Source organism: Phasianus colchicus, chromosome Z (assembly GCF_987193195.1).
Source record: "Phasianus colchicus chromosome Z, bPhaCol1.hap1.1, whole genome shotgun sequence".
Taxonomy (NCBI): domain Eukaryota; kingdom Metazoa; phylum Chordata; class Aves; order Galliformes; family Phasianidae; genus Phasianus; species Phasianus colchicus.
In genome coordinates, this window is record NC_143476.1 from 32,328,420 (window position 1) to 32,802,844 (window position 474,425).

General features: G+C 38.8%; 2 protein-coding genes and 3 long non-coding RNA genes across 7 annotated transcripts; 2 read left to right on the forward strand and 3 right to left on the reverse strand.

The window, feature by feature from the left end:
• Positions 1 to 9,897: 9,897 nt before the first annotated feature.
• EDIL3 (EGF like and discoidin domains 3) lies at positions 9,898 to 280,595 on the forward strand. Its single transcript, XM_090131571.1, has 11 exons — positions 9,898 to 10,256; positions 89,412 to 89,540; positions 122,347 to 122,376; positions 148,211 to 148,339; positions 175,026 to 175,139; positions 201,227 to 201,408; positions 218,320 to 218,475; positions 219,567 to 219,711; positions 224,883 to 225,067; positions 261,817 to 261,972; positions 276,716 to 280,595. Exons 1-11 carry the CDS (start codon positions 10,190 to 10,192, stop codon positions 276,863 to 276,865), a joined length of 1,443 nt encoding a protein of 480 aa, XP_089987697.1. The 5' UTR covers positions 9,898 to 10,189; the 3' UTR covers positions 276,866 to 280,595.
• Positions 280,596 to 361,466: 80,871 nt separating this feature from the next.
• HAPLN1 (hyaluronan and proteoglycan link protein 1) lies at positions 361,467 to 449,238 on the forward strand. Of its 2 annotated transcripts, XM_090131452.1 has the most exons (6): positions 361,467 to 361,739; positions 363,990 to 364,151; positions 394,528 to 394,653; positions 429,322 to 429,696; positions 438,314 to 438,616; positions 445,098 to 449,238. In XM_090131452.1, exons 3-6 carry the CDS (start codon positions 394,548 to 394,550, stop codon positions 445,385 to 445,387), a joined length of 1,074 nt encoding a protein of 357 aa, XP_089987578.1. In that variant the 5' UTR covers positions 361,467 to 361,739; positions 363,990 to 364,151; positions 394,528 to 394,547; the 3' UTR covers positions 445,388 to 449,238. The 2 variants fall into 2 exon arrangements, with proteins under 2 accessions (XP_089987578.1, XP_089987577.1); XM_090131451.1 differs by lacking the exon at positions 361,467 to 361,739 and having other exon boundaries at positions 363,702 to 364,151.
• On the reverse strand, positions 367,555 to 395,930 carry LOC116234807 (uncharacterized). 2 transcript variants are annotated; one of them, XR_016461667.1, is made up of 7 exons: positions 395,299 to 395,930; positions 391,072 to 391,125; positions 378,997 to 379,085; positions 373,033 to 373,088; positions 371,434 to 371,493; positions 370,583 to 370,763; positions 367,555 to 368,054 (listed from the first exon to the last, which is right to left on the reverse strand). It is a non-coding gene; the product is annotated as an uncharacterized LOC116234807 (long non-coding RNA). The 2 variants fall into 2 exon arrangements; XR_004168207.2 differs by lacking the exon at positions 370,583 to 370,763.
• Positions 399,518 to 414,467, reverse strand: LOC149912812 (uncharacterized). Its single transcript, XR_016461542.1, has 7 exons — positions 413,105 to 414,467; positions 410,569 to 412,974; positions 408,033 to 410,438; positions 405,497 to 407,902; positions 402,961 to 405,366; positions 400,425 to 402,830; positions 399,518 to 400,294 (listed from the first exon to the last, which is right to left on the reverse strand). It is a non-coding gene; the product is annotated as an uncharacterized LOC149912812 (long non-coding RNA).
• LOC149912813 (uncharacterized) lies at positions 414,717 to 424,579 on the reverse strand. Its single transcript, XR_016461543.1, has 4 exons — positions 420,713 to 424,579; positions 418,177 to 420,582; positions 415,641 to 418,046; positions 414,717 to 415,510 (listed from the first exon to the last, which is right to left on the reverse strand). It is a non-coding gene; the product is annotated as an uncharacterized LOC149912813 (long non-coding RNA).
• Positions 449,239 to 474,425: the final 25,187 nt, after the last annotated feature.

Below are 474,425 nucleotides of genomic sequence, written 5' to 3' on the forward strand. Positions count from 1 at the left end.
AACAGCTAGACTCTAGAAATTATTAAAAAAAGATATATATATATATATATATTTTAATGGACTTTAAGAAATACTGTGTTTACTTTGAGAGCTTGGTCTTTATTTTTTCCAATAAGGGACCCAGATAATATGAACTGGGCAGATGCAAGAAATTTCATTTGTGCAGTTCACAGTATGGAAGCACAGGTTTGGAAGTTTGTACTGGGTAAACTAAGGCAGCAATTTCTGTTATCTCTGATGACTGTTTCACTGCATCTCAGATTAAATCATTATTTTTCAAATTTGTGACCCCAACAAACTGTAAGTTAGCAATACTGGGAACTGAAGTACAATTCTTTTCTGTTCATCTGTTCTTTTCTTTTTCTTTTTTTTTTTTTTTTTTTTTGGTTGGTTGTTGTTTGGTTTTTTTTTTTTTGTTTTTTTTTCGCTTTTTTTTTTTTTTTTAAATTTCAGCTATTCATATTACAAATATTCTTGTATTAATTACTGACTTTATTTAAAACTGTTTAGGCAGAAGAAATTGTTTTTCCAGGTGTGAATGAGACTTTCTTGCCTGAATGTACAAATAATTTAAAAGATTTTATTTCATCAGTTTGCAAAGATAAATGATCAAAATAATGTATGTTTGTGTAGCATTACCATCTTTCACTTTTTTTCTCTTTTTCTTAGAGAGAAAAGAGGGACTTTGAGATTTGAGAATAGCACAAGAAGGACATGGAGCTCTTGGAACAATTCCAGAGGAGGGCCACAAAGATGATCAGAGCACTGGAGCACCTCTCCTGTGAAGAAAAGTTGAGGGAACTGGGTTTATTTAGCTTGGAAAAGAGAAGGTTCCAGGGAGACCTCATTATGGCCTTCCAGTACTTGACGGAGATGTATAAACAGGAGGGGCAACAACTGTTTATCAGGGTGGATAGTGATAGGACAAGGGGGAATGGTTTTAAGCTGAGACAGGGGAGGTTTAGGTTAGATATTAGGAGGAAGTGTTTCACTCAGAGGGTGGTGATGCAGTGGAACAGGTTGTGGATGCCCCATCCCTGGAGGCATTCAAGGCCAGGCTGGATGTGGCTCTGGGCAGCCTGGTCTGGTGGTTGGCGACTCTGCACATAGCAGGGGGTTGAAACTAGATGATCATTGTGGTCCTTTTCAACCCAGGCCATTCTGTGATAAAGCAAGCTGAAAGTACTATGATATTCTTTGTGGCTACTGTGTTCCAAATATTGGCTATTTGATTACCAAAACTACAAGTCCTTATAGTTCAACGAAAATTGGATAGCATTATATCTTTGATGAAAAAGCATACAAGATTTTCAAGAGCTAACCCTACTTGCAAGGTACTAAAATATTTGTTGCTTATATTAAAAAATAATTTGACAAAGAATATGTTTCCACATCATAACAGTCCATATTTTACAACTGAATTTTATATATTCAATCTTATTCAATAGGCTAGAACCAGAAAACAGGAAAGAAAACTAACTTTCTGAAAAATTTTAAATCTTTAGTACCACATTTACAAATAAATAAATATAGAAATATCCTTTATGTGGAATAAAACCTTTCCAGATTGAGAAAAATGGAGGATAGAAATCACCCTTTAAATAATTCTAAATTGAAAGACAAAATGTCCAATTACAAATATTAAGCAAAGTTTTCAATGTGACAAACACCATTTGGAAAGTACTTCTGAACATTTAAAAGAAGTGAATGTAGGAATATATATATAAACCTTGGAAGAAATAAAATATTTTATATGAACATCTATCTATTTTAATATTTTGGGGTTTTTTTTGTGTGTGTGGTTACTTTTAGGCCTTACTTGTAGTACTAGAGGCATTTAGTTAAAATGCCTTATGGCTTTTGTTAAATGAAATGGTCAATTCCCACCCACCCAGTGATGCTGAAAACTTTTGCACTGTTTGGCCATAGTTAAATACATTTTTACTGTCTGAGTTTATTTTCACAAGTTGATTTTTTTTTTTTTTTTTTTTTAAATTAAGTAAATTGAATGCTAATGGGGTAAAACTGTAGTTCAGCAACTCCTTCTCCAGGGAGAGATGTCCTGCTTTTTAACTCAGAAGAGATAATATTGCTGGTGCTCTGGGACCTGCTTCAACGTCTCTTACTGAGACCCATATCTGTCAGCAATTAATACTACAAAAAGGAAAAAATAATTGCATGGCAAGATCTTATTTTGCAATAGAACATTTCATTGTTTACCTATTCTTTACCCAATCCACTTTGTTTCTTGCCTTGTGTTTTCTGCTGCAGTCTCTAGGTGGAAATCCTCCAGAGATCTGCTGTTGTTGCAGTACTTTGATACAGCCTCTAACATGGTGTAGCTTCAACCAGCCTCTTTGACTGGAAAACATATTTTGACTGTCAATAAAGACAAGATCAGATGAGACAAAATGAAGCCTTCTCAAAATCATCATGAGGATCAGAGTATACACTGAAAAAGAAGAGTACCCTGAGGAGCAGTAAAGAGTCAAGATATTTAATTGATGTACTGAAAACCTGGATGAAGCAGCTGTATTCGCTGAATCGAAGCATAAGTACAAATCTCAGCATCTTGAATCAAGCAAGAGTATTTGTGTCTTCTTTAGATCAGCATGCCCTTTTCTAACTTGCATAAAGATGTTTTGCCACTGATAAAAAAAATAAAAAAGTAAATAAAATCTTTCAAATATTTAACAGAAACTATCATATTTCCTTCCCTCATCATTTTGTTGTAGTGGTGGTTTTTAACAGCTTCCAACACACACCTCCCATCTCTAGATTTACTTCAAAATAAGAATTAAAAATTTATTTTATGTGATAAAGAAAAGACGTTTTATTTTGAGAGAAGATGACTTTGTTGGTTCACTGCAGTGGTATAAAAGTATTTCCCAAATTTCTCACACTGCCAAATTCCAACCTAACCTGTTTACAGAACGTCATGTTAGGCTGCTATCATACCAAAAAGAACAAAACAAAAAGAAATGCAGTTTTGTCTAGTTGTCTTCTTGTTTCACACAAAATCTGTAATTGAAATCTGTGTAGACCGTGTTGATTTGAAATGCTCTCCACTGTGATAGATCAGGTGTCAAAAGCCTCCTGGCTCTAATAGTATTCTCTTATTTTGAAATCGCTAGATCTTTGGCTCAGTTTGCAGCACAGTCTCTGAAATGCAGATGGCACAACTCTATTAAGTACTTCATTGTGATGTAATGGTTCCTCTCCTGGGTTCTGAAATACAGTGTGAACGAGCTACTAAAATTAACTTGCAATGTAAGTGCTGAAAGTAAGACAAAAGAATTTTTGAAATGATGTCCCAAATCCCTCTCTCTGAATATACATCTGTTTTTAAATACTCATTTATTAGAATGAGCTGGTACAGAACATTTAGGAAAAAAACAGCTGCACACACCCACAGAGCTGTTTAAAGTCTAAATAGTTAAAGCATGTTCTATCTAAGATGAAAATATCTTTTGGAGGTATCTGACAAAAAGATTTTAACCAAATCCATTGGCTGCGTTGTCCTTGGAATTCTAATGTAAATAAGATGCAGATCTCAATACAACAAATTAGCTTTGCAAAATTGCAACTTCGGTATTTATGTAGCACTGAAGTGAGAAAAAGCTTGATTGTTATGTTCTTTAAGATACAAACTTCAGACTTGCCCTTAAAAAGCTGTATTTGGGCACTGTCAACTTCCTTCTCCCACTGCCCTTGGATACTTAGGTACAGAATAATCTAATCCAGCTGTCTCCTTTTCTTTTAAACAGCTGTTCCAAAAGGTCTACATGTTGGACACCAACTTAAAGTTATCATTAAATGTTATGACTTAGCATTGCCATAGGAGGTAGGACAGACAAACAGGGCACCACTATCTTCACAATCTTTTACAGTCTTTACAACAGGAGCTAAAACAACTGTGTAGTCAGTGTGCAAGTGGACAAACAGGAATCACACACCAGCGAAGGGAGGGAGACAAGTACCGAAAGGAGGGAGATGTGTGCTCATGGTTTTGTGAGACCTATTCAATTGGATAGCCTTTATTCTGCTGACTAATTTCCTCTCAGTTCAGAAGTCTGCAGCTGGAAGCAGAATGCATGCTATCAAGACCACAGAAATGTTGTCTAAGATGCCAGTCCAGCTCCTCATTACCATCAAAGAATCACAGAATGTCAGGGATTGGAACAGACCTCGAAAAATCATCTAGGCCAGTCCCCCTGCAAGAGAAGGAACACCAAGATTGGATCACACAGGAATGTGTCCAGATGGGTTTTGATTGTATCCAAAGAAGGAGACCCCACAACCTCTCTGGGCAGCCTGTTCCAGTGTTCTGTCACCCTCACCATGAAGAACTTTTTTCTCATACTTACGTGGAACCTCCTGTGTTCCAGCTTGCATCCATTGCCCCTTGTCCTATCACTGGATGTCACTGAGAAGAGCCTGACTCCATCCTCATGACACTCACCCTTTACATATGTATGTATGTATGTACATATGTATGTATGAGAGTTGTCCCCTCAATCTCCTCCAAACTAAAGAAATCCAGCTCCCTCAGCCTTTTCTCGTAAGAAAGATGCTCCATTACCTTGAACATCTTTGTGGCACTACGCTGGACGGTGTCAAGCAGTTCCCTGTCCTTATTGATCTGAGGGTCCCAAAACTGGACACACTTCTCCAGATGCAGTCTCGCCACGGCAGAGAAGAGGGGAAGGAGAAGTTCTCAAAACCTGCTAACCACACCCCTTCTAACCACACCTATTCTCCAGGATGCCATTGGCTTTTTTGGCCACAAGGGCACAGTGCTAGCTCATGGCCATCCTGCTGTCCACCACGACCCCTAGATCCCTTTCCCCTACGCTGCTCTCCAACAGGTTAGTCCCCATCCTATTCTGGTAGCTGGGGTTGGTCTCGCCTAGATGCAACACTTGCTGTTGTTTTATTTCATTAAATTTTTCCCTACCCAACTTTCCACCCTGTCTAGGTCTCTCTGGATGGCAGCACAGCCTTCTGGTGCGTCAGCCACTCCTCCCAAGTGCAATATTTTATACAATATATGGTGTGAGCAACAGAGCATCATGGACACCGTGAGTATTCTATGTCCCTTTAGGAGCAGTGGTTTCCCCCAGTGCTTTAGCACTCACTCAGCATTGCTGGCTGCTGGCACCGGTCCCATCATCCCACCATTTGCTCCCACATTCAAACACCTATCCTATGCCACTTGCTGCCAGTAACACCTTTCCGGGTGTATCTTTGTCTTATTATCCCTCCATACTGCTGATGTTAAGTGACATTAGCATTAAATTCACACCTTCGTATGCAGAAAGCAGATGAACCAGGTGGTGTTGGTGATGATGTGTCTGCTGAAGCAGTGAACAGACACATGTGCATTAGTGCTGTGCCTCTACACTTGTCTCACTGCATCTAACATAACCGCTGTTCTCCATTCCCATAAATCTGAATTGCTGTCTGTCTTCCCTTCACAAGCGGGTAGGGAATAATTTCAGCTGAAATTAATTAGCACCAAGTTCCAGAACTCTAGTGGTGTGCAGAAGGATAATAGACAAAATGTAGGAATGCCTCATTTCAGGGGTTAGTCTTGCACCTTAGCCTGTGCACCCATTTCCTCTTTTATGTTCTCATACACATTACATGTTCATGTTATGGGTGGCAAAGGATTCATTTAAAAACATACTCAGACATCTAGCCATTGCACAGGATTCTTAAATATGTTGTCTGCATTCAGAGAAAGCTTATTTATAAGATAAAAGAGATCTAATCAAACCCAATTATGGCTCTGGTTTTGCTGTATATTTTCTAGAATAAGAGAAAAAAAAGGGAAAAAAAAAGGAAAATCAATGGTACAGAAGAGAGAGAGAGAAAAAAAAATATATATATATATATATATATATATTTTACATTACGTTTGAGAGGTTCTTTGTGTTGCACAGCCCCTTTTCTCCATTTCCTGTGATGCAGCAGTACATGACACTTCTTTTGAACCAGAAAGGTTTGAGAGAAGGATCCTCCATGCTTCACACACAAAAATATCACACTGACTTAACTGGAAACCTTGCATGTTTGAGAAATAGGGGTTCAATCTCTATTTCAGAAGAGATGAAAGGATGAACTATTTCTTATTTAGAGACAGGATAATTCCAGCAGTGTTGCAGGGGTGGTGATAGACGTATATATTTGTTCTTCCTTTCTCTGAGGCAAATATATGCCAATGACTTGCAAAATCAGAGTAGCCATTTGCCATGCTTGGTGCATGGAAAATCTCTGATGAACACAGTACACATTGCTAGAAAATGTTATGGAAAGATCTACTGCTCTACAGCAGTGGCTTTTTATAGCCTTAATTATAATCGAGGTGGCAATATAATCTGTACACCCTGGGCTCTGAGCTTGTCTGATCTCTCACTTTAAGAAGGCTCAAATCTGGCCACTGCTTTGATGGGAGTCAGTGATAAAGCTAATCTCCTAAACAAAGCTGGAACCTAAGATGCTCTAAAGGCATCGCAGGGGAATTCAAAGGTTATATTCATGTTTACTTGGTGACTTCTAAAATTGACAAAAGGTTAGCAAATGATAAACTCTTAGTCTCTTACCTCTTTACAATTGCAGCACATACAGAAGTGACTTGGTTTACCTTCCGTGTAACACGTATTAGACTTTACATCACTGTTACTAAACCTTCAGTACCATTACATTTCTTATACTAAAAATAGGCTCCTTTTGTGCATTGAACTTTGTTGTTGCTTTATTGGAGGCTTTTTATCCAAGGTGAGCATAGCAAATAATAGAGCTGCCTACATTTGTAATGGCTATCATTTTTTTGTTTGTTTGATGTGCTGCATGACTCCAAAGGTGAATAAATGAGGAGGGATGAGAAATACTGTAGGGGAAAAAAAAAAAAAATGATGAAAAATAAGGTGGAAGAAAGAAAGAATGAAAGAAAGATGAGAGAGCCAATAGAAAGGTTACTGGCTATGTGTTAGCTCTGGCCCAGGGTCAAGGAAGCCAACAAAGTTGTGTTTTCCATTTGTAAAGCCATAGTTCAACATTATCTCTACTAACCACCTCACGCTTAGCCCAAGCGTGGGGTGTCACACATTCAGACAACTTCTACAGTTCCTATCTGCTAATCCTGTTGGCGACAAACTCCTGGTAAACAGCGATGATCGTTTAGATGGGAAAAGTTAAACAAACTGGATGCAGGAGAGTTCTTGACTCTGAGTGATTAGTAAATGAATAATCCTGAAGTGTGAAAATTTGGAAAATGAGAAGACGATTTTGAGTCCTACATTTATACAAAGGATGGAAGAAAAAGGAAGCTAACATCTGTCATCCCTGGTTTCATTCAAGTCTAGTTTGGATGTGGTTCTGGGTAGTCTGGTCTGGTGACTGGCAACCCTGCCCGTAGCATGGGGGTTGAAACTAGATAATCATTGTGGTCCTTTTCAACCCAGGCCATTCTATGATTCTATGAGCTCATTTTGGTAGTAATTTCCAGAAAGTGAATGGCACCCATAACAGAAGGAGGAATCTGAACAACAGTAAAAGAAGAGCATCGCACCAACCTGTCTTCCAATCAGGTCATGTCAAGGGATGGTCACTTAAGGCAGAGATACTGGAGTTTCAGCGATCTCAAGCACAATGCTGGTGATAGAGCACACAAGTGTGGTGCACTGCTTAATTACAGCACAGCATGATGGGGTAAAACTCTCATTACCACAGTAAATAAGTTTGGCTTGTATGTGTCAGAAAATCTGAATTAAGAAGACCTAGTGCAAATAATCACTGTATTTGAGTCAGGATCAGCCTGTACCTCTCACTGCACTGAGCTGAGCCTTGCATTACCCTGTGCTCAGAAATACAATTGGACTGGAGTGGAGGTGCTGCATGCAGGGGAGCTCCTGCAGCATCCCCGAGTTGGAATCCCTCCTGAAAACAGGAACACAGTGCAGCAGCCAGCAGAGAGCAACCTTTGGAGGGAGCCAGGCTGCAAAGGGCAGCGAGAAGGATATGAGAGTGGTCTGGTAGTCTGAAGAGAGGGGATAGAGAGATGCTGCTGAATGAAACTTATTCAAAATCTGAAAACAAAAAGGCATTGCACTTTAGGTAAGAACCAAACATAAAAGCCTTTTGTTGTTTCGTTGCTTTTGGCTGAATAAACAACGCCTTGCTTTGAAGAAGCTGTTTCTGTGTCATTTTAGTCAGCTGGTAGTCACAGGCTCTCAGTGGAAGAAGGCCTCCCAGTACCAAATGTAGTTAGGCCCTTTAGATTTATCCTAATTGAGGAAGCAAAGGGGCTGCATCATGGGATTACTCCCACAAGAAAAATAATAAATAATAAAAAAGGCAAGCCAGCCACTTGGGGGTGCAGGCATGCTGGGCTGCCACAGAAGCTAAAGTGCAGCTTGGCTTGTAATTATGACAGCTGGGTTCTTGGTTGTAAAACAGAGATAAGCCGTAAAATTAGCACCGTTGTGGAGAAATGATGCATTAATATCAGAAGCTTTGTAAAGGCTTCCTAAACACCCCCTATCTCTGCACTGATAGAAGAGCAGCTCTCCACGAGAAAAATAAGCATTTTTTTTTCCCAGACAGGAGTTCTTTGGGGAGATCTCTGGCATGGACACTGACTAACATCGCAGTCGCTTAAGTAGATGCAACCTTGGTGTGTGCAGCACATGCACACAAGACACGGGAAAAGTTTTGGTGAATGCTACCAGCTATTGTTTGTTCAGAGATATGCTGGAAGAAAGTCTGTGCTAGTATCTCTGCTACTGTGGGCTTCATTAGTGGAGGGAGGAATTTTTTCCTCTTTAGCTGCCCTAACCTGCTGGGTAATTTTGCAGTGCACCACGGAGCCTCACACCGCTGTACTGGGTGAAGTGGGTGTCTGCGTGCACCTGTGCCCTGCAAGCAAGCAGAAAATGCTGTGGAATCCTGGGTGAGAAGTGCCCTTTATCGAAGTGTGTTATTTCTAGTAATTTCATCGCTTAACCAACACAAAAAACCTGATCCTTGTAATTCTGTCCTGACACTGCGGTGTGTAGGAACTGAAATACCTCCAGTGTCAAAGGAAAATGCATTTAATTGCAGGCTCAGAAGTAAAAGCAGAGCTTTAGGGAAGAGCTGTCACCCTGCCACTTACAGGCACTTAGACGCAGACAAAGGGCTTGTAAGGAGAAGTTGGAAGCTGTGGTGAGATGGTAGCCACCAGGAGGGATGACTTAGCAGGTCATTCCACGGTATCGCCCTGTCATATGCATCAGGTTGATACTGTCAAGTGCATTCTTCTCACTCCGCAACTACATTAACATTTAATTCAGTACTAACATAGGCTCTTTCAGTAGAGGTGATGCGAAATACAAATATGAAATATATGAAGAGTCTATTGTCTCCCACTGGACTATAAATGCTTCTAGCCCTATCATCAACCTGTACAGGTCAGGCAGGAAAAGCAGCACCCATGATGCTGGCAGTGGTCCCACGCAGCACCTTTGGAGCCTTCATCCTCTACATGTTGGTGAATTCACCACCTTCTGCTTTCTTGTGGGGGATTGCTGTACGGGGCAGGCTGACACCCGGCCTGCGGCAGGGGGAGAAAGGAAGGACACTGATTTAGGATGAAACTACCATTCACTACTGAAAGGGATGGAAGGCAGGACCTTCACCTTTCCCTCTGTACCTCCGGCAGCGGGACTTCCGCGAGAAGAGGGCCATCAACACAATACCAACCAGCGCAGCAGCAGAGCACAGATCCCCGACCCCAATCACACCAAACTTTGCACGTTCCCAGATGGGGTCCCGGGGCACCTCGCTCCCCGCCGCGGTGGGGGCGGAGCAGGTGTCGGGGCGCGGCCGGGCAGCACCGCCTGCCGCCGGCACCGCCCCTCGGGAGCCGCTCGGAGAGGGTTTAGCGGCGGGACGGAGGCGGGTGTGCCGGCCAGGCTGGAGGCGCGGCGGCGGCACCTGGCGGGCGCGGCGGGGCAGCCTGCTCGTTGTTGGTAGGGCGGCGGCAGCGGGAGCAGCGCTCTGCCCGGGGCCGCGCCGGGAGGGACCAGCCTCGCCTCTTGCATCTCGAGGAGGAGGAGGCGGAGGAGGAGAAGAAGGAGGAGGAGGAGGAGGCTCTGCTGCTGCTTTTCCGTCGGTAGTAGCGGTGCGGCCGCGGGAGAAGAGGACGATGAGCCGTGCGGTGCTGGCCTGGCTGGTGCTCTGCGGGAGCCTGACGGCGCCGCGCCTCGCCCGAGGTGAGCTGCGGGGACGGGGACAGGTCGGGTCGCGGCTCTCTCGAAGTCGGAGCCCAAGTGCGCGGGGTCCGGGGGCGGGTCGCAGGGTGCCTCCGCCGCTGCTTCCCTCTTACTACCCTTTACAGATAAAATACTTCCCCGCGTTCCAAATAGTCGACAAGCGAGCCCTCCTCCGGCACGTTCTGTTTAGAAACTATGCTTAATTATTGCGTGGGGAAAGAGCTACCGTGAGAGATTAATCCAGATGAGCTGCTGAGGAGATTTGACCGCAGAGCTGTTCACATTTCTTTTTCTTGCTTCTGCGCCCCCAGCCATCAGGCTGGGAGCCGTGTACCCAGCGCAGCGCGGAGCAGTTCGCGGGCACGTCCGGGGGTACAGCATCGCGGCAGCGCTGAGCAGCGCTCGGTAGGCGACCCGCCTCTCCTTAACTAGGGCATCTCCAGACGGAGCATCAGCGGCGCCTTCTCCGTCTCCTGTGCCTCCCCCGCTGGAAAGGAAAAAAAAAAAAAAAAAAAAAGTCCCAAAAGCCAACTTTAGAGGTTTCTTGGTTTTCTTTATTATTATTGGAAATAACCACTGGTGGTTACTTGGGTTTTCCGTTTTCATATTAAAAAAAAAAAAAAAAAAAAGTTGCCGGAGCTCAGCTAGCAGCGGCGTGGGGCAGGGTGGGAGGAGGACGGGAGCCGCTGCCTCCACGGGCCCCCATTTTCCCACCGCAAGAAGCTCTCCGTGCCCGCCCTCCCCCCCCACCTGCCCCAGCAGCGATGAGGGAACCCCCCGGGAGGCAGGGACTCATCCTCTTTGTGGGGCTGTTTGTGTCCCTCCTAGCGCTGAGCACTGGGCAAACAGACCTCGGGGGGCTGAAGAACCTTTGTCTCATCCCAGCTGTGCCTTCCCTGAGCTTAATAGAACAAGTGTTATCCTAATGAGTAGTATAATGTTTTCATTGACTTGGACCTGTTCTCCCCACTATTCGCTTTTTTTTTTTTAATTTTAAAATGAAGCCAATGTATCAGTAAAATTGAATATTTTATTAGATCCTAAATTATTCAGCATTGTAGCTTCTCAAAATCCAATAACATTCACGCAGTTGCAGTGAGCATGCGATGGCTTATGCAATATGTCCTTGTACCTGCAGTTTATGCCTAAAGTCTTTTAAGCACTAGATGTGCCATAATTACTTTGCATTGGACTTCTGTAGGACTGAGGTGTCTTCTTATTTAAGTCTATCATCTAGCAGTGTTTTTAGGTAACTTCAGAAAGAGAGAACTTGATAGATTTTCTAGAGACGAGAAATAGAAGGTAAGAATCCATTTGTTCTGCAATTGCTTAAGCTGTAATTGTTCAGCTAAAGCGTTGTCCATGGCTTTCAAAATGGAAAAGAAGAAAATTAGTCTTTTTTTTTTTTTTTTTAAGCTGCAGCAGAATAAAATACTGATTGACAAGTCTGACATAGTGGGTTAATTTTGCTCACTATTAAAGCTTTTAATAAGTCTTCTCAAGTTACGTTAACTAAAGTAACAAACTCTTTGGAGCAGTTTTTGAACAGCATAAAACTTCTTGTTCATCCTTTGAATATGAGTTTATTTAGATAGTGAAGTATAGTGCGTATATCATGAACACCTATGGTAAAGTCATATGTATTTTGGCCAGTTATTCCTTGCTTTCTTTGAGGGATAAATTCTAGCTGCAGATCAAAGTTTGGTTGCATAGATCATTCCTGACTAGTCTTTCAAGTCTACTGTCGGATGAAAAATACAAACTGTCTGTTTAGTAGAGCACTGAAAAGCAGTGATGATATATATCAACAGGAAGTTGATCATCATCTGAAATACGTTCTTACTTTTGGTGTTTAGAACATATACACAGTGTTTCAGCAAATTGTTTTGATAAAGGGGGGAGGCAGAACTGGGAGAGGGGCAGGTGATGAGTCTTTCAGTGAAAATGGGAATGTTCTTCTTTGTGACTGGTCTGATAAATTAGGAATCTCATGCACTGTAACAGGAATCTGTTCTTCAGAGATGTGTTTATATGCATGTGTACAATGAAACAAGATTTCAAGGGTGCTGTGACTTCTACTCCGCAGCATTCAAGGAAGATGTCTGTGCATTTTTAACAAGTGGTGTCCTCTTATATTCATTTCCAAGCAGCTGTGAAGGTTTACATTTGCTTTGGTTGCTGTTCCTTAGTCAAATCGCAGCAAGAGCAAATCTAGTGTTTCACTGTGCAGTGGAGAGACAGTCACTACAAGAGTGACTGCAGAGTCTACAAGAGATGATTTCAGATGGAGGAGATTCAGTACATCTCATCTACAAAAGTTCCTTAGTCCCAGCATGTATATTCTTGTAACAAATAAACACAAGGCTACTTATAGGTTTCAGAAGAGCAAGTGAGGATTGGGATCAAATGAAAGGAAAACATAATTTAGAACTGATGGCTATCTTAGTTCCCAGATTTACCTCATGGAATGGGGTAAGCCGATCAGCTCCGTGATGGTGCTGTGAGCAAATCAGTGTTTTCCAAGCCTGTACATAAATGCTTTTGCAAAAGGATCTTCTGAAGGTTTGTCATTTGAGTTGTCTTTATCGCAGAGCTAGTCCTTAAATTGTGTTGTGTGTTTTGATTTTGCTTGACACGGAATTTTTATGTATGGTCTGCCTAGAAATGATGCTGGTGTTGCCAAAACCAAGAAGATCCCATGTAAGCCTGAGATAAAATATTTCTGAACTTTAAAGGAACTGTTTCAGAGACACTGCTTTTTCTCTGTTACAGTGGAAACCTTCACTCCCTCTGAGGCTTAAAAGTGTATGTATAGCCTCTTTCTGTGTCTGGAATGAGCTGCAGTGAGAAAAGCTGCAGAGAAACACGAGAGGTAAACTGTAGGGTTGTTCCTATGTAGCTATACCAAAGGACTGGAAAGATCACAAACGCTATTAAAGGCCAGCATTCCTCTGTTTCACTGAACACCTTTGCCTCTTTGGACAGTGTCTGCTTCTGTATTAACTGCTGACAGTGTGACCCTGCATAATGATTTCCACTGTTCTTTTAACAAATTACATTTGTATTCAAATTGATTTTCCATGACTGCTCATATAGCCTCCAGAAAGCATATATAGCAGATATGCGTTTGCATCCAGTGTGTCTGGTCAGCCCAGGACAGAATTTGATATTGAGCCATTCTATCTTATAACTAGAATTAATCATCCTGCTGGTATTATTGTTTGTGTGTGTGTGTGTGTGTGTGTGTGTGTGTGTGTGTGTGTGTGTTTTGTTGTGTTTTTAAGTATCCAACTTTGCCTTTCTCTGCCCTACTTATATCGTTTATGTTGTTTTTCAGAGGATGTATTTAATACAGAGCTGTGTTTCAATGGTAGCATAGTGAAAAGGATCACTGTATTATCTTCCCTCCCTCCCCCATTTTTCCAATTACCATCCAGTTGAAAATCAAGGCGATGATCCACTTCGGAAGTTATTTCAGAAGACAAAAGCTTTGCATTAGAATGCTGTTCTTTATGCCTTGAGCTCGCTATTTTTACAGCACTTATCCATACAGCAGGGCTGGCATACTTGCAGCCAGATATCCCATCAGTGCAAGTAAAGGCAATGGAACCTGACCCTGGAAAAGTGATGTTTAGGGGACTGCAAGAGTCAGAGTAAGTCTGTATCAATCGAAAATGTTGTGAATCTCATTGCAGTCACTGTGTTACTGCTTTCTCTGTTTTTTAAAATGTGTGTATTTACTTCAAACTTACATGAGCTCCAGAGCCAGGAGTATATCTGAAATCTTAGAGGATGTTCCGCATCACATTACAAATGATGCTTGGGCACCTTGAGGCCGTGCTGCCTCAAGTTAAAAAGAGTATGGGCTGAGCATCAGAACAACATTAATTTCTCTCTACTTCTTAAGAAATGTTTTCACACTGAGAACGTATGTTTAATTTCTGTTAGTCAGATGACACATTAGCAAATGAAGGATGTGATAAGGAGATGCAAACCTAAATAAGGATTCTAAGTACCATAAGATTTACAAAATTAAAAACCCTGGAAATTGCTGTGATATAATGGACGACCTGCACACATTTTTCATATAAAGGGTGTGAAGTGAGGATGTAAAAAGAAAGCCAATGAGAATGTAAGTTCAATGCACTGTGTCAGTGATAATGGCTTTATGTTTCCTTTTTGTTTTATTAATCAGCAAGCTGTGTTACTTTCCATCACAGTGGGAGTGTTCTATTTTAAGTTTAAAAAAACTGGAAAGTAAAATAGACCATGAGTTTCTGGTCTGAGCAGCAGGCACAGGGAGATTGCTCTCCTTGCTTATAGCCAGGGCAGGAGCATTGCAGTCCAGGTGGAAAGGCAAAGGTGTGAGCAAAAGGTGTGGTCAGCACGGGTCTGCGTCAGCTGTGGAGTTCTTCAGACTGCAGATTTGAATCTGAGTCCCAGTTTTGTTTTTGCACAGCCAGACTTTCTCAGCTTGCTTTCTTCTTCCTTTCCTGCTCCCATTGTATCTCCTTCTTTTTTCGTAATTGTTTTCAGTTTTAAACAACACGAGGTTTGCGTAGCCAGACCATGGCCCTGCTGTAAGGAAAAGACTATACAATTTAGGCCTATGCGACTTCTTTGTCTTTGGGTATCTTTGATTATCCTCTGAGCAGTAACTTTGACAGCTGAAAAAAGTAGAAGACAATTGCTTTGCCAATTTTTAGCTGCAGTAATTTTATTTGCCATGCTTCTGTGTAGGGAGGCTGACAGAATTTTTATAAAAACTACTTTTTTCCTATCATTGTCAAGATGCTGTGTCAACCTGTATAATTATGGAGAACTGTGACAGCAGTGCGTAAATAACAGTAATTTCTGCCCTGTGATTACTCATGTCTGTAGATTTCTACAATAGTGAAGCTACAACAGACGATTTAGGAAATACTTTTGGATAAGTCTTATATATGTGGTGTGTGTGAAAAACAGAAAACAAAGGAGGATTGATTTATTTTATTTTTAATATTTACATCTTCATGTCCACATTCTATGCATGCATTGCATCCTCTATCCCTGCTGGATATCATTGCACGCAAGCATTCCCTTTAATCCAGGCTTGCTCTCTGATTATTCTCTATTACAGTCCCATAGGCTGTACCACTTTAATCTGTTTGCCAGTTTTCATTTTTCTAGCTAAGTATTATGTTTTCAGACAGTGGCATGGGCTTTGAGACTGTTTTTTTCTTATCCGTACCCTTACCGGCTTTGCAACAAACAGAGATGGAGAAAATATCATTTGCTGTGTAACTTGTCAGGTTTCTTACTTCTGTGAGGAATTGGGCAGAATTGCCTTACAAGGGCTTTTGTAGGTTAAAAAAAGATCTAGTAGCTGATTGCTCTCAGATGCTGTTCCATAACTATTTAAAAACCTCTGAATGTCCATTTATTTGAACAGTTTTAAGGAAAAATTAGATTGATACAGTGAATGGGGAAATTTTGTCCTATTCTTATGGAAAGTAGCTAAAATGATGTGTTAGTTCTCTGCTATTGATGCTATTGTCTAATTTCTTAGATGTTTCTTTTATGTTTTACCTCATCTAAAATGATGCATTGGTTGTAAGTACTCCTTCAGGATAGAGATCAACCTCTTTAATAATAACTTTAATTTCCCTAGGTGTGACCAAGCCCATCCTGTTCTAACCTCTTGATTTCCTTCACCAGGCCTCTCTTTAATCTGGAGTACTTGCACAGCTGCATGTTTTCTTTCAGAAATGCAGTGTCTTCATTCCCTGAAATTTAAGCATATGCTTGTGCTTTATGGTTCTTGTAAATGACAGTTCTTGTTTTTCCTTTTACTTAACTCTTCCTGGAAGGTGGATATTGTTCATGAATTCAGCCTGCTACTGAAGACACAGTGAACAGCCAGAGATCAGCCAATAAAAAAAAAGGTAATTGCAGTAACGTCAGGCACAGTCAGGAATGCAGTAATCTCAGAGGTGTTGCATCGCTGGTGAAATCTGCTTGTTGAAGAAATCAAAGCAATGTTCTGAGCAAGAACTCTGAAATCTTCTGAGTACAAATCTGCTAGTTGCTGTTTACCACTGACATTTCCCTAACTTCAGCACTGTTGATGGTGTTACACAGAGCAACAGTGCAGCTTCTTGGGTGACTTATGCCAGGGTCAGCCAAAAGTGCAAGAGCTGCAGGTGCAAGGAGAGCGATGGGAGGAGGGAGGGATGAGCAAGTGGTATGGTGCTGTTGGAAACTGGATGTGCCCTCACAAGGTTTTTGCAAGGAAAAAGTACACATGCTTTTCTCAGTGGCAGCTTTGATATTTTTTCACAAAAAAACGCATTTCTGAACTTACCCTCCAAGTCTGTTTTTCACTTCCAAGCAGGTGAATTTAGACCATTCTGAGAACTTACACAAGATCATATGTTCCTCCACCCTAGGCATAAAATGCCACAGTCCTTCCTGCCCTTGTGTATAGGGAAAGCTCTGAAAGTAATGCATCCTATTTTATGATGATGTCCCATGATGTCAGAGGTGGAGATTGGTGGTATGGCAGTAGAGGTTGAACCTTCCTACCAGTATTCTGTTACATGTTGTTGCCATGTGACAGATGGCAGCAGAGGTACAATCTGGCAGAATGACTTCTGACATGTATGTGAAACAAAGATGTGCCATTGAATTCCTCCATGTGGAAAAAACTGTGCTCATTGACATTTATCTACACTTGCTGAACTTTTATGGAGACAAACCAGTGGATGTGAGCACTGTGAGGCAATGGGTGGTGCATTTCCCACTGCTGTCATCACTGCAGAAAGACAAGCCACGTTCCAGGTGTCCATGCATGGCTGTCACACCATAAAATGAAGAACATCTTGATCAGCTCTTCCATGCAGATTGGTGAATTATGACCTGGGAACTGTGTATGGAGATGAATATTGACTTCATTGTGTTGGCAATGTTGGAACGTTGTGAAGTTTGTACCAGGTGGGTCCTGTGAGTGGTCACACAGGAACAGAAAGAACACTGCATGCAAGTTTGGCAGGATCTACTGAACCAATATGAGGCTGAAAGTGACAGTTTCCTGGATCACATCATTACTGGTGATGAGACATGGAGTCATCACCATGAGCTGGAGCCAAAACGACAGTCTGTGGAGTGGTGATGTGTGAATTCCCCATTGAAGTCTAATTCAAAGATGCAGCCCTGAGTGAGTAAAGTGATGTGAAGTGTGCTGAGATAGAGATGGGGTGGTCCTTCTGGATTTCCTGGAACCTAGACAGCCATCAACTGTGGCCACTACACTGTGATGCTGATTAAACTGAAGGCTCAAAATTCCAGTCAGGTTAGAGAAGACGACAGACTTTCTCTGGCAGCATGATAACACCAGGCCCTATACCAGCTTGAAGATTGTGGAGCACATTGCCTGTATTGGCTGACCATCCTACCCATCCACTATACAGCCCAGATTTGGCACCTTCTTCCATCTGTTTAGGCTAACAAAAGATGAACTGTATGGGCAACATTTTTTCTATTGAAGACACCATTGCAGGTCACCTCCGCTGATGCAGATTTTAACAGGGATGGCATGCAGACTGTTATTCATCGTGGTGAAAATGGTGGTGACTATGCTGAAAAATAATGTTTTGTAGCTGAGAATTAAGTGGTGCTGTTCTTCTCTTTGTATCTGTTGTAGTTTGCATTTGGAGTAGCTGATACATCCTCTACTGTTGAGACCAGGTATAAACATCAGAACTATGAGTACTCTTTGTGAGTAGTCATTGTGTTTCTGTCTGCGTACTTGTTAAATTCTTGTAGCTGTAGGCAAAGGAGCAAATTCTGTGTTTCTCCTGCACCTCCTGGTCCAAAGCATCTGCCTGCTACCTCACTGTCCTGGGGCCAATTATGTGCCAATTAACAAAAATGTCCCTGATAGGTTATTTGATGAGGACAGATTACAGTGTTTTTCTTCCCTAATTATTTTACACCAAATATTTAGTTTATGGATAAAGATCGCTCCCTGGCCACAGGCAGCAGGCAGGACGAGATGCCTTTCTGACAAATTCTCCCCTTGTTCCTAAGCAAGTAAATTGATTTAAAGCTGCTGGTGAACAGATGTGGCTCTGGCTCCTCGTCTCGGCTAAAGGCTGAGCAGGGAGAGAGAAGCAGCCAAAAAGTGTAAAACCACAACGTGCTTCAGTTACTCTAAGAAACTCTTCAAAATGTTGACCTAAAGTATTTTGGTTGATTGTTCTGCTAGCAGTTCATACACGTGTGTGCGTGCTGAGTCTGGAGCACGTTGCCCTGAGAGCTGTGGGTTCCCCATCCCAGGAGGCACTCAGGGCCAAGTTGGGTAAGGCTCTGGGCAGCTTCATCTGGTGGGAGGCAGCCCTGCCCATGGCAGGGGGTTGGGGCTTGATGGTCTTTGAGATCTCTTCCAACCCATAGCACTCTATGATTCTGTGGTGAGTATTCACTGAATGTGTGACTTGATGAGGTGCCCTGACTTCATGAGGCAGTGTCCCCTATGTCAGCCTCACGCCAGCTGTGGAGGAGCTGTGTCTCTTCCTGGGGTTCTAGTAGACAAGTTTTGATTAATTTTTAATATGTTTCCACTGCAAAGCAATCTGCAACTAAAAATAGATCCATTGCTTTCTTTTCAAGTAGTGAATTGTGCTTATGATGTTACCCTTGAAGAAAAAAATCTGGATAAAATTTTAAATACCCACTAAACGTTTACTTCCAAGGCAAGGAAGGGGAGGGGTAACGTGTCAAATCTGTGCCCCAAGATAACCAGAATAAAGATCACTCAGATTTAATGTCGGTCATTCTTCTGAACTGGGTTTTTCTTCTAAAGCAGCACCATTTTCTGATCTGAAGAATTGTAACAAGAAACATTGGAACAAGGAAATTTCCTTCTTTCATGCTTCTTTCATTTTTCAAGACTCAAGAAGGTATGTTTTCACCCTGTAAGCCCTGGGAAAATTCTAGTCTGGTAGATACTGCTTCTTATGATAGCACCTTCCATAGCAATCTTTTGTCTCATGTTACACCATGCTTTCATTTTTTTCACCTGTGTATTGAAGTGTTCACCTTCCAAATGACACAAAGAGAGTCCCTGAAGTCTGAAAACAAAGGTCAAGGATTCACGTGGGTAGATGTCTATCACAAAGAAAAATAATGAGATTTGATAATATAAATCTGCAAAAAGACAGGATGTTAGGTTTTCTATAAACTCTTGCACTACAAGCGCTGCAGCTGCTTGCACATGGATTTTAGTGCGTGTGTATGTGAGGTGTTTGCATGCTGGTGATATTTACACAAAGTCTTGCAGGGATTTCACAAACAGGTAATCTTCTCAAATTGCTGTTTCAGGAGAACTCTCAGCTGGTGTTATTCCATGTTTTTGCTTTATTACTGCATATGCAGAAGATTCTCATTTCTTTTTCATTTTCAAAATGAGGTGTTAGAAGCTTTTAAAATTCAAATTGCAAATGCGTATTCTGTTTACAGCGTGGTACATGTATTTTGTAACAGTTGGAATAATTTTTAAAAGCCTTTAATATAGGATCTCGGAACACATTTTCTGTAGAAAAAGCAGCTTCAGAGCGAGTGTAGTTCTGTTCTGCCCATTTTCCTGTTAAGATATGGCAGTAAAATTACTGAAGATTTTAGACATATTACATCTGTTCTTTGAAAGAGAACAGCATAAAAGACATAAAATTACTGTTCTAGTAGATTACAAGCTATAGTGTATATCTGCTGAAATTGACTTTATAGTAGATGCTTCCTCTAAATCGATGCAGTTTAAAAATAAAATACTTACTTCTTTTGGATCATACCTTCCCTGAACGATGCAATAACGCTGCATTGACCTGTTCTTCAGCCTCATAGGCAGTGCCTCGGTGCTGGGCTCTGAGGAGCAGCTTCAAGGCCACAAGGGGATATAGCACTGATACTTGACCAGTGGATGGGTTAAAATGCTTGTATGTAAGGCCCTTCCTGTTGCAGACTTGGAGGAAAGGAAAAGTATTTACTCTTGACCCTCTTTAAGGCATAGTACAGCCTTTATTTTCCTGGTGAACATGAGTATTTGGAAGAAATCGTCCATATGGAGTTTGTGGTGGTGTTCTTGGGGCTGTGTAGGTGTGCTGACGTGATTCTGACAGAGCTCGTAGGTGATCAATGTGTCTTAAGTGGTGTGAATTGTAAAGAAATATCTTGTAGGAGAGGTTGGAGCATTACTGCATGACCATGCTGTTCTTGTGGCAGCTTTTGGCTTATTCTAAAATTATCTATACGCACCAACACATGACAGATCTTTATACAGTATTTATGTTCTGAGATCTTTATACAGTATTTATGTTCTGAGATGTTTACCGAATTGTCGATAATGGCGGTGACAGTTATAAAGAAAAAAACATATTCTGCATTCAATGCAGCCAGCTCAGGCTTCCAAACATTTTCTGGGAGCATTTTCCTGCATTAGAAATGACTATATTTATCCTTGGTATCTGTATAGTGACCTAGTTTATTTATTGCTAACTACTCCGAATTTTTAGACTGCCTGTGCTGTTGTCTGGAAGAGCAAAGAGATGTTTGTTTGTTTGTTTATTTTTGTGAGAAGAGGTGCAGTTCTCTTTTGTTTGCTTGGATTTTTTACTTCTTCAAGCCTCTGGCTTTTATGAGATCCTACTTTCTTCCTTTGAAAAGGGGCTTTCTGTGCAGTTTTTCCATTCTCCTGGAACTCTCCTGATACATTGAAAGCTTTCTACTAGATCTAAAAATTACCACTGTTACCAGCTGGAATGGCCAACGACTAGAATCAGATGATACTGCAGAACAGTTAAGGCAGAAAGTTCAGGCAAAGGCTTCACTTTGTCAAACACAGTATTATTTGAAAATGTTTTTCATATTAATCTTTTTTATTGTACATTAATCTGCTGCTTCTTTTCTCTGGATTGGAATTTTCTTTTATTTATCATTTCTTTTATTTCCTTTTCTTTTTTCTTTTTCCTAATGTTGAACTAACTTGAGCTTCTGGATTTCTGATTTTTCAATCAGTTCTTCAAAGACCAAGAGGTCTGATAGATATTAATCTAAATTTGATGTTGGAAGTAGGTCACTATTCATATATAACTCTTTCAGGAATCTGGATTTTTGTGGCTGATGTTGGTTTTGACAACCTTGGGATATCTCTTTTGAATACAATGAAATAACTTTACACCAAAGCTTCCTCTAGATTAATGCCTGCAGCTTTGCCAGAACCATTATCTGTATTGCAAGCTGTCTCTCCATGTCCAAATCCAGTAATTAAGTCTTCAAATCATGTATGCCTGCTTTTTTATTATAATAAGTAAATTCTCGGGTTTTATGTTTTCCCTTCGGGAAAGAGCTGCAGTAGAACTCACTAGAGGACTAAAACCTCTGAAATTTTCATTTGTTGCTTTATGTTTTCTGGTTTGGACTCATCTCTTAGACAAAAACAGGAAGGAAAAACTGACAGCGCTGCATTAGATGCTTTTGTTCCCTAATTAGTGCAAGTTTCTTTATGGTCTGATATGGAGTTCTTAATCTGGGTTGCTTGCTTGCCATTAATATAAAATATCTCGGCATTCTTCTCCACCTCTGATTTTGCAATTATAGGTACCAGGAAAAAGAAGAAGGTTATTGGAGATTTGCTGACAAGGGATGGATGCAACCAGCTTTGAACCTGTTATCTTATCATGGTTGTTTGGGGTGGTACACAGAGATTAGGGCCAGTGATAGAAGGCCTGGCAAAGAAAATATGGAGTCATGGCTGTGTGGGACAAGTGATTTAGTGTGATACTGGGCACAGAAAGCAGAGATACTAAATGCTGCCTTGGTCCTTCGCAGCCAGGTCTATTGCTATTCCCACATCCAATATGGGCTATAAATTGGATGAAAAAGTTGGTTGGATGATGGGACTTGGAGGGCAATTATTGATATTGGCCTACAGCAACTGGGGAACTGATGGGTTCTGTCTTGTAACTCATTTAACATCTTTATCCATTACCTGAAGGAAGTCATGGGGGGCTTTTTGACTGAGTATGTGAGTGACACAATCTGCATAACCACAGAATGCCCCTCAAGGTGGGGCTGCCACCCAGAGAGGCCAGACTGGGTGAAAGGAATAGTAGGAACCATAAAAAGGGACAAATGCAAAGTGCTGCCTTAAGAAAGGAGAGCTGCTATAAGGTGGTCTGTTTGGGATACCCAGCTCAGGAAAAACCTGGATAAACTAAGATAAAAGGTCAGGAGAGACCACAGCAGTGGTCAGGACTGAAGACCGTGCCCTGCAAGGGAAGGCTGCAGGACTGTGGCTGTTTCAGTCCTGGGAGATTTTGGGATTCTAGTGGCAGCCCCAGTGCATGTGGGAAGGAAATCGAGGAGATTGAAGATGGACTTATGCATAGTAGCACATGGTAGGAGAGTAGAAATTTGTTCTTTAAATTTGATCCTTGCTGTAGGGCAAGCGTGAAGAGTTATGCCCCTTCCAAGACCCCTTTTGACCAGTTGTGTGACATTCAGATGGTTTTGTACAACTACTCTTCTGCAGAATACTGATTTTTTTTTTTTTTTTTATTTTTCCTTTCTATGTAGAGATTGATTTTATGTGTATACTACTAAAAACAAAATCTTAAGATCTGCTGCAGGGTACATCTGATATTTTTTCTTTCTGTTTTTGATTGCTGACTTGTTTTATAATTGTTGTGTATCATTAATACAGTAGTCTAAGCAATGTAAAGCAAGCTTTGATTTTCAGTGTGTGTGTTTTTTTTTTTTTTTTGGTGTTGCAGTTTTCCTTCTGTAGTTTTGTGTCTAGGTAGGCTGGCAGTAAGAACTCCAAACCATTATTAACTTCCTTTTATGCTTGTTTATGAAATACAAATGAAATAAAATGGTTGACGATACATACAAATTCTCCTTGAAAGTTTTACTCCTTGAGATGTTAATAATGGAAACATCCAGTTTCCAGATTGTGACAGAAAAACATCTTTTTCAAGGATATTGGAATGAAGTTATAAGTCTGCGTTTTAAAATGCAGTCTTGATTTGGTACAGAAGATCTTAGACAGAAACCTCCTGCTAAGGTGATGAGATTTACGAATTTAAGATTCAGTGATCATGCAAAGAGTTCAATAATTCTGCTGATATGAGTGTTAAGGGAAGAAATTAAAAATGAACTGAATTGGTGATTCATTTTGGTTACGCTCTGGGGAAAGACCAGACATTTCCTAATAATTAATTATCTAATTTAAAACCTCCTTGTTTCTTGGCTGAAGTAAGAAGCTAGATATTTTGTATAATAAAGCAGCTGATCTTTAAAACTAATGGGAAGTGCAGTTATATTTTTTAGAAAAGCTATATGCTCTTCAGTTCATGAGGCTCTGCTTCAAGGAATTAGTTTTGAGCAAATTAGCCAGTAAAAGAAGGTACCTTGAGCTGATTTATTAATAAATGCTATGTATAAACAGCAATCATCAGTATGGCAGTCTGGCAGTCTGCATAAGAGGAAAAAAATGTGCATGAATTGCACAGTATTGGTTACTACCCATTAATCATGTGCTGTGTTTCTCTTAGTTACATATGAAATGCTTCTTTTATTTGAAAAATGAATAAATGTAGCTTGAATAAGCTGAGCAGTTCTAGAAAGTTTTCATTGCCTTTGATTGCCTTATTGCAAGTAGAGAGTGCTTAGTATTATTTACAGTAAAAAAAAGACACAATCTTGCAATGCTGTGGATTCTGAAAATGTATTCTTGAACGTAAACATTTTGCTGTTTATCATGAAAGTCATCACGTAGAATTATATTCAGTGTCAATATTCAAATTCCTGTAGTTTCCTCTAGAACTACAGCAAATATCTCTCAGCCAAATGTACCACTGTGAGAACCCTGATTTATGGGTATCCTTTCCATTGTTAATTTTTCATTACAATTCTGAAATGGTGCCAGCAGTGCTGATATGACACTGGTGGCATAATGCGTGGAGGATGCTTAATATCTTTGACAAAAAAGTTGCTGATATCTGTTACTCCTATTTAGTGCATTTGGCTGCAGTAATTGACTGTGGTTTATTTTCAAGCCATTGGCTTGATTTCCAGTTGTGCTACTGCCATACTACTGTTACTGTAATTTCAAGTCTAGTGCATGAAATTGCTATGCAAACATTATGGTTGATAGTAGGGCTGGGCACTACTTTTTTGTTTTTGCAAGAAACTGTTTTGAGTTGCAGTAGAGCCAATGACATGGTGCAAGCTTTCATGGCTAATTTTTGAAAATCATTATTAAGTAAATATGTATTGCTGGCTTTAAATATCTCTAATCTCACAGTCTCTAGGGATGCATCAGCTGGCACCACTGCATTGTATATAGCTGACTGTATGAGGAAATGAATGCCAAAACACTGCAGCTTAAAAATACTGTTAGAACATAGGTGATGGCTTAATGAAGTATGAGACAGCAGTGGTCAAAATGGCTGTGGTGGTGATTTGCTGTGACTAATGATGAGTGTATAGTATGACAAGGAGAGTTTTAAGGATGGGTTCAGAGAAAATGAAAGGCAGCTTTGTTGAACTTCTGGGGAAAAAAAAAAAATCTTTCCAAGGCTAAATGGCAGTATGGAGGAGAATGAAACAAGTTGATTTGGAGATGACTTCTTGAATACATGGAAGGTTCAGCTAGACTTCTCGTTACTGAGTAAGAGATGATATGTTGGAAAGATCCTTTCAAAGAGCTTTGAAAATACTGAGTAGTGACATATGCTAGATGTGATAGGAAAAGGTGAGAAAACGGAGTAATGATCTAGTTAAAGCAAAATGCTTGTATAATACTCCACAGTAGTATTCAGAAAGTCATCATCTATTCTATTCCTGAAAGCACAAGTGAAAGATGACAAATCAATACAAATTCAAGCAAATGAGAACTTGTGATAATTAGCTGTGCCAGTGGATTGGAAAGGCTGTGTCTTACGGATGCAATTAAAGAAAAAATTCAGCAGAATGTCAGCCAGCAGTAGTCCCAAATTTCTCCATTTTTAGAACCAAGTGGTGAGCAAAGAAGGTGAGCAGTATTGCAGTGTTCTTACTTGTACAGTATAAGCTTTTGTAATTGAAGATTATTCACATAAAGTGAAGCAGTGGAGATATCTGAAGACTTAAAGGAAGTAGTTTAATTATTAGTTAAGGTAACAGAATGAAATAGAAATTTAAACAAGGGGTGATGAACCTGTAGTAGAGATTTTGATGGGGAAAAAAAATGAATTCATTTCAGTCTTAATCCCTAGTCACTTTTTTTAAAAGGAAAAGAGTACTGGAAAGTCACTTATTCAGAAGGATTCCACTATTTACGGAATGTGGGAAATAGTGAGCTCCCAGACCAATGTGCATATACAGGAATTGCACTATACTGGGTTGAAGATGTGAGATTCTTATACTCTCCATCCAAGGAAATGAGATCCAGGTGCCTTGGTCAGGTGTGCTCTGAATTTATCCTAACTAATCTGAATAATTATGGGACTACAGCCTTGGAAAAGTCATGCAGTCAATGGAGACCATTTCAGATTTAGGTCATGAAGATCAAGGTGTTAGATATTTGTGGCCAAAAAACACATTGTCAGTACAAATGATATTATATTAAACAAAACTGAAAAGTTGGATAACTTTTGCAGGCAGATCATGCCAGTATCATCAGCCCCTTTTTTTTTTTTTAAAGTGACCTGATTGATGATTTAATTGCATTGACTTTCAGAAACTTATTTATCTTAGGCAGTATCTGAAATTTTTAGAAGGCCATGTGTAATGATTCAATCAACTATTTAGGTACTAGAACATCTTTCAAGAGAAAAAGAAATAAATGTGATATTGTGTTATGTAGCATTATTCAGATCTGACTTATCAGTTCTGTTTAATATCTTTATTGATTGTGTGAATGAGGGAACTGAGTGCAACCTGAGTAAGTTTGCAGATAACAAGCTGGGAGGAAGTGTTAGACTGAGAGTACAAAATCTCCATGGGATCTGGATTGGCTGAATAGAATCATTAAGGTTGGAAAAGACCTCTAAGATCACCTGGTCCAACTGTCCACCTACCACCAATATTGCTCACTAAACCATCTTTCTAAGTACTACATCTATGCTTTCCTTAAACACCTCCTGGGATGGTGACACCATCACCTCCCTGAGCAACCTGTTCCAATACCTCACCATTCTTTCTGCGGAGTTCTTCCCAGCATCTGATCTGAACCTCCCCTGGCACAACTTGAGGCTGTTACCTGGGAGAAGAGGCTGAACCCCACCTCATTGCAGCCTCCTTTCAGGTAGTTGCAGAGAGTAATAAGGTCTTCTCTGAGCCTCTTCCAGACCAAAGACTGCCAGCTCTTCGTAAGAGTTGTGTTCCAGACCCCTCACCACTGTGCTGTGCTTCTCTGGGCACACTTCAGGGGATCAGTATCTTTCTTGTAGTGAGTGAACACAATACTCGAGTTGTGACCTCACCAGAGCTGAGTACCGGAGGACGATCATTTCCCTGCTCCTTCTGGCTATACTATTTCTGATACAAACCAGGATGTTCTTGGCCTTCTTGACCACCTGGACACACTGCTGGCTCATGTTCAGCTAAGCACCAAGCAGCATATCTGGATCCTTTTCTTCCATGAAGCTTTCCAGTCACTGTACCTCAGTGCTGTGGTGTTGCATGGGGTTGTATTCTTCTCTAACCTCCACTTTCAGAATATTTTAGATATCTTGTGCTTAAATTGTATTAAAAAAGCTATGTAAATTAATGCTTAAAAATAATGGAACACTGAGGAAGAGAGAAACTTCTTACACTATGTCTCCAGTCTGCACAAACTAAAAAGGAGATTGCATGTTCAAATAATTCTACATTAACTTAGTCATGAAACGGTTGAAATCAAGCTTTCTTTTATTTTAAAGATGAAAAAAACTGGCAGTAAGCAGTAGCTAGAAATGAACAAGGTGAAAGATTTATACTTTTGTTACCTGGCTTTTTAGGGAAAGAGTGTGAAGTAGACCTGATTGAAAATCATCAGTCTTTTCATACTATGAAGCTTTTAAAATTGTAGATTGTTAGAAGATTTTCAGTGGACATTATTTACTGCGAAAATAAAACGAGTGGAAGACAGATTTTGCATAGTTTAATGTTTTTATTCAGACGTACTGGAAAAAAAAATAAATGGCAGAAACCTTTGCAGAAGTAGTTGATTATAGATGATAAGAGAAGATTAACCACAGAAATACAAGTAACGAATGTTATTTATGCTTTTGTCTCGATTGCCTTCTGTCAGCAGTTGCTGTTTTCAGGAGCCCTGTTCGCATCTGTTTGAAAGCATGCAAGCGGTTTTTAGGCATCTTTGAACTACCCCTATTTCTAATAGCTGAAATGCTGGCCTTAGGTTTTTCACAACAAACAGAGCATTGAAGGCTGCTCCATCCCTGTGTACGAATTGTGCAAAGCTGTGGTTATTACATGAATTATGACTAGTTCACATAAGAAAGTAATGTTTTCCTAGCACTTTCTGTGGCCATTTAAACTCAAGCATCCATCTAGCTCATAGTTAATTAAAAAAAAAAAAACAAAAAAATACACGTGTTAAAATGTGTTCTGAAGAAACTGGAATAGGTTGAATAGGTAGAACAGGAAGCTGTAAAGGAGTAAAGGTATGATTGAGTATGATAATATTATGAACCTGTACTGTATCAGTAGTATTTCAAATACCTAGGCATGGTATTTAGCAGTATCAGTTTGCCTGGGAAATTTCCTGCTTGAGCTGTCTTCCCCAGAGGTATGTTTTTTTTTTTTCTTTAATTGCTTTTCTCTCTTCTAATAAAAGGAGGTAACAGATGTATTTTGTTTGTGTTGGATGCGAGCAGTGCTGTGACATGTCATAAACTTTCTGGATTTTAATTTTTGCATGATAAAAGTTTATTTTAATAGTGAAAACAAATGCTAAAAAATATTTATTTCTAAATCAATTCAAGTGAATTCTGCGGCTGCTTTTTGTGGTGATTGAGCAAGATGGAACAAACTCTGTTAGAGATCTTGTGTAGTTTGAAGTTCATTGATGTTACAAGGATACTGCCGATGCCTATGTGTGTTGGTCACACCCATTTTTGGTGGAGCTTTTCTCTGTCTCTAGAATGATGATGAAGTACATCAGATTACATTAGGTGAAGTACACTTAAAAGGAGGATGCCAAGAAGAAGGCATCTGTGCAGGTTATGAGAGCATATGTAGATGCAACATCCTTCTCACGGTAATATGAAAACTGTCTTCTCTATTGAACTGTCATGCTGTTTTGGTTTTGTTTGCAATGGTATTCCCATGGTGTTCCCATGGCTTGGTTGGAGAAGAATCAGGGAAGTGTTCATAAGAATTTCAGTAAAATTAGTGAAACGATGTACTTGAATGAAGAGGAGAGGAATGTAACCTCTGCCAAATCCAAACAAATGATTTCTCCGCTTTCTTTTGAATTTCTGCTGTTTGCTTGTGCATTAGTTTGTTTGTTTTCCCCAGTAACCAAAGTTATTAAATCCAGTTTTTAGAAAGGATGGTTTTGAGATCAGTGCATGAAGGGATTGTTTCCTGGTTATCTAGACCAAAAGGTTTCAAATGCAAATGCTTTAAAATCAGAGGTTTTAAATATAGCCCATTGTTGACAGCTATGCTTGAGTTATATTTAAGCTATTTCCCATTTCTCTCATTAGCTTCTTAAGTACTGAAGTTTTCAAGAGTAAGGAAGTAAATCATACTGATTACAGGCTTTCTGGTTAAACAGAAATAGTAATTTTCTGCACTAGAATTGCATGCATTTTTCATTTAAAAATAATTAGATGTATATAGTGAATTAGCTTAAAATTTCCAATTAAAACCACTGAGTAATATAATAGAAGAACTTCCTGAAGCAAATGAAATTCCAGACTTCTGTAACTATCTTTAGAAGAAAATGAATTTGTATAATGCATATTTTTTTGCAACAGATGAAGTCGCGGCTCTTCATAAAAGGCAGAGAACAAAGAAAAGATGAGTGCTTATGTTAGATGAGCCGTAAGAATTGGATATTTCCTGGACATTGTGGGTAGTTATCAGAAATGTGGTTGCTCAGTTGTGTGTTCTTGATTATCAAGGTATTTCACATACTGTGGTAAGTAAGAGAAGCCTAACAAAATAGCAAAAACTGCAGTTTACTTAATTCCGTAAGGAAATGCATCCTAAGGTTTGTATAAGAGCACCCAGTCATGTTCCCCTTCTGTTTCCCTGGATGGAAACTGGATTTTTGGCTGTTGTTCAGCAGGGACTTATGAAGTCAACAGTATGCTGTATTTACAGTTCTGTGGCTATCTGAAGTGGGAGTTATGTGTTTCCTTTCACCAGTAATGCCACAAGAGGATTTAAATTATCTGGCACAATTTTAGTCAGCTACTATTCCCACAGAAAAGCCTGAGAACAGCAGAATCATCAAAAAGATAGACTAGGGTAGGTAGGTCAAAGGGAAAAGACAACCATGTAGATAATAGTAACACCTTCTTCAACATTTAAACATCAAGTTGAATGCTTCATGAAAGATTCAGTCATGGGATTATTATTATTATTTTTTTTTACCTCAGTTGTGGGTTACAAATGTATATGATTGAAAGTCAAGCTAAATTCTTGAGGAAAAGAAAGGAAACCACCTCCAAATGAGTCTTAAGTAAATCTGGTATGTTTGTAATACCAGAAACAAAGCATGTCTTCTCTGTATCTCTTAATAGATTAGATATCTCTTAATAGATTAGGAACGAGCTAGTGGGTCTGAAGTTTGTGCAGTTTTTATAGATTTTATGAAGATGAAAAACATTTTTCTTGTTCATTTGGTTTGCAGACTCATTGAAAACTGACTCTTACCTGAATCAAAATCAACTCTAATGAAGAGCTAGTTAAAGTTTTGGAACATCTTGCATTTGATTTGAAGTATTCAGACCATGATAATTGATATAAATGCCATTTCCCTAGATGAAAATCATATCCCAGGATTGGAACACTTTGTATCCGGGTATACATCTTGTTCTGCATTCCTAATGTATGTATCCTGGTGAAGACCATGTTTGTTACCAGGAAGAGGATTTAGACCATTACCCAGAATGGTAGAAACAGAATTCAGAAACCATCAAGTGGCACTCAGTGGCCTATTTAGGTTGTGTAAGTGCACATACTTCGCAGGTCTTTGTTTCATATGTAAAACTAAGAGATTAACTTTCAAAAAGTATTTTCTTGAATCTGCTTACACAAGTTGCACCTATTGCCACTACTAAGGCTGCTGCCTTTTGCAGTTCACACCTTCTTGTTCAGGCAGTGGATGACAAAACAGTAGGTTTGAATCAGACTGATATGAGCCATGTAGGTATGAAAAAGTGCTAGGGAAATAAGCAGAATCTTGAAAGAGTTTCTTGAAGGTCTTCATGGTTGAGACTTATACCATGGTACAAATTTTCAGGCAAAGCTGATACTGCTGGCTGCTTCAGTGAAGTGCATGCAGTGTAGAATGATGTTGCATAGTGATACATCTGCTGCAGTCAAAGAATAGCACTGTCCCAACACTGTGCACACCTGTGTCCATGCAGCTCTGGGTGCTGTGTGGGTTCTGTTGCCTTCAGGGAAATTTGAGCTCCTCTGTATAGCATAGACCTGCTCAAGATAGTGTGCTTAAAATTTTTTTGCCTGATGGAAACAGGAAAATGAAGTGGGAAGTATAAATAGCATTTCCCATCTCTTAACTTTGTTAAATCAACTAAATCAACTCCTGGCTTGATTTAACAGCCATTGGGCAAATATTTAACTGTATTTATTGTGTTTTTTGACTTATGTTCAGCTTGCCTGTTAATTAGCCAGCCATATGGAAGATGGCAGTACTGCTGTAGGATCAATCACATCTGCAGACATCTGTGTCAAACAGGTAATTCCTTCAAAGTGGAGAGAGCTGAACTGTCATAGCCCACACAGGGAAGTTTAGAGGCAATCAGTTTTCTTTAGGTTGCTGTATTATATTATTTTTTTGTACACACTGTACGTAACCACAGCCCAGTATATGCTGCAAGCACTTTGCCCGTCTGTTGCATTGGTTCAGCACTGGTGGAGCAGTGACTGAGGGTGCTCAGCACTGGTTGTGCCAAAGGCAAATTGCACATCCCTGGTGTAAAGAAGCAATGCAGAGGAAACAGGGTTCTGTCATCTGCAAAAAGCATCCCTGTGTTATTCCCTGCTCGGGGCTTTGCCTCAAGGCACAGACCAGCACCGGGACTGTATTTTCTGCTTTCATCTGTCTTGTCCCTTTCCTTTCTTTTTCCTTAGTTTGTTTTCCTTTTTTTTTTTTTTTTTTTTTTTACCACAAACACAAACATCCATAGTTTAGTAATTAAATGTGAAGGATGTTTTCTGGGACAGAAGGAGGTGGAGTAGCGTCCTGGGAGGAAATTTGAAAGCTGCCCTTTGCCAAGTGCTTAGAAACTGTGAATCAGCAGGAGGGAGGGACTATCATAAAAAAGATCACCAGGATGTTTCATCTGTGTAAAATCAGAGAAGCTCGTCATGTTATCGAGCAGCCAAGTGTCTTTTGTTAATTCTTACCCTTCTTTGCTGTGCATTCTGTACTTAGAAATCCTACCAGAACAACAAAAAAAATCTAAATGTCACCATCCGTTTCTGTGCGGAAAAGTTACAGTTTTTATGTTCTTTTGAATTGTTCAATTAATAATGTCTTCTCCTTTTTACAGCCATTTTTATAATTATGATAAATTTCATCTTTTACTCTGTATTAGCTTCTTTATTTAAGAAAAAAAAAATACTATGATAGCTGCATTTAAAATTATTTGGTTCTTCATAGTGAAGTAATGGTTTTTGTGAATATCTAAGACTCAGCAGTTGCTGCCCTTCCACTAAACTGATAGTCACTCGAAGGTTAAGATGTCAAAAAATGAGAACAGTTTAGTACTTGGAGTGCTTCTTACACATTTCTTTACTCACGTGGGAATACACAGATTAATGTAAACATTCGCAGAGTGTTCCACTCTTAAACCTTTGTGACTTCTGTTTTATGTGATAGACATCTGGGACCAAATTTTAGTTATTCCAGTTAATCATGTCTGACACAGTAGTAGTATTTGAAAAATACTAGTTGAACACTGTGGAAGCTAGTGCTCATATTTTGAAATGTAAGCTCTCTAAACATTACTATACTGGTAATGTATAATAGTTCGGGTAGTAATGACTGATTCAACAAGGCAGATTTAATTATTTTAGGGGTTTTGATATGTGTGTAAAGGGATGTTATGGAAATGACAGTCTAGACCACTGCATTCAACAGCAGCCTTCATGTCAAACTTCGTTTAAAAGTCTTTAAAAGCCATTTCTGTGCTGAGAGTTTTCTGCTGTTATGTTTGAGAAGCATTAAGTTACTCCGAGAACTAGAATTTTAGGAAGAATGCAAAATGCTTCGATTTCAGTTACTTTGTCATCAGTCCTTAAACTGAAGTGTTTGTGTGAGTCTTGTGTGACATTTAAGTAGCAGCACACATGCCAGTACTTCTGTTCCTCAGTAACGGGTATGTTATTGGCTAGCTATGCTCTCCATATTGAGATTAGGCATGTGTCAGCAAATGTAAATGGATGCTGCTGGTCAGAAGGAACTTTTGAAGATAAGGAAGGAGAAAAAAACAAAAACAAAAACACCTGTAAATGTATTTAATTATGCTGTTTAGAGATCCAGAATGAATAAACCATAGTACTATGAGTAATTTTAGAACAGTAACTCTATGAGGAGTGTAGCACTTGCATTGGATATTTTAAATTGTTATATTGGCTGCCTGTTACTGAAGTTATTGTTTTGTATCATCAGTATCAATAACACTGCCTGAGAATAAGAGGTTTGAAGGTGTTTTTGTCACATAGAATTATAGAATGGTTTGTGCTGGAATGGACCTTTAAGATCACCTAGTTCCAACCTTTCTACAGGGACACCTCTCTCTGATCACATTGCTCAAATGAAACATGTAAGACAGTATCCTGTTCTCCAAAATGCTGAAACATGTTGGTTGGACTTCATGATTCTAAGGGTTGTTTGCAACCCAAATGATTCTGGTTTTGAACACAGAATAAAGAGGCAATATAGAAAATGCATGTTTAAGGCTTCTGGTTCCAGATCAGAGTTTCTCAAATCTGAAGCAAAATGACGAGCTAGTACGTATAGACTTGGTATTTTTCTCAATATATGTTTGACACACATTGTATATCATATGCTCTGTCTGATATAAGAGAAACAGAGTCCTGTCTTTTACTTAATTTTGTTCAAGTATGTATGAACTGGTATTCCAACTGTTTCTAAGTTTGATATTAGTAATCATTCAAGCCATTTGCTAACACCTCTTCCAGTTTTCAGATTTTTATGTCGTGATACTTCAAACATAGGGAAAACATCAGGAATAGACACTGGTTGAAATCAACAGTAATGGGATTTGCTTTCAGTGTTAGTTGAGCTAATTTTCACATACGTGGTAAGCTCTCATCTCCTCTGTGCCTGTTTTAAATCACTACTTTAGTGAGTGTGACTGTATATAATGATCCAGATGAGAGCTCACCAAGATCTTACAGAACAATATTTTGTTCTGCATATCTACTAGGTTTCTGCATGTCTACTAGAAATACATCATCTAATGCATCCTTAATATACTGCTTGCCTTTTTCAGGGAGTGAGGACAGTCTGGATCATACGATTGATGAGATATTGAGCTCACAGCTCAGGAGGTCCTGTTAATCTCTAGGCACTGAGAACTGTCATGTTGTTCCTGTGAAGCCCATTCTGTCTATTATTTCATTTCTTGGGTTCATCCAGTTATTCCTTTGCCACTCCAGTCTGCCTCAGTATAGATAACATTGTCCAGCTTCATATCACCAGCGTGATTGCTAGTGGAAGTACTAAAAGACCTATTCTGAGACGTGTTTTGGAAGCAGTGCCTCTCTTTGCTGGAGTTGCTTTTTGCAGCATGCTCATCATCCACATGAAGTCCATACTCACATTTCCTGTGCTAACGATGCTGACAGGAGGCCCTGCTAACATCGAGGTGGTGAATACAACTCCTCCAGCATGTTGCATAAAGAGTAGCAATTACAATTAAATTATATGGAGAACAAGGATATAGATAGCCTGTTATGATAATGATGTATTTCCCAGTCTGTTGTGAAGGTGATGCTTTCAGATGTGCATTAGACTCATTACAGTTTCATTGCATACAGCCTTGAGTCCAAAAAATGTCATTTCTAATTAATCTAGAAAACATAGGCAGGATGTGTGTTATTATGTTGGCATACCTCTGGTGGAGGAAGTTAATGCAAGGAGAAACTGAGGGTTGCTGATTGCTTTGGAAGAACCAGTAGTCACAACATATAGCTGCAACAATTTTCTAAGCTAGAGAATCAATAGGAAAAAAAAAAAAAAGAAGAGTAGTTCAAACATGCCCATAAGTGCTATTTCCTTCTACATTTTATCAGGGAATGTTATCAATACAAACGACATTAGCATAATAAAAGAGTGGTTTTGCAGGGAAGTTCAAGGCAGTGACACAGCAGAGTATCTTTTCAATCTTCAGTTCACTTTATTTTTAGCGTTATCTATCAGTTTGTTTTTTAGAGAAGAAAAAGTTGTGGTTGGGAATAAGGAAAGAACAATAGCTTTTCTTTACCAAATGGAAGAGTAAAGAAATTCATGTAGAAGCTGGCAGCAAGCACTGTAAAAGACATCAGCTGTTTGAAAAAGAACTTCCTGAGATCATTTTGAGCCTCCTTTTTGGGCAGAAATAGAACAGTAAGTCTCAACTGTATTTCACTAACTGCTCTGTCTTTTAAAGAAACTTATTTAGCACAGGTGTTATCTAAGCAACCTTGTTTGCAGAATTTTCCATCACTCATTAGCATCGTGTATCTCATTCAGTCAATTCTTTCTTATTTCCTTGCCTGCTCCTTATGTCTTCAGCAGATATACTTAAAAAATGTAGTTGAACTTGAGGTTATGCTTTTTTGCGCTTTTTACTAATATTTCTTCTTTTATTCCTGGTGTTAATTCTTTTGTTGATTGTCAGCGAGCAAGCTAAACAGTGCAGGTGCCTACAAAATGTATGTAGTCTAAACAGGTATTTTTTGAAATTTATAGATTGATGTCAAGCGTTATGCTGAATATAATTCATATACTATAAACAGTTTGGTGATCTCAGGGACCTGCTAGCAAGATTTTCAAATGTCAGGAAACTACTTTCAAGTTCTTAACATAATGTATTATAAGAAATAGTCCCTTACACTTTTTATTTCTTCATGCACTGTACAAGTTCAGAATAAATCACAGTTAAGAATGTAGCATCTAAATACTCATTTTTGTACTTCAGGCAAATTGTAGTTTTTAATATCCTACTTAGATCTTAGAGCTTTAGAAGAAAAACAGAAAACAGCAAAATGCCCACAACATGTTGGATATCCCACATTCTCTTTTAAAATCACAAATTTGTGTTAGCATTTGTGTGATGTTCTTCCATTTTACCAAGTGTTCTCACTCATGTTGTTGGAAAGAGAAGTTGTCCTGTCACATCCTCTGTCAGAACATGTTATTAAAAAAACAACAAAAACAAAAAAAGCCGTGCATAGCTGTTTTCTTTGTTCATGGAGGAGTCCATTGCTAAAGAATGAATGGCAAGCTGAAAATGAAGAATGAACACCTACGAATGCATCTAAATAGAAAATATTCTACAAGAAAAGAATAGCAATTTGTACAACAAAGCAATGCATCACACCTAACAGCTCTCTCTGTGAAATAATTAAATGAGAATAAAAGGTATTTTGATTTACATATGTTCACTTGCCTGTTGTAAGAGAAGCCCATGCCATTTACCAAAAAAAAAAAAAAAAAGGGGGGGGGGAAAACTTGGGAAGATGTCTGTGAGCATGAGAGCAGTGGCACAGGGATGCACTTGCATAGTTTTTGAATTGATAAGAACTGGCATTTGGCAGTTCAGAGTGTGGAATTTATAAATGTGTAAGCAAGAAATATTGTGCTATGTGGCTAAATATGCTTAAACTCTCTACAGACTACAAGAGAGTGTACTGATCAGAAATTTATTAAGGAACAGAGATGGCATTATTCTTTATTAGTGTGGTAATTGTAACATTAGAAAAACAGACATGCAAAAAAATAAAAAGCCAACAAGTTCATAGTCTGACAATGCCTATAAATCTTTGGAATACAGCTCTGTATTTCATTTACATGTATTTTGATTGAGCATGAGTTTTGCAACTTCTGTGGTCACAGCTTTCAAAATGCTGTTGAAAGGTATGTGTACCAGACCTCTGCTGTAGGAGTATGGTCTTGGCTCCCTACAGCCTCCTTACGAACTGCAGAAGGAAATCTCTTAGCCTTATAAAGGGTGCAGCAGGAGTTAATCAGTGTCTACATCATTTGCTTTTGTTGTTATTTGTCAGTATGTTTTTATTTTCCTGTAGCCATTATTGTAGATCATACTTCAGCATGAAGCTGAAGTGTGACAGAGGATTCAGAAAAGACATGAACTCAATAAATACCCTGAGTTAGAAGGGACCAATAAGGACCATCAAGTCCCACCCCTGGCTCCACACAGGACCACTCCAAATCCAGACCTGTGCCTGAGAGCAGTGTCCAAATGCTCCTTATGGGCCTTGCCCGCTACCCTGTACATCCCGTTCCATGCTCATAACCATCTGGTGCAGACCCTTTCACGGAATCACAGAATGGCCAGGGTTGGAAGGGACCTCAAGGATCATGAATCTCCAATCTCCCTGCCACAGGCAGGGCCACCAATCTCCTCATTTAATGCTAGACCAGGCTGCCTAGGGCCCATCCAGTCTGGCCTTTAACACCTCCAGGGATGGGGCATCCACAACCTCTCTGGGCAGCCTGTTCCAGTACCTCACCACTCTCTCTGTAAAGAACTTCCCCCTGACATCCAACCTAAATCTTCCCTCCCTCAACTTAAAACCATTTCCCCCTGTCCTGCAGTTATCTACCCTTTCAAAGAGTTGATTCCCCTCCTGTTTGTAGGCTCTCTTTAGGTACTGAAAGGCTGCAGTGAGTTCACCCTGAAGCCTTCTTTTCTCCAGACTGAACAAGCCCAGCTCCCTCAGCCTGTCTTTGTAGTGGAGCTGCTCCAGTCCCCTGATTGTCTGTGTGGCCCTTCTCTGGACCCTCTCCAACAGCCCTCTGTCCTTCTTGTACTGGGGGCTCCAGACCTGGACACAGTACTGCAGATGGGGCCTCACAAGAGCAGAGTAAAGGGGGACAATCACGTCCCTGTCCCTGCTGGCCACCCCTCTTCTGATGGAGCCCAGGATATAATTTCCTTTCTGAGCTGCAAGAGCACACTGCTGGTTTATGTTAAGCTTTCCATTCATTAGGACCCCCAGGTCCTTCTCTGCAGGGCTGCTCTCAAGGACCGCTCCTTCCAGTCTGTATGGATGCCTGGAATTCCTCTGGTCCAAGTGCAAAACCTTGTACTTTGCTGTGTTGAGCCTCATTAGGTTCACCAGGCACACCTTTCTAGCCTGTTGAGGTCCCTCTGAATGGCATCCCTTCCTTCCGTGTCAACTGCACCACTCAGCTTGGTGTCATCAGCAAACTTGCTGAGGGTGCACTCAATTCCGTCATCGATGTCATTGATAAAGATGTTAAAGAGCACCAGTCCCAAGACAGACCCTTGGGGGACACCGCTTGTTACTGGCCTCCACCTGGACATAGAGCCATTGATGACCACCTTCTGTCTGTGGCCTTTCAACCAATTTCTTATCCATTCTTTCCCTGACCCCAGCTTCCCCTCCTCTGACACAGCTCCATGCCGTTCTCTCGGGCCTTGCCCTGCAGTTGCTGTATGTCTGGTTATTGGGTAAGCTTACATTAGGAGTCCACTCATGTCAGGTAGCTACCAAGAATATAGTGTAAAGTATTTTTCCTTTACTTCCACCTCCAAGGTTCACTCTTTCTTTCTGTATCCCTATATATTTGGGTCCTTTGGAAAGGGTGACACTGTTTAATTATCTTATTTATTCACGGCAGTTTTTACTATCTTTACCTGGCCTGTTAAATAGTAATTCCTCTGTGGACACAGGTTAAAAAGCAAAGCAACAATTATCTTGGAAACCTCAGCTCTGGAATTTTACCTGATGAACCTGAACACATTTGTTCTGCTAGCTGTCCAGCTTAATCATCTAGCCCATATTGCTCTTCCTGAGTAGGACTGTCTTCCAGCTGATTATGCACTAGTACTTAATGAGGTAACTAATTTTTAAAATTTAAATCATGTGGCTGCCACTGTTCTCTTTCAGACATAGTTGCAAGGCTTGCTGTCAGAAGTTTTTTGAAGTCAGTCTGAAAAGACTGGTAGGTTGAGAAAATCAGCTTCTGGTCACTAATAAAGAGTGGGTATTAAGGTACCATGAGCACCACTTGAGTGGTGCTTCACAGACCATTCCTAGAGATCTGGTAACTAACCACAGATGTTGCTTTGAGTTAGCATGGGATTCAGATGCATAGTATAGACAGCATATTCCCTCCCATATAAATACCTACATCATTTCAAATACTTTTTTTTTAATCCTGCGTGTGAACAAATTATCTAGCTTTTTAAATTTATTTTTGATTGAGCACTCAAAATATACAAGTTCTGTGTCCCTACTGTTAAGTCACTCTTCTCTTGACAGAAAGTGCTCTTAAAATTTTGTGCAAACCATTTTATAATGATTTCCGGTGAAGGGTTTCTGATATGATAATAATAAAGTAGACTGTTGCCTTATGAAGGACAAGTTAGTTGCAGGTTGGTTTCCTAGGGTAGGAGTGTGGATGTGGGGGGAGAATGCAAGTGTGTGAAAAATGATATATAACCAGTTATTTTCACAAAACTGCTGAGAAGAAAATTATCTACTCAATGAGTTGGTGCACATTTAAAAATAATTTAGTTAAATTGCATAGATCTTTTCGTTCGTGAAAGCAGACAAAAACAGTCCCTGTAAAGTTAGAGGAGTGTGACAAGGGAAGTAGGGATATCTGGACATCCATACCAAAGAGTAGGCCTTATTTATTTTTTGATATGAAAACTCAAAAGGGAGGTTTGGGTTAAGAGGTTTAGGTGTTTGTGTATACCCATACACAAGGGAAACTGTGCAAAGCGTGGAATAAGTTGGGTTTACGTTCTTTCCTTATCACCTCTACAGGAGAGGTAACTCAAGTCTGCACAGTGATTAAAATGTGTCCCTTTTGTCCCTGCCCCCTCAATCCCTCAGGAAAAGGGGCTGCACTGGAAGTACAAAGGGTATGGACTGATTAGCCCTGGGTGGGGAGAGGAACTGAGCTGTGTACAGAAAGTAAGGGCACATCTTTCTGTGGTCTACTCTGAAAAAAAGATGAAATCACAGAATCATAGGAAGACTTAGATTGGAAAGCCCATCTGGTTTCAACCCCCTGACATGGCAGGGTTGGCCACCCACTAGGTCAGTCTGCCCAGAGCCCCACTCAATCTCCAGTGACAGGGCTCCTTTTAAGTACAGTAGTGGTACAGTAAGGTCTCAAGGAGTCTGCACACATATCTGCACTGATACTGCACTTGGCCTCATTGTACCTCATTTTGTTCATGCAGGCCCACTTCTCAAGGTTGTCCATGTCAACTGGATGGCATTGCTTCTTTCTATTTTATCGACTGTACCGCTCAGCTTAATGGCAATGACAAACTTTATGAGAGTGCACTTATTCCAGTATTAATTAATAAAGATTTTGGAGAGTACAATTCCCAAGATGCATCCCTGGGGGACACTACTCATGACATGCCTTCACCTGGACACAGAGCTGCTGACCACAGCCCCCTGGCTGCGACTAACCAAGCAATTCCTTGTCCGTCTTCACCCACTATGTAGTTCACTGTTCCAATTTGGATTTTTCCAATTTAGAGATAAGAATATGATGTGGGGCCGCATCAAAGTCCTTGCAGAAGTCCAGGTAAAAAACACTAGTCTCTCTTACTTTTTCTACTGATGTGGTCACTCCATCATAGAAGGCCACCAGATCAGTCAGGTACAATCTGCCCTTGATGAAGCCACGCTACCTGTCTCAGATTACCAGCCTCTAGTTCCTCAGGTCTTCCTTTCTCCCTTTCTTGAAAATGGAGTGATGTTTCCTTGTTTTCAGTCACCAGAAACTTCTCTTGAGAGCCATGTCTTTACAAATATAATGAGTAGTGACTTGGAAACCACATCAATTCCTTCAAGACCCTGGGATGTATGTCATCCAGCCTTTTAAGCACTCATTGTCATCACGTGGTCTTGAACTTGTGTTTTTCTTACTGTGAGGGGATTTTGCTCTCTCAGCCCCCTAGAAGTTCAGGTGCACAAGATATGTTATTGAAGCCTGATTGAGAAACTCCTCGTGGTCTGGGAAACTGATGTGATGTCCCAGATTTTCCTGCATTGAAGTCTGAAATTTGATTTCATACTTTTGACATTTACAGATTAGCCTCAAAGTATAAGAATTAAGAGACCTCAGTTCAAGGTTCTACTCCATTTCAGACTCCTTGGTGCTTTTCTTATTCCTTCTGTTCTCTTTTCTTGTGCTCATATTATTCAGATAATAGGGCTTGTTCTGTAATAATAGTGCTCCCTTAGTTATGGATGTAAAAACTGTAAAAGTGTTAAATGTTTTCTCTTCTGCAGTAGAGAGGAGCATGAGTATACTTGTTATAGGTTCCTTCCAACATGTATCTTGTATGAATAGTATTTCCCACTGGAATAGGAACTATAAAAAGCTAATATTTGGAAGTCTGAGAATAGTTATAACTATTCTGTTAACTTTAAATTTGCCTTCTGATGCAGAATGCAATTACTTTCAGTAGCTGCAGTGGGAATCAGAGTTGAGGAATTCACTTTATTATTTAAAACAGCTTTGAGAGATAGTGAAGGGTTGTTTTCTCTTTCTGAACCACTGAAGTTAATAGTAAATGCCTTCACAGAGTTAGCAGATTAATAATCAGTGATTTTAAGACTACTAAAGATTAGGAATTTATCTCTAGGCCTTTTGAGTTCTCAAATGTAATCAGTTTAATTAGTTAGATGATGCCACCTTGAAGAATGTTAAAATTCATCAAGCACTGAGCTGTTCCTTCTATCCAGTTTGCTTTCCTTCCGAAATGTGTTCTCCACTGAGTGCTTCCTTCTTAGTGAGCTACATAATAATCCTAAATTTTTGAGATTGTTGTAATGGCTTTAAAATACTGTTTAAAGTTATGGCTTACAGAAGTAACTGAGTTTTGAAACAGGAAACTTTTCTTCTGTCCCTGACCGAAGACATGGTTTCTGTTACTCAGTTTCCAAACCAACTTACTTCATTTTTTTAAGCATTTTTAATGACTAACTTAGGTGCCTAGAAAAAAGGAGTATGGGCACAAAAATTGTAAAGGAATATACAGTTTGCAAATAAAAGCAAGCACTACAGAGGAAGAAAGTTTCTGTTGTCTGAATGATCTTTTTGTAATCTTTCTTTGGCTGATGCTTCAATACATGGTTAAATATTTCTTCTACAAAGGTAAGTCCATTCATTATGGCACAAAGCAGTGATGAGCATGCTCACTTAATAATGTATCACCTCATTCAGTAACAGGCAGTTTCAGCAGCTGTTATGCAGTGATCTCAATGGTTATGCAGGGCCTCTTTAGAAAATGGTGGTCACTTTCTAGTGAGTTGTTGTATGTTAGTTTGTTGGAATTTATTTCAATGATGGTATTTATCTTGCTTGAATAGATGCAGTAAGAGCATCAGCTGAGAGAAGTAACACAATGTCTGCAGGCATAATAGAATATACATGTTACATGTTGAGCTTACAGACTGAAGCTGCTATTTTTCCCTCTTTTTTTTTAATTGTGTAAGTATATGAACAAGTTGTTCAAGTAAAGGGAAACTTTTCTGGTCAAAACAGGGACTACAAAATCAATGTTACTAAAAATTCTTCCTGAATGGAAGCCCACAGGAGGCCATGAAGCTCAGAGAGCTGAAGCACCTCTCCTGCAAAGACAGACTGAGAGAGATGAGCGTGGATTATCTTGGATAAGAGAAAACTTTGGGGAGACCTCAGAGCAGCCTTTCAGTGTTTAAAGAGAGATTATAAACAGGAGAGAGACAGACTTTTTACATTGTTTGGTGGTGACTGGGGGGTATGTTTTTAAAGTAAAAGAAGGGAGATTTAGGAGGAAAAATTTTGTTCAGAGGGCGGTGAGGCCCTGGCATACGTGTCCAGAGAACTGTGGGTGCCCCATCCCTGCAAGTGCTCAGGGCTGGGCTGGGGGGGGGCCTGGGCAGCTTATGTTTAAGTTCCCTTCCAACACAGATCAGAGTGAAATAAGCTGTCTGTATTTTGGATGCCTGTTCCTCTTCCCCACACTGATGGCTGCAATACCAAAAGCATTAGGGAATCACATGATGGTCAGAAATACATTAATGGTGAGTGGAGAAAGAGATATGTGAAGAACTGAATGTGGACTGCAATTAATCCCAACTCTTTATTTTTTTCTTTTGCTGCTCTCTTTCAAAGCATTTTCTGCTTCTGAAAGCAAGAAGAGTAAAGAGTAGAGAAGGCATAGGAGCAATGAGACGAGATTGGAAGGCAGCAGACTTTGAGATGAATGAAAGATGGGTGTGAATGATAATGGGCTGCAAAATAAACATAGGATTTAAATGATGGTTCATTCTGCAAAAATGAGTTGACATCAAATGGAAGAGTTTTGTTTAAAGCAAAGTGATGGACCTAGTACTTAATCTAGTGTTTAGTGCAGTGGTACTTTCTGGCAAGTTTTATTGCCATAGCTTCTCTTAGGTTAAAATATTCACAGAAGAAAAAAAGTCGCAGGATTTCTCCTGGTATAATGTTATCTACACTTACTTGAGAAGTCTCTCATTATAAATTGCTGTAAACTCTAAATGCACCACCATAAAATATTGTTATTCACTTGTTTCGTAAAAATCTGTTGTAAATTGTTTTTTTTTTTCTCTCTGCTAAGCTCTTTGGCACGAGGCAGGGTAACTGTTCTTATATTTCGTTCCTTGATATCTGATGAGTCATTTTTCAGCTCTACGAAGAAGCATTTCTCAGCTTGCCCTTTGGGCCACACTGTCTGTGTAGCCCTGGTTGGCAAGCTGGGAAGATGGAATTCCAGAGCCCAAACCTTTTTGATTATTATTTTTTTTACCAGTTATTTATCCCAGAGAAGAATTATGGTTCAAAGCCTGTATGCCTCCTAATCTCAATCGAGTGGGTCATTATTGCATTATCATTCAAAATTTGCTCCTGAAATACAATGATTCAATTTGTTGCAGGCTAATATTTGTAATATTTTTGCATGCTTCCTGAATGTCTCTGAAAATATTTATATAACAATTGTCTGTAATGACCTAATGTTGTTGTCTTTTCCTAAAAGGAAATCAAAGCAGGACACATTGGATAGCTGGTACTGTCATGGTATTATTTCTTCTTAGATAATTTTTAAAGTTCAGCTTGCAGAACATATATTTGTTGTTGATCTAAGTTCTCATTAGTTTTGCTTATGACATCTGCTTATGACACAAAATGAGCAGCAGGGGTAGCAAACAGTTATGAACTGTCTGGGTAACATACCATCTTATTCCACTGTTGTAACTACCAGGTTGTTTCTCCTTTTCCTGTGATTACCTGTGTCAACCATCGTTTACACTTTCAGTAAATGAAAAAGAATAGTATCTCTGATATTTTTCTCTGTGCATTCCTGATGTGGATAATTCTGATTTGCTGATCAAAATACAAAAAGCAGCTGATCAAAATACAAAAAGCAGACATTCCTCCAAAACAAAAATGTCGTGGTTTATTATTTTTTTTTAATAATGTATTTTGTGGTTTGGGATTGTTTTTCACTTTACTAAGGAAACCACAGCAATTACATTCCAAAATGAAATTTTGTCTCAGGATACAAACTGAAAAATACTTCTGCTGTCTTGAAAGCTTTCCTTTTTTTTTTTTTTTGTTTTGTTTTTGTTTTTGTTTTTTGGCAGTCCAAACTATTCATAAAATTCAACTCTAATTCACAAAGTTAACCACAAAGCATTATTTCATGAGTAAATTATGTCGTAATCCTGCATAGCTCAGCAATGTTCAGCTATGATTCCCACCAGTTCCAGCATGTATGCCTTCCATGTGGCTAAAGCAACATTTTCTTCACTCACCTCACTATTTTCTTTTATTAAAGATCATCTGAAATATAAAAAGTGAAGAATTTCAATCCAACAGAAAGGTTTTAACATTCATGGATGAATGATGAAACTAGTCATTGACAGCAGGATTGCCTGCTTGAAGTATATGAACTTCTGTCTAAAACTTTTTGATGCTTTATTGCAGACTCTGGAGGCTGCTTACTCTATCTATTCTGTCTTATGAATAATTTTAGCATGAAGAACACCTTTAATAACAAATGTTTCTACATTTTGGAGTTTGCAAACAGTAACTTAATAGGATGTAAGCAAAACTTTAAAGCCATGTTGTCTTACTGCTTCATTTGAATGTGTCTTCCATTCATATATTTGTTATTTATTCTATTTTAACTCTGGACTTAATTCTTCTGAATATTAAATATTAAGTGAGAGTGCATGCAGAACACTTACAGGCACAGGGAGGCTCTCCAGAAGGTAAAGAACGCTGTGTGCTATAAGTATGTTGGCGAGAGGAGTGACTCTGTTCACATAAGTACACCAAAATAATGAAATGGATTATATTTTAAATGTCAAGAACCAAACACTCAGTTTTTCAAGGACGGGAGGGAAAGATTCTGGAATGTGCTGGATATGGATATGAGTGAAGCTTTCTTGATGGCATTTGCTGCAAAGTAGATGCTGAATGAGATTTTTCTTTATGGGTCCTTCATCAGGATGCTTCATTTTTCACAAATGGAGTTGGAAATCAGTTTTGGCCGAGTCTTCTCAGACTGTTTTGGCAGTTTTTTCTGTCTTGGCAGGGTTTTTTTCCATCTCATGACAATGCATCTATCCCACAAATCTAAACAACTCCAGAAAGTGAGTATATGCAAATTCCTTACCTCTCCAGTCAATGAAAAAAGTCAGACAACTGCAAAAACAAAACCGTACTGCAAATGGCAGAGCTCCATCCGTATCTTCTGCATGGAAGATGGCTTGTGTTGCTTTCTCTGTCTGAGTATATAAAGATTTTTAGTTTATATTCCCACTTAACAGAGTTGCCAAACATTTTGACTTTGTATAAGCTGAATAATTATGAGCCCATAATTATTTAACTAGTGCCAGAGCAAGGATAGAAAACATGTAATATGTATTTTGATTATTTGATGGTGAATTAGCAGCATGCATGAAAAATTATTACATTTTTCTCCTTTTTTCTTATGCACATTTGACTGTAATGAGCCTTTAGAGGCAGATTCTGAAAATCCATGTAGAAAAGATGAGAGTCAAGCTAGTATGAATGTGAGATCTGAATCTATAACTTCAGATAATTTACAAAAGAGGAGTTCTTACTTTTTTTGTGGGTACCAACAAGGAGGCTTCTAGAAGCAACAACAAGTAAAACAAATTATAAAAATACTTAAGACCTCTGTTTTGAACTTTTTCCTCATTTTTAATGCATAGTTTAAATCTATTTTATCAAATCCCATGTAGCAGTTTAATCAATTAAGCCAAGAACTTAGCAAAACTCTTTTTCTGTACTTGCATAATAGTCTACTTCTTTTTCATTCATTTCAAAATGTGCTCTGTGAGACTCAAAATGGGTGAATGTTATCATCAAGGGATGTGGGTAACTTCCCTCATTCAAGATGTTTGAATGTAAGGAAGGATATTGCCACTAGGGAAGGGATGCTGTGTTCCCTGTCTTGCTGGGGAGTTTGTAGATTCATATATAATCATTTAGATTGGAAAAGGCCTTCAAGATCACTGAGTTCAACTGTCAACCTAAAAAGTGCAATAGTATTTTTTATCTGATGCTAGCACATATCCTCCCAGGAGAAGATGTGTTTATATCTTCACCTATATGTCTCTTACTTAGAATATTATTATTAAATCATGAAGAAGTTAGTAAACGCTTGGAGCAGGTTTTTTAGATGAGAACATCTTGAATTATAGAAGGGACAAGTATCATTTCTGTGTGTGAACTTCTACATCAATAACTTTTAAGGATTAACCTGAAATGGGTGAAAATGCCCCTGTGTGGAGTTATCTGGGTATACTTATTAAAATCCTGTACTATTTAATGATGTCAGTCTTGCAACTGTGGACAAACAGAGCAATAACAGAAGCAAGGTATGTGATAAAGTCTTAGAATGTCAGTGTAGTGAAAATTTCAGGAGGGTGATGCACTGTGAAAAAAGTGATAGATAAGATAATCATCAGGCAATCTGGCTTCTGTATGAGAAAATGGCAATCAAAAACCCATTTTATTCTGAGGTGGCAACTTACAGTGCAGCCATAGCTGTTAACCATTCAGATACAGGATGGATCCCTTTATCTTACTGATTTCCAGGGACCCAAGGAGTTTCACACAATTAAAAAAAAAACCCTAAGATATGTGTCACTTTCAGAATGAAATAAGTAGAGTGGATGAATTTAGACCGTTTGACTGGTCCAAAACTCATACCTGAATGAATTTTGTGTATAGGAAGGCACAACTACCACCACTAAAAAAAAAAAAAAATCAATTTTAGTGGAAGGAAGGACTTGAGTATAGATTTTCTTTGCAAAGAAAGATGCAAAATATAGTGAAAAATGTCATTTGCGTAGAGAAAATAGGAAAAATGGTAAATATCTAGACACTTGAGCTGAGGTTTCCAATATAGATTTTGTGATAACCTCTAAGGCAAAGGACAAGCGTTCCTTTACAAATGTACTTCTTTTTGAAAACCCAGCAGGCAAGGGCAGAGAGAGTAATCTGAGGAAAAAGCTGTGAAAGCACTTTCTTTTCCTCCAAGGATTTTACCAATGTCTGTTTCTCTCAAATTAGATACGTAAGGATTCAGTCAGGAGTATGGAGAGATCTTACTCTGCACTCAATACTGTTTTTTTCCCTGCACTGTTGAGATCTTGTTTTTTTCCTCATCATTTTGTCTCTGGTGGCAGGAGGTTCCCACACAGGATCCTAATGAATGAGATTTAAACACTCTCTCTGTTGTCTGGCTTTGCCTTTTGTTTGTGTAAGCAGCCATTCTGTCTATCCCAGCTGGTATTCCAGGAGGAGAAGTAGCAAGAAAGGTTGAAGCAGTCTTCACAGATACAGCAGCCGAAATTGTTTGAATGCTCATTGTCTTATACTTGCTTCCCAGAATGGGAGATTTCAGTAGCTTAGTGAGATCTACTATGTAGATAACAGCATTGAAGTTTCAGAATTCACTAGGGTAAAGACATTTAGCATGTGTGTGGGGAATGGGGGACAGAACAGATAGCATAGTAAGGGATTACAGACTAACAGGTGAAATCTGTTTCTCATTTGCTGAGGCTAACAGCTGCAGAGCCATTGATTTGACAAGCTTTCAGGTAAATCCTATGTTAAGATTTTTTTCACTTACCATTCATGAATTTCTAATTGCACAGAACTGAGAATATTATTTCATTCTGAGAAAATTTCTAACAGTGCAGTTATTCAGATAATACATTTAAAAAGTGTAAGTTTCAGTATAAGTTTGTATTCTTGAAGAGTGAGTGGTCATTGAGCTGTCGCAGTAACATGGGCATGGCAAGTAGGGTGTTCTCTAGGGATGAATACAGTTCTATGCATGCATTTTGGATCATCATGAGACTGAGAGCGTGGTTGTAGAAATGGTTCTTAACATTAAGGCTCAGATGTTTTTGAAGACCTACTTTGGAGGACAAAGTCAAGTTACTGTGTATGGTGAAAAACGGTCTGATGGAAATGTGTGTTCAGCATTGAAGTTATTTCAAGAAGACTGTGACAAACAGTAAGAGCCTTTCTGTGATGAGAAACTTTTTACAGTGTTGTCTTCAACACTGTCTTGCTTTAATTTACTAACACAGGAAATCTTAAAGAATGGTTATATTAAATGATGGCTACCAGTAATTAAAATTCAGATAGATCAACTTCTGAGCCTTGACTAGATGTCTCTGTCTTTCTAATTTATATCCCAAAGATAAAGGGTTTTAGTAGCATTCAGCACTGTTCATTTCCATCTTTCCTCCATCTGGTGGAAAGCTCTGGTTGGCTTAATGTGAATGGCTGTTGGGGATTGGTGATACTTTAAAAATTTTGTATTGATAGCTATTAAAATGGAAAGTAGACCTGCCAGAAGGTGTCAGAGACAGGATTAATATGGACAGCAGAACAAAATCTAGGGAAGCATGTAATTATATTTGTAGCCCAAAATAGATCACAGTTAAAAACAAACAAACAAAAAAACCCAACTCTCTGTAAACATTGATATTGTTTTTTCCATGCCTCATAATGATAGAAATTAATTTTCAGAGGTAGTATTTGTAGAAATTTATTTGTAGAAATTTATTCTTTGAAAACTTGACCTCTGTCATCCGTCCATGTATTATTTTCAATCTTGATGCTATGGTTGTTGGCACGAGATTTGAAATATGCAAGGAAAAGCAAGTAACAGACTTGTTTTGTGCGGGGCTTTTAAAACTACTTGATATGCATACTGGTTTACCAACTGAAGACAATTTTTAAAATGAAGATAAAGGAAACCTACAGTGTGAAATCATCTGACTATGTTCTGCAAGATGGTTCTCTTTTGTGGATCTGAACATAGATGCCCATCACAGTAGCTATGTTTAAAAGACTGAAATTTCTCAACAGATCACCAGTTTTCAGCTCTTATATTGTGGACTGTCCTTCTGCTGCCTCATTATGCCCATTTCTTACTACAGTCTTTTAAATGATCACCCATTCTCCCTGCTCTTCATCTTGCTGTTTTTTTTTTTCTTTTTCCACGTGTTGGTATTGCTGATTTAAGTGACAGGCCATAGACAGTAAGACCAAAGAGAAGTGAATGATTTCACCATCAACTATTGCTCTCCTGCTCTTTATTCAGTGAGTGTGATGTGGACTAACCCTTTTTCTTCCCCCAGAGGGAATGTAGAGTGCTTCCTGGATGGCTACCTTTTCTCCTGAAGACAGAAATACTATAACATTGACTTGTTGGCTTGCTTTTATTTATGGAGAGGTACTCTTTGAAAGATGTCCTAAACTGTACTGGAATTAGATTATTGGGAAAAAAAATCAGTGAGGGGGAGGTGGTGATTCTAATATTAATGGAATTCTAATAAAACAGCAGTGGCAGAGTAACTGTGTTTAGAGCACTGCTTGTAAAAATGAGTCATTCATGCAAATATGATGATGTTCACAATGTAATACATCCCTTTTTTTCCTTCTACTGGATGTTTTCTCTGCTATGTATGATGTTTGATTGCCTTTGAATGTTGCATATCTTTGGAATTGAAAGCACATTTATACCAGTGCTTTAATAATTGTAGCTACATGCAGTTGTGGATTATTGTGGATTTACATCTTCATGTTTGTGTGTTTTCTTGCAAAAGGCATATTGAAAGAGTGAAGCTAAACATCAAGCATTTCATCAAGCTTCTTCTGGTGATTTTAACTTAGCTATACTTTGGCTAATGGTCTTACGAATGCTATTATGAAGAGAGTAGAAACATTTAAAAATATTGCAGTAACATCACTGATAAAAATAGTAATTCAGAGAAGTATAGTTGATTAACTTTGAAAGAGAAAGTTCCTCTATCAAATAGTGAGATCTTAGTGCTCTTCTTGAATGCATGGTTTGGATTTCTTATGCATCTAGTCATCAACTTGCATCCAGCAGTTATTACTAAGAAAACAGAAGAAGTTCCATCTGTAGTTTAGTTTTCAATATTATCTGGGTTTCAGTGGGTGAGATGGGTGGAAAGGCTTTTTAGATAGCACCACCTGAAGACATATTTTCACAAAATAGGCAAAAATATCCCTGAAAAGTCAAAGAAAAGCAGCACATTTGGAGTGATACAGCTCTGAATGGAAAGTCGGACATGCCAGAATTTCATTAAATTGAATCTGGGGACGGAGGTGCATTTCCAAGCATCTGTTTTGAATCTAAGGTTTTTGTTCATATTACAGTAACTTTTAAGTGTATGTTTATGACTTGCTGTTAGTAACAGAAGACTGGATTTGCTTGTGCACACTCCTCAGTGAATTATTTAAAAAACATGTCATTCTGGGGCCTAGACAAATTCATGTGGAACTCACAAAGTTCTTGCTCATGTTAGAAGCATTTCTAGAGGACAGTGCTAACAATGTATAAAAACCTATACATCAGCTAGACTATTTTTTATGAAGCTGGGGGAATTGGTAGCTACCGTAGACATTCTGTAAGGAGTTAGAAGTCTCTTTCACTCCTGTCCCACATCTTCTGTAGTCACACTTGCTCTTGCAAATGGCAGATAGTGATTGGTGCTGTGGAGCTTCACCTGCTTTTCTATATGCAAGTATAGTTTTCAGCCAAGAAGGGGGATGGACAGCAACTTATTTCCCTAGTGTAACTGAAGAGAAGCATTTCCAAGTCTGTCCTAGCCCCAAAAAAGAGCTGTTGCCAGCATTTTAAAGTACAGTGCCAAAAATAGCCAACCATATTTGCTTGTTAGGAATTACATTTACATATATGTTTGAAAGCATTTGAAGTTATATCAACCTAGGTGACATGGTTGTGTATATATTTAAGAAAAAAATTACCTGCTTTAAGGCTGAAAAATCAAGTTGACACAGAGTATGATTCAGCTGAGTATCTGCTAATTTAACTAATCTATGTAAGTGTGGAAAGCTCCTAGGGATTAGCAGCTTAGAAATTGTTGTAAAATCTAAAATAGAGAAGCGAATCGTATTTTATATGCCTAATGTATGCAGCTATGGGCGGCCATTGGTTCTTGTGAATCAGATACCTTGTGAATTTTAATTAAGGTACATAATTAGTATGTCTTTATTTAAAATGTTTAAGGTGTTTTAAAACTAACTGAACTCATATTTCAAAATGTGTAACAAAGTTACATTTTATATACTAATATTTGTATGTAATTTAGGAATTACTGGCAGATTTAAAAACTAATTTGCATGCAGACATTTATTATGATGCATGCCAGAACTTTTTAAAAAATACTTTTTCACATCAAAAATAATAAGTTCGTATCTAGTTAAGATTAAATGTTTTCTCTGTCTGCAGTCATCTTGTGGAACTCTTACAAAGTTGTCACCCAAAATTTAGTGATATATTGAGTTGTAATTTTGTCTGTGTACTCTTTACTTCTTTCTTGCTGTTCCTCCCCATTGCTCTCAGTGGAATCTAGTCAAAAGTGACTTCCAAAACAAGAGAAGTTGTCAAATTTGGTTTACTCACCAGATAACACATTTTGTTCCTTCTAAAGACCAAAAAAATAGTATGAAATGCTTCATTTGCCATTATAGAAGGTGGTTAACGTTCGGTAGTTCAATTTATTTCTCTAAAAACAGCATTTCACTTTTTCTGTTTCAGTTGCATTACAGATTTCACATTTCAAATGGTAAGGTAGCTAATACTTCTCGGTAAGTTATCCCAGAATCATAGGATTTGGAATGTGCTACTGGAGGTTGCTACAGTAGGTTGCACAGGGTGGGTTTTGAATATCTCCAAAGGAGACACTGCAGCTTCTCTGGGCAGCCTGTTCCCCCTGTGTCACCCTCACTGTAAAGAAGTTCTTCCTTGTGTTTATATGAAATTTCTCATGTTCCAGTTTTTGTTCTTTGTCCCTCGTCCTTTTTCTGGACGCTACTGAAATGAGCCTGACCTCACGCCCCTGAATCTTGCCTTTTTGATACTTGTGTGTTGATAAGATCCCCTCTCAGTTTTCTCTTCTCCAGGCCGAACAGTCCTAGGTCTCTTAGCCTTTCCTCATTAAGGAGGTGCTTCAGGCCCGTCATCATTTTTGTAACCCCCAACCCCAAGAGACCCTTTCTAGAACTTCTTCGTCTTTCTTGAACTGAGGAACCCAGAACTGGACATAGTACTCCAAATTTTGTCTCACCAGGGCATAGTAGATGGGGACTGTAGTGTCCATTGATCTGTTCTTTTTAATGCACCCCTGGATACCATTGGCCTTCTTGGCCCCAAGGGCACACTGATAGCTCATGGTCAGTATAGATTTTCAGATTTACTGTTGAGATCTTCAGTTACTTAACCTTTTGCTTCATCATTTTTTAGAAACAAGAAAGCATATTAAGCTCTAAAAAGTGGCAATGTAGCAATTAATCTCTTGTACAGAAAAGAATGTACCGATTACGTGTTCAGTATTTTCTGATGCTGTGATTGAACTCATCTGGCATACTAGCATTACATGGCTGTTTTCTCACTCCTCCATCCCAAGTGGGATGGGGAAGAGAATAGGAAACAGGGAGAAAACAAAGCAGAAAACTCACAGATTGATGTAAAAACTATTTACTAGGACAGAAGTGGAGAAGTAATGGTAAGAATATATGTAACTGTAAACAAATAAATGAGGGCTGCGTTGAAAGTAATGCCTCTTACTTTATCATTTGGCCCATGATGACAGGGGCAGATGTTGATGATATGGCAGTAGAGGTTGAACGTTCCCACCAATATTCCATTACATTGTGTTGCCATATGGCAGATGGCAGCAAGGGGCTGTCTGACAAATTGGCATCTGCAGATGAGGCGAAGGGTGTCACTAAAATCCTCCATGAGGAAAAAATGATACCCGTTGTCATTTCTTGACACTTGCTAAATGTTGATGGAGACCAAACTGGGTGTGAGCACAGTGAGATGGTGGATGGTGCATTTCAGCAGTTACAGCAGTAACAATGGGGCACCTCCACTATTTCAGATTTTCACTGGTATAGCCTGCAGGCTTTTGTTCATTGCTGGTAAAAATGCATTTGTTTTGGGAGTGACAATTTTGAGAAATACTGTTTTGTAGCTGAGAATCTGTTCTGTCAAAAAGATTATTGTGCTCTTTGCAGCTGCTATAATTTTCATGGAAATACATAGGAGGCATTACTTTTCAAGCAGCCAACATACATATGTATACAGGTGATGCACAGTGCAGTTGCTCACCACTCACCAGCTGATGAGCAGTGGTTGCACTTCCCCACGATATTAAGTTTTTCTTCTCATATAGTATAGTTATCTATCCTAGTTCTGTACCCTCCCAGAACCTTGTGCCATCCAGCCTCATCACTAGAAGACGATACAAGAAGCTGCAAAACTGAAATGTCCTTGGCTCTGTGCAGCACTACTCAGCAACGATTAAAACATCCACAGTGTGTTATCAGCACTGTTTTTCTCTGAAGACCAAAGCATAACATCATACCAGACATCGTGAAGAAAGTCAGCTCTATCCCAGCTGAAACCTGGACAGCTGAGCACCCGAGACTGAATTTCACATCTGTGCAGTATTTTTGTATATATATGCATTTCTCTGAAGAGAATTACAGAAACAAATTTGGAACAGCTATTTCAATAAATATTAGTTTTCTAACTGCAGAAAAAAACCCACAAAATTGAACTCAAGGGATATTCAATATAATCTTTCATGGTGTATATGACAGGATAGCAATATCATGATTTGATGCTATTCATTATTGCATCTTCTAACAAAATAATACTCATATGCTCAGGAAATGTTGCAGCCCATGTGTGTGCTTAGAGTAAATTATGGTTTTTGACAATGTCAGATGTTTCTAAGAGACCAGTGGTCGCCTCTAATGGCTGGATGCACAGGATCTGTCCCCTCTGGAAAAAAATGCAGGAATTCCATTCTACCTACAGTTTTTGTACAAATTGTCAGACTTGTGAGGTCTGGACACGCCAGACACACATCTCATATAGGATTTGGTAGACTACTGTATTCCTCTTTATTATCTCAACTGGCTCCTTCTTTATTGGAAAGAGCAACAAGATATCAAGGACGAGAATTTCAAAATTGTAATATCTGATTAGTTGTTTATTACAGTAATTTTACTCTGAAACTGCTTTGATGGTGATGGCCTGAACTGAGTATGCACACAGAATCTGAGTCTAAGGGGGAACTTGAGACCACTGACTTGTTTGGCATAGATTCAACTTCTAGATTTAAGGTTTTTTTCATTTTCCTTAATCTTATTTCAGTGCAGTACTAAATAGTTCTAAGCAAAGCTGCTGAAATATTAAAAAAATAATAATAATTTAAAGTAAAAAATAATGCAAATTTTGCAAGTGTTTTCTTATAATACTTAATTGGTGATAGAAAGTAACCTGGTGATTAGCTCAGCTGTAAACATTGTGGAGTAAACTCCTAAGGTTAGGTGAGATGAGTCACATCTTATTATCATGTGAGGGCTGTCTAAACACTACACTGCTTTACTGGAAAATCACATAGCTTACTGCATCTTTATTGAAGTGAGACTCTTAATACCTGGCACTGATTTTTACTGGCTCTGCTCTTTGATAATGGTTCTTAGCTCCTCTAGAAAGCAGCTGTATAATGGATTAATATTTCAGAGCTTGTGTTGAGTTGAGAGGATTCAAAACAGGGATACATTCTAGAACTTGAGGGGCTCTTTTTCATATATTAAAAGATGGGTAAAATTGCTTACAAATGACATTACTCATTTTTAATATTTGCTGGGATCATAATCACTTTAAATACTAATTTAGAATAACTACTAAAACTAACGCACACACCATTTGAGGAGATGAGTGAGATCTGAAACTCAGTCATGATCCTGAGTGTACAAATATATATTTATCTGCCTTTATTAATGGCTTTTGAACTGACTTGGCCTTCTTTGAACTGTTTAAATCCCTGCTTTAGTGACAGCTTGAAAGCCATGCTGAGATACTTGTGATTAGAAACTCTCCTTAGATCTCCCATTTATTTTATAATGAGTAATTGTACCTAAATTAAAAAAAAAAAAATCAATGACATCCATGACTTCTCCTACATTATAGCCTATAAAGATCTACTGATGTTCTGGATTGAGAAAATTTCTTCATTCTCTTAAAAGAGTAACACTGTCACATATATGTGATTCTGCTGTGTTTCTGTAGTCAAAGTGCTTTCCTTCTATGGAAAGCTTTTTCATAGGAAACCTCAGTGTTGTAGTATGCTGATATAACCTAGCCTGTCAGAGTACAGAAACTGTTTGGACAGTGTTCTCAAGATCAGGGTTCTTTGTGGAACCAGGGTTACTTACAGTTTGTTCTTTGCTGTGGTTTGATTCAGTGATAATACCACATTGATAGGTTGATGTGTATCCTTTCTGGTTGTTTTGCCTTGTTGTAAAAGAAGAAGTGTTAGTAGTGATTTAAGTTCAATGGCAGATTAGTATGGTAAGTTTCTGAAATTTCTCCAGCATGCGTGTACTCTGTGTGCATTCCAGACAGTGGTTATCTTCAGTTTGCAAAAATAATCCTAGACATAGTATTTACAGCAAATAGTTCAAAATAAATGCTATATCATAGCACGAAATGTCTGTATTTATACTGGTGATTTAACTTCATAATTAAGGTCACCAGTCCTTGAAACTTGCTATACAGTAACAACTTTGTGAAAGGGGAAAATTCTACTTGCAAAAATTATTTCAGATAAAAACAGGCAACTAACATATATGATGCTGAGTCCTAAAAAATCCAGCCTGTAAATTAGAAGCCTTTCAAAATCTCATTAACTTTAATGAGTCTTATAATACACGTTCAAGGATTAACTGTAGAGTTTGGCTCAAATTAGTACTAAGTTGTTCTATGACAATCTATTAATAGTATTAATCATTCTCTGACCTGTTGTGGCTAGTTGTGTGAAGACAGGACTTCCCTTTTTCAAGTGAGAGTTTTTGTTTTGCACCTGGAGACATAGAGACAGCATGTCAAAGTAACACACTGGGCCCTGTGCAGTTGTTGGTTTTATCTGAGTTTGTATGCATCTGTTTGCTGGGTCAGGAAGGTTTTCTTTCCTGGAATACACAAAAGTGTCTTCTGCTGCCTTTACTGTACTGATATCCTACTGACTGTTTGCATAAATAACGTGCAAGTTGGGACCTTGTTTTGTTTTTCTCCTTTGGAAAGGAGTATTTTCTGCCACAGAAAATGCGGGTCTTGCAAGCTGATTTCCTCCTGCTTCTTGGCTGGCTGCTAATGTTCAGTCAGTTGGCTGGACCACTCTGCACTGTGCCTGTATTTTTGTTATAGCTGGATGTATTTTTTCAAATAATAAACAATACTTATAACTGGGTAAAAGCCTGTGCGCTAATTGTGTAATGTAATGTGAAAGTGGTAAGTGAAGAATAGAGAGTCAAATCTACATTTTACAGGAAGCAGTGTTCTTTTTTTTATAGAAGGTCAGTCCAGTTCTGTGTTTTAACACAATACGGCCTTGAGAGCCATTTCATCAACCGTATTTTTACAAGAAAAATAGAAAGAAGTGCAGATGAAGAAACAGGAAGCAGGAAGTCTAAACATTTCCAAATGAAATTCTGGGTATTCATGGATATACATAGAAACAAACAAACAAAGTAAATTGAAATTATTTCATCTGATGCACTGGGCAGAATTTTGCTTGACAATTAATGCTATATTATCAACATTCAGGAGCAACTTGTAGCTTTAGAGTGAAAGCAAATATGGGGCTGCTATGGACCTTCAGGTTGTTAAATCAAGGATCTGGATAAATAATTTTCCCAGGCTCTCATCAAGTTACTGTTTGTCCACTTTTAAAATCCCTGGTTCAAAATGAGAAATGCTTACCTACCTGACCAGGATGGCTACACAGCTGCAAACTGTAGCTTGAGGATTAGAAAGAGCATCCAGTTGGGCAGGCATTACAGGATTCCTATCAATTATTTCTTTTGAGTTCAATCACTCTTAATGTATTTTTTTCTATCAACCCTGATTTTCCTGGTCATTGACTGCAGTGTTGATTATTTAGATTTTTTGCTCCGAGAAAACTATAGTTCTGTGGATACATTGCTTTCTTCTTTTCTCCTTATGGCAGTTTCAGTAATGCATTTGCACTGCATGTTTCATATGACCTAGAAATTTTAAGAATCATTATTGTAAAAAAAAATAATTGCAGGCTTGTTGCAAAGTAATTACTAAGAAGCAGGCACTCCCTGTTGTGAGTGTTTACAACTTGCTTGTTACTATGACTTATTCTGTATACTATTCCCTGAAGCTATTACTTAATGGGGATAGAAGAGTTGGGCCCTGTTTGATAAATTGCATTGTTTGGAAAGTTTATTGTTGTTTTATTTTTTCTGACTACTTGGTTCCCAGCAAATATGACAAGTGAATTTTAGAAGGTTTTTTGTCTCTGTGAAAACATGAAGTTTAATCGTTAAGAGTTTGTTTTGTGTTTTTATTTTTGTGTCACTTTTGTGCATGAATACTGTGATACTGATACTTCTTTGGAAGTTTAATTGACATGTAAGTCTATTCCATATACAATTCTTTATATGTCACTTTTTTTTTTTTTTTTTTTTTTTCCTGCTGGAAAAAACCTGAAGCTGTAATAGAATAATACTTTGTATTCAGAGCTTTTGAAAAATGCATTCACATCATGGCACAAGCTCTTTTCATTTTTGAAAAGCAGAGTTTGGCCTCACAAGGGCAGAGTAGAGGGGGAGGATCACCTCCCTCAACCTTCTGGCCATGCTCCTTTTGATGCATCCCGGGATATCACTGTCCTTCTTGGCCACCAGGGTAACAGTGCTGGCTCATGGCCAACCATGCAGGTTTTTCTCTGCAACACTCCTCTCAAGCAGGTCATCTCCTAAGCTGTACTGGTGCATGCAGTTGTTCCTTCCTAGGTGCAAGACTCTTGCACTTGTTAAATTTCATCAAGTTTTCTCTGTCCAACTTTCCAGCATGTCCAGGTCTCGTTTGAATGGTAGCACAGCCTTCCAGTGCACAGCTCTTCCTCCCAGCTTTGTGTCATCAGCAAACATGCTGAGGGGTGGATTCTATCCCGTAATCCAGATCGTTGATGAAATGTTGAACAAGGCTTCCCGTATCTTTCGTGTCCCTGAACCTCTTGGTGGTCTTTGGAGAAGCAAAATTCCTCCCAATTAAGCAAAGAGCAAGTTAAAGACCACCTGATGAGACTGAGTGTGTACTAGTCTACAGGTCCTGAAGTAGCTGACCAATGTGGTTGCCAAGCTATTCTCCATCATACTTGATAAGTCATGGCTGTCAGTTGAAGTCCCCAGGGACTGGAAAATGGAAAACATGACTGCTATTTTCAGGAAAGAGAGAAGGGAACTGGCAAACTATAGGCTGGTGAACTGCATGTCTGTGCCTGCAGAGACTGTGAAAATGATTTTCCTGGAAACTGTGTGAAGGCACAAGTGTGATGAGAAGGTGATCTGAGACAGCCAGCATGGCTTCACCAAGGGCAGACTGTGCCTGACCAATCTGGTGGCCGTCTGCAAAGTAGATAAAGTGGTCAAAGAAAGGTAACTAATGTCATCCACCTGGACTTGTGCACGGCCTTTGATATGGTACATCTCTGATCTGGTGCTCTTCAACTTCTTTATCAAAGGCATATGCTCTTTTAATATCTTCATCAGTGAAATACAGCGTATCTTCAGCAAGTTTGCAAATCAATTTGTGTGGTGTGATCAACACACATGAAGGATAGGATGTGAACCAGAGAGACCAAGAAAGGCTTGAGCTGTGGACCCAGGAGAACCTCATGAAATACAACAAAGCCAGGCATGCAAGGGTTTGCACCAGGGTTGTAGCAACCCTCACTGTCAGTACAAGCTAGGGGACAAAGAATTGAGCACAGCCTTGACAAAAAGAGTCAAGGGAGGTGATCCTGCCCTGCTACTCTGTGTTGTTGAGAGTTCATTTGAAGTTGTGCATCCAGATGTGGAGTCCTTTGTATTGGGGAGACACGGTGCTGTTGAAGAGCATGCAGAAGAAGGCCACAAAAATGACCCAAGCGATGGAGCACCTCCTCTGTGAGAACAGGCTGAGAAAATTGAGGCAACTAGAAAGACGTTAAAAACTGAAATAGGGAACATTCAAACTGGATATAGGAAAAGTAAGGGCAGTGAAATACTTTCACAGGTTGCCCAGAGATGTGGTGGTAACTGTCTCCCTGAAGACAGATGATTATTGCAGTGATTTGCCTGTACACTTAGCAGATATGAAATATGGAGAAAGCTATGAATTGGGATGTTCCTATACCCTAACTAAAAGCCAAACGTATGCATCCTGTTGAACTCTGTTTGAATGGCTTAGACATAAAGTCAACATTTCTACATTTATGAAAGCCATATAAATATTTAGATAATACTAAAATATTTATTTGTGTCTTACAGTGATGTTGTTTCTGCTAAAATTCAAAGGTCTTACTAATGGTAAGTGTGCTAAATTGCTTCAAAATAAGGCAAGCAATTTATTTCTATTATGTAATTCTGTTAAAAAGAAAAACAAACAACTTTTGACTGCTCTGATAATATGTATTCTCTACACACCAGTTGTGGTTTTTATTTAATGAATTAATTAGCAAAGTGATTGTCTTTAGTATAATCCACTGTTAAAATTTTATCCGTTTTTCTGTTACAGTAGTTCCAAATGAATAACAACATAAACACTAGACATTTTTTTCAAAACCAAAAGATTCATGCATGCAAGGAAGGAGTGAGTACAGAAGGAGGAAAAGAGGGAGAAAGCAGCAGGTGAGGGAACAGCAAGGACAAATTCAGTTAGTGTGGCTCCTTTAAATGGAATAGAATTGGAATACTGTAAGGCCTCTGGTGCCCTTGGGACCAGAGTATGACCCAGCTGCTGACCTGGCCCTGGTTTTGCCAGCAGTTAGGGCTCTGTCCTAGTTATGCTGGTGCCCTGTGAGCTGCCATCAGCAGCTCCTACATCCCAACTCCAGCACCAAAGCTGTCTGGACCTCACTTATGTAAAAAGCTGGAGTGTGGGCATGAGCCAGCGGACTGAACCTGTGCACCTGTATGTATGCGACAGGAGCTGTGTGGCCAGAATCCAGTGCTTGGAGGTGTCACTTCCCTCTCCAGGGGACATCACCATGGGTCTTCCTTGCCAGCAGCATTTTTGTCCTGGTTTTGTCCTGGTATTCTGATGAGAATAACACTGGTAATGCACCAACATTTTACTTACCGCTGGGCAGTGTTTACATTAAGTTAAGGACTTCCCAGCATCTCATGCTGCCCTGCTAGCAAAGAGATGGCATGCACAAGGTGATGGTGGGGAGCAGAATCAGGACTTGAATGAGTCTGACTGAATCCAACCACATGACATATGAAATCCATACTGTATGACACACAATTTTATCCCCCATTGCTCATGGCAAGGAGGTAAGTGAATGACTGAACGGTCCTTAGCTTTCCAGGCCAAAACTATTTGACACCCATAGGGAGGCATGAGATAATGATAAATCGGACCAGAGCATGTTAGAACAAGTTATATTTGTTCTAAGTATTTTATTCACTTAGTAGTTGCTTGTCACAATGTGAATTTATTTGATCTTAAAGTTTATTTATCTACTTGCAGTTAGTTCTAAGTAACGCCCCTCTTGCTGTTTATTATCTCTGACTGTTGGCTTGATGTTGGTATTGGTTTTCTCAGTTTGCATGTGATGTACATGACATCTGTTTATATTACACTGGCTGTGAGCCTAATCTGACATTTGTACTCAGTGCTGTTGTTGCCCTTGTTCTTCAGGGACTGTTTTGTGTAAACTTTTATCGAGTATAATTTTCACCTTTTCTCTATGGGGATCTGACTGCGCAGTACACTTTTCCCTTCTTCTTTCCATTCCCTTCCCCATTCTCCCTCTTCTACCACTTCAGGCTAGTTACAATAACTCTTAAGAATTTTGAGTATCTATGGGATGTTGAAACTAGCATTCTCCTATTGCACTCCTTCCTTAAAGTGTTTCAGGTTTTGGCTAGGATTAAACAACCTTTTGAGAATATCACCCAAAGATCTGCCTTGAGGCAAGGATTGTGAGTGGCAGCATGTATAGAAGGGTACGGGCAGGACATCCAAGACAGTGGCCACCTAAAACAGTACCTTGGAATTTAACTCCTCGACAAGTGCAGAAAAACTGGTTGAATGTTTGAAAAAGCTATGCCATCACCCTTGCAATTCCAAAGAGACCCAAATTACTGCAGCGTACTCGGGCATGGCCTATGCCTACCAAGTTGCACCCAAGAATAATTCATGCCCTACAGTAGACGCTGCAATTAATCCAACTCCTACACCTTGCACAGTGGCTGAACAAGAGAGCAAATCCTCAGTGATGTCTGTCACTCCTATAGCCAACAGAAAACAACAGAAATGGGCATCATCTCTTCTAGTAAGGGAAGAAGAAGGTTCTTCTAGGAGGGAGCAGGAGAAAGAATTGGTAGCTGTGTGCTCCAGTGTTGGGATAGTGGAGCCAATAGTCAGGAACTGGAGGGTAAGGATGCCAAGCAGATGAGATCTCTCTCTGGAGAAAGGAACAGAAAATTGGAGAAGGAACAGAATTCCACAGCTTCTGGAGGTGATTTTTATCAGGCTTGAAGGAGAGGTTAAGGAAGATGTTAAATGTCACCCAGGCATGTGTACTGCTACAGAGAGAGGTATCCAGTTCCTGATGGAATTAGCCATGCTGGAGATGATCTACAGAGACAGGGATAACAAGCAGATATCTAAAGATCCAGATGAAGTCCAGTACAGGCAGTTTATGTGGTGGAATTTTATAGAAGTGTGCTATTATCTTATACTGGCATGCCAGTAGTAATGAACTAAACAGACAGAGAACCACCAACAGTGAATGAACTGTGCAGCACTGTTAAGGAAATATCTCTTCCACATAACAGGCCTTCATCTCAGCAACAGAGAAATTTTCTTTACATATTCAGTGGCTCTGAAAGAAAACGGCTTCCTCCTTATCTGTAAGGACCTGTATCTCAGCAATTAGAAGAAAGTATTTCACTGGTCAAGAAGGGGGAATAAACATGGTACACACCATCTTCCACCTGTGTAACTTTCCTTCTGAAAGATGGTTTTGCCCTAAAAAGAAAGTAAGGTCAAAGGACCTGCACAGAAGCCATCATTTAGGAGTACAATGGCAAGATGCACATTGCCAGATCCAAATGAATGTTATCAACAGGGTAATTGTTGATCTATTAGTCATGTTGGCAACTATGCCTCTGTGTACTAGCAAAAAGTAAACACAAGTTTCTTAGACACTGTGGGTTTCTGGAGAACACATATTCTGAGTTACAGTCTGATTGTAAGCTGAGTGACCTGGAGGGAGAACAATTTCACACTGGGTCCTGAGCAATAAGAAGCATTTGGACAAATTAAACTATTTTTATTCTATTGTACAGAATAATATAATTGCCTAGGTTGAAAAAGACCTCTAAGATCATCTGGTCCAAATGTCCATTTATCCAATATCCAATTACCAGTATTGCCCTACTAAACCAAATGCCTTACTACCACATCTACAGTGTTCTTGAGCACCTCCAGGGATGGTAACTCCATCACTTCTCTGGACAGCCCGTTTCAGGACCTAACCAGTTTTTCTCAGAAGAAATTCTTCATAATATCCAATCTGATATTTATATTTATATTTATACAAGATATTTATATTTATACAAGATCTGTATAAAGTCCAACGTGGTACAGCTTGAGGCCATCACTTCTCATTCAATTACTAGTTATGAGGGAGAGGAGGACAACTCCCGTGTAACTACAATCTCCTTTCAGGCAGATGGGGAGAACAGTAACATCTCTTCTGATCCTTCTCTTCAGACCAAACAGTCCCAGTTCCCTCAGCTGTTCTCCATAAGATATGTGCTCCAGACCCTTTGTAGCTTCGTTGATGTCTGTTTTATAGTGAGGGCCCCAAAGCTGAACGCCATAGGTGACCTCACCAGAGGAGTACAGAGGGACAGTCACCTTCCTTCTTCTGCTGGCTGTGCTATTTCTGACACAAGGCAGGATGCCGTTGGCATTCTCGGCCACCTGTGCACACAGCTAACTCATGTTCAGCTGAGCAGCGGCCGGCATCCCCAGATCTATTTCCTCCATGCAGCCTTCCAGCCGTTCTGCCCCAAGCTTGTAGTGTTGTCTGAAGTTGATGTGTCTAAGGTGCAGGACCTGGTGCTTGGTCTTATTGAACTTCATTCCACTGATCTCAGCCCTGCCCATATCCCCCTTTTAGGGCCTTCCTACACCTAGACAGATCGATGTTTCCAGCTTGATGTCATTTGCAAACTCACTGAGGGTGCACTCTGTTTCCTTGTCCAGGTCAGTAAAAATACTGAACAGGACAGGCCTGAATACTAATCCCTGAGGAGCACTGCTGGTGACTAGTCACCAGCTAGATTTAACTCCATTTAACACCAGTCTCTGGACCCAGTCCTTCAGCCAGTTCGTTACCCAGCAAAGAGTGTACCTGTCCAAGCCATGGGCTGCCAGCTTCTCCAGGATAATACTGTGGGAGACAGCATCAAAGGCTTTACCGAAGTCTAGGCAGATAACATCAACAGCCTTTCCCTCATTCACCACAAGAGTTATTTGGTCATAGAAGGAGGTCAGGTTGGTCAAGCAGGACCTACTTTTTGTGAACTCATGCTGGCTGGCTCTGATCCACTGATTATCCCACACACGTTGTGTGATCGCAGTCAAGATGATCTGTTCCATAACCTTCCCTGGTACTGAGGTCAGGCTGACAGGACTGTAGTTTCTCGGACCCTCCTTATGCCCTTTCTTTTGTATGGGAGTCATGCTGGCAAACCTCCAATCCTCCGGGACTTCTCTGGTTGACCAGGAATGCTGATAGATGGTGGAAAGCAGCTTGGCAATCACCTCCACTAGCTTCTTCATCCCTTTCAGGTAGATCCCTTCAAGCCCCATGGACTTGTGACAGACCAGGAGGAGTTGCAGGTCTCTAAATGTTTCCACTAAATTCGGGTGCATTTATTCTGCTCCCCATTCCTAACTTTCAGGCCAGAGAGTAGAGTAGCCCAAGGATAACTGGTCTAAATTCTAAAGACAGATGTAAAGAAGGCACTGAGAACCTCAGCATTTTGCTCAAATATAATACAGTAGCCCTTTGGCCAGTTTGATCAGGGCAAGATAGAAAAAGCGGGTTCTACACTGCAGCTAGAGAGAATGGTCCCACCTGGAGACTCTGGCTGAAAACTCCAGGGGAGACTCAAGGTTAACCCCTAGAATACTGGAGTTGGGGGTACAAACGATCCAAGGCCCATGTACTCTCCAACTCATAAAGAGATATTGGAGGCATATGAAGTGATCTGAGTTTCTTCAGAATTAGTTTGTACTGAGCTACAGCTCCTTTTGGCACCTTGACAGCCTGTTTTGGGCTGGTTATTCAAAAGGAGGGTCCCCTCCACATGTAATGCAACTAATGGTTTGTGGAATGAGTCATACTGATGACTCAGTGAGATCAAATACGGAACCGAGAGAAAGCAACGTAACCAATTTCATAACAAACAAAAACCAAAAAACACAACTTTGGAGTCTTTCTGTAGTTCTGGCTCTGATAACATGTTTTTATTTTTTTCTGTGGAGAGGGTGATAAATAAAATTCCTGTCTTAATACAATTTCAGTAGATGATAATGTGCAGTACGGATGCCAGAGGGAGTGAGTCTGTCACAGTAGAGGTCTCATAACCTGGTCTTTGCAGGTTTATTCATTTGTATTTAATTACACTAAATACCTGCTTACTTACACTAGTGTGAATCTTTTGTTTGTTTCCTGTAAAGATTGAGAGAATGAGCTTAATAATTTTCCTTACTCCCCTGTATTAACCCAGCAACTTTCCTGAAATCTTTCCCACTTTATTCTGAAAAGGAGATAGGGAAATCAAGTGTAAATATAAAAATGTATAAAAATGTACATGCATGTATAGAATATGAAAGTAAATAAGTAAGGATTCATGGTGTGCATTGAAAATGAGACCTCATTTTTTCACACATAGTAAGTTAGCTAATTCATTAGGCACTTACAGCTGTCCATCTAGGAATCACTAAGATATCACTGATGTACCCCAAAGGCCTTTTCTTAATTTCTGCTTTGAATGCCTTTGGTTATGAGAAAGAAATAACTGGCTTCTAAGTACCAGCAGCAGCTGCTGTGTGCTGTGGTAGTGCCAATACTTTTTTTGTCATTTAACATAAAAATATTACTCTTTATACTTACAATTATTAAAAAAAAAAGTCTCCAAAGACTACTGCAAACTCCATAGTCGGAGTTTTCATCTCACACAGTTCTGTCCTTAAGATGTCTATAGCTGTGATACAAGATTAAAGTTAGCCATTCCAACTATTGTAAAACTGGCAAATTCAATTAATAGTGTGATTAGGTATTGTGCTGTGCCTCGTTTGAAAATAGTACATTATTTATGCAAAGTGGCTTAATTTCTTGCATTAGTGTTAACACAAAGTGGCTTAATTTCTTGTATGAATGTTAACGCTTTGGAGCTAACACTCCAGTCAGTGATCCAGTGTGTCCACAGGGAAGGTCCTTATCATTTAGACAGAAATCATTTTACACTAAATAATTTGCAGAAACATTGCCGGTGAATTTTCTTGACAGTCATAGTGACCAGGTATAATCTGTCAGAATCCTAGGTTAAAAATCTCATTAAAGAATTTGTTGAGCTTCAAAAACTGTAGAAAACATTTCATGTTTAGGAACTCAAATTACTATGACTTCTCCAAGCTCTTTAACATGCTAATCTCAAAAAATTCAGGAATGCCCTGGAGGAGAAGAATGTTATTTCACACTTACTACCTTGTGCCCTGACAATGAGACATGACAGCATCTCTTCCCCTTAACATGTCCTTCTCATTGCTGGTGGCTTGGCAGTATGCTGTGCCCTGTGCATGTTCTGGACCCCATTTTTTTCCATGGTTCAAACCAAGCGGCAGCAGACACAGAAATGCTCACTGCATACAGCATGCTTTGATGTCACTTTTCACAGTGACCTTTTTGTATATTGCTTATTACATAGCTATGTGGGATATTTGCTCTCATCAGTCTGTATTTGCTGTATGATGGGGAGAGTTCACTGCAAGTTATAGCTGGTCTGGGAAAATGACAGAAATTCAAAAACATAATTTCTGTAGGAATACCAATATTGCCAAAACATTGACCAGACAGAGTGTGAAGTCTGAGCTGCAAGTTTTAATCTTTCATCAGGTTAAGCATGAAATAATGCATGTTCTTGTATGTGTGCGTGCACGTTGGTTTTGTCTATTTTTTTAAACAGTCACAGGCTGTTCAGCTCATTGTGGAGTTCAAAAATAAACACAGTAGAAAATAATCTTGTAAATTCTTCACTGCACATATGAATTCTTATATTAGATTACAGCCACCCAGCCTTACTATTGTTGAAATACAAATCTGTAGTTACTACTACTTGATATTCAGGGGGAGTCTGACTGTAAAGTACTTTACCACTCAGCAAATGGCATGGGCTTTGAAATGCATAGAATAAATAGATCTTCCTGACTGGGGAAGATACACAGATGTCTGGTGGGATGTCATATGAGGCCAAACATCACAGTGTTTTTCACATTGTTTATGCGTGCACTGGAGTCAAGGGGAATCTCTTCTTACTGCATACGTAAAATCCAGTTCTGCTGGAGTATGGTATTCTGATTGTTTTGTGTTGTGTCCCAACACAAGGCATCAGGCTGTTGGAGTCAGTCCAGAGCTGTGAAAGTGTTCAGAGGGCTGGAGCACTTCCCCTGTGGGTCAGGCTCAGAGAGTTTGAGTTCTTCAGCCTGGAAAAGAGAGGGCTCCAAGGGAACCTTATAGCGGCCTTCCAGTACTTGAAGGTGGCCTACAGGAAATCTGGGGAGGGGCTTTTTATAAGGGCATGTTGCAACAGGACGAGAGAAAATGGCTGTAAACTGGAAAAGGGTAGATTTAGACCAGATATTAGAGAGAAGTTACTTACAGTGAGGATGATGAGACACTGAGACAGATTGCCCAGAGAGGTTGTGGATGCCTCTCCATGAAAGCATTCAAGGCCAGGCTGAATGGGGCTTTGAGCAACCTGGTCTAGAGGGAGGTGTCATGCCTACAGCAGGGGGTTGGAAATACATGAACTTAAAAATCCCTTGCAATCCAGACCATTCTATGATGCCACTGTTTTTGGTACCAAAACCAGTAAGAGATGTAATCATTTTTGTGGATAAAATGGTAGGTATTCCATCATATTACAGGAAGTGTATAAGATATGTTGATTTTAAGGGAGTGAGCTATTGACACAACACCTTGCTGTGATGTGTGCTTTCCATTCAGACAGGAGAAAAGAACAGGAGAAGAGCAAGACACAGAAGGATAAGGAAACAGACACATTGTCTGTGAGCAGCTTCAGACAGGAGTAGAGAGACATTTCTAAATGTAGAGATGCTTTTAATAATTAATGTATGTATCTGTGTATTTATCTTGTATAATGCTGTTTTCCAGTAGGTTATTCTAGTGCTACTTTTATTCTGTACTTCAGAATGCAGTCCAGCTTAAAAGGAGCAAAATACACTAGACTCATGGGTGAATCGTTACAGACCCTGACAGTTTGGTTCATTTAAAGCTAGCAGTGGGGAGATGCAGGAATGTAGCACTCTTTTATGCCCAAACAATTGGGGAAGACATTTAATGGCTTACATACCAAATTCTAGTAAATACTAAATTTCTGAAGAGTTAGGAATTTCAAAAATATAAGTACTCATCTGTCTTGAACAGCAGTTTAGTTTAGGAGTACCTATAATTATGGTTTTAGTTCAGTACTCAGGCCCTGAAGCATGAATCGTGCGAGCCTCTGTACATGGAGGCTGTTGGGTCTTTGAAGAGCGGCTTTGATGTCTGTGGAACTGATTACATTTGAAGTCAGGTAAGTCTTTCAAATGTTAGGATTATCGTAATGCTTTCCATTCAGAAGACCTAGAAATGGAAGCTAACATTTAAGAATGTTTTATGAAGGTGCTGTACAGTCTTAGGATGATTTATAGTCTGTGTAGAACCGTTACTCTCTATGGTTAGTGAGCTTTCAATACATCAGGGAATGTGTTGGCTGCTTGGCCTGGTTTGGAGGTTAGCCTTCAGGTGGTCCAAATGTTTGTGCCTTTTAGGGGTCAAAACCAATGGGCTGCTGCTAAGGCACCTAAACCTGTTGCGGAGGCTGAGCTTGGTCAGAGGTCTTCCTAGAGCAGGCACTACTCAGCTGTAGCCTGTCATTGAAAAGATGACTGACTGGTACTTAGAGAATTCATTTGTTTGAAACCCAGATATGCAGGATAACAGCATAGACCAGGCAAAAAAACAAAACAAAACAAAAAAACCAAAAAACAGAAAAAATCAAAGAACAACAGAAACAATGGAAAAGAAACAGTGAAAGAAGGCTAACTGAATACATACAGGAACTTTCCAGATTTATTTTAAAAGAATCACAATTTAATCTTATGAAAATCTATAGCTTTAATTACATATATCCTGGATAGCATAGCAAAACAGGTTAATTTACCATAGAAGACGGATGTAGGAAGTTAGTTGTTGCTTCCTTCACCACAGTGGATGCAGTAAGAATTGGAAATAGGGATGGAATCTGCTCCCTTGTAACTGTTTCCCTTATCACTTTCTGATTATTTGTTTTGTGTGTATCTGGAGCAGTGGAGCAAAGAAAACTCTCAATTTTCCATGTTTGTTTGGTTACATATTTCTCATTGCTCAGATGATGACATCAGAGGAAGGGGGATTTTTAACATCTACAAATTCTGTGTTGTTTGTAGCACAATTCTGCTGCACAGAGCCATGCACAATCATACAAAAGTCTGTATTGATAATTCTTGACCCTGTCCTGGGCATTTCTTTCAGTTATGTCAGCTGGATTTAAAGGTTTGGTAGCAGTCAAGTTGGATGAGTTACCTGTAGGGTAAAGAGATTTATAGACCTCATACATTGTAGGAGTTACTTTTGTTCACTTGTGTTTCTTAAGCTGACCATAGACAAAGATGTGTGTCAGTTCCACGCTTGTGTTTTGTTTTTTGAAACTTTTATTTAGTGTGGTGAAAATTTCTTACAGAAATCTTATCAATAATCTTTGAATATGATCTAGCAGGTGGTATCTTTCATACTTTGTACCCAACGGGTTTACAAGGATGTAGATGATTATGGTGGTACTGATGGTGGCCTTACTTAAATGTGAAGAACAAAATATCCCAGGAAGCATAAATTCATAAAACTTAATTTTAAATCATGCAGTGCAGTAGTAGATCTGTCTTTGATCTATAGATGTTTGAGATGGATTCTATTGTAATGCTTTGTAAATTGCTTTTAATAGATAAGGTTTTCAGACAGTGTTGTTGGACAATCTCTACAAAAGTTAATAGCTTGGCTGTTGCAAGGACACTCATCTTGTTTTCTCTTCCTATCACTCTCCTACCAAGGTAAATGTGTAGAGAAAAAGCAAGTTGCAAAATGCTGAAATCATGCAGGAGCTTAGTTTGAAGTGATTTGTCTTGAACTACATGCAATATTCTGATACGTTGGATGCAGCTGTCATAATCTAAATCACTTCCAAATAACATAGCAGGGAACATAAGGAAATACCTTTGTGCAGTGTAGTGTCTGAGCCTTTTCAGGCCTTTTTTTTAGGGGATTAGTATACTTAACTGATTTCTCAAATTGTCTCACATGCAATCTTACATGTATTTTGCATGTTTGATTTAAGCAGGCCTAGCAGAAGGCATTTTCAGCAATTTCTGTCTGAATAACCCAGCAGTCACTACTAATATTGAGACAATACTGATACGTGACTAGAACATGCTAAAGGGCTTAGAAGTTTGAAAATAACAGTTTCAAGCTACTTAGCAAGAAAATTGTTGCAGATAAGTAACAAGTGGAAAAATCATAAAAGGTTGTACACAAATTAAAAAGCAAACACTAACTGCCAAATGAATGAATTTCAAATAAAAATAAACTGGGCTAAAAAAGAAAGAACTAATTAGAAACTTACCAGAAATTGAAAACATAGTTAAAACATTGCTGGATTAAAAAATAAATGAAATGGGAAATTGGAGGAAAGGATAGAAATCATATGATGAGGAAATAAAAACAAATAAATTGTTTTTAAAATAATTTTGGTGATACAATATAATTAAGCAGTTGGGAAAGAGACTCAAGGACTGCTTATATTGACAACATGAATCAGAAATAACAGTGTTATGTTAGTGGAAATGTGATACTTTGGACTCACACAAGATTAATGCAAGTTGCATTTGGATTTAAAATGATTCTGCTGATCTTGTTAGAAGATGTTGTGTAACTGCTCCTGACGTAAGGATCCAGTGTCCTGATCCGGCTTTGTGGAAGTGGGTATGAGTTCTGCTTTTAACTTCTCCAGAAGATTTATTAGGCCTTAAACCCGCAGGAACACCAAGTGTTATGCAAATAATGCTTTTATTCTTCCAGATGTTCCCCAAGGCTGTAAGTTACGTACTGCTGCTTTTGCTGGCAGTGAGGCAGTGTAATGGTGCTGCCTGCCTCCCAGCTGTGGGCCCTGCCCAAAGCAACTCTGTTTAGAGCTCAGATGGGGGAGAAATGTGATGTAGGGGTTATCATGTCCTTGCCATGTAGTGGTAGCTGACTGCAGATGTGAGCACCTCATGGTAGGTGGTGGTCTGTGCCTGCTTTGTAGGAAACATTTTGAGGACATTAATTTGAGATCGAGATCAAAGAAAAGCAGTGGCAGTAGTTAGCCCATGGTGATGCTGATCTGTGAAGTGCCTCCCTGGGTAATATGGAAATGGGCAAAGCAATACAGTTTTAAACTAATTATGCTTTTAAACTAAAACAGGGAAGAGCTAGGTTAGATGTTAGGAAGAAATTTTTCACTCAGAGGGCACTGAGAACCTTGCACGGGCTGCCCAGGGAAGCTGTGGGTGCCCCAGCCCTGGAAGCACTCAAGACCAGGATGGATGGGGCCCCAGGCATCCTGAGCTGGTGGGGGGCAACCTGCCCATAACGGTGGGTTAGGACTGAATCTTTCAGGTACCTTCCAATCTAAGCCGTCCTACGGTGCTATGATTCTACAGTAATGAAAATAAACTCTATGATTCTATTAACAGTAACTTGTGTTTGAGAAGAGGACACATCAAAAGCAGATTTTTTTGTTTGTTTGTTTTTGTTTGACAAAATCTAAGCTTGTACTCAGAGGGGACAAAAAGACATTAAAAATTCCATCGGTAAACACAACTATCATACATACATACACAAAAAAATGGATGACTCCTTTAATGACAACCACAAATACAAGAAGAAATAAATGAATTCCCTAATGAGCCTCCAAGTTACTGTTAATGCTTCTTTTGAGAAGAAATACATTGAATCTCAGACTTCACTCGTGTATTGCATTATCTGTCTTTTTTATGCAAGTCCATTTGTTTGTCAGGATCAGGCAGTAGCAATCTATTTATGTACCTGCAATAACTCTTTTATATTTCCTGTCAGTGAATAATGAGGCTTCTCTAATCACCTGTTTGTGCCATAAGTACTGTGTTCTCTTTTTGTGTGAATGAATTACTGGATGATAACAGCAAATGATAAAAAATAACATTTGTAAGCCAGGGCATGTGACTCCAGGAGGAAGTGATCTGAATTTTATTTTTGAGGAAAGAAAGGAGGAAAAAACCCAACTGAAGTTAGCTGCATGAAAATGTTTGAAGTTTGGAAGTTGGTCGTTGTACCTGGGCAGAAGGAAATAGGAGAACAGTGGTGATCATTCCCCACTGAACAGTCAGTGCACATCAGCAACAGTGGCCTGAAGTATCATCACTGTTATCTGCTCAGTTTCTGGGTGGCCTGGCAGAAGAAATTATGATAAGTTGAAAAAAAGTGTTATGAGATAGAGCAGTGATGACATGTGAGAGAGGGCAGCTGTTCTTGTTAAAAAGTAGGTATTCCACAAAACGTTTCTGTGTCAGCAACTGTGGATTGGTTGAAAATGAAAGGCTTTGTCGATGTGCCAATGTGCCATACTTCAAACCAGGAAATCTTGTTATCAGTATTGGAAGCATTATCTTATGTCCCAACAAAATACTAGGAAGTATTGTATTTTCATTCAAAATCATTTTCCATTTTCAGATATATATATATTTTTTTTAAGAAACAAATTCAATAAAATTCCCCATACAAATTCAGCAGCAATAATTGCCATAAATACTGAGAGCTGAACAGTTATTATATACAGGTGTAAATTACATATTTGTGGCTGTTCATGACCACATCCCTCAGAGCTCTCTTCAGATATTGCTATTCAGAAATAACAGTATTCTTAGAATTTGTATTACTTCTCCTAGTCTGATTTTTTTTTTTTTTTTTTTTTTTTTTACCTATATTCCCTGTACCACAACAGTTCAATTGCTTGAGCAAATTTCCACACTATGGCAGTGCTTCATTTTAAAAAAGTAGTAAATTTAAACTGTTCTAATTTCAGACTTAATTGTCAAGTAAACTGTTCATGCTCTTGTCGTTTGGGGATTGGAGATTATAGAAAGAAAAATGAATATTTTAAGAAATTCCACTTTTCCACTTAGAAACGTGAGAAACTGTACTTGCACGAAATCTTCTTTTGGAAAAAAGTATTTGTGTTCATTATAGTTTTCAGTTCTGGAATCCTTTTTTTTAAATTATTTAATGAGGTGATGAACTTGAATTATATTGTTTAAAATTTACATACTCCATACATTTATGTACTTTATATGTGGATGTGGATATGAGTATTATATTATATTGGAGCTAGCATCTTACAAATCCATGTAGAGACACTGTTCTTACTCAAAAAAACTCTGCAGTCATCTTTTCTGGCTTTCTGTGTACAGAACTGTTGGGATTCAGGAAAGTGGAAAACTGTCAGGAGGCACTGATGTACAGTTACAAAGGCTTATTTATTACTCTGAATTCATCTAAAAACTGTAATAACCTTTCCTCCCTTTTCTCCTCTACATACAAATTAAGAGGCATTAATTTCTTTATTACGGACTACAATTATTCAGTGTTTACATATTCATAATATTCAATACTATGGTATTTGTCATATATTTCCTTTCCCTTTTTGTTTATGTTGTCTACCTTGTCCTGCATTTTTAAAAAATGCATGCTGTGCATGCATACTCAGGCATTAAATGCTGAAGAACGATTGCAACTCAAGCAATACATAGGGGACATCCAGTATCAATTAGCCATGCTAATATTACCTGGATGCAGTTTGTAGAGCAAAGCTGTGGATAAATCAAAATATCAGGCCAGTTACACGACACATTCCTTTTATGTTTGCTACTAGTTGAAACCAGAATAAGAGACCAGCTTTATTTTCAGCATCACTTAAGACATGCTTTTGAGTCTGATTTATCAGAGATGTTGAGGGGTGGGTCAGTGACTTGGTCTTGAGTGTACAAGTAATTGTAGTGCGCTTCACTTCCCTAGATGAGAAATGTTGGTTGTCCTGGGGTGACAAACCAGAAACAAATTGTTACAGAAACATCTGTCTGTATTTAGAATCCTGTTAAAACAGCATAGTTATTTAGCTTAATAGTTAAGGTTCCTCTTAGAACTTACTGTACTAGAAGTATCATATTCTCAGCCACTACATTTGTGAATGTCTTTCATTTATGCTGTTCTCAGCTATACTTATAGTTTTTTCTTTTCCTTTTTCAATACTTTGCCCAGTTCTGTATATTCATATCTTACTTAAGTATTCTCAAGCTGCAACCCCCACTTCATTTAGGTTTTGTTTACCAATCAATGCTTGAGTGGTCATCTATGCTGTGTAATCAGGGAAAACTGTGGAGCAGAGAGGCCAAGTGGCTGCTTAACATTTAGTATGAACAGCACAAGTGAAGGCAAAACACATGTGTGTGCTACCAAATAATTTTATGTAATCTGGTGTATACATTTGGCCAAATACAGCTCTGGCCATCTTTGCATCACATTACTCTGCATGGAATAAGTTGAAAACTCAGTTCTTACTTGGGCATTTAATTAAAATGTATCAAATAGATATGTATTGGAATCTGATTTGCATCAAAAGAGGGTGGACAGCAGGGAGAGAGAGGTGATTGTCCCCCTTTACTCTGCGAGGCTTCATCTGCAGTACTGCATCCAGGCCTGGGAACCTAGCTCAAGAAGGGTGTGGAGCTCTTGGAGCATGTCCAGAGGAGGACCTGAAGATGCTCAGAGGGCTTGAGCACCTCTGCTGTGAAGCCATGCTGAGTGAACTGGGCTTGTTAGTCTGAAGAAGGAAATGCTTCAGGGAGATTTCATTGCAGCATTCCAATGCTTGAAGGTAACTTATAAACAGGAGGGAGACCAAATTTTTACATCATTTAGTTGTTTTGGGACAAAGCGGAATTGTATTAAACTGAAAAAGTGGAGATTTAAGTTAGATGTTAGGAATGAATGATTTCCTCAGAGGGTGGTGAGGTGGTGGCAGACTTCCTAGAGCAGTTGTGGGTGTCCCGTCCCTGGTAGCACTTAAGGCCAGGCTGGATGGGACTGTGGGCAGCCTGTAGGGCAACTTGAGACAGCTGCGTGAGCTTAAAGGTCTCTTCTGTCCCAAGCCATTTTGTAATTCTATGATATATTGGTTACTGGAATTTTATATAGTATTTAGGGACATTTAGTGCGAGAATATTTACAGTAATAGTATGCAGTACAATCTATACCTGAGTCTTTACATGTGCAGAATTTCAAATTTTATTTTTAGGCAGTCTACCCAATATTTTAAACAATATATATGCACATCTTTCCAGAGATTCTTTGCAAAAATTACCAAAGGAATGTGCATCATTCATCCATGGAGCTGCAATGTTACTGCTAGCTACATCATCTGAAATAAACAAAATTGCTTCTTTATTGTAGCTGACAGTTCTAATGTCATTATTATTTCATATTTTTCACAGGAGGGGCACATATCTTCATTGCCTAATTATTATTCTGAATGTGTTCAGTAGCATCACTGTCTTACAGAGACTGAAAGAAAATGATGAAAACCAGCAGTACTGTTGTATCTCTGCTGGTGACATTTCTATTTTTGTGTGACAGAACTGATATGAGGATAGATTTAAACATCTCTGTAGCCAATAAAAATGCATGAAGTGAATGAAGTAAGATCAGGCAGTTATAACAATGGAAACTTGCAAATATTTGGTTTCATCTCTTTAGTAATGTACAAGAGACGAGCTTACTGGAGAAGAACTTCAGTGGGGAAGTGTGTTCAGTGCCTGCATTTCTTTTAAAGTAGTTTTCAAGCATGCCAGAGAGCATTGGAAGTGAGTCACACAATTGCCTCCAAATCCAGTACTTGCTTTGCAGGTACTCTGCAACTCACTCTGCAAAGTGGTTCTGGTATGTGTGAGCTACATTAATTTCTGAGGACTTCAGACCACAAGCTCTGCTCTCATGGATACCAAATACCCCTTAAGACCTCTACATGCTTAAGGATCTGATCCAATGACTTGGTTTTGGGGCACTAAACCTGTAACAAAATCCATAGGCTTCATATAATTTAGATACAGAAGCCTGAGCACAGAAAACTTTGAAATATTGATCCACTTACGCTTTGCCCAGTGGTTTTATAATTCATACATAGCCAAAGCCAGCTGCTTCAGGTGGCCTGTTTTTAAATGTTTTCCAGTTTGGAATAATAATTGAAAACAGAATATTCCTGCATTTTTCTTACATGTCTTCAAACTTCTGATGGAGATGAAAGTGTATGTTTTAACATAAATGAATATATTTCGTGTATATGAGACATATATTTAAGGGCTTTCATGTATGCAGCTGATACTTAGAGGATTTTTTCAAAATTTTGAAAGGTGTGTAATGCCTCTGCATGTTCTGTGTTTTAGCTAGCTACCTAACTTGGGATATTAAGTGGCACCCATTTCTCAAATACTGTTGGCACTTTAAAATGTGACCAAGTAAACTATTTAAGAGTGTGTATAAAAAAATAGAAGTAAATAGAGATAGATGGTGAATTCTTTCCAAACAGTAATAAGAATATGTTTAGAATTCATATTGTATTATGTTATACCATTCTAGTGAAGATAGAAGGATATAATGAATGTAATGAGTTTTAAAAACAGTTAATGATGACTTTTTAATTGCTCAGCTTTCAAAATTGGATTTATGTTGGATAAGAAAAGATAAATTTGCCAGCACTGAGGAAACTACTAATTGCCTAGCAACCAGTACCTTAATTTTTTTCAAATATAGAGCAAAGGGAAAAGAAAACATTCTTATTTCCATAAATATAGTGCACGTGGAAGGATGCAGCTAAGTGTATGTGTGTGTATATATACATTCGCACATACTCTGGTGGTTTTAAATAATGAACCAAGGAGATGGTGGGGCACAAAAAGGATAAATGAAAAATAAAAAAATGAGATGTAAAAAGTGAAAGAAAATCAGAAAGATTTTAACAATTATTTGGCAAGTAAAGCATGTTTTAGTTTGGTGTGGTTTGTTCTTTTGCAGAAAGTCCTTTTTCTGGGAAATACCTAAAGCTGTACCAGGAAATCTGCAAAAAAAGCATGAAATAGTAGTAGTATACTGAGAAATGCCACTCATAATACCTGATCAAGTTTGAAAGCAAAGAACAAGTAACTGGAAATGATAATATTCACATCGTGATTTGCTGTGTTTCTGAAAGTTTTGACTGAGCAAAACACAACGGAGAGATAAAACACTTTGATCTAAGTGCTTTGTATAGAATCTCTCTGCTTAAGCTCTTATTCTCTCCCTTTTCATAACCATTGATCACTCTGTAATTCTGAACAGGTGCACATCTACTGGTTGGTTGGTTAACATGCTGATGACTGGTAGGTAAGTCTGTCAACATGGCAGATATGACTGACAGCTGCAATCAGATCAGTGCTGTGGTGGTTTCACACTGATAGTCAGCTAAACTCCACCATGGTACTTTCTCACTCCCCCTCCTCAAAGGAGTAAGGGGAGAAAGTGTCATAAAAAAGGGCTCAAGGAGTTGAGGTAAGGACAGGGAGGTTGCTCACAAAATACTGTCTCAAGCAAACCAGACTCGACATAGGTAGATTAATGTAATTTATTGTCAACAGATAATAATAAATAAACAGGAGCAGTAAGAACTAAAAATAAACTAAAAACACCTTCCCCATGTACACCCTCTTCTACGTATTCACCCTCAGTAGTTCAGGGAAATGGGGTCAGTTCACCATGTTTTGGTTCTGCTGCCTCTTCATGGAAACTGTGCCCCTGCCACTTCAGGTCACTTCATGATCCCCACAGGCAGCAGCTCCCCCAGCCTTCCTGCTGCACCACGGGTTGCTCTCCTCAGGCTGCAGCTCCGGCCCGAGATGCTTTTGTGGGGATATGGGCTGTGCCTCCTCCAGGCCTCACCCACTGCTGCACCGGGGCTCCTCCGTGGCTGCAGGGCGAGATCTGGAGGTACAGCCTGCTCCTCCACGAGCCTCTCCTGGGCTGCAGGGAGCTGCTGCTCGGCGCCTGCAGCACCTCCTGCCCTCCCCCTGCACTGCCCTCGGTGCCTGCAGGGCCGCTTCTCTCCCATTGCTCACCCCTCTCTCCCAGCTGCTGTCACACAGCGGTGTTTCCTCCCTTAACGCTGCTCTCCCAGAGCACACCCAGCATCGCTCACGGCTCAGCTCTGGCAGTGGCAGGTCCCTGCTGGAGCAGCTGGAGCTGCTGTGCTATCTTGGAGCACTGCTGGGCTCTGCTCACACAGAACATCCCTGCAGCACCCCCACTACAGAATCCTTGCTGCATAAGGCCAGTAAATGTATATGAGGTGTACCTGGGTATTGTTTTTTTTGCCAGCTTTTTGCCAACTATGTTATGAGAGGTTGTATTGGTAGGGGTCTGGGTGTATGCACTAAAGGCATTCATCTACTTTCCTGCTTGCATAGGGAAGTCATTCCTGTCAGCAGAGGCTGGGTGTGATCTGAAACTGATAGTGTTGGTCAGCCAGCATAGGGGAACATATCTCTTTTCCTCCAGTGAAACAGTCTCAGTGTGTGGTGGCATTCCCCAGATCCTCATCACAGTGGATGCACAAAATCTCTTCCACAAGTTGCAGAAATATTCAGAAGTACATTATATAACCACGCTCCTCTTTTAATCACTTTTGATCCATTTCTTACTAATAATGATTTGAATTGACAGGAAAAGTTCATTTTTTTTCCCCAAAGAGACACTTGACATAGAAATGAACTCTCTGTAACCTAAAAAAGGGAGAAGAGTTTACTTTTTAAGCTGTTTTCTATTTCTGCTTGTATTTCATATTGTCAGCTTTCAGATGCTTGAAAAGCCTGTAGCACTGGAGGCTGAAGTACAGTGACCTACTGCTCTTTCACATTCAAATGAAGAAAGTAGCTCATGCTGTAGACCTTTAGAAAGGGGAGAGATTATACTTTTTAAGGCAGGAGGGGATTTATTATGATAGAAATTAATCCCTGCAGGCATTACTTGAGGACTGTATTCTAACCCTGAAAGTAGGGACACACTTTTACAGTATTGTACTACTAGACTAAATCCAAAGCTTAAGACAGCTCTTTATCTTCACCCTGGATTAATGCTTCAGCAAAATCCTATAGTGTTATTCTAATGAAAATTCTCTGATTATAAAAATCTGGTTATGTTTTCATAATGCCATCCCAGATTTTAGAAAATCAGCTGGTGCATCTCCCCAGATGGCTAAGCAAGAAAAACTAAAATTTAAAGAAATATTTAGGACTATTTCACAGAAGTATTTTGCAGTCCCAATTCACAGATACAAGCTGCAGGTACTGTTTCTTTATAGTGTGTAAGTACAATCTCTTGATCCCTGAGGCTTTCAGAAAAAGAAACAACCACCTCAACTTCCATAAGACCTGTGATAAAATCATGATTTTTCATTTTTTTATTTTTTTTAATTCTGAGATTGCATCTAATTCAGATCTGGATATTTGGAGTTAGCGATACTGCTATTTTCCTTGATATGCTTTTTAGGAAGGATAGACCAGAACAATGAAGTGATGGATTTGCTCTTTATGTGGGAGAGCAACATGAATATATCGAACTCTGCCTAGGGATGAATGATGAGCAAGTGAAAGCTTAAGGGTGAGAATTAAGGGGCAAACTAATATGTATGACACCATTATGTGTGTGTACTACAGGCCACCTGATTAGGAGGATGAAGTTCATGAGGCTTTCTACAAACAGCTGGAAGTAGCCACATGACCACAGGCACTGGTTCTCATGGGGGGGACTTCAGTCCATTGATAACTGTTGGAAAAGCAACATTAGGAAGCATTCACAGTCAAGATAGTGGAAGATAATTCTGACACAGATAGTAGAGGAGCCAAAGAGGAGAGGTGTGTTGCTGGGTCTTGTTTGTAAGAACAGGGAAGGACTGGTTGGGAATGTGAATTTTGAAGGTAGCCTTGCATGCAGTGGCTATGAAATAGTGGAATTTGAGATCTTACATGGAAGAAATTAGATAATAAGTAGGATTCCACACTCTCTTCAGGAGAGTCAGCTTTGACCTCTTCAAGGCCCTTCTTTGAGGTATCCCATAGGTAATAATATTGAAAGGTAAGAGGGCATAAGGGATCTGGGTGACATTCAAGTACCGCTTTCTCTAAGCTTAACATTGATGCATCCATAAGAGTTTGAAATCAGGCAAAGATAACAGAAGACCCACAGTTGAACTTTAACACGGATGAGCAAAGAGATAATGGAAAAACTCAAATGGAAAAAGTTTATGGCATGTGGAAAAGGGGTCTGACCACTTGGAGAAATATGGGAATATTGTCAGGAAATGCAAGGATGTAATGACAAAGGCTTGGAATTAAATCTGGCAGAGGAGGTCAAAGACAGCAAGAAGAGTTTCTTTTAACTGTAGCAGTAGCAATAGAAAAGGTAGGGAAAATATGGGCCCACTTCTGGCAACTGTGGCCACTTTGATCCTGGTAACTCAGGATCCTGAGAAGGAATACTTATGGAATGCTTTCTTTGCTTCAGACTTTTCTGCTAAGATTGACCTTCAGGCATCCCATGATCTCCAGAGTGCCTAGAGAAGGGAAGTCATCTGGTTGAGAAGAATTTGGTCAGAAATTGTCTAGGCAAACTTGACGCAAACAAATCCATGAGCTCCAAGAAGAGCTGAGGGAGTTGGCAGAAGTGTTTAGCAAACCACTCTGTACCATCTTTGAAAAGTCATGGAGAATGGGAATGGTGCTTGAAGACTGGAGGAAAACTAGTGTCACTCTAGTCTTCAAAAAGAGCAGGAAGGAGGACTTGGGAAATTACAGGCCTGTCAGCCTGACTTCTGTCCATGGAAAGGTTATGGGACTACCTATTCTGGATTTAATTTCCAAGTAAATGAAAGAGAAGTGGCCAAAATGGGTTCACCAACGGAAAAATAATGTTTGACCAACCTGTTAGTCTTCCACAATATCATAATGGGCTCAGTAGATGAAGGGAGAGCGGTGAATCTTGTGTACCTTGACTTCAGGAATGCTTTTTACACTGTTTCCCGTAATGTCCCTGTAGATAGGCTTAAGAAGTCTAGGATAGATGAGCGGGGTGGACTGAGAGCTGGATGACTGTCAAGAGTCACAGAATGTTATGATCCAGCAGCACAGAGTCTAGTTAGAGACCTGTACAAGCTGTGTACCCCAGGATATGTGCTGGGTCCAGTCTTGTTTACCATCTTCATTGATAGAAAGGGATAGAAGGTAGCCTCAGCAGATTTGCAGATCATGCAAAGCTGGGAGGAATGGCTGACACACTGGAAGGTTGTGCTGCCATTCAGCACGAGTGGACAGGCTGGAGGGTTGGGATGGAAAGCTGAACTTTAATGGGGTTCAGCAAGGGTAAGTGTAGAGTCCTACATTTGGGGAATAATAACTTCATGCATCAGTACAAGTTAGGGACTGGCCTGCTGGAAAGGAGCTCTGTGGAGAAGAATTTGGATCTCCTGGTAGACTTCTGATTGACCGTGTGCCAGCAGTGTGCTTTTGTGGCCAGGAAAGCATGCGGTAGCCTGAAATGCATTAAAAAAGGCTGTGGCCAATAGGTTGAGGGAGGTGATTCCTCCTTCACTCTGCCCCAGTGAGGCCACATCTAACGAACTTAGTCCAGTTCTGGGCGCCTCAGTTCAAGAAAGACAGTGAACTACTGGATAGAGACCAGCAGAGGACCTAAAAAATGATGAGAAGCCTGGTGCATTTCCATTACGATAAATGACTGTGAGACCTCGAACTATTCAGCCTAGAGAAGACTGACAGGGGATCTTATCAATGTTTGTAAGTATCAATGGTGGGAGTCAAGTGAATAGGGCCAGACTCTTTTCAGTGGTGCCCAGTGACAGGACAAGGGGCAGTGGGCACAGAATGGAACGCAGGAGGTTACATACACACATGAGGAAAAATTTCTTTACTGTGAGGGTGACAGAGCACTGAAACAAGCTATTGGAGTCTCCTCTGAAAATATTCAAGAGCCACTTAAATACTTTCCTGCATAACCTACTGCAGGGAGCCTGCCTTAGCAGGAAGTTGGGCTAGATGTTCTCCAGAGGACCCTTCCAACCTCTGTGATTCTGTCATTCTCTGATTGTGCGATACCCAATTATATATTTTCTGAAACTATGCCAACAATCTGACATGAATATTGAAGTTAGGAAGTTAGCTGGACCTTCTACCTGCATAATAACCAAATCAGCAGGCACACAGGCAGAATAGAAGCACCTGAGCTACAGATCTAGAAAATGGTAACTTCTCTTTCAAATAATAAGAGATACAAGTTCTCTTTTTAACTTAGGAAAAGCAAATTAGCTGCCTCACCATTGAATCTGAGTAGCAGTTTACAAGTTCCTTAAAAGAACTGCAGAGCTCATCTGTTCTCATGTTCACATTTTGCATCTATACACAGGTGTGTCTTTAATATGATTTATTGTTCTGCTTCTCAACAGTGGTTCAGCTGTGGGGAAATGGATTTGAACTTGAACACTGTACAGATGATTCTGTAAATCAGAAAGCTATTAAAGCTTTTTTTCTGAAAATTGATTTTAACATGAATCTGCTAGTGTTAGCAAGTAATTTCTCAATCTTCTTCTGAAGTTTAGGTGCTCTGTTGGGGTTCAAGACTGGGGCTCATTTGTACTACCCTGAGACAAAATTTCTATTGACTGGTTATTTTCTGGGCTGTTTATTGTTTGGTGCCAACTGGAGATTTCTTCCTAGTAACAAGTTCGGTTCTCATGAAAGAGAGTAGCTATTCATTTTATTTCTTTAGAGTGGACTTTTAAAATAAGCTATATTTCATGTAGCAGTATAGAGAACTGAATAAAAATATAGTTCTTGTTTTAGGTAAGAACAAGGGTCCAGTTCTCCCTATCAGTGGCGTCAGCTCTGTAGCACCCATTATGTAACGTACTAGTAAAGGCTGGTATACCTATCCAAATACATCTGTGAGTAGCACCCTGAGTTCCTAACGTTCATTACATTTGCAACCGTTTACCTCCCAGTTTTGTCATGCCTTTTGTTTTGATGGGCGTCTGCATCTCCATGGACTCCTACAGTATTGTTGTGTTTACTTCAGTATAAGTTTTTGTAAATCTCACTACTTCAATATATAATGTATACTAAATGCATTAATGGGTATATTTAATGTATGGATGTCAAATAATAAATAAGGGTGCTTTTTCATACCTATTATTTCACAGGATGTGCTGTGATCTTAAATTACAGAAGAAAATGTTCCCAAAAACACACTGCCTTTTTTCTTTCACGATTTTTTTTTCCCGTTTTATAATCTGTGATCTGAGTCCATGTGATTTTTTTTTTTTTTTAGGACTTTTTTTTTCATTTTTTCAAGCAGATGTTTCTTACAGTATCACTTCTGCCAGAAACGATAACAGTTATCATTTTATGTATTAAAAGGTAGTTGAAGAAAATTATAATCATTTCAGGCTAATGAGTTTGTGAGTAGTGCTTCAGATGCTTCTCCTGTCCCTGATTCAAGACACTGTACCCGAGCTTTTGCCACTTAGATGTGTCCCAGGAACAGACAAAGTGATTCTTTTTTCTTTTATTCCTTTGCAGTCGTTAGTGATCTGTGATAGCAAATTGATTATCAAGTACTAATGGTAACTGACTGATCTATGTAATTATACAGCAAAACAACTGAGAGTGCTTTACAAAGTAATGCATGCCTGTGGTTGTGGATGGTACTTCTTGGTTTGCACAGTGCATCTTCTTTAGTCTTCGTATCAGAAAAATTGTATCCATAAACTCTGAATTTCTGTTCTTGTCAAGGATTGATGGGCTAACTGCTACCATCATGGTGTGCTGCATTATTTATATACAGCAGCTGAATTCCTTCTTTCAAGTTGTCCTTTGCTGTCAAGCAAAGTACTGCGCTATTCAGTAGAGCTTCATATAGCAGTTTATGGGGCCTTACAGGATCAAAAATACTCTATATGGAAACGTGAAGTTTCAAATCCTTTGCAATTGTTATTCCACCAGTGGATATCTGCTTGTGGAAAGGAGTGTGTCATATATTCAGCATCTTGTTTAAAGAGTGTGGCTTAAGAATGGTTATGTGAAAATGTGTCAGAGAGTGGAGTGGATTTACAGTGTCTCAGTGATGGCATTTAATACAAGTTAAATCATGTCACTAATTGAGTTATTCTTCATGGACAGAAGCAGGCAGTCAAGCCTAATTGCTACTAGAGAATTACAGTTTAACCTCTTTATTTCAGCTTTGTTGTATGTTTTTAACTGAGTTTTGAGAAGGAGTGAGAGTTCTTCAGTAAAATACCAATTTCGAGTATGTACTCGAAATTTTAATCTTCATTTTATTCTTTCTGTCTTGCTTTTTTATTCTTAACCACTAGTGATTTCCAAAGACAGCATGGACAAATGATTCTGAGATTTTTTCCTTAAGAAAGTTTTTTAAAAGCTGAAGATGTGAGGAAAAAAGAACAAATCCTGAAAATGCATAATCTGATCACTTAGATATATGTTTGCTCCTCAGTCCAGTGTACTCTGACATCATTTGAATTTTAACTCATCCATGCAGGATATCGTGCAAAAAGGAGGAACTATACATATACACCCGTATGTTTTATATACCTACTCCTTTATATACCTACACATAAAACATGAAACTTCAAGGAAAGGTACCCTAAAAGAGGTAAATTCAAAGTGGTTGTGAGTTTGGGCAGTTTTGTGGAGAAGCAAGCAAACTTATTTTCCTTAGTTCTTTTCTATCTTGCACCAAATCTGAAAAGTTTGACCTTGTAAGATTTTACAGTCTGAGAGATTCCCTAGGATGAAATAATGGCAGCAATACTTGTAGAAAAAAAATTTATGCACAAACTGGGACATTACCTTAATGCTTGAATTGCTGCATAATAGAAGGTGCATGTTTAGCCAGACACAGAAAAAAATATGAATTATTTTTACTTCACACCTGTATTCTTTATTGGACCCTTTTTGTAATGTTTTTTTTTTTTTTTTTAATGCGTGCTATGATTTGCTTTTCATATTGTTTTTGACTTTTTGTTTTTAAATAGCAGTGTTCTGCATATTGTGTCTGTTTAATTTATAGAATTGCATGCAAACAGCGTATTATCTTTCACTATATCAAGTTACTAGCTCAAAGTACAGTAATGTAAGAATTGCTCTAAGGATATAATTTTTCCCTTTATTTTGTTCCCATTTACAGTGACTCTGTGGTTAAATTCTGAAACTACTGTTGTGTTAAAGGTTGTGTCATGTGCAACACAGTACTTGAATGGTAACAAATCCTTTAATCAGTTTCTTAAAACAAAGTGCAGACATATAAGCTTTTTTTCGTAAGTGCAGAGCCTTTAAAATCAAATCCTGTACATCAAAGTGAGTAGAATAACAAATTAGTGTTCAATATTTCAGCATAAATGGCCTCTCAAGAGGCGTAAAATGTAAATTGAGGGGAATATTGTTGATTCAAAGGTGACATTTATTTTGTTCTGCACAATTTCACAGGCACTAAGTCATAAATAAGAGTGCTAACATTTTAAGTGAGTTTTACTAATTTGAGCATGCAGGTTTGCAGAGACTTTAGTTTTACACAGAACTACTGCTTGCTTGTGTCTGTGCACTTGCTCAGACATATGATGCTCTGAAAGCATCATATTTGATGTCATACTGGTTTTATTTCAACCATTGCTGTCCAGAGTACGTGTTTTCCCTCTTTAGTGTTATATGAATGATATAGGCGTGCAAAAATTATTATTGTGTTTTTTTTTTTTTGTCTGATTTGACAGTTAGTCTTTGCAGATGTTCTGACATTCCCGTGATTTTTTCCAAAAGCTGTGGAGGAGTTGCATGCTCATTACTTGTTAACTCAACTACAAAATAGCAAAAGTGTTATAAACTAAGCTTGCCACACTCTAGACAAATGGTCATTTAAAACAGTAACATGAAACAAAGGCATATGCCATTTGTAATCCTACTGTAAAACTGACTAGAAACAGTTAAGGTTTTTTCTTGTATAGATCCATTGATAGCTGATGTCATTGGTAACTGGACCAAAAAGTTGAATGCTGCATTTCCCTGTGAGCATGGATATTAGATATTTTAGTGTCTTTGGGAGAGTTTTTAGACATCTGGGTGACCATAAGTTCTGAGTACAGATAGGATGTTAGTCCTGAGCTGACCATGGTGGTTATGCACCCAATGATACCAGATCCTACCATTGGAGAAAAAAAACAATGTAGGAGACATAAGCAGCAAATACAAACACTCGTAATAATACTTCTTATGTGTAACATTTATTAAAACATAACAGAATTTTGCTGTAAATTATTCAATATGTATAGAGAGTTCAGAGTTCTTAGTTTAGTGATTACCTCTGAATAAAAATGGAAATTATTTTCACAGAAGTCAGGATTTTTTCCAAAAATATTTTCTGTATTCACTGCTTATGTTATTGTTTATGTTCACTCTTTTTGATAGACCAATTTTCTTCAGAGGTGTGCTGCATGCTGCACTCTTTTCATTTCTGTGGTATAATTTAATGACAACAACAAATTCATACCAGTAACTGACAACAGAATTTGGGTCAAGATGGCTGGGTGAAAAGAGCGCTTAATGCATTTACTTCCTGAACATGGAAATAAATGACTGTTAGAGGATAACATCAGCTTTATTACCTCTAAACTGTGGGTCAGATTAGTTCACTTCAGATTTAAAAAGCCCACACAAATTTTCAGAGAAATAGAAACAACACAGCTAAGCATAAATGCTGTGGTTGTAGTGGGAGATTGCAAATTCTGGAACTACAATGGAAAATTAGCAACTTGTTTGGTTTGTCAATCAATATGAAACATACAGATGAATACAGTGGTTTATCTTTTTATCTTTCATATTCTTTTTCATGTTGCATAAATAAGATCGGAGGAACAAGAAGTCAGGATAAAATTAATAAACATGTTCCCTCTCATTTTAATGAGAATATCCATATGGATTAACATAACAAGTGTTTCCCTTCTAGGTTTTATTTAATTTATTTATTTAATTAAAGCCAAGGGAATACAGTTTTCAGAGCAGTCAGTTCATAGTGATTATTCTTTCATGACCAAAATGCCTAAGTCATATGAATTCTAAAACAAACATCCATGGCAAATAATGAAATGAGCATTGAGCTGAGAAGTCTCAACTTGTTTAGATTCAGAGAGGGAGGAAAATAATGTCTACTTATATGTAGTCATATGATGTAGAAAGATGCTGTTGACTCTTTTTAAATAGCTGTATGTCAACTTTAGCTGGACAACATTCAGGATATATGTGTTAATACCAAGAAGATGGATGCATGACAAATCACTGTAATGAAGGTAATTTAAAGTTGACAGATTGAAATTTAAAAAACTAACAATCAGTAAAAAAAGTAATATTTTTTTTTTCCACGGATGTTCAGAATTTATAAAGTTTCATACATCAGTTAAATTACTTAAGTGATTCTTAGACAATGCTTGAAACACTGATCTGCTGTCTCTAAGCCAGTGAGGTGTAGGAAATGTTCTGGGCCTCCTCACTATTGCTGTAGTTCAAAATATATTAAAATGTTACTACTACTGACATAAAAATGGATTTTGCATATTTCTTTCTACAACTGCATGGCAAAAGGCAAGTTTTCGATTTCAAGAAGTATACAAAGTAAGATACTCCTTAGATTTTAATAATTGCCCATCTGTAGATGTTGCTTAAAGTTGCATCTGCAAAACTGTTACAGAACAAAACAAGTATACAAATTGCTGGTATTTCTAAAAATGATACTGAGTATATTGTAGAATAGCAATAGCTACTTTCTGGAATATAATATGTTACCTGTAAAATGGTGCAGCTTTGTAATAAATAAAATTATATGGAGAAAAAAAAAACATGTATTTGCATTTGTGAGCAGCAATGACTTCGACTTACTTGCAGGATTATACATCATATAATTATACTTAGAAGATTTGAGGTACCAGGTACCTCAACATTTTGGCATAATATATTTAAATGTTAGGAAATTCGCTTTTGGAGATCTGCTATTAAGCTATGTGGTCTGTATTCCCATAGTTTATGTCATGCTGTGTCGCATTATATTGTGAAATTAAAATATGAAAATCGATAGATCTCACAAATATGTCTTACAAGATGAAGTGTGAGATAGTTTTTTAAAAAAAGTCATCTAAATGTGTATTTAAACTTCTGAGAAAAAGTACAAAGTTAAGTCTGCACGAAGGGCATTCTTTGGGATTGCTTCCAATTATCTGACAGGGGAATGGACACAAAATTACCTCGTATTGTTCTTCCTGAATGGAAAGGTAAAATGCATCATGTTTAGGTACCTGTTTTGCTGGAAAATAGAAGCTATCCACAAGGCTGTTCACTCATGAACATTAAATCAGATCTCAAAGTGAAAAAAACAAGTATTTCAAATGTTTTCAGATGATGCAGTCCTGTGTTTGAGCATATTTCTGGAATTGCAAGAAGCTATGATTCTCTCAGGGTATTGGAGGAGTTGCACGAGTTGCACAGGCACTTTTTTTTATATTTCCTCAGGAAGGCAGCTTCAAATACTATTTGATAATGTATTGCACATACCAGTAGTATTGAAAACACATTCAAGTGCTGAGCATATGAAGCTGCCTTATGGTACATCTTTCAAAGCTTACATCTTTCTGGTGTTGATCACCTTGATGCTAACTGACTTAGGAAGCTGTCTTCATAAAAAAAAAAACAAAAAAAAACACACAATTAAATGATTAGCAAAACCTGCTCATTTGGTCCTATTTAGGAAGACTGAAACTACCTGCAGTGCCTGTGCTGGTCATGTCGAAAGAAATCTGGAAGCATAGCTAGTTCATAGCATGGCATGGTTTTGAAGCAGAGCAGTTTTGTTTGTGACTGGCTGATTCACTCTGCAGTCAGAAGAAATGCATTGTGGAAGAACTTCGTAAACTTGCTTGGGATGTGGAGTGGACTGTGGAGGAACACTGGACATCTGTGAATGCCCAAATCTTTGTCGTGGTGTTGATAGGTCTCTGTGTGGAGTGAAAGCCTCTATGGAAGCATGGTTTCAACTGTAGAGCTCCAGATTAAACATCATCAGTCGAGTGCAACCTTATCATTAGAATTATGTTGCTCAAAATACTTCAGTGGCTTTACTTTCTACTGGTGAACTTTATCCTGAAGTTATGTACAGATGATCTTCCAGTGACTGATACAAAATCAACATAAAAGCACACTGCTGGCCTAACTGCTATGGCCCATGCACAGCAGTACTGTACTGGCAGTACTGGCATGCCTGAGCCTGATGTACTGATATAAGAGTCCATATATCTGGAACAGAAGATGATATATCCAAAGCCATTCCTCTACATTCTGAATCACAGTCTACTATACTTACAACTTGTGCATAACTTCTGCAGAGTTTTTTATGAGAATCTTTTCTTCTTTTAACCCACAGGGGACTTGTGTGACTCCAACCCTTGCAAAAATGGTGGCATCTGTCTGTCAGGGCTGAATGATGACTTTTACTCATGCGAGTGTCCTGAAGGCTTCACAGATCCCAACTGTTCTAGTGTTGTGGAGGTTGGTAAGTGCAAACTTTAACTGATGGAATGGTGTGAATACCTTGTTAGTCTCTGGTTAACCGACCAGTGATTTTGTCCACCCCTTGTGTAGTGTTGTGGTTGTTGCACTGTTACTGTTGTTCTGTGTCACAGATAATTATATTGTAACTAGTAGATTGTTAACATGCATCTTACAGGTCTATCTGCAAAACATATTCATCCAGAAAAGTTCAGTTCTTTACTTCAAAAAGAGAAAAGATCCTAATGGTAATTTAAAGGGGCCGACATTTCTCAAAGAAATTTCTAATTAGAGATTTTAGTACACACTCTCGCTGATGTCAGTGATCATTGAAAGTTTGTTTTCTAATAGTTTAATGGCTAGGTCCAGTCAGGGAAGAGCAATTAGTAAAAGAAGTAAAGTTACAGGAACCATGTAGGAAAGACTAAGATAACATGTAGTAGCCGCTTATCTGAATTTCAAAACAATTATCTAGGTGGAAGTTGCAATTAATGATGATGAGCACATAGAGTGCAAGTTAAATGTATTATGGTGGTGTGCTTATGACTAAAAGTGAATGTAAATATGAGTAGTAGCTCTAAAATGTCCCACAGTTCAGGGGTCTGTTTTAAGAAAACTTAAAGGAAAAAAAAATGAAAGTGCAAGGGAAAAGAGCATAGACAGTTCTTTATGCCATTCAATCATTCTCAGAAGAGTTAAGAGCTGCAAGCTGGTCAGGCTCCTAATGTTTTCCTGAAGTAGCTGTAAACGTTCACAAAGCAGAACAAAATATTAGATAAGGCAGTTCATATAGGTATATTTTCTACATACATTTTTGGTGTAGTTGTGGGAGTTAGGATAGAAGGGTAAAATTCAGTGAAGAGATGGCATTGTCTATCATATTTGTTCTTATTAGGAAAATAACTCTGCAGCTAAAGTGGAGGCTCTGTGGCATTACTTCTTGTCTGAAGGCTTTGCATGCCCTCTGTACATTTCTTTTGCTGACAGCCAAAGCATTTGAAAGCAGTACAACTCTTCAGGTATTTCACAACTTATGTCAATGTTTGTAATTTATCAGCCTAGGTTACACTAACATGCTTTGGCTGGTGACAGCTGAGTAGAGCTCACACATTTTGTTTCTGCCAGCTGTCCTGTAGGACACCAACCTTGAGCAAAAAGGCAACACCAACAATTGAGAGCATTTAGTCCTACAAATATTCTTGAAACTCTCAGAGCTAGACTCAGCACCTACCTAACACTGTGGCATTCCTAAATCTATGCAGTTTTTATTTCTTAATAAACAAGTCTATCCAGGTATATCTGAAGACACTCTTCTAAAGGCTGAGTATGTCCTTCTCTGTCATGAGATGTGGCTTGTGGGACTTGATTCAGGATCCCACAGTTTTTTATCTTTTCTAAAAGTGACACTTCAGTTGATCTAGAAGTGACTCCTAGGTCTTCACAATGCAATTTTAATTGTGGAGGATTGGGTGGAATATGGTTCCTCTGGACATAAGTTTCCCGGAAGCAAGTGTAATAGTTCCTCAAGGAGAATGACCAACCTACTGGAGTAGTTAGACACCTATTGAACTTGCTCTGAAAAACATCAACATAGTAGCTGGTTATTACCTAACATTTGATTTGCTCAAAAATATCTTTTTTTTTCCCTTGATACAGCCACCAAGAAACAGCCCTTGAGTCCTGTTTCCCATCCTTTTGCTGGCCATGTTTATGAATGTTTGAAAAGTTTAAGTTTGTCCTACAAATACATACCATACTGTCCATAAAATGGCAGTGAAATGGGTTTACTGCAGGAAAATTTTGGATTTGTCATGCACTTTGTTGGCAGAAAGTTGCATTGTACATAATGGGTAGGATGCCAGTAGTGGAAGAATTTGAGGTTTATGTGTATTTTGATAATTGCTACTGTAATTTACTTCCACAGATTACAAGGGCTTTAAAAAAAGCACATATTCATAACTTAGTTCTGCAAACACTTCAGACAAAATCTGAATTAGGTAAACAGAGTAAAACATAAGTAAGTGGAGAACTGTAGAGTATGTGTTAATAACAGTGCTTATGCAGGCAGAATATGATGTAAATTACTCCAAAAGCAGTGCCTCCTGTTTGTAATAAAGAGTACAATAGCACTATTTGATAGATCAAATTCTCAGATGCAAAGCATTATTTTTCAACATAGTCTCTACCATTAGCTATGCATTAGCATCAACACACGCAGTGGCCAGCAGCGAGGGAGGTGACTGTCCTCTGCTCTGCCTTCGTGAGGCTACATCTGGAGTACTACATCTACTGCATACTAATGGGGTGCCCAGCATGAGAAATGTATGGAAGTGTTGGAGTGGGATGAGAAGATGTCACAAAGATGATCAGAGGGTTGGAACACCTCTCGTATGCAGACAGGTTGAGGGAGCTGATCTTGTTCAGTCTGGAGGAGAGGCCTCATTACAATCTTCTAGTACTTATAAATAAGTAGGAAATAATTTTTGTATATCTCTAGGTAATGATAGGAAAACATAGAAGAAGGATCAATTTTAAGCTAAAAGAGGGAACATTTAGCTTAGATGTCACTGGGAAATTTTTCATTGATATGACAGTGAGTCCCTGGCACAGGTTATCCAGAGAAGCTATGGATGCTCCATCCCTAGAGGCATTTAAAGTCAGGCTGCATGGGATCTTGAGAAACCTGATTTAGTGTCTGATTTAGTGATTTTGAACCACACCCATGGCAAAGGGGTGGGAACTAGATGATATCGGAGATCCCTTCTATGATTTTTACCAGCAGTGAACAAGAGGCTGTATGCTGTAGTTATAAGAATATGCACCAGTGGACGTGATGTACAGTTGCACAGCTGCTACGATGGCATCGCTGCTATCCATCCTTCAGTGTCCTGAACAGGGGAAAGTGAGAAGGTCCCAGATGCAGCCTATGTGATAGATGTAGTAGGAAAGTCCAGCCAAGACTGGCAGTGCAATCCACAGTCTTCACATTTGGTATAGGGCCAGTCATTATTTTGTTGAGTGAACTGTCTTTTTCCCTAGCCTGACTCTGGTTGATGGTTCACTCAGGTTCCAGGAAATTTCTGTATTAGTTAAAATATAGTGTTTAATTTATGTTTGACCTTTGTAATTATGCTAAATGTATCAGTTCAGAGATACCTGTTATTATTTTTTATTATTATTTTTTTTTTTTAAGGGAGAAACAGGAGAAGTAATTTTTTACTTCTACTAGAAGCTAGCCTAGGCTGATCCAGCATTATCTTCCTCCACATGATGTAAACAACTGAAAAACTAATACTTCCAATTAGTATTCAGTTTTTTTCCTATGAAGATAAATTGTCTGTTAGACTCCACGAATTCAAACACTGAAGCATTCTAAATAAAGAAATCAACTGCACGATGAGCTTGAGAGCAGCCAGGTGTTCAGGACCCAGAATGATCACTTTTGCCTAATGTTTAGTAGTGGATGTAAGAGTGGAGAACATACGCTAATAAAGGCTACTTCTGTTTGGCTTTTTAATGAGTTAATTATTTTAGTCCTTATGATCTCAGAAAGGTTTCTTGATATTTTCCAAATTGGTTGAAGATATTTAGGATGTTCAGAAGTACTGAGTAAGAACAGAGGAGGTTGGGCAGAAGAAATAAGGGGAGAGAAATCGATGTCCATCCTGCTCCCTTTGGAAGGGCTGAACAGCAACAATGAGATGCAGTCGGGTATTCTATGCAGCCTGTCATTAGATTCTCCAATTTTAGACATTATTGTCTCGTAGTGATAAGATATTGTTGAATTCTGAGTGCTTACTGGAAAGTCACAAACTTTCAAGGAACCAATCTCAGACAGGAGGATTTCACAGGAAGAGGCAATAGGAGTTTTACTTAATCATAGAATCATAGATTATCCTGAGTTGGATGGGACCCATAAGGATCATTGAGTCTAAATCATGCATTAAATGCATTAATGCATTAAAATGGGTAAATAAGAAGATGCAATACAGATTGATGTAATAAAAAAATAAATAAATAATTCAAGGTAGGTAGATTAAATGCTTACATAGGCATCTTTACTGCGAACTACCAAGTTTCAAGACCTCTGCTTGAGTGTTTTAAGAATGTAACTCCTGTTATGTTTTTTTCATTATCACATTAAGTTAAAATGTAAAAGAAGCCAATATAAATGTAGCACCTTATTTCAATATTGGTGGTTTCTTTCTTAAACTTTACCTATGGAAAGTTATCCTTACTCTTCTGCCATAGCACTCCAGTATTTTCTGATCCGATAAATTTGCCTCAGTCTACATAAAACAGAATTGCAATCCTGCCTTATTTTCTGCTTCCTTATACTGAATACTATGTATACACACTCATGTTAAAAGAATTGAGATTGAAGGATAGATCTATACTATTACCCTGTTTGTACAGCCAGATGATTCCAGTGCTCAGTGTACCCTAACAGACTGTAAATATTTGATAAACTGGCAGAAAATAAGATAGAGGCAAGCAGGAGAAATTACCCTGTGGTTCTTCTTTTCAATACATCCTCCAGTGAGGCAGAAAAGATAAGAGTAGAAGGTAATTATATTGTGCTTCCCAAATAGTAGGATCTTTTGCAAAGCTAATAAGGACACTGTGGCCTCAGTTACACTCCTGTATGTTTAGCAACATGAATTTTAGCTTAGATTGAAAAGATTGACATATGACATTTGTGTGATTTGCCTTAGAGACAATGAGTTGACAGACTTTACATAATTTAAATAGCTTGCGAGTGATTCTCAGAAACCATGTAAATTACAGAAGTACCATAACCTGCAGGTGTTGCATACAATTAATAAACTCTTTCATACGCGTTGTTAAGGAAAACTGTTAATGTGAATCCTAATCAATATGAATAGTCATTGAGTGAAAAAAAGCTTAGTCATGGAGATTACACTCGGAGAACAGAGTCAGTGTGGCTGTATGCATTGAAATAAGACTGGGAAAAATGTTCTTTAAGATTAAAATTGCATCTAGTCTTATTTTATTTTGTGTGTGCATAGAGGCAAACAAATCTAGAGGTAAAAGTTAAAGAAGAGGACATCTAAGTCTAGTATGCCATAGGGCTATTAGTACGTTTCATGAATGAACATGTTCTTTTTGTTTGGAAATTGAGCAACTTAAAATTACTCCATTTTGGTCTTTCAGATCTGAAATTCAACAGTCATTCACAAGAATAGACTGGTGAACATGTTTAGTTTATGTAACAGAGACAGGAGGACATTAGAAGAGAGCCTGCAACAGTTCCAGCCTTGCATTCAAATAGGCCATCCGGATACTCTTAGGAAGTGCACCTTTGGTATCAGATCTGATTGAGTATCGTTGAGGAAGAAGACTTCACACATTGGCAACCAGTGCAAGTGCTTGGCTAACCACACAGTGAAAATATCAACCTACAAACCCACCTCTCTTCCTCAGTATGCTTAAGTGGAATTCCCTGGAAATTTGTTTCTTCCCATTCTCTCTCATTTTTGGTCCATTGAGGAAAACTATATTTTCTTTCCCTGACCCTTTGCTACTCCAGCCTTAACAGTCCCAGCTTTCCTAAGTGCTCCTCATATGTGAGATGCTCTAATCTGTTAGTATTTCTAGGCAAGTGAACATCTCCCTTGACCTATTGTCAGCGCTCTCATCTCAGTTTGCCCAGAATACTGGTAGTTATTTAGACTGTGGGCCCAGATTTCAGAATGTTCTCTCTGGTGTATATGTGTAGTGTCACCCAAACTGACTCTAACTGTCGCTATCGTGGTAGTGTGTCATCTAAATGACTTATCCACTGTCAGTCTCATTGTAAGAAGACTTTATGTATGGTGGTGAATTCTTCTTCAGTAAGAAGTCATCAGGCCTTGCTTTTAAAAATGAGTAATTTAACATTTGGAAAAGTTATAAAGTACCCACTTATGATATGTCTTTTTCTTGCAAATTGTTACAGCAGTCCTGTTGACATAAAAGTGAAACTGTGGAGTAGTGAGTGGAGCTGTATTTATTTCTGTATAGGAAGATTTATCAGCTTTCCTGACGAGTCTCTTCTTGGAGATGAGTGAGATGGAGTGGGAGGGGTAGAAAACAAATTATTCCTTGCTAGGCTTTAGTTGTGATACCTGTTTGTAGTCTGCTGATTTCTTTCCTTATGGGGAAAGAGGGAAAGCGCTAGTTTTCTTTGACAGTTGCTTACTTGCTGCTGAGTTCTTAGTAACAGATGGATTTCCTCTTCTGAGCAATGGAAAAGGTTGTTAAGTGGAGCTCCATCAATGTAGCACCTGAATAAAAGAATCTGTTTTTTTATTTGGGTTTAGAGGAAGATATGCCCAAGGTAATTGCTGAAGTTTGAAGTGCACTCTTATATTACTTTTCTTATAATAAGAATTGACAACATGACTAAGGACTACCAAGCTTCCTCTTAGTAAAGCTGTAGCAGTTGTCATACATTCAGTATGTTAGTGACATTTCTCACAGTGTTCTGTCCCAAAGTCTAGTGACTGTAGATCCACATCTCTGTTGCAGCAATTTTATGTAGAATTGATTATAAGACAGAATTTTAACAGTGAACGTGTTAGGGCACTCAACACTTGAAGAAATGTTTTCATAACATATGGAATTCTACTGAAAGTTAATCAATAGATATTAATAAAAATAATTTGATTAAGTCTTAATTTTTAGCTTCTAAGTAGCCTGAAGAGTGCATGCTATGCAGAAATCTAAACTGAATAAATTAGTGCAAGAAGAAAGACTTCATTTATTAAATGCAGATCAGAAAAGATTTTATACTATAGGTAATTATAATACTGCAAAAACTGTTGGCTTTGCTGTAGATTGCTTGTAAGCCTGTTTGAAAATATAATCTCAGGTCAAAATTGGTGAGAATACTAATGCAGTGGATATTAGATCAGCATCAGTAAGTTGTCTGAGTGATCTGTGAAACATTTTATCTGTGAGTTATGTACGATCATGTTCATATAGACTGAAACTAATCCCTTATGAAGAGAACCTCTGTTCTTGGATACTGAGGCTGAAGTTCACTGGGATAGTGTCTCGGAATTACAGAATGGCTGAGGTTGGCAGACACCTCTGAAAATCACCTAATATGAATTCCTCTTTTCAAAAACAGCCAACCTGCGCAGGTTGCCCAGGACTGTTATCCAGTCAGGGTTTTAATACCTCCACAGGAACTATTGTGATGAATACTCCACAACATCTCTGGGCTACTTGTTCCAGTGTTTGACCATGTTAAAAATTAAAAGGTTTTTGTGTGTGTGTTAAGGTAGAATTTCCTGTTTTCTAACTTACACTCATTGCCTCTTGTCCTGGCACTGGACGCCACTGAGATTGGCCAGGTTCCATCTTCTTTGCACTCTCCCTTCCGGTATTGATGTATGTGAACATAATCTCCACTGAGCGTTCTCTTCTTCAGTCCCAGACCCTTCACCCTTTCCTCATATAAAAGTTGCTTCACTCTCTCTGTGGTGCTTTATTGAATTTGTTCCGATAGGTCCATCTCTTCCTTCTTGTGGAGAGACCATGCTGAATTCACTGCTCTTAGTATGTCTCACTAGTGCTGAGCAGAAAGAAAAGATCACCTTTCTCAGCTTCTTGGCCATGCTCTGCCTAATACAGAAGAGGATTCTGCTACCAATTTAAAAAGAAGATGATTACTGTACTCCTGGGTTTAATCAGGACATACTCTTTATAAAGCATTCTGAAGCACGTGGCTAATCTTAACAGTCTATGTAGTAGCTTAATCTCAAGATGACCATCTATGATATGTGTAAAGTTTAGCTCCCTTGTGAAAAGTATCCTGTCAAATAAACTGTATCCTGAAAACCTTATCATCCTTTTTTTTTTTTTTTTTTTTTTTTTTTTTTTTTTTTTTTTTTTTTCCCTAGCTTTATTATTTGAAAAGATAGACTGGCAAGGAATGAGTAGTCATACACTTCAGAGCATTTGACAAAAGAGCAGTGCAATATACTGAGGGAGATTTTGTGCATTCTTGTGGAATTCAAAAGACAAAGCAGAAACACCCAGACTTGTTACCAGAGCTACTGCTCAGAATGAGAACCTGCAAAGATAAATAACGTTTATGAGACCAAGGTGACCTGCTAAATTTTCTCAGACTCTGTTTTCAATGGGAGCAGTGGAAGCTCTTGATAGTAAATTGAGTTTTGATTAAAAGCTGATGCCAAGTGTTGCATAGAAAAATTTTCAGAAAACCATGCATGTAGGTCATGGAGAACTGTCACAAAACAATGAGGTGTGGACTCTCTACCCAGGTGCCATTAAGTTGGAAATTATGTGTATATAGGATCTGCTCCAGAAACAAGACTTAACAAACTGCAGATGTGATCTACCCCAGCTGTGTTTATCTGAAAGGAGGTCTCACCAAGCACTTGTTCATTCCCATGAGCCAAATCCATTTCCACTGGGTTCCAGTATGCATCTGACAAAGATATTGCCCTGGTTTTAAAGGTTGAAGTAATAGAGAAAAATCAGAGTGGTTTCCTGAGCAATGTGATGTATCTGGATTCTGAAATGTTTAGAACTGGCTTCAAACAAGTAAGTACAATAAACAATTATATTTTGCCAGATGTGCCAGTGAAACAGCACATAAAAATCTGTGAAGAGCTTATTTTAGCAGCCAGGGAAAATTGCTTTTTGGTGCATGCTCTAACATTGTCAGGAGAAAGAAACGTGCAAATAATTCAGTGGCTTTTATAGAAAGCAGTCTTTTTGGGCAACAGCTGTAGCAGATAAAAACAGCTGAATTGAGGACACATTGAGACCTCATGGAACAAATATGCTGGTACACAACTGTATGAATGTTTCACATACACCAGGATCTCCGAAGTAGACCAGCTGCCTGCGAGACCTGCTGATTTTGCTTCTAGGTTGTTTAAACTGAACGTCCATATTATCTTGATTTTGTTGTTCATATTTTTATTTTTCCCCAGTGAAAAGAATAGCTGTAGATCTGTAGTTTCTAAAAGTCATGCAAGCTCTGTTTAGAAGATTTTGATGTTTTCTGTAGAAGATCATGTAGTGCATATCATGTGCTCATTAGCTGCAGCACAGAGTCATAGTTTTTCTAGACTCTTCGGTTCTACAGAATTCTTGTGAAAAGTCAAATGTTGATCCCATCTGTTTTTCGTACATATGTGCATGTTTTTAAAATACTATTTTATTTTTTTTAATTGCTAGTAGAATTGGCTTTTTGGTAGATGAAATCTGTGACACAGCATGCCCTCGCAGCCCAGAAGGCCAACAGTATCCTGGGCTGCATCAACAGAGGGGTGGCAGCGGGTACAGGGAGGTGATTGTCCCCTTCTACTCAGCACTTCTCAGGACCCATCTGGACAACCCCAGGCCTGGGGTCCCCATTACAAGAAGCATGTAGAGCTGCTGGAATGAGTCCAGAGGGATGAAGCACATTTAGTGGTTGAAGGAGCTGAGTTGTTCAGCTTGGAGAAGAGAAGGTTTTGAGGAGAGCTCATTGCGGCTTTCCATTTCTAAAAGCAAGCTTATAAACAGGAGAGAGACCAACTTTTTTATGGGGTCTGACAGTGATTGTACAAGGAGGAATGGTTTTAAACTAAAAGAAGGGAGATTTAGGCTAGATGTTGGGAAGAAATTCTTTACTCAGAGAGTGATGAGACCCTAGCACAGCTGCCCGGAGAGGCTGTGGATGTCCTATCCCTGGAGGTCTTGAAGGCCAGGCTGGATGAGGCCCTGGGCAGCCTAGTAGGTGGCAACCTTATCCAACGCAAGTAAGTAGATATGATCCTTAAGGTCCCTTCCAACCCATGTCATTCTATGATTCTATTACTGTTAATATATACTATAATCTGCCCTTATGCATGATTTTTTTTGTGTGTGCCTTTATCTTCACCAACATTAAATCCAGGCTGTATGATTTCTTGTCTGACTCCTAGGAGAATGAAGAGTTGCAGAAACTTTGATATTTTTAAAATACATTAAGAGTTATCAAGGGGGATCACTTACTACACTTACTTATTTTACTGGAAATTAAGTGGTAGCTTAATCGATTTATTTTCCTGTTCCTTTGCTTTTTTGGCTAATGTATATAGTTTTGATGCTTTTGAAGAGCTTCAATGACATAATTTATCATAAAATGTAGACTTCAGAAATAGATGATCTTAAAGTCCTGTTCCAGTTTGTATTCTTATTTTATATGATCTAGCGTTCTTCTGGATTTTTATTTAGAAGGTTATGACTCAACAGCTTGGAAACAACTTGCTAAAATAAAAATGCCAGAAGGAAGCTGATTCTTTAGCTGAAAAGGCAAATTAGTCTTTAATTAGATGATAATTCTGGCATCCTTTGAGATTCAGATTAGAAAATTTTAGACTTCCTAGGCAAAAACGATCAGATGCAAAAAACCTGATGATGCTCAGGTTAATGCAGTTTCTAAATGCACTGCACACTGCAGTTCCAGAATAAGAGATATAAAAATCAGAAGCTGAATATTGAGACCTGGAGACAGGTGGATTTTACTATATTTTCTTTCTCTTTTTTTTTCCCTCCAAGTTATTTTCCAGATGTTTTTCTGCAAAACTATTTATATAAAAGGCTCATTAAGCAGAGTAAAATTCATCATCATTTGAAATCACATTTGCTTACCTTTTTCTCCACAAGTATTTTTAGTTATATTAAAGTAATGAAATAAGGAAATATTCTTTTAGATTGCTGATTCTATAAAAAGATGCTGTGGTTCTTACCTCCTTTTCTTTTATCCATTATTAAACATTATTGTGTTTGGAAGCAGAATAACAAGGGTGCCTAAGTGTTATTCAGAATAAATTTAATATTTCTAACTCTTCCCTCTTTATTTCAAATATCTGTTGAGGCACTTGCAAGATCTGATCTTTTCACTAATCTGTTCTAGATACACACTTAGATGTCTAAAACTATGATGTATCTGCTCTATTTTCTTGACATCTGTTCTGTGAATATTTGGAATAGTGCATGAACTTATTAAGGTTTTAAAGTGGAATATATATAACCGATACTGTCTTGAACAGATGTACCTTGTTCTTACTTATGTTAAAGACTGAGAACTTTTGGTAGAAGTGGACACAACTCTTAATGTAGAAAAATAATGCTACTGTATCCCACATGACGTTTTTATCTTACTTTTCTCAGCAAAGGAGTCCTCACAGATTCCCATTTTACCTGGATAAGGAGAGTAGCTAAAATATTCTAGTTCTCTCTGTTTCTAGTATAGGCGTAGTTACAGGAGCTTCCTCATAAGTTTATAGTTGAAAGTTCAGACTACTGAATAAAACTAGGATTTGTTAAAAGGAATAAAACAAGCAGAACAATTAGGCTCCCACTGGCTTCTCTTCCTAGTAAATGCTCGAGGATGGTGGTTTGGGGGAGTGAGATGACACCATGCACTCCCTTAATTGCTGGATCTTGGTGCACTGGAAAGGTACAACCATTCCCGTGTGGCATGGGTTCTTAGTTTTTTCTCTCTCCAGCTCTTTTGTGCTGTGACAAGTCAGGCATCTTTTTTTCTTTTTGTTTTAATCCCAGATTGGATAATGAATGCTTAAATAAAATGTTAACTGTATTAAGCACATTAATAATTTCATTTAGAGATAGTGGGTTGTTTTCATGTTATGTCACAGGTAAACAACTTTGTTAACTTGCTGATGTCCAAAATAATGATTAATAATAATTCAGTCAAGTTTATGTTATAAAATTAATGGCCAAAATTATAGGGCAAGAGATTCTGTCCTAAATTATTTCATCAGTATAGCATTCTAATTGTATTACTTCAGCACAGCACCTGGATGAGAATTGCCATTGCAGTGTAAGTCAAAGGAGACAACATAATCCTTCTGTGTTTTATAAAAGAGTAAAAAATCAACAGGAATAAAATTTTCATTTTCAGCTTGTGATTTTCTGATTACATATATATTAGCCTACTAGACTAAATTGAGGTACAAGCACTTCAGTCATCCACACTATCTCCATTTTAAATCACACACTGGACTGAGTCAGCCCATTCTGAAGTCTGGAAAGGTATTTGCAAGGGATTGATTTGAACATGTGTTTGATTTTTTGTTTATTAGTTTTGAAAAGGTGGCTGTGTGATTTTGTAAAGCCATACTTCATTTGTATTTATAACGCTGTTCAACTTCTTTGTCTCTTTGTGCATAATTGGTACAAATATGCATAGTTCCACACTTCTGATCTATGCTTTTGACAAACATCTAATTCAAATATGCATGTATGCATGCAAGTTTTTCAATGATTTTTTTTTCCAAATGGATGTATACAAGACATGCATAGATAATCTCCTTTATCTGTCCATGTGCACAAAATTGTAATGTCCTAAACTTACTCTGTCCTCTTCTCCTCACAGACTAATAGGAGAGGTCATAGAATCATACACTTAGAATTGCTTGAGTTAGAAGGAAACTTTAAAGGTTCCTACAGTGAACATCTAGGATCCACATCTGGACATTGGATATAGTACTCCAGTCTGCTGGTCATGCTTCTTTTGATGCAGCCCAAGATATGGTTGGGTTTCTGGGCTGAGAGGGCACAATGCTGGCTCATGTCCTCACCAGCACCCCTAAGACCTTTTTGGCAGGGCTGTGCTGCATTCTTACATAGAATGATAGAATCACAAGGTTGAAAAGGATCTAAAAGATCATCTAGTCCAACCGTTCTTCCATTGCCATTGCTACCACAAGCTACTAAACCATTTCTCGAAGCTCCTCATCCAGATGCCTCTTGAACACTGCCAGGGACAGCAACTCCACCACCTCCCCGGGCAGGCCATTCCAGTGCCTGACCACTCTCTGAGAGAAAAAGCTTTTCCTTATGTCTAATCTAAGTCTCCTATGGTGCAATTTGTGGCCATTTCCTTGGGTCCTGTTTGTTGCATGGGAAAAGAGGCCAAACTCCTCCTCATCACAGCCTCCCTTCAGGAGCTTGTCCCCCAGCTTGTCCTGATAGTGGGGGTTGCCATGACACAGGTGCAAGACCTCGCTCTTGACTTTGTTGAACCTCATGAGGTTCTCATGGGCCCGCTGCTAGAGCTTGTCTAGGTCTCTTTGGATGTCATCTCATCCCTCAGGCATGTCAGCCACACCACAGAGCTTGGTGTTGTCCACAAACTTGCTGAGAGTGCATTTGATTCCACTGTTGATATAATTGATGAAGATTGCTGATCTCCAGATATTGACCTGCTCTTGGTGAAGCCATGCTAATTGTCTTTTGTCACCTCCCTGTCTTGCATGTGCCTTAGCATAGCTTCTGGGACAATCTGCTCCATGATCTTTCCCAGCGCAAAGGTGAGACTGATAGGTCGGTAGTTCCCGGGGTTATCCTATTTACCCTTTTTAAAAATGAGTGTGATGTTGCCTTTTTTCCTGTCACCAAGGACTTCATCTGACCACTGTGACTTTTCAAATATTTTTGAGAGTGGCTTGGTTTTTGTATTAGCCTCCTTCAAGACTTTGGGGTACATCTCTTGATCTTCGCTTACAGTGGGAGAGATCAACCTGCCTGTATTGTTCACTAAGTGGGATACACTTTTTTGGAAATTGCTTTTCTGATTGATGTACCTGTAGAAGCTTTTCTTATCCTTCTTTACGCCCCTTTCCAAGTCCAGTTCTAATTGGGCCTTAGCCTTCCTGACTCCATCCCTACACAGCCTAGCAGCATCCCTATACTCCTTCCAGGTTACCTGTCCCAGGCTTTCACTGCCTGTGCATTTCCTTTTTGCTCTCCAGACTGACCTGCAGATCCTGGTCAGCCATGTCTGTCTCTTGCATTCCTTTCCTGACTTCCTACACCTAGACATGGAGAGCTCTTGTGCCCTGAGGAAAGCTTCCTTAAACAGCTGCTGGCTCTGCTCTGCTTCCTTGTCCTTAAGGACAGTTTCCCAGGGGGATTTTGTTGACTAACTCCGTGAAGAGCTGCAAATTGGCTGTTCTAAAATTTAGCATCCTGAATTTACTCTTTGTCCCATACCCCTCAGAAGTGTGAACTACACCATTGCATGATTTCTGCAGCCCAGGCAGCTTCCTCATGTCAGTTTACTTGCATCAATGAGCAACGTGTTCAGTATGGGCTGGGCTGTATATTGCCTGGCTTTATTCCAGGAGCCTCCTGTATTGCCTACAATGTCAAAAAAGACTGGGTTATTTTAGGTCTGTCATAAAATAATTCAGTTGATACATCTGATCACTTTCAATAGAGAGAAAGCAATACAAATATTTACACTTCAAATCCTTACAGAGATGTTCTAAATATTCAGTTTCAGTTCCTGCATACCTCTTTTTTGCCATCCCTCATTATACATCAATGCATACATGCAAACATGTAGTGTTACAGCTTGATCTCTATTGCATCCATTATGCTTTTATGGAAAAGAACACAAAAAGCTGTGTTTCTAGCTATTTATGTGCTATACCTTGTAGCATCCTTCTGTGGTGTCAGGAAGAGAGCACACATGTCTGGGTTCAGATCTTCAATTTTAGAGGTAAGATCGAAGATAACCTTTAATTTCCAGAATTCCAGCCAGTATGTTATATATTTCCTCATGGCTTTAAACAGCAGTGTCTGTTTAACTTGTGTTGACTGTGTTCGCTATACTGGTCCTTTTAGCTGTAAGCATAGGAAAGCTTAAGGAGGAAGGAGAAAGTGCTACAGTAGCAGCTATCGTAATGTTCATTTTTATTCTAAATATACTTAACAGTTTACATGGAATCTGTTGTCTTTCATGATATAAACAAAAATGGGATAAAAGTAGTGTTTCTCTTGTCCTTGCAAGTAACTGTGTATATAAATAATGTGATGCTCGTGTTGTGCTAAGTGCTTCACTCGTTACATTTAAATCCAGAAGGCAGTGACTTGGCAGCACAAGGCAAGCAAAAACTATCCGGATTGAACTAATTCTGCTTGATAAGGAGGATCAATGACAAATTAGTAAGTCATGTACTGCTGTGGTGTCTTACAGATCTGCTGTTTTTTTCACTCTGTCAGAGGAGGCCCAGACCTTAACATAGGTTGCAACGCTGCCAATTCAGTTAGCTGTTAGAGGTCTGCTAAAGTGTTTGTGTCTAGTTAGAAGCTAGTTCATGCATAATACATTTCTTCAGGAACAAAGCAAAATATTTTTCTTTTCAAATGCAGTATGAGTCACTTCTAGTATGTATTTAACAAGCCTTTCTCAGTACAAACACTGAAAAACGTGGAGGTTTGTTAGATTATTAAAACAAGAAGAGGTATGAATGTTTTCTTCTGAAAGAATAGTACAAACATTATAATGAGATACATGTAAAAGTTAAAAAAAAAAAAAAAAAAAAAAAAAGGAATAGAATGCATAGCTTTTCAGATTCTACCTGTATTAAAATTGTGATTTATTTATTTATTTAAAGGGAGCCTACTACAGGGGAATCAACTCTGAAAGAGTTGACAACTGCAGGACAAGGGGAGATGGTTTTAAGTTGAGTGAGGGAGGGATTAGGTTGGGTGTCAGGGGGAAGTTCTTTACAGAGAGAGTGGTGAGGTGCTGGAACAGGCTGCCCAGAGAGGTTGTGGATGCCCCATCCCTGGAGGTATTCAAGGCCAGACTGGATGAGGACCTGGGCAGCCTGGACTAGTATTAAATGTGGAGGTTGGTGGTCCTGCATGAGGCAGGGGAGTTGGAGATTCATGATCCTTGAGGTCCCTTCCAACCCTGTCCATTCTGTGATTCTGTGATTCTGTGTGTTTGTAAAACTAGCATGTAGAAACATTTACTGACAGTGATTTGGTCTCTCATTTGAAATGCAGTCTGTAAGCAAGTATGGCTTCAGTATTTAAGGCTTAATTGCTTTATTATTAACAACAATTAATATGTTTTACTAAAAACATAAGGCATTGCAAAACAATGACGATAATCCCTAAAGTGAGATATAGTGTAGCAAAAACTATGAATGGCAAGAAAACTGTGACCAAGGTATTATCTCTTTCTCCTTTATTTGTGCTGGAGACTTGTAGGAGAGGTTCCACCCAGTCGTGCAAAGAGGGTGTTGATAAACGAAGCAGGCAAAGGGAAAGCTCCACAGTGGAAGGCGTGGAGAATGGGACTGACAAAACAGACAATTCTCAGGCATTAGGATACTTAAAAGAATCCTTCATGACAGTGTCTCTTAACTGTGTTTTGTCTGGGTTCACCAGGAAGAAGGGATTTGCACATGCTAAGCTGTGTTATTTCAAAAGTTTACTCTGCAGAAGTGTGCCTGCTCCTTGCTGTTACTCATAAAGGATTAAAGCTGGGAGGAAAACAGAGTGTGCTAGCTACTGATCTCATCTTGTGACAGCGTGGCACATTGTCCTGGTGCCTGAGAAATGACAAGAGGGGGACACAGCCTGTAAGGTTACAGTGGGTAAGATGAAGATGGTATCTGCAAAATTGTTCTGTTGCAATATCCAAATGAAGCTTTCTGCTTAGTATTTTTCTGTGTGGGTTTTCCCAACTCAGACTGTTCTTTGATTCTGAGGCTCTAAAATGTCATGTGGAATCACATGCTTTGGCAGAATGTCAGATGAACAAAAAGATGTAGGGATTCCAGAAACTGGAACATGCAGTAAATGGCAGGTAGCAAGTAAGATCATAAAAATCTGCAAAAAATGTAATATGTGATTAGAATTGTACCTGAACAGGAGAACATTGTTATGTTCAGTTCTTCTCCACATTATAATAATTTATATGCATTTATTAAAATGTATATATTTCTTAGATTATTCAAAAACTACAGTGACTCATGGTTGAGCAGAAGTGAAAAGCTTAGTTCAAAGATGTTTGCTTAGTTTCCAAGAAGTTGCATTTAATTATGAAGAAAATGTGATACTCATAACAACTTATACTTGGTTTACCAATTTGTACACCTAATATATTGGTATTTTGGAGGTCCTCAGTAGAAGATAATTGTTTAAGCATTAAGAATGTTTGAAAAATTTTCTTGCTGATCAATAACAGAATCACAAAATCCAGAACACCCCATTTTCTGATATATATAAAAACACTCTTTAGTTCTGTGAATATTCTCATGGTATCAGTCCTTCCAGTACATTAACCAGATTTCTGCTGTTTGACAATATAAACATCTATACTAACATCTAAGAATAACACAAATTCTGAATATGTCACACTAGATTTCAATATGTCATTAAGCAGAAGGAATTCCTGATGGTGCCTTGTTGGCTTTCTCCATGTCAAATGGGGAGAAGCAATGCTGTGAAATAAGAAGACGTCCTGACATGTACAAATGTACTCTTTTTGAAAGAGAGTGAGGGATTATGTCTTGATTCAAAATTCTTTGAATCAGTATTCAAAGATGGAAAGTGAAAATTCTTTCCATTTTTTAATTGAGTTATATTCTTCATGTTGAACAGTCTAATGAGGCCAGAATTTGGTCTTTTAAGATTAATTTTTGCAGATAGGAAAACTGCATTCTCAGTGTCATTTGATATGCTCAAAAATATGACTGGCCTTTATTTTATAAGAAAAACTATAATGGCCATAAAAAGAAAATATTTAACTTCAACTTCTGCTTTTTCTGGCATGAAATAAGAAACATCTGCAGGACTCATTAGCTCATAGCTGAACAATACATTAGCCTAAGTCAGCAACAAACATAAGCAGTAGATTAACTTTGTCCTCACTGACAGTGTCATTGAGATCAGTCTTAGTTATATTGAAACAACAGACCCTGACTAATGTAGCATAAACAAAGTAACTAAACATGTCAACTAGAATCCAAATTATGGGTATTTCCAAAACATCAGTATGTTCCATCACTTACCCTCTCAGGGTAGAAGAAGGGGCTTGAGTATTTTAAAATAATCAGTAATCCAGCATTAAATAATATTGTTTCAAGCACTGCAACTGAATATATGAAACATATAACACCATGAAATAAAAAGTTCCCTAAAATAAGGAATGTGAACAATAAATTGGCAGGTTGTGAGTCTTCATACAGTTTGGGATCGGAATGTGTTAGGCTTCATTCAACTTTCATTTCAGTGCAGAAAGAAGTAAAGTATACTTCCTCTGGCCCTGCTGAAGTCAAAGCAGTAGCAATAATTATGGAAACAGATCCAAACATTTTTGGGGAAAATAAATCCTAAAATTACAGTAAAATGGTCAGTCAGGATTGTGTTATATGGCATATTTTGTATATAGTTTTGTTTGCCACTACATTTAATTTCATACTCTGTAACAAACAGTATTGTATCCATTTGTTTCGTGAACACTGTTCAAAAATGATCTACAGTAGCTTCACTGTTCTTCTTGACTTGGCAGCCCTAAATGACAGCGCTGTTTGCTGCCGACCGTTTGCCTTTGTTTGCAAATGATTGCATCAGTTCTGTGGAGCTGACTGTCCCATGAGGCATGTGAATTTACTTCACGGCTTTGCCCTGCGTAAGAAGAAAGCCACGTTTTCTGTGATGAATTCACTTATCTTGGTGGAGCAGTTCTCCTTGGAACCTAAGAAGCGTACTCATTGCATACCTGAAGAGCAGGGATCTGGAGGGTGACTTATCCAGTGTAATGCATCTGTACCTTTATACACTGTTGACTGCTGAATCTGGATAAGAAAGGGCCAATTTAGCTTTATAAACACAGATTTGTTTTTATGTCATTACCCAGCATGTGGTACGTGAAACACAGTGGCAGCAATCTGTCTAGTGAGAATAGGAGCAGAAATGAGAATGTGATTAATAGAAAACCAGAGTGCAGTGCAGTGAAACATAATGGCAATGGCCTACCTGGTGAGAAAAAAGTGATGAAAAGAGCGTGATTAAAAACAGCCTGGCAAAACAGCACAAGAGAAGGGGAGGGAACTGATTCCAGTAGTTCAAGTGAAACCAGGAAACATTATTAAGTCTTGCTGATTAGTAAGTGGCACATGTAATTTGTAGAAGTATGTAATTTGTAGGACTATATAATTACAATCTTTTCATACCAGATTTGTTTTCTGTATCTAAATGCTTATACACAGTGATCAGGTTCTTCCATATTTTAAGTCTATCACCTGAGTAATAGACATCCCTAACCCTGATTTCTGATTAATTCTAGTGCTTCTAGTTCTGGTAGCACTTCTCAGGTGTTCATTTACTCTTTCTTTGGTATTTTCATAACTTTGCTGAAATTTAGGTATAAAAACTGGTAACTTAATCCAGATAAGTTTTAACAGTGTTACAAGAAGAAGCAAATTAACGTTCGGTATTCCTCTACATCCAGGAACCTCATTTAGTGTAATACTTACTCCTAATATTAAAAATAAATGGGTAAGATGACAGAGAAGGAACTGTCTGACAAGCAGCAAAAATCATTTTCAGAATTTTGGGTAAATACAGATTGCTGATCAGAAAGCCCTGGAGCAAGTATGGACATTGATTTTGAATTCAGTCACACAACATAATCTTTGACATGAAGGCCACTGGATGTTGCAAACTGCACATAGGATTGTGCAGGGTGAAAGATGAACAGAGATCTCTGTGAAAGGAGGAGAGTGTATGTGATTTTGTGCATTTGAACAAAGTGCACGGCTGTGTGATTCAGTGTGATGAACACTCACAGAAAACCTGAACATAGAAATAGAGCTTCCTATTAATTTTTCAGTACTAATACCGGAAGGATGAGTAATATGAAATCTTATAATATTTTGAAATTGTAGATTCATTAGGTTGTAAAAGATCCTTGAGGTCAAGTCCAGCCATCAGCTTGACACTACCACTAAGCCATGTCCCTTATCGTGCCATATCCACACATCTCTTAAATAGCTCCAGGGAGGGCTGCTCCACCATCTCCCTGGGCAGCCCGTTCCAATGTCTAATGATCCTTTCTGTGAGGAAATTCATCCTGATGCCCAATCTGTACCTTTCTGACTGCAAGTTAGGGGCATTTCCTTGTGTTCTGTCTCACCCGACACCTGAGAAATGAAGCCAACACTTTTATTGCTGCTTTCAGATAGTTGTAGGGATGGATGAGGCATTCCTCAGATTCTTCCAAATTAAACGGTCCCAATTCCATTTGCTGCTCATCGTATGTCTTGTTTCCTAATGCTATCAACAGCTTTGTTGCTCTTCTTTGGACAAACAACTCAAAATTCTTGTAGTGAGTGACTGGATTTCACTGGATTAAATTCCATTCACAAGCAATCCTTTGAGCCCTGCCAACCAACCAGATTTTTCCCATTGAACAGCACATCTGTCCAAGCCATAAGCTTCTCCAGGAGAATGCAGGGAGAAATAGAGTCAGATACTATATATAACAACACAGCCCTTCCCTTATCCACTACGCAGGCCATCTTATTGTAGAATGAGACCAAGTTACAACAGAAATACTTGAGAATTGCCCAGTGGCTTAGTGTCAGGGATAAAACAAGGGATATGATTTTACTCCAAACTGTAATAATTAAAAAATAATAAAGTATTGACAATTTCTAAATCTTATAGCATGCCTCAAAAACAGTGGATGAACAATGATAAGTTCTAGTTTGTTAAAGACCATCTTTAACACATTTTTGAAAGGTAGGTACTTAGTTAACATATTGACAGGCACACCTGACATTATGACAGCAGTATTCTTACTGAAAAAATAAAGGAAAAGTAGCCTCTGATAATGCTACAAGGTGCTGAAACCTGTATATTTAAATTTACTGCAAAGCAGCAGCAGACAGCAAGCTCATTCTTGCAGTGGCCAAGGCAGACCATGGGGAATGTGTGACCTGAGAGACTTCCAAGCACCTCATTCAATCTCCTGCTTGTTGTAGGAGAGCTGGAAGAACTTTGGTACTTGCACACCCTAGAGATTTAGTGTCACTTGCATCAGAGGGAGAAAACAAATCCCCACACTACAGTAATGATGCAAACAATTTGTGAAAATGATTCATGGATAATAATAATTAAAGATATACACAGCATACAGAAAAAAAGAAACATAGAAGTTTATATTAGGTTAAAAAAAAGACCCTAACAGTTCAGAAAACAGACAAGTAACCCTGTAAAATCTTAAAGGTGACTAAGAAAGAAAGATAAAAAGGCTTGTAGAAGATGTAGGAGAGAAGGCATGGACAGAAATCTTCTTGTTGCGCTTGATTTCAGTTTACTGGTTTCGTTTTTATTAATAATAACAATTCACTGTTAAGTTCATTCCTCCTTAATGTTATTAGGAAACAACAGCTGCCATTCATTAGTTTGTACGATGGTTCTAAGTCTAGAAATTGAATGATGTCAACTGGTCACTTTTAAACAAGATATAAGAAAAAAAAGGGGGAAAAAAAGAAGCTAATTAAATTGGGTTATTCTCTCCCCTGAGGATCACAGAAGATTCTGTCAGTATTAAAAAAAACCTTCAACTACTGACATTCCCCAAACTTCAGAGGTTGTGCATGTCATGAAGGCTCAAGGTTTTTGCAGTATAGCATGTTTTGGAAAACAGCTTGAGTTTCATTACATTCTCATTCACTGAGGTATGCTTTTGTCATGGGAAAATTGGAAGCAGAATTTATGAGATTGCTTTCTGCTGGGAAACCTTGACTTAATTAGGGAGAAATTATCCTTCTGCCATAAGATTGGATTTTGCGTTGCATAGTCTAAACTCCAGCATTTTGGTGGGGTTTGTATCTGTGTTACATAGGTCCGAATTGGCCCTTGGTGAGTCAGAGGCTATTTAAAAATTTCTCAAGCTGGAAGGCAGTGCAGTAAAAGAAGCAGAGGCAGTGGAAGGTAATATAAATGTGTATTTGATTGATTTATTTCAGGTCACCAGGAGACAATAAATTCAGTCACTCACTTTTACATTTATAAAGTGGATCTCACGTAAAGACCTTTGTGTGGTACAAAGAATCAATAGGATGATATGTAAGTGAAGGAAATTCAGTCAAATATTGGCTGGTTTGCTTTAAGCATTGAATACAGATAGCAATCAGACATTTTGCTTTGTCAGCTTACAGTAGGAGGGCATGTATGTATACATATGCATGTGCGTCTCTGTCTATCATTTTAAAAACATACATATATTTAAAACTATATATATATATCTATATGAATCTATCTATCTATCTCTCTCTATATATAGTGCATGCTATTTTGTCCTTTTCATGCAGAGTCATGGCTAAAACTTGCTAGTTTAAAGCATTAAATATTTATGAAGTGGAAGAATTTGCTCACCTGATGAATATTTCATCACTACATTTTTTACTTCTATTTTTTGAATTTATCTTATATTTAGTCATAATAATCTTTGATGCAGAAAGTCCTTACAGAGTACTGTAGATAATAACTAACACAGACTTTAAAATACATGATTTAATTTAAAATCTAATATTCTAATGAATTCTCTTAAGGGAATTATTTTCTGTTCAGTTAAGTCATCAAAAGATTCCCAGTGAGAAGAATATATTGGAGTATAAAAAAACAACACAGTTTGACAAAATATTTTGAGATTACTTTTTGTCTGCTACTTAAATCAGTGGAGTTCTTTAAAATTACTTTGTTATTAGATACTGGTATTATATAATCTTTTGTATTTATGTTAATAATGTTATAATAATGTTAAGCAATTGAACATGCAGTAAAACTATATCTGCACTGGATGCATTTTGCTTGTCCATCTTTAAATCTGAACTTTCTTACATGCATATAAACTGGAATATGCCATGGGGTCTGTGCAAATTATTCATGAATGTGAGTTAACTTCAGAAGGAATTTCTGTCTTTAAAAACCAACAAGTATATCTTTGACCTAAAAACTAATAGAAACAAAGTTGAACCTAAAAACTTGAGAAAATATTCATGAAAAGATATTAATGAAGTTCATTTTCATTTTTGTGAGTCAGTGAGTACTGGTGTCTAACTTTGAAGTTAAAAAAAAACAACAACATTCAAAGTCTTTTAAATTAAAATACATTTTTTCTTTTGCCTCTAAAAAGGGCTGAAAATAAAATGAGGTATTTTGCTAAAAGCTTGAGATTTTAAACTGACCAGCACAAAACATAAACAGTTTTTCACATGAACTATTTATTTTCCTATAATGTGAGTGGAAAACATACAACAGAAGATTGTTCTTTAGTTTCTGTCCTGAAGAAAGCAATACATGTTAGGGAAGACAGAGTAATTTCTTTCTCAGGTATGCACTTCTACATGTAATAAAAATGAACTACATTCCAGCCAAGGCTATCTCAGTAGTTCTTCAAAGTTAAGAATGTAAATATCACCGGAAACATATAATTAAGTCATTTAAATGAACAATTAAAACATTTAAAGGAACATTAGATATGAAGGCTATGGAAGAATATGGAAGCAGTAGGGATTTTTCCATCACTGCTTTTGTAATTGGTCTTTTTAATGCAATGTAATTTAAATTCTAATAATGATAAAATGGTGTTCTACATGTCATAAAATATATGTTCGATAGCAGTGTAAAACAATGTGAGGAGATTGAAAGGTAGCAAATACAGGGAAAAAAAGTTGAGCTACGGAATATATAGTTTCTTCTCTCATTGCACAGCCCTTCTGCTAACCGTACTTCAAATACATTGTGATATATAGAATCACAGAATTAGGAGGTTTAAAGGAAATTCTGAGTCAATGTGGCCCAACCTCTACTCCATAAGGGCCACCTAGAGCAGGGTACGTAGGCCCACTTCCAGGAGGTTTTTGAAGATCTCGAGAAAGACGACTCAACAGCCTCTCCCATCCCTTAAGAAGAATGCAAAAGTTTTCTTAAATGTCCCATGTCTGGAACCCAGAATATGAGCATGTTAAGAGCCCAAGTAAGAGATAATAGAGGATCAGAGACAAGATTATTGGTCACAGTCAGAGGCTGAGAGCACCATATGGCTTCATCTGTACACTTTGCTTTTCCATGTGCTCAGAAGCAAAGATCGAAATATCAATTTGCATTATTCTGTCCTAAACGGATCAAGTAAAACACATTTTGCAGTATCTCAAGTGCTGAAGGGAACATGCTATCTGAGTAATAATCTTGCTTTTGTGATGGGCTGCAATGGCAGTCATTCTCATTGCCAGGGATACATTGATGTGCAGTGAAGTAAGTATGGTGTTTGGTAAGCGGTGGTGTTTGGCTCCACCAAACATCATTTCAAACTTGGTAGAGCAGTGAGAGGTTTTGCTATTTGTTTAAAATATGGAAGAAGGGAAAACCAAAAGGGATAAAGGACAGATTTTTAACATAATTTACTAGAGCACAGCCACTCTTATTTCTTACAGAGGAAGATGTTGGTTGGGATTGTTTTTGAGTTGCAGCCATTGGAGAGGTGCTATGTCCTCTGAAAACCCTGCTTCTGATAGAAAGTGCATGGAAAAATAATAAATCCACTCTGAGAAACGTAAGCAAAAATAGGGGAGAGATGGCTTCAGAAAGTCTACATACTCAGAATTTAAAAAAAAGTCTTGAAAAAACACTGTTCAAAATCAATAGGCTTGACTCCTACGCTAATGAAAATTGAAAGGCGTGGAGAAGAGCTGGGGTGCTGACTGACAGCTGCTGTGAAAATGCTTCCTACTGGGGTGAAGTCAGAGAAACTGATAAACATTTCACTTCTAGTTTATTCATTTAAGATAAAAGAAAAATCAATGTAATTGTCTTCATTTATTCACATGAAAAAGAAGTCTGGAGATGTCTTTTTCTTTTCTTTTCCTGAAATATTAAGACTAGTAATTATGTAGTTTAAATATATAGATACAAATTAAGAGAAATACAAAATTTCTTAGAAGAGTAACGAAACATTATCCCAAAGTATTTTTATACTTCATATCACCATGTTCTCTCTTGATCTGTCTTACATTGTGCAGCCACTTTAGTGCCTGCAACAGAGGAAAAAGCAGTAAATTTTACATTTAAACATGTTTCTCCTCTGCCATTTCTGCACGTTGATATGCAGTTGTCAGCAAAGAGTTTCTTGTGCTTAGTAAAGCCAGTCTAGAAAAGAATAATTTGTTAAAAGTGCTCCCAGCTTACCTGTATTTTAATGCAGAACAACTGTTCAGGTTTAGTATGGTATGAGATGACAACTTCAGATATACTGCTACTTTGGTGAGTCAGTAACCATTTTTAGCATAAGATGACAACTTCTTTGAAATCTAGAGGAGAACGATGTTTTATTAAAGCCAGACATTATTAACATTCCACATCTTAGTGTGCACCCTCATCGAGTTTGAAGATGACACAAAAGCTGAGTGGTTCAGTTTACATACTGGAGGGAAGAGATGTCATCCAGAGAGAACTTGACTGGCTGGAGATGAACTTCTGAATTTCAGAAGGGCCAAGGGCAGGGGTCAGGGCAAACAGCACAAACACACTGGCAGTGAGTGGACTGTGTGCAGTCCTGAGGGGAAGAACTTAAGGGTTCTGGTGAACAGAAAGTTTGACATGACCCAGAAGTATGCACTTGCATGCACCATTTGTGAGAAAACCTTGCTGTTCTTCCTCGCACAGAGAGTGCCAATAATTTTTCAGCTCTAAGTATTCTCAAAAGCAGACCAAACTGCCCTTTTAAATCAATGCCTGTTGTTCACTCAACACAACAGATTTTGCAACCCATAATGCAAAGGAATGGTAAATCTGGTGTATTACTCTGGCACCTTTGCTTTTGAGCTTTTAATACGATGGTTGTTAGGGTTTTTTTTCTTTCTTTTTTCTTTTTTTTCTTTTTCATAGCAGGAGAATACCTATAAAATAAGAACCAATGTCATCACTCTTACTACATTTAATAATTATACAGTATTACAATTATAATTTTCAAAAATTCTCCAATCACATAAAAATTATTCATCAAACTTCCTTCAGAACACACAAAACAGCCAAGTAAGAAGCTTAAATTGAGTGCCTGAAAAGTTAAAAAATGAAATTGTTTGGTTTGGAAAGTGAAGATTTCCATGTGTAATTATGAGGTCATCATCTATAAGTCTCTGCTTTCAAAAGTGTAGCATATACCAAGAGGTAGATACTTTACCACAACTATATTTTATATCCTTTTTAAAAATCAATAAATATCATTAAAATCAGAAGCTTAATTTATGGCCTTAGTGAGCTATTTGAGTACACTTGATTTTGTACATAGAAGCACTAGAATATTTTCTAGTTACTTTCTTTGCTCCTTTGAAACATGCACATCTTCTTGAAATAGTGCATATGGCAATGTGTGTTTGTGTGTGTATGTAAAATTGTGTGTGATATTTCAAGCCATGACAGACTACTACTGGTTTCAGAATTACAGCTTTAAGTACCGTTGTGCCTTTGGCAGTATTTGAAACCTTGGCAGGAGCTGCAACTAATTAAGAACTGACTAACTGTTTTAAAAACAAATCTTTTTACTCTGCTTTCCTTCAGCAGAGCATCCTGCCAGATACTTGGCTCTGCATTCATCAGTGGGCACTGAATTGACTTTCTTGATCTACTATGTTGAAAATGCAAGGACAGGAAACCAAAAAAACCAAAATCATTGTCTAATACTGTCTTATGAAAAAAATGCATAATTCATTTTGCCAAAAATACATTCTGAAATATGTATTTTGGCTTTAAATAAAAGCATTTCTCTTGGTATTTTCAGCACTGTTCTTTTGAAGACGTTAATATTCCACGTTTTGATAATACCTTAAATTTTGTTAAGATACCCATTTTTTTGTTAGACATTTATTTCTTGAAACAAAATAATGAAAGAATAGGGATTTTTTTTAGACTTTAAGTTCTTAGTAGATGTAAAACTATGAAGAGTGAAGATTTACTTTATTAAATACCACAGGCATTTAATAGGAACAGGGGTTCCTAATGAATTGGTTTTGATTAACATCCATTTTCCAGTCACAGTTTAGACAGTTTGTAGTGGATGATCACTTACATGCACTAGTGAGTCTCCTGGTATCTTCCTTCTTGATGTTATTTTTTTTAGACCAGCTGCAAACACACCTTAGCCAACTGAATGCAGAAGGAGGCACTGCCATTCCCGAGGGCCCGTGATTGCCAAAGGATGTACAGTCATTCCAGTACTACATTTACTAGACAGAAAAAGAACATACCCAAAAAGAACAAACCCAACCTTGCTGTAAAACTGTGACATGAAACCTCTTACTCACACTAACAGATGTATCTTTGACTGTTATAAATGGTGTGTTTTCCAGATTTACTGCCAACCATATTTTAAACTAGAATATATAACTGCAGTCTCATATTTAGCAGAGAAGAAGAAAGGTGTCCTACTTTTAAACTAAAAGAGGATGCAAAACAGTCTGATATTGGTATGATAATGAATGCTGCACATTTCATTGATAATGCTCAGTACTGCTGAGTGTAAGATAGCAATGACAGCCCCAACTATCACATCATTAGTTTGCATTTGTGAATGATATGTGAAAGAAAGAGGAGCAAGAAAGATCAGGTAAGGAATTATGGAATCATAGAATGGTTTGGGTTGGAAGGGGCCTTTGAGATAATCTATTTCCAACCCCCCTGCTAGAGGCAGGGAAACCTCGCTCTAGACCAGGTTACTCATGCATCCTGGCCTTGAACACCTCCAGGGACATGGCATCCACAGCTTTGCTGGGTAACCTGTTCCAGTGTCTCACCACCCTCACAGTGAAGAATTTTGTCTTAATATCTAGTCTAAATCCAACCTCTTCCAGTTTAAAGCCATCTTCCCTTGTCCTGTTGCTACATGCCCTTATAAAAAGTCCCTCCCTAGCTTTTTTATAAGCCCCTCTTCAGGTAGAACCAGCAAAACTTGAAAATTGGTCTTACCAATTACCTGATTCAGCTTCAGTAGAGCATCATCACAAGGTTTATGTGCTTGTTGTCACTGCTATAAACATTGCTCTCAGTTGTAGGAGGCTCACTAATTTATGTTTCAAGCAGTGCCTTGAATGGATGTAAATGTAGACAGACAAATACATCTTGGAAAAATTCTGTTTTCCTTAGGGTTTTCTCCTCCACTTTAATAACTTGGAATGACAGTTATCTTGTAGATATTATATGGAGTTGTATATCTTCTGGATAGTTGTATAGTGGCAGCATCACTGATCTTTGTAGCTCCCTGTGGAGGGGAAGCAGAGGGAGGTGCTGGGCTTTGCTCCAGGGAACTGATGACAGGCTGGAAATAAGACAGAGTTGCCAGGGAACAGTCAAACTGGGAACTGGAAAACATTTCTTTTCCATGAAAGTGGATGGACCAGGGAACAGACATAGAGAGGTTGTGGATGCCCCATGCCTGTCAGCATTCAAGAGACATGCCCTCAACAACATACTTCAACTTTTTTCTATTTCTACACCTTCTATTTTTTAATCCTAGCCAATCCCATCCCATCTTCTATCTCTTGTTGCAGTCGCTCCCAGCTGAGCTGGTTTAGTTGCTTGGGCATGCCATTTGCAGATTAAACCTGACTGGATGGTACAGAGTGACACTGTGGTTGGGTGCAGTGGGGAATTTGATGCAAATACAGCACGTTCCAGTTCTCCACTTAAAGATGGGTTGCCACATCTGTTGTGGCAGTACTGCCTGCAGTACTGATGAAATTGAGCCAGTTTATGGAAAAATGACCTGGAGTTTGAGAATATATGAAGAGTCAGAGTGCATATGTGTATACTTTTAATGAAATATCTGTATCACTAAAATTACAGTCTTAATGTCTGATGCTGAGTTTATGAGAAGTCAGTCAGACACATTAGATTGCAATGCCTTGAATACCAGACATTTAATGCTGAGTGGAATATTGTTGAAGTTTCATTCAGGAAATGTTGTTTACTCATGGATTCTGAAATTCATAGGTGGTTTATTTGTACCATTTCACAGAGCTGTTGCATAGCTTTTTCTATAGAGATACTATCATATATCTAAATACTGCTTTATATATGATTCATACATTTTACACATTAAGGGTGGACATACTTTACATTGGACAACCTTTAATGTAAACACAAAACTAATTTATAATGTAATACAGTACATTGTTATACTGATTCTGCTTCCTTCAGCTTTCCTGTGCTTAAAGTAAAGACTTTTTCCAAACTTGTCAACTTTCTACCATTGTATCAGAAATAATCAGAAATCTGACATAGTTGCTCAGGAACTATCTAAACAGTCTCTTCAGTCAACTGTATGTTGGAGTGAATATATCCTTACATGTGCTTTCCAAATCTCCCAGTGTCTTGTTTTCTTCCTCCACTAATACCATGCAGTAAAATATTTACCTCTGAGGAAAACAGAACTGAGGTTTCCCAAATGTGCATGGGATTTTCTCCAAGTTAAAAGCTAATGTTAGTGCTGCTTTATGTTAATTTTATCTTCAATGCATTAAAAGGAGAAGAAGAACGTTCTTAAAAACACTTTAAAGCTGCAAGGTGCTTTATCATAGGATCATGTACTACTGTTGCCGTCACTATGGCAGCTGTTTGGGAAAGTCTTTATCAAATACTCAGCTTCTCTGTGCTAAAGAGGACTAAACTTTTCTGACTGTGATTCTGTGCCCAGCACAGTGAGTCACCAGGTGGCTAGCAAAGTGATTCCAGCTGACTTTATAAGCCACACCTCTGAAATAAGAAATAAATTATGAATAATTATTGTGGAGGTGACTCACTGCATAAACAATGAGTTCAAAATAACTTCAAGTTTTAAATCACTAATGATGGAAGAAAAAAAAGGCATTGTGTAGGAAATGTTTGGCTTGGTAATTTAGTGCATTTACTTAACTATCAGAAAGTAGCGTGCTGACATTGCATCTGACATGGTATGGTAATGCAAAAATAGTTTATTATTTGCGTATTCTGTAGATTATTGAAAGTTTGTTGGGTTTTTTGTTGTTGTTGTTTTGTCTTTTTGCTTTTTAATGTAGTTTATCAGCTGTGTGGCATGAAAGAAGTCCTGCCACATACTGAACTTGTGACCTGTTTAAAAAGGAAGTGTGCCTGAAGTACAAACAAATTCATAACTGTATTTTAACATCTGTTTCTTTACTATGTATTTTTATTTCCTGCCCAGGGTCAAAAAATACATTACTATCAATTAGAACTAGGTCTTTTGACTTTAACAAGAGCAATTCTGAACTCCTGCTGTCATGTAACTTAGCATGCCATTAGGCTATATTTATTAATTTTCATTGCTGACACCTATTTATTCAGACAGGAATGGTCTTGGGTTTAAATATATTAGTCAGTGACAATATATATTGAATAGTTCTAGTCTGACTGAAGGTTACAGCATTCTTTCTTAAATAGGTGAAATACATAAAATGCATGCGATCTTCATTTAGGCTTAAGATTTTAAAGACTTTCATTGTCCTGCACTTTTTTTTCTAGGAAAAAAAAAAAAAAATTGAAACTGCCATGTTATGGTTATTTGTAAGAGAATTCAGATCCTGGGGAAAATAAATGAACATAGTCTACTCCTGAAAGACTCTAAACCAGCAGTAAGATAGTAAAAAATAATTCAACAAGCAAAGACGTAACACTGTCTAACTCTCTTGGCTGAATAATTTATTTCAGCTGAGGTTCTGCTATTCTGGTTTATTTAGATGTGTGCCTAAGTGCAGAGTGATCCCATCAAAACAACCATCAGGGTCATAGCAGAATCTAGTTTTGAATTGCTAATATTAGTGCTCATCCCAGTAATGAATTCTACAAATAATGCTCAAATAGCATTCTGAAAAACAGTTGTTACTGGACTAAATATTCTCTGTATAATTGAATGCTTTTGTTTAACCGGTTTTAATGGAGCATCACTAAGTTTTTTTTACTATTTTTTACTCAAGCATTAATTCCACTTGCAGATCACGTAGATTTTTGTCATTTGCAGAATTTAATATTTGGGCTTTTACCATGCCTACTCTTCTTCTCTGCCATTGATAGCCTAAGAAGTATTAGCATACTTTATTTAGATTGTAATTCATTCATTTACTTCTGATTTTTCTCTCAAGATTTAAAAACTCTGTTTTTTTAATGCAGTTAGCTGTCATGTTATTTAACTAATTATGTATCTTACTAGTTTAAAAACAATAGGCTGGTATTTTTCCTCCTTTCATTGTTGTGAAATCTTCTGCTCTTATAAACACGTTTTACTTAAGTAAGTGTATAATAAAAATAATGTCATTGTAAAATTTAAAAGCTTAGTGTGAGTTTTTGTCTATACACACCTGATAGTTGATAAGTCTAGCTTCAAAGTAGACATCTAAACATCAAATTAGGAGTTACAAAAGAGAAAAGTTAACCAGTTAAGCACCATGTTTAGGCCTCTTCAAGTTACATGCTTTGCAAAGCACTGAGTTGTAGCCTACTTAGGTATTTGAACACTGACTTGTAGAAATAAAAAACATCTATTTACCTCAGGAAACTTCAGTCTGAGGCAGCGTAGCTGGCTGGTGCAACAGACTGTAATTCATTATTTTCTATCAATTGGATTTGACAGCCCCTAGGACACCATGCTATTTTGCAATTAGCAATAACTGTTGTATCCAGTGTCAGTGCAACATACAATTGCTTACAGAACATTTTACTAAATTAGCCAAGATTGGTTGGTGTCAAACGCAGTTGGTGTCTGGTGATGAGCTACTCACTGTCACAGGGTTTCTTATGTTTGATGAAATTTCACTGCAGATATTTTCTCCTAACATGACACACGGAGTAATATTGAAGGCAAAGAAGCCTATGTAAAAAGAATGGTACTGATCTTTGAGAAAATGTTTGAAATCTTCATTTGTGCCATATGCAAGCTCGTAGGCCATCCATCAGTGTGCCAGGGTGCTTTTACAGTTGTAGGAACATTGTCCTCACAGTCTGCTAGGAAATGAGTAAGCTGGCAGAAAAGAGGGCTTTTTTGGAATGTTTGTGTGGAGCTGATTCTACAACAAATCAAACAGAAGCAGCTTACATTTAAACTGATGATAGAAGAGAGTGTTTAAAAGAGACAAAATATGATAGGGTAGATTTGTTTAGTATCTTAAGAGGGTCTCTATATCACATTTATAGAGAGTCCTCTCAGGCCTCATGGTGCTTTTAGAGGTGAGAAATGTTTGACTGTTGCTTTCTCTGTCATTGAAAACTTCTCAAGACTGTGAGAAGACTGTTTTTATGATGCATGTGTATATAAAACATACTGACTGCAAGAAGAGAAGGAACTAAGTCACTGGTGTACTTTTAAAATACAGTTTTACTGTGAATATGTCTTTTACTTGAATATGTGTAGTAGATAGTCAATAATCACAGGTTCTTTGTGGTGGTAGCTTAAGGCAATTTGATGGTTACCTGTCACAAAAAGGGAAAGGTTCAGCAAGATACAAGATGCATGTTATTGCTTGTCTCAGACAACAAACAGCTGGACTGGAGAATCAAATGGGCACTTCATCATTCTGTAAGGAAAAACAAACAAGCAAAATTCAAAAATTTCTCAGCTGTAATTTCAGGGTCACTGGACCATTACTGGATACATAAGCATTAGATGATGGAGAGATGCAAAAAAGATGTTTCTGTGTCATCCTATAGCAGTCTTTGTTAGCTAACCAAAACACTGGTCCCACAGCCGTGTTTTAGAAGTCTTCACCTTTAGAACTACACCATTTTTAACATCAACCACACTCAAGGTTATAAACTACATCAACAGTTTTTCATAGTTCTATTGTTGATATACTAAGGAAAGGTAAATAATATAACAATTAGCACAATTTGGATTTCTTCATCTCTTTTTTTTTTCTCTCTCCCTCCCTTCCCTTCCTCCCACCAACCCTTCCCCATCCCCACTTTCCCCATTTGCACAGCCTCCATTGAAGAGGAACCAACTCCGGCAGGTATGCATATTTTATCATTACACCTACGTCAAGGTGACCATTACTTAAGAGCTGCCTTTTAAAATATACATATATATATTAACCAGCCTTATGTTATACGTTACATGTGCTTAATATCCTTGTTAGTGTCATTTATTTTCCTTTGTTTCTCTTTCCTCTTGGCCATGTTTTCCTCAATTCAGAGTCACTAGAAGATAAAATTTGGTGAACATTTTTTCCAGTAATAGTTCAAAATCTTCCCTGTCACTTGTTCCTACCTTTGTAATTCTGAGCTGGTGCATGAACCTTAAGACAGCAGACAAGGCCAGAAGTGATCAGAAGTTCAAAAATATCAATACTTTTGTTAGTTTTTAATTTGGCTTTATACTGTTAAAGTTCAGTCAGCTTCATGACTGACAGCACTGCTTGGGAGCAAGGAGTGAAAGCAGGGAAGGGCAGAGGTGCAGAAGCATACTGCTCAAAATAAACATTCAGCAAACTGTGGCCTGGATATGTAGCTCAGTGAACTTTTATTTCCATTGACAGACTGCCAAGTAGTGAGAACAGATAACAACACAGTCATAAAAATTAGTTTAGAAGCACCCCAAGAGATGCAAACACATAGTGCTTATGCTATTCCAAAGATTAACTATTTCTAATTAAATGGCAATCCATTAGCTTGGGAGTATTTAAAGAAAAGAAGACATACCAAAGAAGAATGCTGCTAAACAGATTAACATATTTGAAATGGCATTGGGTTGTATAAACTCAGTGAGCTAAAACATCAAATGAATAGGGAGTCACTTTATAGTGGCTTGTTAAAAGAAGTCAAGGTCTCCAGAGTGCCAAAGGCGAAAAGGTAAGAAAAGTGAACAAAGAAAGGAAGATAGCAGTGAAGGATCGAATGCTGTTTACAACACTAACCTACAACTTGGGAGTAATATAAGTAATTAGGATATGGTGAAGAATAATAAATGAAAGGACTCAGAACAAAGACAAAAGTAAAATGTGAGATGAGTAGACTAGTTAAGAGTAGCACTGAACAGAGGAAAATCAAAAGGGAACTCTCAACATGAAGATAATAGCAGAATAGAAAAAAGCATGACTGAGATGAGGAAGGCCATGTTGAAACAGAAAGGAAGAGCTTTGGGCTGCATAAGACTTAATTAAACGCATTTGAGAAACTTGTCTTCAAATTTGCATGAAAAATATGGAAGAGTCAGTTGCAAGAGGAAAAAATACATGGGTGCTCACCTGTCCCTTTTTATTTTAAGTAGGGATGAAAGAAGAGCACCTTGTATTCCCCTAATGGAATGGAATTAAGCGTGTGTGTTTTGTAGGAAGACATTTGAAGTATATGTGAATGCATTGTAGTAATGTCCATGGACTTGTTGTGGCTGTATATTAATAATCACTCCTATTGCAACCAGTGGAGTACCTTATAAAGGCCGACCTTCCTTCATTTTTAACCTACTGTAGATTTTGGTGATAGCCCATATCCATGAATTGGCCAAACTAATCAAACGCATTAGCTGAAAATGAGTTTCAGTAGTTGGACAGAATACTACAAGTGATGTATTCATGTCCTCTGGAATCCTTGCAACTTCAGGTGACACAGCAGAGTTTGTTTGCATAAAAGCTTATTTGCTTTTTTATTCATTTAAGTTAGACACAAACTACTTCTGTTTTGTTTTACTGTACCCTGTATCAGTGCTTTGGTTATTTCTCCACCTAATTCTCTGTTCAGCAGAGCTCAGACAAAAATTTACAGAGAATGAGTTAATATTCCTAAACATTCTTAATCTTCTTGAATGCACCCATTCTCCGTAAAATTTTTACACAATTGTTTTTAAAAATACTTTCCTCCAAGGCTTTGTAATACATGTCTAAAACTTAAATAATTTACTTAATTGTGGCAGGTTGAATGAGCTGCACCTAGTATTCAGTGATTATTTGTATTACTATTGTTTTCACTGTTTCAAGGTTTTTTACATCCAAAAATGTATCGCAATTAGTTGTGCAGTAATAGCTATACTAGTGTAACTTTCTGTATGAAAATTCTTAATAGGAACACTGGTGATCTTTTCGTGTTACTTATGCCATGAGAGACTGCTCTTAGCAGTAAGGGTGCATGTGTGGGAGCTGCACTGTTACAGCAGCACAGATTGTTATTCCCACACAGACAAATCAAAAGCTAGAAATATACAAATAAACAGTACCAGAATGTTTTTGTTCTCTGAATTGGACAGATGAGCAAATGCCTCTGGCATATATTCTACATGGTAGATTTACAGTGTGAGGCAAAACACATATTTATAAACATTTGTGCAAACAAATTTCAGCTTCTTAGAAATTATGTTACAATGGAGCATGACTAAATACCTGCAAAAATACACTGGCTTAATGTAATAGAAACACTTCTTGTTATTTAATCTGGTTGTTGGATGCAGATACTTCACATCATTAGATTGTTCATGAATTATTTTTGAAATAATTACTTTCTTTAGAAAAACTGTGATGAATTTGAAGGTTTTTGTGAGATTTCTTTTGGCTGGAATTTTCCATATGCAGAATCATATTTTTTCCTATTCAGATGAGAATTTCCACTTCAAAAAATCTGACCTTGTGAAAACAATTCTGATCTTTTCTTTGAGAAACAAGCTTTAGGTTTTAAGCTTTTTTTCTAGATACTACCAGGGTATAATCCAACTCTCTTACATACATGAAATGTGACTAAATAAAATAGAATGTATACAAGTATGTTAATTCTTAGAAGAATTTATTAATAAATATTGTTAAATAACAAGAAGTTAATTCTTAGAAATTCTGTTTGATAGTAAAAATCGTTATCTGCAAAGTTGTACATACCTTATTTTGAATCAACCTTAGCAAAGCATTTCAGTACATAGTATCTGAGTAGTCCTTTTAACTCTCAGTGCATAGTAAACCTATTGTCTTTGCAAGATTCATTTAGGTTCACAAGTTTGCCAAATTGGAGCTTAAAGCAGCTGTAGCAGAAGTACAGCCCAGAGCGCAATGTATATTTTGTCAGTGAAATGCACTATCTCATTCCTGAGGAAAACAAAATCAAAAGCAGTGAGCTGCATTAAGAGTAGGCATATAGTTTTATATGTAGTGATATGCTTGGGAAAATGAAGTTAAACTCATGTTATAAAAATATTACTCGTGCAGTTTTTCCTAAGAAAAATTTTATGAGTAAAGTGTAATTGTTCTTTAACTGAATAGTATTTATATCTTCAAATTTAATAAGCAATACTTGCTCATCAGATGCTTTTAATTTATAGCTTCCATTGATTTTGTTTTAATATATGACTGGATGACATTGTTTTGAATATAAAAGACTAATGAATTCTTACATGGTTGTTCCAATACAACTTAGTTCTCAGATTGTATTGATTTTTACAAAGCCTCATGCTCTGCTTAAAACAGATATTCCTTTCTTCTAGTAGGAAGGCAGTTATTGTTTGAAAGATGCAGTGGTGGTACAGTAGTGAAAAATAAGTAGAAACTGTAACCAAAGCCCCATCTATCACCTGGAGTCTTCCACTTAGGTTTCTGGGGGATGTGTTCATCTTGAAAAAAAAAACCATGTGCTTTGTATGGGCAGGAAGCAGAGTTTTTGCAGCTACCAGATTTTGTTCTTTTCCCAAAAAAGCAGTACACGTCATCCAGTTCATAATATGTATCTGAGCACCATTTAATAAATCTTTGAATTACAGTACTGATCTGGTATTGTCACAGGGAGGTTAGCAGGCACTTCCATTTGCAAGCCACAGAAGTTTCTCAGCATTCAGAATCATTGGAAGTACCTTAGACTGTGCCTAAACACTCTGTGATAAGAGTCTATATTAAACTATAACAATTGCAGGAGAGGAAAGATTAAAAGATTAGTTAGAGGGTAGCACATAATGTAGTACTAGTTTTCCAAAACATGCCTTTATTGGCAACTCTGCCCACAGCAGAGGGTTGGAACTAGATGGTCTTTATGGCCCCTTTCAATCCAAGCCATTCTATAATTCTGTAATTCTGTGATTCATAAAAAAACTAGCTGTAGGATAAATTGCAACTCATAAACTGCTTTTATGAAAATTATAAACTTTGTGGGAACATTTTATGATCACTATAAGCTTTTAATGGAACAGTGATTGGGATCAGGGCTGGATTTTTTTTTTTTTTCTGTTTAATCAACGGGAAAAATACTATTTCCCATACTCTGCTCTTGGGGTAGTGTTTCACTTCTCTGAGAGTGCATCCCTTGTCTTCCCAAATAATCTCAAAGAAGTTAAGTTTCTAAAATTGTATTTTGACTGTTGCAGCCCCTAACGTGAGTTTGAGTAATGCTATGGATGAATACATGCCCCATGAGTATGTCTCTAGAAACGATATTTCTCAGAGTTTCAATTCAGTGTCAGAATGTTTCAGTCCAAGCGATGAACTGCAATTACAAATCATCGAACACACACCTTGTAAGATGACCCATGCTTACATTTTGCGTGGTGTTTAAGAAAAGTAGGAACAAGGAGTTTTTAAAACAATCCTGATTGTTTTTCTTAAGGTGATTATGCTTTAGCATTGATCCAGATCTTTTTATTCCATTCTACCTAAATATCTTTGATTTCTTAATTATCATAGACATTTGTACACTGTCTTTTGAGCTAGTTCTACAGATCCGTTTAAGCCATTTTGCATTTTTGATCAGTTGAACAATTTTACTGTCACAGAAGCTCATGCATCCTGTGAAAGCAAACTAGGAAAACCTTGTCTCTTGCAGATATTTTTTTCCATTTTTGCATCTGAGAAATGTTTCCCATGATTTAACATATTCCTTCCTTTCATAAAGGAGTCTGGAATTGCTTCTACAGACATTAAAGAGTAATTTTTCCAAGACAAGATGAAAGGTGGTGCAGCTCAACATGCCTCGCATTGTTCATTTCTATTGACACTGCCTTTGAATGAAATAATAAATATGTATCCTTTTGACATAATAAGTGAATACATTCCTTGATTTTGTTGTCATTCGTTTAAGTCTGCTGTTGTAAGTAACTGTCATCTGAGTGTTCATATTCTATTTATATAAAATATGCAAATGGTTTTGGTGCTTTACGACAATATAAATGATTTTACAATATAAATTTATTACTGTTTTAATGAAATTTTGGTGTTGAAGAGATAGCAGACTCAGTACATGACAGTAATTTCTTCTTCAAACAGTAGTAAAAAGCAATCCATACAACAGTTCTGTGGCACAGTATACACATGCAGACACTTTCATTGTATATCTGTGTGCAATTAATATATGCAGTCTTATTTTTTTTCCCAATGGAAAGTAGCATTGTTATTTAACAATTATCTGATATTTAATCTGTTAAATTCAATAGAATTTCAACTTACACAAAACTTATTTTAACATTTTAGAAAGATAAAAGCATTTTTGAGAAACAAAGTTTGAAAATACAGTGGAAAATGGAGAAAGAGATGTGTTGGGAAAAAGCTACAACAAAAACTACAACACGAAGCATTCCAGGAAAGAAAAAAAAAAAGTTATCTAGAGATAGCACTTCTGAGGAAGTAATAAAAAACAGTAATAGAAAGCATCTAACAAATTAATTTCTTTTTTGTGGTTATGATCCAAAAAGCAGGTAACTGCTTGACCCAGTAGTGTATAGAGAATGCAGCAGTCACTAGCAAGACTACTATGATCAATCAGGTACATCTACATAAACAGATAGATAGACAGATAAAAGACTATTACAGATATTATCAGGAAACAAGTGTACATATATTTTTTTATGTAAAAAAATCACTCTTCAGTGATTCTATGGCATTGAAAATACTTAGACATTACAAATTTACTGATACTGTAACAGCAAATAGATTTATCACAGAGTCATAGAATAGCTTAGATTGGAAGAGACCTTGAAGATCATCTAGTTTCAACCCTGCTGCTGCGGGTAGGATTGTCTCCCAGTAGATCAGGGCCTCATCCAACCCAGCCTTGATTGCCTCCAGGGCCAAGGCATCCACAGTATCTCTGGACAGCCTATGCCTGTATCTCACCACCCTCTAAGAAAAAAAATTCTACCTAACACCTAATCTGAATCTCCCCTCTTTTAATTTAAAGCCATTCTTCCTTGTCCTATCGCTACCAGACCATGTAAAATGTCAGTCTCTCTTCTGCTTATATGCTCCCTTCAAATCTGCCTGGAGCCTTCTCCAAGGTAAATAAGCACAATTCCATAACCTCTGATCATCTTTGCAGCTCTACTCTGGAGCCCTTTCTAACAGATGCACACCTTTCTCATGTTGAAGGCCCCAGGCCTAGAAGCAGTACTGTATGTGGAGCTTCAGAGAGGCTGAGGAGAGGGAAAAAATTATTTCCTTTACCCCTCGTTTGATTCAGCCCAGGATACTTGTTCTGGGCTACAAGTCTACATTGATGTTCAATTCTAGCATTTTGTCCTCCAAAGTCTTCCACTGCAGGACTGCACGCAGTGAGTTCTTCTCCCACTCTGTATGCAAACACCCTCACCCAAGCATAACACCCTGCATTTGGCCTTGTTGAACCTCATTAAGTTCACATGGGCTTACATCTCAAGCCTTGTTCAAATCCATCTGAATGGCATGTCTTCGTTCTATTGTATTAAGTGCACCACTCAGCTTAATGTCATCAGCAAAATTACTGAAGGTGCTCTCTATCCTAATGTCTGTGTCATTGATAAAGATGCTGAAGAGCACCAGTTCCAAGATGGACCTCTTGGGAACACCACTCATAGCAGTCCTCTGCCTGGACATAGAAGTATTGACCACAACACTCTGACTGTGACCATCCAACCAATTCTCTATCTACTGAATAGTCCACCCTTCAAATCCATATTTGTCCAATTTAGAGATGAGATGTGGAATAGAACCATGTCAAAAGCCTTGCACAAGTCCAAATAGATGATATCAGTTGCCTCTTCTTTGTCCACTGATGCTGTCAGTCTGTCACAAAGTGCCACCAGATCTGCCCTTGGTGAAAACATACTGGCTCTCTCAGATCACCTCTTTATCTCATATATGCCTTAACACATCTTTCAGGAGGATCTGCTCCATGATCTTCCCAGGCACAGAGGTGAGGTTCACCAGCCCATAGTTCCCTCATCATCCTTTCTCCCTTTCTTAAAATTGGGAGTGATGTTTCCCCTTTTCCCAATCACTTCACTGGAGGACTGGGACTTCACGTGACAGCCATGACTTTTTGAAGTATGACAGAGAGCAGCTTCACTGCCACATTAACATTAGGATTCCTTTAGGACCCTGGGATATGTCATCTGGCTCCATAGACTTGTACACATTCAAGTCTAATGAATCAGTCTCTGACTTGCTTTGCTCTGACAGAGGGAAGGATATTGCTTCCACATAGACGTTCATGAGAGAATGCCTGACTGCCAGGGAAAGCTGAAGCAAAGAACTCTTTGAGTACCTCAACATTGTCCATTGTCTGTTGCAGACAGTTCTCCCTTCTCATTTATCAGCAGATGTAAACTCTCCTTTGCTGTTGTCTTCTGACCAGTATACTTGTAAACCTTATGATAGATTATTCTTATCAATACTACACTTACAACAGATTATATGCATACATATATATCCATAGAACTATCAGTACCAAATCAAAGAGATTTCAGAAAGGAACAGTGGCAGTTAAGGAAAGCAATATCCAAAGAGACCAAATGTCAGAACTTTTCTCACTGTAGTCAGATTACCTTTGTAACTACTCCTGTCATTTTGTTCAGTGTAGCATCTTACTCTATAAGCATAGTGTTAAACAATTAGTCTGAAATCTATATTGCTTCAAAACAGTGTACTTTTTTTTTTTTTTTTTTTCCTTTATTGCATTGATGTTTCTCTGGCAGTTAAAACAGATGCTTTGTCTCTTCTCTGAATGGCTTCTGTATAAGAAGCCTTTACAAGGCTACAAGATTGTAGCACCATGGCATGTTGACCTAAGGTATGCCTTGGAGCCTGTATGCAGGATAAGAAATTATAGATCTGTCAGTGGTTTTGAAAAAGTAAAAGAATGATGGAAATTAAAAATCAAAAGTCTTTATACATTTTTTTTTAAATGGTAGTTATTTCAATACTTATTAGACATCTCATAACAGAACCTGAGTTGGGTTCTTTTGGACTTGTGGAAATAGAATAGGGAAAATAAAGCAGGCATGTGCAACTCACAGCCCACAGGCTGTGTGCAGCCCGGCACCATTCACTCTGTAACCCTCTCTGCCCTGCGCCATCATGGCAGCAGCTCTGCCCCCCAGAGGGTCCCAGCCCGGCCCCAGGCACACACCATCACCACCCTCACTTTTTTCCTTACATATAACCTAATTCTACCCTCTAAGCTTATATCTATTAATTATGTTATATATATTTTATGTGCAGTCCAGAACAATTCTTCATCACTCAGTTTGGGCCAGGCAAGCCAAAAGGCCAAACACCCAGGGAATAAAACAAAATATTTAATGCATGTTTGCCAGGCATAATTGCTAGGCATTTCTAATCTGTACATTTGAAACAAATACAGAATTCTTTATCAGATTTCCAGTGAATTTACTGGATCCCCAGAACTAATATGTCATGGTGACTTGTAACAAACACACAAACAAAGAAAAAAAACCAACCCCCCACATGCACACAAATAAAGAGGAATTTATACTGAAAAAGAGTTTCAAAAGCAATTACCATTTTCTGGTAACTTAAAGCCATACCCGTAAAGTTATCAAAATTTTCCTATGTTTCTCTAGTCCCTAGTCCTAATCTACTTTTATTGGAGGGTAAATTCATATTTTCATACTAAATCTATTTTTATTTCTTTTAGCTAATTGTAGTGGATGGTGGAAAATTTCTACTGAGCAACATCTTATATGGATAGCTTTATGGTAGATAGTTCGGCGTGTTAACTGTGTCTTTTGCTTGATCACAGAAATAATGTAGTCATTTTTTCAGTGGCTTTCCTTCCTCCATACCAGTGAATGCTTTTACTTTTTAATGCTGTAAAGCATTAAAGCATCAAAGAATAGAAGGAAGGTCAAGTGGGTTAAAATACTGGCAAAATGTCTTTAATTTTTAGACAACTGTGTTGAGATTACAAGTGAAAAAGATTTGAGATCTCTCTTAGAATGATATTCCCATACGAATTATAATTATGCTCATGTCTCTGTAGGCTAACTGTGCATTTGTTTGCCTTACAAATATTTGACTGACTGTGGCTGTGAAATTGGATTTCACAAGGGGCATCTCTTCTTGAAAATAACGTTCTATTGATTGCAGAAATTTGAAACTGTAACTCCTTTGATGATTATCAGAAAAGGAAAAAAAAAAAACAAAAAAACACTCATGTCCGTAATTTACTGAAACTTCCCAGGCAGTTGGTGATAGATTTAATGTGCTTGTTCTCTCATGATCAAATGCACCATCAGATGCATCTAGCTTATTTGCGAGGACTTCAATTTACACACACTCTACAGCAGAGTCCAGAGCACTGTACTGTTGTGACAGCTTGCTCTCAGGCTGTATTCTGGGGCACAGTAATTCTGCTGCGATATGCAGAGCAATTCTGTTTTGAACATTTTGAAGAGGAAAACTATATTTCTGTATTATTCTACAGGAAGGGATTTGCCAGTCCCCCAGGGTCTTTAAGGGAGCTTTACTCTCTTGCTTGACACATTTGTAAAAATTCCTTTTCTTTCTCTTCTTGAACTATATACTTTCTTTTTCAATGCCTGAAGCTAACTGGTTAATTATTTTTCCATATATCCCAATCAAAACATAGAGGAATTCAGAACATTGTAAAGGTCATTTTGAACCCTATTCTGATGGAAATTGGGCTTCTGCATTAAAAATAGACCTGAATGCCTGGTGGAACTTAGGACTATTACAGTAAGTAGGCTGGGACATTTAAAATGTGGAAATCTTGCTCAAGTCAAGAACAGAAATTAAGTAATATTTTCACTCTATCCCTTAGTGAATGTTTGCCCATACCTTTTAAAAACAACTCTTTTTGGCAAAATAGCTCATATCTTTTCAAGAGTAGACAAAAACAAGCAAAAAAAAACAAAACAAAACAAAACAAAAAAAACCCACCACAACAACAAAACAAAACAAAACAAACAACCCAGAGCTTGGATATTGGGGTCTGCCTGCAGCACTGTCACATGGGAAACTCATCAATGCATGTTTTTCTGTAATCTGCATAGTTGTAGAGAGTGGCATTATGTCCAGATACAAGTGGAAGATTGTATACTATCCCCTAAGCTTACTACTGCTTTTTGCCATAACAAATTGATCTGCGTTGCTTACCACTTTCTTGAATTTTGAGACGGAATTTCTCCATCTGCCTAAGTCTGAACTCACCTCAGGTTCTTTCCCTATTTCATGCACTGAAATTAAGGAAGGACAGCATGTTCTGCTGCACATGTTGATTCTTACAGTTTTTCTACTCCAAAATACATCTTCTCTGATGTCCTGGAGAATTTCAGTGTGGTGTCAGATAGTGCTTTTTTACTGTGGTGGAAAAGTCCACAGGGTCATTCAGGATGTTCACACGCCATCAGCAGAGAAAACTCCTAACCTCTAGAAGACAGTGGAGACATCCAGCTCAAGGAAACCATCACTGCATATGCTCACTGTGGGTGGGTGTGATCAAGTCTGTCATACTAACACCCAGTGTGACTGTGGAGCAATGAGAGCAAAATGAGAACAGATGGAGATGACACCCTTGGAGGGAGGTGTAGAACCTTAGTAAGGCTCCAGGGCTGTCAGCATGCTGCATTCTACCAAGATTGTTCTTACAGGGCATCTTAGAAGTGGAGGTGAGGCATAGGAGAAAACATGGCAAAAGGCTGACCATAATAGGGAACAGATTGTAAGTACACGGAGAAAAAATCATCCCCTATTAACGGACAGATTTTCATTTAAAAAGTAGATGGAAACTGAGACAATAAATTGCTGTCGGAGAAGGAGACTGGCAGGCTACAATGAGATTAATGAGTTGTGCAGTAGCACAGAGTGAACGAGTCTGAACAGGGGAATTTGATGGGTTGAATGCAGGCAGACAATGTGCGTTGGTCTGGCTGCTGTTGAAAGGGATACAGCTGAAAGTAGGCTATTCCCTAATGCCACTTTTCTCACACAGCTACAGTTCTTTCAATTAGTTCCTTGATCTGCCATGTAGCATCAGGCCTACTTTGGTTGGGAAGAGGAACTTTGTGGAAACAAACCTCTTGTAGCCAAAGCTAGATGAAAGAAAGAGGGGGAAAAACAAAACAAAACAAAACAAACAAACAAAAAAACCCTTAAAATCACCAGTCCTCTTTAGTGAGAGTATGTAATTAAATTGGATTAAAGCAATCAGGAAATCACAGCCAGGAATCAGGCATGTACGAAGGGAAAAACAGTAAATGCAACTGAAAGCAAAATAAACATTAGTACTGGTTGACTGAGGGTTTGGAAGCAGATTAACAAGACTGATGCAAGGGACCCTACCAAAAATAGGATTGAAAGAGGGTTATTTTCTGCATATTTTGGTTTTAAATTGTGTCTTATGTCCATCTTTAGAGCACTGAATTGACTGTGGAAACATAAAGAGTATTGGAGAAGAAATTTTACTCATTTTCTGTTCAGTGCAGATTTAAGTGCTTTACAGTTACTAAGGCTTTGTATTACACAGTCAGCCTGGAGGATAAAAGAAGTATTGGATAATGACCCATTTCCAATGACTGGCCCTGTAGAAAGACAGTACATGATAACAGTGTGAAGAACTGTGGAGTTAGTGAGCTCTTAAAGAATCTAAATAAATTTTGCACAGACCCTTTCTGATCGATACTGTAACCCAACTAACATTCATAAGTGTAAGGTCTTAGTGGTGTCATGTACATTAAGAGTGCCAGTTCTTGCATGCATATGAATTCCTTGCTGTTGGCAGGTATGCATTTAACAAGAAATTATACCACGACTCTTCAGTCAAAAGTCTTCTTTTGGAAACACTGTAGGCAGACGTCATCACATCCTAATTTTCTTACGATAAGAGTGAGGAGTCCAACACTGGCCAGTTTTGCAGTCAAAGAAGATAAGTATGATCTTTCAGAGCACAAGTTATCCCTGTAGGAAAAACAGAGACAGCAGTTATCCCATTTTTCTATTGAGCATGTGAGAAAAAAAGTTCTGGAATTAAATAGTCTCCTTTACAGTTTCTACAGGAAAGACCCACATATGTATGTTGAACTTGCACAGCCCAATATGATGGTGTCTGGTGCACCACTGGTGCACATTGAAGTATTCACATGCTTCCTAATTTTCTGCTGAGTTTTTAGACGTGGCATATGTTAGAGTTGTTGATGTGTTATGTTCTTTTGTTTTCTTTCATACTTACTATACCTCCTCCTGGCATGTTTATTTAATACCTTGATCATTCTGTGCTTCAGAGATACTGAGCCTACAAAAAGCTACTTCCATGTAGCAATCTGTAACGTTGATACAGCTGCAGTACACCAGCATCATGTTAGAAAGAAGAGCATAACTAAGAAAAAGTAGTGATAAAGTGTTTATTTGACAATATCTTAAGAACAAAAGCTACAGAAACTATAAACATACCCCTTTGTGTTGTTGCTATTCCTCTGTATGTTATATTTACAACCAAGGAAAACTCTTCGTGATATGAATAAGTTCAATCATGTATTGTTGTATGTTTGTTTATGGTATCTAATTTCACCTATCATTTCATTTCTCTCTTAAATATATTTCTTATCTGTCAAGTATAGTTTAGTCTTGCACTACTGAAAAGTTTTAATTCAGAATCACTTCTCTACCATTTTGGTAACTCATATCCTCTTATGTAGGGCTTAACTTATAGATCTGCCAGGGCTTAGGCAGGTTGGGTAGCAACTTTAGTGGGATGAAGTACTAAAGAAAGCTCTGTGGCACATGACAAAATAGTGGAGAGCATGTGAGAACTGAGTAGATGCAGTACTTCTGTTAATTTCAGCCTCCTTTGCAACCAATTTTATAATCAGATAAGTATGTTATATTTTGTGTCGAAGATGTATAGGTTGCATTATGAGAAGTAGGAGTTCATGTAATGATGGGAAGGATAGAATGAGGAAAGGCTTGTAGGTACATGTAGCATATCTTATTGAATGAGCTGGGGTGGTCAGGTTAGATAGATGTTTATTCAGACATGAGCTTCAAGTCTGAAGCAGCATTACTGTATTGATCATGGTCGTGGATATGCGTAATGCCATTATAACACTGTGGTTTGTCATGCAGCAAAGCCCAGGAAGTATTTAAATTGCTAAACAATGTAATTGCAAATGGAATTAAGTGTCCTGGAGGACCAAGAGCTGTGTTAAAAACAGAGTTTAATTTTGAATTTTGCTTTTTTTCCATCTGATCTGTCTTACTATGAATTTTTGTCTCACCAATTACTCAACTGCATCCTAGTTTCCATCTAGATTAATGTCTTCCTGCATTGCATTGTATTTGCTGTTATTCTGCCTACTACAAATGCCACCAATACCAGTATCAAGATAAAAATACAAGCTATCCCAAAACATTTCAACACTGGTGTCACTCCTATTATGTGGATGAAATAATTTGACTGTTAGCTGTTTCACTGTGGTTTTGAGAAGATTCTCAAGTTTATCCTGACTTGAATAGTAACAAAAAGTTGACATCTGTATTTTAAAAAACACTCAGATATTGTTTGCTGTTAATGTTGACCAAGAATAAACAACACTCTGTGAAATGTGTCATGAAAGCAAGATCGAGATGTAGTTCCTAACATAAAGAGATGAAAAATGTTTTTAGGGACATAGAAATAATCAGGTTTACTCAGTCAGGGATGTGTGGATTTCTGCACGTACAAAGCAACTTGTTATACCTTCTTTTGCAATAACAAGTATCTGCCCCTTCATTTACATTTATTAATTCTGATGATTGTTCTAAGTGATTGCTTTTTCATATGCTAATGACCATTTGCCAGAGCCAAGACCTTCCTTTATACTTCTATTTTACCGAGTGAATAGGTTCTTTTTTGTGGTATGTTCTTTTGAAGCCTTTACTACTGTAATTAAAATGTATTTAATTTTTTCTAACTGGAAGCCTTTTAGATAAACAGGATATAGCCTCAGCACATAAATGTCCATTATTGGGTTTAAATTAAAAACAACATAGTAGTATTAAGCTATATTCTGCTGTGCAATGCAGTTTTATCTAAATGTTTGTAGTGTTCAACTTATTTTGTAAATTTCCTGGTACTTATGTAAAACTGTTCATTTCATAGCGTTCCTTATGACTAAATACTATGTGACTTCATAAATATGGTAAAAACATTTACACAAGTTTCCCTGTTCTGTAAAGTAAACTGCCAAATGAGAATTATTAGTAAGCCTGATAAGAAAAACAACTGAAGCATTCACAGTTCACTCCGGAAGCGTATATTCATCACTTATTCAAGATTCAGCTTCTATTGACTGCTATGGGAATTGAGCTTGTATGACAACTGTTGTGATAAAAATAACAATTACAAAAATGTAACATGCTCCCATAAGTGTCTAGTTGTCTATAACTAAAAATGTTAAAATGAATTGCGCCCTTATAAACTTTTGAGGTTAGTTAAGTTGTCATTGATAGGAAAAGAAAATATGTAGAATTCATGAAGTTTTATTGAAATGACTAAGCAACAAGGAAGAAGCTATAGCTTAAAAGCAAAAAGATCTGAGTATAAACTTATATATTTACTTTGTGTGGAATACCATATTTTTACGTTTAGTTGCAGAGCATGAGTTAGTCCTAGACATCAATATTACAAGTCTTTGTTACAATTATTCATGAAGTTCATTATTCATATTTCATCCACTTAAAATAATCCCTTCAATCTTTTTTGAATCACAGAAGAGTGTTTATCTATTAATATACAAGGCAATCAGTAACAATTGTTCGATATCAAAATCTTCATCTATATCAATCTGGAATTTCTCCATTTTCTATTTCTTCTTCTTTTTTTCTTTTTTTTCTTTTTTTTTAATTTTAATCCAGCCTTCTGGAAGAGAAGTGGTAATTTTATCTTCAAGACAGTAGAACTGGGTATTTTTGAAACAAAATACAAATCAGTGATTCTATCAAGTCAGCATTCTTCTTTAGCCGCCCTTGAATAGGGGCAAAAGGTATAATGTAACTTATTTGTCATCTGGTCTTGTTTCTGTCTGCACTGTCAGTAGCAGAATAAAGATCTGTAACTTCTTAAGTACTTCTAAATGAAGAATTTATTTTAGGCTGTGAAGGTTATGTAGCCAGGGATATCCTCCCTGAAAGTACGCAGTAAATTAAGGTGGTAGTGGTTTTATTTTCATGGCATAGAGTACTGGTGTTTAACCATGTCATTCTGAACCTAATTGCAGTATCTGTTTTTCAAAGGTGGGTGACCATGCTTGATTCTACCAACATGTAAAAAACATTTTGGCTTCCATTTTGGGAAGTGGGAATGAGGTATGAGCAAAAAAAGACAGCTCAGAAGGAAGAGAGATATGACAAATAGTGACAGAGTGCAGGATTTGGAATTCATGAGAATTTAGGGTAGGATACATGAAACTGGGAAATTTTGATGACAGCTAAAAAAATGCAAGGTGGTAAGGATAAATATATTACCGCCATCCTACAACCTCAGGGAAGTAAATGGCTGCAATCTAAGATTCATCAATTTCATTGGTTTCTCCTGTGATCAACTTTATGTCTTTTTGGTCTCTATGTATTTCAAATTTAGCAATTCTCTTTCATCATTTTGTAATAGTATTTTGTATCCTAAGGATAACCACCCTCCGAGATTCTCTTCTGCTCTTTCCATGTCATTAATGCAACATTAGTAATTAGAACCTGACTCATAGAAATGTGAGTAGGATAAGTTTAGATTGTTGCCTTATTTAGCTCCCAGTGGAATTCTAAGCACGTGGACTAACTGGATTTTGATCTATTTGCTGTAATAATTAAGGCTCACATTATCTTTTTAGTTCTTTCTTCCGTTTTCCAGTTATTAGTGTAACACAGCACTTAAGAAAAGGATAAGAGATCCTGATTGCATTTGAAGTGAAGTAAAACAATGAAAACTGTCATACTCATACACGAGGACAAGAAAAGTGATGCTAAAAATGACCCTGTTAAACAGAAATCCCAAATGGCATTGGAGTTTGCACAAAACTGTATATAGTTTATATAGTTTCCTTAGTGCTAGCTGTCTTTTACTTAGGCAGCAGGAAAATGTAACAAGTACACAGATGGATTTGTTTTAATTAAATAGAGAGCAGATTTGAGGAATTTGTTTTAATGGAAACTCTATAGATGTAAACATTAGTGTTATCGGGAGTGCACTTTTGAACTGGCCCTTTAATCACCCCTGCTCACTGTAAAGGCTGTGGTGGTGTACTCATCCCTCAGGATGACATAGTTTGGATATAAGGACACATTTGTGGAGAGGCTATATTGCTTGAGTGAAACTCACCATTCTGTATTCATTGTACAGCTGCTGGTTAGCTGATTATGCTCAAACTCAAGTCCAGAGATCTCTCTTGAGATTTAGCGGCCAGCAGGTGATCTTAGCAATTCACATTTCTCCAAAGCACTCAACATGTAACTGACAAACAGAAAAAGAGGACTGAAACAACAAAATATTTTTAAGTACAGGATTTTTTTAAGATCAGATAGTTTTCGGAATTTTTTGGTGCCTGGTTATAAAAAAAAAAATGCATTTACACATCTTTCAGGCTCTCCTTTCCACTCCCTACTGCCCACTATTGTAAGCGGTGATTGTTAGTGTGTATTGGTTTGAATATAAATTCAAGCAGCTCATGCAGGTAGGCCTTTTCAAAATAACTGTCAAGCAGTTTAAGTACTCTGTACTCTTTTTGTGAAGACAGTGCTGCTATTTATTTTACTTTTTTTTTCATGTTTCTTCATCTAAATAACTTTCTTATATTTAACTCTACAGGTAGCATCCCAGCATTACATTAGTGAACTGAACTGTGATGGTATATAAATATATCCTTCACAATCTAAAATATTCCTCTGTTTTGTTTTGTGGGTTGCTTTTTTTTTTTTTTTTTTTTTTTTTTAAGACAAACTCCTGTAAAAGTGCATGTAGAGACCCAGAACAAAATAAGGTAGGTTTATGAGATAACAGGGCAGGATAGAAATCTGTGGGATCTATTCAGAAACGTGTATTTAGGTGGTAGAAGGTATAAACTGAAGGAGGAAAAAAAGCATTGAAAATGGGAGAAAGTTCTGAACTTGGAAGCTGAGGAGTACGTAAATAAATAATGAAGCAGAATTTGTGGAAAATGTCTTGTAAGGCACTAAACATTTTGAGGGCATTTTCAAGTCTCACCATGTGCAATATCACTGCCTAGCCTACTGCACTGAGCATACCTCAGATGTGATTTTAATCTGTCCCCAGTGGATGGAAGGGTTACATAAGAAGCTTAGACTATTTTTTTAAGACAAGACACTGTATAGCGTCTTGTCAGAAAAATACTCTAGTTATTTGGATAAAATATACTGGGAGGTGGCTGGACAATTGATTTTAAATTCCCTGTCATCCACAAAACAGATTCAGAGGGAAATGTACAGAAATGACCGAAACATTTCATACTCAGAGGGTGAACCTTAGCTTTTGCTGCATCCAGATGGAGACACCTTGATCATTATAATCAGCACACTCCATTTGCTGCATTTAAAAACTAGATAAATATTTAATCACAGTGCAATTAAGTCTAGATCATTGCCATTCATTTATAATGAATTGTTTGATAGGATCTAATACAGTACTATTATGTTCATGAGCCAGGCTAAACAGTTTTTTTTGTTGTTGTTAAAGCTGATATTTTAAGAATGTTAATGAAATACAAGATGTAGGCGGCATTTTTTTTACTAGTTTCATAAGCCGAACTATTCTATAACAGTCAGCTAATATTATCCATATCCATATCATCCTCATAGACTGCAAAGGATGTTCTACCATGCCTATTCTTTTCAGTTTAAAGTAGGCAAATAAGTGCCTATTACAGCAAGCTGTGAATATAATAAATATTTTTGTTATAAAATTAATTTGCCTTCTAACAGCAAAAACAGTGGCAAATTCCAGAAGAAATCGGGCTGAAATTTATTGATCTGTAGTAGATGTTTATTCTTTGTTTTATAAATATTTAAGTATGCTGAGGTAGCCGGGATTTCTCATTACAACTTGAAAGAATTGAAGGATGAGGTACTTCAAACTACATCAAAGTTGACTTCTTTGAGTTTTAGTTAAAATGTGACGTCTTTATTGGAGCCATGCCACAGTGCTCCAGTAAAATACAAGATGAGCCACACAGTGCTTAGGTGTTTATTTAAATATTGAACCCAGACTGGCTATTAAGGGCAAAAATGAACAAGTAAATAAAGAAAATGTGTGAGTAAGAGAGCAACTACAGGACTGCAACATATTCATATGTTACTGAAGATGCACCCTGCTGCAGAATGAGGTTTTGACTAGAAGAAGCCATTTCTGTGATTATAGGCTATTTCTGACAGAAGGTCAGTAGCACATCTGCTGGGAGCTCTCTCCTCGAATGTGCTTGGAACGGCATACTGCAAAACAAGCATCTGAGTTACGGTTGCAGTTTCAGGTAGTTAGCAAATGCGTCGTTCTTTGCATCCAGCTATGTCAAGAATGTTCGTTCGAAATGGTAGTTTCTTCTAAATGTAGACATCATCTGCAGAATACATGAGCAGCAGATAAGTCTTAGCCACAAAGTGGCTCAATCTGTATTAGTGAGACCTAACTCTCTGTATTGCAGTTGCTGGAGTGGGTATGCCATACTTCTGTTTCTGAGACTGTAGGCTGAGTAGTGTGTGCATTCTGGTGTGATCTATCTATTCCCAGAACTCAAGAGATGCTGGATCATTTTTGTCAAGTGGTTGAAATGGTCTCAATCTACAGTAAAATATCTCCCATGCAGACGTGCAGTTGTGGTCATTCAAAAACCAGCCTCTGTGTCAGGCAAACCCTTCATAATCATGTTAATAAATTTATAGGCAAAGTTATAAATGTGGGTACGATCACAGACCCTGAAGAGCTTTTGTTATATTCCCACTCATTTTATACAGTGCTCTCCTGTTATTAGCAGGGACATTCCTGCAGGTTTAAGAGCTCATTTATGTGTTTCTGTGGGAGGCAGACTCTTTCAAACAGGGTTGTTTTATATTTTGGATTTGTATCTGACAAAGTTTAAAGTCTAGAAGCTCACATTAGAAGGGCATATTTTTCAAAAATCCTTTTGGATTGAGTTTTGTAAAGGATGAAGAGGAATTAAAAAGGTTTATACACTTTGGAAGGTAGTCCCTCATTTGTGCATGTATGCATGGTACTTTTATAACTGTTTGGAGAAAGTATATAATAGAATAGAATATTTTAAATGTAGATATCCAAAGATTAAGCTCATCTCAAATATTTATAAAATATGTCGTGCATATTTTTAGTTGTTCCTATTTCAGGATTCTTCAGTATTCTTATGAAGTTGCAGAAACTGATGGACTGCAGGGATGCAGTACAGGATTACCTGGGCAATACATCAGATTCAGTATTATAGTCCTAAACTTCATCATGGGAAGATTCTTCCCTTCTTGATCACCAGCAGCAAGGACATTAATCCTTCCCACAAAGTCATATGTGCCACTCACTTTTTTACATGTTTGTTTCAAAATATAAGAAATCTTTGGAAGTAAACTCTGTCACAGTAGAGGAAGCACTTAAATATTGAAGAGAAAAATAAATACTTAAAACAACTGATGTTCAAGCTTAAAGAGGGTAAATTTAGGTGGAGTCTAAGGAGAAAATCTTTTACAGTGAAGGTGATGAGGCACTGGAATAGGCTGCCCAGAGATGTGGTGGATGTCCTGTCGCAGGAGACTTTCAGGGCAAAGCTGGACCAGTCCCTGGGCAACCTGTTCTAGCTGTGCATGTCCCTGTTCATTGCAGGGGAGTGGGACTTGATGGTCTTCAGAGGTCTCTTCCAACTCTAAAAATTCCATGATTCTGTGATTCTATGTTTTTTGTGAGACTGCTGATAAACATACAAGATGGAAAGATAAAGGTGAGATTGACATTCCTATGGGTGGATCCAAGAGGGACGTAAGAAACATAAGTTGTATGAAGGCAAGCAGATTGAGAGCATTTTTCTTTTACAATGAAATGTAAAAATGTCCTTTGATAGTGGCTCCAGTATCTGTTTTGATTTTCTTTGGACCTTATTGTATTATCAGAGCAGCGTTATCTGTTAGTAATATTCCACAAAATAAATGAAGCAATTAGCTTTGTAGCTAACAGTATCTTCATCTTGATGTATATCAGTGTCAGTATCTAATTTAGTGTTTTTCATTGAAATTGCATTATTGCTATATGAAGAGAAAATGGATAGATAGGTGTCATCAGAACTGTTAACAATTGCAAATGTGATCATTTGGTGTGTGTCATTCCACTGGAGAACATTTTTCTTCTCTTTTTTTTTTTTTCTTTCTTTTCCTTGGTTTTCATATTCTTCATCTGATCTTGTCTTTGTAAGAAATAATGTTTGTTTGGTTTTTTGATCTTCCTGTTTTAGCACAGCAGCAAGCACACTTTGGAGGGAATCAGACTTTAAGGAAGACCTGTAGCTGGTATTTCTGAATATCTCTCCCACCAAAGCAGCATCAGATTTTATGCTTGTAAAAAAATTCTTATCGTGTTTGGTGGAAGTTTGAGAAATGGCTTATTTTACCGATAATTGTCTCTAAAACGGGGAGTAAAAAGGGAAAGACTCATTTGAGTGTGGGTTTTTTTTGGTTGTTGTAATTTGTTTCTTCCTTTAACTATTACTACTTCAACTACTTTCTGGATTGTCATATTTCGCTAAACTAATGTCACCATGCTTTGAAGTTTAGTCACATTTTTGAATCCTTGAGTGGAGATTTATCGGAAAAAGCACTTGTAGCCTTTTTTTAGTGCATGTCAATGCATTTCACAAGATCTCAGGTTTGTGTGTTGTAACCCTGAATATCAGTATACCTTGCCCTTTCAGACAAGCTTTGTGCTTTTTACTGATCAAGGTAGCACTGGGGATGCAGTTGTGCATAGCTGTTGCTGTCTTTAGGTGGTTGAGCAGTGCAATGGTTGCACTTTTCCATCATGAGTGCACAGGAATTATAAGCTTTTTTCTTTAAACTCCAGTGCATCCTGGGCACTTAAAAGGGACAACTAGTGTCGTATCTCATGTCTACAAATGTAAGCAGATAAAAAGCCTTTACAGAGTCTAGGGTTAACCCAAAGTAAATTAATCTTTCATTTACCTCTCATTTTGCAGGGGAGACACTGTGTGCTTGTTAGATCCTGAGCGTTAGCTCCCTTGTTCTTCAAATCTGTTTCCATTGCACTGTGTAGCTTACTTCTGTAGATGCAGCTACTCCATAGTAAAATTAGTTCATTTACCAAGTAATTGAACTGAGAACAATCAAAATTTTATGTAATTATGTTCACTTAACACATATTAAAGTGTGGTTTACAAATGTGCAGGGTCTCCAGGGTTTTGTTTGTTTTTGTTTTTGTTTCCCTCAAAACTGGTAGACAGGGCAGGAAAAAAAAAAAAAGTCTGAAAAAAAGATGTTTCCTTGAATTTGTCAGGAGAAACTTTGAAAGATATTTGAACAGATATTTGTATTACTTCAGAAGAATCTAGAATCTGAGTTTGCTAGAAGACAGAAACAGGCAACCATTTTCCTATACTGGCTTGTTCACTCTGTATGTTCTCACTGTCAAAAACTACTTCCTTTTTAATGAAATGAAAATTCCCTTGCTTTCCTGCCTCTTCTTGCTATAGGTAAACTAATGGTCTCTTTCAAATATGTAATTATTTCTTCAGTATTGCATTATACAAGACTGTATTTATGAAGTTTTAATTGGCTGTACTAGTCAAAGAAGAAAACAGATGACAGATCTGCCTTGAGCAACTCAGAAGTGAGGATGCATTTGCTTGATTTCTCCATCTATAAAATATCAGAGATTTAGTCAGAGCATCTAAAATATTTAAAACCTGTTAAGCTGTAAGTTAACTTTCAATACTTTTCTCAAAAACAGGGTGGGATTTCAACTGGAAAACAGAATGATACTTTGGAATATACTTGTACTTATTATTTTGGCTAATACCCCTGTAAATGCACAAAAGGCCTCAACGAGAGCAGCAAAGTGAATAGATCTATTGCTTTTAGTGCGCAATTAATCTTGTTGACATTACTTTATATGAGCAAGGATAAAAATGCCTGGAAAGCATACCATTGAATTCCAGTGCTCATTAATATTGGTCAAATGTTGTTCTCTTTGTGTTTGAAGCTACTTAAAGATTACCTGCAGAAGTATTACAGTGCTATTGATTTAGAAAGACAAATCCCTGAAGCCCACTGTTCTTTAAAAAAATCAGTTGACAAGGGTTTTATTTGTTTGTTTTTCAGTAAAGAAGGATGCTTTCAAACTTGCTGCTATAGATTTGAGTAACGGAGAATATTAATCAGATTGTCAGGGAATTAATTATCCAACATTCAATATGTTGTTACTTAAAAGCTCAAGGAAGTTAGATGGGAGCTCTTATTATGGGGCAACAGTGCTCAGACTCTCCGTACCATTTTTAGTGTTTAAAATGAAATGATTTCTGGGTGAGAACCCAAGTTCTTCAAGACATTCAAACCTTTGTAACTGTACATGTTACACAGGGTATGCAATTGACTGAGGTTAAAAAAATAAATAAGTGATATGCTTAATGAGTCATACAATTTAGAAGTCCTGGTTTCCTTGGACGTTGATACTGCTGAGAACTAGGAGAAATCAGGTACAATGTTGCAGACTTTGAGTTTCAATCATTCATTCTTTTAAAATGCAGATGAGTGTAACCCGTGTCATTTTGATGAAATGAATGTTAACTAGTGAAAATTAGATCATTTTTGTTAACTGCTTTCAGTGCATTTAATTAGTATGTTTCATTGCTCACAGAACCATTTCTGAACCACCAGTTTCTGTCAACAACAAAAAACCACTCTGCATTTATATTAAAAACACTGTTATTATATGTTTATGACCAGATGACAACTGCAGACAATCAAAAACAGATTCATGCCAGTGTTTTCTTCGCAGTTGGAAAGTACTGTAGAAGACTAAGATCGGATAGAAGTACTGGCATACCCCAGTGTATTTATTACTGTGCTGCTCAACTGACCTCTTTGTACTTTAAAGTGATCTGAGAAAATGCAAAACCTAAGGAAAATCAATGGAAATATGCTGAACATGTGCTTAACAAACCATATGGAGAAAGCAGTGAGCAAAATGAGAAAATAATTGTTAAAAGACTTACTGTTCTTGAAGATTAGAGTTCCACATGGATAGAAATAATTAACATATGGGGCTACCTCCAGTTACTCCCAAACTTCAGTACTGTGACAGAGACTTGAAAAAGTAGATAGTCCGTATTCATTGGGAGACAGAAGATAAAACTGACCAAGTTCCCAGAGTATTACAGAAGATAAAAAACATGAACAGAAGTTGTGAAAGTTGCAAGCAAGCAAGTTGAATCTTATTTCACCTTCCAGTAGACTAATATATACTCTCTGTAATTAAACATGTAATATATCACTATATTTAAAGTATAATGGAGAATGTGAGTGGAAGAAGCAAACATGGCAACAGCCAATCTGATCTGCCTTCCTTTTGGTTTTCATGATTTTTCCTTTTTTTTTTTTTTTTTGCTATTAAGTACACTTCAAATAGACTGATAAATATTCAAGTGTTTTATGTATTGGATTCAGTCGGACACAGTCCATGTTTAATGAAGTGCATAAGCACAATTTCTGCAGGATTGTGTCCTGGGTTACACTAAATATAAAGCTGTAATAGAAGCGTGTACATGGTTAGTTTCTCAAACTGCTCTAACTACACAAGCAATTATAACTGTGGAATGTGTTCTGACAAAATTGTCATTCTGATAATTTTTGTCCTCTGCAAATTAATGTTTTCTCAGAGAATATAGTTTCCATGAAGTGATATTCTGAATATATGCTATGACTCTGAACATCTGTTGAACTTTGGGTTTGTAATTGAAAACATAAATAGCCAGACTCTGAGAAACATTAAACATAGAGCCTTTTTAAATTTAAATCATTCAATTCCCAGTGCTGATTGTCAGTAAATTATGCTGTGGAAAGAACTTCATGTCTTTTTTTTTTTGTCTTTTTTTTTTTTCATGTGATTTTAAGTGGATGAATTATTATTACATTGCAATTCAGCAAATGAAGATTATCACCTTTTAGGGCACATAGCGAAGGTTGCAAATAATATACTTTGTACTACAAATCTTTCCACACAGTAACTTGCATATGAAGCTTTTCAGTCAGTGATTATAGACATTTTAAAATGAGATTGGAAAATTAATTTATCAAAATTCTAAAGTGTTTTCTTCTGCTAAGAGAAATGCTACAGGTATGGGGGCTGCTCCATAAATACTGCCTCCTATTTCATGATGTTGGCTCACAGAGGTAGATGTTGGTGGTATGGCAGTAGAGATTGAACCTTCTCACTAATATTCCATTACATTTTGTTGCTATGCAACAGATGGCAGTGGAGAGCAGTCTGAAAAAATAAAGTCTGACATGGAAGTGCAAATTAAGCAAAAGTGTGTAATTGAATTCCTCCATGTGGAAGAAATGGCACCCACTGACATTCACTGACCCTTGCTGAACATTTATGGAGACCAACCAGTGGATGTGAGCACAGTGAGGTGGCAGAAGATGCATTTCTGTGGTGACGACTGTGACAGCGGGTTACCTTCACTAGTGCAGACTGTTACAGTGCAGTATGCAGACTATTGTTAATTGCTGGAGAAACTGCATAGTTAAGTGATGGTGGCTGTGTTGAAAAGGACTATATTGTAGCCGAGAATTTGCTCTATTGAATAATATTATTGTGCCTTTTGTGTCTGTTTTTGTTTTCACGGAAGTCAGTAGGAGGCATTACTTCCAGAGTAGCCTGTGTAACATTAAGATAATGCAATGGGTCAGGTTTTTACACACATCATGGACGTAAGAATATGTTCATAATGTCATAGTCTGTGGACTGAAAGATGTATGTAGTTACTGCAAACTTAGTAAATTAGACGTTACAGCTGAAACTTAATGTATCCCAGCATATGGCTAGTTGGGGAATAAAAAACAAAATTCACTTAGAAGGATTTTTTGAAAACAGTTTGAAATGGATTTGCTGAAAAGGTACTCCATGGAAAATAATAGTTGGTTTAGCAGCTTGACTTCTGGGCCAGATAGTTACATATTCAAATAGACACACAAAGCCACAGAAAAGGTCTCACAGTTGACACGTAGTGATTACTCAGGGATAATGTACATGTCACTCCATACATGATAGGCACATTTGATTAATACATATTGGCACAGTGGTATAAAAGTTAGAATGCCTGTTATCTTTAATAGGAGAGCAAGATTTAGCTTCTCTGTCTCCTGTCTTCTCTTACATTAAAAAATAATGTTATGATTAATGAGTAGTGACATGCTTCATATTTTTCCTTGTTCGTAAAAATCTGTGCTGGCAAGCTATCTGAACTAAATGAAGGATATATTTTAGTGGAATATGAGGTCTACATGAGAGATTTTATTTCCTTAATGAGTGTAAAATTGTGATGTTTTTTAATTATATGTTTTTATATATTTATCTTCTCTTTTTTTTTTTTTTTTAAATTCCATCTCTTAGGACCCTGCCTTCCTAATCCGTGTCATAATGGTGGGATGTGTGAAATCAGTGAAGCATACCGAGGAGACACATTCATAGGATATGTTTGTAAATGTCCGGAAGGTTTTAATGGGATTCACTGCCAGCACAGTAAGTTCCACATGGTAACTTTTAAGTATTTATGGACAGAAGCATTGTTATTAGCTTGCAGTCTTGAGGATCAACGTTCGATCTCGCTTTCTTAAATCCTTATCCTTTATTTTGTGATCAAGCTAATACCATTGAATACTGTTACCAGCTTCAGAAAATGGTGTTATTATTTCCAACTTACTCAACACAAGAGTGAACGCTTTACGTACATAATAAAACATTGTATGGAAATGCAGCTGCATTTATCATGGATTTAATAGAAGGCAGAATTTGAAATAGTAGAGATCTTTTTTTCTGTTGGAAGTGTCTGTGCTTCTGTTTTTATTTATGGTATGCAAATGTGGAAAGGATTACTGAAAAAAAATTGTGTATAAAAACACCTTCTCCATCTTTCTTTACCTATGTATTTATAAATTAAGAATAAATGCCTTGAATCATGATATCTAAATTTAAGAGTAGAAGTTTCAAACTTAAGGGTAGAAGTTTCAAACTTAAATAGGGTTTATATTTAATTATGTTTTAAACGCAATATCTTTTTTCTCTTTATAATTTATGTGAAGAGTTCCTCCTACTTTCAGATTAGATTGTTAACCATAAGATTCTGCAGTTACAGAACTGAAAAGTAGCAATATAAAAAAGAAAAAAAAAAACACTGTCAGATCTTGATATTCACTCACAAGAGGAATGAGTTCACAGTGTAATCATGAAGGCAAACGATTGCCTGCCTTTAAAGGTGTAGACAGGAGTTCATGAGTCTTCAGGACAGGAAAGGAAGAACAATTATGTCTGACTGTAACTCAAGGTTGTACCAGCTTGCAAGTTTCACCTGGGTTAAACTGTGAGTGCAGTACTTTGTTGCTCCTGACCTTTGGCATCTGCATGTATTTTACAAGAGTCTGCAGGCTGATAACTGAAGAAAAAGCCATTAGAACGTGGCAAGCTGGGAAGTTCTATATCATATCAGCCCTTGTGACTACACTTGGTAAGAGTAGAGCAAACAGTTTCTGTTTGCCGTTGGTGTCCAAGTCATATGAAAGAATAGCATCCTGTTCTCAGGCACACTCCACCATAAGACTAGACTCATAGTCAATTCATGGTACAGTGTGTAGTGTTCTACTACCTTTAAATGTCAAAGAGGTGACCTTTATTAAGGATACCATGAAGTGAATAACACTACAAATTTTTACCAAGCAAAATGAATGCTTTAGCCTGTACTGTCTGAAAAATTTCATATATTACCTGCTTGATGGAAAAAAAAAACAAAAACATGCAGTAGTGAATTATGGTATTAATCATAGCTGTTTACTGAGTCCCTATATCCTTTTAAAAATATTCAAATGGAACAATTAGCTACTGTTATCCTCCTGATAATCAGCAAAGTACACTTACACTAATTTCAGAATAAAGCAGAGTTCTCACATGGGTGATTCAAATTCACCACAGGGAAAAGACAGCAGCTAATGGGATTTCCAATGAGATAAATTTGTGTGAAAAGTTAGTCTTTGGGGGAGAATGAAGTTCAGTTTTTTTCAGGGAGTCTGATTTAAGATGTGGTAATAAACCATATGCAATATATAGATATTCAGGCTGTCTCTAAGGATGTCAGCTATGAGAAGCAGAGGAGAACATGACTTTAATAAGGAAGAATCTGACTTCCAGTGGTGCATTTAATGTAACTCTTTAATATGATATCTCTTTAGCTTAATTCATGAAGTTCCTTTTATATGAGTTCTTCTACTTCATAAAGTTCAGCAGTTCAGTTCTGAATTCATTCTAAATCAAATAAGAAGTCTGTCAAACTAGATCCATCCTTAAAATGACCTCACTGAAAGACACATGTCTTCATCTAAATTGTTAAGATATCCAGAAATCATCTTATACTTTCTCGTGCAAGGTTTCTTATCTCAGACTTCTTTCATGTCTAAGATTCTGTTGCTAAATCAATGAAGTTAAGTGACTTATTTTTCAATCAGGATATATTTCCAAAGCTGGTTTTCTGACATTCATAACAACAAACATCTTGTCAATATTTTTGAAATTTCTTGACCTTTTACCCATATAAATAATTAATATATAAATTATGAAATAGATCATTAGCAAGATCACTGCAAAAACAGTATTAATTGTCAGTGGTTATTTATTCCTCAGTGGTGAGAGGATTCATAAAGATGGGATAGTAAAGACTACCTTCGTTTTAACCTGGGGAAATTTTTATGGAGACACATAAGAAGCTGCTTCTACATGACAGTGTGGCTTTCAAACATGCTGTTGACAGTATCTAGTGACGAGGAGAGAGGAATTTGCAAAAACTTGCTTGAGGCAAGAAGGCAAGTCTCCCTACGGTCTTTCTACACTGAGAAAGCAGCTCTTCCAGAGCGTAGCTCAGAGCACTTAAATTCCTGAAAATAGCATAAAACTCATACCCAGCAGGACTAGGGTATATTCCTTGAGTGTGATGCTCATTTTTAAGAACAGCAGGTAATGTTTTCTTCAGGATCATGCTGACTGAAAGATAAGTGACAAGCTTACGTGGTAATGTTTTGGTAGCAGGGGGCAGCAGAAGTGGTCTGTGTGAGCAGAGCCCATCAGTGCCCCATGTCAGAGCAAAGCTGCTCCAGCTCCTCCAACAGGGACCCGCCACTGCCAGAGTTGAGCTGTGAGTGGCGCTGAGCGTGCTCTGGGAGAGCAGAATTAAGGGAAGAAACACCACTGTGTGACAGCAGCTGGGAGAGAGGGGTGAGCAATGGGGTGAGAGAAGCGGCCCTGCAGGCAGGAGGAGGGCAGGAGGTGTTCCAAGCATCAGCTTCGTGCATCCCAAGAGAGGTGCATGGAGGAGGAGGCTGTCTGGGAGAGTCAGGGGAGCTGCCATCTGTGAGGACGGCGCTGGAGTGGTACCTGAAAGGTGGACCCTGCGTTACAGAGCTGTGCTGGGGGGAGCTTGGAAAGCTGCAACATGTGGGAGTCCCATGTGGGATCAGTTTAGGAAAGACAGCATCCTGTGAGAGGCACCATGTTTAGCAGTGTCAGAGACTGACCATGAAGGACTTGCAGACATGAAGTGTGAAATAAGTGGATTATTCACATACTTAAAAAAAAAATAACCCACACAAAAAAACATAGAGTAACATAGGAGGGCTTCCCAAAAATACTGCTTCTTGTTTTATTAAATTGACCCATGACAGCAGATGCAGATGTTGGTGGTATGACCACCAGTAGTCCATTATGTTTTGTAGCTGTCTGACAGATGGCAGCAGAGGGATAATGAATCATAGAATCATAGAATTTATTTGGGTAGGAAGGGATACTTGAAGGTCATCTAGTCCAACACTCTTGCAGTGAACATAGACATCTATAGATTGAAGTGTGTATGAAGCAAAGACGTGTCATTGAATTCCCCCATGTGGAAAAAAAAAATGCATCTATTGACATTCATCTTCACTTGCTGAACACTTATGGAGACCAAAGAGGGCATGTAGCACAGTGAGGTGTTCTGACAGCAGTGACAGAGGCAGTGGTTCACCTTTGCTGGTACAAGTTGTTATAAGTGCAGCATGCAGGCTCATGTTCATTGCTGGCAAAAATGCACGGCTAATGGTGGTGACTACACTGAAAAATAGTGTTCTGTAGCTGAGAATTTGCTCTATCAAATAATGTTATTTGCTCTTTGTTGTAGATTCTGTGAAAAGAAATAGAATGCATTTCTCTCAAAGAAAACCTATGTAGATAACATGTATTATTGTGATTATCAACAAAATATGTCAAAGTGTGTCTGTCATTCAACCAACTGAAATAACAGAGAGATCCAACCTCAAAAAAAAAAAAACAACAAAGTTTGAAACAACAAAGAGTTCAGATTTAAGTATTTGGTTTTTTACTTTATATTCTGTTATGATTAATGCTGCTGGCCATTACTAAATGCCTTGCACTCTAAGAGGATTAAAGCTTATTAAACAAACATACTTGATAATGTAAGAAAGCTCTTACATTGCATAAGCAATGGGTGTAAGAGCAGCATTGTTGGAGATGTCTATTGCATTCATAGTAGTCCAGTAAGACTTGTGTGTGAAACTGCCTGGAAGAAAAAATGCTGTTAGTTGAGATGCATATTGATACAGTTGTCAGCTGAAAACAGAGGAAGATTTGATGATGAATATCCTTACAACAAATATGTAGTGAGAATGAATAAGAGTGATGACAGTTTTGGAGCTGTTGAACTTGGATTTTTGTTTTGCCTGAAATCCCACTAAGTATCTTGGTTTAAAGTAGTACGTGAATTGAGAACACTAACCGAAGCCTGGAAAAAACAAACAACCAAACATTAAATCTCAGGAAACAGGCCAACAATAGGTACTTTGTAGGAACAATCAGGACGCACTGTCATGAAGACAGAGCATAGCTTATCCTCTACTTACAGATTTTAGTTTATTCTCTAATAGCCAGAGATTGGCTTAAAGACTCAGGTGGGAATTACAATACTCCTTCCAATTTTCTTTAATTCATGTTGACTTCCATTGTGTAGTATTACTTATTCTTCTTATTCATACAAACTTGCAATATCTTTTTTTTTTTATTCCTGTTGAATATCTGACCTCAACGATTGCCTGATACACTGAGTAACTCTATGTCTTTTAGGCTCTTAATTATCTCTTTATGTATTATTCAAGTAGTAGAAAAGAAGATTCTTAGTGCCTTTTGTACACCACTTATTATTTTGCATATATTAGTCATGTTACCATCTGACTGTTTTCTATGCAAACAGTTTGAATTGTTTCTCTTTCTGTTTCAAAAGAGTTTTTGCAAGAGTTTTAAATGGTTTCTTTGTGACCTTCTTAAAGCCGTCTTTGTTATGTGATGGATTTTACTGACACAGCAACCCCTACCGAACAAAAAGTGTACCATTTATTGGGTAGAAGATCCTTACAGTGCTTCCTATGTTCTTTATCTTTCATTTTGTTGGATGTTTCGTTTTTTTCATTTTAACCTGAGCTCGATGTTGAGCTTGACTTTTATTAAGCCTCCTAATTTGATGCCTAAGTTTCTTTTATAAAATATGATAGTGGGAGAAAAAGAGATATTCCCAATAGCTTTTGGATTTTATGGGGATATTGGTCAGAACAGTGGGATTCTTATAACCTGTAGACTGGCTGCACTATGCAATAACTGGTACTTTCAAAGAGATGGGCACTTCTGTGTTTTAAAAGTCACTTCAACTGCCAGTAGCCATTATAAGCATCTTTCACAGGAGGGTATATGTCTCTTCTCCTAATTACTGTCTTTCTTAGGATTGCTATTAGTTCACATGGGAAGAAAACAGCGTTCCAAAAATACATGCATTGCTGCTTGATTATTAAAGGAATTAAGTTCATTCATGTTTTGCATTAAAAAGATAGCACGTGGAACATATTTTGCTCATACAGGTTCTGCTTTATATTTGAATTAATAATAAATTCTGGATACTGAATACTGAACTCTTTAAATTCAGTAATAGTTGTCTCATTGTAATGTCGATTTTACACATTTCCTCTTTTATAGCATAAATATAATATCCTCTTTCAGCATGAGAATAACTGTTTATATTCCCTAATACACTACAGCAAATACTAGCAATGAGTCTTGCTAAAATTGCATTCAAACACATCTGCAAAAAAGCCCACAAAGATTCTCTTTTACATATTCAATAACCAGATTGCTTTTTTTAAAATGGTCTTACATGGCTTCATGAAATGGGAATGTGAAGGAGTGTGTTATGTTTATATATTCTGTTAGAGTCATTATGCACCAAAGAAATATTACAACAAAATGATGAGTAGTTTGAAGAATTAAAGAGGCAGCTCTGTAATAGCAGAAATGGAGCTGGACATTGTGATTCATCTGGTCCCTTCCACTCCTTTTCATGTGGTTTTCCTGCAACTATTTGTGTTTGGAGCGTATATTTCTGAAATATCTTATGCTTAAACAGATTTTCTATAATGACGATGCATTCATCATTCAAATTTCAATTTACATCAGTTGAAATTTTTATTCACTGAAAAGAGCAATGAGTATAATATCTCTAGATATGTAATAACAAATCTTTCTAATTTACTACTGCATTATTCCATACTGCAGTATGTACTGTATAAATATTTTCAGTTTTCTTCAAGATTATACATCCAAACAAACAAAAGCTATTATACAGGACCTGAATGACATTTTATTATTTGGTGTTCTTTTTTTCTTGTGTTCCAATTCTCACTTACAAAAATAGCATGCACATTTCAGTTGTTATGCAGGTGATACAGCATTGTTGTCATCACTGAATAGTACCATGTTGAAGCAGATATTCTTTCCGTTTCAGATAATTTCCTTTTCCTTTGGGTAAGGAAAATGCGCATTTCTTTCTACTACTTCACTCTTTATTTCCAAAATCGAATGGTTTTGTTTAGGCAGATTTCTGGAAGTGTGGCCATTGCTGACTTGCATTTTCATCATTCCTAGCCACGGGAATAATCACGACACTATCCTAGCAAGTATTTGGTATCGGAAGACTCTTCTAAGGAAAACATAATTTAAATGGAAAAATACTGATTAGAAAAGCTAGTCATTGCATTCGTTAATGTAGTCCTATAAATAATCTCACCAATATTAATTTCAGTGATTGCAGATTCTTACCTTCAAGTTTGTCAGCTTGTCATGTAGTATACTTTTTGAGTAAGCCTGCTTACCAACTGTTTGTATGACCCCATATTTCTAATAGTGAAAGAATGATTACTATTGAGAGCAATGTCCTTGGATTTCTGCATGGTTGGAAGCCCTTTTCTGAAAGCTTTGAACATGTGTACTTTGATACAGCCTTGAAATGCTAAGCGGCATATAGTACTGTGACTGTTGCAAATTGTCAATTTCACAACATTTCTTTAAGAAATTGCAAAAATAAGCTCTTAAGACTGTGTTAACTATGTTATTACACCTATAGAAAATTATTTTTGCAATTTGTTAACATTTGTAACTCTGTACTTATAGATGATGCAGATGAGTGACAACAGAATTATGGAAAGTTAGAGAAAAAGCACAAGAAACTTGGAGATAAGCTTATCATCAGTCCTCTCTTCTTGCTCCCTACTTTTCATGCCCATTATAAGACAATTTTGTAATTGTAATGGTTTAGGATCAGAGGCAGCTTTGAAAGGAGGTTTGCTTTCAGTCTCCATTGCAGTCGCAGATTCTTTACATAGATACCAGCACATTTGTGTGAGAAAGATAATGAAGATAAATGAAATCTTGAAATGAAATCTTATTTCTCTAAAAAGGCAAAACTTATGACTTACAGTTTTGTCACAAAGTGGTATAGTCTGATCCATCTTTGTAGAAAGCAGCTGTTAGAAAACAAAGATGAGTTTTGTCATTTAAGTATTTTTTTTCATTTTTCTTTTTTTGTTCTGCTGCAAGAACTACTGTGCTGAGCCATCTGTGTGCACAGGTTTGTCAGAGATGAAGAATGAAAATATTGTAAATGTGTTATGAACATAGGATTGTGCAGTTCTCTGTATAGAATATTTGTATTTCCATTGTTCATTGAACTAGTTGAAAATTATATGACACACTTTAATGTTTGTCATTTGAATAATTCACTTGGCACTCCAAATGACTGTGTTAGAGATTAAAAATAGGAGAAAAAAGAAGAAAAAAAAAGAAGTGATCTAGTGGTCTTTTTATACTACAGACTCAGTGAAGAGTTTGAAGAAGGCAAAGAGTACTTTAGAAGCTCTTTTGAAATTTTAAGTAGTCATTATTCATGTGAATCACTTTTGAGATCAATGAGTTTATTTGTGAATAAATAACATACAGATGGAAAGGAGAATATTTTTAGATCTATTACCTCTGAGCTTGAAACATGGAAAAAACAATGCTTAGACTTGAAATGAAATATATCAAGATAATATTCTAATAGTATATGCCAATTTGCATTACAAACGTGTTCCTTTGTATTTATAAGCTATCTCGAGGAAAACTCATGGTGCTATCACATTTAAATATGAATACCCAGGATATTCTTCTACCTTGCATTTATTCTGATGCATTAAGTATTGCAGTTATTTCTGTAGGATATCCGATGAGTGTTTTAGTTTAGGAGTGTACTTCAAAAAAAATCTCTTTCTCATCTCCACTCAGTATGCTTTGTTTCATGAGGCAGAGTGGTCTCAGAGCACAAGAATTGGATCCCTTTGAGATGAAGATAATCTCAAATAAAATAATCAGATAGTATAAAATTCCTCATGTTGCACACCATGAATCGACATAAAATATTTCAGCAAGAAGAGTCCACGCAATTCAGTCTGCCCAGTCAGCCTGGAAATTCTGTAAAGACAATGTCCCTGCGTTACAGTTAATGCAGGCATTGTATCCTCCACTCTATTCATCATAGCCTACAAATACAATTCTGTAAGGCGATACTGCTTTCAAATGCAGACATAACGTGCATCTGCTTGATTTTTCTCCAGGTGCACTGCAAAAAAAGGAAAAGATCATTTCTCTTCCTTTTTTTTTTTTGTTTCTTAATGTGTGATGTCATGGGAGACACTTGAGTTTCTGTATTCTCATGATCTGTATTCTGACCTGATTTTTGTTTAATCCTCTTGTGTGGCAGCCTGACACTTCCCTGAGATTATATCCCAATCAGACTTAACAACCTGACTTCAGTATAAATCACTAGCCTTCTGTGGAAGAGTACAAGTAAGCCATGAGGAAGGATTTTTGGTTATTATTCTATTCTAAAATGCATAATTTGGATTATTTAATTGACTCTCCACAGTAGTAACACTGCTGTCAGGTCCTAGGGGAGGAATGGAACATGTAGAGGGGCATAAAAGTTGGAATTGGCAGCTCTCCATTTCCAACAGATTAGATGTTGTAGCTGTTGCACATCATTTTGGTGATTGCTATTAATAAAAGCATGGGTGCTCTTCAGACTTTCTGGAGATGTTAGTTCTTGCTGTGATACTTTCTGAACAAGTGCTCGGATCTTTTGTGATTACAAGTTTCAGTTGTTGCTTATGATCTCAGAAGAACTTATAATACCTGTTCTTTGGGATGAATGAACAAAAATAATAGCATTTAAAAATTGCTCTCTTATTAGTAAGAATTGAAAGTGAATTGACATTGCATGGTCCAGATGTGTTTGTGTTTCAGCATTAAAGAGAATTTAGATTGTAGCTTGCCTGCAAATAATAGATAAGTTTTGTAATCTCATCAGATATCATTTTAACCACAATACAAGTTGGTAAGGCATCTTGTTCTGAAAATGTGTTTTATTTGATTCTTTCTTGTATTTAATAGATTTATATATGCATGCAGTTACTGTGCTCAGACAGTTTATAAAGCTTTTATTAAAAGCAATATTCTCTTCCAGTATAAGTAGTTTTCATTGTTAAAAAGCAATTAGATTTTACTTTTTTTTTTTTTTTTTAATCCATTCTACTTCCTTTGACATTCATACTCAATATCAAAGAGAGTTTTGAAATCACACTACAGGAGAAGACATACAACAAAATGACGGGGGGAAGCTATAGATGAAGATAGCTTACTCAAATGTAAAATTTAGAATTCACAGTCTTTGTTTCTGCCATCATTTCAATCCTCTAACAGAGAAAGAGGCTCCTCAAAAAATATTAAGATGTTTTGCAGGGATTACACCACATGTAGCCCTAAGCCCTATGGAGATGGTATCTGTAAAGGCAATTCCTTAGCTGCTGAAGAAAGTCTTGGAAAGTGCTATAACCTATTTAGATAGGTCTTATTTGATGTGAGCATCAAACAAAGGTGACATTGCCTAGCTTGCTTCCATAAATACAAGTTCCAGTCCTGAGAACTCTTTTTAGTTGCAGGACATATAACTCTCTAAGAGTCATGAAGAACAAGGAGAACGTATGTGCTCTGAGATAATAGAGCTGTCAGTCAGATGAAGGCAGAAGTCATTACAATAAATAACTTCCTTCCTGTACTAGATAGTCATTGGTGATGTGAGGAAACTGCTTCATGTACATTTTGCATTTTCTATGGGAAGTGAAATCTGGAATTCTTTCTCACCTTTGCAGAGGAAGTAAGAAAATTACTCTAGTCCAAAAAATAAAATGATCGGTAAGTGGTTAATAAATTTATGAATTTGATAAATACCGTAAATACCATATACATGGCATGTATACTTAATGCATATATCATAGAATCATCATAGAATCATGGAATAGCCTGGGTTGAAAAGGACCACAGTGATCATCTAGTTTCAACCCCCTTGCCACAGACAAGGTCTCCAACCATGCTGCCCAGAGTCACATCCAGCCTGGCCTTAAATGCCTTGAGGAGTGGGGTATTCAGAACCTCCTTGGGCAAAGGAATCATGCATTGGAAGGGACCTCTGGGGTTCACCTGCCCAAAACCTCTATTCAAAGCAGGGTTACTTCTTCCCATGATGTATCACCTGCCAACTTGCAACAAAGATGCTGAGTGGTACTGTACCCAGAAGGGAGTCTCGGGTACACCATCAGCGACTTGCCTCCAACTGGACTTATTGCCAGGGTCTGGCCATTCAACTGGTTTTCAGTTCATCTCGCTGTCCACTTACTTAGTCTTCACAGTGTCATTCCCAACACAAGAATGCTGAGACACAGTGTTAATAGCCTAACTAGATTTGAAGTATATAACATCCCCTGCTCACTTGTGTCTAGGAAGCCAGTGACATAACCGTAGAAGGCTATGTGGTTGATCAGGGATGATTTCCTTCTCATAAATCTATGTTGACTATTTTGCATCACTATCATGTGCTTGGAAATGCTTTTCAGGATGTTTTTTTCCTCTACCTTTCTAGGGTCTGAAATGAGGTTGAATGGCTCTTAGTCCCCCAGACCTCCTTTCCTCTTGCTTTTATGTTTATATATATATATATATATATATATATATATATATACATATATATGTATAATGTAAGAAAATGTACAATCATTGTAAGTTAAAGATATACGTATTGCTATAATAAATGGATAAAGGTGTTTGTATCTAAGACAAGTGGTTAATCATGCAGTAATTAATTCTTTCATTTAGTAACTCTCCATGAAGATGATTTATAAATGTGTTCTTGATCTACTAGGTGTCCATGTATGTTAAATGTAATGAAAGGTAGTACTGTTTAGTCAGTAGAGGGGAGAAGAGATTAAAGAACTGTACCAAAAGGTCTAACCTTTTCTCCTGTTGACACTGTTGGATTTTTTCTGTTACTAAATCTAACAATGAGATTTATAAGAAGTGAAAAACTCACATTTATGAGTAACTAGTACTATAGATTTTTAAGGTATTAGCAGAGCATAAAAATGATCTTTGAACAGCACCTTTGTGTGCACTTCTGTAACGTAAGTGTGCTGAAGTCCCACAGACAACTTTTAAGAGTAAAGAAATTAGATGTATATATATTGGCCATAAAGGAATACTCTTCATTCGATGTGTATCAAATGCAGATATGTGAACAAATTACAACCATCTGTTTTAGTCACTTCAGAATGTCCATCATTGTATCCTTCAGGACTTATTATCTAATAACATTTTTAAAAACACATGGCATAACTGTACTTGTATTAAAAAGAAGACATTTATTCTATTCTGAAATGCATAAACAACTGCATTTCAAAAGAAAACAAATATCTGGGGATATGTGAAGGAAAATATGTTCATTTACTGATCTGGATTCATACTTTCTCTAAAAATAATTGGACTTTCTGCCTTGAGCCCATTTACACCTTGTGTACTAATAGCCCAGCTAGTGGCCATAGTCTTGTGCAGGATAATTTAAGTTTACCTATGAGATTGAGAATTTTGGAATATAGATGTAATAAAGACTGATTCAAAAGTGAATTTAAAAATTTAATTTTTTTTTTTTTTACTCAACTGCAACTAAAATGATTTGTCAAATGCTTGTTATATAAATATCCAATTATTTTAATAAAGTTCATTGGAAGCTAAAGGAATTGTTGCCCTAAAGACTTGCGGCTTCATTGCAAAATTACATGGTAAATTATTTAATGAGATGAAGGTTTCCATGACAGTACACATTAAAATAAAAATAAAAAAAAGAAAAATCTGTTTCAATTTATATAAAAACTTTTAAAGTATCAACTCTTTAAAAACAAATATGAAAAAGAATGTTATTCCAAAATTCTATTAAATTTAAATTGCCTCTTCTGAAAAGCCATTCAATATGTACTTAAACAAGTAAATACAAAGGTTACTCTGAAAGTAAAACCTCCTATTTATTTCCATGGAAACTACAACAGATACAAAAAGCACAGTAACAATATTTTATAGAGAAAATTCTCAGCTGCAATACACCAGTGCATCTTCACCAGCAATGAACAAGAGCCTGTATGCTATTTATAGCATATCTGTCTTAAAGAGTGATTTTTCAGATAGATGCTATCGCTTTCACTGATACTGTAACAGTTACTGTGAACATAGGTGGAAATTATAGGTAGAACAGATGTTATATGAGCTGATGCAGAAATGAATTAGTTATGTCAAAAAATATCCTGTTGTTACAAATAAATTCCTTACTTGCCACATCGTATTTATTAAAACAACATAAAAAAAATCAAACTCAAAAATATCCTTCCATTTTCACTCTCAGAAGTGTGCTTTCCTCCAAATCAAGAATAAACCAGAATCATAACTGTATATTCCAATTTTCTTGAAATAAGCTGACCTAAGATGGGAAGGAACAGTCAATTTTTTCCCAAGTGAGGAAAAAAGTCATTGTTTACAGATTTTGCTTTTGTTTTTGTTTTTGTTTTTTTTTTTTAAATAGCATGTTACGGAGATATCTTGAAAAAATCTGAAATTCTGCTAAAGCCTAACAAAATATGAATGTGCTTTGAAAGGAGAGCTTGAAAGGCAAGGCTATAATACTGGAAAAATGCATCAAAGGAAGTTTCTGACAGAACTCCAGATATTAGCAGTTGAACTCTTCTCAAAATTGTTTGTTGAACACTTGGATGATAATTTCTATTGCTGGTTACAAGAATGTCTCAAAGATCCATACATAATCAACCCAAAAGTAATGACATGTCTACACCTTGCTTTTATTCACTTGGCCTCCTTCGTTGGATGAGGAATCACAAAATTATAAAATCACAGGATTGCTCTAGTTGGAAGGGACCACAAGAGATCATTGAGTCCAGTCCCTGCTAAAGCAGGTTCCCTATAGTAGACATCCGGGTAGGTCCTGAATATTTCCATGGAAATAAATAGGAGGTTTTACTTTCAGAAGTAGACTCCACAACCTCTAAGTGCAACTTGATCCAATGCGCCATCATCCTTACTGTAAAGAAGTTCTTTTGCATGTTAGTATGGAAGTTCCTATGTGCAAATTTTAGATCATAACTCTTTCTTATCGCTACACATCTCCACGAAGAGCCCAGCGTCATCCATTTGTCTCCCTCCTCCCTTAAGATACTTACGAACATTTATCAGAGGCCCTCTCAGTCTTTTTCCCAGGCTGAACAGACCCAGGTTGCTCAGCCTTTCTTCATACAGAAGATGTTTCATGCCCTTTATCATCATTATGGCCCTCCTTTGGATTCCTTCCAGGAGGTTGTCTCGCTCCAGTTTATAGAAGGGAGAAAGGTTTATGTATGCCCAACAGCAAGATTAAGATACAACTGGTCAAATGTTAGCCCGGCCAGTTTATTACAAATCCTAGTTGTTTAGGGAGATGGGGGAGGGAAGATGGGTGACAGAAAAGATGGGAAATAAAAGCAAGGAGTCTTTGTAGGAAGCAAGAGGGAGATAGTCACCACCATGTGTCCAGTGTGGTTCATAGTTCATCATTAATCTTCAGTAGAGGTGGGTAATTGGGCATTGTTGTTTGGTTGATGATGATGACAGTGACTTTTCAAAGACAGTGCAAACTTATTTATAAATAAGTCCAAAGTGGTTGAGTCAGCTCCTTCTGCAGTGACAGCTTCTGGCTTTTGGATCTCAGCAGGAACTCCTTTTGTTCCCATCTTCCGTGCCTTGCCAGCAGATAAGAGGGAGCAGGGAGGCACCAACTTGTAACTTGCTTTCACAGGATACAGTGGTATCATCCCCCAGTCTCCCATAGCAAGCTGGAGTTATTTGGTCACAGCCCAGATCTTCCACCAGTAAGCAGTCCTGAGCTCTCTCTTCCAAAGGCAAACAATTCCAAAGAAATGCCTTCAAATGTAAAATTGTTCACACCGTGATGCTAACTGCCACACAGCAACACCCAGCTCTCATCTCCTAGAAAAGTCAGTCTTATCACAAGAAGTACCTCAGAAAGCAAGCTTTGAGCCAAAAACAAAGAAGGGTTCAGACAGAGATCCTTGTCTGCATTGATCTTGGTAGCCCAGAACTGGACACAGTATTCTAAATGTGGCCTTGCCAGGGCAGAGTAAAGAGGAAGGATCATCTCTCGATCTGCTGGCCACACTCTTTTTAATTGCATCCCAGGATACCGTTGGCCTTCTTGGCCACAAGGGCACACTGCTGGCTCATGTCCAATCTGTTTTCCACCAGGACCCCTAGGCCCTTCTCCGTAGAGCTTCTCTCCAACAGGTCATCCTTTAACCTGTACTGATGCAACAGAAAATTGACTGTATAGTCACTGCCTGAGTGTTGTGGTCAATGGCTCTGTGTCCAGGTGGAGATAGGTGATGAGTGGTGTCTCCTGGAGTCCATCTTAGGACTGGTGATCTTCATCACCTTTGTCAATTACCTGAATAGTAGGATTGAGTGCACCCTCAGCAAGTTTGCTGAAGATACCAAGCAGAGTTGTGTAATTGATACAAAAGAAGGAAGGGATGCCATCTAAAGAGACCTGCACAGGTTTGAGAAGTAGGCCTATGTGAATCTAATGAGATTTGTCAAGAGCAGGTGCAAGGTATTGCGATCCCAGAAAGGTACATGTACAAACTAGGAGAAGAACTCATTGAAAGTAGACCTGAAAAGAGAAACTTGGGGGTCCTGATAGACAAAAAGCTGGATGTGAGCAAGCAGAGTGCGCTTGCAGCCCAGTAAGCCAACAGTGTCATGCATCAGAAGGGAACTGCATCAGAAGATAGGTGGCTTGCAGGGTGAGAGATGTGATTGTACCCCCTACACAAGGAAGACATGGAGCTGTTGGAGCAGATCCAGAGGAGGCAACTAAGGTGATCAGAGGACTGGAGCACCTCTCTGAGGAGGAAAGGTTGAGGGAACTGGGATAGTTCAGCCTGGAGAAGAGGAGGCTGCAGGGAGATCTCATTGTGGCCTTCCAGTGTTTAAAGAGAGGTCAGAAGCAGGAAACAGACTGACTTTCTGAATGTGCTGATAGTGACAGGAGAAGGAGGAACAGTTTAAAACTGAAAGAAGAGAGATTTTAGATATTATGAGGAAGTTTCATTAGGTGGTGAGACAGTGGCATGGGCTGCCCAGAAAAGCTGGGCATCCCTGGAGATGTTCAAGGCCAGCTTGGATGGGGCCCTGGACTATGTGATCTGTTGGGTGGCAGCCCTACATGTGGTATTGGGGTTGGAACTGGATGGGCTTTAAAGCGTCTTCCAGTCCAAGCCATTCTATGATTCTATGACAATATCATGATCCCTATTATTATGGGTATCATTTTACTTCTACTCTGTTCAAAACATCCCTCCCTGAAAAGCTCGACCATGTCTGACTTTATTTTTACCTCTAATTCTCACAGATTCCTTGTAAAATTAATAAAACTTGGTACAGATTTGCATATATGTAATTATATTGGTGACATTTCCTTTCCACTTTTATATTTAGTTTCAGAAATGCATAAAACTAGGAGTACTTTTACCAGGTGAAAAAAACTGAGGTGGAGAAACAGGCTTGGGGAGGTTGAGTCACATCCAGATTTTTACACTGAAATCTGCAGCAGAATCAAAATAAAATACTTGTTTTGATTCTTAATCATACCCATAGTATTTCTCATCCTTACTTCCATTCTACCCAATTAAAAACAGAAAAATCCACTGAAAGTCTTCTGTAACTTTTTTTAATCTCTTAAGGCATTTAAGGGTTTTACAGTGCAGTAGTTTTCCTTACCTTGCAACCATTTATATGACAGGAATTGGAAATCACTGAAAGTCTAGCAAAAACAGTCAAGTCCATAACTCATTTCTGACTTGTGAAAATAATCTAACAAACATCACCTTAGCTCACATCATCCAAGTCTTTAAAATAGCAAATAAAATTTGTTTCACAGGACTTTGAAAATACAGCATTGCATTTCAATCATATGATAACTGCCAACATGACAAAGTAGCCCAAAATACATCTCAGTATCCTGCAGCCAGTAGGACTAAATCTAGACTACAATAAAACTATAGTCTATTCTATACCCAGTGCATCTTTCAGGATCTGTCTTTTTTATCAGCTGTTGCTGGCACTGCAGGAGGCAGTGTCACTGTAGGTCCACTGTAGAGCTGTGGATCATTCTGCCCAGAGAGGTTGTGGACATAGTCAAAACCTGCCTGGACACCTGTATGACTTGCTGTAGGGAGCCTGCTTTAGCAGGAGGTTGGATTCAGTGATCTCCAGAGGTCCCTTCCAACCCATACAATTCTGTGATTGTGTAATCTGTGAAATGTATTCTACACATTTCTGAGTGGTTCAGAAAAGAATTCTAATAGAAAGGATTGGTCTGGAGGACATTTACCGTAATGTGTCATATCAAATACTTACAAGAGAAAGAAGACTTTATATGGAATAGGGATAGCATAATGTTTTCCCTTTAAGGATGGGAAGCGAGAGGCTTGTATTTTTTTTTGCTCTTGAGCATAAAGCTGTTTTCTTCTCTTTTGGAAAATCAGATAATAACAACATCTGAACAATGAATCACTTCAGTATGACATTAGAGTTGAAGTATCCTACAGGTTCTTTGGCACAGATTTTTTTAAAGCCTTCTGTGGTCACGAAGCTAGCTTTCAAAAAGCAATCAAACCACTAGATTTTAACAGATGTCTGTTCTGTTTTGAGTACGTATTGAATACATTTAGTTCAGATTTAATCGTGTGTTAAGTTCACAGATTTCATGGGAATGAACTCTAATTCTAATTTTGAACATTTAACTCAGCTGTCACTAATTTACTAATACTTGTTTTTGTATTATTCTCATTAAATCAAGGGATGGTTATAGCTAACATTATAACTTATTTTTTTTTTTTACAGTATAGCCAAGCAGTTCCTAAGAAACAAATTAGAAATCTTAGAGTTATAGTTGTCAGTAGAACTGTTTACTCTATACTAACTTATCTCTTCTGTATCTTCCAACAAAAAGATAAGGGTGATCAACCTGTGCCTGCAGACTTTTTGATGATGCTTACTGGCTCTGTGTAACTAGTGTTTTGTTTTTTTTTTAACTTTCTGCCTCTTTTAGAAAAAGTAAGGTACCTCTTCAATTTAGGATTCATTTAGTAAAATACAGGATCATGACAAAGAACATTTAAGTGACAATTTCTGATGGTAAATATAAACTAGATGTTTATACTTTTAGAAGGACTGGATGTGTCCTTTTATATGTGAATCACTGTAATCTTTTAAACTGTATACTTTAACTGAGTAGATCTCTGTTTAGATGGTCTTAATAAATCATCTTTTAAATCAGATTATTTGCCTAATAAAACTGGTAGAATTGTATGCATCATCATTATGTAATAGCTCAAAAAAAGTTGGTACATGTACAAATTGTTACAAATTGGTAATAACAACAACAACAAAAAAAAGGTACATAGTACTGCTTTCATTTTAATTGTTAGGGAAGTAGTAATTATAAATCTGAGTAAGTTCATGTTTAAACCACAGGCTACTAAAAAGTTCTGCAACCAAGGTCAAATGCTTTGTGTGGTCTTACAGCACTTATGCATCTTAGTCTTCCAGAACCAGCATGGCATAAATAAACATGAAGAGTGTTTTAAAAAAGTCTATTAAGAGCCATCAAATAACTACAAGAAAAGACCAGACTAAGGTCCAGCTAGAAGATAACTGTTCCATATTGTATTTCTCTACGAGTTTCCAGTCAAAGTCCCAGTGACTGGGAAAAGGGAAGCATCACTTCCATTTACAAGAAGGGGAGGAAGGAGGACCCAGAGAACTACAAGCTGGTGAGCCTCACCTCTGTGCCTGGGAGACCATGGAACAGATCCTCCTGGGAGGCATATTAAGGCACATGAAGAATGAGTGAGTGACCCAAGACAGCCAGCATGACTTCAGAAAGGGAAAGTCATGCCTGACCAATCTGATGGCCTTCTGTATGAAGTGACGATGCCAGTGAACAAAGGGAAAGCAACTGATGTCATTTTCCTGGATTTTTGCAAGGCTTTTTTTATTACATCCTTATCTCTAAATTGGAGAGGATGGACTATTGAGTGGAAAAGGAATTGGTTGCAAGGTCACAGCAAGAGGTTGTGATCAGTGGCTCTGTAACCAACTGGAGGCTGATAACAATTGGTGTCCCCCAGAGGTCAGTATTAGGTCTGATACTCTTTAACATCTTTATCATAGTGACATAGACGATGGGATTGCATGCGCTCTCAGCAAGTTTACTGATGACACCAATCTGAGCCGAGCAGTTGATACAACTGAAGGGATGCCATCTAGAGGGACCATGATAAAAGGTGCACCCTTGTTGTTCAACAAGGCAAATGCAAGTTTTTGCCCTTGGATCAAAGTAATCCCTGATAGATACATGAAATGGGAGAAGAACACTTTGAGAGTAATCATGCAGAGAAGTACTTAGGGGTTCTGGTTGATGAAATATGAACCAGCAGTGTGCACTTGCAAGCCACAAAGCCAATGATATCCTGGGTTCTATCAGAAGGATGGCAAGCAGGGCGAAGGAGGTGATTATCCCCCTCTATTCTGCCCTTGTGAATCCCCAATTGGACAGTACTGTGTCCAATTCTGGATTCCCCAGTACAGTAAAGTTGTGGAGTTTTTGGAGAAGGTTCAGAGGAAGGCCATGAAGAAGATCCAAAGGTTAAAGTACATCTCTATGAAGGTAGGCTGAAGGAACTGGGATTGTTCAGACTGGAAAAGAGAAGGCTTTGGGGACACCTCATTGCAACCTTGCAATATTCAAAGGGAATTTATAAAAATGAGGAAATTAATTTTTTATATGGGTAGATAGTGATAGGACAAGGGGAATGGTTTTAAACTAAAGGAAGGGAGATTTTGATTAGATATCAAGCAGACCTTTTTTTATGGACAGATGGAGAGGTGCTGGAATGGGTTACTCAGAGAGGTTGTGGATGCCCCATCCCTGGTGGTGTTGAAGGCCAAGTTGGATGGAACCCTGGATAGTCCTTTATCCAGCAGCTGACAACCCTGTCTGTGGCAGGGGGGTTGGAAATGATGATCCTTGAGGTCCCTTCCAACCCAAGCCATTCTGTGATTCTATGATTAAGCACAGTATTAATTAGCATAAATTTTTATTTTGAAGTAGAACTCAGACAGGGAAGTTCCTACAATTTCTTTTTTTTTTAAACAAAACTTTACTTTTTTTCTCATTTTCATTCTTGTCTGGCTTTCTCTTTTTCCATTTTATAGTTGTGATTCTGCATAAAAGCCAATTAAAATATAGAGATGATATCCTGTTGAAGTTCTGTTTTCTGTATATTAAACTGACTGTTCTTGGAAAAATCTTTGCAGTATTACTGCGGTACAACTGGAGTATGTCTAATGAATGTCTCCTGTCAAGGGCCAAGTTGGCTTCCAGTATGGATGCTTGAATCATGACTCGGTGGCTGAGATGGGCCAACCATTTTATCAGACTAGAAGACAGATGACATGAGTTAGAGCCAAGTTGAATTGACAACATATGATGGGGAAGCAAGTATAAAATAAGAGAATAAAGAAAGGGTGTGTGTTTTTGCAGAAGGGAAATTCAGGAAGTCTGCATTGGAAGATGCAGTCTTGGATCACAAATAAAGGTTCAGGTGCCAGGAGCTTGGAATTTGGGCTCAGTGAAGAAGTAGGCAGGAGACAGGAACAAGGTGTACTGGTGTTTTTATAGCCAAGAAACAAGCTGTGTTGGCAAAAAACAACTATTCAGGCTTATTTGTCCCTTTATCATAAAAAGTCAGCTTAATTCCAAATAGCACACTAAAGAACTCAGATTGCTAGAAGTAACAGTTAAACACTTGATTATGGCAGTTGCATGATTTAAATACACATTTTATTCAGGAAATTTTTCTGCAATGCACACATGGCTGTAGTTAGCAAATGAAATGTAAAATAAGGGATGTATATTTGTAGTTAAATTATCTTTTGTGATGCAGTATCTGATTTTGTTCATGTTTTATTAAATAATTAGAGACTTAAAAAATGTTATTCAGCAAAGACGGATGAAAACTCAGAACTCTGCCCCATAGTGATTCTCCAAATCAGTATGCAACACAGTCAGACTGTCTCTTACTTGTCTCTTACTTGTTCATTTCAAACAGCAGTTCTATTCCAGGATGCATGATGACTGCTTCAAACAGAAGCATGCTTAATAGCTTTGTAGTTGTGGTTTGATCACAGGAAGTGTAAGGTAGGAAATGTAAATTTAATCATCTTCAGGATACAGAGGAACCTGAATGCAGCCTTTGCTTCCTAATCAGCTGTCTTCAAGCAATTATTCAAGCAACAATCTATTTTCAGAAAAAGGTCAGTGCTTCCTTGTTCCTGTATCACAGTCAATTTCAGAATCTATCCTCAGAAAAGAAATCTCTGGACAGAGTTTTTTTGTTTGTTTGTTTTGGTTTGTTTTCTATTTGTTTTGGTTTTTAAACTAGCCTTGATTTAGGAGTGCTGGTGCTTAAGCCTCTATGGGAGCTCATTTTTCTCAGTACTTAGCAGACTTACAAAGTCCCTCCGCAAGAAACTGAATTCTTTGGTAGCAGCCAGATATCTCTGTGTAAGTTGCTACAATGCATGAGATTATGTGAACTGAATGTCAAAGTCTGGTCTAGCATAACACCTAAACTTACCCGAAAAGGTAAATAACAGTGATTTTTTTTAAAATTTCATTTTTATTTTTTAATGTACATGGCTTACACTAAAAGCAGACCCCTTCTGCAGAACGTAAATCAATTTCATTGTCAGAGAAGAACTTTTATCTGACAACATACTGTCGTTTTGTAAAAATCCTTAGGAGCAACTACTTCAGAAACTCTGGCATTTTAACATTTCTGTTCTGCACAGATCTGCACACATGACAGTATGACAAGAAGAAATGCATGTATTTCAGGAGGGGCGGGAAAAAAAAGCGCTTCAGCCAATATAAAGTTTAGTACCGTAATTGTCACATCTAACACTTTGAACAAAACCTGGCTGCAATTTGCAGAAACCACTTTTAATCAAATACGCTACACATATGCATTCAGTCAAAATAAATAAATAATTGCAAATCAAATAATTCTGTAGAATTTCTGCTTCTTTAATACTAGTATTCTTTAATACTGTTCAGTTCATTATCTTTCCCACTAAGGGTTTGTTCTTGTATCAAACGTGGTGGTAGAGTGAACTTGTCTTTCCACATTTCTCAGTTATGACAAATTTGTTTGAGCTTTTGGGATTACAGGTGCTCAAATTACTGGGGGGGGAGGGGGCGGAAGTCACAGTGGGATCAAAGTAACAAATATAATAATGAAAGAATTCATCTTTCCTCACTGATCATAGCTAATTGAGCAGTAGGGATAGAATATGAAAATTACTTTAAAAATATCTGGTATTTAATGTTCAGCCTGTTTTCTGGCAGACAATATGAAATATGATAAAAAGTTATGTATTTTTCTCAATATATTTCAATAGAAATGACAAACCATGAAAAGATTAAGTATTTTGAGAGGACAGTCTTTACATACAAAAGCTTTTAAGAGTACAGATTACTATGTTTATTTTACCAAGTAAAAGATTGTTCATAGTTCACTTAACATTTTTCCGTTCATAGTGAACTTGTTGGTTTTTTTTTTTCCCACAAATATGTTAGCCTGTATTAAATTGATGAATAACCTGCTAAAAACTTAAGGTTAATGGGCTTTGCTTAAGAAGGCAAATAGGGAGCTGGAGCATCTTGTTAAATTGTGTAATGAATATAAAGAATTTAATATAGAAATGAGCAGGTCTGTTCTCTGGTCATTTCCCCTGGCACGTTTTATTTCTAGCACACTGTACTGTTCCTTCTCTTCCACCTTTTTAATAGACAGAAATTGAGCTGAGAAGCCCATGAATTTTTATTAGCCCAGGATGTGATATTTTTATAGGCAACAACTAGTAAGACATGCATGATTAAAAAGAAACTCAGAGATCAGTAACCATCATGAATTTTAGTATACTCATCTGACATTTTGCTAGTTGAAAGAAATGAAACTAGCCTCCACATTTAGCTGAAGGTTTGTCCCTGCATTCCCTTTCACTACAGAAGGAAGATTATCACAGAATCATGAGATAATTGGCATTGCCAGGACCTCTGGGTCCATCTGTCCCATCCCCTCTTCCAGCAGGGACATGCAGAGCAGGGTGACGGGACGACATCCAGGCAGCTTTTGGAGATCTCCAAGGAGGAGACCCCAACCCACAGCCTCTGGGTCCCAGCTCTCCATCACCTGCACAGCACAGAATTGCTGCCAGATGGTCAGAGGAAACCTCTTGTGCTCCAGTTGTGCCTGTTGCCTCTGGTCCTGGCATTGGGCAGCAGTGACAAAAGCCCAGCTCTGTCCTCTGTGCACCCTCCTTTCAGCTCCAGTCCAGAGTAAGTGGGAAAGATCACTTCCCATCAACAGGCAGGTATTCAGCCACTTCCAGGAAAGCAGGGCTCATCACATGTAACGGTTTCTTGGGAAGACAAACACTGTCAGTCCAAACATCTCCCACTTATCCTCTTCTCCCAGTTTAATTGCTGAGCACAATGCCGTATGTTTTGGTACACCCCTTTGACTAGTCTGTTTCAGCTGTTTTGTCCTCTCCCAGCTTCTTGAACATACCCAGCCCCATGGCTCAGTGTAAGCCCTGCTCAGCAACAACTAAGACATTGTTCTGTAATCATCATTTTCATCAAAACTTCAGAAGATAACTTGAGCCTCTAAAAAGAAAATTAACGCTACTGCAGCTAAAACCATGACATCTATTTAACGCAATATAGAAGGAGCAAGGGCAGAAGAGGCAATAGCATCAGCACATGAGCTTGATGAGTTTCTGTGATCTTTCCTCCTCACATATGCTCTGCGTTCATAGGCCATTTGATCAGATGAGTTGAAAGATACATTCTTGCTTTTTTGATCTGCTTTGTATGGCTGCGAAAATGAGTGAGCTGTTTTGGCTTGTCTGACCAATAAGTGGTATTTGGTGGTTATCATGTGCCTTAGATGATTCAAGGGGAGAGAAAAATTCTTATAGATGAGAAGCTGGTAAGGAATATCCATTGGCATCAGTAAATACTCTGGATTTGTCTCTAATTTTTTTCGCATCCTTAACCCACACTTCCTCATTAGAAGCAAGGAGAAGATTTGTCTGGGCAATATGAACTTATGTATAGACAAGCATACATACATATATGTATAAATTTGTCTTGATCTTGCAAAGATTCTCAGCAGAATCTAAAGAGACTGTCTCTTCATGAAAAAAACCAACCTGCATTATATGTTTTAAATATATTTCTGCAATCACGAATTGGTGTATTCTCAACATAATTTGAGCAGAACCACAATCACCTAATGTGTCTTTGTACGAATATGGGTTTTATAAGTAAAATAAGCAAGTGATTGTAAAGCAACGCTATCAATTGTTTGTTTAATCTACATTGGGGCTGTGTCACACTTTCTGAAATGAACACTGCATATACGCTTTTAGTTACCTGTACTGTTCTTGAGCTTTCAGTTGTATCTAATCCAGTTTTTTCATGATAGAGTAATATACTTCAAACAAAACACTGCCATCAGTGCAATTTGACGTATGCACAGAATATCAATTAGTTATACTGCTATACACAAAAGTATCTTAAAGTCTTTAAAAATGTTGCAGTATTTCTTTATCCATTGCAAATCTACTTGCAGTAGCTTTTCTTCCCGTAGCCACAAAGGCAGCAAGTTTAATTTTGGAATAAAAATTGCCCTTAAAAAATGTTATCTCTTTGGAGTGTTTTACTGAAAACTGATTTGATTTTGCCAACTTGCATCTCACTAAAATAGCCCACTTGTCACTCTGGGTTTGTGAAACAAATATTCCAAAAGCAGTAAGAGAAGTAAAAAGAGTAACTGAGGAAGCTAGAAGGCATTGCAGCTATGTGCATTGTGCGCTAAAAAATTAATATTGGTTCATACGCTACCCCAGCTTAATTCATTCTACACGAAAAGGTGCAGGAATCACTTGTTTAATTTACAGCAAATTTTCCAGTTTGAAAGGTACACAGCTTTTAAATTTGCAGAAAAGACTTGAGGAAATTTCCCTGTAGACATGGCAGAATCCAGGGGAAACTTGCGTATTAAAAAATTGGATTTTTTGTACATAGATTTCGAGTACATGTGAGAAATCAAATTGAAAGCTCAAAAGCTACATACTGAACTGCAAGAAGACAAGCAACTTTGCTGACAGAACTGAATTCTTCCTCTCCTACATTACACTGGATTTAGCCTTATTACACTGGATTTAGTACATGGAGCATACTTACTTGGACCATACACAGTACTTGGATCTAAGAGAAAGAGTTCTGTTATGTGCTTCTGATAGAAACTTGCTCAGAGTTTGTGGAGTCACATATTAAAAACTGTGCTCCCAAGGACTGCATTGCAGCTTGGTGCTGTTCCTGAACATGTACCGTGACAAAGATGTGGCTTCAGGATCAGGCAAAACCCAAGCAAAGCTGACTTGGAAACCATTTCTGTACTTGTAGAAGGACCTGTCAGGTAAATGCTAATCTCAGTACCAGTACACTGCAACACTGGCATGGTAAATCTGATCTGTCTCTTTCCATACAAGTTATCAGAGAGGTCATTGAGCTTTCCCTCACCTACCCATACTTCCTCCCTGTCCTTTTAGTTGGCCTAGAAGCTTCTTGTTGTAGTGCTGAGTGCTCTAGGGGTCCTTTGAGGCCAGATAAAGGAAAAGCCTTGCTGCTGCAACTGCAGATGAGGGACACAGAAGGTTCTGGGTCTAAGATGCCCACTTCCCCCCGTATTTACACACTTACCTGGCAGTGGTACCAGTGAAGCTCTCCTGTCCTCTCTGTGTCTTCAGTTGCCCATCCTGCTCCCTGCCCTGTCCCAGCAAAAGCATTAGTGCAGCTGTGAGATGAATCAGAAGGGGAGGCTCTGCCCTGGTGCTGGCTGGGTGTCCCCAGTGGGGCTCACTGCTCACACAGTGCTGGTGCAGGGACAGACAGGTGGGTGGGCTGAGTGCTGCCCTGCATGCCAGTCAGTCAGCTTAAAATACATGGGAAGCTATGGACCTTCTTTAGTTTGTACATACCAACTCAAACCAGTCTCACATTTTGGAGACAGAAGCAGGTTCAAGAGGATCGTAAGGAATATTTGTTCATTTCATAGGGCATTGGACTCACCAGAGAGTGGAACTGATTTCTCTCATTTGAATGTGTTTATTTTATCATATTTCTGTGCTATATGACTGTGTGCTTTATCTCAACAGCATCTGAAATGACTGTGCATACTTAGTGAAGTAGAATTATAGCACAAGCTGAAGGTTGCTTTCATGCTTGCTGTTTATGTTCTCTTCAACAGTTAATGAAGCTAGTGTGAGCGATCATATTTTCAATATTTAATTATATACATTGGTATGGTTATCTGAGACAGTAATGCATAAAATCCATACTCCTTTCTAAGTCTTAGAATTCTCTATGTATTTATTTTTATTCTGTAAGAATGTAACTGAGAAATACCATCATCTTTTATGTCTATTTATAATGGCTGAAAAATACTATATTGCATTTTAGAAAAATAATCTGATATTATATGTATGGTTATCATGTTGAGAAACACAGGGAGGTATTCTGCAGCATTAGACACACAGTACTGAAAAAAGGAAATTCAAGTAAAATTAATCACTTTTGTGATTAATCTTTTAATCTTCTGATTAATCACAAAAGTGATTATCTTTTGAATTTAATAAAATTTGCAAGTTTTTAGATCAGGCTGTTATTTTCAGTTTGCTCACCAACTCATGCACAGGAAGAAAATTTTTTAGACAGTTAAAAAAAACAAGTCAATTAGATATTTAATGAATTAAAATGAACTTAGAGACATTCTTAAACGGCATCTGTTAGTAAAATAGTAGAGCAGCTGTATTTCTAGAAGCTGAAAGTAAGTGTTGCTAATGATGCTCTGTTAGGACTAACTGAATTTGTACATTTAAGGTCAAGCTGTGATGTTCTCTGGAAGTTGTAATGCAAATCCCCGAGCAAAACTCCTAATTCTGCTGTGTGATGGGACATAGTAAATCTTTTGTAGGTATAGGAAGCTAGCAAACTTAATGTGAAATTGTTTTCACTTTTTTCCTAGAATCAGCCCTGTTTAATCACACATACTGACTATGTTAACTGGGAAAAAGAATGAATGTCTTCTAACTTTAGTGTATAAAGACTGTTTCTGAACTTTAAAATATGTGTTTATTGCTTTTTTTGCTAATCTGACATTATTTTGGTGACTTCCCACAGATATAAATGAATGTGAGGCTGAACCCTGCAAGAATGGTGGAATCTGTACAGATCTTGTTGCCAACTATTCATGTGAATGTCCCGGTGAATTTATGGGGAGAAACTGCCAACAGAGTAAGTATTGCCATGAGTTTACGTCTCTTTTAAAATGTTAGGATTTTCCTTCACAGGAACAACTAGAGAATGCTATAGAAATGTTTAACTAATCTACATATGCATAATTGTTAAAATAGTAATGTTATTCTCCTATAAATGAAAGAAATTTAAGAGATCTAATCTGTCAGGCATTGAAGTAAAGCATCAGATATGATGGAAATATTAGCAAAACATAAAATTATTCTATGAGTCAAATGGAAAAGAGTCTGTAGTATAAAGAAGAAAAATGTAAACACTGACTCATACTGAGGGTTAATCTATGCAAGTATCACATCTTCAATAGTTCTTGTTAGGAAATACCAAATACTGTAGAGCAGGGCATAGGATATTTTCTCTGATTTGTCTCCATCATTGTCAGCTCAGGGGAGATCCTGAGCCTGATTGATTGATTCAGTATCTGAGAGAATGACCCCTGAAGGCTTTTCCTCCAAGTGCTTGTTTGATCTCTATTGAATTCATTTACAATGCACTCTGGCAAGGAATACCACCCATTCCACAGAAGTTAAGCAACTTATTTTGTTTGTTTTGACTTTGGCTCTTACTTGTTTTAAGTAATAAAAAAGGTATCAAGCAAGTAAGGGGCTGACCTGAAGGAAGGACATGTGGAAGATGGATCACTGCTTTACAGAGAATTTACTAGTGGATCTACTCCAGGATCTGTGTTGGGAACACTTGCACGTGGTTTTGTGAATAATATTAAAAGTTCATTATAAAGATCCAGTTCCTAAAGCTGAAGGAGGAATCATTTACATATGAAGGACAAGGTAATCTTAGAAACCAAAGTAACAAAGGTAGAATAAACTGTCATGTTGCTAAGTTCTTTTCTGTGCTTGCTCTGGGAAGGGGTCTACATATGAAGCTACCACCAATCTGGTCATCGACGGCATCATGGAAGGAATGTAAGAGATGTGCTTTGAGAGTTAAGACAAAAGTAACGTGTTAAGTTTGTAATCATAAAATAATGTGAAATACATATATTCAAATATTTAACAATGGAAATAATGTTTTTACTGGCTGTTGACATCTGAACTACCACAGTTGAGGGAACTGCCCACATTTTTCTACTACTATGGCACTATTCACAAACTTTTAGCATTCATCTGCTTATAAACTAGCTTTACCACCGGTAGCATTAAAAAACAGTAATTTTTCTTTTCAGAACACCAGTATTATTGTGCAGTATAACAATTCCTATTGGTATCATTGTAAATATCCATTTTTTTCATGAGAAACTTAGTTATGCCATTATACTAATTATGTAATTACAGGTAGTAATTACACATTCAAATTACACCATTAGAAAATTACGCATATTTACAGTAATCATATAATTAAATACTGTTACACTAATTATGTAAATGACTGATTGCTGTCTCAGAATTACCTCACAGAGCTCAAGGATTGCTTATCCACATCATAGAACGTGTGAAGTAACCTGGATAGAGTAGAAAAAAGACAAAAGTATACTCTGCACTCAGTTTTCCTGTCATTGCAAGCCTGTGCTACAGGATGTTGTTTCAATGGTACATTAAGATTTCCATATTCCAGATACTGGTGCTTGGTTGTGTTACTCATCAACTTGAAGTAGTTAGATATTTTTCGTCCATGTAAAATTTCATTCTCATTTTATCTTTTTTAAATGCACCACATTTCTCTTAGCTATTTCGCTGCTAGCCGTTCAGGCATATGTGATGCTAAAACTAGCTACTTCTTACTGCTGGAAATCACAGCAGGAGGCACAGTCAAAGTAATGTGAAATACAAAAGCAGTGATGGCTTCCAAAAATATTTAGTTGTTCTGAAATAAGCTTATCATCCTGTTAGAGAACCTTCACTGAGCATCCGGTATTCACAAAATTTGCCCACAGATGTTCTATGACAACAGAATAGGAAGATAGCACCTTTCCCCGTGCTGTGAAGGAAAACACTAAACAGTATTAATTGCACTTTACCTTCTACATTTCTTAAGGCCTCAGCACTCTCATTTTTACAACTGCATCTTCTGTTCTTATGCTCTGTAAACCCATTTCTTTTTTTTGTGCTGAGTTCAGGCTCTCACTGGTGATTACCCCCATTAAAGCTTTTCTTTGTCTTCAGTCACTAAAATAAGTACTGGTTCCAAGACTGGGCCTGAAGATTTTACTTTCAGGATCACAGAATTCTCTTGCAGGCAACAGGAAGCCATTTGACATTTGTTGATGTCAGATTGTTAACATTACTCAGTATAACTCTATGCTGTTAAAATAGCCCATGTGCAACAAATAATTTTGTGTTCAGTTGTTTAGAAAGCAGAGGGCATCAATGGTGGACACATTGCAACTCTACCACTGTGCTTGTGGAGATGTATTTTGTTGATTGCCAAGCATTTTTGCGATTAAAACACATGGCAAATTTTCTCGTGCTAGTACTTCAAATTTATGGGTTAAATTTGTTACTGTAAGTACTTTTTACGAATGCTATATTTGTATAATGTGCCACAAAGCTTGTTGTGCAGTGTATCTTCATGGCGTTTTACTAGTTTTTTATGTCTTAGTACATTGACATATTTATGCCACACTTGGTAGTCTTCTGCATTCCTCTCCATGGAAATCAGAGCAACATTTTTTTTTTCATTTGAAAATCTATCTTCTTTCTGTGTTTTCCATATTGAAAAATTACCTGAAGATTTGGCAGATTTAGACACAAAAAATCTTTCAAGGCTTCTGTTTACATGCATCATTATACTCCTGGACTAGATGACCTGTGATGACTTCTCAGTGTCATACAGATTATGACCTTAAAGTGAATCAAAGTTTCCTGTTGCTCTCTTATTATATTCACTAGATAGAGAAGTTCTTGTAATTACTAAATAATTCCAGACATTTCTAAACAGATATTCAACACTTTGAAGGAAGAAGTACAAACATACCATACCCTGTCTTTAATTGCATCATACTGTAAAGTAGCAATTCCAGGAGAACTTAAACAAAGCAGCCCAACTGCTTCACCTCTCTGCCTGTCTTGGTGTTTCTGTGGCTGCTTTTTCTGGGCTGCCTGTTTGTATTGTTTCCCTAGCAAAACTTGACACAGGAAATTAAAAAATAACGAATGAGCCACGTCAGTTTCTTGATCAGTGAACTGCTTCACTATATAGGTACTGAGCTGGTACAAAGGAGTGGCAGGGAATGGAGCCTGGGCATAAAATCAAGACTTAACACAAGCTGAAAATGTTAATCAGACTAATGAAGGGAGAAAAAACTATTCTTTAGTTCAAGACAAAGGCAAGAATTTACCACAATTTTTTATCTCTCTTGTTTTATTTCAAAGTTCTTAATATTTGAAAGCTAGAATTTTCAATTTGTTTGCTCAGCATACAACAGGCAAAATTTCAGCAAATAACATACCTTCCTGTTTGCCATTATGTGGAAAAGTTCAGTCTTGCTGCATGGAAAAATACAGAGACTGTATCTCTGTATGTGTAAGGGTATGTGTACATACCTTATGCCTTTAGAGAAATTCATACACTTCTTAAAATGTGCAGGGTATATAACTTATCATTCGTATTCTGTCCTTGCTGGTTTGGGGAACAGTGTATCACTAATCTTAGAAAAACATAAGAATGGAAGAATTTTTGTGTCTAAAAGAACTGCGTTAATTTAATACAAAATTAATGCTAATGCTGTGTTTCTGGCCTCTTAGGATAGTACAAGGAACTACTGGCAGAAATATATTCATAGCCACAAGAGGAAAAACTTTTACATGTTCAATATGATTTTAGCCCATGTAATTCTGCACAATCTCTTATCTTTCATGTCCTTTTCTTTCTTTTAAACTCACGGTAAGAATAGAAATTATTTAAGAAGTTAAATATGTACTGAAAGACAGATTTCAGTAGTAACGATGATGCTTTTTATATATTCTTAACTATTTCCTCATATCATGGACAGACTCCCAATTTCTGTATTTCCATTGGACAAAAACCCTCTTAAATCTCTTGCTGAAACTAGTGAGATTTGCTGAGGCTGGAAACAAGGTCTGGCTGGCATTTCTGTGCAGCACATTGGTATGAAAGTGCAGAGAAGCAGAAAAGTTACAGAAATAACAGAAAGCATTGTTAAAAGTGGAATGTTCTCCCAGGCATTTCAGTGACCTAGTGAGAAATAATAATCAAACTCTAACACATTTAATATTGAGTCTTCAAACAACAAAGCGGGCTCTGGCCCTTCTGCTGCTAATGTTCTTTGTCCAGCCATCCTGTTAAGATGCAAAGGTGTGCAAAATCCAGCTCAGTGGATCAGAATGGTAGCTCTTCCTTTCAGCACAATGGCAAAATGAGACTGAACTCTCAGTGTTTGATACTTAAACAAAATCCTCAGTCCTATGCCTTCGGGTACATTTTCATCTTGCTGCTGTTGTACTGTACAGCAATGTCTCGCTTTGAAAGTTCATTTCTCAAAATCTAACTTTGATTAGGCAACAAAGGACCCAATCTTTACTCAGACACCTGTCAAAAACTCATTGTAGAATATTCAGACAAGCCCTTAGGAGCCAACATTTTACCCATTTAATCATATCCTTGCTCCATGACTCACACAGTGCAGAACTAGCTTTTAGGTTGTGTCAATAACTCCAATATTGAAGTCAAAACCATTTTCAAGAAGCTACAGCTTGACTTTCTGACATCCCATGTGAGCCTGAACCAACTTGTGGTGAATTTCTTGCCACATTTCCTTGCTTAAACATACTGATGTGCTTTGCTGAGGCACTGTGTCATTCTTTACTTCTGATGACTCCCAATTACTTTCTGTAAAGAGGTGAGAGGCTGCACTGGGGCCAGTGGTTCCCTCTCCTAGTTGACTTCTGCCTTCTGCTTCTTCAGCCTGAGGGAGAAATACAAATCCCCCCCCCCCCCCTTTTCTTTAATGTTTTGCATTACTAATGTTCACAGAAAGTAAAGAAGGAAAAATAAATGCACCGTTTGTTCTTTTATAGAAGGAATTCTATATGCATTTTTATGTGAGGCAAAGAGTATGACTGCGTATTTTAGCATTTCTAAGCTTTACAAGAAAAATTACAGAATAATGTTGTTTTCAGAGTAGCCTCTATAGCTCTTAAGTTTCTGGTCTGGTCAATATTGCACATTATTCAAGTCCTCATAGAAGTAATATGATTTGCAAGTAAAAAGTTGGTACACTAAAAATAAATAAAAGCTAGGCTGCAGCAGAAGAAGTCAGCTGAAAATAAATCATCAGTTATTTTGACCAAAAAAACCCTTTAAATCTATGTAAAAACACATTCAGTAACACTACTAATGATTATAAATATCGGGAAAGAACAATCCACAGCAGCCGTAGGTTCAACAAAGTTGCCAACAGCCACATTACTATTTTTTTCTGTTTCAGGCACAAGTTCAATTGCAAAAGTACTTTATTTCAAGGCTGAGTATTTATCACAAATAGGTAATTTATTCCAAACTATATTCACCATCAAGGTTGGCTTGACATATGAGTCAGCCTGGTCTCCTCTGTTGCTACCCTTGGTGGAACAGAAATGAGCAGTGAGAGTAAAATCATTTTTAGGGCTAGCCTCATAATGAGACTGCCTTGAAGACTGCAGTGGCTAACTAATGGGGTTCAGGGTACATTTTACATAAACTTCTCAAAAGCTGGAGACTTTAAAGTTGCTTCATGTTCATGAGATTCATTTGGTCTTGAAATTTAAACCAAACTGTGAGAGATGAAAACCCACATTAACTAAAGAGAAAACAGAACAAAACATTGTCACAAGAGCCCTAAATGAAATAAAATCTCCAGGCTCAGCATAGATCCCTCCTGCAGTTTTCAGAAGAAGAAGGAAATGTAGTATGCTCAATGATCAACTTCCTGCTGAGGCAAGATTCACGGCTCATGCTGCTTTAGACAGATGGAGAGTCCAGCAAAGTTCCTGTTCCAGGCACTGGTGCAGTGATGTGTGAGATATCAAGGGGGAGAATGAGTGATGTTAGTAGGTTACATCTATTTTAGGCCCTGACCACCACCATGTTACCTTTAGATGCTCTGAGGACTTACAAGGAAAGAAATGTAGAATGTCGCCAGTGTCTTATCGTTAGTTGAAAGAAAATCAGCATGTGGTCATCACAACTTGGTGTGGGTCTGGCAGGATCAGCAGCTGCATTGCTTCTTAGTGCCAGCCCTAGCAAGAGAAGTTTTGGAGAAACGCATTGTTGAGAGAAAGGCTTAGTATCCTCCTATCCTGCTGCATGCTGGCTGAGACCTAGAAGAGTGCATGTGAGTTTCTGAATCACAGTGGAATTACAGATTTGAAACTCACAAGTATCATACAGGATTGTTACTTCAGTAAGAAATGTTGATGGAATTACTTTTACAAAATAAAAAGCACAAAGCCTTGTGCTTTAACCAGAAGCTGTTTTCTGCTATTAATGCTAGATGTCATTTAGCTAGCTTTTGTTTTGGTGTGGTTACAGACAAGAACGGCGTGCAACTTAAACCCTTTAAAGCAGGTGTACAAACTATTTTTCATTAGGGATTCTGCAAAATCTGTTTGATAAAGCTCACCCACAAGTTTGACTTTCCCTTGTTGGCAAATCTGTAGATGATGGCAATATTACATGCCTTCACTAAAGATTAGCTTCAGAGTGTACTCTGAAATATTTACATTGTAATAACTGTAATATATTGTTATTCTATAATATCTATTCCAGTTTATGTGCTTTCTACCGAAAGCTAATTTTCAAACTCTTCTGTTCCTATTTTATTCAATGCATTTTATTCATCCTTTTATTGCGATTTCAGTTCAGGCATAGCATGAAAATTATCCACGTTGTAATTCATTACATCTGAGTTAGAGGAAAACAAATATTTCTGGGAAAAATCTTCCCCAGTATTCTTTTAATGCTAAAAGCAAAATTGAATCCTCTCATCCATTGTGTGCAACTGTAACTCTTTCTTTTACTTCTGTATAGCAGAAAATTCCATAAATAACGTTACTTGTGAATTTTTCTGTGATTGCTGAAACCTCTTTCTTTTTTACTTTCATTTGACCTCCTGGTCCTTCCAGTCTATGAAAATAAAGCCACTAAATTGTATCCTTGGATTCCATCACCATCTACATCACCACATGGAAAAGCCTTTAAACTCCTTTCTGTCTTTCACAAGATCTTTAAATTTTCCCTTGGGAATTTCAGAGAAATGTCCTTTAAGAATGGCAAAACCTCCATAAAAGGTACCAGCAGGAAAATCCTCCTCTCCCAAAGCACATGATGGAATCCCTTCAGCTTATTCTCATCTGTGCTGATGTTGGTGCTGGCTGTTTGACTCAGTTCTCTATAAGCAGGATGGGGAACAAGTTATATTATGCCTTTTAGAATCTATGCTTTAGTGTTAGACATACAAATATAAATGCTGGAAGTACAGAATGATGGAAGTAAAGAATGAAATGTAGCATATGTATGCTACATATGTACCCCTTCACAAATGAAGTTAAATTTCTCCAGCTTTAATTGCATGTTGCCTTAAAGATGGAATCATTAATTTTTTATCATGTTTATTAGCATTTAAAGGCAATCTTGTTTTCAGACACCATTATAAAGTGTAACAGTGGGATGTTTGTTGTTCTATACGGAAAGCCGATTTGATAGTGACATCTGTATCAGCTTGTTCCATCTGCAACAGAGAATCAGACCTCAGCGAATTCACCAAGAGAGCTGCCTAAGTTAGCCAATATGAAATGTTGAGGAAAAATGTGATTTTTTTTGAAGAGTGAGAACTGCACCTCTCAACAGTGTTTCTCCACATGAGAAGTAATGCAGAAGAGCTTTTGCTCTTGGGATATCACTACACTGGTCTTTGGCCCAGAAAGGAGCCTGGGAAAAGCAGATTCTGGTCTATGATATAACTGGAATCTTTTATGTATGGTGGAGCACCTTCAGAAGAAAATATCCACTTAGGCTTCCTGCAAGAGCCTCAACTCAAGCTGCTTTGCTTTCCAGGCTGCAGTTCGTTCTTCTTCATGTAGTCAGATACAAAAGCAAGTCTGCTGAAGAGATAGTGCAGCTAAGTGTGTACATTCCTCCTTCTTCTGTTATACGGTTTGTTTGCTTTTGTTCATTTGTTTCTTTGGTTTTGGTGAGGGGTTTTTTTGTGCTGAAATTAGGTTCTCTTCTGTCAGACAGGAAGCTGAGAAACAGAGTTCCTCCTTCTCTGTCAACCCTGCTAAGTTAGCTGATCAGAAGCCATCATTGCAATGCTGTAGTGCACATTTATCCAAAATAATTTCAAGTCACAAGAAATTTTACACAGAGTAAATGGAGTAACTTATGCAAGACATGCATTATGATGTTTCCAAGGTCATGTGAGCACTTTGGGCTGGCGCTGAGGAAACAGAATGAAGAAGTTACTGTGATTTTGAATTGGGTAACTTTGGGAAGTCATAAAGAATAGATAATAGCAATGTGATGCAACACTGAAGTTGTCAAACAATTTGTCTATATTGCAATGTCTCTTGCAATTTCATTGTTTAATTTTGTAGTTTGATTGGGATTTCTTAGTGCTATTATTGTTAGCACAGTAGGGTCTCCTAGCTCTTTCTTGGCCATCAAGAATCTAATGTATCAAAATGAAATTGTAAATAGAACTGTGCTGGATTTTACTGGCTTTGCCTTTTGTTATAGGATTTTGTGATTTTTTTCTCTTTAGTCATTAGTGAAAATACTTTATTAATCTATATCTTTCAAAAATCAAGGCATTTTGTGAGAAATTTTACTCAAAAGTCAAATCTTTTTTTATGCTTTACTTACGGAACAGGAAAACCTAAGAAATACATATTCTGATGTCTGGGTGGTGTTTTCTAATACCTTCCATCTCTTCTCTGAGCAGATGGAATAAAGAAGTCGTCCTATCTTGTGGCTTCACTGACCATGTTTCTTCTGAGGGATATCATGAAAGAGGATGTTTTTCCATAGTTTGTCAGCTTAGAAATACAATCCTCTTCTCAGCAGTTCCCTGAGAAACATTTTTATTTCTCTGTTATATTAAATTATTGGATAATTAGGTTTTCTACAGAATGCTGAGTAAACAGCTTATAAACCATATTAAAAGGAGATGCTTTCTGAAATAGTAGCTTTTTAGCATCTAATTTCTATTCTTAATTGAACTGCTATACTTATCCATTATGTATGCAGTGTGTTTTCTTGGGGAGTAATTTTTATATAGACTATTTACATGAATAACATAATGGATTCTTAGCTAAACTTCACTACCATTTTATTGTTAATTTCTTATGAACCTGTGGGGCATAATATTTAGTCAGAAAGTTCAACATTCTGGCTTACCATCTTGCCTCTGAAGGTAGCAATGACATACATTATTTAAGGAGAGACTGCAGGTTTGTGCACTTGCAGTCATCTGTGGCTTCATATCTCCTCAAGGTCAACATTCCTGCAGTAGGAACATCAGAGGGTGTGTTCCTGGCAACTCTCTTTAGTGTCATCTATAGACCTATAGTGCCTGAATATCCCTAAATCCTCTTTGAACCTGCTGATCCTGTGTGTGCCTCTAGAAGGCTTCAGAAGATTTCTACCCCAGGTAGAGAAGTAATCTCTTTTATACGTGTTGAAGTGATTTCCAGTGAACTTCAGTGAGTGCTTCCTATTTCCAGTATTGTGGATGTGGTGGAATAGTGGAATAGTACTGCATTCATCTTGTCCATGCTTCTGCAAAGTTCAGTCAGTTTCCTCCTAAGCCTTTTTCTCTTCAATTTGTGAAGTTCTGGGTTTTTATTTCCTTTTACTAAGACAGCTGCTGTCTCCCTCTAATCACTTGAATTGCTGTTCTCTATACTTCTAGCTCTTCATCTTCTTGAAATGTAGAAACTAGAACTGCACATGCTATGTGGTCATACCAGAGTTTCATTCACCAGTAAAATAATACTCTATGCCTTGTTCTCCACGACGAACATTTTCATCAGCTTCTTTTTGGCAGTAGCTGTAGCTGCTGTTCGAGCCAATAACTTCAGATGACTCTGAGATATCTATTTTGAGTTGTGATGGCAGTTTCCAAGTCCAGTATTGAGTAGGCAGAGTTTAGGCTTTTTTTTTTTAAATGCAGTATCTTCTGTTTGTGTACACTGAGGTTCATTTGACACCTTTTTCGCCACTCATTAAATTTTTTATGTCATTCTTGAGCTGCTCGCCATCAGACTAATATTTGAACAAGAGAGCTTAGTAGCTCAAACTTGATAATTTCCCTATTCACACCTTTCTGTGGGTCACTGATGAGTAAAAGTGCTGATCTCTGGGGGATTCATCTTGAAAGACTGCTTCCTGTTCTTTAATTAGATTTCAGTCTATGGAAAGACCATATCTCCAGGCAAAAGCCTTTGATCTGGAACTTTTTCAGATACTTTTGGAAAATCCAAGTATGTTATTTACACAGTATCCCCTTTATCCGTATGCAAAATGCCACAATTAAAAAACTCCAATCAGGTGAGGCAGCATTGTCATTTATAGAAATCATGCTGGCTCTTTTCCAGCTGACTGTCTTTAATATTTTCCTTAGTGATCTTATTCTCAACTATAGACTCAGCAGATTACGAGATGTAGAAGTAGACTCATCTGTCTGTAGTTCCCACAGTGCACCCCAGGGATATTATCTGCAAATCGGAATGGAACATTGATTTATTGGTGTAGCTCTGTAGAGTGAGGTCCCTAAATCTAGTTTCTTCACCTAAGCACAGTTCCTAAAAATACTATGTCATGAAATCACATTACCACTGGAAAAAGCAAGTGAGTGTTAGTAGATGAAAAAGCTCCAAAAATCCTTTTGCTTCTGCTTTCAAAATCCTCAGGTCACCTAAGAATTTCCTAACTTTATTTTCACACTGCTCCCTCAACAGAGAAGACTAAATATTACAACCTTATTATAAAACTATGAACAGAGTATTTGGTAATGAAAGCACATGATTGTCACTCAGCAATAATGACACTGTTGAGAAGCAGAATATAACATCTAATTTCTTCATATTTGATTAGTTCTGATAGACATTGCTTATATAATGCTTATAAACTGTGTTGACCACTATGATAAGAGTAATGTACTGTGGTTGGCTGCGGTGCTACATCAGCATAAAAAGCATTTAATCTCTTCGGACATATCAGCAAATAGGTAGCAGTTCTTCCCATTACTGTCTGAAAAGCTTTCTTCTGTTGCATGCAATATAACTAATCATTTCATTTTCATGTCAGCTCCTAGAGATTTAAAGCTTAACACAACATCATTTGGAAAGTTTGCTTGTCTGGAAGTGTCTGTACATTCATTAGTTGATACTGATGCAAAGTGGTAAAGATGTTGCCTGTGACATACAGTATTTTATGTGAAGATATGAAACAACATTAATCATATTCTTCACTTCAGTGCCTAGTACAAGACTAGCTAATAAGAATTAGAATCACACTTAATAATAATATAAATGATCATAGGCCAAGAAAACCCATTTGGTTTAGTTTTAAATCTGAGAAGTAAACATAGGAAGGTAAATGTTTTCTGTTAATTGTATTTCAGAACTGAATAAACTTATCAGACTCAGGCAAAAACTTGCTATTCTACTGGGTAGTTCCTAATCACCCATTTTATATTTATGTCTGATAATTGTTAAAAGCTGTCTGATATAACTGTCATTCCAGTCTACTGAAGTGCAAAATAAAATGGCTTTTTGTATATTCTGTTTTATAGTATAATCTTGCATTGTGATGCCCTAAAAGGAGAGGCTTATGGTCTGGTACCGTGTCTCATTGAAAGTGCTGATTAAATTCCTTCAGTGGGAATGAAAACATTGATTCGGTCTTGCCCATAGGATTTGTTGACAGAGAAACAATTAACATGAGTTGCTACAACCAGGTTACTCAGTTCCACACAGATCAGAACATTGGATTGTGGAAAAAATTCTTGCTGCATAGAGTAAGCAGACTGATTAGCTGAAGATTGATTGAAATGGCCAATAGGCAAAAAGTGTGTGACATTGAGCTTGTGATATGTAACCGTATCGCCTCTATGTTGTACCCATCAGAAACCTTCATACTCCAGACCAGACTAAATACCTCAAATTTAAAGCACTGCTTCACTTAACCTATAGATTCTTAGCAAGAATAGATTTATAGCTAATATGGATGCAGTACTACACCATCCCTTTTGGGTGATTTTTATATTCATATTAGAGTTCTGCAAAGCTTTAATATTTAAAAAGTTAGTGTTCCATACACAAGCCTTACAGAATTTAGTATTCATTCCAAGTGAAAAATCTGCTTCTGTAAGGGAGGAACTGCAGAGGGCTTAGGCTTTGCTAATGTTTAAAAGTGGTGTTTTAAGAGATGGGATAAGAAGCTAGAGCTGTTAATGGGGGCAAAAAAAAAAAAAAAAAACAAAACTGTCATAACCTTGAGAACAAATGAGATGTTAGTAAGAATATGCTAGCCATAAGAAAGCAAGCCAGTACATTTTAAAAATACATATGTAGGAATATGCCTTCTGTGCCTGTTAGCTGCAGCTGCACTAGTGCACACTGTAACAAGTGCTCCTGTGTACTGAAACCAAGCCGTAAGTTGTTTAATCAGATAATAACCTGGGGTAAGTGACTATCCTTCACATTACCTTCATACAGTAAGTTTTCCTCATGCAGATACGATGGAAATAAATTTAGTTTAAAAAGCCAGAGTGTTTCCTGTAACTTAAACTCTTCTTTAGTCCATCAAATATACATGTACCCACGTGGTCTGCCTACATATGTAAAAAGCCAGGTCTTCTGGAAAATGGGGAGTATCTCTGACTAATTCTAGCTTATGAAAAATGAAGGTGTAAGCTCAACGATTTGAAATTCTGCTGTCTTAAATGTACTGATTATCCATGCAGCTCACTAAAGAAACGTAATTTGGTATAGGAAAACAGGTTTTCCTACAGATTTTTTTGTATGCCAGATAGTATTTTATCAGACTGTGATTAACTGACACTGAAATGTATAGATATTTTATTTCACCGAGAAAAATATGGATAGCAGACGCATTTGTATAAATAGTGTTCTGCTTACGAATGGCTTCCAAGAAGAACAATGCTAAATCAGTGAACAATTTATTTATTATGATTTCACATAGCATTGCACATTACTGGATAAAGTGGAGTACTCAGAAGCAAATCCCCACCTGCTGTGTGTTACTAAGTCTCCAAAGCCAGCAATACTGCTTCATATTATTCCTTCTGAGGAAGGGATCCTCTCTGATGGTCTGACTTTTCAGGACAAGAATAATGATCTGAAAAGAACCTGAAGTACAGCTGTTCAGAATCACAGAATCACAAAAAGGTTGAGCTTATTAATGTCCTCTGAAGATTATCTGTTCCACCCCTTGCTTAAACAGGGACACCTAGAGCAGGATGCCCAGAACCATATCCTATTGGTTTTGAGTATCTCTGTAGTTGAGGCTCCACAACCAGTGTAAGCAACTTTTTCTAGTGTTTTCCTGCCACTGGGCACCACTGAGGAGAGTTTGTAACCCCGTTCCCTTCTCTTTGTTCCCTCTCATCAAATATTTATACATGTAGATACGGATTCCTGAGTGTCTTTACTGAAGGTTGAACAGTCCCACATCTCTCAGCTTCTCATATGAAAGATACCTTGGTTTTCACAGTCCTGCACTGGACTCTCTTCAGTAAGTCCATGTCTCTTTTGTATTGGAGAGCCCAGAGCTGGACACAGAACTGCAGATATATCTCACCAATGTTTAGCAGGGGGGAGGGATCACCCCCCTTGACTTGGTGGCATTTCTCCTCAGCTAGCCTGGGCTAGATGAGGACTCCACTGCTGTGTGGGCATGCTCCTGGCTCAGGATTTACTTGATATCCACCAGGATCCCAAAATCCTTCTTTGCACAGCTTCATTCTGGCTGGTCAGCCCTGGTTCCCAGGGTGAGGACCAGGTAAAGATGTTTCCTTTATTGAACTTCACCAGATCCCTGGTAGCCCAGTTCTCTAGCATGTCCAGATTCTTCTGAAGTCCAGCACACCCATCCAGTGTATCAGTCACTCCTCCCCATATCCTGTCATCTGTCAGCTTGCTGATATTGCACTGGGACACAGTGCTTGGATCATTAACAGAGATTTTGAACAGCACTGGACCCAGCTAGGAACCCTGGAGTACATCACCAGTGACTTCAGTTATAATAAATGCATAAGAGTGACTTGACATAAGATTACTTACTTCACTGAATAACAGAAATCATTATTAGAGTAGCTCATTTGTTTCCACAGGTGGCATAAAGAGCTTAACAAGCTAGTTCAGGGCAGATCTCTAACTTTCAGATGGCTGAAAGTTATCACAATGGTCATGTGAATTGTGACCCTCTACTTGGCTTTAGTTGGTTATCTTCTTTATAAATACTTTGTTTCCTGTCTGTGTTGAAAAGAAATGTGAATAAGAAAAAAATAATGGGAAGGACCCATGGAAGAATCATAGAATCATGGAATAATAGAAAGGTTTAAGTTGGAAGAGATGTTTAAGATTCCAGCCTCCCTGCTATAGAAGGGCACACCTCCCTCTAGACCAGGTTGGTCAAAGCCCCATCCAGCCTGGCCTTGAATGCTTCCAGGGAGGGGGCATGTATCCACAGCCTCTCTGGGCAAACAGTTCCAGTATCTCACAACCCTCACAGCAAAGAATTTATTCCTAATATCTAGTCCAAATCTACCCTCTTCCAGTTTAAAGCCATTTTCCCTTGTCCTGTTGCTACATGCCGTTATAAGAAAACACTCCCCAGCTTTTGTGTAGGCCATTCTCTGCCCAATCTGTATTTGTGCTTGGGATTGCCCCAACCCACATGCAGGACATTACATTTGGTCCTGTTGAATTTCATGAGGCTGGCATGGGCGCACCTCTCAAGCCTGTCCAGGCCCCTCTGAGTGTCATCGCTTCCCTCTGGTGTGTCAACTGCACCACTCAGCTTGGTGTTGTCTGCAAACTTGCTGAGGGTGTGCTCAATCCCACTGTCTGTGTCGCCTACAAAGATGTTAAAGGGCACCAGTCCCAGCACCGATCCCTGAGGAACATCACTCGTCACCACTGGGTGGTGAGCCATTGACCACAACTCTCTGAGTGTGACCATCCAACCAGTTCCTTATCCAGCAACTGGTCCATCCATCAAATCCAATCTGGTGACCAGGATGTTGTGTGGGACAGCGTCAAATGCTTTGAACAAGTTCAGATGGATGACATCAGTTGTTCTTCCTTTATTCACTGGCACTGTAACTCCCATAATAAAAGGCCACCAAGGATGTCAGGCAGAGTTTGACGTTGGTGAAGCCATGTTGGTTACCTCAAGTCACCTCATCTTTATTTTCTGTGGGCTTTAGTAGGGTCTTGAGGATCTGCTCCATGATCTTGCCAGGCAGAGGTGAGACTGACTGACTTGTAGTTCCCTGGATCTTCTTTTACTTCCTTCCTGAAAATGGGGGCTATGTTTCCCATTTTCCAGCCATGACATTTCAGATATGATGGATAGTGGCTTGGCAGCTTCATTCACCAGTTCCCTCAGAACCTATGCATGGATCTCATCGGGTCTCATGGACTTGTGCAGCTTCAGGTTCTTTAGGTGATCTCAAGTCTGATCTTCACTTACAGTGGGCAGATCTTCCTTCTCCTAGTTCTTAACTTTGGTTATGCATGTATATATAATATTATTACTGTTATGCTATATAATGTAAGTGTATATTTTAATGTTTTTCTTATGTTTAAAATACTTGATGGAATAACAAATATCAATTTCACTGTACTACATTGAAGTATTGAAAGACTTCTTTTACTGTGTATACAAAGATTGCTCTAAATCTTCATTCTGAAGTTGTTCCACCCTAATAAAAGACCATGACCTTTAAATTAATTCTGTATTTTTAACATGGCTTTAAGCCCTGATTCTAAAAGCTGTTTTACATGAATATAAGGTTATACCTACATGAAATGGCTTCCAGAAACAAGATCTAAGTACTGTTATCTGAATTTCCAGTTATTAAAAAGTCAGATGTTTTATAGGAGAATATAGAAACAGCTTAGAGGCCATGAGAATTGCCATTTCTGGATAGACAGATTTAAATAACAGCTGTTTTCATGCAGTTCACATACTTTACTGTAGTTATTGCTCATATTTAGCCTATCATTTCAGCAGTGTATTGCAGGATAATCCCACATTTTTACTTCTTTCTGAAGAACGTGTATTCCATCATAATGTCGAATTCTCATTAGTGCCACTGGTAGTTTTTAAATGCTTTCCATGAATACATCTTGCAACTAGTAATATTGTCACTTCTAGGAGCAGTTGCTGTTCTTATGAAGGGAAAAGAAAATGCACAAAGACAGGAAGAATGTCTCTAGGCAGCCAAATGAGATTTGCCACTTGAAAAGCACATACACTTCTCCTCTGTTGAGGCAAGGGAACATTCTCATTGTCAAGATGGATTTCAGGAATGCTAATTATGTTGAAGTTCTAATCCCATTGATTTTCATTGTAGACCTGCTAGAAAAAAAATGCAAATTGAGTTTCAGTGTAACTATATGTTGTCTTCCCAGTCTTAATTCCAAGAGAATGTATTTTTTCAAATTTGTTCTTTTGGAATTGGCAGATTTTTAGTAAGGAATCATTAAATGCCTATATGTATATATATATATATATATGAGTCAGGCACTTCACTTAAATTAGTAGCAGTTGGTTAACCATTAAAAGAATAAATAGGATCAGCATCTGGTTCCTTTAACTATTTAAGAGAACTAGATCAGAACTTCAAAACAGTCATCTGGTCCGAATCCAGATATTTCACTGCTACCAACAGAATTTAAAAAAGCTATAAAGGAAATCAGTGAGATTTTCTGTTCAATTAACACCTGTGAAATTACCGTTCCTACCAGTCAGCGTGACTGCGAGAGTGTGCCTCTGTGTCAGCAGGTTATTTCAATAGAGAGAATATGAGCTTTCCAACTGGTGAACTTCATTTTACAGCGCTGGTGTGGATATTCTTTAGCTTTCACATATTTTTCCCAAGAGTGCTGACAGATCCTGAAAATGTAGATTTTAAGATATATTCATGTACCTCATTTAAAGAAATTACTAGTTTTCCTAGTGCAAGTATGACAGAGAAAAAAAACATCCTTTAGAATGAATCTAGGAAGAAAAGGAGAAAACAATACAGTATAATGTGTGTGTCACATATCTGAGTTTTTACATATTTGGTTCCTACTCCACAGACAAACAAAGACAGAAACAAATATAGGAACAAACAAACAAATTAAGGGGAAAAAAAAAGAATTTCATTCAAGACAGATAAATGTAAATATAAAGCTAGAAAAGTGTTAAAACAGTTTTCTGTTTCCTTAAAGCAAGCTGAAATTCTGCAGAACTCAGTGGCTAATTGGAAAATTTTATGCCAAACCTGAGGAAGGGAGAAGTGCATGGATTCAATGGATTGCACAGGGTTCAATAACAAGTTAAAATAAGTATTTTGAAACACAATTAGGTTGCTAATTTCATTTTTATATACTTAAATTATGCTTAAATTAGTGATTCACTGTGTTCTCTGCCACAGCCATTTTCTGTGACTAGAAGCAGAGGAGATTCCACCATTGCACAAGTCTCCTCCACATGCAACTGCCCAAATCCATACCCAGAAAAACCTTGAGATTGGTAAATAGAACTTGGAATCACAATTTCTCAACCTAGGATTATAAAAAATAAATTACTGTTATATGAACCCTAGGGGCTATGATTTCTCGGTCTGCCATTCCTTAAGAGAAAGCATGACCACATATCAATTACTTTGTAGAGCAACTTGAAAGTTTCTATGAATTTAACTTTCATAATAAATATGAAGTTTAATTTTTGTGATTTTTTTTAGCGTTTCTGAATAATTTCTGGTTTATTTAGATTAATCTTAGTAGTGTTTAATTGGCTATGTTACTTAAAAACTGGTAGTGCCATTGCTCAAATATAGCAGAAATGTCATTTTTCAACATGTCAACTAGAAATACAAAAACCATTTTTCACATAAAGATTAATACATAAACAAGAGCCCTGCAGAGGGGTTTGACAAACTTAATGTTCCTTTCTACAGTACAAGTTTGGTTTTTTGCCTTCTCTTTTATGAAAAGTCATGTTCCTGTTTGAAAACAAATTAAATGTAATACCTATTACTGCATGGTTGAGTAATTAATAGTACAAACTCAGAGGAAGCATTTTGTATTTGATAGTGAGATACTATGTGTGTCCTGAAAGAAATCACCAAGGAATGATGGTGGATTTCTGCTGTGGCTGTAAATGGGTTCTACGCTGCAATGTTATCAAAGTTCAGCTAATCACTCTACTGGTTTATCTACTCTCCCTGGATTTTGGGTTGTGCCTCCAGTATTGCAATAACGAAGAGTTGAGGAAAGCCATGCTCCCTCAATCCTTGTGTTTGACTATGTGTTTAACATGCACTGTGGCTGCTTGGCGTCCTGAGGTACAAGAGAGAACAATGAAAAGAGATTGGAAGTGCTTTCAGGTAGACTAAAGGTTATTGCCAGAAGCATATCGTGTTGTCCATGTCTGTGGAATTAGGACAAGAAATAATAGGACAGCATAGGGAAGATTTACTTTGGCCTGCAGTCCAATGGCAAATGGGATTGTGAAATATATGTTCCTGGAGCTTTTGAAAAAGTCATTCAGCAAATATTTGTCAGGAATGGTATGGATTAAGTTTATGTGACTTGAGATAGAAATTCTCATCTGAAGCCTTATTTTTCAGTAACAGCCTATCCACAAACAATGTATCTTCATTGTAGAAGTCTGCTTTCTAAGCCAGTTCCATTAAAAGTATCTTGAATATGTCTAGGAATGCTATTAGTAAAATTAATGTTATGAAAATCAGAACAAAACAGCCAAAACTATCTCTTCTCTATACATTTTTTTCTGAGTACTACTTTGCAGATAGGAGATTCTGATATGTACTTACGTGCGTCGGTATCAACTGGGAGGGAATTGTTTTCTTCAGTGTCTGGTACGATGCTGTTTTAGTTCTAGAAGAAAAATGGTGCTGATAGCACACCGATGTTTATTGTTGCTGCTAAGCAGTACTGTACAGAACCAAGCCATCTTCAGCAAAGGGCCCAAGGAGCTGGGAGGGAACAGAATTAGGGCAGCTGAGGGCCAAAAGGATATTTCATACTATATGATATCATGCAGAAGGAGATTTAAAGGGAGTGGGCGTTCATTTCTCTGTTCTGCTGCTCTGGGGGCCTAGCTCAGCATCAGTTAGGGTGGTGGGTGGTGGGCTATTGCCTGTGTATCATGTGTGCATTCATATATATGTATGTATTTGTCATAATTATCCTTCTCCTTTTCTCTATCTTAGTAAATAGTTTTATCTCAACCCATGAGTTTTGCTTTTTTTTTTTCTTGTCTTTTTAATTCTCACTCCCATCCAGCTGGGAGATGACTGTGTGGTGCTGAGACATCTGCCAGATTAAACCACAGCAGTCATTCTGGCATCTAACATGAATGAAGGGTTGAGGTAACAGCAGATCTGAGCATGTTAACACGAAGTGTTGTGGTAGTTTGATGATTGCTGGTCACAATGTTGATTTTTTCCCTATTTGTGAAGCTCTTTAAGAGTCTTCTCATGGAACGATATTGTGTAGCTCCTTGCTTGCTGTTTATTTTTCCTGCTGCATTGTTTGTCATCCCTCGCGCTTGAATTAAGGTTTTTATTTTGCTATGGTATAAGCATTGGCTTATATCATGGCAAAATTGGCAGCTGAGAAACAAATGTTCCGTGTGTATTCAGCACTGAAGTCATCTTTGGGCTATGGAAGGCATATTGTTGATACTACTAGTTATTACACTCTTTGCTTTGTCTCTTCGATCCCACTGGGAAGGAGAACTGAGCAATTGACTGTGGTTCTTAGCCACCTTCTGGGTTAAACTACTACGTGTTTGGTCAGAATAAAGTCTGAAATCTGAGAGGTGCTGCCTTTGGTGGTGAGTTGAAGTAAATGTTTAGTAAAAAAAGGAACAAGCACAGAGTAGTGGTTCTCTCATCCATCTTATTTTCCCAGCTTCTAGCTGTTTAGGAACTTCTATTTCAGGGATTTCCTAAATTTGAATGCATTTTCCTTCAATTTTACACCTGTTGGATAGGTTTGCTTTTTAGACAGTTCACAGATGGCAGTTCCCCAGATATTAATCTCTGGGCCTTCTATGGAGAATCCACATACCATTCTATGCAAGCAACAGAATAAAAAAATCACCCAACTAGAACTAAACAGATCAGTCCCTGAATACAAAGCCTCTGTTTCATACACAGAACTATAGAAAAAAATCCCTAATACTCTTTCATTGTCTTGGCCACCTATTTCAAAGACTCCTCCACTAAGATGAAAGATTTTTCAGAGTGAGTTTCGTGTAGGAGATCATCTGGTGGTTCATCATGACAATGTGAATCTCAGCTTGGGGGCTATCAACCAGCATAGGAAAAAGTATATTTTCAGAGAGCCAAAGCTTCTGTGTGGAACCATGCAACAGAGTGCATCAGTGTGAAGCTAGCTGTTGGAGACCATCATATTCCTCAGGCCATAAGAGTGTCCACTGACACATCTCATAGGAAGGGAACTTGTGTGTCACAGCAACCTTTATTCCAAAACATTTTATGTAGTACTTGAAGAAAGAATTTTTATGGTTAACATGTCATGTTGTGAAAAAACAAGCCATTCATAACATATGAATGGACAGACTGCTGAATGGTTGTCTGTATTCATCTAGCTAGCTCCTATAAAAACGTACATAATAATCCAAAGAGAGCTATCCTTGACAGAACAAACTGTGCAAGGCTGTGTGGATGGCATGGGGAACAAGAAGAAGAAGCTGAAGGCTGAAACCTGGATTTCATGGTGAGGAACTTATGCATGTATCAGGTTTATTTACTGCACTATCAGAGGTCATCTGTAATCCCATTGTCAGGATTTATGTTTAGCACAATTACTGTGCTATGCTAAGCACAGCCAGAGTAATCTCATTCCAGAAAATGAGGAGCTTGGAGAAAGACAGGCTTGCAGATGTCAAAAGCAGATTTGTTTTCTGCATGCCTTCAATTTTGCATCTGTTTGTTTTGATGACGCTAGGTAAAGACAAACCAACAGAGGAAATGAAAGCTATATATTCAGGCTGCAGAACCAGACATGCTTCATTGTCAATAACAGAAAATCTTTTTCTTCCATTTGCAGAGGCAAATTCTCAGTTTTTCAAGTAATTTTTAAATCCTTTGGAGGTTTTTTTTAATTTGTGGACTGACATAAATGTAGTTGTCCCAATTAAATATACTCAAGCAACATGTTTACCCAGTGCTTTCTGCTCATTATGTCCTAGAGTAGTAATTTTTTATCTTGAAATGATTTCTCCTTCTCCTCTTAAGAGTGGGAATAAGTGACATATCTCCTTATTATGTCTTTAGAGATACCAGTGATATCAGGTCATATTTTCTTTTTTCTTCTTCTTCTTCTTTTTTTAATGTGCTATTCCTCTAAGAGATTAGTATATAAACACAATACTCATCTTTAATCTGAGGATCAGTTTGAGCCTGATACCCGATGTTTATTCATCTCATCTAATAATTAATTGCTTTGTGGTGCAAACTGGTGTATTTCAGATCTCTTTGAGATCATAAAAGAAATCCTCAGGGGACTTCTATAGCCCCCTAATGGTTTGTGGGGATTTCTCAGAAGAACGAAAAGATATAAAAGAATCCTTAATTTCTCCTGTAATGCTGTCTTTTCTGTCTTTCACTAGATCTATGTAGTTTATTATACAGCTTTGCACTGTGTCATCTTTATGGACAGTGGTTTGTTATGGAATAGGTCTGTGTTAAATGAGATTAAGAGAATTATCAGTCAGCCTTTATTTACTGAATTGCAATTGCTACTGTAGGATTAAAAGCAATATAGTGCAAGTTAGCATTTTGTTAATAACATTAAAAGTAGATAGTATTTTGCTATTTAATGACATTGAGAGTTCCAGATGACAAAATATTCCTTGAGAATCTGTATCATGAACCTGTCACACAGCTTTTTTAATTGCTACTATTTGATTATTTTTTTTAACTTTCTCACATCAAGTTGATTGTCATACCCTAGTGTACCAGAATTAACAGAAATGGTTTTCTATTTAATGACTGACATTGACCAGACTGAATTGTACAGTCACTGCAGTGATATTATTACTCCCTTGGAGACTGCAGTTTGCCAAGCTGTCATGATTTTTGTTAAATGAACTGTGGATATAATAGTAGCAGAGATAAAACAACAAAATATAATACAGCTTGTACCTGTCTGCAGAAAGATATATCTTAGTTTGAAATAAAAGACAAACAATCTCCAAAGGCTGCATTTGCTTTTGTCCTTCATTGTTAGTAGTCAGTGGTGTATCGCAGCCGTGAAGCGCTAAAAGGAATAATTGCTATCTTAACTTGAAGAAAAATACTCTTTCTGCTCCAAATATCTTCACGCAGCAGCTAGTCTGTAGGCAGTTAGTCACCGATGAAGCATATTCTGATGGCATCAGAAGCAGGTTATACAGTTCAGACTTTTCAGGCAAAGTAAATTTCTTGGGAATTTAGAATGTAATAGCCTCATTACAGCTTTTGGAAAGAGACAGCATGACTCGTAAAGTTATTGGAGTATTTGGTAAAAGTTAATGAGCATATGCATAAGGAAAGTCCAATTGTTCCGTAGTATTTGAAGTATAAAAATGTTTTCAGATGTTCCCTTGTAACTGATAACAGGGGGTAAGTTGACTGGTTTTCTTGTAGAATAATGTCTGATTAATAATAAAGAGGAAAGGACTGGCAAAATGGGCAATGTTAACAATGCAAGTAGCTTACTTGTTGAGTTATAGCAAAACCACTGCAGAAGTTCCAGATGTTCAGTATCCTTCTAGATGAGCTAGCTAGCTAAATGTTGATTTAAGAAATACATGTAGCATTAATAAAATGTACTGAAGAGTTTTTAGAAGATCTTGAAATATCAGTTGCTGTGGCTATGAAACAGAAGATTAAAGTCAGTGTTGTCAAGTCCAGGTAAGACATCTCAAGAAGGCAGTCCATTACTATGTATGTGGAAGTATCTGATGTCTCAGAAAGTAGCTACAGGTGAACTTCCTCAAGGCCCATCTGTAAGACATGTACCTAGGAATGTTTGTAATTTGTCAGCACTGCTTTGATCATAAGAGTAGGGTTGCATTGCAAATCTTACAGTTTGGACTTTAATCAAACTTAATCACAAGTGCTCACCTAATGAGTATGATCTAATGTCATTCAGAGTGGGGGAAAAAAAAAAGATTTAAAACCAGATCTTACTAGTATAAACTTATATATTACATTGTCAGAAATTATTTAGAAAATATTATCAACTCAAATTATTATCTATCTCAGATTTCTTACTCATTTTCACAGAATCACAGAATCACAGAATTGCCAGGGTTGGAAGGGACCTCAAGGATCATGAATCTCCAACCCCCCTGCCACATGCAGGGCCACCACCATTCCACCTAATGCTAGACCAGACTGCCCAGGGCCCCATCCAATCTGGCTTTGAACACCTCCAGGGACGGGGCATCCACAACCTCCCTGGGCAGCCTGTTCCAGTACCTCACCACTCTCTCCGTAAAGAATTTCCCCCTGACATCCAACCTAAATCTCCCTTCCCTCAGCTTAAAACCATTTCCCCTTGTCCTGCTGTCACTCACCCTTTCAAAGAGTTGATTCCCCTCCATTTTGTTAGGATTGAGCTGAACAAAACTGAACAACAAACTGAAGTATCTCTAAAATGTTAGTTTACACTTTAAATACTCTTTAAAAGTAGTACAGCTGGGGTTAACTCACACTGTAAATTAATAAATATGGCAAACCAGGATTGGAACTGCAATTAAAATAAGTAGCTTGTGCAGTGTGGTACCTATTCCCTGATGTAACAAATTTGCTTTGGATTTCAGAAGCAATACTCCTGAAGCTAGGTGAAGGTAAACACTTTTGACCATATATGATCATAGCTGACAAAATACAGTAAGTGCCCTTGATAATTTGACTGCCTTCAATTTAGAAAATTCAAGTCTCTTGAAAGAAAATCACACATATTTGAAGTACTGTTTATCGCATCTGAAACATGAGAACAAACATTCATTCGGATCAGGACTTAACACAGTTTTGCATCTTAAACAGAGGCTGTTGAGAAAAAAGAAAAAAATACTAGGTATATATCTTGTTTGCCAAATCTGGGACATCTATGGGAGACTTGAGGGTCTTAAAACCAAAATAAGTGTTCTGCTCTTGAAAATTATCTTCCAACCTGTTCAGAACTGTCTCTGATATGTGCTGAGATGCTTTCCTCATGCATGCCATTTTCCTATTAGATCACTGAATAATGTTAGCAGAGCAAGTATGTACCCTCATCCCTCAGCACCTTATCAGAAAGAAGCAAAACAGAGCTCTATGTCCCACATCCATATTAGAATACCTGCCATGCCTCTATGCTGTCTTTTTAAGCTCGTTTCACAGATCTCCCTAATGTTTTCTTAGATGTATAGTTTAAAATATTTATCAGTCTGTTAGAAGGGTTGGATTCAGGATGGTCCTGTGTACACCTGCATGTGTTTCAGATATGTATGAGTATGCTTTCTTTTCCATTGTGAAGTGGAAAAAATATTTTAATAAGTAAATATCAGAAACTTCTGAAAATAAGCCATTTACATTTGAAAGTACAGAGATCTCCTGGCTTGAAAACAGGAATGGCAGTTTATAAGCCAAAGGAATTTTATGAGTTGATGAAAAGATTTCAAAAACAGCTACCATTTAAATAGGTCTTTCAATTTTTAAGTAACAGCTGATAACAGTGAAAAATGACAGCTTCACAACAGACGTTGTTTTGTTTTAATGTGTTCTGTAGTGTGCTTGCCTGTGCTGGTGACAAGGAATTTGTTTTCTTCTGGCACTGCTGTGCATCTGGCACAGCAGCAGGAGAGGGAGCTGCATTTTGTTGTATTATGTGTGACATTAACAGAGCCATTAGTCAAGTGCTGATTGCACCACCTTTGTTGTTGGGTGACACATGATGCAAAGAGGTAGAACTGGAGCTTTAGACTAGACAAGCTTAGTGGACTGGAATCATAGCACAGTATGGTGCAAGTCAGTCATTAATTTCAGTGGGGCAAAGAAAACAAAACAAGTTTCTCATTTAAAAACTAATGCATTTGGAACTCACCTGTGGAGATTTTACTTTCTTCCTTCAGAGAACCAAAAAAACACAAAGCTTCCTGTAAACAAAGCAGCAATTTACTTTGCATTTGGCTTCAGAAAACAATATATGCAAAAGAAAATCCTGATTGTAAGCAATTATATATACGAGTGTTTGAATAGTGGTGTTATGTATGAATACTACTCATAAAATTGGAGCATTTGAACATTACAGTTAATTACATACTTTGTAGTTTGCTTATTAGATGTATAAAACCTTTAACTATTTTCATTGTAGCTGAACAATACCATATTTCTAGATTCATATTTCTAAAGATGGCTGCAGTGACACAATGGAGTGCATTAGCTAAATGCTGACTTCCACTGCACAAAGAATATGAACTTTACTATAATAACAGAATTTTGAGTTTGCTTTTGTCAACTGTTTCAGTACTTGAATCTAAGAATAATTTTCTTAATGTTGGTATCTGTAGGACTGAAACTCACAACTCTTCAGAGACAACAAACTTTAAAAAAATTGAAATCTTTACCTGCTTCATTAAGTTTGTAATAAGAATGTTATGTACAAAATATTTGTGCACTTTTTTAGCCTTGACAAAAAGAAAATGCTGTTGAAGTACTCTAAGTCTCTTCTCATACAGTATTTGACTTGTTATTCAGAATCTATTTGTATGCTATTTGTAATTGCAGCCATTTGGGACTCAGAAGAGTAAATAATAATTTCGGTTGCATACATTTCTTATTTCCACAGGATGCTCTGGCCCACTAGGGATAGAAGGAGGAATTGTGTCAAACCAACAAATTACTGCATCATCCACTCATCGAGCTCTCTTTGGACTCCAGAAATGGTATCCGTACTATGCACGACTTAATAAGAAGGGTCTTGTGAATGCTTGGACTGCTGCAGAAAATGACAGATGGCCATGGATTCAGGTAACAGATGGAGCTGAGGAGAAAAAAATCTCCTTGATTCAGTTGCCAGAGTCACTTAAGGAACTGATGAAGACAAGTGGTAATCTAACAGCTAGATTCTTTTTCACTGTCAGAAATGTAGCCTAGACTAAAAGGGACTATTTAGTTGCAAAAGAGGAGTAATCTGAACTTTACAAATGTACAAATCTTTTTAATTTAAAAAGTGTGTGCATATGTTCCAGTGTGACTCTAAGGCACAGAAGCAAATTTATAAAGACTCTTTTCAAGGGAGCAGCTTTCCACATATGCTACATTTGCTCTTTAGGTCATCAGTAGCATTTAGCAGCAATCTCTCTTGGTGGAGGTACTTTGACACACTCCTTGGGCATAGTTCTAGACTGCTTTAATGCAATCTTGGCTGTACCAGAGCCTTTGGGAATTGTTTGTGCTCTCTGCTAAGCTGTTCCACACGCATAGGTTAAGCATTATGTGCATCTTGCTGAAAGTAGCAGGAACTGTTGTAATTAAGGTTGAAATAGCTGTTTGAACATGTCCACGAGACTGAAAGTACATATATTTTTTCACTCCTGCTTAAGGATATTATGGCTAGAATGATTTAAATGGTGGTGCTCCACTTTATAGACTGGATTTCTTTGCTCACAGCAGTTGACTTTGGGAAAAGTCATGAAGCAGTGCAATACAAAGTCCTATAGTTGTATTTTAATGAAGATAATTGTAGTAGATAATGTAGAAGATAATGAAGATTATGTAGTGATGGTTGTTGATCTTTACTTTTATGGTGTTTTTATTACATGAGAACTGGACTGAGGTTTACTATGTTCAGCTAGATCCTAACAAAAAAAAAGTCACTATAGTAAATATGTGAAGAGGGTGCTTTGTTCCCTGCCTCACAGTGTGGGAACAGCAGAGGATGGTACTGAGCATCTTGTGCACTAGCACTGAGTTGAGCTGTCTGTTAGTCCCTTAGCTATGCCAGACACCCTGCTGTTGAACCTACCCTTGTGTGCACTGCAGAGCAGTTCCCAGATGTTTTGTAAAAAAGCCTACAGGATTGCCTGTTCATTTTTCTTGTTTGGAAAACAGGCGCAAAGCACTGCTTGATGAAGTCCTCTGGAGCTACTGTGAGAATGCTGGGTTCTGTCAGTTCAGAAAAATGAAGCTTGTGTTGCTGTTTGTTATTCACTGCAGAGTGAAAACACAAAGGTCCTTCAGTGTATCTTAAGTCAGTTTTCTTCTGACCAGAGAGGTTAGGAAGTTTGTGAAATTTATACATTAAAAAAGATCTGGAAAGAATAACACAAAGACTTGAGAATTATGTGGAGTGGAAAGCTATTGTAATTTGAATGGATAATGAAAAACATCCATTTTACAGTAGTTTTGGAGCTGCTTTAGAGCATGTGCTTTATTAAATATTCTGGAGAGAGAAGTCAGAGCCAGTTAGCGTTGGCCCCCTGAAAATGCCTTTAATAGAAGATGAACTGGATGCAGGCTGTCAGTGGTCAGTTACTTCCATGTTTGTACTCAACAAAGCCACAGCCCTTCACTGAGGAAGCCCTCAGACAGATGTGAAAATTTCTATCCAGACTGTGGAATCATAGAATGGTTTGGATTGGAAGGGACATTTAAGATCATGTAGTTCCAATCCCCCTGCTATAAGCAGGGACACTGCCCACTAGGCCACACTGTTCAAAGCCCCAGCTAGCCTGGGTATGTCTTCTCTTCAATCCTACCTAAAAGGAAAGTTGGACCAGTTGAGGAAATATACAAATCTCAGCCCAAGGCATTACATTTAAAAACTGCAGATTTTTTGAGTTACCTTTCAGTCTAAGTAGCGCCAATCATCTTTGGGTTATTCTCTAATTTTGACAATCATAGCATGTAAAATCTACTTACTAAAATCTAATTAACTGTTATAATTGATGTGTAGTAAGCAGTATCATTCCTTTTTTTCTCATATTTCCTTAAAAGTAAACTTTTGAATGACTTGCCAATATTTCTACCAGAGTTCAGAACAAAAAGAAAAATACTCTTTGCAAAGAAAAATAAGTTTATATCTTGATAGAATTGTTCTTTTCTTTTCAGATGACTTTGCTTCTTGAAGCACATGGGGTCAGCAAATTTTACTTTGGTGCAGAGATACTTGTAGAGGAAAAGTAGTTCTGGAGAAAACTGATTTTGATTTGAGAAGGATAGAGTACCTCAGAAACTCACACTTAGGCACTGTGAAGTAGTTCTTTACACTAGAACCCTGTCTTAATCTTCAAGAATGCAATGCACACTAAGAGACAGTTACTGTCTGTCACCTGTAAAAGTGAACAGTTTCTGTTGAGAGAAGAAAAACCCAGAAATCGTATATCTAATATGTGGTCAGCATCTGTAACAGCCAGAGAGATGCTTCTTCAGTCAGAATACTCACATTTGTACCACACTTGTGGATATTTCCCCTCTGGTCTTGTGGAATAACTGCTCCTATCAACCAGCTTCCTCCTGGGTCCTATTATGTAAGGTCTGCATTTGGGACTTTCTCCACATTGATCTTAGAGATGGAGCATCAGGTTCTGAATATGGCTCTCGAAAAACAGCATGAATGTATGACAGAGAGTGAGTGGAAACTTGTGAAACCAGAAATGCAATTTTAGGAAATGCAAATTAACATTTAGTGCAGTGAACCTGACACAGTAGCCTGTTACTCTACTACAATTTCTAATGCTAAATAAATTCTAAAGGAAGCAGTTGTATCCCACAGAGTATCATTAGATATGTGCCTGTGCCTATTTTTACCTTGTTCCATCATTACCATTTTTCTATCATTTAATTTCTTTATTTATATGTAGCTTGACAAATGAAAGGCTTGAGTGCTTTACTTAAAACTTGTGAAGAGTGCAGATTATTTTTCTCTAATCCTTCAGGTGTCAGACACTCATGAACTAATTAGTATGCAGTTTTGTTTTCTGCATTCTCTAAATGAACTGAAAATTGAAATTGCCATTTTAAATTTACACACTCTACATGTAATTAATAATGGCACTACAATGCTTATAATTGGCTTGTGATTTAAAGGTTCAGTGACCGTGCTTTTCAAAGAAAATTAAAGTCAGAGTAACTTGTATGTCCCTTTTAAAGTTCTGCTGATCTCTGTTTCCCTGCATAGGTTGACACCGATGAAATAACACTCGTGTATACAGTTCACTGCTTTATGAGTGGCATTAACATCTAATATTTTAGAATACAATGAGAAAAAAATCTCATTGTCTTCTTGCATTTCCACAGTTTTATGTTTCCAGAATTGTTCAGTCTCTCAAAATGGTCACTTTGCCTGTTCTGGTTAAACTGTTTTCATCAGAACTCTTTTCTTAAGAGAGTACTGATTTTTCTTTACCCTTTTGTCCTTTTGCATTCATGACTTTAAAATATGCTATTTCTTTTCATTCTGGCTCTATCTCTATTCCTTCCTTCAACATAGTTCATATCTTTGTTTTTCCTTCCACACTGTTCACATATGAATTTTCCTAAGGCAGTACAGATCAGAATACAGATGGCCATGGGTGGGACTGTTGATCAGTTCTCTCTGTACCACATGCAAAGTAATTTTAGATTTAGGGGAATGGACCAAATCCTAAATTTTCACTCTGACTCTCACATACTTATCTTCAGTCATCCTTCTTTCCCCTTCTTCTCTCATTTTCTCTGTTTTCATCATTCTTCTTCCCACTCATGTCTATACTGTTCTCTGCTGTCCTGAAATAAAATTGTAATATTTTAGTAAGAACAGCTAATCTCTGAAACAAGGCTGGAAACATGATGATGTTCTAAATTTAGCTCCTCTCTAGCGATTTCTAACCTAACATCCATATCTATGCCTTACATTGATTCTTCTGTTCCATTTTCACTAACCAAAACTTGCATTTCTTAACTCATCTTTCCCCTGTTCATGGCCAATTTCCATTTTCCTTCCATATAATAGTATTCTTTTTTTGTGTCACTGAAGTTATTATTCATGTAATACTCAAAGACTTAAGCCATAATGGACATGCAGAAAATATATAAAATGGAGTGTCATAAAGAACACTGTAAAAGAGGTAGAAAAATTTGGTATAACTAGCAATATAAGGAACAGTGTACAGTAGCAAAATTATTAACTTGTGCTGTTAAGATGTATGAGTAACTCTGGAGAAAGAGTGCATCTGAAGAACCGTGCTCACAGATGAGAAAGGGAAGTGGGTGGATACTATCCCATAATATAAGAACATTGTTTCTTCAGACATCTGCAGTAGTTATGATCTTTCTGTCCTATTAAATATATATATATAATATATATATGAGTGCAATAGATCATATATCAATCTATTTAAAGCTTAATTGGCCCAAGAATAGTAGGCCCTACACCACCTGTATCTGGAACCTGGAGTGGGGAAGGAGCTCACAGCAGAACTCCAGTGGTTTCTACCACTGCATTGCAGATCGTGCTGAGATTTGTTGGATGCTAAGTCATAGGGAACATTAAGAACATCCTCAAAAGTGTGTGCCAGAATTAGAACAAAGTAAGATGGTGCATGAAGGCATGCAAGAGATGGGTGAAAAGAGTAGGGTGAAAGGTACCAGATTTCAGATCAGACAGTAAAAATCTGAGTGTGGAGTGAAGTTTTATCTAAGGGAAGGATGGGGTGAATTTAATTTCCTGGTGCTAGCTGAGGCTGCTCAATTAGGCAAGGAGTGGAAAACATCAGTACCTGCTGGTGACTGTGTAATTGCTGCTGTTCTGTGGTGACTGAGCTGTCATATCTGAGAACAAGAGATTCTGAAATTGTCTTTCTCTCCGGAATGTGATTGAGAAGATATCAGTGAGGAGCAAACCTGATAACAGCAGCAATTGTGGCATATATGAGAGGCTATCACCATTTTTTTCTTTAAAGTGTTCTGGGGTTTTGGACATGGAAATTGTTTTTCTATAGTCAGTATTAATCCACAGGTGCAGAGAGCAGATTTGAGCATATGCTATAGACAGAGAATAGTAAGAAAATGAACTAAGTACTATAGTTAAGGGCCTGAACTGGAGATTGTTGTATATAAGATGTTAAATTGAAGAATAAAAAAGTATTTAGTTATCAATCACTAAAATAGCTGGAATCGTTTCTCCCAATTCATTTATGTTGGTCAAGTTGCCTTTCAAATAAAAAGATCAAAATATTTTGCTTTATTACTATGAAAAGGAAGAGGATTTAGTTTAGACTTGGAATTAAATGCATTTTCATCTTGGAATTAACTTCTTTCTATGTCTATTTTGTACTGTTTTTCTTTCTTAGATCAATTTTTAAATATCAAATATATTTTGAAAATCAAAAGCCTGGAAGTCTTATTTAGAATATATGGAATCAAAGTGCTATAGCATTCTTTAATTTGTTCTCTAAATAGCTTTTCTGAAACTACATCCTGAAACTTAGATACAACTCCATGTTTTGAGATATTACAGATTAATTGAAAAGCTGTTCAACTTCTCATTGGCAATTTGCATATATTAGTATTCTGATCTAAAACAAATATGTTGTTTTATTTAGTTTTAAGTATTACTTTTTTAATATTGTGGGTTTTTTAAGTACCACTTTTAATATTTTTTTTCTTTTTACTAACTTTTGCAGTTGAAAAAGAATCTTTTGTTGTTACACTTCTTGGAACTGTAAGTGGATAGTCTTCCCACTGAGATTCTCAATTAGAAAGCGATATCTGTGCCAGCAGGTTCTCTCTAAAGCTTTCTCAGGTTCCTGTAATAATTTAGAATTTTAAGATCAGATAAGTCTAGTTAGAGTCAAAAAAAATGTAGTTCTTGTATAGTACGTTTCCACAGCAGAAATCAGAAGGATTAATTAAGTAGCAGTCTAGTAAGCATCTATGAAATGCATGTAAATGTTCAGTTCCCTGGAGGGTGCACATGGAGCCTGCACGCTGTATGGGAGATGGCATTGTTCATCCGGAGAACAAAACACCACAGTGTTGCCTATACAGAGCATTCACCACATTGCCTCTGTGGGTTAATTATACTATTGATATGTTTGAAGACTTTCTATTCAAAATTCGCAAGGTAAGACACAAATTGCACTGCGTTCATTAGGATAGTTGTTTCGTAGGATTTAAATTCCTGTTTCTGTACCAGAAGCACTTTATTTAGTCGTTACTGATACTTTTATAGTGATTTACTTCTTTTTTTATTATTTATTCTGAATATATTAAAATATTGTTTCTTTTTGGTAGAATGCATTTTTTTTTTTTTTTAATTTGTAGCTTAATTTCTTTTTTTTTTTTCCACATAGGTACCTAACACAACTTCTATGGCCTCAGTCTGAACTCTGGTTCTCAGCCTCCCTTTTTGAGTGCTTACAGTCTGTAACACTGGCATAATTAATTGTGTTTACTCATAACTGCTCTAACACACAAACAGTATAATACAAGCTGTTTTCCATCCTTCTCATGGCCAGCCAGGAAAGAGTAAAACATAAACTTTTTTTTCTTTCCCCCCCCTAAAAAAAGCGGGGAAAAAAATAGCAGCTTCCACATGAAGAACTTCCAAAGAGCAAGTATATACCAGATGATAACTATTTGCTAATAAAATGATAAAACCTAAAATACACAGAGGTCTTTCAGAACATTCATTCAAACATCTGTTAGTAAGAGCTCTAAGCAAACGACCATCTGTCAAACCATTCATTTTGTCAAAGTTCATTTCCTCATTCATGAGTACTGTTGTATCAGCTTCCAAAAATACCTATCATCGTAGATTAAATATTTAATATTACTTAATATAGCTCTCAGCTTAGTATAATGTGGCCAAGTGAACCTTATGAAATATGATCTGAGAGCCATCATGTAAGGTGATTTGAACCATACAGGAAGACTTAATCTGATAAGTTAAATGCTCAAAAATGTATTAAAGGTTTTCATTTTTTGTCAACAATCCAAAATTTTACTTAGTTTCAAATGAAGATTTCTTTGGGGAGTATTAAAAAGTGACAATAAGTACCTGAAAGCCCTTGGCAGAAGAGAACAGAAACTAATAAAAAACGGTACTTCTGAATTCTCTCAGAACAGCCCTATAAGGACTTTGGAACTACAGAAATTGGAAAAGTTCTTCAGATGTTCAAAGTTCGCCAGAAGTTAATTGACTTCAGTGAACTTAATACCAATGTCTGCAAACTGTAGATCTTCATCAGTGTCTAAATCTTTAGCTTACAGACAAAAAAATATATTGTTTATCTACTCAGACAAGAAAACAAAAGGACTAGATGCCTGTTTCCTAATGTAATCATCCAGATACTCCCTTGTGTCCCGTATCTCGTTATCTATTTGATATTATCTTAAATCTCTTAGTTTCATTCTTCATGCACACAAACACCCACACACACATACGTATTCAAACAACTTTTGATTGAGGTTTCAAATACACAAAAACAGTTAGTTCAGTGTTAGCATTCCCATGGCAACAAAAACTTGATGCTGTTATAAACACTATCCATAGCATGCTCTGTCAGCTTGTGCATCGGCTTTCCTTAATAATTCTTTGTAATGGAGCTGAATGGCTGAAGTAACAGTACTCTTAAACACATTGTTTCATGTACCTTTAACAACATATATTTTGAACTAATGATTTGTCACAGTCATCATGGTAATCAAACAGCAAAAGGTGATAGGCTTAAATGAGCAAATGTGTGTCTGTCTGGTTTCTTGCTCCAACAGCAAGTGGCATGCAGAGATACCTTCACACCTATATGGAAGCCAACAAACTGTAATGAAGTGATGTGTGGGCATCACAGTTCCTCAGTGGGAACAGCACCATATAAACTAGTTAGATGACACTATGCTGGTATGAGATAGTCAAACAGGTCATATTTTGGGTCGTAAATGTTCACTTTCAAGATGACAAACTAAATAATTGTTGCTTACAGGTGGTCTTCTGCTAGGTCTTACTTTTAGAAAGACTGTTCTAAATTACTTCACTACAGCTAATGATTGGGATACATAGATATTACTGCATGGCACAGAGACGTGCATTGAAACTTTCCTGTGTGCTGAGTTCATATGATAAGTGACAGAACAGCACAGTGTAAATGGAGGCTCTGACACATCCTCAGTTTTCAGGTACCTGCAGACCCTGGCTGTACCTCAGAGCTTCTCTGTGATTTTAGAGATATTGGAGAAAACTGACAGTCTTATGTGGTGAGTGTAGGAGTTGCCAGCACCACAGTATTAAAGCAGGAATCAGGGTATAAAGTAAACTCATAGTCCTTGACCTCTGCTGGAAATGATGATGTGTGCTTGTCAGCTGACTTCACTGAAACTCTGGATTGAAAAGTAAGAATGAGTTTTACTCTCACATTTTGTAACCTTATTCCATGAGTGGTTAAGATAAAGAGACATTGTTCAAGTCCAAAGTTCTCAATGATATTTTTTTCAATTTTGAGAAGGGTTTCTGTTGGTCTATTGCAAAGCCAAGCAGTGTTTTCCATTTTAATTAAATCTACTGCCTATCAGCTTCTATAGAAAGAAAATTTGTTTTAAGGAAAAATGCAGAGCTAATTAAAATGATAAGAAAATCTTTTTTTTTTTCCTGAACATCAGGACACTCAAGGGTAACTATACTTAAATGTTAACTTTTTTATCTATTGGTTGTTAATTTGAAGGGATAATGGAAAGTAAGGGTTTATTTATTGTTGTGATTCAACCAATATTCAGCCAAATTCACAGGACTCAGGAGGGATTAATCATTCAAGCCTATTTTTCATTTTCTGTAATAGCATCTGTGGGTGGCAAAATCAGACGGCTGACATAGTCTTTTCAGCAGACACAAAGCCATCTGCCACCTGTGTGCTTATTAGTCTACCTCTTCATTCCACTTGCGCCCATCTAGAGCCTTGGCCTCTCTCCCTACTCAACCAGTCTCATAGCAACCAACAGATTATTTTCAAAGTTGATAATACGTAGGAAGTATTGCTTTTATGTACTCCTATTTTCCTATTTGTATTTCTCCTACAAATTATGTCATGAAGTGAGCACATTCTAACAGTTGTTCTAATTATTATCAGTCAGAAAGTCCTAATTACAACTGGAATTTCACCGTTCCTTCGGTCTTCTACAAGCTGGCAGTGAAAAAGACTTTAGACTAACGAGACAAGCAATTAGCAGATACATGGGAAGAACGTAAAGATGTTATGGTCAGCATAATAGGCAGCATAAAACCATCTGTGGCTGCCAGGCCCATTGAAAAATGGGGATTCAGGAAGGTTTTTGATGATTAGAATTATTTGAACCAAGAAGGAAAAGATGTGCAAAGACGTATTTTATGATGTATGTTTAATGTATTTTGTGTTACAAAAACTGAAATATTGCATCATGAGTCATTAGGAATTAAAAACACTGTTGGATTACAGACTGAGGTAGTATAGCATAGGACTCATTAAAAAAATCCAGACTAAATTTAGATCCTTAGCATCTCCCAAAACTGACATAGCCAAAATTATGTAGCAGAGGTTGTTTTTCCTTTGCATAGTCCATGACAACTGTGGCCTATGAAATCAATCTTCAGTGAATCTCTTCACCTTCCTCTACAGTTGTAATAATTTCTATAAATTCACTGCATTAAAAAAAAAAAAAAGGCAGGTTAGTGAACTATGGTTAAGAAGTACTCTCTACAAAGATTGTTATTCATTTGTTATCAATGCTGTCTTTTACTGGCTGTATTCTGGTAAAGGAACTAAGTAGCTTCAGTTTTCTTGTGTGTTAAAATTAGGGAATGTGTAAAACCCCTTGTAGTAATCCCACAGTGCCAGGGAAGTCTGATCTCCTACATGTTCTCAGTTATTTCAGTTTTTGCTTCAGCTTCCATCCCTCAATCGATGAGTTTAACTTCGGGCTTAGCTTTAACATTCAAAACTAATGAAGAGATTTTCGTCATCTGATTTGTCATTTTGTAGCACATTTCCTTTTGAGTCACAGTATCCTTGGCTGAGAAGATACATAGGACCTAGGCAAAGCATGCCAAAGTCTGAATAAGAATTCTTTGCAGTTGTCCTTATTGGGATGAGAGTAGGTCACATCTATTACCGAAGTTTTTACCAGAGTTTTCATGTAGGATTAAAAGTGTTTCTGCAGTCAACGTACATCCCAACATCTATGAGCTATTGATCAGAACTATTTTACATGCAGAAATTCATCGAGATGTTGGGGTTTTTTTGTTCGTTTGTTTGTTTGTTTGGCAACTGTTGTTATTTGAGCATTCTTTGACTGATAATTTAAGATCTATTCTAGACATCTGGGGGAAGTTCTTTTCTGTTGCCCAAGGAGGTTGTGGATGCCCCATCCCTGGAGGCATTCAAGGCCAGGCTGGATGTGGCTGTGGGCAGCCTGGTCTGGTGGTTGGTGACCCTGCACATAGCAGGGGGGTTGAAACCAGATGATCATTGTGGTCCATTTCAACCCAGATCATTCTATGTAAAGATGATTCAGAGTTAACAATAGCAATAAATGACTCCAATGTCTCTTAGCTAATATTAAATAGCAGGTATATGTATATATATATAATGTCAAGTTAATCAGGAATTTGTAAATGAGAAGAAATTTTCAAGGCTGCGGGCCTCTAAACAATGTGAGATTGATTATGGACCTCTATTTCAGATGGCAGCCTAAATATACCAGTATTTGAATAATTCATATCATGCAGTTAATGTCATTCATAACAACTACCTTTGGGACGAAAATAATGGCTTAATAATAGGAAACAGACCAAGTAAGTTTTTAGTCTCTCTAATTACGTAAACACTTGGAGGCACAAAGTGAATATTTTCAAAAAAATGTCAAAGTGAGAATTTTTTTTTTATATTCATAACATACACTCCTCCATGTTAACATTACAGTGTGGCCCAAATAGTCCTTGTAGTTGGTTTTACTTATGTATACTTTTTTTTTTTTTCCATATAACTGGGTTTTGAACTGCGTTCTGATCTTTTCACAGACTTGAAAATTAAATTAACAGGCCAGCTTACACCTCTGTTTCAACTTGCCTAGCTGGAAACATACACAGTTTTACTTAATTTATTTAATTGAGGAACACAAAGATGTTGGGTTGCTTTTAGGTGGTTGGCTGGGACTAAGCCGAAAGTACAAGGAAGACCTGAGAGCTCTGTTTTTACTGTATGAGATGAGAAATGTGCAAGGCACCTTGAAATGACAATATGAGGAGGATGTGTTTGCAGAGGATTTAGTAGGAAAGCTGTGGAGAGTCTTTGCTGAATCTGCATCGAAGTCAGTGAAATGAAAAGGGTTTGTGCTCAGAAATAACTGGGTATCTCATCAATTTGCCTGCAGGGCACAATCCCACAGTCACAGTAGGAACTACCATTTCCAAAGTGGCTTATAGCAAATGACTGTGTTTGTTCTCCCAGACTGTCACGAATTTGAGATAAAACATGTTGACTTTTCTCTGCGTAACAAACTTTTATCCGGAACAGCAACAGCTGCAGTGCCGCCATGGATAAATAACTGCATTACCTAGTCTGGTTGCTGGTTAGGACATGTATAGCTGCTGCTGTCCTGACCACATCGTTGCCCTCAGCTACACCTGGAGAAGCTCTGCTGACAGGCCTGGTTAGGAGAGCAACAGACAGCTACAGACGAGCAAGACAGAAAAACACCTGAGATCGAGATGCGTGGATACTCTGAAGCAGGGAAAATAATAGGAACTGACCTGCGCTGGCCTTCCTGGACCTCATCACATTCCAAGTCCTGCTCTGCAGCCCCCTGCTCCTGACAGACTGTCCAAATGAAACAGCAGCATTCAGTGTATTCAGCGTGCACTGGTGCTTAAAGATGGAAGGGGAATCATGGGAGGGAGCTTTCATGCTCATTATATTTCTCAGTCTTGCAGGAATCATGACAGGTTACTCCTTCCCTGAGTTTATTACAAGCATTTTCATTGGCAAATTTCCCTATTTCTCATCAGAAAATGTTTCTGTGGGAGCTTTCTATCTGGCTTTAACAGAATTATGACTTAAAAAAAAATTAAATTTCAATCCTTCAAAAGCTGATGAAATTATCAGGGAGGGTTGCTATAATAAATCTTTGCATATAACCTTGATCAGTCCTATTTTTGCAGTATAACCTTGATCGGTCTTATTTTTATATGAGTAATAGTGAAGTTTAGTGAAAAAATATATACTTTATGCCAGAGAATGAGAATATGGAGAATTATTTATAGCAATGCTATTGTATCTCATAACTGAACTAGGTAAACATCATAGTTCTCCGTAAACTGCATTTCTGTTTTGAACAAAGCCTCATGAAAAGCCACACTTTAGGTTTCAAAGAGCTAGCACTTTCTAAAGGCTTTAAACAGCATTTCTTGGAAGCTTGCTGTTAAGGTGTACTTCTTGCCAACCTGTTCTGTTATTGTTAATAGTGCAGCAGTAAATGAGAAGATTATGGCTATGTTTGTGGCCAAGAGCATTGCATATGGTATCCGCCTAAAGTCACCCCATCTTTTTATCCTTCTCCTCTCTCTATAAAATAATGAATATTAGATAGATGCAACTGTTTTTTATTCTTGTTTTTTAATCAAGTTCATAGCTTCTGCATACTAATTATTATTTATTCAGAAATTGCAGGATTATATGAATTTCCATTGATGGAATACCTAATTTCTCCTGTTTTCTTACATTGGCATACTGTGACAATGACTTTTTGCCTCTTCTTCTGTAGTTTTATGGTTTTTTAAGCATGCTGGGAAGTTCTTTTTGGACTTTTGGGCAGTTGGTTGAATAGCTCCCTCATAAATACGATGTGTTTTCCTCCAGATTTACGATCTTCCATTTGCTCACACCTAGAAGTGAAGCTGCAGAAGTGCATTACAGATTTGCAGGGTTGGTTCTGAAATGTCTTTGAAAATAATGCTCTGTCTTTATTCTATGCAATCTGTAGGAACTGTAAACTTGCCTTGTTCATATTGACACTTTCTCCTGAGAAAAATAGTCTTTTTTGTTTATTCTTCGTTTCTGACAAGGATTTATTTTCAGTTAAATTTCATATCAATTTTGATTGCCTACATCTTCAACTGTTTAGACATCTGAATGATATAGCATCCCAAAACTGATTTCTGTGAATCATTGCCATCAAAGACATTAGTACACCAGTGAAAATTACTGCTACAGAATCAGTGCCAAGAGCAAAAGACATGACAAGATGCTTCTTCCTCTCCTGTTGAAAAAGGCAGTGGCTCTGTAAACTGCTGCGATGAGAAAAGTAGTCTAATCATGGTTCTGGGAAGGTTATGGTGATTGAAAAGAACAAAATTAAATGAAATTTAAGGGTTGGTGAGAATATTTTAAACTGATAGAGTGTAATTACTCCCCAGAGCTTAAGCACGTGCCACACTTGAAAGCACTGCCTGAGCAATTATTTTTTTATTTTTTTATTTTTTGCTTGGTTTTGGCTATATCATAGAATCATAGAACAGCCGGTGTTGAAAAGGACCTCAGTGATCATCTAGTTTCAACCCCCTGCTATGTGCAGGGTCACCAACCACCAGACCAGGCTGCCAAGAGCCACATCCAGCCTGGCCTTGAATGCCTTCAGGGATGGGGCATCCACAACCTCTTGGGCAAGCTGTTCCAGTGTGTCACCACTCTGCATGTGAAAAACTTCATGCTAAAATCTAACCTAAACCTCCCCTGTCTGAATTTAAAACTATTCCCTCTTGTCCTATTACTGTAGCAGTACATGCCAACTGTCTTTCCGTATCAGCATAGTGAATTTGTGCCACCTGGAAGAGGTTTCCCAAACAGTGGTGGAAGCCCCACCCCTGCAGACATGGAAGGCCAGGCTAGTCCCTGCTCTGAGCAACCTGATGTAGCTGTAGAGGTCCCTGCTTATTGTGGGGCAGTTGGACTAGATGGACTTTTAGGATCCCTTCCAACACATGATTCTGTCTTACTGTGATTCTGTGACTATGCAGATATCACCCCTTTCATTTAGAATTAGATTTGAATGGACTTAAATGAGATTATGGCCTTTCCTTTACATGCAGCTTTACCTGCTTGATTTAGTGTTCATCATTTACTCTAGCCAAAGGACAGTTTTGCACTGAAATACAAAGGCAGTTTCAGGGAGATTAATTGTGGGTATCAAGTGGCACCTTACTCAAGTTCTGTCAGATGGTGTGGAAGGAAGTGCAGCAGTGGGCACTCCTTACTGGGATTCCTGTGGAAACATCACAACCAAAATCTTTACAGTGAGTGATGTGTAAGTTGCTGTACCTTGGAGCTGACTGCAGCACCATGAATGGGGCTGCTCTCTTCACAGTGTAACGTTAGAAGGAAGCCAGGTTGGAAGAATGCATCAGGATTCTTAAGCAACGCTTTCCTCAGATTTTTATGCAAGCATCTTCTACTTTCAAAGCCTTTGCAATCCATTAATTCTTAAATTACTGGGGCAAACCCCGCGAAGTATTAGGGATCTTCTATCATCCTTGATTTGCCTGGTAGATTTACGCCCAAATAAGTTACTGCCTTTTCATAAAATGATGTGTTGTACTCTTGTTCTAGTCTTGTTGATTTTCACTCCTTTGTTTGAAAACAAAGTTGCCATATAATTAGAATATATTACTTCCAAACCTTAATCTGTATTTCTTTTATGTACACAAAGTAGAGCATCCTGAGTTGTTTTTCTTCACAATAGCCATAGAAAAAAAATGCATTGAAAATGCTTTTAATGCCGGTTCACATTGCACATTGGGAACTGTGCTTCCTGCTGAAGTACATTAAGTAAGAAAGATTTTCAGCACCAGCTTCATTATAGCCATTGAACAGTTATAATAGTTTGTGTTTTACTAAGCTCTGACTTGAGAAGTTTAAAACCCATAAAGGAACTCAGACACAAAAGGCCAATTAGATCCTGCTATATCCGTGTACACTGAAAGGAGCTACTGCCGTCACGAGGTTAGCCTCATGAGGGTTTTGCATGTAAGAAAGCTGCAAGGATTTGAAGGCATTTTTCCTCCCCCTTCACCAGGATTTTTCTGCAAACACTGACAAAACCTGCAGACCTGATTGCAAACCATCATGTCTTGTTTTCATTTCCTAAGTTATTTCAAGCTCAGTGCTGTTTAAATCCAGATCTCCATTTATGATTCAGAACTTGATTGAGAAAGCCTCTAGAAGGAAAGATTCTGACTGTTAAAATAGAGAAGTAAGATTGTGTAACTTACATGTTCAGATGCCATGTATGGGTATAGAAGGACCTGCTGTACAGCAGAACAAAGGCAGGGTTTTTCCTTCCTTAAAGAACTGAGGTGAAATATTATGTATATTAAGGGAGTATCAAAAAATTATTTTCATTTAATTTTGATTATTATTTCATCAAACCTTCATTCAGTAGTGCTCTTTTTTCTCCAAGTTTCAATTCTTGCCGTAACATTTAGCTCTTCAACAAATCATTTTTGGTTTTCACTGGTGGAGGATTTTTCATTATTTTGCTTCTTGAGATGCAGTGTTTGATTTGTTGTACATTAAAGATGGAGGCTGAGGCATGAAAAGGAGACAGTGTAGCAATAATCCTAATCTGGTGTGTAAAGCCATGGTTTCCTTACAAACAAATCATAAGAAATATTTTCTATGTGAATCCTCATCCAAAAACATTTCCTTATTCTAACATTTGGGGGAAAAAAAGAAAAAAAAAAAAAAAGAGTGAATCTGAAACATTAGGTATATGCATAAGATCAAAGAAAACTAACAAAACTTATTTGGTATTGTGTTATCTTCCTTGAGATTTTCCTTTTCCTGAAGATATCACTGGACAGCACATATAGAAGGCAAATAATCAATGATTGTTTTATGTTTGACTGTACTTTTTAATTTGTTTTTGGAGATGATTTTCTTTTTATTATAAATTTTGTAAATATATTTCATATTTTTCTATCTTGTCTATTTATGAATAATCTTAAATTCTATACAGAGAGTTAAATCTTTTTAACAGAATTCCAGAAATCTTTGTGTCTGACTGCTGCTCTGTGCTAACTAAATTTTGAAATGACAGTAATCTCAGGAACTGTCCTCTTACAAACGTATGTTGGTGGGTTTTTTTTCATCTGAGAAACAAGTAACATAGAAGATTTTCCAAGACAGACAGACACGAATCTCTTCTGATTAATACCTGTCTAAATTCTTTCATTCTCTCCATTATAGCTGCAAATGTTCCTGACTTTTCGTGGTATCTATGAGAAAGATCCTGTGAAAAAAATCTAATTTTTATAGGCACCTTCTCCTCTCTCTTACAGATGTATGAGTGGTTATTCACAACTTATTGTGAGAAATGTGATAAAGCAACACTGACATTTATTTTTGCTTTAAAAAAAAAAAAATATTAGAAGCCTAACTATTTCAGTCACATAGCAGAGAAACAGCTAGAGCCTCACAAAACCACAGCAGTAAAATACTGCCTTTCCTCACTTTCCCATATAATATGTAATAAGATATTCTAACACTGATGTTTAATAATCCTTAATAGCTGCTAGATTACATTTCCAAGTGAGAGAAAATCTTGAGATCACACTGTAAAGTATTTAAATGTCTGGCTGGCAGACACTTGATCCCTCTCTTGACTCTGCATACCCCTGCCCTGGGGCTGCCATCCCAAGTGGTAAGAAATGCACTGAGTCAGCTTTTTGTTCCTTTGTTTTGTTTTGTTTTATTTTCTGTGTATGTATATGAAATGGATGAAAGATGTAATTAGTACAGATGTAAAGATAGCATTTTGGATGTTACAGGTATGTTTTTTTCTTTCTGATATAAAAAAAAAAGAAGAAATCAAAGCAATCTAGGATCAGAATTGTGTCCCTCCGTAGGCTAGCAGTGAAGTTGTACCATTTTACTGTTTCAGATAAACCTACAGAAGAAGATGCGAGTCACTGGAGTTATAACCCAAGGTGCCAAGAGGATTGGAAGTCCAGAGTATGTGAAATCTTACAAAATTGCTTATAGCAATGATGGGAAGTCATGGACAATGTACAAAGTAAAAGGCACAAATGAGGATATGGTAAGATTAAGTCATCTCTGTATGAATATGCCTTGTGGTCCAGCCACCTTCTGTAATTTGAGCTATCTCTGGTAGATGAGCCTAATTACTTGACAGCTTGATATAGCTTGCCATGTTCTTATTTTATTCCAGAAAAAAAATCAATAAATTCATACTTTCTGTCTGCTAAGAATTTCTTATACCTTAATTGATGGTCGTATAAATGCTCTGTCCCAAGGATAGAAAAATCCTGTTTATTACACTTATCTGATTTTCATTTTAATTAGTTTACCAGTAATTACTCATTACTTTGTTTTCAATTTAGTCTTATTACATTGGCAGATTAGTGTTAACCCTTTAAAGCATTGAACTCATTCATCAGTGCTAATCTCCTTGCTACACAAACAGTGTCATCCAGTGAGAAGTGTGCATCTACAGTTTTTAAAGAGAGCTGTACGTACAAAACAGTAAAATTCCCTTTGCTGTATAGGTTAAAATCGAGTGAAAGCACTTAGCAGAATTGGACATGTGTTTTTTTATGCATGAAGGGAATTAAACTGCTGTGTAAAAAAGTGTGCAATGAGGGAAGAAAACAAAACACAAACAAAGCATGTCTACACTGTTAGAATGAGATCTAAATAGAGGAATGCGTATAGGTTTAATTCAGTGCCCACTGAGATCAGTGGGAGGGTTACAGTACACTTCAGTGGAAACTAGACCAGGCTCTTGGGGTAGAGGTGAATAATAAATGTCAATCAGTGCAGATAATTAAAGGTTAAATTGAATAAGGTCTATTTAATGCACTAATTAGACAAGAAGATGTAATTTATTGCATTAGTAGATCAGTAGATTAGTAGATTCCCAGGAGTGACAAGATAGAGGCCCTGATTCAGTGCAGATAGCAAACACTCACTGGTGCAAGCCAATGGAAATGTGTTTTGCTTAAAGATTTCCTCATCGAACAGTGGAGGAAATGGGGCATTCTCTTTGAAAAACTCTGCGTGAAATGTGGAAAGGAGGTCAGAAGAGTGGATATTTCTGAAGCATGGAAATGGACTACACCTTTAGTATCAATTTTGGCATGTTTTTAAAACAATTTCATTTTTTTATAGGTGTTCCGTGGAAATGTGGACAACAATACCCCATATGCTAACTCCTTCACGCCTCCAATAAAATCACAGTACATACGCCTGTATCCTCAGGTTTGCCGACGACACTGCACATTGAGAATGGAACTTCTGGGCTGTGAGTTATCAGGTGGGTTTCCTGAAGGGAACAAGAATCATATAATCACAGAATGGCTTCAGCTGGAAGGGATTTTAAAGCCCCCTCTGTTCCAATTGTTTGCAGCGGGCAGGTTGCGCACCCCAGCTTGGGCAGCCCATCCAATCTGACCTCGAGTGCCTCCAGGGATGGGGCACCCACAGCTCTCTGGGCAGCTGTGCCAGGACCTCACTGCATCTGAACAAAAAATTTCTTCCTTATTTTCAATCTAAGACTATGATCTTTCAGTTTAGAACCATTTTTCCTTGCCTTATCACTACACTGATAAAGAGTCCCTTCCTGTCTTTCCTATAGGCCTCTTTAGGTACTGGTACGGCTCAGTGAGGTCTCACTGGACTTTAAGCAAGCATTCTACGAAAATCATGTCACAACGATACTGATTTAAATAATATAAGTGACAATATTCTGTTGCCGTAGGACAGTAATAGTAGTAGGGCAGCTACTTTGTAAATCTTTCTGGCACCAAAGCTGACTTGAGTCATTTCTCATGAGGGTCAGGTACATGCCAGCCTCAGAGGTATCAGTGTGATTCAGCTGCAGCCAAACACCACTCAGACTGGAGACAGGCTTATTTTGCTGGGCTGCTTTGGACAAGATTTCAGTTTAAATTTATTTTGTGGGTTTCCAGCAGAAGCAGGGATTGTTTCTTATAGCAGAAAGTAAAAGAGTAAGTGGAGCCAATATAAACCTTCTTAAGGTTTGTAGTAGCAGAAGTTATAACTCAAAAATATAAAGCCTGACCTCCAGCTACTCTCTTCAAGAACCGTATTCCCTTACAAATTCAGTAAAGCATGTAAATTTTTTATCTTTTTCAAGAGATCAACCTTTTACCAGTGGGAGCGCTCCACTGAATTCATTTTAGAATGATTTTTATATGGCTGCCTGCTTACTGTACAAACAATAGTCATCCAATTCACGAATGATATATCAAAACAGCTGGAGTTAAATAATTCTCAGTCCTCTAGTGGCATCAAAACCAGATTCAGAAATGAAAAGTTAATGCATTAATCTCAGTGTAGCCCTTTTCCAATATAGATAGGTTTGAGAGTAAATAGAAAATTCTGTCTAGCTGCTTTAGTCTATTAGATTTTTATTTTTATTTTTTTTTATGTCTTCCATTTCTGGAATCGCAATTTAGAGCAAGTCCTTGCCAGAGTGACCAGGAATTGTTTTGCTCAAAGAACTGTGAAAGCTACTGAAGTGCTTTCATTTCAGTGGTCTCCTAACACTTTCAAGGTCATCATTTCTTAGAACCAGGGGCAGCCAAGGCTCAGCTGAACAGTTTCAATCTTAATGAAAGAAGAGTGTACATAAAGGGAGACTAATTCACTCTAATTACAAGTGGTCTATCTTAAGCAGAAGAACATGCTTCCCTGAAAAGTGCTGCTGCGAGGAAAAGAATCACTGACAAAGTGACTGAGACTATGTTGCAACACCAGATCATCCTAAAAACTAATCTTTTTTCAGCCAAACTTTATTACAATCATTAGAGTCATCGAGGTTGGGAAAGACCTCTAAGATCATCAAGTCCAACCACAAAGTTCTATAGATAGTATATAGATCTGCTATAGATCTATATACTCAGAAGGACCCAAGGTCACAGCTTGTTGAAAACTGTGATCAGTGGTTATGTAGTGGATTATCAATAAATGAGACATCAATTTTCATAGCCTTGTGTTCCTGCTTTCCCCATGCCTTGCACATTTCTGTATTGTAAATTCCCTTTCCACCATAGGATATTAATTTCTGAGGAGACACAGATTACAACTACTGCTTATTGTAATGCCTTAATTAATTAATTACTAGCAGTAGGAACAAAGTGTAGTTATTCAGCAAAGGATGACTTCACAAAACAAAGTCACTCTCTCATGCAATTTACTCTTATGTTCACACATCTGCATTTGGCAGACAGTTGCCTTCTTGCACCTGGTTTATGTCATATGTGGTTAATGCTAGTGTGTTTTGGTAGCCATGGACAAATTTGACAAATCCTTGGTTTTCTGAGCTATCAGTATTTGCAGAGGAATGTTGATCCCCAGAATTTAACAGTCCTTGGGAAACTTGCACATGTAAGTGTGCATTTATTTTTCCTTTTTGGCTGGTTGTTTTCTGGCAACTATTTTTCCATGTTAACAGTATCTATATGTACCATACACACAAACTCTCATATAAAAGCTCTTTATAACATCCTTGTTTAATACTAGATGTCACTCCCCTTGTTCATCTTCAGTAGTGTATAATCTAGAGAGGAATCCTATGTTTATTAATAGGAAGAATATTTTCTAAATTCTCTAATTTCTAAATTCAGTGACCATTTTTCACAGGTGGTGATATCCAAAGCATCTGAAATGTCTCACTCTAAGATGCTCCTCTGAGCTTTGCCACAAGTGTGTCTACATGAGCTCTCATTAACAGGTTGTAAAAATGGAGGAGAGTTTAATCCTTTCTCAAGGACAATATGAAGTAAATTTAAAGAACATGCAGCATAGTGAAGGTGTCCCAAGGAGTTATGAGCATTATTACAGATAAACTCCTATGAAGGAGTGTAATCTATGGACATAAAAGTTTTATATCAGTTCAATGTTTCTGTTGTTTGTGCTCTGAGAGAAAGAGCACATCAACTATCAAAAAACTCAGTCACTACCTTTCATGCAGGGTGCCACAGGAACTGCAAGGTGACTGTGGTCTCTCTGGCACAAGGCTATCACATCGTTCTGCCACCTATGTGCAACATGCTTACATCTTTTGCTTCACTTTGCTCTTCCTCTGACTCATAACAGCTGTTTTCCTTCTCCCCCTTTGTTATCCTTTTGGGGCAGTAGAGAAAGAAGGCAAGTGTGAAATGCCATTAAGGCATGCGTGCGTGCACAGACATAAGCAGAGACATCTGTTGTTTCATAAATCAATAATAACACTTAAAAGTATTTTTGATTGATTGGACCAACACTGAAAAACAGTTTTGACAACCCTTGTTTTTGTGCCTGGAGCTCCCTTCATATTTCTCAGATGAAACATTCCTGCTGAAAGTCCTTGTGATCTTGTAGTGAGACTTCAGAGCTGAATAATAAGCCAAATCCTTTTCTAGAGCAACAGATGAGTCTCCATTATTTGCACTATCATTTCCTCCCTTCTACTCCCAGGAAAATTATTTTGTTGTTTTTAACTTGGCAGTTCTCCCAACAGGCAAGGCTACACATTTTCTGTTTTTGCACTGTGAATCAATTCTAAAAAGTTTATTCAAAAATGAACTCTGGTTTCTGGGATTTTTTTGTTTTTTTTTTTGTTTTTTTTTATTCAATATGAAACATGCCCGTAGTTCAAAGTTAAAATACACTTATTGTTAAAGAACATGGTATCATTACTTGTCTCTGATAATTTGCTCCTGCTGTTTGACCCCATTGGAGGGCTTGGACTTAGCTACTCTGATTTGAATCCTTGATGAATCCATCCAATTCTGTGGTTAAACCAATTGGAGAAACTGAAAGTAGAATCTGACCAAAAGGTCTTTGCTAGGAGTATCGAAGAAACCAAAGAGTCACATCTTTCAAATGAAGGTGAACACATTGTGGAGGAAATGAACTTTTAAGAAAGAGAAAGCCAGCATTTATATCTAGCTCAAATAAAGTGAAAAACAAAATGACAATTTTGAGGGTGTTGTAAGTGGTCATACCACTCTGGTTCTGTCAGAAGACACCAGCTGAGCTGGGTCATGTCACAGCAAGGGGGCCTTCACAGCTTGCCAGTGTGCTGTAAGCAGCACAGGTGGTGGTAACTCAGGAAATGATTACCTGTAAGGAATCAGCTCAGGGTCCAAGCACCAGGTGATAAACCTCTGTCTTCACAGTGATACATAAATTCAAGATCCTGTCCTTCACAATCATCACAGGGAGATGCACTTCTCGCATCAGCTCCACTGAGGCTTGCTAGGTATGGGACACATTCTGACCCATCAGGTTAGAGGACATTAAAATGTTATTTAAAATGTAACTGAGGTAAGTAGCTACTGAACTGAGGAGAATCACTGAAATTGTGGAATTAAAACTTCTGCAGATTTTTGATAGCTGGAGCAGGAAATAAATGAGAAAACTGCCTCTTTTTATGTTCCCAGCTCCACCCAGCCATACATCCACCTTTCTGAAGCTTTATGGAGACCTTTCTTGTTCTTGGCCACCTGACTTTCCTTTCTTTTCCTTTTATGTCTTAAACCAGGCATCTCACCTACTTATCTGACTTTCAGTACTGCTGTTACAGTGGTGCCATTTTGGATTGTCTTACCTGTTCTCAGTTTCCCTCTTCCTTCTTATGGATCTAAATGCACTTTGTATATTCTCAGCCTAGCAGTACAGAAGAATATAGAGTCATTTGTTAAATTTTTATTGTTTTTATTGTTGTTGTTGTCTTGGGTTGTTTTTCTTCTGTTGGTTTGGGTTGAGTTCTATTTTATTTCCATGAACACCCAGCAAGGAGAAAGAGAAACTCAAGATCTATCTTTAGCAACAGTCAAAATAACTCAGCAAAGTGGGACAACCACCTGGTTTAAGCAAAATGAGCCTGTAACTCTATTTCTCCTACATAATTCTCTACTAATATTCACTCTCCTTCACAGTCATTATTCTGTAGTCTTCTACTCTGCCAGTATGTGTGGGGGATTTTTTATTTTTGGCTGAGTATCAAGTAATTTGAAAGTGCAGAACTCTGTGCTTGTTAACATTTAAACTTCAGTAATGTTATTAAAAAAAAAAACACATAATGTTTCCTCAGTACACAACCACGTGCTTGATGTCACAAGGAATAAAAACGTGGTAAGAATGAAGTGAATAGAGGAAATTATAGCAAATTCCTGGACAGAAAAAGAAAACCAAGATAAGAGACAAGAGTCATCTTTTCTGTGGGTTTCTGTTCATGCATTTGTGTGGGACTAAAATACTTTGAATTCTGTATCTTGTTTTCAATTCTTCTGAGTATTGAAACAAAGTGCCTTGAATTGGCTATTTTTCATTTGTTTGTTTGTAGTTTCTCCCCAACAATACTCTTGATTAAAGTCCTTTCTTTGAGAATTGCTAGTTTTCTTTTCCATAAGGGAAAACCAAAACCACTTACAGAGATAAGTAGCCTGTGTCACAAATCTTATTTTGTTCTTCCAGGTTGCTCTGAACCCCTGGGGATGAAATCAGGGCATATACAGGACTATCAAATTACTGCCTCCAGTGTTTTCCGAACGCTCAACATGGATATGTTCGCTTGGGAGCCCAGAAAAGCCCGACTGGACAAGCAAGGCAAAGTTAATGCCTGGACCTCTGGCCACAATGACCAGTCCCAGTGGCTGCAGGTAAACTTCCACATAAAATTTCACAGGCATTTGTCTTCTTTGTCATTTCAGCATGCACTGGAAGAAACCTGGTGCACTGAAATTATCTTTGTCTAATTGAGACTGCTCAAAGATGCGTCAAGATCAGTCTGACAGTAGCAAGATTGATTCAGCACATAAATTCATTATAAAGCTGCGCACAAGGGATGTTTTCAGCCTGAGAGTGATTTATACAAGTCAGTAGTAGGCTAATGTGAAAGATTGCAATAAATCACAATATGAAGGCTATTTGACCAGTTGCTGACACATTTACATTTTTTGAACTGTTGAAAATAGCAGAGCTTTGAGCCAGCTGCCAGTTTGTGGTGGAGTTCTCAGTAGGAAGCCTCAATATTGCTAGACATGTGGTGCTATCCCCCTGCAATCTTTCCACATATAAATTATGACATATTAGCTTTTTTACCTACAGTTGCTAAGCAATTTAGCAATATGATTACTGTCTTTTCTCCAAGTTTACACATACACAGCAAGGAAGAAGCAGTTGCCTCGTGTATTTAACATCTGAATAACTGTAGATCTTGGGATTTACAGAAAGTTTTTTAGAGAAGCTTCTGGAGTGGAGGAAGATTTTGTTTTACAGGGAGGAAGCAGATGAAAATGTTTTCAACAAGTAAGAGAGAGGCAGTTTTATCACAGCCAGTTTTAGCCCTGTCAGTGATACCAAGAAACCAAGATTGTGTAGAGGCACTGCAGAAATATCCTGTGGTGCATTATTTCTCCTGTGGGCAACGATGGATTTTTAATTAAATACAGATGGAAAGGAGTTGCAGACTTAATTCTTAAATTCTGTTCTGTTCTAAGTCTTGCTAAGTTTGAACCTACCTGAACCTGCAAATTGAACTTGGACTCCTGTGACCACTTGTCAGTTCTCTGCAAATCCTTTAGCAGGCATACTTTCTTATCTGCTTAATAAGAACGTTGTTAAGAAATATTTATATATTTTTTTTTTCCAAAAGAATTCTTGTTTTGAAAAGGAAAAACAAATAAACAGACAAACAAAAGAAACAGTAGGCATTAAAATCAGTTGTTTTCTCACCATTTAAACTGGTCATTAACTTACTTACACTGCGAGGTGATTTTTCTGAATTTAGTCCGTGAGTACAGACGACTCAGATACTTCAAGACGAGGTAAAGAATTCTGTAAGAAAGACATGCCTGTCATTTAAATTTGTCTGCTCATTGTTGTTCTGTTAGCTCTGTTTTTTTCTTTAAACTCCAGAGCATTGTATTATAACCTTTAGCACACTGACTACAATTTTATTGTCATGCTGCTTTCACAGAATTTAGTCAGAAAACATTTGTTAGAAAAAACATGTGGAAGCAAACTTATCTCTACACCCTTTTCCCTCAGCCATTAAATATTACAAGAGTTGATCCCAATAGCAATTCCACAGTATCCTAAAACAAGCTTAATGTAAGACATAGGTTTCTGGATTTCACTAAAGTGGCTGTCATACCAATGTGCTATTTCACAGTGTTAGCTTTATATCCCTTTTGAATTTTCTCTGCATGCCTTATTTGGTTTATCTTCTAAAATTTTCTCTAGAAAGCCAATAAAATTGAGTATAAGCTACTGAATTCTTTTAAAAATGATTGTTGAAATATGTAGTATTTGAATAACTTGAACATCTCTGTTCCATCTTGTAGTAATTTTGGGAGAATCTTACCTAAATGCCATTGTTGTCAACCATTCTTCTTCTTAAATGCTTGTGTGCTGATAGACACATCAGAGAACCTGCTGTGATAATGGTTGCGGAGAGGCGATTACATTATATGCATAAATGCTGCTTGCTGCTTATGGGCACTTTTTTTTTTACAGCACTTTTGAATGAACCCCAGATATTGTATGATCATAGAATGGTTTGGGTTGGAAGAGGCCTTAAGGATCACTTACTTCCTGCCCTCTTGTGGGCAAGGCTGCCACCTATCAGATCATACTATCCCAGACCCAATTCAACCAAACTTTGAATGCCTATGGGGCATCCACAGCTTAGTTGGGCAGCCTGTGCTAGTGCCTCACCACTCTCATTGTGAAGAACTTCTTCCTTATATCTAATCTGAATCTATTCTCCTTCAGTTTAAAGCTATTACCTCTTGTGACCATGTGCTCTTACATAAAGTCCCTTTTTTGTAGGCCGCAATGCTGGAAGATCACAATGACATCTGCTTAGAGCCATCTCAACTCTCTCATCCTTTCCTCATAGGAGAAGTGCTCCAGCCCCCTGATTATCTCTGTGGCCCTCCTCAGGACCCTCTCCAACTGCTCAACATCTTGTACTGAGGACTATAGAGCAGGAGACTCGCCACCTCCCTTACCTGCTTATTTTGCTGTAGACCAGGATATGGTGGACTTTCTGGGCTGCAAGTTTACTCTGCTGGTTCATGTTGAGTTTCTAGTCCACTAATACCCCCAAGACTTTGTCAGGTCTGCTCTTAACCCATCCATTGCCCAAACTGCATTTGTGCTTGGGATTTCCCTGAACCAGCTGCAGGATCTTGCACTTCACCTTGATGAATTTCCTGAGGATCACATAGGCCCACTTATGAAGTCTATCTATCCAGGTCCCTCTCAATGTCACCCCTTCCCTCCGGTGTGTTGGCTGTACCACGTAGTTTTGTGTAGTTCACAGACTTCCTCAGAGCACACTTAATCCCCTGTCCACATCACCAACAAAGATGCTAAACAGTGCCTGTCCTAATAACAACCCCTGAGAGACACCTTACTCATCTTCACCTGGACTTTAAGCCATTGACCACAACTCTTTGAATGCAGCCATCCAGCCAATTCCACCACGTGTTCCATACATCAAATCAGCATCTCCTCTATTTAGAGACAAGGATGTCTTGTGGAACAGAGTCAAATGCTATGCACAAGTCCAGATTGATGATGTTAATTGCTGTTCCCTTATTACCAGTGCTGTAAACCCATGTCTTGCTCCAATTTATAGGAGGGAGAGGAGGTTCTTTTTAATATATGTATAGCTGGCATGAGATTAAGAAACAACGGTTCAAATGTTGGTCCGACCAGTGTATTACAAATCTTAATCAGGGAGAAGGGGAAAAGGAGGATGGACTCTATTATGAATTAGGGCAACGGGGAAGGGAAGGAAAGCGATAGAAAAGATAGGAAAGAAGAAGTGAAGAGTCTTTATAAGAAGCAAGAAGTAGATAGTCACCACTATGGATCCAGCGTGGTTTGTAGTTCAGTCTTCATTCATCGGGCATTGTTCTGTTGAGGACGATGGTGACCATGGCGATGATGGCACCTTTTCAATGGTAGTACTAACTTATTTATAAGTCCAAAGTGGTCAAGTCAGCTCTCCTTGGAATGGCAGCTTCTGACTCTGGGATCTCAGCAGAAACTCTTGTGCCTATCTTCTGGCCATGCCAGAAGATAAGAGGGAGCAGGGAAGTGCCAACTTGTATCTTGCTTTCACAAGATACAATGGTATCATCCCCTAGTCTCCCATAGCAAACAGGGGTTATTTGGTCACAGGCTAGGTCTTCCGCCAGTAAACAGTCCTAAGCACTCTTCTGCAAAGGCAAACAGCTCCAAAGAAATGCTTTCAAATGTAAAATTGTCCACACAGTGATGCTGATTGCCACATGGCAACACCCATCTCTCATCTCCTAGAGTCTTATCACAAGAAATACCTCAGAAAGCAATCTTTGAGCCAAAAAAAAAAAAAAAAAAAAACAAAGAAGGATTCATACAACCCACTATAGAAGGCCACCAAATTTGTCACAAACGATTTGCCCTTAGTGAAACAACAGTGACTGTCACCAATCACATTTCTTTTTTCTGAGGATAACTAACTTTTTATCATGGTCTGGAGTTGTTTTAGTCTGTCTCCCATTCAAATGGGAAATTTCTGAATCTTCTATTCATGTTAAAATGCAGGCAATAATAAGTAAGTTCTTTGCTTTGAAATGTTCAGGATTACTACATCCATAACTTAGCTCAAAAGACAGGAATATGAAGAGACAGTTCTAGTTTAAGAATTATAACAGTGCTGCAGTTGTTGGAAACCTGTTGTGATCGAATTTCTACTTGGTGAATTTCAGGTTCCCCTCATAAAGCTCGTTTATACCAAATATCATCATTAGATAGGGAAGGAAGTATTTTGTGAGAGACAAGTTAATGAGTTAAGATGATCAAAACTGTCATTTTCCAGCTCAGCCATAATCAGGGCATTAAGAGATGTGATTTAGTGGGAACTTGATGAGTCAGGTTGATGGTTGGACTTGATGATCTTGAAGGTCTTTTCCAGCCCAGATGTTTCCATGATTCTATGGATGTGAATAACCCAGTGTGCTTGCTTCAAGGGCAGCCTTGCCATTCCTGTAGAAGTGATGCTGCAAAAGCCATATGTCTGTTACCTAATTCACAGCACAGGACCCTCCATTAACTTAGGTAATCCACCTCTTTATTGTCTCTGTACTCACTGTAGTCGAAATACATGCAGTTTGGTGTAACTGAACAATACAGCTGTTCATAATACCAAATCTAATAGGAATAATAAGCAACTCTTACTGCTCCTAAATGCTCTTCCTTAGGGATGTTCTTTATTTTGGAAACACCTTTGTGAAATTATCTGAATAATATTAAAACCAAATCAGAAGATTGGGGTAAGAGGCCTGAAATTTAGAAGTAATGGTTTACTTCCTGTAATTATGTATAACCTTAACATAAACAAATTTTACATTAATTACTGAAAAAAAAGGAAGAAAAGCACAGACTTAAGTTTCTTTAAAGGCAGCTTCATTTCTCTCATCACTCTAATTTGCTTGTTAGCATGGTTTACTACTTCGACCCAGATCACAGTCTTTTGCAAGAGTTCCTTGCTGATATTCTGTACCAAGGCTGTTTTTCAGGTTTGAGGGTGCTTGCACTTCTCCTGGACAGAACCCATGTCTGTCAGTCCAGTTGGTCACCCATTCTCATATTTTCAGCTCTTGGTCTGAAATAAATGTTGAAGTCCTTCCTCCTTTATGCCCAGAATGAAACACTGAGGCTATAAAGTTTATGGAAAAGATTCTTATCTTTCAGATGTTTGATGGCTGCTCTTGTCAATATAATTTCAACCTTTGTGTTTCCTATTTTTCTAGCCAAGACTAGCATTCATTAGAATTAAGATTTTCTTTAAAATCCATTTCCATTCTACTGTTAGTTTTCCACAGCTATAAATTTTGAAGTCAGGAAAGAAGCTTAAGCTCACTTTTATCTGCTTACTGTTAGTTAAAGTTCTGTGTTATTAAATATTTCCATACCATATTTGTCATTATATTGATTTTCCACTCTGTATCTCTGCCTGGTCCGTTAATGCCTTTGCCCGTTTGTCCTTTGCACAGTGTTTCAGCAAGTAATTTCTTTGATGCTGTCTCTCTGAACTGCTGTCCTCTGCAATATTCTTCGCAGCTGAGGCTTCTCGTTTCATTTGTTTTCTCCAAATAGCTGGAGCTTTCTTTTTCCCACCTCAACCATTTCCTTCACTTGTTTTGCATGTTACCTTAGTTCATTCTAACACATAGGTATTGGTATTTTAATTTGAAACCAGAGGTATGCTGGGTTTTTTTGTTTTTTTTTTTTAAGGGCTGTATCTCTACAGAGCACAGCTGGATGAAAAGGATGCCCATCCGGGAATCCTGCTGAGGTTCATTTGCCTGACAGTATTATCTTCAGCTCACCAGCAGCACGGCAGTAGCTTTGTGTTTCTATTTGTACTTGAAACTTCAAAACAATTTACTCAGTGCAAGTTTGACTTTCACCTATCTTCTTAGGTTGTATTTTGCTGCTAACTTAGCAGAAGGTTCTGCAGCTTGATGTGCATAGGCACTAAACTCCGTAATACTAATTCACAGTTGTTTTATATTGCTACCACTGAGCTGCAATGATTTAAGGAAATCATCCTTTCCTTAAACAGTAGAGTGGAGCAATAAACAATGTCTGCTAATGTTTCTTTTACTGATTGCATGTGATGGAAACAGCTAACCTCTGTTAGAAAAGAAACATTCTGATAAGGATCGGAGATTGTTTTGAAGATTGGCAAACATATACCTAAATATTTTTCAAATGTGATAATTGTCAGTAGTATAGCAACACATTTGGCATGACTGTTTCTCATGCCAGCTTAACATCTAGTATTAGATAATATTCTTGAGTCATTTTCATCAACACTGTTCAAAAACAGTTGTCTCAGTGATACAATCTGACTTACTTTTTGCTTCCATTTTTCTACATCACAAAGTCTCTTGTTTGAAAATGAAGTATTCCAAGTATTTCTTTAGTTTTTATTGTAGTATATGCGAAAACATCATAATGTACGAACTGTCATGTGATTTTAGTGCTTACTTCATTGCTTAGCATTGTTTTACAATGCTTTGAGTTTCTAAATCATCAGATGAAAGAGCTGTAGTTATTTAAAGGCTAAAATGGACTAGTCTTCTATTTGTTCTTCTTGTGGAGTACTCTTGTAGAAATCAGACTTCTGTGCTATGTTTCTTCAGTATTTCCAGAAATGGACAGCTGTATATAACGTGCTATTCATCACTAACACTAATTGACTACATAACTGAAAAAAATTGAGATTAAGAGGAGACAGACGGTAATCATGCCTAATGCCATGTCAGTTCTAGTATCCTTGTGCAAAGCATGCTAATGTGAGCCTAGAGAGACATCTCAGCCCCTTTGTAACGTTTCACTAAGCTACTGACTATATGACAAAGAGACTTTTAGATTTTTAGATTTACAAGTTTATATATGAAATGTACATATTCAATGTACGTATATCTTAAAATGGCTACTTCTTACTATTTTCTTAGATTCTTTCTGTACTCAATGGAATAATAGTCAGGGAATAACTCATCATAGCCTAACTACTTGTCTGAATTTCCTATTGTGAAACATTGAGATGTGACCTTACTTTATTATTGAGAGAAACAATCAGCTTAAACTACAAGATGCATTTTTATATGCTAAGAGTTCTGAAAGGTAAATCCTTCCTTTTAAATATGGCAAAGAAAATAATGTTTTTCATCTCATGTTGATTAGCTTGGTTTTAATGTTGTTTTCTGCTTTTCATCTGGTATTTGCTACTCCTCTATTGTTTCACCTGCCTCCTTCTGCTCTGTTTTGCCATATATGCCAGTTTATTCTTAATGAGTTCCGCAGATTGCTGCAACATAGGAAACTATTATACTGTGGAGTTTCATAAATGCTGAAAACAATGCAGAAGAAGAAAGTTATGAGGATGGTTTTATTATCTTTTGAATTGTGTCATAAGCAAAAAAAGCATTTCTACCAATGAAGTAGACAGGAAAGTGATTTCTGTCTGGCCACCAGCTTATATATTTTCCTACCCACGCATTGAAAAGAAAAAGGAAATGCTTAACAGCGTCTTAATTAAGTAAGGACTTGAAGTACTCAAAATCGGAATAGAATAGTAATTAATTTATTGAGAAAATTACATGGCTTTTAGAAGGCCTGGAGTGCTGAGATGCATATTGTGACTGTTCTTTGAAAGATACAGAAGTTTTCTATTGGTATTGTAAGTTTCAATACAATGCATTATAAATGAAGGGGGTGAATCTTTTTTACAGCACTAATAAAACATAGCCATTACCAGCAGATCAATCAGGAAAGCAACCGATGTCCTTACATTTATAGCAACAAAAGGTCTTTTTCATTTTTCAGAAGCAAGGCTGTCGTTCATTTTTAATTATAATTTCTAACTAGCAGAAAAGTAAGCTTGCAGATTACAAATAGAAAAGTTGTACAGAGATAAACCTTGCTTTTTACCGTGTTTGTTTCTTGCTTATTAAAAGCTATTCATGGTCAATAATGGTTATTTTATTTTTTTCAATTCAAAATTATGTTTTTATTTTCTTTTTTTTTTTTTTTGAAAGGTAGCTTTCATTTTCTGCTTGAAGTCATTAACTCAGTTTTGGCATCTCCTTGATCTTAAGTTGGCATTCAGGAGTTTCACTGACTAATATTCTGATCAGTTGTTTGTCCACAGCATACAGCTACATAACAAGGCAGGCTGTGATTAAACTATTAATACAGGTCTTTTCCTTCCCAGACTTTCCCAGAAAATCACTACAAATTTTTCCATAAAAAGTAGCCAGTGATGGAATAAATAGTTCCTGGTGATGTAGTCAAAGACAAAACCAGGTAAAAAGAGGCACCCACTAATAAATTGCACACTGTTAATTATTAGTTTGCACTGCCTTGGCTGGAATTGTAAGCAGGTCACCTTTTGCGCATAAGCCTCATAGTTAGTTTTGCAACAAGCTGATCACTTGCTGGTTCTAGGACAGTGTAGTTAGAGGTGAACAGCAAGCAATTTATTTTTTTTAAACTCTGAACAATTCCTTTTGGTGCCATTGCTTTTTTAATGCTACTAACATGCACACAAATCTTGAAAAAATGGTACTAGGAGATATGCCTCAATTTCTTAGTCACAGTTACCTGTCAGCAGATATTTGATGGCCACTCCAGAGGTCACTCTCTAACCCAGTTTTTCTCCCAAATCAAGTTAAATTTCAAGTTAAATGCATTATTCACATTAATAATGTTACTAGATTGTGCATTTCAGCATTGCCCTTCCTAAATTGCTTTTGACTTTGCAGAGCTTTCTTCTGCAATTCATTTTATGGAAATGCTTATAGTGGTAATTGAATTTAAGCCTCAAAATTAAATAAGGTGGCAAAAAATTTTGGTTTGTTTTGGCTTTTCAATGCTATGTTTGGGCTGTATTTTGCCTGTTAGGTAGGAAAGTCTAAAACCTTGGTAAAATCATAGATTTTACTTTCCTTGGCTAAATGCAAGGAAGATTATTAGAAGGACAGGAGGATGCAGATCTTTTTGCAAGGTATCAGGGAAATGAGAAACAAACAGATTTAGCATATTTCTTATTTCCTGGACTAAGAATTCATAGCATGACAACTTCACGAGCAAGTGCAAGCAGTAAAGAGTCCATGTGGACTGTAAAGTAGCTATGGTTAGGATTTTAGGAGAAAAAAGTTTCATTGCAAAAATATCCTATTGTGTTCAATAAAGTTGTTTCCCACTTCTTTTGTTAAGTCTTCTGTAAAAAGAATAAAAGGTTAACTCTGTGTTCCAGAGCCTGTCCTTGAAACATAACAGATTCATCATCACCACAGAAATTACTTGAGAAGTTTCCATAAACAGTTGAATCATATCTAACTCTAAAGCGCTGCAAGAGAGCACTGTCGGTTCTCTTACTGACTTCTTGTTTTTCTCTCTATCACCCTTCTGCAGATGAAAGTTAAATTGAATAATGACCCATTTTCTGTTACAGTAACGACTTTATTTCTCGCTTTAAAAAAAAATAAAAAATGGGAGTCTAAGCAAAAACTCCCTGGTTGTTCTGAGTTTTGATGTACATAGCATATTAGTCTGAAGTATATTTTGTTATTGTGTATTGACAGTGGGAATTTTGCTTTTACTTGACACTGACAGCAGCAGCATCTATAAGAAGGCACGCATTAAATTTGAATGAAAGATGTTAGTTTTTTTCACTGTTTTAATTTCCTTTGAAATAGTATTTCTCCCTGTCTCTGAACCGAAACTACTAGTTCTGTATAAAACAACAAAATGGCTGCACAGTTTGCTTGGTAGGAATACAGAAAGAAAAGCTGCAAAGCTGTTTTTCACACCTTCCTCCATGGCAGTGTTTCAAAACAGCACCTACTTCTTCCAGATAAAACTGTTAACTGTTTTCGTAGCTTCATCTGAATTAGTTTTAGGCTCATGCAGAACTGGACGCAGTTGTCTGCCCACAGTACTTTTCAGTCCAGATAAGACAAAAGAATGACCAAGAAAATACAGATGAAGGAGAGAAACTAAGTGACATTGGCAAGGTCAAGTATCTTGAAACAGCAAAAAATGTCAAATGTAAAAACACAAAATACAAAACCTGATGCAAAATCAAAGCAATAGAACGTTGTGGAACAAGGTCTGGTTCTGCTTTCTGATAGCTAAATGCTTTATTAACTGTGCTCTGCTGTTTTTATTAGCCCTTTGCATTTGTATAATATTTTCTAAATGTTATTTCTTGACTAAGCAGGGCACTTTTATACTTCCTTATATATCTGTCAAGGCACTGTAAGTGAAATACACAAAGGTTTTGGAAAGCTACTGCTCATTGGGTTGGCCTCTCAGTTTTGCATTCTTACCATTTTAGTCTTGTTACCAGTTTAGCAACTCTGTAGCTGTATTATGATATTCCAGTTCACTTCAGAACATTTTTGTCCAACATCTGCTATTCATTTTCCTATTCTGCTCCCCATAAACTAGATAAAAACAGATCGGTTCCTAGCTTGAACAGAAATCTTGTATATATTTTTGTTTAGTAAATAATCAAATTGATGCAGAAACACAGAGAAGTTTTGATGGCAAATAAGCCTGACATAAATATGAATTCAGAGACAGCTGACTACCCTGCAGCCTTCTTCAGAGGTGGGGTGCTTTCCTAGACTGACATTCACCTAGCAGTGAGCAGAAGAATGAATCAGCCATTTTTGGCTTGTTACAGCATCACGTAAGAGTAGATATGAACATTTATCTTGCTTCTTCTGAATCTTGACTAGATCACTGTTTTCATCATGTACTTTTCCCAAATAGCATCCCAGTCATAGTTTAGTGTTGGTCTCAGCACAATACTAAATAGCTTGGATTTTTTGTTTTTATTTTCCATGTTAACTCAGGTGTGCCTATACTGTAATGTATTGTGCAAGACCCTCTTTCCACCCTTCTTACTAACATTCATCCTACTTAATCCTGGAGTAACGCAAGAGCAGTTTCCCTGTCAGAAAACATGACAAGAAGAGAAAAACCTTAGCAGAAAACATGAGAAGAAGAGGAAGAGAATTTAAAAGGGAAATGATAGTAGACACAAAAATACTGCAGCTAAACATTCCTTCAGTTATCTTAGTCTTGTTCAAGAGCACCTTGAATCTTCTAATGTAAAGTGTCAGAATAAGCTCTCAAAGGAATTCCTCACCTATTTCGAGCCTATGTCTGGGTGTACAACTACTTACCAAAGTTGAGAACTATGCAGCATTTCTAAAGATAGAAACTAAGACAGATTTTCTTGGAATTGGGCCATGGTTTCTAATCTATAATTTATCTTTGATATTTGGACAGAGCACTACCTGATTTGGTAGTGCCTGTGACCTTATTTGACAGTTTTCCCTAAAATAAGTGAGCTAATGGGAACGCATGCTTTAAAAGTTAGTCCTGCGGATTACAAGAACTGCCTGCCTAATTACATCCTATACATAACCAAGTGTTAATTGCTTTTGTTGTTAGAGTGATCTTCTTAAAAGCTTCATGTTTAATTAACCACAAGATATATTAATCCTATTTCAAACCAGCCTTTCTTTGTTGTATAATTAAGCAGAAAAATATTTTCACAAGTAGAAGTTAATTCTATATATAGCTCACCAAAGGAAAATACCTTTGTAAAAAGCATGGATTTGTTTTTTCCAATGACAAAAGTAAAAATATTTAGACCCATCTTAGTAGGTCTTCTTCTTTATGAGGTAATGAGAATTAGAACTCACAAATACTATTTTCAGCTACGAACTATTAAGAAAACTCAGAATGTTTTTTAAAGGTCTTAACCACAGATGGTTAATGATCCCCTTTGGCAACAGAAATGTTACAAAGGCTTTATAGGGTATTTATAAATAGAGAAACAGGCCCTCACTGCATATTCCTGTTTCTGAATTTATTTTTATTGACTTTAATTTGTGATATTTGTCTTATTTGTTATTTGGCAGGTATATTGAATTTGAACACTGTGTTGTTTACCACACATAAAATACCATTTGTACATAACGTGGAGCATCCTGACCTTTTAAAAACCTCAATAGCGTGTAGCAGAAATAGCTAAGACTCGCTTTTTTCCAGAGATGCCAAACAGGTTCAGGTGGTGTCATGGCATGGAACCAAAGAGTGAAAGTAGGAGGTTTTTAGAAGTTGTTTTTTGAGTCACTGGCTAATCAACATCACAGTGTTGAGATTATGAAACTCACTGACACAATGAATTGGCAAAGCATGGATGTCTTCACTTTTCTGCAGTCAAAATGGGCTTCAGAACATAGTGGCTTTATAGATGAGGTATGCATGCAAGTCCACTGCAGAAGGAAGCCTAGTTGTTTTCAGTGTCTCTCACACAGCATAGACCTCTGGAAGTAGCATGATTATTTTTCTGTATATAAATATGTGTTAAATGTTCACACGTGTATCCTGAGTGTGGTGAGCTACAATGACAGAACATGAACACTGCAGTAACATGGCCCTGATGGATGGCACATCAGGAGAATGTGTGCCAAATCCAAACGAGCTAATAGGAGTGTTAGCTTCAGCAGTAGCAGAGAGGTGTCTGGTGACAAGTGAACGAACGATACATTCATTTTGCTCGTTGAACAAACTTGCCTATTTCCTGCCCGCAGATCTAACTCCGCAGGCAGAACTGTTTCATTCCAAATAAACCTCAGCGCAGCCTTAAAGCAGCTGCCAGTTAGTTATTACTGGTTGACCATTTTTCACATCAGCTGCCACCAAATTGTTTATTCTTTTCACTTCCTCCAAATGCACACTGATATAAACTGCCAGACCAGAATTAGATTTTCTTTGTGTTCTGAAATACATCAGAAGAATTGTTTTTATTTGAGAGGATCTTAGAAGGCTTGTTTTCTGAGGCTTACAGCAATAATTCATAGTCCTAGAAAGTAATTTTATATTAAAAATTAAATTTTTGTTTTATGAGAATTTAAGAGTTCTTTAGGGATTATTGGAGAATTTTAATGTGGTTCCATTTATTTCCTTTATTCCTCTTCATAGTGTGCATAATTTTGTGACACTAGAGCAATCTGACTCTATAGCAGGATACAAGTTAATATTTTTTTTATGCTCTAAATTAGTTCTGTATTTAAAATATATATCATGGAACACGAGAGAATGAAGACAGGGTCTTTTGAGTATTTTGCATGTCAGAATTACTATATATCCAACTATATGCACAGGGGGAGGGCACAATCTTCTTTCTTTTTCCACTATATCTTTTTAATATTTAGGTTAAAATCCACTCTTCTGCAAAACTGTCATAAAATAATACTTGTTTTGGTGTTGTTTTTTTTTTTCCTTTAGTGAAACAATAATGACACTTACTATTAAGGCAAGTAAGGGTAGGTAGTGAAGGAAGCAAACTGTCGTATTTTTAACTCTCTGAAAAGTCAAACTTCAAGTGGAGTAACAACCTTCCAGGAAAAAAAATGAGCAAATGGAAATAAATGTTGTCATGTTGTATAAAATGTAACACAGTGTCTAACTGTGATTTAAAAAGGTCTGTCATCCATTATGGTAGCTCACAAGGAAGGTGAAAATCGGGGCTAATCAATTTACATTGCAGTCCTCTCCATTTTATTTTGACTGAAATGAGAACTGAATTCTGGGAATTAGATGTTACTTCTTGCTTTAAAAGATATAAGCAAGTTGAATTTCAATGCACAAAAAAATAGAAAAAAAGAAAACATTAAAATTAATTATTCAAATTTAATTTCTTCCTCAGTTTTATGGAGATCTGTAAATCTCATTTGAGCCCAGCACCTCAGTCATTTAGGCAGTGGTCTTAAAAACTGGAGTAGAGAATATATTTAAGGAGCTTTCTAGACAATTTGGTCATCTGTCCCTTTATATTATATCACCCCATTATTTCTCAGATTAAATAGAAATGTGTGAAAAGACAAATCAGTGCCATGATTCTCACAAAGGCAATTCTTATAAAACATAGATCTTTTCACTGAACCCCATTTGATTTTAGCCATCCCATAGCAGGGATAGAAGTAGAAACAGACAGTTCTATTATCATGTTATATTTATTTGTTTATTACATCAACTTTAGGAGAATACTGCCCACAGAAGACTGTAGGATTGGTAAGATTTTTACAGCTGAGGAACAATAACATACAGTGTTTTTTTTACAGAGCAGCTTGTATCCAGGATAAACAATGTCTACCGGAGGCAGACGAAGCAGACTAGTATATATGCATGTGTGGGTGGCAGGATAAGAATCAGTGTTGTGATGTTTCAAAATGAAATATCAGAATCTTGATCCAAAATGTAGCAAAGTCTGAATGAATGCTGGTATTTATTTTTATGTGGTTTTCCGCAACACCCATAGAAACAACCCATGGAATAACCCTGGAAATAACCCATGCTATGTGTTGCGGTCACTAGTCATACGCCTCTATCTTACCAAACAGTTGCTCTTGTTAAGTGGAGGATTTGTATCCATACCATCTTGAAAATAATTTGAACTTTAATTGTTTAAAATATTTAAGAGACTTTTATCAGTTTGTTTTGGGGTTATGCTGTTGTTCTTTCGTTGTTGTTTTGTTTTGCATTGTTTTTGACTTTTAGTTAAATCTCAGGACATAACTAAAACAGGTCAGAAATGACAACATTTGAGAATAGCAGTCGGTACATTTATAGAAATGAAGAAAACATCCCATTTACTATGTGATTTTGTGAAGATCAATACATAAGTAAGCCTACTACCAATTCAATGAATTCATAGAGAAGTGTCTGTTTATATGATTGTCCAGATGTGATCAGAAAGTAAGGTTATTCTACCATGTAACATTTTTTCCTGTGTTTTTTTCAAGTCTTAGTGCTACCACAGACATGATGTTTAGATCAGCTTTGATCTAACTTAGTAATTCTCACCTCTTGTGATAGCACATGATCTTTGCTTAATGGCAGAATAAAACTGCGAATATTTATCTCAGAATTTTAGGCAGTAATGGTTAGTAGCAGTTCTTCTGGAAAACATTATCATTGTATTCTCTTAAAAGAAAACAAACAAAAAAAAAAAGTATATACTATGAAGGAGTTTAGTGTCTAAATCATAACTGTCCAAGAAGGGGGAAGATGTAAGTAGCTAAAAGTACTAGCATTCAAAATTGCAATAGATATAAAATCTTACCATTTACAATGACTAGCAAGTACCACTGTTTTTGCCATAGTACAAAAGCTTTCCAGCACCTCCTCTATTAATCCGTCCTTTACTGAAGTAATGTAAGGTAAAGACTGGAGAAAGGAACCACGTTTGTGTGATAGGAAATATATCTGCATTATAAGTGAGCACTGATCTTACTTGAGTCTATGCCACTTGCCACACAGAGTCTGTATGAACTGAGCATGTAGGAATTTTATGCATTCTGCACTTTTATTCCTTGTACTGTCCATTAATAGATAATGAAATACTGCCTGCTGTGTATGAATTAGAGAACTGTGTGGGTCTGAACTTCACAACTGAGTCTAAGTTCAGTGTAAGACTGAATGAAAGGTTAAATGGTTAAGATGACTGTAAGAAAAGATAAATTTTGTCCCACCTTGCGTTTAACTGCACTGTCTGTCTTAATTACTTGGTTATACATTTGTTTAGCCCCTTTTCTGAGGTAAATTTGAAACAGGAGAAAAAAAAAGAAATATTCTGAAAAAAAAATAAAAATAAGAGTTCCTATTATGAGAAGTAGAGTACAGCAACAGTAGGAGTCAGGTTAACGAAAAAAAATGTATTCACTGTTTGGTTTACACAGTGCAAAACAGTCCTGAGAAACTCTAACTAATGTTTTCGTAACTGTGAGGGGTTGATTTGAATTCACTGGGGAACCAGACAAAACCTCTTCTTGTTCTTAGAGGAAGAAATGGTACATGGTAGAATAGACAAATAGACAAAACACATCAGACTCAAGAAATTCCCTTAAATGTAGATTAATGGAGAATGTTGGTGTGTGAGGTTGAATCATATTTACTTTCCCTTTTCTCTCTGATTTTTGACCACTTTTGGAGGCAGAATATAGGGCCCTTGATTTGTACTGTGCTTTTATGTTGATCTTCTGCAGAGACATCTGCTACGGGCATGAAGGTGCCATAGCTGTAAGAGGGCACAAGCCAACAAAAAAGAAAAATAAACTGAACAAAAAGGTTGGGACAGGATAGTGATACTTCATTGAGATTTCTGATCATTGAGATTAATTGCTTGCTTAGAGAACTGCTTTCAAAAACTCCTTTTCCACATAGCTGGAAGTAAATCTTCAGTTCTTCATAACAAATGTGGGGCATGTGCATCTGTGTTCTGTCAGCCAGACTAGTTTTCTCCACTGAGCTTGCATGACCCAACTGACTCAGAAGTAGTGACAAAAGACTAGTTTATCAGCCACATGGATGTTGCTCTGATGTTATATAACTATCAGCTTTATTTCTGCAGAATCATATCCTGCAATTGTCTTTACAGTAGGAAAGTTAAAAATATTACCAAGTCACGTTATCAGCTCAGGAAACTGAGAAATCTTGGGCACTGGCAATCAGGGTCAGTGTAGACAGATAATGCAGAGCATTCAGAGATGGCTTAGCATATCTGCTGGTTCCATCTTTGATGCTATCCTATAAAGAAGTCCTCACATGGACGAGGACTGTGGTAGAAAAGGGCAATAAGTACCCAAGGTCCGCATATGTTTTCCTGTTTAAGTTTTTACTTATTCCATGTCAAGCACTGTACTGTGTATTTCATTATACAGCTGAAGGAACTTCACCAAAGAATGGATTACCTATGTAAACAATTGAGTAGCCAGGCAAACAGCATATTTTATGTTATTTTCCTATCAACATCTCTGAACTCTTAAAGTTATGTGTGAGAGTGTTATCTTCACAACATTGTTTCTGTTATTAGGTAAAATTTCACAATGAAGTTTACACCTTATAAAGGAATAAAAGAACTATTGTGTAAACAAAAGGCTGTTTTCCATGGACGAATTCTGAAGTGTTACCAGTGGTCAATGAAATTTTAAAGAAATTCATAGTAGCTTTAATTTGTGTGAATGACAATATTTTTCAGCCTGGTTAAATACAGAGCTGAAGAATAATAGACAAGCTTGGTGATTGAAGCTGTGTACAAAAAGTTTAATTTACTGCAACATCCAAACATGTTTCAGCTACACTGAGGAGTGAGTTATAAAGGCATAGAACACAATTAGCTACGTACACTATAAATGCTGGGCAAGAAGGAAGGGTGGAAATAGAGATTTAAAATCTGATTAATCAAGACTGAATGGCTTTTTTAGTTCCAGAAATACTGTTATTAAATGTGCTTGATTTAATAGCACTTGTAAAATATCACTGTCAGAACACTTTATACAAATAGCAATGGCTCACATAGAATTTGGTGTTGATTTACAAATGTCGTAGGGAAAGCTACTGAATGAATTTGTATTAAAATGTACTGATAAGTAACTTCCTGAAATGAGCTTCAGTCTTTTGTGAGAACTCATAGGAATCCCTTGCTCATACAAGAAGCTGAGATGTGCTTCACTCTGCTTTGTTTGACTCTGATCAAGGTGAAAGTGCTTTGTATTAGCTGGAGCTCAGAGCAACACAAATGGGTGATTTAGGCTAAGATATTACCAGGGAACACTGAATGCCTAACACTCTACTGTAACAAAATGAGCTGCTGAACCAGATACAGGGGTATCTGATAGAGAGAAGAGGCAGCAGGTAATTGCTGTGCAAATAAAGAGCTTGTCCATCCAGCAAACAAGCAGGTGCCTATATACTGTCCATTCCTGTCATCCCTTGAAGTGGTGGAGCATGATGAGATGGAAGAGAGTATGTGTCATGATCAAGGAAGGACAAGGAAAGTGCTGCATACAGGGCATGGTTTTTTTCACTTTGTTTTGTGAATTTTTCTTTTGATGGAGTGGTTAATTTGTACAATGGATCAATGAATCTTGCATGGATGCTGCAAATTCATGTTTGATCCCTCTTTTTAGGGCTTAGTATTTTCATTCTATTGTTTTTGTGTAAGTTTTTGTACAGCTGCATAGATTAATACATGTTTATGCAAATGTGCTTCTTTGCAAACTTCACCAAATACAGCTTTTTATTATTATTATTTATTTAACAGTAGATTATGGTATTATCAATGCATTTTATTTTTTTTACACATTTGATAGTTAGTACGTTGGCATTGTCTGTCCCACATCCTGAGCACTGTCTAGCAGTGGCTCAGCTTTATTTTTTGTTTGCGTGTATCTGCTCAGAGTTCTCACCATGTCCTAAGAAGTATCAATAAATGGTCCCTAACGGTTCTAAAGGATATTTTATCTGGCTATGTCTATCTGAGAGCACCTGAATCTGAAGAAGCTGCTCAAAAGAAATTCAGATTCCAGCAGAATGATCTGTTGATTACTTCAGAGCTCTCAGTGAAGCCTCAAATTACCCACTTTTCACCAGCTTTGCAGGCTGACATCTTTCTCCATTCAGCCCACAACTGCAGGAGAATTGCTGAATTTGATGAGCAGGGTCTGAAGCTCCAAGGCTGCTGCTGGCTGCCTCTAGGAACATGTTGCAGGACCTGACCTGCCCTTCTCAACCATGTGCATCTCAGGGGATGAAGTGGTGACTCTGTGATTTTGAAGAAAATGTAAGCCTGATGTGATGTTTGGATTCATTGATCTATGCTTTGCATTATGTTGAATGATGCACTGGCCAAGCTTCCAGAGTAGCAATTAAATCAGAATTATCCATCTGAAGGAGAAAAAAATGTTGTTAATCGAAGGTGTACTTCTTTTTAAATTCATGAAGAGATTTTGCTTAATAGCTGTAATCCACACCCTTTCACTTCTACCTACTACAACAAAACTGCCTGATAAAGAAGGGAATAAGGCATGCTGAGGTGCATATTGATTTTATAATCAAGTACATCACTTCCAAGACAAATTAAGGTAGAATCCCACATGGGTATTGTAGCCCTTCCCATAGGCCACCACCTTGCTGCTGGTTGTCTCTTTTCCAGAAATGGATCTGCTTTTTCTCTGGCACTGGTGCTCCTCTTCCTTAGCGCTTTCCAATTCCATCCATGATGATTCATGAAGATCATGGATACCCACCTAATGAAAGAAGAGGGCAGACATTTCTTCTTTATAATGAGAGGTGCTGTCTTACGGCAGCAGGTGCAAGTGCAGGACACACTGATTTGGAAGCAGTGCTGAAAACATCCATGGTAGTGGAGCAGTTTATCACTTAACAGTTTGTTGCTAATTTATCACTGTGGCTAGCCAAACAATCTGCAAGGTTTCAGCACTTTTGCATTTATACAATCACAAAGCAGCCAGATGTCAGGTTTGTAAATCAGCTGTGCTGCATAAGCTGTAAATATTCCACACTGATATGAATTTAAAGCTTATACATCAAAAGAGAAGCACAATTATAAAGCCAGGAGTCTGAACATTTGCTAGTTCAACATCAGTAACTCAGGGAAGAAGTTTCATAGACAACTGGATTAATATCAGGGAAACCAATTACAGCACGTTACATGGTAACAGGTTTATCTTTTACAGTGCCTCAGTTTGTTACTTTAACCATCAAATGCAGTTATAGGCATTTAATCTTTTTGGTTATGTTTTCACTAGTGCTTCAGTGAAAGTGGATGTTATAAAATCCAGATCTCTGCTGGAAGGTTTACAGCAGTGATCTTGGTATGAGTAACACATTTTAAGAAGAAATAACAGATTTTAAATACTTCCTTTATAGAATTAAACTGCTGCTGATTTTATTCTTCCATGGGGAAAAAAAAAAAAAAACCACGACAGTTTAATTTTTAATGTAATTAAGTAGATTGCAGTGTGCACAAGGAGGACTAGATTTTTTCATTGCTACCTTTCATTGTTCTGGAGACAAATTATAAAACAAAGAGACAGTTGGAAAAGAATGTTTCTAATTGAGCAGCTGTGGGAGCCGAAGCTTTGTTTTGTGCCTGTCACTGGTGTTTTAGCTGCTACAACAGCTCCTGGCTTTGTGTCAGGTGGTAGCAGTGAACAAGAGACATGCAAGGCTAATACGTGTGCTTTTGGGAACTGAGAGTAAAATGAAACTTATTTCCCTTTGGAGTGCAGGAAAACTGTTCTCATTTAAGATCGCACCTGCGAAAGGCAGAAGAAGGTTCATGTCTCCCTACTCCCCGTGTTAGCTTGCATATAGGAGACAATCCTAAGTGTAGTTGATAGAGGCAAGCAGTTTTCAAATACGGCTATTCTTTAATATGCTATGGAGAAAATAATATTTTCTTTTAAAATCAACTCAGCTTATCATAAATATAATTCAACACATTGCTTGTTTTTTACAGGGATTTAACTCAGAATATTTCATGGCAGTGAGAGAGAATGGTATAGCATGTTAGCAGTAGAAAATATTCCATCATTATGCAGAGTACCACAGTGATGAAACCACCACTCCTGTTTCCATCATGCATGATGATCGTATCTATTGTTTGATCTACAGCAGGGTATGGAGATAAGGGGAAGATTTGTCTGATTTTTCTCTAGTACCTTAGCATATAAGAGTACAGAACAGAAATCTGCATACATTAGTTTGTCCACCCCACCTTAGCTATGCAGGTCTTCATGAAGCAGCAGGATACCCACTCTGTAACAATCGTGACTCTTGTCAAACTCCTCATCTAGAGTAATCCAGTTAAATATCTTCTCTTCTGCCATCCCTGAGATATCCATCAGCTCATGGGCCTCAGGTTTCTCTATAAGTGGTCTCTTTGCCCATTTCTGAGGTTTCAGTCAATGTATTTTGCCTAGTAAAATGTTTCTCAATGGAGGCAGGAGACAAAGACATTATCTTGAAATGGTGCTGAGACCAGCTGTGTTTTAGAGAACAGATTGGACCAAGCCTGGTCTCAATTTGCTGCTGTGAGTTGAATGAGATTCTTCCTCAGTGTTAGCAAATGGCATATGAGAGTATGATAAAACCTAATGTACAGTAGGCAGGAGCCTTGCACAGTGCTCTTCACCCCCATGGCTTCATGTCACTCCAGAAGGATCACATTGTGTGTCCCATCTCTGTTGTCTCAAGAGGCTTCCACGGGGAACACAACAAATGAAGAGGAGAAGAAAAGATCCACTGTCTTTCCTGCTACTGTTTATGGGCAACCATTAGCACGCCAGCTGCAAAACATCTCTAGGCTCAATCTGGTGGAGGCAGGGGCTTTCTGTGGCTCTTAGTGTTCATAAGAATGATGAGGCCTTACGTTACCTCTATCTACAATAAGCTGCATAGAAGGAAAACCTTCCTGGATACAGTTTCAGGATTATCTGAGTATAGCTGCCAGCTAAGATTGGACTGGATATAAAACTATGAACCTTGAAGGTACACTTATAACAACTGGAATGGCAATAAAATTATCAATATTTAAGAAGAAACAACTGTATGTTGTATCCTTTCTTACTGTTTTTATGTTGTTTAGAAAATTTAGTTTATTCCAGGAGTTTGTGTAGATAAAAATTATACTGCAGAGCTCTGTACTAAATAACACATAAAAATAGTAGAAAGCCCTATCTCATTTCTTTTAGTTCAGCACTTTCTTTTCAAAGAGGCTAGTTCCATATTTCTCTGCCTTTCATCTGCTGTATAGAAATAAACCTAACTTCTCTCATACACAGCCTGAGAAACTATGGGCACCATGAGCAAATGAGAAACAATCCATGTCACATGCAGTGCATTTTTTGTTGTCATCGTGGTAAATTCTAAGGTGCACCTGGTGTAAGTTAGTTAGCTGTAAATGCACTGCTGGTGAACTGCATTTTCAGTGCCTACAAAATCTTGGCTTTTTGACTTTCTTTGGACTAAATTGATTTCATTCATTTTTGGAGTAGTCAGAGTAGGTGGGGTAATACCTACATGTCTCTCAGTAATACCAGTAAATGTAAACTGGTGTATTGATATACACAATATTCCAAAAATCTGTGAGGAAACACAGAAAGGAATTAATGACTGGGGAAAATAGGGTTTCCCTGATGGATGATCGTTCATTTCTAATAAAATTAAACCATAAACTCATAGGATAGTTTGAACTTGTCAGGTAAGGTGTCAACCATCTGCTCACTGCATGTGCTGTCACTGTGGGTGTTCAGGAGCAGGAGCTGTCATCACAAATGTTCCTCAGAAAGTGCTTTCCCCAGTGAGACTCTGAGGCTGAGTTATTTATCCCAGTGCTGGTAAATACTGCAAGATGAAAAGGGCCTGTGCCTGTGCAAAGTATTTATTCCTGTGTAATTTTTCAGAACCAAGTACAGGCAGCTATTTCAAACCTTTTGAGTGTGACTGCATTGTTTTAGGATATTGTATGGCTATGGTATCTGGAGCTTGCAGGAGGAAATACGAAATGTAGACTAAATAAAATAATGCTAATATGTGGTTTGAATATTTCATATTACTTTGGTTAAGAACATGAGGAATTTATTATCATCCAGAGTCACTAGCACTGTAATATAAATGAAACCTCCTCAGGTTAAGGGTGTGAGTGCCCTGATATAAGTGCCCAGCTATACTAGCCACACAGTCTTAGATAAATGTATAGCCATTTTATCACTACATCATTGTCATGTCTCTCAGTCTGGTTTTCTGTACTTCAGGAAAGTTACTTTCTTACTTGCTATTGGCAGTGTTTTTCTTTCTAAAATTTATTCTTTCTTCAAGTTGAGTATATCAGTAGTAAGTATTTATATCACTGATGCAGAGACAAACAAAGCTCTAGAAAGAGTGATGAAATACTTCACAACTCAGATTTTTGTTAGAGATTTGAAAAAAAGGACTGTGTTTTTGAATGTGTTCATATTACCTAAATAGCATCTTCTCAATTAAGGAAATTTGAAAACCCCTAAAAAATAGAATTGCACATATATTTGTATGTAAGTATACATATAAATGTGCATATTTATATAATAGAAGAACCATTTCACTTTAAGTGTGTGAAAGAGAATTGTATGCAAATGAATTAAAAGATCTGCCTTATTAGAATTTGAGGTTGTCTTTTAGAACTCTGTCGGAATTACTTCTGCAGTTTCCAGTAAGCCCTGCATGAGTCGCCTGTGTAGCATCAGCAATCAATTGAATTCCTTGTTACCACACCTGTTTGTGATGTTTTGCCATACTCTGCTGTGCTGCAGCCAGCAATAGTCTCCATAGGCTACTCCTCCCACCTGCTGTCAAGAGCTAATGCTATCTCACAGCACCTAAAAGAAAAGCTCTTTCAAAACTGTGCCAGTGTCATGGCTCTGGCTAGCTTCTGAGCAATCAGAATGGAGACAGACTTCTGTGCACAGATAATTTCATTACCATCACAGTCAGTAGGGCTTTCATGAGTTACACAAAGTCCAGAGGGAATGGAAGGGATTGTGTGGTTTTTAGTTTTTGTATTGTTAGTTTAATTGTTTTCTAAATGGCAGTTGCCCATTTCAAATCTGCATTGTTTGGACAAGCTTAAGACTACTTTTCTTTAAGTATCTCACTTGCAGTTGAACGTGCAATCAAACACAGAAGCAATGAAATACAGAAGAGGTAACTTCAACAGCCTGTGTGCTCAGCCCTGTATTAACATTTGATCTTTGTGGTCTTATGTGCCACCACAATTGTTATGGAATTACAAAATGACTTGTGTTCGAAGGGACCTCAGAGGCCATTCATTTCCAACCCCTGCCACCCAGCAGATGAGACCTCTCAGCCTGGCCTTCAGTGCCTCCAAGGATGGGGCACCCACAGCTTCTCTGGGCAGCTGTGCCAGGGCCTCACCGCCCTCTCTGTGATTAAATTCCCTCTGAACTCTAACCTAAACCTCTCCTCTTTCAGTTTAAAGCCATTCCCCCTTGTTCTATCACTATCAAGCTGTGTAAAACTTAGGTCTCTTTGCTATTGAGAAGCTCCCCTCGAGTACTGGAAGGCTGCAGTGTCTTCTCCCCGGAGCCTTCTTTTTCCAGGCTGAACAATCTGACTCCCTCAACATTTCTTCCTAGGAGAGGTGCTCCAGTGCTCTGATAACCTTTGTGGCCCTCCTCTGGACCCTCTCCACCAGCTCCTCATCTTTTCTGTGCTGGGGGCCCCAGACCTGGATACATTACTCCAGATCAAGCCTGTCAAAGGCAGAGTAGAAGAATCAGTCCTCTCCCCCTCCCTGCTGCCACTCCTCTTCCAATGCAGCCCAGGATACTGTTGGCCTTCCAGTCTGCAAAATATATGCACTACGTATTTCTTTCAAATTAAAGCTGATGTGCTGTCATTATAAGACCATCATCTCATCCTTAGCAATAAAATACTGAATATAGCAGATGATATCAGGGTTCATGCAAATTGGCTGCAGTGGTAATTCTGGAAATAATCAAAATTAATATATTTTTGTTATTCATAACTTAGGAATTCTTTCTTTTATCCAAACTGGCACCAACAAAAACACTGCTGTGCACAAAATACCACAATTTGTATTAAGAAAATTAACTTTCTGCAGTAGGCACTTTTTTTCTTTTTTTCAATCTTACCTGTTGCTGTTGCTCAAGACAGCACAGACTACAGGAAATCACAGAGTACTTTTAAATCAGGGTAACCTTTAAGAGCTTACTTCAATTCCTATTTTGGTATAGTACTTCTAAAGTTAAAATAAGCTTCATCTGCCACATAGCTTTGCAGTTCAAAAATATTGAAATATCTAACTTATAACTAAAGTTTTGGAGAATGATCTGTATGTTTGGGTGGGATTTCTGGCCTGTGATACAAGTAGTTCAGATTCACTGAGCTGGTAATTGCCTATGAATTCAGGATTTCTAGTGCCAATAGCCTCATGCGATGTCCAGAGTTAGGGTTTTCACTGGATGAAGGGAATGATCACATTTGTACACATCCAGTCATGTGTAGTTTGGGACTAACGTTAGGATGGTGCTTAATCCAAACTGAAATGCAGCTCAGGGCAGGCAGAACTTGCTACTCAGTTCCACAAGCACATTAACTCTAGTCAGTGTAACAGGTGGCATTTGTGAAAAAATGGGATAGTTACATCAATAGTGGGTATAATCTTAGGAGTCTCTTTTTATCCTCACCTTTTCAAGAGCCTTTTGAGGAGGCTTGTTGGGAATCTTTTAGTATAGGAAAATATCTAAGACTCCTGTAAAACAAACAAACAAACCACCACCACTAACAACAACAAAGATTAATATACATGTTTCTTTAAAATACAGTTTTTGAAAGGAGAAGAGAAAGAGTATTTCCATTTTCAGATGCCATAGCAGATTTGAAAATGTTCTTTCACTGAGTGAAACGTTTAAGTTCTTTCACTGAGTCATCTAATTTAAGCATGATAATGTGTTGCAAGTCAGTACACAAATTACTGCTGATTTGTTCTACAGTAATTGAGGTATATTTTCTGCTCCCTACAGAGCAAATAGTTAGGAGGCAGTCCACTCCATGGAACTAGAATGAATGAGTGAGAAACATCTACTTTCATTCAGTGGAGAAAGTCTGTAAACTGAATAAGGGTAAATTTTTTGAATTCTTGTTTGAAAACAGTGCTCAGCAGAGAATGTGCTGCAGTGGTAATTTTTATTTTTGCCTGCTAGCCACTATAATGCCTTGCTTTCTAGAAGTTAATTTGTATTAAGACATCCTTTTATCTAGACATTTTATTGGTAGATACAATTGGTATATACACAGCTTTTTTTCTCTAATTTACACTGCTAAAATTATTTTTTAAGGGTCTAAGTATGAAAATGTATGTGTCAGAACATCCTCCGCTTGCCTGAAGTTGATTGAAGAATTGTCTTCCTGTGTGGATTCTTTGACAGTAAATAGTGGGCTCTAATAAATTAGACTTGTGCCCACCTGTCAGACCAGGGGCTGCAGAAGTCATCTAAAAGAGTAATCTTTGAGAAGAGAACACTGGGAGCAAAAGGAAAAACAAAAACAAAACCTGATGAAACTGCAAGGAAAACGCATTGCTCAGAGCTGAAAATGTTCTCTTCTTATATTTCTTGGTGATTTCACAAACTTCTGTGTGTGTTTGTTTCCTAAGATAAGATCTCAGCTTCATTAATAATTGATCATCTGCCATCTTTCTGCTGTTTTTTGGTAGACCAGACCTTACTCTCTGTGGTACGTGTTAGCAGTAACAGATGTCGGTAGGGGTTGCCTGGCTGCATGTACAAATGCAAAATATTGCAAATACTTTGACTTGGAAATTGCCAGGATCCTAAAGATATTCTGTGAGATCAAACTTTTTTTTATTATATAAAACAGTTATGTCTTCAAGAATACGTTTGCTTTTCTAGCCACAGTTACGCATTTCTATTTTACTATCTTTGATTTAGAAAAAGACAGTACTTCTATTTCTAAAAAATGTTAGTTTTGATTAGCTAAAATTGTGCTAGGGGATTTGGCACTTCTCTTTATATGCTGAAAAACGTTTTTACTAACTTGATCAGTGTGAACAAGACATAGCATCTTGCCATCAAAATCTTCTGTGTGTAAAGCACAGAAAGCAGTGACAGTTGGAACGTATGTGTAGTTATCTATAGGGGAAATAGTGGCAGTGTAATTAAATTTACAAAGTGACTTTCCAGAGGCATCAACTAAGATATTAAAACTAACAGCCATTAACAATTACTGAGTTCATTCTATTTATTTCTGAGCGGTTTAGAGAGATGTAGGAACCTACTGTAGAGTTAGGTTATAAAATACGTACATGTGGTTTGCTTGTTTTCTTCAGTGGAAGTGCTGCAGAGCACACTGAAAAATCATTTGGAGGTGAGTGAAAGAGAAAAGTATAAAAGACAAATCAGGCTTAGAGAATTTGCATGACCTGTCAGAAGGTCCACTGCAGGCTGGTTGACCTCCAAATGGCATAGGTTCTAGATGCCTGACATACGTGGCCATTTGAGGAGTGACAACAGAGGGCTGAACATGTAGAAATCTTTTTGTTCTCTGGAGTTGTATAATCCAGCACTGTGTGTGAGTAGTCCTCAGTTCTGAAATTGTTCCATACCTCAGACAGGTAGATTTCAGGTTTCTTACCCTTGTAAAAAAAAATTAAAAGTTTTTGCAATGTTAGATGGAAAATGAGATAGATAAATTTTTGAGAAAGCCTTCTGCATTGTGTTGTCTTACATTCTCACATAAGCCAGGATATAAAAATCTGGATCTGAGCTGTTGAAGTTCATTTAACACAAACTCCTTATTGAAAATTTGTATGATTTCACCCAGTGAATCAGTTTTTTTGTGCATCTTCCACCAGAAAAGGTTTCTCAGTTCTAGAATGGCAAAATGTAAGCTATTTGATTGTAACTGCTGCTTGGAATGTAAAATTCCATTCTTATTAAGCCTACTTTTCCTTACTTAGATGAGAAACTGAAACCTTGATACATGGGCCTAGTAGCCAAGATACTGGTCACCTACATCTAAAGGACACCTTCTCATCTTGCATCTCTCAGCTTATGTTGTTCTGGTTTTTCTGTATGTTTTCACTTTTTTCCTCTCCCATTTCCCTCAGTAAAAAATGATTTGCTTACTTTTTAAACTTTGGGGGCACAGAGAAATATTTCTCCATATAACCCTAGGCTTGGTCAACAGTTTTAGCAAAGTGTTAATCCCTTGAATCAGTCATTCCTTCTGCTTTCCACATGCTCCGCAATAGGTGCAGAGAGCTGATAAGCATTACAGGGTGTTTTGAAAGCCAAGAATATATGTCTGTGTCAGATCAAAGACAGGGCTGAGTCCCAGGGTTGAATACATCCTGCCAGTAGCTTAGTCTTATTTTGACCAGAGGCCTGTATGTGAAGCTGTAATACTGACTCCAGGATGTCCTTTTGACTTATAACAGATAATCTTTCTTATGTCCTGGAGAATGAAGATTAATATACCTTTTTAATTGTATTCAAACCAGTGCATCACGAGCTTATTGCCTTAGAAGTGCTGAGGCATTTAGTGTACAAGGAAGAAAAATCTTGATTTATTCCATAAACCTGAAAAAATACTTTTCTAACTGAAATAAAATATTAGCTAAGAATATACCTAAATTTCATTGCATCAATTTCATTTATTTCTCCAGGTTATTAACAATGTGTCACTGGAAACAAAAGTCTGTCCTATCACTTTGGGGCGTGAAGGAGGAAAGAAAGGAAAAGGAACCTCACTGTTGTTTTTGAAGCCTGGTAGCACAGTTTTGACATTTTTAGTTTATAGTTACAGCAGCATAGCTTTATGAAACAGGTTATGCATAACAATTCTGGCTGACAGATGGGCAAAGTCATTCTTAGAACAAATGGTTGAATGATGCTGTCTTGGCTGCATTTTCTCTGAAAGTAACACAGATATTTTAAATACAAGGAGTTACTTCAACCTGAAATCTGCTTATCTTCTAGGCAGATTCAACTTTGCTTACAGGCAGATTTTTGTAAGTACTTCCACAGTTCAGTAGTTATATTAATTATTTGTCACTTTGCAGTATCTTCTGTGGTAGCTTATCTTTCATTTACTTGTTGATCTATAGTCTGGATATCTGTAGATTACTGGGACGTTGTTATGTAGAAAATATTTGCAATGTTATCAATCAATGAGAAAAAAAATGACCAAGTGAATAATGAACTTCCATTTTAGCAGGAAATTTAGCAATTTTTCATTTTAAAAATAAAATGGTCTGCTCATGCATAGGTGAGCCCATTTATGACCTCAGGTTTTTTTTTGAAGGTATTTATCAGTACTGCAATAAAAGATACTGCATCATCACCTGTACAGAAAACTGAGCAAAAGTCACAGTAGTTCATTTCCAGGGAAGGATTTCGTTATCTCAGCCATTGCATCACCAGCTTTTGATTTCAGTTTAAAAACTGTAATGCTCCAAAATCCCTAAGACAAATGAAATCTGAAATAACTAGATTTCTACTGATTGCAGCTGAAAAGCTTATGCTGTTTCAGAGCGCTGCTATAAAGTGTTAGCTTCCTCATCCTTTAGATTTCAGGTTATCAAGAGTGATTTTGAGGCTTTTAGTTAAACAGACCACATTTCCTCAAGTTTCCTCCTGCCTGTATTTGCCAGTGCTTTACTGCAGTGGTCTTTAGAAGAAAACAAGGGAACACACAAAGGGAACAGAACCCAGGATAGGCATGCAGGAAATCTTACAGATGAATTTTCTTGTAAATTTTAGATATCTTTCAGTAAAATAAAGAAGGATAGTAGATCTTCCTTGCGCTTCTGACTATGCAGAAAGTGTAGAGCATGTCTGTGGCATCTCCTCAGGATGATCATCCTTGTTCAAAGATAGGAGGAAAGAGGAGCAGAATCAGCAATGGTTGACATTTTTCTTATTTTGTTTTTACTTCGTTGTTTCTGTTTTGTTTTTTTTTCACCTTCAGTTATAGTCAAAAGTTATTAGCATCTTTATCATTAACATAATGAAGTTACTGCTCTATACATCTTGCAAAATGTTCTCCTGAAAGACAGTCCTTATTATTAACCAGTTTTATGTGCTCTTTTGCTTTTAAAGGCATGTACTATTATGTGAAAAACTGAACGCAAATGAAAATTTCTACCTATTTCCATGTCTATTTCTAGCCATATCTAAGTGTTGGGATCAGTCCACAGTCAAAGCTTGCATTAGTGTTCAGTAGTTCATCATGAATTGCTGATGATCATGTTCATCCTCTTTTTTTTCTCTTTTTTTTCTTTTGAATGTCTGAAGTACTGTTTTGTCCTTGTCTTTCCCACAGGAGCTCCAATTGATAGATCTTACACAGAATGGTATTACAGGTTCTTTTAATCAACTCTTCAAGTGTCCTGCAATGCACCTCAAAAGCTTCTTCTAGCTCTGCCAGATGTCTGTGCCTGCCTAATCACCATTAATTTAAATCTCTTAGCATTATCACAAGGACTGCTAAGCTTTGAATATTCCACAGGAGATAGAAAGGCCACTCTTGTTTTATGAATGGTGACCATTGGTGACCAATGCAATAATCCATGTAATCTCTGTTACAAACTCTATTCACATTTTGAGTAAAAATCACCATTGTACAGTATTGCTGCATTAAAATACTACTGTATTCCACAGATGGGAAGTACTGAATGTTAGGAAAAGAGGTTACAGATTTAATTATCATTAATGGTATAATTTTGAAATGTGAAATTCTCTTCAGAATATGTTCAGATCTGGCTAGACTGGGCATCACCATTTCCCATTAGGATGGGAATACTCTCTGATAAATTGTGAGAATTACTGACACCCACAGAAATCATTCCAGTTTGTGGGATCTGTATGAAAACAGCATTATCTTGTGTGTACTGCAGGCAGGATTTACCGCTGTGCCTATATGACCTCAGAACCTCAACTGCATTAAGTTTCCAAAGGTGCCTTTGAAAATCCAGATCCTAAGGCTAAAATTTTATTTTGTATTTTTACATTTCAGGTTTGTGATATCAATAAAATGAGATTAGTCATAGTTTTGTAAAGTCTGGTTCTTGTAGGTTTCTCTGTAAGAAATAGATGGTGCTCTTCAATGAGCTATGTGATAGATCATATAAAGATTATCTATCTGAAAGTTTTCTTTAAATGCTGAAAAATTGTATAGTAATTCAGATGTTGTTTTCTTTTCCCCTCTCCCCATAATACTTACATTATAATGATTACTAAGTAAGTATATTAATGAAGGATTCACACAATCTGTACTCTTTAAGTAGTAACTGCTACTTAAGGAGCTGTTGATAAAAAATGAAGTTACCTGTGAGCTTGTGTGTGTTTCATACAAGCAAATTTCAGAATGGCCTGAAACATGTTTCTGACAGTCCTTGAAGATTTCAAGCAACAGACCTCGTTCTGCAGTTGCTGGCTTTTAAATTGTACTGAGGAGAGCTGAAGATACATAGTGTTCTCTCTTATGCTGTTTCTTACATGTACTTGCTGCAGTCATAAAACAATTCAGAGAAAATGCACTCTTTAAGAAGACACAAATAAGAGTAAATAAGAAATTAATAGTTGCATTTATTATCTTAGCCTACAGGTCTACAGTTGTTAAAAATATAGCAACATCAGTTTAAAAAAGTGTAAGCTTAAATTGAGAAAATAAACAAGCAAAATAAACTGCTTTTTTAGGAAGAAAAAGAATAGCATTCTTTAATCTTAATTCATCTGAAAACAACTTATCTCCGCATACATAAATAAGTTTAATTTTATATATATCCCCAGTAATATGAGCTTAGTTAAATGTGAATGAGTTTTATTTTATTTTGAAAGTATAAAAGTCTTTTTTAGATATCTGTTGAACAAAATGCTCTGAAATCCTTCTTCCTATAAAATTATTATGGCTGAGAATCATAGAATAGCTCAGTTTGGAAAAGACCTTAAAGATCATCAAATCTAACCACAACCAAACTCTATTACCCTAGCTCTAACAACCCTCCACTAAATCATGTCCCTGAGCACCATCCAAATGGATTTTAAACACATTCAGGGATGGTGACTCAACCATCTCCTTGGGGAGTCTATCCAGATCCTCCTGTAGTGCCTTTCTCCCCTCTGGCAGATCTGCACTTCCTCCTAGGCTTGATAGTTTACAATCAAGAAATGTTGTTAATAGCATGTAGATGTTGCATATTTGCAGCAGGTTCTGTACCATCATCAGTTTTCCTTTTATCTCCAGAGATTGGGCATGGAAGAGAATACTGAGTGCCCAATTCCAATGCTGTATGATAAGGAGAGTGGCAATGCTGACTTTGTACTGTAGTCACTGTAAGCCTTTCATTCCTTTTCACGGGCTTAGGTGCACATAGCAACTATACATGTGCCAGTTTCCCCTGTAAAAGAATATGAAAATAGAGGTCTTGATCAGAGAGTGAGAAATTTGCACAGAACAACCTGAGGGCACTAAACTATCTTGGTTATATTCAGGAACTAATCATGAATGCCTAATATTACCTTGAGCAGTCCAGAGTATCTGAGACCTTGACACAAGGGCAAGTATATGTGATAGATCTCCACTTTAATGAAGTAGATGCCATACAGAAGTCTTTTAAAAGTAGGTGCTACGACCACCTTGCCAGTGTTTCTCCTACATTTCTCACTTCTGTTGGAGTCAGATTTCTTTTTTTTTTTCAATCCCTGATACTTCTACTCCAAGAGACTCTTTTGTTTGATGACTAGGCATACTCAGAATTTCATCTGTGTTATCAGGCGTCAACTGATATGAAAACAGCCCCCAGGGGTAAATTAAAGAAAACCTAGAGGAAAACTGACACTACTAAAAATTGCCAAATAAGTAGGCACAGGGCTAGCTAAACTGGGAACAGGATCTTAAATAGTAGCAGACTAAAATTAACTTTTAAAACATACGCATCTTTAACTAACCAGTACCTTAACTCTCAACACTCCATTAATTTTAAGTTCCATCTTTCTATTCTGAATCTCCAAATTGAAGCTGAGGTTGTGTGTACTGAAATGATAACATACACATTTGAAGGTCAGCTGAGCCACCTTTCCATTATCTTCATTGCTAACTAGGATGTGCTCCCTAGATTCTGTTCCCCCTGCATTGTTTCTTCTCCTCTAGTATTGTAGAATAGATAAGGAATGTATTGGGCTTTTTTAAGACTGTCTACACTTCTCATGCTTTATTTCATAGGATGGAGGATCTTCACAGAGCATGAAATGGATTCTTTTCAAATGAAATTAAGCCAAAAGACATGTTTCAGAATTTGGTCCAGGCTAATTGGAAGTAAAATCCCTGTAGCACAAACTGTGATGGCATCTTGGTCTCTGTATCAGCTGCTTTTCTTTGCCAGTCTTCACCCATTGCACTCTGCTGCTTGGGTATAAACATACCCTACCTGTGCCTATTGATTTCCCAGTCTCTAATGCTTCAATCCATCTGGATGGATTTATTAGGTCACTGCATCACAGGACAGCTGATGTTAGAGGTCATCTTGTCCAAACCTGCTCAGGTAGGGCCACTTTGAGCAGGTTGCTATGTACTGCTACATAGATCCATTTCTCCCATTCATGTCTGAAATGCTGGATGCTTCTGCAGTTTGTGTCTTCTTGAGGCTTGTCTTCTTGTAAGCCAGAGTTGTAGTCTGTGTTTCTGTTCTGGAGAGGTTTCTTGATCATCTTCCTTGATCATATTTCATGAGAGCTGTCTACTTCCTTCCCTGAGTTCTGTCCTCAGTTTCCATCGTTTATCGTGGATATGCTCTTCCAGCAAATACTCTGATATTGATGTGTTTCTGCCAAGTGTATAGAAGAAAAGGGGATGTTCAGAAGAGAAGAGAGAGGAAGGGGTGTTCAGAAAACTGCAGTACTTGAAGGTTTCTGAAGATTGAAGGTATCTGCATCTGTAGTTGCAGTTCTCAAGGAGTTCAGCTGAAAAGTGAGTTGTATGAAAATTGCACACATCTGCACAGATAGGTGAGAAAAATCTAGGGTTTTTTTAGCTCACAGCAGGGACAGAGCAGTGATGTGACTGTTTTCTCCCTACTCTGTGTTGAATTGTACAGTGCCTTGCAGCTTATGCTACATATCCATGCAGTGGTTCACTATAATCTTTCATATTCAGGTGGATTTATCTTTACACTTTTCTTTGAATCACATTCAGTCATCGTCAGTGTCTGAAGCAAGGTGGGAAAACATATTTACAAAGGGGACTGCTACAGCCCAAGAGAGTTCTCCCAAACACAAGGTGTTAAACTGCTTTTTGATCAGCTGCTTGTAGAAATGTACATTAAACTGTAAACCATGGTTCTTCGTGTAACAAGCTAATGAGCCTATCAGTTGCAGTCTAATTGCCTCTACCTCACTCTAAATTCTGCTGCACTAAAAAAGTCAAAGTCACATTCTAATCTGGTTAATCACATTCAGCTTTGAAGAGCACATAGTGGCTGTGTGTTAATTCAGCTTCTCTCCCTGGCAATTTGTTTGATTGCCTGTTACTTGCAATCTGCACTAACTGAATAAATGTATTCTGCATCCTGATGGGAAGTTATGACTTTCTGTTAAGGTATTTTAATGTGGATGTTTTGCTTAGAAATTGGAGTAAGTTCTTCTCACCTTTTCGTTCCTAATTACTAATTAGTAGGAAGGATGAAAAGCAAGACTGTTTTAACTCTTTGCAAAAGGTAATAAAGCAACAGAAAAAAGTTAAAACTACCCCTTACTTCATGAAGGTTTCTTACCAGCTTATGAAGAAATAATTAAATGTGATACTAAAGTAAGAAAAAAGAGAATAGTACATCCTTTTCTTTCTCTCCACCCCCAGCAATTTATATTATTTGTATTGTCAAAACCTACACTTAGAACAGATCCTGTCTATTAAACCTTACTTTTTTCTCTTTTTTTTTCATAAAATTAACATGCACAAGCACGCACACACAGAAACATGTCTATGTATGCTGTGTAAGTCTTTCATAAGAAGACTGAACATGTACCAAATTACCTTCCAGATTCCCACATCATTTTTCTGAACAAGACTGCAAGGCCACTGGATATGTCCCATAAGCGCAAAACAATTGTTGCCAGCACATTTTTATTAACCCTGGATCTGGGTAATAATAAAGATATATTGTGATTTCACCTTTGAAATTCCCTGAATCTTAATAGGACGTTTTCTTGCTGCTGTGAATTTCAATGAAAAATACTCTGAACATCATGGCCATGTTAAATATTTGTGAAATCCTTTTAGATTACTTTTGACATTTTAAAAATAGCCAAGTGTTTTTATGGAAATATCTTTTCAAGTTAGCAGGAGAAAGATTAACTTTTAGTGTAAGAAACATTCACCACATAGAAGAGGTTATGCTTGGAAAATGTTAATGTAAAAATTATTTATAAACAGAATTTAAAGTTGATTCAGAAATGTTTAGTTCAAACACTGCCCAGAAGTGTGGCTCAGTTAATGATTCTTTACCAGATCACCCTTTCTGAAATGCAGATCCAATCATCTGGGCTCCGAAAAAATATTTGGAATTTAGGTCTGGAGACTCAGAGTTTATTAATTCATTAAAAAAATCTAACTAGCAATGCCTGATTCCTAGCAGTCCACTCAGGTTGTGGAAGCCAGTCTCCTGCACTTTCTACGGAAGAAATAAGTTGTTTCAAGCAGTCTATGAGAGCTGCTCTTGGTTCAGTCCTTCCTCTTTCCACTGAACAAACAGAAAATGAAAAGAGTTTCTCCCTGCAGGGGTACTTCCCTCAGGTTCCAGGGTGCTCCTCTGAGCAATATTGCTTCTGTTGGATGAGAATAAATCCTTTTCTTCTGATAGAACCAAAATTCTAAGATCATCTGTGGACAATGCCATTTTCCATTTGCTGTAATGGTATCTCAGTACTAAAACTTCTATTTTTTTCCTCTTCTGGAAAGGATTCATTATTTGCTACTTGTCATCAGATATTGGGGCAGATGTATGCAGTCTTCCTTGTTTGGTTGCTCCTAACCAAATTTTTTCTCTTCATTTCTTAAAAACATGTCCTTACACATTTCTGTATTTTCATCTTTATGGGATCCAAACTGTAGTGCCCAGCCTGTAAAAGCACTCACCTGGGTTTGATGACTTCTGATGCTCATTTATTTTTTCTCCTTTTCTCATTATTAATTTCTTATGCTTTCACAGATGTTCTTCTCCCTTGACCTACATTTCCATTCAAAATCTGGCCTCTTCAGATGACCTCAGCTTCAAAAAATTGCAATCCTGGGTTTTCAGCATTTTATCAGTCAGAGATTCTTTATTCCATCACCTTCTTCTTCAGTTCTATTTTTTTGTTATTGCAAAAACATATTCCTCATCTTCTTATAGAGTTGAGCACTTCTCTCATTTTTACCAGGATACTTTTACTATTACTCTTACTTGATTTAGCAAACAATATCAAAAATGCCAGCTGTTTCACAGCTATTTATTGTCTGAAATAAATCTACTTTTGTTGTGGTGTTGTTCTTGGTTTTGGTTTTGTTTTGTTTCTTTTTTTTTTCCAGTTTAATGCTTACTGGAGGACACAGAATCAAATGCTTTCACATTTCCAGAAAATGTCAGTTCAAATAGAGACTGCAGTTGCTCCATTCTTCCTCTAAAAATGTGTTATTAGGTCAATTTACTTCTGTTATTGTATTCTGTTCTTTGATTACTTTAAGCCAAGCCTTTTGGCCCAGATCTGTTATATTCAGTGTTGAATTCTGGTTCCACAAAGCTGATCACAAATGTGCTGACCATGTGAAAGCCACTTGAAAGATTTTATTAGGCATTAAGAGTACTGCCTTGCATTTTTTAAATCTTTAGCTAAGATTATAAAATGAATAGCTCCAAAAGGTTAGTGAATGAAAAAGCTAGAGTTTTAGAGGTAGAAAAAAGACATAAAGGTCTTAAAGTGAGTGAAAGAGTTCAATAGGAAAAGTGTGATAGAAAATGTTCTAAAAGACTCAATAAAGCACAGTCTCTCTCACTGCAGAGGAGATGGAATGGAGATGGAGAATCAACATGTGACATACTCTATTCAGATTATTAGGAGCACATGGGAGTGCTTTTTGGGCTGCAGATGGTTTGCAAGGAGGACTGCTGTTTTGCTGGGAAGGTGGGCAGCACAATAAAAAATGGTGTGAGATCAGTCCTGGTATACCATAAGGGGGTAAAAGTGATGATTAATGTACAAGAAAAAGGTGAATTAACCAATTATCCAATGGTAATTGACCACTACATGGAACTGGAACATGCGGAAGTTGCAAACTGTGGCAGTGTATCAGCTCCTTTTGATTTTGTGTGGTGTGAAGTCAGACTGCATGCAGAAACTGTTCTAATTACATTTGTTCTCCTGTGTTGTGTTTTGTTTAGGTTGACCTACTTGTTCCTACAAAAGTCACTGGCATAATTACTCAAGGAGCTAAGGATTTTGGACACGTTCAGTTTGTGGGATCCTACAAGCTTGCCTACAGTAACGATGGGGAACACTGGGTCATATACCAGGATGAAAAACAAAAGAAGGATAAGGTAAAACAAAGAGAAAACTGAAATTTCAGTTGCACATAGAGAAGACTATAACTGTGGTAATTCCAGTGCAAGGAGCTGGTAGCCTATTGTATGCTGCTTGTTTTATAGGGTTCCTATGCATAGGGTCCCACAGATAAAAGTGAAGGGGAATAGAAAAGAGCAATATAAAACAATGACATTCACAGGGCAGTGATATCATACCTATCCGTGCAGTGCACCTAATTTAATGTTGTTAAATATGGGACATAAAACTTTACAGTTCTTTCTTTATTGGTATTATTTCTTCCTTTAACTCAAGAGAAGAAAGTATATAAATAGTAGTTTATTTGTATATTTCAAATCATGTCTCTACATATTTTGTAAGTATTCACTGTTTTCTGTAATTTTCTGTAAAGCACATCTTTAATTTACCTCATTACCTAGCCATTTTTAATTCTTCTTTTTTTTTTTTTTAATGGAGATTATTCACTCCAGGGTTTTGAATACCCAATGGAAAGATTATTTTTATTACACTATTATGAGAACACAAAACATAAAAAGTTTCAGAACTTCCCTAGGAAATGTTTAATGGAGGGTGTAAAGAAAGTGTAGATTTAATGATTGATTTACCTAGAAGCAGTTAACTTGTTATTTAGGGTATTATTCATTGTATATTTCCTTTATACTGCATAACATTTTTATACCACAAAGACCTGAGTGCATATGCATTGCTTAAGAGAAACATGAAGAATGCTGGCAAAATGTGAATTATTTATTAAATATCTTAGTGGAATTATGTCTGATGGGATTGAAAGTTATAATACTAAAAATATCAGATGGGGCTGATACGCCTGACGTGTATGTCCCACATCTGGTGGTTTTAGCATCTGTATTCAGGGTAGTAAATGTTCCCACTTTCACAGTAAGGCCCCCTTATGGTGTCCAAGCCTGGGGCCTCAGCACAGGGATGATACAGAGCTGTTGGAGCAGATCCAGAGAAGAGCCACACAGATGATGACAGTGTTGGAGAGCTTGTTCTGTGAAGAAAGGTTGAGGAAGCTGGGATTGTTCATCCAGGAGAAGGCTCCAAAGGGACTTCCAGCACTTGAAGAGAGCTTATAAGCAGGAGGAGCCTGATGGGTTTTTTTTTACACAGTTTGATCATGATAAAACAAGGGGAATGGCTTAAAACTAAACCAGGAAAGGTTAGGTTTGATGTTAAGAAGAAATTTTTTATTCAGAGGGTGGCAAGGCCATGGCTCAGCTGCCCAGAAAAGCTGTGGATGCCCCATCCCTGGAGGCACCCAGGGCCAGGTTGGATGGGGCTCTGTTGTAACTTGATCTAGTGGGTGGCAACCCCTGTCCACAGCAGGCAGTTAGAACTAGATTATCTTTAATGTCCAGTGCAAGCTAAACCATTCTGTGATCTGATTCTGTGAAATGAATGCTCATTTAATAGTGGAAGATATGCTACATCATTGGATTAAATATGTGCATAACTGCATATCTATGCATAGAAATGTTATACTTGTAAGAAGATTGTTACCAAAAGATGACACTGTCAACTCAAAGAGCCAAGTCACATTTCACTGTTGTTCAGTCCTGCAAACGGATTTTTCCCTGTCAAATTCTAAATGTTTTTAAAGAGGTAAAACTGTTATTTTAGCCATCCACCTGAGAGGGTCCTGACACCCATGATTATGGAAGTGTCTAGTATAATTGGTTGTCATATAAAGATTGGAAAGAAACAACTCACCTTTTGAAGACATACTGTACATACATTCAACATAAATGACAGCTCGGCACTTCAGCACTTCCTACACATTCCATTTTAAATCCCTGGCATTTAAAAGTGGAAGAATCTACTGTGAAAGAAATACCTTCTCCAAGCCAAACTTCAGATAGCAAGCCATTGCATTCATTTTGTTGAAAAAGAAAACACACGTTCCAGTCTCCAGAGAGAAACACAGTAACAGTCACAAGGAAATCTAGAAGAAAATGAATTCTCACTTAACAGCGCTGTTCCAGACTAGACTTGTTTATAACATTTGCCAAGGCAATTAAATTCTTTTCACTTTCATCATCAGGTGGATTGCTAATTGCTATATGTACAGTCCTCTAGGAACAATGGAAAACTCTTAATCATTGTCTTATTAAAACATTTCCCACCCCGTATTAGTTTACATCCCAGAAAATAAAATAGATGCATCTTACTCTTTAAGAAATGAAGAGCAAATAAAGGCAGAATATGATCAAATACACTTAGCTCAAAATTAGAAATTATATCTTCTGAATTTATACAAAATAAACAAGATCAGTAGGCAAGACTGTAGACTTCAGTCTTAAGATCCAGAAACATTAAACAAAAGCATTCTCACTATTTTAAATTTCTTCTAGATAGAAAAAGTTACCCAGAGTCTGACATTTGAAAAATGCTAGCTGTCGCTCAATGAGCTTGGCATAACCTCATGGGAGGTAGGACTGGAAAAGATCTCAACTGATCAGGCAGTACCTCTTGACCTATGAAGGGACTACTCTCCTACCCATCACTTTGAGGTCTTCTGCATAGAAAATGGGATTCAGCAAACCCAGAGGCCCTGATTGCCGTCTTAGGAGTAGGTGCAAATAGTTCTTCATTATTTGAATGAAGGTTAAAAACAGCTAGTTTAAAAAGTGAAAGTAGTAATTAAATTCCTTCACGTTATCAAAGATACAATGCTTATACTGTAAACCATTCTTCTAATAAGTTCATAGAAGTAGTTGGTGATGAAAATTGTGCAATATAAGCAGTCTACCCCAAGGCTTAAATATCCATAGAGGTAGAAAGGTGTTTTTTTTTCTCTTACTGCAATAATACTGTGTTGTCCTCAGTTTGTTTTTGTTGATGCATGCTAACAATTCCTCTCAGCTTATTGTGGGGAAAAATAATCTTCATTCCTTTAGTCTTTCAGCCTTTCCTAATACAGTCTGTTTTTTGAGCATCAGATCATTCTTTTGAATCCTGCTTGGACCACCTCTTCCAGAAGCTGATTTCCCAAACTTGTAATATTTCAGCTGATATTCACTAATATTGAGCAGAAATATTATGTGATACATTTTACAGGAGATAGTCTTGTTATAATCCCCATACTTTTTTTTTTTTCCTTTTCTTGGAACAGTGCATTGTTATTCCCTCAGATATATTTACAATCCACGTTAATTTGTGTAATCTTTAGCACAGAATTACTGCAAGCTCCAATATTCTCCACATTCTGACACTGGTCATGAATTTCTAAGGTTTGGCTTTGTACATACCATTATTAAATTGCAGCATGCAATTCTCCAATTTGCATTTCTCCAATTTGTCAAAACCATTCTAAATTTTGATTCCACTTTCCAAGATGGGAAAATGTTCTGCATTTTTAACAAGCTAATAAATTTCCATCATCTATTTCATTACTGAGAACATATAAATTATCTTCATCTCAAGGCATACAACATCACTCAGTAAAAACTTCTAGTTTTACATACAGCCCTTTGTTGTCACTCCAGCCCAGAATGCCTTAGTGCAGTGTGCTATCATGGGGTTTGCCCACAGTCTGTGTAAAACAGTAGTACTGGGTATTCTCTGATCCACTCCTTTGTCCATAATTTGCAGCGGAGTGGCACAAAAATGCAAATGAAAAATGAAAACGACCAAATAAAAAGCAATTCCACAGAAAGCATAAGAGAAACAGCATCATTTGTCCTACCTAGTAGTTGTATCCTTGCGCAAAAGCCACAACAATTTCCTTTGCTCTTGTAAAGATTTGAGGTTTGGCTCAAAAGGGAAGAACATTTTAGAAGATATTATGTTTACACAGCAAAGAGAAACTCTCTTTGAAAGATTTCTTCTGTCCCCTGAAGATACAGAAAGGAGATAGAAAATAAATACTAGCAACTATCAACAGCAACAAGCATAAATTATTCATAATTTACCCTAATTCATTCTTTTTATTGTGTGAAATGTTTTTTTAAGAGAAAAAAAGAACAAATAGATTTCTGATTACCTCCACAGGTGGATTACTCATCCTGGTAATCTTTGTCCAATAATTTAAGGGAAAGACAGTTCCAAAATCTCTAAGGGAAAGGAAGAGAGTATGAAAGAAAAATAACTTGTTTTAAAGTCCTAAGAAGTGTGTCATTTTATGATGCCAAGTGCAGAAATTACAGACTTGTTTCTGACTGTAGTAAGGATTTATGGATGAATGTTGTGACTTTCGAACACATAGAAATAGGAACTGAGAGGTTAATCCTAAACTATCCACTGTTGGGCAGTTTACAGGATGAATCCTAACATATCAGTCAGTCTTAATGAATTCCTAAAGCTATTCCCTTCTCCTCTTTTTCCACATAATGTGTGAAATTAGCTTACAGAGAGGGGAAAAAAAAATACTATTATCTTGTATTCAAAATGCACTATCTGCACCCTGCATCTTTGATAAATCTGCAACACATAAATTAGTTGTTTCAAACAGAAGAAAATGTGGTATTCAGGTTTTTTTTGCACAGTTCCTACTGGAAATAATGTTCCAAGAACAGGCGCCTGCAGCTCCTGATTGGCTTCTGCTTTTTCAGCTGCTTTCATCTGAGTTCACAGCTGTGCTAAGCTTCTATGAAGGCAGAGTAAAAGGTACTGGGAAAAAAAGCTAACGGGAAAAAAAAATGTTTCTTCAAGTAATGATGCTTTTCTCATTCATTTTAAATAGATTGAATCAGATCCATGAAAAAATAAGAATACTTTTCCTGTTCTCTTCAAGATACAAAGAAAAATTTACATTGCTGGTTGGCAAGTAGGAAGAAACTACATTTTAGAAAAAGGACCATATCCAATAGCTATCTTGTTTTTCTCAACTAGAGGTCAGTAGCTCACTGTGCCTCCAACGCTAAGGAGATCTAAACCAAATTTGACCTTTTTTTAATAACATTCCAAATGTGATTTATAAATTACATGGCATGCTGTAGGTAGCTCAAGGCCAACTGTGATGTCAAATGGTATTTTACAGGCTGATTTCTGAAATGAAAGAACATAAGAAAGTAACCTAAGGGACAATATGCAAGCTGCATATTGTCAACTATTATTAGCTAAGAGACATGCAATTAACTGCAGGTAGACAGTATCTCCTGTGCAAATGGTCACTGGATTTCTGGACAAATTGAAGAACTAGTTATAAGCTTTGTGCTTTGTATATCTAGTTAATTGCCATAGCAACAGAAAGCAGAAACATACGTTTAAATGAAAAGTTAGATGGAAAATCTTTCTGCTAGATATTGCTAATGTTTTATCTTTCTGGTGTTTAATTATAATAATACCCGATTTACACTGATAGATCCAGTTCATACATATAATTCACATCACTGTCATATTTAAACATCATTTTTTCTATTATTGTTTAAACGATTGCTGCAATAGGGAAATCAGGAAATACTAATAGAGCCTTTATGTCCCCTTGAAGGACGCTGAAGGAACTGGGAGTAATAGTAGGACACAGTGCTTTTCTTGATTCCAGTTGGTGACTGGACATGGGAAGAAGGAGGGGAATGTATCAGTTAAATGAATGGCTGCATGAATGATGTCACACACAAGTTTTGGAGTTCTGTGATCTTGGATGCATCTTCAAGGTCAGTAGCCTTGATGAAGTGCCTCTACACCAGAGCATGGAGTCTGGGAAATAAACAGAAAATGGAAGCCATGGTGCAATTAGAAAACTATGACTTAATTCCTATCACAGAAACATCGTGGGATGAATCGTACAACTGGAATTCTACAGTCAAATGCTAAAAGATTTTTAGAAGGGATAGGCGGTGCAGGAGGGACATGGCCCTCTAAGTTAAGAAGTAGATAGACTGTGAAGAATTGCCTCTGAGAAAAGTCCATGGTCATATGGATTAAAATTAGGAACCATATCACTGAAGGTCATCCAGTGGTTGGAGTCTATGACAGTCTGTCTGATCAAGAGTAGCCTATTGATGAAGCCTTCTTGCTTCAGTTCCAAGAATTATCATGTTCACAGGCACTCATTCTGGTGGGGGATTTCTAACACTTGGATATCTGCTTGGAAAGCAACATGGCAGGCTGGAAACAATCCAGGAGACTCCTGGAGTCTGCTGAAGATGACTTACTAGTCCAGGTATTGGATGAAACAAGCAAAAGTGAAGCTTTATTGGACCTGGTGCTCTTCTGGGTTGTAACAACAATGCTCTGGTTGTGTTTGTGATCTCAAGTAATATGGACCTGGCAAAAAGCAAAGTCAGGACACTGAACTTCAGGCTGTGTAAGGAGTTATTGGATGAGATCTCCTGGGAGACTGTCCTTAGGAACAAAGACCACAACAGAGCTGGCAGCTCTTCAGGGACACTTTTCTGAGAGCACAAGAACTCTCCATCCCCAGCATAAGAAATCAAGCAGAAGAGGTAGGAAACTAACATGGCTGAGCAAGGACTTTCTAGTCAGATCGAGGGATAAGACAGAAATGCACAGGCAGCAGAAGCAGAGAACTGTAGCCTGGGAAGAATAGAGGAATGCCATCTGGACTCACAAGGATGGGATCAGAAATGGCAAGGCACAAATGGAATTAAACTCTGAGAGATGTGAAAAATAATAAAAAGGACTTCTACTAATACAAAAAGGAAAGGTGAAGAAGACTGTACCTCCATAATAAATATGAAGGGCGAAATGGCAACAGTGGACTTGGAGAAGGTTCAAGTACTCAGCAAGTTCTTTGCCTGAGTCTTCCCTGGCAGTCAGGCTTCTCGTGTCTCTCAGTTCTCAAAACCTCCAGGTGGGCTCTGGGGGAGCAAAGTCCCTCCAACTGTAAGTAAACATCAAGTTCAAGAGCGTCTGATAAGACTGATTATACACAATTCTGTGGGGCCAGATGTCATGCATCCCAGTGTCTTGAAGGAACTGGCTGATGTAGGTGTTGAGCCACTCTCCAAAAAGATGTGGCTGTTAATTGAAGTCTTAAATATCACTCCCGTTTTTAAGAAAGAGTGAAAGGAAGACCTGGGGAACTGTAGGCCAGTAAGTCTCACCTCTGTGCCTGGGAAGATAATGGAATGGATCCTCTGGCAGTTCCATTAAGGCATATGCAAGACAAGGACTGACAACCAGTATGGCTTCTCCAAGGGAGAATTGTGTCTGACAATCTAGTGGCCTTCTATGATGGAGTGATGGCATCAGTACAAAAAGGAAGGGCAACTGATGTCATCTACCAGAATTTCTTCAGGATCTTTGATATGCTTTCATATCATATTCTTGGATCTAAATTGGAAAGATATGAACTTGAAGAATGGATAAGGAATTGGTTGGATAGCTGCAGCTAGAGGATTGTGGTCAGTGATGCCCAGCTGGAGGCCGCTGACAAGGGGTATCCGTCAGAGGTTCGTCTTCGGACCGGTGTTCTTTAGAATCTTTATCAGTGACCTAGATAGTGGGGTTGAGCGTACCCTGAGCAAGCTTGCTGATGGCATTGAGCTGAATGGTGGATATAATGGAAGAAATGCAATTCAAAAAGAGATCAGGACAAGCTTGAAAAGTGGGCCATCGATAACTTAATGACATCAGCAAGGCCAAGTGCAAGGCACAAGGCTTAGGGCAATCCCTGTGTACTAACTGGGAGAAGCACTCCTTGAGAGCAAACCTGTGGAGAAGGATTTGGTGGATAAAAGTTAGATGTGATCCAGCAGTGTGCACCTGCAGCCAAGGAGGCCAACAGTATCCTGGGCAACATCAGAAGAGTGGTGGCAGCAGGATGAGGGAGGAGATTGTTCCCCCTCTGCCCTCATGAGGTCCCACCTGGAGTACAGTATCCAGGCCTGGGGCCACCAGTACAAAAACATTGTGGAGCTGTTGGAGTGAATTCCAGAGGAGGCTACAGAGAGGATCAGATAGCTGGAATGCCTCACCTAGGAAGAAAGATTGAGGGAGCTGTCTGGAGAAGAGAAGGTTCCAGGGAAAACTGACAGCCTCACAGTGTTTAAAGGGAGCTTATAAACAGGAGAGAGACTGACTTTTTACATGGGCTGATAGTGATAAGACCCGAGGAAATGGTTTTAGACTAAAGGAGGAGATGTAGAATTAGGTGTTCAGAGTAAATTCCTTCCTCACAGGGTGGTGAGGCACTGGCATAGGCTGTCCAGAGTTATGAATGCCCCATCCCTGGAGATGTTTAAGGCCAGGCTGGGTGGGGCCCTGGCAGCCTCATCTAGTGAGTGGTGTCCCTTCCCATGGCAGCAGGATTGCAACTAGATGATCCTTAAGGTCCCCTCCAATACAACCTTTCTGTTATTCTAAGATAATATGATGATTATTATTTAGCATTCCTTCTTAAAACAATATTTTAACCTTATGCTAACTTTTTAAAATTTCACTGTAAAAAGTCTGTATTTTACTTGAAATTTTTTCATCAGGCAGTTAGATTTCATTGGTCTTTGTCTGATCTGTAAAAGGAGAGCAGAAATTTTATTTACAACATAGGATCTGCACTTCATTTTTTTCTGTGTGGTGTGGGTAGTGTGTTGTGCTTTCCTGCTATTTTGCCTGAAGGAACTTGACTGATGATAAGGCTTGCACAAACCAAAACAGCCCTGTTGAGTATAAACAACATACATCAATATATTGACCCTGTGTAACATCAGGGCAAAGTTGCAACACTGTATCTTGCCTCCCAGGGTCCCACTGCTTGTTTGTTTAAGTTTTTCAAGCCCTCAACCTAGATTCTCCACTGATTTAAATTACAGGTGGTTCCTATTGCCCTCAGCTGAGCTAAAGTGAATTTCTGTAAACATTTCTGAAGGGCAGTTGTTCTTCAGAATATTTCTTTTCTTGCTTTGCTTTGAACTTTCTGTCATAAACCACTTACAAACTATGTGCAGTGGAGTAAATTCCCATTTCAGGGACATGAGGAGATATCTCAAGTAGAAAAATAGCGAGAATGTGTTAATGCACTTTACAAATTTAGAAGCTTTACATGCTTGGTATCTATTCAGAATTTGAGGAAATAATAAATATCACACTATACATCATTTTATTCATAGAAACATAGAGTCATGGAATTATTTGAGTTGTAAGAGGCCCTTAAAGGCCATCTTGTTGAACTCCCCTGCAGTGAACAGGGATACCACTCACTAGATCATGCTGCTCAGGGCCCTGTCCAGCCTGACCTTGAATGTCTCTAGGGACAGTACATACACCATCTTTCTGGGCTGCCTGTGCCACTGTCTCACCATCCTTACTTATCTTTATATCCACTCTAAAGATTCCCTCTTTTAGTTTGAAACCACTTCCCCTTGTCCTGTCATAATTCTTGATAAAGAAGGATGTCCCCTTCTTTCTTAAAACCCAAGGTCTCTATAAGGTATTCTCAGAGCATTCCCAACTCTCTCAGCCTGTCCTCTCAGGGGAGATGTTCCATCCCTTGGATTATTTTGGAGGCACATATCTGGACATACTTCAGCAGGTCAGTGTCTCTTCTGTACTGAGGACTTCACATCTGAATGCAGTACTCCAAGTGAGATCTAAGAAATGCTGAGTAGGAGGACAGGATCACCTCCTTCATTCTGCTGATCATGCTTCTTTCGTTACAGCCCAGGCACAGTTGGCTTGCTGGGTTTTGAGGGCACACTGCTGGCTCATGACCAGCTTGCAATCCACCAGTTACCCCCACATCCTTTTCAGCAGCACTATGCTCTATCTGTACATTGCCATGCTTGTACTGATAGTGGGGGTTGCCACAACCCAGGTAAAAGACCTCACACTTGTCTTTGTTGAACCTCATGAGGTTCATGTGGGCCCGCTTCTCAGCCTGTCTAGGTTTCTCTGGATGGCATCCTGTCCTCTTGGTGTGTTGACCATACTACACAGCATGGTGTCATGACAAATTTGCTGACAGTGTCAGTATCATTGATGAAGATATTAAAATGTGTTAGTCCCAGCACTGACCCCTGAGGCACACCATTTGTCACTGATCTCCACCTGGACATTGAGACATTGACTGCCATTATAAAAAAGCCACTAGGTTGGTCAGGTAGAAGTTGCCCCTTGTGAAGCTATGATGTTGGTTGTCTGGGATCACCTCCTTGTCTTCCATGGGCTTTAGCATAGCTTCCAGCAGGATCTGGCCTATCATCTTCCCCAGCACAAAGGTGAGACTGGCAAAGAGACTTTCTGAATATCAACTGAAAAGGAAGAATGTCTTTTTTTTTTCTCCTACATCACTACATGAGCACAGGTGCATGAACATGTCTGTTTGAACACATATTCATTTATATTTAAAAAGCCTGCACAGTCTTTTATAGTGAAAAGCATCTTCCAGTTGTGAATTGTTCTAAAGTAAAACAATGCCTCTGAACAGCAGCTCTCTTTCTGCTAAGAAATCAGAACATCTTTCACCATCTTTGACCTAATGCCATTCACTTGTAACTTTGTAGCTCTTCATTGTGAAAAGAAATACTCCACCAAACTAGAACAAAAATTTTTAACACAAATTAAATGGATTGTTCAGATCTGCAAATTTCACTCTTGCTTGAAGAAGTATTTTTCAATGAATGACAATAAAGAAATAATATGTTTCTGAAAGAAGGGAATATGACTATCAAAAATATTTTTCATTCAGCTTTCTTTTATACTTGAAATGAATAGTTCCCCTTTATTTGTCATACTTATGAGATGTAATGCACTGAAGCAAAATCCAAATGGAAGCTAGATCTAATTACTCTTTTTAAATAGTCCGCCTTTAATATGATATTCAGGTTTGACGCTAGGAAATACTGCTTCTCCAAAAGAGTGGTCAGGCACTGGAATGGCTGCCCAGAGAGTTGGTGGAGTCACTAATCCTGAAGGTGTCCAAGGAACGTTTGGATGTTGTGTTGAGGGCCATGGTTAGTGAGAACTATTGGTGACAGGCTGATGATTGAACTGGATGATCTCATAGGTCTTTTCCAACTTCGGTGATTCGGTGATTCTGTGATTGTATGAGCAGGATTAACTTCTCCAAGATCCTGTTTGAAATACTCTGGACAAAAAATATGGTTAACGTTCAACAGACAGTATACAGACTTCATCATCTGAGACTTGGATGTTAAAGTCTCAGCTCTTTGCTATTATCCAAATAGCAGGAACCACTAATGCTAAGGCCAATGCAGACTTTCCATGTAATTTCAGTTTCTGTAAGAAATGAGATTCAGAAATATTCTCTGCAGAGAATCAGGCTCCCTGAATTTTCGTATATCTGAGGTATACATTGACACAATGCAACAAACAATTCTACTGCCCCCACCTGTTAAGTAGTCCTGTAGATGTGCCCTGAAACCTGCTTTTAATCTCCACATTTACAGCAAGCACTGGATATAATAAATTCAATTTTCCCAAGCTATTCTTCCTTAGATAGTTATTCTAAATTATCTTGCCATAAAACATACTACAGTTCTCTTTTTAAAATATGAATCAATTTACATTGGCATAATTTGGATATGTTGCTTAGGGCATAAAACGCTTAGTTCTAATGAAAAATCTCAGTGAGTATTTAAAGGCAAGACTACCAAATAGCTCGTTTGACACAGCTATAAGCAAGACTTGTTTATATTTCAGAAATCTTTTTTGGCAGAGAATAGCATTATGTATGTATTTTCTACAGTTGTGTTCTTTTTTTGCAAACTGGTCATAAATTATCATATATAAAAGCACACTATCATACATTTTCTACTTTTTTATTTTAAAAGCAGCTGTAAAATACTGAGATACAGAGGAGCTACATATGTATGTAGGGAATATGTACGTGTAAACTTGCTGAAGCTTCTGAGTGAAAGTTTTAGTAACTTACACCTTTTAAGTATGCAGCCCGACATAAAGAGATATTTCCAGTATAAAAATAAAAATAAACTAGAAGATCCATTTTTACATACACAGGTATACCTGGTAATTTAGGAGCTGCCCTGTTGTGTGACCTGCCTGTACCAGGGAGCAAGCATCCTCCAGCAGATGTCTTCCCAGTTTCCTGCACTCTTCTACCTGCTGTTCTATAGTCCTTGGCTATAGATCCTACCCCTAGCAGTTTATCTCACTTTACTAATATCTAAATATTGTGAGAAAGAGTACCACAGTTTAATTACACGGTGTGTGAAGCAGCATGACCATTAGGTGGCTCATTCATCTCATTCTATGGGGACAATGCAGTGTTGTCTGTGATTGATCTCCATGCCATTTATGATTTTATAGACATCTATCATACCTCCTCCTTTCTTCCAAGTTTCTTGACTTCATTAGTGAGCTTAAGCTGAGGTAAAATGAAGAATGAAAAATTCAGTAGTAAATTTTCTATCCCTGGCGTTTTTCAAGAAAAGAGTAGATGTGGCACTGTGGGACACGGTTTAATGGGCATGGTGGTGATGGGTTGATGGTTGAACTTGATGAGCTGTGTGGTCTTTTCCAACCTTAATGATTCTATGATTCTAAATTTGCCACTGGTCTACAGCAACACATCCAGTATAATTTGCTCATGAAATGTTATATTTCATGCCAGTCACATTTGGGGTAGTTTGCAAAGCTTCTCTTGTTATTTGATAAATCTGTTTTCCTAAAATCCTTGCTCTGATCTAGCAATTTTAATTTCCTGAGACTGTATCTTGAATTTTGAAGGATAGTAAATTTTTGCATAAAATTAGTATCTGAAACAGGTGAGTTTAATTTCAGGTAATAATGACTTTGTGTGTGAGTTTACATACACTTTTGTGGCTCTAGGAAAAATAGTATAATCCAACTCTTTCATCTGTATTTGTTCCTTAGTTTGATTCAGATATTTTCACTTTGCACAGATGCTTGTGGGTATGGATAGCGAGTAGATGGATTCTTCTGGTAAACAAAGACTTTTTTTGTTCTAAGTCTTAGTCAAAATGCTACTTCTGAGATGTCTTCCACAGGAAAAATGAAATAGAGAATAAAAGAATTTTCCTGTTGCTCTGCAGCAAGAATTGTTTGTGGCTCTGCATTGCTTATCGTCTGAATTGGTAAAAACAAACAAACAAAAAAAAATAACAACAACAAAAAAAAAAAAAAACAGATAAATTGCATGTGTGTGCAAGAAATCAAAGGGAAGAATCTTTTACTTTTAAGCTTTCCTTGCTGTGGATTGCACCTTGCTAATTTTAATGAGTTTGCTTTCTTTTATTGTATGCTGTATTGATACAAATGATACTCAAATTCAGATGAAATCTTAGCCAAGCTCTAGCTAATTTATGTAATCAAGACTAGACTATACTTGGACAACAAACAACTTTTCCTGACCAAAAAGCTTCTTTTTTTTTTTCCTAGAGTCACAGCACTGTGTTTCTGTGGCCAGTCTTTTTGAAATTTTATCTGTTTATCTTAACTGCTGGGAGCTTGAATGCTGAGATTCCAGGCAAGGAGGGAAATGTATCACCTATGAAAGTGCATCACTTGTGGAGCGTACATGTTTTCCTGAAAATGCCAAACTGATAGCACTTGAGAGAAGCTTAAAGACTAAAATAGTAGTCTAAATTCTCTTCTGAAAATTTAGTAGACTAAAATTCTCTTCTGAATTCAACCTCTGACATTTTTCCTAAGAACTTCAAAGAAGTTTTTCATTCTGTACTAATTCAGTCACATAAGCACTTGTTCTAGAGGATCATACTCCTTTTGTGCCTTATGCAAATGAAAATCAATCATTTGAAGTCAAAAAGACATCAAATAATGTTTTTGTAAATGAAAAGACATTTGAAGACATTGAAGATTACCCGTATAAACCGAAAATATCTCAGGAGGGTGATCTGACCATTTTGCTGAAAAAGAAATGCTGTGTCCTTTGAATTTGAATCACAGCTCTTAGGAGAAACAATTGGCATTGTTCTAACACGGATCAGAGTTTTGGAACTCACTGATATATTGACTAACACATGCCATTGGAAATAATGTATTTACATACCTTAGACTGTGTTAAGATATTTTTAATTGAATCACGAACTGCTTACCAATGCTATTAATGCTTATGGTAACATTTTTCAACAGAATATGATAGTGTCCCTTTTAGTCACTAACTTTATCACAACTTATGCAATGGCATCCAAGCAGCATTGGTGAGTAAGTATCCTTCTAATGCTACTTCATCCAAAACAGTAACAGAATCTCCTAGGATTAACTTGACATGATACAGATGCCAAGTAAAAAGGTAGTTAATTTTTAAAATGGTAATGGTGATTTGAACTGTGGGCTGAATCTGCACCTCACATCTTAGCCAGGTGTGCAGGTCCAGCACCCATACAGACCCTGAGTCACATGTGTAGGGTCCTTTCTCTGGCCCCAGGGTTTTTCTGGTTTTTCTGTCTCCTTTGGCTCTGCTTTGTGAAGTTTCAGGCTCTTCACTCACTTTGTCACTTCCTTTTGGATCCCATTAATGTCAGTTCTAGACGTTACTTTTCAATTTCAGGTATCTGATGTTTTAATAAGACATTACTCCCTTCTATCTGAGAAATAACACTGTGTAGACCTTCATTAAGGAGGAATGTCGTTTTGCTCTATGATTGGGCCAGTATTTGTCAGACGTCTCATAAAACACTAGTCCAAGAAGTACCAAGGTATGTAAAATAGCGTGTGTAAAAGAATAGTCCTCCTTGAACCCAGCAAGTGTCAGCCGTGAAGGAATATCTCTCTTGGAGCTTTCCTAACCCAGTCATTTCTCAGTGCTCATGCTTGGCTATCCAGGCACCAACCTTCTTGCTGCTTGCCTTCTAGGTTTTCCAGGGAAATTTTGACAATGACACTCACCGGAAGAACGTCATTGACCCTCCAATCTATGCCCGGCACATCCGCATTATCCCGTGGTCATGGTACGGCCGGATCACCCTGCGGTCAGAGCTGCTGGGCTGCACGGAGGAGGACTGAGGTGGGGTACTGCTGGGCATCGCAGCTCTCAGTACCCCTACCAGTCCCTTCGTAGAAGAAACTGTGCAAAGCCTGTAGGAAGCTGAGTGGGTTTTTCATGATCAAGTGCTCATTTTGTGGTAGGCCGCTAAATGTCTTTCGCAAGGAGGTCTAAGCCTGCCCTTTAAATGATCCAATCCGATTTTGTCCTTGAAATATGTTAGTGTTGTCCCTTTTGCTGTGGCATTATCTTTCTAGCTCTCCTTTAATTTGTTCACACTAGTTGAAATGTGTTAGGGAAAAACAGCAGCATCCTTTTTACAAGGGAAGAGAAAGAGCATGACAAAGCTCATTTGCAGCTTCAGTAACATTGGGCTGACAAGTTCTCCATAAATCATACTGTCATCTTACTTGCAAAAAGTGATACTGCAGCTTTTAGCAATAAGTTTACTTGGGGATGACTGCATTATAGTAATTGTGCCTATCAAACACTGTCAGTATTTATGACATATATTTTGGAAAATACTTTGTGGTACCGTAAAATACAGTACCTGTGATATTACTAGCTACCTTTCATTATTCTTATCTAATCAGCAGAGTCCATTCACCTAAAGGGTTTTCCTAGCTAGCCCCATGTTCCTTCTCAATTTTGCATGTTAGAGACATAACCTTCATCCTTTCTGTTCAGTATCACTGTTATTTTCTTTGAAACACCTGTTTGTATATGGAACAAAATTTGCTGTCAGTACATTATGAAGTTAATGACTTTGCCAAAGTATATTAATTCTGCTTGAATGGTGTTCTTGCAAGGAGGCTGAGGTGAGACAGGGGGGTACTTGTAGTTCCATGTTCTCAGTAAATGCAAAGGTAAAGGCACAGTGCAGTGCATAAACCCTGAACCCATTTCATGACTTACCCAGGAGTAAACTGCCCTAGATGGAGCTGTCCATCTTCTTCCTTCAGAAACCTCCTTCCTGCAAGGAGGCATGTGGTATGAAGGAATGAGGTGCCATGAAGCAAGTGGAAGGAATTACCTCCTTGCTGCTGGGCCTCTTGCTGGGCCTTTCTAATGGCACCAGTCATGTTCTTTCTCCCAAGCATGGAGGCAAGAGGTGTTGTAGGAGTTCACCAGATTTGGGCACTTGGTTCCCTCTTCTCCCAGCTGTGTCTTTGCTGAGTATGCCACTGAGTCACAAGGAGGCTGATCTTTGTCATGCTTCATCTACAGAAATGCTTCATAATATGCTATTTTAAGAAAGTATGGCCAGCTAGGGCCCTAGGACCCAGAAAAAAATTGAACAGTGATGGAATTTGAAAGATGCTAGAAGTACAGTTAGGCATTGGATGGTAGTGCAGATCCAATTAGGTGGAGGGGGAGGGTGCTGCTATGCCTTATAGGATCTAGAAACCAGACAGGCCGATGGACTTGGTGCATGAGGTAGCTGAGCAGCAAGAGTGAGATAAGGGGATGGGGAAGGACATTGCAGTCATGGCTCTGGTGTTTGTTTGCTGGGCAGTAACCTCAGCCCAGTGATGGAGATAATTATACCAACCTTGTGAAGCACTCTGAGCTTCCTAAGCACAAGGTGCTCCATGACAATGTAGCATCAGAATCTTTAAGACCTTGGGACAAGGAGTTAGGAGGTGTTATATTTGCTACCTGAAATAATGGCACATGGGATCACACTGTTAACTTCATAACATGCTGATGGCAAGATATAAATTAATTATACATATATATATACAGCTGCATGTTTTAGCAAATATCACTGAACTTACTTTCTGTCACCGTTGCTGAAGTATGAGCCTGAGTCCTGCTTCCCAGACAAATGCCCCATTGGCCCACAGTCTGCAAAGGGAAAAGTTTGCTTTGGAAACAAAACGGTTTGGATTTCAAAACCTGCATTTAATCACACATTCTCCACCACAGAGAAAATATATAATCCATTTAACTGTGAAAGACCCTAGATTAGCAGCCAGGAATTTTACTTGCAAGAATTGGGGATATATAGGTGGCGGTTTTCGGATAGCGTCACTTAAACTGTCACATTTTAACAAACAGAACACCCTGCCTCTATAAAATGACTTAATCCTTAAACTGTATTTATACAAGTATTTATTTTATAAGGCTTAGACATATAAAGACTTCTACAGGAAAGTCTTATAAAGGTGAAAGTATGTGTAAGAAATGTTGAAGTCCTGTGCAACACTGCTAAGTTCGTTCTTTATTTTTTACTTTGTGCTGCATAACAAAAGCCACTAGACTGTTAATGTCTTGTCTGTAACTGTGTTAACAGCATTCCTTAATGATGTATATATAAGGTGGTCTTCAAGCATAGTGAGTGATTTTAAAGAGAAAGTCAATCATGGGGATACGTAAAATTCTGGAGAAAAACTGTATTCTTAAGTTAACCACTGTCAATGTTTTGCACCTCAAGCTCTTCATTAAAAAACAAACACAAAAAAAATGTTTTTAAGGACACACAGTATTTAAAGAAGTCTGAAACCATTTTTCAGTTGTAAGATAGCAACTGAGTATTTACTTATAGATTGTAAGAATAGCCATCTATCTAATGGACTGTGTAACCTAAAAGTGGGAGGCATTTCTGCAAATTGGAGTCTCTAGTTCATCAAATATTTTTAGTTTTGTTTTGGAATATTCATTTTCAAGTGATTATTTTTGTCATGCTTTGCAACTTTTGGTATTGTATTCCATTGATAATTTGATTGTTAACCATTTATCTGCACATAAAAGTAATGTTGTTAGAATACCTAAAATAGTCACTTCATTTTGCATTAACTTGGAGTTTAGTAATTTCATTCTTTTCCTCTGTGTTAGCTTCCATGTGCCAGTAGCTTTCACAACCTGAAAACAAAGCTTTGTACTTTATAATAACATGCTCCAATAATTTATAAATAAATCATATAGGTGATGCCCCGACACTTTCAGCCAGCGTGCTGTGGCTTTATTACTGAAATTATTCCTTAGCTGCCAAAAACTTTCCTTAAATGATATTAAGCAGCCATAAAACCAAACTGTATTCCTACTGTTATTTCATACTGAAATAATTCTTGATACCAGATGTGGTCCGGTATTATGGTTTTTCCCTTTATTTTACTCTCCTCTCTTTGTGCATGAAAACCACTGACAGAAGGGACAAGTAATAAACAACTAACACAGCCATACTTTCCCAGTGAAAAAAGCAATTGGCATACCAAAAAGAGAAGCACATAAAGGATAAGTGGAAAAACACTTCGAAAGGATCCTTCGGTATTGTGACGGTGGCATTGAACAGGAGTGAAAGTACACTTTTAATTAAATTTCATTCTGAACCAGCTAAGTAGGCACTATTCTGCGGCTCCTCAGCATGCTATGTTTTTAGCCTGGGAAAACAAGCACTGGCACCAGGCTCAGTTTTATCTGCGTGAAGGGCTTATCATGCTACCTGGCTGTGGTCACCAGGTTGACTTTCTCTTTGGGAATGGCTGCATACAAATACATGTGTGTTTTGAAGACTAAGGATACTAAATTGGTGTATCTTTGCTATACAACAAATATGATCTATAATATTCAGTGCTGGCTTCTGATGTGTCAGTAAGTACAGAAGTGTCTTGGACACAAAGACCTTTGCAACCTTTCAAGCTGTGTGATATTCAAATGGTTTTGTATATACTTAAATCATGTAGGATGATGTAAAACCAGTATGACCTTGTCTAGTCTTCAAACTTAACAATAAAACTTTTGAAAAATGAGGCCATTTCTGAAGCGCTTTTATTGCAGTACCTTGAATGGATACAACTTATCTCAGCCAGACCTGCAGCAAATGCAGAGCAGAGATATGAGGTGGCATTTTCCTGGATTCCTTCGTGGGGTCTTTGTGGTAGGTAAGTTTGTTTCTGGCAAAATCAGCCCTGGTTCTACGCTCCCTTCAATGTGTTCCCTTTGTTCTTCCAGATAAAAAAAGCAAAGGTTTCAGTGAGGCTAAAAACATTTTTTATCTTAGTGCTGTCTGAATAAGCACCAGAAATATAAACAGACAATTTCATTTCCTTCAAGTCAGATTCTTTAGGATATGTATCAGTCCTTATCCTCTCTTCTCCACTCCTGCATAGGCAAATTAATTTCTGCAAAGATAAACAAGCTGCTATGAGACTTTCAACCAAGATTGCCTTGCAGGGCTGGTACTTGCTCACAATCACGCTTCTCCTTCACATCCTTGCTTTGCTGCCAGCCTGCCAGGGCAGAACTGCCCCTATTACAGATGTCCAACAGCAGCTCTGCTGCAGTGCCCAGGAAAGGCCCAAAACAGTCACGCCTGACAGACAAAGCAATGTTTGAATGGAAATGTTTTCAAAACTCAGGAAATTTAGTCTTTTTACTTTCTATGATGGGAGGTGGAAGTAGTGCACAGAAAAGCTATTCACTCCCAGTTTCAAACACTAAGACTTTTAGAATATTTTAAAAATAGGTAGAATGGTATATTTTAAAGATAGTGAGAGGTAGAGTGTCAGTGGTTTACTCCTTACTCTGCTAGCTTAAGTTCACAGATGTACATGCTTTTGTTGCAGTCCCATCTCATCTTCCATCCTTCAACCAAAAGTAGTCTCCATCTGTGAGTATGCACTGACAGTAGTTACTCTGTCTGCCAAATGTGCAATCTGAACACTTAACAGTGTAATATATTTCAACAATAAACTCCCAGAAATGATGTTCTGAATTTCTTCTGATTGCATATCTCTACCAGTCTTAAAAAGGAGAAGAATATAATGTTGCACATAAAGAGAGAGTATCTTCTAGTGAATGGTGGCTGAATATTAGTAGTACAGTTACAAATGTCTGACAATGTACATCTTGAGTCTTCCTGACTTTTAATTATAAATTGCAATTTTTTCATGAAACATGGGGCCTGCACTAGATGAAATGAAAAGTGATTTTTCCTCTCATTCTTCATAATGCAGTTCCTCAAGAACTTTAATGAAGACAGTGAGGGAAAATAATTAATAATTCTCTTCATAATGGCAACTATTTATCAGTGTCCATCCTACCATACCTGTTGCTAATAAGCTCAAGGGGTTAGCATGCATATCAACACATATCATTATGAAAGTCCCTGGTACTTTTATGATAAATACAATGACACTTTGTATTTTTAATTCAAACAGCAGGTTAATTTGTTCACTTAGTGATCACTAAACAATCTGTGAACACTTGGCCTTATAAAGTAAGTTAGGACAAAGCAAAAGATAATTGTACTGATGAAAACCGCCTATTTTCTTTCAAAAGATCTGCATAATTTTCTTTATTAGAAATTTAAGGTGCAGAAGACTGGGTTAGGTTAATATACAAAAGAGGGCAGGCAAATTTAATCCTAGTATGAACATTTGTTGCCAGCTTTATAACTGCATAGATCACAAATTATCTTTTGATAATTTTTATCACTATCAGTAGTTGAGGAACTGTTAATATATGCTTAAATGTATCTGAACATAAGAACAGGGAAACACATGGTCTCAAAGCTTATGTTTCTGAGAGCATAGTAAAAGGCATTTGAGCAGTATATATTTTAGCAATACCAATTCTGTTTAGATATAGATACAGTATATATCAACTTAAAAATATTCTCCACACACACATGAATATATGAGAAGCATGAAAAACTGAGTGAAATACAGGTAGGAATGGCAAGAATTGTCAAAGAGCACAGCCTGTTTGTCATGATAATGTTTCAGATGCTGCCTCTTTCTCACTGATTTACAAGCTAATGCATCATGGTTATCTGAGGTTGCACATCAGATGATAGGTCAGTAGACACATTTCTGGTGGCCATGACTAGATGAAGGAAATCAGTCCTCAAAATATTGTAGGAAAGGTCACTAAACTTTTGCATCAGACTGGAAAATAAGAAGCAGACTGAAATGAACATCCTGAAATATATTGTTTTTCTAGGGCACTGCAAGATGTCAGTAGAGAAATGTATTATATTGCCATGACCACAATAAATACAATTAAGTACACAGATTGTTGGGCATAAAAAATATAGGCAATTCATTGAAGCTGAGTCAAAGGCTTCTTAAAAAAGTTATACAACATATACTTATGAAAGCATAAAATGATATGATGTGTGCTCTTTGGGCTGATATATATACAGTGGGTTTCTTTACCGATTCCGGTTGGGATGGAATAACCTTTCATTGCAACAGCCCATATGGTGCCATATTCTGGATTGGTGGCTACTGTAGCATTAACAACACTGCAGTGCCTACAGAGTATGGCTGGGACAGTTGACCCAAACCAGCCATGGCCCCTGCCATATTACGTCCTGCTCAGCAACAGCAATGGAGGGGAGGAGGTTTGGGGTGGAGGTTGCCAGCAGTCTACTTGGTGAGGTGATGAAGGATTGCCTCAATTGAGTGGGTCTAATATTTGTTTCCCCTCTTTCCTTCAGTCATTAAACTGTTTATATTTCAACCAGCAAGCTTTCTTTCTTTTGTTTTTAGCTTGTCCTGTGAGTGCAAGGGCATGAGCAAGAAACACAGCTGATGACTGCAGTCAAGCAATCCCAGGTTTACACACATAAATCATATCTACAGTCTAGAGTGATGAATTTTACAGAAAATATTTTCTCTGAATGTTCTTTGCTCACTTTTTATGTACATCTTAATTTTCCCTTGAATGGTGATGCTTTTATGAGTCATGGAGTTAACTAGATTGATCTATGCCCATGACAGGGGGGCAGTAGGCCTGTACCCCCCCACACTCCTCCCCCCGCCCCCCAAAATGGGAAGGAAAAGGGAAAAGAGGTAGGAAGATGGGAGCTGGGCTCAAGGCGGGGGGGTGAAAAAAAGGGAACAGCAGCAATGATCTAAGGAAGAAAACTTATTTTACTAACTATGTTATCAGAATGCAAGATAACACAGTCTAATACAATCTAATTGAAAATGAGACCAGGAAATCAAATAGGAGAAAGAGAGTTTTCCGAAACTGAAAAAGCCTACTTTGAACTGAAGGCGCATGGCTTGGAAGCTCACCCACACCCTCTGCCAAGCAGCAGTGAGAGAGAGCAAGATCCTGTGACTTCCTTCCTCCCATGACTTATCATGTTCACCTCACATGCGAAAGGTCCCCTGGGATATGTAGTTCTCTTCTGAGAGCCAGGTATCCAAAAAGTTGTCAGTCCATGGAACTGGAGTATTAACTCTTTAATTACCCATGCAATACATGATGTTATGATGTGAAATACTGAAAACCAAAAATCACAAAACTATGACATTATGATTTCTGAGTTGCAGAAATTCCTCTACTACTTATGACTTAATGTTTGATATTTCAGCTTCATAGCTTCATGGGAGAAGCACGGATATAGAATTTTTGAATAAGCTATTAAAGCTTGGTTTCCTTATGTTGAATATGCTTTATATATAAATTCTCATATAGAGAGAAAGAGAGACATAAAAATAACAGAAACGTGGACATACACACTGGTTGCTCCTAAAGTAATGCCTCCCATTTGTTTCCCTGGAAACTACAAGAACTAGAAAGAGCACTATAACTCTTAGGATTTGATGGAGTATATTCTCATCTACAAAACACTATTACTCAACATAGTTATCACCATTAGCTATGCATTTTCACCATAATGCTACTCTCAAATCAGTCTACGTCAGCGAAGGTGACTCAGAGTCACTGTCACCACTACTGAAATGCACCACCCACCACCTCAGTGTGCTCACATCCACTGTTTGCTCTCTGCAAACATAAAGCAAGAATATACAAATGTTAGTGAAACTTATTCTGCATGCAGGAATTACATCACACACCTTTGCTTCATACACACTTCCACGTCAGATGCCATCCTGTCAGATTGCTCCTTTTCTGCCATCTGTTGCATGACAGCAAAATGTAATGGGATGTTGGTGAGAAGGTTCAACCTTCACTGCCATAACACCATCATCAGCTTCTGACATCGTGGGCCAGATAAAATAGGAGGCATTATTTTCAAAGCAGCTCTCATAGATGCATTTTGTGTAGGCCATTATCATTCATTCTGGCTTAAATAGCTATGAGACTTGAAATAGGAAAGAGGAAACAGAAGGATAATTATACTTCTCATGTAGAGTCACTACCTATAACTTTATTCAGTACTTATAGAGCGGGACAAATAAATCCAGTGTGCATCAGGAGACTCACTAATGAACATAAGAGTTGATTTTGTTTCTATTCCAACTTTTGCTTTAGGTTAGAATCATAATCATAGAATAACATAATCATAGGATTGTTTGAGTTGGACACTTAAAAGCCTTCTAGTCCAACTCTCCTGCCATGAGCAGAAACATACACAGCTTAATCAGAGTCCTGTCCAGTCTGATCCATCCAAGGATAGAGCTTCCACCACATTTCTGGGAAAATCATTCTAGTGCTTCATTACAGTTACCATAAAAAACTCTTTCCTTATTTCCAGGCAAAATCTTTCCTCTTTTAGTTTAAAATAGTTTCCCCTTGTCCTTTCACAAAAGACCCTGCTAAAGAGTTTGTCCCCACCTTTCTTACAGCACCCCTTTAGATACCTGAAATCAGGTATCCCCAGAGATTTCTCCAGATCGAACAGCCCCAACTCTCTTAGCCTGTCCTCACAAGCTTCTGGACACCTCTGGACGCACTCCAACAGGTCAGTGTCTCAACTGTCCTGAGGACTTCACACACAGTGGAGTACTCTATGATGCAGTACTCCAGGTGAAGTCTTATGAGTGCAGAGGAGATGAGAAGGGTCACATACCTCACCCTACTGACTACATTTCTTTTATGCTTCTGAGCTGCAAGGGCACACTGCTGGCTCATGTCCAGCTTGCCATCTACCAGTAACCCAAGCCCCTTTTGGTAGCAGTGCTCCATGCTTGCATCCCCAGCTTGTACTGATAGCAAGTATTGCCATGGCCAGTTGCAAGACCTTGCATTTGGCTTTGTTGAAACTTGTAAGGTTCACCTGGGCCCACTACTCAGCCTGTCTAGTTACCTCTGTATAGCATCTCATCCCTCGTGTGTCAACTGCACCACACAACTTGGTGTTATCAACAAACTTCCTGAAAGCACACTCAATCCCACCATTGATGTAATTGATAAAGATATTAAAGAACACCAGTCCTAGCAGTGACCCCTGAAGGTCACCGCTTGTCACTGATTTCCATTCGGTGATGACATTCAACACCACTCTCTGAGTACAATCTTGCAACCACTGTCCTGCACTGGACAGTCCACCCACCAAATCCATACCTTTCTAATTTGGAGATAAGAATGTTAAGGGGGTACATGTCAAAGTCCAGATAGATGATAACAGTGGCTTTTTCTGTGTCCACTGTCATAGTTACACCATCATAAAAAGCCACACCAAGTTGGTCAGGTAGGAGTTGCCCTTTCTAAAGCTATGCTCATTGGCCCATATCATCTACTTGTCTTCCATGAGCCTCAGCATAGCTTCCAGTAAGATCTACTCCATGATCTGCCTTGGCCCAAAGGTGAGGCTGACAGATCAGTAGGTACCTGGATCATTCTTTTTACCCTTCTTAAAAATGGGTGCAATATGGCCCTTTTTCCAGTCACCAGGGACTTCATCTGATTGACATAATTTTTAAAATATCATTGGGAGTGATATGGCAACTCCATCAGCTGGTTCCCTCAAGATTCTGGGATGCACCTGTTTGGGACCCATAGACTAATAGATGTCCTGATTCCTCAGGAGGTCTCAAACTTGATCTTTGCTTACAGTAGGAAGGGCATTACTGCTCCAGTTCTCAACTTCCAAATAATCCACTCTTGGGCTGTGTGTAGAACAGTTGCTAGTGAAGACTGAGGCAAAAAAAAATTGTGGAATACCTCAGCCTTCTCCTTGTATATTTAGGCTAGCCTGCCTGTATTGTTCACTAGAAGAGGAGTGCCCTCTTGGACTTTCTTTTTGCAGTTGATGTACCTATAGAAGAATTTCTTCTCTTTCTTTGTGCCCCTTTCCAAGTCCAGTTCTGGTTGGGCCTTGGCCTTCCTGACCCTTCCTACACAGCCTAGCAGTGATCCCTCTACTCCTCCCAGAATATCTGTCCCTGCTTCCATTGCTTGTGCATTCTCTTTTTGGTCTTCAGTTTGACCAGCAGGTTGTGGGTCAGCCATGCCAGTCTCTTGCCTTCCTTTCCAGGCTGCCTGCAGCTGGAGATGGAGAGCTCTCGTGCCCTGAGGAACATGTCCTTAAAGATCTGCTGGCTCTGCTCTGTTCCCTTGTCCTTGAAAACAGTTTCCCAGGGGATTTTGTTGACTAACTCCCTGAAGGGCTGCAAGTTGGCTTTCCTAAAATTAAGCTTCCTGATTTTATTCTTTATATGCCTCAGGAGTGTGAAATATACCACTGCATGATAGTTCCTGTCCAGGCAGCCTTCATCACTGATCAGTTTGCTTGCATTGGTGAGCAACAGGTCCAGTGCTGCCTTCCCCCTGATGAGACTGGCTCAGGCTATTGGTATTACCTGGCTCAGGAAGTTGTCCTCTAGGAACCTCCTGAATTGCCTTCAAGTTGCTGTGCTATCTTTCCAGCAGGTGCCTCGGTGGTTTATGACCCCCAGCAGGATGAGAGCATGTGATCCCAAATGCCTCCTAGATCTGGGAGCAGAAGGCAGTGACTCCTCCCCTCCTTCCTTGCCTTTCCCTCTGGACAGTTTGTACACATCAATAGCCACATTCCAGTTAAGGGAATCATCCCACAAGGTTTTGGTAGTGGCAGCTACATCATGGTTTTCCAGCAGCCCAGTGATTCCAATCCCTATGTTTGATCAGTGATGTTCCAGTTTATTGTCCTTTCATTCACTATTTTTTTCAATTTCTTACAGTACACATTGGAGGAATTAAGATTTATTTTATGGATACCATACCTCTTCCCATGAGGTCCTGTTCATGTTTTTCCAAGGTTTGTGGGAATTATGAGAACAAATTACTGTTCCATACACATCCAGTAAAACTCTTTCTGTTTTTTTTTTCTTTCTCTTTTATTTTTGTTGTCTGAATGGAATCGAGAAGCAGGACTATTAGCATTTTTATAGTAAGATGTTGCATCCTCGTCTATATAATTTTTCCTGAACCTCACACATCTTAAATCTTAAACATGATGTGCTGGTTTCTATTTTAGTCTTAATTTATCATAGAGAAACCTTTGTCACAGGAATGTCTCCCATGAAAATCTAACTCTTATGAGCTTATACATAGATAAGATACGCCTTTCTCTCTTATAGTACTTTGAAATGCCTATTCCTGCATTGCTGATATGAGAAATGGATGAGCAGCACCAGGTCTATATTCCTAGGGTTGAAAAACTGATCTATGAACTGAAAATTAGAGCCATGTTTCACAAATACTGCCATTTGTGTGGAGGACAAGGTCCTCTGCTACGGGCTCAGGGAGAAGAAAAGCCACAAGGGAAATGGAGAACTGCAGACTGATTAAATCAGACCAGAATGTGGAAATAATTTGAGAAAAGATAAAGATAAGGACTGGGACCTTGGGTAAGGAGGGCACTGAGTCCAGATGGACAAGGTTATATACAAGTTAATATATATGAACCACATTGAACTTGCAGGGCACTGTTATTGGCACTTGCCCAAAATTCATCCAATTTTTTCAGGCTGACCCCTCAGACAGACACCTGCAAACCAAATACTTTACTGATTTGTAGCTGTCAACTTGCACCAGCTGCAGCTCCAGACCTGTGTGCTCAGCCATGTGATCAGCCTTTTTTTCTAATTTTCTCACTCTAAATGTTTTAGAACCAGCATTTCAACGATGCATGGTGCTTCGTGTTGCACCCACCTAAATGACAGGCATGTCAAAGAACATTTAAGCGGTACAAATTTTTGACTAAAAACTTGTTAGCTTTAAATATATTAGCAAATATAATGGGCTAAATCTGATGTGAAAGCATGCTGATAAATCAGTTTCTCCTATAGACATTCCAAGAACCTTATTTACTGCAACTGGCAGAAAGCTTGTGTACCACAGTGAGAATTTAAATTTATCAACCTAATCTTGCTGTCCATCTTTTGGATGCCAATATAATTTTCTTCCTTGTAAGAGAAATAAGTGAAATTGTTTGTGGGCTTTTATCTATATTCCTGTTTTTTGTTGTTGTTGTTTTTTAACTATCTTGGCTTAGGATCTCACAAAGAAATTGAGTTCTTTTCACGTGGGAACAGACTCAAAAGTCAAAGCCTTTCTTTGTTTTAAAAATATTTTTTTTCCCATTACTAAATGATTTGCAAATATTTTAGCATAAGTACCACCACTATCCATTGACAGGAGAAGTATGAATGTTTTTTTTCTTCTCAAAGATACTCCATTTCAGATGGGACTCAAAGGGGCATCCAGAAGAATCTGACCTGATATTTATATAATGTGCATATACAGCAAATGTCACTCACCACTCACATTGGCTGCTCCACCTTTCCACTTCTTTCCAGTTTCTGCGCTGTAATAGAAAGCGTTGTTTAGCTGTGGGAATGAGACCACCTATTCACAAATGGCTTTTCACATTTAAATGAATGGCCACATTCCCCAGATATTTCTTGGAGTCTAAAACCAGACTTCCAAACCGGAGCAGCCCAGGACCTGGGTGTGATGTGGTGAAGGAACGTCTGTCCAGTCCTGCTGCAGCTGCCGAGCTAGCTGAATGGCACACAGGCTTTACACCTGTAAACACAGAGTGGGTAGCAGGAATGGCTCAGTAAACACATCCCAACATGGTTTAAAACAGTTTAGGTATTTTTAAACATTTAGCGATCTTTTCCCAGCCTCTACCACAAGCATTCCTCTGGCCTGCAAAAAAAATGCATTTGTGGTTAGTTTTTTTCACCACTGGGTTACATTCTGTTCAGACTAATGTCTGCAATACATTTAGACAACTCAAATGAACTAAGACATTTCCAAAGTCAGATAGTGGACTGTTGGAAGTCTTGTCTACTCTCCTCTATACTGTACCTCTATACTTCCACTATACCAAGTGGAAGGGCTGCTTGAGATACCTTGGATGCTGGCTTCTATAAAAGCAGTCCTATCCACCAAGAATTCAAGCAACCTCTTCATAGAAGTCAGAATTTAATTTGGGGCTGAAAGAGAGAACTGTGCCAATCATATTCCAGGATGATTGGTTATGTACTTCCCAATGTGCTGCACGGTCCTTTCAGGCTCCCAAGATACAGTTCAGTGTTTCTAGGGCTTGAATGAGCCTTATTGTTAGCTCCCATGAGCCACTGTGAAATCCTCTTATATTGCTTCTTGTGAGAAATCTCCATTGATACACAATTTGCTAGTAAATTACTGAGAACTCTGTCATACATGCCTTTTTTCATCATTTTGAGCCACCTGTTTATATTGGTTGCAGTGAATCAACTAAGCATACAGACACTTTTCCAGCCCAGATTATCTCTTGAAATGTAGAAAAGCAGTTTTTCACTAGGATGCAATGACGGTGAAGCCACGCTGAAAGCTGACCAGAATCTTTGACCCTTGTCATTTTCCTGGTCCGGAGTCTGCAGAACTGAGCTACAGTAGCAGAGAGAGAACGGGAAGAACTGGATCTGTCACCTGCATGCCACTGCTCACACCACAAGGCTCTTCAAACTCAGAGCATGAGCATGAGCAACTCTGCCACAAATGATGGAGACACTGCGAGTATTTTCCATTCAAAATGGTGCTCCAGGTTTCTACAGCATGGAATCTGTTTTTATAACTTTTTATTCATTTCATTGGGACTGAATACTCAGCATTGAGGGGTGTGAAGGAAAAAGGGAAGTTTTTAATCTGAACTTACCTATCTTTTGAGACATGTTCTGGTCATTGTCTGGTTCTGAATAGCTATGTTACCTTTCATTAAACTGAAAGACTAATTCACATAGCACAGTCTGACTATGATGATTTCAAATGCCAGTGTTGTATTAATGCACATCTTAACTATATCACAAGGGTTTCTCCTTCATCTGTTTTCATCTTGAGACAATCTGATTGCGTGCAGTGGAATTATTTACTTCAAGAATAAGAAAGATCATATCTGTGAATATTAATCCTCAGTCTCTGCCTCAGCAACCAACAATTTGAGAAATGAAGGAGGAACATAGCTGTGAGATGAACCGTTTCTCCACAGTCATTCCTGTACAAAAGTGCAGTGTGGCATTGCACACACATGTGCACACAGCCACAGGTAAGGGCACAGACTGGGACAGGGCTGCCATGCAGAACATGGAGTATGCAGGAGTATCTACATGACTGACATTTTTGCCTATGTCTTCACCATCACCTTTTTCTGTTCCTACATTAAATTCTTTTTAAATGATTATGTGGGATTTCCACCTGCCCACATGATCCTGTTACCTCCAAGTATAATTGCAGATGAGACAAGAAATCTCAGCTGTGCTGTTCCTTATAATGACATTCATACTTTGTCCGATGTTAATTATTACTTGCAACTGACAAGAAATACAAAGTCCAAAGAGTTAGATTTTCAGCGTAATGAAAAATCACTGCATGATAACATGTTCCTTGCTCGTTCCTTTACTTACCTAGGAGAGCACTGTTGTTTTGCCCTATGAATACTTGAAAGCCAGGCACTAAATAAAAGGTGAGAACAAAAGAAACAAAGAGCCAACCCAAGACCACCACAAGCTGGTCACAGAGAAAGCAGTCTCTGAACAGAAGCCCTGTAATTTTCCCTCCCATATTCTGACAGCTCTGCTGGTGCCCTCCTCACACCCACATCATGCAGTGAGGCACCTGACGGTGTACCACTGAGCTGACAGACCCTATGGCAGCAGAGATCTGCCCTGCAGGCAGCCCCTTCTCACTGGATGGTGGGAGAGAGGCACTGCAGCAGCACAGGGTAGCTCCAGAGTAGGCATGTCAGAACAACTGAACATAAGGTAGTGCTCTGAGCAGGATCTGTCAGAGGAGAAGTAAAGACCAATAGGCTCTTCTCCTTCTCATGGACTGTGGTAACAGCACTGAATCTGGGTGAAGAGTACAATCCATAACAAAAACTCATCTGATTCTGAAGTATAACCAAAACTTGTATTTTGAACATCTACTGGTGTCTCTTAGGCCTGGACCTCTGCCTGAACTTTTAATGGCAACAATATCCAGCCATTCTCCGCTTGTGCATCATTTAACTCAGGATTTCTGCCATTCCTTGAAGTCGCTCAGGCACACTCTGTTTTTTCCACCAATCTCTGCAGTGATCTCAGCTCTGTGTTCATCTGCTGATGTAAGGGTTTGCTTTTTCTTTCTTTGTTTTCCACAAAAGGAAAAGCATATTACCAGGATAATTCAGTTCTGTTCAGTACAAGTATTTCAGGGCAAATTCAGGGAAGCCTTGCAACTTTACGCCTGTTCAAATTCCATTAACTTTTACATGACTGTGCTGTCTTACATTCAGTATATACTGAAGTGCTCTTGGCATATTGTGGTCACTAAAAAGTGTTTGTTGATTTTAAACCAAGTAGGTAGAAAGTGAAGTAGTGGAATGACTAAGTATCATAATACTTTCCACATATTCTATTCTATTCTATTCTATTCTATTCTATTCTATTCTATTCTATTCTATTCTATTCTATTCTATTCTATTCTATTCTATTCTATTCTATTCTATCCTATCCTGTTCCGTTCCGTTCCGTTCTGTTCCAGTTTGGTCTAATTCTATCATGACTATGTATTTTTTTTTCCTTAGAACAGAATTGCCTGGAACAGATTCATCATCAAACCATACTAATAAAAATTGGAAGTAGATCTAACTCAGATCTTCCACATCCTCTCAATGATGCAGTTTTAAATTCATTAATTTTAATTTGCTGTTCAAATATTATGCAGACAGCTGACATTATTAATTCAGAGGATCAGTACAAGTTTTGCGGAATGCCATAAGACATCTGAGGATAAGGCTTTGTCATTACCTCATGGTGAAGTTGAAGCCCATTCCTTCTGTCCTCCTGCAACCATATTTTCAGATGGATAGAAAGTGAATGTGATCTATGCAGCAAGTGCTTTCCATCAGGGGAGAGGTAATGCCTCATCCTTATAGCCAGAAGTCCATGAATGCTGAACACCTTAGCCTTTTTGTAACTCAATGTGCCAGCTATTGTTTATAAGACTCTACTCATTATTTAAAAAAAAAAAAAGAAAGAAAAATGGGGGGGAGGAGGAAAGGCTATCATGATAAAATGCGCCCAAATACTAAGGTCATTCTTGATTTCTGTCAGAATAAATCCTGCATCATTAATAGTATGAAACTCAAGGGAAAAATTCAGAATCCAGATTATTATTTCCCTCTTTTAGTTGTAAGCCTTAATTACATACAGTTTCAAATGTGTATGAGGGATGTTTCGCTTTAAAATACCAGATATTCCTTTAGAGAAATTATTAGAAATCATGGAGTGGTGTCAGGAATCTGAAGAATTTTTTTCTGCAAGATGCCTACAAGGATTCTTTATTCTGCAGTAAGATGCTACTGCCCTCTAAAATGAGCAACGTTGGCTAAACAGATTTCAGCTTCCTACCAAGGAAGGAAGGTGACAGTCCCATCTGACTGGAAAGATCATGACTAGGTTGTCATTCATCAACTCAGATCCATATTCTTGTCTGTTTGGTGATGTGGTTCAGACTGACATTTTCGCCTGAGTTTGGAATAACAGTAGTGGTTTAAAACAATGCGAAGCAGTCTTTCATGAAGTTACCATAGAGACCACCTATCTTGCTTTTGCTGAAAGTTCACCATCTGAAGCCATGTGAGCCATTCTCCTAAAGTTCTCTGAGAAAACAAAAATGGAAGTAAGCAGAGTTTAAAGAGTAAGGACACACTATTCCCTTATAAGAATGAACATGACATTTAAAAAATGTGTTGTTGAAATGCACATTGTCAAAAAGGTATATATTTAATGTACCTTCACTGATTTCATATGACTTTGGCTCCTTAGAATTGACACGTAGTAAGTCTCATATGATTCAGACATCTGAGCCAGGTTTCAGCGTGCAACTTTTCCCACTTCTTTCAAGTATGTTTCATTATAACTAAGTGGTATGCTGATTCACTTAACTGAAACTCTGCCTAAATAACAGTGCAGTGTCTATTTTACAGGTCTACTTTTGAACATTTGCCATCTTTTCACTTTTTTTTTTTTTTTTCCTGGACTCACAAGGAACAAAGCCTGCTACAATCTCCACAGAAGAGAGGTTTAACTCAGAAACAGTCAGCATGCATTAATCTTCATTATTTGAAATCTTTTGCATTTTTTTAAAATGAAATATTGAAGCATTCCCACATGGCCAGATGGAAATATTTCCCTTCAAAGCTTAGAAAAAAATCTAGCACCATTTGCTTAACACCTTCCTGCACGATCACAATTTCACAAGCACATGCACAAACTAACTCAGGGGAGACAAGGTCAGAACCTGTAAAATGAAGAATTGGAAGAGGCTGTGGGACTGCAAAGCAAATAGGGACTTATTGAGCACACAAACCCATAGGCTGGTCATTAGGAAAATTTTCTCAGTGCTGAGACTGATTATATAGTGTGCTTGTGACAAGACCCAGGTCTGGTGATGGGTGTTTAAAACCTGACATGAAGGTTCTCCTGCTGGTATGTTTTCTGGGGAGAACACAAATGCCACTTCTCAAGGAGAACCAAAGCCTAGCTCTCTTGCTAAGAAAAATCCCACATGATCCACTATGCACTATCAGACCTGTTTAGTGAATTTACTTTTCGGGTGTCATTTTTGATAAATAGATTGTTTTTGATAAATAGATTTTACCTGTATAAAATGCAGGTAAGGTCCTTTACCTCAGAGGATTTTATTCAAAGATAAATCCAGCCAAATCCCTGATGCACTCAGCCTTCCTAGTGTACAAAATGGAGAGCGTGCTTCATTTTTCCAAGTTACATTGCACTGTCATGTTGTCCTAGGCACAAGGCAGGCTGCCGTTATGTTTAGCTTCAAGTGGTAGTAATTAGAGTGACCCAGAATTTTTCAGAACTGCTACACTTAAGAAACACAGCTTTACCTCTGTTGACCTTCTCTGCAGCTGCCAAACTGAACAAGCACTGTGGGACTAAAAGCATAAATTAACTTAGTGACTCCTTCAAAACAGTATTGATTTAGGAAGTGTAATAATGGGCAACTGCTTCCTCAAAACCTGCACTTAGTTCAAGTCATTGAACAAATGTATACGATGACATTAATTCTATAGAGTTTATAATGTGATTCAACTAATATAAAAGAGACTTATGCCAAACCATTTCAAGCACAGGAGATCTGCTATAAAAGGAAAGTTTTCAAAAAGGATGAAGAGTTGTATTTCAAGTTACTGATAATTTTTCTTTTTTTTTCTCTCTCTTCTAAGAAGGCTGATGTATAGTCCTTTATTCCAAAAAAAAAAAAAAAAAAACCAAAAAAACCACTGAATACCAAAATAAAATTTATTGAAGAAAGGGGATGAATAGGCTGCAAATTCAGAATGTCTAGCCAATAGTATTTATTGAATACATCTGCCCCAAAAAATTGAGGATCCTAAATTCAAGAAGAGTTTGTGCTGATAGAGGTACATATCACATTCAGCGTGCAACCTACAAACTGTTGTTTTGTGTGTGTGTGAGTGTTTTAATGCTATTAATCAGGCAAATGATTAATTACTCTGAGTGATTTTCCTTCTTCAGACAGTGTGCTCCCATTTCCATGCTCTTCCTAACCCTCAGAAGTTTTGATTCTGAAAAATATAGTTTCAGTGCACTTAATTTTTATAGGCATAATGTTGTCCAAATATAGTTATCTCTGAGTCCTGAAAACATAAATCATGTTTTAAACTGTCATATAAAGACAACAACTCAAGGTTAGACCTTGCAAAACAAGCATGTTTGTTCTTTACAAGACTTTCTCTTCAAAATGCCTGTATTAACGCTGAGATTCGGTGCCTCAGCCTTTTCACACTCCTCACGTTAGCACAAGGTCCTCAAAACAGCAGGCTCCAGGAGCAAATTGTCGGGATGCTGACAGCACTGTCATGCTGAACTGAGAGACAAACCAGGTCCGATGGGCTTCTCCTGCACAGACAAGGAGAAGCAACCCTCATGCATAATGCAGAGTGCTGACACACATCTGCCTCCTGCGTGGCATCAGTTCCCAGCTACGTGTGCAATCCTGAGAATGCTGGCTGTAGAATCTTCTGTCAGCTCAGGAGAAATATGAATCTGTAATTGAGTTACTGTGTGGGAAACAGGGACTGGTGTGGAATTGCTAACATCCCACAGTGGCCCTGCAGAACCGCCTGCATTGGGCTACTGAAAATGGCATCTTTTCTGTGTTTTTAAAAGCATCGATCTTGATGGCCCCTTAACTCAGATCAGTTTGACTGGTGTAATTTGAAGAGGCTTCAATTCTGCTACTCTGATGCTATGCTGATACAAATCAGAAAGACTTTTGATAACTTTACTTTTGCTGAGAGGTACATCTGGACGGAAAACGTCTGTGTAGAGGTAGAGGGAAGAATACAGACAAGGCTTTGCTTGTTTACTTTTGTTTTCATGAGATCACTTTTGTGATTTGGAAAATTAATTAGTTCTACTTCGACTTTCCCGAGTCATTCTAAGAAGAATTGCTAAATATGTTTTCCTTGAAATCTTTGCAGCATTAGAGCTCATTCCTCTTTATACTTCACCAGCCTCTAAAGACAATGAGCTCAAAGGACATACTATGCATGATTTGCTGTTTGACAAAGAACTTATGTAGCACAATTTCAAAGAGACTATTAGAAGAGATGCAATTCAAGCAATCCTTTCAATTGTCAGTGTGATCTCTTTTATATGAATACATTATGCCTTCAAAATCTATTCCAGAGGTAAGATTTACACATTTACATAGAGGCAGAGAAAAATAAAAAGCATTAAAGGAGAACATTAGTATTCCAGTACAGTGGAATAGTAATATGTTTTCAGTCAGATCGATGAATCCCAGTAAAGTCTAGCTTTACTGGGACTGCGAATTGTTGAAATGCCACTGGACATTGCCGTGGAGTGTATGACATGAAGGCAACAGATCTGGGTCCTCATTTCACTCATTTTCTTAGTCTGAAAGTAATTGACATATATACCTTTTATCCTACTCCTTTTATTTCAACCGATCAAAAGCAGAATCTTTTGATTATTTTTTTTTTTTAATGCATGCTGGACAAGATACAAAAATTGTCAGTGTGTATTTAACCTAGGCATATAAAGTAAAAAGGCCAAAAGAGCATAAATCTGTTGCAACCGCAGGTCATACTTAAATTGATTTAATACAAGCCTTTTCAGAATCTAATTCTTTGGAGAATCCACTTTATTTACACACATCTAATACATAAATATGAAGACCTCCTCCCTCTGGAGACACAGTTCCTAATTGCACAGAGAGCACAACTCTATTGTAGCACAGCTTTCATGCACCTGCATTTAAAGGCATTTAAAATGGTTACCCTTTATATCTCAGCTACTGGTTGCTGTTATTCCCAGCTGAACATGGAATTTCATGGACAGGTCAGCATTTTCATTTATAAAAATGTCAGCACTAACTATCAATGCTGAGTTTCCTGTCCACTAGGGATGAGTGACAGTAGAATATTAAGTGACAAATGGTTAGAGGCTGCTGGGAAAGATTAGCAGGATGGCTTTTATTTTCTGCTGGAGTTCGGTGTAACAGACAGCATCAGTTTTTTCCCAGTTAGTTGTGAGGACTGGGAGAGATGACAGGCTTTGTGGCTATTTGCTTACATGCATACTGCCTTGGTGACACCTTGTGACATGCCTGGCTATTGAATTTCCATTAAGCTGTTGCACTGCTGGAGTGTATCAATGACAGTGTTGTAGCACTTCTGTATTTTTTCTTAACTCTGTTTTCAACGTGGTTCATCTTGTAAGGATGATCCAAAAATCTAGGAGCTGGAACAGCTACATGCAGGCATTACAAGAACAGCAGAGGGAACCAGGAGATGCCCTTATCAGTGCAGGCTTAGGACTGCTCTGGAGCTTAGACAGCTTCCCAGTGTGCGCTCATAAGATGGATGGCCAGAGAGGAGGCAAAGGAGGAATTGTGCAGTCCTGTGAGCAGCACCAGCCCCCGCTGCTGCCGACACAGAACCATCTGCCTTGCCGTTTGCCTGGCTGCCTAAAACTATTTTCCACTCCACACTTTATTACTCGTTCTTATAGCAGGTCAGCACAGAATCTGGCGCAGAGCTCCTGCCTTATCATTTTGCAGCATGAAAATGAAAAGGCTGCTGGCCATGATTATTTTGTACAACTTGAATATGTGGGTGAAAGAAATTTAAGAAACAGTGCTGACAGCTCCTCAGATGATGAGAAATAACTGTAATTCAGTAATGCTATTTTGAGTTCGCAGATTCCCTGCTAATTACTGGTAATAAAGACAAAAGAAAAACTGAGAACAAAAATGGTTACATAAGGTGAAAAGAGAAGTGAACATTGAATCAAAAGGGTAATGATCCCACAAGCAGCACACTATCTCCTTCTCTACAATTCTTGTAAGAATACAAGGTTTTGGTGTCAATCATGCAACACTATAGATGACTCAGGTTTTTTTGGGGGGGGGAGGAGAGTGGGAATATCTTTTTTAATTAGTGGGATTTAACCTATACATCACACATATATTTAAATCACCTGCCTATCCATCTGTCTGAATATTCATCTAGTTCTAACTTCTCCTTCCTTTGTTGTTATTCACAGCTGTCCCTAAGGATACCATTGAAGCAGAACATTGCTGAGTAAATCGATACATTTTAAGGATGATCTTTCATGCAAGTGACATTAATTATCACAAAATAACGAAACTGTATCTTCAAACCACCTGACCATATATACAGCATGGTTTTGTTCAATCATCTTTTGAGTGCCTCTGATGGTTCCAGTAGGTGGTTTGTACTCTCTCCTTTCGTGAAGCATTGCTGTTCCCACCAGCTAAAATTAAACTGTCTCAGACTGAGTAGAATTAGAAAACCCGCAGTAATGGATAGTCAGTTCTTTCAGACACAAGCAGTCATAGGACATTTTAAAACTTTCAAAAACTGTCACTTTCTAACTGTGGGGAATTCTTTTCGCTCTACTCAGTACTCCTCTTTCATATGAGATCCCAGGAGATTAAAATTTTATTAGAAGCAGATGCTTATTTTTAGATATAGTTTTATTGTTGGAGACAAAGACAAGACTTCAATATTATCATAAAGAGGGCAATCGTCACTGATGGCACCATGCTAATTACTGTCAAAATCAAATTCTTGACAGCAAGTAGCCAGCTTCAGAAGGAAAATAAATGTGAGATGAGTCTACCGACTGCTAAACCTAATTCTTTGCTTTCTTTGGACAGTAGTCTCCAACCTCTCTGCTGTGCTCCTTACCCCAGCAACATTTACTATGAAGACAGAAAAAAAAAAAAAAAAGCATGTACAAACCTGTAAGGGAACACTGCACAGAGATTTTTGAAGTTTGGAGTATCTTTAGAGGCATTTAACAACAGATGCATATCTAGAAGCAAGAGAAGTTAAAGAGCAGAGATGACTCAGCAACCATTAGCTTTGCAAACCTCACCCCATTTCCTACCCAAAATTATTACAGAATTTTGAGGCAGGCAGAGTCCCTTGGATCCATCTGTCCCAGAATCTGCTCCAACAGGGACAGCCAGAGCAAGGTGCCTAGGCTTATGTCCAGGCAGTTTCTGGGGATCATAGAATCATGAAATATTATAAGTTGGAAGGGACCCATATGGATCACTGAGTCCACCTCCAGGCTCCAAACAGGACCACCCAAAAATCAGGCCGTACAAAGGAGAGTACTGTTCAGATACTTGTCAACTCTGGCAAGCTCAGTGCCATGACCACTGCCCTGGGGAGCCATCAAGTGCAGGATCTGGCACTTGCTCTTGTTAAACATTCAGATAATTGGAGATTTCCCAGCTCTCTGATTAGTTTAGATCTCTCTGAAAGGCCTATCTAACCTCAGTAGAGTCAGCAGCTCTTTCCAGTTTAGTATTGTCAGCCTCTGAGTTTAGTATTATCTCTAAGGAGAAGACCCCATAGCCTCTGGATCCCTGTGCATGTGGTCTGTCACAGGGGGGGGCTGTCTGATGGTCTGATGGTCAGAGAGAACATCTTGTAGTGGAATTTGTGCCCATTACCTCTTGTGCTGGAATTGGACACCACTGAGAAGACTCTGGCTCATCTTCTTTTCATTCTCCATTTAGGTATTTATGGCCCTTGTTAAGGTGAGCGAGAAGATTATATGCCCTTCTTTTTATAAAGACACAGGTCAACGAAGGCACAGAGGGTGTTACTGCCTCATTTTACAGACCACCAACATGATTTAATAATGTGATAGAAGCTCGTGAGTCCAAACCATCTTAGCAAGTCACCTAGCCACTCACTGATGTTAAGAGCAAAATGCCACACTAGAAATTCTGCTCCTGGTGTAAGTAGAGATGTACAAATACTACTGAACCAAAAGAAACACTGATCAGCATCAGTAGGAGCCACTGAGATGCCTAGTAGTGAGTGTACTCCCCATGCATGGATTGAGACAAAAACTGAAGTATGTCATCTGTAGTAGCCCAAACACAGTGATTGTGTGCATACAGTGAAGTTTAGGATTTCACCTGGCCTCTTTATTTGGTTTCTTGGGGGTGTGAGCCAGTGCACACCAACTGTTGCATCCTTCCCTGTGGCCGCCTTGCCTGCCTGCAAGAGAAATATATCCCCTATATGACAGATAATTTCTGATGTGCCTGTTACCTACTCACCCCCCTCAGCTATAGCTGATACAGATTAGTCTTCCATAATGATATTCATCTACAGGATAGTAAAGACAATGAAATGAGCTTTACTTTTCCTTAGGAAAGCTGATATCCCTAGTGTATTAGTATGTAAAATACATCCCTGGTTTTAAATTTACACTCCTTGGACTCACAGATCCAAATATAAGTGGTTATTTTATGCTTTCCATGCCAAAGAGACTGACCTCAAGCATTAATTCTGGATTTTGTATATGTTCAATTTATGTGTTTTCAATTTTTTTTATTTCAGGTAATTAATTCAGTTATTATATGTATCTGAAACTATTGTTAAACTTTTCGATATCCCAGCAGGGATCCTTCAACTTCTTAGCAGATTACTGTTTATCATGGCTCTTTAATGATCTTTTGGTAATTTTCTGTCCATGTTCCTCCCAGTTAACCTGAATTAATTTTTTCAGGTCAAATTTTATGAGCCATTTTATGAAATGCTTCACTGAAATTCTTACTTACAGTGATATTATACACTTCTTTGTAATACTGTATTCTACAGTTACTAACACATAGACTTCCTTGCACTTGCTCTCCCATTGTCCACCTGTGACTAATCTTTCTTTTCCAACTAGAAATCAAAAAAATAATGTTTCTATAAATTTCAAAAATAGCAACAGAAAACAACATAATTAAGGAGTAAGTCATTTCCCTTTCTTTAGCAGCAAATGCATAAAAGAATTTGTTTTTAATATCACACAGCTGTCTCACAGAGAGAGGACCTACATGTCCATACTACCTCATTTCAAACTGAAGTCCATTTTGCTATGATGTGCTCATCATGACTATTTCCAGTGTTCGCCCCAACACACTTAAGCAATGCAAGCCACTTAGAGATGCTGGCTTTCAGAAGAGTGTGTTATTTTTCACATATCTTCAATACTACAGTCTGCTAAAGTTAGTTACAATCCCCCGAAGTAGAATAAGGTACAAATAATTGCTGTTAGATGTTATGATCAAGGTAACCAGAGTGACCATAAAACTGTTAATGAATTCTTAAACACTAAGTTGAGTAAGGGGATACATAATGATTCAAAGGAAATAGTGACTGGCATTTTCATGGCTTCATGTTTTACACTTAGACTGGCCAGCCAGCGCTCAGGGCACTGTTCAATGGGGAACAAATCTGCCATGAAAGAACTGAAGAAAAGGTCAGACAGATATGCCTTACATTTTATGTCTTGTATTTTATACTTAGAAATTTTTTTTTATTCATGTTTTCTAAGTGATTTTTTTTTATCTGCATCTCTGTAGAAACAAAGGAGAAATTTTTATTGTTATCTTATTGGCATGTTTCTCTAAGCATTTCTAAACAGTGTTTTACTGAAGGTACAGAAGGCACATGAATAACACAAACACAACACTAAGTTGCCAATGTCTTCCATACTGTCATATACAATTTGGAGTTCCTCAGCTCTCTAGAGGTAATTCATCACTAACAGTATTCTTCTGAGATGTGACTGAAATTTGTGTGAACATATCACCAAGGTGATACTGCTACAAAGAAAATGTCCTGAAAGATAGCGCATAAATAAATTTTTAAAATTCCAAAGGGAATAAATGTATGTGACATGCACCTCAGGTGGCTAGAAGTTTAAAAGCTATTACTTTCCATCATTAGTAGTCCCCGGGGCTAGAGCATTCAGCTGTGAAGACTGCTTTGTGCTTGCAGTGACACAAGGTCATCATAAAGAAATTAGTTCCTGTGGTGCTTAGCTGGAGTATCACTCCTGAAATGACTTCCATGGCTACAGGTAACTGTGTCCTTACCAGAAAACAAATATAAAACAAACAGCGCATTTCAGACCAAAACTCCTGTGTCTCTGCAGAGAACTGAAAGTCAAGATTTTAAATTCCTCAAAAAATACAGGTTTCCAAATGTGCATCCTTCATAAGCCACTTAAAATATTCAGTATAACTTATTTATTGGCGCATGTGAAATACTTCATCAGATATAAAGAAATTGCCTATTATGTACCAATTTACTAGTTCATTTCACATCCATCCATGATTTATACCACATAGCTTCCATGGGAGGATAGGGGAGAAGGAATACAATGATGAGATTTCAGCATTAAAATGCATTATGGAGTGAATTAAATAAATGATTTTTAAAAGATGACTTTAAAAAAATCTTTCCATTCTTACGCAAAGAAAATTGAAAGAAAAAAAGAAAGTATAATTGTAATCTTTCATTTTTAACTTGATTTTCCTTATTTGCATTCTCTTCCAATACTACTGTGTACTTGTTCTCACAACAAGTGAGAGTAAAAGGGCTGAAAAGTTGATATTATTGTTGGCCAATTCTCAGGTAATTTAATGTGCTGGTAATTTAAAGTACCATGGAATTTCAGCTTTTGTTTTCTTTTAAACTGCATAAGTTGTGAGAGGCAAAGTTTTGTTATCCTGGTGACGTCTGAAAATGCACAGCTGTAAATCATAATACTGTTCATAATACTGGCCTGGAGTCTCCCAGGTGCAGAGATCATTATTGTGTTCAGTCAGCATGCGAGGCTCTAGCAAAAATAATAAATGCTAATGAAGTACAATTTTACACAATTTCTTGGAATGCTGGTAGGGGAAGGAGCACCTGTAAAGACCACAACCAGGATTGAAATCTTGAAAAATCAGAAATTATTTGGTGGTAATTCCAAATGCTATGCTGATGAGGAGCCTCTGTTTCTTTGAGAGCAATTAGTAAGCTAGCAGCATGCTTGTGGGCAGAACAGGGACAGGCACTGAGCACGAGTGGAGCGATGCCTGCCGGCACTGGTGCACAGCACTTGCATACAAGGAAAGAACAGGACGACTACAAAGGGACTGCCACATGCACAAAGTGGGAAGATATGGGGTCATGAATCCTTGTTTCCTGTGGCTTTCTTTGAGATTCTCCCTGGTCTTCAGCAGCCCTGTGACACTTTCTAATTGTGTCATGCCAGAGCTGTGTGATGAGCTAAAACGTAACACAGCCATGGCCTCGTAGATGCAGTGAGGAAGTGCTGTTCTCTTAAGCATTTCTCCTAAGCATTTTTTTCATGTCCAAAATTGCAAAATTCTTTACTTCAGGAGATTTCCTGGCACTTAGTTCCTCACACCACGCTTTGTCATTTTCTTACAAGGCATTTTTACCACCTACACAATCAGAAATTAAGCTACATCATTTTAAATCCTGCTAAACTCCTAACATCAACTGGGGGGGATGAAAAAAAACAAACAAACAAAAAAAAAACTTTTGAAGAGGCCAGTAGTAAAATCTTAGAGACTTTAAAATAAATGTGTGTGTACACATGTATGAAAAAAATGTATTGAGGAGTATTTTCTAGTGGAATATTTTGCTAAGGAATAACCATTTGTCTGACTGTATTTAGATTCTGATAAAATGCTAGGAGAAAAAAAAAAGTGTACCTATGCTAAAAAGGAATTTTAAGTATTAACAGATCTTTTTCACTTCTACCTTCCTCCTGCCCCAAGGCTCCTAAGTTATCAGCTTCTCCTTGGAGTATAATACATAATTTTAAATGCCTAGACTGAAACTAGTAGATACAGACTTCAGCCTGCTTTCCACACTTCTTGTTGAATAAGCAGCACAACATGTAGTTACTGATGAGCAGCTAAAAGATTAAGCTGCATTCACTGTATATATCCACTGAAAAGCAATGTGAAGATGGACAAATGCCTGTGTCTTTTGGTGTTCAGCTGCATGGGGATGAATTCTAGCCAGTTCATGAGCACATGAGAAGAATATGCTCCATTTTTTCTGATGCTCAACAGAGCACGCAAAATTCTTTGGAAGAAAAGATATGCGTAACTTATTTTCCTCAAAGAATACAGAAGAAAAGATTCCTTTTTCTTTGCTGGGTACATTCACTGCAAATATGCATACAGTGTCCTATGTAAATGATGACAGATAAAATAGCACTTTAAAGTTAATACAAAAAATGGTCATTATGAATGGATTAAAATGTTGCTGGATAGCATAAGTGCTCTCCTTTTTGGAACCTATGATAACAAAAATTAATTTTAACTGTTTATTAAATGTTTTAATAAAGGAAAACCATAAATATGCAAAGTTGCTACTTTGCAACAGTCTCCTTCCATTCTTCCATAGACACATAAAAGAGATAATTTATAATAATAATAATACTGCATATTCCTTCCAATTTTATGAAAACCCATAGTAGTGCTGATTGGAGAATAATGTGGTTTCCAATTACCCTCATAGATGTGGGCGCTGAGAATCTTTACTGGATGTGCATCTTTGACAGGGTTGTATCTTAGAGGAGTTGTGCAGAAAACTTCCTAGGACAAAGTCCAGTTCTAGGGTAAAGCTTGAATTAAATATAATTATGCCCCTCTAGGCATAGAAATAGAAGTTACTGCTTCCTTAGGCAATAATTAATATTAAATTAATGCATAATGAAAATTCATTTGTATTAATGAATGGTACATTAAGCAGGCATTAATATTACATTAATTTTAGATTTTTAAAATTAGATAATATGAAAATTAAGGATATGACCTGTCTTCTATTTCTTTATAAAGGTCTGTGGGATTCTAGAAGAAAGATATGCAAACTATTCTGATTTGCAGAAGAGATATAATTGTATCTCCAAAGGGCTCCAAAGGGATCATAGAAGACTGTTACAAGACAAAAATAATGGGAAGACAGACACAAGGAACATTTACTAAAAAATTGAAAGAATAGTGGCATAGTTAATGTTAATCAACATTTTTTCACTAAGAAATAGGTTTTTTTAAACTTGGGTGTCTGGTGTGGAAAATTAAGCAGATAATATGACAGGGTGGACACAACATCCTTCAGTACCCCTAAGGAATTTTGTGTGTGTGTCAGTTTGCAACAATGAGATATATATCCAGTCACATATCAAGTTTGCTTAATGGAGTAATGATAGAGCTCAGAAAACACTTTTAAAACACTGTTAGGGAACTCTCAGAGGAAAATTTGTCTCAGTGGGAGATGCACGTTGGCTCATCAATAACAGTGCAGTTACCTCAGCAGGCAATAAGTCCTAGTCCCCAGATTAAGCCATGCGGATGGATGTGCTCACCATGCTTCTCGTTGGCCAAGAACCCTGTCTCACACTCTTTTGCTCACTGCTCAGGGTTCCCCAGTCAGAGAATTAATTTCCTCACATAGGATCTGTTCATAGATGGGGTGATGGATGAGGGCTATGACAAGAAATGTAGAGAAAGATAAATCCAAAAATGTTTTCTGCATGCTTACCAGAACTATTGGCAGGGAGAGAAAACATCAAATATCAAAAGAAGCGATAGCAATTGTGTAGTGGCAAATAATTTGTTTGGACCACCTAGTAGTTTTGCACAAGGCACTTATGGCTTATTTAAAAGCAGGAAGACATCTCCTAAAAGAAAGAGGTTCTGCAGTGCAGAGGAATACAGTGCCAGCAGAGCACCGCTACTGCCATTATACTTAGAGCCCAGAGTGGCAAACAATATTCAGTCTGACAAATAAGCAGAGAACACTTGTACAAAAAGAAAAGAGTTTCCTGTCTCACATGACATTATGTTGAGAAAAGGGGAAAAAAAAAAAATGACTGGAAGAAGATGGTTGAAAAACTTGGAAAAGATTAAGATAAGTAAGATAATTAAAACATGTAGTACAAAATCTATTAAGCATAAGAGTATGCTACTCAAGGAGGTTTAAGTGAAGATTGAAAAGAGACTTGACTGAGGCTTATATAACAACATAAAAGTCATGTTTTTTAAAGTGTTGGATCCATAATTCCACTGTAGAACAGTATTCAGTTCTTGAATGTAGAAAGTAGATAAACATAAATGGGAAAAATACTAAGGAATTTATAGTGTTTAACTGCTAGAAAATACTGAAATACTACCACACTCTTATGAAGACACATATTTAGAATATACAACTATATATATATTACATGTATATATATACCTGTATATATAAAGAAAAATTATGTGTTCTTCTGAGAAGTTAATGGAGGCATAGTTAAATAATGTCTATAATTGGGTCTGAACTGAGGCTAATGTGCCCTTAGCACTGAAAAGAAATATTTGAGTCATGAAGGCAGGCCATTCTGCAAAGGAATAGCATAATATGAACAGGAGTAATGCTTTGAAATGAGGGTTTATTACACAGTTTGTAGAAGACAAACTTCGATGGGAAGTCCTTGGAAAGCTGCAGTTGGAAGATAAAGTTTCTTCACAGCTACAAATATTGTAGAAGTTCCTTTGGCCTTCACAAGGTTTGACCTTTGAAATGTGTCATATCATTTTAAAACTGGGAGTTTGTTTCCTACTCACTTCTTAATTATTTTCAAGCATTACACTTAAGCAGATCCTAAATTCTAAGTCTCCATTTACAGTTACTGAGCTTAGCTCAGAAAAAATTTGCTCCGAGAGTTCTTTATTGAAGCTGCAACAAAAGAGATTTTATTACAGCCAATCTAAAGAAACATACCTGGATTGTAAATAAGTACTAGTAAGGAAATACTGTATTACAAGACCAGGTTTTCTCCTTATCACATATAGCAGTACTTGACACGTAGAGAGTGCACAGCCTGTTTCTAGATGTGCTCTCTACCGCTCCAAGAAAAAGAAAGCATGACAGTACTAAGATGATAGTATCTATATTACAGTATTTTCCAAAAATAATTCATTATTGCATAGCTATTTTATTTTATTTATTTATTTATTTTGCTTTTAGTAAAGCATTATTACCAAACAAGTATCAAGTAGAACTATTAAAAATAAAAATCGCAAAATTGAAATCAAATACTCACTGAGCTGTGTATCAGCTGATATTACTGTGATCGGACTGAACGACTAAATCTTCACATGCAGAGCTTCACAGTCAAAAGACAAACACTTGGAAAGGAATATGTGTAATGTCTAGCAGTAAAAGACAGGAAGCCTCATTTGCTTGATTTTCAAATGCCATGATATGTTCCTTTATTACAGGTGACTATATCTATTACAAATTTATACATAAATACAAAGAAGCTAACAGTTTCACATTATGTTTAGAAACCCTAACTCTCCAACTCCCTCCCACCCTTCCTTGGGAGTTGGGGCAGAGCACTAGATGTAGGCCCCATGTATGGTGCCTGCAAAACGACAGCTCTGACCAAATACATTTTCTGAGACACTCAGTGTGGGGCTTGCTCTTCTTCTACTGAAGTCAGTAATAAAACTGCCACAGATTTCAATGGGAACAAACTGAGGTCAGGACTTAGTGCTTTCAAAGGCTTTCTTCATGACTACATTTCTTCTCAGTTTGTTGGTTTATTTTTAAATTATTACCCAGATACCTAACTGTGGCCTTTACAGTTTTTTGGTGGGTTTGTTTTGGTGTTTTTTTTTTTTTTTTTTCATGAAAGTCAATATAGAAAATTTACATTTGACAAAGTCAATATAGAAAAGGTAAATTTGCACTATGTTCTGCTAAAAAATAATTTGTAATTTTATCTCAGCATGCCAACTGTTTTTTGAGACTCGGTCAAAAAAAGAAAAGGCATGAAAATAAGAGTATTTTCCCTTACAACTATCAATTGTATGGGATAAATAAACACTATAAATATACCTTCTAAGCTACCTGAAAACAACCTTAAAAAATAGCTTCATCCACAAGAGACCATTCATTAAACTGAGATGTTTTGCTATATTTTGTACAAATAAAATAAGATAGTATATTTTGCTGTATTTGTAATTAAACCTCATGCCCACAATGCTATATAAGTAATCAGAAAAAAAATTCAAGTAATTCTTGGAAAGGCAGAAATAAGAAATTACAAGTTACGTGTATAGCACAGGGTGCTACATATTGGAAAATATTACAAGTGATCCTACTACTTACCCAACCACCAAAGAAAGAAAGAAAATAATAACATTAATAAACAAACAAAACAGACAGAAAAAGAAAACTCCTAACACAAAAATCTGTCAAAACAATGATTGAATGACCAGTTGCAGGTATGTTTCCACATTACTGGAGGACAGACATTGTGTGCATACCACTCCCTGCCACTGTATGGTAAGCTAAGTGCCATGATGTATTAATTTACACCTCCAGGAAAACCTTACCAGATATGCTGAGGCATCTACACAGTCTGCTTAAAAGAAGTTTGAATTCATATGGGTATTAAAGTTAACAAATAGAGCAAATAAATCAACACTTCTGTTTAGCTTCCATTTCCAAAGTAGATAAGAAGCAAGTTCCACTACTGGCATAGTTCCCTAAAAAATTTCAAGGAATTCTGAATCTTCCTTGACATATGTTAAAGTTGAACCACAAAACATAAAAACAATGAAAAATGGTTACATACAAGACTCATACTGAATTCACTGACTAACTAAAAGCTTCACTGCATTACTCTGGGGACCTCCACTATGACCAGGTGAACTTCAATGTTTCTATCATATTAGCAGTCTTTAGTTACAGGAAAAGATAATGACATAGTGCACCTGATGTTGGCCTCAATCTAATTTGGCTGATTGGAAAAAGCTGAAAGTTCTTCAGTAAAACTGCTGCATCAGGGAAAGTTATTTTAGATCTTGGTTCTAATTATCAGTGGGGCAACTTGTGACTGAGACGCAATTAACAGAAATATTTTCAGAAGTTACTCACTTAAGAAATTAGTTTTCTATTTGCTGTTTTAATTATAGCCTTTCAATTGTGTTTTTTTTGTTTTTTTTTTTTTTAAAGCCATTTGACATTGCTGTTTAAATGCTGCCAGTATTTAGATACTCTTCTACCTCTTCCTAAGTACCAAACAACAATAGAATATAAATTTCTTTTATCTCTTTTTTAACTTTAAGTGTCTGAAATATGCTGAACTTAGAAGAAAAAGAAATTTCCTGTATTTTTTGTAGACTGTATTTTAGAAAAGCTGCACTTTGATTTGTATTTAATTTGTGAGAATGTTTTCTATTAAACATTTTGAGTATTTCTCCCATTGTCTCTGGTAAGATGGCTGATCACTCTAGGGGAATTCAAAGATGCTCAGATCTCCCTTTTTCACTCCTTTGCTCTCCCGGATTACATTCTTGCTTTGAACAAGTAGGTGTCAAACCATTTTGTTCATACGAGTATACACATCTCTGTTGCTATGCCCTCTCTACTGGGATGTTTGTGCTAGCTGTCTAGCAGCAGTATCCCAAGTATTCACTCAGTCTTTTTCTATCAAGTAAATACATCTTTACAGTTCTGTCCTTCATAATTAAAAGAAGTTTTTGGTTAAGGAAAATTGTGCCTTGGCAAATGTGGACTTGCTGAACTGAAAAATCTCCCTCTAAGATATGTGTGCAGCCCCATTCACTCAGAGGACTCCAGAAGCCAAAGATGTTGAGCTGACATTTTAGGAGGATATTGTTCTTTCACTGTGTCATCATAGAGAAACATCAGCATGTACTTTGCCCAAATCTTTCTTATTCTATTTAACTCTCAAAATCTCCAGCTTCCCATCTGAAACCTGCTTAGTCATTTGCTACTGTTACAAACTTCTACAACACTTAAACCTCATACATGAAAGCACTACATAAAATGAATGGAATTCAGACTAAAAATAAATGTATAAAATGAGTTCATAGTAAAATACACACAAAACATAAAATCACATAGTGACAAAGTAATTGTGTAGTTGTGAAAATAAGCAGTCCGTTTTCCTACTGAAATTTTTAGCATCTCAAGCTTTGAGTTCACTTGAGAGCATAGCATTTTGGGGTATGTTGAGGTTCCACCTATGGAATCCAGATATCTTCTGGATTCTTCTAAGACTCATATTTTCTGTGATCTTAAGCTCTGCAGCATTTTTAAGGTCAGGGATCTTTGGTTCAACTTCAGATTCAATCACATAATATTGGCATGTAGTAATGTCCATTGACACCACCTTCAATTTTGTTGCACTGAAGTTAACAAGTATTTTCTAGCTCTGTTTCACATCTTCCTGTTCTCTTTCTGGACTTTTTTTGTACCTCTTGTTTTCTTTTTGCCCCCCAAAATGGAAAGAGGAGGTAGGAGGTAAAAATATTCAATTCAGCCATTACCATGTCAAGGGAGAAGAAGCATTGTACACTTGCTGCAAAAAAATATAGCATTATTCTTTGATTACTGACCGAAATATTATAACTTTTGTGCCGTGAGGCATGAAACTCATCCTGTCAAAAGAATAGCACCTTCAGAGTAGAGTCACTAAATATTTATTTCAGTGGCAATGTTCTGTAAAGCTTCGACTGCTCAGATTGAGTGCTACTCCCAGACCTTTTCCTTTTTATTGATTATGTTACCACTTTTAACACTCCGGCTTCATAAATAGTCACCAGAGAGCATTCATTCAACACCCAGTGAAACTTTTGCATTGAGTAGCATTATATTTGTACATGCATAAATCAGATGAACTGTCCTTATCCAGTTGGGGTCACAGAGCGTTCAACCCATGTTTGATACCACTCAATCCCTTGAATGAACTCTCAAGGCAATACATGTTTTTCTGTCTTCTGGAGAGCTTTTTTAAAAGCTTTCCAAGACCTGCTGAATTTCTTGTTCCAGACCTATCACGGAAATAGAAGTAAGGATGTAGAACAAACCACTCGGGGAAAAGAATGCGCTCAACTTATCTGCTGGACAGGAAATATGTCTGCTTTAAAAGACAAGATGATTTTGTTAGAGATGGGTGAAATAATTTTAACATGGTGACATTGTCAGAAGCCAAACAATTTCACATCATGTGAAAAAGGATTAGAAAGTTTAAGTAAGTTGGGAAATACAATCTTATGGAATTTGCCTTAGGACGTGAATTTCTACTGGTCAGACTTCGAATGAGTTGTGAGCGAAAACTCTCCCTGAGTTACAGCAAGGCCTTGCACCTCTCCTATGTCTGTGACCAGTGTTCTGACCACTAACATGTAAGCATTCTAAGTAATTTTGATCAAATGCCACCAGAAATGTATTTGTCCGTCAAAACTGGACTTTTAACACATATTCAACTTGGTTTGCTTTTTAAACATAAATATTTGCAAGAGGCTGTTTTCTTAAAGTGTGGAAGTAAAATAAATTCTGAGACTTACTGAAAGCGAATGTGAAGAGAGATTATTGCCCTCTGGGCAGCTCTAGAATTTAATGCTGATAGTGCTAGTAGTAAAGAAGTAAGGACATATGTCAACCAAAGATTTGTATTTAACTCATCTGTCATCAATTTATTAGGTGAGATCTGGTATAATGTCCCACATGAAGAATTGCTTAACTTTGCCTATCACGATAAATTGCCTGCTTACCTCAGATAACCTTGGGGTCCACAGGATGGCACTGTGCCACAGAAGATGCAATCATCCACAAGATGTTGAAATGAATACTTGATATTCTGATATGATTTCACTATGGTATTACATCAACTTGTAAGAATAATTCCCAATTGTAGATTGGGAAGAGAACTACTTTTTGGTGATAGTGCTTTCTCCTCCTTTTAAAATTAATACATATGGTTGGATGTAATGCCCTTTTGGCACCTAGTGTGAAGTGTCACTGAGTGTAATAGACCACTTCTATCCGTTGTTGTTGGCTACTATTGTTTAAAGTGAGAACAACATGAATGTAAGGTTCTTAAAGTGCAAAATAAGTGCCTCAAGAATGTACAGTGAATTTCTGGTGAACTGTACTTCCAGCAATATGTAGGATAGGTAATCAAGGTCAAAAGGCTTAGGACTAGGCAAATCCTGACCAACAAAGTACACAGAAAGAAGCATTTTAGAAAACTTCTCACTTGTACAGTGGCCAGCACAATCCATTTGTTTATTTGTTTATAAAGACAATATCCAAAATCTGTTTGTTTTCTCCAAATTGGAGCAAATTAAAACTTTATGGAGTGCAATGTGCTAAATCACATCTAACTATAAGAATGAATTCTGAACAGTCCTTGATAAAGTCTTCATAAATTAAACAAGCTTGCAGGAAGATTTAATACTTTGGGAAATATCTAGGATGTTGCTGTTCAGTATGTTTTTTCATACTGCCCCATATCGTGAGTGCTGACCTAGAAAACTATCACTTCTCAGCTAAGACAGGCCATTCAGAAGGGCTCATTTTCAATATTAATTTTAATTCTAGTCACTTATAGTGAAAAATAAGGTTAACCTGAGTTGCGCCAGGACAGAGAAGGACTACCAGAATGACAGCAGCAATACATAATTTTTCTTATGTGAATAACAGAAGTGCGTCCAAAACCCAGAAAATAAAAGTGAGAGGAAATAGGTTGATATGATTAATCACTAAGTGCTGGTAGAAGGTCAATATAAACTGACCATGAATAAATCTAGACTGCAAATCACGATATGATTTCTAAACACCAGAGGAATATTGTTTGGATACAAATTTTTGAGGACATTTGAGAAAAGGCAAATACACCATACCAAAATGGAGCTTGACGAATTAATGTGTGGAAGTGACAGAATAAAAGCCACTCTGTATTTTTCAGTATGAACACATTATTCCTTGATCAGTATCTGATATTAAATGTTTGTGTTTTTAAGTTTCTGTTTAGTACCTGTGACTTATGAATAATTCTCTTTTTTTGACTCACAAATCCTAGGCATTTTTCATTATATCTGACCATATCTAGACTAAGAGTCTTTTGGGGCTGCTGCACTTCCTCAGTTTGGGCAACTTTTCTCATATTTGATCCTTATGCTGTAGTTTGCACTTGGAATTACACTGTTCAAGAACTTCTGGGATCAGGAAGAAAGTTTCAGTATCAGAATAAAGGTTATTGATATTTCTATCTTGTCTAGCAACTTACCTCCACTGATGAACCAGGACTTTCCCACAAAAAATCTTCCTGATATAACACTGATCTCTCATTTTGCCTACTAGTGTTACTTAGAAAATTTTGATGTCTTTATTCTTTTCTTGCTAGTTTTATTTATTTTGCTGTTTCCAGCATATTTATAGGTTGTGAAGAACAATGTTCTTCATGAACTTTGCAATTTTTTTTTACTTTATTACCAATGAATTATTGCCTATGGTTATGGAGAATAAGGACTTAATGCCCTACAAAGCCTTGTTCTTTAAATAACGCTGTATCTTACTGTAGCATTTCTATAATACCAAAATGCAGTTAGCTTTGTGAATGACATCACCTCCCACTGGACAGAACTTGTCTGGTGCCTGTGTCCACTGGATGCCTCTCTGTGTAGGTCTATTGCCATAGATTAAGATTTCCTAAATGATTTTGTTTATAAGTAGAGAGTAATTCACAAGTCTTCTGTTTCTCATTAGGTGCAATCTGTGTAGCAAAACAGACTAATTTACTCACACCAATGCTTTTCATTGCTGCCTCAAAATCTAGTCAGGTATTTCCCCAGCCCAGTGTTAGGCTGTTTCTGTTCCCAGAAGTCCACTCTTATTTCCTAATGGCAAGGAGGAGTCTTAGCCTCAAACCAGAAACACTGAAGTGATCAGATCTTATCCAAACATAAAGGCAATCTGAAAAAAAGGAATTGCCTTAACTTCCTAATACGTGTTTTTTTCCACTAACTTCTGTTCATGTGTGAATATCAGCTTAAATCTGAGAAGAAAGCTGGCAATCATTTGTTACCATTCAGTCACTAATCCTGACCGCCCTTAGGGGAGCATTCCTCTCAAGTCCTGAGGCTCATCAAATTCACCTTCAAAAACCATCTTTGGATTCCACTTTGCCATTTAGTGTTTTCCAAAAATCCCAAAGAAAGAAACTTTCAGACACAAAAATGTGGTATGGGAGTTGTTTGGGCAGTGAGCTCTAAGGTCTTTCTTAGGCATCTCACAGTTTTGATAAAGAGCTGTTTTGTACAGAGAATAAAAAGTGATCTCTCCCACTATCCCATCTTTCGCTCTTAAGACATGCTGAGTTCCTAAGAACTGCATTCAGCTCTTCAGTTTTTAGTTGATAACTTTTCTGTGCTTAGCTTTCTCTTCTATTGAGCTTGTTGTTCCAAATGTTAATATTATTAATATCTGATTATCTTTTAATGCCCTTGTCATGATGAAATCCAAGAAAGAAAAAAAAGAAAAAAGGTGGGGAGTGGGGGTTGTGTTTACTCTTTAGCTCTTTCCTGAAAACAATTTGCATCTACAATGCCTTGTGCCTTTTGTTACAGAATGATTCATGTCTTTGTTTTATAGGATTCCCTGCATCCCATCCACAGCAATCAGGGCTGAATTGAATCTGTCTTTCTTTGTGTTGCTGATTAACTGGGAGGGGTAAGCAAAAAAAGAGAAAAAATGCAGTACATGATCTTTTCATTTGAGTAAAATGGAGGCAACCTACACAAAATGACTCTATTTAGGCAATTCCCAGAAATGGCTGTTTGCTTAAAGCACACGTTTCTGTCAAAGGATAAATGTATCCAAAGGAAAAAAATGCACTTCCTGAGCTCCAGCCAGGAAGTACAGCTGAAATGGGAGGTAGGCTGGGCTATGAGCAGGTTACAACCTTGTGTGCAAACCCTAAAGACCCTGCTGTAGAAGCAGAACATCACATCAGGGATGGCTGTGCAGTCACAGAAAATGCATTTTCACCAGGAGGCCTGCAGTGCTCTTTCAGATGGTCACAATTTTTCCACTGAAGCCAATTTTCATTTGAAAGAACTGTGTTCTTTCACAACAACTTGTTTATTCATGGCTCAAGTTCCCCAGTTTTCTGCTTTTTCACAGAGCACAGAAGACAAGGCTGAGTGCTCCTACTGCCCTCCACACTGGTGCTCTCAGGCATAACAGCCTCGGCTGTTACAATGCTCTGAGACTAGAAATATGTAACTAAGAGAAATGGAGTCTATGTGACAAGTAAATTGATTGTTTTCATTCTATTTCCATTCAACCTACCCTTAAAATTAGTGGTGACTATAAATCACAGAAATCTGAAGTCTGTCACAGATGTGGGGTATGATCCACTTACCTTTCTGTGAAAACAGACCACTTAGTGGGCACAAAATCTAGTTAAATTTATGTAACTGCTCATAAATACAGCTCAGACATGTTACACTCAAATCTTGTAATGCTGTACAAAAAAAAAAAAAAAAAAAAAAAAGGAATGCAATGGTATATAAAATCAATAATTATTTTCAATCTAAGTAAAATCTTAATCAACTTATGAATTAACTGTTATTGTTCTGGTACTGAAAGCTACTGTCAAGATCAGACTATTACAGAAAGAGAAAAGGAAAAAAAAAAGAGAGAGAGAGAAAATATGACATTAGCAAAAAATATATCAACAATATTATTTCCTCACTGATACTAGGATAGTTAAAAATACATACACATTCCCGCAGCCTTTCCTAGGTGTTTTGATCATGCTTCCACTGCTGCATGGGGTCTTGACGGTGACGACTTCAGTCCAGTGAAGGTTACAGCAAATTGTCATCATCCCAGGTCCTTCCTTAGTACTGGGATCTACTTTGGGGGTTGTTTCCTAAACATTTTCTAACAATGCATTACACCCTGTTTCTCATTGGTCTTCAAGACCACTTCCAGATTTCCAGGGGCATTTTTTCTGTGTTAGATATTTGCTATTTGTTCCCCTTACTTTTCCTAAAATTGACTTTTATATAGCTCCAGGTCCTCATTTGTTCAACTGACCATTGTCAAGCTGTTTATAGCTATGGGGGTTCCTGTGCTGGCCTACGCCTTGACTCTGATCCCATGACTGTTTCTTTACTTCACATCCTGAATATCCCAATTGCTCAAGGGCTCTGATAGCATACCAGGCCTGTATTCCTTTACACTATACTAAATGTAAGTTATAAATATTTTATTCTTTTCTGAAGAATGGCTTTCTATAGCTACCTACATTAAAAATGTGGTTGTATTACACCAAGATAAGCAAAAGCAAAAAAAAAATTAATTACAGTCATCTGGTCTTCAGAAAAATAATTGCTGTGGCTAAACCAGGAAAATACCAAGCTCCAGGCAAGCCAAGAAAAGCTCAGAAAAAAAATTAGCATGAAAAGCCTCAGTAGTGAGGTCTCACATACCTGCTGAAAGCCTGTGGCATATTTCAAACAATGACAATTACAGGGCTACCTGTAAGTGGTAAATGCCCTCAATACTCTAATGCATTAGGAAATGTTAATGGGTCCTCAATTAGCATTACATCACAGGTGTCTAAAATTATTGGTTCAAATAATGTTAGTGTTACCAAAGGCTGTACAGAACACCACATTTATCCCACAACAAAGAACTGAGTCTCCAAAACAATGTTATCCTTCCTGACAGCAGCTGACAGTCTAAATAATATCATGGCCAAAGCAGGCAGTCTGTGCATACACAGCTCCAGTTTTCAAGGTGGACAGTCTTGCATTGCATCTAAGAACTATTAGTTCACTTATAAAACACATAAATAATTCAGGAGTTGGTGAGTGTGTAGATAATGTAGATAATATCAGCTATTTCTGTGCATTTTAGTATTTGAGGGAAAAATATAAAATATTTGTTTATTTCTTTTGGAAAAATGGGTTATTTATTGCTCTGCTGACATCCAGCACTACATTTTGAAGGCAAGTATCAAACAAGTGGTAACACACATTTATCACCAGAACTTACTGAATGAGACACAAACATGCTGGAAATGGGAGGCCTTGGGGATTTAAGGTTCCCTAGGAAAACAAGATGCTTTCATTTAAGCTCTTACTAGCTCTTACTTTTGTATCAAAATCTCAGATAGTACCGGACATATCTGTAGTAAAGACAAAAGAAAACTTCCTCTTATTCCAAGTAGGAAAGATTAAACCCAGAGTTTATCTTGCCTTGGCAAGATTAAACAAATGACCCAAAATGAAAATAGCACAGAATTTAAGCTTTAAAGCTGAAATACTGAAAACCCAACTCGTCTTTAATTATCCTGAAGAAACTTAATGTTGGTTGTGTTGGACACTCTTAACGTGCAACAAACAATTAACCTCACTTAGAATACAGATGCTGAGCATCTTGTCCAGTCCCATCTGTCACTTAGGGCAATGAGTGTTTCCAGGCCATGAGACAGGACAGAATCTGCCCAATGAACAGGAGATTCCCAGCACAACTACAATGAATTCTGCTATCAGATATATCTGAAACTGGTCAACATACTGATGAAATAAAATACTGATTTTTGAAATTTCCAAAATTTAACGGTCAACATTTTTTTTTTAATCATCATTTTTGACTTTCCATTTTGAAACCATATTTTTAATTGAAAGGTGAGCAAAAGTCAAGGTGAATAATAGTTTTACATGCCACAAAAATAGAAAAACATTATTTTTCTTTCAAACACAGTATTTGATGCTGAGTTACCTTTAGATTCACTAAAAGCACTGAAAAAGCCTGTTCTCATTTGCTTCTATGAAAGTTTCTTAAGATTTTCATCCATCTAAAAAACATTTGCTTTTTATATTTTTCTCAATTAAAAACTAAAATGTGTTATACTCCTCTACGTTGTTCCCCAGTGTTTCACCCTGAAGTATTTTTACTACAAATAGTTCTGATGTGAAAGCAAAGCTACTAATATAAACTGTTACGGGTTCAATATTTCAATTCTTACTCATCAGTGTATGTATTAAGAAAAGCACTATTTATATTCTATTAATGTATCATCTTTTGATGCAAAAAGTGATAACACTAACTGGGCAACCCAGTATGAATTAATATTTCAAAATCATGTCTGTGTATCAACAGCAAATATTAGATCAAGAAGATTCACATTAGCAGAAGGCTAATTGAACAATAATCAAATTAACCATCAAGACTGTGGGTTATACGCAATCCCCCTGAGGTATATTCATACTTAGTGAGCAGCCTTGGTGAATTAAGTAGTTCATTAAAGACAGACTCCATCCTAAGTTGTGGACTCCAATTCAGGAGAGGTGATACTGGATGCATGTGGCTACTAACCCATTCTGCTATCTCTCAGGAAAACATGCAGAGTTGAGGCTGAAAACCAGGCCAAGTACAGCTGATTAATAAGGTATATAGTTGCTTTGTATCTTTGCATTTGCTCATGAAAACTATCAACTACGCTATTGACTTTGTCTTCTAGTAGTTTAAAATGCATTTTGTTTTTCACCAAAATCTTTTTATGTGTTCATACTGACTTTAGCTATAGGGAAAAAATAGACCTATGGCAGAGTGCCTCACTCCCACTCTGGTTCTCAGTCAGGAATTTTTGTTAAACTGCAAGGACCTGGGATGCTGATTGTGTAGTAGAAATTCCCTTTATTAAATGTTGAAGTGTATGTAGACTTGTTCACTTATCAGTTTATGTCATTCTCCTGGTCCTACTTCTCACCAATGTGCAGAGGCACTATTTTTTTTCTAAAACATGTCTGGTTATATACATGGTGCCATCCATCTACGCTGTTGGAAGGATGGGATGAGTAGAAGGAAAATGAGCTGTGCTGAACCCTGCCTGAGGGTCTTTCTTTGAGCATTGCCTACATTTGAGGAACCATCAGGTTTCAGCCCAGATGTGATCATATACTCTTGGGTGGTACCAAGTGGGCTCCCTGTCTAGCAGTCTGTCTTGTTTGTATTCAATCCGGACATCTCCTCATGAAGTGCTCTGGGAACCCAAGGGTTCACCTCCTGGCATATGCCACCTAAAAACTACACACAGCAACATTCACCAATTCAGTACCTGAGTCTCATTTAGGAATTATATATTTTTTTAATTTAACTTTGAATATCTACCCTCCCTAGGAAGAGAGAAAAAGAAGGTGATTGGTCCTAGAAACCAGAGTTTTCACTGAGATTTTTAGGAAGAAAAATGACATGCTGGAAGGGCAGAAGAACATGCATTCACAGCATCTTCAAACTACTTCAAACTTTTTCTCAATTAACAATACAAATTTGTAGTTTCAGTTATGTATCAAGCCACAAAATTGCAAGGAAAAACTAAGAGAAAACATTTTATGCTTCCCTTTTTAAGCTTTCCTATGAATCTATGGTAGCTGTTATTGTTCTTTATATTTTTGACTGTATCAGCTAGAATTAACTGAACTAACTGAAATAAAAGCTTTCCTTCAGTCTGCAGTCAACGCCACTAAAATGGGAACTTGCTGTTGAAATGGTTAACAATGACAAGACAATGCAAACTGTATCTAAAAAATCTGATTTGACTGACAACCACAGAATACAGCAAGTAGCTGTATTGCCATTTAAATTTTATATCCCATTGGACCTCCTTTTTAGAGCAGAAGATGCTTCAGACAGAAGGATTATCATTTAGTTAAAAATAATTATGACAAGAACTGAGAGCAAAATCAGTTCCTGGAGAAACAGTGTATATTACTGTAGCTTTTGCATGAACAAACATCACTCTTAACACCAAAATCTGCTCATGCAGATTCTGGCAAAATTAAAGAAAATGTAGATGTAAAAAATTTATATATTTCTTTTCACAGACAAGTGCCCACCAGAAAAAATGAATCTATCAGCACTGGGAGCTCACATGAACTCACATGGCAGCTACGTCCTGATTTATTCAAGTGCTGTGATTCTCTGTATTTTTTCTTTCTTTCTTTCTTTTTTTTTTTTTTTTTTTTTCCTGAAAGGAGAAAGAGAAACTCATACCCAACTTCATCTAAGCTATGTCAGAGTAACATTAAGGCTCTGACTCAGGCTGACAAACGACCGCCCTGTAGGGATCTCTTTCTCTGCACAAGACTGGCCATTGAAAAATATTGTAATCAGACATGGTGGTGATTTTATTGGAATAAGCTTATTCATTCCTGTTCGTTGTCAAGCAAGTTTCTGCATGAGCCATTTATCAAAAAATCAATTGGAGGCTTTTGAATATCTTTTTTTTTTTTTTTTTGAGAATGCATAGAAATATCAAAGTTTCATAATGTATTGATGTGCAACCCTGTGTGTGGGATGATTGAAATGAAACTGTCTGTAGGACGAAAAATCATTAGGAGCTCTGAAGTTGTCTGAGATGGGGTCCCAGTATGGCTAAGAAACCCCCCAAGAAACTTCTCATCAAGTGGGGATACTCTGTTGAAATTTTCCAAAGCAGTCGAACAGGTAAATGAGTAAAATGACTTCTAGAAATATTAAATAAAAGATAACTGTGATTTTAAAAATGAACAGTACTTCCAGAGAGCTCCTACAACTCAGACAGAATTCTGGTGAGAGAGCCATTCTCATCATGTCCTTTTCTTGTTGGGTTCTCTGACTGAGCTTATGTGGTTCTTGACGGACCACAGTCAAGAAATAAGATCTGGACAGGCACATCTTCACCCTAATATATTGCAATTGTTCGTGTTTCTTGTATAAAACAGTAGGAAGAATTTAGATAAATTTAAACACACAAAAATTTAACTCACAAAAACTCTTCAGACAGAAAGAATAAAACAAACCTCAGTTAAGATACCTAGCACACATATGTAGATAAAATTGCTCTATGACATTTTCAGTCTCTTGAAAAGGCACATTAAATTGGAAATGCCTGTTATTTTCTTGAAACTAATATTACTTCTTTTTAGCACAGAACTGTCATTCCAAAGCTTGTGGATAGCTGTGTTGATTCTTATAGCTTGGTTCTGTGACAGTGAGGACAAAAAATTTGTATGTCTGACCCCAGCCCACTGAAGGACTTCAGCGACTGGATCATTTTAACAATACTTACTGTTAAACACCTTCATCTTGATCAGAATTCCACAGCATGGGAAAATATGGAAGATCTGGAGGAGTGTGATGACCTTGAGATCAGAAAAAGAAATAAATAAGAGGTCTGGTTGAAGCACCTAGAAATGCATCCAGGTGTTCCACCGGTGCATATACAAAGGCACATCTGAGTTCCAAGTTCATTAACTTTCTGTTCAGCCTCACCAGAAAATTTATTTTATACTCAAATTTGGTAAAAATATTTGGCAAGATGCAGGCGGTGTAAACAGAATAACCACACTGTGGCAGTGGTAGACAGTGCTACCATGTTTGTAATATGCATAAAAGAGGAAGAAAATGTTATGCAAATGTGCATGGTAAATTAGATGTGCAGAGAAAAAAGGAGATCTTGTGACATTCTCTCCTAGGGATAAGTGATGCAGAGGTATGTAGTGAAAGACTATCTCATTTCCATGCACCTGGCAGTGTGTGCAGCTCATGGGACACAGCTTCACAGGAGACCTCACCTTAGGCAACATGCATTTTAACTCAATATGAGGCTTCTGTTAATGTTTCAAAGAGAGCACTGGAGAGCTCTGTATCCCAGTATTCTCACCTTGCATACTGAATTCTTTCCCATCTGTGGATGATAAATGATCACAGACATTTCATTTGGTGTGCCAACTGAGAGTTGTGAAGCGTGGTGTATCAATAAGAGAGAGAGAACATTTCTGAAATTAAATAGATTTAGATCTGCTTGAAACACTGAAGAACTGAAAAAGTACTCTGATGTCAGTAGCACTTTTTTAAAGTTCTGGCTATGATGTATGAAAGTGGATGGATAGAAGGATGGAGATAAAGGCAATTGGACCTGTAATTAAAATTATGAGGGAAGAAGGAAGGTTAAAATAGCCTAAAGTAGTATTTTTTTGGAAGTAGAGGTTCCGAAACCAAACAGGATTAATATGTTGTAATTGTAATACTGAACGTCAGAGAAAAAACATTTGTTTCAGTGTGACACTGATAAAAAGATGAAGAAACAGATGAGGAAACACACATGATAATTAAAAGGAAAAGAAAGTTAATGAGGGCTTCAGGAAGCATATTTCATGCAGAGAATCTTAATATTCCAGTCTGCATTAAGAAGCAAATTGTAAGACAAAAGCTGTGTGATAATTCAAGGAAGAAATATGTAAAATGTCATGCTGTTATGCTGATTACTGGATAGATTTATGATATAGACTTCACAAATTACAGTATACAGAGTGGAGAGGCGGAATAAATATACTTTCTAAAATTTAATCACTTTCTAACCTGAAAAAGCTAGAAGGTGATTCTTTGGAGAGCAAAAACATAACCTGCAAGAGCATCATTTTTGTCTTCTTTTTTTCTTTTGTGGAAGCTTAAGCTAAATAAGAGGAAATTAGAGTATTCAAATCCATCTGAGGCCACAAAAATACAGTATTAGCAGAGCAAATTACTCTTACGTAATTTGCTGCCAAAAGCTGCCAAAAGCAATTTAGTCTGTGTGCATAGAAATAAAAGCACAAGATTAAATCAATATGTTTTTCTCATGTTTGTGGAGAATAAGATAATTGATTAGAATAGCAGGTTGCATCTGCACTAATGTGCCATTCAGTAGCTGTCTTCACCTCTCTCTCTTTGGCATGAACACCAGCTCATAATACTCACTTGCATACCTTTTAATTACTTTGCTTTGTAGACAGAAAATGGAAGGCTATCTCATTAACCTTCCTTGTCTTTACAGAAAGTTTTGGGTTTTTTTTCTTTATGTTTACTCCTGTTTGGATCTGCAGTTATTTCCATAGACTGCAGAGGTATCTGCTAGCAAAGCTGGCCAGCTGCAAGTTTTCTTTCATTGCTTAATGTATTCAGCAATCTGTTCTTCATGATTCAAACCCATACTCCAGTCTTATCAGTAAATGGAAATTTCATAGATTATTTTTCCTATTTCTAGGAGTGCAGCAGTATTTGCAAATGCTGAAACTATTCTATAGATTGTTTTGTTAGTGGCAGGCGATTAAGAAAGGATCTTTTAAACAGTGATATAAAACACCAATTTAAAACCAAGCCATTCCACTTGTTTGAAGCATTTCTCTTACATGTGAGTAATGACTCCTATTTAATGCATTGTTAATGCCTTCCTAAAGCAGAAGCATCAATGTTCCGGGAAGAAAAGAGAAATACATTTCCTGAATCATTGTGGAATTTTTCAAAGTCAAAACTGTGGAAATGGATGAAGATAAAGAAATAGAAATTATAGAGGAATTATCAGAAAGCAATAATTCTGATGTCACTAGAGTATTTTGCTTGTTTTTCTATAAGGAGAGAAAGATACAAATTCCTCCAGGTAATTAACACTCCTTTGTACCTTTCTGCAGGTTGGAGATGCAATAAGGTTATACCTTGACTGTGAAAAAAAAGCTGAGACTTGGAATTTGTTTCAGCCATCACCACCCCCCCAAAAGAAAAGCACTAGTCATTTAAACTGGATAAGAGAGGGATGTGACTGCATCTAAATTTGGTAAGCCATGATAAGCACAAGACAACAATTCTGCACTTCAAACAAAGATTTAAGTGATAATAGGTTAAACCCCTCTTTGTCTAATCTGCCATTTAAATGCTACTAATTATGTTGGCTACGACCAAACTGAATGTCTGTAACGGGAGGGTCTGAAATCTTACAAAGTGCTCAAGTTCGCCTCATGCTCAGACCACTAATTCTTATGTGTTTGCAGGTTGTGTGAATGGATTCCAGGGAAAAATCATGGGTTTACACCTTCCACACCCTAATAACAAGCTATCCAGTCAGTATGTAAATTACTTGTTTATAAAATTGTACTATCTTACTTTAAGGTAGCTGCAGGGGAAAACAACCTGAAGCCAGGAATGCAGCAATTAAGGTATATAGTAGAAAAGTTAATTGGAAGACAACATGCAGGAGGGCAGGAGGAAATGACCTATTTCAACTGTCGTGGGACTGTGGCCAAAATTCTGCATTAGCCTTTCCTCCTGCACCCACCCACACCTATTGTGCTGTCCTCTCTGTTTTACCCACACATCTGTTTGTACAACTGAACAAGTCTGGGAACTGACTGATCAGAGAAATAACCCTTTTCATTGTTTATCCCGAAGTAAATTTTGCAGACTGGTCAGCTCCCTGGTCTAGTTCACCACATGACCATGTGAGTTGTTGGAAAGGAACAGAAATTAAAGATCAGGAATAAGGAAGAAATTGTTTATGTTGTTCCAAGTATTACTGCTGCATACCAAAGCCTAAGAAGTGAGGAAGATTAACTTTTAGGAGAAAATAAAAACCTTTGTCATCTTATTCTGGAGCTGTGAAACAGATGCAGACCAAGTGTACTGACTCCGGTAACCACTTCCATAGAAGCAGCAGAGAGAGCTGGGCTGGGAATGGAGAGCAGTACAGCAGTTTGTGGGAGCTCATCACCAGCTCCAGGAGGTTGGTGAGGTGGTGGGGTCTGTAAGACAGAAAGGTAAGCAGAATAATGCTTTCCCTTATTGTACTGTTTTCCTGCTTTTCTCACAATTTTAGGAAAATATGGAGGCAAAGAGTGGCATTTCCTCCAGCGGAGCCTTCTATGAAAGCAATAGTTTGAAGGGAAATCCACCAGTGACCACAGGCACCTGAGCATGAAGGAACAGCAAAACTAAGTATGGAGAGTAACAAAAGCTACTAGGATAAGGTTCAAAGGCACATTTCTGCACACCTCTAGACCCTCCAGACCAGCCCTGGTACCTGTTATCATCGCATACATTAATGGTAGTAAAACCCAAAAGACTGTCAGCAGTAAGCAAGAAGGAATCAAACTCAAAGGTTGAGCTCCTCCAAGGGACATCTCTGCAGTTTATGCTTGCTATTTTATTGTTGAAATAGCTATGATTAAGTTTCCCACTTTCCATTATTGTAGCACCACATACAATCATTATTCATGATTAAAGTATATAGCTGTTTCCAGCAGGAGGGAACCTGTGGCAATAACAACCACAATGCTAGTCCACTCCCCAGGCTGAGATGCTAGAAATAATCATCATGCAATTATCAAAGAAATATAGAATGGTTTGGGTTGGAAGGGACCTTTAAGATCATCTAGTTCCAAGCGCCCTGCAATAGGAAGGGGTCTCAGGACTAATGGCAATGTGATCTGTGTCCTGGCTCAAATGCACTGCAAATTTGCACGCCAGCTTTCTGTCTTACTTATTTCCTTCTACTAGATTCTTAGAGAAGGCTGTAATATTATCTCTACGATGCTCAACAGTCACCTTTTTAATAACTGTGCAACGCTTTTAGGTAAAAAGTGAATGAATACTGCATGAGAGCTAATCTGGAAGTCATGCTGACTGCACGTGCAGACAAGGTAACAGCTTTTTTGCTGCGGCAACAATGGAGGATTTACATGAAATGCCAGTAGTAGTAAAAATGGATAGTGGCATAAGAAAACTAAACGTCCCATAATTTTTTGAGGGGAAAAGTAAGATTCAGATCATATAAGATAACAGAAACATGAAGAAAATCCGCAGAGTTGTTACACAGAGATACCTCACTGCAGAGCTGACAGAGTCATAACTCACAAAATTGCTGTGAGAAACAGAAAAGAAATTATATTCCACAACCAACTGTAAAATCAAAAAAAATGCCCAAACTAGTACTAAGGCAAATGGAAAATAAAAGTGCCCCAAAAGACAGCACACTGACCTGCTCTAAGGAGAGATGGAGCAAGGGCTGCTAGAAACAAGGGCCCGACCCAAATGTTTCTGTCATTTCAACAACAGGTAACTTTTAAGAACCTTATTGTCAGAGTTTGGCTTAAGTTACATATATAACATATCAAGACCAGAGAGCCCAATGACACAACACGTTGAATTTCTATGAATGATAAACTTTCACTTAGTTGACCATCTGAGAATTATTAAAGGACCTTTATGCTGTAGCATGGAGTGAATTTCCTTTCTCTCCAATAACTGCTGTACCTCCTCTGTGCTCACAAATGAAATCTACATTCTCTAGCACATCTTTGAACCAAATAATTAGATTTTCAAGTTTTTCTCCTTCAGGAGTGAAGTGAAAGAAGGAAATGAGTAATAAATTTCTACTAGCTTATAAAATATGTGCAAAATAGTATTTCCTCTAGAACCAAAGGCTTTACCCAAAACCCTTGATAATGGACTTCTTTTCTTGAGAATATTACAGTATGTTTCCTAGTTGTACTGTAGGACTACGTGTTTTCTTGTGCCCTTCTGGGAGCCTTAATGCTCTTCTCATAGGAGCATACACACATGCCTTTGCCCATACTCTGGCTCTGCATTCATTTTAATTACAAAGGAATAATATGGCCATATATTTGATCTTTTGTTCAAAACTTGTCTCTTGTTTTCATCTAGAGAGAGTATGTGATTATAGTGTGGATTTTTATCCTCATCTCAAAAAAAAATCTCAGTAAGCTCACTGTGTTGCAGGTATTAGGCACACATCGCTTGACTGGAGAGAGGACGTGAAATGCAGAAGATTTAGAAGCTTGAACCTGTCTTCCTCTTAAACTGTATAACATTCTTCCAGTGACTAAATAATAATCTGATCAAACATTTTAGTACTTCTGTACAGAAATTCAACAGTTATGGTGGTTTTGACACTAACTAATGACTGTGCTGAAAGTACATTTGAAGACATACTCAGAATTCAAAATTAGATCAATACAGAGATTTTCCAAAGTCAAGTAAGAAATTGGGTGAGAAATTCAGCCTGTTTGGCAGAGGACATTGGATTCACCAAATTTGTTTCAGTAACTGCCCTAAGTCATGTGGCAGGAAAGGTCCCAGGATATATAGCCAGACTGCAAATTTATAATAATATTTTACACTAATATTTCTCTTTTTTACAGAAGATGCAAAAAGAAGATGTAAAAATCTGCTATGTAATCATTAGTAAGCTCTTAGGTGGAACACTGTCTACTATATCAGTCATTATAGGAGATGTAAATGCATCTCAAATGGGGTGCCCCAACACTGTCTCAGGCCCACACCTGTTTTGGGAGACTTAAATAGGATTACTGGCCTTCGCTGGAAGGCAATAGTAATAGGTAATAGAAGGCAATAGATAGGTAATAAACTGTATATCATCTTGAACTCCTTTTCAGCCTTTCTTGGACTTGAAATTGCACACTGTGGCTCTAAAGGTAGAGCAAAATATAACTGCCTTCTTACTAGCTATAATTTTATCCATGCCTCCATTGCTTCAGGATATGTGCCATCAGCTGGTAAGTCTTAAGGTGGTAGATTTTAACCTCTATGTGATTTTTAGAGATGATACAAAATAAATAAATGCGCCTATGGATTATCTCCTACTGTAGACAAATAGCTCTAGCATCTTAATACTCATGGTAAAATGCCAAGTCCATCTATTTTTCCATTCCATGGAGTGAGAATGTGCAAGTCTGGAGTGAAATGGCTTTTCTTGCATTCAGTGGGCACTGTGCAACTTTTTTGGCTGTTATGAAGAGGTCTTTTATAACTATGGTTGCTGAAGCATATATTTATTTGGTGTTGGGAGAATTTCATTCAGTAAGTATGTGAGCTGCACAGAGTTCCTGAGAAGTACAGTTCATCATATATAATCTGAATAAATACATGTTAAAAGTAGGCTCGTGTTCTGCTCTAATTGAGTTTTGCTACATGTTCTTTAAAGAGACCCCTGACATTAAAGTAGATTTGGTGAGCCTTGGAGTATAGTATGGGAATGAATTCATTACTGTTTAGGAGCCATACATGCTAAGTCTTTGATAACGAAAGCAAATTTTTCCAAAAAATAGAAAGCTCAAGCTGGGAGGAAGAAGTGGTCTCACCTTAAAAAGCAAAAAAAAAAAAAAAAAAAAACAAAAAACCAAACCTCAAAAGGTTAATCCAGAATTATTTTCCTTTCTCTTTAGATGAAATATGAGACTGGCTATTTAAGTATCAACAAGAATGAATGCTATTCTAGGTCATTATTCTCATCTTGATGCAGAGGACTCAGTCATTCAATCATAATTATAAATGTCCATTAACTACTGAAAAATCTCACCACACATTATTTGGGAATTCATATGACCTCTATATGAAGTTTAAATGAATTTACTCTGATCAGCTCTAATCAACTATCAAATTAACTCATAATGTTTGCAATAGTATTACTAAGATCCTGGACACCAGGCTCACTGAACAATGTCACATATTCATTACTTTCTGAAGCATAATGAAAACCTGAAGTGCTAGGAAATGATCTACAGTTATAATGATGCTTGAAGTTGTCCTAGCCTAAGAAACTGTCATAAATACCTGCAGTTCTTCTCTGTTTTCAGGGAAACTTTTCCTACTTCTAAAGAGAATTTTCATCCAGTGTTGTACTGAGGTGTGCCTGCACAATTTGTAAAGCTGGGAGAAGCTGGGGTCTGATGGCTTACCCAGAGTGAGGGGATGCAGTGTCTTGTCCTCTGTATCCCACAGAGACTGCAGAAGAGCACATGCATTTGCTCTTTGTGTTCCTTTCATCAGGAACCCACCCCTATGAATGCCAGGTCCTTCCTGTCAGCTCTGTAATCAGGGCGGCACTCTTTGGAGGACTGGTGAGGCAGGACAACTGGTAGCAGTAAAATGTGCAACATCTGAAGCAAGATTTGGCCTGAAAAATAAAAGCTACGTGGCATCTATTTTTTGCCTCATGTTCTCTCCAGTCCTTCCTGTGGCCTGAGAGTGGCCTTGCACTGGCCTCCCCCAAACAGGCAGCACACTTAAGCTCCAATGGCAAAGACTGGTGAAGGATGACATTTCAGTCTGCCTTTGTCAGTATGAGCAGGGTCCTAGCAGGGCAAGAAGAGTCTAGGGAAAACATGAAAGACCATAACAGGGCCCTACAAGGGCAAGAAAGGTCTGGGGAAGGCATGAAGGCCATCTTATACAAGCAGCCCGCTGATTCCTTCCAGGAAACCAAATATGAGTAGTGTTTCACTTTGTCTATGAGATAGATGTCACATTTATTTCCTGGTTTGGGGGCACAACTCTTCTTCTGCATGTGCTCCTTCAGAACAGCACCATACCTTAGCCCTAATGAAGCATGTTGTCCCATCAAGCAGCCTTTTCATTTTCTCACTGGCTGAGCAGGTCACCAGGTGAATGCAGGACTTTGCCGCCTCACAGATCATAGGACAGGAAGTTTTACTCTTTAGCACACTGCGGCCAGCCAGCTTCAGCTTTCCCTGTAGACTAGAAACTCGGGAAAACTGTTGAAACATGGCATTTTTGTCACATTTACTTTCAAAATGTCAGTTCACACTCAGATATGACACAGGCAACAGGACAGGAGTATGCTGGCCTTTTCCTTTTTATACCTTTGTTTGACATGAAATTACACATTAGTACATACGGCCACATGACATTTCAAGATGAAATACTCCAGCAACATGAAAAGCAGGCAAGGTCTGAAAAGTGTCATAATTTTCCAAACTTGTCAATAGAGTGCACAGTAGGTCTGATATAAGCTTCTTCCTTGTGCGTTTGTCATGACACAAGCTGCACTTCATCCTCAGGGGACCTGCTTGGTATGTTCTCGCCTCTCTCGTCTGGAGATGAATTAGTGCATTTAAAGGAGAGCACAGAGGCTGCTTTCTGAGGCTTAGTTCTGACTTTGTTCTCGGCTGCAACTCCACTCACAGAAAGCATCATTCACACACACAGACACTCACAGGCCTAGGTTTATGATTAATCCCACCGCAGTGTGCTCGTACATGTATAACAAAAATGGTCCCTTTGTGGAAGCTGATGGGCGAAAACAAGGGAACAGTATATTCAGTCAGTTTTTTGACCACTAGGTAAAAAGTTCAACTTCTGCCCAAACTGAAGGATGACTCAAGTTTCTTGTTTGGACTTTCTGAACATTTTCTCTATAAACAGTATGTGTGTGTGAGCACACATGTCCAGGAAAAAATGATTAAAGGAGATGAGGGATGAAGAAGGAGTATACTCAGGAATCCGTAACGTATTTGCACTTCTGTTAGTAACAGCACATTAAACATCTCTTGAATTCAGCAGGTAATTGTTCTTTACCACTCTGATGTGTTGTAGAAGCATTTCCTTTAGCACTTTGTCTTTGTTTTCTCTCAGTTCAAAAATGTATTGGCACTAGTAATTGCCTAACCTCAACTGGATACAATACAGTACGGTGCAAATTTATTACGCTGCGACAACAAAATAGGGATAATAGCTCCAGGGAAGCTGTAAACTGAGGCAGCAATAATTCTTCTCCCAGTGCCTCTCAAAGAGCCTCATGGAGCATCCAGAGCTTCTTCCTCACCACCACTCATGCAGAGCTGCATGAAGCTGCTTTTCCCACCTCTCCCAAGGGCTGAACACCATGAATTTAAGCAGTGGATAAATCAACTGACCAAATCACACCATACTTCATGTATTCTGATGGGAGTTGTTTTGTCCTTGGTGCTCCCCAGGCAAGTGATGCCCACTGGCTGTCTACATGAGGTTGCAGCTCAGCCCAGCACAATGCTGCACGGTGGGGCAAGATTTGTTCTGATAGTGATTTCTCATTCTTCGTGCCCAGATAATCAGCTGCACAAAGATATTGGAGATTCCAAGAACTGGAACTGATGTTGTTAGCGGAAGAACCAACAGCAAGGCAGCTGTGATAATATTACTGCATGAAGATTGTTATTGATAAGTCAATTCAAACACTGTTAGTTTCAAAGCCTTTCTTTTTGCTCTTGATGGCTGAAAAGTGCTGGTGCAATGTGACTTACATGGTCTGTAGTTTTCTGCAAAGAAATATGGGGTTTTACACTTTATTTGCAATTATGGTGCTGAAGGGACTGGGATAATACGAGTAATTCAGTGATTACATGTATTTGTTTATCTTCACCACTCATTTCTCATATTGTGAACTGTCTTTAGTAAGATAATTATTTCTCTAATTAATAAACAGATAAACTATGATCAGAGATGTCACTTCTTGGAAGAGAGAACAAAATTATGACAGTGACAATTCACACTTGGTTAAATTAATGACTGCCTAAAGTTACCCCCAGAAAGAGTGAGCTGAAAAGGAGTTGTAAAAAACAAAGTACAACTACATTGGATGGTGTGTGAAAAGCTCTAAGAGTCATCCAACATTATACTTCAACACTGCAGTGGAGCAAATAAAGGTTTAAATAGTTTCTATAGCATCGGTAAAATGCTTTAACTTCAGCAAGGCTGCAGTGAAAGCTGAAAGAGATTTCTTAACTAGGAAATAACATGCTTACTGCTTAGCATGAGTAATAAGGACTTGATTTGAGCCTTAACTTGAACATTCGCTATATTGAGTAGATTGAATTTTATTTGCCCATATGGCTCCTGCAGAGTTCCTACAAATACTCAAGAATGCCACAGAATGACATTAGTTTATTAATATCTGAGCAAAAAGTAATTCTGTCAGTTCAGCGTGTGTTTTCTGGGAGATGTACGTGTTCACTAGCAATAGGTTGACAGAAAACTAAAATTTGTTTCTTAGCAGCCCTGTTCAGTAACTGACAATGACAGCACTGGTTTAGGTAACAGATTTTAAGGTTCATGGTCATATCCTGTTCTTCTTTTGCAAAGAAAAGCCCTATTGACTTCAAAAGAAGATTTGTAACTGGAACAACTGTATATATTGATTCTCCTTGATTAGTTCTCATAACCATCTGCAGCCAGATCTACATCTGCTATAACAAGTGCATCCTTGCTCCTGTCATTGTTCATTGTGTGGGTATCCCATGGATTTTGGCAGGATATCTGTGTTTGAATTACAAGTGTGCCTGAAATAATTCTGTCTTTACTTCTTACAGTTTTGTTGTGGGGCTCTGAAAGGAAATCTGCACGTACTTGTTCCACGTTGTAATTCTGCACAATTACAGCTGAGATGAACTGACAACAAAAAGCCAGAATGCTGCTTTGTTTGTCTGCACCTACAGTACTTAACTAAAATTTGTACACTGTTCACAGTTGGTGGGGAAAAAACTATGGTCTTGTGGCCACTAAGAGTATTTTGTTTTGCACCCACAACCAAAACTGGCACTTCGTTTAGGACTAGACCAAAAGGGGAAAGAAAACAAAGGTACATAAGGATCTTTTTCTAAATACCCACTAAACGCAAGTTAATCCTTTTGTAAATGCAATCCTAATTGCATTTACATACAATCTATACAATAGTATTTATGTAATGTAAGTTTTATCAAAACCTCACAGGATTTTCCACTGACTTTTTCAGATTTTTGGGGATTACTAAAAACATTAATAAAGAGCATGCAAGCATGTCTTTGAGATGTGCATACAGCTCAGCTACCTTTAAAGGACTTCCTCTAGATAATATGATTTAACTTCAGAAGCCTAAAGACTTTGGTAAGAGAGGTCACAGCCTTAAAGTGACGTTAGGTTATATCACCCTTTGAGTAGCAGGTAAAGATCAGAAAAGATCAAAGGTTGTGACAAAGTGACCATCTATCTTAAATTATCTACCCAGGTTACTGAATTGTTTGTGGTTACTCCTTGACTCCTTGACTCTGCAAAGAGACTTTCATTTTTTATCTATCAAAGTTCTGGGTACTTAGGCTTTTTCACAATTGAAGATCTAATTGTGTAAGTTCTACTGATTTAAAGTCAGCAATTTTTTTTTCCCAACTAGAACTGGTTGAAAATACCATCATTCTATTGTATACATTGATGTAGATAGCTTTTTTTTTTTTTCTTACACTTCAAATACATTAAAGAAACATAATTGAAAAAAAAAAAAAAAAGAAAAGAAAACCAACAAAAAAAACACCATCTCTTTTTCTGTATCTTTAGTAAGAAAATGACAAATGGGAAAATGGAAAATAGAAAAACAAAGGCTCCTAAAATGATGGAAGTGGCATTGTTAAGCTCTGTATTTTAAATTATAAGTAACTGTTCTGAATGCATAAGCAATCAGACATCCATTTATTTTCTAGTAAGAATATGAAGCTTTATTAATTGCAGTAGAATCACACACAAAATGAACACTTCCTCCAAAAGCCAGACTTATTCAAATGAAAACTTCATGTTCTATGATAGTATTTTCCACATTAGATTTCTGCTCCTGGCTACGTCATTGTGGATAAACATACATATATTTAAACAGAGAAAAGCATACTCTTTTGGTCTAAAAACTGAGCCACAGAAAAGCCACTAGACTGAATACTGATTATTTATGTGAATCATTAGTTAAACAGAGGTGAGAACCAAAAAAATATGAGTTACTATTTCTATTTATAACATTCAAGTTTGAGTGTCATTTCTAAAGGTCTTTTTGTCATAGTCAGTTGCTCCGTGTTGTTACACATCAAGAAGAAAACTAGATCAAAGGATAGCCTGTGTTGCTAACACACACCTAGTAAACGTCCGGTCTGCACTTTCCTTTCAGTCATATCCTTTTTAACACTGAATAAATCTGGGCTAATACCTGTGTTTTTACCGTTTGGGTCATCATGTGATTCCCACTTGAAGATGCGCCAAAATGTAGACAAAAAAAGGGATGAATATTCAGCAGATCTGAATGAAATACTGAAAACTCCCCATTTCACCTTGAAGACAGATTTCCTGGTGGACTTCATCCATGTGACTGAATGACTCAAACCAAGAATACTCACGTTGTTGTCTAGATTCTTCAAACACGTGTAGTTGTTCACATATTCAGGAACATGTTTTCTATAAGCTACTAATAATCATTTGCCTAACGAAAAAATAATTTGGAAGCATTTAATATATCACATCATGAAAGCACCCATAATGTACGTCTCCATTTTAGAGTCATTTTACAAAACAATTTCATTTTCAAAAGAAATTGCACTTCTGATGAAAAGTTATACAGTGTGATCATTGCTGTAGCTAAGCTATAGAAAAAAATCTGTTAAAAATAACAGGCCTGCTGCTAAACCATGTTAGCAATGAATGTGGGTTTTGACATGAATTTTAAGGAGAACTTTTACTTCTTCCCTAAACTCCTGCTTAAAATGTGCAGAGTATGATTTGTTCTCCACTTACCCGCTTTTGCTTTAGTCAGTTATTTTCCTGTTTTACATATGAGTAATTTAGCCATAAAGTTTGAAGAATCTAGACAACAAGCAAGCACTATGAGGAAAGGCAGAAATATCAGAGATTTTGAACTCACAGTAAGAATAAAATACTCCTTAAGTGACGAGACACTTCTGCTACATCTTCATTCACCTCCTCCAGTGCTGATGCCTTTCAAAATAAAAAAACTGTGCACCACTAACACGATCTCACCTGCAACAAACGTTTCCATTTAGCAAAACATCTTTCAGTTCATGCTCTTCATTATGCCCTTAATAAAGACAATCTCAAAATGAACCTTCCGTGACTCTCTCTCATTTTACTGTTTTGCTACCCTCTGCTGGCTTCCTTTTCTCAGTCACATTAAACCGAATCTGCTGATACTCACTTTGAAAGCTTCTTGTTAGGTAATTTCTGAAACAGTGCTTGGGGCTGGGAAAAGGGGAAAAGTGAAGCTAATAAGGTGGCACTGATTTCTTTCATCACCAGCAATGTGAACAGGGATCTTCATGCAGATCACCAGTTTTGATGACATTTCTTAAAATAATGAACTCCAAGGCATTATATATTATATAAGGTGTCATTATGTCTATTCAGCTCTCCTATGCGATGCATATTCTTTGAGTCTGATAGTAACCATGCCCATATTTCTGGCCTTTTGAGTGAAAATACAGAAAACATGATGCATTTCCACATCATTCGAATGAGCATTACATGTGCTCTTGATCTCCACGTTCCTTCAAATTATTCCTCATTACTATCTCAGGAAAAGAAAAACAAACAAACAAACAAAAAAACAGTGGGCATGTCATAACAAATCAGGTAATTTTGACTGATTTCCCAATGCAAAATTGCAGGGTAAAAACTGTAGTTTGCAGCTGCATATACATCACACTTGAAATCCCAGGTAAAATCATTTTTCCACAGTGTGTGCCTGTTCACAGAAAAGTGCATTTAGCCCTGAGACTCTCATTATTGAGAAGAGTTGTAAATTGCAGAGAGGTCAGTGAAAAGCCACTAATATGATTAAAGTGGGCTGGAGGCACTGACTTATGAAGAAAGATGAAAAGATCTAAATAAACATGGACTGGCTGTGAAATGCTTAAAAGGTATGAAGATAACCATTTACAAATAGCTGAAGGATATGGAAACTAAGGAGGAAAAAAAAAAGAAAAAAAAAAAAGAGATATCTCAGGTAGCATAAAGGAAAACAATCAAAAGTAATGAGATGAAAATTAAGAAAGGAAAATCTAAGCCAAGTGTCTGGAAGTGCAATGCTTCACACAGTGAGGCACTACCCCAGGGATAATGAGACGAATAGAGCTGGATATACAAAACTGAAGGAATTGTACAATAGGGATTAACCCTGCCTTTACAAAGTGGTAAGCCAAAATGTACAAATAGGTCTTTATCACCTCTAGCATCTCTGAATTACTGCTGAGATAGCTCAGCTATTAATGGAATTCCCTGGTGGACAACGCTGCCCACATCCTGCAGAAAGTCTGTGAACAGTGCAGTTTCCGAAGATAAGAACTGTGCAAACAAAGCAGCTTACAGCACTCCCCCAGAAATGCTCTGCAAAAGAGTGAAGCAAACTCAGTGTTTTCTGAGTCCCCTGAAGTTACTGCAGTTGTGATTTCCAAAAGTTTTGTGTTCATTGCAAACTGCCACGGCACAGAGCAGACATGTAGTTCTGGCTCGGCTAGACTGTTGGAAACCTCAATTGTTATCAATCTGCACACAGCCTGATTGTCTTATTTGGCTACCAGATATGGAGTAATTGTGAACAAACTGATGAAGACATCAAATCTTCCTGAATAAAATTTTCAGGAGGAAAAGATGTACCTATTAAAATCACATGCAAGATAACTCCTTGTGTGGCAATTAAGCAAATTAGGGTCAGGACAATTTTTACCCCTCCTCCTTACCAGGAGGAAATGTAAACTGTTCCTGCTTTCACTTCAAGGAAGAAGGCATAATTCTGCCCAGGCTAAGACGAAAAAGATCTCCCTGTCTTTCAGTTCTTGCATTTCCACTTGCAGACACTGACATCTCCAGCTGCAAGAGATTTTAGTCCTTTGCAAGACTAAAAGTATGCAGAGAATGAAACCTGACCAATTGATAGGTTGATGGCACAGTGATCCCCATGTCCACTGGAAGGGTAGGTATCTACGTGGCACCAGAATGAAGATAATTGCATCATGTCTACTCATTGTAAATAGGCCATCTCTCATCACTGCACCTACAGCAATGAGAATAAAACACTGAGGAAGTGACAAGCATGCTAGACAACCCAAGAAACGTGTGCTGCCTGTACAGCAGCCTCAGGTGTGGCACAGTAAAATGGTCTTTTTCCTAATCACACTTGAATAAGCTGAGTTCCTCCTGCACATACCTGATTTACTTCAATTGTAATGTGTTATTATCATCTCTCTTGTGATTCTGGGCTGTGTTCCTACTCACCCACTCTTTATTATTTGTCTGCTTGATCTTGCTGATTCCATGCCACTTGCTCTGTGCTGTGTATGCTGTCATGAGTCTGGGCCAGTTGCTGTGATTATAGGCACAATTCCATTGCATGCCTGCCCTCATCCTCTCACAAGTAACAAAAATGCTACTTTTCCTTCAATTAGCTGAATATTCATTCTCCATTACATAAGGGGTCTGTTCTCCTGAAAAACACCCTCATCATGTCTGATCGGGCTGCAAATCTATCTAGAATAAGCCTGCTTAGTAGGATGGTATTTAGAGGCTGGATGTTATTACTGATAAATACACCTCTGTTCCACATCTTATTTGTACTACTTGCCTAGGATATACACCTGAAAAAGTGAAGATCTTAATATAATTTTTAAAGAGTTCCATACCAAAAGCATAAGCAACAAATGATAAAGACTTTGAAGGTGAGATATGTACTCTGACAGGCAATTTTTTTTAAGCTCCTCAATAATAGTAAACTTCCTCAGGTTGCATTTGTGGAGAGATTATTTCTATAGTTGTATTATAATACATAATGTCAGCTGTGGCAAACTAATTCTAAAAATATTTCAGGTCTGAAACTCTATATATAAGATTTAAGATATGGAATATTTTTTTATGCCAAAGGTTATTCTTTTCTATTCCATTTGCTTAAGTTCACTTTTTAAACCTTATCATTTTTTTGGGCAATGCATGCAGCCTGACAAAACAACTCTCTCCTCCAAAACAGAGATGCTGGAATGATACGGAACCATGAAGAATATTTATACTTAGATAGTACCAAGAAAACTACTTCTGTACTTAGTCAAGACCACTCCAAATAATGCATTACAGAAGGATACAGACAACACCCAGAGCCCACATTATTAACTGGAATCTGATAACACATTGCCCAAATAATATCTAATGTGTTTGCATTCTCATAAGTGCAACAGCCATCTTTGCGATCTCTTTCCCCCCATCCTTTCCTGTGTCTTACCTCCTTGTGTTCCGAGTGGTTTCAATCTGGCACAGCCACATAACCTGGAACTAAATTGTGATTAAAACAGATGTGATGCAAGAAAGCCTTGTGAGATGCCCCAGCTAGGGTCACAGCAGGAGATAGCTTCAATTCTATATTTGCTTTTTGCTGGAGCTGTGATGCAGATATGCTGGTGTCCATCCTCGTGCCTCGTATCCTTGCCTTGTTCATGGGACTTCGTGGCTTTATCAGAGAACAGTCCCATGGCCACAGATCATGTGGTATGGCTATAAAAGAATCTCAGACTGGCTAGGGGTGGCAAAACCTCTGGGTCCATTTGTCCCAAGCCCAGCTTCAACAGCACCACCAAGAACAGGGTGTCCAGGCCCAAGTCCAAGCTGCTTTTGGAAATCTCCAAGGAGAAGGCTCCACAACCTCTCTTGGAAGCCTGTGCCAGTGCTTCATTACCCACATAGCACTGAAGTTTTGATTGGTGGTCAAGAAGAACCTTTGTGTTCCAGCTTATGTCCATTGCTTCTAGGCTTGGCACCAGGTAAAAGCTGGTTTCATCCTCTCTGCACCTTTCCTTCAAGTATTTACAGACATTAATGAGACCTCTCCAGTCCCATTAGCCTTCTCTTGACAGAAAGAGAGATACTGCTCAGACTCAGATGTTCAGTTTATTTCAGATTGTGAACTTGAAACTGGATATCCCATGTCCTTCAAGATGTAGACATGGAATTCTCTGCATTTGAAATTTAAGACGTCTGAACGTTTTCCAGTCTTGAAAAGTACTGTTTAGTTTGCTTGTTAAACACTTATACTGTCAAATTAAATTTTTAAAAACAATTATGTGAGATGAACCATAACTTCATAGTTAGAGACAAGGACCATTTGTGCTCTGATTATCTAGAGCTTCATTCACTTTTTGATAAGGTATCTTTTTTGGAAGCAATATGCTTAAAATGCAGAATAAAGAGCCAAAGGGGAAAGGAAGAGCCGACAATTTGCCAACTAAAAAAACAAAAAACAAAAAACAAAACAAAAAAAACACCCTTACCTGTTATACAGTGAAGTCATTAACTGTTTTTATCACCTTAAAAAGTACGTCCAAATATCCCACTGTGCTCCTAGCAGGATTGTGATTTGTTGTTGCCTGAGAGGCCAGAACAGTGCAGTCTGGCAGGTGTTTAGGTCAGGATAAAATATGACATCTGTGCTGCCACTCAAGAGCTGGTACCAGTTCTGGATGATTTGCCAAATGAGGATCTATTGGGAAGGTCTCAGTTTGATAGACAAATAGCCCATTAAAGATTTTTCAGTGCTAAGGCATCCAAGAGATTGCCGCTACTTTGTGTAATCTGCAGGCATTTTAATCAGCTTTACTGGCTTTTTAAAGGACTGAGCTTGTCTTTGGTACCTTAGATACTGAGATCTATAAACATCTTCAAAGTAGAAAACAGAAAATGCAGAGTCCTGCAAATTTCTCACTGAATCACAGTTATGCACAATTCACTGCTCCAAAGTACACAACAGAGAAGAAAGTAACAAGATTCTGCAGAGACCAACAAGTTAATTAAAACTTTAAATGTCTAGGATAGATTAAAATTTGAACATTTCACCTGGAATGAAGTCTACTCTTATTTTACAAAGATATAATCACAGGTTTTCATTTACAGATTTATCAAAACTGAGTGGTGATAGTCTTGATGAAGAATGCACAAGATACTCTCCAGGAGATCCAGGCAAACTGATTCTCGTCCTTGCTCCTGGTGCCTACGCTGTTTCTGATACAAGCCAGAGTGCCATTGGCCTTCTTGGTCACCTGTGCACACAGCTGGCTCATGTTCAGCTGAGCATCGACCACCATCCCCAGACCTATTTCCTCCACACAGCCTTCCAGTCACTCTGTCCCAAGCCTATAGTATTGGGGTTGTTGTGACCAAAGCGCTGGACCTGGCACTTGGTTTTGTTGAACTTCATTCTATTGGCCTCAGCCCAGCTATTCAGATTGTTAGGTTGCTCTGAAGGGCCTTCCTACCTTCAGGCAGATCAACACTTCCTCTCAACTTGGTGTCACTGGCAAACTTAATGACGGTGCACTCAGTCTTCCCAACCAGACCATCAATAAAGATATTAAACAGGATAGGCCTCAGTACTGACCCCTGGGGAGCATCATTCACGACCAGTCCCTAGCTGGATTTAACTCCATTCACTACCGAGGTCACCTGCCTCGTAAATTTGACTGAAATCTGAATGAAAGGTGGTAAGGAGCCTTCAAAAACATTCATGCTAGAAAGCAAGCAGCTCAACAACTAGATGAAACTAGCAGTTGAATGTACACACAGAGAATCCATTGCTGTAGTACAGCATGAGAATGAAATGAAGCTCTCTATCTCTTATTCCAGGAATTGGCAAGGTGTTAAAAAAAAAGATGATATTTCTAGTGACACTGGAACATTTGTCATCATTTTGGGTCATTGATCTCTTGCTGAAAGAGGAAATTCTCAGCCATAAAAGATAGCCTTGCTTTGATTTTTTTTAAATTTTTTTTTTTTTAATTAAGAATTTCATTGTAGAGATGAACTTTAAGCTTACTTCCCAAGGTTTATGTGGAGAACAACCCAAGTTAGGGATTTTTTCATCACTATCTCCATTTATTGGTAGATGACTTGTAAATGAACTAAAAATTCTACTTCCAGGTAAGGCTACATTTAACTTTAGTTCATTAAATACCTCAGCTATACTAGAAGTTAGAAGGGAAAAAAAAAAAAAAAGAGAGAGAGAAAAAAATTAATTGTGATCTTGATTTTTGTTTTAGTGACTCAGCTTGTGCTTTAATGCCATTGTTTGCTGTCACCTGAAAACTTTCTTCCAGATAACTGATAAAGATGTTAAAAAACAGCCATCCCAGACAGATTCCATCAGAGCCCCACTTTTAGCAGACTTGGGCCAATGTGACGCATCAACTACTGCTGTCCAAGTCCCACCATCCATACAGTTTTCTGTTATCTGTGCTTCCAAACCACCACAGCCCATGTTGAATGTGAAAACAGCAACAGTGTCAATGGTGTCAAGAGCCTTGTTACAAACTTGATTCATGACAATTCCTCTCCCACCACTCACCAGACATTTCTTCTCAAAAGGCCATCAGATGGGCCAGGTGTGATTTATCCCATACTGACAACTTCCAGTCATCTTCTCCTCCATGAGCTATATGATTTTCCCAGGTACCACTGCCAGGCTTGGCACTGGAGTTTTACAGATCATTCTTTTTGCCTTTTCGGAAAATGAGTGTAACACTTCCCTTTCTTTGGTCTCTAGGAACCTCCCTGCATCTCCATGACCTCCCAGAGGTTACAAGGACATCACTTTGCGCAGACATCAGCCAGTTCTCAGCACCCTTAGGTGCAGTCTATTTTGATCTGTTGGCCTATGGGTCAAGTTCACCCTACTCACACTCACCTCATGCTCACCCACTGCTGGTTATTTCTGTCCTTGACCCATCTTTCCAAGCACAGAGGTATGACAAGGAATGGCTGAGGCAAAGGCAGCATTTAGCCTTCTGCCCTGTATCATGCTAAATCAGTTAACATATTAATCACAGCATCAGTAACTTAGCTACTGAACAAATGGGACCACAGCTTGTTTACTACTTCCTCTGAAGCAGAGATTAATAATTATTAAAATATTTCTTAAGAAATATTGCTGCTTTTGGAATGGAAGCATGTTTATCTCTTTATTAGACGTAGCCATATCTTAATGGTACAAAGATACCTACTAAAACCAATAAATTAAGCAGATACAAACCTGAAGAAATGTTGAACAGTTTTTATCGTCAGTTTACTCTGCCTCACAACATCTGGGAAGTTATTTCTTAGCTCTTGTCCTTGTCATATGCTTGCTGAGCTGTGATTGCTTCATTTTGGAGTGAATCTGCCAGATCCTGGCAGGAGCCATTGAATCTGTGCACACCAAAAGCACTGCTTCAGGTACACTGATATCATTTTATTAACTTCTCACTTCACAAAGCAGCTCATATCTAGTCTGGCTGAGTGAACTGAGATTATTTCTGCACAGGTTTCAGTGATCTTTCTCTACAGTGACAGCTGGGTTGCTGCATACAAAGCTGAGTAATCAGTCAGTTCTGACTCAAATTAAAGCCATAGTTATGCAGCACATCTGGAAGTGCATCACTAATATACTGGAGTTGTAAGCTTTCAGAGGCCTAGACAATTTTGAACTTTCTGTTAAATCTTGATTAAATTAGATTTCAGTGAATGAGATCAGTAGGTTTTGAAGAGATCATATTAATTACACTGCTTTGTTAATTCAAAAAAAAAAAAAAAAAAAAAAAAGCATTCACTCACTGATGTTTGCATTTCTTGATTTTTTTTTTTTCTCTTATAAAAGTCCAGGCATACTGACTATTTGAGACTTCTAACCTTGCCTCAAATTTATGAATCCAGACTAAATTTTAGCTTTGAAGTGAACTGAGAAAACATTATGATGATGTTTTCTTAGCTATTAATAGTTTAGGACAGATGGTATATTGCATATATAACTTTTTTTTTTTTTTAACTGAGTCCATTATTAAATATGCTTTTATTTGTCACTGAAATAGTATATGACTTGTTTGTGAAATCATATTTTAGATTTCTTCCATTGTAATACTTAAAAAATACTTAAAACCTACAAATTTACAGTGTCTCTCTTCTAGAAAAAGCTTCGTTTTTTTGTTGTTTTGTGTGTGTGTGTGTATGAAGAATCAAGCTTCTCATATGTAGCTTACTGACTTCCATTTGTACAATTTGAATAACTTTTTAAAATATCAGTTTTCCAATTTCTTAAGCATTCTCAAACTTACAGGCTTGCACTATTTTCAATGTCATCCTGGCATGACCAATTCAAAGTAATTGAATCTGTAGCAACTGGCTGTTACCATGATACCACATTTGACATGATGTCAGCACCATCTTATCTGCCTGAGATAGCTTCTGATCTTCAGATTACATTACTTGCATCTTACTTTTTATATGATTGCCTTCAATGTACCAGCTAGCATGTAAAATCCAATAATCATTTTATAAATACTAACCCCATATTTTATTTTTTTAAGGGCAGAAACCTGTTCATTTAGAATATATAAAGGTATAACTCAAACTTATTTCAATGTAAACACTTAAAGTTAGTTTCTTAGGTTGTTCTGGAACATCAAAAAACATTTTTGTTCTGCTAACTGGTAAGATCTTGTCTCACAGAATCACAGAATGGCCAGGGTTGGAAGGGAACCTCAAGGATCATGAATCTCCAATCCCCCTGCCACAGGCAGGGCCACCAACCTCCCCATTTAATACTAGACCAGGCTGCCCATGGCCCCATCCAATCTGGCCTTGAATACCTCTAGGTGTCCTAACACAACCTCTCTGGGCAGCCTGTTCCAGCACCTCACCACTCTCTCTGTAAAGAACTTTCTCCTGACATCCAACCTAAATCTTCCCTCCCTCAACTTAAAACCATTTTCCCTTGTCCTGCAGTTATCTACCCTTCCAAATTGTTGATTCCCCTCCTGTTTGTAGGCTCCCTTTAGGTACTGAAAGGCTGCAGTGAGGTTACCCTGAAGCCTTTTTTTCTCCAGGCTGAACAAGCCCAGCTCCCTCAGCCTGTCTTCATAGGAGAGGTGCTCCAGTCCCCTGATCATCTTTGTGGCTCTCCTCTGGACCCTCTCCAACAACTCCCTGTCTTTCTTGTATGGGGGCTCCCGAGCTGGACGCAGTACTCCAGATGGTGCCTCACAAGGGCAGAGTAGAGAGGGACAATCACCTCCCTGTCCCTGCTGGCCACCCCTCTTCTGATGGAGCCAAGGATACCATTTGCTTTTCGAGCTGCAAGAGCACACTGCTGGCTCATGTTAAATTTTTCATCCATCAGGACCTTCAGGTCCTTCTCTGCAGGGCTGCTCTCAAGGACTGCTGTTTCCAGTCTGTATGGATGCCTGGGATTCCTCTGGCCCAAGTGCAAAACCTTGCACTTTGCTGTTAGGTTCACCCAGGCCCACCTTTCTAGCCTGTTGAGGTCCCTCTGAATGGCTTCCCTACCTTCCACCGTGTCAACTGCACCACTCAGCTTGGTGTCGTCAGCAAACTTGCTGAGGATGCACTCAATTCTGTCATCGATGTCATTGATAAAGATGTTAAAGAGCATCAGACTCAAGACAGACCCCTGGGGGATGCCGCTCGTTACCAGCCTCCACCTGGACATAGAACCATTGCTGACCACCCTCTGTCTGCGGCCTTTCAACCAATTTCTTATCTAGCCAGTGGTTTCCTTCATCTCCAAGTCTTTACTTGTTATCTTCACTAGGATCTCTTTGGATTCTGAGAGCACTAGGAAGATACATTGCCACAACTTTATGAAGTCTTCAACAGAGCATAAAGCACACCATGCTTCTAATCTTTCTTCAATTGGGAAATGAAGTCCATGAAAGATCTTCATTTGCATATTAGTCAGAAGACTCCACTTAAAATCACTGCATTAAAGGAAACAAATAAAGGAAAAAAGAAAGCAACATTCTCCACTCCTTCTCACCCCACAGAAATATGCACAAAGAAAGCAATTTGAGTTAACTGAAATGTTCCCAAAACTCAGTACTGGATAACTGGTATTTGGTTCCCTTCGCAGCAAAGAAAGCAAGTTCAGCTCCAACCAGCTGAGGCATATTCCAATCCTAAAGGGTACGCAGTTTCTACTTCTCATCCTAGAAAAGCTCTAGTGAGATAGAAACTGTAAGAGTTGTAATGGACCCTTAAATATAATCTAATCCAACTCCCCTACGATGAATAGGGACATCTGATTCAGGTCGGATATCAGGAAAAACTTATTTTCTGAAAAAATGGTCAGGCACTGGAACAGGCTGCCCAAGGAATTAGTTGAATCACCATGCTTGAGGTGTTTATGAAATGTTTAGATGTACTAAGGGAATGTTTTAGAGGTGGTACGTAGATGGTAGGACTGGGCATTCTTAGAAGTCTTTCCAACCTTCATGATTCTATGATATGCAGATGATAGGGCATAAACCACTTCTCTGGGTGCCCTGTTTCAGTATCTCACCATCCTTATTGTAAAAAACTTCTTTCTTATATCCACTCTAAATCTCCTCTACTTTAGCTTGAACTCATTTATTCTTGTTCTGACACAGCAGATCCTGCTAAAAAGTCTGTCCCCTTCTTTCTTTATAGTCTTCCTTTCGATATAGAAAGGCCACTGTCGGGTCTCCCCAGAGCCTTCTCTTCCCCAGGCTGAACGTGCTCAGATCTCTCAGCTTGTCCTCTCAAGGGAGGTGTTCCATCCCTTGAACAATATTTGAGTTCTCCTTCTGGACACATTTCAACAGAACCACCTCTCTTCTGCACTGAGGATTCCACATCTGGATGCAGTACTCCTGGTGCAGTCTCACCAGCACAGGATAGAGGGGGAGGATCACCTCCCTCAGTCTGCTGATCACGCTTCTTTTGATGCAGCCTAGAATTGGCTTTCTGGGCTGTAAAGCACATTGTTGGCTCATATCCAGCTTTCCATGTTTTCCAAGGAGTGAATTGTGGGTAGGAACATACATTTAGGCATGATGCAGAAAGCTAGCACAGAAATGCAGAAAGCTAAACAGAATGGCCTTTGTTTGAATCACAATATACTACATCTACACCTAGTACACATTCAGTACTTTCCTAGTAATCTAGGCAGTATGCAAGAACATACAGACTTAAACATATACCAAGAAACACTCTGACAAATAGTTATGGTGCCACAGAAAAAAAATATGCACTCTATATCAAAACACTGTAGCTCACCCTTGTTATGGCTGAGGATGGATAATCCTCATAAATATTCTGAAAAGCAGTATAAATACTTTTCATCATTCCTAGGCTGTATTAGTGGCAAGAACATTATTAAGCTGAATCTCTTCTACTTTTTCTGAGACATTCACCACTCTAAAAAACAGCAGGAGGAAAATAATTTTATTCCCTGAAAGTCTAAACAGCATTAGCAGGAAATAAAAGAGAGATTTTTAGCATGAATGTAGCTGATTCCTTTCCTTTCGTATGTGTACCAGTGTCAACAGTTAAACATCAGATCATCCTGGTCTCACTGGTATTAGAAAGCAAAGCATCTAGCAAGTGAAAGTGAAAAAGATCTTTATTTTAGACAAACATTGGGTGTTTATGTTTTCATTAATGAATGTATTCATGTGCAAATTTCCTTGGTTTTTTTTTTTTGTTTTTGTTTTTTTTTTTTTGAGAGAGAGAGAGAGAGAGAGAGAGAAATGAAAGAAGGAAAGAGGAAGAGAAGAGAGAAAGGGAGAGAGGAAAGAAACAGGGAGGGATGGAGGGAGGAAGGAGGGAGGGAGGGAAGGAGAGAAGGGAGGGAGGGAGGGAGGGAGGGAGGGAGGGAGGGAGGGAGGGAGGGAGGGAGGGAGGGAGGGAAGGAGAGAAGGGAGGGAGGGGAGGAGAGAGGGGAGGAGAGAAGGGAGGGAGGGAGGAAAGGAGGAAAGGAGAGAAGGAAAGGAGAGAAGGAAAGGAGAGAAGGAAGGAGGGAGGGAGAGAAGGGAGGGAGAGAAGGGAGGGAGGGAGGGAGGAAAGGAGAGAAGGAAAGGAGAGAAGGAAAGGAGAGAAGGAAGGAGGGAGGGAGGGAGAGAAGGGAGGGAGAGAAGGGAGGGAGGGAGAGAAGGAGGGAGAGAAGGAGGGAGGGTAGACAGAGAAGATTGATTCACAAGCAGATGCCATTTCAGGGTACTCTAGAATGATGTAGCTTCCTGCAAGCCCATGCACTGACAGCACCAGAAATCAGGGACGAATTACGTAGTCCAAGGCAGGCAAAGGGGAGCAGTTATGTCGTTAGCCATTCTGCAGGCTTACAAAAGCCTGGAGGACCACCTTGACTGCCACTTTATTGCTGCCTGCCAACACCATGGCAGCTGAGCTCCAAAGGTCAAAATGATGGGAGGAGATGTAAAAGGGCTTCCTATATCATTTTGGCATTTGTCATCTTCTCAGTTCACTGAGCATTCTTCAGTCCTCCAAAGAGATTAGGAAGGAGTCTAAGCTCTCTCCTTAGTTCTGTCTTCTGGTGTTATTTTTTTCCTTCTTTCTTTCTTTATTTTATTTTATTTTATTTTATTTTATTTTATTTTATTTTATTTTATTTTATTTTATTTTATTTTTATTATAGCCACAGAGACTGCACATTCAATAATCCATTTTCCCAGTTGTTTCAAGCCTTCCTCTTATGTCTCTAAAAATTTTCTTTGTATTTGGAACTTCATTAAAAACAGGATGACCTTAATATATAGATTTTACATCATTTTTATTTATGACAGTGCTATAGGAGTTAATACCTACGCAAGCTTTAAGCACTATTTCTATGTAATAAAAACAAGGTTATAAATAAAAATAAAAGTAGCTATCATCTCTCAAACAAATCAACCAAAAGTTAATCAATACCATGCTTGTATTTCCTGAAATACTAGAAATTTTGAAGCATTAAGATTCCTGAGGCATTATGCACAAGAATAAAGACAATGCATCTATAGCCATAATACCAGCAGTATCTTCTATATATCTTCCCTAATATAACCTGCTGTCTCCTTTGTTTCTTTGACCACCATGGCATATTGAGCAGATGTTCTTATTGAGCTTTCTCCTGTGAGGCAAAGGTCTTTCTCTGGAGTGATTACAGCTAATTTATAACTCATCAAGGTATATAAAAAATTCAGATGGTTCTTCCCAGTGATAAGAGAGCCTCAAGAAGTGATGCCTTTGGAATTCAGCTGAGATCAGAACTAGGATTATCTGATATTTCAGTACCATGTTGCCAGCAGGTGTTTAATATTTTTATATACGCCATTTGGCCTCACAAGACCAACAGGATTTCACTTTGCTGTTCTAACTGCATAGACTTACAGTTTGGTTTTTTAGTATCTCAAGGTTAGTCATTCTCCCTCAGGATCTGTTCAATCTAGACTGACATCACTTCCTTACCTATCTACAAAGATAAACTAGAACTGAGCCATTTAAAGTGCTGGCAGTTCTGCAAATAAATTTTAAGTCATGTTGAAAGAAAAAAAACAAAGTATTCTGTTTCATGTAAATCTTGAATATATTAAAGCCCAGCTATTAGGAAAAGTAATGGAAACCATAGCATGAGCTTTATGGTGCTACATAAGCTTCTTCTAGATTCATAGAATCATAGTATGACTTGGGTTGGAAGGGTCTTCAAGGATCAAGTTCCAACCCTCCCTGCTACAGACACGGTTACCAATTGCTAGATCAAGCATTAGATCAGATTGCCGAAGGCTCCATCTAACCTAGCCTTAAACACCTTCAAGGACAGGGCATCCACAACCTCTCTGGTGATATTCCAGCATCTTATAAAGAGAAAAAGATGCGGTTATGAAACACAGTCAATTCTGTGAAAATAGCAGATGCCTGAAAGTGCTTTCATTTAAAAAAAAAAAAAAAAAAAAAAAAAAAAGACATAATTATTGTAGTTTGCTTTGGTTTGAACATAAGCATGTGCCTTGAATCAGTGTATGAAAGAGCTCCTACAACGCAGCAGAGCTGACAAATTCGGAATTCATAGAACAGGATGGCAGACAGGCAGCAATGGGCATCACAAGGAAAACTCAGCAGACTGGGAAAGCAGTTCTTGGCTGACAGATTTAGCATATCTTGTGCAGTAGGGAAGGAGATCGAGACCAGTGCTCAGTGAAAGCTGAACTAGCACAGTGTCTTATGAAAAAATAAGGCTCTGTTTCAAATAACTTTCACTTCTCACATCACTCAGCAGTTCTTTGCCTGGTGCTTTAGTCTTGGCTGCAGGTAAAAAAAATTCAGGTTCCCCATATGCCTGCACATGATGAACCACTACACTCTAACTGGAACTCTGTCCTTGCCATATCAGTTCCATGCTGCGTAAATAATTAAACATCTGCCAACATGAACACTAGCACTCAGATGACTCATCCAAATACTAGGTGAGTCAGACAAGTTTTTTATCTCTCAATAACAACTAATATGACTGGAAAACAGAGACAGATTCACATCTGGCTGCATGCTGTGTTGATGGATTTAGCAGGACTTATCAATGTGCTCTGTGATTATTCTGTCAGTGTAATGATTCTTTTTTCCACAAAATACTCAAGTAGTTAGCAAGAACAGACAAGTGGCTGTGTCAGTGGTGGTGAGAACACTTGACTGGGAGGTATGAAGGCCTAATTATTTATTCAGAGCAGTGGAGTTTCAATAGGAGACCTGAGAAGACTCCTCTGTTTTCCTCTTCCTCCAAAATACCCAACAGATATTAATTAGACAAATGAAGGATCATGTCCCTCAGGAAACAAGAATCCTGAATTTAAGTGGTTGCTCTAACCCTACTTAGATAAAGGGGCATTTTCACCTGTTGATTTTAATATATAGTTTTCTCTTAATTGTATAAGAAATGTTTGCATTGAATAAAGTTATTTTTGTAAACAAGAAAAAAAAAAAAAGGCACAAATTATGGTTTCGTTCACCATAACTTTTTTTTTTCTCAGATACTCATCTTAGAAGTCTTCACTGCTCTTACCTTCACTCTAATTTAAAGTAGCAAAACTGGTTCAGAATTACTAGGAAAATTAAAAACTGCTAACACATCTGCTATGTAATTTACAATCAAGAAAATTATTTTCTGACACAGGCAATCAACCAGAACACTTTTTAAAACTCATGTTATCTACATGAGATAGATCAACAGCACATACATGGAAATTGGAGAACTGTGGGATCAGCTGGTGAAACGTGTGGGAAAAATTGGACCCAGTGTTAAAACCATTCCGAGCAACTGCAAAGCAGGATTCCAGGAATTGAAGAAAAGGTCATTGATAATGCCTGTGAAAAGCCATGCAAATGTTAGAGATCATTTTTAAGCTGCACTATATAAGAAGTGCTTCTATTTCATTTGAAAAAAAATGTTATCAAAGTGACAGAGGATGTGCCTATGTTCAGTATTTCCAATAATATGCAATCTGAAAAAAGAAAAAAAAAAAACCCTTCATTTATTCCTGGTAAACATCAGCACTGCATCAGAAAAAGGACCTTATCACACTGAAAGGAAATCAGACAGCAAAAAGATCTGGGAGAGTGACTAGGAGAGATTAAGACTGGTGATGCAGTAAGACTCCACAAACATTCACTGTAAATATGTGTCCACAGAGGAAGAGGAGTAGCAGCTTAAGGGAAACTAAACAGAGAAGAAGAAATGCCAAGAAAATCATTCTGACAGTTAATAGGTGCCCTCTCACCATTTAGTAATTGCTCACCATTATTTTTCAGCACGCCCTTCAGAGTGAATTTAAACAAATACCTGAACTTGGAAAAATTACTGTCTAAAACTAATTATTGTTCAAAACAAAGCAGGAACTTAACCATTATTTGGAATTTCTCACAAGACATAGGAGCACTTCAGTCACTGATATAACACACTTCTTCAACAAAAATTATTCAACTGGTTCAACCTTACATTCTCCCATTGTCTACCCGGAGAGTATGCCTATGCTACTGACAGATGTGCAGTGCTGCACTACCTACACAATCACAGAATGTGCCAGTTCAGCTGCTGTAAAATCTAACCAGATAGCTCTGTCGAAGTATAATTACCTCCACAATTCAGAATTCTTAAAGAGTTTTTTTGCTAATTAACAGTGACTGCTCAACTAATCATGACCTCTCACTCATCGCTAATGGAAAGAACTACCTCAACAAACATTTCCACTGCACTGCAGCGTGACTACACCTTCAAATGCACAAACACAAGTTAAGAATGCAGCCCTCAATTTTATTCACTGCAAATAAGAACTTTTAGCTTTCATTGAGAGACCTTCACTTCCTCTTGAGTTTTTCTCAGTGTATCATATCATAAGAACTAACTCCAACATCATCAGAAGGGTCATGGAACAGGAACACAATAGGCAACTCTGCCACACAGTGTCTGACATATAGCTATATAGCTATAGAGATATGAAGCAAAAAGTCATATGATATATAGCATCTACACGTTCACTAAGAAATATAAATTTCAGGTAAGGTTTATCAACTCAGGAAATATCACTCCTATCTGGAAATCGTATTAGCACCTAGGCATCTTGTTTTTTTCAAACCAGGTAACAGTTAAGTTCTCATCTACCTTCTTATGTTTCTCAGAACATGTGGTCAAGGCCAAATAGTTTTAGAATAGTTTAGAATAGTTTTAGTTTACTTTCACAAATGCAGAGACAGTATGTTTTTTATTATTAATGTGTAAATGTGATGGGGCATATTTTTTTTTAAACTGCATTCAACTATTAAGGCTACAAGTTGGAAAATGTATTCAGACTGTTTGCCTTGTTCTTGTTGAAGTCACTAGGCCTGCTTGTGAAAGAATCTCTTGGTGTCAACAGTTTTCTCAGTATGAACCTATGTAGCTGTCAAGAAAGATATATCCCGCTAAAAAAGGTGAATATCCATCTAATCTTAGTAATCCTGTACAACTTGTTCTTTTCAACTTGAAAGCCTGACACCAAGAATGCAACTATTTTATAAGCTTACGTTTAATAATATTTATCAAACATTTAAAAATAACAAGAACAGTTCTTCTATTATCTTAAAAGCTAACAGAAATGTATAAATAGGGGATACTTTTCTTAGGGTGAAGGCAAGTTCCAAATCAACAGTAAAGATACTTAGAATAAAACTCACTGAAGCCAATACCAAATTCTGGCTTTCTGTTACTTAATTTAAGTAGCCTGAAAGATACTTCTCATTCCCTCTGCATAACATATCATTACATCTATTTAGGGTATATATCACCAGTTGTGTATCCTCAGGTTTCCACCTACCAGCAAACGACACTACTTCTTACTCTACTGTGAATTAGCACAAACCTATGAATAGATAGGTATACTTGCTGGCATATTCTGTATTATATGTTTATAATTGCACTGTAAAAGAAAAAAAGTCACTGCAGATGTACAAATCTATTTCTTAATAAAAAAATACCAACCTTAGTCTGCAGGGAATGCAGAAATTTTAGATGTGCATAAATACTGATTTTTTTTTCTTGCTTGGATTCTGAGCTGCCTATAAACTTCAATAATCCAGCTGCTACTTAGCATCTCCTGAATATGTTTTTGTTAAACAATATAATTTTCTGAGTCTCAGAAATAAAAATTAATGAACAACTTCCTCCATTTTTTTCTTTAGGTTCTTTCTTTAGAAGAATCCTAAATTCAGTATCTAGAAACCTACTTCTTTCAATTGACCTTCTGTACAGTGCATTGCATGAAAGCTTTAATCTGCGTGGTTCGTCTGCTTATACAAAGAAAATAATGTAATTTAAATAACATTCATAAAATAATTTTAAATTAGGTAATGTTACTTTCTTTGTTCATCCTCATCTTCCGTGACAAAGAGATGTCTCCACCACTGGAAAGAAATATAATTTCATTGGCAAATGACTTCAGTTATGCCCTTCTGTTGTGAAGGTGCTCACAAAAATGTTCAGAGGGCTGAAAAACACATTATTTAATCTCTGTTGGAATTATCTAACAAAATAATGCACAAAGAACTGGATAAAAAGATACTAGCTTCATCTAAAAATTAGCTTACAACACAGGAAAGGACTAAATAAAGACTGTTGATTTAAAAAAAGACATGCACACACAAACATATATATACAAATATTTTTAAAAACAACAAGTGAATAAAAAAAAATTCTTCTTAGGTATTTTAGGAGTGAAAAATATTTGTGAACCGTGAAAACCTCACTGTGATTATATATTGTGCTATTTGACATAAAATAGCATAAGACTGTCTTTTATTTTTATTTTTATTTTTTTTTAATCTATGCAGTCGTTATCCTAGCTGGCCAGTTCAGCCAGTTAGCTGTCCACTGTTTGTAGTAAACAGCCACTGGTTCAACTTGAAAAGAGCAAAAATTCTGGAGATAGGAAACCCTTTTCAAATACCTTGATCCTCTTTATAAATCAGAGTAAGGATCCTATGATTAGAATTTTGCAGTTATATCCCAAACTGCTATTTTTATTTAAGTCATCTACAAAAGATAGTTCTACTCATCCTGCCTAATAATCAGCAAACTTTCATCATACATTTTTCTTTTACTGTTTTTCATGCATCTATCTCTGCTTCCCTTTTTCTAGCTTCTACAAAGAGCTTTTTAAACAGATATGCTCTCACACTGCTAAGGATATATTTGTATTTTCATTTGCATTTGTTGCAAAAATATGGGGAACTGGGTTAACTAAAAGACTGTTACTATACAAGGCATGATTTTTAGTAATGTGGCATAGACAACAACTGTAAAATTTCACCATTCCAAAAACATTTGCCGCTCCTTCTCATGCGAATGGTTTCATAGATTATTATTTGGCATTTAGGCAGGTGATCTTAATTTCATCTCTAGTGAATAAGATTTTCTGCTATTTAAACAGTTTGCCTTAAATAACCATCTTCATTTAAAAGGAAAAGATGAAAACCTTTGGTCTCTTCAAGACCATTTCTAGTTAAGTTCAGAAGATACATTTCCATACGAAAAGTCAAATCAACATTTTCTTATTATATTGATTTTCCACCAACAATAACTACAAAGATTCTCAATCCTTCCAAAAAGAAAAAAGGATCAAAGTCGTCATATTTTTATAACCAATGAATATTTTCCATATCAAGTACTTCAACAACTGACAAAATAACAGTTTGCAAAATTTAAAATCCAGTGGAAAATACACTCCAATATACAAATGCTGCACTTCTAAATATTTAAAATGATTAAATTCTTGGCAGCCTTATCTTTTCCACTTATATATTTGCAGTGACATCACTTCCACAATATTAATGTCAGACAGAAATCAAAAGACAGTATCATCAATGATTCACAGAGCCTTATCATAAGTTAATTTTTTTTTTTTTTTTTTTTTTTTGGTAGCAATTTCTGTAAAGATAAGTAAAGAACAAGTAGATCCAGCTTTCTCTTTTGTGCTAGTTAGTTCAGCCACAATGACCAAGTCCTTCACAGAGGATTATCAGATTATCTGTATGGGCATACATGTTATTGTGGTTTAACATGAAAGGCGGCTCAGCACCACGCAGCTGTTTGCTCACTTCCCCCCCTTCCTGTCCACAGTTGGACTAGGGTGAAGTGGAAACAAAGCAGAACTTGTGAGTTGAGATAAAAACTATTTACTAGGAAGGAAAACTGTAAGAGTAAAAAAATAGAAGAGTGATAACAACAGTATATACACAACACAACCACTTGCCTCCCATTGACCAATGCCCAGGTAACAATACAATTGTCCATTGATGAATGCACAGCTACAAACACATCTCACTACCCATCAATCAACATACAACCAATCTCCAGCAGTGGCCCAGCCCAACTCCTTGGGGCTTTATGACCTTCTGCATGATGTCATGTGGTTTGGAATAACCCCTTCCCAATTCAGGCCAGATATCCTGGCTCTAACCACCATGCCCCCTTGCCACTGCGCCATAATGGTGGTGAACTTTTCCCACTGAGTGGCCTGGGTGTGCACCCCTCACTCAGCAACAATCAAAATATTGGTGTGCTATTAACACTGCTGAAACCTGGACACACATGCTGAAATAACAAATTTTAAGTCTAACACTTTCAAAAAAAATACTGTGAGAGCCACCTGTACCAGTAAAAACACTGCTATCAAAAAGGGATATTCTATTATAGCAAAAGAGTGGGACAGAAAACTTCCAGCAGAATATGATTTAATAGACTCAAAAGACAAAGTGAATACTCTGTAGTGAATCGTGTAATCTATAATTTTCCAGCAGCACACAAATAACTTCTACAGACTCCTGTGCATGGCAGCAGATTCTGAATTCCCTGAAAAGCTCAACAAGTCATTGTTATACTGTTACCTCAGGACACTTGCCTATACAAACTGCCCCAAGACAATTCTTTAAAGCAGAAAAACAAATGGTTGCCACTTTCTTCTCTTTCACCAGCTCACTGACTATCAGTCAAACTACTTGTAGAAACTACTCTTCAATAGTGTGGACATAAAAGCATTAGTAGACTTCAGTACCACAACTGGAAGCAAAGCCTTCTGAAATATACAAGTGGTAAACCCTTTCAAATAGTTTCTCAGAATATGCATTTTTAAATATTAACCTCTCACTTGAGACGTGTTCCAGGAGATATCACAAGGAGTACTTAAAGAAATATGAAAGTGATAGCGAAGTCCTTTTTGGTTATTAGGGCATTATCCCAGCTCTTACTAGAGTAAGGAAGCTACAATCAAGATGATCCTTATTAAAATAAACTACTGCCAGAATATGAATTTAAGCCTAAATACTAACAATATCATATTGTCAGCAAATGAAATATATTAGCTGAAAACTGCTGCACTTGATTTAAGGTCTTATCGGGCAAAATGAGAAAAGAGGTCACGCTGGACCTTCAGGGAATCTGTTCTTACAGAAGTTTTAATTTTGTTCACAACCCCTGGGAAGCAAAAATAATGAATTGCCTTGCTCAGAGATGTAAGAGGTGTACCACTCTCACACTGACAGCATTACAGTTCATATTACCTCATCTATCTACAGGAAATATTCAGCTGAAATAAGGAGCAAAATAATTGGGACTAGCCAGTATGCTGCTTCACTCACATTAGAATTCTCACTTCAGTGGAACTGCTGATCTGAGTGAGTGTTGATAATTGCCCACAGTAAGTGTCATATCACTTCACAGAATCACAGAATCACAGAATCGTAGGGGTTGGAAGGGACCTCCAGAGGTCATCGAGTCCAACCCCCCTGCCAAAGCAGGTTCCCTACACCAGGTCGCACAAGTAGGCGTCCAGGCGGGTCTTGAATATCTCCAGAGAAGGAGACTCCGCAACCTCCCTGGGCAGCCTGTTCCAGTGCTCCGTCACCCTCACCATAAAGAAGTTCTTGCTCACATTTGTGCAGAACTTCCTGTGCTCCAGTTTTCGGCCGTTTCCCCTTGTCCTGTCTCCACACACTGCTGAAAACAGTCTGGCCTCGCCACTCTGCCCCCCACACCTTAGATATTTATAGACCCGGATCCGGTCTCCTCTCAGTCTTCTCAAGGCTAAACAGACCCAGCTCGCTCAGCCTTTCCTCATAGCAGAGATGCTCCAGGCCCTTCACCATCTTTGTGGCCCTCCACTGGACTCTTTCCAAGAGATGTCTGTCTTTTTTGTACTGGGGAGCCCAGAACTGGACACAGTACTCCAGATAAGGCCTTACTGGGGCAGAGTAGACCTGCTGACCACGCTCTTTTTAATGCACCCCAGAATGCCATTGGCCCTCTTGGCCACAATGGCACACTGCTGGCTCATGGCCAACCTGTCGTCCACCAGGACACCCAGGTCCCTCTCCGCAGAGCTCCTCTCCAGCAGTTCATCCCCCAACCTGTACCGGTGCATGTGATTATTCCTCCCCAGATGCAAGACTCTACACTTGCTTTTGTTAAACCTCATCTGGTTTCTTTCTGCCCAGCTCTCCAGTCTGTCCAGGTCTTGCTGAATGGCAGCACAGCCTTCAGGCATGTCAGCCAATCCTCCCAATTTCATATCTATTTATGCCTCTTGTTTAAGTAAAATGCAAGAGGGACAGGTTTTGCATGTTTTAAGTGTTATAGAGTATCTCCTTACATAACATGGAAGCAGTAAAAAGAGAGAGACATACATTCTTCAAAAAAGGACTTTTTGGGTCAGTTACTGTCTATAACTTGCTGAGATCTGAGCCTGTGCAGTTTTGGATGACAAAAACATTTGCCCAACCAAACCTCAGACTGCATCTGCACACTCAAGCAGTGACATGTGCAAATAAAAACTGACCCAAAACTGTGCGACACAGTTTCAATCCTACATGCTCCAAAGCCAGCTGGCCTCTGAGTGCGAGCAAGCCAGCTTGAAAGCTCATCTCTCTGCCTCTGGATTGCAGCTGGTCTTCTGCCCCAGTAACTAAAGGCAAATGCAGTTGGCAATATCTGCTGCTTCTTTGACAGCCAAGTGGCTATGGCTGCTGGCTCACAGATGTACTGCATGATCCGAAACCTTCCATACTGAATTTTTCAGAGGCACAGGCATCCTGTTATCTGAGGTCAAGTACAATTTCCCAAATTTTTAAAAGCCTCAGAAAACACAATTCAGAACAAAACAAACAAAGTGGCAGTTCCACAAGTACAATTCTATTCTTTAGTTATATAGAGCATCTTGACACAGTCAGGACTAGACACCAGCATGGCTAAAATCTTTTCCTTATGGCTTCAGCTTTGATGATCTTGGAGGACATGCAACAGCAAGCAAAAAAAAAAAATCTATTGCTAGAGAGGGTTGGACTGCCTGGCAGCTCAGCAATAAAAAGTGTTTTTTCCTGTCTGAATAGTTTGAAAAGTGGCAGCACAGGCAGGAATGATGCTTCAGCTACACAGCATTTTGTTGTCATTAGTCCAACACTGAGTGCAAGCTGCCTTAATTTTCAGTTCTTTCAGTTCTGAGAATATCAGAATTGCCCAAAACCACTTCTTTCATGATATGAGCAATATTCATATGGATTGAAAAAATGTTATCTAGTATCTCTGGTGGAATATCTGAGATCTTTCTGTCATGATATGTAGGTTGCTCCAAAAGTAATGCATCCTATTTATTTCCATGGAAGCTACAATAGAAGTAAAGAGCACAAAACACTATTTGATTAAGCAAATTATTAGCTACAAACACTGTTTTTTAACATAGTTACCCCCGCGAGTTACGCATTTTCACCAGCCATGAACAAAAACCTGCATGCTGTACCCATACACATCTGCATGGCTGTCTGGAATGCAGCTTGTCTTCCCCATTGTCGTGACCACTCCTGAACCAAACAACCCATCACCTCACAGTTCTCACAGCCACCGGTTTGTCTCCATAAATGTTCAGTAGGAATCAATGAATGTCAATGGGTGCATTTTTTTCCGCATGGAGAAATTAAATGACACACCTTCATACGTCCTACCACTTCAGAAACAATTCTGTTACACTTCCCCTTTGTTGCCATCTATCACAAAGTAACAAAAAGGAATGGAATATCAGTAGGAAGGTTCAGCCACTTCCACACCACCAACAGCCACCTATGATGTTGTGGGCCAACATCATAAAATAGGAGCCATCACTTTCAGAGCAGCCCTTGTACTTTTCTCACACCGTGGGTTTTCACTGACTATTGCTGAGACAACTAACAGCATCTGTCTGTACTACATTTAACAAATGTGTGTGATAAAATCAAAGCAGGCAATGTACAGGAACTGATGATTTTTCATCTGAATGGCCACCTGAAAAAGCAGCATTTAAGATCAAATTTGGTAACTTAAAGAATATCTTATCTACTACTGAATTTGCAGTCCTAAGATTTGTTCAGATATTTTTCTTATTACTTCCCAAGATGTATTTTATGCATTGTTGTTCTTCTTCAATCTAAATGAAATTTGTTTCCTTCTTCTGTAGACTTGGAGGTCTACAAGAGCTATGGTGCAATTGCAAAGCATTTTACTTACTAAGCTGCCTAATGATAAGAAAAGGTTTCCAGTTCTGCATACAAATATTACAATGTCTTCCCCTGTCTTCCTTCTTTCCTTTCTGCCTTCTTTACTTCTTGATCACAGTCTATTTCAATCTCACCAATTCATTTTCAGTGTCTTCAAGGAAAACAGAAATGATTAAGAACAAAACAAGAGGAGATCACAGAAGATTAAACAAACAAATGCAACTTCTGCAGTGTGCTGAAGAGGCACAACTACTTGTGAGACACAGTATAAACATTAAAATATTTCTCATAAAGGCCTAGAGCTGCCTCAAATTTGTAACAAGACCAATTGGATTCCAAGGCAAAGATAACATAGATCAGAAGAAAAGATCAATGAATATTCTAGAGGGAAATGTGTAAAGATTTTGTGATGAGTGCTCAGTCAAAAGTGTACTTATGTGAAAATGATTCTCTTGATATTATCAGGCAAAATGAAGACCATGCAAATTCCTTTCATGAAGCCTCTGCCTCAATCTCCAGAGAAATTAATGTTGAAAGTGATATAATCTGCTTTTTGTTTGCTTGGTTTTGATTTTGATTTTTTTTTTTTTAATTTTGATTTTTTTTTGTGAATCTCTTTTGGGGCTTAATTTCTTAACCAGTAGAAATAAGAATATTGTAAAAGATTAAGTAGCTATAATCGTTAAACAACTATGAATGTTCAAATGTTAGTTTCATTAAAATTTGCCAATTACTTTGAAGGAAACAACCTCATAGTGTAAAAAGCACAATTTTTGAAAAGAAAGACACTATAACTATAAATAATCTCAAAAGGAAAGAGGGCTATTCAGCTGGCATGAAAATATTTCCTTTCATTTCAGACAGTGTGGAAAACTAATGATTTAGTATACTGGCTTTTGCTTAGATTTTTAAATTTTTTATGCATGTTGCTTGATTTCTCCCCATGTCTGTATTTGTCTTTAATTATTATTTTTTTAATAATAATTTTTTGAGAACATGTAGGATTTATCTTAAAATGAGCACGTTCTTCTGCTTTTTTCCTTTATGCAGCTTCATACTGGTGAGTCACCGTGTCCATCCTGCTGAATTTTCCAAACAGAAGAAATGCATAACCTACATTTTTCACTGTAATATTAGCTTTTGCCTCATGTCTTCTTCCACAGTGGGATCAAGCGTGCTTCATTTCTGATGTCAAGTTGACTTCTTAGCAGTTTTCTCTTTTTCCATGTTAAAAGAACATACTTCTTCATGTGAATATATTATCAAAAGATAATCAGTGTTAAGCTAAAACTGCACAGTTGCAACAGCTAACACTGAACTCGGTAAAAAATTGAGGACAATAGATAAGGTAAAAACAGAACACTTTTTTTTTTAAAGCACATAAGGATCATGTACACCTCGTCAGGTTACTCCACTGAATATTTTTGCATAGCATTCATTGGCAGTGCCCTGGAGTTTCAGCTGTTTATTATTCTTCAATACTATGATTCACAGTTATTAAGACTGACTAGTGAAAGATCACTATCACATGAACTGGAAGGTGACTGAATGACCACACACTAAAATAACGATGAACGGCAGTGAACAGAACTGAGGGAAAGTGTGAGAGTGGCAGTGTCTGATGAGCCTTCAGGACTGGCATCATTTTGCAAACCCATTACTGACCAGGAAGATATATGTAATAAGAATGACAAAGAAATCTGAAGAAGTCTGTAAATAAAAGAGAACTAAGAACCATAAACAGCTGAAGTAAAAGAAGAAACAAAACATTTATTGCGGGACAACAATCTTCTTGAAGGAAATCAATTACTGATATGCACCTGGCACTAGATGCTAATCTCCGATCTTCTGGGGGCAAATTCTAAATAGATTACATCCCAAAACCAAGGAGGTCTAATTTTTAAATATTCTCCCCCAAAATAAACACATCAAACACAGCGACTGAAAATGTCTAACATTAACTTCAGGATGGTATGAGTTTCACATGCCATGAAAGTGGGTAACTCAAAAATTCATCAGCCCAAAATCAAGGAAGCTTATGAAGTGGTGAATGTGTTTGACAAGGCAAATCAAAATAAGAACCTGAAACCCTTCCTAACATATTCTTCTGGTTTATCAGGGGCCCTTTGTTTCAGATGCTGTTCTTCCAGTGTACAGCTTCTCAGATCTTAGAATATAGTCAATTTTAAGTAGTAAGAATTTCCAAATTATTTTCTAAAACCGCCCTGTGAATTAGAGTATTTGCTTTTGCAAAAAATACTACCCTTGTACACATAGTGAAAAAAAAAAAAAAAAGATCTTTGGAACAATGGTACTGAACATTTTTTAAAGTTGTTGGTGTGATCTGAGGTGCTATGAAAAATAATCAGTAGGACTACGAAGTTGCCTGTCATGACACTGCTCCAAGGTAAGGGCAAACATAATATCCGTTCATCTTATCTGGGCTAGGTTAAAGTAAATGGCTTTCATTCTGCATGCTTTCATGATCAGATATTAGTGGGGAAAAAAATCTAAACTATGCTTAGAAGAAGGGAAATGCAACATCATCAGCATTATAGATACAATCCTGTAGTTACTTATGTTTCCCAAGGGCAATGAATGCATACAGAGCGATGACCTGTGTGTAGAACTGCTCTTCAGCTAGAGTTTGCTAAGCATCACTCTGAAAATCTCTGGTATTTGAAAAGAAACATCACTATGAACACATCCCTTGGCTTTCCCCTGATATTTATTTCTTTAGCCCTTTTGGTGCTGCAGCTGGCATGGCCTATTTAAATTTCTTTTTTTTTTTTTTTTTTTTTTATATATATTTTGTTAATTAACACGAGGAAGAAGTGGAGGGGGAGAAGGAAAAAAAGAAGGAAAAAAAAAAAAAAGGCTTTTCACGTTGTTGTGTACTGTGGAAAAACAAAACAAAACAAAACAAAACAACAAACAACCAAATGAGAAGGGCTGGGAATGGGTACATGCGAAGGAAGGGCAGTAAAACTCAGCAATGCGCACTGAGGGTCGCCATCTCAGCGCTTCCTTCGGCGGGGCCCTCACAGCCCCAGTAGCAACCGAGGAAAGCAGGCCATACCTGCAGGGAAAGCCGGGACACAGCGAGGCCAGACGGCTCCACTGCGGCCAACTCCCGAGCCGCTAACCCCGAATCCCTCCGCAGAGGGGAAGGCTGCGGGCCGCCCCGCCCCTCGCCTTGCCTCCCCCTCCTTCCCCTGCTGCCGGGGGTGTGTTTTCTTTCCGTGCCCCATCAAAGCCCCCTCTGTTATTGAAATATGAGGCCGCTTCCTCCCCGGCGGAGGCCGCTGGCAGGAGGCGGGGAGCAGCGGGGCGGTGCGGCCGCCCGCCGCCGCGAAGAAACGTCCCTTTGTTCGGGCGGCACGGCCCGGGTCCGCCTCGGGGCCGATGTCTGAGAGATCTCTCCGCTGTGCTTTCGCTCAGTCCGGCTGCGTCAGGGTCTCCTGCCCGGCACGAGGCGAAGGGCTCCGGGGCAGCCCGGCCGCGACAGCTCTTACTTAGCCCTGCCATGTGAACGTGTGTTATCACGGAATCACAGAATGGCTTGGGTTGGAAGGGAGCTTAAAGCCCACCAGCTCCAATCCCTGCCGGGGCAGGCTGCAGCCCCAGCTCGGGCTGCCCAGGGCCCCACCTGAGTGCCTCCAGGGATGGGGCACCACAGCTCTGTGGGCAGCTGTGCCAGGGCCTCACCGCCCTCTGAGCGAAGCGTTTCATCCTCATCTCCCCTAATCTAGATCTCCATCCTTTTAGTTTAAAGCCACTCCCCCTTGTACTAACACTGCAGTTGTCTTCCGTCTCCTTTATAAGCCCCATTTAAGTACTGAAATGCCTCACTAATAGCCATGCACAACTGCCTTCGTATATCTAGGCAGAATTCTTTTTTTTTTTTTTTGTTTTTTTTGTTTTTAAATGAGGTCCACTGTGAAGTTGCTGATTAGACACAGCAGTGGTTGACCCCTGTGTGGTGACTCTGGTAGAACCAGCGGCGTCAGGAGTGTTTTTGCACCAGGATGTGCAGGCTCTGGCATTTCCTGATCAGGGAGGATTGATGAGCTGCAGCCTCTTTTGATGGTGCAGGCTGAGAGTTTGACACCCACAATGATAAAAGCCTAGCAGGGTCCGGACTGAAAAATGACGTTAGAGACTTGCAGTGGATGTAACACAGCTACATGCTTCCATTTAGCATTTGTGAAAGAGGGAGAATGGGATGAAATGAATCTGCAAGACCAAGTTGCCTGGGTTACCTAGGTTTTCTAATCTAGCAGAATTTAGAAGTTGAGAAATTGTACATAAATTTTTTACTTCTTGTTGGAGGATCAAGCATCAAGAAGTGTATTTTTTTTTAAGTGAACGAAAAGCTGCAAATTAGTATTCAATATAGATAACATTATTTGTGCTCCACTTTGCTAAGCAGTAGTACATAACCAGGGCATCAAAACTGGTCTTTTTTGTTCGTTTGGTTGGTTGGTTTTTTTTTTGAGGGGGGGCCACGGGGAGAGGATGCAGGGTTGGGCTGTTTTATAATTATTATGATCACATTTAGCAACAAAGCAATTACAGCACCTTTGTCTGCAGTTTTAAGAGGCTAAGTTTTATGTGTTTGCTTTGCCATATGACTTAGGGGGTTCGAGGCAAATACTGCTTATATTTTAGCTGAATGTTTTGGAGTGCTCTGTGTCTCCTGATGTGAAATGCACCCCAAATCCATAGGTTTTTGGTGATGGAGGACCAATTTAACTTGAGGTGGTGTTAAGAGATACTCAAGGACAGAAGCTGCTGAAGTTGAGGGCTGTGTGGTGCCAGTTTGGTGAGCAAGGCACACTCTGTAACTGGGGTGTGATGAGAGAAGCCGGACAATGTTCCTGGATTAATAGCTCAATTGGAAGTTGAGGTAAAACAAAAGCACAAGGGGATCCTGTCAGGTCCAGCTGTTTCTACCCCTGCACACCCTCGCCTTTTATGCATTACTTTCTCCCTGTCTGAAACCACCACGTTCCCACCCTTGGAGCTAATGGCAGGGTGGGGGCAAATAAGGAGGGGGGGTTGCAAGCGAGCAGAGGCAAGTGGTCAGAAGTATCACGTTTCTCAGGGTGTCCCACACCCTAAATTCAATGATCCCTTCATGAGAAACAAATTTTTTTTTTTTTTTTTTTTTTTTTTTAGCTCGGGACTGGTGTGCGGTGCAGAGCTTTTTTAGGTGCAGCTCTGAGAGGTAGAAGCTGGGGGACAAGGAGGCTGGGGCAGGGACCTAGCAGGACAGGGCAGCGTGCTGGGACGCTCTGTGTGTGAGTGAGTGAGACAGACCGCGTGTGTGGGTTTATTTTTTCCTCTCATTCCTGGGGTCTGAATGGAAAGCACGTTGAGCTGTAATTAAGACATCTTGGAGGCGTACTTAACTTATGACGTGTTGCTTTTCTTTTCCTCTCGGTGAGAAAGTGGCTCTCTTTTCCCTGAATCAGGTCCTCTGCCACCCAGAGCCACAAAGAGACACTCGGGACATAGGCACACACACGCACACGCCAACTTAAGGTGAGCACCATAAACTTCCTCTGCACTTCGCTGTCCTGCTTGAAACTGTTGGAGAGTTCTGAGAGCATCTTGATTCGGGAGCTCCACACAAGGTAAAGAAATAATCAAACTTTGGGGAAAGGTTTTTGCTCCTTTATTGCTTTGAGTCAGATGGGGACGCAGTAAGCAACTATAGCATCAGCTGCAGGGCTGCACTGAAAGGACTTTCAAGCAATCTAGTTTGGCAGCTAAGGGGGGGAGAGGGTGAAAGACGAATTGAAACTGACTAAGTTCGGTGTGTTTAAGTGCTCTGTGTTACCAAAGGAGAGATCATATTGCAACTGCAGATTCAGTCTGAAATACAAAAGTTGTATACTTCTGCTCTACAGCTTCCTCCTGTGGGATTATACATTTCACAGAGATTTGTCTTTCTTGTAGAATTTCTCCTCCCTGTTAGATGCTTTTAGAAGTTTTTAGGATGCAGGAACAGAAGGACGCTGAACTGAACAAGAATCTCAAGGGCTGGAAGTGGATTTGTGTAAAGTGCAGACCTTCCATTTGGAAGGAGAAAGATTTTGATAAGTGTGATAAATTACATGCTGAAGTTGTATTTATTTATTTATTTATTTATTTATTTATTTATTATCAAAGAAAGTCTGAGCAACATTTGGCATGGGTTTCTGTATCTTGACTCATTCATCTGGATTGGATGGCAGAGCATTATGAATGTGTAGCTATCTACAAGTTAGCTGGTCAATCACTATAATAACTTTATCATCTTACTGCCTGTTTGTTTGCTTCTTGGTCAAATACCTGTAAAGGTCTCAATCAAAATGTTTTTCATAGCATGACAGCTTGTATGGCAAGTTTAGATGGAATGCATTTATGGGTTTAAATTAAGGAGATCTATTGTTATCATTAGAAAGGGAGATTAATTAGTGTTTTAGTGATCTTTCAGGTCAGAATATATTTCCCTATATGTTATGTGATGTCATAAATTGATATAACTCCTGCAGGAGGCTCTGGAAAATTGGCCATGTGCAGGAGAATCCTATGAATTACTGACAATAATGAGTTTGTATTAATGATTAGCAAGACTATTTTAGTGTTTAAATACAGAAAGAAACCTATTGGGTTTTTTTAGGAAAATGTTAAGAAACATGACAGTGAAGGCATAGGTGCAAGAAGTCTGTGTAACCAATACATACCCTCTCAGTAAACACTTTTTGAAGATTGAGCATTTATAGAATGTAGAGAAATGCATCATAAACAGGAAAATTATTACCAGTTCCTTCTCCAGAGAGAACCAGGAGTTACTGTTTTCGCACCAATGAGCATCACACAGAATGCCAAATCCTTTTGCTACACAGACAGCTCATGCTTCCTTCATTTTTCATATCTACTGGTGGCAGACCTTCAACTCCTGTAGAGAACAGCTAAGTGGAATTGCTCTGAATGTGTTGAGAATCTAACCTGTGTGTACTTACCTGTATTAAAGTTAGTAACAAGCACAAAAGAGAAATTTGAAAGAAGAAATAAAAGCAGAAAGGAAAAAAAAGGTTAATTTGTGATGTTTTAAACACAGCAGTTAAAGCAAAAAGAGAAAAATTGTTTGTTAAAGAGCAGCTTTTCTGAGTTGAATAATAAATCTGTCAAGGTAATAATCAAGACATTCCCGGTCTGCACTGAAGACATGCCAGAAGGCCAGTTTTCCTAATAACCTTCAAGAACATTCTAATGAGAAAGAGAAAAAAAGTCCATGTCATTATGAAGAAGTGTTATCTATAGCAGTGTCCTATTCAGAGACCTGACTGCCAATGTAATTCACAGTAAAGCACACTTTCCTTATGAAGCTAATGTTCGGTTTCCTCTCATTTTCAGTCTCATTTTCCTCTCATTTCAGTTAGTAAGGCTAAAACAGCTAGCAACTTCTAAAAAACAGGAAGAGTAATTATGGTAGTGCAAAGGTTTGGGGTTCTGGGAGAGAGGCTTTAGAAAAGGGTAGTGACTCTCTGTCATGCTGCAGTGCACCTTTGTTTTTACAATTTGTGATAGGGCAAGAAAAGCATTTTCTGCTGCACTGAGAACTCGTCAGTCTCTCTGATTTTATGCTGAAATGTGAGCAAATGAAATATTGTTGTTCACTGTTGGTCACAGTATGGAGCCAGAAGAGCTGGTATCAATATTTAGTTAATCAAGTCACTTAACCTCCCAGCCCCTCAGTAAAAGTCAGGAAACAATATTGACCAAGCTTAAAAAGTGATTGAGGTCTTCAAGGGAAGGGTGACTTTGTAATTACTTACATTTAAATGTACTGAAAGTTTTCCAATTTTGTGCAAGGATTAAAGAGTGAGTATTGAAATTAATAATTTCATTTTCATTTGCTTTTCATTTGCTGTTGCACTGAAGCAGTGGTTAAACTGCCCTTGGAATTTAAAATACTTTGCATTTCTACATTTCATTGTGAACCTGACAGTGTATTTCATTACTTAAAACTCCCTAAAAATGAAATGTACAGTTGAGGGGGGGAAAAAAATCATTTTCATATTACAAGCTGCTTCTGTTGCTTGTGAGGAAGTATTAGACATTCTGTCTCCACTGTTAGTAACTGTAGGATACAGTACTGGGCTTGAAAAGGTAGCTTGTAATTTGTAGGTTACAAAATGTTCTTTGGGGAAAAAAGTCTGAATATACTCAGGATTTCAATCAATAGCGTTTAAGGAGGATTAGAGGAAACAGCTGGCTAAACAAATATTAGGTGTAGAGTGGATGCAGTGGTATAAATTAATAATGCAGTTCTTTATCTGCTGTATGAATGGGAGGTTTTGTGGAGATAAGGTGACCTTAAGGCGGTCACTGTGTGCCACCTAGTGGATACTGAGAATAGTTTTTCCACATATATATGTATACTAATCCTGAACATCTGTAACTAATCCAGGTGCAATTTAATTCTAAGCGGTTAGTTTTATTCAGTTTTACCATGAAAAGCTGTCGGCTAACTTAAGGAAAGAAAAATAAAGAAAAACACATTTTCAATAGTTTCTTTCTAAATGCCTGTTACATCTGCTAAAATTCAGTTTGGGGTTTATTTGATGTAATTTGTCACTGGTATCTGTTTATGAAGAGTTTTTAAATCATTCACTATTAAATATCTAAAAATTTACAGTTTGACATACCCAGCTGTCATTGGAGAAAGCAAAGAGAATTTTGCACAAATGTTGTAAATATTGTGGCAGAATAATCTGTGTTTGGCAGTAAGGATTTCAAAACTCCTTCCAAAACTCCATTATCATGTGGGATGTGCTGTTGTTAAGCTTCCTCTTGTTTTGTTTTTGAGTGTGTTGTCAATGATAGGCATGGACAAAGAAAATGTCAGTTTACTTCTGATGCTCAATGAAAGGTCAAAACCCCTCTCCATCTTCTTTTCCTGTGCATGTCATTTATCTCCACCTTCTTTGGACCTCACACACACTTAACTCTTGGAATAGTAAAGAGAAAAAAAAAATTGCCCGTTGGTCCATTGCACTGTTTATTCTGTAGTAGATGTTCAGGTGCTGTCAATAATATAATAATAATCATAACTCTAAAGAATCCGATGAAATGACAAGATTTTAAGCACACATACATCAATCTGGATTACTTTGAAACTGTTTATGTAATGTGACCAGCTTATGTGATATCACCACCATCAAAGCTCCTACTACAGTCATCTCTCAGGCACCTAAAAGCAGTGAAACATCTATTGTTCTCATCTTACATTATTCAAGTAAGTGCCACAATGGCTGCTGTGGCAAAGACGTATTAAAATAATTGGCAAAATGTAGCTCCCTGTGCTTCACTCCTTCCTGATTTTCATCACTGTCCGATCAGTAAATCAAATAGCAAGTCCACACTTAGCAGAACAAACAGTTTTCATGTCCTTCTCATCTACTTAGCTTTGAGAATGCTTTTTTTTCAGTTGTTGTTTTCTTTCAATTAGTACAACAGAGTGGAAATCCTGAAAATGATCAATGGCTCTGAAAACAAACATTTAAAAGATGCATTAAGAAATCTCAGAGCAGTAATCTGTATAAAGACTCCACTGACTACTCTGAAAACATTTATAAAGAATTACATGAAATAATGCTGTAGGAGGTTGTTAGTATGATGCATGAGTTAATGGCAAAAGCAAAAAGGAACTCCACCTTTCCATTAATTAGGCGGTCTACAAATGAAAGCCTTGGAAAGTAAAATATCACAGCAACATATAGTCTAATTGATTTGATGCCATGCTTCATAGGGTAGCTACCATTTCTTTTAACTTTGCCTAGCCTGGTACTGTGAATCACTCTCTGGGAGCCAAACCCAGAGAGTAGTGAAGGGAGCATTGCAAGGCAGAAATCTCTCCCAGAACAAAATTTTCCGCTAGAGTCGTCATCACGCATAGTCTAAGACATTTCCTAGAGCAGAGCACATCAGATGCTATGCTGTGGTAGGATAAACATCATTAATTGTCTGGCATTATAGAAATGACCAGAAGAATGTGACTGGATATATGCCTCCTGCTTCAAAAAATGTCATCGTGGCATTTGTCTAGCAGCAGAAGGCCGCTGTCTTGAGACAGTTTTCCGTTAATAATATTCCCTAATTACTTCAAATGCATACAGCTTACAAAGAACATACAGGCAATTGAGACAGGTTAGATTAGAAGTGTGTTTGGAAGAAATCTAGGTAGTAGAAAACAAATGTTGTCTGGATGCCATGTCATCTGCATTGTATCAGTAAATATTTGTGCATTATGCTGAGAGGTAAACTGTCATCTCATGCAAATACCATTTCTTTATTTTTAGTATTTTTTTTAGTATTTTTTCCCTACAATGGCAGGTCAATGGTCATTTGTAGTTCTTTACATACAGGCTACTATCCTCAGTTATTTCAATACTGATGATTCATTGTTCTTTTAGTAAGTGGCAGTCAGTGCTTGGCGTTTCTGTTTTAGAAGATCTTACATGCAAGGCTCTGTGCTGTTAGATTCTGATCCAGCAGAACAATATATAAGAATCTTTACATACATCAGTAATTCATACAAATCAATGGAAACTCAGATAGGGCTCAGGGAATAAAACTATTCATCTTTTTTTGCAGAATGGTGTCCATAATTTCCAAATGGCAGTAAAAAGGCAATGCACAAAACTCCTAACCTGCAAATGTGTTTATTATAAACTTAAGTACTTAGTTGATGTCGGTAAAGTGTCCTTTTAAGTAAAATAGTATATATTTACAGGGAATGGAGGAATCAAGGCCTGCACCTGTGAAATCTCTGTGTCAAAGAGCTGCAAGTTCAATGTTGGACAAAACTTGTCATTGACAAAAAAAGAAAAATCTTCTCAAAACTTACAGTAGGAACTTAGTGACTGTTCATCTATTTACTAATATTTAAAAAAAAAATGTGCCACACCCCAAAATGTCTATGTGTTGGTTGTTTTGTTCTATAAACACATTATAAAACAAATGAAAAACCCAACTCTTAGTACTTAAAAATTATGCTATATATGTGTGTGTATAATATTAATATATGCAAAAATACTGGCTAAAATGAGGAAAGCTCATTGCAACATTTCCTACTTTCTACTAGTTGAAGAATAATTATCATATGTGTCCCAAACAAGAGATTTATAAGAATAATATCAAAAAAAGCCATGTTACAGTAGGTCCAGTACTTCTGAAACAGCAGTGATAGTATCTGCTGCAACTTTGGCAGGTTTTAATGGTGCTGCCACCTTCTGCCATGCCCTGCTTATTGCCTGAGCTAATTTACTCCCACATGCTCAAATGCTGCTCATGCAGTAATTAAGCTCCATGTTTTTTATTTTGTGGAAAAAAAAAAACAAAACAACCCTATGTAATTAATGTTCATACCTTTTGTAACTCAGGATTTTCAAACATCTGAAACAAAATGCTACATTTTGCCAAACGACTGTAACTTGTTTCTTTAATAACTGTGCTGTTCCAAATAGGTGTACAAAGTAAGAATCAGCAAGTGAGAGCAAGTCAGACAGGCAGGCTGTTGTTGCTGTTAAGATGTTGTTGTATGCATTTGTTGATTGTTTTTTCTTACTTGAGCATATTTTCAGTGTACATGACTACTGAAATAAAAATTATATTCACGAAGTGACAGTGTGTTTGGCTGTGCATGTAGTGGTATGTTTGGTCATGTGTATCATGTGACATCATTCTGATGTCTTTTGGAGACTACATGTTCATCTCTTGCAAGTCAAGGACTGATAGGACACAGTAAAGATGTTGATCAAATATTTTCCAGATTTTGCCCATGTAAAACAGTAATTAAAGAGGATGGTAATTAAGCTGTTAATATTGATAAATGTAACTACAGCTTAAGTGGCTTTAAATATTGAATAAGACATTTGATAAGTCATTGTAATCTGTCTGAAAATCTATTTTCTCAGAAGTAGTTGCAAATGAAAAAAAAAGAAAAAGAAAAAGAAAAAAAAAAAAAAGAGACATCGGTAGATTAACTAGCTTTTTTTTTAAAGACTGCCAGTACCTCTGAATGCCAGGGCAGGAAGCTTAATATTCAGAGTCATTCACTTGGTAAATGGTGCCTACCACGGCATGTTTGCATGACTGCTGGTTTGGGGTAATGTCACATTACTGAGCATGTAGTAGGAGACTGAAACACTTCATGCTGCAGAGGCTATGAGTCTTTCAATACAGGTGCTCTGAGCCTGTAAATCAGAATAAAGACTTGCACTCCAGATGTGTGTTATGCTGATCTTATGAAATACTGGGAAAAAAAAAAAAAAAAAAAAAAAAAAAAAAGAAAGAAAGAAAGAAAGAAAAAGAAAAAGAAAAGCAACAAGGAAGAACAGGTAGAAGCTGAATATATGTATGGCAGCAAAAGGAACAGTGCATTTAAATAAGCAGTGATACATCCTGGGAAATCAAGCAGGAAAAAATATGTAATTTTTCATCAAGAATTTCTCAGAGTAAATCAAAATTGTAATGAAACATTTGTTGATGTGCCTCATAAGGTTCTCTTTAATGTCACTGTCTGGTCTTTCAGGCAATGGGTTGTTGCATCTAGTTTCCAGGCATTTCTTTCTCTTTACCTCATGAGCAGCTAAGACAAGCATGCAACTATTAAATTTTCAAAAGCAAGCTCTGTATCTGACTTCATCTGTGTTTTAATGTACATTCCACTCTAATCAAAACAGACAACAAGAAAATCTTTCAAATCCATTACGGCATTCCCTAGTAGGATGGGAGAATGTTAGTAGGAAGTGTGACATTTTCATAAATAAAGCCAGGAAGGTACTGTCTTGATGAAATTTGTGTGGCATGTTTTCAAAACCAGTTAGAAAATCAATAGCTCAGTATAAAAACAGAAGCACTTACCCAATAGGATTTTGCCAGGGTTACTCAGTTTTGGTAGTCTTTGGTATTTTCATTAGTTACCTGGATAATAGAATATAAAATACACTGAAATTGTTAGAGAACATAAAACTGGGAGAGCTTACTGTATTTTGGAAGCTATGCTTTGAATGGTTTTGCCTAATTGGAGGGAAGAAAAATTTAAAAAACCCCTTTTCAATAAACACCATGTGGTGAACTCAGGCAGGAAGATAACAATGTGGTAGACTGAATAAAGCATAAGGTCCCATTTGAGCTTGTTCCCAGTGTCAGTTGCTGCATCTTCAGAGCTGTATAAACCAACCAAAGAAAATAATAAACAAAATGATAGTTTAGGTAGCACAACTTAAAATAAAGAACAGAAAAACCTCAACGGTGAAGTCAAAAAAGACATTCTCGCTATTGTGCATCACAGTATTCCATTAATTTACTTTGAATATCAGATTGATAGAAACTTTAGATTTACTGTATTTCAAGAAGAATGGAACAAAATATGCAAAAAATGTGAATTGAACAGAACCTTATCAAGAAATAATAGTTTCTGATAGCCTATCAGATAGGCCTATCAGATACCTCATTTATAGAAAAAAACTGTTAATGCACAAGCATTTATTTCTGGGGCTGGAGACTTAGATCCTCTCAAGTCGTGTGGCAGAAGTGACTTACTTAATTTTTGGTGCATCTGGTGATAGATGTAAAATCTATTATTTTATTTGAGGAATGCACCATTACTGAATTACCACAATTGTTTGTTTGGACTCTGGCCTTTTCTTGACATTATGTTATATGACTTTTTATTTCCAGTTGAGTATGAGTTTGAGCAGATCTATATTTCTGTGACTTGCAATGTATAAAATAGTCTCAGGAAACAACCTTCCTTCTGTGGATAATGATAGTCATTTATATATATATATATATATATTTAATATTAATGCCAACAGCCAAGAGAGTATCACATTAAAGTAAAATCAGATCTTACAGATGTGGTGTAATAATGGGGCCCACATACAGGAGGACAAGAACTCACCCTAATAAATGTATCTGAAGAGAGGGAGATGAGGATCTCCAGTATGGAAGCACACCACCTTTAATTCCTTTGACACTAAACAGACAATGTAACATATTTCTCATTTTGAGATTGAATAAACCAATGATCCAAAGCCATTGGAAATTCAGGATAATAAGCTTAGTTCAATAAATTTTGGTTTTCTGTCTTCAAAGCCCACACACATGCCACCTGTGGCAATGGCTGTTTTGGTAGTGGAGTCAATCCCATTGTGTCTGCTTCAGATAAGTTTATAAATATATAGTCTTTGTTCTCTAGAGGAAAAGCAGAATCAAGAAATTTCCTATTTTATAGTTCAAGTTTGGCAAATTCAGTTATTCAATGTACAGTAAATTTGAACATCAGGACAAATAGAATAGTCTGTTATTCAAAGCTGCATCTCTATTCTAATAGTTTTAGGATGCTCATATTCTTTTTATGAAGAAATGATGTCTTGAAGGTTCTTTACAGAGACTTATAAGCTCCTCCCAGACTTTAGTAAGGACAATTTAGCACTAAGAAAATGTATGTGGTTTTACCTCAAGGGAGATTTTGTTCATTTCTCTGTCATGGAAGCTTAAACACGGCACATGCCCTAGAAAGCAGAAAGCAAATTCTGGTAATTCCTATAATATTTTGCAGGTTTGTTTTATTAGGTCATCAGCTTTGAAATCATTGTATTAAATAAGAGTCTTGATTTACACTAAGAAAAACCTCTTTGACTTCTGTGTTTGCAATACAAAGCTTGAATATCAACTCTTGAAGTGAATTAGTAGAACCCTAACCACACAGTTTGGTCAAAGAATTCTTTGTATCACTAGGCTTAATGAGGCTGATAGTGGCATTCTTGTCTCAGAGGAAATGGACCCATACTGACATACAAAGAAATTCTGATTCAGTGTAAGAAAAACTTTGAGGGTGACTGAAGACTGGAGCAGGTTGTCCATTGAGGTTGTAGGGTCTCCATCCTGGAAGAGACCAAATGGGGGACTGGACTGGACAGTCTCCAGAGGCCTCAGGTATTCTGTGATTCTGTGATTCATGCTCTTACACTCATTGTTTGTGTATTTTCTATACACATGGTACAAATCTTAGCTATTTTTAACTTGATAATTACTGACTTCACTTAAAGTGAACTATGGGTTCTCTCTTGGCTGTTTGGATATACAAAAAGCACAAGAATAAAGAAAGAGAAGATGCTACACAGTGGTGCATTTTCAGGTGTCATTCAAGGAAAGAGGAAGCAGGATAAAAGTAAAGGCAAAGAAAGAGGGGGAAAAAGGTACAATATTGCTTTACTTCAAGTATGAGTAGAGGTGTGTAAGGAAGAAGCTCTCCCTGCTGTGCATGGTAACTAATGCTGTCAAGTGTTGAACAACTGTTTAATCTGTGTTTAGCTGAATCTAGAGAAGGAAGCAAAGAAAGACAACATACAGAAAGTGTGAAGCTCATTTGCATTATGTTTCTCAGTTGGCACTTCTATTTCCTGTCATGCAGCCCTTAATTGCTCTTGGTTTTGACCTTTAATGCAATTCTCCAGCACTGAACTGATCAGCATCTCTAGATTGACTCAGGAAGCAATGAGTACTTCATGGTTGATTCAGTGCTAGAAGAGCCTTTTGAAGTGTTATCTTTAATCTCAAAACGACTTCAAATGTATTCCAAGTAATGTATTGCATGGATAGTGAAGAATAAGCCAGCAGATTTGTCTATGATTCTGACTTACTTTCTTCCTCTGCATTGAAATAAGAGCATAGGCTAGCCAAAAGTTCACATGCACAAAGCAGACCATTTGGGATAAATTTGTGCTTGCTATATTTTTCTGATACAATCAGTCATTTTCCTGCTGCAGGATTACAAGTCATGTAACTTTACTGAAAATCTGAAGACTGGCATCTTAATATTTTTATCTCCCTGCCACTGAGACTGAGAATTTCCACAAATCCACAGAGGATTTGGAGGGAGTGCTTATTGCCATTTTCACTCCTTGCTGTGTAAGGGAGAGCTGGTTGATGTACTAGCAGGGGGAATGTTACACAGTATCAGTTTCAGATTCAAGCATCTGAAGACACAGTTGTTATGTCTTATTTATTATGTGCGACAAGGAAGAAAAGAATACTTAGTAAAGACTTTTTACTGTAGAGAAATTTTACTGCTGCTTGAGAAACATATTTTCATCTCATATAATTTTCTTTCTGACCTTGAATAAGCTGGGAGCTTCTTAGTGCTTCATATCTCTGTCTGTAAAAGTGTGTTGATAAAGCCTACCTTTTTCACAGAGATGGTATAAATTCCTGTAGGTAACAAAATCAGTTCATCTGATAGTATAGAGTCACCTCTAAAATGTGGCCATACAGCCAGTTCAGTTGAGCAAGGCATAATGCTATGCCATATGTATTTCTTCTTGTAATAGTATCCCAGAATGTACGGGTATATATATGTATGTCTTTGTATAAGCCAATCTAGTCCTGGCTACCTTGAATGACTTTGGGAGTGACCATAATGAAGGATCATCAGAGAAGGTGTAGGGAGAGCTCATGGACTGCTGTTCACATGATACCATGTAATTGTCTTTATGCTAAACTTCTGGTTTCCAAGGTGTTTACGTGCATTTCTGCAACACTGAGTAATAACAACCTACTCACTGAGCTCAAAGCAACAATTTCATTAGAAGAGGGAATAGCCCTATATAGCTTAGGGCTGCAGTTTTCCTACTACAACAGATAGCTACTATTACAAATAAAGAAGATACGGCTGCATGTTAAAGACTACAAGAAAGTAAGGAAATGTAAATGTATATGTGTATATAAAGTGAAATGTAAATGTGAATATAGGTACAGAAAATAATTTAGATTTGTAAAATACATGCAGCAATTAAAACTATATACTGCTAGATGTGAATATTTTAGCATCTTTTTCAATACAAGGGAACCCCCATTATTCACCCTAGGATAAATTACAAAGAAACGAATAGAGTTCATAAAGTAGAAGGTAACTAACAATCTGGTCAGAATGCTTTGAGCAATGAGATTACTGTTCCATATAAAGAAGGCAAGGCACGTCTGGCTCATACTTTGTTGCAAATACCAGTTTAACTTTCCATTGTGTATTTTTCCAAAGGTTAATACAATTGCCTGAAAAATGGTAAATAATTACAGTAAAGATTGTGTGATAATGTCTTCTGGCTCATTGACTCAGAGACCAATAATTCTCACTTCATTCTCCCTTTATAGTATATTCATTCTGAAATGATTAATTTATAAACTCATAAACTTAATGGGAATACTTTTAGCTATATCTTATTGCATATTCAAAGCAGGTAAAATAATTTATTTTGAGGCCACAAACATATGTCATATCAATGTCTTGTATTCAATCTTAGTTCCTTAGGTTAGGTGACAGATTGCTATTGTCCTCACAGTTTTATTCTTCCAAGTGCTGAAGGAAGGACTGAGTTATTAGAGTGAATGATCTTTTCTACGTTAAAGATTCAAAGAGTGGCTAATTGTACTTGCAGCCCAGAAAGCTAACCACATCCTGCGTTGCATTAAAAGAGGGGTGGCCAGCAGGGCAAGGGAGGTGGATTATCCCTCTCACTCTGCCCTCGTGAGGCTCCATCTGGGATAAAGATCACATCTGGGGCCTCCAGAACAAGAAAGATATGGAAAATGGGTCCAGAACAAGCCACAAAGACCATGAGAGGGCTGGAGAGCATCTCTCCTGCAAAGAAAGGATGAGGATATTAGTTGAAGTTTTTAAGCCTGGAGAAAAGAAGGCTCTAAGGAGGCATCATTGCAGTCTTCCAGTACTTAAAGGATGCCTACAAGAAAGATGAGAAGGGACTCTGTCAGGGAGTGTAGTGATAAGAAAAAAAGGGAATGACATTAAACAGAAAGGGGGCAGATTTAGAATAGATAAAAGAAAGAAATTTTTTACTCAGAAAATGATGAGGTGCTTCCTAGAGAGGTTGTTGATACCTGGAGGCATTCAAGGCCAGGTTGAGGCTCTGCACAGTCTCATTTGGTGAGTGGCAACCGTGCTCATGGCAGGGGGATAGAGCTCAATGATCTTCAGTGTTCCTTCCAACTCAAGACATTGTGTGATTTTAAACATAGTACTTAATGGGCTGGAAAATGTCAGGAATTTTAGAGAATTTAGGTTATATAACATATGATATTGAGGGATTTAGAATCTGGGAGGACATTTGTGACCTTGGGGTTTCAGGAAAGTTAAGGACTATCCCTGTTGTGAGTGGATATGATGCACAGTGTAGCAGATTCAGGCAGGAATCGCTGAGCTGTATAGCTCAAGTTCATATTATGTAGGCTTTCTTCACAACTGTTAAAAATGTTCAGATCTTACACACTGCTTTTCATTCTATGTCCTATATGGCATTACAGAGATGGCAACTAGCGTTAAGTCATCTGGTAAAACTAGAAAGGAAATTAAAAATGATCTTTATATTTTTTAAAGTAAAAGCTTAAAAAGATTGATGATCCTTGAGGTCCCTTCCAATCTAAGCTGTTCTATGATTACGATCTGGAAGATAGTTTTGAAAGAAAGGGAAATAAAACTGCTTTTTATTAGCTCTACTTGTCTAGTGTGCAGAGAATTCTAAATACTTCAATACATACAGATGGCGACATACTCCCTTTATAGCACCTGCTCTATGACTGCATCTTGTGTACTGCTCAGAGGCACTGCTCAGAGTTACCTTGAGACCAGAAGTAACATGCCATCAGGGTCTACTTTGATAGAAAATAGTTTCTAGCCATGATATTGCCTCAGCTAACTTGCACTGCTGAAAACATTTATTCAGTTTCTACCATATCACTGCAGTAAGCTGTGAATGACATGTGAAACTCATACCCTTGGCTTCAGTGATTGATATGTATAGGCAATGTTGTTTAACTATTGCTCTTAGTTGCAAAAAACAAACAATATTTGTCTTTGACAGTGTCCATTACTCTCTTACTACGTTAGAAAAGTTAGATCACTTTTCCTTTTTTCTGTTGGACAGCCTACGCAGATACTATTGCCCTCTTCTTATATCTGCAAAATGTTGAAAACTAGCAGTCTGAAATACCTTGATACAAGATAGAAAGGCTTACTTTAGTTTGTTTTGTTGTTGTTGTTGATTGTGTGTTTTTTTTTTTCCCATTTAGTAGTTCTGTATCTTTTAGAACATCCAGAGGATCTAATTCTAAATGTTCTAGATTATTCCATGTAGTTTGATTTTTTTCTCCATTTTCTTAACAAGTAAATACAAAAAAAGACATCTCTTATGCTGGACATGAATATGCAAATGAAAACACACTGGAAAATGGTTGCAAATTTTCACTGGGAGAAAGAAAGGCTTTGAAGAAAACTAAAAAAAAAAAAAAGTACTTTGGATAAAATCACAATCAACAGACAAAGTGGATGTGCTTAATAGAAAATAATGTTAAAGTGAGCTTGGAGGCTGAATAGTAAGTTCATGATACTGGACTGTAATTCTGGATCTTCTCTTGGGATTTGCCATTGGTTATGCTGTGGTACAAGAAGAAATTGTATTTGTCAGTGAGAAGAAAATGCAGGGCCTTTCCCTGCAGGCACATCTTTTATTTCCTGCTTGGAAAATATTTAAAGACTAATGAAATTTTGTTAAGAAGTTAAAAAAAAAATAGTAAATAAAGGATAGAAGTGATGAAAAATTGTGAAGAAAGAAATCAGCTTAAGTCTAAAAATTGTTTCGGAATTTAGGGCACACAATTAAAGTCTATGTTGTAGGCAAGGTGCTATTTATAGCTTGTACATTCAGAGTTTACACTAGGAATGAGTTTATAGTGGAAAGTATGCTAGGTTATGAGTGTGCCAGTGTCTTTTTTTTTCCTAACAAAATCTAATTTGAGACATTTGAACAGAGGTGCTCGCAGTAAGGACTGATGTTGAAGACTTTTCTTCTCTTACAACCAGTTTTAAATCCTTAATGAAATATGTGTGCCAGTCCTTTTATAGTAAAAATGAAGGGAATTTCTCAGCTCTAAATAGCATCCAGTAACAACAGACAGGGAGAAGATTGAGGTATTATTCAATAAATTTTTTTGCCTCAATCTTCACTAGTGATGGCCCTCAAGTGGATGTCGCAGTTGTGAAATAGAGGTCATCCACAAACTCACACAGTAGCTGTAAGGAATGTTGCTCAGCACATTTTCAATTCTTTTTCTTTCTTTAATTTTTAGTTTTCTCATTTTACTCTCACCTCACTTCCAGGAGCTGCAGCCTTTTGCAGCCATTCTCCTCTTTACACCTCATGGTTTGTTGACCAGAAATTTGAGGATATAGACACTAGACTTTAGTAATCTCTCTCTGTTCCCCCAGTTGTTTAAACTGGGAACCTGCAGTTCTTCCTGCAGCCAAAGTCTAGACCAAAGCATGCTTTGCTTTGTATAGCACTGATACATGCAGCATGACAACTGAGGGAGAGTTCATGTGTTCCCTTGGATGACTCATGTAATGCTCACCTAAAACTGAGGTCCCAAGCAGATTCTTAGCCATAGAGCATTCCTCTCCACCTCTCCAGCTCCTCACACTTGCTTTTATAGAACATGGGCTGGGTGGGGGGAAAAAAAGAAAAAAAGTTTAAAAAAAAGTGTTATTGTTTCAGTTTTTCTTTCCTCCCCACACAACAGAAAATATCACATTTCTCAAATAGTGTTCCCCTGAAGCACAACTGAGTTGCTGTGACTCCTTGAGAGCAAAGTGCCTCTGGCATCTCCTGCAGTTCCATCCTGGCACTGCAGAGATTAGAGCTAAATGCCACAAGTTAGTCTGTAAGTATAAGGAAAACAACTCTTGCTCTACATTTATGAAAAACAGACTCATGCCTATACCTCAACCATATGGATTACATATTAAACAACGGTATTCAGAGACATTAGTTCCATGCAGTGCAATCTACAAGTGTGTGTGTTAGGGGTGCAAAATTGTTCTGTGTTAAATGCAGGCTTTTTACCTGTGCTCTTTGTCTGTCAGATTTAATTAGGGCAGTGACCTGATTTCTTAGAGGTAGAGTTCTACTGTCTACAACATTTCTAGTGAGGCTAGACTATTAAAAAGTTCATTTGTTACATTTATGCTTTTCAGAAAATTTCATTTTGAGACTCCTGGAAGTACTTTTTAAATTGCAACCATTCCTCAAATTGACCAAAAAGTCAAGGTGATTTTACAAGGAGGTCATTATGCTCTGACAGCCAGATATACCATGTTTTTTAATATTCTACTTGTTTCAGTGACATTTTCTTTAGTATTCTTTGCTGCAATACTAGCAGTACCCCCTCAAATGACAAACTCTGGCTCTGTGGTCCCCATGCAAGTGTTAAAATAGATGTCATACATGCGTAACCCACTTCAGAATCAAATTAACCACTATGCAGGCATGAGGAAGAGTGGGAGTGGAAGCCTGAGACCTGCTCAAATCCATTCTGACAGTTTCTGATCCCAGAAAGCATCAAGCTAACTGTACTTGGGTATGAGCCCACTTTCTCCTTGGGATCCATTATAACTGCATGAGTAGTCATTCTTTTTTCCAGAGCAGGTAATATGCCACAATATTTCAAGAGTAAAAATAAGAGATGGAAGTTATTTTCCTGCAGATTTTTTTTGTAATTTCCCTCTTTGTCTCATGCAGTATCTCCAGAAAGAGGATGACAGTTTCTCCATGCTGGTTTTCTGGTTTAATTTACCAGCTTTTTTTTGTGTGTGTGTGTGCAATCATATCAGACAATCTTGTTTTATCAAAGACGTTTAATGACCAAAGTTTGAATGCTCATCTACACATATATACATGCACACATAGATGTGCAAATTCGTATATGCATATATGTAAATGGAGGAATGCATATAAGCACATAACCACACATATAATATATGCAGGTTACTCCAGAAGTAATGCCTTCTATTTATTTCCATTGAAACTACAACAAAGAGCATAATAACACAGTTTGGTTCAGCAGGCATCGATGAATGTCACTGGATGCTAGTGTCTCTGCATGGAGCAGTTCAGACTGCCCCTCTGCTGCCATTTGTCACAGGGCAAGAAAATGAAATGGTATTTGTGAGAAGGTTCAGTCTCTACTTCCATATGACCAACATCTGCCTCTGCAGATCGTAACATGATTATATTGGCCTCCGCCAAGAAAATAAAATAGGAAGCCTTGCTTTCGGAGCAACCCTCATAGATTGTAGATGCAGTTGCACCAAAGAAAGAAGATTCTGCTTTCTGTATCAGTGTATTTTGGACATCAAACTGCCATTAATTACACTTTTGGAGGTTTTTCTTTGCTTCTAAGCACATCTAGTTGGGACGACGACGTGAGCATTGCTCTGTCTGTCTAGCTAAATCAACAAACCTTTTCTAGAGTAGAATTAAATGCAATTACGGATTAGTGCTGCTCCCAGATTCTTGCTAGGCAGCCCTCAGGCTGGAAGGTGGGGCTCTGCTGGGGTTAGTGTTTGGAGATCTTCACAGGCATGGGCTTGGGGTTTGAGGTTTTTTTTACCCCCTGCTACGTGGCTCTTTAAGAACCCTTCCCTAGCAAAACAGCCTCACAAATGGCATTTGTACCGTCAGTTCTGACATCTGGATGTGAATCTGTGCATTTGGCCTCTGAGAAAGAAATGAAACAGAGCTGACCCCACAAGTCAGGCGTAAGGGTATGTGACTGGAGCAGGCTCTCATGTCCTGTGAGCTCTGCAGTTTTTGAAGCTTGGAAAATTTGTACAAGTCACTGAGATGAAATCTAGGTCAAAAAGAGGCCAGAATTTTAGCTTATTTCATAGTTTTTTGTTCACAATACATAAGGGATGTTAAGGCCCTTGGAAGCATTCATAGAAGTGGACCAGAGCTGTTTAACAGCCTGGTAATAAATGTGACAGAGAAATTACAATTATTCCATAGTACAGACTGGAGTATCTGAGAAGAGGCAAGCACAGACTTTCCAGAGCAGTCCTTTGTAGATCCTCCTGTTTGCTTTTCTTCCCTGTGGGGCAAAGGAGGCTAATGTCAACGACCAAAGGGAAAAGCACACCAAAGCACATTAGCACACCAAAGGGAAAAGCCATCCTTTTTAGGCAACCCTTTCAGCTGGGAATGCATTATTTCCCATGCTGTTCGGTTCTTCACTGTAGGCCACGGTTCTCACATCCACGCTTGCAATGAGTAGAGCTTGCAGTGGAAATTTTCCTGTTGTCTTGGTAAGCAGTCTGTCACTGTACTCCCTAGGACAAATACCTGGTGTGAAAACATCAGTGAAGCTTTAACTGAAAAAATTGCTTAAGAACGGTTTTGTATGTCAGGGCAAAAGTTAACCTTGCCTGGTGTCCAAGGATCGTCTGCAGTAATTACTTAGGGAAATAATAGATATTAAAATAAAGAAATAAATAAAACGGCAGGAATAATGAATTCCTTCTCTGGCTCACCTTTTCAACATCTCAAGCTGTACAAGTATGAGATCTTAGTAGGAGATCCCTATCTGTAGCCTATTACTGTTCTTTCCATCCCTCAGGGTATGACAACCCCCCTTGATAAGTAATGCTTCTCTTGGAAGTGTGGATGCATTTTGGGTGTCGCTGACTGGAGGGCGTTCAGAGCCTCTGCAAATGCGATTTGAGAACTAAAGTTTACTGCTGTGGAGCTGAAACAGCCTGCATAATGCTGAGGACATTACAGGACAAATGAAAGCCCTGCTTTTACTCTGGATGACTGTAGCAATGCTGACTCTTACAATTAACTTGGTTGAGTGGCACTTGCAAAACATATCAGTTCTATCTGCTTGCTATTTATTTAAACTAACCTACTTTGGTATCTTCGAAATCCTCATTCAGCCTAGTGGTAATGTAGATATTCTTGTTATTGGCTAAGAAAGGGTATTCTTTGTCTGGCATAATCCAAATCAATAACTTTCTTTCTTAACAGAATTTTCTAACTCAGAGATTGTCAAGAAAATCTGTTATGTGGTCTTTTTTTTTTTTTTTTCCTCCCCATGAAATCTACACAACTTTAATTTACATGAGGAGCTGACCAAAAAGCCAGCATATATTGCCTGCACCCAAACTAAATGTCAGGACAGAGCAATTAAAAACTGCATTGATTTTTTGAGATCTGTTTTATGTTATAGTCCAATGAACTGAAATGCATCCTCAGGCTTTTTATTCTTTGTATCTCTATGTGAACTAAACCCATGTCTGTGCTAAATGTGGATTTCCACACATTCTTTTCCTTAATATGTGCTTATATGGCTACTTAATTTTGTAGTGCAGGCTGCAGGTATTTCCTGAATATAGATTATTCAGTCACATCTTCCTTCATCTGAATATATCTGAAACTAAAATATGATGTATTTTGTTCTTGTAATAGTGCATGCTCTGCAAGCTGTTTTGCTTGCACAACTTAAGTGAATTGTATCTACCAGGATGTTCTGCCTTATGATTCCATTAGATAGTTGCATATTGTTCAGTTAATTCTATGTTATGTCACTCTGAAACTAATGCCTCCTATTTTTTTCCCCATGGAAAATACAACGAAGAGCACAATGACACTACTTGTGAGAGCAAATTATCAGCTACAAAACAATGTTTTCAATGGTCACCACCATGAGCTGTGCATTTTCATCAGCAATGAAGAAGAACCTGCATGCCATGCTTTACACAATCTGCACCATCAGAGGTGATGCACTGTCACTGTCACTTTGCTGAAATGCACCACCCACAGCCACGCTGTGCTCAGATCCACTTGTTGATCTCTGTAAATGTTCAGTGAGTGTCAGTGGGTGCCGTTTTTTCTGCATGGAGGAATTCAGTGACACACCTTTGCTCCATATGCACTTCCATGTCAGACACTGCTTTGTCGGACTGCCCCTCTGCTGCTATCTGTCTGTCACACAGCAACGAGATTTATATTTTACATTTTCTGATATTTATTCAGATGGTTTCAACTAAGTCCTCATCAGAATATTAAACCAAGACTGTTCGGAGGAACTCAGGAGTTCCTGGGTGTTTTGTTCATTTTTTCTTTCCTATTGTGTTTTGATTGTATTTGTTTCCTCAACTTAATATCCTGTGCCGTTCTCTGAGTGGTCCAAAGTGGAAATGGAGCTATTATTTTCCTTTATATTCACATCATTGAAAATCTCAAAAGCATCATGAAGAATGATTGTGGAAAGGCTGCATTGTCCTCCACACCTTCAGAACAGAAGAAATGTCATCTTCATATTTTACATATAAACCTCACAGTGGACACAGGCAAGCCTTTCATGTAACTAAGCATTGCAAAAGTCAGGCCATTACGCCATGAACATGTGTCCTAACTTCATTTACAGACATTTAATGTTCTATATCAAGGCCAACAGCACTGTTAGATAAAGCATAGAGTCTACTTAGGAAGTTACTGAAGTGACTTACCAGGTCTGACTATTAAAAGTTGTTCTGAGAAGTCTTTCATAAGAAAGAAAAGGATAGGAAAGGTTTTTTGCACTGAGAGCATGCTTATAGTTGAGTGTGGAGCGTTAGGAAGCTCTGCTTGAGTATAGTGGATCATGTCTTTAATAATGCAGTCAGAAGAATTTGGGCCTGCCATAGACAGAAAAAAAAACACTTTTCTGCCTGTCATAGAATTATTATTAACATGCTATAGTTGAAGACTTTGCAAAAACTTAGGGCTAGAAGTATAAAGGAATCACCCTGTGCCATAACACATTTCTCTTTGGTCAGAGTTCCTCTTCATCCCAGGAAGTCATGGAATCACAGAATGGCTTGGGTTGGAAGGGACTTTAAAATTTACTCAACTCCCACCCGCTCCCATGGGCTGGTTGCTCCCCCCCAGCTGAGGCTGCCCATCCAACCTAGCCCTGAGCACCTCCAGGGATGGGGCACCCACAGCTCTCTGGGCAGCTGTGCCAGGGCCTCACCACCTCTGAGCAGAGTCCTCACAGAGCACAGCAATTCCACCTTAAAGCTAGCTGCATTTCTTGCCTCGCCCCTGAGATAGGAAGGTCTTTAGGAAGACCATGAAAAATTTATATAGAATAAAATTATTTATTTTCCAGTTTGAACTTATTTATGGCTCCATGTGTTCTGTTCCTAAATTATGGCTGAAATAATGTTCTTTTTCTTCTCTGGCATTTACCCTGATATATTTATAGGCGGCAATTATATCTTTACTCAGCTGTGTTTTGCCAGGTTGACAAGGACAAGCTCTTTTAGCCTCCTCCATAAAGTAGGTTTCCCTTTCCTTTGCTCACCCCAATAAATGCTTGTCTCACTGTGCCCTGTATTAAGGCATTGCCAGTGGCTTGGAATTAAGGAGGAAATTGCCAGGGATATGTTGATACAAAGTGCTTGCTCTAGCTCACTCTGCACTCTGTTGCCAAAACTGACAGTGTCAATCACAGCCCTTGGAAAGACCACCTAGAACAGTGTCACTCATGGATTATATTGGTGGGTATCCACTTGTGCCACTAAGCGAAATGCCCCATCTAACCAGCTTCAGTCCTGGTAAAATTTCTAGATTTATCAAATGATTATCCTTTTTCCATTCCAGTAAATTTATCTAATTTTTTTCTAGGGCTGCTATAAGCTTACTTAGTTTGAAGTGCAGATCTGCAGTCACTATTTGGCAGTATCTGCAAGGGTTAGATAGACAGTCTGGAGCTTTGAATATTCACTAATTTTTGGCACCTTTCTGACACGTAACTGACAAAAGATGTCTGTGCAAGTCTCTGTTGTCACTGCTGTAAAATAGCAAAGGGTAATTTTTAAAAGAAGTAGTTGCACTTTTTTTGACTCAAAGAGCAACTTTCAGATCATAATGTGAACTTGTGATACTCCCAAAAAGTAGACAATTTTTATATATAATAATAACTATTATATGTAATAATGAAGCAACACTGTTTAGCAGTGAGGTTAGAAAGTGTTGCCATTATTTAGACACTGTTCCACAAATATCCATGAGGATGGAAATGTTCATTGCTTGTTTTCCACTGAATTTAACCATTAGGAAGTTAACTAAATATTTGATTCTAGCTTTTCCAGTGTTTCTCAATACTCTTAAGACCCTGCATTGTAAAAAATAATTCAGAAAGCAGCGGGAAGCTTGTATAGGCAGACATCTGCACATTTATGTGTTTGTATGTCTGTGATAAGCTATCATTTGATGTTTAAGAATGTGATAATGTACAGTGTCTGAAAGTAGTTATGAAGAAGTCCTTTTCTGCTCTAGATATATCACTGCAATGAAGTGTGAGGGTCACTCTTAATGTCACTACGTTGTCTTCCACAGTGCCCTCTGAGCAGCAGAATGCTGTGACAGAGTGGGTGCAGACAAAGGATAGCCAGCTCCCTCACCACCTCCATGCCTTTCCGGAGGGCTGGAGGGAGCAAAGATGAACTCCTGCTCCCCAGAGCATGAACTTCTGCCCTAGCCTCTAGACCTTCATCCTTCATAGAATTACTGATCTCTGCAGAGAGAATGTTTTGCCATTGGTTGCTGATTAATTCAATTAAATAAATGTTGAAAGAATCGTGCTTTTACAACTGATCCCCATATGTGTTTGATCTGGCTGCACCCACTTCTATGCTTTTGTGACTGAATATCCCAAGGAAACATGAGAGTCCTTGCAGTTAGAAGCAGATGTTTGATGGAAACAGTGCTGTTGTAAAATTAAATCATCTTCTTAGAAGCAGTGATTTGGTGGATACTTTTTCTAGCAACACATAACAGCAATGAAAAAAACATGCAGTGTGTTGTATCACTCTTACTATTTCTCTGGAAAAGTGGATGGCTTGTTAAAGTCATTCTGAAAGACTCCAAGTGCAGACAGCATGATTTTTGGACCACAGGAAAGAGGAGGGACAGGACCAAGTACTCACAGTCAGATTGAGAAGGGGCCACTTTATGCTTTGCACCAGGATCCTTGCCAGAAATGGTGTGCTGCTGGTAATTCTGTACAGCAGACTGGCACTGGGCCTGTGCTCATTAGTCTGGCATTGCATCTGTTCTCTAATATAGCAGGATTCTTCAAGGATATGAAGGCACCACTAATGTTTTTAATTTTAATGTGGCTGGGACAGTCAGATTAGCTGGGGAAAAAGAATGTGAACTTCATCAAATTAATTGTGGGACAATCAGAATAGAGATGTACATCCCACAGGTAAAACAGTTGAAATCTCACCTACTTGCATATCTCAAGGTATTATAATTATCATGGTCTGATTCCTAGCCTTACCATTCCAGTAACTTTCATAATAGTTCCTAAACAAAAAGTTTAATCCTAAATTATAAGGTGTGATCAGATAATTCATCTTGAGTGATTTATAAAGAAATGTGAGTGAGTCCAGGAAGCTTCTGTCTCTCAGACACAAATTCTACGAGTAGGATGATCATGTGCTTTTTCTAAGCTTCTCTTGAATTCATTCCTTTTTGCTGTATTTGCAAGAAAGGAAATTTTTTATATAAAGCTTGAGGTTTGTTTCCTTTTAATATGTAAAAGCAGTTTTTCTACGTAGTTTACACCTGTACTGTCGGAGACTGAAGAAAACTTGGGTATTTCCAATAAATCTCCTAGGTCTGCTTTAAAATACCAGCAGTTTTGAGGAGGCTGAGAGCACAACAGCAGTCTCAGGAGAGATGTGGCATGAGTTGTAGGATGGATGATAAAGCATTCACCACAGAAAACAATGAAGTTAACCTGTTTTGTTATCCTGAGTCCTGCATCTGGCAGATCTTAGTGATTAGGCAACAGTTAGTACTGCTGCTTTGATGTATGATACTGTGAACATGACCAGTAGGAACTAGAGTCCCAAAGCCTCCCTGTTCAAATGTCCTAATCTAATGATAGGTAGTTTAATTCCACAATATCCATTTACTTGAATGCCTTTTCACACACACACACACACACACAACACAAACACACACACACACATGCAAAAACAAACAAACAAACAAAAAAAGCAACTTTCTGTGTCCAGAAAATTAAAATAACTCCATGTTCTGACAGACTCTGTAGGTCCAAAACTTTCAGCTTAAATCTACCACTGCAAGCCTAGATATGGAAAGGTAGCTAAAATTTTCAAAAACAAGAATTAAAGTAAATATTACGATCATCATATTAGCAATAATTATTATACACAGATAAAAAGAATGGTTTGTAAGGACCTGTTTAATGATATTTCACGTATGAGATTTTCTTCAGTGATCCAAAGGAGATAGACACTGTGTTCAGTTTTGGGTCCCTCACTACAAGAAAGACATGGACGCCCTAGAGTGTGTCCAGAGAAGGGCAGTGAAAGGTCTGGACTGCAAGTCTTATGAGGAGCGGCTGAGGAAACTGGGATTGTTTGGTGTGGAGAAGAGGCTCAGGGGAGACCTTACCACTCCCAACAACTGCCTGAAGTGAGGCAAGTAGGGGGTTGGCCTCTTCTCCCAGGGAAGAATGACAGAACTAGAGAGAATTGCCTTAAGTTGTACCAGGGAGGTTCAAATTATTCAGGAATCATTCAGGTTTACAATATTCAAGATATTAGGAAGAATTTCTTCTCAGAAAAAGTGGTGAGGCATTGGAATAGGCTGCTCAGGGAAGTGGTGGTCTCCTTGTCTCTGGAAGTGTTTAAGAAAAGGGAGTAGTTAGGGACATGGTTTAAAGCACAGTATTGGAGGCAGGTAAATGGATGGACCAGATGACCTTAGAGGTCTTTTCCAACCTTAATAATTCTATGATTCTGTGATTCAATCTAGATGGAGAGCCAGCTGATTTAGCTAGATTGCATATGTTCTTTGAAAACCACTGGCTTGTAGAGATTGCAAACAAGTGAATTCACTTAACAAAAAAAAAAAAAAGCAGAATTCCTTTTCTATAGCGTTACCCTATGTTATCAAAAAACATGTCATCACCCTTATTTAAAGTGAAAACATCCAGGATCCTGAACTCAAGACATTTTAATATATTCCATTATAAAGCATAGTAAAGAAGCCTACTCGTAGTGAATTCCATAAATGATAGCTGTTTGTTATGGCACATTTGCTTTATCCATTCTTGCATTAAGGCTAGAATACCAAATTTTCCAACTTCTTGAGGCCAAACTGCACGACCTTGGGTATACTGTGAATAATGTCCAAATATTGTTACCATTGTTATCCTGTGTCTCTGGAACGCATTTCATTTCATTTCTGATACATGAGAAACGCTTCAAAGACTGCAAAGATATTCTCTTTCTCCTTGCAAGCAATTTATCAGCATTCTTCCCAGGGAATTAACAGAATCTAGGGGATTTCAGATGTCTTTGAATGGTCATGATGCTTTTTCCACTGAAATATTCTGCCTATGGTTAGGATAGTACTATGACAACTTGCTATCCAGACATTGACCGTCTGGCACTTTAGATGGCCCCTACTTATACAGGCTCATATATTTCCAGATTGCTTTAACTAATGAAGTAGCAGGGGAGGAGGTCAAGGAAATCTTGCTCTAAGTCATGATAATAGACCGTATGGTTGTTATCTTTTCTCATGCCATGGATTGCTTCTTTTTGCCATTGCATCAGTGAAATTTTGTTTGTGTGAGCAGCTTAACTTGAAGAGCAGTCTACTGAATCCATCTTGTCTTCATTCCATCAGCCTAAGGGCTTTTTGTCCAAGGAGAAACTTTCTTCTCAGTAAAATAATGAAAACTGGAATTGAGACAAAATAAATAGGGCCATACCAGGGCAAGAAATGGATTTTAATTTGACTTTTCTGCTTGAGGTCTCAAATCTGTAGCTGAAACCAAGTACTTTGCCAGCCTTTTAGAATGGAAGATCTTTCAAGATTTTGAATACTTATAAGAAGCTAGGTGCACTTCAAGAGAAAGGCTGATGTTGCCATTGCCTTCTTTAGATGCCCACTTCTGGTAGTAGGACTTCTAAAAAGAAGTATGTCAGTGCTACCAGGATGAGTCAAAATACCAACACTCCTTGTGCAGTCAACAGGGAGATGAATGTTGACTTTCTGAAGTGTTTTTTACTGCGCTAAGTGGGAAGCTGTCTAGAGCAAAAGAAATTGGACTCCTGTCTCTCTTGTAAGGAGCCTCTGAGACAGAGCCACACTTTGGGCACCTTTATTCCTGAGAGCTGCATTATAGGTTGAACGAATATGCATCTGTATCTTGTTATTGTCACATCTGTACCTAAACAAACACTTATTAGACTCCTGAGACAAAAACGCCACACATTGTGGTGTGCCATTTACTTTAGATTGCTGGATTCATGTCCACACTTCCCAGTTCTCCAGAAAGGCTGCGCTGCAGTTAGAGGAAACTGAATGTCAGAAGTGAGTAGGCTAAAGGCATCCCAAGTCAATAAAACATCTTTCTGCCTTCTACTGGCTACATCAACTAGATATAAACTGACCAGAATATTTGCTTGGACTCCTAATTAGATTGTAAACATTTTATATGTAGACATACTGATTTATGTGTCCACAGTATGGAACTGAATCTCATTCTTATGGCTTGACTCAGTTGCCTAAATGTAGGTGTTGATATGCATATGGAAGACATGAGCTTCAGGATACTTGAGCTGGTCATCTTAAACCAGTAGCCTATTCCTCATCAGCTAGATTGAGATATCAATCTTCCTGTTTTTAGGAAAAGCTATAGAGGAGAGTGTGTGAGTACTGTCTAGATTTCATCCTTCATCATTCTTAGGAATAAGAGGTTTTCCGTTCATGAAGCTTGACATTCTTTCCCTGAAAATACATACATTTTATTTCATTGAAAGGTACTTTTATAGTGGTTAGCAACAATTGCCAGATGAAACAGATCTCCACAAAGAGGGGACTTATTATGGCTTATATTTTGCAGTAGGTTTGTGCACAGATGTGAGTAGTCCACCCATTTGGTTCTATTTATTTCAACATTAAATTATTTAGATGAATTTTACTAATTCTGTTAACTGTTTTAGGTGTCATTGATTACATGTACATTTGCTTGTTGGGTTTCCCTGTATTAAATACGGAAAATCTATAGAAAGACAGAGCCTTTTAATGAAGAAGGCCCATTTTTCACTATTCTGCCCTAGGAATTTGGTTTTCTCTCTGTCCTTGTGCACTAGTGCCCAATTTCCTCCTTGTACAAGGTAGCTCTTATTAAGTTCTTCTCCTCTTAAGCCTTCCTTGCACCATATGGAGCAGCTGGCAGAATATGTTGCTGCAGCACCCTTCATAGTGAGTGAAACGAACCTTTAGCCTCACACAGTGGATGCTCCAATGTTCTCTATCTTGAAAGTAGTTGCAGTAGTAAAGAAGGAAGACGTTTTTTTATGAAAAACTGAAATTGATATGTGACATAGTTTGCATTTGTTTCTGTTCTTCAACGAGATGCTTTCTAAAGGCATCTTGCTGATTTGCAGAGTATTATATTAAAATATAAATATTGGTGCTTTATCAGCTTTTAGATTTTCCAGTGATTGATGAATTATGGTTAAGTTTAAAGAAATGGTGGTTAATAGCAGAGTTTCAAATAGTGTCTAAGAATGAACAGGTTTAGAGAATTTTAAAGCTTACTACTTACCTCAGCCTTCAGATCCTCTTTTATGAACTCCTTGTGATCTCTTTGTATCTCTGTCTAGGGAGACAGCAAATTCTGTAAAATGCAGTAATTGAAACCACTGAAAACTTCTTGAATATGACTAATCATTACCAGTTTCTACTGATAACTCATTGACTGCCAGCCAAGATTTTATTAATTTCAATGCTGTTGTGGTTTCGTGATTTTTTGTTATCAGTTCTCCACATCAGAACATCCTGTGGACCAGTGGGAGCTAACGAGTTCTGGTTCTGTCTTTTGTGGACTCTTCGAGCATCCTGATGGGAGGGGAGGGGATGGCATCCCCAGAGGACCTGGCAGGAAGTGGTGGAGATGGGGCTCCCGACAGGGCCCAAGCATCTGCCTCTCTTTGTCTGGCCCTGGCACGTGCTTTCCCTCGCACTGTTGCGGTTTGACTCGCATTTTGAATACTCTTGTCTCTCTCATTTTGTTTGATTTAGTTAAATTCAGTAAATTACCATTCCTCTTCAGATCACTGCCATTGTGTTTTCTCTCTGTTAAAACTTTCTGCCAGCCCTCTGCCCTTTCCCCTCTCTCAGAGCACAGGCGGTCCGGGGCTGGCCAGGTTGCGGCAAACCATTTGAACCCCTTCTTTTTTTCTCTTCTTATCATATCCATGGCTGGAGCAGGACTAAAGAAGGGTAACACGGCTTGTGAAGGGCTTGGAAAATATGCCCTATGAGGAGAGACTGAAGGAATTGGGGCTGTTTAGTCTGGGGAAGAGGAGGCTGAAAGGAGACCTTATTGCTCTCTTCTAATATCTGAAAGGTGCTTACAGCAAGAGCGGGGTTGGTCTCTTCTCACTGGTGACAGGTGGCAGGACGAGGGGAAATGGCCTCAAGTTGTGCCAGGGGAGGGCTAGGTTGGATATCAGGAAAAATTTCTTTACAGAAAGGGCTGTTAAGCACTGGAATAGGCTCCTGAGGGAGGTGGTTGAGTCACCATCCCTGAATGTGTTTTAAAACCGTTTGAATGTGGTGCTCAGGAACATGATTTAGTGGAGGGTTGATAGAGTCAGGGTAGTATGGTTTGGTTGTGGTTGGACTTAGTGAACTTTAAAGTCTTTTGTAACCCAAGCTATTCTATGATTCTATGATCTTTATCCATAAAGTTGAAGAAAATGAAGAATGAATGAATCCAACGTCACTTTGCCTCTCATCCTGCTTGTGTGACATGGTTACAGAATAGGTGAGCACAGAGTAAAGAGTAAAGGAAATTAAATATCTCTGAAACATCTTTGTGCATGGCAGCTCAGTGCAAAACACTAACTCTGTTTGTCTGATGGCCATCACCCCAAAGAAATAGTTGCTAAGGGGAGGATTTTTTTCTCCATAACATTAATGTGACCTTGACAAAGGAGGGAGGCCATGTGTGGGGTGCTCCGCTTGTGTGTCCAGAAGATAAAGCTTTTTTGTTCCAGCATTGAACTCTAGTCCCTGTGCTTGCACAGACTGGGGGAGATGGGAATGCTGTCTCCCAGGAGAGTAGTGCTCCTAGTCGTCTGGCTAATGCAGCTGTTTTGTTTCACCAGTGACAGAGAAAAGAGCAGGTTTGTGTCAGGAGGTTTGTGCAAAGCTCTAATGACGAGTGGTTGAGACGCTCACAAGCAGGTCTGCAGAGCCCCTGTGTAGTCTCATGGCTTTTGCATCTCCAAGGTGCAGATTGTGGTGGGTACACCCCCACGGGCTTTGCGTGGGATCTTTAAAATCAAAGCCTCATTGTTATCCAGACTTTCCAAATCAAAACTCTCGACCAACCAATGAGAAAGAATTGTCTGTTGTTTGCTAGCTGCCAAAAATAAGTAGATAAAAATACTCCAGACAGGCAGCATTTTTCCCTCTCAGAGTAAATATGCCTGTTCTGGGATATGTGAGGGAAGAACAGTGCATTTTCACTCCACTTGCCGCATGTGACCCCCCTCGTCTTCTCAGACTCAGGCTGATGTGCTCTAGAGGGAGCCACATCTGCCCTTGCTCTCCGAAATGGAGGTCATCAGGCTGCCAGGCTTTCCAGGAAAGAGGGAGTGGCCAAAGAGCGTGGAGTCACAGAGCATGGACCACCTGGAAAGCAGCATGCAGCTGTCACTTGTCCTACCTTTAGGCACTCTGCAGTGAGGGATGCTGAACAGGCTTTGAGCTCCCACCCGAACTCGCTTGGAGGAATGGAAGGGCAGGCAAGTAACATGCATGTGCTGCTATGAAAGAAGGCAATAGCATTTCTGCATTTTTGTCAATAGTTCTGATATCCAGATTTGAGGTGCATAAGTGCCTGAGTCTGCTTAGAGACAGGGGCTGCTTGGAAAGCTCAGCTGGTGACCCAGGTTCTGACCAAGAGCACCCTGCAGCTCTGATGTGCTTCTAGCTCTGGGAAAGACACAGGAAAAAAACATAATTCTCCCTGCACTAGAGAGGAAGCCTATGAATAATGCTGTCTCTAATTGAAGACTGAAAAAAAATATCCTAGTCTTGAAAAGTGAAGTTGGGAAATAACTATCTATTTTATTTCAAGAAATCAGGGTAATTAAAATTATAGCTACAAAACACAGATCAGCCTGAGCCCTCTATATAAAACTTCTTGTATTTTATGCCTCCTTTTCTATTTCAGGTCTTCATTTGCCTAATTACTACTCAGAGCCTGGCAGAGAATTTCCCTGCAGCGCTCAGCTCTGCTGACTGCAGAGACCCTACCTGGCACACTGAGTTAGTGCGTCAGCATTCTAGGTAGAAATGAATGAAAAATCAATCAGGGCAGCTGCAGTGGTAGCATATACAACTGTAACGTACTTTGTGCATGGTTTTGTTGTGTTTTTAGACATTTCTTAACATGGTTAAGTGGATTCAGAATAAAATAGACCTTTCTAATCAGCTGCAGAAATAATCTGCCATTTTTATTGCTTGGCTTAAGCAAACTTGCCACCCTTTCTGCTAAGTTAACTTGTCTGAAATGCCAGAACCTATGAGGAGATGGTTTCTGCCTTAAAAATCTATCACCAGCAGATTGCATCATACCACAAATATAGACTTAATGATGGCTTTAGTTGTTTTTATTGTATTTGTTGACCAGATCTGGAGTGGGTCTGGAAATGCAAAAGTGCACTAGAATGTTTCTTGAAACACTGCTGTAGCTTACATAGGGTCTTGCAAGGAATTTGTTTTATGGCTGTGTGTGAATGCTTTTATTCTTTCATGCTGTATTTCTGTGTAGCTTTTTCTATTGCAAGTTTCATTTCATGAAAGTCCATGATAAAAAGGTCCAACCTTCATGCCTAAAGAATTTCTACCTATTGTCACACCCTCATCTCAGTGGGCAAAATATGTTCCAGATCCCTTTAAAGATCATTGCTGTAAGAAGTTGTGCAAATCAATTCCATAAAGGGTTCTAAAAATTGACGAGTCTTTCTGTTATGTGATGCCCATACAGTGAAGAAGATTCTTGTGACTATGAAGATGACAGGTCTACTCTTTCTGGTGCTGATTTCTGTCTGCTGGGCAGAACCTCATCCTGACAACTCAAGCCTAGAGCATGAGAGGATTATTCAGATCCGAGGTAAGAAAATACATTAGAAATACCTGTATCTTGGGGAAACAGAATGATATGCTTAGTGATCCTTTATTTTTATTTTGCTGCATGTTTTTAAAATACTGCTACTGTTGACCACACCAGACCCTTTCTTTTCTGGTTTAATATTACTCATAAGAAAAGTTAAAAAAAAAAGAAAGAAAGAAAGAAAGAAAGAAAGAAAGAAAGAAAGAAAGAAAGAAAGAAAGAAAGAAAGAAAGAAAGAAAGAGAGAAAGAAAGAGAGAAAGAAAGAGAGAAAGAAAGAGAGAAAGAAAGAAAGAAAGAAAGAAAGAAAGAAAGAAAGAAAGAAAGAAAGAAAGAAAGAAAGAAAGAAAGAAAGAAAGAAAAAAAGAAAGTTACACTGTTTTATAGCACTTAATCTCAACCTTGGAAAGACTAGTGAGTTAAGAACAGCCTGCTTTAAGATAAGGAAACAAAGCATCCACCCTAAAGTAATACCTGCAAATGGGTTGAAATATCTTTAGATTATTGTGGAATATGCTTGATTTTAAGAAGACTGTCATGTACAATACTTCATAGAAAATTTTTGCTGTTTATTATTTTAAAAGGTTTAGCACATCTGAGATCATAACCGGGAAATTTAAACATCAGGAAAAATAAAAGTAGCTTACCTAGAAAGAAATGTGTCTTTCTTCATACCTTTAATTCACATCAAGTATTATACTTCCCTTCTGTGTAATCCTGCTTAGTTCATGCTTGAATCCTACAGCTTATTTCTGTAGCAGGATTTGAGTCTGCAGTACAATGCAGCTGTTTTCTCAGTCTCAGCTTCAGTCACTGAGGGCCATCCTGTGTAAGGAAAGCACAGAGATTTATGCAGGAAGGACATGCAGATCTAGCAGGAATTTTCCTGCCTTCATCTGTATGTTCACTGAGGGTGAAATTAATACTGCAAAATTAAGAAACATGGCACAACTTCCCCATCCCCACCCCCAACTTTGATTCCTTTTTCACAACAGCTGGCATATTGTTTTGTTTGAGCTTCTATGTAAATATGTATTACCAAGTTAGAGCAGATACTAAAAAAAACCTGATCGTTTAGAAGTTTCCTGGAAAGTCACAGAAGTCAAAGGCACTCCACACTTACTAAAACAGGCTGTCAAGGTCAGATCAAGAATAAAAGATTGCTGTTTTTATTCTAAGGAAGCTCACAACACGAAGGTCAAATAATGTGTACATCAAAAGGAAGAGATATCACCACAATGAGATCATGAATGTTTCCCAGAGTAAATTTCAAATCTGCCACTTATGTCTAATAAGTATACTGTTTGTCTTTCCATGTACAATGCAGGTTTTGTTTTGTTTTTATTTTATCTCTAAAATTTACTTACCATTTTGAAAGAATAAATTGTTGGAAATAGTTAAACCAAATAATTTTCCTTAATCTGTTTCTCTCAAACTTGCTTAGCCAGCAGTTTATTTTAGTTTAATTTTCAAGTCATACATGTTTCTTAGTGCTAGTCCTTCAGGGTGTGTAACGTGCAAGCTGTAAGTGTTAAATAGTTCACAGATGCAAAAAATTTCAGGAAGGGCTATTATCCCTATCCATGAAAGCTCAACTCTTCTGAGCCTCAAGAGTGCTTGCCTTCAAAGAAAGCTGCATTAAAATCAAACTCTGTTATGAGCACTACTCATCAGCTGATTTTATGCTCTGAATCACTGACCAAAAGGAATTAAACTGTTCGGAACTTGATATTTTACTACTAAACTTTTTTTCAATCCTCTCTGCATTGTGGAATCACATCTGACTTGAGACTCCACACTGCTCAGTGCTGCATTAATATGCACACTGGTCTACAAATAAGCTGCAAATTAGGAAAATCTGTGGAACACGTGTTACAGATTCAAAACAAAGAGTATTTGATATTACATTAAGGAGTATAATGTTCAGTAGGTGAAATCCAAGAGATCCTGATCTAAACTCTTCCTAGACTGCATGCATTGTAATGCTTTGGAATGACAAAAGGTGCAGAAAAATGTTCTGTAATCTAAGTACGCTGAACAGAAAGGGATCTCTTAAGGCAGTGAACTAAAACGTCTCCTATTTTCTTTTTTTTAACATCCTATGACATCCCATAAACTATCATTTTTAAACAAGCTAGGTTTCAAATCTTATAACTTGGCAGTTTTAAATCTCACTCTGGCATGATAAACATTTCCAATTTCTACATGCTTGCTTACAACCACTGAATAGTCTTATGCTTTTCCCAATATAGTTCTTTGCCCACAAATAATTATTTTTAGTCTTTGATATTCACTTTAAGACATTAATGAGATACTGTTGTGTCTCCTCACAGCTATCAGAGTGAATAAACTTTTTCAGATCCTTCCCTAAGTATATAACCTCCAGTTGCCCACTAATTGTAGCTGTTCATCTAAATACTTCTTGTTTGTATTCAAACATCTAGAGTGTGCCCAGCCTCCTTTCATTCCAGATAAGATGTTAGGCTAGCAGTAGTATTTCTACTTACTTCCATCCTTTATTCTTTAGGCCTTGACTGAAATCTGACTTCTTCCTGGCCATGCTATAGCACTTATTGATAGTCATTGATCTTTAGTAGTTGTTCTTCCACATTCCTTCATTGCAGTTAACAAGTACAAGGTTTGTATCAGTAATTCTGTCTCCTGAACTGCATGGCCAGCAGGGTAAGGGAGGTTATTATCCCCCTCTGCTCTGCACTTGTCTGGAGTACTGCATCCAGGTCTGGACTGCAGCAAAAGTAAGATGTGGAGCTGCTGAAGTGAATCCAGAGGAGGCCACAAGGATTATCAGAGCGGTGAACCTCTCCTACATACAAAGAAAGGCTGAGGGAGCTGGGCTTGTTCAGACTAGAGAAGGCTCTGAGGAGATCTCACTATGGCCTTCCAGTACTTGAAGGGAGCTTATAAATAGGAAGGAGACTGACTTTTTGTTTGGGCAGAAAGTGAAAGGACAAGTGGACACCATGGAGGTGTCCAAAGACAGGTAGGATAGAGACCCAGACAACCTCATTTGGTGAATGGAAACCCTAAAAAAATTTAGATTTTACATTTGGTATTAAATGCTATTATTCTTTGTCCATCTTTTTTCTGTCCTCACATATTCCACATATTGTTCTTCCTTCAGTGATGCTAAATATGCTATGTGAAAATGTTACTTATTCAATAGCCCTCTTTACTCTATGAGGTGAAATTAATAAAAATATTAAAGAATCTAAAAAATTGTACAGGAGAGGGTTGACAGATATTTCTATAGGCCTGTAATTTCTTCTTCAGCCCACGCAGTCACATTCTCCCCTCTATTAAATTCCTGCATAAGTTACAGTAAACACTTGTGTTCTCCATCTTGCTTTGTTTTTTTATATTTCCCATATCATTTGCTTCCATAAAATCCAAGAGATAAGTACATCTTGTTTTCCTCCATAAATGTTTATTTTTATTATATAATTGATACCAAATTATTCTGACACCCATTGGTAAATATATGCTGCATTTTATTCTGTCTTTCTAGTGATTTACTCTTATCGTAAAACTTCAACAACTAATATTCTTTAGAAGTTTTGCTACGGTTCCATTTACTGATGAAATCAGACTAATCAGCTTGTCAACAGTTAAATTACTTTCCTTATATGTTATGTTGCTGTCATCTGGAAATAACTGGTACCATTCTAATAGTGATAGACAACCTTACCAAAACCAGATTTCTTACTATAACACTTTCTGTTGCATTCCACCTCCAGCTATGTAGTCACTCCACACTCCAAAATGGACCCATACCTGTTTAGAAGACTTCTTCCACCTCGGCAATATCTTTTATAGTCTTTCCCAACATGTTTTAGATCCGCATAGACTAATGACACTCATCTCCACTTTCTTTCATTTCGCGATCCTTAAGAGGCAATAAAAAATTGATACCATATACTATTCCAGCTGCTATTTCAGCACACTTCTGACTGCTATAGAAATTCTCTGTCAAGAGCCACAATATCTAGCTAGTTACACGATTAGTGTAAAAGCTCCTTTAGTTTCCCAGGCTTAGAATATGCAGACAAGTGCAAGCAATATCCCAACAATCATTCTCAGAGAGTTGCAGTCAATGGCTCAGTGCCCAAGTGGAGACTGCTGATGAGTGGTATTCCTCAGGGATCAGTGCTGGGAGTGGTGCCCTTTAACATCTCTGCAGGTGACGCAGACAGTGGGACTGAGCACACCCTCAGCAAGTTTGCAGATGACACCAAGCTGATTGGTGCAGTTGACACGCCAGAGGGAAGGGATGCCACTCAGGGGGGCCTGGACAGGCCTGAGAAATGAGCCCGTGCCAACTTCATGAAGTTCAGCAAGGCCCTGTGCAAGGTCCTGCACCTGGCTGGATCAGACTCTGGGCAGCCTGGTGATGCTGTGCATATCCCTGTTCGTTCCGAGGAAACTTGAAATAGGTGACCTTTAAAAGTCCCTTCCAACTCCGAGGATTCTATGATGATTCCATGATAAGAAATTCTTTGCTGTAGGGTGGTGAGACACTGGAACAGGTTGCCTGGAGAGGTTGTGGATGCCTCTTCTCTGGAGGCGTTCTAGGCCAGGCTGGATGGGGCTCTGAGCAACCTGGTCTAGACAGAAGTGTCCATGCCTATAGTAGAAGGGTTAGAACTAGGTGGTCATGAAGGTCCTTTCCAACCCAAACCATTCTGTTATTCCATGATCTGCCTGTCTGCTGGGGCCCAGGAGGCTGTGATCCAAAAGGCTTAGTAAGGAGTGTCTATGTCAGCACAGGGATGTTGGTGACGTCTGCTTGCCCTCAGTTCTATGTCCATGGGCAGTAGAGTTGAGTGGTATTACCAGCAGTCAGCGGCACTCTTCAGTGTTCAGGTTTCTTTGTGGTGAAAATATGCTTGATAGTCACGTAGTTTTGGAGTAGGAGTACTACTGAGAATGTCTTTCCTTTGGGCTACAGTTCACTATTTCAGGCACCACAGTGTTCAGAAAAGAACTCCTTACCAGAAAATGAGGTGGAAAGAAGTCATTACTTTAGAATCACCCTCTCTCATGCTACAAGAGAACGAGAGAAAGCCAACGCATGCTTTTGTTCTAATAAAAGCAAACATTTATTCTGGAAGTAAACAATAACATTGAGCAGTATTGTTGGATGTTGTGTTGAGCAATATGGTTTAGTGAGAACTATTGGTGATAGTTGGATGGTGGGACTGAATGATCTTGTAGGTCTTTTCCAACTTTGGTATTTCTGTGATTCCATGATTCTGTTTCCTTCCGGCCTCGTTTTTTGTGGAGTTAGGGAAGCTTCCTGCTCCTTTCCTGTGCTGTAGCAGTGCACTCCCTGTGAGCAGTGATGGTGTCTCTGGCCGGATCCCCTTCAGTTTACAGCTGCTCTGGAGCTACTCGGGATGTGCTGGTATGCAGAGAAAAGTCTCTGCTTTCTTCCCCATCTTCTCAGGATTTTGCCGTCTCTCGGCTCTTGGGAAGATCCTCCTGCAGGTAGCGGTGTCTCACGTGTTTCAGGTATACCTCCATCAAGGCAGGGTTTGCCTTCAGTTGGCAGAGCAGCTTGCAGTATTTGCAGGAGCGGTTCTGGCAGTGTGTCTCTGGGGCAGCTGAGAGTATCTGGCTCTTATCCTGGAAATGACAGAGCAGGGGGCGTGATGAAAAGGGCAGGGGCCTTGGGGGCCTGAGATCTCTGCATCTGGGCTGTGCCTCTTCCTGAGAAACTCAGGCACCGTCTGGCTTGCCTACCTCCATTACTCACCTCTCTGCAGCCCCTCCTCACTGTTCTCCACAGGTAAATCAACGCGAGGAGAAGGCCCAGCTCTGTGCTCTTCTCGTAGAGCACTTTCACGAATCCCAGTGGATCCAGGTGCTCAAATGAAGACCAAAGCTGGTCCAGGCGGTAGGGTAGGTAGTAGGGTAGGTAGTAGTTCCAGCTTGCCTTGCCAATGCCCGGCTTCTCCATGTTGGGAGGATCCACATCCCACATAACCGCAGCCCAGGAAGGGCGTCCGGAATGGGCAAGGCTGCCGGAGAACAGGAAGGGCAAGCAGAAGACGAGGAGTATGGTGAACCTCGGGCTGAACATTGCACCTTCCTGCAATTTGCTCTCTGGCCGTCACTCTGACCTGAGCTCAATCAAGCCACCAGCAGCACCAGCGTCTGCGCAGCAACTGAGTGGAGGCAGCAGCGCCAGTTGCTGGGTGACCTCGAAGGCTTTGTGACATCACAAATGGGAGGGAAGCAGGGCGTGGCAAGCCAGATTTCATGGCTGTAGCCCCACTGGGATGGAGTTACAGCATCACTGATTAAAGCAAGAGAATCGCAGAATTGTAGAATCATAGAATGGCCTGGGTTGAAAAGGACCACAATGATCATCTAGTTTCAACCCCCCCTTCTATGTGCAGGGTCACCAATCACCAGACCAGGCTGCCCAAAGCCACATCCCTGGCCTTGAATGCCTCCAGGGATGGGGCATCCACAACCTCCTTGGGCAACCTGTTCCAGTGCTCTGCCACCTTCTGAGTGAAATACTTCCTCTTAATATCTAACCTAAACCTCCCCTGTCTCAGCTTAAAACCATCCACCCTCGTAAACAGCCGTTGCCCCTCCTGTTTAGATGCTCACTTCAAGTATTGGAAGGCCCAAGTGAGGTCTCCCCAGAGCCTTCTCTTCTCTAAGCTAAACAAGACAGTGGGACTGGTGCCCTTTAACATCTTTAGGCGACACAGACAGTGGGATTGAGCACACCCTCAGCAAGTTTGCAGATGACACCAAGCTGATTGGTGCAGTTGACACGCCAGAGGGAAGGGATGCCACTCAGGCGGGCCTGGACAGGCCTGAGAAATGAGCCCGTGCCAACTTCATGAAGTTCAGCAAGGCCCTGTGCAAGGTCCTGCACCTGGCTGGATCAGACTCTGGGCAGCCTGGTGATGCTGTGCATATCCCTGTTCGTTCCGAGGAAACTTGAAATAGGTGACCTTTAAAAGTCCCTTCCAACTCCGAGGATTCTATGATGATTCCATGATAAGAAATTCTTTGCTGTAGGGTGGTGAGACACTGGAACAGGTTGCCTGGAGAGGTTGTGGATGCCTCTTCTCTGGAGGCGTTCTAGGCCAGGCTGGATGGGGCTCTGAGCAACCTGGTCTAGACGGAAGTGTCCATGCCTATAGTAGAAGGGTTAGAACTAGGTGGTCATGAAGGTCCTTTCCAACCCAAACCATTCTGTTATTCCATGATCTGCCTGTCTGCTGGGGCCCAGGAGGCTGTGATCCAAAAGGCTTAGTAAGGAGTGTCTATGTCAGCACAGGGATGTTGGTGACGTCTGCTTGCCCTCAGTTCTATGTCCATGGGCAGTAGAGTTGAGTGGTATTACCAGCAGTCAGCGGCACTCTTCAGTGTTCAGGTTTCTTTGTGGTGAAAATATGCTTGATAGTCACGTAGTTTTGGAGTAGGAGTACTACTGAGAATGTCTTTCCTTTGGGCTACAGTTCACTATTTCAGGCACCACAGTGTTCAGAAAAGAACTCCTTACCAGAAAATGAGGTGGAAAGAAGTCATTACTTTAGAATCACCCTCTCTCATGCTACAAGAGAACGAGAGAAAGCCAACGCATGCTTTTGTTCTAATAAAAGCAAACATTTATTCTGGAAGTAAACAATAACATTGAGCAGTATTGTTGGATGTTGTGTTGAGCAATATGGTTTAGTGAGAACTATTGGTGATAGTTGGATGGTGGGACTGAATGATCTTGTAGGTCTTTTCCAACTTTGGTATTTCTGTGATTCCATGATTCTGTTTCCTTCCGGCCTCGTTTTTTGTGGAGTTAGGGAAGCTTCCTGCTCCTTTCCTGTGCTGTAGCAGTGCACTCCCTGTGAGCAGTGATGGTGTCTCTGGCCGGATCCCCTTCAGTTTACAGCTGCTCTGGAGCTACTCGGGATGTGCTGGTATGCAGAGAAAAGTCTCTGCTTTCTTCCCCATCTTCTCAGGATTTTGCCGTCTCTCGGCTCCTGGGAAGATCCTCCTGCAGGTAGCGGTGTCTCACGTGTTTCAGGTATACCTCCATCAAGGCAGGGTTTGCCTTCAGTTGGCAGAGCAGCTTGCAGTATTTGCAGGAGCGGTTCTGGCAGTGTGTCTCTGGGGCAGCTGAGAGTATCTGGCTCTTATCCTGGAAATGACAGAGCAGGGGGCGTGATGAAAAGGGCAGGGGCCTTGGGGGCCTGAGATCTCTGCATCTGGGCTGTGCCTCTTCCTGAGAAACTCAGGCACCGTCTGGCTTGCCTACCTCCATTACTCACCTCTCTGCAGCCCCTCCTCACTGTTCTCCACAGGTAAATCAACGCGAGGAGAAGGCCCAGCTCTGTGCTCTTCTCGTAGAGCACTTTCACGAATCCCAGTGGATCCAGGTGCTCAAATGAAGACCAAAGCTGGTCCAGGCGGTAGGGTAGGTAGTAGGGTAGGTAGTAGTTCCAGCTTGCCTTGCCAATGCCCGGCTTCTCCATGTTGGGAGGATCCACATCCCACATAACCGCAGCCCAGGAAGGGCGTCCGGAATGGGCAAGGCTGCCGGAGAACAGGAAGGGCAAGCAGAAGACGAGGAGTATGGTGAACCTCGGGCTGAACATTGCACCTTCCTGCAATTTGCTCTCTGGCCGTCACTCTGACCTGAGCTCAATCAAGCCACCAGCAGCACCAGCGTCTGCGCAGCAACTGAGTGGAGGCAGCAGCGCCAGTTGCTGGGTGACCTCGAAGGCTTTGTGACATCACAAATGGGAGGGAAGCAGGGCGTGGCAAGCCAGATTTCATGGCTGTAGCCCCACTGGGATGGAGTTACAGCATCACTGATTAAAGCAAGAGAATCGCAGAATTGTAGAATCATAGAATGGCCTGGGTTGAAAAGGACCACAATGATCATCTAGTTTCAACCCCCCCTTCTATGTGCAGGGTCACCAATCACCAGACCAGGCTGCCCAAAGCCACATCCCTGGCCTTGAATGCCTCCAGGGATGGGGCATCCACAACCTCCTTGGGCAACCTGTTCCAGTGCTCTGCCACCTTCTGAGTGAAATACTTCCTCTTAATATCTAACCTAAACCTCCCCTGTCTCAGCTTAAAACCATCCACCCTCGTAAACAGCCGTTGCCCCTCCTGTTTAGATGCTCACTTCAAGTATTGGAAGGCCCAAGTGAGGTCTCCCCAGAGCCTTCTCTTCTCTAAGCTAAACAAGACAGTGGGACTGGTGCCCTTTAACATCTTTAGGCGACACAGACAGTGGGATTGAGCACACCCTCAGCAAGTTTGCAGATGACACCAAGCTGATTGGTGCAGTTGACACGCCAGAGGGAAGGGATGCCACTCAGGCGGGCCTGGACAGGCCTGAGAAATGAGCCCGTGCCAACTTCATGAAGTTCAGCAAGGCCCTGTGCAAGGTCCTGCACCTGGCTGGATCAGACTCTGGGCAGCCTGGTGATGCTGTGCATATCCCTGTTCGTTCCGAGGAAACTTGAAATAGGTGACCTTTAAAAGTCCCTTCCAACTCCGAGGATTCTATGATGATTCCATGATAAGAAATTCTTTGCTGTAGGGTGGTGAGACACTGGAACAGGTTGCCTGGAGAGGTTGTGGATGCCTCTTCTCTGGAGGCGTTCTAGGCCAGGCTGGATGGGGCTCTGAGCAACCTGGTCTAGACGGAAGTGTCCATGCCTATAGTAGAAGGGTTAGAACTAGGTGGTCATGAAGGTCCTTTCCAACCCAAACCATTCTGTTATTCCATGATCTGCCTGTCTGCTGGGGCCCAGGAGGCTGTGATCCAAAAGGCTTAGTAAGGAGTGTCTATGTCAGCACAGGGATGTTGGTGACGTCTGCTTGCCCTCAGTTCTATGTCCATGGGCAGTAGAGTTGAGTGGTATTACCAGCAGTCAGCGGCACTCTTCAGTGTTCAGGTTTCTTTGTGGTGAAAATATGCTTGATAGTCACGTAGTTTTGGAGTAGGAGTACTACTGAGAATGTCTTTCCTTTGGGCTACAGTTCACTATTTCAGGCACCACAGTGTTCAGAAAAGAACTCCTTACCAGAAAATGAGGTGGAAAGAAGTCATTACTTTAGAATCACCCTCTCTCATGCTACAAGAGAACGAGAGAAAGCCAACGCATGCTTTTGTTCTAATAAAAGCAAACATTTATTCTGGAAGTAAACAATAACATTGAGCAGTATTGTTGGATGTTGTGTTGAGCAATATGGTTTAGTGAGAACTATTGGTGATAGTTGGATGGTGGGACTGAATGATCTTGTAGGTCTTTTCCAACTTTGGTATTTCTGTGATTCCATGATTCTGTTTCCTTCCGGCCTCGTTTTTTGTGGAGTTAGGGAAGCTTCCTGCTCCTTTCCTGTGCTGTAGCAGTGCACTCCCTGTGAGCAGTGATGGTGTCTCTGGCCGGATCCCCTTCAGTTTACAGCTGCTCTGGAGCTACTCGGGATGTGCTGGTATGCAGAGAAAAGTCTCTGCTTTCTTCCCCATCTTCTCAGGATTTTGCCGTCTCTCGGCTCCTGGGAAGATCCTCCTGCAGGTAGCGGTGTCTCACGTGTTTCAGGTATACCTCCATCAAGGCAGGGTTTGCCTTCAGATGGCAGAGCAGCTTGCAGTATTTGCAGGAGCGGTTCTGGCAGTGTGTCTCTGGGGCAGCTGAGAGTATCTGGCTCTTATCCTGGAAATGACAGAGCAGGGGGCGTGATGAAAAGGGCAGGGGCCTTGGGGGCCTGAGATCTCTGCATCTGGGCTGTGCCTCTTCCTGAGAAACTCAGGCACCGTCTGGCTTGCCTACCTCCATTACTCACCTCTCTGCAGCCCCTCCTCACTGTTCTCCACAGGTAAATCAACGCGAGGAGAAGGCCCAGCTCTGTGCTCTTCTCGTAGAGCACTTTCACGAATCCCAGTGGATCCAGGTGCTCAAATGAAGACCAAAGCTGGTCCAGGCGGTAGGGTAGGTAGTAGGGTAGGTAGTAGTTCCAGCTTGCCTTGCCAATGCCCGGCTTCTCCATGTTGGGAGGATCCACATCCCACATAACCGCAGCCCAGGAAGGGCGTCCGGAATGGGCAAGGCTGCCGGAGAACAGGAAGGGCAAGCAGAAGACGAGGAGTATGGTGAACCTCGGGCTGAACATTGCACCTTCCTGCAATTTGCTCTCTGGCCGTCACTCTGACCTGAGCTCAATCAAGCCACCAGCAGCACCAGCGTCTGCGCAGCAACTGAGTGGAGGCAGCAGCGCCAGTTGCTGGGTGACCTCGAAGGCTTTGTGACATCACAAATGGGAGGGAAGCAGGGCGTGGCAAGCCAGATTTCATGGCTGTAGCCCCACTGGGATGGAGTTACAGCATCACTGATTAAAGCAAGAGAATCGCAGAATTGTAGAATCATAGAATGGCCTGGGTTGAAAAGGACCACAATGATCATCTAGTTTCAACCCCCCCTTCTATGTGCAGGGTCACCAATCACCAGACCAGGCTGCCCAAAGCCACATCCCTGGCCTTGAATGCCTCCAGGGATGGGGCATCCACAACCTCCTTGGGCAACCTGTTCCAGTGCTCTGCCACCTTCTGAGTGAAATACTTCCTCTTAATATCTAACCTAAACCTCCCCTGTCTCAGCTTAAAACCATCCACCCTCGTAAACAGCCGTTGCCCCTCCTGTTTAGATGCTCACTTCAAGTATTGGAAGGCCCAAGTGAGGTCTCCCCAGAGCCTTCTCTTCTCTAAGCTAAACAAGACAGTGGGACTGGTGCCCTTTAACATCTTTAGGCGACACAGACAGTGGGATTGAGCACACCCTCAGCAAGTTTGCAGATGACACCAAGCTGATTGGTGCAGTTGACACGCCAGAGGGAAGGGATGCCACTCAGGCGGGCCTGGACAGGCCTGAGAAATGAGCCCGTGCCAACTTCATGAAGTTCAGCAAGGCCCTGTGCAAGGTCCTGCACCTGGCTGGATCAGACTCTGGGCAGCCTGGTGATGCTGTGCATATCCCTGTTCGTTCCGAGGAAACTTGAAATAGGTGACCTTTAAAAGTCCCTTCCAACTCCGAGGATTCTATGATGATTCCATGATAAGAAATTCTTTGCTGTAGGGTGGTGAGACACTGGAACAGGTTGCCTGGAGAGGTTGTGGATGCCTCTTCTCTGGAGGCGTTCTAGGCCAGGCTGGATGGGGCTCTGAGCAACCTGGTCTAGACGGAAGTGTCCATGCCTATAGTAGAAGGGTTAGAACTAGGTGGTCATGAAGGTCCTTTCCAACCCAAACCATTCTGTTATTCCATGATCTGCCTGTCTGCTGGGGCCCAGGAGGCTGTGATCCAAAAGGCTTAGTAAGGAGTGTCTATGTCAGCACAGGGATGTTGGTGACGTCTGCTTGCCCTCAGTTCTATGTCCATGGGCAGTAGAGTTGAGTGGTATTACCAGCAGTCAGCGGCACTCTTCAGTGTTCAGGTTTCTTTGTGGTGAAAATATGCTTGATAGTCACGTAGTTTTGGAGTAGGAGTACTACTGAGAATGTCTTTCCTTTGGGCTACAGTTCACTATTTCAGGCACCACAGTGTTCAGAAAAGAACTCCTTACCAGAAAATGAGGTGGAAAGAAGTCATTACTTTAGAATCACCCTCTCTCATGCTACAAGAGAACGAGAGAAAGCCAACGCATGCTTTTGTTCTAATAAAAGCAAACATTTATTCTGGAAGTAAACAATAACATTGAGCAGTATTGTTGGATGTTGTGTTGAGCAATATGGTTTAGTGAGAACTATTGGTGATAGTTGGATGGTGGGACTGAATGATCTTGTAGGTCTTTTCCAACTTTGGTATTTCTGTGATTCCATGATTCTGTTTCCTTCCGGCCTCGTTTTTTGTGGAGTTAGGGAAGCTTCCTGCTCCTTTCCTGTGCTGTAGCAGTGCACTCCCTGTGAGCAGTGATGGTGTCTCTGGCCGGATCCCCTTCAGTTTACAGCTGCTCTGGAGCTACTCGGGATGTGCTGGTATGCAGAGAAAAGTCTCTGCTTTCTTCCCCATCTTCTCAGGATTTTGCCGTCTCTCGGCTCCTGGGAAGATCCTCCTGCAGGTAGCGGTGTCTCACGTGTTTCAGGTATACCTCCATCAAGGCAGGGTTTGCCTTCAGATGGCAGAGCAGCTTGCAGTATTTGCAGGAGCGGTTCTGGCAGTGTGTCTCTGGGGCAGCTGAGAGTATCTGGCTCTTATCCTGGAAATGACAGAGCAGGGGGCGTGATGAAAAGGGCAGGGGCCTTGGGGGCCTGAGATCTCTGCATCTGGGCTGTGCCTCTTCCTGAGAAACTCAGGCACCGTCTGGCTTGCCTACCTCCATTACTCACCTCTCTGCAGCCCCTCCTCACTGTTCTCCACAGGTAAATCAACGCGAGGAGAAGGCCCAGCTCTGTGCTCTTCTCGTAGAGCACTTTCACGAATCCCAGTGGATCCAGGTGCTCAAATGAAGACCAAAGCTGGTCCAGGCGGTAGGGTAGGTAGTAGGGTAGGTAGTAGTTCCAGCTTGCCTTGCCAATGCCCGGCTTCTCCATGTTGGGAGGATCCACATCCCACATAACCGCAGCCCAGGAAGGGCGTCCGGAATGGGCAAGGCTGCCGGAGAACAGGAAGGGCAAGCAGAAGACGAGGAGTATGGTGAACCTCGGGCTGAACATTGCACCTTCCTGCAATTTGCTCTCTGGCCGTCACTCTGACCTGAGCTCAATCAAGCCACCAGCAGCACCAGCGTCTGCGCAGCAACTGAGTGGAGGCAGCAGCGCCAGTTGCTGGGTGACCTCGAAGGCTTTGTGACATCACAAATGGGAGGGAAGCAGGGCGTGGCAAGCCAGATTTCATGGCTGTAGCCCCACTGGGATGGAGTTACAGCATCACTGATTAAAGCAAGAGAATCGCAGAATTGTAGAATCATAGAATGGCCTGGGTTGAAAAGGACCACAATGATCATCTAGTTTCAACCCCCCCTTCTATGTGCAGGGTCACCAATCACCAGACCAGGCTGCCCAAAGCCACATCCCTGGCCTTGAATGCCTCCAGGGATGGGGCATCCACAACCTCCTTGGGCAACCTGTTCCAGTGCTCTGCCACCTTCTGAGTGAAATACTTCCTCTTAATATCTAACCTAAACCTCCCCTGTCTCAGCTTAAAACCATCCACCCTCGTAAACAGCCGTTGCCCCTCCTGTTTAGATGCTCACTTCAAGTATTGGAAGGCCCAAGTGAGGTCTCCCCAGAGCCTTCTCTTCTCTAAGCTAAACAAGACAGTGGGACTGGTGCCCTTTAACATCTTTAGGCGACACAGACAGTGGGATTGAGCACACCCTCAGCAAGTTTGCAGATGACACCAAGCTGATTGGTGCAGTTGACACGCCAGAGGGAAGGGATGCCACTCAGGCGGGCCTGGACAGGCCTGAGAAATGAGCCCGTGCCAACTTCATGAAGTTCAGCAAGGCCCTGTGCAAGGTCCTGCACCTGGCTGGATCAGACTCTGGGCAGCCTGGTGATGCTGTGCATATCCCTGTTCGTTCCGAGGAAACTTGAAATAGGTGACCTTTAAAAGTCCCTTCCAACTCCGAGGATTCTATGATGATTCCATGATAAGAAATTCTTTGCTGTAGGGTGGTGAGACACTGGAACAGGTTGCCTGGAGAGGTTGTGGATGCCTCTTCTCTGGAGGCGTTCTAGGCCAGGCTGGATGGGGCTCTGAGCAACCTGGTCTAGACGGAAGTGTCCATGCCTATAGTAGAAGGGTTAGAACTAGGTGGTCATGAAGGTCCTTTCCAACCCAAACCATTCTGTTATTCCATGATCTGCCTGTCTGCTGGGGCCCAGGAGGCTGTGATCCAAAAGGCTTAGTAAGGAGTGTCTATGTCAGCACAGGGATGTTGGTGACGTCTGCTTGCCCTCAGTTCTATGTCCATGGGCAGTAGAGTTGAGTGGTATTACCAGCAGTCAGCGGCACTCTTCAGTGTTCAGGTTTCTTTGTGGTGAAAATATGCTTGATAGTCACGTAGTTTTGGAGTAGGAGTACTACTGAGAATGTCTTTCCTTTGGGCTACAGTTCACTATTTCAGGCACCACAGTGTTCAGAAAAGAACTCCTTACCAGAAAATGAGGTGGAAAGAAGTCATTACTTTAGAATCACCCTCTCTCATGCTACAAGAGAACGAGAGAAAGCCAACGCATGCTTTTGTTCTAATAAAAGCAAACATTTATTCTGGAAGTAAACAATAACATTGAGCAGTATTGTTGGATGTTGTGTTGAGCAATATGGTTTAGTGAGAACTATTGGTGATAGTTGGATGGTGGGACTGAATGATCTTGTAGGTCTTTTCCAACTTTGGTATTTCTGTGATTCCATGATTCTGTTTCCTTCCGGCCTCGTTTTTTGTGGAGTTAGGGAAGCTTCCTGCTCCTTTCCTGTGCTGTAGCAGTGCACTCCCTGTGAGCAGTGATGGTGTCTCTGGCCGGATCCCCTTCAGTTTACAGCTGCTCTGGAGCTACTCGGGATGTGCTGGTATGCAGAGAAAAGTCTCTGCTTTCTTCCCCATCTTCTCAGGATTTTGCCGTCTCTCGGCTCCTGGGAAGATCCTCCTGCAGGTAGCGGTGTCTCACGTGTTTCAGGTATACCTCCATCAAGGCAGGGTTTGCCTTCAGATGGCAGAGCAGCTTGCAGTATTTGCAGGAGCGGTTCTGGCAGTGTGTCTCTGGGGCAGCTGAGAGTATCTGGCTCTTATCCTGGAAATGACAGAGCAGGGGGCGTGATGAAAAGGGCAGGGGCCTTGGGGGCCTGAGATCTCTGCATCTGGGCTGTGCCTCTTCCTGAGAAACTCAGGCACCGTCTGGCTTGCCTACCTCCATTACTCACCTCTCTGCAGCCCCTCCTCACTGTTCTCCACAGGTAAATCAACGCGAGGAGAAGGCCCAGCTCTGTGCTCTTCTCGTAGAGCACTTTCACGAATCCCAGTGGATCCAGGTGCTCAAATGAAGACCAAAGCTGGTCCAGGCGGTAGGGTAGGTAGTAGGGTAGGTAGTAGTTCCAGCTTGCCTTGCCAATGCCCGGCTTCTCCATGTTGGGAGGATCCACATCCCACATAACCGCAGCCCAGGAAGGGCGTCCGGAATGGGCAAGGCTGCCGGAGAACAGGAAGGGCAAGCAGAAGACGAGGAGTATGGTGAACCTCGGGCTGAACATTGCACCTTCCTGCAATTTGCTCTCTGGCCGTCACTCTGACCTGAGCTCAATCAAGCCACCAGCAGCACCAGCGTCTGCGCAGCAACTGAGTGGAGGCAGCAGCGCCAGTTGCTGGGTGACCTCGAAGGCTTTGTGACATCACAAATGGGAGGGAAGCAGGGCGTGGCAAGCCAGATTTCATGGCTGTAGCCCCACTGGGATGGAGTTACAGCATCACTGATTAAAGCAAGAGAATCGCAGAATTGTAGAATCATAGAATGGCCTGGGTTGAAAAGGACCACAATGATCATCTAGTTTCAACCCCCCCTTCTATGTGCAGGGTCACCAATCACCAGACCAGGCTGCCCAAAGCCACATCCCTGGCCTTGAATGCCTCCAGGGATGGGGCATCCACAACCTCCTTGGGCAACCTGTTCCAGTGCTCTGCCACCTTCTGAGTGAAATACTTCCTCTTAATATCTAACCTAAACCTCCCCTGTCTCAGCTTAAAACCATCCACCCTCGTAAACAGCCGTTGCCCCTCCTGTTTAGATGCTCACTTCAAGTATTGGAAGGCCCAAGTGAGGTCTCCCCAGAGCCTTCTCTTCTCTAAGCTAAACAAGACAGTGGGACTGGTGCCCTTTAACATCTTTAGGCGACACAGACAGTGGGATTGAGCACACCCTCAGCAAGTTTGCAGATGACACCAAGCTGATTGGTGCAGTTGACACGCCAGAGGGAAGGGATGCCACTCAGGCGGGCCTGGACAGGCCTGAGAAATGAGCCCGTGCCAACTTCATGAAGTTCAGCAAGGCCCTGTGCAAGGTCCTGCACCTGGCTGGATCAGACTCTGGGCAGCCTGGTGATGCTGTGCATATCCCTGTTCGTTCCGAGGAAACTTGAAATAGGTGACCTTTAAAAGTCCCTTCCAACTCCGAGGATTCTATGATGATTCCATGATAAGAAATTCTTTGCTGTAGGGTGGTGAGACACTGGAACAGGTTGCCTGGAGAGGTTGTGGATGCCTCTTCTCTGGAGGCGTTCTAGGCCAGGCTGGATGGGGCTCTGAGCAACCTGGTCTAGACGGAAGTGTCCATGCCTATAGTAGAAGGGTTAGAACTAGGTGGTCATGAAGGTCCTTTCCAACCCAAACCATTCTGTTATTCCATGATCTGCCTGTCTGCTGGGGCCCAGGAGGCTGTGATCCAAAAGGCTTAGTAAGGAGTGTCTATGTCAGCACAGGGATGTTGGTGACGTCTGCTTGCCCTCAGTTCTATGTCCATGGGCAGTAGAGTTGAGTGGTATTACCAGCAGTCAGCGGCACTCTTCAGTGTTCAGGTTTCTTTGTGGTGAAAATATGCTTGATAGTCACGTAGTTTTGGAGTAGGAGTACTACTGAGAATGTCTTTCCTTTGGGCTACAGTTCACTATTTCAGGCACCACAGTGTTCAGAAAAGAACTCCTTACCAGAAAATGAGGTGGAAAGAAGTCATTACTTTAGAATCACCCTCTCTCATGCTACAAGAGAACGAGAGAAAGCCAACGCATGCTTTTGTTCTAATAAAAGCAAACATTTATTCTGGAAGTAAACAATAACATTGAGCAGTATTGTTGGATGTTGTGTTGAGCAATATGGTTTAGTGAGAACTATTGGTGATAGTTGGATGGTGGGACTGAATGATCTTGTAGGTCTTTTCCAACTTTGGTATTTCTGTGATTCCATGATTCTGTTTCCTTCCGGCCTCGTTTTTTGTGGAGTTAGGGAAGCTTCCTGCTCCTTTCCTGTGCTGTAGCAGTGCACTCCCTGTGAGCAGTGATGGTGTCTCTGGCCGGATCCCCTTCAGTTTACAGCTGCTCTGGAGCTACTCGGGATGTGCTGGTATGCAGAGAAAAGTCTCTGCTTTCTTCCCCATCTTCTCAGGATTTTGCCGTCTCTCGGCTCCTGGGAAGATCCTCCTGCAGGTAGCGGTGTCTCACGTGTTTCAGGTATACCTCCATCAAGGCAGGGTTTGCCTTCAGATGGCAGAGCAGCTTGCAGTATTTGCAGGAGCGGTTCTGGCAGTGTGTCTCTGGGGCAGCTGAGAGTATCTGGCTCTTATCCTGGAAATGACAGAGCAGGGGGCGTGATGAAAAGGGCAGGGGCCTTGGGGGCCTGAGATCTCTGCATCTGGGCTGTGCCTCTTCCTGAGAAACTCAGGCACCGTCTGGCTTGCCTACCTCCATTACTCACCTCTCTGCAGCCCCTCCTCACTGTTCTCCACAGGTAAATCAACGCGAGGAGAAGGCCCAGCTCTGTGCTCTTCTCGTAGAGCACTTTCACGAATCCCAGTGGATCCAGGTGCTCAAATGAAGACCAAAGCTGGTCCAGGCGGTAGGGTAGGTAGTAGGGTAGGTAGTAGTTCCAGCTTGCCTTGCCAATGCCCGGCTTCTCCATGTTGGGAGGATCCACATCCCACATAACCGCAGCCCAGGAAGGGCGTCCGGAATGGGCAAGGCTGCCGGAGAACAGGAAGGGCAAGCAGAAGACGAGGAGTATGGTGAACCTCGGGCTGAACATTGCACCTTCCTGCAATTTGCTCTCTGGCCGTCACTCTGACCTGAGCTCAATCAAGCCACCAGCAGCACCAGCGTCTGCGCAGCAACTGAGTGGAGGCAGCAGCGCCAGTTGCTGGGTGACCTCGAAGGCTTTGTGACATCACAAATGGGAGGGAAGCAGGGCGTGGCAAGCCAGATTTCATGGCTGTAGCCCCACTGGGATGGAGTTACAGCATCACTGATTAAAGCAAGAGAATCGCAGAATTGTAGAATCATAGAATGGCCTGGGTTGAAAAGGACCACAATGATCATCTAGTTTCAACCCCCCCTTCTATGTGCAGGGTCACCAATCACCAGACCAGGCTGCCCAAAGCCACATCCCTGGCCTTGAATGCCTCCAGGGATGGGGCATCCACAACCTCCTTGGGCAACCTGTTCCAGTGCTCTGCCACCTTCTGAGTGAAATACTTCCTCTTAATATCTAACCTAAACCTCCCCTGTCTCAGCTTAAAACCATCCACCCTCGTAAACAGCCGTTGCCCCTCCTGTTTAGATGCTCACTTCAAGTATTGGAAGGCCCAAGTGAGGTCTCCCCAGAGCCTTCTCTTCTCTAAGCTAAACAAGACAGTGGGACTGGTGCCCTTTAACATCTTTAGGCGACACAGACAGTGGGATTGAGCACACCCTCAGCAAGTTTGCAGATGACACCAAGCTGATTGGTGCAGTTGACACGCCAGAGGGAAGGGATGCCACTCAGGCGGGCCTGGACAGGCCTGAGAAATGAGCCCGTGCCAACTTCATGAAGTTCAGCAAGGCCCTGTGCAAGGTCCTGCACCTGGCTGGATCAGACTCTGGGCAGCCTGGTGATGCTGTGCATATCCCTGTTCGTTCCGAGGAAACTTGAAATAGGTGACCTTTAAAAGTCCCTTCCAACTCCGAGGATTCTATGATGATTCCATGATAAGAAATTCTTTGCTGTAGGGTGGTGAGACACTGGAACAGGTTGCCTGGAGAGGTTGTGGATGCCTCTTCTCTGGAGGCGTTCTAGGCCAGGCTGGATGGGGATCTGAGCAACCTGGTCTAGACGGAAGTGTCCATGCCTATAGTAGAAGGGTTAGAACTAGGTGGTCATGAAGGTCCTTTCCAACCCAAACCATTCTGTTATTCCATGATCTGCCTGTCTGCTGGGGCCCAGGAGGCTGTGATCCAAAAGGCTTAGTAAGGAGTGTCTATGTCAGCACAGGGATGTTGGTGACGTCTGCTTGCCCTCAGTTCTATGTCCATGGGCAGTAGAGTTGAGTGGTATTACCAGCAGTCAGCGGCACTCTTCAGTGTTCAGGTTTCTTTGTGGTGAAAATATGCTTGATAGTCACGTAGTTTTGGAGTAGGAGTACTACTGAGAATGTCTTTCCTTTGGGCTACAGTTCACTATTTCAGGCACCACAGTGTTCAGAAAAGAACTCCTTACCAGAAAATGAGGTGGAAAGAAGTCATTACTTTAGAATCACCCTCTCTCATGCTACAAGAGAACGAGAGAAAGCCAACGCATGCTTTTGTTCTAATAAAAGCAAACATTTATTCTGGAAGTAAACAATAACATTGAGCAGTATTGTTGGATGTTGTGTTGAGCAATATGGTTTAGTGAGAACTATTGGTGATAGTTGGATGGTGGGACTGAATGATCTTGTAGGTCTTTTCCAACTTTGGTATTTCTGTGATTCCATGATTCTGTTTCCTTCCGGCCTTGTTTTTTGTGGAGTTAGGGAAGCTTCCTGCTCCTTTCCTGTGCTGTAGCAGTGCACTCCCTGTGAGCAGTGATGGTGTCTCTGGCCGGATCCCCTTCAGTTTACAGCTGCTCTGGAGCTACTCGGGATGTGCTGGTATGCAGAGAAAAGTCTCTGCTTTCTTCCCCATCTTCTCAGGATTTTGCCGTCTCTCGGCTCCTGGGAAGATCCTCCTGCAGGTAGCGGTGTCTCATGTGTTTCAGGTATACCTCCATCAAGGCAGGGTTTGCCTTCAGTTGGCAGAGCAGCTTGCAGTATTTGCAGGAGCGGTTCTGGCAGTGTGTCTCTGGGGCAGCTGAGAGTATCTGGCTCTTATCCTGGAAATGACAGAGCAGGGGGCGTGATGAAAAGGGCAGGGGCCTTGGGGGCCTGAGATCTCTGCATCTGGGCTGTGCCTCTTCCTGAGAAACTCAGGCACCGTCTGGCTTGCCTACCTCCATTACTCACCTCTCTGCAGCCCCTCCTCACTGTTCTCCACAGGTAAATCAACGCGAGGAGAAGGCCCAGCTCTGTGCTCTTCTCGTAGAGCACTTTCACGAATCCCAGTGGATCCAGGTGCTCAAATGAAGACCAAAGCTGGTCCAGGCGGTAGGGTAGGTAGTAGGGTAGGTAGTAGTTCCAGCTTGCCTTGCCAATGCCCGGCTTCTCCATGTTGGGAGGATCCACATCCCACATAACCGCAGCCCAGGAAGGGCGTCCGGAATGGGCAAGGCTGCCGGAGAACAGGAAGGGCAAGCAGAAGACGAGGAGTATGGTGAACCTCGGGCTGAACATTGCACCTTCCTGCAATTTGCTCTCTGGCCGTCACTCTGACCTGAGCTCAATCAAGCCACCAGCAGCACCAGCGTCTGCGCAGCAACTGAGTGGAGGCAGCAGCGCCAGTTGCTGGGTGACCTCGAAGGCTTTGTGACATCACAAATGGGAGGGAAGCAGGGCGTGGCAAGCCAGATTTCATGGCTGTAGCCCCACTGGGATGGAGTTACAGCATCACTGATTAAAGCAAGAGAATCGCAGAATTGTAGAATCATAGAATGGCCTGGGTTGAAAAGGACCACAATGATCATCTAGTTTCAACCCCCCCTTCTATGTGCAGGGTCACCAATCACCAGACCAGGCTGCCCAAAGCCACATCCCTGGCCTTGAATGCCTCCAGGGATGGGGCATCCACAACCTCCTTGGGCAACCTGTTCCAGTGCTCTGCCACCTTCTGAGTGAAATACTTCCTCTTAATATCTAACCTAAACCTCCCCTGTCTCAGCTTAAAACCATCCACCCTCGTAAACAGCCGTTGCCCCTCCTGTTTAGATGCTCACTTCAAGTATTGGAAGGCCCAAGTGAGGTCTCCCCAGAACCTTCTCTTCTCTAAGCTAAACAAGACAGTGGGACTGGTGCCCTTTAACATCTTTAGGCGACACAGACAGTGGGATTGAGCACACCCTCAGCAAGTTTGCAGATGACACCAAGCTGATTGGTGCAGTTGACACGCCAGAGGGAAGGGATGCCACTCAGGCGGGCCTGGACAGGCCTGAGAAATGAGCCCGTGCCAACTTCATGAAGTTCAGCAAGGCCCTGTGCAAGGTCCTGCACCTGGCTGGATCAGACTCTGGGCAGCCTGGTGATGCTGTGCATATCCCTGTTCGTTCCGAGGAAACTTGAAATAGGTGACCTTTAAAAGTCCCTTCCAACTCCGAGGATTCTATGATGATTCCATGATAAGAAATTCTTTGCTGTAGGGTGGTGAGACACTGGAACAGGTTGCCTGGAGAGGTTGTGGATGCCTCTTCTCTGGAGGCGTTCTAGGCCAGGCTGGATGGGGCTCTGAGCAACCTGGTCTAGACGGAAGTGTCCATGCCTATAGTAGAAGGGTTAGAACTAGGTGGTCATGAAGGTCCTTTCCAACCCAAACCATTCTGTTATTCCATGATCTGCCTGTCTGCTGGGGCCCAGGAGGCTGTGATCCAAAAGGCTTAGTAAGGAGTGTCTATGTCAGCACAGGGATGTTGGTGACGTCTGCTTGCCCTCAGTTCTATGTCCATGGGCAGTAGAGTTGAGTGGTATTACCAGCAGTCAGCGGCACTCTTCAGTGTTCAGGTTTCTTTGTGGTGAAAATATGCTTGATAGTCACGTAGTTTTGGAGTAGGAGTACTACTGAGAATGTCTTTCCTTTGGGCTACAGTTCACTATTTCAGGCACCACAGTGTTCAGAAAAGAACTCCTTACCAGAAAATGAGGTGGAAAGAAGTCATTACTTTAGAATCACCCTCTCTCATGCTACAAGAGAACGAGAGAAAGCCAACGCATGCTTTTGTTCTAATAAAAGCAAACATTTATTCTGGAAGTAAACAATAACATTGAGCAGTATTGTTGGATGTTGTGTTGAGCAATATGGTTTAGTGAGAACTATTGGTGATAGTTGGATGGTGGGACTGAATGATCTTGTAGGTCTTTTCCAACTTTGGTATTTCTGTGATTCCATGATTCTGTTTCCTTCCGGCCTCGTTTTTTGTGGAGTTAGGGAAGCTTCCTGCTCCTTTCCTGTGCTGTAGCAGTGCACTCCCTGTGAGCAGTGATGGTGTCTCTGGCCGGATCCCCTTCAGTTTACAGCTGCTCTGGAGCTACTCGGGATGTGCTGGTATGCAGAGAAAAGTCTCTGCTTTCTTCCCCATCTTCTCAGGATTTTGCCGTCTCTCGGCTCCTGGGAAGATCCTCCTGCAGGTAGCGGTGTCTCATGTGTTTCAGGTATACCTCCATCAAGGCAGGGTTTGCCTTCAGTTGGCAGAGCAGCTTGCAGTATTTGCAGGAGCGGTTCTGGCAGTGTGTCTCTGGGGCAGCTGAGAGTATCTGGCTCTTATCCTGGAAATGACAGAGCAGGGGGCGTGATGAAAAGGGCAGGGGCCTTGGGGGCCTGAGATCTCTGCATCTGGGCTGTGCCTCTTCCTGAGAAACTCAGGCACCGTCTGGCTTGCCTACCTCCATTACTCACCTCTCTGCAGCCCCTCCTCACTGTTCTCCACAGGTAAATCAACGCGAGGAGAAGGCCCAGCTCTGTGCTCTTCTCGTAGAGCACTTTCACGAATCCCAGTGGATCCAGGTGCTCAAATGAAGACCAAAGCTGGTCCAGGCGGTAGGGTAGGTAGTAGGGTAGGTAGTAGTTCCAGCTTGCCTTGCCAATGCCCGGCTTCTCCATGTTGGGAGGATCCACATCCCACATAACCGCAGCCCAGGAAGGGCGTCCGGAATGGGCAAGGCTGCCGGAGAACAGGAAGGGCAAGCAGAAGACGAGGAGTATGGTGAACCTCGGGCTGAACATTGCACCTTCCTGCAATTTGCTCTCTGGCCGTCACTCTGACCTGAGCTCAATCAAGCCACCAGCAGCACCAGCGTCTGCGCAGCAACTGAGTGGAGGCAGCAGCGCCAGTTGCTGGGTGACCTCGAAGGCTTTGTGACATCACAAATGGGAGGGAAGCAGGGCGTGGCAAGCCAGATTTCATGGCTGTAGCCCCACTGGGATGGAGTTACAGCATCACTGATTAAAGCAAGAGAATCGCAGAATTGTAGAATCATAGAATGGCCTGGGTTGAAAAGGACCACAATGATCATCTAGTTTCAACCCCCCCTTCTATGTGCAGGGTCACCAATCACCAGACCAGGCTGCCCAAAGCCACATCCCTGGCCTTGAATGCCTCCAGGGATGGGGCATCCACAACCTCCTTGGGCAACCTGTTCCAGTGCTCTGCCACCTTCTGAGTGAAATACTTCCTCTTAATATCTAACCTAAACCTCCCCTGTCTCAGCTTAAAACCATCCACCCTCGTAAACAGCCGTTGCCCCTCCTGTTTAGATGCTCACTTCAAGTATTGGAAGGCCCAAGTGAGGTCTCCCCAGAACCTTCTCTTCTCTAAGCTAAACAAGACAGTGGGACTGGTGCCCTTTAACATCTTTAGGCGACACAGACAGTGGGATTGAGCACACCCTCAGCAAGTTTGCAGATGACACCAAGCTGATTGGTGCAGTTGACACGCCAGAGGGAAGGGATGCCACTCAGGCGGGCCTGGACAGGCCTGAGAAATGAGCCCGTGCCAACTTCATGAAGTTCAGCAAGGCCCTGTGCAAGGTCCTGCACCTGGCTGGATCAGACTCTGGGCAGCCTGGTGATGCTGTGCATATCCCTGTTCGTTCCGAGGAAACTTGAAATAGGTGACCTTTAAAAGTCCCTTCCAACTCCGAGGATTCTATGATGATTCCATGATAAGAAATTCTTTGCTGTAGGGTGGTGAGACACTGGAACAGGTTGCCTGGAGAGGTTGTGGATGCCTCTTCTCTGGAGGCGTTCTAGGCCAGGCTGGATGGGGCTCTGAGCAACCTGGTCTAGACGGAAGTGTCCATGCCTATAGTAGAAGGGTTAGAACTAGGTGGTCATGAAGGTCCTTTCCAACCCAAACCATTCTGTTATTCCATGATCTGCCTGTCTGCTGGGGCCCAGGAGGCTGTGATCCAAAAGGCTTAGTAAGGAGTGTCTATGTCAGCACAGGGATGTTGGTGACGTCTGCTTGCCCTCAGTTCTATGTCCATGGGCAGTAGAGTTGAGTGGTATTACCAGCAGTCAGCGGCACTCTTCAGTGTTCAGGTTTCTTTGTGGTGAAAATATGCTTGATAGTCACGTAGTTTTGGAGTAGGAGTACTACTGAGAATGTCTTTCCTTTGGGCTACAGTTCACTATTTCAGGCACCACAGTGTTCAGAAAAGAACTCCTTACCAGAAAATGAGGTGGAAAGAAGTCATTACTTTAGAATCACCCTCTCTCATGCTACAAGAGAACGAGAGAAAGCCAACGCATGCTTTTGTTCTAATAAAAGCAAACATTTATTCTGGAAGTAAACAATAACATTGAGCAGTATTGTTGGATGTTGTGTTGAGCAATATGGTTTAGTGAGAACTATTGGTGATAGTTGGATGGTGGGACTGAATGATCTTGTAGGTCTTTTCCAACTTTGGTGTTTCTGTGATTCCATGATTCTGTTTCCTTCCGGCCTCGTTTTTTGTGGAGTTAGGGAAGCTTCCTGCTCCTTTCCTGTGCTGTAGCAGTGCACTCCCTGTGAGCAGTGATGGTGTCTCTGGCCGGATCCCCTTCAGTTTACAGCTGCTCTGGAGCTACTCGGGATGTGCTGGTATGCAGAGAAAAGTCTCTGCTTTCTTCCCCATCTTCTCAGGATTTTGCCGTCTCTCGGCTCCTGGGAAGATCCTCCTGCAGGTAGCGGTGTCTCACGTGTTTCAGGTATACCTCCATCAAGGCAGGGTTTGCCTTCAGATGGCAGAGCAGCTTGCAGTATTTGCAGGAGCGGTTCTGGCAGTGTGTCTCTGGGGCAGCTGAGAGTATCTGGCTCTTATCCTGGAAATGACAGAGCAGGGGGCGTGATGAAAAGGGCAGGGGCCTTGGGGGCCTGAGATCTCTGCATCTGGGCTGTGCCTCTTCCTGAGAAACTCAGGCACCGTCTGGCTTGCCTACCTCCATTACTCACCTCTCTGCAGCCCCTCCTCACTGTTCTCCACAGGTAAATCAACGCGAGGAGAAGGCCCAGCTCTGTGCTCTTCTCGTAGAGCACTTTCACGAATCCCAGTGGATCCAGGTGCTCAAATGAAGACCAAAGCTGGTCCAGGCGGTAGGGTAGGTAGTAGGGTAGGTAGTAGTTCCAGCTTGCCTTGCCAATGCCCGGCTTCTCCATGTTGGGAGGATCCACATCCCACATAACCGCAGCCCAGGAAGGGCGTCCGGAATGGGCAAGGCTGCCGGAGAACAGGAAGGGCAAGCAGAAGACGAGGAGTATGGTGAACCTCGGGCTGAACATTGCACCTTCCTGCAATTTGCTCTCTGGCCGTCACTCTGACCTGAGCTCAATCAAGCCACCAGCAGCACCAGCGTCTGCGCAGCAACTGAGTGGAGGCAGCAGCGCCAGTTGCTGGGTGACCTCGAAGGCTTTGTGACATCACAAATGGGAGGGAAGCAGGGCGTGGCAAGCCAGATTTCATGGCTGTAGCCCCACTGGGATGGAGTTACAGCATCACTGATTAAAGCAAGAGAATCGCAGAATTGTAGAATCATAGAATGGCCTGGGTTGAAAAGGACCACAATGATCATCTAGTTTCAACCCCCCCTTCTATGTGCAGGGTCACCAATCACCAGACCAGGCTGCCCAAAGCCACATCCCTGGCCTTGAATGCCTCCAGGGATGGGGCATCCACAACCTCCTTGGGCAACCTGTTCCAGTGCTCTGCCACCTTCTGAGTGAAATACTTCCTCTTAATATCTAACCTAAACCTCCCCTGTCTCAGCTTAAAACCATCCACCCTCGTAAACAGCCGTTGCCCCTCCTGTTTAGATGCTCACTTCAAGTATTGGAAGGCCCAAGTGAGGTCTCCCCAGAGCCTTCTCTTCTCTAAGCTAAACAAGACAGTGGGACTGGTGCCCTTTAACATCTTTAGGCGACACAGACAGTGGGATTGAGCACACCCTCAGCAAGTTTGCAGATGACACCAAGCTGATTGGTGCAGTTGACACGCCAGAGGGAAGGGATGCCACTCAGGCGGGCCTGGACAGGCCTGAGAAATGAGCCCGTGCCAACTTCATGAAGTTCGGCAAGGCCATGTGCCACAATGGTCATCTGATTTCAACCCCTTTGCTTTTTGCATCATCAGCCAGATGATGCTCTCAGAACCCTAGAATGGATATCATCTGGCTCCGTGAACTTATATACATTCAGTTTCATGAGGATGTCTCGGACTTGTTCCATTGTTATAGTGGGACTGAATCTGCTTCTCTTACCCACAGTCAGAGGTTCAGGAATCTGGCAGATATGTAGCCTGACCACAAGTGAAGACTGAGTCAAAACACTTATTAAGCATCGTAGCTTTTACATGTCTGAGGAAGCCACTTCACCGTACTCATTTATCTGAGGGGAATTCTCTCTTTGATCTGCCTCCTCCTACTTATGTTCCTGAAGAACCCCTTCTTGTTATTTTTCACATCTCTCACCAATTTCAGCTCTATCTGCGCCTGGGCTTTCCTAATATTATTTCTACACATACGGAATATGTCCCTATATTCTTTCCAGGCTACACAACCCTGCTTCCAGTCCTGTACATTTCCCTTTTTCCTCAGTTTCAGTTGCAGGTCCTTTCTCAGCCATGACTGACACCCGCCTCCTCTGCTCAATTCCTTCCACTGTGGATTGAGAGATCTTGCTTTCTCAGAAGGGCATCCCTAAAGAGCTGCCTGCTCTGTTCTGTTCCTATGCCCTCAAGGACACTTTCCCAGGAGATCCCACCCACATACCTAAGAAGTGATTTGACATCATACATCATACACTAACTGAGATATTCCGAAGTTTCATGCTTCATCTCCTTTGACTTTATTCCTTTAATCAATCTTTATGAATTTTTCCCCCTATCAGTGATATTACCTGTTATTTCTGTCTCTTTTTTTTCTTTTTTTCCTTTAAATTTCTCACTGATTTTGTTGTCATTTAGGAGATTTTAGATCATTTTTTAATCATAGAATCACAGAATCATAGAATTGCGCAGGTTGGAAAAGAGCTTAAAGTTCATCAAGTCCAACCACAACCAAACCATACTACCCTGACTCTATCAACCCTCCACTAAATCATGTTCCTGAGTACCACATTCAAACGGTTTTAAAACACATTCAGGGATGGTGACTCAACCACCTCCCTCAGGAGCCTATTCCAGTGCTTAACAGCCCTTTCTGTAAAGAAATTTTTCCTGATATCCAACCTAGCCCTCCCCTGACACAACTTGAGGCCATTTCCCCTCGTCCTGCCACCTGTCACCAGTGAGAAGAGACCAACCCCGCTCTTGCTGTAAGCACCTTTCAGATATTAGAAGAGAGCAATAAGGTCTCCTTTCAGCCTCCTCTTCCCCAGACTAAACAGCCCCAATTCCTTCAGTCTCTCCTCATAGGGCATATTTTCCAAGCTCTTCACAAGCTTTGTTGCCCTTCTTTAGGCCTGTTCCAGCACTTCAGTGTCCTTTCTGTACTGAGTTGCCCAAAACTGAAGACAGTGCTCAAGGTGAGGCCTTACCAATGCTGAGTACAGGGGCAGGATTACTTCCCTAGTCCTGCTCCATCGTGCAGTCTCTTTTTATAGTTGAGCTGCTTCTTTCATGTCTGTACAGTTTACTTTCCCCTTCATAGTGCATCATATTGCAACGCCATGTAACAGTAATGTCAGCAAAAGACAACTTTATCTTCTGTTGGTATGTTGGCTTCATTAAAGGCATTCAGGTCTGCTTACTAGACCTTATACCAGAGTTATCAGTATTTCTGGGTCATGAGAAACCGTTATAGAAGCAGGAAGTTTTACAGTAAACATCAGTTTAAAACTTCAGTTCGTCTTTATCTTGCCATATTAGTGTAATTTCACAGACATAACATTTAAAGGTAATTCAGAAACTCAATGCTTTTTCTGTTTGGTATATTGTTTTTGTCACTCTTCATGCCACTTCACCAACCCATAAACATTTTCTTGTATACAGAAGAGCTGATATAATGCTAATGCTGTGATTTCCTCTCTGCTTTTCTGCTTCTCCTTTTGGGGCTAATGAGGATTTGTATTTGACCTAATCAATACATGTTCAGGATCACTTTTCAAAATAAGATTACACTTCCAGCTTGTAAATCTCAATGCTCTCCTCTCCTGTGATGGCAGTAAGGCCTAAGGAGCCCTTTCATTGTGAGGACTGAAGAGCCTCCACGGTTCCTATTTCTTTGGGCCATTTCTTTCCTCCCACACACATCTGAGAGGTGGTGATACTAATACTTGTTTGTTAGTGACAAAATTTGCTCCTTTGCCCAGCTGCTTGTCCAAAATTAGAACTAACCCATAATTAGGACAGTAGCCACAGAGTCAAGCAAAAGTTTAATACCAGAAAATTCATGGAGGAAGGTGCCACATGAGACAGCGCCTGACTGCAGTCTGATCTTCATTCAATTTCTTTATCTATACTGAAGTAAACATAAACCAAATGTATTTTAAGGTAAAAGGTGGCAGTAGTTTAGAAAATGAAGTCTGTTTTTTCCCTTATTATTTTACACACTGTTAGGATTCCTAACTCAGCTGAGATTAATGCAGACCCCTAGAGATATTTCCTCCACCATGTTAGTCAGCATGAAAGGGTGGGATCAGTGGAAAGGTATACTGCCTCATCTTGTCATGTCTATGCAGGAGAGACAAATTCCTCTGTCATTTGCACAGTTGGTATTTTAGGTGTGTCACTGTTTGGAAGACTTTATCTGAACTTCTAAATTAAGATTTATCAAGCATCCCTATTACCAGTTGTATGTCAAAAACATAAAAATAACATGAGTATTTTTTTTTTTCATGCCAATTTAGAGGTGGAGTCATATGAGTTTGATGTCTGCGTTTTCTTTATCTTCATATAAACAACATGAAATTGATTCTTGAGCCAAATCAGAACAGCTTTTCCTAGTCATGCAGTCAAAGTACAGAGATTTCTAGGGTTTGTTTGTTGTCTTTTTGTTGTATTTTTGTTTGTTTTCCAAATTATTTGGAAAAAACTGTATGTAATACTTCCTAATGTTTTTCACTTAAGGTTCTTTGAGTAATGCATGTGTACCTACGCGTTTATATCAATACTGCACTTAATGGTTTGTTAACAAGGTGGAACATCTAATTCATGACTTTGAACTTATGAAACATTCTTAGAATCCTGTTTTTTTTTTTTTTTTTTTTTTTTCCTGCTGCTTCCCTGTCAGTTATTCCATTAAAATAGGGGAATAATTAAGTTTTGTACCAAGGTCAGCACAAGTTTCTGGTCAGTTCTGATGGATAAAGTGGATAAAGCTCTCTGATTCATTCTCCCTATCCTATACTGTCTTCCTCCCAAACCTGGCTTGATATTACTCTTGAACACAAAAGCCAGTCAAAAGTAAGCAAAGCAAAACAAAACATCTGGGTATGTGTCCAGCAATAAAATATGGATCAAAACCAATAGGCCAGCCAGTGAGAACAAGTCCATTTAGTGTCACTGAAATGGGAACCATGCTGAATTCAAGACAGATCAATAGCAACAAGAATTAGAGAGTCATAGAATCATAGAACTATAGACTCATAAAATCATGAACTGGAATGGACCTTAAAACCAACTCTGTTTCAAGTCCCTGCCATGGGCAGGTTTTCCCCCCAGTTTGGTCTGCTCAGGGCCCCACCCAACCTGGCCATGAGCACCTCCAGGGATGGAGTACCCAAAGTTCTCTGGCAATTGTGCCAGGGCCTCACTGCCCTATGAATGAAAAATTCTAATATATTCCTAACTTCTAATTGAAATTCTCACTTTTTAAATTTTGAATCCATTCCCCCTTATTGTGTCACTATTAAACAGTGTAAAAAGTCAGTCTCCATCCTGATTATAAACTCCCTTTAGGCATTGAAAGACTGTAACAAGATCTCTTTGAAGAATTCTTTTCTCGAAACTGAAGCCCAGATATCTGAGCCTATCTTTGTATGAGAGGACCTGCTTCAGCAGTTCTACCTCTTTCTTGTGCTGGGGAACTCAGACCTGGTTGCTGTAGTCCAGAGAGGGACACATGAGTATAGAGCAGAGGGGAATAATCCCTTCCCTCTCCCTGCTGGCCACCCCTCTCTTGATGCAGTCCAGGATACTGTTGGTCTGGGCTGCAAGTGCACACTGCTGGCTCATGTCCAACTTTTCTTCTGCTAGGACCCAGAAATCCTTTTTAGCAGTACTGTTCTCAAGTTCTTCTTCTTCCAATCTTTGTACATATCTGGGATAATCATGAACCAAATGACTTTGTTTACCTCATTTGGTTTCAGTGGGACGACTTCTTAAGCCTGTTTATGTTCCTTTGGATGGTATCCCTTCCTTTTGTCTTATTAACTGCACCACTGAGCTTAGTGTTTGAAAACTTGCTGGGGAGCAGTGAGAACAGCAGTGCAAAATGCATAGCAAGCAAACACAGGAGAGAGGGAGATGGAAAATTAAACAGACTTCTTATGACAAAACATGGGGGATAATAATATACCTTTATTTCTTTGCGGTGACACCTCAAGAAGACTTCTTGCTGGATCCTTTCTTAAACAATATTTGCTGATATTTACTTACAAGCAAATCAAAACCCAAAACTGACAGTGAGGAAGCAGCAACGGAAAAATAACACAAATTAATTTCCAGCGGTGGCTGGTTCTGTAACAGTGAAGGTACTGCCTGTTTAATGAGGGATGTGGACAGATAAAAACCCCACTCAGCAACTTTTCTCATCCTGGTTCTAGAGGTGACACCAGAAACAACAGTCAGGCTGCTGCGATTTCTGCTCCAAAGCAGAAGGAGCTGCCCAGGATGTTCTTCACCATTTGTCCACCACCTGAGACACTTGTGTGGCTGTGCACAAGGTCTGTCTCATCTGCAGAAAGGACCCACACTGTTCTGATGAAGGCAATAGCAAAATAAGGTGTTATCTGCAATTTACTTTATAGTCTTTATATTCATATATATATATATATATATAAAACAATATATAGAGACTTGATAGTCAACCCTTCATGCAGCTAATAATTGCTCTGATGGAACTTCTGAAGAAAGCAGTTCTGGGGAAAAAGAAGTATCCTTTTCTTCTAGCAGTGTGCCGGACTCTCACATATCCCTGACATGCTGAGCACAGTGCTTACTCACCTCCCAGCATCAGGTCTCTGTCTCATCACGGATCGCTGCTCACTGCATTACTGTGCCTTAGGACATAGGGCTGAGAGAAACTGTGCTCCCCTTCCTATTCCCAGCACTTCCTGGCACCCAGAATCTGGCTCCAGCTGAGCCAAGGGCCAGAGGGCAGGTGGGCAGCAGCCAGGAGAGGCATGGGTCAGCTGGGATGCTGACAGAGGTGACAGTGCTCTGGGCAATCCTCCAGCCCTGCTGGCATGACTGAGCTGTTGTTAGAAAGAGTGAGCGCTAACAGCCTGAGTCAGACTCTCCCTTCCAATCCTATCCTTTCTGCTAATATTTATTAGCTTGCCTATTTCAGTATTAAAGACACAACATAGCTGAGCTCTGATTCAGATTTCTCAGCAATAACCACCCAAAAACATAACATTTCCCCTCCCAAGGTAGACAGACATATGTGAGACTTCTTTGTCCCTGATGGAAACAGGGAAGGCAACAGAGAAGTCATCCTGGCTTCATTCCCACCCTTCCTTCTCCTCTTCCTATGAAGACAGGGCTGGCAACACTTCCTGTCATGCCCTGCCTGAGGTCACCTCTCTCCTCAGATGCACTGCTCTGCTTGCCAGAGCACCCCATGCCCTGTTCACACCAGCAAGACTGCCATGTGTATAGAATGGTGTGAGACCCTACGGGAGTGGTTTTCATTAGGAGGGTCTTCTGTCTTATTAACCCAGCTTGCAGCACTCAAGCTTGCTCTGTCTGTAGGCACTCTGCCTGGTTTGTCCCATGCAGCTAATAGTGATGCTCTTCACAGAGCATATCCTAGTCTAGTGGTGTTCCTCAGAGGTCAGTACTGGGACCAGTGTTGTTTTAAATCTTTATTAATGATCCGGACAAGGGGACAGAGGGCTCTCTCAGTGTGTTTGCAGATGACGCCGAGCTGGGAGGAAGTATTGGTCTGCCTGATGAAAGAAAGTCCCTACTGAGAGATCTGAACAAGCTGGATAGCTAGGCTGAGGTTAGCTGTGTGAGTTTCAACAAGAGCAAGTGTCAGGGCCTGCACTTTGGTCACAACACCCAGTGCAATGCTACAGGCTTGGAGCAGAGTGACTGGGAGGTTCTGTGGTAGAAATGGATCTGGAGTATTAGTTGACAGCTGGCTAAACAGGAACCAGCAGTGTGTCCAGGTGGCCAAGAAGGCCAGTGGCATCCTGGCTTGTATCAGAAGTAGTGTTGCCAGCAGGAGCAGGAAGTTGATTGTCCCATAGAGCTGGAAATCCCACTCCTATGCTATCTCACTGACATGTTGAAGAGTCACAGAGAATCACAGTATCTTTCTTTGCAATCAGCTGCATGCAGTGAGACTGGTAATTCTTTTCTAGCAAGTATGTGCTTTTGATTCACTGCCAGTTTCAGCTGATGGCTTTGGTGATAGAGGACAGCAATATCTACAGAAGCATTGAACTTTCTTAATCAAAGGAGAAGAGTTACTGAAAGAAGGAAATAATATTCGAGCCTACGTGGATAGTTGAGCAAGCTGTCACCATCAAACTTGGGTGTTTCAGGGCTTTCTCAAGACAGTACAGTCTATCAAAGAAGCCCTGAACAGATATGGTTGTTCAGGGCTTCTTTTCTTCTGTTCTGGATGACTGTCTTCAGCATAGTGACTGCACAGAGTAGCATCAGCAGCAGTGACCTACAGAGAGAAAAGAGAGGAGGGAAACTGGGGTAAGAATGACGAGTAAGGAAGCCTGCTAGCTAAATGTGTGTCAGTGTGGGAAGTCAGACCAAAACATAAAAGATGAAATAGTGATAATTAGAAGGATATTGGGAAAAAGAGGTGGGAAATAAGGTTGAGATTATCAGGAAAGATGGCAGAAAAGGAAAAGATTTTACTGATTTGAAGATAAAATGGGCATCCTGACATTAGTGGAAGTATGTCAGAAGAGGTACTCAAAGTATAGAATAAAATTCACCCGTAAAATGGGCCATTTTAGAATTACACCGGCAGTTTTCATGTCAATATAAAAAAAGCTGTTTGACACCAGAACAGTTTTCCTGTTTCATGAGAATGCTTTGCTGGATGCTCTATCATGAGGGTCTTAGCATGCTGCGTCCTGCACAGAAAAACTGAATTGTGGAAGAAAGGACAGCTCTGGAACAACCCACGGGCAAATACAGGATGCCTGCAAGGAGCCATTTGTGGATGATGGCATTCATACAGAAGCCATACAATCCCACCAATATATAATGTATGTATGTGACTAGTTCGTATGCCTTACTGCATATGTACAAACGGTTGCAAGGAACTGATCCTGCATGCTTATAGATAATGTTTGTTAAAGCATTGTTCATATCCATTCTGTAAAAAGTGGAGCACAGACTAATTCTCCTTTTTGTTTTTCTCCATTAATTTTAGAAGAAAATGGACCCCGCCTACTTGTGGTAGCAGAACAAGCTAAGATCTTCTCTCAGAGGGGCGGCAACGTCACACTGCCTTGTAAATTTTACCATGAACACACATCAACAGCTGGCTCAGGAACCCACAAAATCCGGGTCAAGTGGACCAAACTCACCTCAGATTACCTCAAAGAAGTGGACGTCTTTGTCGCAATGGGACACCACAGAAAGAGCTACGGGAAGTATCAGGGCAGAGTGTTTCTGAGGGAAAGCAGTGAGAACGATGCCTCTCTTATAATCACGAATATAATGCTGGAGGATTACGGGAGATACAAGTGTGAAGTGATTGAAGGATTAGAGGACGACACAGCAGTGGTAGCTCTGAATTTGGAAGGTATGTAATGCCTGAATTATACTTAAAATTAGGTTTGCACAGCGTTAAGGAATACCTGCTTTTCCTCCTCATACTGCTGGTATTGTGAGATAACAGCGATAGCAGCCAACTGAGAAGTGGGATTCATAGCACCCTGGGGATCTTGGTCTGACAGCCTCTAGCAGCTATCATAAATTAGAAGAACATTAGGACTTTTATAACTTACACTAGCCCACGGCACAGTCTGCTCCCAGTGAGCCCCATTGCAAAGGGAGCCAAAAAAAGAATGACCAAACACAGTATGAAGGACTCCATATGTTTTTAATTTTGTCCCTTCATTCTACAGAAATTCTGTGTGTTTTTGCAGTAGGCTTAATCAAAATTATATTAAGCATTCTCCTAAAAGCCGTTTTGCAGAACTTTGGGACATTTTAGATTATCAAGAAGATAAAAATCTTCCTACAAACAGGGAAAATCTCCAAGTAATTTTACAGAGACAATAGCTTTGTTTATTTCAAGCCTTATAATTACATAAAGTAAATCTCTGTATTGCCTGCCAAGACAACTCCTACTCGTGGGCTCTGGTAGTCATTTCCTTCAGCAATTTTTTGTAAACAATATGGTAGAAAGCATTAGTAAAATCATTGAAATGGATTTAAAAAGAACAAAATATTCATCTTTACTTTTGTGAAATTTAGATTAATTTTATGAGATTTGATGCATGTAAATCAGCATCTGGCCTTTTCCCCAAAGCCCTCTATTATTCTCAACTATAAACTAAAAGAGTTCCATGAAGATATCTCTCTGCCCCTTTACATTTATACCTGCCAGCAAGTGTGTTTCAGGAGGAACTTTTCAGAAGCCATATTATCTGTTAGTTGGGGAGGGGGTGGGGGGTGGGGAGGAGAGGAGAGGAAAGAAGAAAAATGGAAAAGAAAAAAAAAGTCACCTCACAATAAAACTGCAAATGCAGCTATTGACTTTGCCACTTAATGGAGATCAGACACAGGCAGCACCTGTCCGACCTCAGCATGCCTCAGCTCGCCTTATGATATTTTGCAGGCTGTCCTGGAGTTTGTTCCTGGGTGGCAAGGTGGGATGTAGCTCAACAATCCTGCAAAATGGCATGTGATAATATTCTTCTGACAGGCTCCATATGTCCTAAATACATGCCTCTGCCAGCTTAGAGCTTGTCCAGATAAGTAACTGTACCACTTGATCCCAGATACTGATATTTCCCAGCCTTTCATGATATTATGACAATATTTCTAGTGTAAAATGTTCAGAGCCAACATAAAATCTTCATCATGCTGCTTATCTGGACCAGGTACCCTTCTGGTGCCACTAGCATTGGGCCTTTGAAGTAAATGTTCATTAGTTTTCTGCTCTTAGAAGCAACAAGATCCCAGGACAAACGCAGCTGCAACAGGAGTGTTTGGGAAAGGGGAGATGACTAACAGCTGCAGCAACAGTGAGAAACTTTGCCTGGAGCTTGGTACAAATCATTGTGCACATGCAGAGACTAGAATTTGGAAGGCAATATTGAACTGATATTAGAATAAGAAAACAATGAGAAATGTTCTTTGTTAACCACATGCAATAATTACATAGTTTTTGACAGTGCCTAGAACTAAGGGCTAAAAGCACAGATGGACTAGTGAGCAATATGAGGTTGCTCAGGTAGACATCTACACTTCCTTAACAGAGCTTGAGCATAGCACAACACTCCTGAAAGTTGCTGCTCCAAGGACAACACACAGAAGTTAGTCAGCAGTATGCACTGGAGAAACATCTCTCTTAAATACCACTGCAGAATGGAGATCTTTCTTTTCTACCTTGCCTGTTTAGTGATAGAGCACCAGCTTACTGTACAGAAGATCTAAGTTCTACTTCCTGACAGACATCTTCAGCCTGCTGCTGTTTCTCTAAGCAGTGTCTGCCTTTGAAGCACGCCAATCCATCCTCTGCAGCACCACCACTCCTTCCTGTTTCCCTTCCTTAAATTCAAAATAAAGAAATTCATTGGATAGGAGAGGAATCAAGTATAATATGTCTTTAACGAGACTATTCCAATCTCTGATCAAAGGAAAGTTTACGCATTTTAACATAAAGAACAGTGTTTTGTTTTAATAATTTTTGTCAGTCAAGGCTGTCAAGCTGATCATATCTGACATTAGAGAGTGAAGTCTCCCATGGAGTTGGAAAATCATTTGTGAAACCTCATGGTAAAAGCTAACCTTTCAAGAAGTGAGATAAGACTATTGAATGTGTTGGTTTAGAATAAAACAACCTAGTTTCAACCATGGTAACTAAATCCAGTAATTCTGGGTCCAGGTTTCACTGAAGATTCACTCTATAATCATAACTACTAAAGTGCACTTATATTTACAGTGGATATGCAGACATAAGTAGTGGATGGAGTGCATTCATCTCTTTCTATGCCCCTGCACTCATCCTGTCATCTCATGCATAACTTTATTCAGTGCTCACTTTTATTGCTGTTTCATGCATTTGTGCAGTGCAGATCAGGATGAGTTTAAAACATCAGTTTCTTTGGATAAAAGACTCCACACTAACATTCTGCATCTGCTATGTGTAATAAAGTTTATCTCACAGTAGGAAGGATTTGCATCAGTAGCATGATGTCCTGAGATAGTGGCCCTAAGGATGTTAACTGGCAGCAAGACAAAACCATTTATACCCAGGAATGCCTGCTAGCAGTACAAAACAACTGATCACTTCAGTGTGAGATCACTGTACAAATGGCATAGATTTGCCTGAGCAAAATCATATTAATTTATCAATATGAAAATAGTTGACCTCTACCTCAGTGGACCTTTTATCCACCCTGAAAGTGGTAGTGTTATATTCTTGTTAGACTTAAAAGCCTCCTACTACTGTGATTAAATATGCTATGCATAGTAACTGGCTATTTTTTTTATTTTTTGAAGGCAGAGTTAGGCTCAATTACATACCTTACGCATTTTTTTTGCATATTCTCTTTGCTACTATGTAAGTGAAGAACTGTGCCAATCTTCCCCTTCCTTCCTTCCTTCCTTCCTTCCTTCCTTCCTTCCTTCCTTCCTTCCTTCCTTCCTTCCTTCCTTCCTTCCTTCCTTCCTTCCTTCCTTCCCTCCTTCCTCCCTTCCTTCCTCCCTTCCTTCCTCCCTTCCTCCCACCCTTCCTCCCTTCCTCCTCACTTCCTTTCTTTCTTCCTCTCTCCCTTCCTTTCGTGTCTTCTTTCCATCTTTCCGTCTTTCTGTCTTTCAAAAACTCTTTAGACTTGTTATCATCTCACATTTTAAATGCAGAGTCTAAGTATGGAACTGTTGGGCTGGGGCTGGGCATGGTGGCTGGAAGAAGTGGCAGAAACTGTAGATGGTGGGGGATATATTTTATACTGAGCTTGTCACCAAAGCCATTTTCTCATTGAACTGGCCATGCCATGTTTCTGCATATAAAATAAGGATTATTAACTTCACATTCTTTTACAGATGTCACAAGAGTCAAAAGCTTAACATATTAAAAGGCCCCCTGTGGTAGATACATACAGTTGCCTGAGTCATAAGCAAAGAAAGAATTCTCAGCTTACATTAAATTTTCCTTATGTTGGCATTTAACTCTCCTGCACTGCATTTTATGTTCGTGCTTTACTGTCTTCCTATCTTACAAGCACAATGCACTGCAGTGAGTCTCCCTGTTCCGGGTTTATCTGCTTTGGTTTTCCAGGCAGGTGAAGCCTCCAGCAGTGCCCGTCACTCACACTGCTCCTGCATGGTTTATGTGCACTGTTTCTTCACGGCACTGAGATTCATGGGCCAAGTGGCAGAGAAAGCGGAACAATGCTAGGCTGCCAAAAGTAGTCTTACAGTACAGTCTATAAAATAAGTATTTTATACATTCAACAGTACCAGAAATATGTAAACCTAGATAAAGCTATTGAAAATATCTGTAGACTTTGCTTCTCAGTTGGAGGCAATCCTTACATGGCTCCACATAAACACCAAACCAGCAGGTTTTGTGACTTGCTTGGAGGTTCATTAGCTTCCAACATAGAGTGAGAAAAAGATCAAGCTTCTTTTTCAAAAACAGACCTTATAGTTAAAAACAGAGCAAATTAATCCAAAAGGCCCAAAGAAATAAGTTCTTCCAAATGGTCACAGTAATCATTTCTAATCTAGCCTTATTTTCTAATTAGATTTAGATTAATGATATCTTACCTATTTCTTCTACATGCTGCTGTTACATTCATACACCAAAAGCTATTTAAAATATCCTTTGCATGACAATTTGTTCATCTGTCTACTGTAAAACTGATCATATAAGGCATGCTATTTATGAGCGCTTAGAAGACACAAGATTTTTTGTAATAGACAATAGCAGTTTTGCAAGAGTAAATCACGTCGATCCAATGTAATTCCTTTTGTGTCAGGGTAACAGCTCTTTACAAACACACTCGTACTGTTTCCACCATGAAAAATGGCATTTCAAGGATACAGTGAAGTAAAAGTAAAAAATAGAGAAACAAAAATTTATCTGGAAACAAGGACTTGAAAGAAAGATGCTAAAAGACTTGGGACTGATTAGCCCTAGAAGAACAGAGAAAAACAAGTCTTCAAATTTTGATAAAAACTGTACGAGTATAAGGAACTTGTCTGCCCTTGGGCCAGGCAAGTCTAGTTTGGATGCCTATATTGGTCAGAAACAAGCAATCACAGTGACTTGGTTATGGGGCACCATGGATGGATGGCCCCAGATTCAGGTGGAAGATGCTACCTGGCAGCTCACCCATGCAACTTGTGCTGAGTAATCAGTCAAGTGGACAAATGGAGGTGGAATCTGAAGGCAAATCAGACTTACACTTACTAATCACAGAATCTTAGAAATCCAACATGGAAAATTTTGCCTTCAAATTTATGAACCTGCCAATGTAAAACTGTATTCTGCAGTACAGCATATAGCAAACCTACTTTAACTAGTGTTTACACTGGCTACAAGAAAAATTGCTTTTCTGTCTAGGCTAGAACTCAAGGAAGCTAATTTCTTTACTGTGGCTATAAAAAGTCCTATTTTTTTCATATGTGTTAACAGAATTTTTTTTTTTATCTGTAAATGTTCTTAAAATTGCTCATTGCTCACAGTGCTAGCTTAAATTGTTCCAGGAATTGAGTTTTCTGGATTTATTTACTCATCTTGTTGTCTTGGATAACCATTACAGCTCTTTGCATTGTGACTGTACCCACAGTAACTACAAAGTACTTGTATTCAGCATTAGGGATTACTTGCATGTAAGGACAAATGTGTATTACATCTTGTCCAATGCTTAACAGATCAGAACTGAGCTCTGCTTCTCTGATTATTCTCCACTTATTTTCATTAACTGAACATTTGATTCTCATAAGCCAGATATAAATTCTCTCAATAAATAAATAAATAAATAAATTTCAAAAACACTTCCACAAAAAGCATTTATGATGATGCTTTCCAAGAACAGTTTCACTTGTCTCCCCCCCTCCCTTCTCTTGGATTCTTTTTTATGCTATGCTTCCACATCTTCTGTTTTGATACAGATCCTGGTTTCCATTATTTTTAGGACAATGGCTGCGTAGCTACAGGTGCATACAGCAAGACTTTCACTGATAGATTTTCTCTCCCGTGAACCAGCGTTTCTCAGTTTCTTCCTGAGTTTCAGTTTGTCCTTCCCCAGGGACAAGCTCAGTTTCAGAAACTGCATGTCTGGGAGTCTATGCTGTAGGTTAATATTCCTCACTCAGGCTCCGTGAGTGTCTCAGCAGCTTCCTTGGGTCAAGGAGCCAGACCACCAACATCAAGCAAAAGCTCTTCAGCTCAGTCTTCCCGCAACAGGGAAAGGGAACTGCTATTCCGTGGGTTTTAAAAAGGCTCCCATCAATCCTCTGCCTACACAGACACAGTTTTTGGTAGATTGCTACAAGTGCCTGATTGCACATGGGTGCTGTTGCTGTAAAGTCAGCCAGCAAGACATGCTATAGAAAACATGGAGGGATTAACAACTCTTGTTCACGCTCAGCTGGAGTGAAATCCAGACATAAAAGGCTACAGCCAGTCTTTGGAAGAGGAGGACCATTCTTTCCCAGTGGAAGACATTCTGGAGCCTTCATGTGACCAAAAAACAAAACAAACAACAACAAAAAAGCGTTATTAATTTCTGGCCATTTGAGGCTGTGTGTTCTCTTCCTCCATTTCCTAAACTCACTTTGTTAACATTTGGAAATATGTGTTTTGTCTGGTGGCAAAACACAGCTTTGGAGTCAGGAGTTTTGAGTCAGTCTTTAGTTTGGGAACAGAGTCAAGCCTCCAGACAGCTTTTGTCCATTCAGGAACAGATGGGATGGATTATCTTTTGATGGGCTGTAGGATCCAAGACTGAAGAAGATGCTGCGCAACTAACTGAAGTTCAGAACTGCTAAGTTGTACCAAAAAAAGACAAATAGTAAGACTAACTATGAATTCAGTGTTATGTTTGATAGGAAATTGAAGGGGAAAGAATAATACGAGCAAAGGTGCAAGATAATGCAGAGCTACACAAAACACATATCCAGTCTTGTTATACGAAATCAGCAATGGCCACCCCCATCTGCAGGGTGAAATTAGTGTTAATCAGTTGCAGACGTGTACTTCAGATGAACTCAAACAGAAATCAGCTTCTATGCAGTCTACCCAAATGTAGCTCAGAGCTAATATTACAATTTTCTGCATATTTTTGTTATTAAAACTATATGTTTCAAACTGTCAAACTCAAGTACATTGGTAACAAATTAACATATATATTTAACGATCTAAAAAAAGTGATTTTGGAAACTTTAAGGGATCAAATCTGTTTGAGTAGTTTCTGGTGAATTGTTTCTCAGTCTTTAAAATAATTTAAGTTTAGCTCTTCAGTTTCTTATGTTCTCTGGACCAGAAAATAATGAAATAGCTACAGCTTCATGTTTGTTAAGTTATAGCTAGCAGCACACAATGTGTTACATTTCATTCATGCTTTATAGTTCAGGACAACTAATAACTGAAAAACCCTTTAAGAAAGAATTTACAAAAGGGAAGAAGGTCAGCAAGATCTCTAGTTAATTGCTGAGGGAGAACAAAATCTTGTTTATTATTCCCTTGCCATGTTTACGTTTGTATGCTTTATTTTCTTGGATCAAGTCACTGAGGTTTAGTAATAACAAAGATTTTATTTAACAAAAATAACAGTACTTGGATGATAAATGAATGAGGGAGAGGACGAAAAGAAAGGGAATGTTAAGATACCAGTGAAATAGACACCAAAGTGGACTGACTGCTCAAGAAGAAGAATGACTTCATTGCATGCTGACTGTCTTGTATGACTGTGATACAGTTTCAGTATCCGATGCTCTGTACATTGCCCTGGAGACAAGGAACTTCTTACAGGGAGAATTCATCAGCAGGGAGAAAATAAAAAGAAAGATGGATGTCTCTACTGGCTTAAAGTTTTTTGCCCATTCCATAATGTGTTATCTTGTCTTCAGCCTCTCAGCATCCCAGAGCAACTAGTTCTGCAGAGATTCTTGAGAATAAACTCTCTGAGCTGGATCTTCTTGGATGCTGTTTTATTTCAGCTTATTATGAAGACCGGGCTGAAGCCAACTGTAAAATTTAGATCTGGGTTAAGTTTCTAAACCCTGCCAAAGTTATAGTGGACTGATCCAAACTTTTATGTCTCTCTCTTCTTTATACAGTTTTTTATCAGAGCCACATGAGGAGATGGTTCTTCAGCATTTTATTCAACATCTTTTATGTTTTGAAATGCAATTTTTAATAACAGATCTTTTTCACAGAATCTCAGAATTGTAGGGGTTGGAAGGGACCTCTGGAGATCATCGAGTCCAATCCCCTACTAAAGCAGGCTCTCTGTAGCAGGTCACACAGGAAAGGGTCCAGATGGGTCTTGAGTAGCACTAGAGAAGGAGACTCCAAAACCTCTCTGGGCAGCCTATTCCTGTGCCCTTTCACTCTCACAGTGAGAATTTGTGAAAGAAACAAATAAATAGCGGAAAGATCTGTGAAATAAAGGTGATGACTATGAATGTTGCTGTTGAAACAGCTCAGGAGTTTCCCATTTACTATCTCCACTCGGATGTTCCCTGTTCCAAGGTCTCTCCACCCTACTTTTCTGCAGCTGCTGACCACTAATGAGCAGCAAGGCTCATCAGCTTTCATTGCGGATATCTGTCTGGTACTAAAGAAATCCTGTTCCCTGGTGCTCTCCATGAGGAGCTTTTCCTTCCTGAGTGGTGAGAAACAGCCAGAAAGCAGCTGGGCTGCATCATAAACGTCTCCCTAAAACCACATACGATTTCATGGAAATTTTAAGGGAAGGGCAGATGTAGTACTTAGGGACATGATTTTAGTGGGCAGTGTTGTTGGTAGGTAGACAGTTGGCTTAGATGATCTTAGAGGTCTTTTCCAACCTTAATGATTCTGTGATTTTATGATTCTAACACATCATTGAGTTAACCTTTATTTCTCCTTCTAACAACTGTAAACGCTGCTTCTCCTTCTGTTCTTTCAGAATTGAAGACTCAAAACCCCTTCTAGTGGTGGTGACACCCCAGCTTACCTCTTTCTGCCATTTCAGGTGTTGTATTCCCCTATTCTCCACGTCTGGGTCGTTACAACCTAAACTTCCATGAGGCTCAACAAGCCTGCCTGGACCAGGACTCCATCATCGCCTCCTTCGACCAGCTCTACGAGGCCTGGAGGTCAGGGCTGGACTGGTGCAATGCTGGCTGGCTCAGCGATGGCTCGGTGCAGTACCCCATCACCAAGCCCAGGGAGCCCTGTGGAGGGAAGAATACAGTGCCTGGTGTCCGAAACTATGGCTTCTGGGATAAAGAGAGGAGCCGATACGATGTTTTCTGTTTTACTTCTAACTTCAATGGTAAGAACCTGGTTTACTTTTACCTTGCAAGAGGCTTTTTCCACGCTTTGAAAAGAAAGAGATGCCAATGGCACCAGAGGGTAGCAGATGGCACTTGGCTGGCCAAAGTTTATGTTAGCTTTGGGAAATGTTACTGATGGATTTAAAAATACATGTAACCATAGTAATGGTGGCTGTGCCATGTGTTCACGCAGATTATTTTCAGAACTTGGAGCTAATGTCAGTAATACTTTCTTATATCTCCAATTTCACCCCACTACACATGCCTTTTTAATTTTTATATTAGTTAAAATGGTGAATAAACTAGCAATTTCTTTAGTTGACATTTCCTATTGATTTCAATTATAATTATGATGTTTTACAACATCATTGTCACCAAAATAAAATTCTGATTGCCACTTCATCTCTGCTGTTGCCTCAAGCAGCTCCAGCTCATACAACAAGTCTAATATGACAAATATTTCCTTATCAGCAAAGTTTTTTCTAGCTCATATAACAAATAATTCAGATTTCTAATCTTAGCATGCTGTCAAAACTGAGACATTCCCTCTTACTCTGAGCTTGGTCTGCCCTAAAGCTTATTCCAGTGACTGCAAAATTTCATCTCTTAGTGGATTTTACTTTAGGTATGAAGTGAGATGATCTGTTAATCTCAGATTGCTATCATTTAATCTAATGGCTGGAAAGCATTTACAAACCATGGCTGTGAATGAGAGGAGCACTGCAAGTAAGAAGCACAAAAGGAGCCTACAGCCCTACATAGCATCGTGCTCACGGGCAGTTCACTTCACACATGTTTGGCATTCAGCCCAACCAGACCAAGGAGCACAGCCCTTTTTGTTTACGCTCAGATTGCTTATCCTCAGTGAAGCATTTTTGCCCTACAGCACACATAAAAATAAACATAAGCCTTGTTCTCAAATGATATGCTTTAATGCTAGGCCTGTCCCACCCTCTAAAAAAAAAAAAAATCCAACAAATTCTCAAATTAATAATATAAAAAATTAGGTGAGACACAGTTAGAAACAAATGCTTGTGTGATTTTTATCATGCTACATAATTACATGAAATGTTGGCTCATTTTTCTCTTGTTCCACTTAAACAAGGCAAAATCCTATATGAGCTCATCATATGCTCATTTAAATCTAGAGAAAAAAACACTGAGGAATAAAATAAACAAAGTAAAAAATTAAAATTGATAGCTGCACTATTTAAAGTGCTGATAGCATAAACTTTTGAGTTCACTGGTCACTGAGGACCACCATTGTCTACACAAGCAGCTGGACAGTATCTCTCAAGGAAAGAGAAGAAAAAAAAAATGAGAAAAAAGAAAAAAGAAGGAAGTACTGACAAATACTGTCTGTACACTGTTACGGCAAGAGGTAGGAGAAATGAGGCAAGATGAGAATATGGTATAGAGATGGCAGAGAAGTGAAAGAGAAGGCATTGGAATTGATCTCATGCTTGGCAATTCTGCTAAAATGACATGTGAGACAGAATACCATACAGCAACACTGATGTGAAGACTGGAGTACCATTTTACCCAGGTCCCTTCAGCTCACCTCCATATATGTCTCTCAAGGTGTCAGCAGAAAATCTGGACGTATTCTCTTGTGCTCCTCCTATGTTCTCTACTATTCATATTCCAAACACACCACAATAATCCCAGAAATGCCCCCTAAATGCCAGCATCTTATTTGCAGCTTAACACCTTGGACAGTTTATGTGCGCTTAACAATGTCATTAGTGTTCTCACTGTAAAAGGAAAAATCTTATAATAACCTGGTTTGCCACCAGGTTGCAACTGCCAGAGATAGTGGCTTTGGGCAAAGAGCTATTTCTGCAACACCCAATATTGATTCTCTGAGTTCAGGAACAGCCAAGGAAAATGAGAAGTGGTCAGGACACCAGTAGTGGCAGTGACAGCTGGAATCTCCTGATGCTCTGAAACAGAGAAGCCTTCAGCACTGTATGAGGCAGCTGGAAATACACCAGTAGCCTCAGGATCGGCAATGCTGAAAAAAAAGCACATCTCAAAGAGTGTCAGTTGTGTGAGCTGCTATGAGTAACCGGGGGGGCGTGAAGTTTAGTCTGGGCTCTTTCTAGAGAAAGACATCCCTAAATAACTTATGATCTCAGGGGACATGGAAAAAAAACAGGCTCAATTTTAAGTAGTTGAGGCTTAGCTTTAACCTGGAGAATGAAAATCCTTAATTGTTCAGATATTAAGGTGAAAAATGAAAACATAATCATTAATGCAGTTAGTTTCAATCCAGCTTCAGTGTTTTCATTCAGGATCTATGGGACCTTTCTTTGGTGAACACCAAGAAGTACTTTCATTCTGCTAGCAAAGAATTATGTACTCATTCCTCTTAACTGTACAGGAAAATAGTTTCAGCAAAGTTCTTCTGCAATACAATATACAATACTCATTACTTTACAAAATTACCCTCTCCAGTGTCTTTTCTTGGAGTACTTTAAGTGTGTTACTTGAGCATTTTGTTCTGCCCATGCAACTCCTTCCTTCAAGTGGTTCATAGAGGAACTTTTTGTCTTCTGTGGTTGTGCAGGCAAAGCCAGAAATCCCAAGAGGTAATGCATGCTTTTTGAAAATAGTAGTACAAGTAATTTCTTGGTTTATAAGGATATATAGCAATGAATTACAGAAAAGTATACAAAAACTAATATTAACATAATCCCACTAATATGCTTACTATTCAGAGCTCAAAAATCAGACAGCAAGGCTATGCAAGAAAGATGTAACATGGCCCTCTTTCGTATAAACACTGCAGAAGAAATTTATGTCCCCAAACCCCACATGGCATGGGGCAAAGAACATGTAGTAATATAGCTGAAGGGTTATTCTTTGCCTAATTTCAAAGGCTTTCTGAAGGAGGCAGTGAGTCTCTCAATAAATAAATAAATGAATAAATTGGAATCCCTGACTCTGAGAAGTGTTAGGCAAGTTAATCACAGAATCACAGAGTTGTAGGGATTGGAAGAGAACACTGAGTCCAACTCCAGTTGCATAGGAAGGTGTCCAGGAGGGTTATTCTAAAACTGAACAAAAAAGAGGTCTAAATACTGCTTGTATCACACTTCTAGCTCATTAATGTGCATTTTGTTATGTACTTTACACGCTGAACTGCACTGCATAATTGATTTGTTATCACATCTAGCAAAATTGAATAAAATTATCTTATGTTAATAAAATTAAAAATACAGAGAATAAATTTTAGGGATCTTGTGTGAGTGCAGCTGCTTATTTCAGTAATGTGACCACCACCATTTAAAGCAATAGAAGATCTTTTCCAAATAATGCACACTGACTGTTCATCTGACCATTGATAAAGAGGATATTTGAACATGCAGCCTTTTCTCTAAAAATGAAAATAAAGCTACCCAAAGAAAAATGATGTGCCCTTTCTGAAAAGTGGGTGCTTCTGAGCCAATGGCTTCTGGGGGGGAATGGAAGAAGATTTTCAAAAATTGTACCCAAATATTTAATGTAGCAGTTTAAATACAGCTCCTGAGTTGAACACTGATTTCAATATACATACCATGATCTTATTTTTGAGGGAATGAAAAGTCCCTTTTCTCACCAATTTTTATACATTTTGAAGAGCAACAGCCTCACTCAGCTGGCTACTGTGGATGTGAGATACACTGAACTGAGTCTGTGGAGCTGATGATAAGTAGCATCTTGTGCTGCATGCTGAGGATGCCTCTCATTGCCATTTGAGGTGTGCTCTCTACTTGATAAAAACAATTTAATTCCTGAGCACATGGGCTAGAGCCCTCCCTGTCAGGCACTGTGTTGGCTCTCACAAAGACTAAATCAGGTGGAGTGGTATCACCTTTCTGTACCACTAAGCATGATGTCCCACTTCCTCTGCACCCAGCTTAGATAGAAAAACTTCGCCTTGAAATACCCAATTTAGAGCTGAGGTTGGAAAAAATCTCCACTGGCCATGCATATTCACACTCCAGCAGTCACAAGATGTGGGTATTTAAGTCAAGTGCTCAAATTTTGCTTAAAGCTGTTCCATTACAAGCAAAACCTTAAAATAGCTGTTATAAGTAGGGTTCTATTAGGTTTGCATAAACTCGTGCCCCTTGATTTGGAGTGAAAAGTCAAGCCAAGCACACTCATTCTCTATAGGAATGACCTAACTCCCACACATTAATTACAGACAGAGGATTAACGCTTCTCCCTCCTTCCACATGAATTAATGAGAACTAAGACTGAGCATTTTAGGAGCACTTCTAAGCTATTGGTAGGGGAAAACCAGTAAATCTGCACCAAGTCTATTCACAGTCTTTTGTTTAATCAGACATTCTGTGTGCACATTCCACTCGCGTGGGGTTTGATGTTAAAGTTCTCCCATTTAGGGAAGGGGCAGAGCGTAGGAGTTTTTATTATTGATGTCATATGTCAAAAGCCTGACCTTACTGCAAATCCTAAGGAAATTACATTCCCTTGACATATGGTTTGAAGAGCAACTAATAAGCTAGGTGAAGTTTACATACTATCAGTCCAAATCCCTGTTCCCTTAAGTCTGAAATCCTATTTGCTTTGGGGAAACCTCTTAAAAACCTAGTAAGAACAGGGTTCCACTTAATAAACATTCTCTTCAGTAACAGCCTGTAAATGCTGCCAACTTGCTGCACTGGAATCAATGCATTTTACAAGGGGTCAATTATCCACTCTACTCCAGTGAAAATACTGTAGATACTACCTCTGACAACAGTGAAATTGTTTAAAAGGTTCTTCTCCACAATATAAGTACCTTTTTTTTTAATGATTCCCATCGTAGTATAAAATTTCAAATCTTCACACAAAGCTAATTCAATTATCTTTATAGTTTCACCCGACCTGACATTTCTTCACTTCAAAAAGCCTCTCTGCTTTTTGCTGAGATTTAGACATAACTCGTTCTCCTTCCTGCTGCTTTTTCTTCACCAAGAAAGTAATCTGTGCAGAATCTGTTCTGCGTGTGTAACTGCTGTTATTTATGAGGAAGAAAATGGATGTTTTGCTGGAGTACATTTTTAATTAAGAAGCAGTGTGCTTGGCTCACATGAATAAATGGATTTTTCTTTTCAGACAACTTGCCCCTTTCATAATGCAATAAGATTAAAAAATGTGAACTTACTCAGAAATCTGATAAATAAGTTTAATGAGTGAAAGCTTATGATAGAGTTATACTGTCTTGATAAGTGAAATTAATATTAGTGTTATTGCTACTTGCGGATTGGTACGGAGGAGTTTTCAAGCTCTACTTGCTGGTATGTGTTTTCATTACCTTATGTCGGAGGCGCATTTTGCTTAGCTGCTCTATCAGTTCAGTGCTGTGGTACGTTACAGATATGTGCTTTGATGCCTAAAGAGAAACAGAGCTGGAGAACTGCTGTGAATGCTTGTGGCACAGCTAATGAAGACTTATAGCCGGCATGGTTTTGATCTACCAGGGGTTCAAACTCTGCTTCTGAGAAGCCGTGCAATATCTCATCTTTCTTACAGGGAAAAAAAAAAAATCAAAGAACTTTAAATTGTGCTTATACTTAATCAGAAACAAGGTCACTGCCTTGTTGGAAAGAAGAACTGCACGTGCTAGCTCCAGCAGCTCCCACCCAAATACTTTCAAAGGCCAGGTCTTGCAACGCCATGTTTCTGAGAAGGAAACTCACAAAGAGTTTTCATCTAATGTGGAGAGCATGCTGTAGGATTACATTGCTTTGGAAGTTTAACTAATTTCTCTTCTCTAACAACAAGATGCAACTGTTTGAGATCTGCTCTGCCTTAGATCTTAGGTTCCTTAGGCCTTTTACTGGATTGAAGGTAGCACCTTGATGCTGGTCTCAGAACAGCCCACTCTGAACCCCAGCGTATACCCCCTTACGTTCTTCCTGCTATCTTATTCTGCAGAGGAGCAAAATAAGGCTGAATGTTAGATGGAAACCCTTTACTCAGAGGGAGGTAAGGCCCTGACACATCTGCTCAGAGAGCTGTGGGTGCCCCATCCCTGGGGCAGGGCCAGGTTGGATGGGGCTCTATTCTAACCTGACCTGGTGGGGTGCAGCCTGGTTGGAACTGGTTGAGCTCTAAGGCCCTTTCCAATCCAAATCATTCTGAGATTCTATGAAATGCATTGCAATGGGTCAGTTAGCATTGAATGCCCATGTAGTTACAGTTACTATGCTGTGCTAAGTTAGCAGAAATAAGTATAGTGCTATATTTTTGTATAAACTGACCTTCTTCTTTACTTCCTTTTTTTTTCTTTTCACTCCCACTATTTATCAATTATTACACAAGGGATTATAACCTGTTCAACAGCACAACACACAACTTATTGCACATTCTGAAATGATCAGATGTTGATTTGTCCAGTTCTGTAGCGAAACATCCACGTTTCTCCTCAAAACCTCCTTGATAATATGCTCTTCACTTACACCTCTTTCTCCTTCCTTCTCTCCCCAGGTCGTTTTTACTACCTAATACACCCAACCAAGCTGACCTATGATGAAGCCGTGCAGGCCTGCCTGAAGGATGGTGCTCAGATTGCCAAGGTTGGGCAGATATTCGCTGCCTGGAAGCTCCTTGGTTATGATCGCTGCGACGCCGGCTGGCTGGCAGACGGCAGTGTCCGCTACCCCATCTCCAGACCCAGAAAACGCTGCAGCCCCAACGAGGCTGCAGTCCGCTTTGTAGGCTTTCCTGATAAAAAACACAAGCTGTACGGTGTCTACTGTTTCAGAGCATACAACTGAAAATACCTAGAGCGCAACAGTTTTAAATTCATTAAGAATATGTGAAAGATTTCGATATGAACTCGTGCAAGTTACCAAAACTGTGATAAACCTTTCTTTCTTACTGTAGAGGCATTTTCATAAACCCAACCCATTAATTTGTTCTTGTTTAAATATTTTTGTAAAAGTATCATTCCATAGATATTTAAAGTTAATATAATTTAATGGAAGCTCTAGGTAAGAAGAACCAAATTCGTTAAGCTACGTCATCCCAACAAAATACAAGTTTCATGAGTGGGGCATGCAATAGAGCTTGACAATTGCTAGGACACAATTATGGAATGTAAGGCTACTCAAAGCAGAAGCTTTTAAAAGCACAAATTTTACATATTTGTACCCGTTTGAGATACACTGCAAATTGATTGTACCTGGAGTTTTAAAATAAGATGTTTTGGTTTATAGGGGTCAGAGAGGTTTTGCAAAAAATAAAAAAATAATAATAATAATTAAAAAAAAAAGCCAACACAAAGCCAATAGCAAGCTAGATTAGAAAAGACTGTTTTCACTGTTTTTGCATGGGAACAATAGGCAATTTAATAAAAGCAGTTAAAACAGTCCAGAAATATAGGATTTATTTTGCAGCATAAAACCCCGCCTTTCTGAAAACGAGTCTCATGATTCCATACATATTTACAAGCACAATTACTTCTGAATGCTTCAATTGTGTTTTGAAAGTGTATAAATCATTGAACAGGTGGGTTAATAATTTATGAGAAAACCCTACCTTCTTCTTAACTCAAATTAAAGATGCCTGAGAAGTATTGCATTACCTTTGAGTAGCTTTACTGAGTTATTTTAAAACTCTTAGGGCCATTTGCTAAGCCGCATATAGCATCTACTCAGGGCAGTTGTGTAAATGAACTGCTGGACAGAAAAATTATAGACTTTAGCAGCTTGAATTTACATTAGCCTTTGAAATGTTATTGTCTTAATTAAAGATATTATAATATTTAATATTTCTTAGCTATTTACACATCACAAGAAATAAAAATTGGAAAAAAAATTAAATGATTAAGTCTTAGAAGAAGATTATTAAATAAAATCTGAAACCAGCTATTAAGGTTTAGAAGAGAAAAAGTACTTTATTTCCTTACATCTCACCTGTATCTAAATATACATCTGCTTTTTAAACTATCAATGAAAAAAAAATAGTACCGCTAGCCCTGAATTACTGAAATACTTCCCTGTAAATCTGTAGTGGTCTAGGCTGAAGATGTTTACCTATATCTGCCAGTGTCTGAGCTAAACTTGCACTGTGCACGGTGCCTAGGATTTTCAGCGCTGCCTAAAAAGTATTAAGTCCTCCTTAAATGCCAATTTGAGGGAATTTGAATTTCCAATGAAAACTTATTTTGGATGCAGCAATTCTTGGTGCTCATCTTCAGATACCTTAATGCAACCAGTTTTCCACATAGTGGGTGCTCAAGGCTTTCTGAAAATTTACTCCACTAATGGTGTCTCAAGCTGGATATCCAAAAAACGGAGGCCACTGATAAAAACATCTTGGTCTTGAGTAATCTTTTAGGCATTTTGAAGTTCTCTATCCAGTGTTGGTTCTACCACTTAAAAATGTAGAACTCTTCCTATTCCATGCTTGCTGACATTGAAGATATCAGAGGACCAATATTTGTATTGCACAAAGTTTTGTATCTTCCCATTGTTTCAATATCTAAGAGAGATATGTATCTAAGTAGGCAACAACCAGTAATCTTTCATGAAGAGCTTAGTGTAGATTTGTTCCCATGGACATGAGTAAAACTGATTCCCAGAGTGGCTGTGGTCCTATGTTAAAAACCTGTGAACAAACCAGGAATAATAAACAATAGGACTGTAGTGGAGAGATACCATGGTGCGTGGGATGTTGTGCTGGAGTTCATTCCCATTAAGCTCAGAAGCAACTCTCCATCCTTCTACGTCACTGTCAGTACAACTTCTTTCTCATACCACTCAGATTTAACAGATCTTGGTGCCAAACTACCCCTTTCCCTTTTTTCAAGCTGAAAGTTGGATTCTCTTGGAGCTCTATTACTTAGTTTTTAATATAGAGTAATTATAAGCTAAGCCCCTAAGCCCACATAATCTTTACCCATCAGCCATTTTTTAAGTCAGTGCCCATTTCACACACTTTCTTAGGGCGCCAGAATCTTTTCTACACGCTTGGGAGAGAAAAGAAACAGAAATGGAAATGGAAACAAAGAATATTTGTGCAAGAGGAGGAATGGGGTGTGCAAGACTGGACTGTGACCAGTAGAAATACATGTTGTTCCCCCATCCAAACTTCAAAAGTATGGTAACAGAGGCCAACAGTATTTCAAAGTCTCTTCTGGAGCTTGGACAGGGAGATTGTAGAATAGCCATGGTGACTGTCCCAGAGTGGTTGTTCATTCAGCTAGAACCAGAGCTGCTGCAAAGTGGGCAGATCCAAAGATCTGCTTGGCTGGTGGGAGGCTGCAGGTGTTCCTACTGCACAGCAGTTAAGAGACCCTCGTGGAATTTTTTTGTTGTTGCTGTTGGGTTTTTTTTTGTTTTTTTTTTTTACCTCTCCAGAGGAGCCCTTCACAGGGTTTCACCCAGACACATTTTTTTTGCAGGATTGGGGATTATAATGTACCTGCATAAAAATGTAGTCATCCAACCCACTCGTGGGGCTGGCTAAAGTGCCCTCACTGCTAGACCAAAGGCACTGCAGGAAAGGCGAAACGAGCCTTTCATCAACTTTGCAACATGTTGGGGATGGCTGGTCAGGTCCTAAATCACAGCAGTCTCAGGCTTGCTCTCGCTTATGCTTTTTGCCTTCGCATCCTGGGGCTGCCGCTGTGACAGCCCAGGCGTAGCATATCACCCTGCTTTGTGCGTCACCCAGACCGGCTGGTGGCTGTGCAGGCTCTGCACTACCTATGTGTCCCCTGGCTCTGGGAGACGTTCTGCCGCTACCAGTCTGGCAGCACGACGAGGCCATGGCATAGCAAGGAAGGAGTGGCCCTCGGCTGCGGTGTGAGCACAAGTGGCAAAATTATCACTCAGCTGTAGCTTTAAGTTCACACTGAAGACCCCGCTTGCTAGGAAGCAAATGCTCGTGTAATGGAGTCTCAGTACGTGAATTTACATTTGTCATGTTAATTACAGAAAGCCCTGTAGGCTAACTTGGGATCAAGCTAGTTTTAGATCACTATATTGATATGCAACATTATATCTATCATTATTACAGGTAAAGTTAAAGAGATAGTGTGATGAAAATATGTTTGTATGGAAAATATAATTAGCTCTAATGTAAGCAGGTTTAAAAACCATTAAAATTGTATGAATACTTGCTATATGGGCACAAATAGGCAAGAAGACATGAATTCTATTTATTTTTACAGCTACTGACTCCATTTCCTTTTATAATGTCAAATGTTAGGATGTTTTCTTATTTTTGAATAAGCTAGATAGGTGCTTGGATTAAAACCTTAAAAAGCAGCTTAAGAACTGGATAAAAGTCTGTGCTATTTTCTGTTGGTGGGAGAAAATTCTATCACTTAGAATCAATTCATGTTCTCTGTCGTTATCTTGTATTTCACAATGTATCTGAATTTTAATGCCCATGAATGACAACAATTAAATCATGTTGTTTTTTTCAGTATGACGATTTCTTCTTATTGACTGGCCGCTCTTCTTTCCCAGAAAAGACAAAAGGGAATAGAAAAGATCAAAGCATGAAAAAACTTTGACATAGTAAACTAAGCAATTACCAGCATAGGGAAAGAAAAAAAAGAAGTCATTACTCTGTGAAAATGATTTACAATGATCATAAAGAGGACCATATTCCAGAGCTTTTGTTTCATGCTTCTCTGAAGCAATTTGAAAGTAGAAATGCGAGTGCCAGTTTTTATTTCATGTTCTCTCCCATCATCTAAAATAAAGGATATTCAAGGAAGGTTGTTTTCTTTTCTTTCTTTCTATCTTTCCTTTTCTTTCCTTTTTTTTTTCTTTCTTTCTTTCTTTCCTTCTTTCTTTCTTTCTTTCTTTCTTTCTTTCTTTCTTTCTTTCTTTCTTTCTTTCTTTCTTTCTTTCTTTCTTTCTTTCTTTCCTTCTTTCTTTCTTTCTTTCTTTCTTTCTCTTTCTTTCTTTCTTTCTTTCTTTCTTTCTTTCTTTCTTTCTTTTCTTCCTTCCTTCCTTCCTTCCTTCCTTCCTTCCTTCCTTCCTTCCTTCCTTCCTTCCTTCCTTCCTTCCTTCCTTCCTTCCTTCCTTCCTTCCTTCCTTCCTTCCTTCCTTCCTTCTTTTTATTATTTTATTTTTATTTCTTAATTTGGTTGGCGCAGTACTCCACATTTGCATTGCCAGAAATTGGATGCAGAACAGCATGTCACATTTTAGAAAAATTATGAAACTCTTTCTTTGATCCTCTGGGCTTACAAACTAAAAACATACAAAAATTCCTCTTTATAATGTGTAACAAGAAAGATTTGTAGTGACAAGCAAATAATTATTCAAAACATGGGGCCAGATTTTCAGCTTCTGTAATCACACAGTTTCTGCATGTATTGATCTGTGCTGGAGATTTAACCCTGAAAGTTACACACGGTGCACTTGTTTGCCAAGGAACATTAATCTTTTAAAAGCTTATCATCCATGTTTAAAAATGGATGAGCAAGAGCCTCAAAGGCGATTGATCTGAAAATCTGATCACTGGGGATAAGGGAAATCTGTAATAAAATCAATGCATGATGAGATTTACTTACTTGATTTTCTAACAATATAGTTAAAACAATTTTTAAATGGGTGACATTTTGACTTCGGAGCAGTAAGCATAAAATTAAAACTACCTTTGGTAGAAACAGTCCCTCAGTAATTAGTATTTCCTTTGTAGCAGCAGCTTCCATTGGATGACATCCCACGGTCTGAAACAGGGATACTGCCTTCATGTTTGTAAGTGGCTGGACTTTGGCATGCATTTGATGGAGCTAACACAGAATGTCTGGATTTTCCCCTGGGACATAGTAAATGAAATAAGAGGCTGACATTTTATTTGGCCATTCTCTCATTTACACACAAAGCATATTAGCAGCTTTCTGTTCATTAAGGACAACAGCTAATTGTTCTTCTTGAAGGATTTAAGATGCTGAATCTTACACATTTGTTAGCAGTTATGGAAGCTGAACAACTACACCACAGGGAAGCAAAATTCCAGTGCTAGGTAACTTTTTCCTGTAAAAAGAGAAGAGACTTCAATTCAAAATATAAAATTAAGAAATTAATACTTAATTTTAAGAGAACAGCATGAACTAGAGAACAGCATGTTCCAAGAAGTAACAGTGAAATGATGAAAATTAATTCTATAAAAAATAATCTCTTCCTATGTCACAAAAACTGAGGTGCACATTAAAACAGAGATAACTTGGACAGTTATTAAGAAAAAGAAAATAAGACAGAAAACAATACTTTCGGTCCTTGTCTGTCACGGTGTGTTTGCCTTTTTCATACTGAGCCAAGCAAAAATTAAGACAAAAGTTTAAATATATAATTTTAAGAAAGAGTAAATAAATAATAGTTCGGGGGAAAAAAAAAAAAAGAAAAGCAACACACATTGAAATAGAACAAGGGTTTGGAAAGGATTTCATCTTTTTCTTCAGCAAGCTTCAAACTGGAGGAGGAAAATTCTCATTAGAAAAGAAATATTTTTCCGTTTTTTGTCTGACAGTGTCTCAAACTGTGAAAACACTGTAGATTAACATGCAAAGTCCATCTATTTCATCCGTGTTGTGCCAGAAGCAAGGAATTGTTTAACTAATGACAACAGTCCTAACGTGGTGCTAAGCTAATGAATTATTCACTAGCATATTTTTCAGTCCAACCAACCAGTCCAACCAATTTTTTATATATATTTGATATTTTTTAAAGGCTAGCAAAAAAAAAAAAAAAGAGAGAGAGAGAAAGAGAGAGAGAAAGTGGTTTGAAGTGATTCTAGTTGAATGAGAGGTTCAGTTTCTATTCCTTATTAAAAGGATATATTGCAAGGCATGTCAGCTCATTACTTCCAATGCTCATGTTCACTGTTATTTGCAAGCATGATAACCTTTGCCTCCCAGTTAATTTTCATTATGATTTCTTTAACAGCAGAAAATTAATTATCTGATTATGTGGAGAAACATCAGATTTCAATAATTTCAAGTTCTACCTCAAACACAGCACAATTAAGTCTTCATTTCAATAGTTGTGGCTTTTGAGGCCGTGGCTGCTTCTGACCATGGCGAGCTTCTAAATTCTGTTATAAGACTAATTTATTTTCTGTGTAACCACACACGAAGCAGAAGTGACTGTTCTTTTTCTTCTCAGAGATGCTTTTTTGAGTTTTTATTTCCTTGTTAGTGCTTTTAATTTGGAGATATTTTTTTTCTTTTTATTGACAATGAATAAAATTGAAGAAAACTAGGCACAAAAAAATGCAACAGAGTAAGAGCTAGTAGGGGAATATCCAACCAAGAACAGTGGACGTCAGTAATACTTTAATAATGACACTGAAGTATGAAAAATGAAGGAATAACCATAGCTGGTAATTTCAGTGCAATTGCTTTACTCTGAGGAAGGCTTGCCAGCAGGACTGCACTCTCACAGCTCCTGCAGTGTCTCATGTCTTTCTGCCCCTTGAATCTCCTCTGGACATCTTTCACCTGCCTCAGGAAGGTGGTAGGAAAACCCACCAGATAACACAGCAGGGTTATGTGGATGCTGTGGAAAGTGTGAAATCAAGAATGATGCAGCTGGAAGGAGCTCTGAGTTTGCTCTGTAGATTAGGGGAGCAACTTCCTTACCCCTGTATAATGCTCCTCTGTGCCCTTTTATCAAGGTTTTCTCAGTGAACTTCAGGGACACAGACAATCACCTGCAAACCAGGTGCCCCATATGCTCAGTGTCAACTTTTGTATTTATGGTAGTGCATGAATAGTGGGTGAAATGCTCATTTGACCCTGCTTAGCCTGTCCCCAAACTTAAAATATCTGCCAGCTAAAAGCTTCAAAATTTTTGAATCTAACTTTTCTTTAGTTTTCTTCAGTTAGATGGCAATTCAAGTGCTCTACACACACAGGCTGATGTCACAGTTACAGCTGCATGTACATTAGAAAGATAACACAATTAACTGAAGGCAGCTCTGTGATTTCAAAGTGTATCTTCCGGTCATCTACACTTCTTGCACTTTGATTTGTTTCACAGAGAAATCCCGTTGGGCATGAATTAGATTATCTTTGGAGGAAACTAAATTGTAAGCTCAAGTGGAGGTGGACATCAAGTGCCCCCCAGCCCTATGGGGTAGATAAGGGTCTGAAGCAATTCTCAGTCCTTCAGATATCTTCAATCCACACAACTACGAAGCACTTTTGGTTCAGACTAAAATTTAACCCAGTGAAAAATACTACACACCAATGTAAGAATCTCAGCACTAACTGCTCCTATCTGATGAACCCCTCCTGTGGTATTGATTTACTTGCTTATACAGACATAGAACAGATGGACAACATGGAGTGCTGTTGATAAGTGTGTAGCCACAGGGATAACAACTCAGTGGTATTTCCTAACAGCGCTCATTCCCAGCTACCAGGAGTATTGGATACAGCACTCTTGCACCTGTAATACAGATTTACTTTACATCCTAGGGAAGTGCATTGGGTTGCCATCATGTTCAGCGAGTCTTATGCAGGATTTTAGCTGCGTGTGTACATTTATACCCTCACGTGCTTTGCATAGAGAAATTAATAATCAATCAAATGAATAATTCATTGACTTCACAAAAAGAACAAACCTTACAGTCCTTTCTGTCTTTGAGCTGTGTCTCCAGTTGTAGATGCATGCTGTATGCTCCCTTCTACTCTGAGTCCTTTGTACCCAATAGAAGGGATGGAATGGTTAGGACTGGTGGGTACTTAGGTATCACACTGTAAAAACCAGCTGCTGCAGTAGAGGCTTTGGGGAGGCAATCACAAGACCCTTCCCAGAATCCTCTTTCCTTTTTCAGAGATGTGTCAGGATGAGCCTCGGAATACAAAAGGCATGAAGGATGCATCCTGCTTCATGTAACTTCTCCCAGGCTGGTCCTCAAATTGAACAGGCTCCAGATAATCTTTCAGAGCTAGGCAGTTTCTAAACATGCATTTTCAAGCTGTTGTGCACAGCCTCTAAAGATGAGACTACAAAAATAAGATTGGAGAGTAGCTTTCAGGCACGTCAAACACTGTCCCAGTGCTAAAGTGCAATCATATTTTTTTTTATCAACTTGCTAAATCCCAATCAGTTCCAAAAGATACAGAAAATCTATCCATTTGTTATACAAGACTAAAAATAATTTTCTTTGTTTAGTTATCAATGCAACACAATATTATTAGCATGCACCAAGTGTTGCTTGAGTGGAAAGCCAGTAAAATAAGATTTTTTGCTGCTTGTGACTGCAATCAAGTAAAGATGAGCTTCACTGCATCAGCGAGTCTCGAGGGAGGCTTCTTGGATATCTGGTTCTATTACTGATATTTCAAAACAAGCAGCTAGGGCATTTTAACTATTTCATTTCTCTGCTTCTTCCCTCTTTAGTGATGTATTCACATTTATTACACCAAGAGATGATATCCTATTGCACAAGAATGGCCTCAGCTAGAAAACACAGAGCTGTGGAAAGTTTTTCAATTCTCACATTATCTTAAAGATAATTACCATAAAATGACTGCATAAATGATTGCACCAGGAAAGACTGTCTTTCTAATATTTAAAATATTATCTTCAATACTTAATATTTCCTTTTCGTATCTATACTTAAGAATTTCTGAAGATAGCCGATAAATTTTGATCTATTCTGGCAAAAAGAAAATAATTTGTATATATACAACTTAAAACAGAAACACTCTACAAAATAATCACGTCGTGGTTCTTTAATACAGTTCTCAGATGTATTATAAAACTGACAATCATAATTAATACTACTTAAATAGATGTTAATTTTTCCTCTGCAGTTTTCAACACCTCAGTCTCCTCACTGATTCAGAACAGAAATGAACTTGGCCGTATACTGATTCTGAAGAATACTCCTCATGAGGTTTTTCTCAAGTTGGTCTAAGCTACAGTATGAACACAGTAATCAGCTGTGCAAGATTAACTAAATATGGAAATCAATCAAGCTTTTTAAAGGGAATTCTGTATTCCTCACAGACTAGCAGATCTTCAACTTAGACGTATAATAGTAGTGATTTCAGAAGGAGGGAGGATCAATATCATTAACAGTGCTAGTTCACTTCTAAAGTATTTTAATACATACACATATTTGGCATCCCTGTCTGTGGCAGATGGGCTGGAATGTGATGATCCTTGGGGTCATTTCCAAATAAAGCCATTCTATATTTCTAGGATTCTTATGTGTACGTGTGTGTGCATATATATGCATGTATTGTATATACTGTAATGTTTGTAATGTTAAGCTAGAAACTAACAGCTGAGAAACTAAGTATGGAAAGTCACAGGAATATCTAACTTGGCACTTACTCTGCCACCGAAGTGAGTGAGTGCCTGATACACCCAGAGCAGTGTGCCCAGTACCATGTCCAAGAGACTTCTGGAAATCTCCAAGGAGGAGACCCCACAGCCTCTGTGACCCTGTGGCAGCTCTCCATCACGTGTGCAGAAGTGCTTCCTGATGGTCAGAGGGAACCTCCTGTGCTCCAATTTGCATCCAGTGCCTCTGGCCCTGGCACTGGGCAGCACTGAACAGAGCCTGGCTTCCTTCAAGTATTAATGGGCACAGATAAGATCCCCCTGAGCCTCTTCTCCAGGCTGAGCAGTCCCATCTCTCTCAGCTTGTCCTCCCAGCAGAGCTGCTCCAGGCCCTGTAGCATCTCAGTGGCTTTGCACTGAGCACTCTCCAGGGGGCCAGAAATGAGCCCAGCACTCTGGGTGAGGCCTTGCTATTGCTGATGGAGGAGAAGGATCATCTCCCTTGGTCTGCTGGTGATACTGTGCCAAATCCAGCCAAGAATACTGTTAGTTTTCTTAATGGCAAGGATGCATTACTGACACATGCTGAACCTACTGTGCCCACCAGGACCTCAAGGCTTTTCCTGCAGAGCTGCTTCCAGCTGTGTGACCTCAGCCAGTGGGTTTTCTTCCCCAGAGGACTCAGCACTTCTTGCTGTTGAACTCCATGAGGCTCTTTTCAGCCCATTTCTCTACATTGCCCACGGGTGGCAGCATGGCCAAACAAGACAAAGGTCTGGCTTGCACTCCCAGACTTGCCATTCCCTACGTAGATTTGGTGTTGTAACAGTGAAGCTGTGATGGACAAGACATGGCCTGCCAGTTGGTCAAAACAAGAAAGTATGGTTTAGGTGGTAGCTTGTTCTGCTTTCAAAAGGCATCAGCTCTTCAAAGCTGCTTAGGTTTGAAGGATGAGAAAAAGGACCTGTTATTAATAGCTACTGTCTAAAATGTTGTAATTCATTCCAGCTAGAAAATGTTTTGAAGGAAAGCAAGAAAGCAAAGCAAAAATACAAAGGCATGGTCTTACCCCTGTTTTTGTCAATCTTCACTCACTGCACACAAGGGGTATACAGGACTTCCCTTGCTTGCAGGTGCTGCCAGGGCAACATCATTCTGAGGAGTGCAGCTGCTCACACTTCAGCCTCCCATCCACACAGGAACTATAAATGCCCCTGCTACAAGCTGTATTTCAAAAGAGATCAGCAAGGCTTGTACCCCACAAAAATACAATTTGCGTGCATATGATAACCGGGGACAAAATTTACACATCAGCAAGAAGACAGTGCCACAACTGCTTAATAATCCATACCTACTCTTGCATTGTTCTTAAAACTTTATTTCCATTACAAATTAGGCAATTATTTCAGCCCAATTTGAAACAGAAGCCCATCTAATCCATACTCAAAATCATAAGCACTTTTATAAAAGTCTTCATGCAAATTATACTTAGCCATAACTAGAAAATGTGACTCAGATTTACGAACAAGGACTCTGAGATCAAGCAGTAGAGCAGCACTGCTAGGTATTTCCACCATGGCATGGATTAAAAGTCCAGGTTAATAAGTACCTCACATTTCCCAAGTGGAAAGTAATGGTTTATTAATCAGAACTCCACAGTAAGAATTTGTTGCAACAATTAGTCATAAAGCTATAACATTTGTTCTGCTGCTTAAAGACTCCCTGCCCATTTGGTAAATGCCTATTTATAAGCATTAAAAATGCAAAGCAGTATGTATATTTCATTGTTTCTGCCTCTGAAGCTGATCTGACTCACTGAGCAAAGAAACCAAGCTCAGCATTTCAGTAACATGAGGACAAGGACTCCGAAGTATCTCAGCTGTGATGCACAGGAATAAGGAGGAAGTCAGCAGATAAACCTGCAGGATGCTGCTGCTACGGCTAGACATAGCTGTTGTGTGCACAGGGAGGTAGCAGCCATAGCCTCTGCATCCCCTCCTCAGCAAACAGTCACTTGTATGGTCAACAGGGACTTACAGCTGCTGCCAGTTTTTTTCCCCAGGCAGGGCAGCCTTCTTGCAGTTTCTACTTTGACAGACTTTTCTGTCTTTTTTTTAGGAACCAAGATGAAGAGCATTGTTTCATTTCTCATGATAGCTGCAGTACAATTGGAAAGACACTTTCAGATAAAGTAAAAGGCACTGCTTCCTTCTGGGAGAACATTATGAATATCCAAGCATTTAAGTAGTTTTTGAGAACAGAGATCACAGCAAACAAACAAATAAGCAAAAAAAAACCCAAAAACATAGCAGCAGCTAATCAGCTAGTTACACAAAGAAATGCTAAATTGTAGTGTTCCAACAGAGCAAACAAGGTACCTGTGAAGTAGTACTTGCCTATAGATTAGCACAAGGAGAGACTTCTAAGAGAAAATGGCATTGTCTGACCTTCCCCACTCATCTAAAACCAGCACAATTAAGAGAAATACACCAGAATGCTAGAAATCTACACATGAAGTAGCGAACTCAAATTGGACCATGAGTGGTTAAGACTGGATATCAGGAAGAATTTATTCATGGAAAAGGTGGCATTGGAGCAGGCTTTCCAGGCAGGTGGAGTCCCCAACCCTGCAGGTATTTGAGAGACACATAGACGTGGCACTAAGTGACGGGCATCATTTAGTGGTGCACTTTTAGAGCCAGGTACTGTTTGAACCTGATGATCTAAGGGTCCCTTCTAACTGATTCCATGATTTTGTAAAAAATCATTTAAAGCAGATGGCTGCACAATCACACTGATTCTCTGGCCAGAAAGCTAAAGCTCATCCCACCCAAGCACCACCTTGCTGATTCATGTCCACGAGTGACAAATGAAGGTGAATCCAGGGCAAGGAGGTCAGCTGGGATCACTGCACAGCCTCAGCTCTAACTGCAGCGCTTGGGGATGGGTCAGTCACTGATTATGAGGCTTAACATAACCCAGCAAGGGAAAAAATAAAGAGGACATATAAATTCAGGATGCAGTTCAGTACTGCTACTGCAGTGTCAAATCTAGACCTGCTTGGTTTTTTCCTTTGCAGGGTTGGGAGAGCCTGAGCCGGTTCAGCTGTAAGTAACCAGGCATATCCAAACCCCTCCTTCTCTTATGAAGGACCTTTTTATTTCTGAAAAAATGTATGGTCCTTTATATATTCCCTTTGTGCCTCTGAAGTTATGCATTTTTTCCTCAGATACAGCTTCCTTTCACCATTCTTCTGCTTTTCAGTGAGGAGGTAGAAAAGGACAGCAAGCTTATTTACAGTGCCCTCCCAAGGCAGCAAAGCATTTCCTCCTTGCCTTTTCCTGAGGCTGGTGATTAACAGAGACACTTTGTGAAGATGCAGTCTAAAACTTCGGGGGTTTCTGTAGGGCCGTTTGTTCACCCCTAAACCCACGATATATGCCAAGCCCACGACGTCGTCTTCAGAGCCAGCGATTTAATGGAAATTGTTCTCAGTTTTTATTTCCTACCACAGGCTTTCTGAAGCACTCCCAGAATTTTCCTTTCAGGTTAAACTAAAGTTGTTCTGTATAAATATTTTTCTAAGGGTGTGAAGGGGGAATCACCTTCCACGCTCCACCCAACAAAAATGTTGGAAAAAAATGATACATTTTTGGTAGTCCATTTCAAACATGTAGACAAGGACAGTCTTTGACTGTATTTTAGTTCCTTGCTGGCTGGCAGCCACTTCAGTCTTTGCCAAAATAAAATTAAAAAAAAAAAAAAAAACTGAAAAAAAAATATATTTTTAAAATATGCTAAAGGAGAGATTTTTTCACTCAATCTCCATATTTTCTTTTCTCCGTTTAAATGTGTGGTTGTCTATAAAAGTACGATTTCTGCTCAGGAAGTCGAAGCCAGACATGAGTGAAACACTGCCCAAATCAGTTACAAGAAGAATGCCTTTACAGTCATGTTTCCAAACCAGACGAATAGAATAGGCTGATCCTTCACTGCTATATAGAAGGCAGGGAGTCCTTACTGCCCATTTCTTTCTTCTCTCAGAAATGTGGGGAGAGTGGGAGCACATTGATGGGGCTGAGGCTTCTCTGCCGTGGAGATGAGCGTGTGTGTTTCCAAAGGGGAGGAATGAGGCCAGCTCAGCACACTTTGTAGTCAAGACATGGGAAGCCTGACATTGCTGTCTCCATAATTAACTCCTAACACACCTCTTTACTTACCTTCCTCATGTTTACACTTCAGCTAGGGCTTACTCTGCTAACCCATCCAGGTGAGCAGGAAAACAACTCAGGTCCCAACAGATCTCTCTAAATAACCACAGTCCTTCAAAGCAATGCAAGGTCACTGTGAAGCCGGGCATTCTGACACCTTCCTAAACGGGCTGGAAATTGTTCTTCTGCTCCTCCACTGTTTGTGGGAGGGAAGTTTGAGGAGGAAAGCTCAGTAATCAGGATTACTAGGTGACACCACGGATGTAAATGACTTGGTCACTTTGAAGTCCTACATTTGCCATATGCCTTTTTACCCTGATCACATTTCACGGGATGACTTTTGAATTACTGATGTTTGGAATCTGTCACTGAAGTGTAAATTTGCTGAGACACATTTTGCTGTCAGACTCTGACAGCCCACTTGACAGAGCCATGATTTAGTCCTCTGACCTTCCTGAAGGACAACTGAGTCTCAATTGCTGCTCTGATCTGTCTGAGCTTCTAGACCTGTGCCACATGGTGTATTTAGTTAGAGGGAGAAAGAGACATGCATTGAGCATAAAGAACAAGAGAATAAGTCAGGATGTGCCATTTAATTCCCAAACTTCATTTATTGGCTTAATCTATTTTTGAACTTGCATAGCTACAAGGTGCTCATCATCACTTTAGATCAGTAATTAAGATCCTCACTTTGAATATATTTGAAACTCCTGTTCCAGTAGCTCTATATTGAATTAGTGACAGATTTCTACTTTAAAAAATAATTCTAATAAAAACTTGGCAGTACAAAATCAGAGTTTCAAGGCAAAATATATATGTAAAAAAGGGGGGTCTGTTCTCTTTCCCTTACTCTGTTACAGAATAAATACTGTGTCAAAAAAAAATCTTGAATTATTGTCTTAATCGGGTAAAGAGTGATGGGTTTCATAGATTTTGTCTTTTGTGGGAAATCTCCCTAACTGTAAATTAATTTTCTAGCCTTTAAATCAAGACCAGAAGGTTTTTGAACAATTAGCCCTACATTCTTGTTACTGGGATAGAAGTGGAAGTCACTGAATACATTTTATGGTATTGTGCAGCCCATGTTCTACATGAAAGAGAACAGCAATGGCCCCAGCTGAATCTAAAAAAAGCCCTGCAGAGCTCATGCTGCTCATGCAGACAGTAACATTTCTCAGCTGTCACCTTTCTCAATGCGGCCATCCGACCCAGGCAGGTGTCCACAAGGACTAAGAGGAAAACACAGCAGTATCTATCAGGATTGGGCCAGAAGAAAGGGGCCTGATGAAAAGTGCCCCCAGGACAGAGTACGTACAGGGAAAATTAGCCTGACCCAGGCAGACGGTGTAACTCATTACTGTCACCAAAGTGAACAAAACACAGGCCTCATTCACCCATGGGAACCCATGCTACCACACCCAGTGGAGGTAATTTCAGAATCTGTATCTCACTGCAATTTTTTTTTAACCTGCAATGTATACATACAGTTCTATAGAGAAACCTGAGGTAGCACTGCTTGAAAAGGAAAGAAAATACCAGGTTTGTAGGTAGGTGAAGGCTCACATCAGCATTTTAAAAGTAAAATACATGATTGTTTATTCTCATATATGTTTTTTTTTTAATCTCTATTTTCAGGAATAATAGAACTAATCAAATTCAAAAATTCTCATCTTCCCACTCCCTCTACGTTTGGGGAATTTTTCATGGGGGAAGAGGGGACTTTTTCTAGAAAATGTATATTTACTTCAAGTTTGATGGCATTTCCAAGTTTGCTGTCCTGATTCTTGCATCATTTTCAAATGACTGAACAGAGAGCATACACAATTTTTTCTTTCTTGGCTGTAGACAATTATTCTTACTTAGGTACCAGAGAGCAGTTGTGCTCCAGGCTCCACGGAGGACGAGCAATTCCTAGTCCTCTGCCAAGGAAAAGTGGGAGGAAGGGAAGGGACAGCAGAGTGTACTGCACAGCACAGTGAGCACTGCGGATGTACACTAGCAGCTACTTTTGCAGGGTCCATTTGTTACGGACGCTTTCCTAAATGAGTGATTTAATCAGTTTTAAACAACTAGGTGCAGCTGCAGAGGTAAATATTTTTCTGGGCATATTCAAAGGAGCATTTTACTGCACAATGAGGATATGGTTGTGAAGATACTTCAACCAGCACAGCTGTGCCCAGCACAACCTCACAGAAAGACATGGCTTGTCAGCTGTGATGGAGCACTCTGCTAATAAGGCAAATCCCATCATTTCTGTGAGCAGAGCCATGCCCTCCCAGAGTGGTGGAATTTGGGATTCCCCACCATGTGCACACTCTGAGATCTTGCACAACATCTTACTGTATGGGACAGCCAGATCCAGGCATTACTTTTGATGTGAGTCTGCCTTGCTAGCTGCAACTAATTCCAGGCTGGCTGCGGGAAACAAAAACAAACAAACAAAAACCACAAACACAAACAAACAAAAAACAAAACACAGAGTGGGAAAAAGTAAGTAAAAAACAACAAATCAAGTCAGACCAAAACAACAACAAAACTAACAAAAGCTAAGCTAAACAAGCCATCATATCTTTTTGGCAGTTTGTCTTAAAGGCAAATTCAACACTGCAAAGTAGAATTTTCTTGCCCAGATGCACATTGTTTCCCAGGGAGCTGGACAGAAGTGCTTCCAGATTTCTGGCTTTGGATGGCCTTTCCTTATCTGCCATAGTTTTGGGGTGTATCTCCTTCCACATCTCTCTCATCCCAAGATCCCAGACCTCAAGTCCAGTTGCCTTAAAACCTCTTTGTCCAGTGCCTGAAACACTAATTTTCAAGTTCCCCACATCTGCAAAGGCAGTACATTCCTGCAGTCTAACCTAGCTGTATCTCCAGTATAGACTTGTAAAGGCTCCTGAGTGTAAGCAGCAAACTTAGGTTAAGAAAACAGCATGGAAACCTGGGTTAGTTTGGATTTACCTTATACAGAACAGTACTAGTCCTTTAAATATTATTCTGACACAGTGTAAGCATGCTTGAACACAGACCATAACAAAACATGTCATTGCACGGGACAGTCATCTATGTCTGCTGTGAGCGCTAAAGACCAAGGTCACAAGTGAACCTCAAATGATTCATTGCACTGTGCATTGACTCCATTTTCATTGGCACCTTTACTTGGCTGAGTAATGTTTTGGCTTGATGGGTCATTTAATGAAAAAGGACAGTGGCAAGTTGTCTCAGAGACTGATGATAACAAACAAAAAAATAATAAAATGGGGGTGGTGATGGTGGTGGTGGTGGGAATAGAGATGCATAACATTTCCTCACATCATTTGGTTAGAGCCACAGAGCTCTTAATTCCAAAAATGCAGTGATGTTCAGAAATCAGATACCTTTCAAAGATAGCAAAAATCACTCACTTGTGAAAGAAAACTTGCTCCTGTGAAAGCTCAGCACGTACTTGTTACTCATACTGTCAGAACAAATGCCTGTAAGTAGCAGGTAAGGTAAAGAAATAATTGTTCTCTAGATCAACACACCATCAAGAATCTATGTGATAAAGCAGCCTCAGTCAGTCCTGGGAACAGTGGAACTCTATTTCAAATACTACTGCTCTGTGCTGTGCTGGCAGCACTGCTGAAAAGGCCTCCACACACACACCAAAAAAAAACCCACACATTTTACCTTTGCTCAGTAGAACTAATTCAGGACTTTCAAAGTAGAAGTTGGTATTTCTTTTAAACAAAATTAATTCAGTGTGTCATCTTTCAACCGTTTTCTCATACTCACAAGGTCCAAAATGGACACGTCCAGCTTGTTTGGTCAGTGTTACAGATGTGCAACAGAGAGGACAAGTAACGCCAACTACCAAGTTCCTACCATATCTTCTTTGCCTTGATAGACAACAAGCTGGGTTTTTTTCGAGTAAGCGTTTCATAGATTCAAATAGTAGAATCATTTGAGTTGGAAGGCCATTCTTTAAAGGCCATCCAGTCCAATTCCCCTGCAGTGAATAGGGACACCTTCAGCTCCATCAGGTGCTCAGAGCCACATACAGCCTCGCCTTGAATGTCTCTGTGGATGGGGCATCCACCACTTCTCTGGGCAACCTGTCCCTGAGCCTCACCTCCTTTATTGTAAAAAAGCTTTCTCTTACATCCAATGTAAATCTCCTCTTTTTAATTTGGAATCATTTCCCCAGACCCCATTAAGAGTCTGTCCCCTTCTCTGTTATAGTCCCTTTTATATACAGAAAGGCTGCTATCAAGTCTCCTCAGAGCGTTCTGTTCTCCAGGCTGAACAGCTCCAGCTCTCAGTCTGTCCTCACAGAGGAGGTGTTCCATCCCTTGGATCATTTTTGTGGCCCTTCTCTGGATGCACTCCAGCATGTCCATGTCTCTCCTGTATTGAGGGCTCCACATCTGGATGCAGTCCTTCAGATGAAGTCTCACCAGTACAGAGCAGAGGGGCAGGATCACTTCCTTCAATCTGCTGACTACACTTCTTTTAATGAGCCCAGAATACGGTTGGCTTTCTGAGCTGTGAGGGCACATTGCTGGCTCGTGTCCAGCTTTCCATCTGCCAGTACCCCGAAGTTTTTTTTGGCAGGACTGTATACTGTCCTTACATCCCCCAGCTTGTACTGATAGTGGGAGAAGCCACAACCCAGGTGCAAGACCTTGTACATGGATTTGTTGAACCTCATGTGGTTCACATAAACCCACTGCTCAAGACTGTCTAGGACGCTCTGGATGGCATCCCATCCCTCAGGTGTGTCAACCTCATCACATAGCTTGGTGCTATCCTCAAATTTGCTGAGGGTGCACTTGATCCCACCATCAGCGTCACTGATGAAGATATTAAAGAGCATCAGCCCCAGCACTGAACCCTGAAGGACACCACTCATCACCAATATCCATCTGGACATTGAGCCACTGACCAGATTTCTGGGTATGATCCTGCAGCCAGTTTCTCATCCATTGAATAGTCTACACATCAAATCCATACCTTTCCAATTTGAAGAGAAGAATGTTATGGGGATCTGTGTCAGGTGCCATTCTGAAGTCCAGATGGATGATATCAGTGGCTTTTCCCATGTCCACTTATTCACTTACGCAATGACAGAAAGCCACTAGGTTGATAAGGCAGGACATGCTCTTGGTGAAACCATGCTGGTTGTCTGGGATCACCTCCCTCTCTTTCCATAGCATCTAGAAGGATCTGGTCTGTGCCTCACCACAATCATTCTTGCCTCGGTGACTTATATAGTATTGCTGCTTTGCTTACTAGTCTCAAAGTTTGATATCACATGGTCATACAGTTCCTGAAAGACACAAATTCCCAAAGTCCATTAGTGTTTATGGTCATCTGTTTCAAGAGACACTAGGTATTTTCATAGCCATCCAATTTATCTCTCCCAAAAGAACAACAAAGGAATTCAGAAAGCTTTTCGCAGTTTCTCATCACTGCATAACTGTTACTGAAAGGGTATTTTCTTTATCATGCCATGACCTGAACTACTGCTCTCAGAACTCAGAAGAGGGAATCCAGAGGGAAATGAAGAGATGTCTCAAACTCAGCATATACTCTGCTAATGCCACTGCATCCACATCCCTCTTGTAAAACATGTCATTGTTGGCATGTTACAGCATTCACAGATTTCCATGTTAGGTTGCAGAAGTATACTTCAATCAATGCCAAAGTAATGAAAGAAAAAATAAAAATCAGTGGAAAAAGAAAAGAAAAGAAAAGAAAAGAAAAGAAAAGAAAAGAAAAGAAAAGAAAAGAAAAGAAAAGAAAAGAAAAGAAAAGAAAAGAAAAGAAAAGAAAAGAAAAGAAAAGAAAAGAAAAGAAAAGAAAAGAAACCAACAGAAAAGAAACCAACAGAAAAAAACACCACCAAACCCCCCCAAAGCAAACACACAGAGCTAATACTTCCTGCTTCACATTTTTGAACACCATCAATTTCTCTCAAGCTTTGAACACTCTCGAGAGACCTGTCAGGAACATGTCAAGCAATAAATTTCACTGGAAGCCTTCCAAGGAAAGCTTCACTTTATATTGAATTTTTGTGACTGGCTGTTGCTCGGTCAGTAGGTCTTCTTTCCTCTTGCAATGAGGTCTCTGTTAAGGTGAAGAAAAGAAGTTCATGCAGGTGGCTGAGATGTTTCATTTTTGTGCAGGATGGATTTAAGTACATTATTCAGCACTGTGTCCCTGTGTGGTCTTACACAATTTGTATCTTCTCCGTTCGTCTGATGTAAAATGGAAAATAATTTTCCCTGTGTCTTCCAAACTGTTATCGGGCACAGAGATACTACAGCTGTAAGAGCCCTGCAGTGCCAACAATAGGTTAAGTGTAAGCTCAATCGTTTGAGTAAAGAGCAACACAGTAGGTTATCCTAAATGTTATCCCAAGTGATGCCTACCAGAGGAAATAGCTGATATGTAATAATCCCTAGTCTAAAATATATAGTGATAGAAGAGTAACATGCACAAAACTTTCATAAGAAGGCTTGAAACTTTTTCTCCCCCTCTGAGTGTGAAGGAGAAACTTCAGGAGGGTCCTGCATGTCTCAGGTTTCAAGGGAGGATCAGGGGCCATTTGGAAACCAGCAGGAACTCATAAATCAGACAGGAGAGGACTCTGGGTCTACGGAGGAGGGAAAAGAGATCACTAACCCCTTCATCTCACATGTTGACTTAGCCAGATTGACTGGACATCTCAAGATAAACTGCCAGACATCTTTTGAAGAGAAGGCCCTGCTGCTTACTGTCTCTTGCCAAGAAATCAGCACGTTTTGTCTGCATCTCAGTTGGAGTTCACAGCTGTGGTCACAGAAGCCATGAAAGTGTCTTACCTAAATTTCTGTCTCGCTGATTTGCACTCTGTTGAGCACTTTCAGGTCTCCTTCACCACAGTTACTTGCGGTCGCAGTCGTTTCCATATCACTGATCACTGTCTATCAGTGGGTCTGCTCATTCGTTCCTTTGAACTGTCAGTGCATTTCCAACTGTGCTTCCTTTGCTGTTAAATGGGGCTTGAAAAGCCCCTAGTCCCTTGCCCTTCAGCTACAGTCACACTGCAGCACTGAGATCAATGCCATTCCTCCCACAGCTCCTGGCATGCCAGGTCCCTGAAGGCTGGGGACGTGAGGAGGCACAGTGAGGGTGCCCCATTCTGCTTTCTGATAAGAAACTTGTTAATTCTCATGGGTAGGATTTTCTTTTATGTTTACTAATTCAACAATTAATACGATCAGTTTATTTAATGCCCAGGCTTGAATAAATACAAAGTAAATGCACTTCGCTATTCGAATCCTACTGGAGCTTGCTCACTAACTTCACGACTGCAGAAGCAACTGAGTTTGTATTAAATTACAAAATAATAATATTAATAATAGTAATAATAATTCTAACTAAATTAGTTTGCAGACCTTTCACAGTAAACAAAGTCTAGATAAACACATTTCAGTCTGGACCAGATTTTAGCTAGCAAATGTAATCTTTGTCTCTGGATGACTGGTGTATTTGGCACTTACAGATACTAGGCTTGATCATTAAAACTATTCCAACCCTTCAAATTACGTGGGCAATGAAAAGAAAAAGAAAGCTAAATTGCAGTGCATTGAAGATGTACTTCTTGCAGAAAATGTGCAACTAGCTCTGGTGCTACCAGAGGTTCCCACTCTCTTCTGCTACATGGTAAGTTTCAGGTGGATATGAGAGTAGGCTCAAAAATTCATTGCTTTCCAAATTAAAATGACAAAAGAACAGTTCTCAAAGAACCTCCAGTGTTACAGGAAGAACAGTGATTCAGTAAATCTGCCTCTGATCTCACTTTCTAGACTGGCCCTAAACAGCAAAGTCTTGTAGGTGGGCAAGGTCTCACTCTCCTGTGTCACTCAATATTAGACTGTCCCAGCTTGTAAAGTATCCTTGTAATGCCTGCCTGGAAAACTTTCACATACCTTGAAGGGTGCTTGGGGAAAAAAATGGAGAACATGTAAAATACACATGGAAAACAATTGCTAAATGTTCCTCTTGCATGTTTAACATGGTGCAGCTGCTGTAGTCATTATATGTTGTCTTTAATATGGTATAATGAGACCCACATATAGCTCTGCTCCTCCACATGTGTACAATACAATGCTCCTAGTTAAGAGCATGCATAGGTCTTCAAGTAGACTTTGAGACCTCCATTATTTAGTTTCCTGTTGCAAAACTGCAAGAAGTGAACCATGAGCTTTCACAGAAATACTTTGAGTTATATACAGACACTAGTTTTGTTTTGCTTAGTGATTCTGGCAGTATTATAATTGTGGGAAAAAAATAGGAAGTCATACAAAACTTAGAATCTTAGAATCATAGATTCACAAGGTTGGAAAGGACCTACAAGATCATCTAGTCCAGCTGTCCCCCTTTACCACTGCTACCACAAGCACTAAGCCATCTCTCGTAGCTCCTCGTCCAGACGCCTCTTGAACACTGCCAGGGATGGCAACTCCACCACCTCCCTGGGCAGCCATTCCAGTGCCTGGCCACTCTCTGAGAGAAAAAGTTTTCTGGCACAACTTGTGGCTATTTCCTTTCATTCAGGTCCTGTTTGTTGCCTGGGAGAAGAAGTCAAATCCTTTCTCATCATAATCTCCCTTCAGGTATGTGGAGAGCAGTGAGGTCTCCCCTGAGCCTCCTCTTTTTCAGACTAAACAATCCCAGCTCCCTCAGCCATTACCCATAAGATTTGTGCTCCAGACCCCTCACCAGTTTTGTTCCCCTTCTCTGCAGATATTCCAGGACTTCAATGTCTTTCTTACAGTGAGAGGCCCAAAAGTTGCAGAAGCCTTTATCACTGACAGAAGAAACTGTGCAGATACCATTGTGGATAATTTTTGCTCCAAGTGGCCTGCCTGACTCTGTGGATGAAACACTACCCTCTTTGTAAAATTAGGCGTTGTTTCTGACATGCCCTATCTACTGCCATGCCAACTAAAATGGAAATGAAGGTAAGCACCAATATTTTCTTGACACTGGGGCAAGGAAAGGGGTGTGCAAAAAGAAATATGAAGAGAATAGGGAAGTAAAGATTTGCTTTCTGTATATGAAGCCTTAAAAAAATTGTGAGTAAATCAAAATCAAGACAAAAAATAAAGTATAAGTCTGGAGGAGAGGGAAGAGAAAATAATTACTTTGCATCTAATATTGGGCATTTTTTTTATTACCACTCAACAGTATGAAACTCCTGTACCATCATCCACGCTTAACTGAGGGGGTTGTGTTCATGTAAACAGACAGCTAACCAAAGCAATGAGAACCTTAAGGTTTTTTAATTGTAGATACAAAGAAAAAAAAAAAAGAGAGAGACCAGATGTCTTTAGTTTCCTTAGAGTGACCAAAATGGGAAAAACAAAACACAACTAAGCCATTACTCACACTGAGAGTCACACTTGTTGAGTGATAAAGTTACAGTCCTATCCCCAAAAGATTCCATATGAATGCAAATGATTAAGCATAAACATGCAGAACAAGTCAGAGTACTGGACAGTTCTCAACAACTTATGAAAAGACTGTTTTTTCTCCTAACTCTGCAGTGGTCCATCACACCGTGGCTGTACTCTTTTCTACAGTGGATTCTTGGTGAGAGTACAGCGGAAAACAATTCCCATGTGGTTGGTGTTTGCCTTTGGTATACAAGCCCAGGGCCACTGCGTCATGGTTTTACTGCCAAGGGCTTGGTGGAAAGTTTTGTACAATGAACAAAGGCACCAAGGGAGTGCCCTTGGCACTCAGTGGTGATTCTGAGGATTACCTCTTCTGGGATGATGACTAAAACTCATATCTGAGTGAGGAGTAAGACCTAAATCCTGCAGAGCATCATCACCAGCTAGGAAGATAGAGAACTCCAAGGTCATGTTGAAATGACTTTGAGCATAGGTTGTACAAGAAACATGTCATGACTATCATTTAAAAATATTAAATTAAAAAATGGAAATTAATCCCATTTATAAATCAAGTGGAAATCTATCTCTATATATTGAAATATTCCTTCATTGATCGATCCTGGGTTTTAAGACTGTCATTTCATGCTGATAGCCTTACTACCCTTCTTGCAGTGGCCAATTCCCAGGCGCTAGTATCATCATGCACTAACCGTGAATTATTTATTTGATTAAAAGGTTATTTAATAACATTGCTTGACAGACAAACAGTCTTTCAGGGCACTCAGGCAAAAGGCATTGCTGTCTGCCTGTTTTGTATAACATCATAATTCATGAATAACCTTTCTGATGTTTTTGCTACACAGTCTTCTAATGCTGCTGCCAGCAGCACGGCTCACCAGGTTGTCCACTGATATTTTGGTTCTTTTGCTTGTCATTTGCTGAGACATTGTAAATTGTGTTCCTATATTAAACATTTTAAAATCTCCTTCTCTCTGATCTTGTGTAGGAACAAATATTCTTCCCCTTAATCTGCATCTGACCTTTACAGTTACAAAGACTACAGAGGAATCATAGAATGGCTTGGATTGAAAGGGACCTTTAAAGACCATCTAGTTGTACCATAACAATTTTCAGTTCTGGGTACACTTCAGTTTGAAGTAATTTTTTCTTACAAGTATCCATTCTGCATAAGGCATATATGTATGAAGAACATTGATGTCTCTGTCAAGAATATATGCTCTGTGAAGAAGAAATAAACTGGTACCCAGCAAGCATCCTAAGGATATCAATGATAGAATGTGGAGACAGCAACAATGGGTCACCTCCACTGGTGCATATTGTCACAAGCACAGCATGCTAGCTCCTGTTCATTGGTGGCAAAAAAAAAATGCATAATTAATGGTGGTGACTATGTTTAAAGATAGTGCTTTGCAGATGAGAATTTGCTCGCTTTTGGTGTTATTGCGCTCTTCGCATTTGTTGTCATTTCCACAGAAATACATAGGAGGCATTACTTTCAGAGCAGCCTACTGAGTATATAATTTCATTTCTACATCAAATCAGAACTTGAAGCCTCCTCCCCAACAGATGTGAATACTTTTCTTTCTGTTTTCAGTTATTTCATTTTGTATTTCTGTTTGAGTTAAGCCAGACTAGTAAAAAGACAACCCTTCTTTTTTGTTTATGCTGGCAATAATTAACTAGGAAAGATCATGAAAATTTAGGATTTTAAGTATTCCATTCAACATTTTCTGCATCAACTATGACCACATGATGTTAGCTGATCCTTTGGGCTGAGGCAGCTGCGTGAATATTCAGAATTCACACCACTATTGAGCTGGGATGGAAGTTTGGAAGTGTTCTAAAAGACTTTAAAAAAGCCTTGCTAAAAATTAATTGACAAGAGTCCATGCAGATTTTGGTGTGCTGAAACAAGTTTTCCAGGAAAGGATGGTTGGCATCATGCAGTCACTGCAACTTGTCAAGGAGACCAATCTTAGTGGAAACTGATCTGCTACTCAAATCTCACCAGGTGCTATCATAGAATCACATAATTGTAGGGGTTGGAAGAGTCCAACCCCCCCTGCACGCAGGTCCCCTTTAGCAGGCTGCACAGGTAAGCGACCAGATACGTTTTGAGTATCTCCAGAGAATGAGAATCCGCAATCCCCCTGGGCAGCCTGTTCCAGTGCAATGTGCTGCTCCTTCACACTTCACTTCCAGAAACGCATGCAGCTTTATCTTGGTAATACCTAACCTCTGAAAATTCACAATCTCCATTCACTCCAGTAGTAACTGTGCAGACTACATAAAACGTTTGCTTTTTCCTTTATCTTCCTCCAGCACTGGTTGTTGGCCATGCCTTTGCAGTGACTCTTCAAGTGTCTCCCCGTAGCAATTTGCCCAGCCTTGAATGATCACTGCTGTCTGCACACACTAGATCACTGATTTAATACCCAACCTGCATTCAGCACCAGGTGCAGACACATTCACTTTCCTGCTTCTGTCTCATGCGGTTCTGCTTATAAATCCACATAGCAGAAAATCATATTCTTTCTGTATATGTTCCCTACACTTCACAGCCCACAGGCATTGTACTGGCAAAAACCAGGACTGAACCGCAGTGTCTCTTTTTACAGTAAATGTGGTGAGGCACAGGGACAGGTTGCCCAGAGAGGTGGTGGATGCCCCATCCCTGGAGACATTGAAGGCTAGGCCAGAAGGGGCTCAGCGCCTGATTGAGCTGTAGGTGTCCCTGTCCCAGGCACCAATTAATAATTTAAAGCAATTCATGATAAAATCAATCAAATTCTGCAAACGAATTTCAGGACAACTCATACAACTGGACAACAGTAGTTTTTTTAGTAGAAAAAAAGAGGCACGTAGTTGCCTCCCTATGCTCCAGAGAGTCTCAGAAGACTGAGTAACAGAGGCCAGGCTGGATGTGGGTCTAGGCAGCCCGGTCTGGTGTTTGATGACCTGCACATAGCAGGGGGGTTGAAACTCGATGATCACTGAGGTCCTTTTCAACCCAGGCCATTCTATGATTCTATGAAAAACATTTCAAGTACGATTTGTGGAATTCTTTGTGATTTGGGGAAATTTCAGGCACATACTTTAACTAAAGCACATACTGATCTTCACAGCTAGGAAAAAGAAGGAGGCATCAGGAGTGACATACATGGAAATGTTTCGTGCTGTCAGAACTGCAGCAAGAACCTGCATCTCCATAGGAATCCCAAACGTCTGAAGATGCAGTTCCGACCCGCTTCGACGCCAAGTACGGCAGAGCGATCCCTCGCCTCCGCCTGACACCTAGCGTCGGGCTGCGACAAGGACAGGCGCTGCCTCCCGCAGCTCGCCCCGCGGCTCCGGCAGGTCCTCGCTCACACGGGTGGTTTTCCTCTTATTGGGAGATGCAGTGTTGATGACAAGATGAATGCGAGCCAGCATTGTGCCCGGGAGGCAAAATGGCCAGCCGTGCCTGGGGTGTACCCGCACCAGCGCTGCCATCGGGAGAGGGGAGGGGATGTGCAACTGTGCTCTGTGCTGTGCAGGGTTGGGTGCCGCAGTGAGGACACAGAAATGTGCTCTGTGTGACAGCGACAGGGCCTGAGGGAACGGCATGGAGCTGTGTCAGAGGAGGAGCAGCTGCGGGTCAGGGAAAGGCTCTGCACCGGAGGGAGGTGGGCATGGAATGGGCTGCGCGGGGCGGTGGGACGGCCTGAGCTGCTGGAGTTCGAGGAGCGTTTGGACAGTGTCCTGAGATGCAGGATTGGGGTTTGGGTGGGGCTGTGTGGTGCAGGGGCTGGTCTCATTTTTTGTGGATTCCTTTCAACTTGGAACAGTCAGTCATTCTATTAATACCAGAAGCTTTGCACTGCTTTGCATCTAACTTAAAAGGGAACCTTTTGGCTTTTTCTGCTTGAAATCCACTCCCGTACCCCAGTGCGTCCACACAAAGGGCAGAACAGGTGACAAGGATGCTCTCCTCACTGCTGCTGCTGGGTCACCCCTCAGTCCTGTCACACACCAAGGAAAGAGCAGAAGAGCTGTATGCTGGCAGGGCTCATCCAAGGTGTCCTCGGCAACCCCTTACTCATGTCAGAGAGGGGAGAAAAGTGCATCGTTAAGATACAATTATTTGATAACAGGTCTGAAATTGCTTTTCCCTTTCTAGGAAGACTAGTACTGGTCCTGAAGTAAATTAACCAAGTTCATTCCATCTGAAGAGTTAAATAAAATAGTGAACGCATACATTCTCTCCATAGTACAAAAAATCATTGCAGAAACAAAAACTGTCTAAGGAAATAAACTGAGTAAGTTTTTGTTTTTCTATGCAAGTTGCAAGGATGTTGGCATTGTATTTCAGATAGTTAATTGGATATTGAAGTAATGGTGTACAATTATCAACATTTATAATTTCTGTCACTGCTGTTGGACTGACCAAGTAAATAAAGCATAGAGATTTTCTGATGTTCCTGAAAGATCTATGCACCAAAATAAATAAATAAATAAAAATCAGAAAGCAAGAAGTACTTCTGCTCCTAAATTCCCTTCCTGTTTTGGCCAACTTATCCTAAGTATCCCACTTCTATCACTTACTGTCAGGTTAAAAAGCAAAATCTGCAAGGAGAGCTTTTCTTCTTGACTGCCTGATAAGAAGAAAAGGAATATACATTTAGATGCCTGGTATATATATTTTCTATTTGAAAATGTATTTCTGGCTTAAGATTAAATTTGCTATTTTAGCAGAGATCATGTAAGAATATAATGAAAGGCAAAGGTAATAAGGAGATCTATGTCTTTCATTCAATTCACTGATGTGGTTTGTTAAAAACTATTTTATAGCGAAGGGAAAAATGCACCCCCTCAATCCTTTGTTCTAAGAGGCATGCTCAGAAATTTCTTCTGGGACCACAGTACTTTCCTTCCTGCCTCTGCATGCAGATAATATTTAGGTCAAACTGGAGAAGTCGGACTTGAATCTCCACAGAGCTAAATTCTGCAGTCCAACAACACTCAAAGAGCTGTCACATCACAACTGCATCATGACTACAGATGGTGAAAGACAGCCTTTTTAAAACTGAAGGATATGCCTTTTCCATGCCAGAATATTCCTAGAGAAAGAACATGGTATATTTACCTTGCAAGAAACCAGAAGAAACCATGAATTCGTAGGCCATATAAGGTCACCTTTTCTTACAAACCAGAAAAAAATCAACAGATGGAGTATCTGAGAGTAATTTGTCCTGGCATTGCTAGAAGCCAAATCAGATTGTGAGAAAGACACCTCATATTGCAAAGGACAGAAACTAATCACAAAGCTAATAAAAATAACACTTGCCATACTCAGCTACTAACAGGAAATAAAACCAAATGTCCAAGAAACTCATTTAGAAAGCCTTAGCATATAAAGCACTGATAGGTTAACTGAAAATGCTCCATCACCATAAATTGGTAATGCCATCATCAATTTAGAGTGTTGGGAGTAGAAGGACCTAAGTTTTAGAGCCAACGTCTATATGCATCTTCACCCAAGGACAATTAAGTCCAACGTAGTTATGGAAAACAGGGCAAGAAATAAAGGAAATCCTAGATGACAGTTTCAAGCACTTCTCCCTCGTGTGGTGAAGGGTGACGATTGCATCCCAGCCAGCAATAGCCGTCACTCCTGAGCCCTCTACAGGCTGGGGATATTTGCCACAAATGACCTGTCAACGTCAGTCCCCCAGAAACCAAAAGGATGTTACCAGCAGCACTTTGCATCTGACGTAAATAATGTGTGCTCATCTGATCACTGGTCAGAAAAAAAAAAAAGGAAATTCTGATTAAAAGAACAAATGTATATTGGCTTCATGCATTGCATGAAGATACTCACAGGAAGGTGACTTCAGAAAACTACAACTCTGGCAA

Coding starts and splice junctions, on each gene's coding strand:
- EDIL3 (XM_090131571.1), top strand. CDS start 10,190: ATGAGCCGTGCGGTGCTGGCCTGGCTGGTGCTCTGCGGGAGCCTGACG. Junction 89,541..122,346: donor TTCTAGTGTTGTGGAGGTTG/GTAAGTGCAAAC, acceptor CCATTTGCACAG/CCTCCATTGAAGAGGAACCA. Junction 261,973..276,715: donor AAAAACAAAAGAAGGATAAG/GTAAAACAAAGA, acceptor CTTGCCTTCTAG/GTTTTCCAGGGAAATTTTGA.
- HAPLN1 (XM_090131452.1), top strand. CDS start 394,548: ATGAAGATGACAGGTCTACTCTTTCTGGTGCTGATTTCTGTCTGCTGG. Junction 394,654..429,321: donor GAGGATTATTCAGATCCGAG/GTAAGAAAATAC, acceptor CATTAATTTTAG/AAGAAAATGGACCCCGCCTA. Junction 429,697..438,313: donor GGTAGCTCTGAATTTGGAAG/GTATGTAATGCC, acceptor CTGCCATTTCAG/GTGTTGTATTCCCCTATTCT.